This window comes from Engystomops pustulosus, chromosome 11 (genome assembly GCF_040894005.1).
Source record: "Engystomops pustulosus chromosome 11, aEngPut4.maternal, whole genome shotgun sequence".
Classification (NCBI taxonomy): domain Eukaryota; kingdom Metazoa; phylum Chordata; class Amphibia; order Anura; family Leptodactylidae; genus Engystomops; species Engystomops pustulosus.
The window spans coordinates 83,094,289-83,660,620 of record NC_092421.1 but is presented as its reverse complement, the minus strand read 5'-3'; the positions used below and the strand labels follow the sequence as shown (position 1 = coordinate 83,660,620).

The following is a 566,332-nucleotide window of genomic DNA, read 5'->3' as shown; positions in this document are numbered from 1 at the left end:
CACTGCCTGCATAGTGGGGGGGGGACAGATTACTGACCATACAATTACATACTGTACATACATGTGATATACATACACACTGCCTGCATAGTGGGGGGGGGGACAGATTACTGACCATACAATTACATACTGTACATACATGTGATATACATACACACTGCCTGCATAGTGGGGGGGAGGACAGATTACTGACCATACAATTACATACTGTACATACATGTGATATACATACACACTGCCTGCATAGTGGGGGGGAGGACAGATTACTGACCATACAATTACATACTGTACATACATGTGATATACATACACACTGCCTGCATAGTGGGGGGGGACAGATTACTGACCATACAATTACATACTGTACATACATGTGATATACATACACACTGCCTGCATAGTGGGGGGGGGACAGATTACTGACCATACAATTACATACTGTACATACATGTGATATACATACACACTGCCTGCATAGTGGGGGGGGGACAGATTACTGACCATACAATTACATACTGTACATACATGTGATATACATACACACTGCCTGCATAGTGGGGGGGGACAGATTACTGACCATACAATTACATACTGTACATACATGTGATATACATACACACTGCCTGCATAGTGGGGGGGGACAGATTACTGACCATACAATTACATACATGTGGGATACATGTGATATACATACACACTGCCTGCATAGTGGGGGGAGGACAGATTACTGACCATACAATTACATACATGTGGGATACATGTGATATACATACACACTGCCTGCATAGTGGGGGGGAGGACAGATTACTGACCATACAATTACATACTGTACATACATGTTATATACATACACACTGCCTGCATAGTGGGGGGGGACAGATTACTGACCATACAATTACATACTGTACATACATGTGATATACATACACACTGCCTGCATAGTGGGGGGAGACAGATTACTGACCATACAATTACATACTGTACATACATGTGATATACATACACACTGCCTGCATAGTGGGGGGGAGGACAGATTACTGACCATACAATTACATACTGTACATACATGTGATATATATACACACTGCCTGCATAGTGGGGGGAGGACAGATTACTGACCATACAATTACATACTGTACATACATGTGATATACATACACACTGCCTGCATAGTGGGGGGGGACAGATTACTGACCATACAATTACATACTGTACATACATGTGATATACATACACACTGCCTGCATAGTGGGGGGGGACAGATTACTGACCATACAATTACATACTGTACATACATGTGATATACATACACACTGCCTGCATAGTGGGGGGGGACAGATTACTGACCATACAATTACATACTGTACATACATGTGATATACATACACACTGCCTGCATAGTGGGGGGGGGGCAGATTACTGACCATACAATTACATACTGTACATACATGTGATATACATACACACTGCCTGCATAGTGGGGGGAGGACAGATTACTGACCATACAATTACATACTGTACATACATGTGATATACATACACACTGCCTGCATAGTGGGGGGGGACAGATTACTGACCATACAATTACATACTGTACATACATGTGATATACATACACACTGCCTGCATAGTGGGGGGAGGACAGATTACTGACCATACAATTACATACTGTACATACATGTGATATACATACACACTGCCTGCATAGTGGGGGGGGGACAGATTACTGACCATACAATTACATACTGTACATACATGTGATATACATACACACTGCCTGCATAGTGGGGGGGGAGACAGATTACTGACCATACAATTACATACTGTACATACATGTGATATACATACACACTGCCTGCATAGTGGGGGGAGGACAGATTACTGACCATACAATTACATACTGTACATACATGTGATATACATACACACTGCCTGCATAGTGGGGGGGGACAGATTACTGACCATACAATTACATACTGTACATACATGTGATATACATACACACTGCCTGCATAGTGGGGGGAGGACAGATTACTGACCATACAATTACATACTGTACATACATGTGATATACATACACACTGCCTGCATAGTGGGGGGGAGGACAGATTACTGACCATACAATTACATACTGTACATACATGTGATATACATACACACTGCCTGCATAGTGGGGGGGGGACAGATTACTGACCATACAATTACATACTGTACATACATGTGATATACATACACACTGCCTGCATAGTGGGGGGGGACAGATTACTGACCATACAATTACATACTGTACATACATGTGATATACATACACACTGCCTGCATAGTGGGGGGGGACAGATTACTGACCATACAATTACATACTGTACATACATGTGATATACATACACACTGCCTGCATAGTGGGGGGGGACAGATTACTGACCATACAATTACATACTGTACATACATGTGATATACATACACACTGCCTGCATAGTGGGGGGAGGACAGATTACTGACCATACAATTACATACTGTACATACATGTGATATACATACACACTGCCTGCATAGTGGGGGGGGACAGATTACTGACCATACAATTACATACTGTACATACATGTGATATACATACACACTGCCTGCATAGTGGGGGGGGACAGATTACTGACCATACAATTACATACTGTACATACATGTGATATACATACACACTGCCTGCATAGTGGGGGAGGACAGATTACTGACCATACAATTACATACTGTACATACATGTGATATACATACACACTGCCTGCATAGTGGGGGGAGGACAGATTACTGACCATACAATTACATACTGTACATACATGTGATATACATACACACTGCCTGCATAGTGGGGGGAGGACAGATTACTGACCATACAATTACATACTGTACATACATGTGATATACATACACACTGCCTGCATAGTGGGGGGAGGACAGATTACTGACCATACAATTACATACTGTACATACATGTGATATACATACACACTGCCTGCATAGTGGGGGGAGGACAGATTACTGACCATACAATTACATACTGTACATACATGTGATATACATACACACTGCCTGCATAGTGGGGGGAGGACAGATTACTGACCATACAATTACATACTGTACATACATGTGATATACATACACACTGCCTGCATAGTGGGGGGAGGACAGATTACTGACCATACAATTACATACTGTACATACATGTGATATACATACACACTGCCTGCATAGTGGGGGGAGAGGACAGATTACTGACCATACAATTACATACTGTACATACATGTGATATACATACACACTGCCTGCATAGTGGGGGGAGAGGACAGATTACTGACCATACAATTACATACTGTACATACATGTGATATACATACACACTGCCTGCATAGTGGGGGAGAGGACAGATTACTGACCATACAATTACATACTGTACATACATGTGATATACATACACACTGCCTGCATAGTGGGGGGGGACAGATTACTGACCATACAATTACATACTGTACATACATGTGATATACATACACACTGCCTGCATAGTGGGGGGGGACAGATTACTGACCATACAATTACATACTGTACATACATGTGATATACATACACACTGCCTGCATAGTGGGGGGGAGGACAGATTACTGACCATACAATTACATACTGTACATACATGTGATATACATACACACTGCCTGCATAGTGGGGGGGGGACAGATTACTGACCATACAATTACATACTGTACATACATGTGATATACATACACACTGCCTGCATAGTGGGGGGAGGGCAGATTACTGACCATACAATTACATACTGTACATACATGTGATATACATACACACTGCCTGCATAGTGGGGGGAGGACAGATTACTGACCATACAATTACATACATGTGGGATACATGTGATATACATACACACTGCCTGCATAGTGGGGGGGAGGACAGATTACTGACCATACAATTACATACTGTACATACATGTGATATACATACACACTGCCTGCATAGTGGGGGGAGGACAGATTACTGACCATACAATTACATACTGTACATACATGTGATATACATACACACTGCCTGCATAGTGGGGGGGGGCAGATTACTGACCATACAATTACATACTGTACATACATGTGATATACATACACACTGCCTGCATAGTGGGGGGAGGACAGATTACTGACCATACAATTACATACTGTACATACATGTGATATACATACACACTGCCTGCATAGTGGGGGGGAGGACAGATTACTGACCATACAATTACATACTGTACATACATGTGATATACATACACACTGCCTGCATAGTGGGGAGGGGGGGGACAGATTACTGACCATACAATTACATACTGTACATACATGTGATATACATACACACTGCCTGCATAGTGGGGGGAGGGCAGATTACTGACCATACAATTACATACTGTACATACATGTGATATACATACACACTGCCTGCATAGTGGGGGGAGGGCAGATTACTGACCATACAATTACATACTGTACATACATGTGATATACATACACACTGCCTGCATAGTGGGGGGGGACAGATTACTGACCATACAATTACATACTGTACATACATGTGATATACATACACACTGCCTGCATAGTGGGGGGGGACAGATTACTGACCATACAATTACATACTGTACATACATGTGATATACATACACACTGCCTGCATAGTGGGGGGAGGACAGATTACTGACCATACAATTACATACTGTACATACATGTGATATACATACACACTGCCTGCATAGTGGGGGGGAGGACAGATTACTGACCATACAATTACATACTGTACATACATGTGATATACATACACACTGCCTGCATAGTGGGGGGAGGACAGATTACTGACCATACAATTACATACTGTACATACATGTGATATACATACACACTGCCTGCATAGTGGGGGGAGGACAGATTACTGACCATACAATTACATACTGTACATACATGTGATATACATACACACTGCCTGCATAGTGGGGAGAGGACAGATTACTGACCATACAATTACATACTGTACATACATGTGATATACATACACACTGCCTGCATAGTGGGGGGAGGGCAGATTACTGACCATACAATTACATACTGTACATACATGTGATATACATACACACTGCCTGCATAGTGGGGGGGACAGATTACTGACCATACAATTACATACTGTACATACATGTGATATACATACACACTGCCTGCATAGTGGGGGGGGGACAGATTACTGACCATACAATTACATACTGTACATACATGTGATATACATACACACTGCCTGCATAGTGGGGAGAGGACAGATTACTGACCATACAATTACATACTGTACATACATGTGATATACATACACACTGCCTGCATAGTGGGGAGAGGACAGATTACTGACCATACAATTACATACTGTACATACATGTGATATACATACACACTGCCCGCATAGTGGGGGGGGGGACAGATTACTGACCATACAATTACATACTGTACATACATGTGATATACATACACACTGCCTGCATAGTGGGGGGGACAGATTACTGACCATACAATTACATACTGTACATACATGTGATATACATACACACTGCCTGCATAGTGGGGGGGGACAGATTACTGACCATACAATTACATACTGTACATACATGTGATATACATACACACTGCCTGCATAGTGGGGGGAGGACAGATTACTGACCATACAATTACATACTGTACATACATGTGATATACATACACACTGCCTGCATAGTGGGGGGAGGACAGATTACTGACCATACAATTACATACTGTACATACATGTGATATACATACACACTGCCTGCATAGTGGGGGGGAGGACAGATTACTGACCATACAATTACATACTGTACATACATGTGATATACATACACACTGCCTGCATAGTGGGGGGGGACAGATTACTGACCATACAATTACATACTGTACATACATGTGATATACATACACACTGCCCGCATAGTGGGGGGGGGGACAGATTACTGACCATACAATTACATACTGTACATACATGTGATATACATACACACTGCCTGCATAGTGGGGGGGACAGATTACTGACCATACAATTACATACTGTACATACATGTGATATACATACACACTGCCTGCATAGTGGGGGGGGACAGATTACTGACCATACAATTACATACTGTACATACATGTGATATACATACACACTGCCTGCATAGTGGGGGGAGGACAGATTACTGACCATACAATTACATACTGTACATACATGTGATATACATACACACTGCCTGCATAGTGGGGGGAGGACAGATTACTGACCATACAATTACATACTGTACATACATGTGATATACATACACACTGCCTGCATAGTGGGGGGAGGACAGATTACTGACCATACAATTACATACTGTACATACATGTGATATACATACACACTGCCTGCATAGTGGGGGGAGGACAGATTACTGACCATACAATTACATACTGTACATACATGTGATATACATACACACTGCCTGCATAGTGGGGGGGAGGACAGATTACTGACCGTACAATTACATACTGTACATACATGTGATATACATACACACTGCCTGCATAGTGGGGGGGAGGACAGATTACTGACCATACAATTACATACTGTACATACATGTGATATACATACACACTGCCTGCATAGTGGGGGGGGGGACAGATTACTGACCATACAATTACATACTGTACATACATGTGATATACATACACACTGCCTGCATAGTGGGGGGAGGGCAGATTACTGACCATACAATTACATACTGTACATACATGTGATATACATACACACTGCCTGCATAGTGGGGGGGAGGACAGATTACTGACCATACAATTACATACTGTACATACATGTGATATACATACACACTGGGGGCGGCCTGTGTAGTGGGGGGACAGATGCTGCGCTGCTGCACATGTGCCGTGTACATACGGTTCTCGTCTCCCCGGAGGTGAGTGCGAGTCACTGAGTTTGCTTAGAATCGGGTCTAATGTGAAGTGGCAGACTCCTCGTATCTGAAGGGGACGCACGAAACAAGTCACCAAATATGGATCTATGGGGATGTGTGTAGTAGAAGGAAATCATCACAGCAGATTCCAGGTGAATACACAAGGAGGAGGAACGCACCCTCATCATAAACAGGTTCTCTCTTTTAAAGGGACAGTCCATAATATGATCACTATCTTTTACATGTTGAAAGCAGCTCATTATTAAATCTACTTCTACAGGATCACTTGTCTTATCAGAAACGGCGCCCCTCTTGTCCCTGGGCTGCGTCTGGTATTGCAGCACATTGCTAATGCATGCTACAGTGTGACACCTCTGCCTGTGCAGTATATTGTTACTCCAAGCCTGGAACTAAGTGTTGTTCAATGTCCAACATCTACTGAGTAAATTCTTTCTATGTAATGAAAGCTCCACGGCATCAGACATGGATCTCTCAGGTGTCACTATAGAAAATGCAGACAATGTGATATACTGGGGCACATTCACCAAGACCAGTGCAGTGTGCAGGGGGCGCCAGATTTCTAGCGCACATTCTTCGTGAATCTGGTGCCCCCTGCACTGCCACGACAGAGGGCACCACTTTATTTTCCGTGCATCTTTAACATGGGGCTTCGGACTTTGCACGTTATATCTGGAGTGCGGTCCGACTGTGCACTGGACGCCCCCTTCAGTGCAGAGGTTGTGTATACCGGAGCTAGCAGTCTGACAGAAAACTGGTACAGGGGCCTTAGTAAATGTGCCCCAGCATTCCTGGAGATCTGTGTAATCATACAGACATATGTATGTGGTAGCAGCAGGACTGTGATAAATGCAGGCTCCTCCTGCTCTATAACATGTTGCCTGCAGATAGGACACTATGTACAATGTGCTCAGCTCCTCCTGCTCTATAACATGCTGCCTGCAGATAGGACACTATGTACAATCTGCTCAGCTCCTCCTGCTCTATAACATGCTGCCTGCAGATAGGACACTATGTATAATCTACTCAGCTTCTCCTGCTCTATAACATGCTGCCTGCAGATAGGACACTATATACAATCTGCTCAGCTCCTCCTGCTCTATAACATGCTGCCTGCAGATAGGACACTATGTATAATCTGCTCAGCTCCTCCTGCTCTATAACTTGCTGCCTGCAGATAGGACACTATGTACAATCTGCTCAGCTCCTCCTGCTCTATAACATGCTGCCTGCAGATAGGACACTATGTACAATCTGCTCAGCTCCTCCTGCTTTATAACATGCTGCCTGCAGATAGGACACTATGTACAATCTGCTCAGCTCCTCCTGCTTTATAACATGCTGCCTGCAGATAGGACACTATGTACAATCTGCTCAGCTCCTCCTGCTTTATAATATGCTGCCTGCAGATATAGACCAGAAGCTTAGCAGATTGTACATAGATTTTTGCTAGACTTAGGACACTATGTAACATGTAGGGGCAGGTGCATACAATATAGATATTAATGCTTAACCTTTACTTTTGTTTCAGCATCTGCCACCTCCACTACCCAGCAAGACGCCCCCTCCCCCACCTCCAAAGACCACCCGGAAGCAGGCGTCTGTGGACTCTGGGATCATGCAGTAGAACATGGGACCACTCTCCCCCTGATGCAGGACTTACCTCAGTTGGGCCACAGTGTTTTCAGTTTTTTCCTTTTTGTGCAATCACAGTAGAAAAAGTCATTTACATCCCCCAAAGCCTTGAGCTACTGAGCTGTGATACTAATGTATAGAATACTAAGGGGCCATTACTAGAGAACAGGCAGAGCTAGGATGTAGGTGTCTGAGGCTTCACAGGTTCTGTCTGCAGGTTCCTGTTTCATCGTCTTGTACAGAGGTTTGTATATATGACGGATATTTTTTTTTTCTCTATTTTTAATATTAGGTTGTTTTAATTTTTATGATACTTGTTTTTATCGTGGTAGATTGTATTCATCGTCTACTCGCCCTCTTATACATTTCCTAACAGTGACTGCCGCTGGGTGCCTATAGCCGGCCTGGCCGCGCTGACCTCGTGCCAATGCATATCCATACTATGTGTAGCTGTCCTCTTATAACCAGCCTCCCTTCTGTATATTTATCATTATGCTGCCCATTCCATTTTATAATCACTCTGTAGATTTTGTTATATATAATTGACTAAAAAATTTACAAATCTGTGTTTTCAAAATAAAAGGAAATGTAAAAAAAAACTTTGTTGGAGTCTTTTATATACTGTGAGGTATCTAAACAAGGGGCAGACAGTATAGGTGACCTAGGCATCATGGGGGCTTGTTTTCTGCAGGACAGATTGTATTTCTCTGTGACAGTATTAAATATTCCAGTGAGCTGTGACATCTATTGTCAGTAGAGATGTAATGATGGGTCAGTGTTATCTATATAGAGGTCATTGTACAGGGAGGGGGAGGAGATAAACTGTGACATCATCTATTGTCAGTAGTGATGTAATGATGGGTCAGTATTATCTATATAGAGGTCATTGTACAGGGAGGGGGAGGGGATAAGCTGTGACATCATCTATTGTCAGTAGTGATGTAATGATGGGTCAGTGTTATCTATATAGAGGTCATTGTACAGGAAGGGGGGAGGAGATAAGCTGTGACATCATCTATTGTCAGTAGTGATGTAATGATGGGTCAGTGTTATCTATATAGAGGTCATTGTACATGGAGGGGAGGAGATAAGCTGTGACATCACCTATTGTCAGTAGTGATGTAATGATGGGTCAGTGTTATCTATATAGAGGTCATTGTACAGGAAGGGGGGAGGAGATAAGCTGTGACATCATCTATTGTCAGTAGTGATGTAATGATGGGTCAGTGTTATCTATATAGAGATTATTGTACAGGGAGGGGGGGATAAGCTGTGACATCATCTATTGTCAGTAGTGATGTAATGATTGGTCAGTGTTATCTATATAGAGGTCATTGTACAGGAGGGGGGAGGGGATAAGCTGTGACATCATCTATTGTCAGTAGTGATGTAATGATGGGTCAGTGTTATCTATATAGAGGTCATTGTACAGGGAGGGGGGGATAAGCTGTGACATCATCTATAGTCAGTAGTGATGTAATGATGGGTCAGTATTATCTATATAGAGGTCATTGTACAGGGAGAGGGAGGAGATAAGCTGTGACATCGTCTATTGTCAGTAGTGACGTAATGATGGGTCAGTGTTATCTATATAGAGGTCATTGTACAGGGAGGGGGAGGAGATAAGCTGTGACATCATCTATTGTCAGTAGTGATGTAATGATGGGTCAGTGTTATCTATATAGAGGTCATTGTACAGGGAGGTGGAGATAAGCTGTGACATCATCTATTGTCAGTAGTGATGTAATGATGGGTCAGTGTTATCTATATAGAGGTCATTGTACATGGAGGGGGAGGAGATAAGCTGTGACATCATCTATTGTCAGTAGTGATGTAATGATGGGTCAGTGTTATCTATATAGAGGTCATTGTACAGGGAGGGGGAGGAGATAAGCTGTGACATCATCTATTGTCAGTAGTGATGTAATGATAGGTCAGTGTTATCTATATAGAGGTCATTGTACATGGAGGGGGAGGAGATAAGCTGTGACATCATCTATTGTCAGTAGTGATGTAATGATGGGTCAGTGTTATCTATATAGAGGTCATTGTACATGGAGGGGGAGGAGATAAGCTGTGACATCTATTGTCAGTAGTGATGTAATGATGGGTCAGTGTTATCTATATAGAGGTCATTGTACAGGGAGGAGGAGGAGATAAGCTGTGACATCATCTATTGTCAGTAGTGATGTAATGATGGGTCAGTGTTATCTATATAGAGGTCATTGTGCAGGGAGGGGGAGGGGATAAGCTGTGACATCATCTATTGTCAGTAGTGATGTAATGATGGGTCAGTGTTATCTATATAGAGGTCATTGTACAGGGAGGGGGAGGAGATAAGCTGTGACATCATCTATTGTCAGTAGTGATGTAATGATGGGTCAGTGTTATCTATATAGAGGTCATTGTACAGGGAGGAGGAGATAAGCTGTGACATCATCTAGTCAGTAGGGATGTAATGATGGGTCAGTATTATCTATATAGAGGTCATTGTACAGGGAGGGGGAGGGGATAAGCTGTGACATCATCTATTGTCAGTAGTGATGTAATGATGGGTCAGTGTTATCTATATAGAGGTCATTGTACAGGGAGAGGGAGGAGATAAGCTGTGACATCGTCTATTGTCAGTAGTGACGTAATGATGGGTCAGTGTTATCTATATAGAGGTCATTGTACAGGGAGGGGGAGGAGATAAGCTGTGACATCATCTATTGTCAGTAGTGATGTAATGATGGGTCAGTGTTATCTATATAGAGGTCATTGTACAGGGAGGTGGAGATAAGCTGTGACATCATCTATTGTCAGTAGTGATGTAATGATGGGTCAGTGTTATCTATATAGAGGTCATTGTACATGGAGGGGGAGGAGATAAGCTGTGACATCATCTATTGTCAGTAGTGATGTAATGATGGGTCAGTGTTATCTATATAGAGGTCATTGTACAGGGAGGGGGAGGAGATAAGCTGTGACATCATCTATTGTCAGTAGTGATGTAATGATAGGTCAGTGTTATCTATATAGAGGTCATTGTACATGGAGGGGGAGGAGATAAGCTGTGACATCATCTATTGTCAGTAGTGATGTAATGATGGGTCAGTGTTATCTATATAGAGGTCATTGTACATGGAGGGGGAGGAGATAAGCTGTGACATCTATTGTCAGTAGTGATGTAATGATGGGTCAGTGTTATCTATATAGAGGTCATTGTACAGGGAGGAGGAGGAGATAAGCTGTGACATCTATTGTCAGTAGTGATGTAATGATGGATCAGTGTTATCTATATAGAGGTCATTGTACAGAAAGGGGGAGGAGATAAGCTGTGACATCTATTGTCAGTAGTGATGTAATGATGGGTCAGTGTTATCTATATAGAGGTCATTGTACAGGGAGGAGGGGGAGGGGATAAGCTGTGACATCATCTATTGTCAGTAGTGATGTAATAATGGGTCAGTGTTATCTATATAGAGGTCATTGTACAGGGAGGAGAGGAGATAAGCTGTGACATCATCTATTGTCAGTAGTGATGTAATGATGGGTCAGTGTTATCTATATAGAGGTCATTGTACAGGGAGGAGGGGGAGGGGATAAGCTGTGACATCATCTATTGTCAGTAGTGATGTAATGATGGGTCAGTGTTATCTATATAGAGGTCATTGTGCAGGGAGGGGGAGGGGATAAGCTGTGACATCATCTATTGTCAGTAGTGATGTAATGATGGGTCAGTGTTATCTATATAGAGGTCATTGTACAGGGAGGGGGAGGAGATAAGCTGTGACATCATCTATTGTCAGTAGTGATGTAATGATGGGTCAGTGTTATCTATATAGAGGTCATTGTACAGGGAGGAGGAGATAAGCTGTGACATCATCTAGTCAGTAGGGATGTAATGATGGGTCAGTATTATCTATATAGAGGTCATTGTACAGGGAGGGGGAGGGGATAAGCTGTGACATCATCTATTGTCAGTAGTGATGTAATGATGGGTCAGTGTTATCTATATAGAGGTCATTGTACAGTGAGGGGGAGGAGATAAGCTGTGACATCATCTATTGTCAGTAGTGATGTAATGATGGGTCAGTGTTATCTATATAGAGGTCATTGTACAGGGAGGGGATAAGCTGTGACATCATCTATTGTCAGTAGTGATGTAATGATGGGTAATGTTATCTATATAGAGGTCATTGTACAGGGAGGGGAGGAGATAAGCTGTGACATCATCTATTGTCAGTAGTGATGTAATGATGGGTTAGTGTTATCTATATAGAGGTCATTGTACAGGGAGGAGGAGGAGATAAGCTGTGACATCATCTATTGTCAGTAGTGATGTAATGATGGGTCAGTGTTATCTATATAGAGGTCATTGTACAGGGAGGGGGAGGAGATAAGCTGTGACATCATCTATTGTCAGTAGTGATGTAATGATGGGCAGTGTTCTCTATATAGAGGTCATTGTACAGGGAGGGGGAGGAGATAAGCTGTGACATCATCTATTGTCAGTAGTGATGTAATGATGGGTCAGTGTTATCTATATAGAGGTCATTGTACAGGAAGGAGGAGGAGATAAGCTGTGACATCATCTATTGTCTGTAGTGATGTAATGATGGGTCCGTGTTATCTATATAGAGGTCATTGTACAGGGATGGGGAGGAGATAAGCTGTGACATCATCTATTGTCAGTAGTGATGTAATGATGGGTTAGTGTTATCTATATAGAGGTCATTGTACAGGGAGGAGGAGGAGATAAGCTGTGACATCATCTATTGTCAGTAGTGATGTAATGATGGGCAGTGTTATCTATATAGAGGTCATTGTACAGGGAGGAGGAGGAGATAAGCTGTGACATCATCTATTGTCAGTAGTGATGTAATGATGGGTCAGTGTTATCTATATAGAGGTCATTGTACAGGGAGGGGGAGGAGATAAGCTGTGACATCATCTATTGTCAGTAGTGATGTAATGATGGGCAGTGTTCTCTATATAGAGGTCATTGTACAGGGAGGGGGAGGAGATAAGCTGTGACATCATCTATTGTCTGTAGTGATGTAATGATGGGTCAGTGTTATCTATATAGAGGTCATTGTACAGGGATGGGGAGGAGATAAGCTGTGACATCATCTATTGTCAGTAGTGATGTAATGATCGGTCAGTGTTATCTATATAGAGGTCATTGTACAGGGAGGGGGAGGAGATAAGCTGTGACATCATCTATTGTCAGTATTGATGTAATGATGGGTCAGTGTTATCTATATAGAGGACATTGTACATGGAGGGGAGGAGATAAGCTGTGACATCTATTGTCAGTAGTGATGTAATGATGGGTCAGTGTTATCTATATAGAGGTCATTGTACAGGGATGGGGAGGAGATAAGCTGTGACATCATCTATTGTCAGTAGTGATGTAATGATGGGTCAGTGTTATCTATATAGAGGACATTGTACAGGGAGGGGGAGGAGATAAGCTGTGACATCATCTATTGCAAGTAGTAATGTAATGATGGGTCAGTGTTATCTATATAGAGGTCATTGTACAGGGAGGGGGAGGAGATAAGCTGTGACATCATCTATTGTCAGTAGTGATGTAATGATGGGTCAGTGTTATCTAAATAGAGGTCATTGTACAGGGAGGGGGAGGAGATAAGCTGTGACATCATCTATTGTCAGTAGTGATGTAATGATGGGTCAGTGTTATCTATATAGAGGACATTGTACAGGGAGGGGGAGGAGATAAGCTGTGACATCATCTATTGTCAGTAGTGATGTAATGATGGGTCAGTGTTATCTATATAGAGGTCATTGTACAGGGAGGGGGAGGAGATAAGCTGTGACATCATCTATTGTCTGTAGTGATGTAATGATGGGTCAGTGTTATCTATATAGAGGTCATTGTACAGGGATGGGGAGGAGATAAGCTGTGACATCATCTATTGTCAGTAGTGATGTAATGATGGGTTAGTGTTATCTATATAGAGGTCATTGTACAGGGAGGAGGAGGAGATAAGCTGTGACATCATCTATTGTCAGTAGTGATGTAATGATGGGCAGTGTTATCTATATAGAGGTCATTGTACAGGGATGGGGAGGAGATAAGCTGTGACATCATCTATTGTCAGTAGTGATGTAATGATCGGTCAGTGTTATCTATATAGAGGTCATTGTACAGGGAGGGGGAGGAGATAAGCTGTGACATCATCTATTGTCAGTATTGATGTAATGATGGGTCAGTGTTATCTATATAGAGGACATTGTACATGGAGGGGAGGAGATAAGCTGTGACATCTATTGTCAGTAGTGATGTAATGATGGGTCAGTGTTATGTATATAGAGGACATTGTACAGGGAGGGGGAGGAGATAAGCTGTGACATCATCTATTGCAAGTAGTAATGTAATGATGGGTCAGTGTTATCTATATAGAGGTCATTGTACAGGGAGGGGGAGGAGATAAGCTGTGACATCATCTATTGTCAGTAGTGATGTAATGATGGGTCAGTGTTATCTATATAGAGGACATTGTACAGGGAGGGGAGGAGATAAGCTGTGACATCTATTGTCAGTAGTGATGTAATGATGGGTCAGTGTTATGTATATAGAGGACATTGTACAGGGAGGGGGAGGAGATAAGCTGTGACATCATCTATTGCAAGTAGTAATGTAATGATGGGTCAGTGTTATCTATATAGAGGTCATTGTACAGGGAGGAGGAGGAGATAAGCTGTGACATCATCTATTGTCAGTAGTGATGTAATGACGGGTCAGTGTTATCTATATAGAGGACATTGTACAGGGAGGGGGAGGAGATAAGCTGTGTCATCATCTATTGTCAGTAGTGATGTAATGATGGGTCAGTGTTATCTATATAGAGGTCATTGTACAGGGAGGGGGAGGGGATAAGCTGTGACATCATCTATTGTCAGTAGTGATGTAATGATGGGTCAGTGTTATCTATATAGAGGTCATTGTACAGGGAGGGGGAGGAGATAAGCTGTGACATCATCTATTATCAGTAGTGATGTAATGATGGGTTAGTGTTATCTATATAGATGTCATTGTACAGGGAGGGGGAGGAGATAAGCTGTGACATCATCTATTGTCAGTAGTGATGTAATGATGGGTCAGTGTTATCTATATAGAGGTCATTGTACAGGGAGGGGAGGAGATAAGCTGTGACATCATCTATTGTCAGTAGTGATGTAATGATGGGTCAGTGTTATCTATATAGAGGTCATTGTACAGGGAGGAGGATGAGATAAGCTGTGACATCATCTATTGTCAGTAAATAATATCACAGATAACAGTGATCGGTTACTACAGTAGTTTCACTCGGGCTCCTGTAAACAGATAATTTCCCATCTTAGTAATGACACATAATACAGCCATTTGCCGCTCCCATAAGACTGCCATCCCACAAAGGAGCCTCAATGGTTAATGGGTTGATGGTAAACTCTATAGTCCCTATATCTGTGTAACCAGGATGAAAGGCACCTGCATGTATATGGCCAGTAATGGAGGAGACGTCTGCTCTGTCATATACTGGGAAACAGAATCCCCAGCAATAAAACCCATAGAAAACACGCAGTCAGATGAATCACTTTTGCCTGAATTTCATCTGTATTTTTTTTGTTAAGTTTTTGATGTGTTAGAAAACTCCTGAGAGCTCGACTGCATTAAACAAAGAGATTGCAATGTTCCAGCTCCGGCGTGAAGTTCTCAGGGGTTTGCTGTGGAACGCAGAAGCATTTGTTTGTCAGATTGTTCATTCCATCAGAATGAAATCTGCCGCATCTTATAACAATTCCAATCTACATGATGTGACCTGAAGTCTGAGCGGCTCCGTCCATGAAGCCTGTGATTAATCTGTCTCATGCAGTAACGAGCGGGTGTAAGGGGCTACGTAGATATGTCGCTACATTATGGGATAGATCTACGTACAGGAACATGTATGGGTCCACAGAAATCATGGGGCCTTGTGCTGTGCGACCACCAGAGCTGCACATTTTGGAGCAGGTCCTATTGCTGCCCGTGTTTGTGCCTCAGACACTTCTTTAGTATTGTCATTGGAGTGTGAAGTCCGCTCAAGAGCCAATGTCACATCGTTCGGTCTGCAAATTATGCACCATGCACTGGTCAGATTACATAGACCAATCACAGTACAGAGGACAGGGCAATGTATGATGCATGGAGTCCCTTCTTCCTCCTGGAGTCCCTTCTTCCCCACTTAACTGTAGCATCAAGCTCTAATCATGAGAGTAATGAATTTCCATTTGCAGACAATTGTGCTCAACTTGCAGAAAACACTACAAATATCGGCAATTAATTCCGCATGATTTTGTGCACATTTTCTCCTGCTTAAAATCTTCAGCATTTCCATCCAATAATATTTTGCTTGTTGTTCTCATTCTGTACGTTCCCATTGCTTTCTCTTTAAGGTGCTTATACGGCCCTCATCTTCCCTATCTCCGTGTCCTCAGACGTCAGGTCGGCTCCTCTCTAATGAGTGGATTTGTATTCTCCTCTTGTCCTGCAGTGCTCAGAGCTGAAGGGTTAAGAAGTGATCTCTCCAGGGACTGGCAGCAGAGGTAATAGAGTATTAGCCGCTCCTGAGCTGAATGGAAGTTAATGCATTGCCAAGTGGGTTCTGCCCCCTCCACAGTGGACGGACAGAACCGGACAATAAATACTTTTTTAATCTAACTAGGACAATCAAGGATAAGGAATTGTGGCCTCTTGTGTTAGCAATGTGCTGACCTCCGCCAAGGTAGCAAGTGACAGCGGGACTTAGCTCCTGTAATAGAAATAATATATCCCGTACACCGCGCATTGTAGATGATGACGGCATTATTAAGCATTACAGCCACAGATCTTATCTTCATGGATTGCCAACACAAAGAATGTATTATACATTCAGCTGCGCTCCTGCTCAGGAAGACGCCGAGGAATTACCTGCAATTCTTTATTCATAGTAAGAGATTAGATTTTTCCTAGAAGCAGCGACACTTGTCCATGGGCTGTATATAGTATGGGCTGTATATAGTGTGGGCTGCAACTCACTCTCCTCCTTTACTCAACTTTGCATAAAGCTATAGTACAAGCAGCTATAATAAACTCTGTAACACATCTTAACAGAGGAAAATGCTTCCTTCTCCACTTACTTTGGCTCTTATCCTCCCAACTTTCCTCCTGATCTGCTTTTCACTCGGTTCCATCTTGTGAGCAGGACAAACAAGGCTCATTCAGGTATTAGATTACACAAGCTTGCTGGAGAGATGAGGACATTGACAAAGCAGCACTCAGCCTCAAGGTCTGTCACTTGCCTGGGTCCCGACTACGGCCCAGCCACCACATCCTCTTTTACAGGGCTCCAGACCGGAGCTCTTATTTACCTGCATCCCCTGCATCTCCTGTACTATACTAAGCAGAAATTCAGGGCTGGGAGTGGGGTAATATTTCCTACCGGATGCAGGGCTGGGGCTAGGAGACAGTCTGTGACTGGCAGAACAGGGAATGTAGCTCCACCTACCAGAGTGGGAGCTAGAATTAAAGGGAACCTGTCACCAGGTACCTAATTTTCACTAAGGACAGGTTACAGAAGCCCATCACACCTGCAGTGCAAATATTCCTTTCTGCTTTCTCTAAGCATTTGCAATACAATATAATTGTGTGTTATAACTTACAGAATCCTCTGTGTAGTCGCAGGGGTTGGGCTTAGGTTTTGATGCATTTCAAAAATCAACATGTGACTTGTCTGTGCTGCAGACTCCTCAGCTCTCAGCCACCTCCGTTCTGGTCCTGTACAGCTCCTCAATCCTTCACAGAGCTCACAGCCTGGTGAGAAGACATCAGTGGGGGAGGGTGGTGCACACAGTTGGGGGCTGATAGCTGAGGAGTCTGCATCACAGTCAAGCAGCATGTTGTTTTTTGAAATGCATCCAAACCAAAGCCCAACCCCTGGGACTACACCGAGGATTTTGTCAGGATGCAAGGTAAGTTATAAACACAATTATAATATAAAGCTTAGAAAAGACAGAATTTGTCCTTAAAGGGATATTTCAACAAAGAGAAGTTTCTTATATGTACTCAGGATAATAAAATAACACATGCTCTAATTCAGGGTTCCCCAAACTGTGGCCCGCGGACTGTTTCAATCCGGACCCCGACGTTTGGCGCGCCAGCGCCGGGCCCTCACGGTCTGTGACAGTTGGGCAGGAGCCTCGGTCCGTCCGGACAGGAAGCTCCTGCCCATCACTGTATAGTGCTCGATGCGGCCGCTCGAGCACTATTACTGGAGCGATGTGGCCGGAAGACAACCCCGGTGCACATCGCTCCATGATGACGGGAGACTTAAAAACCCTGTACCAATAGTTAGTTATTAGGGGCAGCATAAAAAATAATTAATGGTGGAGGGGCAGTATAGGACATAATTAATTATGAGGGGCAGCATAGGAAATAATGGTGGGGGAAAGCATAGGAAATAATTAATGGTGGGGGGCAGCATAGGAAATAATTAATGGTGGGGGGCAGCATAGGAAATAATTAATTATGAGGGGCAGTCTAGTAATTAATGGGGGGGGAGGCATATTCAATAATTAATGGAGAGAGGTCCCAATAAATTAATTAATTGGGCAAATATATAAAATAGTTCACAAGGGGGTGCAGTATATTAAATAATTAATTGATGTATTATGTATTATGTACATGTCACATATACCGCAAATTATTTTTAAACTTTAGTCCGGCCCTCCAATGGTCTGAGGGGGACAGTGAACGGCCCCTACGTAAAAAGTTTGGGTACCCCTGCTCTAATTCATTAACAAAAATGCAGCATTTCACAGATTTAAGTCCAACCTTTCTCTATCAGTCTTGGTGTACACAATTTCAGTTGCCCCTAGACACGACCCAGTAACTTCTGACTTGGGGGTCAGGCGGCATCTTTGATTTCTATGTAAGATCGTGCAGATGAGATTTCTATCCGTCTCTGCTGTGTGGCTGTAGCCACGCCCCCTGCATGGAGCTCAGAGGCACTCACTGATCACTTCCTGCCAGCACATGGTGAGCAGAGAGAGGGGCTACAAACTTCAAGAAGTGAGATGTAGCAGGCTCACAATGTAATGGTCTATCAGCCTCTGTGTAATCATCTCCTGCATCGCTGATCTGTCTCATCTCTCTTCCATGTGTCAGTGTGTTAGTACAATGTAAGAAGCCAGATGACACAGATGCATATACACCCTGTACCCTGATAATCTAACCACATTGTCACCCCACAGAACTAGATGGGTCATAAATGTGTCTGCTTAAAGAGTCTGCACCCACACCCTGGGATGTTGCATTAAGCAGCAGAGGGAAAGATAGTTTTATTGCTGTTTCAGCTCCTAAGTAAAATTGTAAAGTGATGTTAACACAAGAACAAATGATTTTATTGTGTTAACATCACTTGGGGATAGAAATATGAGAACTTTCTTTTGTGGGAAAACCCCTTTAAGTGCATGGGTGGCCGGATATATATTTGTGTATGGTATAGTGACAGCAGGAAGATATTAGATATATATACTATATTATATATAGATATATAGAGATGTGCGTGTGTGTACTTATTGATGCAGTAATTGCAAGGAAATATATTCCTGTAGTCATAATCATATATACATAAATATTTATGTGTGCGGTAAAGTGACTTCAGGGATATATTTATTTGTACAGTATATACGACTACACGGATATATTTATGTGTACGGTATAGTGTCTGCAGGGATATATTTATGTGTGCAGGATAGTGCATGCAGGGATATATTTATATGTACAGTATAGTAACTGCAGGGATATATTTATATGCAAGGTATAGTGACTGCAGGGGTATAGTTATGTCTACAGTATATAGTGACTGCAGAGATATATTTGTGTACATTATAATGACAACAGGGATATATTTGTGTACAGTATAGTGCCTGCAGGGATATATTTGTGTACAGTATATACGACTGCAGGGATATATTTAAGTGTACTGTATAGTGCCTGCAGGGATATATTTGTGTGTACAGTATAGTAACTGCAGGTATATATTTATATGTAAGGTATAGTGACTGCAGGGATATATTTATGTGTACAGTATAGTGAATGCAGGGGTATAGTTATGTGTACAGTATATAGTGACTGCAGGGATATATTTATGTGTACATTATAATGACAACAGGGATATATTTATGTGTAAGGTATAGTGCTTGCAGGGATATATTTATGTGTGCAGTAATTAGTGACTACAGGGATATATTTATGTGTGCAGTAATTAGTGACTGCAGGGATATATTTATATGCACCGTATAGTGACTGCAGGGATATATGTATACAGTATAACTCCAGGGATATATGTGTGTACAGTATAATGACTGCATAGATATTTTTATGTGTTTTAGGGTACATTCACACGCGGTATGCCCGCCGTGCGAGCATACCGCCGTGTGCTGGAGGTGAGGAGGAGGTGACCCCTCCTCCCTCCATAGGAAATAGCGGCACACGGCCTCACATCCGCCGAAAGATAGAGCATGCTCTATCTTTTTGTGGTGTGCGGCCCGGATCGGTGCCACACATGTGTGGCACCGGATCCCCGCCGTGCCGCTATTGCCGTCTATGGGGACGTACATGCGGCCGCATGTACGGCCCCGCAGACGGCAGTGTAAATGAGCCCTTATGTGTGTAGTATATAGTGACGGTAGGGATAGATCTATGTGTGCGATATAGTGACTGCAGGGATATATTTAGGAATACAGTATAGTGACTGCAGTGATACATTTATACAGAATAGTGTGTGCAGGGATATATTTATGTGTACGGTATAGTGACTGCAGATATATATGTATGTGTGCAGTATAGCTCCTTCAGGTATATATTTATGTGTAAGGTATAGTGATTGTAGGGATAAAATTATATGTGTGGTATAGGGACTGCACGGATATCTTTATTTGTGCAGTATGTCTATGGCTAGTGTATTATTTTAACAAAAGGTAAACCCTAAGTTAGGAAAGCAATCTAATTCCAACTACATTGATGTATTCATATGATTTGTAATGGAGGGTCGCGCAATTTAACTTTACACTTCAGTCAGGAAGGAATCTTTCCCTTGTTCCATAATGTTTTTCACAATATTATTAACTGCTTTAAGGGGATCCACCACCAGGATAAAGGACATAGGTGTTAATGGAGCCTGGAGTCCCTCAGGCTCATTTGTATACAGTCCTTCATCCTGGTAGTAGATGTCCTTTAAATAATGGGAGTAGAGGGGGGCATTTCAGTTTTCTGCCTAGGGCACGAGAATGCCTTGTGTTGGCCTTTGTCTCCACCATATAGATACAGACCGCCCTGGGAAAAACTGATATAAAAGAACCATTGCTGGTCATTGCATGACTTATAGGCCCAGATATATCAAAGGTAGCGCAGCCTGTAGTAAGTCCAGGATGCTGCAGATTGAATACTCACTTGTTCACAGTCTTCATTAATTTGGCGCCCCCTGCACTGCTCCGTGAGTGTGCACCAACTATAACAGAGCATGCAACACAATCCTATCAAGTAGTTGTATTACACTGGTGTATTAAAAGCATGTTGCAAACTCTGGTGGGCTTGGTTCTAATACTTTGTAGATACCCAACTAGCAGTTTTTCCCTCTGCAGGCTCTCTCTCTAATTCCTAGTTCTCCCTGAGCAGGTAGTTAGACGCCTAGTGGCTGCACACCGCTTCCCCTTCACATGTGATCCATCACCTCAGTGAACTGCCTACAAGTCATCGGGCCCATGAGTTGGAAGCAATTTGTGGGTAGGTAGGGAGCATTTGGTGAGTTAAGTAGATAAAGCAGCAATATGGTCCAATGAGATGCTGTAAATTGCAACATTTCTGAAAAGTTTCTTGAATCCTAGTATTAAAGTGGTTGTCGGAGACGGACTGGGGAGGGCTTTAAAAAAAATGACCTATAATCACCTCCTTCGTTGCTCCGAGTGTGCCACGCCACTGTCCATCGCAGCCGTGTCCCTGTATGTATAAAGGGGGATGGAAGCTCAGCTCCAACAACTTCTAGGCGGCCTGGCACACCCATCGGTCTCCGGTCCAAACGCCTGATACCGCGCTCGTACAGGGGACGGGTGGGTGTGCCAGGCCGCCCGGAAGTTGTTGGAGCTGAGCTTCTGTACCTCTTCTGTACATTCTACAACTTCATTCCCTAGAAGGTTTATCTAAAAGTTTTATGCAGAAACAAATTGTCGGAACCAGAATTTATAGCTCTCGAGACCGATTTCCTTGCCAATTCTAGTTCTGACAACTCCATTCCCTACACCGTCTAGTCCTAATATCCTTATTCTAACTACATTCTAGTTCTTACAACTCCATTCCCAGTAAATTCTGGTTCGGATAATCAAAGGAATACAAGTTGTTACCAGCTTTTGTGCTGACAACCGTGGTTCCTGTGAGTTTTAGTTGTTTACCACAAATACTAATTTTCAAAATCCAACTCAATGTAAGTTTCAGTTCTGACAATTCACATACAATCTGATTTAGAAATCATGTATCCTATGGTAACCATGGTTGTGGTTTCCCCAATAGCCCAAGTGTTACTAATCCCATTCCCTAAACACTTCTGACAACCCCATTCTTTATAATGATTAGTAGCTCTGACAACCCCTCCGCTCAGCAGCCTCATTGTACGGACTGCATGTTCTAGTTCTGACAACCGTATTCCCTATAATGTCTTGTGTTTATGTTAATGACAACGCAGCCCAATGACAACTCAATGACCAGGAGGAAGTGGCTCTTGTGTCGTTTTCCCCCAATCATGTGACACTTCTAGTTTTGAAGCCTTTTTAATCGGTAATCCTAAGGATCGATGTTATAATTGGACTCTCCATCACGTCCTATTAGCGCTGAGCTCCGCTGTTGACGTGGCGGTGGCACCAGCATGAGATGAAGCCGCTACATATCCAAATGTATTGTATAAAAATGTGCGCTGTGATATCTGCGGCTCCGGCCTCATCCTGCATGATAATAACTGACTTAATGCTACAACTACAGGAGACTCCATGAATATTCAGCACCATCGATCCCGTCCGCCTCTCAGCTCATTGTGCAGGTGAATACATATTCAGGAAACTACTCGAAGTTTTAATTTTTGCAGCTATTGTGCATAAAAACCCTCTTAGAATTAAAGGGACGGGTCATGAGAGAAGATTCTCCATATTGGATTGCGCAGTATAATCAGATCGCAGTCACATCCTCGGTCGGAAACCTGGGAGCAGGACCAGGTTTCATGAGCTGAACCCATCACCACAACAAAGTATTGATATGTAACCCAAAATAAATATAATTCTGACTTTTTGTTTTTGAACAAATTTAGGCCCCAGGCCAAGTACAAACCGTCAGATAAGACCTGCAAATTACAGTGGGTTTAGAAAGTATTCAGACCCCTTTACATTTTTCACTCTTTGTTTCATTGCAGCCAATTAGTAAAATCAAAAAAGGAATGTTTTTGTTCATTAAATGTAACTCTTCCCTTATCCCAACAGAAAAAAAAATAGAAATGTTTAATAAATTAGCAAAAATATCTATAAGAAAAACTGAACTATCACATGGTGAGAAGATCCTTTGCTGTGACAGTCATATTTAACTCACATGCAGCCCATTTCTTTCTGATCCTCCTTGAGATGGTTCTACTCCTTCATTGGAGTTCAGCTGTGTTTAAGCCTTATAGCTTACAGTGCAAGTCAGATCACATGAGAATCATGAGGGCTAAGGAACTGCCCAAGGAGCTCAGAGAGACAGAATTGTGGCAATGCACAGATCTGGCCGAGGTTACAAAAGAAATAGTGGAGCATTCAAGGTTCCTAAGAGCACAGTGGCCTCCATAATCCTTAAATGGATTAAGTTTGGTAAAATAACAACTCTTCTTTGACTTGGTCGTCCAGCCAAACTAAGCAATTGTAGGAGAAGAGCCTTGGTGAGAGAGGTAAAGAAGAACCTCACAATCACAGTAGCTGAGCTCCAGATATGCAGTAGGGAGATGGGAGAAAGTTCCACAAAGTCACCTATCGCTGCAGCCTTCACCAGATGGGGCTTATAGCAGAGACTGCCAACAAAAGCCTCTCCTCCGTGTAAGACATATGAAAGACTATGAGAAATAAGATTCTCTGCTCTGATGAGATGATGATTGAACTTTTTGGTGTTAATTCTAAGTGGTGGAGAAAACCAGGGGCTGTTTGTCACCTGTCAAATACAATACCAGCAGTGACACATGGGGGGCAGCATCATACTATTGGGGGTGGGGGCAGGACCACTGAATGTGGCCAAGATGAATGTGGCCAAGTACAGAGAGATCCTGGATGAGAACCTCTTGCAGATGCTCTGAACCTCAGACTGGGTTGAACCTTCCAACAAGACAATGACCCTAAACACAAGCTAATATACACAGCAGAGGCTTCAGAACATCCCTGTGACCATTTCTGACCGGCCCAGCCAGAGCCCGACCTAAGCCCGACTGGAAAATGGCGTCCACCATAGTCACCATCCAACCTGGGGGACCTGGAGAAGATCTGCAAGGAAGAGGCAGAGGATCCCCAAATCCAGGAGTGAGAAACTTGTAGCATCTTCCCAAGAAGACTCCTGGCTGCACCAGCTCCAAAGCCAAATACTCATCACCGGGGGCCAACTACTAATCACCGGGGGCCGAATACTAATCACCAGGGGGCCGAATACTAATCACCAGGGGGCCGAATACTCATCACCAGGGGAGATTTCAGGTTTTCTTGTTTAATAAATTAGCAAAAATATCTACAATTCTGTTTTTCTGTCAAGATGGGGGCAGAGTGCACATTACTGGGGGGCAGAGTGCACATTAATAAGCAAAAAAAAAAGAACTTTTTTTGATCTTACCAATTGGCTGCATTGAAACAAAGAGTGGAAAATGTAAAGGGGTCTGAATACTTTCTGCACATGCTCCTAGAAAAGAACACAACAAAACTACAATAAAACTAAGCCAGAGCCCAGACGAGACCAAGGATAGACCATTGTTGGACTAGAGTTCTTTAGGTCTACCCTTAACCAACCACTAAGAAAGGTCCCTTGTAGCCCACAATTTAGGATGTCTTTTACTGGGACAGGGTACGCTGTTCTCCTGAAAAATGGGGTTCCAATAGTTAAAGGGGTTTTTCCATGAAGACAAGTTTATTAAATGTACTCAGAGAATGTGTGTCATTTTGTTATCCTAATTCACTATTAACAAAAATGCAGCATTCCACACAAGTCCAACCTGTCTGTATCAGTCCTGCTGTACACAATTTCAGTTGCCCCTAGACACGACCCTGTAACTTCTGACTTTAGGGTCGGCATCTTGTCTGAGGATACATGGAGCTCGTCTCTGCCTCTGGCCCCGCCCACTGCATTACAGGACGGAGCTCACACCGATTCACATTCACTGACGTCCTGCCGGCACATATACAGCATAAGGAGAACTACAAGCTACAGACAGATAAGTTCTTTATATGGGGAGGGGGAGACAGGCACAGCAGTGTGGTGTAGCTGACATGTAGCAAGAGCTGGAGAGAGTTAATGGTGCTCATTTACTATGGGTCCGAACGCCGCACTTTCGTCAGGTTTCCCGAATATTTCCAATTTGCGCCGAATTGACCGGGATTTTGGCGCACGCATTCAGATTGTGACGCATCGGCGCTGGCTTTCCCGTGACAGAAATTGGGTGGCGTGGCTGTCAGACAACCCGGCGAATTCGGAAAAAATTTGGAATTTAAAAAAGGATTTGTGTTGCAAGATCAGCACTCACATGCACCGGGAAGAAGAAGGTGAACTCCAGCGGACCTCAGTGCAGCAGCGACACCTGCTGGATATCATGGGAAATCCCCTTTAAGGTTCTACTCTCCTGATAGATGGGTGTTCCCGAGCTGGCACGTCCACACATTCATATCACCGTGGATCGAGGGTAAGTTTTTCTATTGGCTGATGGCCAATCTGATTGATTTCTGGATACGATTCTGGTCTTGTTTGATTTGCTACATGACCTCCTTCCCATTAGAACTGCCCTCGATCCAATATGACGGGTTTCAAGATGGCAGCCAAGTTCTGGACACAGCCTTAAAGATGGGCCCCATTATTTTCCCTTTCGCTTCTGAAATAAACAGTGGCCCCAGAATTTTTGACTCAGTCCAAAGTAATTCTGAATTGTTCGCCCCTTACGATGCATCTGTGACTTGTGACAAGGTTGTCTAGAAGGTTGTGCATAGAGGTATACGGGCACACAGCAGGACGCCTAGCATAGCAAATTACACAACATAAACCTGAGAGATTCCCGACCAATTCCCAGAACAAGGTCCAACCCGGAGCCTCCCGCACCGCCAGGTATCTGCCGCTCCACTCTCAAGGATCATGGGAATAGATTGTGTTGTAAACAAATTATAAGAGTCAATAAAATAAATGGATTCTGATCCGGCATGTGCGCCGCGCTGGAGTGTAGCCGCCTGAAAGGTAAACGCCAAATGGAAATTCATGAGATTCTAGTAACTCGGGCGCACAAAAGGATTAGAATGAAATAAATCATCACCGCAGTGACCTTTCACTAAAGATTCAGAGGAAGGAGGGGAAAAAGAGGAGCCATAGTTATTTTTATGTGAGAAATTGATTATTATTCTGAGTAAAAGACTGGGCTGATGGAGAGCCGATTATGTGTCGGCTCAGTGGGTAAGAGCTCCTGATCGTTCATGAACATATGGATTCATACACTGGTATTAACAGAAATCCACTTGTTCCCTGCTCACGACAGAGGATGGACAGGTGGCAGGGAGTTGGCATCACCTCGGGGTATTCAGCCGTCGCAACGATTACACAATGTGAGGGGAGATGGGGGTGGCCCAGCCATAAAAAAAAAACCTATAGCAGGAATGTATAGCAACCATCATGATGCGGCGATATGAAACTAATATATAATAAACCTATAAATGTAGAAATGGGCACATCAAAAAGGCTTACAATACCAACTATAGGTGTATGGAAGGTGGAGAACCTACCGGTACCTATCCACATAAGCTTCTGTATGCTTTATCCAGGGCAAAGCCACAAAGAAAATCCAAGCAAATCGGTGCTAACTTTCAGGGTCAGTAATTGACTTAAAGCGGTTGCAGCAAGTTTGGTTTTGCGCAATCTGATCGGTGAGGGTCGATGGCTGAATTGGAACCCACACCGAACACATGAATGTGACCCACGGTAATCACGAGACTGAGACCCATGTCAAATCTAAAGGACGGGACCCATGCCGATCACAAGAACGATACCAACACGTGACCCATGATGATCACGAGACTGAGACCCATATTAATCTGAAGGACGGGACCCATGCCGATTGCGAGAACGAGACCCACACCCAACCCATATATGCGCGGTATGGTCGGCAACTGAGCACATGGTCAGCTGCAGAGCACAGAGGCCGGGGGCAACATCCACATCCCCTACACTGTCTGGGGGACCTGGTCTGTAAAGTAGTCGGGGTGGAGGGTTTCATGCATTTAGGGAATGTGATCGTCTTTCCTATATAGATGGGATATAAGAACACGATCATTAAATTACTTTTATGAACAGTACAAGATTATGGATATAGAGTAGCACTTAAGTCCATGTTGGTTTACGCCTCTGTGTAAATACTAGTCAGGCCTGTGATGGGCCTTTTGTGTCTCTATGGGATGTCTGCCCCAGTATATACTTGCACTGTTGCTGCGGGTCTGTTCTCCGGAGATGCAGGAAGCTATCATGTATGAAATATTGAATTTTATCCGAAATGATCCCATTGTAATCCGCGGCAGTATTTCTTCAGAACATGATGTATAAAAAGCCATCATTACCTCCTGCCCGCGCTCGTACCTGTACATTGCCTAATAATCACCGCACTAATGTTCCTCTCTATTCATTCCAAAGCAGAAAAATCACAAATAAATGGAGGACAATAATCATCCATCAATAAAGAATCTCCCCACTAAGTAGACTGAAGCCAAGAATCTACAAGTGTGAGGTTTTCCTTCCTCAAATACCACTTTGGCCTCATGATTCACGACTATTCAGTGTGATAATCCCATTTTCCTTCCCATTGGCCTCTGTTCTGGAAAATTACACCAGCAAACATCCCCGAACATCACAAAAATCCATATAATATAATGTGGTAGCTATAAAATATACATAATGTGCAGAGAGGTGGAAAGTCTGGCTATAACTGGCGAATCCTGAATAGGAAATCATGAATTGCCTATAGTAACCAGTCCTCCGTGATAGAAAGGTTTATAGGATTTGGAGCAGGAGTAAAAACAGAGAAAATCCTAACATGACTCCTAGGAGAGACACTAAGAGTCCTGATTACCCCGCCCACACACATTGATAGACAGCCCTCAACTATCAATAAGCTTACACAGAAGGCTGTCAATCACTGTGTGTGGGCGGGGTAATCAGGACACTCACTGCCAATCACTGTGTGTGGGCGGGGTAATCAGGACTCTCACTATCAATCACTGTGTGTGGGCGGGGTAATCAGGACTCTCACTATCAATCACTGTGTGTGGGAGAAGTAATCAGGACTCTCACTGCCAATCATTGTGTGTGGGAGGGGTAATCAGGACTCTCACTATCAATCACTGTGTGTGGGCGGGGTAATCAGGACTCTCACTATCAATCACTGTGTGTGGGAGGAGTAATCAGGACTCTCACTGCCAATCATTGTGTGTGGGAGGGGTAATCAGGACACTCACTGCCAATCACTGTGTGTGGGCGGGATAATCAGGACTCTCACTATCAATCACTGTGTGTGGGCGTGGAAATCAGGACTCTCACTGCCAATCACTGTGTGTGGGAGGGATAATCAGGACTCTCACTGTCAATCGCTATGTGTGGGAGGGATAATCAGGACTCTCACTGTCAATCGCTATGTGTGGGCGGGGTAATCAGGACTCTCACTGTCTATTCCATAAGTCCTGTCACTATTTACTCTGTTTTTTCACTTAGAATTGGTGCTCTACACTCACCGGACACTTTATTAGGTACACCATGCTAGTAACGGGTTGGACCCCCTTTTGCCTTCAGAACTGCCTCAATTCTTCGTGGCATAGATACAACAAGGTGCTGGAAGCTCCTCAGAGATTTTGCTCCATAGTGACATGATGGCATTACACAGTTGCCGCAGATTTGTCGGCTGCACATCCATGATGCGAATCTCCCGTTCCACCACATCCCAAAGATGTTCTATTGGATTGAGATCTGGTGACTGTGGAGGCCATTTGTGTCCAGTGACCTCATTGTCATGTTCAAGAAACCAGTCTGAGATGATTCCAGCTTTATGACATGGCGCATTATCCTGCTGAAAGTAGCCATCAGATGTTACAGGGTACATTGTGCTCATAAAGGGATGGACATGGTCAGCAACAATACTCAGGTAGGCTGTGGCGTTGTACCAAGGGGCCCAAAGAGTGCCAAGAAAATATTCCCCACACCATGACACCACCACCACCAGCCTGACCCGCTGATACAAGGCAGGATGGATCCATGCTTTCATGTTGTTGACGCCAAATTCTGACCCTACCATCCGAATGTCGCAGCAGAAATCGAGAATTATCAGACCAGGCAACGTTTATCCAATCTTCTACTGTCCAATTTCGATGAGCTTGTGCAAATTGTAGCCTCAGTTTCCTGTCCTTAGCTGAAAGGAGTGGCACCCGGTGTGGTCTTCTGCTGCTGTAGCCCATCTGCCTCAAAGTTCTGTTGCCTTTCTATCAGCTCGAACCAGTCTGCCCATTCTCCTCTGACCTCTGGCATCAACAAGGCATTTCCGCCCACAGAACTGCCGCTCACTGGATGTTTTTTCTTTTTCGGACCATTCTCTGTAAACCCTAGAGATGGTTGTGCGTGAAAATCCCAGTAGATCAGCAGTTTCTGAAATACTCCGACCAGCCCTTCTGGCACCAACAACCATGCCACGTTCAAAGGTCTCAAATCACCTTTCTTCCCCATACTGATGCTCGGTTTGAACTGCAGGAGATTGTCTTGACCATGTCTACATGCCTAAATGCACGAGTTGCCGCCATGTGATTGGCTGATTAGAAATTAAGTGTTAACGAGCAGTTGGACAGGTGTACCTAATAAAGTGACCGGTGAGTGTATATCGTACATATAATAATAATTCCTTTATTTAAATAGCACACAAATTATGCAGTGCTGCACAGAGCTGCCAGATCATATATGACGGGTGACATATATATGGCCGACGTATTTACGTCACCCATAAACGGCAATGGGCAATGGTACGGCACCGTACCGTCCCGTAGCGGGAGAAAGATGGACATGTCCTATCTTTCCCCGGAATACGGCGCTGGCCCCATCTTTTTCTATGGAGAGGCGCTTACCCCTCCTTCTTTCCCCAGCACAGAAGTAAGTAGGGCACACGTGAATATAGCCCAACGTTCCCCACTGAGTGAATATTCATTCCTCTATTATCATACATTACCTTTAGCATATATGCCCACAGACGGTCGCCACTAGGGGGAGCTAATAGGAATGTGTCTGCAGTGAAAATCTAACACTAGTTACAGTACAGCAATGGGAAGGGGAAATATTTCACTGCTGGAACCCCACACACCATGGACCACGGTCACTTAAAGTTGATCACAAGCATCACAAGACAACACAGATTTCAGCCAAGATTTAGGTTCCTTTTCTACTTACATTATTAAACTCAAATTTGCAAATGCAGTGAACACAATGGTAAGTCATAAGGGCACCGAATGCCTTGGTTATATATAACACAATAATAAAGCCCTGGATATACATATGTGGCAGAGGGTTTCGGACTCACCTCCAGACTTTCCCCTGGATTATTCCTTATGACATGAAACTTCATTTCCCCCTTTGTTCCAGCAGATCTCACGAATGAGTCGGCTCTAGCGTTCACCCATCGCCCAGTCTGATTCTCAATTATCACCGGTCACCATCTCCCAGACAGCCCGGCGCTAAATCACCTTCATTTCGTGTCTAACCTGAAAGCAGAAATGAAAACAAAATCTGGAATTATTAAAGGAGACATTTCCCAGGTGAAATGCACCGTACCAGCGCCCGGGGTAGGTGATGGCGGCGGGGGATCAGGGGCCGCAGTGACCTCCTGTGTCTCCCGTGATCTGCCGTAGACATTCCCATCCAGGAGACGTCTTCATCTACGGCCTCCCCCGATCTCTCGCCTCTTCCCGCTTCTAACAGAATTATCAATCCACCTGATGCCCCCCCCTTCATCCATCTCCGGAGACAATCTCCAGCAAAAATCTACTTTGTCACCACTTAGTGATTAATGGCTTCAATACATTCTGCCTTATAAATATGCAGCTTCATTTTCTCTTATTTGGCAGGAGATCCCGGTGTTTTTTTGGGTCACTCTCCTGTCTTTTGCTACCCAAAGGACTTGGCATATTCTTGCCAACCCAACAAGTTGTGACAGAGTCGGCAGAGACGCTCTAGGCGTGTAAGGACTGCCATCTCTAATCTAATTGTACTGCCACATAGTGATAGCAGGAGAGCGGGGGAGGGGGTGGCGGCCCCCCATGGATAGTCATAGGAAGAATACATAACAAATGAGGAAATACATGAAGTCTATGGAAGGTCTCCTCCTGCCCTAGAAACATGATTACTGTGTATTATCTCCGATTATAATACTAATCATAGATTTATATTTTAGGAACTTATATTTAGAACTTCTTGACAAACTTAAAAGGAAATCTCCCATCAAATCCATCCTGATAAACCAGGGACATTACTCATAGATCCAGGCACCGGGACTGTGGGATCTTCTTATATTTGTTATTCATGGCCTCCTGCCGACGTATAGGCAAGGGGGTAGTTGTGAATAAGGCCTCTACCTGTAGGATCCATCTGGTGAGTCTGATCAACTCACCCAAGGGATAATGCAGGGAGATCTCAGGTAATAGTACTGTAGCCTCTGCCTGGAAAGGCAATAGTTAATTGGGTGTAAGATGTTCTCCAATTATGTGGCTTTATTGTAAACTGGAGTGTGATTGGAGAGGTGCTACCCCCTGACCAAGGGGAGTATAAAACCGCTGTGCAGTGGGAACATATGGTCTTAGTATCAGGTCCTTGCCTGTCAGCAGCCTTGGAGCACATGGTCTTAGTATCAGGTCCTTGCCTGTCAGCAGTCCTGGAGCACATGGTCTTAGTATCAGGTCCTTGCCTGTCAGCAGTCTTTGAGCACATGGTCTTAGTATCAGGTCCTTGCCTGTCAGCAGTCTTTGAGCACATGGTCAGCAGTCTTTGAGCACATGGTCTTAGTATCAGGTCCTTGTCTGTCAGCAGTCCTGGAGCACATGGTCTTAGTATCAGGTCCTTGCCTGTCAGCAGTCTTTGAGCACATGGTCTTAGTATCAGGTCCTTGTCGGTCAGCAGTCCTGGAGCACATGGTCTTAGTATCAGGTCCTTGCCTGTCAGCAGTCTTTGAGCACATGGTCTGAGTGAAGAGAGAGATAGAGTGGAGAACACCTTTAGTGCTGCCAGTCAGGAGACTCCAATCCAGAGCTGAAGCTTCCACAGTTTGGACACAGCTCCATCTAAATTCTCCAAGCCTGCATCTACTACCAGACTGGTGCACTATTCCTGAGGACCCTCTCCACGACCACTCCAGGACCAGAATCCGAATCTGCTGTTTGATCGTTTTGGCCCGTTGCCTGCTACCTGTTGTTCAATAAAGAACCGTGAGCTAATTTGCACAATGTTGCCTCCGTCTGATCCCTGGATACAGCTGTCACCACCACGGGCTTCCCATCCATTACCCAGAGACCTATCTTACAGACACTCAGGGGTTGCCCCAGGGAGAACCAGTACATCAGCCTCTCCCTCCTTATTTCTTGCACACACCACCTGCTGGAGACCTGCCAGGTTGTAGGACAGCCCTCCGAGCACCGTGACATCAGCGCGCCCGAAGCCTCAACCGCCAGCCACTCCAGTATTCTGGGCCCTGGCTGCCTCCAGGCCCCAAAGAAAAGACTAGGCCATGGTGGGGGATGTTGCACTTCTAACATCTACTTTTAGAATTATGCTAATTAGTGAAATAGGCGGTGTGTGTGGCGTTGCCAGAGCCAGTTTGTGCTGTAGTTTCACAGGCTGCTACACTGTATTGTACATGAAGCTACAGCAGGGAGGGTCTCTGTTAATGCTGCACCGAGTAGCCCTTTTGGTTTATTAGCATCATTTTAAAATTTGATTTTAGATGGAAGGAAGCCATGGATAAAATAAAGTTAAGACAATTACCCCAGTCCTGGTGCCTGGATCTAGAGTAATGTTCATGGATTCTGAAGGTAGATTTCCTTTAAAGGACAACTACCACCAGAATAAAGAACTGTATGCAAATAAGACCAATGGGAGATGTCCTTTTACTATAGCTTTTTTTTTTTAGGGGGGGGGGGGTGTTTAAAATCTGATGAAATTCTAAATTTTTTTTTTTACGTTTTCAATAGCATTTGTGCTTTATTTTATTTATTTATATTTTTTCTCAAAATAATACAAGATCCAACAATCTTTAATTATTTAGTTGCGTTTGATGATGACGATGAGATAAAGAGCATTTATAGGTGTAAATTATTGTAACTCCTTGTTTGGACTTTATGTTTGAATGTAACAGACGTGGCAACGCCCAATACTGTGTTTAATATTTTTTACATAATAATCTTCATATTGACGGCATTTTTTTTTTCTGCTTTCTTTTACAGTTTTTAAAGTAACACTTGGTGACTTACTAATAAAGATCATTGGATTTGTTTGTATAATACACTGCACTACTGACGCCCCCGTCTGTCCTGCTGAGATGATTGATGGCCACTTGTGATTTGGATATCGGATGCCAGTGGAGGTGAATAAGGTACTGACCTCTGCTTGTTATGGCTGTAGCATCCTACTGCAAGGCAGAGGTCTGAGTCTCTCACCGGCTCCTGGCTTTATATTACACAGGTCACTCAGAGCAGCTGTAATGCAGAGAGCTAAGAGCACAACAGTGTGAGAACTAGAGATACAGGCAGTCCGAGATTTACGTGCAAGATAGGGTCTGTAGGTTTGTTCTTAGTCGAATTTGTATGTAAGTCAGAACTGTATATTTTATCATTGTAATCCCAGCCAGAACTTTTTTGGTCTCTGTGACAATTGGATTATAAAAATGTTGGATTGTCATAAGAACCAGGAGTAACAATAAAGCTTCATTACAGACACCTCTGATAAATGTTATAAATCAGATAATTTTTTATTAAAGGTTTTTTCCCCCACATGAACCCCCAAAGAATTACATGTTAACACTGTTATAGCTGATTATTGTAGCCCAAGGATAAAGTACAGTAAATGACCAACATCCAGAGGTCCGTTTGTAACTAGGGGGTCGTCTGTAAGTCAGGTGTTCTTAAGTAAGGGACCGCCTGTATTCATGTTTTACAGTCCCACCATTACTAACCAATACAGGCAGTCCCCGGGTTACATACAAGATAGGGTCTGTAGGTTTGTTCTTAAGTTTAATTTGTATGTAAGTCGAAACTGTATATTTTATAATTGTAATCCCAACCAAATTTTTTTCGGTCTCTGTGACAATTGGATTTTAAAAATGTTGGGTTGTCATAAGAACCAGAATTAACAATAAATCTTAACTACAGACACATTTAATAACAGTTATAGCTGATTATTGTAGCCTGGGGATTAAAGTACAGTAAATTACCAACTTCCAGAGGTCCGTTTGTAACTAGGGGTTGTCTGTAAGTCGGGTGTTCTTAAGTAGAGGACCGCCTGTAACTACTACTGTATGGTCAAAATTGTCTAAATATTCCCTTTAATAAACACAATAAATTCTCCTTTCCACCTATAAGTAAAATAAGTGTGAGTTGAGGAATGAACAGATAGAGACATCATCCTGAGACATTTCCTGGGAGGATACAATAGCAATGTGAGAAATGACAAGCAGTTTAGGATCAGCACTAATTCCCCTTCGGATCTTTGCAGCTGCTTGGACCGCTCTGTGCAGGGACCACACCACAAGACACGAGGACTTTGTCACATTGTGGGAGGTATATCCGCCGTGTCAGGGATCCTCATTATCCACCCACAGCCTGAAGATGACACTTGTCACAATCCCGGATGGAACAAAAATTATATTAACTGCAAAACAATAATGTACACAAGATATTTCATAACCTGGGGGAGCGCAGGTCGTGTTGTTACACGTGCAGGATAATTGGTTTGCGGCTCTACGTCACACATCAGCAGTAACTACAGTAGAATGCACTTTGTCCAGATCAGATATTTTACACAGTGATAACCACCTCATCCTTGAGCTGCGAACTCTGTAGGTTTCAAAAAGTAAAGCTCTCTGTGGGGGTGTAGCTTCACTTTCCTTCCCTTCCTCAGCGTTTCTGTGAAGCTGCATGCTGTGAGAGAGGAAGAGAGAGCTGGAGCAGTGTGATAAGGAGGAGGCAGCAAACGGCACAATTAATCTGAATGATGGCCTCCTAGTAGATCGGAACCCAATCTCTGCCAGGTCGGACCAGTTTAGATCAGGTGGAGATTTCAATTATAGTCTCTGCCGGTTAATACTGGTGACTTGGTGTTCAGGCTCATGCCAGGCAGGATGGGGAGATTTAGACGCCTTCTCCTCCAGAAATCTGGAAAACTAAAAGTTTTCTATCTTGGTAAAGATCGCGCTCCCCATGACGTCATCGGGGGGGGGGGGGGGGGACAGCAATCAGTTGAAGGTTGGGAGTAAAAAAAGAAAACGCAAAAAGGGCTCTCTGTTGTCCCCTCTCCAGCTCCAGGGCTTCCTTTTTATGGAGTGGGAACCAGAACTGGACGGCATATTCCAGGTGTGGCCGAACTAATGCCTTGTACAGTGGTAATATTACATCCTTACAAGAGCCCAGATCACTGCTGATACATGACAAGATCTTGCTGGCTTTAGAGGCAGCTGACTGATATTGTGCTTTTATTTAATCTATGATCCACTAGTCACTCAGGTCCTGCTCAACAAGGGACTCTCCCAGATTTACTCCCCCAAGGACATATGTTACATATTAGCCCCCAGATGCATAACCTTACAAATAAGGTTCAATGTAAATAAATGTAAGTGGATGACGAAACACTGGTCCAAGTCACCTGCAGCTACTACTCTACTAGTATTACACTACACCGCTACTCCCATCCTCCATAGACTGTATTACACTACACAGCTTGTACTACTCCCCTCATCCTCCAAAGACTGTATAACACTCCAATTGCAAAGTATTCCAGCCAAACCACTAGACCTTATTTCTCATCAGGCGTTTATGAGAGACAAGAACACAATATCCACAGCAGCTCCTCTGTCCAGGCATCAACAGAGCAGAATACAAAATCATAGAGCAAAATCATAGTCAAGGAATGGAGCCAGGGTCAAACACAGGAATGTAGTCAGAAGCAAAATAACACAATTTTGCAGGATCAAGAGAACCTTACCTGGTTAATGGAGCAGAGGTCCCAGATTTTAAACAATAAGGAGCCTTCTAGAAGTCGTCACAGTGATGACCAGCCTTGGTGGTTGGTAGACGAACCAAAAGTCCCACTGACGACAGGTGGGGAGCCCTGCTTAAAACTTTTGGGGCCCAAAACTTCAAAAACTTACTTGTCTGATAGAACGGTAAAATGTGTTACTATTTCCATGATTCATTCAGTCAACGCGGTCACGTCTTGGAATTGTTGTAAACTTTTGAAGGACATTTCTCCATTTCCTAAGGTGGTTTGAAGGAGAACCTTGTCAGAAGATGATTTCCAAAAGGCTAAAAGTTTACACAAGTCAAGTAGAGAAAAGTCATCCGCTATCTTCCATTCCCCCCTTTTAACATTCGTTAAAGGCCACCCCACATCAATTAGACACAAGTGCGAGCGCCTCCATGACTCACGAAGAAGAGTATAAAATGTCCTCCCGATGAGAGGAAGACTCAGGAGACTCGCCACAATGGAAGGACTGCAGCCTAGCAGGTAAGGAGCGTCTATAGGGCATATGGATACATTGTAGCTGATGTATATTTACTATTGCTTTGTATTTTACTACAGTGTTTCCAAACTACACTTTGTATTCATCTTCTGGATCTCCACCATGCATCTCTGGTATCAGCCGGGAATGTCTCTGACTGTAAGTTACAGATCTGGTAATATTTTATATTAATGATGAATATTTAGAATTTTTTGGAAAAGGCGTTTGTTTTTTCCCCACAAATATATGTGTGTGGTATTGAGGCCAAGTCTCGTTGAGCGGAATTTAAACAACTTGCAATACCAGGCACCATCCATAGCGAGTGGTTAGTGGTTATGTTTTTGGGAGGAAAGCAATGATTAATGGTAAGGTGTAGGAGGGGTCCTTCATATTAGGAAGAGCAGTGGAAGAGCATGAAATAGAGTTTCCACATGGAAATCTACACAATGGGGCACATGTATCATGTGTTTCCTATGCAACTTTTTAAAGTTGGCTGCAGTCGGGATACTTTATCAGTGCTATGGATCTTTAAATTTGCCGGTGTGATACATGTCTTTTTTTTTCCTTGTCTCCGATTTGCGTCTATTTTGAAATTTCGCTTCTTTTTAGGTGCATGTATGGAGTTATGCATGGGGTCAGTTGTACTTTGTTTTGCACCTAAAAAGAACGCAAAACAAAGAAAACATCTGTCTTGGGCTACATTCACACGATGTATGCCCGCCATACCGTAGTACGGCGGGCATACATCAGCGCTGCGGAGAGGAGCAGGGGATGAGCGCACCGTACCGCTCCCGTACAGAGCCGTGAGCCCATAGAAGTGTATGGAGGGACGTATATACATCTGCCGTATATACGTCCCCCATGCGTTCGTGTGAATGTAGCCTTGGAAAGATACTTTTAGGAACACTGCAAAAGACACAACCACTGGCAAATTGGCATAGTCACAAAAAAATGCACCTAAAAAGTCCCCCCCCCCCCAAATAAAATAAAAAAACCACAAAAAGAAGAGAAAAACTGAAAAAAAATAAAAGATACATGTCCCCCAATGAGGTTTACTTATTTTTTTTATGCCAAAAAAAAGCAGGTCTCGAAAAAGTTTTCTTGAGAGTTTCTGGGACTTTTCACTAAAAAGTCTCACAGGGCCATTTCATTAATCTGGTGTAAACACAGAACTGCTGCTAATGCAAAATTGTGCAAAGCCGGAGTCATAACTTGGGACTTTTGCAAAAAGTCCCATAAAAAGTCTCATAGTTACTCCAGTCCTTGCCGTTGGATGTGCTGGGACTTTTTATGTATTTTGAGACTTTTTAATTAATTGCTGTTTGACATTTTTTTAAAGATTGCCCAAAGCCACTTTAATGAATCTGATGGGCAGCGGAGCTTTAAAAACAGACATAGAACTGTCCCAAGGAGCCGCCTAATGATAAATAACCCCCATAGGTTGTTTTTATTTCTGCTAATTCACAGATAACTGCACATTAGCTGAATCTGGGGTGACTCTGCATTCAATTCTGGGGTGAATCCGCATGTATTATGTGTAGATTATTTGTAGATTTTCTTTCAAAATCCCTGTGTCGCGCTCACATGTTGAGTTTACATTAAATTTATATCAACATGATTAACACGCAACATAAAAGCAATGTGTGAATACAGCCGGAAGGTCGGTGCAGAGCATCGCACACATCTATGTGCAGGCTTTACATAGTGATCCCATTAATAGATACGGATCATAGAACTGCTCTATATGGAAGAACAGAGGGAGGTGATCTATTTAGCCATTGCCGAAAAAAAAATAAGTAATAGGTCCCAAAGTTTGAATCTGAGCAGATTCTACTCGAAAAATAGTGAATGGAGGTCAGAAAAGCAGCGATTTTTTACACACAACAAGGTTGACTTCTTTCTGGCAGAAGATCTGTGTCAAATTCCATAAGACATGTGAACATACCCGACTATATATGTTATTTCACACAGTGTATGTCAGGACCCAGGATATGTCAGTGGTTTCTGGTTGTTAGAGAACACAATGTTATATTTTGGTGAGGTCTAAACATCCACCACCAGCAATTCCAATTCATATACACCAGTGGTGGCGAACCTATGGCCCTGGTGCCAGAGATGGCACTCGGAGACCTCTCTGTGGGCACGCAGGCTGTCTCCCAGGCACAGAGTTTGACAGACATGGCATATTCCTGCAGTCTCAAGCAGTCCAAGTAGTGCCCTGGTATTTTAAAGTGACCCATCCTGTGCTGCTTGGTCCTGTCCGAAGAGTGAGAAGGTGTGGACAGGGTCAGATTGGAGCTCCAAAATTCTGGTAGCAATAAGTTTTTTACTGCCTAAATTGTTGCCACTTTAGGAAAAGCTAGTGTTTTTTGGGTCTCATTTTGGGCACTCGATGTCTAAAAGGTTCGCCATCACTGATATACACTGTGTAAAGCCCCCACTGCTGTATACACTTATATTCAGACCTGGAGGCTGCTGGGAATATTCACATAGCTGAATCTTCTACCTGTGCAGTGCAGGTTTATCCCTGTTATTGTACACCCCAGCTTGTTCCACACAAGTCCTAAATTATCAAATTTCAATTCTCAGCAAATAAATTGTATTGTCATATAATTCTGACTATAAGAGGCACTGCAGATCTAGTCACTCAACCGAAAATCCACAGCCTACTACATCCATACACTCACACACAGCATTGCTGCAACCATTCACTCCCACACAGCAATGCTGCAACCATTCACTCCCACACAGCAATGCTGCAACCATTCACTCACACACAGCATTGCTGCTACCAATCACTCACACACAGCATTGCTGCAACCATTCACTCACACACAGCAATGCTACATCCATTCATTCACATTATCACACACACCTCAGCTATAACCATTCACACACACCTCTGCTATATACATTCACTGACATAGACACACTGAGCACTAGTACATCCATACACACACACACACACACAGATCTTCTCTTGCTCCATCCCATGGCAGCATAAAAGGGGTTTAGGACCTTGCAGTGATGCAGGAAGCATGTGATATTGGTCTCGGTCCTTCTCTCGGACATCAGATGAAACGCCAGGACAGAGGTACGGCTGGTACTGCTGGATCCTCCTGTACTTCAGACTATAAAACATAAGACATTTGGCAAGATATTTGTTTGCTGAATAGTGTGGCTTAAAGTCTGAAAATGAAAAGTTGGACTAATTTTCTAAAATGCTTCCTGCATTCCTTATGGTTTTCTAGATCTCTGCTTGCTGTTATTCAATAAAAACTTTAATTGCTAGTTTTCAGTGGAGGAAAATGGTCATGTGATGTCACACAAGTGAATGACTTGTTACATTCGCAGCATAGATGCGTCTTGTAACTCAGAAGGAGTAGCCCCGCCTCCATATGATGTCAGCATAAACGTCTCGGTGTCATAGGTCAGCCATAGCGCTTACTGTTGGACCCACTGTTAAGAACAGCGGGGACTCCAAACTTTCACACAAGTAAGAGATGGAGCAAATTTTAACTTGACAATTTACACTTCGAATTGAGAATTTCAAATTTGAGTTGCTGCATTGTATTTAATGCATTAGAGGGGAGAATTAGTGTTCTATCCTTAAAGGGGGTAACACTGCAACGTTGGTACCACTCCTATCTACAGGATGGGAGGTCTGTGGGGGTCAGAATGTTGGGACCTATTGTGAATCCAAAGCATAGAGTGATCTGCCTCTAGATTCAACACTATGGAAGCCTCAGAAATGTTGAGCGTTGTGCTTGGCGATTTCCCATTACTATTAATGTATGATTTTTTCCTGGATCGCTGGAGGGTCCCATTGTGATTGTTGGGGGTTCCTGCATCGAGGATCTTGCCATCCCCCATATCCTGTAGAGAGTTGGTAAACTCCTGTGATGAAATAATCATAGATCACTGGGAGCCCGAAATCTGGCCCCTGACGTGGAGTAGCAGTTTTTCGGCACAGTATAGGAAGCAGGATTCATATGGGCCCCATACACTACACACTGGCCTGGCTGTGCTATTGCATGACTAGAATGGGAGATCAGCTATAATGGTGCAAAACTGCTACTATAGTGTGTACAGAGCCGCTTTGTGGGTCCAGATGTTCCGGATGTTGGACCTGAAATGAGCATTGTGTAATGCTGCACTCATCCACCAGAGGCGCTGTAGGCGATCCGTACACTTATGGGGGGCTTATTACAACTCCAAGGGGTCAGATATGGTTTTCTTTTGTGCAATAAATGTCTCGTGTGTGTAATTGTGTAGATTGAGCGTCTTCGTGCCAGGTACTGAGGCCGTGTATGCTCGGAGCCGTTAGCTGTACCTGCACAATGAATATCTGCTTATCTCATCCTATAGTCAGCCGGAAAATCGGACTACTGCCTCATCCTGTTAAACAGCTGCCTGATAGAAGCTGATCGCAGCGAAGAGCTGGCTTTCCTCAAACCCTTCCTAGAGAAGTCCTTCATGAAGAGGTCCTTTCGGAACGGCGTTGGATCGGGAATTAAAAAAAATTCCTTCAGAAGGGCAAAATCCTAACCAAATGTACACACAAAGGGCCCCTGGACATAGATGATTTTTTTCTATGAATACAAAAAAGTATAAAAAAAATAAAAAATAAAATAAACTTCTATCTTTTATGGTGAGAGAACGAGGGGTTCACATGCTTCGCTTTGGAGGTCGCTTGCCTGGACTATGAGATCGCTTAAATAACAATTACACAGTGTTATTTCTGGAATTGCTGTAGGAAGACGTGTCACTTATAACTTGTCAGCGGAATGCAGGCTACCTAGAAAGTGAACAGTGGCAGCCGGTATTCTTCATATGTTTTACATTAAAGGGTTGAATCTATCACGTCATGTCGATGTGACTGCAGTTCATTTGTCATGAACAATTCAATAACTACAGGATAGGGGTCGTCGATCCTGTGAATGGAAGGGTCATTTGCTCCCCCGTGTGAATGGAATGAAGAAGTTCTCACCAAGGGGCGTGACTACCCATATGGCAATCACAGCGACTGCTATGGGGCCCACAGGGTCAGGGGCCCGTCAGTGTCCATTGGGGGGATTAACTATGCACTGGGGCCTTTGACTCTTCCGTACATTGCACCTGAGCTGCAGTTCTCACTGCTGCTTGCAACACTTTCCAGCACACAAGCAGCGCTACGTGATGAGGTCATCACCTGTGTAGTCGCACCGGACCCTGGTAGAAGTGGAGAAGGAGGAAGCTGCAGAAGCCATTAGGGCAAGTTCGTTTTTCCATTGTTGTTGTCATTATCTTCTATGATCAGGGGGCACTGCTGCATCTAATACTCACCCTCTCCTGTGCTCTCCCCTCCTCTTTGACATCACATGGTTTTTGACATCACAAAACAAAGTTTTCAATGCAGATTTATGATCTACGGCTGAAGATTTATTATGGATCCCTGCAGCACTAAAAACTAGGCATAAAATGATCAGAAAGCAGACAATTTCTGCCATACTATTTGATACATTACATGCATGACCACATGCTGGTGGACGCACATGCTCAGTCACTCTGGTCACAGTCAGGCCGCCACAGCCAATAGAAATAGTTCTGTGTCCTGCTTGTCAGGGAAGGAGCCTCTGCAGGATATAATAATTCTACATGGAAAGTAAGAAGAGACAACAGACGTGTCTGTAACTTCCTATTCCTCACACGGAATGTAGTAAAATGCCATCAGAACAAAAAAGCAAATTAAAAAGCTTATTAATTTCACTGGATGGCCACAAATAAAAAAGACAAAAAAAATTTTGTAAACTTTTGTTTTATTTCTTTGTTTTACTCTGAAGCTGGTCGTCACATGCAATTTCTCGAGCCACAAGAGAAGATACATCTACAAATACTAGTCCAAAGTCCAAATCTGCCCATACTAGTAGCATATAGTGTCCAACAGTTCCTCCTCCACATAAACAAAAGGTAAAAACACATTGGGGCTTATTTACTAAGGGTCCCGCAGCCGCATTTTCGGGGATCGCGCCAGGTATTGTTAATTTGACAAATGAGTTTCAGTGAGGCTAATGCCTTTTTTGTAAGTAAATTAGAAAATTTGGTCAAAAAAATGTCCACATCCTTTGGTTCAGGTATTGTGTCGCAATCGCGCTGGCTTTCACGCGACAGAAATGGGGGGGGGGGGCGCCATTTGACGATTCGACGGATTCGGACAAACTGCGGGATTTAACATATAAATCATGTCGCAAGCCAAGCATTTACAAGCACCGGGAAGAAGAAGGTGAACTCCGGGGACCTGAGCGGGGAAGCGACACATGCAGGATATTAGGCGCACGATCTTAGTGACTCCCCGCACAGTGCATTATACACGGACAATGCACTTACATGCACCAGGAAGAAGAAAGTGAACTCCGGGGACCTGAACGGGGAAGCGACACATGCAGGATATCGGGTGCAGGATCTTAGTGACTCCCCGCACAGCGCATTATACACGACGATGCACTTACATGCACCGGGAAGAAGAAGGTGAACTCCGGGGACCTGAGCGGGGAAGCGACACATGCAGGATATCAGGCGCACGATCTTAGTGACTCCCCGCACAGCGCATTATACACGGACAATGCACTTACATGCACCAGGAAGAAGAAAGTGAACTCCGGGGACCTGAACGGGGAAGCGACACATGCAGGATATCGGGTGCAGGATCTTAGTGACTCCCCGCACAGCGCATTATACACGACGATGCACTTACATGCACCGGGAAGAAGAAGGTGAACTCCGGGGACCTGAGCGGGGAAGCGACACATGCAGGATATCAGGCGCACGATCTTAGTGACTCCCCGCACAGCGCATTATACATGGACAATGCACTTACATGCACCAGGAACAAGAAGGTGAACTCCAGGGACCTGAGCGGGGAAGCGACACATGCAGGATATCGGGCGCATGATCTTAGTGACTCCCCGCACAGCGCATTATACACGGACAATGCACTTACATGCACCGGGAAGAAGGTGGTGAACTCCGGGGACCTGAGCGGGGAAGCGACACATGCAGGATATCAGGCACACGATCTTAGTGACTCCCCGCACAGCGCATTATACACGGACAATGCACTTACATGCACCGGGAAGAAGAAGGTGAACTCCGGGGACCTGAGCGGGGAAGCGACACATGCAGGATATCAGGCGCACGATCTTAGTGACTCCCCGCACAGCGCATTATACACGGACAATGCACTTACATGCACCAGGAAGAAGAAGGTGAACTCCAGGGACCTGAGCGGGAAAGTGACACATGCAGGATATCGGGCGCAGGATCTTAGTGACTCCCTGCACAGCACATTATACACGGACAATGCACTTACATGTACCAGGAAGAAGAAGGTGAACTCCAGGGACCTGAGCGGGGAAGTGACACATGCAGGATATCGGGCGCATGATCTTAGTGACTCCCCGCACAGCGCATTATACATGGACAATGCACTTACATGCACCAGGAAGAAGGTGGTGAACTCCGGAGACCTGAGCGGGGAAGCGACACATGCAGGATATCGGGTGCACGCTGGTAGTGAATCGGGGCGGCTGTGCATTCTCGTCGAGGAACGCACCTTGGGGACCACACAGGGACTGGTAAGTACATCTTTCCCATTTTGATGTTTTATATTAAGTTGCACCATTTTTACTGTGGTGGTAACACTGTGACCAGAAGCAGAATTCACCACCACAGGAAACCCCAAGACACTGTAACCAAATCATAGATAAAAGGAGAGAGAAAGTTTAACCATCACCACCTCAGGGTAACCTCAAGCCATTCGCACTGCCCCCAAGAGCAGCTGTTGAATGTCCAAGCACATAGCCATGATGGCCACACATCAGAGATATGAGAAGGTCTACAGTAAAGTAAACTGAGCTATGAGGTCGCCTGTTGGATCTCCTCTCCCGTCTCCTGGTCCTTACATCTGTCCACAACAAGGGCACCTAATTTATCTGTGGGCCAGGAGATCATCTACAAGCTGAGCATTTGCCCTGGGTGATGAACATCTCGGGCACAGTTCACACCTGTGTTGGGGGTTTCTGTTACACTGTCCATTTTAGGAGAGAAAAATCGGGAAATAAAAATATAAGCTGAACGGAAAGTCTTCCATTTTTCTTCTATTCTCCATTGACTTCAGATATTTGAAGCTTTGTATATGTTGATCAGTGGGACCGTCACTGATGTGATATTGATCAGCAATCCTTGGGGTGTATTCACATTTTTGTTTTTTTTTTTCCTCACTGAAGCCATTCTGGCTTATGGACACAGAGATTGGGTTCCTCTTCCTAGCGTCAGTGATTTTTCACTGATGCCTTACTGAACCATGTGTTTCAATCCCTTTTCACACTTCAGTTTTCTTACACTGATCAGTAGTAAAATATTTGGAACCTGATCTTTTTGTGTTTACAGACAACATTGGGTCAGTGGAGAAAAAAATGAAACGTGGAAAGGCCCATTAAGAAAAAAAAATAGTTTGGTTCTCTTTTCTCTACCTACTGCTAGGATTTTCTTTATCCTTCGGAAAGAAACCCAGCTTTCCCAGCCCATACATTCATATGGAATTTAAAAAATGGTTTGAAATAAAAATAAAACTCTGCAATAAAAATTCTTCCATGCTTGAAACAAGTTACATTGTATACAACGGTTGGTCTAATTTCTTGGAAGCAATTTAGCCGGAATGAAATCGCTCGGGATATATTGATTAATTTTTACAGGCATCTGGGGAAATTATATTCATTTTAGAGAAGTCGCTTGTGAGGTTACAATCAATTAAGTCAAACGAGTCCTGGGTCCTACTTAATGCACACAGTCGTTACACAGGCAAATATTTGCCTCGTCTCCCTTCCCCTCGTTACATTGAGGGCGTTGAACAAATTACAACTGAAATGAAGGAGTTTCTCGCTCTCCCGGACTCAAACATCTGCTATGGGAAATGCAAGTCACTATTTCCCATCGCGAGTAGGACACAAAGTACAGTCTGAGCTTTACTTTGTATTATAGGGAAAGTATTACAGTGACGCCGTCTTCTCCCAAGTCCTGGTACCGTTTTTCTCCAGAAATAAGAGAGGTTTTAAATATCTTATTTTTAACATGAACAAAATCCACAATTATTCAAGAATTTAAAAAAAAATAATCTAATCTTCTGGAACATCATTATAACTCTCCAAACCCCAAATCCAATTGTGATTTTATTGTGAATTTATGGCCTTTATAATCATTGTCCCCAATTTCTCATGATACTTTCTGTACATGAGCCCCTCTTGTCCATATACACTACCCGTAGCTCCCTCCATCAGCTCCCTCCAGCTCCCGCCCCCTCCAGCTCCCGCCCCCTCCAGCTCCCGCCCCCTCCATCCTACCTGACAGGCTGGAAGGGGTTGCATTTCATACAGCTATAACCTCGGTACCACCAAACTAGAAACTAGTGTAATTTTAAAGAGGATAATATTCCCTTTAATAACACATAAGGAGTGGGTTTCTGGATGCAACAGACAAAGTTACAGTCAGAAGTGGGGAATGAACATGAAAATCACACCTTACTGTGAATGTAACAATAAATATTTCTGGTGACACCTAGAAAAATAATTATAGTGCTGCAAGGGGCATTAACTGTTTATTTACAAATTGTCAGAAAGACAGAAAAAGCCTTTTGACATCTAGAAACACAAACCTGGTAGGAAATACAAGGGGAGATTTAAAATGACACCAAAATTGTCTTTCTAGGCGACAGTGTTCAGACAGTAAAGCCATTGTAAAATGGGGCTCATTTTTGGGTTAGGGCTTATACTTCAACCCTACATAGAAGAGAAATATCATGCTAGGGATTAGGTGAAGTGTCTATTCCCTTTAACTTCCTCACATGGTCCTTAAAAGCAGATTAGCCGCAGCGGAATAGTCTCAAGATAATCTGCAGCGATTTTCCAACACTGAAACCTTTCGTCCTTAGATAAGAGGACATTTAGCATTTGGCTCCATTGTTTTCATCATATATATTTTTTGCAACTCTTTTGGCACAATTCAGTAGTAACCGAAGCAGCAACAGGGGAACATCTGGAAAGTCGGGTAAAACTTAGACAAATAAGGTGTAAATCAGGACTCCCGCTACATGGCCAACACCTGAGTGCAGAATTTCAAAAATCACAATAAAATGGCAAAAAAAAAACCAGAGAAGAAAAAAGAAAAAAAAAGAGAAAAATTGTCACATTCCTGTAAACAGAGGCATTCTAAGGACCATACAAGGTGTGCGGATGCCCGGGGCGCTGGGATGATGGGGGACACTGAGGAGGAACACAGGAGAGAAACTGATTCATTGCAAAACCAAGATTCAATGCAAAGTAAATGACCAGGACAAGGGGCATCCTCTATGACAAGAGGAGAGGCAGTTCTACCATGCCGTTCTATCTCTGCCGTAGCAGTTTATGGTATGGTGGAATCTACACTCACTGGCCACTTTATTAGGAACACCATGCTAGTAACGGGTTGGACCCCCTTTTGCCTTCAGAACTGCCTCAATTCTTCGTGGCATAGATACAACAAGGTGCTGGAAGCTCCTCAGAGATTTTGCTCCATATTGACATGATGGCATCACACAGTTGCCGCAGATTTGTCGGCTGCACATCCATGATGCGAATCTCCCGTTCCACCACATCCCAAAGATGCTCTATTGGATTGAGATCTGGTGACTGTGGAGGCCATTTGAGTACAGTAACTCATTGTCATGTTCAAGAAACCAGTCTGAGATGATTCCAGCTTTATGACATGGCGCATTATCCTGCTGAAAGTAGCCATCAGATGTTACAGGGTACATTGTGCTCATAAAGGGATGGACATGGGCAGCAACAATACTCAGGTAGGCTGTGGCGTTGTACCAAGGGGCCCAAAGAGTGCCAAGAAAATATTCCCCACACCATGACACCACCAGCACCAGCCTGAACCGCTGATACAAGGCAGGATGGATCCATGACACCACCACCACCAGCCTGACCCGCTGATACAAGGCAGGATGGATCCATGACACCACCACCACCAGCCTGAGCCGCTGATACAAGGCAGGATGGATCCATGACACCACCACCAGCCTGACCCGGTGATACAAGGCAGGATGGATCCATGACACCACCACCACCAGCCTGAGCCGCTGATACAAGGCAGGATGGTTCCATGACACCAGCACCACCAGCCTGACCCGCTGATACAAGGCAGGATGGATCCATGCTTTCATGTTGTTGTACCAAATTCTGACCCTACCATCCGAATGTCGCAGCAGAAATCGAGACTCATCAGACCAGGCAACGTTTTTCCAATCTTCTACTGTCCAATTTGGATGAGCTTGTGCAAATTGTAGCCTCAGTTTCCTGTTCTTAGCTGAAAGGAGTGGCACCCGGTGTGGTCTTCTGCTGCTGTAGCCCATCTGCCTCAAAGTTGGACGTACTGTGCGTTCAGAGATGCTCTTCTGCCTACCTTGGTTGTTACGGGTGGCGATTTGAGTCACTGTTGCCTTTCTATCAGCTCGAACCAGTCTGCCCATTCTCCTCTGACCTCTGGCATCAACAAGGCATTTCCGCCCACAGAACTGCCGCTCACTGGATGTTTTTTCTTTCTCGGACCATTCTCTGTAAACCCTAGAGATGGTTGTGCGTGAAAATCCCAGTAGATCAGCAGTTTCTGAAATACTCAGACCAGCCCTTCTGGCACCAACAACCATGCCACGTTCAAAGGCCACAAATCACCTTTCTTCCCCATACTGATGCTCGGGAGAACTGCAGGAGATTGTCTTGACCATGTCTACATGCCTAAATGCACTGAGTTGGCTGATTAGAAATTAAGTGTTAACGAGCAGTTGGACAGGTGTACCTAATAAAGTGGCCGGTGAGTGTATGTACATGTTCAAGAGAGGCCTGGATGGCCTTCTGGAGAGCAAAAATATCACAGTTATGGGGAAAAGATTTGTTAAATTCTTAAAGCTTGGACTTGATGGACTTTTTCCAGCCTTAGATACTATGGAATGCTTCAGGAAAAACTGGATAGAAAGATCCATATATTCTCCTGCTTCTTGAAATGTATACACTCAGCGGAGGCAATAGACTATGGGAGGCGGATGCCACTGTATGGCATCCATCCCCAGGCTCCACTGAGTGTACTGGAGGACCTCAGTGATGTAATGGTCCATTTAATGACTTTAGCATCACTGGGGAAACACCCTGATTACCAGCCATCAATAACTGTTCACTCCTCCAACTTTCATAAGGGTGGGCTGAACCGGGGGGGTATCCTCCTGAATGAGCACAGTTGGATGTGCTGCTGCCCCCCTTTGTAAGGACACATCACGTTGAAACATGATGTGGATGTAGCCTAATGCTCGCAACATTATTTGCTCCAGTTGGGGGGGGGGGGGACTTTTCTAAGATTTTGCCCTGTGGTTCACATGTCCTACAAAACTGCACAGTCTGATAAATCTGCTGCTGTACTACAAAAGGAAAATTGATATGTGGGGGGTGTGCTGCTTTTGTCCAAGACATCCAAGTGCACTATGTAAGATAACAGATGATGCGGCACTCACCGATCACAGCTATGAGCGGTTTCGTGCTACCTTGCCGCTTTCTCAAACCAGTGAACATGCGCGATGTCAGGAGTCAGCCCCCCCCCCCCCCATTGTCACATATTAATGATGGACCCTCAATGTGTTCTCTAAATAAAACATGAAGTTTTTGCTGGTTTTGTGTCTCTTTTCTGAACAAATGTTATTGCGATCAATCCGGTTAAACCGCGGTAATTAGGGGAGTCTTCCATCAGAATTACCTATTCATCTGTCATAATAAGGTTTTAATCAGAATCTTTACGGGATAAGTAGATTTGGCTGCGTTCCTTAAGTGTATTAATCCCCGTTACTTGCTTAGTGAGTAACAAGTTAGATTTACTAAAGTGCAACTTAATATACGGCTCGATAGGACAAGATTGTCTCACGGCGGGGGAGGCGTAATCTATAATTATTTCCTTTCTTGCTCTATTAATGGCCACTAATGTGTCTGTGGGATGGAACACAACTCAAATTTTCGGCTTTATTCAGGGGAGTTAGAAGCGCGGTCGCCGTATACTTCAGGAGAGACATGAGATCATGAATATTGTATCACGTTTCATTAAATTGTTCAGGGAAACATTCATTAAATTAGTCAAGAAAAGACATTTTAGAGGATTTTAATGGTTATATTGGAGTCTAATCAGTAAAGTGATGATACATTTACTCAAAATCCATGTTCTGCTGATTGCACCAAAAGAATGTCTTAAGTTATCACCAAGGTGTCAGATAGCTTGGCTCTTATCAGAGGCAGGTAAAGACTGCCATGAGCTCTGGGCAGTATTAAAAGTCCACACCACAAGTCCAAATTTGTTTTAATGATTTGACATTTACAGCCGGCAGCAGAACAAAGTTTCTTGGGAAAGAGGGGAGTTCTTTCTTAGGCTTTGAAGTCTGCAGTACAAGGACCCTCAAGGGCAGCACGGTGGCTCAGTGGTTAGCACTACAACCTTGCAGCACGGTGGCTCAGTGATTAGCACTACAGCCTTGCAGCATGGTGGCTCAGTGGTTAGCACTACAGCCTTGCAGTATGGTGGTCAGTGGTTAGCACTACAGCTTTGCAGCAGGGTGGCATAGTAGTTAGCACTACAGCCTTGCAGCACGGTGGCATAGTAGTTAGCACTACAGCCTTGCAGCACGGTGGCTCAGTGGTTAGCACTACAGCCTTGCATCGCTGGGGACCTGGATTCAAGAACTAGGTCAACATCTGCAAAGAGTTTGTATGTTCTCTCCATGTTTGCGTGGGTTTCCTCCGGGTCCTCCAGTTTAATCCCATACTCCAAAAACATACTGGTAGGTTGATTAGATTCTGAGCCCCACAAGGAACAGGAACTGATCTGTCAACCTCTGTGCAGCGCTGCGTAATCTGTGTGCACTATATAAATTATTAATTATTATTATTGGCACACATGTATCAGAATTTCATGGCTGCAGCCTCCTTTCTTTATGATCGTTACAGGACAGGATCAAGCTTGGTGGGTTGTTTGGGAGGCCCCCTAGAGGCCTTGAGTCCTGGGCTACCATCCAAATAACAAATATTATGATCGCTACTTTCTCCGACAGTGGTGGAAATACCTCCTTCCTGCAGCCTCCACTAGAGGGAGCCTCAATGCTCCTGTGTTGCCACTATTGGCAGGAGCAGGCAGCAGGTTGTCTTATATCTGTGGGATGCAGGCGATTTGGGGCAATAGATCTTGATTGAACCATAAAAATAGATGAGGAAGGAGCACAACTCAGAACTAGAGCAGAACTCAGATGTAAACTTACACTTAACGCCATGGCTTTGACCCACGATTTACCTGCAGCGATTTACCTTTTGCATTACAGAGGTTGGATCCGCAGTAGTAATTTTGCATTGCAGGCTGTTATTGCGGCATGCTGCTACTGTAAATCTCTGAGGGTTCGCCACCGCCGATGCTGCGCGTCACCGTTATGATAGATCAGGCCTCAGCGGCTTCTGTCACTTTGGAGCGACATTGCTCTCATAAATAAAAATACCTTCAGCATCATAAAGCGTTTTCCCGGGCTGATTACAGAATTTTCTGTTTAAATTATGTTAAAGTTCTAATTCGCTTTATTTGCATATAGATGAATGATGGTGCGGCATAAGGTGCACATAATTGTGAGAAAGCCCTCAAACTGGATGTGCTGCAAATGTCATTAGTAAGAGGGGAAAACAGACGGAGACATCCAGTGCTGGAATACAAATCCGAGAACTGAGCAGACAGGGGTTAATACAGGGTCGCAATTCAGATTCATTGTATCCAGACACATTTTGTAAATATACATAAACTTTTTTTCATAAATATAATTTGGGTATTTTATGAACCACATAAGCAGGAGAAAAAAAACATTAGAACGTTTCAAGCAGATGACGGAAAATCAACGTCTGTCGCCATAATGATTACTGGAAATGTGAGAGGCGTTCGCCTAGCACTAAGTACTTCCGCAAAACAGAAGGTGGCTGAGCCCTGCTCACCAGAGCTTACAATCTAATCACAGGAGACGCAGGATTCCATTTGTCATTCAAAGTCTAAATTTTACCTGGAAAGCAAACACTGCCTTCTTTTCTTATAGGTACAAGTTTTTACTGCAGCAACATATACACAGTGTGATCACTTGTGTCAGAAGCAGGGCCGGCGCCACCACTAGGGATACCCGGGCAAGTGCCAGGGCCCACGTAAGGCTATACATAAGGCATTCATAGGGGTCAGGGGGCTGTATCTAATGAATCCATAGGATGTGAGGGGGGGTGGGGTGGTGGTTATAAAGTACCTATAAGGGGGCTGGGATGATTAATAAGGGAATATTTTAGGGAAACAGGAGACAGTTTTAGTTTCTGAATTTTCAATGCTACCACATGAGATCACTGCAAAGGGGCCCACTGAGGCTCTTTCGCTCAGGGGCCTACTGAAACCTTTTTGGGTCTGGTCAAACTTGGACTTGAATCCAAACACCCGTGACCAACCGTTCGGACGTAACAAAGGTCAATCCTTGGGAAAATAGCAGCGTGCATGCCCCGCCAGTTACATGGTGCGGATGGTTTTGGCCATGGCATTTATAGGATAACACCATGATTGGTGCCGAAAAACATTTGTTACTGTGGGGGAGGGGATGAACACAGCCTAGACATGGTGGGTCAGGTCCGATCACTGTACAGTGACGTGTACAGTGGCACCTACTGATCTCTGCTTTACAATAGTAAAGGAAGAAATGTCAGGGTGGGGGGCATTATATGCACAATGGGAATGGCATCATATGGGGCAGGGGGGAAGCCACTTATGTTACATATAATTGTTACTAGCCCTATTTAACGGGACAAACATTTTGGTGCATTTTGCTTGACCTTTACATGCTTTTTACTTTTTATCTTCCTTATGCCATCTATAAATGGGTTAAGTTTGGAACAATCCTTTTGCTTTACTAAGACCAACCCCATAGAAATCCCGCAAAATTGCATAGAAAAGAACACATCACGGTCAGTATTTTTGCTTGTGAATACTGAAGCAGGATTTTAGCTTTTCTTCCCAGTGTGTATGTACTGGAGGGATGTCCACTAAAGGAATCCGCACTGTCACATTTAAAATGACCATATTTTGCATAGCCACTTCCTGTGCCTTGGGAATGTCAGACTGTGAGCCACATAATCAGAACCTGAAATCTGGTGCACAAGCTCTGAAATGGGCAATTCCCTGCACACAGCCAGAAATTCTGCCCATTTCCCCCAATTATGCCACGTGGCTGGTGTGAAGGGAAACACCGTCTATGGCTGACCTGATGTCAGAAGTGCCCCACGCCGGCACCGCCTGATTTGGAGGGGTAACCATCATAAGCTGCCGCACCATGCACCAGAGTATCTCAAATGTGTGAGGAAATTTTCACATTAATTGGTAAAAAGCACAATTTGGAGATAGACATGGACTGTGTGACTCTCTGAAGAGAGTTGCTGAGGGAGCAAGGATTGAGGGAGTGGAGGGAGATGTTGGCTTTGGATGACCCGCTGAAGAGAATCCCTGAGGGAAGGGCAATGAGGGAGTTGAGAGAGACATGGGCTGTGTGTGACTCACTGAAGAGATATCAGCTCCCTCACTCCCCCTCCCTCATGCTGTATGTGCAGCTGTGGAGAAACATTAGGAATATTCCCAAGTCATAACTGGAGTAAGACTCAGATTGGACTCAGAAAGGGCGATTTCCATACAAAGCGAGATAATTTTGGGAACAGAATGTGAAAGTTTACAGGCAAGAGGCGGAACAATTTAGGAATGGTTGCACTGCTTTCTAATAGCAAACTTAAAAAATATGCACATTGGGGGGGGGATTATATTTATGGACAGGTTACCTTTAAGTGTTTACCAATTCTGAGGGGTTTTATTTACTGTCAATTACAGACTATAATGTCTTGTCTACTTTGTTATAGCTAAGAGCAGTTACTTACTTGCTCTGGGAAATGCAGAATACAGTACTAGTAAAATATTAAAATTGGTTGAAAACAGATTTGACAGAAAGTAGAAGTAACTTTGGGCCACAGTTTATATTCTGCATGAAGCAATTGTTAGAAGGCAGGTAAAGGGGGAGAAGCGGCATTAGTGTTTTATCTTGGAGATCAATATGTAACAATATGTATAATATATAATAACCTTCTCTCTGCATTACATAAATCACACTATGGTCAGTGATGGAAACGTATGGAGGGAAGGTTACAGAGAGCAGCATTCAGACCGCACGTCGTCATGGCCAGAACCCAACAATGAACAATTGGCTGAGGTTACTATGGTAACCACAGTCTGTGGGTTATTAGAATACTAATATTAGTTCTAGCATTAGGACTTACAAAAGGGAATCTGTCACCACAAAATTCCCACAGTAGGGGCAGCATGGATTGGGGGCAGCATGGATCGGGGTCAGAGGCTGATTTCAGAGTTATAATTTGTTTTTTTCTTAACTTTATAATGAAATTGTTGCATCTACAGTGATGGACATGACAGTGAGGGATAAGGATGGAAATTGTAAATACTGTACTCTGCCCTCCAATAATAATAAGATTCTAAAAACCTGCAGTCTACTTAGAGAAATTATTATCATAGGTTGCAGAATTTGGCGACAGATGCCCTTTATAAGCAACCCCCAACCTTGCAGGGAACACCTTATGTTTCAGGCGGTTTGGGTGGTAGCCTGGGGCCCAAGCCTTCTAGGGGGGCAGTGGGAATCAGGGTTAAAAAGGCTTTGGGAACTTGTCAGTTGGAAAATGATGTTTCCCTTTAAGACGTAGGCAGAATTGATTGGGAGGGCAAACCTCTGCACCACCAGAGTGATGGCAGAAGAGACGGGGTAGGTTGCAGGCAGATAAGTAGACTTTATTATTTTGTTAAATAAAGTATGGGGTGTATACTGTATATAAGTTATTACTGGATGCCCTGTATAGCAAGGAGGGTGCCTATAGATTCATGAGGGGTCCCCAACTTTAAATTCATGAGGGGGGGGGTCCCTATATATAAACCAATTCAGGAGGATGTGGAATATAAATTCATTAAGGGGAGAGCGCTGTGTATATAAATATTTTATAGGTGGGTGTGGGAGGGAACCTGATTATTTCAATGCGGCCCCCAAGATTTCTATGGAACCCCCTTTAGGACGGATGTGAATAGGGAGATTACGTTTTGTTTTGCCATTTTCAAGGACATAGCACTGGCCAGTTATTAAGGCATTGCAGAAGCTGACACCCGGCTGTAGGAGCTCCTCCGCTCTGCACTTCACTCGCCTTCAGGTGTAGAGTAAGGTGTGAACGGAGTCCAACTAACAACTATATAAATAATAGAGAAGAAGCTTCTAAGCTCCTCAGAAGATCCTGGAGACGAGCCAGCTTAGCAGAGCATTTATTAAGTCTCAATAAAAATCTCTAGTATTGCCTGAAACCGGGGACGGGAACAAATAAAGAAAGCGAAATAAGCGAGTGCTTGTAATAAATACCTAGTGATATAATGCCGCCTGTTCATTTGCTTACTATTGATTTCTCCAAAAGCAGAATTTCAAGTGAAATACGGCGCAATGATTTATTTAGTGACAGGAGAATCTCATAAAGTGATATATGGCGGCTCAGGCCTCACCGTGACATTACTCATTATATACAGCTGATGACACGTGAACTATTAACCCCTTGGCTTCAGGGTCAGGGCCCTGTATATACACAATGGGGCTCATTTTTTAAGGGTCGCAGATTGCACTTTGGTCAGACAGTTTGTCTTTTTCGGGGATTACACGGCTATGAATGGTATTTAACAGGTGTCTGCGCTTGGATTGTGTCGCACGTGATCATTTTTTGGCGCAGCTGTGCTGCTTCCATTAGACAGAAATCGGTGGCGGGCCGTCGGGCAATCCGACTGATTCGGACTCGGCACGGGATTTAACTTTCAAATTGTGTCACCAGACAATGCACTTACATGCACCAGGAAGAAGAAGGTGAACTCCGGGGACCTGAGCGGGGAAGCGACACATGCAGGATATCGGGGCAGGATCTTAGTGACTCCCCGCACAGCGCATTATACACGGACAATGCACTTACATGCACCAGGAAGAAGGAGGTGAACTCCGGGGACCTGAGCGGGGAAGCGACACATGCAGGATATCAGGCGCATGATCTTAGTGACTCCCTGCACAGCGCATTATACACGGACAATGCACTTACATGTACCAGGAAGAAGAAGGTGAACTCTGGGGACCTGAGCGGGGAAGCGACACATGCAGGATATCGGGTGCAGGATCTTAGCGCATTATACACGGACAATGCACTTACATGCACCAGGAAGAAGAAGGTGAACTCCGGGGACCTGAGAGGGTAAACGACACATGCAGGATATTGGACGCACGATCCTAGTGACTCCCCGCACAGCGCATTATACACGGACAATGCACTTACATGCACCAGGAAGAAGAAGGTGAACTCCTGGGGCCTGAGCGGGGAAGCGACACATGCAGGATATCGGGTGCACGATCTTAATGACTCCCCGCACAGCGCATTATACACGGACAATGCACTTACATGCACCAGGAAGAAGAAGGTGAACTCCGGGGACCTGAGCAGGGAAGCGACACATGCAGGATATCGGGCACACGATCTTAGTGACTCCCCGCACAGCGCATTATACACGGACAATGCACTTACATGCACCAGGAAGAGGAAGGTGAACTCCAGGGACCTGAGCGGGGAAGCAACACATGCAGGATATCGGGTGCACGATCTTAATGACTCCCCGCACAGCACATTATACACGGACCATGCACTTTCTGTGAACTCGTAGGACGGGTAAGTAAAGGAGCCCAAGTGACTTTTTTAGATTACACCTTTAGAGGGGTTTATATGAATAGAAAATGATAGTTGGTTCCTTAAACAGCACCCCTCTCATGCACAGGCTGTGAGTGGTACCGCATTTCAGTTTTTTTTTTTTTTCTCATCAACGTTGCAAAGTCCACATATGTCCTATACATCAAGTACTAGACATTTGCAAAAGATAATAGGCAGCTGAACATAGCAAAATCTCAACCACAGGAACATTATTTAGTCTCTTCTCCAAGAATGTCACCTCTTAAAACATGGGGCAGTCAGTTAACATCTTCCAGCTGGGAATCCGCTTACTATGATCTCAGTTTGTTTCCTTTGCTTGTCCCACTAGTGGCTACCGACTCGTCAACCATCACTAAACAGAGACGACTTCTGGGGTAGTGACCCGGTGGTTCCCTGAAGCCGAGTTCTGATATCTGTACAACAAGGATAAAGTAAATCGGAGGGGGAGCGCCAAGACATGGACCTTAGGAATATCTTCAAGTCAAATCAATTTTGTGACATTTACGATGGGGTTTCCGCCTTCTTGTGTTGCTCCCACCGTCTGTTCTCTTTCCCGACCCATTTATAAGTTGTCAGCACCAGAAAACAAATCCCCTACGATGGTTTCATGGTGTGGAAATTCTGACACTATTATTATGTGTCTTTTAATTTTTTTTAGCGCTGGAAAATGGAGTAGATCAACAGACAATTGGTCTAGCAGAAGAGAACCCTGCACTGGGAAGTTTGCCAGGTCACAGCTCTCCGCTGTAGAAGTTCGGGTGCTGACAATCCGGTGGACACAGTTGGCTCCGTCCTCTGGCTATTTTTTTGCACACCACTTGTAGACGGCTGTGGTGTTGAAGAAGATGATTGACTTCCCACATTTAGATTTCTGCTACCCTCTATTCTTGTATCCAATTCGGACTGGACCAGGTCAGCCATGGATGCATTTCTTGTCTGTGGTTCCTTGGCAGTTGCGGTGCATATTTGTCGGACTGCTGTCCTGCTCAGGACAGAAAATGGTCCCAGTGCCAGAAATTTTATCAGCCAAGCACCAACAAAATTAAATATGTACCTCATTGCCAACAGCTAGTCAGAAACTGGTGGAGGTAACAACACTTTATAACAACACCAAAGTGTCTTCAAGTAAAACAGGGAGAGGAAGAGGAACAACAGATTGCAAGAAAGTGAGAAGTCAGACTCTGTTACTAACTCGTCTTTTCTATCAGGAACATGTGGCAGTAAAGAAACAAATTACCATGTTGGTTGCCAAAACACTGATTGTTCATGAATGCTGGAGGATAGAGAAAAACATTTTCTAAGTATGTCAAATTCAGTTGCGCGACCCCACCTCAGACTGCAGAGAGGTGGAGGTGGCAGGTGAATGGTTCTCTTTGAGGTCAGAAACTCCCAACGATGGTCGGTCCATGGATAACCGACAGTGTGCTGCGCAGATTTCAAAGACTGACCACAGTGCTGGAAATGGGACTCCGAGCATCATAGTGAAATGATGATGCAAGGAGTCCCTTCTTCCCTGCAGAACAGCAGTGATGAACTATATTTAAGATTATAAATTGATGCTGCTGTTTTGCAGGGATATGAGTCCCTTCTCCAGCAATGTAGTCACTCCAGTGTCAGTGCACGACCACGCTGTGTTCTTCTAGCCTAATCTGTAGCAATTTGAGGATTTTTAATTTTCATGAAAAGTAAATTTTACAAACCAATAATTTTTAGACCATTAATAAGAAAAAATATATATATCTCTATAATTAGAAAATTATTAAGGGAGAGAAAAGGGAGAATTCCAAACACTTCTTGAGCTCTATGACAGCTTAAAGGGAACCTGTCACCAGGAGACCCATTTTTAGCACTCCCCCAGTCCCCACAGAGCATAGTACATACACTGCCAAAGTGTTTTTGTATTAAAAATTGGTTTTACAGAAAAAAAGATATGTTATATTGTACCTTTCATTAGCATCTGCTGTGTGACAGGGCAGTTGCCAAATGGCAGGGGCTGGAAAGGAGCAGTCCCCCCCCCCCAACCCTTGGGAAACAGCTCCTCCATGTGACCTTTTCAAATATATGAAAACACCCATCACTGGGCTTAACGACGCCCCCTGCTCCTCTACAGCCAATCCTGAGTGTGGGGAGTTATTCATATATTTGAAAGGGTCACATGTTCCCCAAAGGAGGGGGGGGGGGGAATGCTCCTTTACAGCTCCTCCAAAAAGGCAACTGCCTAGTCACCCAGCAGATGCTAATGAAAGGTACAATATAACATATCGTTTTTTCTGTAAAACCAATTTTTTATACAAAAACGCTTTGGCAGTGTATGTACTATGCTCTGTGGGGACTGGGGGAGTGCTAAAAATGGCTCTCCTGGTGACAGGTTCCCTTTAAATCAATAATCAATTCTCCGGCACTAATAGACACAAGCTTAAACTTTCTGTGCCTGTGACCTTCTGCCGGCCGGGGATGGAGTAATATCAGGCATCTGCATGAGGCTCTGCAGCCTGAATGCAGAACAGCGCTCTCCATTGTCCTGAATCCATGCAGAGGTTTCCCTCCAGCACATTCCTGGTCTCCGCACTCCCAGCCCTAATCACAAGATACATGATTCAAAGAGGAAATATCTCCTTTGAGGAGAAGTAATTGGTTGGCAAGTGATATTCTGCAGCCCTGTTCAGACTGACAGCACTTGTATATCAAACGCAATGCGAAACGGCGGATTAACCTCCCAATACTGGGCTCTAGTTACACAATAAACATTTATTATTCAGCTAAATTCATCAGCATATGTTAATTGGCATGGAGAACCTCAAGTCTTGGATATCTTTCATGATTAATAAAAGCTGGGACAGTCGGCACAGGGTAAGGGAAATTAAATATTTACACTGGATTCCAGCAGGGTGGCGCCACTTAGTGGAAAATTACTATGAAAAATGTCAAAACAAATCTCTTTTTTTTCTTCTTAATTTTATAGAAGATTTCATGTGTATTCTCCTAATAACCGCTCAACAGATTTTACAGAAATCGGTAGTCCACCGTGTGTACATAAGGTGCAACACAGTTTCTGGTCATTATGTTGCTTGTAGTTTTCGTTTTCCAGCAGCTTTGGCCTCTGTCAGCACCCAATACTAAGGCCAGGGCTTAGCTGGTAAAAAAAGGCTGACACTCACATGCTTACCATCACCCCGATACTACCACCACTGTGAGTACCATTAACATTTGGATGCAATATAGTACCCAGATATTAATAGATGGGCAAGTACAGGGGCAGCCGCAGGCTAGTATCATAAGGTTGAGAAAGCCCCAAAACTTTAGGTCTTCCCAACCCAGTAATGTCAGGCTGCTGCTGCATTATTGTATCAGGGCTGGTTATACATCGATAATATGGGGGGTGGGGGCCCTAGCTCTTTTTTTTTTTTTTTTTTTTTTAAATAGAACAGCATGCAGTCCCCCCATTTTCTATAAGAAGCCGGATTTAAGGAAACCTACCATCACAGATCTACCTAATAAAGAAGACTCTCCCTGGCACCACTCCCGGTGGTGGTGGGTACCAGATTAATGGCAAGTTAGGGGGCGCTACAGAATACAGGAAGATGCAGGAAGAGAGGGGGCGCTACAGAATACAGGAAGATGCAGGAAGAGAGGGGGCGCTACAGAATACAGGAAGATGCAGGAAGAGAGGGTGCGCTACAGAATACAGGAAGATGCAGGAAGAGAGGGGGCGCTACAGAATACAGGAAGATGCAGGAAGAGAGGGGGCGCTACAGAATACAGGAAGATGCAGGAAGAGAGGGAGCGCTACAGAATACAGGAAGATGCAGGAAGAGAGGGAGCGCTACAGAATACAGGAAGATGCAGGAAGAGAGGGGGCGCTACAGAATACAGGAAGATGCAGGAAGAGAGGGTGCGCTACAGAATACAGGAAGATGCAGGAAGAGAGGGGGCGCTACAGAATACAGGAAGATGCAGGAAGAGAGGGGTGCTACAGAATACAGGAAGATGCAGGAAGAGAGGGGTGCTACAGAATACAGGAAGATGCAGGAAGAGAGGGGGCGCTACAGAATACAGGAAGATGCAGGAAGAGAGGGGGCGCTACAGAATACAGGAAGATGCAGGAAGAGAGGGGGCGCTACAGAATACAGGAAGATGCAGGAAGAGAGGGGGCGCTACAGAATACAGGAAGATGCAGGAAGAGAGGGAGCGCTACAGAATACAGGAAGATGCAGGAAGAGAGGGGTGCTACAGAATACAGGAAGATGCAGGAAGAGAGGGGTGCTACAGAATACAGGAAGATGCAGGAAGAGAGGGTGCGCTACAGAATACAGGAAGATGCAGGAAGAGAGGGGGCGCTACAGAATACAGGAAGATGCAGGAAGAGAGGGGGCGCTACAGAATACAGGAAGATGCAGGAAGAGAGGGTGCGCTACAGAATACAGGAAGATGCAGGAAGAGAGGGGGCGCTACAGAATACAGGAAGATGCAGGAAGAGAGGGGTGCTACAGAATACAGGAAGATGCAGGAAGAGAGGGGTGCTACAGAATACAGGAAGATGCAGGAAGAGAGGGGGCGCTACAGAATACAGGAAGATGCAGGAAGAGAGGGGACGCTACAGAATACAGGAAGATGCAGGAAGAGAGGGGTGCTACAGAATACAGGAAGATGCAGGAAGAGAGGGCGCTACAGAATACAGGAAGATGCAGGAAGAGAGGGGGCGCTACAGAATACAGGAAGATGCAGGAAGAGAGGGGGTGCTACAGAATACAGGAAGATGCAGGAAGAGAGGGGGCGCTACAGAATACAGGAAGATGCAGGAAGAGAGGGCGCTACAGAATACAGGAAGATGCAGGAAGAGAGGGGGCACTACAGAATACAGGAAGATGCAGGAAGAGAGGGGGCGCTACAGAATACAGGAAGATGCAGGAAGAGAGGGGTGCTACAGAATACAGGAAGATGCAGGAAGAGAGGGCGCTACAGAATACAGGAAGATGCAGGAAGAGAGGGGGCGCTACAGAATACAGGAAGATGCAGGAAGAGAGGGCGCGCTACAGAATACAGGAAGATGCAGGAAGAGAGGGGGCGCTACAGAATACAGGAAGATGCAGGAAGAGAGGGGTGCTACAGAATACAGGAAGATGCAGGAAGAGAGGGGTGCTACAGAATACAGGAAGATGCAGGAAGAGAGGGGGCGCTACAGAATACAGGAAGATGCAGGAAGAGAGGGGGCGCTACAGAATACAGGAAGATGCAGGAAGAGAGGGCGCTACAGAATACAGGAAGATGCAGGAAGAGAGGGGGCGCTACAGAATACAGGAAGATGCAGGAAGAGAGCGGGTGCTACAGAATACAGGAAGATGCAGGAAGAGAGGGCGCTACAGAATACAAAAAGAACATTTTGACAGCAGCAGAATTATCTACAACCTTTGTTTACACTTCATTAAAAGGTTCAGGAGCACAACTCCCAATCTCCTTTGCACTGCAGCATTATGATTTGGGATTGATGGGAGTCAGATCACACATAGCGCCAATGAGTTGTTGCCTTCCATGAGGCACTTGCCGACCCTCACTATTATGATCATTAACCCAGTGGTCAAATCCCTAGTGATCAGATACTTTTCCTCACGTCTGAAAGATTTGCCATTACTAAGTTTTACCGAAAATATGCTAAATATGTTCAACAGTGCATCCCAATAATGTGGCACAGCTACAGAAGATGCAGAGGTAGAAATCATGGATTTATCGCAAACACCCACGATTGTAGGTGTAGGACATCAGAAGTTTCGAAAAGGAGCCGTTTGTTCAGTGCTTTGCCCTTATGACAGGTAAATTAGATTGTAAGCTTTTCTGCCAAGAATCTATATAAAATCACTTTATCCACTTGTACCTGCACTTTGTAGGCGTCATAAAATTAGAAGAATGGATTATACCGGACAACCTTGTAAATCATGGGGAAAAAGCATTTTACTTACTGTACTATAATTGGTCTGAAAACGATAGTTCTGACATTACACGGCAAGGAAGCTACGGAGAATGTAAAAAATGTTCCTGGAATTACAGAACTTGTTGATAAAGGAAATCTTCAGCAATAATGAAGTAAAATTGTTTCTCAGAGTTTTAAGGAGACTAAACTATGTATCTCATTTCCTCCAGTTTTATAGATGATACTTGTATAACATGAGAAAGCCACTACTGCCACCTACTGCTGGAAAGGGGTAGTGTAGTCCAAATTCTTCTGATCTTCCTTTCTATGACAAAATGTATATACACACACACACTAATATATATATATATATATATATATATATATATATATATATATATATATATATATATAGTATATATTTGCATATAATGATAACATCAGTGAACAGTAATTTTGGACATGACTCCCATCATGCGACCAAGAATCACGGTGTAATCGTGTGCCATCAGAAGTGAATGGGGTCATAGTACGAAAAAGAGGTTGCCTCAACCATGAGTAATGTTTGATTATTTTGCAACTCAAACTTGCAATCTTTGTAACCATGGAGTTGCAATTAGGACCGCAAGATTATGGAAATATGGCCTTCAATAAATAGCCCCACACCTATCCACAGGTCGTGTCTGGTATTGCACCTGACTCCTGTTCATTTGAATGAAGTTATACTGTAAAAACATACAACCATTTGACATTGTTTCTCCATCTCTAATTCCCTATTATGTGTAGGACCTTAGAAGAATGAGTGTAATACTTAGACTAGGAACCAGTTACGGGTCTCCTATATGAGGATTTCAGGTCACAGCCCTTGCCCTTTATCTAGATTAGCCATGTTGGCGTGTTATCACACTCCCTAAGAGTCGGCACCTATTGGACAGCATCCCTGTCTTTCTGCAGGTAAAAAGTACTGAGAAAGTCACTTCCAGACTTTGGTCCCAGTTCACACAGCTCAGACAGTTCTGAAATCTTTTGTGTAGTATCACTATCCTGTCATATTGAAATTGCTCTAGACAATGTGTTGGTTCCTACTGAAAACATAAGGGGAACCCATCTCACAAATGAGAGCCCCCTTCCCCTAGGACAGTGATGGCTAACCTATGGCACTGGTGCCGGAGGTGGCACTCGGAGCCCTTTCTGTGGGCACTGAGGCATCACCAGAGATGACTCCAGGTATCTTCCTGCAGTCCCAGACAGCCCAGGACTTGCTGTGCACAGAGCTATTTTAAGGTGACAGCTGAAAACTGTGACAGAGAAGGGAGTATAAATCCCAAATTACATTTCTGTGTTGGCACTTTGTGATAAATAAGCGGCTCTTTGTTGTAGTTTGGGCACACGGTCTCTAAAAGGTTCGCCATCACTGCCCTATGACCTCTGCTTATTCTACCACAATCCCTTCACAATTTTCCAACCACATTGGTGCCTACAGTCAGGGGAAGGGACATAGCACCAACCAATGTCACTTCATTCTCAGGATAGCTGAAAAGTTATGGCAGATTGTAGCAGTTTGGAAGAAACATTTACACACTACTTCATATACAGTAGCATAATGTACAGTAGTGGATTATACTATAGGTGGTTTGTGCGGTAGCCCAGGGCCAAAGCCTTCTAGGGGTCACCCAAATCATCCACCGAATTTTATACTCAGAAGGACCTTCACCCCAGTAATCCCCTACTTAAGAACACCCAACTTACAGACGACCCCTAGTTACAAACGGACCTCTGGATGGTGGCAATTTCCTGTACTTTAGTCCTAGGCTACAATAAACCACTATAACAGTTATCACAGGCGTCTGTAATGAAGATTTATTGTTAATCCTGGTTCTTATGACAACCCAACATTTTTAAAATCCAATTGTCACAGAGACAAAAATTATTTTGTCTGTGGTTACAATGATAAAGTATACAGTTCCAACTTACATACAAATTCTACTTAAGAACAAACCTACAGAACCTATCATGTATGTAACCCGGGGACTGCCTGTACATCTGTTCCTGCTCTCAATACACACTTGTAGGCAGTGGCGTAACTACAGTGGTAGCAGCCATAACATCTGCTATGGGGCCCAGAGTGTACAAATATGTATACTTTTTTAAGCGGAAAGGGGGGGCCCCATTCAGAAGCCTGCTATGGGGCCTGCCTAGTTACACCCCTGCTTGTAGGAGCTATAATATTCATACAGCCTAGGACCCATGGCAGCCATAATACGCCCCCGACTATGTAGTAATAGAGGGGCATCCCAAACTGCAATTAGAAAGAGCAGAGATGACGCAATGGTAAAACACAGAACAACTAAAAGGCTCCCTAGGAGATCTGCAGGTGTAATTAAAAGTCGAGTTATGAGATAAAGTTCTCACCAGGATAACACCCTCCTAATAGGAAATCGAGTAGCGGGTCCGACCATGATTGATAGGGTCGTCTCCCCCTGGGGCAGCATCTCCTAAATGTTTGATGTAATACGCTGATTCGTGGCAACTGGATTGCTGAAAATGTTTCTGGAGAAATGGATGTTCTTTTCATTTATGTTACAATGTATAACAGTTGTGTAATAAAAACCAAATAAAATGTTGTGTAATAAAAACAAAAACAAAGAAAGAAAGAAAGAAAGAAAGAAAGAGCAGAGAACGGCCGCAAAGAATATTACTGTGGGGGACCACATATGCCTGTACAATACAGAGACAACACATTGGGGGCCATTTATCAAGACTTCCCCACATCCAGCAGGAGTCAATAACCGAATGTCTGATGGGGTATATGACCGGCAACCCATGTGACTTTACAAATCCAATGTCCACGTATGTATATCTCTCTCTACGGAAAGATGGTAACAACCCTTTTAAAAAAAACTCATATCCACAGCCGAACTATAGACATAGATATATATATCTTTTCAAAAGTTCCATCCACACGTCTTTACACTTCTACAATCAGCCAAAAATGACTCGTGAGCCTCTTCCTATAAATGGCTGTGGGGAGAATAAGTCTCCAAATGTGAAAAAGCTAAAATAATAATTAAAAAAAGCCTGAAAAGCAGTGAAGAGATTTACTACTGAAAGTAAATACAAAAAACGGTTTAATATTTCATTGTAAGGTTTGTAAATAGCAGGTGAGGAAAGTCATCTTGTCGCACGGCTCCGGATTCGCGCTCGGCTGTGATACTTGGGTGAATACATAGAAAACACAACTTACATTATTCTCGGTAAAGCTCTGGCGGCTGTGACATGCGGATGAATCACAACAAGCGCAGGAGAGATTTCAGGTGCCCAGAAAGGAAAGGCCCTCCGGGTGTTTATAGACCTGGATTAGGGTCATTTCGCTTTCTTTTATTTTGTTGGCATTTAGGTTTTCTTGGCTTGATCCATTTTCATATTATTGATATTGTTGCAAAAAGGACACAAGACCAACCTGTAATCCTACAGCGTTGATGCAGATAAAAAATTTAAAAAAAAAAAAAAAAAAACTTCTTTGAAGTGAAAGTCTGGGTGCTCGACAGTTACCTCATATTAGCAACATGGAGGTGCACAAACCTCTAATAAAGTCTTCAAGGGAATCTGTCAGCAGTTTTGATCTTGCCAGGTGTTCTCATAGAGATGTGAAGCCATACCTCTGTGTGTGTGTTGGTAGTAGCAGCAGGACTGTTAAAGGTGTTGTCAGAGAGTATTTAACCTCTAAACGACCTGGCCCTGAGGGGCTCCAAGTTCCATAGGTGTTAATGGAGACTGAAGCCCCTTAGGCTCATTCGCAAAACTTTAAAAGGGGGCACACACCAGTATGTCAGTGTGCTTGGTTTACAATACTTGCTCCTGTTGGTAGATGTCCTTTAACTTTTTGCAATGAGTTGCTCCACCAGATGGCAGAGGGAAAGGGCTATGGAGCAGCTCAGAGGGCACTTATTGTTGTAGTGGCTGACAAGCATGCATCCTGACGCTCCATTCAATAATATATTGGTATGGGGGACCGTAGGGCTGTCCTACAGCCTGGCAGCTCTCCAGCAAGTAGTGTGTTCAAGAAATATGGAGGGAGAGGCTGATGTACTGGTGGCAGCAGGTTCAGCAAACTGGAAGGTTGTCCACAGCCTGGTAGTCACTTCAGGCTGGGCTCGTAGAGATGGAGCACTGTCCAAATGGTGAACCTCTGCTCTTGGGCTTAAGTGTTCTGATTTGCCCTAATATGTCAGGAAGCTTGCCTTGACTGTTCTGCTTCCTGGAAAAACCCATAAGAAAGGAATAAAAAAGTAGCATAGAATATGGTATAAAATGGTAGTAACTTTATTGAGTATATAATAACAGTAGTTAAAAGGTAGGCAAACAAGTAGGGTAACAAACAGACAAAAAGATATTACAATGGACCGGGTGTTACCATAGTGAAAACATGTAAGAAGATATTCCTGTATAAAACTTAAGTGCTTTAATAAATAAGAACTGAATCGGTCAGCAATAGGTCAATAGTACAGGAGAAAACAGTATGAGCATATGTACAAACCACGGACCCAAGATAAAAACAAAGCCCCGACACGTGTTTCGCCACACAAGCCATCCTGTGGCGAAACACGTGTCGGGGCTTTGTTTTTATCTTGGGTCCGTGGTTTGTACATATGCTCATACTGTTTTCTCCTGTACTATTGACCTATTGCTGACCGATTCAGTTCTTATTTATTAAAGCACTTAAGTTTTATACAGGAATATCTTCTTACATGTTTTCACTATGGTAACACCCGGTCCATTGTAATATCTTTTTGTCTGTTTGTTACCCTACTTGTTTGCCTACCTTTTAACTACTGTTATTATTACCAATACTCAATAAAGTTACTTCCATTTTATACCATATTCTATGCTACTTTTTTATTCCTTTCTTATGGGTTTTTCCAATTTGGCGTAAGGGGGTGGTGTGTGGCCCTATTCCCACCCCTTTCCTCTCTTTTTGGTGTGTTCTGCTTCCTGGTATTAAGACACTGCCTAGTGCAGCTTGGCAGAAGCTGCACTCTCCTCTGGTTGCATTGCAGACATGTGCTCCAAGATGGAGTCTCGGACTCTCGTAGTTCTGACTCTGCAGACCATGTGCTCCCACCCACCAGGGGTTTATATCCTCCCTTGGTCAGGTGGTTGCACTCTCCAATCAGCTTCCAGCTTGCTTTACAATATCACAAGAAATATAATTGAACAATAACAATTGGCATTGTTAACTCTTGCGTTACCAGGCAGTGGCTACAGCTGCAATTACAAAGTTCTCCAGTACTTAGAGACCTCCTAGAGAGGTGATCAGTCTCCCTTACAGCTCTAGACATGGAGAGGACGCGATTCGCAACTACCACCTTGCCTATGCTTTGGCAGGGGTGTAGCAATTGCCATCTCCAGCACTGAGTACCAGAGCGTTGTGCTCTGCATTTTCCTACGCACATAGTATTGATTGGAGCAGCTCAAACTGATGCTGCATACATTGGTTTGGTGAGACACCCGTTCTTCGTCTCATTTTTGTGATTGGTGGGGATCCCAGTAGTCAGACCCTCACTCATCAGTTTGATATCTTCTATCCTGTGGATATCGGAAAGCTTGAAAACTTGGGACAACCCATTAAAGAACACCCTCCTTTAAAAGGACACATCCCCAATGCACTTAGAGATGTTAATTTCCTGGAATGCAAATCCAGTCTTCACAGTCCTGCTGCTACTTAATCCAGTATATTGATTGGGGTTCCAGGATCTTTAGTGCTGACTGGCAGAGGATCAGAGCTGGGCACAATATAATTCAGTTCAGGATTAACAGCAAGATCTCTAATACAGGCGATCCCCTACTTAAGAACACCAGACTTACAGACGACCCCTAGTTACAAACGGACCACTGGATTTTGGTAATTTCCTGTACTTTAGCCTTAGGCTACAATGATCAGCTATAACAGTTATCACAGGTGTCAGCAATGAAGCTTTATTATTAATCCTGGTTCTTATGACAACCCAACATTTTTAAAATCCAAGTGTCAGAGACAAAAAAAATAAAATTTGCTTGGGGTCACAATTATAAAGTATACAGTTCCGACTTACATACAAATTCAACTTAAGAACAAACCTGCAGAACCTATCTTGTACTTAACCCGGGGACTGCCTGTACAAGCATTTAGAAGAATAAACACAGGAGGTCATTTACTAAGGGCCCGATTCGCGTTTTCCCGACGTGTTACCCGAATATTTCCGATTTGCGCCGATTGTACCCAAATTGCCCCGGAATTTTGGCGCACGCGATCGGATTGTGGCGCATCGGCGCTGGCATGCACGTGGCGGAAATCGGGGGGCGTGGCCGAACGATAACCCGACGGATTCGGAAAAACTGCCGCATTTAAAAAACAAAAATGTGTCGCTTGGGAAGCGCTCACCTTCACCCGGTCCAGCTCGGTGTATTCCGGCACGTTCAGATGATTTTCAGCGCAGCAGCGCCATCTGGTGGACGGCGGAGGAACTACCTTCATAAAGAGAGAGAACGCGCCGCTGAATTGCGAATGGACCGGGTAAGTAAATCTGCCCCACGGAGTGCATAGTCCGGAGCCAGAATCTGTTTCCTTTTTAAATGGAATTAAGACCAAAAAGTAGTTTCTGATATATTTACTTCCCCCCCCCCCCCCCCCCATCTTTTAAGTTTATCTCCTTCTATTCCATTGTCTCCCTTATTCACATCTACTATATATGCAGGCACCTTCCCCAATGCATCCCCTGCAAGGTTTGGAGAACAGATAATTAACCATAACAGACAAGAGCGATGATACTCCAGCCAGCAGCTACTTATCTTCTCTGACCTACCCCTAGACACACATTCTCAGCTAACCGAGCGCATGCATGTCTATTCGGTAAGTGAAAAAGCTGCTGCGAGACGCCTGCCATAAAGTGTCCTCTATGATTTACATACTGGGGGGGCCACCTGATTTCAGAGGTCCCACAAAGTTGCTGGTGATGCATTATGGGAACATCTTCTCCTGCTGTTAGAATCCTAACATTTTGTTTATCTTCCCATTTAATATGAGCTTAGACCTAAATAGTCCCAAACCATTGACAAATTTAAGTTCCAAAATAGATCTTGCAAAATATAAAAAATTTCCACTGAATTAAAAGTCAATAAAAATACAATTATCAAAGATAGGCATGCTGGGAGACACCAATGTCCCCAAAACAGGCAAACTCCTTCCATCCCAGTAACATCACTTTACAAGGATGAACAAGGCGGCCCGTGTGGATCACACTAAAAATGAAGGGAGGAGAAAGCTCCCAAACAAATTTATAGAGTAGGTTCCTCTTAAAATACATCACACTAAAATGACTATATGAAATATAAGTCTGTACAACTGTGGAGTATATTCCATTGGCTATTTAATCCCCTTAGTCATGTATCCATGTGGTTGTAGATAATTCTGTGGTTACTCAATGAATCCTGACTACATTCAGGCTTCTCTGTATGCAGAATCTTTTAGGAGAATCAACTTTAGTCTCCACAGCTTTTGGCCCCTTTGAAAACGTCACGCAGGCTGTAATGACGAACCAAACAAGAAGTAGCTGTGGATCAGAATTATTATGACCAGTGAGCGCACCCATCTCACTACAAGTGTCGTAGAATAAGTGCAATCCAACCATCATTAATATGGCCCCATAATCTGTGCATTTAGAGCAGCAAGCCCAACAAGTCAACAAGTAAGCTAAAAAATCCCAACTGTCAGGGGATACGGGTCCTCTTTAAATCCAAAACAAGAACAACTATTGAGCTCCCTCTAGCGTTAAACATACATCGTGCAGGGAGGAAAAAAAGTATGTGAACCCCTTTACTAGAATCAGACTGCACCAAATATTTCCTTGTAGCTACAAGTACAATTTGCAAAGCGTTGAAGATTCAATTCAGACCAATGATTTATTAATTTTTTTTTCATTTTGACATTATTTCTGGGGCACCTTGTGTGTATAGCCTACTGGACCTGCAGCAGCATCTCATAGAAGATTTGTATTTATTATTTTTCTACAGTAAAGATGATTTGATTTCCAGTTGGTACAAGAACCGGGGAGCACTGTCCCTCCTGATGTATTTAGTGGGGCGTCTTAAAGTTTGCAGGCTATAGCTGACCACGCCCACTTTGGCGGTCTTGAGGCATTGTGAGTAAACAGGCGTAGAAATCTCTTGGGTTTCCGTGAGAATATAGAACTTCCAGATAGCAAACTTTTGTCAGTTCATTAGAAGAGGATGGATTTACGATGACAAATGGGCACCACTCTTCCACTAATACGGAGCGCTGACAGCTAAAAAGTATTGCATCACCGCAAGGAACATTTTCCAAAGAGCAGTGTGCAACATCCACGTGGAAAACCACAATGTTTCTTTCCGACACTTACACTTTCATTTCTTGTCTAAACGTGGCTCGATGTTAGCAATTCTTTTGTAATCTTTTTCATCTGATTGTTTAAAACACAGCAGAAAGTGGATCGCCACAAGACATTAAGGGCTTCTGCACACGTTGCGTATTTTACATGCAGAAAATCTGCAGCGTAATAAAGTGCCATTAAAGTAATTGGGGCACATTTACTTACCCGATCATGCAGGTTCCCCGATCCGGACTGTCCGACGAGAAGGAACTCTGCCGCAATTCACTAAGATCGTGCACCCGATATCCTGCATGTGTCGCTTCCCCGCTCAGGTCCCTGGAGTTCACCTTCTTCTTCCCGGTGCATGTAAGTGCATTGTCCGTGTATAATGCGCTGTGCGGGGAGTCACTAAGATCCTGCGCCTGATATCCTGCATGTGTCGCTTCCCCGCTCAGGTCCCCGGAGTTCTCCTTCTTCTTCCTGGTGCATGTAAGTGCATTGTCCGTGTATAATGTGCTGTGCGGGGAGTCACTAAGATCCTGCGCCTGATATCCTGCATGTGTCGCTTCCCCGCTCAGGTCCCTGGAGTTCACCATCTTCTTCCCGGTGCATGTAAGTGCATTGTCTGTGTATAATGCGCTGTGCAGGGAGTCACTAAGATCCTGCGTCCGATATCCTGCATGTGTCGCTTCCCCGCTCAGGTCCCCGGAGTTCACCTTCTTCTTCCTGGTGCATGTAAGTGCATTGTCCGTGTATAATGCGCTGTGCTGGGAGTCACTAAGATCCTGCGCCCGATATCCTGCATGTGTCACTTCCCCGCTCAGGTCCCTGGAGTTCACCTTCTTCTTCCTGGTGCATGTAAGTGCATTGTCCGTGTATAATGCGCTGTGCGAGGAGTCACTAAGATCGTGCACCCGATATCCTGCATGTGTCGCTTCCCCGCTCAGATCCCTGGAGTTCACCTTCTTCTTCCTGGTGCATGTAAGTGCATTGTCCGTGTATAATGCACTGTGCGGGGAGTCACTAAGATCGTGCACCCGATATCCTGCATGTGTCGCTTCCCCGCTCAGGTCCCTGGAGTTCACCTTCTTCTTCCTGGTGCATGTAAGTGCATTGTCCGTGTATAATGCGGTGTGCAGGGAGTCACTAAGATCCTGCGCCTGATATCCTGCATGTGTCGCTTCCCAGCTCAGGTTCCTGGAGTTCACCTTCTTCTTCCTGGTGCATGTAAGTGCATTGTCCGTGTATAATGTGCTGTGCGGGGAGTCACTAAGATCCTGCGCCCGATATCCTGCATGTGTCACTTCCCCGCTCAGATCCCTGGAGTTCACCTTCTTCTTCCTGGTGCATGTAAGTAAATGGTCCGTGTATAATGTCCTGTGCGGGGAGTCACTAAGATCGTGTGCCCGATATCCTGCATCTGTAAAGGACTCGTAAAACTTACCTTTAGTAGTAGCAAAAGATGTTTTAATGGTCTGTTGTATAATACAAGGGTTCACTTACATTTTCCTTGCACCATCAATAGTAATGTCCATAATGTGTTTTGTCCACAATGATGACGGACATGAGCTATAAGCATTTATTAGACATGCATAGCGATATTAATAAGATGACCACATCTTCGACCGTCTAAATCCTAATAGAATAACTTTCGTTGCCATGGAGTCTAATGCAAATACAAAGGAGTCCTGTCCTTTGTTCCTCTCTACAATGATGAACACACAGAATTTCAATATATGGATAAAAGCCTTGATGTGGTTTTTCAGATTTATAAATGCTTCAAAATGGACTGGACTTGTCTCTGCCAGATCCGACTGACAAAGACCACTAGCCGTTCCCTTTGTGAACCTCTCCAAGGAGTAATTCTGTCATCCAAAAAAACACACAAAAAAACCTCCTACCACTGAGCGCTCACATGCCACTATGTAGATTCCACTCAAAAATTCTCAAAGGAGAAAAAAAAAAAAATTTCATCTCTGTTATAATTTTCCCCAAAGGAGGCAGAAAGCACAGATGGACCTCTCCAGCTCCTCGGGCACGTTTTCTCCTGAAAGTGCCACTTTGAAGGTGGTTTGGGTTTGTTACTTTATAGTGCAAAACGACCCGCTGGCATCTCCGCTCCCTGTGGTTATACGTCGGGCGACCACAGAGGACGGTTTTAGAACAGCGCCGGGTTCTATTACAGCTGAAATGACAAGTTTCTCACAAATAAGGGAAATGATAATTACATCTTGACTGGATGAACATTACGGTGTCAGGACGCAGAAATGACGCAGATTATAACGGTACGGGAAGGAAAGTGATGAAATGTGAACATCTTTTTGAGTTCAAAGGAAAATCATAAAAAGGTGGATTTCGATTATTTTAATTTCATTCCTTATCACATGAATATAAAGTTTATAAAAAGTGGGTCGCTATGTTAACAATTAGCCAAAGCAGAGCATGGGAACACGGAGAGGCAGAAGGGTCCCGCATGTTACGTTTCATTATACGTGTTTGGGGTCACTAACTTTTTACCTTAAACAAAATGAACAGAATATACTTTCTAATGTAAAGGAAATAACTGGAGATATTCCTGATGGTAGATTATTTTCTCTCTTCTAAAACCTATGCTGCCTTTATCTAAATTACCATATTTTTCGGAGTATAAGGCGCACAAAAAATCCTTAGATTTTCTCAGAAATCAAAAGGTGCGCCTTATAGTCCAGTGCGCCTTATATATGAACTGTACTTACAGACAGCAGCTGCCTTGAGCTGTGTACAGGTCTGCCACCTGCTGGTCATTCATCCTTACAATCAGGTGCGCCTTATATATTAACCTAGACGTTTTAGCAGGCATTTATTGATGGTGCGCCTTATACTCCGGTGCGCCTTATAGTCGGAAAAATACGGTAACTAAAAGCTTTGAGGGAAATTTATTGTGTGCTGGATCACAAGTGCCCTCCTGTGACCTGCCGACTACACCGAAAGGTGCGGCCAGCAAGCGAAACCACGCCAGGTCCGACATTGATTAGTTTTGTGCAAAAACCTGTGAACAAAAGTACACAGGCACAGGGTAGAAACGCCCCATGCCAACACACTATAGCGGTGCCCCTCTACGCCCCCTATACCCACATGCCATAGAAGTGACATAGTCTCTATTATAATCACAAAATTCTTGCAGTGCGCAATTATATCAAAGATTCTACACCAAAAATTGCTATGGAAGCATTGATAAATTGTCCCCTTTATCTTTTTTGTATGTAAATGAACTTCAGAGGCTACTGGGGCGTGGAGAAGCCCGGGAACTAACGCTTGGGCTCAAGCGTTAAATTTAAATTACGTTTAGAAAAGCAATTCAAGTGCAGAGGAGAGGAACTCGTCCTAATCGCAAGACATTGGGGCAGATTTACTTACCCGGTCCATTGCGATCCAGCGGCGCGTTCTCTGCACTGGATTAGGGTCCGGTCGGGATTCATTAAGGCAGTTCCTCCAACATCCACCAGGTGCCGCTGCTGCGCTGAAGTTCCCTGGAACGCACTGGAATACACCGAGCCGGGCTGAGTGAAGGTAAGTGCAACCTCCGCGACAAATTTATTATTTTTTTTTTTTATTCCGAATCCGTCGGGTTTTCGTTCGGCCATGCCCCCCGATTTCCATCGCGTGCATGCCAGCGCCGATGCACCACAATTCGATCGTGTGCGCCAAAATCCCAGGGCAATTCAGGGGAAATCGGCGCAAATCGGAAATATTCGAGCAACACGTCGGGAAAACGCGAATCGGCCCCTTAGTAAATGACCCCCACTGTTCTTTTCTGATCGCAAGCTTTTAGATCTAAAATCATCTGCCGTTGTGAGAAGCTCCTCCCCTTTGCCCTTGAATGGAGTGTGTGAATGAGGCTGGTAAATCTTATTTTGGGATCCTCTCCTGACTATGCACATTAGTAATTCAGCCTTCGTGGTAGAGATGTTTTGGCAGGAGCGCAGACTTGCTGTGACATGTTTTACGATTCTCAGTCGCATTTATGTGTGAAGATGAAATCTGAATTGTTCTGCAGGCTTGTAGCTATAAACATTAAATAAATTACAGCGCTATCAGCACCGAGGAACCATACATTTCTGGTTTGTTTTTTTCTGAACCTGACAAGATTTTGTTCCTGAGCCTCTTCTCTCTAGGAATGAAGTGTCAGCGGGTAAAATCTTCTACAAGGCGCGTGCCCATGGGAAGCGGAGGGCACCCTGGCATCGCATACATCTGGCTACTTGTAAACTGCAGACTTTACTCTCTCGGCACCAAATCAGCTTGACACTTTAATAATATGAAGTCCTTAAATAATTCATCTTATTGGTTTTAGCAAGAGATAGCGATGAATTATTAAATGATTTCAAGCACTCGACTAGCAGGCTGCTTTCCATGCAGCGGAGCAGGGGCCCCTATGGGCATTTTCAAGCTTATTATTCCTCACTTCCAAGCGTGCACTGTGACCCTCTGTGGCACATTGATGTATGTTTAAATTAATCATACTCACTGCTTCCAAGAACCTTACAATTTTCATCTTGATCTAAAGTAAAAAAAAAAAATTAAAAAAAGTCCTCCAGTATGCACTGGATGGCCGGGCTCCTAATCCCTGTGCATTTTATATGTATGACAGGGCAGTGTCACACGTTCCTATAATGAATGCAACATTGTTGCAAGATGTTGCTGTGTGTGAAGTCTTGGCCGGAATGAGGCACTTTGCTGCAATTTCACAGTAATTGAGATATGAGCAAATCAGGAAAACAGGCCCAATATAGCTTGGACAAGTTTGAATGAAAAATATGTACGGACCCCATAATCTATGATAAAGCCAGAATCACAATCACCCCCCACCCCAGCAGCTCAGAAATTGTCATCAGGTCCACACATGGCTTATATAACTGTACACACACTGGCATACTCGGTGGTTTCCAAACTGTTTTATTTTAAGGAACCAGTGGGGGTGGGGGGGGATGACAGAAATGTAAGTTTTCATGCTTGGCATTTAACTGACCCCAACCCCTTGTGTGCCCACAAACCTCCTTACTAGCCCCCCATTCTTTACAATTCCCACTTTCCTGCAGTAGGACCGCATATAATTCCCTTCCCCCGCAGCATCCAACTTTCCTGCTCATTGTAATAGCCTGGAAATCGGCAGCCCTTAAGCCTCATTAGCATAATTTTAAACGTTGATTTTTTACCACATTATTACACTATGGGGCACATTTACTTACCCGGTCCTGTCGCGATCCCTGAGGTGCGTTGTCCGACGAGGATGAAGTCCGCGGCGATTCACTAAGATTGTGCGCCCGATATCCTACATGTGTCGCTTCCCCGCCCAGGTCCCCGGATTTCACCTTCTTCTTCCCCGGGAAGTGCATGTCTTGCGACACAATTTGGATTTGATATTCCGCGCTCAGTCCGAATCAGTGGGGTTGTCAGACGGCCACGCCCCTGATCGCATGCGCTAAAAACCCCTGTTAAATGCGGTGCAAATCTGAAATAGTCGGGAAACCCGACGGAAATATGGTGTGCGGATCTTTAGTAAAATGTGCCCCTATGCCTGGAGTAATGTTCCTGGTTTGTCATATGTGATTTGGATGGAAGATTTCCTTAAAGGTGGAAATGCTATTTATTTTAAATCATCTGTTTTATATATACATTTCCCTATGTGAATATAATTTCCCATAAATGTAGCCATGTTGTCCCTTAGACGTAAGATCGTTGTCCTTAGATACGATCACCGATGCTGAAGTTATTGCACAAAGCAACATATGAAATGTCTGGGACTTATTGTATGTCTCACATATGTCTTGTGGTAATGAACGCTGCTGGTCAGGCAAGGCTCAAAGAGAATCCTTGGCCACTAATGGAAGAGTGCGGAGGTGGTCATATCCAAGGACAGCTTTCTCATTCTAAAGGTACAGCATAGTGTGGTGTGGTCAACATAGTTTTTGGCAAAATAAAAAAAATTATATCCCAAAAACTGGCTGACAGATTTGGAGGAGTTTTTCCCCCATTTGTACACCCAAAAATTAATACTGTGGTGACCATCACAGCAACCCACGTGACAAGCCCTTATGCCACGTTATGTTGTGAGATATGCCTTGGGAATTAAAAGAAAAATGGAGAAAGTGGTTTCTCATTCCTAGATTTTCATACTAGCGGAGAACTTGCCGTCAGCAATGAAAGTCCATACAATGCACCAAACTTTGAGTTCTTATAAAGCAGAAATAGAAGATGAGCAGAAAAAACTAACCCGACATCCTTATTCCCTGGTGATCTTACCCATTTCATTAACATTGTATTGTGACCACAGGCCAACCCATTTTTTCAGGAGACTCTGTGATGAAGCGATTCATTTATGACTAATGCTAAGTACTCGTTGTGGGACGGTGCTTTACATTATGGAACAAAATCTGCATAAAACGTCTACACAGTCTGAGGAACTCCAGGCTCCACAACAATGGACAATCACAGATCCCGGTAACAAGGAGACTGCTGGTAATTCAAGTTGGGTAAATGTTTCCATAGTCCTTTAAGGCTCGACAGGAATTGGAGAAAAATGCCCTAAATGAGGACACTCTGACAGAACAGGATCATTTAAGCAGCGGAATACATATTGTTATTTTTGAATACGGCAGATGTCTGAGGGCTTTAACAAGACACCAAGCAAAATGCCAGCGTTGGGTTGTATCCTCACGTGTCAGCGTATAATCTACCCTGTCTTCATAGACGAGAGGCTCCGACAGCTTTGTGCTTCATTTCTTTCCCTCCAAACAATGTTGCAGCTGCCTGATGGACATCTGGTAAATGTGGCCAAGGAGAGAGTTTTTATTATTACAGCATTCAGTACAAGCAACGGTGACTGCCCTCTGCCTGCGCTTCATTAAATATCTCACATACAGAACAAACTCCACACCTGTACTGCAATAGTGCATTCCCTTTGATATAAAAGTGGTTACCCCAAGTATAAAAGTTATAGCACGCTGATTGTGAGGGTCCGACTGCTGGGACCCCCACCAATCACAAGAACAGGATTGGGGATCTCATTCTCACTGAGAGGTGGACGGCAGGACAAGCAAGTTTCCTGCCACCCCGTTCCCCGCCTCTTGCCGCCTTCCTGCTGTGATGTTGTTATATGTGTTCTGCTAATATGTTTACTGTTAATGTGTTTTGCATATTCTGCCCAGCAACAGTGATGTACTGAGGAGGAGGAGCAGTCTGGTTTAGGGCAGTTGTTACAGACAGAGCAAGGAGAAGCATGGAATAAAGTTGTCTCTGAGTCTGCAGTCCAGTGATCCGGTGTTGGTTCCTTCTGCATCATACGGGTACCTACTACGACATTACAACTGGCGACGAGGATAAACTATTATCAAGTAAAGGTATTTCAGTAACTCAGAAGAGCCACCCAGACAGTGATATAAGCATCCACCATGGCCTATCTACCTGCATTCCCTTCCTTTGATGTGCACCAGTCCCAGGCAAACTTAGGAGCATGCTGGAATAAGTGGCTGAAACGCTTTGAGATATTTTTGCAAGCTATGAACATTACTAACAATGCAAGAAAGAAAGCCATGCTGCTGCACTATGCTGGAGAGCAGGTCTATGATATTTACACAACTCTGCCTCACACAGGAGATAACACTGACTATGAGCCATGTAAAGCAGCATTAAGCAAGCACTTCTCTCCACATACAAATCCAGCTTTTGAGGTTTTCAAGTTTAGACAGTGCAAACAGTCCCCATCAGAAAGCATTGCTGAATATCATGTCAGGCTCAGACATCTTGCTACATACTGTGAATTTGCAGACATTGACAATGAAATTCAAATGCAGATCATACAGGGCTGCATCTCTTCTAAACTAAGGAAGCAGGCACTGAGAGATCCCACTATGACTCTTACAAAGCTGCTGGAGACTGCACATATAAATGATGCTGCAGAGAATCAGGCTAAACTCATAGAGACCAGGGCTGAGCCAGCGCAGCCATCTTATGTAGCAAAGCTCACCCAGAAACCACACATGCCTCATACACAGGGTACAACCTGCTACAACTGTGGTGGTGCATATCCTCACCAGAAAACCTGCCCAGCAAAGGGAGCAGTCTGCCATAACTGTGGGAAACAGAATCACTTTGCTAAAGTCTGCAGATCCTCAGCTAAACCACAAGGCCCTGTCCCTTATAAACAGCCAGTGTCACAGAGAGTCCATGCAGTGCAGCCAGTGCCACCTACTGATGAATCCAGCAGTACTTACCTATTCTCTGTCACAGAAGAGGGCTCTCACACTGTGCATGCAGTTACTAATCCCAAACAGGTCATCTTCATAAATGGCAGTTCTGTGGAAATGCTTGTGGATACAGGGGCATCTGTTAATGTCATTAGTCAAGCTGTCTATGATTGTCTTAAGAACAAACCTGCTCTGCAAAGTGCCAATCTGAAAATATTTCCTTATGGTTCAGCTACTGCCTTACCCCTGTGTGGTAAATTTGAGTCAGAACTGGCAATTGATGGGAAGTCCATAAGAGACACATTCTATGTAGTGGACTGCACCGCAGACACGCTTCTCAGCTGCAGTAGTGCAGTAGCTCTAGGTTTAGTAAAGCTGGTCAACAATGTCAGCAATTCACGTGTTCCAAAAATTGTAAATAAATATCCCCATCTCTTTAGGGGACTTGGCAAGCTAAAAGACTTTCAAGTAAAATTACACATTGATCAGTCAATACAACCGACAGTGCAACCGCACAGGCGCATCCCATTTCATGTCCGCAAGCTGGTGGAGCAAGAAATTCAAGACTTAGAGGATGCAGATGTTATTGAAAGAGTGGAAGGTCCAACACCCTGGGTGTCACCAATTGTTGTTGCGCCTAAACCAAAGCAGCCTGGTATTCAGAGAGAGAGGCACATCACACCTACCATTGATGAAATTCTAACAGATCTCAACGGCGCAAAAGTATTTTCTAAAATGGATCTCAAATCAGGTTACCATCAGCTTGAATTACATCCAGACTCGAGGTACATCACCACATTTAGCACTCATGTGGGGCTGCGAAGGTTCAAGAGGCTAAACTTTGGAATTTCATCAGCTGCTGAAATATTCCAAAACATTATCAGCCAAGTTCTTTCAGGAATACCCGGAGTCCTCAATGTTAGTGATGACATCTTAGTATTTGGCACCACCCAAGAGGAACATGACAGCCGCTTAGAGCAAGTGTTTCAAAGACTGGAAACCTGCAAGCTAACACTAAATCCATCCAAATGTGAATTCAACCAGAAGTCATTAAGTTTTTTTGGCTATATTTTTTCCGAAAATGGTGTATCAGCAGACCCTCAAAAAGTTGATGCTATAAAATCAGCTAGTCAGCCACAAAATGTTTCTGAAGTTCGCAGTTTTCTTGGACTGGTCACATACTGTGGACGTTTCATACCCGACCTGGCCACTATTTCTGAACCTCTGCGACAGCTAACAAAGAAAGATATTCCTTGGTCATGGACTACTGTACATCAGACAGCTTTTCACACACTGAAGTCCAGCCTAACAACTGACCAGGTTATGGCCTATTTTGACCCTCTGAAATCTACAGAACTAATCGTGGATGCCAGTCCAGTAGGCCTTGGTGCAATCCTCACTCAGGTGTCTGATAATGGTAGCATTTCTACAATCTCATATGCAAGCAAGGCCTTGTCGGAAACAGAACAGCGCTATTCACAAACTGAAAGAGAAGCTCTGGCGGTTGTGTGGGGATGCTTACATTTTCATCTTTACCTTTTTGGTCGTCAATTCACAGTTGTAAGTGATCATAAACCACTTATTCCAATCTTCAATAAGCATTCCTCAAAACCTCCCCCAAGAATTGAACGCTGGGTACTCCGGCTACAAAGCTACAATTTTTCCCTAAGGTACGAGGCAGGAGTTGGAAATCATGCAGATTATTTTTCAAGACATCCCTCACCACACTCTGCCAAGGATGACACACCAGCAACTGTTCTAGCTGAGGAGCATGTAAACTTTGTTGTTGAACATTCAGTGCCAAGAGCTATGACTATTGAGGAAGTCAAACAAGCAGTGGATTCTGATCCACAACTTCAGCTGGTTATTGAAACTGTAAGGTCCAAAAATTGGAGTTCATTCAATACTGAGGCTCATCTTCAACCATCTGAACAAGCAACATACCTGCAAAACTTCTTCAAAGCAAGGCATTCACTTTCGGTGTCAGACACAAATCTACTCCTGCGTGACAATCGCCTCGTGATACCTCAGAAGCTACAGGACAGAGTGCTTGATTTGGCTCATGAGGCTCATCAAGGTGTTGTAAAAACTAAGCAACTACTTAGAGAGAAAGTTTGGTTTCCAGGAATTGACAATAAGGTGGAGTCCCTCATCAAAGCATGCATTCCTTGTCAAGCAGCGACAGTGGTCCGTAGACAAGCTCCACTACAAATGACACCACTGCCTGAAAGTCCATGGGCCGCAGTTAGCGTTGATTTCTGTTCATTACCAGATCATTCTTATCTTCTAGTAGTCATGGATGATTTTTCAAGATTTCCAGTGGTTGAACCTGTGTCCACAACCTCGGCAAGGGCAGTTCTACCTAAATTGGATAAGATCTTTTCGGCATATGGCATACCGGAAACAGTAAAAACTGATAATGGGCCACCCTTCAATAGTGCAGACTTCAAATCTTTTGCCACCTATCTTGGGTTCACACACAGGAAAATAACTCCATACTGGCCTCAGGCAAATGGCGAAGTGGAACGTTTCATGCAATCTATCAACAAAACTCTCAGGATTGCCACCATGGAACACAGGGATCTGCAACAGGAATTGTACAAATTCCTTAGACAGTACAGAGCCACACCACACTCCTCTACAGGCACACCGCCAGCAACTGCACTTTTTAACAGGACTTTGCGCATCAAACTCCCAAATGGCCCTTCAACTCCCAATGAGTTCCCAATGGCTCTCAATGATTCCTTATCAAAAGAAAGGATGAAGAGATATGCTGATAGAGGCAAGGATCGCTACAAAAAGGTAGTAATAAATGTGGGGGATTGGGTCCTAGTTAAGAGGTTGAGACCAAGTGATAAACTGTCTTCCCCATATTATCCTGAACCCTTTCAAGTGACTCAAGTTAAAGGTACCATGATCACTGCGCAACATCATGGTCATCAGGTTACAAGGAACATGTCCCATTTCAAAAAGCTTGAAGGATATGATCCAGGAGTAGCCAGTCCAGAGCGGGACGAAGATGATTTTATTCCAGACACAAGTGCGGTCCATAGTCCATCACCGGAGTTAAGATCGGTTCCTGCTTCAACAACTCTACCAACATCTGACTCAGAAAATTCTCAAAGCAGCCCTTACAGTGGCATAGCTCAACGCTATCCTAGACGAGAAAACCGCAGGCAACCAGAACATCTTACAGACTACATTCTTCAGTGAATCTTCTAACCGCAAAGAACTCTAAACATTTTGCAGAATTGAACTGTTGGATTTACGGTCAATATAAGTGCCATGTTTATGGTTTTTTTTTAATTTTGTAAGGAGGGGAGGGATGTGATGTTGTTATATGTGTTCTGCTAATATGTTTACTGTTAATGTGTTTTGCATATTCTGCCCAGCAACAGTGATGTACTGAGGAGGAGGAGCAGTCTGGTTTAGGGCAGTTGTTACAGACAGAGCAAGGAGAAGCATGGAATAAAGTTGTCTCTGAGTCTGCAGTCCAGTGATCCAGTGTCGGTTCCTTCTGCATCATATGGGTACCTACTACGACATTACACCTGCCGCCCCACTCCCCGCCTCTTGCCGCCTTCCTGCCGCCCCACTCACCGCCTCTTGACGCCTTCCTGCCGCCCCACTCACCGCCTCTTGACGCCTTCCTGCCGCCCCATTTATGATGGGCGACAGTTCTTCATATAATCCTACCCGAGGGGATGACTTGTTTTATGGTGACAGGTTCCCTTTAAATCTGCCCATTAATTTATGGCTGTAAATGTGGCAATTATGTCACCCATTGTTAGCAGACACATTGTATTTGGAGGATACTGATAGATGATTGGTAAATGCTATATAGTAAACCCCTGTCATACTTCGTCACTGGGCATTTAATAAGGGGCTGTCAATGTCGCGCAAGCCCTCTAGGATTTATCGCCGTCACTGTACAGCCTAATGCGATATTCACACATCACCCTAGTAATAAATGGCCCTCACGTCAATGCAATTAAACGGATGTGATGATATACAAGATACATGAGCATCTAAATCCAATTACCCATTGAGAGAGAAGATATAGAGTAATTGGCAAAAATCATCATGTGCCGAATTAATGAAAAGGCAGAGATCTTCACAACTCCAGTTCTGACTAATAAGCGAGCCATTAAATCAGGGGCTCATCATCCAAAAATGATGGGGGATGCGGAGCCATTCAGAATTCATAATCCAGTCTCTGCAACAATTTCCTTTCTATTTGCCAAATCATAAAATGTATTTCTTTAATATACTGCTCAATCCGCTGAAATCCACATTGCCGGAGTCCTGATTATCTCTACATAATGGTAGTCAGTAAACAATGTCATTATGCAGGGTATAAAGCTTTGTGACTTGTTCTAGTAGAGAAAAAACACATTAACATGTGTGAACATAGAACGGGTTGTTGCCAGACAACTCTATGACCCAACGGAAACGTATCTTTCTTGCCTGAATAGTAGTTTGCAATACAGAAGTGGGGTCCACGTGAATCTCTCCAGGTGTGAGAGGACTACAACCCCCAGGAAGTAGCTGTCATGGCATCATATAAATGATAGACTTGCAAAAGCTGGACCTCTACAGGTTGCAGACCACTGCTATCGATTGCCTTAAAGCGGTTATTACCCGACACCCAAACTGGCCATCATCCTCAGACTAATGATACAGACGTACTAAAACATCTAAATTACAAAAAAAAATATAGTCTGAATGGACAATGTTCAAGGGTAAATCAGTAATGGGATAAGATAGAAAACTTACTAGAAGCAGCAGTGTCTGTTTCACTGCTTTTTTATCACTCTGGTCCACATTTACTAAGGGCCGTGCACCAGTTTTCTGTCGGACTTTGCTCATTGTTTTCTATGCAAACTACTTGATCATGTATTTAAGAAGTGGCCGCGCCACATGTGTGTCACACGTGACCTTTTTTGGCGCAGCTGTACTATTCTTTACGCAACACAAATTTCGGCACTAAAATGGGTGTTCTGGCTCTCAATGGGACCGTGTCCCAAAGTTATCATGCAAAGTCCAACAGAAATGTGTCGCACGGCCTATGTTAAAGGTGCACCAAAAGGAAGTTGGTGCACTTTATTGGGGCAGTGCAGGGGGGCCAGATTAATGAAGAACGGGCACCACAATTCATGAATCTGGTGGCCCCTGCACACTACACAGGCAAACTGCAAATAGCACAGTTTGCACTGTTTTTAGTAAATGTGGGCCTCTGTCTTTACCTGTCTTTATGGAAAGCATGTAATGTGATCCCTCAGTAAGCTGATAATGAATCCTGAATTCAAAGTTTGATTTATATTAAAATGGAAGGGGCTGTTGAGCCGTTTTATCAAGAGAGAGAGTCAAGGGACTGCATTGTGAGGAAACCCCCCAATGTACCTATAGAGGGCATAAGCTATACATTTTCACAGTCCTGCTGCTACTTACTGTACAAGATACACAAACATATAACAGCTCTCTAGGGCTGCTTCCTTACTCAGTCTGCAGTTTTGCATGGTCTGATTGATTCTCTTTAAAAGGGAATCCAATTCAAAGATTACCATATAAACTGCAGACAGTTTAGGCTCTGTAAATCATTGTAGCAAGTAGCAGCTAATCCAGGTTTGCAGCTCCTGATAATACTCCGGGTGGGTCTTTCAGTTGGAAGAGCTTTCTGCTCTTTGCAATAAAGTTTTCCACAGACCCTCCCCTCTGCTCTTAGTGACTGCTGTAAGTATGCAATCAAAATCCTGTTACAGTTCTTACTCATAGCAGGGGGAGGGGCTATAGAGCAGAAAGCTCTTCAGGCTACTAAGAGTCCTGCCCAGAGCCCTTGCAAGAGCTGCAGAGCAGGATTATAACTCCAGGGACAATACCTAACGTGTATGGTCAAAACTTTTTAAAGATTTCCTTTCAAGAGCTATAGAGTGTTTCTAGGTTTACAATAATCCATAATAAGGAATAAAACATAAAATATTAACTGATGGTGGCTGACTGGGTAGCACTTCTGCCTTGCAGCGCTGGGGTTCTGGGTATCTGGGTTCTGGGTAACCGACCCAGGTCAACATCTGCAAAGAGTTTGTATGTTCTCTCTGTGTTTGCGTGGTTTCCTCCGGGTTCTCCGGTTTCCTCCCACACTCCAAAACATACTGGTAGGTGATTAGATTGTGGGCCCCATGGGGACAGGGACTGATTTGACATGCTTTGTGCAGCGCTGCGTAATCTGTAGGTGCTATATAAAGAATTATTATTAAGATACAACCCGTCTTAACAATGGTTTCCATGTAGCAACCCTTAAATGAGAACTACAATCATGAAAGCCATAATACAATAAGGCCATTAATTCAATTTTCTGATCCTGCGTCCCATGTAAACCACATACACAGGTCATATAGACACATGTTCAGCTGATCTTTACCTTTAAATAGCATTAGACAGGTTGCTGCAATAATAATAATCAAGTGTTATCTATTACAAAACTTGATGCACAGCGACAGTTTCACATGGGAATCAGAATATAGAAACAGATGGCGGCGTCTCACGGCGGTCACCTTTACCGCCATAACAATGTATCAGAGTTTTCTGCCGGCGCTGGTGTTAAATCTATAGACAGCGAAGGATCTGATGTGCTGAAACATTTATGCCGAGCAAAGGATTTCATCAATTAGATTGACACAGAAAAGATAAAGTTACACTTTTCCGCAGACGGTATCTGCACTTGTCTGCCCATTTCCCATGGTGAAAGATGTCCCCTCGTCTTCATGTGTGACACAAATTGGTTTAGTAAAGTATCTGCTAAGAAGATTCACCTGCTCTCTGGAGGCTTTGAGGTGTCAAGTCATCGACTCTCATGTTGTGCCCCAGGGCTACACTATCTGCTCTGCCTTTTCCCAGCAGCTCTTAAGAACCTGCTTCCTGACCATTTCCTCTACAGGAGACACTTAAGGTCTGGGAATCTATATGACCCCCCTCCGAATGACGGTCACAGATACCGAGCCATCTTGTTCTGAACATTGAGCGAGATTGCTACCGTGGGAGGTCGTGTTAAAAGCAATAGACAAAGAGCAAACAACATGAGACTGATACCTCGCTTATGGCAGCTCGTCTCATACATTACACATGCTGGATGTGTCAGAAACTGCGGCTCAGTGGATAACGTGGGGCTACAGGATAAGAAATGTGTCCATATAAAAAGATCAGGTAAAATAGATACAAAGTTACATTTAATTAAATATAATTAAATAATAAAACCCCACGGCCTGTGATCACAATATATCCATATATCCAAAGGAAATAACGTAAAGTGATTGGAAAATGTATAATGGTCACACGTTCTTGTGCCACCAGTGGACTCCCCACCTAGCCTGGCATCTCATTCATCATCACATGACTGCTGCGACCAATGGCTGGCATTGGCACACAACATGTGACCAACTGGATCACGTAATGACTAATAGTTATCACTTCACAAGGACTAGAAGCAGGAGGGACCAGGATGTTGGTGCTGGAACAGAGGACACGGGTATGAAATGTATGAATGTATAAATTTACTTTACAGATTGCACCTATTAAAAAGGAGCCCACCAGCAGCATTGTAGAAAGCAGCATTGAGCAGGGCACTTCCACATATCTATAATCTTAGAGAATTTTTTTGAGCCTCTTGGTGCCTCTTGAGGAGGAGGCCAAATTTGCTGCCGCACCAGTCTCCTTCTCTCTACACAGTGTAGTGTAGTCTAGCCCCTAACGCATGCAAATTAGGAGATTCCCCATTGCCCCTCCCATCTCCTTCCCCCTTTTCCGTGTAAAGCTTTGCCTTGGTAGTTATTTTGCTTTAGCTGCTGCCTGTGAGAAACACAGATAAGGCAGCAGCTACACCAAGTACCCGACCTCCTTTTCCCCGTACAGAAAAGGCACCCCAGAACTGCCGGCTGCAGAATATTGCTGCACTGACAAGCTGATGGAGGAGGATGGAGCTGAGGGGAGGCCTGTGGCCTTATACTCCTCTTAGCAGGAGGGATTATAGAGATCACGCACAGCTCTGTATGTGGGCTCATCATATGGGCTGTCAATCAAGGACTGGTAGGCGTTGCTGTGCAGGAGACTCATGAATAAGCCGGTGTAAACTTCAGGGAAGAAGCTGATTGGACTCACCCCAGGACTTTTGAATACAGCTTCAGTAGCTGAGGGGGGAGATTTATCATACGCTGGTGCTCCATGCGCCGACATATGATAAAGCCCTATCCCCCGCCACATCAAGGCTTAGACCTCATGATGTGTCTGCTGGTTGTGCCACGCTGACAGACAAAACTACCCAAGGTCCAACCTGGCATAAAAATCTGCAAACATTCAGTGGTGAATGTTTCCGGGTTTTTAAAAAGTGTGAAGGTGAGGGCCTCCTTCCCCAGGGCTCAGGGTGCCAGGCAATGTTAGAGAAACAATTAAAAAACAGTGCAATAATTCAGAGGCAATACAAAGGCATTTTTGAAATCAACATTCCAGGGGAACCGGACATCACATAAAAATGACCTTCCTGATGACAGGTTCCCTTTAAGAGCAAAGAGCAATACAGTGACATGGACCTGAAATTCTAATCCCAGAATTTAGAAATGCTTCTATATTCTGTATTGAAGAATTTAAGAAGGTTTAAAAAAAACAAAAAAACAAACAAACATTTTTTTTAAAAAGAAGGTTGTTCTGTGTACTGTATAGGAACACAGCAAGAGATCAAAATCAGAACGGAAGATAAAGCAAAGAAGAAACATGACGCTCTTTGTGACCTCTGACGGTAACATGCAGTACTCAGATATATCCCACTAATGGTGCTTATATCATAGCACAGGTGAATAGAAGAAACTTTAGTTGGCTTTGGTTTGCAATACAAGTAAGGGTGATGTTTTTGGGCCGTTTCTAGATCATTTTCAGATCGTAAAAAACACATCCGTTTTTTGAAAACACATGCATTTTTTTTTAGTTTTTAATTGCTCAAATTCGGAAAACCGGACAAAAACGCATGCGTTTTCAAAAACCACATGCGTTTTTAAAAAACTGGTGTTTTTTTTTTAACGCATGCGTTTTTTACGATCTGAAAATGCACTAAACTAAAATCGGCCCAAAAACTACATGTGTGAGATCACCCCAATACAGATAAGTCCAACGTGTAAGAAATTATAGTGAAAGAATTGGAGATTTTGCAGAGGAGTATATTTCCTATTACAGAAGAAATTAACGTTACAAATGTAATTCAAGCGAAGCCCCAAACACCCTTGTCCCAGGCAGGACGTACCGTAGGAGGTAAACTGCTATATTTCCACTAGGTGGTGATGTACCTCCTGAAAAAGAGACATTTTTTTTTTTTTACAATAAATACAAAAAAGAAAAGAAGATATAAAAAAACAGAAACACAATACGGTGGCATAATCCTCACTGTGCCGCACAGGGGGCCGGAGCCACTCGCTGCATAAGGGTGATGCCACACATGGAGTTTTGAAACCGGAAAAACTGTCAAAAACAGATACGTTTTAAAAAAAAGCATGCATTTTTTAAAAAACGGATGCGTTTTTTAACCGATTGCTTAAAAACGGACCGAAAACTGTTTCAAAACGTCATGTGAGGCGCAGCAGGATACATCTAGAGCAGTGGTTCTCAACCTGTGGGTCGGGACCCCAGCGGGGGTCGAACGACCAAAACCGGGGGTCGCCTAAAGCCATCGGAGCTGCAATTTTACTGTGTTTTTACTGCAAGTTGCATGGTTTGGGGTCACCACAGCATGAGGAACTGTATTGTGGGGTCACAGCATTAGAAAGGTTGAGAACCACTGATCTAGAGGCTTATGTGACTTAAAGAGAACCCGTCATGCAAAATAACCCCCCTAAACTAAATATATTGTCATAAACTGCCATTAGAGAGCATTGCCTCTATCCCTTCATTGTCCCTCTACATGCCTGTAAACCTAAGCAATGAGGTCCTAAAGCTGTATGCAAATGACCTGTGAAATGTCCAATGAAGCATTAGCATATTCAAGCTGTCCAGCTTATTCATGAGTGGGAGGCACAGCCACACCCCCAGTGCTTGACTGACAGCCTGTATAAAGATGTGAGGCTGTATAATGATGTGCTTCCTGGTGCTGGTGGCCACGCCCCCTGCAGCCTGTGTGTGCATGTGTGTGTGTGTATAGGAGAGATACAGCAGCTCCAGGCAGCCATGTTACAGCAGAACATGTCAGATTCATGTGTAGCTGATGTCTGTGTCTCTCACCTGTGTATTAGGAGGATGCAGCATGTCAGCAGATGCAGTACACACACTAGCAATGCTTTACTATACATTACACACAGACATGAGCAGGGGGAGGAGAGAGGAGGGGTAACAGGGGTGACATCACTGCCTCTGACCATGTGACCAGCCTCATTTACATGATAAAGAATAGATGATTTTACAATGAATAATGTATAAAATGACTAGATAAAGGCTGGGATGGGATCCTTGTGAGCTGCTCCAACAGGTAGAGGTGACAGAGACCTGATGACAGGTGTCCTTTAAGGTGTGAAAATTTGCTGGCTGCAGCGAGTGCGCTGGGACAGGAACTCCACGCACCGGACCACTCACCACCGCCCGCGCCCCTGGTGTGGAGATTTCGGGAAGGGGAAATTACGCTAGCATTTAGGAATATTTTCGGACTGTGATTAACGTGTGTGTATATTTAAGCATATAAATGTGTAAACTTTACAAATATGTATATATTATTTTTTAATGGGAAGGGGGCCCCATGCAAAAATTTGCTACGGGGCCAAGTCTCTCCTAGTTACGCCCCAGGAAGCACCAAGGCCTTTGCCTGATTACATTGCTGTTAACATTGTGTTAACAAGTGCATGTGTTTTGTAAACACAAAATGTTGATGTACAAACCAATAGTAGCATCTCCATCATATGATCTCATCCATTTTAATACGCACCCCCAAAGCTAGACACTTTTCCAGACTTATCAGCGCGTTAACATCACATTAACATTGTGGTCTGTAAGCCCAAATGTTAGCAGTCATGTAATTAGGCACATTTTTTCTCCTGCGTTTCGAAATGCAGCCTGACTAGAATAACAGAAAACCTTTACATTACAGCAAATCCAAAATGTAAATGTAATAAAACTGTAAGGGCGCGTTCACACGTTGCGTTTTCATCGCGTTTGAAACGCATATACAACAGCTGATGAGAGGTAATTTGCCTAATTACATTACCGTTTACTTCTGTAAATGCAATGTTAACGCATGCGTTAACATCGCGTTTCCGATGCGTTTTGTAAACGGAAATGTTAACAGTGATGTAATTAGGCAAATCACCTCTCCTCAGCTGTTGTATATGCGTTTCAAACGCAATGAAAACGCAGGTCAAAACGCAACGTGTGAACGCGCCCTCAGGGTGAAGACACACGTGGCGTTTTTGGGCCGTTTTTAGATCGTAAAAACCACCTGCGTTTTTGACAGGTTTGACCAATTATCTTAATTCAAACTGATCAGAAAACGCACTACTAAAAACGGCCTAAAAACGCCACGTGTGTCTTCACCCTAAGGGTGAAGACACACGTGGCGTTTTTGGGCCGTTTTTGGGCCGTTTTTACTAAGTGCGTTTTCAGATCGTTAAAAACGCATGCGTTAAAAAACGCATCCGTTTTTTAAAAACGCAAGCGTTTTTTGAAAACGCATGCGTTTTTGTCCGTTTTTCATTGCGCAATTTCGGAAAAACTGACAAAAACGCACTTAGTAAAAACGGCCTAAAAATGGCCCAAAAACGGCCCAAAAACGCCATGTGTGTCTTCACCCTAAGGCTGGCGCCACACAAAACGCTACGTGTGGCGCCAGCCTAAGTCCATAAAAAGAGTCACAGCTTCTGTACTGCACTCATAGAAGATTACTAGAGGGTTTGTAAGGCCAGTGTCACACGGTGATAGGATTTGTGCAGCAGTAATTGTAAGGCTGCGGTCACACGTACCGCTAGGCGTCCGTCATAACGCGACGCTAGCGCACAGGGGGAGGTCCTCGGCCCGAACACACATGCGTTTCCAGGGAAACACATGCGATTGTTAAGCCGATTGCATGCGTTTCTCTGGAAACGCATGTGCGTTCGGGCCGAGGACCTCCCCCTGTGCGCTAGCGTCGCGTTATGAACAGACGCCTAGCAGTATGTGTGACCGCGGCCTAAGGCCGGCGCCACACAAGGCGCTTTGTCTGCGCTTGCAAACGCAGACAAAGTCGCGCCCACCGGGGCGGGCCTCGGCCCGATCGCATCGGCGTTTCTACGGAAACGCCTGCGATCGGGAACGAGCCGCCGGTGTTTCGGGTTACATTAACGCAAAACACCGGCGGCTCGTTCCCGATCGCAGGCGTTTTCATAGAAACGCCGATGCGATCGGGCCGAGGCCCGCCCCGGTGGGCGCGACTTTGTCTGCGTTTGCAAGCGCAGAAAAAGCGCCCTGTGTGGCGCCGGCCTAAGGGTGAAGACACACATGGCGTTTTTGGGCCGTTTTTACTAAGTGCGTTTTCAGATCGTTAAAAAACGCATCCGTTTTTTGAAAACGCATGCGTTTTTGTCCGTTTTTCATTGCGCAATTTCGGAAAAACTGACAACAACGCATGCGTTTTTAAAAAACGGATGCGTTTTTTAACGCATGCGTTTTTAACGATCTGAAAACGCAATTAGTAAAAACGGCCCAAAAACGCCATGTGTGTCTTCACCCTAAGATGAAACCAGGAGTAAAACCTACAGACAGAAAATGGAACAGATCTGTACATCACCTGGATTTAGGCAAAATATAAACCGAGGAACATCAATATAACTTTTTATTCAAACACTCAGGGCGCATTCACACGATGTGTTGCGTTGTGTCGTGTGTTTTCGACACATTCCTCTGGCTTCAGCCTTGATCACACGCTGAGGTTACATTGCGTTTTAGCAGATGCAATGGAAATGCAATGTAACTTTAGCATGTAATCAAGGCCGAAGCCAGTGGGATGCGTCAAAAACGCAACGCATTGGGGGACATTTACATAAAGTGTCGGTGTCTGCATTGGCTTTGTTACCGACCTGCTCTTGGAAAGAAGACACACATTTAATATTGTGGAGCTGTGCAGAGACATTTCTGGCGCCGAGACCATTTTCTGTCGCTGGGACCAAAATCGGTCCCGAGAACCAGAAATGTGTCCAACAGTCTGAGAACAGGCAGCAGTGCAATAGCACTGTTTTGTGTCCCTGATAGACCAAATTTCTTTTGGTCTACTTTCCGCCAGTTTACAGCGTCCAAAAATGGCTGTGACGCATATTAATTGTGTCTGAGTTTCCACTCCGCCAAAGCCACGCCCCTTTTCAGAGAAGAGTCGGAGCAGGCAGAAAAAGTCATTTTTTCTGTCCCCGACAGCTAATAAATAGGTAGGAGAGCAGAAGATGCGGTGAAAGCGCCACAAAACTGGCAGAAACACCATAGTAAATGTCCCCCATTGTGTGAATGCGCCCTTAGAACCCAGAGACAAGTCATTTATGACTCAAAGTCTATAACTCATTGCAACTAATGTTGCGACTTGCCAACAAAAATCAAGTTTGGATTTTCGGTGACTGATACATCAAAGGCGGTATAAGCCGTATGGTATAAGTCATATACGATTAGTCGTATGCCATAGTGTGACATAACTAGCGGCTATTAGATGCCATGTTGCAATGTGACATTGGGGAACTTTGGGTGGAGTCGTTTTTACCTAAAGGATGCCATGGGTGACATTTACATTATCCATATCACTGTAATATAAGGCAGTCATCAATGGGACACCAGCCAGGACATTGTATTATTGTGGACCTTAATTGGGAAGATCCAGTACCCGTGCCCAGTTCTTCAATACAAATATGGTGCAGGTGTATTGATAGATCAGTCACAATTCACACATCTCCAGCTTACCCAGGTAGAGGATGAACTTTACGCATGACACAGTAATAGGATCCTGGCTGTCACTGAATCCAGGAGATGTGTCCTGCTCACACCAAGGGGAGGGCAGGGGTGGATCTCGCTTCATTACTACAAACTCTTTCAGCTTCTTGGGGCTTGATTGGAAATAGTCTGCAAGCTGTGCAGAAGGTCATTACTTCAATGCAATGCCTCAGCTTGGAGCTCATTAGACTGAGGACTCTTTGCGCCTTCTCCCAAACCTACAGCACTTACAAGGATTTAGCATGAATGCCTTTGGGCAGTACACATCCAGTTGCCAGCCAGGATATCCATATGCACAGGAATTAGTAGACATGGCGGTCTATGGAGGTGATAACTTCAATCTGTATCAGCAGAACCTGCACCAGGCTTCTCCGGGGTATGGCATTACAGACTACCAAGGGCCAAATACCAACCCATATTGGTGGTTTGCTAGTTCACCCATTAATCAATCTCCTTACATCCATGGCAATGGCTCCAGGTACTTGCAAGCGAGTTATCCCAATGGCCAATCCCAAGCCGTGCCGCCTTCAGGACATGGGGCATCTGATTTGCAGTGGTTGACTTATGCAAACCATGAAGAGTTGCTGAAGACATCGAGGCCTCCATATTCATACTCTGCTTTAATAGCCATGGCTCTGCAGCACGCGCCTGAGAAGAAGCTGACCCTGAGCCAGATCTACACCTATGTAGTAGACAACTTCCCCTTCTATAAGACGAGCAAGACTGGGTGGCAAAACTCTATCCGACACAACCTGTCCCTCAACGAGTGTTTCCGGAAGGTGGCCAGGGAAGACGATGACCCGGGTGAGTTATACGGCTTCAGTTTCCCATTCAGTTTTTTGGTGCAGTTTATTTGCTATGTTCACACGTGGCATTTGCATTGCGTTTGCAGATGTCATGCAAAAGCCACACAGCTGCTATGTGTGAATACTGCCCCAAATGTGTAAAGTGTGTTTTATCTTCTATTCCCCATAAAGGCTTGTCAGCATCTATAAATCACATATTTTGGAGGAAACCATTTAATATACGCGCTTGGCACTCTATCAGGGATAAGTTATTGAGAATGATTGGTGGTTGAAAAACATGGCTTCTTCCTTGCAAAAACAGCGCCACACCTGACCCTGGTCTATACTGGTATTGCAACTTGGCTGAAGAGCAATGAATGGAGTTTAGTTGCTATAAAATGCACTACTACTGTTTTTGTTTTTTGCCTGTAGCCTTTCTCCTTTCTCTGAGAATAAAACCTGACCTGTGTTTTCTGGAACATCACCCTAGTTATAGTTTTTTTTGGGAATACTATATGTCATATCTAATTTGGTTGGTCTGCCTGAACCCTGAGGGTTAATGGGCTATGGGGTCATGTTAAGTGCTGTTTGTGTGGCCAGCACCCGGTCATGTGCATGTGGCCAAGGCTGTGTAGGAATTGTGCTTAACAATGTGAATCAAGCCCAGTGGGAGGGAAGATCGCAGATGTGATCCGTTTTATAAAAAAAAAAAAAAAAACTGCAAAACCTGAGGCACTCGCCTCTTATGTTCCCCCCCCCCCCCCCCTTCCTTTGCCGGTATTGGGTCAGTAGACGTCTGTGTGAATGCCGCCTAAGGCTGAAACATATACGCCATTTATTTTTAAAGCATTAAATCTACCATTTTATGCAGCTTTCAGCCACCACAGCTTTACACGCTGACGACGTTGCAGGCCAATTGGCAGCTCAGTGTCATTCAAGTAAATAGGGCCAAGGAATAAGTGAGGCTGAAGCGTTTATCAGCTGTTTGAGGGGACAACAGTGGGACAAGGTTGGGGTGTATTAATTGCCTATCCCAATAAAGGAATACTAAAATTCTTGGTGTAATACATGAGCTCAGAATCTGGTAAACATTTGCGGCTCCCCTGTGCCTTCACACGTGGCGTTCTGATGCATGCATTTATACCTTACTGCGAGTTTTCCAGCTTTCTTCATTGATGTGTTAGCAGCTTTGTGCCAATAACACAGTGGATTGCACTTCCAGCAATGTTGGAAAGTACATAGTAAGTTATGCATCAGGACGCCACGTGCAAATGCACCCTGAGGCCTCATTCACATGTGTTTATTTTGCAACTCAATTCAAAAACTGCAGCTGCATTTACTTAAATGCCATGTGTACTGCTTGGGTTCTCCGACACTTAGACAATTGATGGAGAAACGATTGCTGTAAATTAAAATGTCAAATTCTCGTATTTTTTTCCCACAGGAAAAGGTAATTACTGGACTCTAGACCCAAACTGCCAGAAGATGTTTGAAAACGGCAACTTCAGACGAAAGAGGAAGACGAAGGCCGATAATAACCCAGACCGGGGGTCTGAACGCTCTCAAAAGCTGGATGAGAAGAGTAAAGGGAAGTCCGTGGGGTCTGGAAGCCTCGTGGGATCTCCAGAGCACAAAATGAAAAAGTCTTGTCCAAAGCTGGAGACGAGTTTGGACACCAGCCCTTGTTTTACCTCCCTAACTTCCGGCATGAGTACAGTGATGAATAACGGGGCATACACGGAGGACTTCCCACCCTCCAAACGCCATTTCCCTGGATTCTCTCAGTGCTTCGACTCCTCCTCGCAACCTGAACCTATGGCACAGGCAAACCCCAGATGCTACCCAACCAAGCAGAGTAGCCTGTGTCCATCGCTTATCGACCCCCTCCACGCTAGCCGCCTGCTTTACAACCGGGAAGCAGAGGGGTGATGAGGAATGGTTATTGATGTGTTTTAGCATTATTGTGTATTTTATGAACTGAGACTTTTTTTTTAACCCTTTTCAGTGTACTGTTAAATCAAAGGACCCATGGAACATCTCCTGGTAAAATGCAACCGACCTCAATTTGGATTTGTGTGTGTGTGTGTGTGTGTGTGGGGGGGGGGGGGGGGGGGGTTCTCAACAAGAGCGGTCATAAAAAGGACAAAGATGACAATGCAACCTGGTTTATATCATATTATGAACTACAATGTATACATTTAGGCATAAATTTGACAGATGTTGGACTAGGGTTACACAACATGAAGGTGGCATCAATGACCGCAACTAATTTTGTAGTTGCAAAAAATCCGAGGGGTTTAGATTTCTGACAAATGTTGTAACTTCGGGTCACAAGGCGATCTTATTCCATATTATGGTAGCAGTTCCATGTTGCAGTCTTTCGTTGCTTTGTCGGTCCATAAAATACAATTATGAGCTGGACGGGTTTCAAAGATGGACGACAATGCCAGGGACAGGACTGTGCAACATGCTGAATGTTGATGCAGGGTCTCCTTGCATAACATGTAACTACGATGCAAGGAGTCCCAGTTTGGAGCCAGCTCACAGGTTGGTGCTACAGCACAGTTTATGGGCTCCTAAGGCACTGCATTATACCTGGGGTTTCATATTTCCTTTTTTTTTTCAAACTGTTATTACTTGGCTTCTATAGAGGGGTACACTGACTGCTACAGGGGCCTCCTGGCTATAATCTAGTTTCAGCTGTGTACAATGAGCTGAAATATGAACTGTATTCAACTCTGAATGCATTTTGTGGAGGACAAATACAAGTGCAGGTTGATCTTTTCCCATGCAGAAGCTTCTCTAAGTTGGTAACCACTTCTATCCCATCCATAGACTTGTGCAAAAGCTAAGCTATAACACATCTGGTAGCCATGGTCTCTGGTATCGGTCTATTATGTGCTCTGCTGTCCCTTTAAGGATCTCTGGTGACTGCTCTCATGGAACTTCTGTAAAGTTTATTTCCTGAAGGTTTTTTGCCTTTTAAACTTGTATCATTCAAGTAGGGTTTATCTATAAGTATAAGCCTGTACGTTTTTTGAAGAATTTATTTTTGTACAAAATTTTATATTTTATAAAAGATAAAAGCAGATTGTCCTTTACTGAATCGTTGTGGTGTTTCCTTTTTATTGTGACCTTGTGCAGGAATCGCATGTACAGCATCAAATATAATGTATCGGGAGACTAGAGATGAGCACTTCCAGTAGCAATGGCTAATCTGGCATCTGTATCAGGTGTGAGGGACCTATAGCTGGTCACACAGTTTGCAGACTGATATTAGTCCCAATAAAGGTCTATGGTGCCTGGCTGGAGTACGGTGACCACATGTGTCACTGTAACGTGCTCTATCTTTTCTGGTATGTACGGTCGGGGCACCAGGCTTCCCTATGGACAGGGGAGCAGGTCAGCGGTGCTGCTGCCTCTATCGCAGGGCTGTATGTTTGCCTAGACCAGGCCTGTTCGTGTGAAAGAGGCCTAATATTCTGAAGGGTTGAGTAAACTATGGTTGCCGGTTCTACACAACTTATCCTCCATTAGGCTAAATTCTTTTTTTTGGGATGGGGGTTAGACTGGTTACATAATTCAGTGTTCTACAGGTGCTATATATATATTTTATATTCCCCAGCATCTAAGGGGTTCTGTCCCCAATAAAATAAACAAAAGGCATGAAGTGGTGGTCCCTGTGGACACGGGTTTTCCGCTTCATTGCAGCCACTGTTCAGGATGGTGGCATGCCAAAAAACCCTGGCTCACCTTATGTACTATATATTGATTATAGTGGAATTCTACATCAGGTTAAACCTAGTATAGACTTAATTGCACCAGTCTTATTAAATTCCTCATATAAATTTCAAAAAAATGAATCTTTGTCAAAACGTGTGTCCTTTTCCTTATTCCATGGACCATTGTTTTGTCTGTCATCAGTAAGTTTTGTTCACACGTTTATCACAGTTGAAAGACTCCCGAGCCACAAAAGTCCTATCGCTTTTGCCATGGAATCAATGTCCATGCGAATGGGGACGTGTGAGAGAGAGCTAAATTCCTTCAGAATTTGAGCCCTACCTGCACATGAACGTATGCATTTCTCTGGCTGGACAACAGACCTGTGCCGCATCGGCATGTGAGGTCTCAAGTGTCAATAACAGAAATAAGGGCCAGACACCCGCTCACCACTGTGTATGAACACCCGGTCCATGCACTGTATGCTCCAGGCGTGGTCACTCAAACACAGGCTTGAAAAATGCTCCTGAACTTCCAGACTTGGGTTTCCAGTAAAAATCACTTTTATTACATGTGGTAATGATCATGATTGAGGCGTAGAGCCAAAACACACTTGATTTTTCTTGTGGTGGTCAAGTTTTTACTCTTGCTGAATATTCTGCAATAAAGGTAAATCTTAATGAAAATGCAAGTCTGGAAGTGCCAGAGTGTAACTTTTGGGGAAAACTCTGTTTCCACTTTAGACCTAGTTTTAGTTGGTCTAAACTGCTCCAGAATTATTGGCGCACAAACCTTTTGCAAATTGAGCATACCATTTTCATGTGAGTCTAAAAAGTCCCGGGCATAATGTGGCAAAAGACAGTTTAGAATTCAGCCAGAATTCTGACGCAAGTGCATTAATTGTCATTCTTTACTATTCCCTTACTAAATTTTTGAGCTTGTTTTTTGACTAAAGGTCCATTTTCTCGGTATGCTAAAACCTTAAGTTTACAACTGTCAATGGCTTTGGCCAGATTGCATAGGCCTATGAAATTAAATGCGTTAGATTATTGGCCGCCATGAATGTGTCGGGGAAACTGGTCAAATATGTGGTGGTATTAAACGGTTTGCAAATGATGTTTAGTTATTTGTAGCAGCTAACATAATAAACTTTTGGATACTCAGTTTAGAAATGCATCTAAAAGGTCACACCACCCCACCCCCCCTCACAAAAAAAAAAATATATATATTTTCGTGGCACATGAGGTGACTTTACAAAGAGGTATTGCAAAAAACAATGATACCAAAAAATTCAGTAAAACAAAAAACAATGATATCGAGCTGCTCTGAGCTTTGGACCGCGGTCACCTAACACATGAATCCGTGGAAACCACAGCTGTGTTCATAGAAATTGATATTGTATTGGATTGCAGGGAGCCTTATTGCCCCCACCGTCTTTACCTCCATCTCTTTCCCACAATTTCCTCACCTAATGGTTGTTACAGTTAATTCTTCACCACTAATAATATTTACTGCGCTTTCTCTGATGCCAGACGCTGATGATGGAAATCAGTGCTTGTGGATGTTCACCAGCCTCCGTGTTACTGCATTGTGTTGATTTTTTTTTTTTTTTTTTTTCTTCCCCTCACCCCCAAAATTATAATAATTCTTTGTTTCGGTCTAAGAAGATGTCAGTTTTGGAGGAGTAAAATAAAAACTAGGGTTTAATGGAGCGTCTCAATAACTCCGGATCCCCACAGGGGGCTCTGTAATTGCTGCCGTCCTGAATGCTGAAGTTTACAACTGGTTATTGTCAGAGGCGTTGTTATGCCTTGGACTGGCGAGGGCATGACAGGCTGGCACATTCTTTACAATTTTTCTTTTTGCCAGTTTTATGCCAGCTGCAGCATCTCCTGGCTGTAACTCCATGTAACCTGTATGTATCATTCCCTTCTGTTCACTGCAAAATACTAGAAGAAACAAATTCAAATTATTACAAAGTTACACGTAGTTTCCCTTATGTCCTTGGCACTTTTCCCAGTTACGCTTCCTCTCTGCTGTACTGTTACATCTGTGTATTCCTCTACATGACCTCTTTTGTGTCTGAGTAATGAACATCAAAGATTCCCTTGACTGCAAGTAGAGGTTTTAACTGGGTAATTTCTACATAAAATGTTACTTTGTGTTATATAGTTTTCCCCTGGTTCCGTACCAGACTTTATACTTAGAGATGAGTCCGATGAGGCGCACTGGACTCAGGGCTTGGGTTCCATGCGCAATGAGTATGTGGTGTAGTACTCCAACCTTACTGCGCAGGTGCAATGAGCATCTGTCCATTAGAGCGTCATTACAGACACCTTACAGCCTGGGACTAAAATAAAGCATCCAGATACTTCACCAGAGGTCACAGGGGGCAGAGGTCCGTCTGTAACTCGGGGACCACTTATAAAGGGAACCTACCACCACATATCTACCTATAGATGTGCATGTGCAGTGGCTCCGGCTTCGGAGTACCGACTGCAAAGCCGCGGGTCTGCTGTTCTGCGCATGTGCAGATTGCTGGTTTTCTGCCAAATAAAAGTTATCAAAAGATTGTGGAGACATGAGGATTAGCCCTTAAAAGGGCTATCCTCATGTCCCATAAATTCACCTACCACCCAATCTACCTTTATAGTACTTGCCTAGACTAACATGTCAGGTCAGTTTTGTGTGGGATCTTCATAAGCACCACAAATGTGAGGGGAATTATTGTGCGGAAGCGCTTGATATTATCGCTGCCCCTAAGAGGCCTCTTGATGTATCTGGTGCCTCGCTGCTTGCCAGGTCCTGTCTGGAGTACAATTGTGCTATAACCTGTAGTAGTTCTGTAAAGTTTATAAAGTTCTTCACACCAGGATGGTCTTACATGAGGGGTGATTTGGGAGCTGGTAGACTCCCTTTAGTTATAGGAGTGAACTGTTCACTACATGCCACCTATTTACACATGTCTGTATTTATCTGTGTAAGGCTATATTCACACTGCCGTTGCCCGCCCGTACCGTACCGGGCAACGGCAGTGCACGGCAGTTTCTCCATAGGAATTAATGGCGCACGGCGCTGTACTATGGAGAAAGATAGGACAGGTCGCACGTGTGCTGCACCGTACCGCTCCCGTAGGGTGCCGTGCGCCCATTGACGTCTATGGAGGACGTATATCGGCCGTATATACGTCCTCCATACGTCAGTGTGAATGTAGCCTAACACTTTATATTGCTCTTGAGCCGGACATGACCGGACACGGAGCTTTCTCATCCGTATTAGCGATTACTGGTAACCTCCATAAACAACACCTTTCCATAGGAGACATAACAAATATTTCTACAAGGAACTGTCATCCTCTTCGGACCCTTCTACGTGTGCATTATCCTGAGGAAGGTCATTAATCAGTAACAGATTATGTGCGTATTCTGACACATACCCCTGCAGCTATGATACAATTTAGCACCTCGCCTTGTTACACTAAACCTCTCCTCTAATAAGCCTGAGGCAAGATTTTTTTCCCTTAAATGACACTAAAGGTGGATGAGGTACTATAAGTGAGCAGCACTAATACCATAATGGAGGGTTTCAGATTCACTGCCATTTTAAATCAATGATCTCCTCTCACCTTAGAAAAGCTCTTTAATGTGATAAAAGTATCTGCACAAAAGTCACGACCCCACTGCAGAGGGCAGGGTCCCAGCAAATGACCTCTATAGGGAGTCCCACTTCTCACTTTATAGACATACAAATTCAGGAACCATTGTTCTTACATTTCTGTTTTATTTAAATATAAGCACAAAATCATCTGACTATAGATGTAATAATGGGTCAGTATCTTTCTAATAAACATTGCATAAATCTATAGCACAAGTGACTACAAGAAGTCTTTCCTTCTCCACTTACTTTGGCTCTTATCATTCTCCCTCCTTCCTCATCTGCTTTTCATCTGCTGATGTCTTCTAACCAGCAAAATGAACATAAATTCATTGAGGTATTAGATTAAAGGGGTTGTCCAGTGATAGAAAAACATCGCTGCTGTCTTTCAAAAACGGCTCCTCTCTCGGTCATGGCTAGTGCCTGGAATTGCACATATTCCTATACTTTAGAGCTGCAATACCAACACAAACCATGGTCAGGCGTGGTGTTATTTGGGGAAGCAGGCAGCCATGTTTATCAACCTCAGGACAACCCCTTTAAGTAGAAGCTTTATGGAGAGGCAAGAGGGAGAATTGAGTGGACTGAAAACTAGGAGATGAGATAACAGATGTTTACAAGTCCTATACTTTTTGTTACACACTAGACTACTGATTCCTGGGGAGTGGTTGGATGGTTGTGTGTGGGGGGGGGGGGGGTTGTATAATAAAAATCTTATACTTACCTCCTCCAGTGCTCCCGTCCCACTACTGCCACGTGCCTTATACACATTGAAATTGATGCTATACCAGGCGCCCACCAGCGGGCGGCAGGAGCACTGGAGATTTTTAATTCTTGTGCTTGCCTTTGAAGGACAATGCAGCACTGCGGCTTCAATAGGGTTGTCTGTCTGTGCTATGGTGGTGAGGGGGATACGGCCACTGCTGCCAGACCATGGCTGAGCAGTGACATGCCATATACAGGCTTGTAAATACAACATGTTATGGCTTAGCCACTGATACACTGCAGCAGTCATCTGCCACAAACACAATAAAACCTAGAAAAGTTCCTTTAAGATGCAAAGAGGGACAGGTGGTGGTATCTATGGCAGTTAATCTGGGGGAATTTTAGGCCCCTTCCACACTAGCGTTGCATTTCACGTCAGGGTGCAATGCGTGAAAAACTGACATTTTTGGCTGCGTTTTTGTTCCATTGTTCCTTGGAGTCATTAGCGTTTTTGCGTTTTTCACGCGCATGTTGTTCGCGTTTTTTTGCATTTTCAGTGCGTTTTTCATGCGCGTTTTTTAAGTCAATGGGAATTTTTCAAAGGGACCATGGTTCGGGAATAAAATGTTTTATTTAATTGAAAAAGAATGTCTTCTGATAAGTTATCAGATGTATGCAAACATCTACAATCTATTCTTCACTGTTCCGCGTGTATATTATCTCCCGACAAGTTAGCAGATGTGAAGAACAATATAAATGTGTGAAGAACACATTGCAGATGTTTCCATACATCTGCAATGTCTTCTTCACACATATATATTGTTCTTCACATACTATTTTGTTCGCACCGTTCCACACGTATCTCCCGAAAAGTAAGCAGATGTGCCGAACATCTGTAATCTATTCTTCACTGTGTTCTTTACTGTGTTTTTCACTTAATGGACACCTGTCATCAGGTCTGTGTCACTAGTCCTGTCACCACTACCTGTTGGAGCAGCTCACAAGGATCCCATCCCAGCCTTTATCTAGTTATTTCATACATTAATCATTATAAAATCATCTATTCTTTATCATGTAAATGAGGCTGGTCACATGGTCAGAGGCAGTGATGTCACCGCTGTTACCGCTCCCCTCTCCTCCCCCTGCTCATGTCTGTATGTAATGTATAGTAAAGCATGGCTAGTGTGTGTGCTGCATCTGCTGACATGCTGCATCCTCCTAATATACAGGTGAGAGACACAGACATCAGCTACACATGAATCTGACATGTTCTGCTGTAACATGGCTGCAGCCTGGGGCTGCTGTATCTCTCCTATACACACACACACATGCACACACAGGCTGCAGGGGGCGTGGCCACCAGCACCAGGAAGCACATCATTATACAGCCTCACAGCATTATACAGGCTGTCAGTCATGCACTGTGGGTGTGGCTGTGCCTCCAACTCATGAATAGAGTGGACAGCTTGAATATGCTAATGCTTCATTGGACATTTCACAGGTCATTTGAATACAGCTTTAGGACCTCATTGCTTAGGTTTACAGGCATGTAGAGGGACAATGAAGGGATAGAGGCAATGCTCTCTAATGGCAGTTTATGAAAATATATTTAGTTTAGGGGGGTTATTTTGCATGACGGGTTCTCTTTAAATGATCCTGTGTTCACTGTTTTTATTCTATTCTTCACTGTGTTTTTTTAATTAAATGCTCGATCTCGAGCAGGGGAATTATTCATGTCACCTAGAAACCCATCCATTTAAAACGCATTGCACTCGCATTGCACTTGCAATGCTTGCGAGTGCAATGCATTTTTGATGCGTCTCCATAGACTTGAATGGGGTGGGAAAAACGTGCGTGAAGCGCAAAAGTAGAGCATGCTGCGATTTTGACGCGCGTCAAAACAAACGCAAGCACGCGTGTGAAAAACAACGCAAATGAGGAAAGAATGGGACAGAGTGAATTGCAAGTTCAAAACGCTAGTGTGGAAGGGGCCTTAGGCGTATATGTAGACTGCACCTGTGGTAGACTTATTGGGACAATCTGGGAGCAGAGCATATAAATGAAGGCATTAGGTATTATCCTGGCATGTAGGCACTAAAAAACGAACATGTAAGGAGATGACAAGGACTAAGGAGCGAGCTAAGCAAAAGCATCTGAGACTTGCAGTGTAATGGGGAATGTATCTCTGGCATTGCGGGCACATCGTTGTCTGGCACTATGAAGGCATCTGTGGTAGCAATGGCATGTTAAAGACACTTTGGTGGGCATTGGGGACAGGTGATACAGGTTCTTTAGTGGTTCTGGGGGCCTATAAGGCAATACAGTATAAGAACATCTGTGGAAGGTAGTAGGAATGAAATAGAATGTGATGGACAATATGGATGGGCGCGTGGCCAGTACTACTGGGTATCTCAGGGGTAGGAGCACTTATTCATATACGACATTTTGTAAAGTCTTTATTAATTTAATCTCATGTGACCCACTGAACGGTGACATAAAAGTGACAAGTCACAATGAAACAATGTTTGGAGCCGACTATGTGATATCTATGTCTAATGCTGCTTTACAAGCGTACTCCGGGTCAGTCACATTATCTCTACTAGCATGTGTGTGAAGATGTTCTGCTTTGGGAAGCACAGTGGGGTCTCTCAAAAAATTCCTGGCTCTCCTTCAGCAACAGTGACAATTCTAAGAGACCTTTATTCCCTTTCTATCCCCAGAAGTCACATCATGGACAGTTTACATTTCTGAAAATAGTACTGCAGTGGTGATCTATACCAACACTATAAGGGTGCTGCAGAGTGTGTTATGTGTCACCTGGAGGTATGAGTATGATTTGTATGGTACATTAATATTTCATATACGGTAATTTTTAAAAAAATTACATTTATGTCCTTAATTAATAGTTTCGGTGTTGTGTACATTTTACTATTGAAGGGTTATTTCTGAAGGAACAGCATCTCAATCTACCGTAATCTTCTTAGATGCTATGCTCTTGTTTAACTGCAGCATCTAAGAGATTAAACGGTCCTGAATACAGTTCTCTTCAGATGTAGCAGGATTTACATCTGCACAATCACCATTCAGGACACACGGCGTACCTGGACAAATGCCGGGGCCCATAGATGCTTGGGAGAGGGGGGGGGCCTTCACGGTCGCATCTCCCCCCTTGCAGTCGGAAGAGAGGGTCTGGGTGCTGGCGCCGGCAGTTAGTGACAGGGGGCACAGACACTGGAATATTACCTGAAATACGGCCATAAAATCAGAGAAATTAATTGCATCTGCAACTTTAAGACACAGATGCTATTGACAAGCGGACCTCATGTCAGCATGCGTCTCTGCACTGAACAAGCTGCCGGCTGCTGACAGAAGAGTCGGATGAAGAGGACAATGGAAGCCATTGGACCTAAGGTGAGTATAACTTTCCTTATTTTGTTTACTGGCCACATTAATTATATACATATACAAGCTGTATGTGGGAAATCTGCATGTGGATGAACTGGGTATAATTAATCCATGAAAGGGCTGTATGTAATTAACCCATGCAGGGTGTGTATATAATAATTCCATGGGGATTCATAATGCACATTCACATCTTGAGACATCAACAAGTTAACATGTTTAGGAATATAGATATTTAGATTGCTGATAATGTTTATTTTCTATTCAGGTGTGTACATAGGTTACTGAATATTGAGGGTGCTTTCACATGTGGAGTTTACATGGCGTTTTGAAATAGAATAGAACAGCTGAGGAGAATGTTTAATGACATTGCTGTTAAAGGAAACCTACCACTACGGATCTACCTATTAAGGAGCTAGCACCGATCGCGGGTGTTTTCACAGCGATGGCTGCCGGCAAAGCTGCCGGCAGCCTCAAAAAGATAGCGGCGCATGGTAGCCTCGGGTCTTCCGAAGACCCGAGGCTATTTCGTTTTAACCCCTTCATTACAATGTGCTGATAGCACATTGTAATGAATGAGGAAAATCCCCATATACTGCCATACTGTAGTATGGCAGTATATGGTAGGATCGATCAGACAACCTAGGGTTAAAGTACCCTAGGAGTCTGAAAAATAGTAAAAATAAAAAAAGTTTAAAAAAAAAATTATAATAAAAAACCCCTAAAATTTCAAATCACCCGCCCTTGGGTGAAAGACGTAATATCCAAGCCCACAAGAAAATGGCGCAAATGCGTTTTTTCACCACTTTCACTGCATTTGGAATTTTTTTCCCACTTCCGAGTACATGGCGTGGAATATTTAATACCATCACTATGAAGTGCAATTTGTTACGCAGAAAGCAAGCCGTCAAACAGCTCTTTACGTGTAAAAATAAAAAAAGTTATAGATTTTTGAAGGTGGAAAATGGACATGAAAAAACAGGAAAGGGCCCGGTCCTTAACCGGTTAATCAGGGTAATATACAAACTTCTAAAAAGGTTTTCCATTAACATTTGCATTTCCAAAACGCAATGCTACCTAAATGTTAACTCATGTGTCAACAATTTGTTAACATTGTGTTGGTTGACAAAACACTGTTTAACTGTTTATACTGGCATTAACATTGCTTCAACATTGCGTTTTGTAAACACAAATGTTAACAGCAATGTAATTAGTGCACAGTGTGACAGCACCCTAAAGGCTATGAGCTCCAGTGCATCTAAAATTAAAAACCAAATTGGAATTTATTGTAAAATTCAATTAATTAACATATCCTATTGTTTTGTGGCAATGCAGACCTATGTGCCTCCATGATTAAGGAACAAAAATAAACGGCATGCAGTCAATATACTGCTGCAGTAATATATACAGTATGCACATAGGAAATCGCTCTTGAATGCTGGCTCTGTCAGTAAGAGGGAGCATCTCTACACCTCGACCCTGAAAATCTTTATGTATGTAAATTGTAAACATATGGAATGGGTTTCTGTACTTTGACAAAATTAGTTATATAGTTTTCAGAAAATAAAGCAAATGTTATTGCATTGCAAGTTTAGAAAGTTCACATATTTCCTCAAACATAAGCTGTGTTACACCACATTGTGCAGATCTGTATGGAAGAAAATAATACCCTAATAATATGGTGGGAGTCAGGTATCAGAGAGGTTCTCCTGCTGTGCGCCTTCACATCTCAGCTCCCATCTTACAAGATCAGAGGTTAGAAAAATACAGATGTAAATCTCTACGTAAATCCAAAACAGCACATTTTTTTCGTTGGCTACAATGTATCAGTGTATATGAAATATATCAACATAAAATCCAGACTGGTAAACACGCAGAGAATTGTCTGCAAACATACAGCTGTCAGGTGTATTAAAGGGGTTGCACCAAATTAACAAGTTATTACCGTCTGCTGGGACCCTTGCCAGTCACATGACCCACAGAAAACTGGAGTACATGGGCTACGTTGGCAATGGGTGGAGTAGCAGAAGTGGTTTAGGTGTGGCAGAGAGCATGGAGTGCTGTGGATGTCCCCTTGGCGTCATTGGGGGGTCCCAGTAGATAGACCCTCACCAATCACATTGTTATCTCCTATTCTTCTGATATAATGAGATAATTTGCAAATTTTGTAAAAAAAAAAAAACTTTAAATACATGGGGTTCTTCAGCCTTTGTATGTGACAGGATAGTACATTCATGCCCATTGCCTGGACCCGGACTCCCAGCATAGCAGTCATCTATGATGCTGCGATTCCCTGACTCCCTCAGTATCTGCTGTGCTGTACTGTAATCATGGTCTCAGTATAGAACAGCAGTCTTCCAAGGCATTATACATGACTATGATAGTGTCCAGTCCAAGATCACGGCTGACACACTGCCATTTGGGTGAATATGTGTGGAGCTTCATCAGGTTTTAATAGGAGCTTCTGACGTAGATTTAGTTAAAAATCATATTACAAAAAGTCTGCAGGAAACTATTGAAAGAAATAGTTCTATCTACGGAACGGAAACCCATCAGACCACTGTATAGTAAATGTATTTGGTCTACATTGGGGTGTATTGCTAGATGATTTTATGGGCTCTAGAATCCCCCTAATTGTCAGTAATATGTCATCTATTCAGATCCTTCCAACAGAATCTATTCCCCTAGAACAGCGATGGCGAACCTTTTAGAGACCGAGTGCCCAAACTACAACCAAAATCCACTTATTTACCTCGAAGTGCCAACATGGCATTTCAAGCAGTAACTTATTGCTACCTGTTCTTCAACATCATCCAATTGTATTGGCTCTCCTAAGGCCACCAATGCAGTTGAAAGAAGGTGGGCACAGTCAGACCATCATTGTAGCTTCTCTCCAGGAAGAATGGTGGGTCCAGCACAATGACCTCCAAAGACAATGCAGTTCAGTCCACACCTTCTCACTTTTCCTGCAGTTTCAAACAGCCAGTGAAGTGTTGCTTTAAAATAGCAGCATCCCTCAAGTTGTTTGGGACTGCAGAAAGATTTGGTGAAATTGGGGTGATGGCCTGAGTGCCCACAGAAAGGGCTCTGAGTGCCACCTCTGGCACCCGTGCCATAGGTTCGCCACCACTGCCCTAGAATAAGAAGGTCACCTTTAAAGGAAACCTACCATTTAGAATGGCAGGGGTAAGCTGTAAGTACCGAGCACCAGCTCAGGGTGAGCTGGTGCCGGTACTTACTTTCGTTAGTGTTATAAATCGCGGTTTTAACACTTTTTAAACTTTAGGGCAGAAGGGGCTTCGGCGCTGCGCGCGACATCTCCGCTATTTCCTATGTAGGCGCGCGCACGATCTGCGCGCACGATCTGCCTCTTCTGCTCTGAAGTTTAAAAAGTGTTACAACTGCGATACCGCAATTTATAACACTAACGAAAGTAAGTACCGGCACCAGCTCACCCTGAGCTCACCCTGAGCTGGTGCTCGGTACTTACAGCTTACACCGACCATTCTAAATGGTAGGTTTCCTTTAAGGAAGAAGCACTTTTGAGAGCATTGCCTGCAGCAGAACTATTATCTACTTCATCATTAATAAAGAATTCCTTTGGAATAGTTTTGGACTCTTAAGTGGTTATCCGAGAGGCCTCCTTGCCTTTTCATTTCTACATTTTACCTGCCCATCTCAGACTTTTCTTCTCTGTGATTCTATTACCAAGACCTTAATCATCCTCTTATCACTGGGCTGTGACCAATGGCCCCAGGTAAAAATGCAGAATGTATCTACATCCTTCTCGGCGTAAATTCCCACACAACAGATTCTACATCACAACAGATGTCGCAGCGCTCGGTGTTCAACTAATTCTTTCTAAGAACAGCATAAGAAGAACTCAAAAAGCAACAAACCTGATTTATGGAGAAACTCTTCTGCTGTACCGTGTTTTTACAAGGAAATCTACCACCAAAATCAATCCTGATAAACCAGGGACATTACTCATAGATCCAGGCACCGGGACTGTGGGATCTTCTTATATGTGTTATCCATGGCCTCCATCCTTCTAAAATCAACTTTTAAAATTGTGCTAATGAGAGCTACCTGAGTCCCTCAGTGAAGTAGCTTCAAAGGCTGTTACCCTGTCAACCTCTTCTTGCTGTATTCTCTCACAACAACAGCACACAGTAAAAGGATAAATGCAGAGGAAGCGGGGGATGGGGGGGGGGGTGTAAAACAGTGTAACAGCCTGTGAAGCTACAGCATGGACTCATTAGTATAACTTTAAAAGTTGATTTTAGAAGGCGGGAGGCCATGGATAACACATATAAGAAGATACCACAGTCCCGGTGCCTGGATCTATGAGGAATGTCCCTAGATTATCATAATGGATTTTCATGGTACATTTGGTTAATTCTCACACCTATGCATCACTATGGGTTATAAACATAAACTATTTATGTATTGAGTTTAATAGTTTCTCTACTTAGCATTAAATATTGCAAACTCAATGAATATTTTCCTTTAAATCTGTAATACGGCTCTGCTACATTACAAGTCCAGGTAGATACCTAGTGTACTTTTATATTTAAGTTCTTGCTGATAACATAACTGCTGTGTAGCCATTACTCTGTTTATATACTGCTGCTGAAAGCTGCTGATGTTCTCTCTTGTCTCACCCCCTAAGAAGACTACACAATGAATCTGATGCTTTGGGGTCTTGATAGAAATGCTGTGATGAGATGTTCAACTGGTAACAAGAAAAACAGGAAGAGAAGATGGTGACATCCCCATCTAGTGTCACTTCATAGCTTTTCATTGTTACCCCTCCTGACTTTGTGTGCTTCCTTTGTAATTACTAAAAGAAAGTTATCAACAAACTGACAACTGGGTGCTGCTATTTGTCTAATAAGGGGACAGAATGGACCCAGGAGTAGATTAAGACCCTGGGGGGGGATGTATTAACGCACTTGCGCCACAACTCTGGTGGTTTTGGTGGTTTCAGGCGTGGCTTGGCCTAAAAGGGGGCGGGGCCTATTTGCAAGTTCCATGTGCCAAAAATTGTGGCGCAGAGTTTAGACCACTTTAAAGTAGGTCTAAACTGGAAACCGACTGATCGTGCACCAGATTCAGTTTAGTGGAGGAAAATGGGAATTATTCTCACCGTTAATTCGGTTTCCATTAGTCCACCATGACGGCCCACCTGGAGGTTGACCCCTTGACCTCTGTAGGGACAGGAAGCAGAGAGGTTAAATTCCCCCCCCCTTGCACTCACATACCAGTGTCTTCCAAATAATAACACCGGCAGTGAATGCAACCCCTTTATTGCATGTTAATTTCACATACACTATAATACAACAATATATCATTATAGCATAACAATATATATATATATACATATATTTCTAGGGGTGGGAAAAAATACATGGGCCGTCATGGTGGACTAATGGAAACCGAATTAACGGTGAGAATAATTCCCATTTTCCATATCGTCCCCCATGACGGCCCACCTGGAGATTTATCAAATAATTCCTTAGGGAGGGACTACAGCTTGCAAGACTTTTCTACCAAAGTCTAATTCTTTGGTATTCTGGACATTCAGTCTGTAATGTTTGGCAAAGGTCAATTGGCTCGACCAGGTGGCAGCCCTGCATATTTCCTCGATGGAAGCGCCCCTCTTTTCTGCCCATGTGGCAGCCATAGCTCTGGTTGAATGGGCTCTGACTCGCTCAGGAATAGTCAGATTCTGGGATTCATATGCTCCTTTGATGACCAGCTGAATCCATCTGGCGATAGAGGCTTTGGATGCCTTCTTTCCTTTGTTCTTGTTGCCGAACTGAAGGAGAATGTTGGAATCTTGGCGCCATGATTCCGTGTTTTTTATATAATGTAGTAAGATTCTTCTCACATCCAAGGAATGCCAAGTAGCTTCTTTTGGAGATTTTGGATCCTGAAAAAACGATGGAAGGAAAATTTCTTGATTTCGATGAAACTCTGAAGAAACTTTGGGAACAAAAGTTTTATCAAGCCTTAAAGTAACTCTATCCTCAGAGATTCTCAAGTATGGCTCTCTAATTGACAACGCCTGAATCTCCCCTAACCTTCTAGCGGATGTTATAGCTATTAGGAAGGTCAATTTTTGGGTCAAGTCTTTTATGTTAGCATCTTCTATTGGCTCAAATGGTGGCCCAGTAAGGTAATTAAGTACTAAAGAAAGGTCCCATGATGGGATTTTCTGTATATAATTTGGTCTCAGTCTGGATGTGGCTTTCACAAACCTGCTGATCCATCTGTTATCGGCCAAGGGATGATCAAAGAACGCGCTTAGAGCTGAAATCTGGACTTTGAGGGTACTGGTCTTCAACCCTTTGTCAAATCCGGACTGCAGGAAGTCTAGGATCTGAGAGATATTCGGAGATGTTTGGTTAGGTTGACTTGAACCACAAAATGACATAAACTTTTTCCATATTTTATTATAAATAGCAAAGGTGACTGGTTTACGACTTGCTTTCATGGTGGTTATTACCTTGTCTGAAAGACCTCTGGACCTTAGTAATGACCTTTCAGGATCCAGGCCGAGAGACTGAGAGACCGTGGGTTTGGGTGATAGATGGGACCTTGGGATAGGAGATCTTTTCTGACAGGCAGAAGTATCGGTTCCGCTAGGGCCATTTCTTTTAGGGCTGGGAACCAGTTCTTTTTCGGCCAGTATGGCACTATTAGGATTACAGTAGCCTTGTCTGCCCGAATCTTTTGTATGACTCTGGAAATCACTGGAATAGGAGGAAAGGCATACATAAGAGGAGCGTCCCAAACCTGATTGAATGCGTCCATCTGAAGGCCTAACCCGGTGCTGTCCAGCGAGTAGAAATTTTTTACTCTGGAATTGGTCTTGGTAGCAAATAAATCTATCGTCGGATGACCCCAAACCTTGGTTATTTCTTGGAATACATTGTCGTTCAGACACCACTCGTTTTGATCTAGGTGATTCCGGCTCAGGAAATCCGCCACCTTGTTGTCTTCTCCTCTTAGATGGATCGCTTTCAACGAGAGGATATATTTTTCTGCCCAGCAAAAAATCTTTTCCGATAACTCCAGGAGATCTTTGCTTCTTGTGCCCCCTTGATGCTTCAAGTAAGCCACTGTTGTTATATTGTCTGAATAGACTTTCACATGATGTCCTCTGAGTTCTGAGGCACTGTTTTTCAAGGTCTCCCATACCGCTCTTAGTTCTCGGTAATTCGAGGACCGATTTTGAATGGAGACAGTCCACCGACCCTGAAGAAGTTTGTCTCCTAGATTTGCACCCCAACCTGTCCAACTGGCATCTGTTTGGATTACTTTGATTGGCCATGGATGCCAAGGTATTCCTTTCATTAAATGTGACATTTCTGTCCACCAATTCAGGAACATTTTGACTCTTGGAGGTAGTTGGATACTCTGGTCTAGATGGTGGGAGTTCTTGTCCCAAACCTCTAAAATCCAGCACTGGAATCTTCGAGTATGACTTTGACTCCATTGAACAGATTGTATGCAAGCCGTCATCTGCCCCAACATTCTCATGGCTTCTCTTATTGTGCAACAGTCTTGTTGTTGGAAGTGGTGTATCTTCTGAATGAGTCTGTCCCTTTTTTCGGGAGGAAGAAATGACATCTGTAAGGATGTGCTTAGAAGTGTGCCTAGGAATATTGTGTTTTTGCTGGGTGTCAGTTTTGATTTCTCTCAGTTTATGCACCAGCCTAGTTGTTGCAGGGTAGTAATCGTCAGATTCCTGTGTTGTATAAGTTCCTGTTCTGTCTGACCAATTATCAGTAGGTCGTCCAGGTATGGAATCACCGCCACTTTCTTGGATCTCAAAAATGCCACTACTTCTATCATGATTTTTGAAAAGGTCCTTGGGGCAGACGAGATCCCGAACGGGAGAGCTTTGTACTGAAAACAAGCTGTGTTTCCCTCCGGAGTGACTACTGCAAATCTGAGGAATTTCTGAGATGGTGGATAGATTGGTACATGGTAGTATGCGTCCTTTAGGTCGATGGTACATAAGAACGCATTTGGCGGAATTAATGGGGTGGCTGAGCATATAGTTTCCATCTTGAACCTCCTGTAAAGAATATGCTTGTTCAGATTTTTGAGATTGAAGATTAGACGGAATAATCCATTTGGCTTGGTTATGAGAAATAAAGGAGAATAATGACCTTTCCCCTGTGATTGTCTGGGTACTGGAGATATCACATCCATGGTCTTCAGCTTCAGAACCTCCTGCCATAAGCTGGTGGTTAGTGATTGCGACGGCTGCTTTGTTATTATGAAGTTGTTGGGAGGAAGAGAAGTCAGTTCTAACTTGTAACCGTCTAGTAGAATCCCTAAGACCCATGGGTTTGAGGTTATTTGGGTCTAATGGTGACGGAAATGGAGCAGTCTTCCTCCCACTCTGGCGTCATTGTTTCCTAAAGTTAGATGTTGAGTTACTGGAGCTGAGTAGGAATCCTCTTCCTCTTCCACCTTTGGGATGACTCCATCTACCTTGTTTGCCTTTACCTCTGTACGGAAACTTCTTCTCTTTTGGGTCACGAAAGGATTGTTTCCTTTGACCTGTTCTCGTTTCAGGAAACCCTTTTTTACAATCCGCCGCTCTCTCCAGAATGGCGTCTAATTCTGCCCCAAATACATATTCACCCTGGAAGGGAAGACTACATAGTTTGGCTTTTGATCTGCAATCGCCACTCCACTGTCTTAACCAAATGGCACGTCTTACTGAATTTGACAAGGCACTTTCTTTTGCGCTGAATCTTACTCCCTCTGCCGAGGCATCTGCAATAAAGGCTGTAGCAGATTTTAACATAGGAATAGTATCCAGCAGCATCTCTCTTGAGGTGCCAGTTTTTATGTGGTTCTCTAATTCAGATAGCCAGAAAAAGAGAGTACGGGAAACAGAAGTCGTAGCTATATTCACCTTTAAATTAAGCATGGCGGCTTCCCATGCTTTTTTCAATAAACTATCAGCTTTTCTATCCATCGGGTCTTTAAGCTGAATGGCGTCTTCAAATGGAAGATCAGTCTTCTTCGTGATTTTAGTCACCTGGACATCTACTTTGGGTGTAGCATTCCAGTTCTTTACTTCCTCTTCATCAAATATCAGACGATTTTTGAAATCTTTAGAAACAGAAATTCTATTTTCAGGCTCTCTCCATTCCTCCAATATCAATTCCTTAAGTGTATTGTTTATTGGAAACACTCTTTTCTTTTTCGCTTTAAGTATGCCAAATAGTTCATCCTGTACAGATTTTGCCTCCTCAATGTCTTCAATTTTTAACGTATCTCTGACTGCTTTAAGTAATGCATCAAGATTTTCTGATGCGAATAGGTATTTCGACTCCATCTTAGTAGCCGCTATAGACTGAGAAACATCCATGTCTAAGGAAAAGGATGTACTAGCTTCCTCTGATTCAGCTTCAGACTCAGAATAGGATTCCATCACCCTGGGTCTCTTAGGTGGTACTATTTGGGGAATAATGGAAGCCACAGAAGCCGCCACAGATGTCTGGACTTCTCCCTTAATGAATGATCTCATCTCTTCCATAAAGGAGTATTTCTCTTCTTTGAGTAGACTGTCTAAACATTCTTTGCATACAGGTTTCTTGTAGTTACTTAAGAGCTTATTGAAACACATATTACATCTGCGTGATTGTGCCTTCTTTTTCTCTAGCTCTTTTGTTTTCTCCTTCTCTTTAGATTCCTACCAAAAAGAAGGAGAACAAAACCAGGTTTTGTAGATAGGCTACATGTAATGTGGAATTAAGAAATCCCAAACATACTAGACACCCCGAAACCACTCACAGGAGCTATAGGCGGGGGGTCTGATACAATGATGTCCATTGCTGAGGACTCGGAGCTGCCAATTGTAATCTATGCATAAACATAACAAACGTTAGAATGTGCAATTACATAGCCGCAGTACCATATAGATATATATGTGCTCACAATGGCTGACCTTATTAGCGTACATAAACGTGAAGGCTCAGCTAGAAATCCAGGCACCAGATCTATATTCTAAAAAGACAATGATTCTCCATTAAATTTATCTGAAGGAAAGCATACTCAATTATTAAGGTAATGTACCTGTTCCACGTAGCGTGCACGGCTGATGGCGACAGAAGCATAGACCTCAGATCAACGTGAGAGCCCGCTTGATATTTCAAACATACTCACGCCGGCTTCTCGTGTTCGCGATACGTCACTTCCGGTGCGACACTCTTTAGCCGGAAGTCGCCATCTTGGAACACCCGGAAGTGTTCCATTACACCTGCACGTGCCCGGGTGATGTTGGCTTCGCGGAGCCGTCAACAGAGCCGGTCGAAGGTCCCCTTCCAGGCAGGGGAAGGATGCGCTATGCACCGCTCGCGGCCCGGGACCAGGTAGGATGTAGGGACGCGTCCCGCACCTATACTCCCCCCTGACTGTCCCCCTGGAGGAGACGGGGAGAGCTCTCTCCACTCCCTGCCCTGTGTAGGGACAGGAAGACACTGGTATGTGAGTGCAAGGGGGGGGAATTTAACCTCTCTGCTTCCTGTCCCTACAGAGGTCAAGGGGTCAACCTCCAGGTGGGCCGTCATGGGGGACGATATGGAAAACCCTAGTCATTTTCTGCGCCAGATTTATCACTGTGTTAGGCTACATTCACACTACAGTATGGGAGACGTATATACGGCCGATGTATATACGGCCGATATACGCCCCCCATACACTTCTATGGGCTCACAGCCCTGTATGGGAGCGGTACGGTGCAGCACACGTGCGACACCGTACTGCTCCGTAGCCTGGGGAAAGATAGGACATGTCCTATCTTTCCCCGTATTACGGCGCCGTGCGCCATTAATTCCTATGGAGAGGGGCGGGGGTGAGCTGTGCTCACCTCCTCCTCCTTTCCCCGTGCTGCCGTGTGCCCGCCGTGCTACGGTGCGGCGGGCTCACAGCAGTGTGAATTTAGCCTTACAGTGATAAATCTGGCACAGAAAATGACTAGGGTTTTCCTCCACTAAACTGACAGAACCTGGGACACATTGATACACCCCCCCCCCTCAGTTGTATGAATATTATGGCCCCTACAGGTCTGGAATCACTTCCTACATCTTGGACTAGAATCAGCTTCTTGGGGAATGGAGAATGTGTCTCTTCTGATACTTTCAATCTGCGGTATCAGGACCTGTGGAGGATCATCCAAGGTCCTGAATGGGCTTTTGTGTACATGTGTATTGAGAGCAGGAACAGATGCACAAGGATTTCATGGGTGAAGGTCATTCTCAGTATTAAATTTGATAGGTGGTTTAGGTGCCCCATGGGCCCCCCTAGAAGGCTTGGTCCAGGGGCTACTGCCCAAATGGCCCATATTCTATTCCACTAATGACTGGACCTGGAACACTGATTGGGTCAGATTGTGTAGGATCAACAACCAAAACTGTAACATAAAGATGTCAATGTATTTATAATTGTGTATGTTCAATGTTAATTTTTAGGCTATTATTTACTCAAAGAAGGAATGTCAAGCAAGGTGACAGCTTTAACCCCTTAACGCTCTGCACCGTAGCTCTACGGCACAGAGGTTTAAGGGGTGTATGAAGAGGGCTCACGGGCTGAGTCCTCTTCATACAGAGGTGGGGATTGTTGCATATTGCAGCAAACCCCCACCGCTAATAACCGCGGTCGGTGCTTGCACCGATCGCGGCTATTAACCCTTTCAACGCCGCCGGCAAAGTCGCCGGCGGCGTTTAAAAGACGGCGGCGCGCCGCCATCTCTTTTACGATCGCCGCGCCCCGAACGTTTGACCCGAGACTATCTGGCATCTGCAGATTCGTTACAATGAGCCAGAGGCTCATTGTAATGAATGTGCTGCAAAAATGCCATATATTGCAATACAGAAGTATTGCAGTATATGGTAGGAGCGATCTGACCATCTAGGGTTAAAAAAATAGATGGTCTAAAAAATAGTGAAAAAAAAAATAAAAAAAAAAGTTGAAAAAATAAAAAAAATTAATAAAATATTAAAAGTTCAAATCACCCCCCTTTCCCTAGAACTGATATAAAACATAATAAACAGTAAAAATCACAGACACATTAGGTATTGCTGCGTCCCAAAATGCCCGATCTATCAAAATATAAAAACGGTTACGGGCGGCGGTGACCTCCGAGGCAGGAAATGGCGCCCAAATGTCCGAAATGCGACTTTTACACCTTTTTACATAACATAAAAAATGAAATAAAAAATGATCAAAATGTCGCACAGACCTCAGAATGGTAGCAATGAAAACGTCGCCTCATTTCGCAAAAAATGACCCCTCACACATCTCCGTGCGCCAAAGTATGAAAAAGTTATTAGCTTCAGAAGATGGCAAAAAATGTTTTTTCTTTTTTGTACACATTCGTTTAATTTTTGAAAATGTATTAAAACACAATAAAACCTATATAAATTTGGTATCACCGCGATCGCACCGAACCAAAGAATAAAGTAGGCGTGTTATTTGGAGTGAAGAGCACATGCTGTTTTTTTTTAATTTTTCCACATTTGGAATTTTTTTTCAGCTTCGCAGTACACGGCATGTTAAAATAAATAACATTACAGGAAAGTAAAATTTGTTACGCACAAAATAAGCCCTCACACAGGTCTGTACACGTAAAAATGAAAAAGTTATGGATTTTTGAAGTTGGAGAGCGAGAAATGAGCCGAAAAACCCTGCGTCCTTAAGGGGTTAAAGGAAATCTACCACCAAAATCCACCATGATAAAGCAGGGGCACAGTGACTGTGGTAATCTAATATTTGTTGGACCTATATTTATGGCCTCCTTTCTACCAAAATTAGCTTTTACGATTATGCTAATGAGCTTGAGGCCCTAGCCTACACCTAGCCCCTCTGTGTTCTGGCTTTAAAGGCTATTACACTGGCTCACCCCCCCCCCCCCCTGCTCCCTCAGATTTGTACAGTGACTAGGAAATGGGGGAGGGTGAGACAAGTTAACAACCTATAAACCAAGATCACAGAGGGGATAGGGTAGTGCTCCGACTCATTAGCATAATTGTAAAAGTTGACTTTAGAAGGAAAGAGGCAATGGATAACAAATATAAGGAGATTACCACAGTCTATGAGAAGATTTGCTTCAAGGTGTGGGCAACTTGTAGGGGTCTTGCTAACTAATGTGTATGAACGAGAGACCTAATTTCTGGAGTATCCCTTCAACCTGACAGCAGAACTAATGAGAAGCTTTGTGTATCTGATCTCCCAGTCACATCACAGGCCTCCATCGTGTACATATGGGCGCAGCGGCCTTCCAGCTGCTGAGCTTTTGAACTATAGAGGTAAATGTGCAAATGAATCAACGTGGAGTGGAGATTGATCCATGTACAAAAGTCATTAAAGTAAATTCACACAAGGGTCTGGAGATCCCTCTCGTAGGACCACACAAGACACGTCCTGAGGCATAATATGTGCTGTGAAGAACGTACCTGCGTGTCACAAGGTTCCTTTCATGTAAAATACTCCAGTTAAACAATTAAAGGATCATATTTACTCTGCCATCTGCTGCGGGTCTCCTGTGAAACGCTCAGACACCTTCACTTGAGCCTCGCACTCCACACAAACAATTTTGTTGTAGTTACAAAATGACAGGAATGACCCTCATCTAATATATAAAACTGAGTGTATGTGTTCGTATGTATGTGTGTGTGCATGTATTATTGTATGTATGTATGTGTGTATGTATGTATTATTGTATGTATGTATGTGTGTATGTATGTATTATTGTATGTATGTATGTGTGTATGTATGTATTATTGTATGTATGTGTGTGTGCATGTATTATTGTATGTATGTATGTGTGTGTGTATGTATTAATGTATGTATGTATGTATGTATGTATGTGTGTATGTATTAATGTATGTATGTATGTATGTATGTGTGTATGTATTAATGTATGTATGTATGTATGTATGTGTGTGTGTATGTATTAATGTATGTATGTATGTATGTATGTGTGTGTGTATGTATTAATGTATGTATGTATGTATGTGTGCATGTATTAATGCATGTATGTATTATTGTATGTATGTGTGTGTGTATGTATTAATGTATGTATGTATGTATGTGTGCATGTATTAATGCATGTATGTGTGTGTATGTATTATTGTATGTATGTGTTTGTGTATGTATTAATGTATGTATGTATGTGTGTGTGTATGTATTATTGTATGTATTATTGTATGTATGTGTGTGTGTGTATGTATGTATGTGTGTGTATGTATTAATGTATGTATGTGTATGTATTTATGTATGTATGTGTGTGTATGTATTAATGTATGTATGTATGTGTGTGTATGTATGTGTGTGTACGTATTAATGTATGTATGTATGTGTGTGTACGTATGTCATAGATTTGGTTTTGAGCTGGAATTTTAACCCTGCGCTTTCCAAAATATTGTTATTAACCACTTATTAACCACTATATACAGGAGCCATTGTCTGCTGCTGCTGTAGTAGTTATAGCTGAGCTGGGATTGGTTTCTATTCTGCCACAGGTCATTAATATGAGCTCTGAGCTTTGATTGGTTACTATAGGCATTGAGTATAAGATGTATAGGGATACAGATATAGGGGTAGATTTATCAGAAACGTGTAAGGCAACACTGTTCCAGTTGTCCATAGAAACCTATGGCTAAAAATTTTATAAACAGCTGTGGAAAAATGAAACTTGAGCTCTGATTGGTTGCCATGGGCTACTAGAACAGAGATAGTCACGGTCAGAAACAGTTGGAGGCAGACAGAGAAAACCGGAGTGAGACAGACAGAGACAGTCATAGACTGAGACAGTCAGAGAAAGATGGAGACAAAGACAGTCAGAGACACTCAGAGACATAAAATGTCAGAAACAGAGACAGTCAGAGACAGAGGAGGTCACAGAGAATCAGAGTCAGAGACAGTCAAAGAAAACCAGAGTCAGAGACATTTAGAAAGAGACAGAGATAGTCAGAGACAGACAGAGATGGTCAGGGACAGACAGAGACATTCAGAGACAGACAGAGACAAGCAAAGATAGTTAGGGACAGACAGAGATAGTCACAGACAAACACAGACAGTCAGCGACAGAGAAGGTCACAGAGAATCAGAGTCAGAGACAGTCAGAGAAGAGCAGAGTCAGAGACATTCAGAAACAGACAGAGATAGTCAGAGACAGACAGAGGTAGTTAGGGACAGTGAGAGATTGTCAGAGACGAATAAAGACAGAGAAAGTGATAAACAGTCAGAGAAAATCGGAGTCAGAGAAAGTCAGCGACAGACAGAGACAGACAGAGATAGTCAGGGACATACAGAGCTAGTCAAAGACAAACACAGACAGTCAGAGAAAACCGGAATCAGACAAAGTCAGCAACAGACAGAGATAGTCAGAGACAGGCAGAGAGCGATAGTGTTAGTCAGACAAAGACAAACAAAGTCATACACAGTCGGAGACAGAGACAGTCAAAGACGTAAACAGTCAGAGACAGTCAGAGATAGAGACAGACAGAAAAAGTCAGAGACAGAAATGGTCAGAGACAGAGAGAGAGAGAGAGACAGAGAGAGAGAGAGAGACAGAGAGAGAGAGAGAGAGACGCATATAAAATAGCTAAGAGCAGTTATTTACTATCCCAGGCAACGCCGGGAGTTACAGCTAGTATTATATATATATTGTGGGGAATTGCTCTGGTAGTTCACAGGTAGCAGTGCAGGAAGCAGTGACACACGCAGGTTTAAAAGTCCAACTTAAGTGTTTATTCACACTTGCAAAACAGAACACAAATTCAGCCTTGGCTTAGGCACATGCAAAAACATTATAAAAGTAATTCCTGCCCGGCTAGGCGCTGTCTAATACATTTGGCGGACCCTAGCTATCCGGGTACCAGGCTGCCTGGCACACGCTCTTGGCCAGCAGCAAGACAGGAGACCCTCAGTTACCTTTGCTGTGAGAATGCAATCTCGCTTTCAGCTCTCCAGGTAGGGCCTCCCCTACTGCTTCTGGCCTGCAGACTAAATCAAGCTCTAACGAAGCCTGTGACCTGCACCTGTGGGCTATACAAAAGCCCAGGACCGAAGCCCGGGTGGAGTAGGAGTCCCACTACCAGCCTACCCCTACTCCATAATAAGCAGGCCCAGTACGGACATTACCAATGTGTCTGTGTTAGCTAGGCCAACACAGACAAAACAGACTATTCCTGCTTATCATGTCTGCATTAACCCTTGGGTTACTGCAGACAAACCCAGGGCTTTTACCACATGTATTTCATCTGCCTGTAGGACAGATAGCGGTTTTCCCACACAATACCTCTTACTTTCTCACAATATATACACTCTATAGCAGTACAAGGAGCACCTAGGGACACATGCAAGGTAAGCACTCCATGTGTCGCCATACAGTGCCACTATACAGATGCCATATTATAGAGGTACAGAATTATCCGCTAGAAGCAACATGTACCTCCGTTATAAGACTAATGTTCTAATTAAACATGGACATTTTTCATAAGCAACAGATGAAGAAAAAACTGTACACATTTTAGTTGACATGACTTGGTGTTAATTAATTGAACTGGAAAAATTATAATATCAGGTGTTTTGCGCATATCACTCTGGACAAATAACATTTATTATCGCCTTTCAAACAGAAAACTGGCAGAATTTCTTTTCCCCTTGCTGTGCCTCTTGCATGTTTCCAGCACTACCCTGCACCCAAATTAATAAATGCCCCCATAGTTAGGTCCACTGCTTTGAGTTTTTACAATACTGAGGAGATTAAAGTATCTCCTCCAATTAATGGGTAAGACTGCAGATAGGACATTATATAATGTACAATCTGCTCAGCTCCTCCTGCTCTATAACATGCTGCCTGCAAATAGGACACTATGTACAATCTGCTCAGCTCCTCCTGCTCTATAACATGCTGCCTACAGATAGAACACTATGTACAATCTGCTCTGCTCCTCCTGCTCTATAACATGCAACCTGAAGATAAGGTAGTATGAACAATCCGCTCCTCCTGCTCTGTAGCATGGTTCCTCTATATAGGACACCATGTAAAATCAGCTCCGCCCCTCTTGCTCTATAACACGCTGCCTATTTATAGGACGCTATACAATCTGACAGCTCCTCCTCCTCTATAAACATCTGCAGATTGTGATTAATTTTTCTCATAATGCTTTAAAATTATAACTAATGCTTGGACCTATTAAAGTTATCAAGAAATCACAAAAAAGCATTTCCCCCTATCTTTGTACATAAGATCCTGTTATCATTAGGGGGCTGGAGGACAATTGTTTTTGCTTAGTTGACTACTCCTAACCTAGAGGCAAACTTTTCATCGCCCATTACTACAAGAGGTGATAAATCTATCTGGATGAACTTGCCTTCAGCTACAGTAAGATGTCAGGATCAGGCGATTGCAGCAATGATGTGACAGTGATCCCAGGCAGCAGCTGACTAATCCTTCCATAAAACTTACATTTTCATTAAGATTCCCTCGGGAAGATAACAGCCTGCTCATAGTGTCACAGGATGATGGCTGATATCCCTATCATTGACATGGAGCTGGAGAAACTGCTACTTTGATAATCTGGATCTTATTTTAGGATGTGTTAATGCAGAGCTATATCCTTTTCATTGCACGTGGTCCTGTTCTATCTGCTCCACGACAATGATAACACGTTCACATTAATCAATGACTTGTGAGCTTCAGGCCCAGAAGAAAAAGCCAAATAATAAGGGGAATAGTCTGCATGTGTATTGTATGAGCACCTAATACTGGCCTATTTTGGGCTTTAGTGGAGCTCTCAGGACCTTTCACATATATGGTATATAAGCAAAGGTTTTATTAGAGGCGAGATACAAAAAAGCAGGTCTAAAGTAGAACTGGACAGTCTTATACTGCACCAGATTCATCATCCCAATGATAAACACATTAATAAATCCTCCCATAGGAAGTTCCAGAATACTACAATGTAACATGTGCCTTAGTGGGGTCAGAAGAAGTGACATCCTTTCACATGAGGATTCAATCTCTGGCCTTGAGGTAATTGGCTGAGTTATTTGTAAATGTTGTAAACCTCATTCATTACCATTGAATAAAATTATAAAAGCTTCATTGGAGCTTATAGGAAATATTTGAGTAAAGGATGTTTCAGTTCCCCCACCAACCACCATTCTACTTTAGTTTCTATTGGTGGCCAAGTTGTAAATTATGCTATACACAAAGCGAACTCTGAAAGTGCCGGCCTGGGTTTTCCTGGGCACAGCAGATAACATGATCCTATTAGCTCATTCCCTATTCCTATTCTATTCCTTCTTTAAAGCCTTCACATTTGATTCTCTCCTGCTGCTCTCACTATTGGGTAAGAACCTGGGCCCATTGGAGAATATTCTGATACTGATTCTGATGTCCAACCCCCTCTCCTACAGACCTACATCTTGGTTGCCATCCTTACATGTCCTGTAGCCAGACCTTTGCACAAGTGTCCTTGCTTTTTATTGCTGGGGATGTGTCCGGCTTCATCACCATACCATCACACATGAGCTGGTGGCTATAGAGGCTGGATGTCAATGAAGACTGGAAGAAATTGGCTTTGGACAGTGGACAATATGATTATTTTTCATATCATAAATACAGGTAATTAGTATATAACCTGCATCCATTCATCCAATGCTTGTTTACGCCAACACCTCTGTGCAAACTAGTATTACCCGCAGAGTCCTGCACTTCATGGCTTGGGGCCAATTTTTGATGCTGATGACCTATCTTTTGGATAATTTATTAGTACAGACGGTCCCTGGGTTACGTACAAGATACCCGTATATTCTCGAGTATAAGCCGACTGAAGTATAAGCCGAGGCCCCTAATTTTACCACAAAAACCTGTGAAATCCTATTGACTTGAATATAAGCCGAGGGTGGGAAATGCATTAGTCACAGCCTCCCCAGTATATAGCCTGCCGAACCCTGCCCCATAGTATATAGCCAGCACCTGCCCCATAGTATATAGCTTGCCAACCCATATCCCCAGTATATAGCCAGCCCCCTGCCCCAGTATATAGCCAGCAGCGGGGTAAGCCGGAAAGGTGAGTTTTGATAATTTATTTTACTCGAGTATAAGCCGAATTTGGGTTTTCAGCAAATTTTTTGTGCTGAAAAACTACGCTTATACTCGAGTATATATGATAGGTTCCGGAGGTTTGTTCTTAAGTTGAATTTGTACGCAAGTCTTAACTGTATAGTTTATAATTGTAACCACGAAGTGGATTTTAAAAATGTTGGGTTGTCATGAGAACCAGGATTTACAATAAAGCTTCATTACAGACACCTGTGATAACTGTTACAGCTGTTTATTGTAGCCTAAGGCTAAAGTACATTAAATTGGCAACATCCAGAGGTCCGTTTGTAAGTAGGGGTCATCTGTAAGTCAGGTGTTCTTAAGTAGGGGGCCGCCTGTATCAGGTGAGGGTCTCTGCTTCAATCATCTGTTTAAGGAACCCTCAGTACAGGACGCTATCCAGAGGACAAAATGGGAAGCAGAGGGCTCCATCCATGCTGAACAACTGCAGCTGTGCTCCTATTCAACTGAAAGGAGCTAAATATCAGTACTCGGCACAGTTGTTATACAGCGCATGGAGGTAGGGACATGATGTCCAATCAATCTTACACAACCGATCATTAGTTTCCAAATAGGATATGGGATAACAACCTGATCAATGAGGGTCTCCAGATTCAGATTGTTCAGATTGTTATATGTTATAAACTGCAGTTTGTACAATCCCATTTATAACTTATAAAATCAACTTTTATAATTATGCTAATGAGTCTAAAGGGGCATTACCAAAGCCCCTCCGTGCTGTAGCTTCACAGGCTGTTACACTGTGCAAGAACACTTCCCCCCTTCCCACTGTATGAGATTACTGCAGGCAGAGGGAGGAAGAAGTGAAGAGGGAGCAGCAGGGATGAGAAGTGCTCCTGCACAGTGTAACAGCCTGTGAAGCTACAGTATTGATGGGCTCTGGTAATACTTCCAGAGCCCTTCTTGCTCGTTAGCATAATTTTAAAAGTTGATTTTAGAAGAAAGGAGGCCGTGGATAACAAATATAAGAAGATTACTTCAGGCGCAGTGCCTAGATCTATGAGTAAGTGCCCTTGGTTTATCCATGCTTGATTTTGATGGCAGATTTCATTTAAAATTATAAATCCATGCTCGACATTTCCTACCAGGGTTTATGAAACTGAACAGTATACCGTAGTATATACAGATGCATCTCCAGCACTCATTCGCATAGTCTCAGCTTCCTGGTGTAAGTAGAGACCACTTGTGTACCGTAAATCACGCTGTTAAGTAGTGGGAATGCGCCGTGCAGGAATGATTTGATACGCAGCGAACAGACAGGGCATAAAACTTGGCAGAGCTCAATGACTTGCAGACAAGTGTTGAGAAGTGTTTTTCATGCTCACTGAATGTTACTTTACGAAGACTTGTAGAGATTACTGCACCATAAAAGTCTTCACATCCAGCAAGTATTTTATTTATGTAGCAACATATGCGAAGAGCCATCAAGCATCTTGTTACCATGTGTTTGTCAAGTACGTTCCCTTTTTCTCGGATTGATTTAATTAATCACAATTCAGACTGTCTTCAATCCTAAGTCTTCCAGAGAGGCCTTGTCATTCTGTATTAGGAGGGAGATGGATCGGCGTGATCAGAATGATCCACAATACATGTTCCTTAAATAAGTATTAACGATAAAGAGATACTAGTGACAGATACATTTCTAACAGTAGCTCCTTGTAAACCCTGAATTAATAATTCTGTACCAAAGACAACTGGGAAGGACACTTATACAATGAGTCTTATTTACTAAGGGTGCGCGGACCGCACTTGCGTCGGATATTCTGACGTTTTCGGGTTTCGCATGGCTGGAACAGGTAGAAGGGGATTGTTTCGCATGCAATCGGATGTTGGCACAATCGTGCTGGCTTTCATGCTAAAATCGGGGGGTGGGCCATTGGATGATCCGACGGATTCAGACTGAGCGCGGGATTTAACTTTAAAATTGTGTCACAAGACAATGCACTTACAAGAAGAAGGTGAACTCCGGGGGCCTGAGCGGGGAAGCGACATATGCAGGATATCGGGCGCACGATCTTAGTGACTCCCCGCACAGCGCATTATACATTGACAATGCACTTACATGCACCAGGAAGAAGAAGGTGAACTCCAGGGACCTGAGCGGGGAAGCGAGACATGCAGGATATCGGGCGCTGGATCTTAGTGACTCCCCGCACAGCGCATTATACACGGACAATGCACTTACATGCACCAGGAAGAAGAAGGTGAACTCCAGGGACCTGAGCAGGGAAGTGACACATGCAGGATATCGGATGCATGATCTTAGTGACTCCCCGCACAGCGCATTATACACGGACAATGCACTTACATGCACCAGGAAGAAGAAGGTGAACTCCGGGGACCTGAGCGGGGAAGCGACACATGCAGGATATCGGGTGCACGATCTTAGTGACTCCCTGCACAGCACATTATACACGGACAATGCACTTACATGCACCAGGAAGAAGAAGGTGAACTCCAGGGACCTGAGCGGGGAAGCGACACATGCAGGATATCGGGTGCACGATCTTAGTGACTCCCTGCACAGTGCATTATACACGGACAATGCACTTACATGCACCAGGAAGAAAAAGGTGAACTCCGGGGACCTGAGCGGGGAAGCGACACATGCAGGATATCGGGTGCACGATCTTAGTGACTCCCCGCACAGCACATTATACACAGACGATGCACTTACATGCACCAGGAAGAAGAAGGTGAACTCCGGGGACCTGAGCGGGGAAGATACACATGCAGGATATCGGGTGCAGGATCTTAGTGACTCCCCGCACAGCGCATTATACATGGACAATGCACTTACACGCACCAGGAAGAAGAAGGTGAACTCTGGCACCTGAGCGGGGAAGTGACACATGCAGGATATCGGGCACAGGATCTTAGTGACTCCCCGCACAGCGCATTATACACGGACAATGCACTTACATGCACCGGGAAGAAGAAGGTGAACTCCAGGGACCTGAGCGGAGAAGCGACACATGCAGGATATCAGGCGCAGGATCTTAGTGACTCCCCGCACAGCGCATTATACACGGACAATGCACTTACATGCACCGGGAAGAAGAAGGTGAACTCCAGGGACCTGAGCGGAGAAGCGACACATGCAGGATATCGGGCACACGATCTTAGTGAATCGTGTTCATTATTGTTGGACATTCTGGATCGGGGATTGCGCCAGGGACGTGTAAGTAAATGTGCCCCAATGTATCATATATATTGAATAGAGCTTCTTCTTCTGTATGTAAGAACACTGCTCCATTTACCTGTCACTGGTCCCACTGATAATCGCAATTGTGAGGGTAACATCAATTAGACCCCCCAGTAGTCCCACAATATTCACTTATTATGTAGATAGGTGGTAAGTGACTTTCTATCTCTCTAGGGCTTAAAGGAAACCTACCATTTCAAATGGTAGGTTTAAGCTGTAAACACCGAGCACCAGCTCAGGGTGAGCTGGTGCCGGTGCTTAGTTACCTTAGTGTTAAAGTTTTTAAACTTTATAGCAGAAGCCGCTTCGGCGCTGCGCGCGACCGTGCGCGCGCAACGCCTGCGGCATTTCCTATGTAGGCGCGCGCACGATCGTGCACACGCAGCGCCGAAGCAGTTTATGCTATAAAGTTTAAAAAGTGTTAAAACCGCGATACCGCGGTTTTAACACTAACGAAACTAAGCACCGGCACCAGCTCACCCTGAGCTGGTGCTCGGTGTTTACAGCTTAAACCTACCATTTGAAATGGTAGGTTTCCTTTAAAGGAAAAACAACCATGAAAATCGGTCATGATAAACCAGGGACATTACTCATAGATCCAGGCACCGTGACAGTGGGTATCTTCTTATATTTGGTATCCATGGACTCCTGCCTCCTAAAATCAACTTTTATAATTATGCTAATGAGCCTGACGTGCTTCTCTAGACCTTCTTTCATCTGGCTTTACAGGCTGTTACACTGTCTCACCCTGCTCCCTCAGAACTGAGAATACAGCAGGAAGTATTCAATCTATGGAGCCAGATCACAGAGGGGCAGGGGATATAAGAAGAGACCACAGTCCCAAGTGGTTTATCAAGATGTATTTTGATGGTAGATTTCCTTTTTATTTTCTGTATTCTGGGCCCTGTGTACATAGCAGCTCACCATTGCTCTGAAAACCAACCACGTAACTTCAAAACAACCCCGTGAGCTCTCCCAAATCCCTCCTTGTTGTAAGTGATGGCCTCAGAGAAGAGGAAGGGATTATGGAGTTTTAAGCATCATTGAGCTGTATTTATACTACAAACATTCACAACTTCAGGCATTGATAGGCAAATCTACATTTCCTGCCAGGATCCCAGCTGCGGATAAACTTCCTACAGACGGAGACATGGCACTGTGGGGATTTTTACTAGTGTGCTATTACTAGTGTTATTAACATAGTTAATGAAGGATGCAAACCCCTTACAGCAAATGCAGACCCCATGTCGTTGTGTGCTGGTATTATTCCAAAATTATAATAATTCTGGGTATGAATGATTGCCATAAATAAGGGCATTTAACCTATCCAGAAATTTGAAGGGTTTGTGCAACTTTTAAACAATCACAGAAAATTTGGGATGCTTTATTATATCATATATGAGTAATTAAATGGGTTATTTTACAATACAAAGATAAGAGTAACCTAAATAGAGAAAATGGTCATTGCAGTGTTATAGATCTGGGGGGGGGAGGGGCCTTTAGGATATGGCCTTATTTTTCAAATCTGCCCTGTGTCACTATAAGTGGTTATAGCTTTGGAACGCTATGCGATATCCAGGGGATTTTGAGATTGTCTCGTGACACATTGTACTTCAAATTAGTTTAATAATTTGGATGATATCTTTAGTGTTTGGTTATGAAAAAAATGAAATTTGGCAAAAATGTGGAAAAAATTCTTTATTTTCAGAGTTCTAAATTCTCTACTTTTGATGCAGATAGTCATAGCACCCAAATAAATTCATAACTTACATTTCCCAAATGTCTGCTTCATGTTGCCATGGTTTTTTAAGATTCCACATATTTTACTAGAATGTTATGAGGCTCAGAATTTGGGGGCCATTTTTCTCATTTTTGGGAAAATCACCAAAACTCCTATTTAGATGGACCTGCTCAACTTCTAATTGACTGTGAGAGGCCTAAATAATAGGGAGGCTTGTAAAGTACCCCATTATGGAAACTACACACCTCAATGTATGAAAAACCACTTTTAAGAAGTTTGTTAACCTTTAAGGTGCTTTGTAGGGGTTAAAACAAAATGGAGGTGCACTCTACAAATTGTTATATTTTTTGACAATACATTTATTTTGGGTGGAAAAAGGATTCAAATGCAGAGATCCGGCTCCAGAGTAACTCCCAATTCAGGTAAAAAATTCCAAATATTTTATTGAAGTCTTCTTGACATACATACATAATAAAAAAGGAAGGACATAGATGGCAAAAAAGTCCTTTAGATTGCCTATGCGTTTCGGATAAACACTATATCCTTACTCATAAGCTATGAGTATCCTTTTGTGTTTGAGAGGGCAGAGCGGTGTCTGGCAATGGCTTATTCTTCTTTACCAAACACAACAAAGTGTAATTTCGGCTGCGAATACATGTGCATGAGGAAGTCTGCTAGGAATAGCAGAATGTAATGCTTCCAGTGCCATCTAGTGGTGTACAAGAAGAATGCATTACAGCCTCATTACAGGAAAGCTCCAAACCACATGGTACAACATGAGGATTCTATGAGGATTATGAGAAGAAAAAGAGAAGTCTTCCTTCTTTGGGATCTATTAACAGTTTTGGCCACACAAGTCGATAGTATTAAAATGCAAAATGAGTCTGCAATCAATAACATTTAAACTTTTTCACAGATTTGTGTAGAGATTGATGGGGGATCCCTTGCAGCTTCTTATTATATAGTTTATAAATGTAATGATGCTGTTCACCTAAACTACCTGTGCGGCACCCATAACCTGAAAACCAGGCCCATTTTGTAGTGAACTGCACTTCTGTGGAGGTAGTTTGTGCTGCATGCTAGTATTTTATGCTTTTGAGGAGCTATTTGGTGTTGCAGTATGGAAATTTATTTTGTCCTGCACTGTGGCACTTGGTTCTTCTAGGGAAATATATACTAAACTGCATTGGGACTATTGTTGCTAGGAGTTATAATGAGAGCTAGTCCTTCGGCTGTGTCCACGCTCACAAATACGTTTCAACAGAAAAGCATGGGATTGTTACTGAGCTCCTGGTGTTATGCATGTAATCGGGCGGCCCTATACATGAATTGTCAGCCTTTTCTTTATGATGGGAGAATAGAGAGATATCCAACCACTGGACTCCTAAGCCCAAAATGAGAAATAATTTTAAAAGTAATAAAATCTGGACAGGGGATTGTGGATACAGACAGGTTTGACTTGGGGCTTATCCCAAGGGATCTATATCCAGGTGAGGCCTCCTGCATACAAACTTTTTATTCCTACTGCTGCAAAAAATGCCTCTGTTGGCCAGTTTTGAGGACTTGGTCTCAACAGTGTTTTTAGCATGTAGCCACAAAGTAGGCCGCTTGTATTCCTTGTTTCATCCATAAAAACAGGAGGTTGTTACCTAGCAACCCACCACAAATATGGACGAGACACGGATGACACGTGGTGGGTCAGCAATTTTCCTTTTGTTTCACAGGTCCATTGAGTTCTATGGGAGGTTAGAGCCACAAACACAAGCAAAAATAGGACCTGCTCTTAATTTTATCTTGCGCCCAGTAGGCTCAGCAGCGGTGCTAAGGAATCCTCAGCTGTGCGTATGAACCCATAGAAATACATGGATCTTTGACCCAGCCTCAAAAACCTCTGCTACATCACCTGAGGAAGCAACAATTGAGTGGATGAGGCCTCAGGGCGCGGTCACACGTTCCGCTAGTGTTACGTTCATAACGTGATGATAGCGCACAGAGGGCGGGCCTCGGCCCAATCGCATATGTGTTTCCAGTCAATGCCCCAGTCGAAGACACAGGGAAAAGATAGAGCATGCTCTATCTTTTCCCCATGTACGGTGCGGATCAGTGCCACACCGTCATTGCCGTCTGCGGCCGCATATGCATCCCCACAGACGGCCTTCTGAGTGTGGTCTAGTCCTTGTGGCAGCTGGTACAGACAGCTCAGGAAGCGCTGGGACAAGACTCATGGGGGTTAGGTAGAAAATAGTGATGACAGGGGCAGGTACAGGCACAAGACAAAGGTCAGAACAGACAGTTTAAAGTTCTCAACAAGAATCAGTGCAGCAGAATCAGAAGGGATAAACTAACCTATAGCAAAGCATTGGCTCAGGAACACAGTAATCTGATAACAGCAGAATGAAAAACCTTTCCTTCAGAAAGCGGGGAACCTAAAACACCGGCCTCTTCCCCCCTTAAGGACCAGGACATTTTAATTTTTTGCATTTCAATTTTTCATTCCCCATCTTTAAAAATCCATAACTTTTTAATTTTTTTCCTGTACGGAGCTTTATAAGGGTTTGTTTTCTAAGTAACAAATTGTACTTCCCAGTGACTATAGTTTATATTCCAAGCCGTGCACTGGGAAGCTGGAGAAAAAATTCCAAACGTGATGAAATTGTGGCACCTCATACGTATTCTTTGGGTTGTTGTGATTACAGGGATAACAAATTTATATAGGTAGTATTATGTCTTATTAATTTTTAAACAATGTAATTGTGCAAAATGTTTTTTTTTTCATTTTGCCTTAGGCACGTGCCGTTTTGAACCCGTTTTTGGCCCGTTTTTAAGCAGTCCGTTAATAAGCGAATGCGTTTTTGTCCGTTTTTCTCAATTATCTTAATTAAAACTGGTCAAAAACGGATACGTTTTTTAACAGACTGGTTAAAAATGGGCCAAAAACAGGTTCAAAACGCCACTTGTGTCCGCACCCTTATTCTGAGGCTAAAAACTTTTTCAAGTAATTTTTTGTAGGATGAGCTGACATTTTCATTGCTTCCAATTTGGGAACTGTACCAAAATGTATAAAAAATTTTTACATGTTGCAAAAAACCCCTAGGTATTCTGATAGCTCCTACCATATGTTACAATACTAACTCCAGCACATTGTTATGGATCCTGCAAAATAACCAGGCTGTCATGGGAACTGACGCTCCCACTCATGGTCCTGCACACGGGGAGTCACTATCCTACCCAGCATTTAACGTCCGCCGGTGGTAGTTAAATGGGTTAACTGCCACAAAAGTTGTCAGCGGTGCGTGTCTACTGCATAATGAAACATAATGAACATTTATGTCATAATGTGTTAAGAGGTTAAGTTTCAACAGGTCCATATATGTGCCTAATTACCCATCTGAGAATGGTGGTCAGGAGCCTCAGGCCGGCGGCACATGTGGCATTTTGAACCAGTTTTTGGCCCGTTTTTAAGCAGTCCGTTAAAAAACGCATGCGTTTTTTGAAAATGCATCCGTTTTTGACCGGTTCTACCAATTATCTTAATTAAAACGGGTCAAAAACGGATGCATTTTCCAAAAACGGGTTCAAAACGCCACGTGTGCCGCCTGCCTGAGGCCTCGTCCACACGTGGTAATTACAATGCATTTTGAAATGCAACAGTTGAGAAGAGGAGATTTGCCTAATTACACTTCTGTTAAAATTTGCATTTATGAAATGCAAAGTTTCTGACAGTCTTTTCTCATTTTTTCCCCTTGCTGAACCTGTTTTGCCTTATTTTGAAGTGTCGGCAGCACAATTTTGGTCGTTTTTCCAAAACTTAAGCCTTTTATTTTTGGGGGCAGCTTTGACATCCCAACACTTTTCTTGCGCATCTAGTTACCTGACACTTTTCTGGTGCTATTTGTGGCGCACATTTAGAGCTGCTATAAGCTGTTCCACAGAATTCTATTTCACCTTCATCATGAATGTGGAGTCAGTTCAGATTATTTCCGCTCGTGTACCCATTAGTTAATCAATTTAACTTCCCAGTATAAAATATAGCATGATTTGTGCACCAAAAAACACGGACCCTGCACCACAATTATTACATGCCCCCTCTGTATTGATTTTTAATCTGGTTTCATACTGATTTTTCTCCACTAGATGGCAGAAAAAGGCATAAATGTGGGGATGTTTTTGCACATATATATATATATACACATGCACGGTAAATCATCACATAGGAGTTAGCGATGGGAAGTCCGGCTTTTCTTAGCAAGCTGGATCACTAAGAAGAGCCGGATCTTCTGGCTCCTGCACAGCTCCCCATTAAATGTATAAAAGGGACCCGTAGTCCAGCCAGTCCCTCACTCCACACCACATTTAACCCAATTGTATCTGGTTAAAGGGAGCGTGGTGAGCCGGTTACCGACAGGGTTAATTGAGCCACCGGCTCACTGTAGGGTGTCGACTCCCGTTGTTCACGTGAAAGGGCCGGCTCTTAGAGCTGGCTTGTACGACATATCACTATTGGGAGCAGTATGGCTATAATGAGACTTGCAGTAACTGCTCATCCCACAGCGTGGTCAGGCAGCATTTCCATATATTACTACACGACTTACAGTAACAGTATTGAACACCACCACAATTATTCACATTCTCAGAACAAAACTTGCAGGTGTGACAACACCCTGACCAGATTCATGGTCTTATAAAAAGCTTAACCCCTATTAACAAATATATATATACTCTATTTATTACTCCATGCTTGCTGAACATCGAGGGGCATTCACTTCTTTATTCTAGTGGTGGGACCTCCATGGATCGGAGCAGCTGGTCACACATTCACCTGCTGCTCTATTCACCTCTATGGTGCTGATGGAGATAGACAATCACATTACACAGATACTTTGGTTAGTGCCATAGACAGTGAATGGATCCCTAGGGCACATGACTAAAGTGTTTCTCCATGGGTACAATGAGCCCTTGTAATCCGTGGGGTGGTAATCTCACTATTCCCTATCATGTAGCTCCTCTATTTAAAATACATCCTAAATACATAAGAGTGTATCAAACTCTCAGTGCTGTATCCAGCAGAACTGGTTCTGGGCCAGTTTTTACAAAGTTACCATATACTTACAGCAAACAGAGTTCATGACAATAAAGCGATTTACCCACGAAAGAAAATGTTCAAATTTCAATCCCCCCACAATTAAGATAATTTTTACTGTTTACTGTGAGCAGGGACTCTCTGAGCAGATACTTCATGATGCTGACAATGTGCTTGGGTTATAAGGGTCCAGGGTTTATCTACACTTTTATTTCGCTTCTAAACATGCTACTAGCATCTGACACATAGAAAGAGACATGAGACAGATCAGAGATGATAAGATTCATGAGATGCCTATAACACATGACTTTCTCCCCTCTGCTATCACAGCCATAACATACACTCTCAGCCCTACTATATACATCCCTCCCTCTGCCTCTGGATTAAGAACTTATCTGCTTGTAGCTTTCCACTTCTCATGGTGTGTACATGCTGGCAGGAGGTCAGTGTCTGTGTATCAGTGTGAGCTCTGTCCTGGACTGCAGTGGGGAGGGGCCCCTGCAGGGAGCAGAGAGAGCCTCAGGCAAGATTGCCACCGACCCTAAGATCCATATTTTACCTTTCAAACAGCTTGAAAATGAGGCAAAGAAAAGAGCCTCGAAATGCGTAGCTTAAGGTTTCTTTTATCCATCTATTTATTGTTTTTATACTATGTACAGTTTGTACAAATTTTATTATAATAAATAGAATAGAGTTTTTATTCCTTTGACACAAAGGTTGGAGGAGCCGTGTTACGTGGATCGCTCCAAAATTTTGGTTTTCTTTTACAAATACTATTATCTTGTGTACATTTAAGTAACTTGTCTTCGTGGGAGGAATACCCCTTTAATGCAAAATTTACACTGGAAAGTTGTTGTCCTTGGTTGATATCTGTGGCCTCTAAGATCTTGGTGTATATTTAACAGGGCGAAGGTCATTACTAAACTGCAGCAAATTCATGTGTGCGATTTTCACCTGTGTCTGCACTGACAGCAAAATTGTATATCACCCAGACAGCCAACGTAAGGCTGGAGCTCCATGACAATATCAGTTTTAGATTTTCAGGGAAATTTAGGACCATGGTGAACATGGTACACACTGTATACCAATAGGAAATAATACAACCGTCCTTCTTGTTGCCTCTGAATTGTGCTGTCCCTCTGTTGTTCTTCCTGGAAACGTATGAATCAATTGATAAATGGGCATTACCACAGCCCATATACGTAGGTTGTGTCCCTGCACAGCGTAAAATGCGTTTTTTGGAAACCCATCTGTTTTTGTCCGTTTTTTATTGCGCAAATACGGAAAACCTGTCAAAACCGGATGCATTTTTAAAAAAAACGGATGCGTTTTTTAACACACACGTTTTTTAACCCCTTACCGACATGTGACGTAATAGTACGTCACATGTCGGGTCCCGGTACATGGAGAGGGCTCGCGGGCTGAGCCCTCTCCATAGCCGGTAAGTCTTTACTGCATATTGCAGCAAAGGCTTACCGGTAACACCCGCGATCGGTGCCGGCACCGATCGCGGGTGTTCTACCGCTGATCGCCGCCGGCAAAGGTGCCGGCGGCCTCAAAAAGACGGCAGCGCGCATGCGCCTCCATCTTTCCGTGGATCGTCGCTCCCCGTGACGTCATCGGGGAGCGGCAATCCGTCGCCATGGTAACTTCGGGTCTCACGAAGACCCGAAGCTACTTCGGGTTAACCCATTCATTACCATGTGCTGTCAGCACATGGTAATGTATTAGTAGTAAAATCCCCATATACTGCCATACTGTAGTATGGCAGTATATGATAGGATCGATCAGACAACCTAGGGTTAAAGTACCCTAGGGAGTCTGAAAAATAGTAAAAATAAAAATAAAAAAAAAGTTAAAATAAAAAAATTATAATAAAAAAACCTAAAAATTCAAATCACCCCCCTTTCCCTAGAATTGATATAAATATAAATAAACAGTAAAAATCATAAACACATCAGGTATTGCCGCGTCCGAAAATGCCTGATCTATCAAAATATGATAACGGTTTTTCACTGCGTTTAACCCCGTAACGGAAAATCGCGCCCAAAGTCGAAAATGGCACTTTTTTGCCATTTAAAATTTTTTAAAAAATTCTATAAAAAGTGATCAAAAGGTCGTACAGTCCTAAAAATGATAACATTGTAAACGTCATCAAAATCCGCAAAAAACGACACCACCCACAGTGAAATGCATGTGATCGGTAAACAATCGCCTGCGTTTCACAGGATACACTAATGAGATCGGGTCAAGGTACAGCCACCTGCGCCACAAGTGTTGGAAAAGAAGCAATACTGTGGCACTTGCACTTACACAAGACAAAGCAAGGATACAAACTTTAAAAATCTGCCAAAAAACTGGGGCAAAGTCAAAATGTATCTCCCCTCTCCCCCCCCCCCCCTCCCCTCCCTGGTGTCTATAGGGGAGATAATAGGGGCAGAATTCAGCACAAACCTATGAAGTAATACAGAGATAATCCCATTTTTATTCCTATGGTATTCAGCCTGCAAGTGCATTGGGGGCGGGTCTAGGATTTGCCTATAGACAGTTGCAGGTGCAATGGGGGCGGGTCTAGTTTTCCTGATTTGCCTACAGACAGCTGCAGGTGCAATGGCTTGCCTTTGTAACTGCTGTCCCTTTATTAGGAATATAGATTCTGGAATTTTCCCCGCCCCTGTTGCACTTATGGGCTGATTTGCATACCTGTAAAAAAATAATCAATTTGTGACCATAAAAGTATAAACTCCACAGCCCTGATCCATTACTGATGAAACTTATATGACAGCATTGCTATATCATCCCCCTCCAACTCACATCTTCTCTCAGTCACTTTTACATCCCCCAGGCAGAGATAAATTTAGGAATCTTATTCTCCATGGGGATAAATTAGGAGAACATGGTCCTAATTTTGCATTTATTAGCAGAACTTTTGATCATAATCACGAAATTAGGCCAAATCAAAGAAAGTTCAGTCAACAGAGGAAAACATACAGCAAATACAGAGGAGAAGTAAATTAGGTGAATCCTAAGGGCTTATTCACATGTGTCACACAGACTGCATGATCCTGTCATCCTGTCCTGATTGTGGACCCTCCTAATGGGGATCTATGATGCTACTTTTTATGGATTATTAGGGCCAAAATGAGATTTGCAGCCATAAAATGGTCCACATAGGAAGAAAGCTGAATCATTGTTCACAGCTTGGGTTACAATGGGGGTCATTTACTAAGGGCCCGATTCGCGTTTTCCTGACGTGTTACCCGAATATTTCTGATTTGCCTCGGGATTTCCCCTGAATTGCCTCGGGATTTTGGCACACGCGATCAGATTGTAGCGCATCGGCGCTGGCATGCACACAACGGAAATCGGGGGGGCGTGGCCGAACGAAAACCCGACGGATTCGGAAAAACCACCGCATTTAAAAAAAAATCTGTCGCGGAGCTTGCACTTACCTTCACTCAGCCCGGCTCGGTGTATTCCAGTGCGTTCCAGGGAACTTCAGCGCAGCAGCGCCACCTGGTGGACGTTGGAGGAACTACCTTAATAAATCCCGTCCGGACCCGAATCCAGCGCAGAGAATTTGCCGCTGGATCGCGAATGGACCGGGTAAGTAAATCTGCCCCAATGTGTTAACAACATCGTGTTTGTGGTGTAAATGTAGTGTAAACAAAGTGTTAACACAATGTTAAGGCGTTGAATTGCGGCTAGTGAGCTGTTAAAGGGATTATCCCAAGTCTTCAAGTTATTTCTACTCCACAAGATGGGGCATAGTATGGGGAGGGATGAGGGTCCGACTGCAGGTCACAAGGGACCCCCACAGGCAGGGGCGGACTGGCCATTGTACCCACCGGGAATTTTCCCGGTGGGCCGGTCGGTCCTGGGCCAGTCTGGGGCCGGTCCGGAGCTGGTCCGGGGCCGGTCCGTACTCCCCCCTTTCAACTTTTGATTTGACCTATAGTACCTGCATCGTACAATCGTTCCATGCAGGTACTATTAATCGCTACACAGACGCAGCGCAGCACCGCTGCTTCTGCGTCTGTGTATACCCGCAGCTACACAGGTCGCGCAATTGACGTCATTGCGCGACCTGTGTAGCCTGGAGGAGGCTGACACTTACCACATGTCAGCTGTCCGGCCCTCCCTGCAGCTTCGTGGCTTGGTGTGGAGGCGCGGAGCAGTGACATCACTATCCCGCGCCTCTACACCAAGCTACCGGCGAAGACCGAGGGAAGACAGGATGAAACCTGCGCCAGAGGTGAGTACAGGCAGTCCCCGGGTTACATACAAGATAGGGTCTGGAGGTTTGTTCTTAAGTTGAATTTGTATGTAAGTCGAAACTGTATATTTTATAATGGAAGTTTTAGACAATTTTTTTTCTTTTGCCCCAGTGACAATTGGAGTTTCAAAATTTTTGGTGTAATTGGACCAATAATTATCAATAAAGCTTCATTACAGACATCTTACAGCTGATCATTGCAGTCTGGGACTATAGTAAAGCATCCAGAGAGCTTCACCAGAGGTCACATGGGGCAGAGGGGTCCGTCTGTAACTATGGGTTGTCTGTAAGTCGGGTGTCCTTAAGTAGGGGACCGCCTGTATTATGTTTTTGTTTTTTTTGAATGATAGAATGGGGGGCAATATTCTATCTATGTGGAGCTGGCAGACAGCATAAATTCTATGTATGGGCAGGGGGCATTATTGATATCTGGGGCTGGCAGGGGGCATTATTGATATCTGGGGCTGGCAGGGGGCATTATTGATATCTGGGGCAGGCAGGGGCATTAATTATATGTCTGGGGTGGGGGGGCATTATTGATATCTGGGGCAGGCAGGGGCATTAATTATATGTCTGGGGCGGGGGGGGGGCATTATTCTATATCTGGGGCTGGCAGGGGGCATCAATTATATGTCTGGGGCGGGGGGTTGCATTATTCTATGTCTAGGGCAGGCATGGGCATTAATTATATGTCTGGGGAGGGGGGGGACATTATTCTATATCTGGGGCTGGCAGGGGGCATTAATTATATGTCTGGGGCGGGGGCCGGGGAATTATTCTATGTCTGGGGCAGGCAGGGGCATTAATTATATCCCTGGGGCGGGGGGGACATTATTCTATATCTGGGGCTGGCAGGGGGCATTAATTATATGTCTGGGGCGGGGGCCGGGGAATTATTCTATGTCTGGGGCAGGCAGGGGCATTAATTATATCCCTGGGGCGGGGGGGACATTATTCTATATCTGGGGCTGGCAGGGGGCATTAATTATATGTCTGGGGCGCGGCATTATTCTATGTCTGGGGCTGGCAGGGGGTATTAATTATATGTCTGGGGCGGGGCATTATTCTATGTCTGGGGCTGGCAGGGGGTATTAATTATATGTCTGGGGCGGGGGGCGGGACATTATTCTATATCTGGGGCTGGCAGGGGGTATTAATTATATGTCTGGGGCGGGGCATTATGCCATGTCTGGGGCTGGCAGGGGGTATTAATTATATGTCTGGGGTGGGCTGGGCACATTATTCTATGTCGGGCAAGCATGGGGCATTAATTATATGTCTGGGGCGGGCTGGGTACATTATTCAATGTCTGGGGTAGACTGGGGGCATAAATTCTATGTCCGGAGTAGGCTGGGGCCATTAATTCTATTTCTGGGGCGGGCTGGGCACATTATTCAATGTCTGGGGTAGGCTGGGACCATTAATTCTATGTTTGGGGTAGGCTAGGGTCATAATTCTATTTCTGGAGTAGGCTGGGGCCATTAATTCTATGTCTGGGGTAGGCTGGGGCCATTAATTCTATGTCTGGGGTAGGCTTGGGCCATTAATTCTATGTCTGGGGTAGGCTGGGGACATACATTCTATGTCCGGGGTAGGCTGGGGCCATTAATTCTATGTCTGGGGTAGGCTGGGGGCATACATTCTATGTCCGGGGTAGGCTGGGGCCATTAATTCTATGTTTGGTTTAGGCTGGGGGCATAAATTCTATGTTTGGTTTAGGCTGGGGGCATAAATTCTATGTTTGGGGTAGGCTGGGGGCATAAATTCTATGTCCGGGGTAGGCTGGGGCCATTAATTCTATGTTTGGTTTAGGCTGGGGGCATAAATTCTATGTTTGGGCTAGGCTGGGGGCATAAATTCTATTTCTGGAGTAGGCTAGGGCCATTAATTCTATGTCTGGGGTAGGCTGGGGCCATTAATTCTATGTCTGGAGTAGGCTGGGGCCATTAATTCTATGTCTGGGGTAGGCTGGGGGCATTGATTCTTTTTCTGAGGCAGGCTGGGGGCATTAATTTTATGACTGGGGCAGGCTGGGGCTATTAATTCTATGTCTGGGGTAGGCTGGGGCCATTAATTCTATGTCTGGGGTAGGCTGGGGCCATTAATTCTATGTCTGGGGTAGGCTGGGGCCATTAATTCTATGTCTGGGGTAGGCTGGGGCCATTAATTCTATGTTTGGGGCAGGCTGGGGCCATTAATTCTATGTCTGGGGTAGGCTGGGGCCATTATTACTACGCCTGGGAGGGGTAAGGGGGTTAAAGGAGAGAAAGAAGAAATACATTATCCTTACCATTACAGTATGTTACATTATGGGGCGCTATTTGTGTGGTATTAATATTTCAGGAGGCTCTATTACAGTATTTAGGGCACAGTATTGGTGGCAGCAGAAGAAGGGACAATGGGAAAGTGCAGAACATAAGCTGTCTGTGTGGTAAACTCTGCAGGAAAGCTGTGTACCTGGAGGAAGAAACAAGGTGATGGTGGGACTAATGGAGAAGATGAGGAACGAGAACAATCCGGGGATACGTCACCTGATGTCACTGGATGCAATAGGTGAGGATCTCATGTGTTTTCTGTAGCTGTATATGATAAATACAGATTTTTTCCGTGTTCGATTCTGTGTATATATGTTGTATTATAGTAGTTATATCCCTGTACATAGGGGGCAGTATTATAGTAGTTATATTCCTGTACATAGGGGGCAGTATTATAGTAGTTATATTCTTGTACATAGGGGGCAGTATTATAGTAGTTATATTCTTGTACATAGGGGGCAGTATTATAGTAGTTATATTCCTGTACATAGGGGGCAGTATTATAGTAGTTATATTCCTGTACATAGGGGGCAGTATTATAGTAGTTATATTCCTGTACATAGGGGGCAGTATTATAGTAGTTATATTCCTGTACATAGGGGGCAGTATTATAGTAGTTATATTCTTGTACATAGGGGGCAGTATTATAGTAGTTATATTCTTGTACATAGGGGGCAGTATTATAGTAGTTATATTCCTGTACATAGGAGGGAGTATTATAGTAGTTATATTCTTGTACATAGGGGGCAGTATTATAGTAGTTATATTCTTGTACATAGAGGGCAGTATTATAGTAGTTATATTCCTGTACATAGGGGGCAGTATTATAGTAGTTATATTCCTGTACATAGGGGGCAGTATTATAGTAGTTATATTCTTGTACATAGGGGCAGTATTATAGTAGTTATATTCCTGTACATAGGGGGAAGTATTATAGTAGTTATATTCCTGTACATAGGGGGCAGTATTATAGTAGTTATATTCCTGTACATAGGGGGCAGGATTATAGTAGTTATATTCTTGTACATAGGGGGCAGTATTATAGTAGTTATATCCCTGTACATAGGGGGCAGTATTATAGTAGTTATATTCTTGTACATAGGGGGCAGTATTATAGTAGTTATATTCCTGTACATAGGGGGCAGTATTATAGTAGTTATATTCCTGTACATAGGGGGCAGTATTATAGTAGTTATATTACTGTACATAGGGGGAAGTATTATAGTAGTTATATTCTTGTACATAGGGGGCAGTATTATAGTAGTTATATTCCTGTACATAGGAGGGAGTATTATAGTAGTTATATTCTTGTACATAGGGGGCAGTATTATAGTAGTTATATTCCTGTACATAGGGGGCAGTATTATAGTAGTTATATTCTTGTACATAGGGGGCAGTATTATAGTAGTTATATTCCTGTACATAGGGGGCAGTATTATAGTAGTTATATTCCTGTACATAGAGGGCAGTATTATAGTAGTTATATTCCTGTACATAGGGGGCAGTATTATAGTAGTTATATTCTTGTACATAGAGGGCAGTATTATAGTAGTTATATTCCTGTACATAGGGGACAGTATTATAGTAGTTATATTCCTGTACATAGGGGGCAGTATTATAGTAGTTATATTCTTGTACATAGGGGGCAGTATTATAGTAGTTATATTCCTGTACATTGGGGGCAGTATTATAGTAGTTATATTCCTGTACATAGAGGGCAGTATTATAGTAGTTATATCCTTGTACATAGGAGGCAGTATTATAGTAGTTATATTCCTGTACATAGGGGGCAGTATTATAGTAGTTATATTCCTGTACATAGGGGGCAGTATTATAGTAGTTATATTCTTGTACATAGGGGGCAGTATTATAGTAGTTATATTCCTGTACATAGGGGGCAGTATTATAGTAGTTATATTCCTGTACATAGAGGGCAGTATTATAGTAGTTATATCCTTGTACATAGGAGGCAGTATTATAGTAGTTATATTCCTGTACATTGGGGGCAGTATTATAGTAGTTATATTCTTGTACATAGGGGGCAGTATTATAGTAGTTATATTCTTGTACATAGGGGGCAGTATTATAGTAGTTATATTCTTGTACACAGGGGGCAGTATTATAGTAGTTATATTCTTGTACATAGGGGGCAGTATTATAGTAGTTATATTCTTGTACATAGGAGGCAGTATTATAGTAGTTATATTCTTGTACATAGGGGGCAGTATTATAGTAGTTATATTCCTGTACATAGGGGGCAGTATAATAGTAGTTATATTCCTGTACATAGGGGGCAGTATTATAGTAGTTATATTCTTGTACATAGAGGGCAGTATTATAGTAGTTATATTCCTGTACATTGGGGGCAGTATTATAGTAGTTATATTCCTGTACATTGGGGGCAGTATTATAGTAGTTATATCCTTGTACATAGGGGGCAGTATTATAGTAGTTATATTCCTGTACATAGGAGGCAGTATTATAGTAGTTATATTCTTGTACATAGGAGGCAGTATTATAGTAGTTATATTCCTGTACATAGGGGGCAGTATTATAGTAGTTATATTCTTGTACATAGGGGGCAGTATTATAGTAGTTATATTCCTGTACATAGGGGGCAGTATTATAGTAGTTATATTCTTGTACATAGGAGGCAGTATTATAGTAGTTATATTCTTGTACATAGGGGGCAGTATTATAGTAGTTATATTCCTGTACATAGGGGGCAGTATAATAGTAGTTATATTCCTGTACATAGGGGGCAGTATTATAGTAGTTATATTCTTGTACATAGAGGGCAGTATTATAGTAGTTATATTCCTGTACATTGGGGGCAGTATTATAGTAGTTATATTCCTGTACATAGAGGGCAGTATTATAGTAGTTATATCCTTGTACATAGGGGGCAGTATTATAGTAGTTATATTCGTGTACATAGGAGGCAGTATCAATCTACTCTTTCTCCGAATTGTACATGTATGGCACAGGGGAAAGTTATATAAGTCTGATCGGGTTGTGTGTTTGCATCATTTACTGATCGACAGGTCACATTCTTTGCGCATTAGATTCACTTACTAGCAATAGATGTTCTTGTTTTGCATTAAGGCCATCTACCAACAATTTGTCTGTTATAACCCCACCCACATTATCTGACCACACCTACTTGTTTTGACTCCGCCCATAAAATGGGGCCACTTTTATAGTTTTTTCCAGGGCCATTTTAAATTCCCAGTCCGCCCCTGCCCACAGGTCACAAGAGCTTTTCCTGCTGCTCCATTCAATAATCTGGGAGCATCAGAAATTGCTATTTCGGACAGTACCTCACCCAGTGATGGGAATTGGACCACTCTGGATTGTTGTGGGGTCTTGAAGGTTCTTGTGATGGGTGAGGGGTCCCAGCAGTTGGACCCTTACCAAGAACCTTACTATCCCATATTCTGTGTTTGGGGACAACTTGAATATTTGGTGAAAGCCCTTTATGGGGGTTCTGGGGGCTATTTGGTCACATAGAAACAAATGTCCTCCATGATAAGGAAAGGTGGTGACACACATGGCGTTTTTAGGCCGTTTTTAGATTGTAAAAAAAACGCATGCGTTTTTTTTTACGATCTGAAAACGCACTTACTAAAGATGACACCACCCGAAAGCTTCCTGGAGAAAAACCTGCGGCCTGAATGCAGAAAAATCTTCAGTCGTATTAATATGCAAATGAGCAATGCATTTTCACGGTGCAACGGTGGATGTGCAACGCTGAGTGGAGACCGGACGGTGCACTGGACCTCGCGGCCACGCCCATAGTGCACTGAAGTGCTCATTTGCATATATGTATAAATGAAGACTCCTCTGCAGCCAGGACACAGATCTTCTGAGGATAGATAAGATGAGAAACACCTCACCTATAGGGACGTATGGTCCGTGTATGTGTGACCAGGGGGGAGGCTCGTTATACTGACCGTACAGTCACTATGAGGCCGTGCACTGAGCTCCCCCTAGTGGTGGGGCAGGATTTACCCTCAGAACTATACAGGGCAGATACTGCAATGTATATATACATCTCATGGAGACACAGGAGCCGCCATGTTAGTAAGGCTCCTGGCTGAGGCCTATACATCGTGTTGTAGGGCCCTGTGATATCTGTATTCCCCTCAGAACATATAGATTCATATGTTTATGTCTAGTTTAAGGTTTCCAGAACCTGCAGCTCACATTTTCTCTCACTTTTTACCTCAGAATTTCTTCATTTACCTCAGGTTTCTTGTGACATGGCCGCTCTGTCCTGTACCTCACACATGACTGGCTGCTTAGACCCGCCCATACACATGCCACTCAACGCAATGGAGCCTCCTGATTGGCCACTCAGTCCCCCACAATACAGAAATGTCGCCCAGAATTGATGAGTTTTCCCCAAACTGTCCTAAAAAACCTGAATCTGATAACAATGAAATAACTCTGCAGAGACGTCATCTCATGTCACTGCTGTTTCTCCTGTTCCTGGTCCAACATCTTATAGATATCTTATAAATCTATCATCTTTCTCCTCTCTGTTTATTATCTATCGCCTATATATCTTCTATCTATTTCATATGGATCTATCTATCTCATATCTTTCTATCTATCTATCTCCTATCTATCTATCTCCTATCTATCTATCTCCTATCTATCTATCTATCTATCTATCTCATATCTTTCTATCTATCTATCTCATATCTATCTATCTATCTCATATCTTTCTATCTATCTCCTATCTATCTATGTATCTATCTATCTATCTATCTCATATCTATCTACCTCATATCTATCTATCTATCTACCTCATATCTATCTACCTCATATCTATCTATCTATCTATCTATCTATCTATCTAGAAGAAGTAAAATCCAAGTCAGCACAATCTTATAGACTCCTAATAAGGAGGGGGGCAGCGCCCCCAAAGGTTCTGGCTTGATCCTCTTGTAGATAAATAAAGGCACCACTGCACATGTGCAGGTTGGATCCACAGACGCTAAGATTGTATCAGCTGTGGACCAGAAGCTCCCACCAAGAAAGTTCTCTACAGAACCTTTTGGGTAATTTTAACCCCTTCTTTACACGCCAGTCTTTGCACTTGTACACTTTATGATTCCACTTTGTACTGTATAATTGTACAGCGAACAACGACATTGTTATATACATGTATTTGAAACCGATGCACTTTATCTTTGAATGTATTTTTTTTATATATATATTTTTGTACAATGATGAATAACACAATATTGCACAGGCACTTTAAGACACGCCTCTTTATGCTAATCACTTACTATGTTTTGCTATATATATCCAATATAGGTCACTTGTCTGTTGCTTGATGAAGGTGTCACACACCGAAACGTCGCCACTTGTTCAATAAAGTTCACCTTTTATTTTGAAATTTGAACCACGGAGTGCTGCCCGCTTTCTTGTCTGGTCTGTCTGTCTGGTCTGTCTGTCTGTCTGTCTGTCTTCCTCTGTTAACACATATGCAAAATATCACCAGTCACCCCATTTGGCTGATGACAAATATAATATCAAAATGATAGAGAATCCATTTTATGGAGTCTATGGCCTGAAATCCAAAGTAGTTTGTATCCTTTTGGGGAAGGGGTTAAAGGTGCTCGTTCCAGGTATCACATCACATACTTTATCTCCACAACAGATTATTATTGGTAAATATAAAGTAACATATTTGCTCTGAATGGAAAGTCTAATCTAATTTAAGGGACATCTACTATTAGTTTGAGTCCACAGCAGAGCCCCCTTTACAGAAATGTCCATAGCAGATGCCCCCCTTTACAGAAATGTCCACAGTAGAGCCCCACTTTAATTAATGAGCCCCCTTTACAGAAATGTACACATCAGGTGCCCCCTTTAATGAAATGTCCACAGCAGATGCCCCCCTTTACATGTCTATGCAAGGTGTCCCCCGTTCTTTACAGATTGTCCAGAGCAGCGATCCCCCCGTTAATGAAATGTCCATAGCAGGGCCCTCTTGAAAAATAAAACCTCAATACTCACCTTTGGCGCATTCCTCGCGGCTCTGTCTTCTCCTCTTCCTGCCCGCACGATGCGTGCACACACTATGACGTCACATCACCACAACACTGATGCGTCATGAATGTGCCTGGGCCGGAAGGAAAAGATGGCGTCATGGGGCCGGGAAGAAGAAGCCAGAGGTGAGTAGTTATTTTTATTTTTAAAGACTCATGGCAAATCTTCATATACGGCCCCATCCCCCCCGTCCGCCTATATGAAGATCTGCCATTGGAGCATGTAATGCTGGATATCTACCATGAGTCAAACTGATAGTTTGTGTCCTTTTAGTCAAAAAAGACTGGGGGGGGGGGGGTTCTCAGACAATCTCTATAATAGGTTATTTTGAGAAGGCGACATAATGGTCATTACTGGGAGATCAGTGCGGATCTGACCCCTGGGACCCCCATGAAGTTGTCCATCCAGGCAGAGTGTTTCACCATCCTGTTACTCCCCAGGTATTACATCTCTGACCCATTCCAGGATATTACCTTATTAATATTAAAAAAATACAATATGAATAATGATATTTTTGTGGTATGTGATTCTCAAAAACATCAAACATTCGGGAAGTAATGACCATAGACCATGGTTATAGAATTTGTATATTTTTCTTATTTCAAAAGTTAAATATAGAATTCTGTTGGCTTCCTGTTAGCAAAGAGCAGTGCACTGTGGGAACTCAGAAGACGCTCCCTATCCGTTCTCAGTGGAGAGTCAACCACATACAGATATGTGGTATGACTCTTTTTTTTGGTAAAGGACAAAGAAAACGACAGCACATCACAAATAAAGTAAGGCAGTTTCAACTTTTTCAATATTTCCTTCATTGGGTGGAACTCATTGTGAGGGGAACTTCCATTCTGTATGTAGACAGTAAAGACGTGTGATGTCATGATTGGACGGATTTTGGACTATCCTCAAAATAAAGAATACTCACCCCCTCCCATCCCTAAAGAACAAGAGCATGCCAGAAGGTTTTTGTCCAGGACCGTAGAGGTTAAGATAGCCCCTCCTTAGCCACATAAGTAGACAGCATCATTACACATTTATACCTCACAAAAATTGATACTAACTAGCAGGCAGGGGCGTAACTTGAGGGGTGCAGAGGTTGTGGTTGCACCCAGGCCCAAGAGTTTTAGGGGGCCCTTATGGTGTCACTTTCCCATAAGAGAAGACTATTACTATAAACCATACATTATAGTCGGGGGCCTGGCACAGACTTTGCACCAGGGCCCATCAGCTTCGAGTTACGCCACTGCTAGCAAAGATAAATCGAAACTCTGCTGCCTGAGCTGTAGAACATTGTCCCCTCCACAAGTCTACCCCGTGCAGAAGTAATCCTCACATTTGGTGTAAACAGAAACTATTTTTAGGTGTCCTGCTTTATAGTAGGTGACTGTCCCCCCCCCCCCCATCTAGCTGCAGGTGGTGCTGCCTGAGGCAAGAGGCTCAACACTCCTCATGGCTAGTACACCCCTGCCAACTAGTATCAGGTGATCCGCAATACTGTCTGGTTAGATTGTATATCCATGGACTCTATATTTGCTATGACCTTTGGGTCACAACCTGCGCCCACTGGTGGCCAGTCGAACCCTATATCACTGCATGGTAAACAGAAGACTCTTTATATATACTGTATATAAATACTTCCCATTGATCACTGGAGGACACCCATGCCTTAAAAGTTGGAACTGTTTTTGAGTATTGCTGGCCCTGATTCTGGATATGACCCCTGTTTCCCCTATTAGCCCTACTTTTGGAGATCTGTCATTGCCACCTTACAAAGTATTCCCTGCTCAAATTAGTCGTCACTCAATATTATACTAAGCAAGTCATATTTTGTGGCTGTAGGCTAGAGATTTTCCGTCTTGTTTCTGTGATTTGCGGCGATGAGATGTTCTTGGACATTCGCACTGGATGCTCCAAGAGTAATCAGCCATAAGAACCACAAGAGCCACAGGAGCCATAGTCACAAGGACAAGGTACTCACTGCATCTACGTCTCATAAACTAGAGAATCTAGTGAGAACTGGAAAGCATTTTTGGAATCAGCAGCTAAAAAATACCCAGAGTATTTAAAAAAATCTCGGCACCACGAAATATTGGGGCAGATTTACTTACCCGGTCCATTCGCGATCCCGCGGCGCGTTCTCTGTGGTGGATTCGGGTCTTCCGGCGATTCACTAAGGTAGTTCCTCCGTCGTCCACCAGGTGTCGCTGCTGCACTGAAGTTCATCGGAATGCACTGAACTTCACCAAGCCTGGTGCAGGAAAGCGCGTGTCCAGCTGCACTTTTTTAAAAAAAATGTGGCGGTTTTTCAGAATCCGTCGGGTTTTCGTACGGCCATGCCCCCGTTTTCCGTTGCATGCATGCCGGCGCCGATGCGCCACAATCCGATCGCGTGCCCAAAAAACCCGGGGCAATTCAGGGAAAATCGGCGCAAAACTGAAAAATTCGGGTAAAACGTCGTAAAAACGTGATTCGGGTCCTTAGTAAATGACCCCCAATGTTTCATTTCTTCCCAGTGTAATGAATACAGATCCTATTCAGCATGAAGATACTATACGTAGTGGCCCCAATTAGGGCATGTGACCCGGCAGAGATTTCAGCACCTATAAGTAAAATCTTTGCTAATTTCGCACTCAAGATAAAAAAAGCACAAAATTCAATAAAAAAAACTTCAGATTAATTAACAAACAATACATATATTTTAACCAAGTGACTTCATGCCAAGGCATCTCGTGGCCCCCTGCTGCATCCCGTCACACAATCCTCACAAATAATGTCAGCGCATGCTGCGCGGGTAAAGAAAATTCAAGCCGTTAACAAAGAGAATAATAGTTTAATATAATCGGGCGCCTGCGGTTAGGAACCGTCTTCGAGGCCGATCGGCACATACATCTATTTACTGGAGGAATCTCGTCAAGCTAAAACGTCCAATAATTATGGGATATTAGAGTATTAAACGATCAGCCGAGCAACAATTTTATTTGCTAACACGATCGTCCCCAAAAGTCCCCGCTGGGTTATTACGAGCGTCTGGTAAGACACATAATAAAGGCGATTAAATAATAAGTCTCTCCCTCTCCGGGTTTTCCCTTCAGAATAAGATCACGTCCCGGCTCGCCGTCTCCATGGGCCGTTCCTTCTCTATTTGTTGGCTGTATCTTGCGTGTTGATAATAGAAAATAACGGCAACGGTGACCACATTAAAAAACAGGCTGAGCAGCAGAAGCCAGAATGAAAAGCCGTACGTATTCTTCGTAGATCCGAGAACGTCGCTGCTGGTGTCCATCGCATCTGCTATTACCTTTGCAAGTTTGTTGGCTTCCGTATTAACTGCGAACAGGATCATGGCAAGAAGAACTGCAATCCCTGGAAGAAAAATGATGTGGTTGAGAAAGTTCAAAAGAAGTACTAAGGGTCCGCGGCCGCACTTTTGTCGGATTTTCTGACATTTTCAGGGATTGCACGGCTGGGATGGGTCTTTAGCAGGGGATTGTGTAGCACACGATCGGATTTTGGCGCAGCTGCGCCGGCTTTCATGCACACTATCTTAGTGAATTGCGGCACGGTGCATTATCGTTGGACAATGCACTTTCGGGGAACTCCAGCGGCCGGGTAGGTAAATGTCCCCCTTTGTGTCATTTTTGAATCCTTTCAGACCTTCGCCTCCAGCATGTTTTGCTCTTTATCTAGACAGGTTCAAATAATCTTTTATTTTGTGTGCGGGGCGCGATGCACCAGAAGCGTTGTCCTGCGGTCAGGAGTAACGCCCCCCTTCCCAAGAAAAACAGCGCCCAGCAAAAGTGGAAAAATTGAATATCTAAATATCCCTAGTTAAAGTTAATGGGGACTATTTTTTGGCTGCTATCATGGGCAAATTTTCCAATGGGAACTTGGTCATACAACAGTTTAAAGACAAGAATATTTGTAAAAAATCAATAGTCGCAATCAGATCTGCAATATCTCTTGTGATGTAAAAGTTGGAAAAGTTAGTCTTGTTTCAACGTCTAGCACCCAATGGGGCACATTTACTTACCCGGTCCGTGGAGTTCACTGAAAGTTGTCTGACGATAATGCTTTGTGACACGTTTTGCTAAGATCGTGCGCCCGATATCCTGCATGTGTGGCTTCCCCGCTCAGGTCCCCGGAGTTCACCTTCTTCTTCCTGGTGCATGTAAGTGCATTGTCCGTGTATAATGTGCTGTGCGGGGAGTCACTAAAATCGTGCGCCCGATATCCTGCATGTGTCGCTTCCCCGCTCAGGTCCCCGGAGTTCCACCTTCTTCTTCCTGGTGCATGTAAGTGCATTGTCCGTGTATAATGTGCTGTGCGGGGAGTCACTAAGATCCTGCGCCCGATATCCTGCATGTGTCGCTTCCCCGCTCAAGTCCCCGGAGTTCACCTTCTTCTTCCTGGTGCATGTAAGTGCATTGTCTGTGTATAATGTGCTGTGCGGGGAGTCACTAAGATCCTGCGCCCGATATCCTGCATGTGTCGCTTCCCCGCTCAGGTCCCCGGAGTTCACCTTCTTCTTCCTGGTGCATGTAAGTGCATTGTCCATGTATAATGCGGTGTGCGGGGAGTCACTAGGATCCTGCGCCCGATATCCTGCATGTGTCACTTCCCCGCTCAGGTCCCCGGAGTTCACCTTCTTCTTCCTGGTGCATGTAAGTGCATTGTCCGTGTATAATGCGCTGTGCAGGGAGTCACTAAGATCCTGCGCCCGATATCCTGCATGTGTCGCTTCCCCGCTCAGGTCCCCGGAGTTCACCTTCTTCTTCCTGGTGCATGTAAGTGCATTGTCCGTGTACAATGCGCTGCACGGGGAGTCACTTAGATCGTGCGCCCAATATCCTGCATGTGTCGCTTCCCCGCTCAGGTCCGCAGGAGTTCACCTTCTTTTTAGTGGTGCATCGAAGTGCTTGGGCTTGCAACACAATTTGATAGTTAAATCCTGTACTCAGTCCGAATCAGTGACCGCAAGCGACACAATCCCAGCGAAGACCCCTGTTAAATACCTGTCACAGCTGTGCAAAACCAAACTCGAAAACGTTGGAAAGTCCGATGAAAGTGCGCATGCGGACCCTTAGTAAATAAGCCCCAATGTCTTCATTGAGAAGATTGGGTTACTCTATGGTAATAAAAGAGTGATTGGTTATTTAGCATCATTAGAACAACTATTTCTTCAAAATCCCTCTTACACATAAAATTGGCCTGTCCAATAGACCCAACTTGGTCAATTTTCCCCATATGTGCCATCTAAGGAGAGTCAGGAAGCCCCATACACATCAGCATCACCATGATACCTTACCATGGGATCTTCCAACAAGACTATCCCACCATAACCTACAGCGTTACTATAAAAATAACGTGGGCAGAACTGACATTATAAAAGCCTTCCGTCTGTCTTATGTATTGACCTTTAGGAAATCAGGACCTTTTGCCGACTGAAAGCTAATTGAAGACCTAGAATATGTTTTTATGCCTAAATAACAATGCAGGAAAACAATATCAAAATGTTGTTGCCCTGCAGTAAATCCAAATAGTCAAGAGAGTCTGATTGGAAGGTTACAGAGTATACAGTAAGTAGTCCCAGAAGCACCTGGGGTAAGAGATCTGCAGTAAGTGGGTGCTCTATTATCAGAAGCTGATACATCCTCGGGGTTTCGCACCATTTTATGGATGTGATGTGATCCCTTATGGGGCTGTTATTGACCTTATTATTACCCCTGGAACCTAAACCATCAAGTGTTAGTGCTCACATGTTACAGACCTTAGACGACTTTGTCTTATGGAAGTGAATGGGGGAAAAGATATTGACCTGTGATAGGTGGATCAATGTAACCACCGAAGGAATGCTCAAAGCAACATATGAGTAGTGAGGAGTCCTGGGAGACTACTCTACACTCAACATGCAAATGAGCCTCAGGGGCTTGTGTGTATGTGACAGAAGCTTCACTTGGCTCTACCGGTTGTCACCGATTCTCTGGCAGGGGAGGGTAGAGAGGAGGCGGGCATAAGCACCAAAGATAGGCGTGAATAATTATTAGATGATGGAGACAGAAGGGGTCACGTACACGGGAGCCCCTGAGGCTCATTTGTGTATTTTTCAAACCTCCTTTTCACTGAAAATATTTTGGAAAATATTTTGGTGGGTTAAAACCACCAAACCCACGTGGTTGATGTCCTCTAAGTCATTTAGAATTCAAATTTTAGTCTTGCACTTACCGCTTGTTGCAGTCCATACATAAACTCCGAGCGGGCCTAGGAACGTCAGATAGGGATTGCTGACGCTGTTCAAGAACGTGGTAGCTGAGCCGAGGAACGACGATATCAGACCGAGAACCAGTAATAACACAACAAGGATGTGGATGATTTTAACACTGTTCTTGTCCATCAGTATCTGAAAAACTGAAATTTGAAGTTATCTTTGTATGATTTCAAATCTGACACAAGTATTTAGCGTTATTTACAAGTATTTCAGTCCTGTAGTAAAAGAATTCTCCACATTTGTTAAAAAGGAACATATTACACAGAAGGAGCAATTTTGCTACAAAAAGTACAAACTTACAAAGTTGCACCCTCTAGAACAGTGATGGCGAACCATTAAGATACCGAGTGCCCATGCTACAACCAAACCCACTTATTTAAATGCAAAGTGCCAACATGGCAATTTAAGCAGTTACATGTTTCTACCTGTTTAGTCACAGCTTTTAATTGTATCGGTGTCCTAGGGACACCAATACAGTTGAAAGAAAGAGGAGACATTCAGATTATCATTGTAGCTTCCTTCCAGGGTCCCATGTACAGGAAGAACTGTGGGGCCCAGAGCAGGAGCTCCAATAATAACGCAGCCTTGTCTGCACCCAGGCAGCTAAGGATGTGTAGCTTTAAAATAGCCCTGATCACAGCACATCCTGGGTGGCCAGGGATGGCAGGAGGAGGTTTTGAGCCCTGGCCTGGGTGCCCACAGAGAGTGCCCCTAGTGCCATAAGTTCAGCGCCACTGCTCTAGAAGTTCTGCTGACAAATACACATGGGGTCTGACCAGAGGTGTAAGAATATTATGGTCCCTACAAGTCTGGAATCACTCCCTACATCAGGTACTAGAATCAGCTTCTTGAGGAATGGAGAATGTGTCCCTTCTGCTGCTTTCAATCTGCGGGTTCAGGACCTTCAAAGGTCCTCAAATGGCACCTGTGTACATGTGTATTGAAAGCCGAAAACGAATATAAGAGGATTTCATGGGTGAAAGTCCTTCTCAGTGTAAAATTAGGTGGGTGGTTTGGGTAACCACTAGAAGGCTTGGGCCCCGGGCTGCTGTCCAAACTGCCTATATTATAGTCCACTACTGGGTTTGACCATCAGGACCCCTATCAGCAGGAGAACTATGACTACGAGGTCCCCTGGGCTGCTGTATACACCCCAAGACTTGGATCAGCCGTCCTGTAATCCTGTAAACAGATGGACGAATCTTTGTTTGTGTGACTGCCACCTCTCCTGATTCCCTCGTATACACACAATGGGCGGCTTATCTCCCAAGAGCGGAAGGAACCTCATTGTAACTTGCAAGATACTAATCCCCCACAATATCTGATATCAGAGTAGATTGGGTACGGCCCATATACAATGGTCAGTCCAACCCAACAGGATGATCAGAAAACATCTATCTGTGTCTAATAAGAGGGTTCGGGCCTCATAAGACGGAGACAGCTTGGACTCCGTTCAGGAAATCATCCTACAAGTCTTACCTTCACGGCCGGTCTTCGGGGTGTCAAGTCCCAGCCCATTAGTGACAGTCTTAAGGTGAGTAGTCCAGAACAATCCAAGGACAACATCCGCATGTCCAGAATAGTTTGTACCTGTGAATTCAACCTTACTGGAGACCCATTCCCGAGTGCCCAGACAGGCGCAGATGATGACAAAGGACCCGAGGCTTGACCCAAACCCAGCAAGGAACAGCAGGGTCTTCTGTTTGGACGGCATTCCTTATACTTGTCTCCCTGACTGCAGTCCACCCTTTGTCAACCTTCTAGAAAGACGTAACCAGGATTGAATATTTGCAGTTTTCCCATTGAACCTTGCACTCTCATAGCCATAAATGTCCCTGGTAATCTGTAGCCCTGTGGTTGTAGCTACAACAGATAAATGCTGATGATCTGGGAGACAAGGAGGTAATGTATTGAGTATTTGAATAGAATGCTCCCACTATTCATATGTAGCAGAGTCGAGTTGGTTCGTTTTGCATAACATCACATTTGATTTTACCTTTTATTTGTTGTGAGGGGTTGGATAATGGAAATGTAATAATTATTCGAGTTGTTAAAATGTAACTTTTGCTGCCTGCAACTTGTTGTATATGAAATGCAGGGCCCTGGGGGGCAGCACGTGACCAAGGGAACTTTTTATGCACCATCATACGACATTGGGGCGTATTTACTAAGGTTCCGCTGAACGTATTTCCATCGGGTTTTCCGTCGATTTCGGGGACAGCACCGCAGGGACAGGTATTTAGCAGCAATTGTGCCGCACGCAAACGGATTTTGGAGCAATCGCTCCAGCTTTCATTCGACACTAATCGGGGGGGCGTGCCGGCACACGATCCGATAGATTCAGACAAACCGCGGGATTTAACTTACATACACCGGGAGGAAGGTGGTGATCTCCAGCGGGTCTGAGCAGGGAAGCGACACATGCAGGATATTGGACGCACGATCTTAGTGACTCCCCGCACAGCGCACTATACAGGGACAATGCACTTACATGCACCAGGAAGAAGAAGGTGAACTCCGGGGACCTGAGTGGGGAAGTGACACATGCAGGATATCGGGCGCACGATCTTAGTGACTCCCCGCACAGCGCATTATACACGGACAATGCACTTACATGCACCAGGAAGAAGAAGGTGAACTCCGGGGACCTGAGCAGGGAAGCGACACATGCAGGATATCGGGTGCAGGATCTTAGTGACTCCCCGCACAGCGCATTATACACGGACAATGCACTTACATGCACCAGGAAGAAGAAGGTGAACTCCGGGGACCTGAGCGGGGAAGTGACACATGCAGGATATCGGGCACACAATGTAAGTGAATCGCGGAACAGTGCTTTGTCGCTGGACAATGCACTTTTGGGAACTCCTCCGGACTGGGTAAGTAAATGTGCCTCTATATGTCACTGATATAATTATTTCAGTAAATACTTACATTTTTCATCTAATAACAATCCTGAAGTAGTATCGTCCCTCTGTTATTTCTCCTGGAAACCTATGAAGAAATCACCAGTTCAGGATCAGTCCTGACACCCTGATACCTGCTGCCCATGTCACCAAGACCACAGATAATGGTCACAACCAGTTGTCAATGTATTCAAAATTTCTAGTAGGAGTCAACAGAACAAGTTATGAGAAAATATGTCCCTACACTTTATGACTTCCCTTTCTAAAGTCTGAGGGAAGTGAAAATGAATTCTTCACCAGTTCTCTTGTGACTTTGTGAAATTCCTCTATTTTCAGCGGACAATGTGCGACCATTGCACAACCTCAGGGTTTCCCGACATCGCGAGTAACTCACCAGGTTACCTAAAACATGACAAACATATTGGATGGAGCTTGGAGACCCCAATAAAGGGCATTTTGGGAGAAATATTGATAGCCCATTATGGCTTCTCTCTAATCATCCCAGAATCAAGGGGATAACCTCAGATTTTGTGGCGGGTGGGATGTGATGATGTCATCACGCCTGTCAGCAGCCCAGATAGAGAAGCTGAGAGAGCTGCAGCAGCTCAGGCAGAGAAGGAATCCAAGCTGCTGCGGGGAACCAGGAGAGGAAAGGTTCCCATCCATTTTCTTTATTTCACAGCAAATATGGAAAAGTAGAGAACATTGAAGGCATTTAAGAACAAAGGGCTACCGAAAGGGGGCAGTGAAAGTGTGGGGACAATAGGGGACATTTTACATAGGGGGCTGCAGAAAAGGTGGATTTATATGTGAGGCGGTTACAGAAAGGGTGGGCACTATAAATGGGGGGACAGAAAGGGGGTAAAGCAGGGGCTATGTGCCATAAACTCTGTGGTCTACTATGGGCACTGCATTATAAAACTTGAGAGGTAAAAGAGGTCATGGAGGGATGATATTTATATCTGTGATATTTGATTACCCGTTCTATCTTTATAAAATTTTAGAATGTAGGTCAAAACAATAAAAGATACATATACAATACGGAAACTTTTACCCCCATCTCAACGGGCTGCCCTTGGACCCGACCCTGAACTTCAAAACATGAACAGGTTAATTATGATATGGGTGACCCTATTAGGGTCTTATACTTACCCTGTTTACGTTTGGGATTACTGGCCAATCCCTTTAATTTCTTGCATTTCAAAACATCTCAAAAGGTCAAATTTTACCCAGGTTTGGGAGACTCCATATTAACACCCGATTGGCTTCATCTGCTGAGCATTTAGGAAATCCCCTTTAATGACAACTTGATGTCACTTCTAAAACTGCACCACAAAGCAATTGGCTTCCAACTAAATTCTTCACAAAGAGTATGATGATAATGATATCTGTCACTATAACCACAGTAATACTAATAATAGCGTAATTGTTACAGAAACTTAGCAAATATCCTTATCTATCCCTGCGCTGAGCTGTTCTGCATGTCCCATAACTCCTACTGATGACATCAACAGGAAATTCATGGATCCTCCCTCTTCTATTTACACAAACCATTTGCGCCATAAACGGGGACTGAACTTTATCATCGTCACCTGTAATAGCCAGACATGACCTCTGACCTCAGTAATATGGACACAACCACAATATATCCCTTTTATTTTATGTAAGTTTTATGTTTATGGCCACATTGTTTCATTATAGTTTAGATTTATAACCGTTCTCTGAATGTTCTGTCATAGTATCAGGTATAATATAATATGTACAATGTATAATATACAGGTGCGAGTAGGGAGGCAGGTAAGTACATCTCTTCTATCCACTGACTGGTGGGAAGAACTAGGTCAGACACCGATCTGATATTATCAACGTTCAATGTCCAGCTTTTCTTCATAGGAAAGTAAATGGTGCTGAAATTAAAGCTGTCAGACTCCGTCAGACCATCATTCAACCCCCAGAAATTATTGGCAGATGCCCAAAGCAAAGTTACCATCTATATAAATATATACAGTATATACAGCAGCAAGGAGGAGCCTCTAACCTGTGATTCCCTCGCTGTTGTGAAACTAATTCTACCAGTAAATTCTGGTAGAATCATTAGCAGTTTAGGTTGCAGTAAGCTCCTGACCTATGTATAGTAGAGGCTGCAGTAAGCTCCTGACCAATATATAGTAAAGGCTGCAGTAAGCTACTGACCTCTGTATTGTAAAGGCTGCAGTAAGCTCCTCACCTCTGTATAGTAGATGCTGCAGTAAGATCCTGACCTCTGTATAGTAAAGGCTGCAGTAAGCTCCTCACCTCTGTATAGTAGATGCTGCAGTAAGCTCCTGCCCTCTGCATAATAAAGGCTGCAGTAAGCTTCTGACCTCTGTATAGTAAAGGCTGCAGTAAGCTCCTCACCTCTGTATAGTAAAGGCTGCAGTAAGCTCCTGCCCTCTGCATAGTAAAGGCTGCAGTAAGCTCCTGACTACTTTACAGTAAAGGCTGCAGTAATTTCCTGACCTCTGTATAGTAAAGGCTGCAGTAAGCTTCTGACCTCTGTATAGTAAAGGCTGCAGTAACCTTCTGACTACTTTACAGTAAAGGCTGCAGTAAGCTTCTGACCTCTGTATAGTAAAGGCTGCAATAAGCTCCTGACTACTTTATAGTAAAAGCTGCAGTAAGCACCTGACCTCTGTATAGTAGAGGCTGCAGTAAGATCCTCACCTCTGTGTAGTAGATGCTGCAGTAAGCTCCTGCCCTCTACATAGTAAAGGCTGCAGTAAGCTCCTGCCCTCTGTATAGTAAAGGCTGCAGTAAGCTCCTCACCTCTGTATAGTAAAGGCTGCAGTAAGCTCCTCACCTCTGTATAGTAAAGGCTGCAGTAAGCTCCTCACCTCTGTATAGTAAAGGCTGCAGTAAGCTCCTCACCTCTGTATAGTAAAGGCTGCAGTAAGCTCCTTATCTCTGTATAGTAAAGGCTGCAGTAAGCTCCTTATCTCTGTATAGTAAAGGCTGCAGTAAGCTCCTTATCTCTGTATAGTAAAGGCTGCAGTAAGCTCCTGACCTCTGTATAGTAAAGGCTGCAGTAAGCTCCTGGCCTCTGTATTGTAAAGGCCGCAGTAAGCTCCTGCCCTCTGCATAGTAAAGGCTGCAGTAAGCTACTGACCTCTGTATAGTAAAGGCTGCAGTAAGCTCCTCACCTCTGTGCAGTAGATGCTGCAGTAAGCTCCTCACCTCTGTATAGTAAAGGCTGCAGTAAGCTCCTCACCTCTGTATAGTAAAGGCTGCAGTAAGCTCCTCACCTCTGTATAGTAAAGGCTGCAGTAAGCTCCTTACCTCTGTATAGTAAAGGCTGCAGTAAGCTCCTTATCTCTGTATAGTATAGGCTGCAGTAAGCTCCTGACCTCTGTATAGTAAAGGCCGCAGTAAGCTCCTTATCTCTGTATAGTAAAGGCTGCAGTAAGCTCCTGACCTCTGTATAGTAAAGGCCACAGTAAGCTCCTGACTTCTTTATAGTAAAGGCTGCAGTAAGCTCCTGACCTCTGTATAGTAAAGGCCACAGTAAGCTCCTGACCTCTGTATAGTAAAGGCCGCAGTAAGCTCCTGGCTTCTTTATAGTAAAGGCTGCAGTAAGCTCCTGACCTCTGTATAGTAAAGGCCGCAGTAAGCTCCTGGCTTCTTTATAGTAAAGGCTGCAGTAAGCTCCTGACCTCTGTATAGTAAAGGCCGCAGTAAGCTCCTGACTTCTTTATAGTAAAGGCTGCAGTAAGCTCCTGGCTTCTTTATAGTAAAGGCTGCAGTAAGCTCCTGACCTCTGTATAGTAAAGGCCGCAGTAAGCTCCTGACTTCTTTATAGTAAAGGCTGCAGAAAGCCAGAACTTTTCTTTAATTTTTTTAAATATTTTTTTGGTAATATTCGACTTTCACATTGAACCTGCTGTGTCCACAATAACAACATAAACAAAAGTGTTTTTATTGCCCCATAATAAATATATCATAAACCTATTTTTTCAGATGTTGTGATTTCGGGCGCTTCCTGGTGCACATGACTTTTCCTGCTGGATTTTATTATTTATCACAGCGACCTATTCCAGCTTATCCTGTCTCCATGTACAGATTGATGGAGCGGGGAAGCCATCGCTTAGTGAGGGCGGCCGAGTCCTTGGGATTGTAGGGGCCGTTATTCATTCACAATTTGAACATTAATCCCCAGATCCTGCACAATCAAGAAGTAACACAGAAGCGAGAAGCCGGACATGTTTTATCATCAACTGGAAAGAAAACTGGCAAACTCAAGGAATGGAAACAAGAAAATTGCCAAAAAATGTACATTCCTACCCCACACGCAGGTGACCCCATCTATGGCTCAGGATCTATACACTTTGTATGTGTTCTAGAAGCTCATCTATATGTCATACATAGGGGTTCCTAACATGGGACGCCCCCTTATTAGCAAAGGCACAGGATTGGGGAAACTATCATTGCTGGAAGTCTGACCACCAGGACCCTCAGAGAACACCATGGGGGTCATTTACCTGTAGTCAGGACATTTGTGTGTCTGTGTTTGGTTATTCCAGCATTTGGACTTGTTTGATTCATCTAATTGATACATCAGGCAACTTTGTGACTTTTTATTGAAAAGTCGCACAAAAGTTGTAAACTGTTATTCAAATTCTTCTAAGGTTTTTCCTACGGATGATCAGGACTGGGGTTTATTTGTGACTTTTTAACCAGGAATTGTTCCAAAATTGCAACATTTTTACATGTCCACATCTGGATTTTAAAGATTTTTCAGGAGCAATGCTGAGAAATTCATGCGTCTCTAACTATACTAGGCGAGTGGAAAAGTCGAGAAAAAAAAAGAGAAGTCTAAGATGAATGACCCCCCATGTGTATGGGGCAGCAGCAGTAGTGGATTATAATATGGACGATAGCCCGGGGCCCAAGACCTCTAGAGGCCCATGGGCACCCACCAAGTTTTATACTGAGAAGGACCTTCACCCATGAAATCCTTGTACACAAGAACCGCAGCTGCAGAAGAGACGTGTCCTCCATTACCCAAGAAGCTGATTCTAGTCCTAGATGTAGGAACTGATACCAGACTTGTAGGGGCCATAATACTCATACAGCCCAGGGCCGGGGCATTTACATTCCTGGGTACCACCACTCCATTCACATAGTGCCCAGTTCATGTGGGGGTACCACCAGTGTGCAAACCACGGACAATTCTTCCCTTTAATTTGAATTGAGATAAGTGTCATTGGAGGACAATAAAAGCTTCTGGTGGATCCTATATGTCCATATTTTACCTGGGGCATCACTCATTTTTTATGCAATGGCTTTCCCCAACCTACTGACATTTTTCTGCCTGCTGGTTGGATGATGTAAATAGCATTTAATTTGCATTGTAATAGATCATTATTAGCTTTTCACACCCAGGGAACCCATCAGCAAGCTGCTCAAGACAGGGGTACTGCACCCTACAGTAAATGGGCATTGGGTTGGACCTTTAATACACCAAGGCCCCTCTTCTGACCCCCTAGCATTGCTGAGTAATTCATTATAATATACCAACTTTCTTGCTGATGGTTTCCATGTAGTAACATATTGCAATGCTTTACTATTTATACCATTTGGATGTACATGAACCTGTAATTATCAGATTCATAAGTCTAGCGTTGCTTACAGTTAACTTACCTTCTTGCTGACGGTTTCTATATAGTTTCAAAGTGCTATGGTTTCCTATTTGCATTGTTTGGATGTAACCACGTTAATGGCCATTAGGTTAACAAGTCTAATAGTGCTAGGTAATTCATTAGACGAAGCTTGCCTGCTTGCTGGTAGTTTCTAATTATTAAGAGATTATTATTATGTATTATATACACTATTTGTATGTACTTACGTTAATAATAATCAGGTTAATAAGGGTATTAAATTACAAGAAACTAGCCGTCTTGCTGATGGTTTCCATGAAGTTACAGATTGCTACTGTTTACTAGTTACAGTTTGTGGATGTACATAAATGAATAATTATTAGGTTAACAAGCCTGGCATTACTAGATTATTCATTACAGTTAACCAACCTCCTTGCTGATGGTTTCCATATAGTGACATCTTGCTTTTGTTTACTATTTATACTATTTGGATGCAAATAAGTTAAAAATCACCAGCATTGCTATGTAATTGATTACAAGAAGCGAGCCTGCTTGCTGATGGTTTCCATGCCGTTACAGATAGCTATTGTGTACTATTCGCACTATTTGTATATCAATAAGTTAATAATCTAGCATTACTAGGGAATTCATTACAAGACCCAAGCCTGCTTGCTGATGGTTTCTATACAGTTACATAAGTGCAGCACAGTAAAAAAATAGAAATGAACACCCCGGCATGTACTACTTATAGTATTTACCAATCTATTCCCGTTGTGCCTCTTAGAGGAGTGTTATATACGGATCAATAATCCACTGCCAGTCCTGACCTTGTGTCTTTCATTAATGGAACAGTAATTGCGGAAACATCAATACCCGTCCATGTTCCAGTTAAATATGTGGAATCAATGGGTGTAATGTAGTCAGCGCAGGGAGCTGTGTGTTCCCTGTATGGGATCCCATCTGTGATCCGCAGGATTCGCATCTCATCTCATGTTAGGAATTAGCGGAATCTATAAACACATGGAATCTGTGAGCAGCTACAAGGCACTAGTGATACAAAACTACAACTCCCAGCATGCACTACCAACCATCGTCCATGTCTCTTGGCCTCTGGATATCATAAGACATGGGATATTGCTTTTCTTGTTCTGGTTGTACTGTGTATATAAGAATAAGCCATTCAGCCATTCAAAATACAATTATTCCCTGTTGTGAAAGCCATAACAGAAAACATAACAAAAAATACATCCACATGCCCAAATTTACACTTCTTCAACATTTTGCCTCCCATAAACATTTTAAGGTCGTACAATTATCCAAATGGAATCATTGAAAATGTGATCCCATCCTGCAATAAATTACAACTCAACCGCTCTGTATACGAATATATGAAAAAGTTATGGGTGCCAGAATATGCAAAGATGTTAAACAAGTATTAGACAATAAGTATTAAGAAAATGTAAAAAATGTAAAAAAATTTATAAATTTGGTATCGCCGTGATTGTACTGAGCCAGAGAATACATAGGAGGGTCGGGGGGGATCATCATCTGCACCATAAAGTCAAATCTTTAACCCCTTCACGACTTGGCCTTTTTTAGTTTTTTCACTTCCATTTTTCACTCACCAACTTCAAAAATCTATAACTTTTTTATTTTTCCACATAAAGAGCTCTGTTATGGCTTATTTTCTGCGTAACAAATTGCACTTCATAGTGATGGTATTTAATATTCTATGGTGTGTATTGGAAAGCGGGAAAAAAATTCCAAATGCAGTGAAAATGGTGAAAAACCACATTTGTGACGTTTTCTTGTGGGCTTGGATTTTACAGCTTTCACTCTGCGTCCCAAATGACATGTCTACTTTATTCTTTGGGTTGGTGCGATCACGTGGATACCAAATTTGTATAGGTTTTATAATGTTTTCATACATTTAAAAAAATTAAAACCTCCTGTACAAAATATTTTTTTTTTATTTTGCCATCTTCTGGGGCCAATAACTTTTTCATACTTTGATGTACGGAGCTGTGGATAGTGTCATTTTTTGCGAATTTTGATGCCGTTTTCATTGCTATAATTTTTGGGACTGTGCGAACTTTTGATCACTTTTTATTAATTTTTTTATATTTTTCAAAATAGCAAAAAAATGCCATTTTCGACTTTGGACGCTATTTTCCGTTACGGGGTTAAACATAGTGAAAAAACATTATCATATTTTGATAGATCGGGCATTTTCGGACGCGGCGATACCTAATGTGTTTATGATTTTTACTGTTTATCTATTTTTATATCAGTTCTAGGGAAAGGGGGGTGATTTGAATTTTTAGGTTTTTTTATTATAATTTTTTTTTTTTAAACTTTTTTTTATTTTTACTTTTACTATTTTTCAGACTCCCTAGGGTACTCTAACCCTAGGTAGTCTGATCGATCCTATCATATACTGCCATACTACAGTATGGCAGTATATGTGGATTTTACTCCCCGTGCATTACAATGTGCAATTAGCGGGTGTTACCGGTAAGCCTTTGCTGCAATATGCAGCAAAGACTTACCGGCTATGGAGAGGGCTCGGCCCGCGAGCCCTCTCCATGCACCGGGACCCGGGACATCGGGAAGGGGTTAAAAACAAAGACATTTAGAAAATAGAGCAAATGTGGGGGGTTTTTTTCCAGCTTACCAATACATGGCACGAAATATTAAAGGGAATCTTTATGCTGTTGAGCAGAGGAGCAGCTTCCATATGATGTTTCTTTCATGGCCTGATGTGGTGGCATCATTCAGAAAATCAGCTTTGAAGTGAGATGAAGATTGCTCTTATGAAGTCAAGGAGGTGGAGAGTTTAACACTGAAGTCAAGCTCTCTCTGTCTTAAATTGCCCCTTTACTGTAATTATGGTCCTGCGTCCAGGGACATCATTGACTAGATCTCCTGAAGTCTGGTGCATGATGTCAATCATAGGGGAGGAGGTGCTCAGAGGATGGAGAGTTTGACTTTAGTGTTACACTCTCCGCCTCCCTGACTTTATACATCTCACTTCAAAGTTAATTTTCTGGATGCCACCACCCTGGGCCATGAAAGAAACCTGATCAAGAAGCTGTTCAACTGCTTGACAACACACTGGTAGTGGTCTATTAGGCCAGTTTCTGATGACAGGTTCCCTTTAAATGGTGCTACAAGAGAAGACAATATTCTATACAGAAAAAGAAGGGAGTGAAAAACGGAAATGCAAAAACCTGAAAATCCCTGAGCTTCAAGGGTTTAATCCACCTTCTTGCCTATGGTCTCTACATAGCTGCAGGATTTATAGCTGCTTTTGTTTAGTATTTACACTATTTAGATGTAAATACATTATTAATAATCATCAGGTTAATAAGCAGTTAATAGTCTATGGAGAGCTGAGGGGTGAAAACCAAAAAATTAAAATCCCACAAAACCTGCTAGAAAAAAGCAGAATACAAGTCACACAAACAGTATAATGCCTCGTGCATACAAAAATATCGCCATTTTCTGTGACTGCTTCTTTCTGCTTGTTCCACTCTCGGTTCAGTTGCACAGCAGCGAGCGGCAGTGATTGGTCCAAAAGAGTGAAAAACCTGGCCCCCTGCAAGCACCATAACATTAGGCAACTATTATTTCCAAATGGCAATGAATAAAACAGTTACTTTTCTCTCTGACACATTTGTAACTATTGGTTTTGGTCACATGATTCGGCTTTTACTCCATTGTAAATGTGTCATTAGAGCATTTCATAGCGGGATCCACTTACTAGAGAGAACTGAGAGCCACATGCAATGCTTAAAGGGGTTTTCCAATCTAAAATATTGATAGCTTATCTATGAAATAGGTCATAAATATACAGTTGCTGTTCTTAGTAGTATATAAACAGATTAGGATAGGAAGCAGGCAGCGCCGTACCAAGTGCAGTGGTCAGAGCTGGTTACTGCAGACCAGATTCCATTCATTTTAATGGGAATTAAAGGAAATCTACCATTTAACTCTATGCATTATGAACCAAACATACCTTGAGAATGCTGTAGTTACACTGATGCAGAAACATATCTTGTATAATCCCTGAATTGAAATGATAAAATATGATAATGGTGATCTGTCGCTCCTGTGTCTGCTCCAGGACTAATGCACTGCTTCAGAGAATGCTGAATTCACTGTGTTGTCCCTGAGAGGCAGAAGTAATCAATCGCTGTACCATCCCCCAGCTGCTGTATATGAGTCATCCAGCTCAGGTTGATTAGTCCTGTCTGGACAGTTCAGGAAGCTCAATGTTATGTGTTTATATATGGCAACCAGGATCACCCAGCTTTCCCAAGGCCCTGAATTTTATAATTGTTTTTTGAGCAAAACCACTTGGATCAGGGATTAAACAAGATACGTTTCTGCATCAGTGTAACTACAGCATTCTCAAGGTATGTGCAACATCCCCCACCGGGGCCTGGCCTTTTCTTGGGGCCTGGAGACAGCCGGGGCCCGCAGTACCTGAGTGGCTGGCGGTTGCGGCCTAGGCACGCTAGTGTCACGGTGCTTGGTATGGGGAACCGGAGGGCTGTTCTACAGCCTGGCAGGTCTCCAGCAGGCTGGTGTTGGCAAGAAATGATGAGGGAGAGGCTGCTATAGCGGATCTCCCTGGGGCAACCCTTTGCGGTCTGGAGTATGAGTCTCTGTGTGGTGGACAGGGTGCCCGTGATGGTGACAGCCGTAATAGCAGGGACCAGACGGAGGCAAACGTTGAACAAAAACAACTTGTAGTTCTTTATTGGAACCAACAGGAACAGTGGGTAACGGGCCAAACGAATCTTAACAATGGTAGAATGCTGGGGATGCACTTGGAGAGGGAACCACAGGGATTGATCACCAGCCTGGATGCAGGGGCAGGCTGGGAGGTAGCTGTGTCCTAGTAGGATGCTTCAGCTTGTCCTGGGTTACTTCAGATATCACCCTTGAAGGTAGGATGATACCCCTACTCTCACTATCTCCTCAGAGCTGCTCAGGCAGTGCTGGCTCTCCTCTGTCTGACTAGACTGGTCTGATCTGGGTTACTGGCTGCACTGTACTGGTCTCCCTCAGAGACCAACTGAACGAGTCTCACTAGTCTAACTGTACTAGTCTGTCTGACTAACTAGTCTCACTAGTCTAACTGTACTAGTCTGTCTGACTAACTAGTCTCACTTAGAGACTGACTAGATTCACTCTGATCTCTAGTCTCACTGTACTAGTCTGTCTGACTAACTAGTCTCACTAGTCTAACTGTACTAGTCTGTCTGACTAACTAGTCTCACTTAGAGACTGACTAGATTCACTCTGATCTCTAGTCTCACTGTACTAGTATGTCTGACTAACTAGTCTCACTAGTCTAACTGTACTAGTCTGTCTGACTAACTAGTCTCACTTAGAGACTGACTAGATTCACTCTGATCTCTAGTCTCACTGTACTAGTATGTCTGACTAACTAGTCTCACTAGTCTAACTGTACTAGTCTGTCTGACTAACTAGTCTCACTAGTCTAACTGTACTAGTCTGTCTGACTAACTAGTCTCACTTAGAGACTGACTAGATTCACTCTGATCTCTAGTCTCACTGTACTAGTCTGTCTGACTAACTAGTCTCACTAGTCTAACTGTAGTTGTAGTTCTTTATTGGAACCAACAGGAACAGTGGGTAACGGGCCAAACGAATCTTAACAATGGTAGAATGCTGGGGATGCACTTGGAGAGGGAACCACAGGGATTGATCTGTCTGACTAACTAGTCTCACTTAGAGACTGACTAGATTCACTCTGATCTCTAGTCTCACTGTACTAGTATGTCTGACTAACTAGTCTCACTAGTCTAACTGTACTAGTCTGTCTGACTAACTAGTCTCACTTAGAGACTGACTAGATTCACTCTGATCTCTAGTCTCACTGTACTAGTATGTCTGACTAACTAGTCTCACTAGTCTAACTGTACTAGTCTGTCTGACTAACTAGTCTCACTAGTCTAACTGTACTAGTCTGTCTGACTAACTAGTCTCACTTAGAGACTGACTAGATTCACTCTGATCTCTAGTCTCACTGTACTAGTATGTCTGACTAACTAGTCTCACTAGTCTAACTGTACTAGTCTGTCTGACTAACTAGTCTCACTAGTCTAACTGTACTAGTCTGTCTGACTAACTAGTCTCACTTAGAGACTGACTAGATTCACTCTGATCTCTAGTCTAGCTGTTCTTGTCAGACTCACTTCACTAGCTGAACTGACTGTTGGCACTCTCTAATCCTCACTTCTCCTCAGCTCCTGGTCAGGTGGTGGTTACTCCTCCAATTACATCCCAGCTTACAATAAAATATGTTAACAGCTGTGATTGGCTGATGGAATGACATCACATTAAACAATTAACTCCTGCCTTTCCAGGCAGGTTCTACCGCTACAGTGTTCCCCGTGTTGTGTAGTGACCTGCTGTGGGGTTGATCAGACTCCACACAGGTTGCAAGCTACATAATGGGACGTATTCGCAACAACCCCTCTGCCTTATATCGGCAAGGGTGTTGCATATGTTTGGTTCACAATGCATAAAAACAAATTATGGATTTCCTTTAAGCGGCAGTGACTCGGATCAGCCACTACACAGAGAATGGCGCCCTCTGCTTTCTGCTCCATTTTCTGTCATAAGATGCTGAAAACAACTAATCAGTGGGGGAGCTACTCACCTCCAATAGATACTCCCCTGGTTTACACATTTAGTAGCCCTTTGACATGGTGAGAAAGAGTTAAGTCTTTCAAAGTGGGTTTATTATCTGTTTTCCAGTGACGGTCATCAATCACTCGGCCAAAGCCCAGAAATGTAAGGAAGCAGATCCCTCTAATGACGGCAGAGTCTATTTTCTTGCCATCACTCTGTAGACGTTATCTCATGAAGGAGCAAGGCCCTGGGGACCCGAGATCAGGAAGCAGCCAAATGAATGTGGAATTCTGCCGATGGATCTGAATGTAAGAATATAACAGACTCATTGGACCAATCCTGCTGATCTATAAGCGGAGAGCAGCCATCTGACTGATATTCACACTGGGCAGTCACTTTTTGTCAGCAGCACTGTGAAAAATGCATTTATATTCCAGGATTGTAGCTGGATTAAGAGCACTGAGGCTGCAGGCGGTGGTAGGTATAAGAGAGTGATGTGTAATCATACTATTGTGTGTGTTAGTCTCCACGTCTCGGATCGCAGTCACACCCATGCCCCTCTCCATGGGGGCGCGACCCCGGCCCTTGCTTACCTCTCCGCGCTCCTGCTTCCTCTTCCGGTCAGCATGTTTGTTCCCGCTCCCTAGGGTGCGCACGCCAGCTCTTAAAGGTTTAAAGGGCCAGCGCACCGCTGTTTGGCACTTGCTTCTTCCGGGTTTTCCATATAAGCCGGCTGCTCCCATCTACCTCTGCTGGCTCTTTGAGCTACATGCCATGGAGAAAGCTATTTCCCTGCGTTCCTAGTGTTCCTGCTCTGACCTCCCATTGTGACCCTGGACCTGTTCCTGACTCTGCATCTCTACCGCCTGCCTTGAACATCTGCCTGCTTCTGACCACGAGATTGCCAGCCTTTACTGTACCTCGTCCTTGGCTGCCACCGCGGGATAGTCGCACCTGTGGAACGACCTGGTGTTACCACACCGCAGCAAGAGCATCCTGCTTTGCGGCGGCTCCGGTGAAGACCGGCGCCACTTAGATTCCGGTCCCAGGTGTCAGCTAGTACCATCTCCAACGGTGATCCAGGGAGTCACTGACCCCGAGCCCTGACAGAAATTTCCTTATATACACTGTGCATGTTCAATGAAGCATATATACACTCTATTCATTGTTAAAATGGTAAATGACTATTCTACCTGATAACGTCTGGTTCTAATGCAATATCCGCATAAGTGTATATAGGTGCTTTTCCAACAACCACCACTCCAGTGGGTTAATGGTACCTTGTGTTTGCTAACTGTGTAATAAGGCTAATGGAAGGCCTTGAAAACCCTTGCTCAAGTATGCTAGCACAGCTGAAAACAGTTTGGCTGATTAGAGAAGCTATAAAACTGACCTTTCTTTGAGCTGGTTGAGAACCTGGAGCATCACATTTGTTTGTTCTATGAAACTCTCACAATGGCCAGAAAAAAAGAACTTTCATATGAATCTCAAGTTTCTATTCTTGTTCTTAGAAATGAAGGCAAGAAACTGAAGATATTTTACAATGTGTACTTCTCCCTTCAGAGGAGAGCACAAACAGGCTAATGGGAACAGGCTTTATAAAGGAACTCTAAGTTTATCATATAATACTTGTGAGTACTTGGCGCCGAAATAACCTCCTGAAAAAACAAATATTACCCGATAGTTCACTGGTGTGAAATATCTCATCACTGGACAACCCCCCCCCCCCCCCCCCCGTGCTTTGTTCACTTTAGTATTCAAACAGAAGCTGTAACAACAGTGACTTATGTCAGAGATTATACTGTACTGTACTGTGCTTAGTGAAGAGATCTCACACACCAGTGCACCAAATACTCTGGGAAGATCTCAAAGCAAAGCCCCTCCCCCTGACTAAGTGCTGTAGTATGCAAACAGAAGCTGCTACAGCAGTGACTTATAGCAGAGGTTAAAGTCTGTGTTGTGTTTAATGAAGAAATTTCACACACCAGTGCACTATAAATTCTCCAAATCCAGCTACAATCCTGGAATATAAATGTATTTTTCACTGGCTACTAACACCAAATACAAAGGTCTGATTACACATCTCTCCAGGGACAATACCTGACACTGAATGTAGTTTTGTATGGTCAAAACTGCTGACAGAGTCCCTTTAATTATTAAACATTTCTCATTAAAGGGACGGTGCCACCTATCATCACCGTGTAATAGATGCACCTTTTACTGGCAGACAGTCCCAGCGCTATCCATTAATCAAACTTTGATGCTACATGTAAATTAGCTCGAGCATTGGGGCCATTGATTGAGCTCCAGGAGCACGTCATATATACAAGGTGGCCATAGCTGTATATATGGTGGGGCAGGTGGGGTAGACCCCCATTAAAACTAGTGGGCTCTCCATGTATGGAATATGTACAATGTATGGTCATTTGGTGTCAATGATAAACCCCCATAATTCATTGTATAATAGATCTTCAAAATGACCCCCCCCCCCCTTACCTTTCTATTGACCCTCGTTGAGATATTGGCAGATTCTACAGATCATTGATTACTATGTGACTCCAACTGATACAAAAAGAAGTAATAATGAATCAGTTCCATCAGGTCTTAAGGCAAAAGATTCAGCCTGAAGTCCATCCACATCCATCATTGGGGCTGTCTATTTGTAGTGCATCGGTCATAATGATAGGAACACTTCAAAGTGCACAAAGTCCTATAAAACATGTGGTCCGTCGTCCACCATTGGAAAGGCTTAAAGGAAATCTCCCATCACAATCCATCCTGATAAACCCCAGGGACATTACTCATAGATCCAGGCACCGGGACTGTGGGATCTTCTTATATTTGTTATCCATGACCACCTTCCTTCAAAAATCAAGTTTTAGAATTATTTTAATGAGCCTGGAGAGCGCTGCAGTATGTTTCCAGGACTGTAGCTTAACAGGCTGTTACAATGAGCACAGCAGACCCCCCCCCCCCCTCTGCACTTCCTTTTGTTGCTGGATTACAAAGGGAGAAGGGGGAGGGAGAGACATGTTCAGCTCATTGTAAAAACTGCAGCACTGAGGGGCTCTGGTATTGCCCTCATAGCCCTTTGGTTCATTTACATAGTTATAAAAGTTGATATTAGATATATTTGATATTAGTTTAAGGGCCATAACCTCCTTTTTTTAGTGTAAATGTTAAAGGAGCTTTTTTCATTTTCCATTTATTTTGGGAGTGTAAAATTAAAAAAATGAAAAGTATATATTTTAGATCATGTATAGTATATTTTCATTTCAAATTCATACGTGTGAATATATAATGGGGCACATTTACTTACCCTTCCCATTGCGATCCCCGAGATGCGTTGTCCGACGAGGATTCGGATCTGCTGCGAATGACGTAGCTCGTGCGCCCGATTTCCTGCATGTGTGGCTTCCCGCTCAGGTTCGCCGGAGTTCACCATCTTCTTCCTGGTGCATGTAAGTGCATTGTCCGTGTATAATGTGCTGTGCGGGGAGTCACTAAGATCCTGCGCCCGATATCCTGCATGTGTCTCTTCCCCGCTCAGGTCCCTGGAGTTCACCTTCTTCTTCCTGGTGCATGTAAGTGCATTGTCCGTGTATAATGTGCTGTGCGTTGAGTCACTAAGATCCTGCGTCCGATATCCTGCATGTGTCGCTTCCCCGCTCAGGTCCCCGGAGTTCACCTTCTTCTTCCTGGTGCATGTAAGTGCATTGTCTGTGTATAATGTGCTGTGCGGGGAGTCACTAAGATCCTGAGCCCGATATCCTGCATGTGTCGCTTCCCCGCTCAGGTCCCCGGAGTTCACCTTCTTCTTCCTGGTGCATGTAAGTGCATAGTCTGTGTATAATGCGCTGTGCAGGGAGTCACCAAGATCCTGCGTCCAATATCCTGCATGTGTCGCTTCCCCGCTCAGGTCCCCGGAGTTCACCTTCTTCTTCCTGGTGCATGTAAGTGCATTGTCCGTGTATAATGCGCTGTGCGGGGAGTCACTAAGATCCTGTGCCCTGATATCCTGCATGTGTCGCTTCCCCGCTCAGGTCCCTGGAGTTCACCTTCTTCTTCCTGGTGCATGTAAGTGCATTGTCCGTGTATAATGCTCTGTGCGGGGAGTCACTAAGGTCCTGCGCCCGATATCCTGCATGTGTCGCTTCCCCGCTCAGGTCCCCGGAGTTCACCTTCTTCTTCCTGGTGCATGTAAGTGCATTGTCTGTGTATAATGCGCTGTGCGGGGAGTCACCAAGATCCTGCGTCCGATATCCTGCATGTGTCGCTTCCCCGCTCAGGTCCCCGGAGTTCACCTTCTTCTTCCCGGTGCTTGTAAGTGCATTGTCCGTGTATAATGCGCTGTGCGTGGAGTCACTAAGATCCTGCACCCGATATCCTGCATGTGTCGCTTCTCCGCTCAGGTCCCCGGAGTTCACCTTCTTCTTCCCGATGCATGTAAGTGCATGTCTTGCGACACAATTTGATTTTTAAATCGAATCCGTCGGGTTGTCCGACAGCCACGCCCCTGATTTGCGTCACATGAAAGTCGGCGTGATTGCGCCAAAATCGGATTGCGTGCACCAAAAACCCCTTTTAAATGTGGCGCAACATGGAAATTGACAGGAAACCCGACGAAAATGCGCTCCGCGGACCCTTAGTAAATGAGCCCCAAAATGTTTAGTCTCGGGCAAATGAGGCAACTATGGCATAAGATCCCCATCTTTGCAGCCATGTTTTCTAATCTTCTGAACAATAAGACCTCACAGTTTTCTTGTAGTCAGTTTCCTCTGAGACTGATTGGCCCAAATCTATTATAGTGGCTGCGCCAGTTTTCTGGTGACTTTGCACTGATTAGAACGTCTTTGGATCTTGCACACGTATTTATAAAGTGTCTGCGCAAGTTTTGTGTCCATCTCTTTTAGGTGCCCGTTACATGCAAAGTGCGGCAGATAATTGAATACTCGTTCACGGTCTTACATTATCTGGCGCCCCGACCGTGAACGAGTATTCAATTATCTGCCGCACTTTGCATGTTGTTGAGGCAACTGCACCAATTTTGGTAAATCTGGGCCATAGTTCTGCATAGGACCTGCAGACCAGAGACAGTCCAAGTGCCACTCATGACTTTTTGTAAAATCGCCTCATTTTATATTTAAGATGTAGTCAAGATTATAAAATAAAATCCCTCCTAATCCTGTTTTTATTCGTGGCGAGACTGGGGGGCTGGTAGAATCCTTCAAAAGGGGCTGCGCCAACTATTTGAGTTACCTCCTATCCACAATAAAGAGAATAACAAGCTGATTGATGAGGGTCCCCCACCGATCGGGAAGACAGAACCCTGAATACAGGAGGTGCATGTGTCCTTCCACTCCATTCAATTGTACGATTGCGTTGGAAGTTGCTGAACACAGCGCTCCACTATCTCTGGCACTCTTAGTCACTATCTATAGGACTGCCAGAGATACCAAAGCAATTTCCACCACTACCATACATTTGAATGGAGCAGCAGGATGCTTGCCCCCCTTCTTCCAGATTGCTGGAGATCTGATTCCCCTGATCAGACGCTCCCCTATCAGATTGGTATCCCCTATCCTGTGAATAACCTAAATAGTTGGTACAACACGTCTAAGGAGAATCTGCAAACCAAAAATTAGAGCAAAAACTGTCAAATAAGGCAGAACCCTGTAAATAGTTACCAGCCGCAGTGGAACAATAAGACTCCGGTGAAAAGTTTGTTTCCCAGCAGGAGGACACTTTATGATCTGTGTATTGTCAAGAGACACTTAACAAACGGGCAACAAGAAAAGTGGAGAAGCCCTTTAAATACAAGTATATGGGAAAACCCTTATCCACAACAAATAAATCACAAAAGAAAACAAAAAAAAAACATAAACGATAAAATCTCTTTAGCAAAAAAGTTTCCAACTTGATATAATTCCAATCGATAAATCTGAAATCTAAACTATACGGCTGTCAATTGCTGAGCGACTATTCCCCGCCGGGCGCCGTATCATATGTCAGGTGTCAGGAGCTGCTGCACAATGTTTCCCGTTATATTACAATCTGTCAGTGTGATACATTTCCTCAGGCAAAGAAACCATCAGCCGGCACTGGCTGCAAGACTCTAATGCCTGACCTGGGAAAGTGGGTGCACATAGCGGGACATGGGATACAGAGCCCTAATGATGGATATAGCCATATACACTCACTGGCCACTTTATTAGGTACACCTGTCCAAATGCTCGTTAACACTTAATTTCTAATCAGCCAATCACATGGCGGCAAATCAGTGCATTTAGGCATGTAGACATGGTCAAGACAATCTCCTGCAGTTCTCCCGAGCATCAGTATGGGGAAGAAAGGTGATTTGTGGCCTTTGAACGTGGCATGGTTGTTGGTGCCAGAAGGGCTGGTCTGAGTATTTCAGAAACTACTGATCTACTGGGATTTTCACGCACAACCATCTCTAGGGATTACAGAGAATGGTCCGAAAAAGAAAAAACATCCAGTGAGCGGCAGTTCTGTGGGCGGAAATGCCTTGTTGATGCCAGAGGTCAGAGGAGAATGGGCAGACTAGTTCTAGCTGATAGAAAGGCAACAGTGACTCAAATCGCCACCCGTTACACCCAAGGTAGGCAGAAGAGCATCTCTGAACGCACAGTACATCCAACTTTGAGGCAGATGGGCTACAGCAGCAGAAGACCACACCGGGTGCCACTCCTTTCAGCTAAGAACAGGAAACTGAGGCTACAATTTGCACAAGCTCATCGAAATTGGACAGTAGAAGATTGGAAAAACGTTGCCTGGTCTGACGAGTCTCGATTTCTGCTGCGACATTCGGATGGTAGGGTCAGAATTTGCATGGATCCATCCTGCCTTGTATCAGCGGCTCAGGCTGGTGGTGCTGGTGTCATGGTGTCTTTGGGCCCCTTGGTACAACGCCACAGCCTACCTGAGTATTGTTGCTGACCATGTCCATCCCTTTATGAGCACAATGTACCCTGTAACATCTGATGGCTACTTTCAGCAGGATAATGCGCCATGTCATAAAGCTGGAATCATCTCAGACTGGTTTCTTGAACATGACAATGAGGTCACTGGACACAAATGGCCTCCACAGTCACCAGATCTCAATCCAATAGAGCATCTTTGGGATGTGGTGGAAGGGGAGATTCGCATCATGGATGTGCAGCCGACAAATCTGCGGCAACTGTGTGATGTCATCATGTCAATATGGAGCAAAATCTCTGAGGAGCTTCCAGCACCTTGTTGTATCTATGCCACGAAGAATTGAGGCAGTTCTGAAGGCAAAAGGGGGTCATATATGTACTGTATATATACTGTATAGCCATATATGTACTGAGGCTATACAGAAATAAGGGTCCCTCCCATGTGTCATTTATAAATACTCATACACAGAACAGGACCCCAACAATATCATCTCTGCTGCCCCTCTAAATATGGATCTGCCCCCATCTGAGAACCTGGGTACAGTTGTTTGGGTATTGTACATAGCTTTTTAGTTTTGTAAATAATTTTCCTAGTACTAATTACTTGTCCCCCCCCCCCCCAGAGGTAAGAGAAATGGGTTTTGTACCTCTTTAAAAAGTTGGTAAAGGGGCCACATACTGTAACCCGTATAATAGTGGCCAGTACAGGTACTGCAGGCACATTCCCATTGGCTTGCATGCTGCTATTCTTTTTAATTCTGCTTTAATCTCTGCATAAGTGTTAGGGTTTTCTGCAGCGCCACCACAGGGCAACCGGTGCTCTATGTAATGCAGGACAGGACACATGACACAACATATGTTAATTGTATAAAGATAGACAAATTGGGGGACATGTATTATCGTATCTGCGCCCGTTTTTTTGGGTGCAGAATTGTTGCGGATCATTTATAATGAGTTTGCGCCAGAAAGAACAGATGTTTCCGACTATCCCGACACCTTCAGGTTTTTTTGGCGCAAGTGGCCTAACGTTTCCACATTATCCTCCACATTTTTGTGTATCTTGCCGTCATTTTTAGGCGCACAATAGAGCAGGAAAAAATTGGTCTCAGAGCAAAATGAAGACACAGTCCATGTAAGATTTGGGCGCACATCTAATTGAGGTCAGCATTTTTCTGGCGCATGACTGATTAGTTTCATCTACCCATTAATTACTTACAAACGTGCGCCACTTTAATACATTGGGCTGTGCTTTGCGGAGACTGATCTCCGATGCCGACAGTCGTGCTTTCCCTGTATTGCCCCGGGGTTTTGGCGCACGCGATCGCATCGGCGCCGGCATGCACGCAGCGGAAATCGGGGGTGTGACCGAACGATAACCCGACAGATTCTGAAAAACCGCCGCATTAAAAAAAAAATGTGTCGCGAGACTCGCGCTTACCTTCACCAGGAATAGGCTTGTGCATTCCGGCGGATCTCGGGGAACTTCAGTGCATCATCGACACCTGGTGGACGTCGGAGGAACTACCTTAGTGGATCGCCCGAAGACCCGAATCCACCGCACAGAATGTGCCACTGGATCACGAATGGACCGGGTAAGTAAATCTGCCCCACTGGATATAACTGGGTAGTGTGTAATTCTGCATTTACCCTGCGGGAGTGCTGCAGGAGAGTAGAAAGCCAAGTAACAAAAATAAATACAAAGTAGACAATCTCTTATTCTATATTTTGAACATTGTCCTTAGGTTTTGTATAGTAAAAGAGATAAATATATGTACTGTATATTTCCAACTAGCACATATACACATGTATAGAAGTCTATGTAAAAGTCCCCATATATAACCTCACAACCCCAACAGCGGTCTCACATGAATGTGTCTTTCATTAGTCTTACATTAGATCGCACGTTCTGCCTCTGCACCTAAAAATTCACAAAATTCAGACACCACTTCCTCTTTGTGACCTTTTCCTTGTGATGACTCAAGTCACACAATTTCTTCATCTTCCTCCTCTGCAGATCCTGCCTAAGATAAATGACTCTGGTGGACACTCACGTCCATAGTGTCCTGTCATACATCTAGGAGGCTGCCATAACTTTTCTTACTTTATTGAATGGTATGATCCATCCCTCCTCAGGTTATTATACAACCACACAAGAGTCTCCTGTGTCTGATTCAATGGAGGGGAAGAGAGAGAAACTGATTTTTAAAAATTCTATTTTGGGTTCAAAGTTCTATTTGGGTTCCATTAGGACACAGAATTGAGAGTATGGGCTGTCAGATTTCATTGGTATGGACCACAAGTGCCCTGGTTCCTGATAACATTCATGTATAATATACTCTGCTGGGATTGAAACAGTTTTTAGCCCTCAGTCTGGGAAAAAGCCGAATCAATAGCCGGGTCAGTTTTGGGACACCTGTATAATAGGACTTGGACCTAGCACCTCCGGTTCTGGTGGGGACTTCAGCAGGTTAGGCAGATGGAGTCATCTTCATGAACCCTGTATAGCAGGGTCAATGTACAGAAACTAACCAGATGGAGCTGGGTGCCTTGGACACGGTGGGGTCACACGAGGCCACGACATACCATAATCGTGCATAATAGAGCTCAATGCCAGGTGTCAGCTAGTTGGCGTTGCTTGCAGCAGCTCATGGCCCCATATACTGTTGCGTGCATGAAGCCTTAGTGTGAGTTCCTTTGGCCACAGCTAAGGGAACTGGTAGCAGCCACCTCTGGCCAGAGTTAGGGACCTAAAAGGGGAAGGGAAACTTTTTACTAAACTTGCAACCAATTCAAGTTGTGCCAAAACAATTGCTCATCTCTAGAAGGTTGTCTGCAGGAAGATCTCTCTGATCAGATTATTAGAATATAGAATTTCTAGATAAAGCGATTCAGGAATTCTACTGTTTGGTTTGTGACTTCGGCTCCAATACTGACCTATCAATGGCAACAAACCTCACCTTATCCCGTGCTCCCGTCTTCTTGTGCATTCAGATTTTGTAGACTTAAATACTTGAAAACACCTTTACATTTAGTGAAGCGTTACATCATAGACTGTCATGTCCTAATGGAAGCCATTGTAGTATGGCTACTTACTGCTACCTCTCCCTCTATAGACCCCCTTATATGATGTCCATGGGGCCAATAACATTCTTGCCAACTCTCTCGGAATGGCTTGTGAAGAGGTTTCCCTTCTTGAGTATTTATGACATGTCTGCAGGTCATAATAGAAGGGTCCCATCTTTGAGACCCACACCTATCTCTGGAATGGGGGTCCGCTGACCACCATCCCACAGATGGGCCAATTGCAGATAGAACCAGCTATTTGTGTCACTCTCATAGACCTGAATGTAAAGCACATGCCTGGTGACCTCTCTTCAACCTGGCCGCAGGAAGGGAGCCTTTTAGTCCTCACAAAAGGGTATAGGCAGCATGGGCAGTGCCCACATACATGATTGGGGATGTAATGCCCCCATATTTGTCATGGCTTAGACCCTGCAATGGCCTCCTGCAATGCACTTGCCAAATGTTGTCCAGTAGACCTACTAGGTTATACAAACAGGATTTCTCTGGGAGAGACAACCCCTTTAAGGGTTGCAGTTTGTTTTCCGCATGAAACTTCTTTAGATGTCTCTGGGAGTGAGGAGTAACAATGTCACGTTGCCTCCAGGAGGGAAGGACAGACTTCCCTGTAGGATCTAGATTACAGGACTCGGAGTAATTTGGGGACAGGAAAGCGAGTGCTATTCCCTGGTGTTCTGTTACCAAGCAACTCTCTTGTCTATTTCGTTTTTTCCATTTCTTCCAGCTGGAAAGTCTTGTAATAACAACATTCACAACTTTCCAGAAAGTTTAGTTTATGAAGATGTAATAGGCCGCCCGGCCAGCAATGACGGGGACACGGGAGGGATTTCACAACCAGTTTATAAATGTAAATCCAGGCTGTGATCCATGTCATCCACGTGTTCAGCATTGACCCCCCCTCCCTTGCAAAATGCCCTACAATACAGTACATGATGCCCTGCGCAGCACTCCCCTTAGTGAACCCCAAACCTTATAATACACCCACCCAAGTAGATGAAAACGGTACAATGCCAACTTGTGAACCTTAAATTTATTGTGTCCTCTCCTGCTCCCCATACTGTATAATGCAACCCATGTAGCTCCTGTGACTCCCATGTAACTCTCCTTTGTGGCCCTAACATTGTATAGTGCCCACTCGTATGCTCCCCAAACTGTATAAAGCCCCCCTGTGGATCCCACACTGTATTATACTGTCCATTGTGTCCCTTACATTGTTTAGGGGCAATTCTTGTGCCCCCCCCCCCATACAGTTAGTGTGTATTAGTATAAGGACGGAGAAAAGAAGCAGAACAGACAATGTGCAATGTGATACAAGTATCCAGGGAAATAGTTATATACCTGCAGGTGGAATCGGGGCGATGGACACATTCACCCTGGTGTATACATTACAGGGAGACTCTGAACCTGATGTAATCAGAGCCTTATTGTCACATCAGCCTCAGGCCAAGAACATGGACTTTTGTTTAATACTAAATTTACCAATATTTGCTGAAGATTTCGGAAGGATTCGCCAACATTGCAGAAGAAGAACAATATCAGTAATAAACAGTCAGCGTTACACAACCTGCGGGAACAACACCCCCAACATCCTCAGTACTGCCCGGAGATTGTGCAAAGAGTCCACAGTGTCAAATGTTTGATATCATGAAAGGTAATAGACTAGATAATAGTAAAGGGATAATACACACAGTGATGTCACAGGACAGGGATAATACACACAGTGAAGTCACAGTACAGGGATAATACACACAGTGATGTCACAGTACAGGGATAATACACACAGTGATGTCACAGTACAGGGATAATATACACAGTGATGTCACAGTACAGGGATAATACACACAGTGATGTCACAGTACAGGGATAATACACACAGTGATGTCACAGGACAGGGATAATACACACAGTGATGTCACAGGACAGGGATAATACACACAGTGATGTCACAGGACAGGGATAATACACACAGTGATGTCACAGTACAGGGGATAATACACACAGTGATGCCACAGTACAGGGATAATACACACAGTGATGTCACAGTACAGGGATAATACACACAGTGATGTCACAGTACAGGGATAATACACACAGTGATGTCACAGTACAGGGATAATACACAGTGATGTCACAGTACAGGGATAATACACAGTGATGTCACAGTACAGGATAATACACACAGTGATGTCACAGTACAGGGATAATACACACAGTGAGGTCACAGTACAGGGATAATACAGTGATGTCACAGTACAGGGATAATACACACAGTGATGTCACAGTACAGGGGTAATACACACAGTGATGTCACAGTACAGGGATAATACACACAGTGATGTCACAGTACAGGGGTAATACACACAGTGATGTCACAGTACAGGGATGATACACACAGTGATGTCACAGTACAGGGATAATACACACAGTAATATCACAGTACAGGGATAATACACACAGTGATGTCACAGTGCACGGATAATACACACAGTGATGTCACAGTACAGAGATAATACACACAGTGATGTCCCAGTACAGGGATAATACACACAGTGATGTCCCAGTACAGGGATAATACACACAGTGATGTCACAGTACAGGGGTAATACACACAGTGATGTCCCAGTACAGGGATAATACACACAGTGATGTCACAGTACAGGGATAATACACACAGTGATGTCACAGTACAGGGATAATACACACAGTGATGTCACAGTACAGGGATAATACACACAGTGATGTCACAGGACAGGGATAATACACACAGTGATGTCACAGGACAGGGATAATACACACAGTGATGTCACAGGACAGGGATAATACACACAGTGATGTCACAGTACAGGGGATAATACACACAGTGATGCCACAGTACAGGGATAATACACACAGTGATGTCACAGTACAGGGATAATACACACAGTGATGTCACAGTACAGGGATAATACACACAGTGATGTCACAGTACAGGGATAATACACAGTGATGTCACAGTACAGGGATAATACACAGTGATGTCACAGTACAGGATAATACACACAGTGATGTCACAGTACAGGGATAATACACACAGTGAGGTCACAGTACAGGGATAATACAGTGATGTCACAGTACAGGGATAATACACACAGTGATGTCACAGTACAGGGGTAATACACACAGTGATGTCACAGTACAGGGATAATACACACAGTAATATCACAGTACAGGGATAATACACACAGTGATGTCACAGTGCACGGATAATACACACAGTGATGTCACAGTACAGAGATAATACACACAGTGATGTCCCAGTACAGGGATAATACACACAGTGATGTCCCAGTACAGGGATAATACACACAGTGATGTCACAGTACAGGGGTAATACACACAGTGATGTCCCAGTACAGGGATAATACACACAGTGATGTCACAGTACAGGGATAATACACACAGTGATGTCACAGTACAGGGGTAATACACACAGTGATGTCACAGTACAGGGATAATACACACAGTGATGTCACAATACAGAGGATAATACACACAGTGATGTCACAGCACAGGGATAATACACACAGTGATGTCACAGCACAGGGAGAATACACACAGTGATGTCACAGTACAGGGATAATACACACAGTGATGTCTCAGTACAGAGATAATACACACAGTGATGTCACAGTACAGGGATAATACACACAGTGATGTCACAGTACAGGGATAATACACACAGTGATGTCACAGTACAGGGATAATACACACAGTGATGTCACAGTACAGGGATAATACACACAGTGATGTCACAGTACAGGGAAAATACACACAGTGATATCACAGTACAGGGATAATACACACAGCGATGTCACAGTACAGGGATAATACACACAGCGATGTCACAGTACAGGGATAATACACACAGTGATGTCACAGTACAGGTATAATACACACAGTGATGTCACAGTACAGGGATAATACACACAGTGATGTCCCAGTACAGGGATAATACACACAGTGATGTCACAGTACAGGGGTAATACACACAGTGATGTCCCAGTACAGGGATAATACACACAGTGATGTCACAGTACAGGGATAATACACACAGTGATGTCACAGTACAGGGATAATATACACAGTGATGTCACAGTACAGGGATAATACACACAGTGATGTCACAGTACAGGGATAATACACACAGTGATGTCACAGGACAGGGATAATACACACAGTGATGTCACAGGACAGGGATAATACACACAGTGATGTCACAGGACAGGGATAATACACACAGTGATGTCACAGTACAGGGGATAATACACACAGTGATGCCACAGTACAGGGATAATACACACAGTGATGTCACAGTACAGGGATAATACACACAGTGATGTCACAGTACAGGGATAATACACAGTGATGTCACAGTACAGGGATAATACACAGTGATGTCACAGTACAGGATAATACACACTGTGATGTCACAGTACAGGGATAATACACACAGTGAGGTCACAGTACAGGGATAATACAGTGATGTCACAGTACAGGGATAATACACACAGTGATGTCACAGTACAGGGGTAATACACACAGTGATGTCACAGTACAGGGATAATACACACAGTGATGTCACAGTACAGGGGTAATACACACAGTGATGTCACAGTACAGGGATGATACACACAGTGATGTCACAGTACAGGGATAATACACACAGTAATATCACAGTACAGGGATAATACACACAGTGATGTCACAGTGCACGGATAATACACACAGTGATGTCACAGTACAGAGATAATACACACAGTGATGTCCCAGTACAGGGATAATACACACAGTGATGTCCCAGTACAGGGATAATACACACAGTGATGTCACAGTACAGGGGTAATACACACAGTGATGTCCCAGTACAGGGATAATACACACAGTGATGTCACAGTACAGGGATAATACACACAGTGATGTCACAGTACAGGGGTAATACACACAGTGATGTCACAGTACAGGGATAATACACACAGTGATGTCACAATACAGAGGATAATACACACAGTGATGTCACAGCACAGGGATAATACACACAGTGATGTCACAGCACAGGGAGAATACACACAGTGATGTCACAGTACAGGGATAATACACACAGTGATGTCACAGTACAGAGATAATACACACAGTGATGTCACAGTACAGGGATAATACACACAGTGATGTCACAGTACAGGGATAATACACACAGTGATGTCACAGTACAGGGATAATACACACAGTGATGTCACAGTACAGGGATAATACACACAGTGATGTCACAGTACAGGGAAAATACACACAGTGATATCACAGTACAGGGATAATACACACAGCGATGTCACAGTACAGGGGATAATACACAGAGTGATGTCACAGTACAGGGATAATACACACAGTGATGTCACAGTACAGGTATAATACACACAGTGATGTCACAGTACAGGGATAATACACACAGTGATGTCACAGTACAGGGATAATACACACAGTGATGTCACCGTACAGGGATAATACACACAGTGATGTCACAGTACAGGGATAATACACACAGTGATGTCACAGTACAGGGATAATACACACAGTGATGTCACAGTACACGGATAATACACACTGTTATGTCACATAAGTAGATTTCCTTTTAAATGCTTTTAAGATTTAGATACGTGACCTCCTCTCACCTCTTCTACACCCTGGGGAGCATGGATTTTTATTTTGACGTGTTCTTTTTAAAATTTTTGCATATTTGCACATTTTTTTCCGCCTATACCAGGGTGTTAGGAGTCTCCCTGACAGACGGATGATATGTGGCGGATTATTTCTGCTGCGTTTCGAGACCAGCAAACCAGGATGTGAGCAGTGAAGCCGCGCGCGGGGCCAGGTTTTTATCTGTTTGTCAATTCTTGCCCTTACTGCACGACTCTGCACAGTCACCAATAAAATCTACACACCCCATTTATTTTATGTCACTGCAAAACACATGCCTGTAATGACAGCAGCCTGCCTCCAGGGGGCGCTATAGTGTGAGGATTCTACAAGTCATAGAAGTAAACTGGGCATCAGGCTATAGAAGGAATCAGCAACATTGTTACATTTTAGCAAAACAAACTCTATGTTTCTTTTCATTATGGATACAATTGTATCACACGCGTCACCTGTCACTCCATAATGTCTGTGGGGGAGAATTATTTGAAGTGTCTGAGAGCAGAAGCCTTCTATTTGCCCATGGCAACCAATCAGAGCTCAGCATTCATTTTCGCACAGCTGTTTATAAAATTACAGCTGAGCTCTGATTGGTTACCCTGGACAACTGAAACAGTTTTACCTGAGGCAGTTCTGATAAATCTCCCCCTGTGTGGCTCAGAATTCTAGTTATTTCTGAAGAGGGATCCCTAATGCTCAACGTGTGTTCCTAATATTATCAGTAAATGGAAATATTCATGGCGTGTATCTAAAATCTTACAGAAATGTGTTCTGATATCTCCCAGCATTACCAGTTCTGCTAGAATCTATCTCACATCCACATATGTATCCTTTGATTTTTCTAGCTGTCTGCCTATTATCCATTTGTTCTATCTATCAGCATCTCTATGTATCTGACCCTTCCTCGATCCGGAGGGCCACATCTATTATAGTGGCTGCGCCAGTTTTCTGTCTGACTTTGCACTGGATAGAACGTCTTGGATCTTGTACACGTGTTTATGAAGTTTCTGCGCCAGTTTTGTGTCACGGCTGCTCTGTGTCTCAACAAGACATGAAAAATGTGCGCATAAAGCGGCTGTTACTGCTTAGTCCAAGTTTGTGCCATATTTATTACTGACGTGCAACATAAATCTGCAGCATGAACACAGTGCACTAGAGACAAAATGGTGACACTTCCGGAGCAGCGCAGGGGGCGCCAGATCCATGATGACCTGGCGCCCCCTGTACACACTACAGGCAACTGCACATAGTACACACTGCACTTATACTGATCAATGTGGCCCAGAGTCTACAAAATGACTAGTCCATGGCCTCATCCTCTCCAGCTTGGGTAACTCCATTCTGTGGACTCCCAGCTAACTCTGTATCGACCCTCCAATCCATCCATAACTCTGCTGCCCGGCTATTCCATCTGTCTCCTCTGCCTCTCCTCTCTGTCAGTCTCTCCACTCTCATTGAACAACAAATTCAGTGTAAAATACCGACCATATCATACAAAGCCTTCCACACCCTGTCCCCTCCATATATCTCTGACCTACTCAGTAGTCTCTGCTCCTCACAGGATCTTCAGCTTCACTGTATTACCATCCGCTCTTCTCACACATCCCCGGGACTTCTCCCGTGCTCCCCCCATCCTCTGGAACTCTCTACCAAGATGTGTCAGACTGTCCCCACCTTCCAAACCTTCATATGTAACCTGCAAACCCGCCTGTTCCAGATCCATCACACACAATAACTGCTCTGCTCCCTCACCTCGTGTCTCCTTCTACCGTCCCATATAGATTGTGAGCCCTTGGGGCAGAGTCCTCCTCATTAGTTCCTGATCTCTGTAGTTTTTGTATTTTGCAATTACATTTGTTCTTGTCTTAATGTAATGTTTGTGAACCCCTTATTGATTGTACAGCTCCATGGAATTAATGGTGCTCAATATATAATAATAAAGTATATAGACCTATCCATCCCATATCTATCACCCAAAACTATACCATATGTATCTTTCTATTTTATATATATACAGTATATATATATATGTAGCTATCATCTCATATATATCACATGACTTATATATTTAGCTAATGAATGACTTTTATATTAAATATAATAATGAAATAAATATATTCTCTTTCTCTCTCTCAAATATATATCACTAATATGATCTATCTATACCAAATGATTACCATAAACTGTGGAAGAGAATAATAATCTGGTTTGAGATTGTGAGGTGTGAGATGATGCAGAGGAAGGAGGAGGAGGAGGAGGCTCTTCCCATTCATGGACTTGACTGACATGTACAGTAGAGGGAAACCAATGACACAAGTAGGAGGCTGCTCCTATCCAGTGTGTGGGGATAGGCTGCTCCTATCCAGTGTGTAGGGATAGGCTGCTCCTATCCAGTGTGTGGGGATAGGCTGCTCCAGGTTGTGGACACACACACAGCTCCAGTGCACTGGGGGTGAGGATGGTATAGGATTGCAGCGTGACAGCAGGCTGGGCACATCTATCAGAGGAGGGCACAGCTCAGTCCTGGTACCAGGCACATGGGAGGATGAAGCAGAGCCCCGGAGGAGCGGAGAGCAGCCCCGGGGAGTGCAGCGCCGCAGCTCCAGTGTGATGTGCACCGGGCGGGGACCGACACTGCAGCCTACAAGTAAGAACTTCCAGGGACCGCAGCTGCTGCACAACCTCATGGCTGAGGGGAGGGGGGGGGGGGGGAGGCTGCATGACGCTGGCTACATGTTATTTACAATTCACATGTCATATTCTGCAAAGACAACACTGCAGAGCATCACTCCTTCAAGCTATTGGTTTTCACGGACCACAGCTGATGCAGAACCACTTACTTAAACATAGGGATCTGCAATAGCTAGAACTGATGTAGAGCCTCATTACTAAAATGTATAGTATACGCTATACAGGTACCACAGCTGATGCAGAACTTCTTTACTATAGGGCTTAGTATACGGATCTTCATGAGCTAGAACTAATGTAAAGCCTTATTACTAAAAGTATATGTACTATAGCTTATTGTATACAGGGACCACAGCTGATGCAGAACCTCCATTTCACAAGGCATAGAACAGTAAAGGCAGAGAGCTCAGCTGATGCAGAACCTCTTTCATACAAAGCTAAGCATAGTGGTCTGCATAAGCTCTAGGTTATTAGATCCCAATAAGTAAGTGGTATGGTATATGATATACAGGCACCACAACTGATGCAGAACCTCTATTTAACAAGGCATGGAACAGAGGAGGGACTGATCTCAGCTGATGCAGAACCCCTTTCATTCAAGACTGAGCATAGTGGTCTGCATAAGCTATGACTGATGACATTTATATATAATACATGTTATAAAGGGTTTACAAGTGATGCAGCATATCCCTTTATCAAGGCATATATATATATATATATATATATATATATATATATATATATATATATATATATATATATTTGTTATTGAACTCTCTGCTGATGCAGCACCTCTTTCCTCCTAGACATAAAATAGAATAAGGGAACACAGCTTCACTCTTACAAGTCATGGTATAAATCAGCTGATGCAGAACTTCTTTTATGCAAGGCATAGCATAGATTATGCACAGACCACAGCTGATGCAGAACCTCATGTTTACAATGTTTACAGTGTTTTGCACCTAGTTTCTGCAGAGCTCTGCTTCTACATAGCACAGATCATGTGCAGACCAAGACTGATGCCCAAGCTTATTCCTCAAAGGCAGAGCATAGATTATTAACCCCCCAGCTGATGCAGAACCTCATTCCTACAAGGCATATGTACAATATATTCATGTAATGGTTGGATAGCAGCATGAGTGTGACTGTAATGTGATGCACAGCCTCCTATAACAGAGCAGATGTGATGCAGAGGCTCCAGCCCAGCTCTTACACATCAGTGTGACTGCAGAATATGTGGCTGCTATGGAGTAGAAGCTGCATTTAATGCATAACAAATCAGGGAGTCACATGTCATCCCCCCGCCAATGGCAGTGCAGCTCTATAGTAGCGTATTCAAATATTCCCTGCCATGTGGGTTCACCTGAGTACAGCTCCTCGGCTGTTCTGCGAGTCTGCGGCTTTCAGGCATGATGGGAGTTGTAGTTTTGCAACCGGTGTGTTGCATGGTTATAATTATAACTGGTATATGCATTGGTTCTATATCAGTTTGCTGTATTTATAGATCAGAGGCGGCCAAAATTATGTCTTGAGTTGAGAACTTAAACTAACCGTCAGGTTATCTATCCATCTATCTATCTATCTATCTATCTATCTATCTATCTATCTTCTATCATCTATCTATCTATCTATCTATCTATCTATCTCCTATCTATCTATCTCCTATTTATCTCATATCTATCTATCTATCTATCTATCTATCTATCTATCTATCTATCTATCTATCTATCTATCTATCTATCTCCTATCTATCTATCTCCTATCTATCTATCTATCTATCTATCTCCTATCTATCTATCTATCTATCTATCTCCTATCTATCTATCTATCTATCTATCTATCTATCTATCTATCTATCTCCTATCTATCTATCTATCTATCTATCTATCTATCTATCTCCTATCTATCTATCTATCTATCCATCTCATATCTATCTTTCTTTACCTGTTTTATACAGCATGAACAAATGTTTGTATAAAGTCGCTTGATAATATAATTCTGCAGGGCTTCAGAGCTGAACTCCACTGTATATGTCCTCTTTACAGTAAGCACTGCATATTAATCTAACGTGGGTAAAACAAACCCCCCAACCCTAATTTGCTTGGGTTTGGCTAAGCTGTGGCGAGGTGAGTGTGACCACAACCTCGCTGATGGTTTCTAATAATAACCGTGAGAAGTGTAACTACTGAAGTATAATGCAACATCGGATTAGAACACAACAATGTATCTACACATTTACACAACTTTTCAAGGCCGACCATGAATACAACCTATACACAGACTCGCACATGATAGCTGGAGAAAAGATGGAGTCTGCGGCTGTGAAATCCATTGTTGGATTCACTCCTCATATTGTATTGGTAACTTTCCGTGGCATCTAGTGCCCATGAGATGTGATAAATCATCCAGTCACTGCCAATGTGCGACTTGTGGCCTTCAATATAGAACGATACAAGTATAAAATATTTATATTTCTGGCTGTGTTTACTAACACAATGCAGATTGTAGTTTTATTATTGTAGATTTATTATGAAATCTATTATATTTCTATTCTATCATCTGTTTTTATATTGCAATTTATATACTGTATATCTATATCCATCTATCAATCATCTATCAATCTATCAAAAAGTTCAAGCCACAATGCAAAAGATGTGAGTACATACAGTCAAGTGCATGCTAAGATGTGACTGGGCCTCCGGTCCCTCCAAAATATACAAAAGAAAATGAGCAGCAAACCAAGAGAAAAAGTAAAGTGGAAAACCACTAATTAATATATGCCACACCTCCTTATATAGTTATTTATTTCCTGCAACCCATAATTAATAGTTCTTGCCCCAGTAATTAATATATCCAGACCCCCCAGTGATGAATATATACAGCCCCCGGGTTCCATATAGACCCCAGGATACTAACGTCCCGCACGCTCCTTTGTCTATGGAAGAGCACGGAGCGTATTATGCCCCCGCTCTGTCATAGACATCAGTATGTGGGGGGATTTAGCTCTATCTCTGGCTGCCACCCGTTTCTCCAAAACAACTGCTGTTTAAACAAGCCAGGAAGCCGCATCCAATGTATCCACATCTTAATCCACCATTGTTTGGTGGGGGCCCCCGTCGGAGCAAAGTGGTGTGGGCCCCGGGCACACGCCTCGGGAGCCCTTCCCATAATCTGTCCCTGTCTATCTATCTATCTATCTATCTCCTATCTATCTACGTATAGAAAGTCCAAGCAGCACATTCAATATCTTGTGCAGGTGGGTGCAAGCTTCTTAGGTCCGGGCTTGCAAAAGGCTACTTGGAGCCGAAACGTCGCTGTACTTCACTGTACTTTGAAGCATGGAATAAAAGAAACACTTTCTTCATCACTTTACCATTGCTGTTTTGGAGTGCTGCTTACTTTTCTGGAGTTTGCTATTGAAGGACCTGGGGCCTGGTCCCTGTGAGCGTGCACCCACTGCCCCTAGTGGACTTTACTTGAAGTGTGCTGTTTTTTGCATTTCCTGAAGTATTTATCTATCTATCACCTATCTATCTATCTATCTATCTATCTATCTCCTATCTATCTATCTATCTATGTATCTCCTATCTATCTATCTATGTATCTCCTATCTATCTATCTATCTATGTATCTATCTATCTATCTGTCTATCTATCTATCTATCTATCTATCTATCTATCTATCTATCTTCTATCTGTCTATCTATCTCCCTATCTATCTATCTATCTATCTATCTATCTATCTCCTATCTATCTATCTATCTATCTATCTATCTATCTATCTATCTCCTATCTATCTATCTATCTATCTATCTATCTATCTATCTCCTATCTACCTATCTATCTATCTCCTATCTATCTATCTATCTATCTATCCATCTATCTATCTCCTATCTATCTATCTATCTATCTATCTATCTATCTATCTCCTATCTATCTATCTATCTATGTATCTCCTATCTATCTATCTATGTATCTCCTATCTATCTATCTATCTATGTATCTATCTATCTATCTGTCTATCTATCTATCTATCTATCTATCTATCTATCTATCTATCTATCTATCTTCTATCTGTCTATCTATCTCCCTATCTATCTATCTATCTATCTATCTATCTCCTATCTATCTATCTATCTATCTATCTATGTATCTATCTATCTATGTATCTATCTATCTATCTATCTATCTATCTATCTATCTATCTATCTATCAATCTCCTATCTGTCTATCTATCTATCTATCTATCTATCTATCTCTCTATCTATCTCCTATCTATCTATCTCCTATCTATCTATCTATCTATCTCCTATCTATCTATCTATCTATCTATCTATCTATCTATCTACTATCTATCTATCTATCTCCTATCTGTCTATCTATCTATCTATCTATCTATCTATCTATCTATCTATCTATCTATCTCATATCTATCTCCTATCTATCTATCTATCTATCTATCTATCTATCTATCTATCTATCTATCTATCTATCTCCTATCTATCTCCTATCTATCTATCTCCTATCTATCTATCTATCTATCTATCTATCTATCTATCTATCTATCTCCTATCTGTCTTTCTATCTATCTCCTATGTTCCCTTGATGCAACGTTAGACCCTTTGCGTGTTAGGAAGATACTTTGATGTATCATGTACTGATTCTGTCTCTCTGTAACAAGTGGATATTTCTTGTTATTTTCTCTTGGCAGATTTCTTTGGTTTATTTGTTTGTGTTAATGAATATTCTGAATCTTGTGCAGTCAGCAGTCTCTTGTCATGTGTCGGGAGGTTTGCATTTCTCAGGAGCTTTCTGCAGTTATTTTTTTCTTGACACCAGAAATCACAAGTGTTTGGATTGCAAAGTCACCGACTTGGTGTCACTTTTACAAGCGCCCCTTTTCCAGGACTTGGGGGCACATGTTTGGCTTGTGAATCCCTTAGAATAAAGCCTCCTCTGTTGTGTTTGGTGCCTTCTTCCCACAGAATTCCACAAATATTTTATGTGCTGTAGATGCTTTGTGTTGACATAATCAAAGAGTCAAAACTAAGAGATTAGAATGGAAACCGGGCTGTGCTGCCCATCACTATTTCACATATAGAGGCGCAGCTCGTTTGTGAATTTTTTTTTTTTTTTAATCAATGCTTACAATAAATTTCCAGGAAAGTTGTGTGACTATCAATATGGTTACTGCTAGGGCTCCCATAGGGGGTGATAGGGGTTGGAACACAGTGTTCTTAGAATACTGAAATGAAAAAATAAGATACAGCTGCAACAGTCATAGAGCAAGATGGGCTGCAACAATCTGCCTGCAGATAGGACACTATGTACAATCTACTCAGCTCCTCCTGCTCTATAACATGCTGCCTGCAGATAGGACACTATGTACAATCTGCTCAGCTCCTCCTGCTCTATAACATGCTGCCTGCACATAGGACACTATGTACAATCTACTCAGCTCCTCCTGCTCTATAACATGCTGCCTGCAGATAGGACACTATGTACAATCTACTCAGCTCCTCCTGCTCTATAACATGCTGCCTGCACATAGGACACTATGTACAATCTACTCGGCTCCTCCTGCTCTATAACATGCTGCCTGCACATAGGACACTATGTACAATCTGCTCAGCTCCTCCTGCTCTATAACATGCTGCCTGCACATAGGACACTATGTACAATCTACTCGGCTCCTCCTGCTCTATAACATGCTGCCTGCACATAGGACACTATGTACAATCTACTCAGCTCCTCCTGCTCTATAACATGCTGCCTGCAGATAGGACACTATGTACAATCTACTCAGCTCCTCCTGCTCTATAACATGCTGCCTGCACATAGGACACTATGTACAATCTACTCGGCTCCTCCTGCTCTATAACATGCTGCCTGCACATAGGACACTATGTACAATCTGCTCAGCTCCTCCTGCTCTATAACATGCTGCCTGCACATAGGACACTATGTACAATCTACTCAGCTCCTCCTGCTCTATAACATGCTGCCTGCAGATAGGACACTATGTATAATCTGCTCAGCTCCTCCTGCTCTATAACATGCTGCCTGCAGATAGGACACTATGTACAATCTGCTCAGCTCCTCCTGCTCTATAACATGCTGCCTGCAGATAGGACACTATGTACAATCTGCTCAGCTCCTCCTGCTCTATAACATGCTGCCTGCAGATAGGACACTATGTACAATCTGCTCAGCTCCTCCTGCTCTATAACATGCTGCCTGCAGATAGGACACTATGTACAATCTACTCAGCTCCTCCTGCTCTATAACATTCTGCCTGCAGATAGGACACTATGTACATCTACTCAGATCCTCCTGCTCTATAACATTTTAGTTCTTTTAATGTTCTGTTAGTTCTAGGTTAGCAGTAACATTTTCAGTGATACTTGACATGGACCCTGTATGACATGCTGCCTGCAGATAAGATACCATGTACAATCTGCTCAGCTCCTCCTGCTCTATAACATGCTGCCTGCATATAGGACACTATGTACCATCTGCTCAGCTCGTCCTGCTCTATAACATGCTGCCTGCAGATAGGACACTATACACAATCTGCTCAGCTCCTCCTGCTCCATACCATGCTGCCTGCAGATAGGACACTATGTACAATCTGCTCAGCTCCTGCTCTGTAACATGCTGCCTGCAGATAGGACACTATGTACCATCTGCTCAGCTCGTCCTGCTCTATAACATGCTGCCTGCAGATAGGACACTATACACAATCTGCTCAGCTCCTCCTGCTCCATAACATGCTGCCTGCAGATAGAACACTATGAACAATCTGCTCAGCTCCTGCTCTATAACATGCTGCCTGCAGATAGGACACTATGTACCATCTGCTCAGCTCCTCCTGCTCTATAACATGCTGCCTGTAGATAGGACACTATGTACAATCTACTCAGCTCCTTCTACTCTATAACATGCTGCCTGTAGATAGGACACTATGTACAATCTACTCCGCTCCTCCTGCTCTATAACATGCTGCCTGTAGATAGGACACTATGTACAATCTACTCCGCTCCTCCTGCTCTATAACATGCTGCCTGTAGATAGGACACTATGTACAATCTGCTCAGCTCCTCCTGCTCTATAACATGCTGCCTGTAGATAGGACACTATGTACAATCTGCTCAGCTCCTCCTGTTCTATAACATGCTGCCTGCAGATAGGACACTATGTACAATCTACTCCGCTCCTCCTGCTTTATAACATTTTAGTTCATTAATGTTCAGTTAGTTCTAGGTTAGCGGTAACATTTTCAGCGATACTTGACATGGACCCTGTTTTATGTTGCAGAAGTTGCTTCCTATTACAAAACCATCTGTGGTCCCATCTCTTCTGCACTGGTTTAAGAGGAAATAAAACATTTCCTTTACTGAGGTGTTTCTATGTGCTTAGTGGTGCTGGAAATGGATATTCTCTGAAGGTAATACTAGTTGCCCCCCCACTTCTATGGGGACATCATCCGGTGTAGACTGCTGAATAGTGGGGGGCAATGGGACCCCTAATTCTATGGATAGGACCTGCGCATGGGGGATTGAGATTGTATTATTTATTCTGGGATCTTAGGAAATACTTTCTTCCTGTAACTGGTGTCTTGAGGAAATGGAGAGATGAAGTCATGTCCAAACAATCCAGCGCCGGCTACTGATATATAAATGTATATATAGGGGCCGCATAATGGAGAAAGTAAACACAAGAACCTCAGTTATCCTATTCTGCACTTCCTACATGTTTCCTGGCTTTATCTGGGAAAGTTGGGTGACCAATACATTCAGGGCTATAGAAAAGGTAGTGGCAACCCAGGGGGGTCTGATTGTAGGGTCCAACTAATGATGAGGCAACTTATAGGTTGTCTTGTTTAGAAAACCCATTTTGAATATATAAGAAGGTTTTGGGGGTCTTTTGTTTTTGGCTATAAATTATCTATAAAACAGTCCTTCTCTCTGTGTCTTTGGAGGACCCAGCGCATCCATGTTATACACAGGCAGATAGTCACATAACTTGTAATGCCCGATTTTTCCTGCGGGGGAGCTATAGGAGAATTGAGCAGTGGAGCCGGATTTCCAGATAGATGACACTTATTACTGCATCACATTAGACAATCATCTTTACTCAGACCAGAAAATCCCTTGAGTGAGAAAATATAATAAGATGCTTAAAGCGAACCGGCCAACAGATTTTATCCAATACAATTACCAGTCCCCTCAGGTCCTTTGTAATATTCCCTCTTTTATGGTAAATCTTCCTCTTTTGCCGATAATTAATCTCCCCCAAATTCATGTGAAAATGAGCAAACAAGAGTCATCTATTGACAGAAATGAGTCATGTATAGAGGCTGCAGGGGAAGTAGCACTTCAAATGCCCCTATCTTCGGTTCTAAAGCCCCTAGAATCATGCTTATGGTGTCATATTAACTCCTTAATGGCTTGGCCCTTTTTCGTTGTTGTGTTTCCATTTTTTGCTCCTCCCCTTCAAACATCCATAAATTCTTTTTATAGGTTTTAACATGTTTGAATTCATTTAAAAAAAATTTAAACCTTTAGTGCAAAATTTTTAAAAGAATTTTTCCATCTCCTGGCGCTAGTAACTTTTTCATACTACAGTGTACAGATATGTCTATGGTCTCATTTTTTGCGGGCTGAGATGACGTTTTCATTGCTGCTAGGTTTGGTACTGTATGACCTTTTGATCACTTTTTATCGGTTGCAAAATGGTGAAGAAGTGGTGATTCGGACATTTGGCGCTGTTTTCTGTTATGGGGTTTAACACAAGGAATAACCGTTTTTAGATAGATCGGGTATTTTGGGACGGGGAAATATCTTACATTTTTATGATTTTTTTTGTTTATTTTTATTTCAGTTATAGGGAAAGTGGGTGATTTGAACTTTTCGTTTTTTACAATTTTTTTTAGACCCCCGAGGGTACTTTAACCCTTAGATGCGTGACGGTTTCTACCATATACTGCAGTATTGGGGTACATGGCTGCTAGTGATCTTTTAGAGATCAGGGTGAATTATGGGTTTGGGAGTCTAGTATAGGCTCCCAGCTGTCAGAGGAACCGATCCCCGCCCTCTGTCAGGTCATCACGCATTTGCCGCCAAGATTTAAATGCCTCAGGCAGCTTTTCCGGACGTATTTACATGGTTGTCAGCGATGACCGCAGGTGTGTCCGGTGGGTGTTTGCTGCAAATGCAGCAAACACCCACCTGGTACGGAGACGGCTCAGCCCGTGATCCCTCTCAATCCAAGCACAATCGGCACGCAACATACTACTACGGCAGGCGTCGGGAAGGGGTTAAAGATTAGAATCTCATCTTTATGATAACATGAGACTTGTGATCTACAGAACTGGTGATACAGGTAGTTAAAAAAAGATGAGAATTGGATTTTTATCCATAGCTTGCATTTCTTTAACTGTCTGTATCTGCTTTTATATAGATTGCAGTAGTGGTCTGCAATCTGAAAGGTGAGATTCTTATCTATAATATGAAACCAGCCACTTGTTCCTAAGTGCTACAGAACAAAAGATAGCAGTGTCTGAAGTGAACCCCCCCCCCCCCCCCCCGCAGCCTCTTAAATTGACTCACCTCATGCAAATATGACTCTTCTCAGATAATTTTCACATGACTTTAGGGGAAAATTTTTTATAGGTAGATAGGTTATGTTTCACATAAAAGAGGAAATTCTAAACAGGACATTTCATTCCCTATCTGATGGGGCTGGTAGTTTAAGAAGGTAAAATCTGGATCCCTTTAAACGACAGTGACATAATATCACAAAAATTCAGTGAGGAATCAAATAATACACAGAGACCAAATGAGTCGTAAGTCCCAGGATACGCCATTAATGCCTGACATGGTACTTCCCCTTTAAGAATTTATCTATTCTAGTCAATAATTAACCCGTGCAGTGCTGGTCTTTCTATAAAATACTGATTACCTTGGCCGCTATTTACCTGCTATCTCTCTTTCCCATGGCCGAGGGCTGTCACACACACGGCGAGGCTTCCCTGCTGGAAATCTCATTTTCAGGCCGTCACATGCGGCACCCGGGATGTCATACATGTAGCGGCTTCGTGCCGCGCTGTGACATTTCACAATCGTCAGCTGTTTTTAAATGACCATTAATGAAGCCGACGCGTCATGTGATGTGGAGGGACATTAGTCACCTCGCTGTATGGGAAAAGCAAAGGTCACGGAGAGGAAACACATGGGAGCCAAGGCGCAAAGACAGAAATTAAAGGGCAAGTCCACGAAAAATATCCTTGTAAAAAGGCTTCAGTATTTTTGTGTATACAGCTCCTATGCAGAACAATGCACCTACATTGGTACAGGATACAGGCGGTCCCCGGGTTACGTACAAATTAGAGTCCATTGGATTGTTCTTAAGTTGAATTTGTATTTAAGTCAAAACTGTATGTTTTATAATTGTAGAGCCAAACGAAAACAGTGGGCAGAGGGGTCCGTCTGTAACTACGGGTTGTCTGTAAGTCGGGTGTCCTTAAGTAGGGGACCGCCTGTACTATCAAATCTGCTGTAGTCATAATGGCTTGGTATCAGCCGGACAGTCACACCTTTCTATGGCTTTACCATCTGATTGCAGGGGGGTAACAGGTGCCCCTCACTCAGATTATCCCTCATTACCCGGTGTTAACCTCTTCTTCGTGCTAAACCAAAGGACCTTATGGAAGAATATGTAATGTATGATACTGTATGATATGTATGTAACACAGGGACCTATATATATTCTTGCTATACTCTTTCCCCCGGCCCTGGAAAAGAATATTGGCTCAGGTGCAGAAATTATATAGCCCCTGCATAAGACTGTGGTGGTCATTTATCTTTCCATTTTCTCTTTTTTTCTCTTCTTTTTGCAGCATTTTATGGCACATTTGATATATTTGTGTCTTTTCCTCTCGCCTAGCAATATGAGCCGCGCAAGAATGTCATTAAAATCCAGATGTGAACATGTGAAAAAGTCGCAATTTTGTTGTAAATTGTGTTTAAAAAGTTGCAAATAAACTCCAGTCCTGACCATGCGTAGGAAATACTTTAGAAGATTTTTCAGCAGTTTGAGACTTTTGTGTGACTTTTTAATAAAAAGTCGCAAGAACCCCGCAGCCTCAGCTCCCTGATATATCAACCTCTAATATAAATCAAACAAGTATGCAACCCCCCAAAAAACACGAAAAGCCACACACAAATGTTCTGACTTAAGATAAATGACCCCCTATGTTTGGGCTCCTTGTGCAAGATTTTTTTTTGGGTTCCTGTATATAAATATATGTATTTGTCCTTATATAATAAAATGTATTGGTACCAATGTAGGCTTGGTTCTGTTACTGTATCTATATAGTATCCTTGGTTTTGTTACTGTATCTATATAGTATGCTTGGTTCTGTTACTGTATCTATATAGTATGCTTGGTTTTGTTACTGTATCTATATATTATGCTTTGTTCTGTTATTGTATCTATATAGTATGCTTTGTTCTGTTATTGTATATATATATTATGCTTGGTTTTGTTACTGTATCTATATAGTATGCTTGGTTCTGTTACTGTCTCTATATATTATGCTTGGTTCTGTTACTGTATTTATATAGTATGCTTGGTTTTGTTACTGTATCTATATATTATGCTTGGTTCTGTTACTGAATCTATATAGTATGCTTGGTTCTGTTACTGTATCTATATAGTATGCTTGGTTTTGTTACTGTATCTATATATTATGCTTGGTTCTGTTACTGTATTTATATAGTATGCTTGGTTTAGTTACTGTATCAATATATTATGCTTGGTTCTGTTACTGTATCTATATAGTATGCTTGATTATGTTACTGTATCTACATATTATGCTTGGTTCTGTTACTGTATCTGTACAGTAAGCTTCATTCTGTTACCTTGTCTATATGTTAAGCTTGGTTATATTCTTATATCTATAGAGTAAGACAGTTTTTGCTACTGTATCAATACACTAAGCCTGGTTCTGTTACCGTTTCTGTACATTTAGTTTAGTTCTCTTTCTAAATCTATAATATAGACCACTAATACAGAGGCAGCAGAGAACACGGTTTGGATGTGATTAGGAGGTTTGAGGAGATAATTTGTCGCTATTTGTACAGGTTTCCTGATAGGAGAGCAGCTGCGGGAGAGAGTCTCCTCTCATTTCCTTCCTCTGGTTATTTACGTGTTCTCACTCTTAATTGGTGAATAATATATTGTGAAGCTCCAGTCCTGAAAGAGGAAATGACATCCTGCACCATCTGAGCAATTTTCTAATAAAGGGAATTATAAGTTATAAACCACATGAGCCCTGGTGACTTGTGTACAAGCATATTACAGGAACACCAGTAGTGACCCATTGGGCTAATCTAATGTGAATGACATCCCCTCCCCCCCTGACTACAGATGACATAATTTGCATTATTCAGAATGCAGTATGGAGACTTCACCGATGTAAATGTTGAGGGGTGAAAGCCGCAGCTAAATCTTCTGGATGTTGTAGTAAAATCCACATATCTGCCTATATCTCTCCATGTGTATCCACTCTTAGCTTTGCCACATACTCTGCCCCCTAAAAGATACATCCATTATATTTGGCACCCGATTTTAGCAGAGTTTTGCACTGTGATTATTATATATTATACATTGTGGTGCACGGCCTTAATGAATTTGTTGCACCCTAAGAAGAAAAAATGAACATCAGAAATGTCAAAGAGTTGGTAGAATTCAAAATTTTGCGCCAAAAAAATGAACCAAAAAAAGTGTTGGGAAACTAGAAGTGCAGGAAAATTGTTGGAATTGAAGATCTGCGCCCAAATTGAGCGACAAAAAAGTATCAGAAGAGAAGCCAAATTGTTGCGCCCACAGTTCATTTATATGGCGCACATGTTACAACAAAAAAAAAAACTACAACTGACAAAAAATGGTGCAAAACCAACACTAATCGCCCCCAGTGTGCCGTGAAAATATGTGCCACACAATGGGTCCCTGAAGATACTATTGCAACATGTGGTGCCCCCAGAAACATTGCAGTTTGAAAAGCTAAATGCACCCCCCGATCCCATCATGTAAAGTAATGGGATGTAAATCATACAGACACATACTGGGGGGCATTTATTATTGGTTTATCCACCATTTATCTTTGGCTGTGGGTTTTTTGTGGTTTGCTGCCATAATTATGATTCTTTTAGCTGCTTTTCCGACTCTCTATTGTGCGCCCTAAAAACACTGCTGTGTCCCCTGAATAAATTTTAGGAAATACCTGTCCCCGAGAAGTCTATAAAAAGTCATTTATAGGCAGCGCCCCCTGGATTAAGTAATTTATAGTAATACATTATATCCAGTGTCTCAGTCCCTGCAAATTAAAGGTGCGGTACCTTGAACTCGGTGTCACCTAGTGATGCAGATGGATCCTCATATGTCATCATCTGCAATACAAAAAATATGATAAATAATAGCGGGAGACATCTGAGACCAGTGCGGGATTGTATCCACACCCTGAGGATGCGGATACAGATCTGTAGAGAGAAAACTAGGACCACACAAGTCTAACATTACAAGTCAGTGGAGGGGATATTGGGGCACATTTACTTACCTGTCGCGATCCAGCGACGCGTTCTCCGACGAGGATTCGGGTCTTCCGGCGATTCACTAAGGTCGTGCGTTCGATGTCCACCAGGTGTCGCTGCTGCGCCGAGGTCCGCTGGAGTTCACCATCCTATTCCCGGTGCATGTAAGTGCGTGTCAAGCGACGTTTAAAAAAAAAAAAAATACAGCGGTTTTTCGAATCCGTCGGGTTTTATGACGGCCACGCCCCCAATTTCCGTGGCATGCAAGCCGGTGCCAATGCGGCAGAATCTGATCGCGTGCGCCAAACACCCGGGGCAATTCAGCGCTAACCGGTAATTTTATACGAAAATGAGCGATTCGGGCCCTTAATAAATGAGCCCCATTGTCTTATAACATTGTTTTTTTTTAGCTCAGTGATACTCATGACCATAAAAAAGGCATAAATATCTGATTGGTGGATGTGAAATATTGGGCTATCCCTAGCGGGCGGATTAAGACTGCCATGGGCCGTGGTCTGTTTGAATATTATAACCCCTAAAAGTCTGGAATTCACTTTTCCTCTTTCAATCTGCAGTTCCAGGACATTTGGAGGGCCTTTTGTACATATGTATGGAGAGCGGGAGCAGATGCACAAGGATTTGTTGGCTGAAGGCCCTTCTCAGTGTAAAATTTGGTGGGTGGTTTGGGTCCCATGGACCCTCTAGAACAGTGATTTTCAACCAGTGTGCAGTGTGCCGCGACACATGGCCGGGTGTGCTGCGGGGAAAGTTCCCTAAACTATGGTGCCCCCTGTGTTTTGTTTCCCGGCAATGCGCAGCGATTCGCAGTCACGGCTTCTTACAATGTAGGAGACGTGTACTATAACACATGCACAAGCTTTGAACCTCGTGCGACAAAATGACGTCTCCGAGGCCGGTGCATCATCCTGAGAGCAGAGAGACTCTCGCATTTGCCCACCGCCAAGGTAATGCCCACCAATAATGCTGACTATATGAGCTTTTGCCTGAGTATATGAACTGTTGGCAGAATACTCAGCATATGGGCTGGTACTTGTAGTACTCCAGCAGTATACTGCATATAACAATGAGAAATGTAAGATGAGAAATACTGTAGTCATGTCTTTCCACCATTCCTGCCAGGATATCCCTTTTGTGTTTATCGAAACAGGCCCATGTTTCACACTGAGTGAGTAAAATAAATTTAGAATCTATATTATTAACTATATGTATAATATGACTGTTTTAGTGTCATTTTGTGCTATTTTGGTTGGTGGTGTGCCTTAGAATTTTCTAAGTATAAAAAGTGTGCCGCGGCTCAAAACAGGTTGAAAATCACTGGTCTAGAAGGCTTGGGCCCTACCGCCTGTATTATAATCCACTACTGCTTTTCCCACATAGGTCATCCTTATTAATAAGGTGGGAAACCTCTTTAACCCCATAGCGCAATAAGACGTACCCTTACGTCTTACTGCGCATGGGGGAGTATGAAGAGGGCTCACAGGCTGAGCCCTCTTCATACTCACCGGGCATTTGCTTCATAATGAAGCAAACGCCCGTCGCTAACACCCGCGATCGGTGCTTGCACCGATCGCGGGTGTTAACCCTTTGATTGCCGCCGGCAAAGCTGCCGGCGGCATTAAAGAGCCGGCGGCGCGTGGGCGCCGCCATCTTGGCTCCGATCGTCACTCCCCGTGACGTCACCGGGGAGCGGCGATCCGTTGCCATGACAGCCTGGGATCACACAAAGATCCCAGGCTGTCATGATCGAGGCTATCTATTACAATGTGCGATCTGCACATTGTAATAGATGGTATGCAAAATCCCCATATACTGCCATACTGTAGTATGGCAGTATATGGTAGGATCAATCAGACAACCTAGGGTTAAAGTACCCTAGGGAGTCTGTAAAATAGTAAAAAAAATAAATAAAAAAAAGTAAAAAAAAAAAAATTATATTAAAAAAACATAAAAATTCAAATCACCCCCCTTTCCCTAGAACTGATATAAATATAAATAAACAGTAAAAATCATAAACACATCAGGTATCGCCGTGTCCGAAAATGCCCGATCTATCAAAATATAATAACCGTTTTTCACTGCGTTAAACCCCGTAGCGGAAAATAGCGCCCGAAGTCGCAAATGGCATTTTTTTGCCATTTTGAAAAATAGAAAAAATTCTATAAAAAGTGATCAAAATGTCGAACAGTCCTAAAAATAGAAGCTTTGAAAACGTCATCAGAAGTCGCAAAAAATGACACCACCCACAGCTCCATACACCAAAGTATGAAAAAGTTATTAGCGCAAGAACACGGCAAAATGAAGAATTTTTTTTCTGTACAGGAGGTTTTAATTTTTGTAAATGTATGAAAACATTATAAAACCTATACAAATTTGGTATCCCCGTGATCGTACCGACCCAATGAATGAAATAGACATGTCATTTGGGGTGCACAGTGAAAGCTGTAAAAACCAAGCCCACAAGAAATGGCGCAAATGTGTTTTTTCATCATTTTCACTGCATTTAGAATTTTTTTCCCGCTTCCCAGAACATGGCATGGAATATTTAATACCATCACTACGAAGTGCAATTTGTTACGCAGAAAATAAGCCATCACACAGCTCTGTACATGGAAAAATAAAAAAGTTATAGATTTTTGAAGGTGGGGAGTGAAAAATAAAAACGCAAAAACGAAAAAGGGCCTGGTCCTTAAGGGGTTAAAGATGGGGCTCTGCGCACTTTCATATTGTTCATAGTAGAGTTATACAATAAAGGAAATCTCCCATCAGAATCCATCCTGATGAACCAGGGACATTACTCCTAGCTCCAGGCACCGGGACTGTGGGATCTTCTTATATGTGTTATCCATGTCCTCCTGCCTTCTAAAATCAACCTTTATAAATTATGCTAATGAGCCCCACCATGCTGTAGCTTCACAGGCTGTTACAGGGCCACTTCCCCCTTCAACTATATGAGATTACAGGAAGTGATGAAGTAGTAGTGGGGGGGAGGGGGTGTGAGACTTGCAGCTACAGTGTAACAACAGTCTGTGAAGCCGGAGCACAGAGGGGCTTTTGTAACACACTCATAGCCCTTCATGTTCATTAGCATAATTATAAAAGTTGATGTTAGAAGGTCGGAGGCCATGGATAACACATATAAGAAGATACCACAGTCCCGGTGCCTGGATCTATGAGTAATGTCCCTGGTTTATCAGGATGATGGTAAATTTCCTTTAAATTTTTAAATCCACATTTAAATATATTTTTTGGACAAAGTGCTTTTTTATTTGTAATAAATGGACATGAAAGCAGATTAGTAAAATCCTGTTACTGTGTACAGGGCTTATCACTGCCGAGATAACATTGTATCCACAATGAGATTGAAGTGTTCTGTTGCCGTGGTGATGGCGAAAGGTGCAAAAGTCTCTGTGGTAACACGTAACACGTCACTTGCAGGGATGTAACTTAATCAAACCGTATCAGCGGGTCCAGTCCTAGAAAATGTATCATCGTGGCATCTCGGAAGCCATATTGAAGGCGCTGCGTGACCTTTCCAAATTATAAAGGCACCAAGATGTTAGTAACTGTTCACGTGGTTCATGGAGAATGTGCGTCAGCTTTCGTAATATGTCACCTAAGGGGCGTCCGACATCATGGTTGCAATTCTAACTGCATCTCTAACAGCAGAATGTATATGTACATCTATGGGGGTGCTATTCAGTATTACAGGCAGTTACATACAAGATAGGGTCCATAATTTTGTTCTTAAGTTGAATTTGTATGTAAGTCGAAACTGTATATTTTATAATTGTAGATCCAGACAATTTTTTTGCCCCAGTGACAATTGGAGTTTCAGAATTTTTTTCTGTAATTGGACCAAGGATTATCAATAAATCTTCATTACAGACACCGTACAGCTGATCATTGCAGCCTGGGACTATAGTAACATCCAGAGAGGTCACCAGAGGTCACAGGGGGCAGAGGGGTCCGTCTTTAACTGGGGGTCAGCCAGTACTTCATCACCGTATAGCAGTTTAAACTATTTTGTTACTGTGTTCCAGTATTGTTGCATTTTGACTGTATTTTAGCAAACACCCTCCTGACCATACAGTATTTCCCGCACTGAATATTTGTATTTCTTGCAGAGATTTTCAGAATTTTATGTTCTTTTCATATGACTGTTCTATAGTGATGGTCTTGTACGTCACTGTATTGCAGTATTTTTTTTATTTTTCTGGATACTGTATAGAGGTATTATTTAAAAACTGTATTTTTAGCTGTATAAAATGTGCCTGTACCAGGCAGGTTATGTACAAGATAGGGTCTGTAGGTTTGTTCTTAAGTTGAATTTGTATGTAATTCGGAACTGTATATTTTAGAATTGTAAACCCAGACAGAATTTTTTTTGGTCTCTGTGACAAATGGATTTTAAAAATGTTGGGTTGTCATAATTATAACTCAATTACAAACACATTTTAAATGTGTTACAACTGTTTATTGTATCCTAAGGCTAAAAGTACAGTAAATTATCAACATCCAGAGCTCCGTTTGTAACTAGGGGTCGTCTGTAAGTCGGGTATTGTTAAGTAGGGTGACGGCCTGTAATTTGAGCACTGAGAGCGGTGATTTTAGCATTGTATATGAGTATTACTTACAGAGTTTGCTACATCTATGATGATGGTCTTCTTACTCACTGTATTCCGTTAATTTTTTACTATATAGCGGTATTATTTAAAACAGTATTTTTAGCTGTATACAATGTATCTGTATAATTTGAGCACTGAGAGCGGTGATCTTAGCATTGTATATCAGAATTATTCACAGAGTTTGCTACATGATTGTGTTATTTTTATATCCCGCTGTTCTATAATGATGGAATTCTTACTCACTATATTCCATTATATAGCGCTATTATTTAAAAACATTATAAAATGTATCTGTACTTCACATGTTTTCATATTTCCGCATTTACTGTCAGTATTCTTTGCAGTGTTTTCTGTCGCTCCGGTCTACAGTAATGTTTTTAGTCACTGCATTACTTTTAGTCAGTACAGAGCAGCACTATATGGCGGTATAACATGGGCAGTTATGTTACGGTAATCTTAATTTAATTTATTTGCTTTTTTTCAACCAATTCCAAGAGCCCAATTCCAGCACAATATGACTCTAGCAGATTAGTCTATGCCAATATTACGCGTATCTGGGAGTCTATGGGGCATCACTACTGCCCCCTACCTGCAGATCCTGATAGGTACAATCTGACTACAAGCTCAGCACCAATAGGCAGTGGGTATATGCAGATCTTTTATGCCTCCAACCAGTATAAAAGCCTCTCATGATCCGGCTCCTGGGAGGGAATAAGAGGAGCCGTGGGGGGACCCCCACTAATTCTACACAGAAGATAAATGAGGGGTCCGGATGTTGCCACTAGAAGCTCCGCTGCGCCGCATTTTACATTTTTAGGGCATGAAAATTTTTATCAAGAACGACTTATAGAAACAGAGATATTTATGGCAAATGCTCAGGATATCTCAGAGCCTTAGGTTTCCCACAGACAAACTGCTGACCTGTTATAATGTGGGTCACAAGTGATGTCACAGTACAGGGTTAATACACAGTGATGTCACAGTACAGGGATAATACACACAGTGATGTCACAGTACAAGGATAATACACACAGTGATGTCACAGTACAGGATAATACACACAGTGATGTCACAGTACAGGGGATAATACACACAGTGATGTCACAGTACAGGGATAATACACACAGTGATGTCACAGTACAAGGATAATACACACAGTGATGTCACAGTACAAGGATAATACACACAGTGATGTCACAGTACAGGGATAATACACACAGCAATGTCACAGTACAGGGATAATACACACAGTGATGTCACAGTACAGGGATAATACACACTGTGATGTCACAGTACAGGGAGAATACACACAGTGATGTCACAGTACAGGGATAATACACACAGTGATGTCACAGTACAGGGATAATACACACAGTGATGTCACAGTACAGGGATAATACACACAGTGATGTCACAGTACAGGGATAATACAGACTGTGATGTCACAGTACAGGGAGAATACACACAGTGATGTCACAGTACAGGCATAATACACACAGTGATGTCACAGAACAGAGATACTACACACAGTGATGTCACAGTACAGGGATAATACACACAGTGATGTCACAGTACAGGGATAATACACACAGTGATGTCACAGTACAGGGATAATACACACAGTGTTGTCACAGTACAGAGATATTACACACAGTGATGTCACAGTACGTGGATAATACACACAGTGATGTCACAGTACAGGAATAATACACACAGCGATGTGACAGTACAGGGATAATACACACAGTGATGTCACAGTACAGGGATAATACACACAGTGATGTCACAGTACAGGGATAAAACGCACAGTGATGTCACTGTACAGGGATAATACGCACAGTGATGTCACAGTACAGGGATAATACACACAGCGATGTCACAGTACAGAGATAATACACACAGCGATGTCACAGTACAGGGATAATACACACAGAGATGTCACAGTACAGGGATAATACACACAGTGATGTCACAGTACAGGGATAATACACACAGTGATGTCACAGTACAGGGATAATACACACAGTGATGTCACAGTACAGAGATAATACACACAGTGATGTCACAGTACAAGGATAATACACACAGTGATGTCACAGTACAGAGATAATACACACAGTGATGTCACAGTACAGGGATAATACACACAGAGATGTCACAGTACAGGGATAATACACACAGTGATGTCACATTACTGAGATAATACACACAGTGATGTCACATTACAGGGATAATACACACAGTGATGTCACAGTACAGAGATAATACACACAGTGATGTCACAGTACAGGGATAATACACACAGTGATGTCACATTACTGAGATAATACACACAGTGATGTCACATTACAGGGATAATACACACAGTGATGTCACAGTACAGGGATAATACACACAGTGATGTCACAGTACAGATGTAATACACACAGTGATGTCACAGTACATGGATAATACACACAGTGATGTCACAGTACAGGGATAATACACACAGTGATGTCACAGTACAGGGGATAATACACACAGCGATGTCACAGTACAGGGGATAATACACACAGTGATGTCACAGTACAGGATAATACACACAGTGATGTCACAGTACAGGGATAACACACACAGCGATGTCACAGTACAGGGGATAATACACACAGTGATGTCACAGTACAGGATAATACACACAGTGATGTCACAGTACAGGGATAATACACACAGTGATGTCACAGTACAGGGGATAATACACACAACGATGTCACAGTACAGGGGATAATACACACAGTGATGTCACAGTACAGGGGATAATACACACAGCGATGTCACAGTACAGGGGATAATACACACAGTGTTGTCACAGTACAGGGATAATACACACAGTGATGTCACCTTACAGAGATAATACACACAGTGATGTCACAGTACAGGATAATACACACAGTGATGTCACAGTACAGGGGATAATACACACAGTGATGTCACAGTACAGGATAATACACACAGTGATGTCACAGTACAGGGGATAATACACACAGTGATGTCACAGTACAGTGATAATACACACAGTGTTGTCACAGTACAGGGATAGTACACACAGTGATGTCACAGTACAGGGATAATACACACAGTGATGTCACAGTACAGAGATAATACACACAGTGATGTCACAGTACCGGGATAATACACACAGTGATGTCACAGTACAGAGATAATACACACAGTGATGTCACAGTACAGAGATATTACACACAGTGATGTCACAGTACATGGATAATGCACACAGTGATGTCACAGTACAGGGATAATACACACAGCGATGTCACAGTACAGGGATAATATACACAGTGATGTCACAGTACAGGGATAATACACACAGTGATGTCACAGTACAGAGATATTACACACAGTGATGTCACAGTACATGGATAATGCACACAGTGATGTCACAGTACAGAGATAATACACACAGCGATGTCACAGTACAGGGATAATACACACAGTGATGTCACAGTACAGAGATAATACACACAGCGATATCACAGTACAGGGATAATACACACAGCAATGTCACAGTACGGGGATAATACACACAGCAATGTCACAGTACAGGGATAATACACACAGTGATGTCACAGTACAGGGATAATACACACAGTGATGTCACAGTACAGGGAGAATACACACAGTGATGTCACAGTACAGGCATAATACACACAGTGATGTCACAGTACAGAGATACTACACACACTGATGTCACAGTACAGGGATAATACACACAGTGATGTCACAGTACAGGGATAATACACACAGTGTTGTCACAGTACAGGGATAGTACACACAGTGATGTCACAGTACAGGGATAATACACACAGTGATGTCACAGTACAGGTATAATACACACAGTGATGTCACAGTACAGAGATAATACACACAGTGATGTCACAGTACCGGGATAATACACACAGTGATGTCACAGTACAGAGATAATACACACAGTGATGTCACAGTACAGAGATATTACACACAGTGATGTCACAGTACATGGATAATGCACACAGTGATGTCACAGTACAGGGATAATACACACAGCGATGTCACAGTACAGGGATAATATACACAGTGATGTCACAGTACAGAGATACCTTCACATTTTGGGACATTGAAAGAGGCACAAAAGTTTTGGCCCAGCTCTGATGCCTAGTGGAGGGTGGACCCTGGAACATACCTCCTGCTGGCCGGTGTGGTGGAAAGTCGGGTCCATTCCACACAATCCAGGATGGTTGGGAAGTAAAGGTCTCGTAACGTGCTAGTCATGGTCCCTTTTACCTATATAACATGCTAATGAGATTATCAACTCTTCCAAAACTCTGAATCCGAGTTGAGCTGTTGGGTCGTAAGTGGCCATATTACCGTAGCCTTACACAGCTAGTTTAGTGGTGTGAGAGATATCATATTTCTCTACAGACGCCATTTTTTCCTACCGGAACACCATCTTGTCTTAGCTGGGAGTCATGCTGACCACTGTCCAGCCGTGTCATGATTCAAACATCATTTTGTGTGAACCGGTTATAAATTACTTTGTCCTCGCTATTGTTACCTTGTCTTTTCTGTAGCTTCTCTGCGTGAAGGCCATGTTGTGACTTATACAGAGCTAACACAGGGACAATTAGTATAATCATTCTGTTTCTCCCTGGTCTAGTATTTTTCCAATAATGAAGTTCATTTGGGAAAATGTCTTAAAGGGGAGGTTCTGGTATATTCAGCTGGCCTATAGCATTGCAGTATTACACGCCCCTATGTAGATCATTTTCTGTGTTTTATATATGCGGATGCACGCTAATAAAGATTGTGAGTCTGCATTTCTTAAGAGACTGGAGTGTGTGTCTTGGTTTCTGCTCTCATCCCGGTACCCGTAGCCATTTACTGTTATATCTCTAACATTAGGAACAGTATAAATGTATCTCTGTAGCAGGATATAAAGATAAATTATGAAATTATAGGATATATATATATATATATATATATATATATATGAGATGGGGGCTCACAGATGTCTGGTTGCCAGAAGTAACCTGTTCCATGGCAAGATAAGAAATAGATATTCAGAAAGTAGTTTCCGCCTGACTTCGAGAGACAAGTGAGGTCTAAAGAGACCTGCAGTTGTATCAGTCACACTAAGTGAACATATTGACCTGAAGCCCAATCCACCCAGGGCCTGAAGAATCAGCAAGAAGAGACAGATCTCTCCACGAGAATGACTGGATTTAAAGGAAATCTACCCCCAGGATGAAGGATTGTAAACCAAGCACACTGACATACAGGTGTGTGCTCCCTCTGGCAGGATCTGCTCTTCTTGTAGATTCATATGCCTTTGTGTTTAAGAAAAAAAGAGGTTTTAAAAATTATGCAGATGAGCCTTCGGGGCTCCAAGCTCCATTGACAACTATAGAGTATGGAGCCCCTGAGGCTCATTTGCATAGTGTGAAACCTTTTAATTGTAAAAACAAGGTCCTAGGAAGCTAAAAGCAGAACCTACCAGGGAGGGGGGGCACTTACCAGTTTGTCAGTGTGCTTGGTTTACAATTCTTTATCCTGGTGGTAGATTTCCTCTATAGTGAAGGCGCTTTTGCTTGGTACAAATCTCCTCGTATGTGTCCTAGTATGAAACATTCAATATTCATTTTTGTGTTTTCGGTAAAGGATGGGATGAAACCATTTTTTCACTTATCTTGTGTTGTATTCTTACCGAAATACACGGAAAGCGAAGCTTCTCATGTCTCCTATGGGAAGGACTTCATACAAGACGCCGGCTTCAAAGCCTTTCGCCCCCTATCAGAAACTTCAAAGAATCCAACATCAAATAAGCATTTAGATATTAGAATAAACATTTTGACTTGTGGTGGCCCTTTATTCAGATGTGCTGCGCGGCGTGTGCCAAGGCTTAGAGCGGCCAAGGAGCCATTAGGATGCGTGACGGTATTCTGAGGCCGCCGGGTTATGCCTGAACGTCTGCATGGTGAATGCATTCACAGACGAGTTATTACCAGCGTGTAATGTGCTGTCTGCTGCTTGTAAACATTAACAGGACCTGCAAGGTCCAGGCACAAACCTGAGGCAGGGCAAAGTCTTTACTAGTAATATAAATAATTATAGAAAACTTAAAGGAACACAAGAAAATAACTTGTGAATAGTGACTGTGCTCCTGTATAGTGACTGCGCTCCTGTATAATGAAAGAGCTTGTGTATAGTGACTGCGCTCCTGTATAATGAAAGAGCTTGTGTATAGTGACTGCGCTCCTGTATAATGAAAGAGCTTGTGTATAGTGACTGCGCTCCTGTATAGTGACTGCGCTCCTGTATAGTGACTGCGCTCTTGTATAGTGACTGCGATTGTGTAAAGTGACTGCACTCCTGTATAGTGACTGCGCTCGTGTATAGTGACTGCGCTTGTGTAAAGTGACTGCACTCGCATATAGTGACTGCGCTCGTGTATAGTGACTGTGCTCGTGTACAGTGACTGCCCTCGTGTATAGTGACTGCGCTCTTGTATAAAGTGTCTGCACTCCTGTATAGTGCCTGCACTCCTGTATAGTGACTGTGCTCATGTATAGTGACTGCGCTCATGTATAGTGACTGCGCTTGTGTAAAGTGACTGCACTCCTGTATAGTGACTGCGCTCGTGTATAGTGACTGTGCTCGTGTATAGTGACTGCGCTCGTGTAAAGTGACTGCCCTCCTGTATAGTGACTGCGCTCGTGTATAGTGACTGCACTCATGTAAAGTGACTCTGCTCCTGTATAGTGACTGCGCTCCTGTAAAATGAAAGAGCTTGTGTATAGTGACTGTGCCCCTACTTCTCTCCTATATATACTGCCTTCAGATTCTGGGACAGGGAGTAGCCACCTGCCAAAACATGGGATGACTTCTCTGTCACAGGGCCACCCACAGTAATCTACTTCTCCATCCTTTCCTCTCTTAGTTGTCAACTGACCAAAACTTACCCATAAGACTAAAAAAATTAATAAGAGTAAAAAAAACAAACAAAAACAGGGCATGTTGTTGTAGATATCAGTGAGGAAGTATCTAGCTTCCCCTATCCAGGAGCGTTTACATACAAAACTATATTCCCTTTAGCTAAAAGCTACAGCTGCACAAAAAGGAAAACATGACTATGCTCCTAAATGAACATGAGATCCTTTGTATACGTTCTCTCTAATGCATCATGATTTCAGGTTCTGGGACAGGAAGCAGCTACCATAGTCAGCCATATTGCAGGGTTGGATTAATTGATGCTTTGTTATCAGGCAGGTAACTTTTACTCTCTTGATTTAGAGTTTCCAAAAACTGACCAAAATTCCACCCAAGGCTTATAAAAACTGAACATAAACAATGTTGTTTGGCTACTAACTAGCTTCCCCTCCTTTGTGATTATATATAGAAAACAGGAAGTAGTCACCAGCCATATGGTGGTGTTGGCTTTTAGTTTTTGGGGTGGGAAGAAGTCATCAATAATATTTTGGGCCTGGCTTTTATTTTCTGGAACAGGAAAACGTTACCAACCATATTGTGGGGCTGGTCTTTGGCTTCTAAGACAATAAGTAATCCCCAGCCATATTGTGCGGACTGCCTTTCGCTTCTGGGACAGGAAGTAGTCACCAGCCATATTGTGGGGCCAGATTTTAGTGTTAGACAGGAAGTAGTCACCAGCCATATTGTGGGGCCAGATTTTAGTGTTAGACAGGAAGTAGTCACCAGTCAGACTATTGGATCTGCCTTCAGTTTCTGGCATGAAAAGTAGCCACCAGCCATATTTTGGGGCTGGCCTATAGTTTCTGATAGAGGAAGTAGCCACCAGCTAGATTGTGGGAGTGGCCTTTAGTTCACGAGACAGGAAGTAGTCACCAGCCATATTGTGGGGCCAGATTTTAGTGTTAGACAGGAAGTAGTCACCAGTCAGACTATTGGATCTGCCTTCAGTTTCTGGCATGGAAAGTAGCCACCAGCCATATTTTGGGGCTGGCCTATAGTTTCTAGTACAGGAAGTAGCCACCAGCTAGATTGTGGGCGTGGCCTTTAGTTCACGAGACAGGAAGTAGTCACAAGCCATGTAGTGTCAGGGGCCTTTAGGGAACAGAAAATAGTCTCAGTCAGATTTTGGGGTTGACCTTTATAGATAAATAGATTGTGGACAAGGTAGTAGTCACCAGTCAAATTGTGGTACCGGCTTTAGTTTCTCGGAAGGGAATAAGTCACCAGCCATAGTACTACTTGTCTCATAAATACTGTGAGATTACAAGTTCCCGCTACATTTTATACCCCCACAATATGACCCTAGCACCTACAATACTACCACGTTTAAAGGGCACGTCCATAAAAGTACAATGCATACTTGCAAGAAGAATGCTACACAAGTGTTATATAAATGAGAATCCATCCACGTCAGGAGATCCCGTACATTGTGGAATGTGCGTACAATAGTCATCACCAGGAAGTGGGTTGGTGCATAAGGGGGGACACTAGTTACGGGGGCGCTCAGGAAACTGTTGCCGGAACCTGACAACAATAGGAACTCTTAGGAGATGACAGAAAAATCTGCAACAATGAGGAACTATAAAAGGATTCAGGACTCCTCCCAGTATCAGAAGTAGTAGGTTCTGTATTCACACTGGTCTTATAAAGGGGGCACCTTGGCATCCAAGTACTAAATGATTGGAGCAAAAATCAATTGGTAACAATGTTCTCGACAATTTTGTTGATACATTTTTAAGAGGAATAAAAGAGGAACTGCAGGAAACAAAGTTACAAAAATTCCAGGAAAAAACACTCATTTACTATCTGAAGTCAGGGATGTCGACAGATCGCCTTTAACTATATGTGAACAGAGCCAGACTATCAAATTAAATGGAGGACTAATTAAGAGGAATACATTCCGGATAATGAATTGTTGGGATGTGTGGATGTCTCCGGAATTACAATGAAAAGTGCAATTACATAGACTTCAGCTGTGATAAACACCCGGGGGAGATTTATCAATAATGTCACAAAATGCATGAATTTAGGTTTCTTTGTTTGGCACAGCTTGTTATAGTTTTGTTCATGATGTTGGCCCTGGAAAGATGTGTAATCCTATCTTTGTGTGTATTGTTAGTAGCAGCAGGATTGTGAAAAAATGAATTTATATCTCAGGAGTTTAGCTCGATTGTGGTGACTGCTAAAGTATTCAACCTTAAAGACTGCACAGAGCTAAGTGATAGGGCGGGATTGTGAAGAAGATTGCTCCAGAGAACGAAGAGCACAGCAGTGTGAGGAAACAATTCAATCCTGGAATATACATCCACATTTCACACTCCTGCTGCTATTAACAACCATTGCAAGACATTGGGGGGGGATGTATTAACGCACTTGCGCCACAATACTGGTGGTTTTGTGGCAAAACATTGTCTAAAATGCCTTGCACCACAGTTATCAAGGCTTTTAGACCATTTTTTTTGCAGCTGTCCGAATTGGCCGAATAAGGGGCGTGGCCTGTGGGCTTTCTCGCGGGAAAGGGGCGTGACTTATGGAAAGTCGTCCGTGCGCCCAAAATTCTGGCACACAGTTTAGACCAATTAAAAGTAGGTACCGACAGTCTTATCCTGCACCAGAATTCCTCATCACAGGGATAAATCTGGCGCAGTAAAAGACGAGTGTTTTCCAGCTAGAACCTGGCAGAACCTGAGACACATTGGGGCAAATTTACTTACCCGCTCCATTCGCGTTCCAGCGGCAGCTTCTCGGACGAGCGTTCGGGTCTTCCGGCGATTCATGAAGGTCCTGCGCCCGATGTCCACCAGGTGTCGCTGCTGCGCCGAGGTCCGCCGAGTTGCGTCGGAGTTCACTGATTTCTTCCTGGTGCATGTGAGTATGGCCCGTGCAACCAATTTTTTGTTTTAAATGCGGCGGTTTTCCCGAATCTGTCGGTTTTCTTTCGGCCGCGCCCCCCGATTTCCGTCACGTGCATGCCAGCGCTGATGCGCCACAATCCGATCGCGTGCGCCAAAAACCCGGGGCAATTCAGGGAAAATCAACTCAAAACGGAAATATTTGGGTAACAGGTCGGGAAACCGCGAATCGGGCCCTTAGTAAATGACCCCCATTGTTACATCCCTCCCATTGTTCTTGGAGCAGAGGATAAAAGTAACAGACATGTGAAATCCAAGTACCTGTTCCACCATTTCTGAAAAGAACGAGGATGGATGGACGGTCTGTCCCATGGAAATTGTGGGTCCAGTTAGTCACTGATTTACCCTCATACTTCCCATATTTGTGATAGTGGGAAGTGCATTGTCCTAGATTAGAAAGTGGCCTTTAACTCCCCCCTGACATGTGCACAGGGGCAATGAATGCGCCTCTGTCTCCAGTGCGGAGGAGAAGAGCTCCATGCACAATCCTATTATTCCCGGTTCCGCTGACTATGGGAGCAGAATTCCTATACGGGTCTCAGTATCAGAAGACATACTAAGGGCTTGTTCTGCAGCTGTATATAGGGCACAGCAAATCACCAGCATCATGTACGGGGCCATGGACTGAACATGAATCCTTAATAATTAATAGGAAATGCTTTACAAGGAGAGGCAGCGCCATTAGCTACATGATCAGGAAGACACGTAACAGATTACTGCCCCTGTATGTAATATAGAAGATGTCACACATGTGCTATAAGTTATAGTGAGTGCGGTCATCAGTTATCTATCATATCAATCACATCTATCTCATATCTGTCATATAGGAACATTTGTATCAATCTAATATCTATCAAATATCTATCATATGTATCTATTCATGTATGAGATATATATATACTATATATACTATACATTTACTTGCCTGTCCTGGGCGATCCCCAAAAGTGCATTGTCCGACCGGAATACACATCTGTCTTAAAGGAAACCTACCACTTCTGACGGTAGGTATGAGATACAAACACCGGGCACCAGCTCAGGGTGAGCTGGTGCCGGTGCTTAGTCTCGTTAGTGTTAAAACCGCGGTATCGCGGTTTTAACACTTTTGAAACTTTCTAGCAGAAACTGCTTCGGCGCTGCGCGCGATCGTGCGCGCGCAACGGCTGCGGCGTTTCCAATGTAGGCGCGCGCACGATCGTGTGCACGAAGCGCCGAAGCAGTTTCTGCTAGAAAGTTTCAAAAGTGTTAAAACCGCGATACCGCGGTTTTAACACTAACGAGACTAAGCACCGGCACCAGCTCACCCTGAGCTGGTGCCCGGTGTTTGTATCTCATACCTACCGTCAGAAGTGGTAGGTTTCCTTTAAATCTAAATATTTATCTATCACATTAATCTATTTATCTATAAAAGTATCAATCTGCCAATCAAATGTATCAATATAACAACAATATCTATGAGTCAACAGGTAGAACAACAGCAGCAGCTCTACTTATATATTTATATATCTGTCTATCAAGATTATCTATTTATCTATCAATCTTCTACTTATATCTAACATCTATCAATCAATCCCATATTTATCTTCTATTTATATGTAATATCTATTTATCTGTCTTTACATGTCATATTTAGATTCAGATGTAATGAATCTTAAAGAGCTTGCCCAATTAAATTATATTGGATATCTATAGTAGAGGTCATCAATATCACCTTGGTGGGTCACGTAGGATCCCCCTCCAGTAACCTGATATGTCCTGCCTCACAAAGGATGAAGCCTGAAGACAAGGGAATAAGAGGTGATCTGCAGTTACAACGCTCGGCCACCGCACAGAGAATGGAGCTGTGTATATTCGGATGCTGGAAGCAGCTTATCAGCTCTTCTGTGCGGTATCCTGCATGATCTGAGAATGAGGACCTTTTCTACTGATATCCAATATAATTAGACTGGAGAAACCCTTTAAAAATAATCAATAGTAGGTATGTACCATTACATTAGAACATGAGGACCTCTGGAACCTGCAAAAAGCAGATTTACTTCTTTCATTTCTTATTTTTGGATGGTCTTCCCATACTGATGAGGATGGACTATTCATAAGATACTGTTTGTACCAATGAGGGGGGTAAGAGAAGAGGAAATGTCTCTCAGTTTATGAAAGTAGAGGAGAGGTTAGAAGATGACGAAAGCTGCCGAGTCATAAAACCAGCGCAGGATGCAGAAGGATCCGCTGGACGGAAGTGAATAAATCACTGGACATCACTGGATATATATACAGTATATAGCTGAACAGCAAAAAGGACAGTACACCGCACCCGTAAGGATGAAGCGGCCGGGTCCGGGGGGCTGTCATGTGGATGTACCGGCCTCAGTACTGGAGCATCTTCCACTGCAGAAAGTTATGTACATAGATATAGACCCCTTTATATACACTGAAGGTAACCCATATATAGAGGATAGGAGTGGTAGTACTTTACTGTGACCATATATACAGGATAGGAGTAGTAGTACTGTGCTGTGTCCATATACACAGGATAGGAGTAGTAGTACTGTGCTGTGTCCATATATACAGTATAGGAGTAATAGTACTGTGCTGTGTCCATATATACATGATAGGAGTAGTAGTACTTTGCTGTGTCCATATATACAGGATAGGAGTAATAGTACTGTGCTGTGTCCATATATACAGTATAGGAGTAATAGTACTGTGCTGTGTCCATATATACAGGATAGGAGAAGTAGTACTGTGCTGTGTCCATATATACAGGATAGGAGTAGTAGTACTGTGCTGTGTCCATATATACAGTATAGGAGTAGTAGTACTGTGCTGTGCCCATATGTACAGGATAGGAATAGTAGTACTGTGCCCATATATACAGGATAGCAGTAGTAGTACTGTGCTGTGTCCATAAGTACAGGATAGGAGTAGTAGTACTGTGCGATGCCCATATATACAGGATAGGAGTAGTAGTACTGTGCTGTGTCCATATATACAGGATAGGAGTAATAGTACTGTGCTGTGCCCATATATACAGGATAGGAGTAGTAGTACTATGCTGTGTCCATATATACAGAATAGGAGTAGTAGTGCTGTGCTGTGTCCATATATACATGATAGGAGTAGTAGTACTGTGCTGTGTCCATATATACAGGATTGGAGTAGTAGTACTATGCTGTGTCCATATATACAGGATAGGAGTAGTAGTACTATGCTGTGTCCATATATACAGAATAGGAGTAGTAGTACTATGCTGTGTCCATATATACATGATAGGAGTAGTAGTACTATGCTGTGTCCATATATACAGTATAGGAGTAGTAGTACTGTGCTGTGTCCATATATACATGATAGGAGTAGTAGTACTGTGCTGTGTCCATATATACAGGATTGGAGTAGTAGTACTGTGCTGTGTTAACATATACAGGATAGGAGTAGTAGTAATATGCTGTGTCCATATATACATGATAGGAGTAGTAGTACTATGCTGTGTCCATATATACAGAATAGGAGTAGTAGTACTATGCTGTGTCCATATATACATGATAGGAGTAGTAGTACTATGCTGTGTCCATATATACAGTATAGGAGTAGTAGTACTGTGCTGTGTCCATATATACATGATAGGAGTAGTAGTACTGTGCTGTGTCCATATGTACAGGATAGGAGTAGTAGTACTGTGCTGTATCCATATGTACAGAATAGAAGTAGTAGTACTATGCTGTGCCCATATATAAATGATAGGGGTAGTAGTACTGTGCCCATATATACAGGATGAGAGTAGTAGTACTGTGCTTTACCCATATATACATGATAGGAGTAGTAGTACTGTGCCCATAGATATAGGATTAGAGTAGTAGTACTGTGCTATGCCCATATGTACATGATAGGAGTAGTAGTACTGTGCTGTGTCTATATATACAGGATAAGAGTATTAATACTATACTGTGTCTATATGTACTGGGTAAAAGTAGTAGTACTGAGGATTGACAATCCCAAGGTCGAAGTTGGTTGACCTGGTGACTATAGACAATTCAGAGACTTTCCTAGAGGTTCCCTTATATAATCTAGTGACTGGTTTTCTTATTACAGCAGTTTCAGCTCTGCTACATCCCTGTGTGTCGATACCCATAGTTATCCTGCTGTTCTAGTATAAGGATGAAGCATTGAAGATGAGATAATTGGTATAAGGAGCTGCTGGAAGGTCATCCCAGTTCAGACCTTGACTACTTTGTCGGCACGCTCATGATATTTCCATAAAATCTTCAGCTGTTGAGAAACCTCTGTGAACCTGTTCTATATTTATGGCAAGGTCAGAATTAATACTTTGTTTATCCCTTTAAAGCGCAAACTTCCCTGTTCAGGCGGAAATATCTCCATCTTTTGAGAAAGTGTCGGCGTCTTATCTGGGTGACACAGATTCACCAGCCGTGTGCCGGCACAGGCGGATAAGTGGCTTAATGACAATTGGTTTTAAATGAATTGCAAAATGGGAATTAGCTGAAAATTTAACTTTACAGCGTCCTGATCCCTTTAAATAAAGGGGATGTGGGAAGGCCGCGCTCTCGCCTTGTGAAATACATCTTGTTTACTAAAGTCCTTATGATTTTTTTTTTTCCATTTTTCCTGGGATTCGTGTCCTCATTCCCGACGCCTGCCCTGAGGGGAATTGTACTGGAATTAGGTCAGTCGGAAAGCAATCCGTGCCTGCCAGCCCTCCGGCCGCCTGCACACGTGGCCGCATAAAAATCAAAGACCGAGTGCGCATCATTTATACATTGAACAATCGAAACATTATTTCCAGTTGCCGTATTAATAATATTTACCCCGTCAAATTTTGATAATTGAGAGTTTTTCAAAAATGATTAAATGATAGAAGATTTATTTATTAAAAGGATTTCTGAGACCATAATATTGAGCATTAAAGGGATTGTCAATATGAGACAGTATGATCCCTGTAACAATCTGATTGTAGCCGTCTCCAGAACTACAGTTCTGTTGTAAATCAGTTACAGAATCAGTCCAAAGGCGGTAATTCTGATTGTCGGACCCATCCCTGATCTAAAATCAATCACCTATACGGGGAAAGGTCATCAGTATGCCGAAAAACTACTTTAAGGTCTGATACAAATCTTAGGGTCAGTTTCGTACCAATCCAGCACAATCCCCGAAAGTGCATTGTCCGACCGGAGTGCACTCTGCCGCGATTCACTAAGATCGTGCGTCCGATATTCTGCATGTGTCGCTTCCCCGCTCAGGTCCCCGGAGTTCACCTTCTTCTTCCTGGTGCATGTAAGTGCATTGTCCGTGTATAATGCGCTGTGCAGGGAGTCACTAAGATCGTGCGCCCGATATCCTGCATGTGTGGCTTCCCCGCTCAGGTCCCTGGAGTTCACCTTCTTTTTCCTGGTGCATGTAAGTGCATTGTCCGTGTATAATGCGCTGTGTGGGGAGTCACTAAGATCATGTGCCTGATATCCTGCATGTGTCGCTTCCCCGCTCAGGTCCCCGGAGTTCACCTTCTTCTTCCTAGTGCATGTAAGTGCATTGTCCGTGTATAATGCGCTGTGCAGGGAGTCACTAAGATCCTGCCCCGATATCCTGCATGTGCCACTTCCCCGCTCAGGTCCCCGGAGTTCACCTTCTTCCTTCTGGTGCATGTAAGTGCATTGTCCGTGTATAATATGCTGTGCGGGGAGTTACTAAGATCGTGCGTACGATATCCTGCATGTGTCGCTTCCCCGCTCAGGTCCCTGGAGTTCACCTTCTTCTTCCTGGTGCATGTAAGTGCATTGTCCGTTTATAATGCGCTGTGCGGGGAGTCACTAAGATCCTGCGCCCGATATCCTGCATGTGTCGCTTCTCTGCTCAGGTCCCCGGAGTTCACCTTCTTCTTCCTGGTGCATGTAAGTGCATTGTCCGTGTATAATGCGCTGTGCAGGGAGTCACTAAGATCGTGCACCCGATATCCTGCATGTGTCGTTTCCCCGCTCAGGTCCCCGGAGTTCACCTTCTTCTTCCTGGTGCATGTAAGTGCATTGTCCGTGTATAATGCGCTGTGCGGGGAGTCACTAAGATCGTGCGCCCGATATCCTGCATGTGTCGCTTCTCTGCTCAGGTCCCCAGAGTTCACCTTTATCTTCCTGGTGCATGTAAGTGCATTGTCCTTGTATAATGCGCTGTGCGGGGAGTCACTAAGATCGTGCGCCCGATATCCTGCATGTGTCGCTTCCCCGCTCAGGTCCCCAGAGTTCACCTTCTTCTTCCTAGTGCATGTAAGTGCATTGTCCGTGTATAATGCGCTGTGCGGGGAATCACTAAGATCCTGTGCCCGATATCCTGCATGTGTCACTTCCCCGCTCAGGTCCCCGGAGTTCACCTTCTTCTTCCTGGTGCATGTAAGTACATTGTCCGTGTATAATGCACTGTGCGGGGAGTCACTTGGATCCTGCACCTGATATCCTGCATGTGTCGCTTCCCCGCTCAGGTCCCCGGAGTTCCTGGTGCATGTAAGTGCATTGTCTTGCGACACAAATTGAAAGTTAAATCCCGCGCTCAGTCTGAATCAGTTAGATCGTCCGACGGCACACCCCAATTTCTGTTGCCTGAAAGCCGGCGCGATTGTGCCACAATCCCCAGTTAAATACCTTTTCCAGCGGAGCAAATCCCAAAAAATCTGACGAAAGTGCGGCCGCGGACCCTTAGTAAATAAGCCCCAATGTTGTGGTTGTGTACGTGAATACAGATTAACCCCTTAACGCTCTGCGCCGTAGCTCTGCAGCGCAGAGGTACAGGGAATGTATGAAGAGGGCTCACAGGCTGAGTCCTCTTCATACAAAGGTGGGGGTTGTTGCATATTGCAGCAAACCCCCACCACTAATAACCGCGGTCGGTGCTTGCACCGATCGCGGCTATTAACCCTTTGATTGCCGCCAGCAAAGTCGCCGGCGGCACTTAAAAAACGGCGGTGCGCGGGCACCGCCATCTTTATTCCGATTGCCGCGCCCCAGAACGTCATCGGGGAGCGGCGATCGGTTGCCATGGTAGCCTCGGGTCTTCGTTTGACCCGAGGCTTAATGGCTTCTGCAGATTCGTTACAATGAGCCAGTGGCTCATTGTAATGAATAAGCTGCAAAAATGCCATATATTGCAATACAGAAGTATTGCAGTATATGGTAGGAGCGATCTGACCATCTAGGGTTAATGTACCCTAGAGGGTCTAAGATATAGTGAAAAAAAGTTTAAAAAATAAAAAAAATTAATAAAATATTAAAAATTCAAATCACCCCCCTTTCGCTAGAACTGATATAAAACATAATAAACAGTAAAAATCAGACACATTAGGTATCGCCGCGTCCCAAAATGCCTGATCTATCAAAATATAAAAACCGTTACGGCCGGCGGTGACCTCTGAGACGGGAAATGGCGCCCAAATGTCCGAAATGCGACTTTTAAACCTTTTTACATCACATAAAAAATGGAATAAAAAATGATCAAAATGTCGCACAGACTTCAAAATGGTAGCAATGAAAACGTCGGCTCATTTCACAAAAAATGACCCCTTACACATCTCCGTGCGCCAAAGTATGAAAACGTTATTAGCGTCAGAAGATGGCAAAACATTTTTTTTCTTTTTTGTACACATTCGTTTAATTTTTGAAAATGTATTAAAACACAATAAAACCTGGATAAATTTGGTATCACCGCGATCGCACCGAACCAAAGAATAAAGCTGAGGTGTTATTTGGAGCGCACAATCAAAGTTGTAAAAACTGAGCCCACAAGAAGAGCGTTTTTTTTTTTTTTCAATTTTTCCACATTTGGAATTTTTTTCAGCTTGGCAGTACACGGCATGTTAAAATAAATAACATTACGGGAAAGTAAAATTTGTTTTACGCACAAAATAAGCCCTCACACAGGTTAGTAAACATAAAAATGAAAAGGTTATGGAATTTTGAAGGTGGAGAGCGAGAAATGAGCGAAAAAACCCTCCGTCCTTAAGGGGTTAAATGGATAAGATAGGAGATCTAGGGGACTAGATTAGCTGCGGGTGTCTGACCAATGGGACTCTCACTTCTGTCTCATGTCTTCTTTCCATCTGAATGGCAGTTCAAGCCTTCATTCTACTACTCCATGTATTCCCTATGGGACTGATACTTTGTATTCTATAGGGAAGAGATAGGTGAGAGCTGTATCTGGCTGCCCCATAGACCATAGTTAAGGTGGTGGCATTTCACAAATTAGATCTGTAGCATCTGTAGAATCCGGCATTGCATATCATGATTAGTGGGGGGGTCACAGCAGTTAGACCCCTTTTGATCATCATGCTATACACTATACACAGTGTTGGACTGGGGTTTCTTAGGCTTACCAGATAAAATTACTCAGCGGACCCACCCTTCCTAATTCCCTGAGATATAGACCCTTCTAACATCTACATTAAATTTAATTTCTGAGACAGTGTTTCTCTAAGAATAATCCCTAGTTACAAATGGTTATATTTTCTGAGCCGTGGCACTAAGAGGGTCAGTTTGGGTGTCATTCTAAAGAGGAAAATTGTTTTTCTAGGTGCCACAAAAATGGATAAATCCACTGTTAAATTTCTAACCAAGAGTGCAATTCCAGCTGTAACTTTGGCTGTGTATATCTCCATGTATGTGGCACCAAAAATACAAATGTTTCAAAAAGGGGAGAGAGATTACATCAGAACTGTGTTTCCAGTTGCCAAGATTCAGAAGATATCGCTGTTTGAAAAATGCCACCTCCAAGTTGCCAGATGTAGGCAGTATGGGGAAGAAGGAGGAGGGAGCTGCAGGGAAGAGGGAGCTGAAAATGCTATGAGCTACAAGCAGCTACATGTACAAGAGGAAAGGGACGTTGCTATACATAAGACATTGGAGCCAGAGGGGGAGATTCATTGAGCCTTTTTCCTCCAGTTTTCGGAAATATCCTTTTTCATTTGTCCTTAGCAAAGGACACATTTGCCAATCAGGTCGGTCTAGATTTCCACAAAATGTGAAATTGATGCTGCGCCATGATTCGATATTCCTAGGGAACATATCGGCATTATATTACAAGCATTAGAGATTTCCAGGCATCCGAGAACGTTATTATATTCTTATTTCTGTAACCTCAAGAACCTGAGGATAGAATACGAGTTCTGGAGATTCCGGAACAACTGTGATAAATGACCCCTCTGCTCCTCGGAGCCGGAGAGGGGGATGTAATATATATGGGCTACAGCAATTAATATAAAAAATGAGGTGTTTTCTCTTATAGACTCGAAGCGGAGCAGAAGAAGTGAGGCGGAGATAGGGCGATCACAGTGATTTATGGCAGGGGAGGAAATGAGATTGAGGGGAGGGGAGACGAGCACATGCCCTTAGGGAAACACAGAAGGGCCGTGGCATGGTTTACATTACAGCCAGAAATTGTATCTTTTATAATACCTCATAGAACTGATTATTCTAATTATTGGCTTATTTTTTATAACTTTTTATTTTTCCCCTGCTAAATGGGTAACAATCGGTATCTTCCCAAGGCTCCGTGTTTCACTACTAATGTAGTCATGTAGAATTCTCATTTAATTCGGGGATTTACCGCAGGGGATTCTGGGTAGGAAAGGTAGGACAAGGGCAGCCATATTAGTTATAATCCAAAAGGGATTGAAGAATACCTTGTTAGTAGGAACACTTATTTTGAGTTCTCACGGTATAGCAATATTACAATTTGGAGGTAGATATTATGGGGTATTGGGGGAGAACATCAAATTTGCTATAGTTTTTGTCCAGTGACAGACTTAGTGGCTCAGTCTTACAAGAAGCAACTAGCAAAAGCAGAGATTTTTTTGGTTGCACCTCTGAACAGTCTTGTTGGGAGTTTCCGTTTTCTTGTAGCAGATAACATTTTCATCGGAATGTTCCCGGTTTTTCAGGATTTGCGTGGCTGTGACAGGTATTTAACTGGTGCCTGCGCAGGGATTGTGTCGCACGCGATTGGATTGTGGCGCAGTTGCACTGGCTTCCATGCGCCAGAAATGGGGGGGGTGGCCATCGAACATTCTGACTGATTCAGACTGAGCGCGAGATTTAATTTTTAAATTGTGTCGCAACCAATGCACTTACATGCACCAGGAAGAAGAAGGTGAACTCCGGGGACCTGAGCGGGGAAGCGACACATGCAGGATATCGGGCGCAGGATCTTAGTGACTCCCCGCACAGCGCATTATACACGGACAATGCACTTACATGCACCAGGAAGAAGAAGGTGAACTCCGGGGACCTGAGCGGGGAAGTGACACATGCAGGATATCGGGGGCACGGTCTTAGTGACTCCCCGCACAGTGCATTATACATGGACAATGCACTTACATGCACCAGGAAGAAGAAGGTGAACTCCGGGGACCTGAGCGGGGAAGAGACACATGCAGGATATCGGGCGCAGGATCTTAGTGACTCCCCGCACAGTGCATTATACACGGACAATGCACTTACATGCACCAGGAAGAAGAAGGTGAACTCCAGGGACCTGAGCGAGGAAGCGACACATGCAGGATATCGGGGGCACGATCTTAGTGACTCGCGGCACAGCGCATTATACACGGACAATGCACTTACATGCACCAGGAAGAAGAAGGTGAACTCCAGGGACCTGAGCAAGGAAGCGACACATGCAGGATATCGGGGGCACGATCTTAGTGACTCGCGGCACAGAGCATTATACATGGACAATGCACTTACATGCACCAGGAAGAAGAAGGTGAACTCCGGGGACCTGAGCAGGGAAGCGACACATGCAGGATATCGGGCGCAGGATCTTAGTGAATCGCGGTAGATGTGATTTGTCGGACAATGCACTTTCGGGAACTCTGCTGGCCTGGGTAAGTAAATGTGCTCCATTTCGTAGTGCCTTCAGAGATGCTGCTTAGCAAAACACAAAGCTGTCATCTCTCACACGTTCTACTCTCCCCTGCTCCATTACAAGTCACTTTGGCCACTGACCCCTCTTACTCATATTGGCGCTGGTACCCACTACCAACTGTAGCTGTCTCTGAATCAGTGCAACCGGATTTCCATCACCCTCTCAGGTCTTCAATCACCAACTGTGCGGGCCACCTGCCACCTGCAATGGGCTCTACATACATTCTTGCCAGTCTAGCAGCACAGAACATCTTGCACATTGGGACATGTATACAGAACAGATACAGTATATAGAATGAGTAACTAAGGGCAGCTTCAGAATAAAGTAATAGACCATGTGATGTGAAGCTTATGGTTGGCACCGCGGGCACTATAACATGCCGCCCTCATGGCAGAACCAAAACGTTGATTTCTATTAGTGTATAAGTGCAGATACTTGATCCTTGTTTATATCTTTTGGTTGATTGGTCTGTGGATCCGGGTTACACTACAAAACATATCCACATGTAGTGGGAAACATTCCTGGAAAATCCTTCCGATGGCTGCGGAGAACAATATATATTTGATCTAGAAATGTAGTTGTAAGCACAGGAGCAGCAGGGAGACTTGCACTTGAGTGCGGTGACCCCGGGATCCAGATTAAAGCGATGGTAATAACAATCATTTTCTACACTGCAAAAACCTTTTATACGCGTGGAAATAAATTGCCTTCTCTCTAACAAGTAAAATTGAATTACATTATCCAATCTTCGCCTGCGGTGAGTTACTTACATGCTACACGGACAGGCCGATTGGCGCGGATCACAGAACTGAAGGACCTGACAACAGAGAACAACAGGTTATTGTGGTGCGTTATTCATCTTTATGTTGTATCAGTTTCCAGTTGTAATGTAACAGATGCAACAACTTGTGACCCCCAGAGATGTCATCAGTCACTTTTGAACCCACAGATATAGTCATAGTCTTTATTAAGAAAACAGAAATTTCCCCTGGTAATAAATATTCGGCTCCTGGTGATAAGTACTTGGCCCCTGGTGATGAGTACTTGGCCCCTGGTGATGAGTACTTGGCCCCTGGTGATGAGTACTTGGCCACTGGTGATGAGTACTTGGCCCCTGGTGATGAGTACTTGGCCACTGGTGATGAGTACTTGGCCACTGGTGATGAGTACTTGGCCACTGGTGATGAGTACTTGGCCACTGGTGATGAGTACTTGGCCACTGGTGATGAGTACTTGGCCCCTTTTCTCAGCGTTGAGTAGAAGCAGCTTTGGAGATGGGAAGTTGCTACAAGTTCCTCACCACTGGATTTGGGGATACTCTGCCTCTTCCTTGCAGATCCTCTCCAGGTCCCTCAGGTTGGATGGTGAAAGTTGGTGGAGGCCATTTTCCAGTCTCTCCAGAGATGCTCCATTGGGTTTAGGTCCGGGCTCTGGCTGGGCCGGTCAGGAATGGTCACAGAGATGTTCTGAAGCCTCTGCTGTGGTATTTTAGTTTGTGCTTAGGGTCAGTATCCTGTTGGAAGGTTCGGCCCAGTCTGAGGTCCAGAGCATCTGGAAGAGGTTCTCATCCAGGATATCTCTGCACTTGGCTGCATTCATCTTTCCATCCATTACACCCAGTGGCCCTGCCCCCCATGTGTCACTGCTGGGATTGTATTTGGCAGGTGATGAGTGGTGCCCGGTTTAATAATAATAATAATTAGAATTAACACCAAAAAGTTCAATCTTCATCTGAGGTGCAGAGAATCTTATTCCTCATAGTCCGGGTCCTGCAAGTGTTTTGCACACTGTATGCGGCTTTCTTATGTCTCTTCCTGAGGAGAAGCTTCCAGACCCTGCCATAAAGCCCCGACTGCTGGAGGCCGCAGTGATAGGTGACTCCCATCTCCCTCCTGCATCTCTGGAGCTCAGCCACAGGGATCTTGGGTTTTTTCTTTACCTCTCTCACTTAGGCTCTTCTCCCACAATTGCCCAGTTTGATTGGACGGCCAGGTCGAAGAAGAGTTGAGGTCACCCCAAACCTCTTCCATTTAAGGATTGTCAGATGTGTCTGAGCTCCATGGGCAGTTCCTTAGACCTCATGATTCTCATGTGCTCTAATATGCACTGTGAGCTCTTATATAGACAGGCGTGCACCTTTCCTAATTAAGTCCAATCAGTTTAATTAAACACAGCTGGACTCCAATGAGGGAGTAGAACCATCTCAAGGAGGATCAGAAGGAAATGGACAGCATGTGAGTTACATATGAGTGTCACAGCAAAAGTTATGAATTCTTCTGACCATGTGATATTTCAGTTTTTCTTGTTCAATAAATTAACAAAAATGTCTACATTTCTGTTTGTTTCTGTCATGATTGGGGCAAAAGAAATATTAATGAGCAAAAAAAAAAAAGAACTTTGACCTTGATCTTACCAATTGGCTGGAATGAAACAAAGAGTGACAAATTTAAAGGGGTCTGAATATTTTCTGTACCCACTGTAAATATTTCAATCTGAGCGTTCCAATGTTTTTACTTATGGGCCTCTTTAACTTTGGGCGTGAGACGAGACTCAAGTTACATAGTACTAGTATAGGCAATTGCTATACCAATAGACCTTCATGTATGTGTGTTACATAGTACTAGTAGTAGGCAATTGCTATACCAATACACCTTCATGTATGTGTGTTACATAGTACTAGTAGTAGGCAATTGCTATACCAATACACCTTCATGTATGTGTGTTACATAGTACTAGTATAGGCAATTGCTATACCAATAGACCTTCATGTATGTGTGTTACATAGTACTAGTATAGGCAATTGCTATACCAATACACCTTCATGTATGTGTGTTACATAGTACTAGTAGTAGGCAATTGCTATACCAATACACCTTCATGTATGTGTGTAGCATTCCGTCTGGTGACCAGAGCCTCAGCATTTGGCAGCCTCTATCATGTCCTAGAACTTTGTGTACTATATCCTTGTTTCATAAGGTCTTCATGTTGTACTCCTTATGAACTGTTACTAAATCTATAATCTTGTCTCAACAATCCCAGGTATGGAAATCTCGCCAGTTAGGTTTAGGATTCCATGAAATGTGTACATGTCTATACTACAATAGTTGGCAGTGCCGAGCTACCCACAATACCTCAGGCTGGCACGGTGTCTGACTGTGTGCTGGCAATGATCTCGTCTTTCTAAACAGGTTTGCTTAGTTGTAAATCGATAAAAGCCCAGGATGAGAAGGTTGTTGGGACATATCAGACATCTGGATGTGTAATATACCAAGTGCAGAATGTATTGTTTTCAGAGTTATAGGCTATGGCCTATCCATAGGAAGTGCATAGGATCAGAGTTGTATTTTCAATGCAAAGATATTTTTACAGTTTCTATTGAGCCTTTATTAATTTCAACGCAGTGAGCTCCCTCTAGTGGTGGCAATAGGTAGCAATATTCCTCAGATAAAGAATTTGCCAGAATCATAGGCTATGGCCTAACTATAGCAAGTAAACAGGTTAAGAGCTTTACTCTAGTTACTATAGCAAGTAAACAGGTTAAGAGCTTTACTCTAGTAGTGTAACAACCAGTAAAGCTTCAGCATGGAGAGGCTCTGGTAACAATCCCAATAGCACTTGTGGCTCATTAGCATAATTTTAAAAGTCGATTTTAGAAGGAAGTAGACCATGGATAACAAATATAAGACAATTCCACAGTCCTGGTGCCCGGATCCATGAATGTATCCCCTCTTCATCAAGCTTCTTTTTGATGGCAGATTTTCTTTTAGCTGGGGATAGTGTTTAATATTAAGGTTTTTGGGATGATGTTGCTTCCAATTTCAGTGATAAGCTGTATTTGATTTTGCAGCACAACCGCAGGAGATATGAAGTATTACACTGTGCCTAATGAAATAAATGGGCTGTTCATAAGTTGGGGCCTCTAGATTGAAAGACTCTCTGATGGGTGATTACAGGCGGTCCCCTACTTAAGAACACTCGACTTGCATACAACCCCTAGTTACAAACGGACCTCTGGATATTGGTAATTTATTGTACTTTAGTCCTAGGCTACAATAATCAGCTGTAACAGTTATCACAGGCGTCTGTAATGAAGCTTTAATGTTAATCCTGATTCTTATGACAACCCAACATTTTTAAAATCCAATTGTCACAGAGACCAAAAAAGTTCTGGCTGGGATTACAATGATAAAATATACAGTTCTGACTTACATACAAATTCAACTTAAGAACAAATCTACAGACCCTATCTTGTATGTAACCCGGGGACTGCCTGTACTTATATGGTAACCAAATCTGTGGCTCATTTTGGTAGCAGATATAACAGTAGAATCCGGGAGAATTGAAGATTTTGCCATTTTGTTAAGGGAACTTTTTTTTAATTGACCCCCAATTCCACTCATATTTTATTATTTTAATATTTAATTTTTAATGTTAATTTCCTATTGAGATGTGTTCCTTCATTCCGCTCTTTACAATTTCCACTCCATTAGTTAACGCTTTAATGGTCACTCCTTGACTTCCCATTTCTAGACGGTTTATTCATCTAATATCGACATTCAAGTCTCTGTCTGTGTAATATCTCATGACATTGTTGGATCTGCTAAAATTGTTCTCCGTTACCCCCGGCAGCCTGAGGGGAGCTGTGCTCGGTCACAGTCCTGATCGTTCGTTTTGCTAACTACGTATGGGGGATCTTGTGGGTAATAGGAAGTGACACATGAGCAGAGTTTGGTTCAGCTGAATAACCATATGACCGGCTCGTCTGAGAGGCACTGGAGTGTGTAGACTTGCATCTTTCATGCAGGGGGGGGGGTGGGGGGGGGGGAGTAGCCCGTACTCTACTTACCCAACTTATGTGATGGGAAATGTAACAGATGGTCTTAGAGAGAAACACAGACTGACTTATTATTTCCTGTTCATCTTTAACCTTGATACTGACGGGATGAGCCAACTCATCGGGGAATGAAGGCAGAAGTCTCAGCATAAGATGTAGTCACAGCTATGAAGGGCATTGAACATTAAAGTAAATTGTGCCATGGAGATTACAGTCGATGGTTTCCGTAGTGTAGAAGCCAAACTGTAACAGTCATCATAGAAGGTACAAGGGCATAACGTGATGTTGCTGAGCCCCATCGAACAATCTGCATCAGGCTCCAACTATAATGTGTTGTTTATAACATATATAATTGCACGGGGAAGAGAAACCTTAAAGGGGTTGGACAATTTTCAATAAATCTCTTCCATTAGACATGTCTCTGCATGTGGGTCTTTGCCTCCTTAGACAGCTTCAGCTTCCCCCTGGCATCCAATGTGTCTGTCTTCTCACTGTCGGTCCTCTTCCAAGACAGGAAGAGTGAAGGGGGAGAAGGATAAGTCATAACTCTCCTGTTACAGCTCCTCCTATTCAGCAGAGCTCAGACATGTAAACAAAGAATCATGGAGAGTCAGCATACAGCACAAAAGTAAGTAATAGGATTGCTGAATCACTTGATGAACATGCAGGGATTGTCCACAATGCAGTAATGGCACATGGGCAACTTATGTAAATAAATAGCCAACCCCTTTAAGGCTCCTGGGCCTTGTTGAGACCACAACCTCTGCACCACCTCAGGTTATGACCTCATTGATTTTCATTCTTATCATCCAAACCATCATAGATGCCAACGTGCCAGAGACACACACAGACTATGACTGGTTTCACCGGTTGGACCCACCATTTTATTAAACCAAAAAGTTCACGTTGTCGCTCTGTTTTGTCCAGCATTTATGACCACGTATGTGATGAGGCTTCAGACACAGATGTACACTGACACATACAAACTCTCCCGCTCGTCTTTTCAGGGGGTTCTCAAGATAGGAATCGGATAACGTAGTAAAAGGCTTTGTACAAACCTGGGAAAAACCCCTGTTGCAATACCTGGCATACCAATGTCAAAATTCGGGATGGATATCCAAAATATCACCTTTTTCCTTGACCAGGATATTTAGTGACTGATATTATCATCGACATCAAATCACCAGCACCATATAACGGCCCTCGGGGAGGGGTCGCCAGGTAATTGGGCCCTTGCCCTTTTTAGGTCACATTCATTGTAAAATGCTGAGTTTTTCTCATAATCTTCAGTAGTCCCGAAGCAATGGCTCCTCTTTACCCTGAGGCCAAACACCACTAATATAATATACTATCTAGAAGTAAACCCCTGAGAGGGGGATCCCTATAACAGCTTCCATCCCGGTGTCTCCTGGCATCCCAGGAAGTGAATAGCAGCTCATTACGGAGAGAAAACGTCTTCCCTTGTGCTGCTCAATGAGAAAATATTTCCACTGATTGAGAGGAGGAAGCCGAAGTCCTCGTATATAAAAGCTCCTACTTTTTATAGTCACAGGGGGAGATTTATCACTGCGTCTACACTAGTTTTCTATCATACGCTGGTGCAGAGAGTAATCAAAGCTGTGTGATAAAACAGGCCATGGGCCATGCACCTGTGTGACATCATATGACCGGGGATATAACGAGCCGGTGCACCTGTGTGACATCATATGACCATGGATATAACGATCTGAGCACCTGTGTGACATCACATGACCAGGGATATAACGAGCCGTGCAACTGTGTGACATCACATGACCAGGAATATAACGAGCCGTGCACCTGTGTGACATCACATGACCAGGGATATATAATGAGCCGTGCACCTGTGTGACATCACATGACCAGGGATATAACGAGCCGTGCACCTGTGTGACATCACATGAACAGGGATATAATGAGCCGTGCACCTGTGTGACATCACATGACCAGGGATATAACGATCTGAGCACCTGTGTGACATCACATGACCAGGGATATAACGAGCCGTGCAACTGTGCGACATCACATGACCAGGAATATAACGAGCTGTGCACCTGTGTGACATCACATGACCAGGGATATAACGAGCCGTGCACCTGTGTGACATCACATGACCAGGGATATAACGAGCCGTGCAACTGTGCGACATCACATGACCAGGAATATAACGAGCTGTGCACCTGTGTGACATCACATGACCAGGGATATATAATGAGCCGTGCACCTGTGTGACATCACATGACCAGGGATATAACGAGCCGTGCACCTGTGTGACATCACATGACCAGGGATATAATGAGCCGTGCACCTGTGTGACATCACATGACCAGGGATATAACGATCTGAGCACCTGTGTGACATCACATGACCAGGGATATAACGAGCCGTGCACCTGTATGACATCACATGACCATGGATATAACGAGCCGTGCACCTGTGTGACATCACATGACCAGGAATATAACGAGCTGTGCACCTGTGTGACGTCACATGACCAGGGATATAACGAGCCGTGCACCTGTTTGACATCACATGACCAGGGATATATAATGAGCTGTGCACCTGTGTGACATCACATGACCAGGGATATAACAAGCCGTGCACCTGTGTGACATCACATGACCAGGGATATAATGAGCCGCGCACCTGTGTGACATCACATGACCAGGGATATAATGATCTGAGCACCCGTGTGACATCACATAAACAGGGATATAACGAGTTGTGCACCTGTATGACATCACATGACCATGGATATAACGAGCCGTGCACCTGTGTGACATCACATGACCAGGGATCGGTTTTAATCCGCAGGAAGTAAACAATGAAGCTTCCTAGAGAATGACAGCAGAGATCTATTCTATGCCATTCTGCGCTATGGGGCTGTGGGGGGAGTATACAGAACATGGAGAACTTCAGGACACTCCATATGGGATGCCAGTCAGAGAAGTCCAGAAGAAAGCTGCTCATCCACTATTAGAGGAGGATCTGGTGATAAGTTATAACACTGTATCATATTGGATTTGGTTGCCACCATTCTCACACAAAGATCACAGTGTTATAATTAAAGTGTGAAATCTTTGATGAGATACAGAACGGCGCATTGTTTCCATATAGTGAGAGGTTATTGTGTCACCCAGCGGGAGATGCCTTCATGTTTGTACACCCATGTTGGCCTCCTGCTGTTTTACTTACCCTTCCCGAGTTTAATTAGTTTCATGATTGTGTCTTCCTCCTGACAACATTAAACGCTTCTCCGCATACAATAATTGCAAGAAGAGAACAAAGAAAAATAATAATGAAAACACAACAACAACATAGCGATGCGCTAAATACTGCGTCGCCCTACTCTGCGAGAGAGGGATGGGGTGGCGGAAGATTTCTCAAAATACTGGGTACAACTGCAGACACATTTTGGGATATCAATGTTAGAATGCGGAAAGGATACACGGGGGGCAGCAGTAAGGCTACATTCATATGGCTGTATGTGAGACATATATACGTCCCCCATAGACGCCCAATGCCATAAGGGAGTGTCGCGGTGGCACCGTACCGTCCCGTAGCTGGGTGTACTATAGGACATGTTCTATCATTCCCCGGAATACTGCGCCGTGAGCCATATATCACTATGGAGAGGGGCGGGGCTAAGCAGCTCTCACCCCCTCCTCCTCTCCCGGGTGCCGAGGTGTGCCCGCCGTGCTACTGTGAATTTAGCCCAACTCCAACTTTCTGACCCATGAGTGTGTGCAAACTTGACAAGTCTGCCGACAGTCTCTGCTTTATTGACAAATTCAGACCTATCCTTGTTAGTAAACTGATCCGTCTTGTGTGAGGGTCCGTGTTCACTCGCGGCGTTAACGCATGTGTTTTGTAAACGCAATTTTGACAGCAATGTAACGTCCTCTTCTCAGCTGTTGTGATGGGTCTGAAAACACATGCGTTAATACCACGTGTGAACGCACCCTAAAGGGGCCGGTTGGTCTGTGAGTGGGTTCATGGACAGAGGTGTCTAACTTTTCAACATACTTTTCATAAATGAATAGTTCACAAGAAACATTGTACAGGCAGTCCCCGGGTTACATACAAGATAGGGTCTGTAGGTTTGTTCTTAAGTTGAATTTGTATGTAAGTCGGAACTGTATATTTTATCATTGTAACCCCAGCCAGAATTTCTTTGGTCTCTGTGACAATTGGATTTTAAAAATGTTAGATTGCCATAGGAATCAATGTTAACACTAAATCTTCATTACAGACACCTTTGATAACAGTTACAGCTGACCCTTGTAGCCTAGGAGTAAAGTACAATAAATTACCAATATCCAGAGGTCTGTATGTAACTAGGGGTCGTATGTAAGTCGAGTGTTCTTAAGTAGGGGACCGCCTGTAATGTATCATATCAGAAGAAAGTGCTTCTTTCTCCTCTTTGACTCCCTCTTTCGATTCCTAGTTTCACTCTGAAATCTAAGATGAATTCCATTTTGCTTGCAAGACAGACAGAACCTCATGCATAGATCTCTATGGAGTGGTTTTGAACCACTTGTCCGAATAAGGGGCATGGCCTTCCAAAAATGGGCGTAGCCTCACAATAAAGGGGCGTGGATTAAGGAAAATTGTCCATGCACCCAAAATTCTGGCGCACAGTTTAGACCAACTAAAAGTAGGAACCGACAGTTTTATTCTTAACCAAAATTCATCAGCAAAAGACAAGTGGTTTCCAGCTAGAAACTGGCTGAACCTGAGACACATTGCTTCATTCTCCCCCCCACTGAGTATAGAAAACCAATGAAGGGGCTCCAGGTCCTGCTTAGTTACGGCTGCCCATGACTTTAGATGTAATGCAAAGAAACAACTCGATAACAGCTTATACAATGACAATATTATAGTAATTGTAAACGATCCAAAGCAATAAACATAGATAACGGTCGATGGAAAATCCTCTGCTGGGAAGTTCTGGCTTTTTGGAATCAAAATAAATATGAGTTTATATTTAGGAAGTCAAAGTTGATGCATTGTCGCTGCCTCCCTAACACACAGCTGGGATTGTGTAGCGGCTGCTCCAGGGCTCTTCTCTGGTTTACTTGTATGATCTGCATGTTCTTCCCAGTATGAATCACACAACGGGGCTTTCTGAGCTCATAACAACATAGAAAGTAACTTACATGTCTGGAAGCTCACGAGCGGATGTCAGCATGGAGGAAAAAGTGTGTTTTATTGATAATTTTTTTGTATTGTATTATTTTGTATTATTATTATTTTGTATTATTATTATTATTATTTTGTATTATTATTATTATTTTGTATTATTATTATTATTATAATTTTGTATTATTATTATTATTTTGTATTATTATTATTATTATTTTGTAATATTATTATTTTGTATTATTTTGTGCTGTTGTTTTTGACTGCCTGGGTTGGCAAATACAACAAATGCTCCACTATTAGGATAAATTCACATGGCCGTCTGCGGGGACGTATATGCGGCCGCAAATTTGCAATAGCGGCACGGCGGGGATACGGTGCCACACATGGCATTATCGTGAGTGCATGGCTCATTATAATTATGTGTGATATAAGAAGCCGTGCACCTGTGTGTCAATGCCCAACTTTCAAGCAGCCAGGGGATATGAACCACACCAATAATTCAGAAGTAACAGACTCATCAGAGTATTTTCTCCTCCTCGGTACAGAATGTTTTTAAAATGTAATTTACTGGAAGAGTGAAAGTGAACAGCAGAACTGAGAGATGAATGAATATATGATTCTTCCAAGAGTACATAAGTCTTGGATCCCATCTGTGACCTCCCATCCAGATGGAATAAAAATCTGTCCTCCTGAGTCGGATTTGGCTGTGATTTTGACAGGGAGGTAAAGGATTGTAGGAACCACAGTCTAGCGCTACAGAACACATCTCCCAGGGTGCAATGCTCCATCCAGTGTCTACATACAAACCGCCGATCGCACGTGATTATACACATTAACTCCCTGGGGATGCACAAGTTGTTGGCCGGGGCTTCATGATGGACATAAGATGGTAATAAGAGCTTATTGATTTAATAGCAACAAAAAAAATAAATAAACCATCCATTTGGATATTATGTTGATGAAATAAACCATTCACAAATCTGCCCCTGCTAAAGCCATCGATAAAGAAGACAGACGGAGGCAAAGTCTCCCTAGGGAGGTCCGACAAGGCATCAGCAAACCCATCTCTGACGCGTTTTGTGCTTTTTCCGGCACCCACATTGGTTGTGACGGGGTGGAGAGCGGGGTGGGAGTGGGACGGGTGGGGCCTGAACGCCCCGGACCACCGTATATACTATAGTCTCCAGTGAAGCCTCTTATTAGATCCTCCACGCCGCGTACCAACAGGGGGTAATAATAAGACGGCCAAAGTGATGAAACATCTGCATGGATTGTACTTCACCGACTCTCCACAAGAGGGAGTCCCAAGTATTCCAGCCCCGGCAGAGGATTAGGCAGGGTCGGTCACACAGTGAGGCCTCACACGGATGTTTCTTCATGTTCTGTATATACAGTTGTAGTTTGGGCGTAAATAAAGGACGCTTTTCACCCATATAAGCATGTATGGGCTGGTGAAAGATGGCTGAATATTGGCTGCTGACAGAATGCCCCTCCCACTGGTTCTGGTCTCCCTGGATACTGCACGTATATACGGCAGCATGCGGTACACAACCATATGCAGCGTTTTTGCAACCCATATTTTATACATTCCCATAGACTTCTATGGGGCATGTGGAATTGAAATACATGAGAAAATAGCACATGCTCTGTATTTTTTTACGTGTCAAAAACGGTACAATGCAAAATACTGTATTGCGCATTGAAATGAATGGGGTCGTACGCTACAAGTATATATGGCCGTTTTTATACATTCGTGTGCATGACGCCTTATAACAGTGCAGCCTGCGTCACTGTATGCTTATGGCCTCTTAGGCCCCTGTTCACACTAATGTCTAGGAAGAGCGTAAAGCAGGGGTCCCCAAACTTTTTACATAGGGGGCTGTTCACTGTCCCCCTCAGGCCGGACTAAAGTTTAAAAATAAATATCAGTACATGTGACCGCATCCATAATACACTGGCACCCCCCCCCCCCTCAATTAATTATTTAATATACTGCACCCCCTTAAGAACTATTTTAAATATTGACCCAATTAATGAATTAATTGGGACAATTAATTATTAAATACACTGGGACCCCTCTCCATTAATTATTGAATATGCCTCCTACCCATTAATGACTAGACTGCCCCTCATAATTAATTATTTCCTATACTGTCCCCCACCATTAATTATTTCCTATGCTGCTCCTCATAATTATTTCCTATACTGTCCCCCACCATTGATTATTTCCTATACTGCCCCTTATAACTAACTATTGACCCCCGGCCACCACAATCTTTTTACTGCCCTTTTTAATAAAAAAATAAACCTAAGTCTCCCGCGGCGCGTCTTCTAATTTCTTGTCTCATCCAGGCAGGAAAGGGTGCGCGGCCGCGTGATGACGTCATCGCGTGGCTGCGCATCTAAGTTCAAAGAGCGATGTGTGCCAGGTTGTACCACACAGCCAGGAATGTAATTTTTGGCTGGTGACAGGTTCCCATAACCTGTGCTGTGGGGATTTAAAAAATGCCTGTGTCAGCATTCTGAATCACCATCCCCCTCCCCTGCATGAGTGTGGGGGAGAGGAGACTGAGACACAGACACACACAGGCTGCAGCTGTTCCTCCTCCGGCACTCACCATGCACTGCTGGTAGGGAGCAGGTAATGTGAAATAAACTATTATAAACTACTGAAATGATTCAGAATGCTGAAAAAAGGCATTTTTAAAATCAACATAGCGTAGGCTATTGGAACCTGTCACTAGCTAAAAATGACATCCCTGGTGAAAGGTTCACCTTAATAGAGCTTGCGTTAAGTATCCATTATTAACTCCTTAACAACCATCTGCTGCATAATGTAACACATACCCTAGGCTTACTGTTAAAAATGTAAAATGCCGGTGGGGCATCCGTGACGCCATATTGGCTCCGATCCTCCCCTTCATGAGGTCTTTACGGTCAAAGATCAGTCGCTGTAATCATCTTTTTGGCCATTAGGCAACAATTTGAATAAAAAGTGATCAAAAGGTCTTACAGTCCCCATTGTTAATATCAGCCCAATATCTGAAGACCGCGGATAAACACAGCACTAGGGGAAGAAGATATATACACATGGCACCAGTCTGCAGCCAATATTCATCTCATATTAATAACTATTTCATAATATTAAATGTTACCCACTAACCCACCCCAGGGATATTAGGCATTTTCAATATACATATATTATATATGTACAGGTCATACTTTAGTGTGTGTTGTAAGTACATTTATGTTCCAGGATTATAGCTGGACTCATGAGAAATCTCTTCACTGAACACATCCCCTTTGCTTTGAGCTGTAGAGGCTTCTGGTTAGATATTACAGCAGGGTAGGGGCAGTAGAGCAGTTTGGATGAAGAACAAAGCAGTTTGACGTGACTCCCCCAGTGTTCCAAGTCCAGCTACAATCTTGGAATATAAATCAATATTTCATAGCACTACTAATAACACACGCATAGGTATGATTGCACAGACCACCAGGGACAATGGGGCAGATTTACTTACCCGGCCCATTCGCGATCCAGCGGCGCTTTCTCTGCAGTGGATTCGGGTCCGGCCGGGATTCATGAAGGCAGTTCCTCCGACGTCCACCAGGTGGCGCTGATGAGCATCGTAACGCTCTGGAATACACCGAGCCGGGCTGAGTGAAGGTAAGTGCAATTTTCGCGACACATTTTTTTTTTTTAAATGCGGTGGTTTTTCCGAATCCGTCGGGTTTTCGTTCGCCCACGCCCCCCGATTTCCGTTGCGTGCATGCCGGCGCCGATGCGCCACAATCCGATCGTGTGTGCCAAAATCCCGGGGCAATTCAGGGAAAATCGTTGCAAATCGGAAATATTCAGGTAACACGTCGGGAAAACGCGAATCAGGCCCTTAGTAAATGACCCCCAATATGTAACAATAGTTGCCGCTACTGATTAGACTCCCTTTTCAGAATTCTTCTCTTGTCCCTGAGCCTTATGAGTCGTTTTCGATGTGCCTCGCTTGGTCTCTATTTTCTACCTTTCACCGCCGGCATCTGGTGAGTGAGTACACGGGATAACCAGCCGTGACAGGAGGAGCCATTTGAACTCCACTAATTTGAAAATCACTCATCAGAAGACTTGACATTGCTCTAATGAGCGAGCAGCTGGAAAAATCATGTAAAAGTCAATGAGATTAGATTTCGTTTCTTCCTTTGGAATTCTATTCCTTCTTCCAGCACCTGCAGCCGGGCACACAGCGCACCTCTACCAGCCTTAAAATATTACCGTATTTTCTGGACTATAAGACGCACTTTTTTTCCCCAGAAGATGGGGAAAAAACAGTGGTGCGTCTTATAGTCCGGATGTAGCTGCAGGAGGGAATGGAGGGCACCCGGCTGCGCCCTGCCAGCTAATGCTGGCAGTAAGCGCAGCCCTTTACAGTGAAGCGCAGCGGCTGTACTCAGTGCCGCTGCGCTCCTCTCCTCTCCTCAGCCCTCCACTGCTGGAGGGAATGGATGGCAGCACCCCTGCGCTCTGCCGTCCACAGGGCACCAATATACAGGAGCTTTGTGGCAGAGCAGGAGCGCAGCAGTGGAGAGAGAGGGGGAGGAGAGAGGCACGGACTCTGTGGCCAATCCCCACTCGGCTGCCCGGGAGGCTCAGAGGGAAGAGAGAACATGAAGGCTGCCGGCAACTTGAGAAGAGGAGCCTATACAGAGCTGTGTGCAGTGTCTGACCTGTAACTTCTCACAGGATCAGATAAGTGATAAGTGCTCCCTTCCCCCGGGTCTCTGCTCTCACACTCTTAACCCCTTGTTGCCTGGTATGTAGTGGCTGCTGACTTGTAAAGGTACTTTATCCCACAGACCAAGCTCTTGTGGCCATTGTACAAGCATTGTCACCTCCTGTATACCCTCCTTCTTATAGATTGTAAGCTCTTGTGGCCATTGTACAAGGACTGTCATCCCCTGTGTCCTCCTCCTCATAGATTGTAAGCTCTTGTGGCCATTGTACAAGGACTGTCATCTCCTATGTCCTCCTCCTCATAGATTGTAAGCTCTTGTGGCCATTGTACAAGGACTGTCATCTCCTGTGCCCCCTCCTCCTCATAGATTGTAAGCTCTTGTGGCCATTGTACAAGGACTGTCATCTCCTATGTCCTCCTCCTCATAGATTGTAAGCTCTTGTGATCATTGTACAAGGACTGTCATCTCCTGTGCCCCCTCCTCCTCATAGATTGTAAGCTCTTGTGGCCATTGTACAAGGACTGTCATCTCCTATGTCCTCCTCCTCATAGATTGTAAGCTCTTGTGGCCATTGTACAAGGACTGTCATCTCCTGTGTCCCCTCCTCCTCATAGATTGTAAGCTCTTGTGGCCATTGTACAAGGACTGTCATCTCCTGTGTCCTCCTCCTCATAGATTGTAAGCTCTTGTGGCCATTGTACAAGGACTGTCATCTCCTGTATACCCTCCTTCTTATAGATTGTAAGCTCTTGTGACCATTGTACAAGCACTGTTTTCTCCTGTGTCCCCTCCTCCTCATAGATTGTAAGCTCTTGTGATCATTGTACAAGCACTGTCATCTCCTGTGTCCCCTCCTCATAGATTGTAAGCTCTTGTGGCCATTGTACAAGCACTGTCATCTCCTGTGTCCTCCTCCTCATAGATTGTAAGCTCTTGTGACCACTGTACAAGCACTGTCATCTCCTGTGTCCCCTCCCCATAGATTGTAAGCTCTTGTAACCATTGTCACATATACTCATACCTATGCAGCCCTGGTAACTCTTGAGACCCCCTGAATACATGCCAACATAATTCTATCTAAAGATAGATGGCGGTGCCCGGGAGAGGAGGAGGGGGTGACCACTGCTTGCCCCTGCCCCTCTCCAAAGAGAAACATGGCTGCACTGCACCGCCCAGTTACTTTACTGTTACTTTATTAAATATTTTAGCATACTATTTGGGGAAAAAACATTTTTTTCTTATTTCTCCTCCTCTAAAACCTATGTGCGTCTTATGGTCCAGTGCGTCTTATAGTCCGAAAAATACGGTAATGGACTATGGATTCAACAAAGAGAACAATCTGTAAGGGATAATGAAGTTCTCCGGAGACGGTGTTTTCCATTATACACTGGATTTAGGACAAAGAAAAGATTCTGGGACAATTTATACTCACAGTAAAGGGACGGGTTCAGTTTTATGTTGCACAAAAAAAGTTTTTTCAGGCTAAAATGTTGCTAATGAATCTAAGGTTGGTCAATTTTGGCTAAAAAAAAAAATCTGAAATTTAGCTTTTTTTTTAAACAAATGGACAATTTTAGGTTTTACTATGTGAGCCCCATCTCCCCTCTTCTCTCTATGTCCCTAATTACTTTATGTTACTTCTTATCTCTCTATGCCCCCCTCCATTTTTGTTGCTTATCTATTACCCTACCCCACTCTCTACATCCCCATCACTTTCTTATGTATCTGTGTTGCCCCCCAATTGTTCTCTATGGTTGCATCTGATTTTGTTGCCCACCACTTAATACCCCCCAATAAAGAGTTTGGACACTTTTCTTCAAGCTTCTTGTAATATGTATAGGGCAGGCAGTCATGGATTTGGGCGGTAGCCTGGGGCCCAAGCCTTCTAGGGGGCCCATGGTCACCCAAACCAGCCATTAAATTTTATAAGGAGAAGGACCTTCACCCATGTAATCCTCGTACATCTGTTCCTGCTCTCAATACACATCCTCAATTCCCCAGGAAACGGATTCTAGTTCCATATGTATGAAGTGACTATAATTCTCAGGCCACGCCCCATGGTAGTCTTTATCCGCTTTTGGGGGCAGGATATTAAGTAATGTACAGATACAGGCAGTCCCCGGGTTACGTACAAGATAGGTTCTTTAGGTTTGTTCTTAAGTTGAATTTGTAAGTTGAAGTCGGAACTGTATAGTTTATAATTGTAACCCCAGCCCAAATTGTTTTGGTCTCTGTGACACATGGATTTTAGGGTTGTCATAAGAACCAGGAGTAACAATAAATCTTCATTACAGACGCCTGTGATACCTGTTACAGCTGATTATTGTAGCTTAAGGCTAAAGTACAATAAATTACCAACATCCAGAGGGCCGTTTGTAACTAGGGGTCGTCTGTAAGTCTGGTGTTCTTAAGTAGGGGACCGTTTGTATACATCTATTAAATGTTCTACACCAATTTCTTGAAAAATAAAGTAAATCCTCCTGATTCAGAAAATAATAGAAATAATAGAAATAATCTATAACCAATTAACCTTCCAGGACCTTAATATTGAATTAATAATAATTAATATTTATTTATATAGCGCCATTATATTCTGCAGCACCTTCCACATGATAAGGGTCAGATGACACAATAGAAATGACTGCTATCAGAAGGTCCTGGAAGGCAGATTGGTCATGGACAGATAGAGAACTCAAGACCTTCTTTTTGTGAACATTTCTGAACCAGGGGCTTTACTTTTACTTTCAGGGAAATTGTAGCAGAACTTTCAAAGATGTTTATTGGTAAGTTATCAAAAATCATGTCCCCAACACAGTGGCCAAACCCTTTAAAGGAAATCTACCACCAGGATGAAGGATTGTAAACCAAGCACACTTACATACTGATGTGTGCCCCTTCTGGCAGTATTTCCTCTTATTTAAGCTTCTTATCTCTTTGTTTTTAAGAAGGCTTTAAAAATGATGCAAATAAAACCTGAGAGGCTCCTGGCTCCATTAACCTCTATGGAGACTGGAGCCCCTCAGGCTTATTTGCATACTTTTTAAAGCCTTATTTTATAAAAAACAGGACATCAAAAGATAAAAGAAGAGCAGATCCTGCCAGAGGGGGCGCACACCAGTATGTAAGTGTGCTTGGTTTACAATCCTTCATCCTGGTGGTAGATGTCCTTTAATTCTCTATTATTATGCTACTTATTTTTTCTATTTTTTAAAGGAAACCTCCACCCAAGAAAACACAATTTGATGATAAATCACTCATAATAGGTAGTCAAACAGAGCAATAGGAGCACAAGGAACAACTTGGCAAAAAGCAGGTATTACTGTACAGGCGGTCCCCTACTTAAGAACAGCCGACTCACATACGACCCCTAGTTACAAACAGACCTCTGTATGTTGGTAATTACAGTACTTTATCCCCATGTTACAATGATCAGCTGTAACAGTTATCACAGGCGTCTGCAATGAAGATTTAATGTTAATCCTGGTTCTTATGACAATCCAACTTTTTTGAAATCCAATTGTCACAGAGACCAAAAAGATTCCTAGCAGGGGTTACAATTCCAACTTACATACAAATTCAACTTAAGAACAAACCTACAGAACCTATCTTGGACGTAATCCGGGGCCTAATACATACACAAATTTTCGTCTTCTGGATGTACTATTCCTTAAAAAATATTTTTTTTAGTATACTCAGTATATATATAAAACACTCTTTAGTTTGGGATTTCCAGAATGACTAAATCTTTTATTCTGATGAAGTAACCAGACAAATCCTCGGTACAAGTGACTAACGCCCCTCCAAAATAATAAAGTGTGTTTTATGTGAAATGACACAATCGCAGATTTTTAGTTCCTCGTTCTTGTTTTTAGGCTCCAGTCTGAATAAAATATTCATGATTTTTTCCATCTATATAAAAAATTATTTTTTTTTTTACATATTGAATGGTTCTGGCAGAGAAATATTGTAAGCGCCATCTGCTATGAAGAAATAAAAAAATAGGGTGCGGGTGTGATACTAATGCTAATAAAAGACATATTGGACCACTGGTGGGGGTAAGGGTGGGGGACCTGTTTGTGTAGACGGGCAGATTCGACATTCCGTATGTTGTGTAATATAACAGTTCCCCCTGTGGGGGCACTGTTGGAAAACTGAGCACTTGTGTCAAGGCTCGGGGTAAGTGAACCCCCTGGACCTCCACGGATGATGACACAAGCCGACACCTGTGACCGGAATCTAAGTGGCACCCGGGCTTCACCAGAGCCCGCCACAAAGCAGGATGGACTTGCTGTGGCATGGTACCACCAAATCGCTCCAAAGGTGCGACTAGCCCGCGGGGGCAGCCAAGGTCGAGGTACAAGGTCGGCAGGCAACCTCGTTGTCAGGGACAGGCAGGAGGTCAAGACACGCTGCAAAGGGTGAGAGATGGAGCAGGAGGTCAGGGCTGGCAGCGGAGGAGCACAATTAGGAACAGGTCCGGGGTCACAACGGGAGGTCAGTACACGGGAACAACTCACAGGAAACGGCTTTCTCTTAGGCATGAGCACAAAGATCTGGCAGGGTGTGCAGGGAGAGGAAGGTTAAAGTAGATTTCTGGGATATGGCAAGCGCCGATTAACAATGCGCTGGCCCTTTAAATTTCCTGAAGCCGAGGCGTGCGTGCCCTAGGAGTCGCATTATGGGTCGCAGGAGCACCCGTGACAACTTGTTGCTGAACACTTCCTAGGATCACAGCTGATGACTGGATGATTTGACCGGTGGGATCAGCTCGTTGTTAAATCAGACTGGTGTCAGGGACCCTTTTTCTTTGAGTTGCCCAACTCACGCCAGAAATTAAATAATGTTGGTCAATTGTCGGAATTAAAAAAAATGATGGCGCATATTTCAGCTGATAGTAGGTCACTCTGCTAGAAGTGATATATGTAATTGCTGGAAGTGATAGGCCCTGACCTGGACAGAAGTGGGGGCATTTGGTTTGGAGTTATACCCAATACCCAGTCCATACAGATCTTACCTGGAGAGTAAGTAGCCTTGTAACACAGAGCTTATTACATAGTTGTTAAAATAGATAGATCTGAGATAGATAGAGATAGAAAGAGATGACAGACAGAGAGATAGATAGATAGATAATGAGATGGAAGAATAGCCAGACAAATATCATATACAGGCGGTCCCCTACTTAAGAACACTCGACTTACATACGACCCCTAGTTACAAACGGACCTCTGGATGTTGGTAATTACTGTACTTCAGTCCCAGGCTACAATAATCAGCTGTAACAGTGATCACAGGCGTCTGTAATGAAGCTTTAGTGTTACTCCTGATTCTAATGACAACCCAACATTTTTAAAATCCATTTGTCACAGAGACCAAAAAAGTTCTGGCTGGGATTACAATGATAAAATATACAGTTCCGACTTACATACAAATTCAACTTAAGAACAAACCTACAGACCCTATCTTGTATGTAACCCGGGGACTGCCTGTATAGACAAACAAACAGATAAGATAAAATCAAAGATATATACTACCTTGTAAGGCAGACCCCTTTACCATCTAGCATGTCTTGTGTCTCTTCAGTACAGTGTAAGGAACTGGCTTGTGTGTGTGACAGCCTCTCACTCATCTCAACTAGTTCCCTACACTGTACAGAAGAGATGCAAGCACGTCGAAACAGCTCTGCCTACAGATAGAAGTCATTAGGCTTCTTGAAAGTCATGCTTGATAATAAGGGGGCAAGGTAGCAAAAGAGATGTGGTTTTCTTTGTCTCATCTTACAAAACATATTTGCATATTTCCAGAATCCCCCAGTGGAGCATCAATGGCTATAGGTCTCCACACACATACAAGGCGGCCTTATTTGTCAAAGTCTCCATAAGGAGAACTCTGACTCACTGACCTTAGAGGAATGATGAAACCCACTGTACCCACCGTTTAATCGGCAAATGCTGCTCTAAAATGTTAATGTCTATCCAAGATAGACAGATGGATGAGATATAGTTTGATGGATGATGAAATAAATAGATAGAAAATAAGACAAATAGGTAGATGAAGAGATAGACCGATGACAGACACATATTATGAAGACCCTGGTCCCTTATTAACATGCAGCAGGTGTCTGTATCCCCGCATGTGTCCATTACAACCATCATTTACACATCTCAGAAGTTTAAAGACCGGGAGTCGTGTAATGTGATTACAACTTCCAGGATGATAACTACTTTTAGGATGAGGAATAGAAGTGGAATAAATCTTCATGTAATTAGCTCAGATCATTTGAACTCACTTTTGCTACTTTTATCTTTTTTATGTTTGTATTTTATATCCTCTTTGATTAATCTTCTTCTCACACTAGAAGGCAGTAAAACGTTAGTACAGTGTGATACAGACACATCTCCAGCCTCCAGGATAATCCTCACAATATGAATGGCATTTAATGGGGTTTTCCTATTACCTGTCCATACAATAGGTTATTAGTAGCTGTATTGTACAAGTCACATGGCTGCACATCCACCACAACTATTATGTTCTCCACGACATTTTATAAAATGAATGGCCACAGAACTTCCATTATGCTGAGACCTAGTAACATCCATCAATGGCATCTAACTACAGGCAGTCCCCGGGTTACATACAAGATAGCTTCCATAGGTTTGTTCTTAAGTTGAATTTGTATGTAAGTTGAAACTGTATATTTTATAATTGTAGATCCAGACAAATTTTTTTTTTGCCCCAGTGGCAATCAAAGTTTCAAAATTTTTTGCTGTAATGGGACCTGGGATCATCAGTAAAACTTTATTAGACATCTTACAGCTGATCATTGCAGCCTGGGACTATAGTAACATCCAGAGAGGTCACCAGAGGTCACAGGGGGCAGAGGGATCTGTCTGTAACTAGGGGTCGTCTGTAAGTCAGGTGTCCTTAAGTAGGAGAACGCCTGTACATGAATGTAATATCCACACCAAGACCACACAGCACCTACTAAGTTTCACAGCACCTTTCTAAGCCGGTGGTTCTCAACCTTTCTAATGCCGTGACCCCGCAATACAGTCCCTCATTTTTGGTGACCCCAAACCAAAAAATAATTTTGGTGGCTACTTCAAAATTGTAATTTTGCTACAGTTATGATTCGGAATGTAAATACCTGATATACATTATGTATACTCATTGCTACAAATCAAACATAATGTAAACATAGTCATTAATCACAAAAAAAATAATTAAATGTTGAGAAATATTTATTCCTTACACTTACACTGTACTGTGTATATGCTGTGTGTAATGTTTTTACATTATTCACCTTTTATATACCAGCAGGCTCGCTACCTCCTAGGCTTCGGTCCTCCGGCGCTTGCTGCGTCCGCCCACTGATGACGTCAGCAAGCGTCGGACACACGTAACGTGCTGCTATGGACTGTGGAGCTTTCCCCCCCACTTCCCCCCGCCCCTTAAGCTCCGGATGGTTGTTGGAATGAATGCAGGCATTCGGTTTGGAGTGTGCATCCATAACGGTTTGCGTTCCAGCCATGCAGATAGCTAGTGTATTGATGTCATGATAGTGGCCCAGTTTGAACATCACCATCACACCTCTTTACAAACAGTGTTGTAAAGAGGTGAATCTTTAATATCACAACCTGAATGTGTTTCTAGGTGCCACAGAATTGTTAAAGTTGCAGTTTGAAATTCAACTGTTACATACATCTCCATTCCTGACTGTAACTGCAAGATGATATCACTGGTTCTATGATACCTGGAAACACAACCCTGATTAGGGGAGGTTCTTCTGTAAAAAAGGGCACCAGAACTGTGTTTCTGGGTGCCACAGTTCCAAAGAAATTGCCTCAAATCGGTCAACTGAATGAGAGGGAGTTTGAATATGCTTTCAAGGAGAAGGTGAAACTTTACCTGTTACATTTTAGAATGAAAAGAGACACTTTTTGTATCAGAGTGCTGCTTCTACAGACTTCCTTTGATATCTGAATATGGCCTGGTCTGCTGTATGGTACGCCTGCACCTGAATCTTCATCTTTGGATGTTGTGAGAAGGAGCTGCAGGGAAACAGAGCTGACAGATTGCAGAAGTACATGCACCCTCTGCATCTGTAACAGAACCCAGGGAAGGGTGAACATATCTGTTGATTGACTACATACATATTTTTTTACATATTTTAGTAATGGTTTATTCAATTTTACTAATTTTTATTCAAACTTTAATGGAAAAAAATACGTATTTTTAATCTTTTGTGCTATTTGCTTTCAGTCATGGTTGAAAAAAAATGATGACTCTGAGTGCAATAACAATTAAAAAATGTAAAATCCACCTTTCATTATATATATTTATACTGGAAATCCCAGGCAATAACTCGCACAATAATTATGCTCTTAGGAGGACAGAGCGGATTTGTTATGCGTCACCTAAACGAAATTCAGATTCTTCCTGACTATGAAACATTTTATCTACAAAACAGCAAAGTCTTTATTCTTGGTGGATCATGGCAGGAATGAAAGTGCCAGATGTGAGAATGTATTTGTACGGATCTTTAGCCTGGTGCTGTAAGGAATTGGCGCGTCCCTGCACCCGGATGTAAAAACAACAACTAAAAAAATTAGCCAATCATTGTATACAACAATCCGTGTAACCAGGCATAGAGAGAGACATTATATCTATAATATCTACATATAATAAGAATATATACATCTCCCATCGTTACATCACTACTGACAATAGATGATGTCACAGCTTATCTCCTCCCCCTCCCTGTACAATGACCTCTATATAGATAACACTGACCCATCATTACATCACTACTGACAATAGATGATGTCACAGCTTATCTCCTCCCCCTCCCTGTACAATGACCTCTATATAGATAACACTGACCCATCATTACATCACTACTGACAATAGATGATGTCACAGCTTATCCCCTCCCCCTTCCTGTACAATGACCTCTATATAGATAAGACTGACCCATCATTACATCACTACTGACAATAGATGATGTCACAGCTTAGCCCCTCCCCCTCCCTGTTCAATGACCTCTATATAGATAACACTGACCCATCATTACATCACTACGGACAATAGATGATGTCACAGCTTATCTCCTCCTCCTTCCTGTACAATGACCTCTATATAGATAACACTGACCCATCATTACATCGCTACTGACAATAGATGATGTCACAGCTTATCTCTTCCCCCTGTACAATGACCTCTATATAGATAACACTGACCCATCATTACATCACTACAGACAATAGATGATGTCACAGCTTATCTCCTCCTCCCTGTATAATGACCTCTATATAGATAACACTGACCCATCATTACATCACTACTGACAATAGATGATGTCACAGCTTATCCCCTCCCCCTCCCTGTGCAATGACCTCTATATAGATAACACTGACCCATCATTACATCACTACTGACAATAGATGATGTCACAGCTTATCTCCTCCCCCTCCCTGTACAATGACCTCTATATAGATAACACTGACCCATCATTACATCACTACTGACAATAGATGATGTCACAGCTTATCCCCTCCCCCTCCCTGTGCAATGACCTCTATATAGATAACACTGACCCATCATTACATCACTACTGACAATAGATGATGTCACAGCTTATCTCCTCCCCCTCCCTGTACAATGACCTCTATATAGATAACACTGACCCATCATTACATCACTACTGACAATAGATGATGTCACAGCTTATCTCCTCCTCCCTGTACAATGACCTCTATATAGATAACACTGACCCATCATTACATCACTACTGACAATAGATGATGTCACAGCTTATCTCCACCCCCTCCTGTACAATGACCTCTATATAGATAACACTGACCCATCATTACATCACTACTGACCATAGATGATGTCACAGCGTATCTCCTCCCCCTCCCTGTACAATGACCTCTATATAGATAACACTGACCCATCATTACATCACTACTGACAATAGATGATGTCACAGCTTATCTCCTCCCCCCTCCCTGTACAATGACCTCTATATAGATAACACTGACCCATCATTACATCACTACTGACAATAGATGATGTCACAGCTTATCTCCTCCCCCTCCTGTACAATGACCTCTATATAGAGAACAATGACCCATCATTACATCACTACTGACAATAGATGATGTCACAGCGTATCTCCTCCCTGTACAATGACCTCTATATAGATAACACTGACCCATCATTACATCACTACTGACAATAGATGATGTCACAGCTTATCCCCTCCCTCTCCCTGTACAATGACCTCTATATAGATAACACTGACCCATCATTACATCACTACTGACAATAGATGATGTCACAGCTTATCTCCTCCCCCTCCCTGTACAATGACCTCTATATAGATAACAATGACCCATCATTACATCACTACTGACAATAGATGATGTCACAGCTTATCTCCTCCCCCTCCCTGTACAATGACATCTATATAGATAACACTGACCCATCATTACATCACTACTGACAATAGATGATGTCACAGCTTATCTGCTCCCTCTCCCTCCCTGTACAATGACCTCTGTATAGATAACACTGACCCATCATTACATCACTACTGACAATAGATGATGTCACAGCTTATCTCCCCCTTCCTGTACAATGACAAGTATATAGATAACACTGACCCATCATTACATCACTACTGACAATAGATGATGTCACAGCTTATCTCCCCCCCCTCCTGTACAATGACCTCTATATAGATAACACTGACCCATCATTACATCACTACTGACAAAAGATGATGTCACAGCTTATCTCCTCCCCCTCCCTGTACAATGACCTCTATATAGATAACACTGACCCATCATTACATCACTACTGACAATAGATGATGTCACAGCTTATCTCCTCCTCCCCCTGTACAATGACCTCTATATAGATAACACTGACACATCATTACATCACTACTGACAAAAGATGATGTCACAGCTTATCTCCTCCCCCTCCCTGTACAATGACCTCTATATAGATAACACTGACCCATCATTACATCACTACTGACAATAGATGATGTCACAGCTTATCTCCTCCTCCTCCCTGTACAATGACCTCTGTATAGATAACACTGACCCATCATTACATCACTACTGACAATAGATGATGTCACAGATTATCTCCTCCCCCTCCCTGTACAATGACCTCTATATAGATAACACTGACCCATCATTACTGACAATAGATGATGTCACAGCTTATCTCCTTCCCCTCCCTGTACAATGACCTCTATATAGATAACACTGACCCATCATTACATCACTACTGACAATATATGATGTCACAGCTTATCTCCTCCCCCTCCCAGTACAATGACCTCTATATAGCTAACACTGACCCATCATTACATCACTACTGATAATAGATGATGTCACAGCTTATCTCCTCCCCCTCCCTGTACAATGACCTCTATATAGATAACACTGACCCATCATTACATCACTACTGACAATAGATGATGTCACAGCTTATCCCCTCCCCCTCCCTGTACAATGACCTCTATATAGATAACACTGACCCATCATTACATCACTACTGACAATAGATGATGTCACAGCTTATCTCCTCCCCCTCCCTGTACAGTGACCTCTATATGGATAACACTGACCCATCATTACATCACTACTGACAATAGATGATGTCACGGTATAATGTGTCAGTTCCAGTCTGTTGCTGTCCATGGCATAAAGCCGCAGTAAGGCACATCACAAAATGCTGTTTGAGAGGCTCAGAAAAGATGTCTGCCTGTTTATCATTTACAGAATATGGGATAAAAAGATGCACAATTAGGAAATTAAAATGACTCCAAGCAGACGTTCTCAGTCACATAAGTCATAATGGAGGACTTCTTACTTTTATGGAAAAACAAAATCACAGCCATTTATGTGATCATTACTCACTCTTGGCCTTGTTAAATCACGAAGGACACCCAAGGAGGGACATGATGGTTGTAGTAGAAGGTGCCAGACATTTGTATTTACAGGTTCCTGAGATATAAATCCTCTACTGAAAGTGTTTGGTTACATAAAGTGGCATAGAGTATATACAGTATATAGATGTATTGTTACTCGTATTCACCTGCTTCATATAAATGATAGGCCAGATTAGTTGTAGTCCCTGGAAAGACCTGGAATCTGTAAGGATTAATGTCAGCAAGTTTTATGGTCCCCTGCAGCTCCCCCGCAGGAAAAGTAAAGTATTACACAGTATGAATGTTACAGGTCCTCCAGAGTCAGAGTTGCCCTTTGCATGTGACTTTCTTGTAGCCCTTTAAGGACCAGGAGTCATAATCCAGATCAATGAAAACTTATTACATAAAAATGCAAGTATTTTACTTTTTTCCTTATTTTCTTGTCTCTATAGATAATCATGTTGGGGCGGTTGTGGTCACCGGTGATCTACTTCTGCATGACACTTGGACAAGGTCTGACGGTGGAGCTGAATCAGACCACAGCATCTTACTCTGCATTACCAAGTAAGCAAATGCTTTAAAGAAAAAAAAAAAATTGACAAAAAACACAGTTTGCCTTCAACTTTTGTAATCTGCACCACACTCCCCCTTCACGGAATTAGCATTCAGAACCGCGGCTAACGCCGTGCTCTATCAGAAACAAAATAGCCGCTAATTGTGAACCAATCTGCCTGGAATAAGTCCAGAACACGGACAGCTGACAGATGTCTCATCTGCATATATGTATATATAGATACACATCAGTAGATACTTCCCACCAATAGACACCCCCCCCCCCCCCCCATAACTAATTATTCTAGGAGCTCCCATTATCTGAATGTCATGCCTTTAAAAAATTAGACACTTTTTATAGTGTTTCTTTTTATCCCCTTTCCGTGCTATAATAGCATATTAGTGTGGGGTGGCCAGGGGAGGATAACTATGTCTTAACCCTTATTAGATTATACCCAAGGCAGGAATTTTGGTTGGACCAAGATAGAAAGTTATCATCTATAAGCGGATCACAAGATCAGGGCTCCCGTCTACCCACATGGATGGAGTCGTGTAACTGCTTCATGCGGGAAGTACTAGAGCCGTGGCCGATATCCACAGGATTCATTATTATAAGACTGTGGCCAAGGCCAACAATCCAGGAACAATGGGGCAGATTTACTTACCCGGCCCATTCGCGATCCAGCGGCGCGTTCTCTGCGGTGGATTCGGGTCTTCCGGCAATTCACTAAGGCAGTTCCTCCGCCGTCCACCAGATGTCGCTGCTGCGCTGAAGTTCCCAGAGGTCCGCTGGAATGCACGAGCCTATACCTGGTGAAGGTAAGCGCGAGTCCCGCAACACTTTTTTTTTTTAAATGCGGCGGTTTTTCCGAATCCATCGGGTTTTCATTTGGCCACGCCCCCCGATTTCCGTCGCGGTGCATGCTGGCGCCGATGCGCCACAATCCGATCGCGTGCGCAAAAATCCCGGGGCAATACAGGGAAAATCGTCGCAAATTGGAAATATTCGGGTAACACGACGGGAAACCGCGAATCGGGCCCTTAGTAAATGACCCCCAATGTGTGGAGCGCAGCCATCACCTCATTTACATATGGGTACTAAAGACCCCCACTCTAAGACCTCCACTTATCAGCAAGTTATCACCTCTTCTTGTTTTTTTAGTTTAATCCCAATAGCAGACGATGGCCCTAAATTTTTTGTGTTCATTTTTCTCGTTTTACTGACATCTTTCTCTCAAGTCATATAAATGTCATCTCCTACAATCTGCTCGCTGATTACATAAAACTATCCCCGAGCTCTGAATTCTGCTTTCATTAGGAATGTAGAATAGACATTGGGGCCCATTTACTAAGGGTCGCGAATCGCACTTTTGTCGGACTGTGCACCTTTTTCGGGGATTTACTAAAAAATAACCTGAAGGGGGCGTAGCCATAACTTGCCTCAGGCAGCAGAGAGTTTAGGTTCACACTTAACATACATAATATATTCAACATATATAACGGACATCCCAATTTAGGTGAAACCCTTCAGCTTACACATAGGGGCTTATTCACTAAGGGTCGCGGATCGCACTTTCGTTGGACTGTTCACGTTTTTTTCCGGGATTTGCGCAGCTGTGACAGGTATTTAACAGGGGTTTGCACTGAGATTGTGTTGCACGTGATCAGATTTTGGCACAGCTGTGCTGCTGCAATGCGACACAAATCGGGTGGCGGGCCGACTGATTCGGACCGAGCCTGGGATTAAACTTTCAAATTGTGTTGCAAGCCCAAGCACATGCACCACTAAAAAGATGGTCGGACCTGAGCTGGGAAGCGACACATGCAGGATATCGGGAACATAATCTTTGTAAAACGCGGCACAGCGCATTTTACACTGACAATCCACTTACATGTACCAGGAAGAAGAAGGTGAACTCCGGGGACCTGAGCGGGGGAGTCACTAAGATCATCAGTCCGATATCCTGCATGTGTCGCTTCCCTGCTCAGGTCCCTGGAGTTCACCTTCCTCTTCCCGGTGCATGTAAGTGCATTGTCTGTGTATAATGCGCTGTGCGGGGAGTCACTAAGATCGTGCGTCCGATATCCTGCATGTGTCGCTTCCCCGCTCAGGTCCCCGGAGTTCACCTTCTTCTTCCTGGTGCATGTAAGTGCATTGTCTGTGTATAATGCGCTGTGCGGGGAGTCACTAAGATCGTGCGTCCGATATCCTGCATGTGTCGCTTCCCCGCTCAGGTCCCTGGAGTGTCTCCATGCAGTGTCTCACATCCATGCTGACATCCAATGACATCAATAGTTTAAGTGTCAATTCTTGCTTTGTAGCCCCTGATGCCGCCCCACATCTTTCTACAGGTGGTGCTGCCTGAGGCAAATGGCTCAACTCGCCTCATCGCTGGTACAACTCTAGTTATGTATTAAACATCTGTTCTTGGAGCTGTAATGTGCAAAGCAATTTCCCACGGGATAAATAAAGTTTTATTGTACTGCATTATAATGTGCAGCACGTGTATATAACCTTAGGAACCACAGAAAATTGGGTACAATCCACCTGGATGCCAGAATGGGTGCCCTATATGTTATTTGCATAACTCATATTTTACATAACACATCAGTCAGTATTACACAGGCTCTTCAGTCCAGGCAGTCACTATGCGGAGGAATAATCCTTCTTATCATGTATCCACTTGTCACCCCATGGACATGACACATGAGTGAGTTACAGGGTGTTAGCCGGGTGTTACAGCACTTAATATACAATATATCTGCTAATCCCTAAATTATCCTGGAATATGCATCTTCCCGCAGCCTCTGCAGCAATCTTCCTCCCACACAGACTATATTCAATCTCCTCGCTGCCGCATTACCTGACACCCGTAATGAACCATTGTTAACTGCGATGCGAAAGTAACATTGTGCGTCCACCCACCTGCCGCTGACACCTGGAAACTTTGATAGCTCCAATGATGGGAAACATAACGGCCTGGCTGCAGAGATCAGTCATCATATGAGGCGTCCAAAACCTAAGAGATAAAACGCACATTAAAGAAATCACTAGTTTCGGGAGATAGGGGACACCTGGGAATTCGCTGCTGGTGCATAACTTATTGGGTTGTTTACCATTAATGCCTATTAAAGATTAAGCCGTAGTAATTACGCTGTGAAGAGGGCGGCATTAGTACGACAGGAGAATATGAATTTTACTGCATGGAATTACAGGTGAACTACGTTAAAAACATGTTTCACCTGCAACAATTGTACGTCCGTAGTTAGTGTAAGGAAACCACCAGGGCCTACCAGTGTAATGAGCCAGAACATTCTAAACGAAGAGCGGTATCGAATAGCTGAGTTGTCTCGTTTGGCAATTGTCTTTCTCCCACACCCAAAGGGGTTAATAGTGGCCGCTCGGTTGATACAGAACAGTAGGCGTTTCACCTGCTGGGTTTTCTTAGAGGAGAAAGTTGATCAGGCCGACTACCCCCTATACCACAAGGATTACCTGGACGGAAATTCATATATGGACCTTACTCTGGGTCACTACATTAGCAGTACGGTTTTGTAGTTTTTTTGTGGCACAGAAACGTGGCTGAGCATCTTAGTAACCCTGTGGCCCTGGTAAAGCCAGAGCAGGATTGTTACAGCTCAGTGTTTGCAACGCATGCAGGATTCTGTACTCTCAATCCACAGCAATAATGAACATGCTGCAGTTTTATACAGATTCCCTCCACTATACTGGACCAGCCACAGATGATTCTGCTGCACTTAACCCAAAGTGATCCAGCAATGATACATGACAGAGAAAATGATTTTAGATTATGATCCTATTGTTATCTATTTGCGCCACCCTCGCCCATTGGTTGAGTCTGGTATTGCAGCACAAGTCATCTTTATAGGGCTGAGCTGCGATGTCAGCTATTCCCAAAGGACAAGGGTTCGAGAAGAGGCACCGTGATTCTCGGACCTCACACGGCTTCTTTAAAGACTGTATCCAAGGTTAACCTCTTTCCTGCTGTAATTATACAAGGGATTGTACAACCTTAGGGAGTTATCGCAAACAGATTCAGGAAGGTGCAACTGCTGGGACCCCCCAGTGATCACAAGACTCCCCGCAATCCAGAGAACGGGTGTCCAGCTCTCACTAATGGGGGAAGCATCGTTATGAGTGGGAATCCAGCCGCTGCGTGCAATAGTATGGGGTATGTTGGAAATTATTGAGAGCTGATTCACTGTGGCGCCAGAGATATAAGAGTGATGTGGAGAGGCCTATACTAATGAATGGAGCTGTAGGTATTGTGCTTGTCCTGCTTCTCTCTTTGGAAGTAACAACTCCGTTTACTGGATCTCATGATTAGTGGGGTCGGCAAGAGATCTTCTTGTCTTCCTCCATCCTGTGGATAAGTTATAACTTGTTAACTTGGTAAACCCCTTTAAGGAGAACTCGCGGGCAGCATGGTGGCTCAGTGGTTAGCACTACAGCCATGCAATACGGTGGCTCAGTAGTTAGCACTACAGCCTTGCAATACGGTGGCTCAATAGGTAGCACTACAAACTTGCAGTGCTGGAGTCCTGAGTTCAAGTCCGACCCTGGTAAACATCTGCAAAGAGTTTGTATGTTCTGTGTTTGCGTGGGTTTCCTCCGGGTCCTCCGGTTTCCTCCCACACTCCAAACATACTGGTAGGTTGTTTAGATTGTGAGCCCCACTGGCAAACTCTGTGCAGCGCTATATAAATAAAGAATTATTATTAGTATAAACTGAATGTTCAAGGTGTCATGTTAATGTTAACTGAATGTTAAGGTGGCCAGAGAGTGACAACCAGGTGTCACCACCCTTCTTGTCAAGATCCATGATCGTCATTGTCCTTCTTACCATTGCTTTAGACCCAGCACACATAGGACATAGCAGCTTTTCTTGGGGACTATAGTGGAAATTACTTGGTAATTTCATATCTATTTTTACTAATAAGTATTGGTTCGAAGTGTCAGGACATTGGGGGACATTTACTATGGCGTTTCCGCCAGTTTTGTGGCGCTCTCACCACATGTTCTGCTCTCCTACCTATTTATTAGCTGTCGGGGACAGAAAAAATGCCTTTTTCCGTCTGCTCCGACTCTTCTCCGAAAAGGGGCGTGGCTTTGGCGGAGTGGAAACTCAGACACAATTACTATGTGTCGCAGCCCTTTTTGGGCGGTGTAAACTGACGGAAAGTAGACCAAAAGAAAACTGGTCTAGCAGGCACTGTTGGACACATTTCTGGTGCTCGGGACAGATTTTGGTCTCGGGGACAGAAAATGGTCTCGGCGCCAGAAATGTCTCTGCACAGCTCCACAATATTAAATGTGTGTCTTCTTACCGAGAGCAGGTCGGTAACAAAGCCAATGCAGACACCGACACTGTAAGTAAATGTCCCCCATTGTGTTCTTAAATATCGCAGGTATAAAGGGAATATCGGGAAAGCCCTTAACGTCCTAGCCCGACTCTCTCCAATTTCTTAGTTGCCTTGGAAACTACAACCGTTCTTCCCGAGATAAAAAACAGGCTGAACTGATAGATTGGAGTGGAGCAGGTGTAATGAGTGTGGAGAGGACACTCTCTGACCTTCTCCTCTAGACTCACAATCCTCTAATAGATCACAAAGTACTGTAAATTACACAGCGTGGCTGCAAGCCTTCCCTTAAAGGGCTATTCCAGGCAGCCCCACAGATTGCAGAAAATTGCTAATAATTTAGTTTTAAGGGTTTTTTCCAGGATCCCTTTTTTGATCATCTAGTCTTCGGATAGGTTATTAGTATAAGATCTGGGGTGGAGGGCTCTGACACCAGCTGTGGTGGCAGCAGAACTTCTCTGAACGTCACTTCTGCATCTCCGGCACATTTATTGGTCACATAATAATCCCATTCAGGTGATGTGTGACTGTGCTTTATATTAGACAATACTAGACGTATACATAGTAAGCAGATAAGCAGCTGTAATGTTTGATCAAACAGCTAATCATGGGCTTTAGATCTCAACCAATCTGATATTAATGACCTATTCTAAGCGTTGGTTGCCAATAGCCCAGTCCTGCTAAACCCCTTTAAGGGGTACCTTCAATTTATGATATATCAGCTTCTGAGACCCACAGAAATGGGGGTCCGCAGACTCCCTTCCCATAGCTCAGCCAAATGGAGTTTTCTGCGCATGCGCCCAACTGTCCATTTTTGTCAATGGGGGGGGGGGGGTTCCAAATATAGCGGAGCTTATAGAGTCAACTATTTCTGGAGCTCTCATAGATCTGAATGGATAGCCGCCTCCCATGCGCGGTACCTCTCTTATCAAGCCTGTGAGTGTGATAAAAATGGCTAATAAGTTGTGAGAAGGGAGTCAGCAGACCCCAAGCTGTGACCTCCCCCGTCCCATTCAGTAAACATACACTTTTGAGTGACGTTTGAACTCTACACTTTGTCAAGAGATGCAGGATTGTGGTGTATTAAGAGACGCTCTATCTTCTATGTCTCATAGAGAGGGATTCCTAATAACGTAAAACATTTTCTAATGGATCAACAATTCTTACAAATTAGTGAGTAATTTGAGCTCCACAGGGACTTGACATTTGGTATCCCTTGGGGGTTTAAAGGGGGTATTACCATGAAGACGAGTTTCTTGAATATTCTAAGGATAACAAATAACACATTGGGGCAAATTTACGAAGGGCTTTGCTCCGCACTTTAGGCAGACGGTTCACGTTCTTGATGACTAAAACTACTTGTGGCGCACGCGACCCTTTGGTGGCGCAGCTGAGCTGCCTCCATGCGACACATATAAGGGCGCGATCCTGATTAACTTTGAAATAGTGTTGCGCGCCCTAAAAGATGCACCACAACTTGAGCTGCATTTTGAGTAAATGTGCCCCATTCTCTTATTTATTGTTATTAACAAAGATACAGCATTTCACAGATATAATTCCATCCTGCCGCTATCAGTCCTGGTGGATACAATTTCAGTTGCCCAGGGATCTGACCGTAAATCTTCTATGGTCGGGCAGGGGAGATTCTTCTCATAAATAGCTTCTCCTGTCTGCGCTCTGCAGTGTCTCTGCCTCCTGCCCCTCCTGCTCACACTCTGGAATCTGGGAGCTAAAATATTAATAGCACTGAGTAACATTGTAAAGTAAGGGGTTAAAAAGGGGATTAGAATTTGAAAGCTTTCATTCATGGGCAAATAAGTCAAAAATCTCTGGTGAACGCCAAAACAAGAGCAGACACTGCTATGGAAGTGTGTTTAGGAGGAGGTTAAGAGACAGAAGCTTGAAGGGGTCTTCTCCTCTCGTCTGGACATTCACATCCAGATTCATTATTCTGCCATACATAAACATTTCTTCAATTAGATGTCATTAAAATTTTTTTACCCGTGTTAAGATAATTTCTCATAAATGTAGTGATATGGTCCCTTAGAAACAAGACTGTGTCCTTGGATACGACCACCTCTGCTGGGTGATTGCACAAAGAAACAAATTGTTTTTGTACATGAAATGTCTGGGAGTTACTGCAGGTCCCACAGCCGTCCTGTGATAACGATCGCTGCACCCAGGAGGTCAGGCAGGGCTCTATAACACATGTCTGACCACTGTTGCCAAATGTTGAGGTGGTCGTATCTGAGGAAGCCATCTCGTTTCTAAGGGACAACATGACTACGTTCATGAGAAATTATCTTTACACAGGAACATTTTTTTTAATAACATCCATAATGTTTACATATGGCAAATGGATTAAATTAAATTTGAATGGCCAGATGGGAAAACCCCTTTAACCTTAAGATCCCCTTCAAAGATCCTGCATGGGAAGACATACATACGTTTGTCCTGCTGCATAAATATATTTTTACATGTGGACAATATATTTGAGTGTATGGAGGTGCCGGCTCTTAGAGTGGCGTGCAAATGGGCCCAAATAGTGCCCCCCCATCTCTATGTATTTTAGGACATATGGTGAGATGTTGACCTAACATTACCCACTAAATAATAATGATTCCTTTATTTATATACTGCACACAGATTACACAGTGCTGCACAGAGTTTGCCAAATCAGTCCCTGTCCCCAATGGGGCACACAATCTAATCAACCTACCTGTATGTTTTGGAGTGTGGGAGGAAACTGGAGGACGAGGAGGAAAGCCACGTAAATACGGAGGGAACATACAAACTCTTTGCAGATGTTGATCTGGGTGGGACTAGAACCCAGGACTCCAGCGCTGCAAGGATGTAATGCTAACCACTGAGCCACCGTGCTGCCCACTGAATCTTTAGATCTATGTATGTATAATGAGGAGTGTTTTTAGATACAGTCCACAAATAAATCGGTGATGCTTGTATTTATTCTCTGAAATGTGTTATCTATAAATAAGATAACGTAAGACGGAAATGCCCACAGGACAGAACAGTAAAAATAGCTCACAGCCAATGTGAGGATGAGGGAGACATACATTACACGCTGGAGAGCTTATACCCTGGCACAGAGATGGTCAAGTGATCATTTTAAAAAAATCTTTAAATATTTTTTTAACAGTGGAACATCAATGCTTAATGGATGGGGTCGACCCAAGGGACCTTGCAAATCAGCACTATGTGCCAAGATGTACATGTCTATAAACCAGCAACTCAACTTTAACTTTCTAGGCTCCAAAACCAAATCCTAAACAGGACCCGCACACACCAGGTGTCACTTACAGAGGGTTCAGAAAGTGTTCAGGCCTCTTTACATTTTTCACTCTTAGTGTTATTGCAGCAATTCAAAAAAGTTATTTTTTGCTCATTAATGTGCCCACTGCCCCCATCTTAACAGAAAAAACCCTGAAATATAGATATTTTTGCAAATTTATTAAACAAGAAAACCTGGAATCTCCCCCGGTGATAAGTCTTTGGCCCCTGGTGATGAGTATTCGGCCCCTGGTGATGAGTACTTGTCTCCTGGTATTCGGCCCCTGGTGATGAGTACTTGTCTCCTGGTATTCGGCCCCTTTGCACAGCGATGAGTAGAAGCTTTGGAGCTGCTGCAGCCAGGAGTCTTCTTGGGAAGATGCTACAAGTTCCTCACCACTGGATTTGGGGATCCTCTGCCTCTTCCTTGCAGAAAATCTCTCCAGTTCCCTCAGGGTGGATGGTGAACTTTGGTGAAAGCCATTTCCCAGTCTCTCCAGAGATGCTCCAGGTTCTGGTTGGGCCGGTCAGGAATGGTCACAGAGATGTTCTGAAGCCTCTGCTGTGTTATTTTAACTTGTGCTTAGGGTCATTGTCTTGTTGGAAGGTTTGGCCCAGTGTGAGAGGATATTTTCATCCAGGATATCTGTACTTGGCCGGATTCATCTTTCCTTCCATTACACCCAGTGGTCCTGCCCCCATAGCCTGATGCTGCCCCTATGTGTCACTGCTGGGATTGTATTTGGCCGGTGATGAGCAGAGCTTGGCTTTCTCCACAGCTTAGAATTAACAACAAAAAGTTCAATATTTGTCTCATCAGACCAGAGAATCTTCTTTCATATGTCTTGCACTGAGGAGAAGCTTCCAGACACTATAAAGCCCTGATTTCTGGAGGCCGCAGTGATAGGTGATTCCCCTCTCCCTGCTGCATCTCTGGAGCTCAGCCACAGCGATCTTGGGGTCTTCTTACCTCTCTCACCAAGGCTCTTCTTCCACGATTGCTTAGTTTGGCTGGACGGTCAGGTCAAGGAAGAGCTGTCGTTGCCGCAAACTTCTTCCATTTCAGTATTATGGAGGCCACTGTGCTCTCAGGAACCTTAGGTGATGCAGATATTCTTTTGTAACCTTTGCCAGATCTGTCTTTGAGCTCCTTAGACCTCATGATTCTCATGTGCTCTGATGTGAGCTGTGAGGTCTTATATAAACGAATAAAGTCCAATTAGTTTAATTAAACACAGCAGGACTCCAGGGAAGGAGTAGAACCATCTCAAGGAGGATCAGAAGGAAATGGACAGCATGTCAGTTAAATATGAGTGTCACAGTGAAGGGTTTGAATCCTTATGACTGTGTGGTAATTCAGCTTTTCTTATTTAATACATTAACAAAATTACCTACTTTTCTGTGTGTGGGGGGAGGGGGGGGGTTCTGTCAAGATGGGGGCAGAGTGCACATTAATGAGCAAGTAAGATAACTTTTTTGATCTTGCCAATTGGCTGCAATGAAACAAAGAGTAAGAGTGAACAATTTAAAGGGGTCTGAATACTTTCTGAAGCGACTGTATAATATCACCTACACAGTTGGGTTAGCCCAAAATAACTAAAGGGCCTCCTTTATTCCAATAATTGACTGAGATGCCCCCCCAACAACCATACGTTGCCTATAGCAATATATCACCAATCCAGAGGGATCTCACTTCTGGGACCTCTACCTATTCAGAGAATAGCACTAGTTATATACGTAGGAATCATGAAGGTCCAATCGTTGTGCCTAGTAATGGGATGATACAGCAATGCCTGTTGCATAACCATTTGGATTGGTTACCTGGAGTGTTGCTTCGCTACCATGTTTTCATGTGTATGTGCAACCATATTGGTTGTTATCCTACTTTTAGAACCTTTCCAAAAATTAGGGCAACTTAAAGGGGGCTTTCTGGCCTCAGGTTAGGTCATCAATATATGACTCATGTGGGTCCATCACCTGCATCAGGTAACAATTAAGTTCTATTACAGTCTGCAATTGGTGCAGGATCGGGGTGTCAGGCTCGCACCCATTTAAACTAATAAGTTTTAAAAATGTATAAGGAATCAAATAAAAATTTTAGAAATGATATGCATTGGTGATTTTGTTGTATAATTTAGTGAGGAAAAAAATCTCCCATTTATCTTAATATTTATTTTTCATTTGCAGGTCCCACAGAGCCCCCGTTGAACGACACCTCCTCCCTCCTGACATCCGTGCTGGTGCCTCTGCTCGTCTGTTTTCTGCTCATTCTTCTAGGAGGTTACCTCTTGAGGTAACAAATTGTGAATGAGATAGACCTTGCATTTCTGTAATGATATGATTGTGTTTATGTAGAATATTGTAGGAGAATTCTGCCTTCCTGCAGCCGCCACTAGAGGGAGCTCTAGAAGCTTAGTGTACAAACTATATAGTAACACAGTATGCAGTCAGCTCCATCTAGTGGCAGCTGCAGACAGCCTGCCTGTTATGTCTAACATTTTTCAATGGCAGAAGATTTGAAGTTCTGTATCAGCTAAGTAACGTTTTAGTCTTCTGTTCTGTGTTATGTGCTGTGTTTAGAATGTAATCTAAGTAGATCGGGGCATGTCCTGGACAGCAGGAGAGTGAATCCTCAGATAAATGGGGCCTAAGTATCCATAGCTGCGTGACCTTCTCATGCAGAAGCATAACATGCATAGGTTGTATCTGCTTGTATAATAACCTTACCTTACCTTTAGGTGGTTTCCTCTACAATTCTCACTTCTCTCAAAAAATAATTTGTGCGATAAATAAAAGGAAATGAAATGTCTGATACAGTTAAGGAGAGTCTCATACATACAAAGTTATTACCGCACCAAACAACCTGCTGGATTGTACAGAACAGAACATAGACGTGTTTGGGATCATACTGTGCCGTATGCTGTACTGCAGAGATATTAGCCAGTATATGGTGTGATATGTCTCTGTAGTCGCAATAAAATATACAGTCCCCTACTTAAGAACACTCGACAGACGACCCCTAGTTACAGACGGCCCCTAGTTACAGACGCCCCTAGTTACAGACGGCCCCCTCTGCCCTCTCTGGATGTTACTATAGTCCCCAGACTGTAATCATCAGCTGTCAGGTGTCTGTAATGAAGATTTATTGATAATCCTTGGTCCCATTACAGCAAAAAATTTTGAAACTCCAATTGTCACTGGGGCAAAAAATTTTTTTGTCTTGATCTACAATTATAAAATATACAGTTTCGACTTACATCCAAATTCAACTTAAGAACAAACCTACGAAACCTATCTTGTATGTAACCCGGGGACTTCTGTAAATACAAGATAGGTTCCATAGGTTTTTTTCTTGAGTCAAATCTGTATGTAACTCGAAACTGTATATTTTATCATTGTAGATCCAGACAAAAAAATTTTTTCACCCAGTGAAATTGGAGTTTCCCATTTTTTTTCTGTAATTGGACCAAAGATTATCAATAAAGTTTCATGACAGAAATCTTACAGCTGATCATTGCAGTCTGGGACTATAGTAACATCCAGAGACTTCACCAGAGGTTACAGAGAGGTCCGTCTTTAACTAGGGGTCGTCTGTAAGTTGGGTCTCCTTAAGTAGGGGACCGCCTGTATTCCGATTTAAGCAAGTTTGGAGTACTTGGATAATTTTTTGATTGCTAAGGGGTAGGTTCCTTGTAATAGACACTCCCAGCGACCACATAGTATCTGCATAAGTTACATGGATAAAGCGCTGGTTGATCTAGTCTGATAATCTAGATAATTCTGACATTGCCTTGTGTTTTGTGATGTTGATCCCTTTTGTGACCGATGGTCATTGATGCCTGAACGTCCAGGTTAATTTTTGACGTTCTATTATGCACTTCTTTAAATGACGAGTTCTCATAACAATTTTTACTTTGGTTTTATTTTTCATGACGTGAGAATTTAACTTGAATGGTTTTATTAATTACATATTTTTTCTTTATAAAATTTGCCATTACTTGCCTACTAATGTGAAAAAAATATGTTTTTTTTTGTCATTTTTACTATTAAAGTTTTTTTTTAGTACTGTAACTTTTGCCGAAATGTGTCCAGCATTATTCCATCACCATTTCCCAGGCTCAGCTACAGATGCAGAGTGTGCATGTACTTCTGCAAAGTGCAAGGATTCCGGAGATATAGGCGTTTGAAATGTGCCCCCCTCCAGCCTGTCATCTGAAGGCAGAATGTAGAACAAGCTGCAGGAAGTACATGATGGAATAAGGCTTTAGAATTGTGTTTCTAGGTGCCAGGGTTCAGGAGATGTAGCTTTTTGGAGTTGGCCACACTTATGACGTTTATAAACGTCCTTTCTGCAAGGGGCATGTGCAAATAGCCCCATGGCAGTCGTGATGGGGTTAATGACCTATCCATGGTCATCTATATCGGGTCAGTGGGGGTCCGACGCTTATGTTCCTTTTCACTTGTATAAAAGTTATGCTGCAGTTCGTGAGGTTGGCCATAACACACACTATTGTACTTCCGTCTTCCTATCTGATATTGATGACCTCTGCTATTAATAGGTCATCAATATCATTAGCCAGGAACACCCCTTTAAGAAGTTTACAATTTATCACAGTTTTTATCACAGTTTAGAAAATTGCTGTTGAAAACATTTTAAAACACCTTAATGGGATTTTGGGGTCAACACATAAACAAGGCGCTGCCTATACTGAAAGTAGGGCTGTATATACTATTATATACAGTCAGCTGTGTTACAGTGTAGCACTGAGCATTTATTAAGATTGTAGGAGATTAGTGTCATTTTTCCGTGACTTTTAATGGAAATTTCAGTATTGATTGCCCAATGTGTAACTGGCCGGTCAATGAGTTTGCTGTGTTGCTTGAGTAATATGTGCATTTCGCTGGTTTGATAGAAAATACCACAATAATGACGTCAAAAAGGTCGATGTCCCCATATACTGTGCAGCAGCCATTGTTCCATAGACCACCTATATAATCACTACTGGCGGTCACCTACTTAAGGACACCCGACTTACAGACGACCCCTAGTTAGACGGACCCCTCTGCCCCCTGTGACCTCCCTGGATATTACTATAGTCCCAGGCTGCAGGGATCAGCTGTAAGGTGTCTGTAATGAAGCTTTATTGATAATCCTTGGTCCCATTACAGCAAAAAAAATTTTGAAACTCCAATTGTCACTGGGGCCAAAAAAAATGTGTCTAGAACTACAATTCTAAAATATACAGTTTCGACTTACATACAAATTCAACTTAAGAACAAACCTACAGACCCTATCTTGTATGGACTGCCTGAATAGACCTAAAATCTTATTGTACTGATTGCATTGATACAGTGCACTGATTGTACTCACATAGACCAACGTGTGAGCCTTCCTCCCGTTAGATACTGGCCATGCTAAGCTTAGAGTTTGGGGTCTGAGATGCTTCACATGAACTCAGCTGGTCATATATGTGTCTCATATAAATCATCAAAGTGTTAAAGGTCTGGTCGCTGTAACAGGAACTTATGTATAAGCAGAGCGCAGCTTCCTGTATTTCAGCTTTTGGGGGTAGTAGCTGCCTGCTGCTGCGGCCGCTGCTGCTGCTATCATGCTCAGAGAGTTCTCCTTCTTTATTTCAAGGTCCAGAAAGAGTCGTAAAGCGGACGTCAACTCCGGCGATAAGAAGATCCCAAATGGAATCTTGGAAGAACAAGGTGAGGAGACGTACAGTCCCTTTAAGCGCTCCCTCTATTGTGCACACACTGGGCTGAGCAGAGAGCCGCTCGCTGTGTAGCCGTTCATTCTGCACACATACATGTTACAGGATACATAACGTATTGACTTTTTTTTCACAGAAGAAGAATTTTTTTATTTTTATTGTTACATTCTTCATGTAACTTTTTACCATATTTTGTCCTTTTCTCCGCAATCCCATTGTTCTTTCAATTGTATCACTTAATATGATGTAGTATGCCAAATATCTGGACATATATAGACAGGGCAGCTTTGGGGCCCTGTGTAACACCCTGTAAATGTACTGCATGGGTGCTGATGGGTGACATTAGGGTTCCTATCTGATCCTAGGATTTTGGCTATTAGTTACGCCAAGCACTTGCTTCTGATGGACCCAAATACTGCAATATACAATGCGGGAAGGGGTTAAAGGGGTTGTATCCACAGGATCAGGGATAACAATCTGATCAGTGGGGGTCCATTGGCTGGGAACGCCACTGATCACAAGAACAGACCCGCACAGACAGTAAAAGAGATTTCAGGGCTGTGCTCAGCAATTTCTAACACTCCCATAACTTAGAAGCTCTACATTTAGTTCAGCTTCATTCATTTAGTGAGAATGGGACTGTCCTTCTAGAGATCAGGGCGGTGCCAGCAGTCGGATCCCCACTGTCAGATTGGGGATAGGGGTAAGAACTGAACGTGGAACAACCGCTGTACTGCTCCCAATTATTATTAGTGATTAATAGTTAATTAGCTTATGTTAGACAAAACAGCATCAATCGATGCCTTGTAGCTGCTACATTATTATGTAACTGATAAATAACATAGAATGCAGTTTTTGTGTGGGTTCTGTGTACGGATACGCTCCATGTAATACCATGACTAGTGTCTCAGATTATTATTCTGACATTACTTTGTTTCATTATCTAAGTCTTCCATACATACAGGACTTGGGGGTGAACTCCACCTATGGCATTATGTTTCTGTAGTAAAATAAGATGCTCTGATAAGCAGTTTTTTGCACTGAGCTTTTCTGGACATAAATTCATAAATCATAATTTCCAAATTGCAGCTTTTATATTCATTCACATGAAGATGGGGAGCAGCAGTACTTTAAGCTTCAGACTGAACTGTGAGATGGGAGTGGGGGTTTGGCTGAAGTTGGCGAGCCACAGGACTTCCAGTTTCAGACTGAACTGCCTGCTAAGAGATTGGGGGGGGGGGGTAAAGATGGGGAGCAGCTGGACTTTATGCATCAGACTGAGCAGCTGGACTTGCTGTTTAAGACTGAGCTGTTTGCTGTGAGATGGGGTGTGGCTGAAGGTGGGGAGCAGCAGGATTTTTTTTTTATCAGACTGAGCTGTCTACTGTGAGATGGGAGTGGGGGTTTGGCTGAAGTTGGCGAGCCACAGGACTTCCAGTTTCAGACTGAACTGCCTGCTGGGAGATTGGGGGGTGGCTTAAGGTGGGGAGCAGCAGGATTTCTGAGAAAATCAAAGGATTTTTTGTGCGCCGTATAGTCCGAAAAATACGGTAATAGGTTTTTAGAAACACGTAATAAGCCGTTTATTGTGCTTAGGGGCCTAGAAGGAAAAAATATGGGATAAAGCTTGTTCCAGGAAAACGTAAGTTATGTCTGGAAAAAATGTACTAATGTGTCCTAATCCAAAACCTCTTCACCTTAATGCAGTCCCACCAAATATGCACAACAGAACATTCCACAGAACCACCTCTGAAGCAATTAGGGGAGGTATGTGGATACAATGGGGCACATTTACTTACCCGTCCCTTGCGTGATCCCCGCTGTGCGTTGTCCGACGATCATGAACTCCAGCGCGATTCACTAAGATCGTGCGCCCGATATCCTGCATGTGTCGCTTCCACACTCAGGTCCCCAGAGTTCACCTTCTTCTTCCTGGTGCATGTAAGTGCATTGTCCGTGTATAATGCGCTGTGCGGGGAGTCACTAAGATCGTGCGCCCGATATCCTGCATGTGTCGCTTCCACGCTCAGGTCCCCGGAGTTCACCTTCTTCTTCCTGGTGCATGTAAGTGCATTGTCCGTGTATAATGCGCTGTGCAGGGAGTCACTAAGATCGTGTGCCCGATATCCTGCATGTGTCGCTTCCACGCTCAGGTCCCCGGAGTTCACCTTCTTCTTCCTGGTGCATGTAAGTGCTTGGCATGGGTCACAAATTCAAATGTTAAATCCCGCACTCAGTCAGAATTCGTGGGATCGTCCGAAGGACGCACCACGATTTCTATCACATTAAAGCCGCCGCGTTTGGGCCAAAATCCGATCGCGTGCGCCACAATCCCCTTTCAAAGCGCAAAACGGTAATCGTCTGAATATCCCACGTTTGTGCAATCCGTGGACCCTTACTAAATGTGCCCCATTGTGTGTAGGCGCTGGGGTATAAGATACCAACGCAAAAGGGATTTATATCCCACTTCAACCAAAGAAACATTAATAGAGACCTGGGCCAAGTGGGAGAAGATTCCAGACCAGGTTTTACAAACAAATTCTTTACCAAGATCCGATTCCCAGGCCGACATATAGGATAAGGAAGGGGCTGAGGAAAACTGTGTCAGGAATAGAGCAGAGATCGCACCAACTTTATTACTGTATTTTATCGCTCCAAATTACTTGACCTTATATAAAAAATCAGCGATAGTTACACCTTACCTATACTTATCACAATTTACACCACACATGGGATAATGTACAAAACAAAGAAAACTCCATTAGCCGCCTTACCCTCAATTCTTTTCCACCATCTGTGTAAGGATGGATTCGGGGAGCGATGAAATTTGTTACCACATCTGAGTAAGAGTTTTCTCGAATTTATGTTCTCTGAATAAATAAGAACTGAAAAAAAAAACAAAAACAAAAGAGGTTAATGTTAATTTTAGGAAAACGATGAGTATTCTAAATTGCTGTAGCAACCAATGCCAGGCAGCTGCTGCCAAGCCAAATATGATTTAATTGCACTTGAAGATTTAGTGTAGAGTAATTATTATTACTAGTTAATTATTCTTAATTAGTTATGATGTAGGAAATCATCTATTATATTTTCTGTCTTCAGGCATGGACTTATATAAATTCATTTTCTTAAACAAAATGGGGCTCATTTACTAAGGGGCCGTGGATATTCCGGCAATTACAGTTTTGCGCCGCATTTAAAAGGGGATTGGGTCGTACGCGATCGGATTTTTGGGACTGAGCGCGGGATTTAACATTTGAATTTGTGTCACAAGCCCAAGCACTTACATGCACCAGGAAGAAGAAGGTGAACTCCGGGGACCTGAGCGGGGAAGCGACACATGCAGGATATCGGGTGCAAGATCTTAGTGACTCCCCGCACAGCGCATTATACACGGACAATGCACTTACATGCATCAGGTAGAAGAAGCTGAACTCCGGGGACCTGAGCGGGGAAGCGACACATGCAGGATATCGGGCGCAGGATCTTAGTGACTCCCTGCACAGCGCATTATACACGGACAATGCACTTACATGCACCAGGTAGAAGAAGCTGAACTCCGGGGACCTGAGCGGGGAAGCGACACATGCAGGATATCGGGTGCAAGATCTTAGTGACTCCCCGCACAGCGCATTATACACGGACAATGCACTTACATGCACCAGGAAGAAGAAGGTGAACTCCGGGGGCCTGAGCGGGGAAGCGACACATGCAGGATATCGGGCACACGATCTTAGTGACTCCCCGCACAGCGCATTATACACGGACAATGCACTTACATGCACCAGGAAAAAGAAGGTGAACTCCGGGGACCTGAGCGGGGAAGAGACACATGCAGGATATTGGGGGAACGATCTTAGTGACTCCCCGCACAGCGCATTATACACGGACAATGCACTTACATGCACCAGGAAGAAGAAGGTGAACTCCGGGGACCTGAGCGGGGAAGCGACACATGCAGGATACTGGGCGCAGGATCTTAGTGACTCCCTGCACAGTGCATTATACACGGACAATGCACTTACATGCACCAGGAAGAAGAAGGTGAACTCCGGGGACCTGAGCGGGGAAGCGACACATGCAGGATATTGGGCGCACGATCTTAGTGACTCCCCGCACAGCGCATTATACACGGACAATGCACTCACATGCACCAGGAAGAAGAAGAAAAACTCCGGGGACCTGAGCGGGGAAGAGACACATGCAGGATAATAGGCGCACGATCTTAGTGACTCCCCGCACAGCGCATTATACACAGACAATGCACTTACATGCACCAGGAAGAAGAAGGTGAACTCCGGGGACCTGAACGGGGAAGCCACACATGCAGGATATTGGGTGCAGGATCTTAGTGACTCCCCGCACAGCGCATTATACACGGACAATGCACTCACATGCACCAGGAAGAAGAAGGTGAACTCCGGGGACCTGAGCGGGGAGCGACACATGCAGGATATCAGGCGCACGATCTTAGTGACTCCCCGCACAGCGCATTATACACGGACAATGCACTTACATGCACCAGGAAGAAGAAGGTGAACTCCGGGGACCTGAGCGGGGGAAGTGACACATGCAGGATATCGGGTGCACGATCTTAGTGACTCCCCGCACAGCGCATTATACACGGACAATGCACTTACATGCACCAGGAAGAAGAAGGTGAACTCCAGGGACCTGAGCAGGGAAGCGACACATGCAGGATATCGGGCGCACGATTTACGTGGACGACTCGGTCGGGTAAGTAAATGTGCCCCATTTATAACTTTAGAATTTATAACTTATATAATTTATAGGAGGTTTATATTGCTAATGAGCTTATTTGGATGTTTATTTTAAGGTTTGTCTGATTTGCAGAGCTGTAGCAAGTGTACAGTTCACTTCCTCAACAATTAAATACCTAAACATGGCTTCTTGGTGCCCCTACCAGGTGGCAGTAAAATGATGGGATCTGGTTTGTTAAATTACCCATGCAGCGCCACCCCCGGCTAATGAAGCATTAGTGACCATTCGAATCAATGGGCTGCCTGAGTAACGTAGGACAGAAGTCAGCCAGAGCACAAGACACTCTTTGGGGGACATGTGTCATTTTGTCTTTGTTGTATAATACTGACATTTGGAAGGTCTTTTTTCTTGTGATACATGTTTAGTTTTCCCCATCATGGCAGGTGCAACTTTTGGCTTTTTTGAGACTTTTTATTGGAAATATCTCAAATCCACATGGACACACGACATGTGAGGGGGTTATGTATAGGGAGTGGACACTACTAAGTTTTGGATTTGAGACCATGACCTGCATTTTTAAGCATTGTAGTCACACCCTAGGGAGATGCCGACATAAGAGGCTGCGGTCACACGTGGCACTTGGGATGCGTTTTTAAAAACATAGCAGAAACATATGCATTTTACATGTTCTGATGCGTTTGGCTGGTTAGAAAGTGTTTTGCTTTATTGCTGAAAGTGATACATAAGTGTTAAGTCGCACAGAACATAAAGATGCATAAGGCACAAGGACTTGAGGAACGACAGCAAAAGCCGCAATGAAAAGTAGAAAGAAGGCGCAAAAAGAAAGAAAAAAAACGCAGAAATAAAGATACATGTCCCGATTTGCATTTGTTCTCTTCTGCAAAGAGGATATTTCTGTACCACTTCCAAGTTTCCTAATAGCATGTATATACTAGCATGTACTTTTCGGACTATAAGGCGCACAAATAATCCTTTGATGTTCTCAGAAATCAAAGGTGCGCCTTATAGTCCAGTGCGCCTTATATATGAACCGTACTTACAGACAACAGCTGCCTTGTACTGTGCACAGGTCTGCCCCCTGCTGGACATTCATCCTTATAATCCGGTGCGCCTTATTTATGAACCTAGATATTTTAGCAGGCATTTATTGATGGTGCGCCTTATAATCCGAAAAATACAGTATATGAATATAACTCTATAAAAGGAAATTTGGTTGATATTACACATCCGAGGTGTGATGGAAAGTGCTTCAGTATAAGGCTATAGTGTGGTTTGGCATTGTTTCATGATGTGAGACGGAGGCATTGAAAGACGGATCACATATTTATAAAGTTATACGCACTGGATTATGGTAAACAAGTATATTAATACCAGGTTATTTGTTTTTATCTTTGGAGCAGCTAGGGGGTTTTCTTAACTGTTAAATTATAATAAATATGACAATCACGTTGCACAGCCTATGAAGTTACACCACTGAGGGGCTCTGGAAACACCCCTCCAGAGCCCTTCAGACTCATTAGTCACATAATTTTTAAAGTTGATTTTAGAAGGTAGGAGCCCGTCATAGATAACACATAGAAGATGCCACAGTCCCGGTGCCTGGATTTAGGAGTAATGTCCCTGGTTTATCAGGATGGATTTTGAGGGTAGATTTCCTTTAAATGATAAAATAAGTCTGTATAACTAAGACTAAGTATGAAAATATCTGACTACAAATATTCATAGCTGTGTGAATCATCTGGTTAGTTCCCTTTGCACCAGCCTAGAAATACCCGTCGGGGTGTGGGGAGTCTTGTCACATTCTCGTATAAATCCTCTTTGGTTATTAATGTGGAACAGGAAATAGGAGTAGGAGAGGAAACAAGTACTTCCTGATCGGAGGGTCGCTATAAATCTTTACAGACAGACTGTAACTGTAGAACCAGCAAGGTCAAACGCTTCACACCTCAAGTCTGCAGCACATCTGATGTGTGAATCTCATGTCACACCAATGTTACCAATGTGTATGTGATCGAAACCTGCAGAACACAATACAGAAATCCTCCCTACCATATTTATTAAACTATTAGGTCATTTCTTTACCACACAACATTTAAAAGTGCAGATTTAGTCATGTGATGTCACACAGGTGCACGCTGGTTATAACACAGATAGCTATCAGAGCTGTGTGATATATAATCACAGGACCAGGGATATAACAAGCCATGCACCTGTGTGACATCACATGACCAGGGATATAACAAGCCGCGCACCTGTGTGACATCACATGACCAGGGATATAACGAGCCGTGCACCTGTGTGACATCACATGACCAGGGATATAAGGAGCTGTGCCCCTGTGTGACATCACATGACCAGGGATATAACAAGCCATGCACCTGTGTGACATCACATGACCAGGTATATAACGAGCCGTGCACCTGTGTGACATCACATGACCAGGGAAATAATGAGCCGTGCACCTGTGTGACATCACATGACCAGGGGATAATAAGCCATGCACCTGTGTGACATCACATGACCAGGGATATAATGAGCTGTGCACCTGTGTGACATCACATGAACAGGGATATAATGAGCCATGCACCTGCGTGACGTCACATGAACAGGGATATAATGAGCCATGCACCTGTGTGACTTCATCTGACCAGGGAAATAATGAGCCATGCACCTGTGGAAAATACATTTGAAAAATATATTTGAAACCAATTAAAAATTCCCTGTTGGTCACTCAGCTCTGCTACATCCATTCACTCACACACAAAATGTAGCTAGTGATCAGAGTACAGGTTAGGACCATGAAATCTTGTGCATCTGTATTCTATAGGGCAGTGATGGCTAACCTTTTAGCGGCCGAGTGCCCAAACTGCAAGCCAAAACCCCCTTATTTATCGCGAGGTGCAACCAAAAATGAAAGCAGTAACTTATTGCTTCCTGTTCCTCAACAACGTTCTATCATCATATTGGCCTCCTGAGGAAAAGCTGGAAAGTTTGCATCATTTTAGCTTCTTTCCAGTGTCCCTCTGTACACAGAAAATCGTGGGGCCAGCAGGAGGTCCTCCAAAGATAATTTGTCCCTTCTCCCTCTTCCTACATTCCCAAGTAGCGAAATAAGTATCACTTTAATACATGCCTGAAAGCAGCATCTTCTAAGTTGCTTGGAACTGCAGGAAGATTCTTTGAGTCCTGTCTTGTGTGCTGGGGTGAAGGCCTGGGTGCCCACAGAAAGGTCTCTGAGTGCCGCCTCTGGCACCCGTGCCATAGGTTCGCCACCACTGCTATAGGGAATACTATTATGTTTCCGTACATAGCTCCAGATTGGCTGCTTATTATGCATGAAATGGATGATATAAACGGTTACTTTCATTATTGCAGCTGAAATACAATTTACAATGAAATGATGGTAGGAGAAGAAATCTTGTGACATTTGGATGGAATAATTGCCCTCATCTGTCTCGGGATTGTTAGCCTGGCATTGCCCGTGTGTGGCGCTTCCTGTTTTTGTAATTGCTGTTCTTAGCGAGGGCATTAACATTTCCAGAAGCTGAGTGATAATGACTTGTAAACTGTAATATGTCGGCTAATAGGATCTAATGATTTCATCTCGTTACTTCTGAGTCATTCCTGGGTCTGTACCAATCTTATTTCATGGAGATTAGACGTATTTATAGCTGCAGAGAAGGTGCGGATGTTGGGAGTCAAAGACAAGTGGACCTGGCACCTCTCCTAATGATGCTGCCTGGTTTATTAAATAATTGCATTTCCAATGTCAGACCAGTTCCTTATAATTCTGTGCTGAACCATTAATAACAGTTATGTATTAGTATATTAGTAGTTATCCAAGTGGGCGTTACCTGCTGGGGGGGGGGTGTCCCTGAACAGTCTGATTCTGTCTGGAATGTAGTAAGGACAGCACCACAACTGGTGACACCCACTTGGCTATCTCCTTATAAACTACTAGAAGTGATAACAAGAGAACTGTACATTATAAAGTTATATAGAAAGATATAATCAGAATTTATAAGGCTGAAAGTATTTCCTAATCAGTCAAGTCTGGAATATAATTTTTTTCTCACTCATGCTTAGTAGCTGCATCCTATAGATAGTGGGGGAGTAGTCTTGTAGACTACTCCAACAGGAGCTGTGATGATGCCTTAAATACTGTATTTTTCAGACTATAAGATGAACCTTACTATTAAAAATTCCCTGTTGGTAACACACAGTTCTGTTACATCCATTGACTCACGCACACAGCTCTACTATATCCATTGACTCACAGACAGCACTTCTACATCCATTAACTCACACACATAGCTCTGCTACATCCATTCACTTACACACAGCTTTGCCACATCCATTCACACACAGCTCTGCAACATCCATTCACTCACACACAGCTCTGCTATGTCCATCCATTCATTCACTCACACACAAAGCTTTGCTTTATCCATTCACTCACACACCTTTTGCTACATTCGCTCACTCTGGTCATTCACTCACATGAACACACTCAGCACCACTACTTCCATTCACACAAACCTTCTTCATACTCAGTCTAATCCACAGATTCTTCTTAAGACCTATCCCCTGGCAGCATGAAAGGGTTTAAGGACTTTGCAGTGATGCAAGAAGCACGTGATCAGTCACATGCTTCTGACATCACTCTAGGACCTGCAGGTAATACGTATGTCGGGATGGGTAGTGCGAGGCGGAGAGAGCTGTGCAGAGGCGCTTTGTCAGAACTTCCCCCAATGTCTAGGACAGCGGTCGGGAGGGTCTGTCAGTTCTGGATCCTCCTAACACAGGCAATTTTTTAAAAAAGGTATATTTTAGTAGAATCAACTTGGCTTCTAAATCTCAAGAAGGAAGGCCATTTGTCTTTCAGAGGCTTCCCTTGGTTGGACTCAAAGTGATTGCAGGTATTCACCTTTCACCCCTACATAGGCATCTACTCCAGGGTGAATATTCAGTCTATAGAGAAAAGGATGCAGATCCTGCATGACCCGAAAGGCAGCAACATAACTATTAAGCTACATTCACACGACGTGTGCCCATCGTACCGTAGCATGGCGGGCACACGTCGGAGCCCGGGAGATAGTGCTCGGGAGCCCCTCTCCATAGCGCTGTATGGCACACAGCGCCGTATTATGGGGAAAGATAGAACATGTCCTATCTTTCTCCCGGCTACAGAACACTACGGCGTCACACATGTGCTGCACCGTACGGCACTGTGAGCCCATTGCTGTCTATGGGGGACATATATACCTCGGCCGTGTGAATGCAGCCTTAGTTAGAGTCCAAATCAGGTCACTGATGCTGCAGGGCAGGTTACAAGCCAATATGGGAGGCATATGTCTGCTACTAGACATACATGGCGGTTATGACCGATGCCTGTCTGCCCTTGCTAGTCAAATAGGACAGCGCAGAGGCAGCAACTTTTACAGCACATTAAGTGCAAATATGTCCAGTACATACCCCGGGAGTATATAATGTATCCATGTGGATCAATCCAGGGCGAATGCTCAATACACAACTAGGTCTGGATGGGGTGACAGGACATACACAAATGTTCTAGTTTTCATGTGCTTGGTTCTGTATTGTTCTTGTCAAAGAGGAGAAAAAGATAATAAAAATGAACAGACATCAAAAGGCGGGGAGGGGGGAGAGATAACAGAAGGAAAATTATAAAAAACATGAGTATTGTGATGTTATAAAGAGGAGACGCAGTATAGAACTGATGTGGGCCCAGTGATGACCTGATCACCGCAGGTCACCCCAGGAGGAGATATATGGGGGCCATTCCAGCAGATAACCATGTGATACATATACAGATCCACAGAATACAAGCTGTCAGTGCAAGGACCTCCCCCTGTGATGAACATATGTCCTAATGAGTTATTTAGCGTCATGATTTTTGGGAATGAAATTGCAGTAGTGTGTGAGGTCATTAGGCCAGTATTCTGAGGACTCTTTAATTGAGTGTTATTTTGTTACTGCATATTATTTGGATACTTTAGAGTTATTATGTGTGTTTTCTCTCTGTGCCTTTGGCACTACGTGGCAGTATTATCTTTCCTTAATATATCAATATAGTCCTAGGGCTCTTTGGAGGTGTTCTTTGGGTTGTATATAGCAGTACTGTGTTAGCACTATATGGCTGTATTCTGTCGCCTGCATATGGCGATATTGGTGCAGATTTATTAAGTGTCTGAAAGTCAGAATATTTCTAGTTGCCCATGGCAACCAATCACAGCTCAGCTTTCATTTACCAGTGCTCATGAATATTTTAAAGGGGAGCTGTGATTGGTTCCCATGGGCAACTAGAAATATTCTGACTTTCAGACAGGTTGATAAATCTGCCCTATTGTCTTAAAGGAAATCTACCAAAATCCATCCTGATAAACCAGGGACATTACTGATCCAGGCACCGGGACTGTGGGAGCTTCTTATATTTGTTAACCATGATTTCCAGGGGGAGGGAAGGCGTAACCCTCTGTGCTGTAGCTTTATAGCCTATTACACTGTGCAGGAGCACTTCCCCCTCCCAATTTGTAAGATTACATCAGGCAGAGAGAGGGGGAAATTGCTGAGAGCAGGGGGGCCTGTGAAGCTACAGGACGGAGGGGCTCTGGTAACACCCCAAGCAGCCGGTCTGGTTAATTGGCATAATTATAAAAGTTGATTTTAGAAGGCAGGAGGCCATGGATAGCAAATATAAGAAGATATCACAGTCCCGGTGCCTGGATCTATGAGTCATGTCCCTGGTTTATCAGGATGGATTTTGATGGTGGATTACAGCCCACAGAACACCTCCATAAAGCCCTAGGAGTAAATTGATTGTAGATTTCCTTTAATGGCAGATGGTATAGCATATGCATGGTATAAATGAACCCTAACATAAAAGAGATATTGATATTGTTATGTCAGTACAAGATCACATGGTCAGTTGCAGGCAATTTAGGTAAAAATTAATGTAATATATTCTTAGTTAATTAATAATAGGTGTATGATGCCTGCAGTAGGAGGCTGAGCTGCTTTTCTGAGTTCGCCTCCCTTGAATATTTGTGCTGTGCTTCGTAGACCATGTCAGTACTTGCTGACACCCTTAACAAAAAAAATGGAATTTTTACATGGAATTTTTTTTGCAAGTTTGCTCTCAGCATTTCTGATACGTAACTCTTGCCTGACTGGCTGGCTGAACACATTCTGGCATAGTACTAAAGGCTTACTACAACCCGCAAGGACCAGAGTCACAGCTTGTGCTTCTTCTCTGTGATCGTGGCCTCCTGAACCAGGAGACAAGCAGGTGAAGCCCTTCCTCTTTTGTCTTTAGGATAGACTTCTATTTGTTTTCTACATTGTATGGGGGAAATTATGCAGAAAATGCTCACAATTTAGTTATTAGTGGGAAACAGGCAGGAGTAACGCATTACAGGTCACTATTTTAGAATTGTGTAGTACAGGAATAATGAGTTCAGATTGGGAAAGAAAAATATGTTTTTTTTAAATGGCAAATACTTGTGATATTATAGGGGTTATCAACTTGCAGCAAATAATTGATACTGTTTGTGTTATGAAAAGTTATACAATTTTCCAATGTACTTTCTGTATCAATTCCTGATGATTTTCTAGATCTCTACTTGCTGTCATTCCACAGGAATCTTCATTGTTTAATTCTTGTGGATAAACACCAATCCCTGGTGATGTGATGTCACACAGGTGCAGGGCTTGTTATATCCCTGGTCATGTGATGTCACACAGGTGCACGGCCCGTTATATCGCTGGTCATGTGATGTCACACAGGTGCACTGCTCATTATATCCCTGGTGTTGTGATGTCACACAGGTGCACACCTCGTTATATCGCTGGTGTTGTGATGTCACACAGGTGCATAGCTCTTTATATCCCTGGTCATGTGATGTCATACAGGTGCACGGCTCATTATATCCCTGGTGATGTGATGTCACACAGGTGCAGGGCTTGTTATATCCCTGGTCATGTGATGTCACACAGGTGCACGGCCCGTTATATCGCTGGTCATGTGATGTCACACAGGTGCACTGCTCATTATATCCCTGGTGTTGTGATGTCACACAGGTGCACACCTCGTTATATCGCTGGTGTTGTGATGTCACACAGGTGCATAGCTCTTTATATCCCTGGTCATGTGATGTCATACAGGTGCATTGCTTGTTATATCCCTGGTCATGTGATGTCACACAGGTGCACGGCTCGTTATATCCCTGGTCATGTGATGTCACACAGGTGCACACCTCGTTATATCCCTGGTCATGTGATGGCACACAGGTGTACGGCTCATTATATCCCTGGTCATGTGATGTCACGCAGGTGCACGGCTTGTTAGATCCCTGGTTATGTGATGTCACACAGGCGCATGGCTAGTTATATCCCTGGTCATGTGATGTCAAACAGATGAATGACTTGTTATATCTCACCTGTAATGCTACACAAGTGATTAGTCTGTGCACCTGTGTGACATTACTTGACCAAGTATATAACGAGCCGTGCACCTGTGTGACATCACATGACCAGGGATATAACAAGCAATGCACCTGTGTGACATCACATGACCAGGGATATAACAAGCCATGCACCTGTGTGACATCACATGACCGTGGACCAGTTTTTATCCACAGGAAGTAAACAATGAAGCTTCCTACAGAATGACAGCAAGCAGAGATCTTGAAAACTATGAGGAAATGATAAAGAAAGCACATTGGAAAATTGTATGAATTTTCACTACGCAAACAATATCAACTTATTGACAACCCCTTTAACATCACAAGACTTTGCTATTTAATATGCTTTATTTTCCTTTTCCAATCTGAACTCCTTGTTACTCTAATACACAATTCTCAAAAAAAAAATGTTTTTTATGTTCATAAATAATTTTTCATCCTAACAGAGCAACAAAGGGTGATGTTACTGAGCAGCTCACCCACTGTGGTGAAGAAATACTTCCCAATTCCCGTGGAACATTTGGAAGAAGAGGTCCGGATACGATCGGCTGATGATGGGAAGCTTTTTCGGGAGGAGTACAACGTGAGTCTGCAGCTTCTGCGGGGAGAGAACACAATGACATTTTTACTGAAAAACATAAGTGTCTGTGCTGGAGGAGCGCCAACCGCAGCTGGTCTCCTGATATTACATTCCCTACCTCACCCTACAATAACATGTAGAGCTAAAGCGAGATTTAATTTCCACCTAATTTCCCTGCAGATCCAATAACAAACTACCTTCTGTTATATCATGGTTTGCCCGGAAGTCTTTCTGGCATCAATGCCCATTGTGCTACAGTCAAGGCTGGCAAATTCTGATTATAGTGTCACAATTTTGGATGCAACTTTTTAAGCTGGCAACAAATTTGGAACAGAAATAGCAAAGCCTGCGCCGATAACATAAATTTCAGCTACTGCTGATCTCCTGATACTGTATTTCCTGTGTGATCCTAAAATAACATTTTTTGCACACACATACATACATGAGTCTTGCTGGTTTTCGAACTAGGTCATACAGTTTGTGCAAAATTGGGTGTTACTGGATATAATAGGGATGGAGTGTTCTGCAAATTTCTTTCAATCATAGATATAGATGTGAGATAGTGACATATGACAAGTAGTGATCATGGGGGCAAATACGTTTCTGTATAGTACATGACCTCACTGAAACACACAAAAGCCCCCTGAGCTTGATGCAGTTGTATACGACTACAGGAGGTCCCCTACTTAAGGACACCCAACTTACAGACAACCCCTACTTACAGACGGACCCCTCTGCCCCCTGTGACCTCTCTGGATGTTACTATAGTCCCAGGCTGCAATGATCAGCTGAAAAGTGTCTGTAATGAAGCTTTTTTTGATAATCCTTGGTCCCATTACAGCAAATAAATTTGAAACTCCAATTGTCGAAGGGGCAAAAAAAAAAAAAAAATTGTCTAGAACTACAATTATAACCCTATCTTGTATGTAACCCAGGGACTGCTTGTATAATATTCACTGATATGATTTGTTTTTCCTCCTACAGTCGTTACAGTCTGGAAATTTCCAAGGAACTTTTGAGGTGGCCAATAGGGATGAGAACAAGGAATGCAACAGATATCCTAATATCCTGCCCTGTAAGTTTCACTTACCTTTTCTGTCCAGAGGATACGTTTAGATTGTGTTTAGAAAGATGAGTAAGATTATGAAAGACATATCTATGTAGCCAATGTAAAGCAGCGCTGCAGTGTAAAGAATGGGAAGGTCAGAACAGAAACAGTGATTCGTTACAACATTATACGTTAATACATAATTTTAGCTTTGCTCTGTTGTAAGTTAGAGCAACAACAGCGCAGTCTGAATAAAATAGTGATTTCTCATGGGTTATAAATAAATTACGGTATTCCTTAAAATATAATATAACTAACCCTGCAGCTAAAACTTAAAGGTGAACTGTGGAAAGAAACAGCACCACTCATAAAGGAGGTATCTGGGATTGCAACTCAGTCTCAATTCATAGAATTCATAGGGGGGTCATTTATTTTAAGACTTTCTTTTTTTCTCTCTTCTATTTGTGACTTTTTTTTGGGCACATTTGTAAATTTGCGACCATTGTTGTGTTTTTGTGTCGCATCTGATATATCTTTAAAATCCAGATGTGAACATATGAAAAAGTTTCTATTTTGACACAAATTCTGGTTAAAAAGTTGTAAATAAACTCCAGTCCTGATCAGTTGTAGGAAAAACTTTACAAGATGTTGCAGAAGAGTTTGAGACTTTTGTGCGACCTTTTAATAAAAAGTCTCAAAAACCCCAAAGACTCATCTGCTGATATATCAACCTCAAAGATCAAGTCCAAAACCAGGAATAACCATAAAAAGACACACACAAATATGCTGACTAAGGCTGTATTCAGATGGCCGTTTGGGGACGCATATGCAGTCGACGTATATATGTCAGATATATACGTCCCCCATAGGCCGGCAATGCGCCATGTTTCTCTATGGTGAGGGGCGGGGGAGAGCGGCGTTCACCCCCTCCCCCTGCCGCCGGTGTGTGCCCGCCGTGCTACGGTACGGTGGTGACACCCTCATCTGAATTTAGCCTAAAGATAAATGACCCCCATAGAATTCATGATGCAAAACCAGACATTGCTAAAAATACACATAATGGCAACATATTGGGGGTCATTTACTAAGGGCCCGATTCGCGTTTTCCCGACGTTACCCGAATATTTCCGATTTGCGCCGATTTTCCCTGAATTGCCCCGGGATTTTGTGGCGCATCGGCGCTGGCATGCACGTGACGGAAATCGGGGGGCGTGGCCGAACGGTAACCCGACGGATTCGGAAAAACCGCCGCATTTAAAAAAAAAAAAATTGGTCGCACGGGCCATACTCGCATGCACCACGATGAAGACGATGAACTCCGGGGCACCTCGGCGGACTTCGGCGAAGCAGCGCCACCTGGTGGACATCGGGCGAAGGACCTTCATGAATCGCCGGAAGACCCGAACGCTCTAAAAGGGACTGCCCAACATAGAATTCATAGAAATGATGCAGCATTAATGTTATATCATTAAGATTACAAGTTCTTCTGTAAATAGATATCTCAGGGGAGGTGACAATGCTCCAGCTGATGACTGTTACACAGTCAATGTGGGTTGTGTAGGTGTCGCTTCTATGCATGGAGATGTAACTACCATGAAATATGCATTTCATTAATTCTGTTGATAGAAAATGTGGAAACACAGTGATAAAGAGAGCTGGCAAGGTCACAAGAAGCCTACAGAGCAGATTCCTACTTGTCTGTGTACACAGGTAGCATTCAATCTGCAGAATGCATGTATACTATCAGATATAGCTATACTCTAGATAAGTCATATCAGTCCTTGAATACCAGGAATGTATGTAGTGCTGCACAGGAGATAAGTATTTGTGCTTCTCAGTATGAAATACCACCCCTTTCCAAATCAGTACATGTCCATTCCTGTCAAATAACAAAATATCAGGACAATCCTGAAATATTCAGTACTTATGGCAACAATGAAGTAGTTCCATGAACACTTGGGGGCTGTGACTCTCTGTAGTAACCTCACCCTAAAATTGCCAATGTTGCTAGTGCTCTCAAATATAAGAATTCCCTGGTGAAAGGCATGGGTGTAACATAATAATGCTCCCCCCTCTTCCCCCTTCGCTGGTTGTGTGTGTAAGCCCATGGTGCCCATGCGGTAAGATGATGCTTGGGGACCACTTCAGCCAAACACAGGGTCTCATGGCTGGTGTATATGTTCCCAAGATCCCTGTTCTTTTATATAAAAATTGTTTCCCTTACATCCCAATAAAATCAACTTTGTTATCTTACCCGGCATACGAGCAGATCCAGCAGTGAGTCAGAGGGGGCATATCCAGTGACCCCTCCCATCCCCACCCACTTCTACTCCTCTCCATGTCCCATGCCTCCTTATCACCATTTAGCACTTCAGGTCATGTTACCAGGGTGATATCATCTAAGGTCATTTACCAACTAAGCTTTGAAAAACCTACCCCTTGTATGTCTGAACACATGAAATGACAGCAGCCTCCATGGACTTCTACTCCTTCCCATTCTCCATGGAGGCTCTGTGATTTTATGTGATCAGATACATACATGGTGTAGATTTTGCAAATGTTAAAGGACTTTAGATGACATCACTCTGGTAATATGACATGAAGCGCTGAATGGTGAGGAGGTATGGGTATGAGTAGCAATGGATGAGGATGGGCGGGGTCATTGGACAAGCAGGACACCGCCCCTCTGACTCACTGCTGGTTCTGGCTATATGCCAGGTATGATAACAAAGTTGATTTTATCGGGATGTGAGGATGGCTCTTTGCCGAGCGGTCGCTAGCTGTATTTTTGAAATATGTGGTGACAGGTTCCCTTTAAATTCTCAGTGCTACAAAGTTATTCATTGCTTCGCACCTTTGTTTTTCTTCTCCCGTCAGATGACCACTCCAGAGTCGTGCTGACAGCGCTTGATGGATCCTTATGTTCAGACTACGTTAACGCCTCGTACATAGATGTAAGAGCCGAGCCTCCTTCCATCTGCTTTATACACACTCTGTTCCTTGCAGACTCTTCTCACTTTCCCTGGCACAGCTGACGCATTTCACAATGTTTGTTCCTTTTATTTCAGGGCTATAAAGAGAAGAATAAGTTCATAGCGGCTCAAGGTAGGAACGTGTCATCTGTTATGATGTGCTGTGGCCCTGCTGCTGTTTTTTAAAATACCTTTTAAAAACTTTTAAAAGACAATGGGGGAGATTTATCATTAGGCAGCTCTTAGCGATAGTTTGGAGCTCCGCTGCTTTTCAGATTTATTAAAGAGCCGTTGGCCCTTAAGTAAATAAATTAATAAATATTTCAGGGATTTTTTTTTTAAATAATCACATAAATAATTGCAGGTAGAGTAAAATAATTGCAACAGCACAAACGCCAGGAGGGGAGTGGAGTGACTTGCATAAATCTGGCTTTGCACAGCAGTGGTTTTATATTTAAGCCACTACTTCTGGAGAAAAGGCCCTTGTGATTTTTTGACTCCAAAAAATAATTGCAAAAAAAACCTGATCCCCCCCCCCCTTTTTACGCCAAAAAGTCAGTGATAAATCACCCCCAATGTGTTTTATTATAAACGTTAAAGGAAATTTACCAACAGAATCCATACTAATAAACCAGGGACATTACTCATAGATCCGGGCATCGGGACTGTGGGATCTTCTTATATTTTTTACCCATGGTCACCTTCCTTTTAAAATTATGCAAATGATCCAGAACGGCTCTGAAGGTGCTTTACCAGGGACTTAAGTACTGCAGCTTCAACACACTGTTACACTGTGCAGGATCATTCTCTCTCTCCCTGCCCCTCACTCAGTCACTCTCCCTGCCTGATTGTCTCTCTCTCAGTCACTCTGCCTGCCTGTCTCTCTCAGTCACTCTGCCTGCCTGCCTGTCTCTCTCTCTGTCACTCTCCCCGTCTGCCTGTCTCTCTCAGTCACTCTCCCTGCCTGATTCTCTCTCTCAGTCACTCTCCCTGCCTGATTGTCTCTCAGTCACTCCCCCTGCCTGGCTATCTCTCTCAGTCACTCCCCCTGCCTGTCTATCTCTCTCAGTCACTCTCCCTGCCTTTCTATCTCTCTGTCACTCTCCCTGCCTGATTGTCTCTCAGTCACTCTCCCTGCCTGTCTATCTCTCTCAGTCACTCTCCCTGCCTGTCTATCTCTCTCAGTCACTCTGCCTGCCTGTCTCTCTCTCTCAGTCAGTCACTCTGCCTGCCTGTCTCTCTCTCTCAGTCAGTCACTCTGCCTGCCTGTCTCTCTCTCTGTCAGTCACTCTGCCTGCCTGTCTCTCTCAGTCACTCTGCCTGCCTGTCTCTCTCAGTCACTCTGCCTGCCTGTCTCTCTGTCACTCTGCCTGCCTGTCTCTCTCAGTCACTCTGCCTGCCTGTCTCTCTCAGTCACTCTGCCTGCCTGTCTCTCTCAGTCACTCTGCCTGCCTGTCTCTCTCAGTCACTCTGCCTGCCTGTCTCTCTCTGTCACTCTGCCTGCCTGTCTCTCTCTGTCACTCTGCCTGCCTGTCTCTCTCAGTCACTCTGCCTGCCTGTCTCTCTCAGTCACTCTGCCTGCCTGTCTCTCTCAGTCACTCTGCCTGCCTGTCTCTCTCAGTCACTCTGCCTGCCTGTCTCTCTCAGTCACTCTGCCTGCCTGTCTCTCTCAGTCACTCTGCCTGCCTGTCTCTCTCAGTCACTCTGCCTGCCTGTCTCTCTCAGTCACTCTGCCTGCCTGTCTCTCTCAGTCACTCTGCCTGCCTGTCTCTCTCAGTCACTCTGCCTGCCTGTCTCTCTCAGTCACTCTGCCTGCCTGTCTCTCTCAGTCACTCTGCCTGCCTGTCTCTCTCAGTCACTCTGCCTGCCTGTCTCTCTCAGTCACTCTGCCTGCCTGTCTCTCTCAGTCACTCTGCCTGCCTGTCTCTCTCAGTCACTCTCCCTGCCTGCCTGTCTCTCAGTCACTCTGCCTGCCTGTCTCTCTCTCAGTCACTCTGCCTGCCTGTCCCTCTCTCAGTCACTCTGCCCGCCTGTCTGTCTCTATGTCACTCACCCCGCCTGTCTTTCTCTCTGTCACTCTCCCTGCCTGCCTGTCTCTCTCAGTCACTATCCCTGCCTGTCCTTCTCTGTCAGTCACTCTCCCTGCCTGCCTCTGTCTCCCTGCCTCCATCCATCTTACCTCACATCTCTCTTTATCCCTATTGCCTATAGTAACCAATCAGAGCTCATATTACTGACCTGTGGCAGAAAAGCAACCAATCACGGCTCAGCTTCTACTACAGCAGCAGACAATGGCTCCTGTATATGGTGATTAATAAGTGGATTTTGGAAAGCGCAGGGTGAAAATTTCAGTTTAAAACCGAGTCTATGATGTCTGTGCAAAATTTGGTGATTGTAAACGGCGACGGTGCAGATTCCTTGCTTTGTGACAAGGGGCTCCATCATGCTGGAAAAGTCTTTGTTTATCACCAAACTGCTCTTGGAGGGTTGGGAGAAGTTGCTCTTGGAGGACATTCTGGTCCTATTCTTTATTCATGGATGTGTTTTTAGGCAAGACTGTGAGAGAGCCGATTCCCTTGGCTGAGAGGCCGCCCCACACATGAATGGCTGCAGGAGGCTTTACAGTTGGCATGAGACAAGACTGGTGGTATCGCTAACCTTGTCTTCTCCCAACAAGCTGTTTTTCAGATGTTCCAAACAATCGGAAAGGGGATTCATCAGAGAAAATGACTTTCCCCCAGTCCTCAGCGTCCACTCCCTGGACCTCCTGCAGAATATCCCTCTGTCCCTGATGGTTTCTGGAGAGAAGTGGCTTCTTTGCTGCCCTCCTGGACACCAGGCCTTGCTCCAGGAGTCTCCGCAGTGTCACAGTGCGTGCAGATGCCTCACACCTGCTGCTGCCATTCCTGAGCTCTGCGATGCTGGGAGCCCCATCCCCAAGCTGAGACACTTGTAAGAGACGCTCCTGGCGCTTGCTGGTCCTTCTTGGGCCCCTGGAGCCTTTTTGGTAACAATGGAACCTCTCTCCTTGAATTCCTTGATGATGTGATAGATTGGTGACTGAGGGGCAATCTTTCTAGCTGCGATACTCTTCCCTGTTAGGTCAGCTTGGTGCAGTGCTATGATGACTGCACGTGTTTCTTTAGAGATAACCATGGCTAACAGAAGGTAAACAATGATGCCAAGCACCAGCCTCCTTTTAAAGTGTCCAGTGGTGTGATTGATACTTAATCCTGACAGATTGAGCCCTGTCCTCATCAGCCCCCGCACCGGTGTTACTGGAGACATCACTGACACCATGGCAGCTGCTCCTTTTAAGGCGCCTGCAATGAAGTTGAAATGTGTCTTGGGGGAAAAAGTTCATTTTCTAGGCAAATATTGACTTTGCAATTTATTTCTGTTAAGCTGATCACTCTTTATAACAGTGGTTCTCAACCTGTGGGTCGCGACCCCGGCGGGGGTCGAACGATCAAAACACGGGGGTCTCCTAAAACCATCTAAGCCACGATTTTATTGCATTTTTTGGCACGAATACAATATTCTTGAACATGGTTTGGGGTCACTGCAACACGAGGAACTGCATTGCGGGGTCACAGTATTAGAAAGGTTGAGAACCACTGCTTTATAACATTCTGGTGTCTATGCAAATTGCCATTATAAAACCTGATGCCGGAGACTGTAACAACTAACATTTGTATCATTCTCAAAACTTTTGGCCATGACTGTATATGATGGGCCTATGTGATGCTCAGTTAGTTTTCTTCTTCTCTAGGCCCCAAGCAAGAGACGCTGAATGACTTCTGGAGAATGATCTGGGAGCAGAAGTCTGCCACCATAGTCATGCTCACCAACCTGAAGGAAAGGAAAGAGGTGGGTGTCAGATCCTTATCATGTCATGTGCTCAGATGTATTGTATGAGGACTGTAACAAAGTTCCAGTTTGATGATAAAAGGTGAGGCTGCAGATAAGGAAGCGCAGCTGCACGGAGGCGATGGTGACGCACGGCTTCCTGTCCTCCTTGGCTCATCCAGTATCACGTAGTAATTTCTTTGAAGTCACATGAACACGGCAAAAGGAAGAATTTTTTTTTTGCACTGGAGGTTTGAATTTTTGTAAATGTATGAAAAAAATTATAAAACCTATATAAATTTGGCTTCCGCATGATCGCACCGACCCAAAGAATAAAGTAGACATGTCATTTGGGGCGCACAGTCAAAGCAGTAAAATTCAAGCGCACAAGAAAGTGGCTGAAATGCTATTTTTTTACCAATTTCACTGCATTCGGAATTTTTTCCCACATGGCATGGAAGATTAAATACCATCACTATGAGGACCAATTTGTTTCACTGAAAATAAGCAAAAATAAAAAAATTATAGATTTTTGCAGATGGGGACTAAAAAATTAAAACTCAAAAACGTGGGCTAAAAAAGGGGCTTGTCGTTAAGGGGTTAAGGACATTCCCAAGGATTTTTTTAATAGATTGCCTATTCTTTGGATGGCCAGGGGGTCTAACAGAAACATCTCCATCAATCAGTTGAATGATGGGGGCGTGGTTTAGCCGCCGAGCTGCATGGCCGCATGAGAGCGTAGCTCCGTGCCCAAAGCTCCACCATAGCCACATTACCGCAGCGACCACCTGCCATTTAGCAAAAATTAAGCACCGGGGCTCCGGAGAGACAATATGCAGGCAGCCGGCAGGAAAAGAACGGCGAGAGACGCCGACAGGACTCCGAAGCAGTCCGGACCCGCGGCGCACGGGAAAAAAAATGGCGCCGACGCGCCTCCTCAGCAGTCCTCACCACCGCTCCCGCTGCCACAGCGCGGCAGCCAGAAGAACAGGGGAGCAACTATGAAAATTCCTCAGCAGGAGGAAGATACAAGGGACAGAAGCAGAAACGGCCAGGTGAGAAAACCCCTCACCCCTGCGCCAACTCCTAGCGCTAGCAGAACAACCCAGAGAGACCCCAAAATGGCGCCAACCCACACTACACGTGGGAACACATCAAATAGCCCCACAACGCTGGAGCAGCTAGAAATCAGCCCAACTCACTCACCTTCTCCACAATCAGCTTCTAGCACCTCTAACTCAGCCTACAACTCTCCCACAATCAGCCCTGCCAAGCAGAAGCAGAAGCTGCAGGAGGAAGAGCTCACTGACATACAGGAGGGGGACCCTGATATGCCTGATATCACATCAGATTCTCAGGATGCATTTGCCAGATTTCAAGCTTCCGATAAAGCTGTATCTGAATCCCTTCTTAAAGATATGCTCATGGTCCTGCGCAACTCTATGCATAAAGACCTGACACAGCTAATTACACCACTGCAAACAACAGTTAATGATCTAGGGGACAGAGTCTCCGAAACTGAAAAGAGAATGACAACTTTTACTATAGCACACAACGCATTAGTAGATGCGCACACAGAAACGGAGGAGAAAATCACAATGATGCAGGCAAAACTGATAGATTACGAAGATCGTAGTAGACGCAATAACGTCAAACTCAGAGGAATCCCTGAAAACGTGCTCGGGCAAGACCTCAAAAGCTTCGTGCAGAAACTAACCAACACACTTCTACCAGACCTGGCAGAATACGAACTTTGCCTAGATAGAGTGCACCGTGTGCCAAAACCACCGAATTTACCGGAAACAGTACCCAGAGACACGCTGGCCAGGTTCACATTCTTCCATGTGAAAGAGGCTTTACTCTCACAATCAAGGAAACTGCAAACACTGCCACAACCATTTGACAACATCAAGCTTTACACGGATCTATCCGCAGCGACGCTACAGGCCAGGAGAGAGTTCCAACCCATCACAACTACCCTGAGAAACCACGGAATACCCTACAGATGGGGCTTCCCCACAAAACTACTTGTTAAAAGATACAACTCCATCATTCCAATAAATTCAATAGAAGCAGGAAAAGAAATCCTGAAAACTTGGAACATTACAACAGACCCTGTAATGAACACCTCAACAAGAAAATCCCCTCAACGCCTGGAAAAAGACTGGAACGACCGCTGAAGAGTCCTGGGACTATAATCTAATCAACACGTCGTGACAGCTAAGTATCAGCTTTGTTGGACACTTAGTTTACCTCTATGCACATGTTGGTTAAGACCCCTCCAAAGTCGCGGGTTAACATAACCACCGTGATCCTTACATAGTAACACTATGAGTAAAAAAAAACGAATGTTTAAATGTATAAATGTTAATATGTTTGTCACCCTATTCCCTCCTAACCCAACCCCATCCCACGTATATGGTGAGCTGTGACACTCGAGAGAAACACAACAACAAAACACCAGCAATACGACAGTCAGAAGCTATCATACCAATAATAAAATAAATGGGTATTAAAATTATGTCACTAAACGTGAAAGGCATGAACAGCCCATACAAGAGAGCATCAATATGGCGTGAGGCCAAACGGAAAAGTATAGACATATGCTGCTTACAAGAAACCCACATATCAAACAAAAACCCTCCAAAAATCGACCATAATCAATATCCCAACATTATTTACTCAACATATAAGAATAAAAAAAGAGGAGTATTAATGGCATTCAAGTCACACCTCCAAATCAATATAGAACTACAAATAATTGATCCCAACAGTAGATACATCATAGTAATTGTGCTCATCAATAATATCAGGTACACCATAGTTAACCTATATGCACCAAACAAAAGACAAAACCGCTTCATGACGAAACTAATGGGAAAAATTAGGAAGCTGCAGCAAGGTTCCTTAATAATATGCGGCGATTTCAACGCTACTGTACAACACGACCTAGACTCCACCTCAACACCAAAACAAAAACCATACGAGCTTCACTCTTTTCTTTGGAAAAACGGACTCCATGACATCTGGAGAATCCAACACACCACCGAAAGGGATTATTCATTTTTCTCACAAAGACACAACATGTACTCCAGAATTGATATCTTTACTATAGATCGTTCGTTAATTGACAGGATAGAAAAAACATCAATAGGAAACATTGAATGGTCAGATCACGCCCCCATCTATATGACGATATCTGATGCACTATCAAAACACAACGACTACATATGGAAAGCTGACATGAGCATCATTTTTAAGGATAGGGACAAATGCTCAATAGAAACTGCACTCCTAGAGTGCCTAAAAAATAACTTCTCCCCAGAAATAGATATCTTCACAGCCTGGATGGGACACAAGGTATTCATAAAAGGGGAACTAATGAAATTAGGTGCGAAAATTAAAAAACAAAGAGAGAAAGACATCTCTGAAGCCACTAAGACACTTCACCACCTTGAAACACAAAATAAAAAGAAACAATCATATGCACTTAAATTAGAGCTCAATAAAGCAAGGGATAAACTCCGTAATCTATTATTATATAGATACGAGAAAGCCACTAGATTCACAAAAACTAAATACTATTCCCAAGACCAGAAAATTGGATCATTACTAGCTAAGAAACTCAAAGATAAGCACAAAAAAATCAAAATAACACAACTTAAACACCCCTTTACACATAGAGAACTACGAGACCCCAGAGAAATCGCTAACGCCTTCAGAGACTATTACCACAAACTATATAACCTCAAACAGGACACAACGACATTCCAACCTACTGAAGAGGATATAGCCAACTTTCTACACAAAGTCAACCTACCACAGATCACCTCAGAACAACTGCATCACCTTAACCTACCCCTCACACAAGAAGAGATCAAAAAAACTATCCTCAAACTTCCCTCACATAAAGCTCCTGGACCAGACGGACTGACAGGAGAATATTACAAACAGTTTTCACATATCTTAACTCCATACCTACTGAAAATTTTTAACATAGCGGCCAACACAGAAACTTTCCCCCAAGACATGCTGACCGCACTCATAGTCACCATCCCGAAACCGGACAAACCAACCGACTCCACACTCAACTACAGACCAATATCACTACTAAACGTAGACGTCAAAATCTACGCTAAAATTATTGCGAACAGACTAAAACATACACTACCGGACCTAATCAAAAATGATCAAGTAGGATTTGTACCAGACAGACAAGCACCAGACAACACTAGAAGACTACTAAACATACTACAGCACTGCGAAATCCACAACATACCGACGACCTTCCTTACGATAGACGCAGAAAAGGCATTTGACAGAGTTAACTGGAAGTACGCTTTTCATACCCTGACAAAATACGGACTGACAGGCCCAATACTATCAGCAATTAAAGCACTTTACTCCAACCCAGCAGCATACGTATACACAAATAACACCCTATCCCAAAAACTCACACTCACAAACGGAACCAGGCAGGGCTGCCCACTATCCCCCATCTTCTTTACCCTTTCAATAGAGCCCCTAGCGGAAATAATTAGGAACCATCCTAATATATCAGGAGTTAAGATTGGAGACTCAGAACACAAAGTAGCACTTTTTGCGGACGACATAGCCCTTACATTAACAAAGACAGACGCCTCACTAACGCAACTTTTCAAAATTATAGAAGAATATGGAAAGGTAACACACTATAAAATTAATACCAACAAATCACAAATCTTACCAGTTAGAATACCAGACGCAGAATTAACAACGCTCAGAAAGAAATACAACCTGGACTGGCAAATGCAAAACATAACATATCTAGGAATACAACTAACCTACCCATCTAAAAAACTATACGGAACAAACTTTGCCCCCCTTAATACCAAGATTAAAGCACTATATATAAAATACTCAAGACATCAACTCACATGGTTTGGCCGAATAGCATCCTTTAAAATGATAATTTTACCCAAATTCCTATATCTGTTCAGAACGGTTCCAATAAATTTACCATGCACTTTCTTTAAACACAATAACAAGAATCTCCAAAATTTCATCTGGCAGCAGAAAAAACCGAGAATTTCACTATCCACCATGACCAAACATAAAATAGCAGGAGGTCTAGGATTACCAGACATAAAAGATTACTACAAGGCAGCGATCCTGGACCAACTCAAACACTGGTGGCTAGACTCAACCGATAAAGTGTGGGTAACAATTGAGAAACACTATAACAACAATACACCTTTAATAAATAGAATGATCGCTAACTTATGGAACACGGACCCACCTCACTCAAAACTACAAACAATGAGAACATCAGATACAACATGGAGGAATATGATTAAAAACGAAACCAACTCTAAAGAAAATATCCTACACCGCATCCCATTAAGCTTCCTAGAAAACCAAAACAAAACTCTACAACTAGAAACATGGAGACAAAAAGGATTAGAAACTTTAGAAGACATTCTGAACCCAAACGGCCTGATAGATGCCAGACACCTCATGTCCACTAAAAACCTCCCATGCAGCGAAACCCAGCAAATCACAAAGATTAAAAACCTTTTCAACTCACTAAACCATATAACACCTAAGATTGAGCCGGAACTACTAAAATTCCTAGACAAACAAGAGCCCGGGAAAAAAGGAATATCCTTCTTTTATAACAGAATAGGGAAAAGAAGAGACTTCACAAAAACAAAAAGCGTAATAAAATGGGAAGAAGACCTACAACAGAAATTCTCAATACAAAAATGGGAAGCGGCTCTAAAAACAACACACCAAATATTCCGCTGCACATCGCACATAGAAGCGATAGTAAAGACACACCTGAGATGGTATTTCACACCCACCAGATTAAACCTCATCTACCCCAGCGTGTCACCTATGTGCTGGCGAGGATGCGGCAACAGAGGAAACCTCATACACATCCTATGGAACTGCCCAAAAATACTGAGCCTATGGAAAGCAACAAGCACCATAATAAAAGAAATAACAAAAAAAGACATAGAGATAAAGCCAGAACAAGCCTTATTACTTATCAATGTAGAAGACCTGCCACAAGAACAAAAAACCATCATTGTACACCTCCTGATGTCAACCAAATTAATAATAACCAGATACTGGAAAAACAAAGACAGCCCACACATCAACGAGGTGATCAGCCAGATGAACACAACCTGCGCATACGAAAAAATCTTAGCATATCAAAACACAACCTTTAAAAAATTCTCCACCAGATGGAACCTCTGGACTGAAAGCAAATATTATCACCCATAACTCAACTTGACTGAGGAAGAAAATATCAACGAACATAGAAGAAAAAGGATAGACTCACAGCTCACCACCACCCCCTACCCCCATACTCACCTTCCCTCCGACCCACTCCTGAATGTTAGGTCATTACCTAAAATGTTATTCTTGTTTTTTGTTATTCTGTTATAAACAAATCTGCATAGACCATAAATCGCTCTCAACTAGATAAATATGAAGACATATGTGTAATTACAGATTAGGATTTTAACTTGCAACATATGCAACAGGAAGAAAACACAAGAGACCTATGTATAAAAGCATGCTTTATTAAAGAGTCAATAATGCATCTTCCACCCAGGAAAAGAATAGAAATAGGTCAATACTGACAATGTAATTGCACTAAATATGCAACAGAATGTACTGCATGTTGTTATGTAATAAAACTTAATAAAAAGTATTTGGAAAAAAAAGAAAAAAAAAAAAAATCAGTTGAATGATTTCCAGCGATCCCCTTATCACAAGCCTCTGACACCACACTGCAATACCAACTACGACCACTGTACAATGTACAGCGCTGTGCTTACTGATACACAATATCACAGTGATAGCCCTTACTGACACATTCTATCAAACTATAAGGGCAGGAGGGGATTGTGCTGTGAATACTGTATACACAATGTAGCACTTCTTACATTTTATTCTATTTCTTTGTCAACAACGTAGGATAAATGTTACCAGTACTGGCCGGACCAAGGCTGCTGGATATATGGGAATATCCGGGTGTCAGTAGAAGATGTCATTGTTCTGGTGGACTACACCATCCGGAAGTTCTGCATACAGCCGGTAAGTCTTCCTGCCATACACCCTGTAAGACATTTGTGTATAAGATTTAGAATTAGTCTTTTATCTTCTATAACATAAATGTTACTGTGTTAGTAGTTTGTTTTTTAGGAGGCAAAGATTAACCCAGACATTGGTTTCATGCAGGTCCATGATGGCTGCAAGGCCCCGCGGCTGGTGACGCAGTTACACTTCACCAGCTGGCCTGACTTTGGGGTGCCGTTCACACCGATTGGAATGCTGAAATTCCTCAAGAAAGTCAAATCTGTTAATCCTGCCCATGCTGGACCCATTGTTGTTCACTGCAGGTGAGCGCAATATCACAGCTTCAATGACTATGACACTGGTAACAACTATTGTCATATGCTGCATCTTTCACGGTTAATATCATGCTATACATAGTTTTAAGTTTCTACCATAAAAATTCCGCATCGCGCCGCTGTTTGTTGACAGGGGCGCGGAGACTGCGCTGAGTTCGGCTTCTGGCTAGTGGCCAGCCAGAAGCTGAACTCAGCGGAGCAGGGAGCAGCCATGTAAACAAACAGGGACCAGAGAGACAGCGGTGGTGGGGGACACCAGGAGCGTCAGAGGAGGCAAGTACAACTTTTTTTGTTTTTTTGAAACAATACCTCCCCAGCCGCCTGCAGGAATTTTAAAAAAGTATCTTCAAGAGTATCTGAGTTTTGTGACTGTGGGTCATTGGTGCCTGAATGTTGACATCAATTTGTGTTCTTCTATTCTGCTTTTCTTTAAATGACGACACTTTGCATATCATACCATTTTTATTTAGCTTTTTTTAGTGACACGTGAGACTTTACTTTAGGGAATAATTTTACTAACATAATTTTTGCATAGAATTAGCAGGCAAATATAAAAAAATATTTCTCATTTTTCCCATTCATTTTTTTTTTAAATAATTGGTAAAGCCTTTACCAAAATATGTTCTAAATATGTACAGTGTCAATCTATCACCATTTTTACCATGTTCAGGTACATTTACTTTTGCAAAGTGTCTTCTGCAGCTTTTGTGTTTTAGGGGAGATATCCGTTCGTAAAGTCATAGTCAGGGGATGTATTTAAAAATGATATTTTCTACTTTAACAGTAGATATATTCGGTTCTGTTTCACCTAGAAATACACTTCTCTTTAAAAGGACACCAGAATTGTGTTTCTAGTTGCCACGGTACAGGAGACATGACCGTTTAAAGGCTGACAAAGTGTGTAACAAATAAAGTGTATATGTGTGCTATCTGCACGGGGCATGTGCAAATAGGATGTATATAACCGTATGGCAGTCGTGGAGGGGTTAAGGAAGTGTCTCATGGAGATTGTCCGTTAAGTACTCACTACATTTCAAGGAAGAACAACAGACGAATAGAAAGTTTTACAATAGGTTTCTCTTTTATTGACACATTAGTTGTATCTGTCTCTATATTAGAAACGTTTCCAGGGTCTTGGCAGGATATTGGTCAGGGTCTATGAGAAGGAGGCCCCATATTTATCACTTTAAGCTGAAATAATTCTGCGTGTATGTGGGGTAACCTTAGTTTTGGCCCCCAGTGATGCAATTTTTTCATATTTCTTGACATTCATCAACAAGTAAGTTGTCATGAGCTCACACACAATGATGTAGACTGTGCATGTGAAAAGGGGAGAAAAATATATACAAATTAGCCCATGATAATAGAAGGGACTGATGCTGCTACTAAGAGAATAATGTGATAGCAAACATGACACAGCTGGAAGTAGGACCAGATCAGGGATCTCCAAAACTTCTTGTACATAAGAGGTGCTGAGTCAGTGGGGGCATGTCACCCCTGAGGTATCAGTATAATGTAAGGGAGTAGTGGCTCTGCTGTGTATTGAGGGAGGAATGAAGGGGAAGACCACTGAAATAAAGTGGCACCAGTGTGCACTAATGGCCATGAAGAAATTGACAGAAGTTGAAAAAGTGACAGGGGCAGGGTAGTGACAGGACACATATACATTATGATTAGAGAAGAGCGAGTATACTCGTCCGAGCTTGATGCTCGTTGAGTATTAGCGTACTCGTTGCTCGGATGAGTATTTCGCCTGCTCGATAACGAGCTTTCACTTAAGAAAACACAGTGAAGAACAGTGAAGAACACAATGTATGGAAACATCTGCAATGTGTTCTTCACATACAATTGTGGAGAACACCGTTCTGCACGCGTGTCTTCGGATAAGTTAGCACATGTATGTGAACATCTGCAATGTGTTCTTCACTGTGTTCTTTCAATGTGTTCTTTCAGTGAAAACATCTGCAATGTGTTCTTCTTTAGTTTTCTTTCAGTGAAAAATGCACTCGAGCATCGGGAAAAGTTTGACTCGAGTAACGAGCACTCGGGCATTTTAGTGCTCGCTCATCTCTAATTATGATCTAATTAATTTAGACTAGATTCGCATGTGTAAGACGGGAGCCCTTTGATTTCTAAGTAAGCTCCTGCTCTGCCACCTAATATTCTGCATTGGCTTTGTGTACATAAAGTTGTCCTTTGAGCAGTGGATAGGAATTATAAACAGGTGTGGGGACAGGGGAGGACTTGCAACAAACTATATTTGACAGAACCTTGTAAAATACATATGTGATTAGTTATTTTAAGGGGTAAGACATGACCCCTTACCACTCTACCACTATGTAACCATATACCGAGGTCACAAGCTGTAAAAGATGGGGCAATCTTCTACAAGATGTATGCAGAGCTGCTCTATCACTGCAGACAAACTGTATATGTATTTATTATGATCGGTTTATAAAAACTTTTTCTAACTTAATTAAAGTAGAAAACCTGTTCATATAAATATATGGAAATGAGTGTGGACTTGGTATAACCAGAGTATCCGTCGTATCTGGAGGAACAGTGGCATCTGCTGGGCAGAATAGTAACTGCAGCTAGAGGTGGGGCCGCCATTGGATGTCATCTGCATCTGGTTCTGAAAAGCTCAAGGTTGTTTGTTAACACTGGAGATTTTTACTGACACCATGGCAACGGTTGGGTCATTTGTAAAGCTTTTCGGTGCAGACAAAAGCCTATTGTGTAAGGTCCTCCTATAGTGAAAGGATTTGAGAGATTTTCCTTGTGTCTCTGGCCCCTGCTGTAATGTTCCTGAACCTGTACTTAACCATTCCACAAACTTCTTTGCATACACCATCACATGGTGTGTTCATGTGACACTATGGGGGTCATTTACTAAGGGCCCGAATCACGTTTTTTCGTCGGGTTTCCAGAAAATTGCGAATTGTTTTTGGCGCACGTGACCGGATTGTGGCGCATCGGCGCCGGCATGCACGCGACGGAAATGGGGGGGGGCATGGCCGTCGGAAAACCGACGGATTTGGAAATGAAAAAAAAAAATGTGCCTGGTGGACATCGGGCGCACTACCTTGGTGAACTGCCGGAAGACCCGAATCTGCGTCGGAGAACCCGCCGCTAGATCGCCATTGTCGGACCTCTGCAAGGTCAATCTCTAAGTTATCTGAGAGCTGGTGGCTGTAGACTGGCTGATATGATGTCTCCCATTCACTGCTCATAGAAAGTAGAGAATCTGCTCTAGATCTCTCTGATTTAAAGGGACTCTGTCAGGTTATGACTCAGGCACTAAAACAAGTGCGTATCATGGGCCCAAACAGATGACAGAAGAAAAGTACTGTCCAAACTGCATACTCGGGTAGGAATGGGACCTGCTGACATTCTGTGTGTATAAGCCCATAGAGTTACATTGTTGCTCGCCGTGTTGCTGCTGACATTCTGTGTGTATAAGCCCATAGAGTTACATTGTTGCTCGCCGTGTTGCTGCTGACATTCTGTGTGTATAAGCCCATAGAGTTACATTGTTGCTCGCCGTGTTGCTGCTGACATTCTGTGTGTATAAGCCCATAGAGTTACATTGTTGCTCGCCGTGTTGCTGCTGACATTATGTGTGTATAAGCCCATAGAGTTACATTGTTGCTCGCCGTGTTGCTGCTGACATTCTGTGTGTATAAGCCCATAGAGTTACATTGTTGCTCGCCGTGTTGCTGCTGACATTATGTGTGTATAAGCCCATAGAGTTACATTGTTGCTCGCCGTGTTGCTGCTGACATTCTGTGTGTATAAGCCCATAGAGTTACATTGTTGCTCGCCGTGTTGCTGCTGACATTATGTGTGTATAAGCCCATAGAGTTACATTGTTGCTCGCCGTTGAAACAATAGATAGCGCACGTCCCCTGACAATGTTCGTGTGCATGAATAAAGTCAGATTTAAAGGGGGAATGTGAATCCAGTATTTTCTGAGAACAGAACCATTGCCCATCAGCTCTATCTGATGCGGGACACCGGAAAATATTCTTTGGTCATTAGTTTCCTTAGAAAACTGCTCATATGACCAAAAGCAGAACTTGTATTTTCTCTGGAAATATATAAATATGTGCAATCAGTGCTGACACCATCACATTATGGAGACAAGGAGGATTGAGCTGTCATTGTATTTATACTTCTCAGGAGGAATAACTGAGTAATAGCTGGATCTCCCTTTCCATGCATGGTGCCACAATCACTCCAGGGCAGCAGATCGCGTCTTGGGGTTGTGCTGGACTCCAACCTCTTGTTTGTGTCTTACATACAATCACTTGCCCGCTCCTGCCACTTGCACCTCAAAAGCATTTTTAGAATACGTCCTTTCTAGACCATGAACTGATTCACGCTTGTCTCAATTACTGTAACTCCCTACTAATCGGTCTTCCACTTACTCTCTCCTCTACAATCTATTCTTAATGCAGCAGCCAGGATCAAATGTCTATCAGTCCCAAAACTGCACAGATGCCTCCACTCTGCATTGGCTGCCTGTCTCCTTACGGATTCAATTCAAATTAATCACCCTCATCCACAAAGCTCTGCACAGCGCTGACCCTCATCCACAAAGCTCTGCACAGCGCTGACTCTCATCCACAAAGCTCTGCACAGCGCTGCCCCTCATCCACAAAGCTCTGCACAGCGCTGCCCCTCATCCACAAAGCTCTGCACAGCGCTGCCCCTCATCCACAAAGCTCTGCACAGCGCTGCCCCTCATCCACAAAGCTCTGCACAGCGCTGCCCCTCATCCACAAAGCTCTGCACAGCGCTGCCCCTCATCCACAAAGCTCTGCACAGCGCTGACCCTCATCCACAAAGCTCTGCACAGCGCTGACCCTCATCCACAAAGCTCTGCACAGCGCTGACCCTCATCCACAAAGCTCTGCACAGCGCTGACCCTCATCCACAAAGCTCTGCACAGTGCTGCCCCTCATCCACAAAGCACTGCACAGTGCTGCCCCTCATCCACAATGCTCTGCACAGCGCTGCACCTCATCCACAAAGCTCTGCACAGTGCTGCACCTCATCCACAAAGCTCTGCACAGTGCTGCCCCTCATCCACAAAGCTCTGCACAGTGCTGCCCCTCATCCACAAAGCTCTGCACAGTGCTGCCCCTCATCCACAAAGCTCTGCACAGTGCTGCCCCTCATCCACAAAGCTCTGCACAGTGCTGCCCCTCATCCACAAAGCTCTGCAAAGTGCTGCCCTTATCAACAAAGCTCTGCACAGCGCTGCCCCTCATCCACAAAGCTCTGCACAGCGCTGCCCCTCATCCACAAAGCTCTGCACAGTGCTGCCCCTCATCCACAAAGCTCTGCACAGTGCTGCACCTTCCTACATCTCTGCCCTCATCTCAGTCTATTACCCAGTCCACGCTCTTAGTTTCCCAGTGATCTAAGATAAATTTCTTCATTAATTCAAACCTACTACTCCCATCTCCAGGACTCTTTGCTGCAGTCATTAAAGCGGTTCCCCAACAATACAGCCCTATTCACAGGGTAGGGGCTAACTTGCTGATCAGTGGGGAGTCTCAATGATGGAAACACCACGGATCACAAGAATGGAGGTCCGCTGCACCCCCGTCATAGCTCCAGAGGAAGAGAGCAGCTGGTTGTGCATGCGCTGGCTGCTCTACTCATCTCTATAGCGCTGACAGAGATTGCCGACTTCTCCATCAGCAGCTGGAGAACCCCTTTAAGAGTGCTTAAAGAAAGTCTGTCACCAGGGACCTAATTTTCACTAAAGACAATTTGCAGAAGTTAGATTGCAAAAATGTCTTTCTGCCTTTTCTGAGCATATGCATTAGAATATAATTGTGTGTAATAACTTACCTGGATTCCTGACAAAATCCTCTGGTGAGTCCCAGATTTGTTTTGGTTTGGATGCATTTAAAAAAAGAAACACGTGACTTGCTGCTCACTCCTCAGCTCTTAGCCCCCACCTTTCTGCTCCTGTACAGGAGGGAGGAGCTGTACAGCAGCAGGAAGGTGGGGGCTGAGAGTGAGCAGCGCAGATAAGTCACATGTTTTATTGTAAATGGTGCCGCATCAGAAGAATATTGCAGGACCTATCGTCCTGTTGGTGCCGGGATTGGGCTGTGTTATTGGAAAATCTCCAACCCCTGTTGTTCAATACCAAGCAAGCATGACTGTGACATGTAAGGGTATTCCTTCCTGTCTTGCAATGTGTGAGGGCTTGAACTAAACATCAGACAAATACTTGTTCAAACCCAAGCCTTAAAAAAAATTGAAAAAAGTAAAAAAAACAAAATAATTTTTATAATACAAAACAAAAGACTACAAAAAAGAAACTACATATTTAGCATCGCCGCTTCCGTAACAATTTGTACAGTAAATCTAAAGCAAAATTGCACCCGCATGGTGAACGCCGTAAAAAAAAAAAAAACACAAAAAACTTTCAGTAATGTATCATCAAAAAAAACCCAAATATGCCCTATAATGATACCAACTCTTTTCGCAAAAAAAACACGTCCTCAGCCATCTCTGTCTCTGAAATTCCATTTTGTTTTAACCCATGTGAAACCTTTAAAGAGTTAACAGATTCCGTAAAAATTGTTTTACACACATTGCGGGGTGTAGTTTCAATAATGGGGTAATGTATAGGGTTTTACTATTATTTAAAGGGGTTGGCCACTTTTACCCCATGTTTTTTGTAATGTATGTAAGTGTGGAGGGGGGATTATAATAATAGATGTATATTGGGAAATTATTTCAGTCCTGCTCCGTTCTCTTCATATGTAAAGTGAAGCCTCCTGCCTTTTACCTCATCAGCCGGAGATTCCTGACCATACAATGGATGTATGTGATCTCTGTCCATGAGCAATCGCCCTGCCAGGACCTTATGATAGTGAATATAAGATCAAGGTCCTGGCAGGGCGATTGCTCATGGACAAATAGAAATCACATGACCCTCCAACTGCAGCTATTTTATGGTCAGGAATCTCTGGCTGATGAGGTAAAAGACAGGAGGCTTCACTATATACATCAAGATAGCGGAGCAGGACTATTAATAGATGTATATTGGGAAATTACTTAATACCCTGCCCCCCACACATAGTACAAAAAACAAAGTAAAGTAAGCCTCTCAAAGTCACTTGGAAATCCCACCTAAAATTCTCAGTAAATTCTCCTATAGTAAAATGAAAGACACATAAAAAAACCATACCAACATTCAGGAAATGTTAGTTGTCAAGCTAGTTTGAGTGGTCTGACTATCTACCTGGGGAGCAGAACATTTGGATGAAGAATTTTTTGCCAAATTTCTATTTTTTTTTTTTCGGAACGAAACGCAAAACTTATCACTGAAATTTTACAACTAACATAAGGGGTTAAAGTAGTGTACAATCGCACCACCTAGTGGCTGAAAATGAGTAATGCGGGACCTCAGATTACATTGCTGTAACTACACTTCCTTATCTGCAGACAAAATAACATTTTCACTAGTGATCGTATCCAGGAAGATCCATAGCACCGCCTGGACTGAAATCTCACCACTTGGCGCATGTAATAAGCATTTATTTGACCGACCCGTTGTGTTCTCTGTATTTCAGTGCCGGTGTCGGGCGGACAGGTACCTTCATAGTTATAGATGCTATCATAGATATGATGAATGAAGAAAAGAAGGTGGACGTTTTCAATTTCGTTTTGAAGATCCGCGGTCAGCGGCCCCAAATGGTTCAAACCGATGTAAGAAAACTGGGAACAATGTGACCCATTTATTATATATCTGTCATATATATATACACACACACCTTTGGCTGGAATCATCATGTATGTGAGATGCATGTTGGCATTTTCACAATTTTCCCTGCCTATATTATTTATATATTATTTTTGGGGCTCTCAAAGCTGTCCGGCGTATTCATGAGGGAGTAGTCCTAGGCGCTGCCTCTTCCCCGAAACCCCCTAGCCCCCTCCCCCCCACACACACGCTTGCTCCATAGTCCAGCAGTGACTGCCGCACGTCGTGCCGCAATCACCGCCCCCAATCCCGCCCCTCATGAATATGCCACACCGCTTTGAGAACGGTCCGGCGTTTCCAGTGTACAGCGCAGCTGTGTTTGTTAGCGTTATCGGACGTCTCCGATAACGCTAGCAGTGTAACACTGCTGGGACTGTTATAGCACTAGGAGCCGCTCACTTTAGTAAGAGCTCCTAATGCCGTTTTTCAGGGTGACAGGTCCTCTTTATTTGCAGCGGTTTTTCTGATATGCAGATGAGGAGAGATGAGTCAACCTCTGAAGAGAAGAGTCCCAGGCTGGCAGTGGGCCACGCCTCTTTGTTTTAAAGAGGACCTGTCATCTCCCGCTCACTGCTTGCTGTATGTAGCAGTCAGCCCTGTGTGGGAAACTGCAAACTGTGGCCAGGGCCTAGATACACACATGCAAGAAATGTCCGGGGGAACACTTTTACTGGTCGGGGGGTGGGGGGGAGTCTGCAATTCACTTTTAAACAGAGACACAGGGGAAGGGGGGGCCGAGTGAGTATGGTATATTGTATCTGTTATTCTTGACAGGTTCCCTTTAGGAAGGACCTTTCACCACCTCACAGAATTTTATTCTAGCCCCCGCGTTTGCCAAGATATCAGTCCCATTATCTGACTATTGTAATCCTCTCCACTGTCAAAGAGGAGGTGCTGGAGCAAGAGGCTTGTGTTATCATAATCTTCTCAGTATCTCAGTGTAAGAGAAGATTATCATAACACACACCCTCTCCTCTGCTCCAGCTCCTCCTCTTTGACAGTAGAGAGGATTACACCGATCTGATACTGGGACTGATATCTCAGCAAGTGTAGGGCCTAGAAAAAAAATTCAAAGTGCCCCTGAATCTGCGAGGGAGCCCTTACATTTTGGTCCCCGAATATGTGAGGGAGTGAAAGGTCTTTTTTACGTTAAAAAGTCAGTGCTAATTACATATACATTTCTCATATAGAGCTCCAGATCACCTATGTACAGAGATGACAGAAGAATTCCTTGTCAATACTTGGGGCATACTACTTACTATTGTTCATTGTATTCATAGTATAAACATTATGCAGTAAGCTCCTCAGCTCCCTCTGCTGGTGACTGCAGGTACAAAGAAATTTACAGAGGGGATTTGGAGCTTCTTGTTTCAAATATCCAGTAGATAATATTGTATATATTCATCATTCTATGGTCAATGTGATTTTCTATCGTTCTGTTAGATGCAGTATTCATTCATTTACCAAGCCTTACTAGAATACTACCTCTATGGTGACACAGAGCTCGATGTGGCCTCATTGGAGAAACATCTTCAGTCGCTTTACAGTCCGGCACCGCACTTCGAAAAAGTTGGTCTGGAACAAGAGTTTAAAGTAAGAAAGATACTGCTATTAGTAAAGGAAAAGTGTAGACATGTTTTACACGTCACTAATGTATAAAGGAAATCTGCAGTTTGCATCCAGTGTTGTGTCTGGAGATCTGTGTAATCATACCGCTGTGTATGCTGTTAGTAGCAGCAGGACTGTGATATATCCATTTATATTACTGGAATGCATCTTCTCCAAGTGCTCGGGGGGAATGTCCTCACACTGCTGTGCCCTTAGCTCTGTACAATGAGCTCTTCTTTTAGTACAAAGAAGTGATTGAACACAAGGTTGTAGTAAATACTGCACAGTGGTGCTCTGGCTCATAGAAGGGGGTGCAGAGGTATCACTATGATGTCCATATATCCTAATAGGATGATGGAAGGGGGAGGTCCAGGCAGGACATTCCCTACAATTACTGCTATTACATGACACAGTAGGCCTCCTGCAGCTATGTGACATCATTCTACCTGTGTCGCTGCTTTATGGAGGTTGCCAGGTAACTTTCCATATACTTGTGTGCACTTCTTTCTCTCCAGATGTATTAGAGCCAATAAAGGCAGATGCCAAATGCAAGCGGCTCAACCACATTGTCAAGGGCTGCATTGTGCGCGCTGCAAAACGCAGAGTGCGAATAACGGGGAGAATATGTGAAAACGTGGGTGTATAGAGTGCTCACGGGGAACGTGTGAAGTGTGGGACGCTCTATGCCAACAGTAAACGCGTTTTCATGACAATAAAACTCTTTGCAGATTGTTATAAAGGGGTCTTCACGTGTACACAATGTTCGTTAAACAGTCTTTTCTAAGCCCTGGGTTGGGGGTTTTATATAGACAACTCTCTAGAGTTCCTGGCCTCTAATATAACTTTATAGGCTCCACATCAACCATATACCATAAGATATGTATCTTAAAGATTATACCCAAAATCTCCCCTCTGAGGTTGGGTATGAAATCCCACCTCTTTACCTATAAAAATCTCCTGCATGCAGTCATGTGCAAAATGAGCAGAGAAGAGTCATATGTTGCCTCAGATGAGTCAAGTTTAGAAGCTGCAGGGGAGCATCACTTCAGATCTTTGGTTCTATAGGACCTCGGAACATGCTACTGGTTTCATATTAAAGATTAGAATCTCATGTTTCAGATCACATCAGGTATGTGGTTTGATGATCTACAGAACAGCATATACAGACAATTAGAAAAAAAAAAAAAAGGGGAGAAGTGGATTTTTATCTGCAGCTCACATATTGCGATTGTACCCCCTGAGGAAGCGGAGGTAACGCGAAACGCGCGTGTCTACTATGGGTATGTGCAATGATGTTATTATAGGGATACTATGATTATTTAAATATATATGGACATTGATCCTTGTTACTGTTTGATACATTGATAATTCTGTTTCCAGGAATTACCACCCATTTATAAAATTACTAAGATGCATGATGCATTTATATGGTTATTTGTATACTCCTGTATGCACCATTGGTTAGACGGCAATATAACTATTTGGAGTCCTATTCTTGATTTGTTTTTATATATTGTTTGGCTTTTAAATTGAATTATCTAAATGAAAATGTATTTGTTGGACCATATCACTCTGTGTGTTTTGGGTTTTGTACCTCCAGTTATGTAGCTTACATAACCTCAATCCTGAAAGATGTGATTAAAATCTTTAATATGACACCGGAATTATGTTCCTGAGTCCTATACAACCAAAAATAGGGGCAAAAGAAGCCTTTAAACTTGATCTCAGACTGATCTCAGACAAATATGACTCGTCTCTGCTCATTTTCACATGACTTTGGAGATTTTATTATAGATAACAGGTGATATTTCACATTAAAGAGGGATTTCTAGAAAGGACATTTCATCCCCAGCCTGAGGGGGCTGCTAGTTTAATGGGGTAAAGTCTGGTGACAGGTTCCCTTTAAGTGTGACTGTACTTTACATGTTACAATTCTACTGCCCTTTCTGCTATTAGTGATACACACAATCCAGGGCAGTCATTACAGATGACGGCTTTTCTATGAACTGGCAGCTGTATTTAAGGTTTACCTTGTAGCAGGCAGACCTGCACCAACAAGCAGTATTGACCCCACAAGTTGACTCGTGTGGTGTCCCGAGGCCTAGTACGTGTCTGGTGGATATTAAACCTTCTGTGTCTAGAGAAAGCAGAGATCCCTGCTTAATACTAATGCTGCTGTACGAAACATGTCTTATTCCATGATATATGACATGACCTACCTATGATAGATATGAATTGCCCCTATACTATGAGCACCGGCATCCACTGTGAGAGCATCAACACTTTCCTACCGTCCTTAGGAGAGGTCATTGCTTTGGTGTTTTTCATGCATTTTAGTTCAGCCATGTATATTCTTTCCTAAAATACTTCATCGCTTTTTCCTCTTTGCAGAAACTAACAAGTGTTCGAATAATGAAAGAGAACATGAGGACGGGGAACCTGCCGGCCAACATGAAGAAAGCCAGAGTCATCCAGATCATCCCGTGTAAGTGGCATCCACATTGTCAGGTGCAAACATCTAAGGTCGTGAACTGTAATCTAAATTTGCGCCCGCATATACATCCCCCCAGACGGCGGCCGTCTGAATGCACCATATCACCATGGCTTCATTCTTTAAATATAAAACCTAAATTTATCAGATGAATTCATCTCTGACCCTAGATATAGGCTCTTAAAAAAATGACCAGGCATAAAACTTTATGAGCTGTAATATAACAACTTTCAAGAACAACTTTCTGAGACTGTGTGGACCGGTCTTATACCGTGAGTGGCTCCATAAGGGGCAAATTGTGCACTAATGAACAACCGTTTTCTGAACTTTCAAGAACAGGGGTTGTATCGTGTATTTTAAGAGCCTAGCCCTGAGATAAAGCCAGATTGGGGCCAGGTTTTGATTTATATTCCAACGCTAAATGAGGTCCAGCTATTGACAAAGCTGCCTACTGGTTGTGTCACACTACTGTGGTCGGTTCGGGAATCACAGACCGACCGTAGTGCACACGGCGGGATTCCGTGCATCAAAGTGATATATGCCGCAAGGAGTCCCTGCTTCCTCACAAAACAGCAGCACCGGCACCGTCACCATGATTGCAGTGCGGCACTGCAATTCCGCTGCCAAGCAGGGACTCCTTGCATCATATATCACCATGATACTAGGAGTCCCATCTTCTGCACTGTGGTCAGTCTGTGAAACAGGACACTATAAGGTCTGTTACTAAAGGCCTAACCAGAGTAGTCTGTGGGAGCCCTTACTGTGACTCTATTTAATGAAAGTCATCATGAAGGTCATTTGTCTTTCTTACTTTTTCAGAAGTAGAGAGAACTTAAAATACTTTTCTCAAAAGTCCTGCCGCATCCACTCCCGGATACATTTTTTTTTCACAGGTCATAATGTCGTTTTCTGTTGCTTATTTCTTATTAGATGATTTTAACCGGGTGATTCTGTCCATGAAGAGAGGAGAAGAGTACACAGATTATATCAATGCTTCCTTTATCGATGTACGTAAGTTCTTTCTTGTAAGCTGCTCCAAAATCCATAACAATGTTTTGCATAGAACAGTGGTGGCGAACCTATGGCACGGGTGGCAGAGGCGGCACTCGGAGGCATCTCTGTGGGCACCCAGGCCATCAGCCCAGCATTAAGTTCACTAGGCAGCACTTAAAGAATCTTTGAATTTGCCCTCCTCCTTTCAACTGCATTGGTGTGTTTAGAAGGCTGAACGATTGAAAGTTGTCAAAGAACAAGGAGAAATAAATTACTGCTTAATTACTGCTTGCTGTGCTGGCACTTTGCAATAAATAAGTGGCTTTTGGTTGAAGTTTGGGCATTCAGGCTCTAAAAGGTTCACCATCACTGGCATAGAAGGAGCTCAAAAAATAAAAAACTTTTTTCTCTGAATATGATATATTCAGCTTGAACCACAAACTACAAACCAACCTAATGCTCTGCACTGTTCTGCAGAACACATAACTACCAATTAGTTGAATCTGTGCCCAGCTCACACTTATTATAATTTGCTAATCATCGCTGTTTTACCACATACTAAACTTTCTCTTTCCAAAAAAGAAAGTTGTGCTTCTAGCACCGCCTATTGGAAGAAGTCAATATCCAAACCTTTAAACAGTCCCTGTACAAGGATCTACTGAAAAAGTCAGACATTGGGGCACAGTTACTAAGGGTCCGTCGGTCGCATTTCCGTCAGGCTTTGCGGTTTTTTTTTTTCAGATTTGCTCTGAATTGTCCCGGGGTTTTTGGCACACGTGATCGGATTGTGGTGCATCGGCGCCGGCTTTCAGGCGACTCAAATCGGGGGGCGTGGATGTCTGACAACCCGACTGATTCGGACAAACCGCGGAATTTAAAAAGCAAATTGTGTCGCAAGATCAGCACTCACATGCACCGGGAAGAAGAAGGTGAACTCCGGCGGACCTCAGTGGGGATGCGACACATGCAGGAAATTGGACGCACGATCTTAGTGAATCGCGGAAGACCAGAATCCTCGTCGAACATTCCGGATCGGCGGCGTCAACGGGACGGGTAAGTAAATGTGCCCCATTGACTTATATGGAGCTACTTTCCAATAGGTGGTGCCAGAGATATGGCTCTTTTTTAGGAAAGAGAGCAAATTTGCATACATTTTTCCCGGAAGACCATTTTTTATGACCTTTTGATCTTTTAATCTACATAACAGATAAGTATTTGTGAACTATATTGTATGACATCCTGGTATGGAGCCTAAGCGATGGCTTGTGTTATAGTTTTGAGCTGTAGTGGACTGTTATCCCCTTCCCCCAATAAAGGTCTAATGTCCTGGGACGGTCCTCTGGATAGTCAATAACAATCTGATTAATGGGGATCCGAATTATTACTATGGGGTTCACATACATTACTTAAAAATAAGAACAATTTCAAGTAGAAATACAAAAACTACAGTGATCATCAACAAGTGCAAGGAGGACCCTGCCCCAAGGGCTCACAATCTATATGGGACGGTAGATGGAGACACAAGGCGAGGTATCAGAGAGGTTATTGTGTATTGTAGTATACACAAAATCGAAAAGAGGACACAGGAGGCGGCGCCTCGGGTGATATCGTTGAGTGAAGTAGAGGTAGGTACGTTGAAAAGGTGCTCACCTTATAGATGCTTCAATAGCGCATGTATATCCCAACCCGGGGTCCAGCCAGAGTCGTCCAGAGGATGAGGAGTTTGAACAACACTAGTCTCCAGGATACAGGAAGCAGCTCCCAGGGCTCAGATGACCGGCTAACAGTGATTGATAGCCGTAGACAATAGAAGATAAAAAGCGAAAGAACTCTGAGCACTAGTGGGGCGCTAAAAAGTAATCCAGGAACAAAGTTGTGCGTCCAAATAAAAACAATTTATTCTTAAATCCGCATAAAATAAACAGGCATTAAGATACAATAAAATGCCAATAAAAATGAATATAAAATGTCCCTATAACGCGTTTCGGGTACTATGACCCTTTATCAAAATTACAGACAGTAATATGACATTATAAGTAATATGACAGTGGAATATATACCTTAGGAAAGACAAACCGGCGGGATGAATGGCGCGAAACCGGAAGTGAGTCCCGGAAGTGACTATAAAATGTCACTTCCGGGACTCACTTCCGGTTTCGCGCCATTCATCCCGCCGGTTTGTCTTTCCTAAGGTATATATTCCACTGTCATATTACTTATAATGTCATATTACTGTCTGTAATTTTGATAAAGGGTCATAGTACCCGAAACGCGTTATAGGGACATTTTATATTCATTTTTATTGGCATTTTATTGTATCTTAATGCCTGTTTATTTTATGCGGATTTAAGAATAAATTGTTTTTATTTGGACGCACAACTTTGTTCCTGGATTACTTTTTAGCGCCCCACTAGTGCTCAGAGTTCTTTCGCTTTTTATCTTCTATTGTGTATTGTAGGAGATCCTGAACAGATGGGTTTTCAGGTTACTTTTTAAATTTGGAAGTTGGGGGACAGTCTGACACATTTTGGCAAATAGTTCAAGAGTATGGGGTAGGCATGGGAGAAGACCTGGAGAAGGTTGTGAGAAGAGAGGATAGTAATAGAGTACAGCTCAATGTTCCGCTAATTGATGAAGAGGCAGGTAGAGCTTGCATCCTGTCACTCCATTTAATACCAAGGGATTGTTGGAAATTGCTGGGCACAGCGCTCAGATATCTCAGACACTCCCATTTCCCATATTATGAGAGTGCCGGAGATAGCCAAGTGCCGTGCTTGTCAATTACCAATGCTCCATAGGATAGGGGAGACCAATCTTATTATATCCCCTTTAAAACTTGGCTGCCTGAGTAACTGGGCAGTAAAATGCCTGGTGCTTGGGTGTCCAGTGGCTTGGTCCAAAAACAAAATAACATTGTTGGTGGTGTCGGCCAGAAACTAGGAGAAAACAGATTCTAAAAACAAGAAATACCGTATATATAAGCCGAGGACCCTAATTTTGCCAGAAATAACTGGGAAAACTAGTATAAGCCTAGGGTGGGAAACGCATTGGTCACAGCCTCCCCGAGTATTGAAATGCCAAGTGGCCTCCCCCTGTAATGGTATACGCTGCAGCAGAGCCCCTAGTGATAAAATGTCCTGCAGCAGAGCCCCTAGTACTTAAATTCCCTGCAGCCACCCACCTCCCACTTGTGAAATGCCCTGCAGCCAGCCCCCTCATTGATGAAATTCCCTGTAGCCAGCCCCCTCCCACTAATGAAATGACCTGCAGACAACCACCCCACCTATGAAATGCCCTGCAGCCAGACACCCCCATTGATGAAATACCCTACTGCTACCCACAACTTATGAAATGCCCTGCTGCCAGCCCCTTCCCACTTATGAAATGCCCTGTAGCAATGAAGCTTGAGAAAGATTCATTGTGAATCGAAACGTCGCAAATTTTATGCCTTCTATGTGAATAAAGCCTTCATTCTTTGGAATTTTCTGCGTGCTGTGGCCTCCTCCATCGATGTCCTGTCTCTCAGGTTCGTGTACCAGAACCTTTGGCTGCGAGCACCACACCTTATGAACTATCGTGTAGGACTCTGATTGCTGTCTCTCCTCTTCTTCTGTAGCCAGCCCCCTCATTGATGAAATGCCCTGCTGGCACCCCCCACTTATGAAATGCCCTGCAAGCAGCCTCCCTCCACATATGAAATGCCCTAAAGCGAGCCCCCCCCCACCGATTAAATGCCCAGCAGCCAGCCCCCTCATTCATGAAATGCCCTGCTGCCAGCCCCCTCCCACTAATGAAATGCCCTGTAGCCAGCCTCCCTCCACATATGAAATGCCCTGAAGCGAGCCCCCCCACCGATTAAATGCCCTGTAGCCAGCCCCCTCATTGATTAAATGCCCTGCTGCCAGCCTCCCTCATTGATGAAATGCCCTGTAGCCAGCCCCCTCATTGATGAAATGCCCTGCTGCCAGCCTCCCTCCACATATGAAATGCCCGGAAGCGAGCCCCCCCACCGATTAAATGCCCTGTAGCCAATCCTCCACCTATGAAATGCCCTGCAGTGAGCCCCCCTCCACCTATGAAATGCCCTGCAGCCCTTGGGTGTATAAAAAAATAAACTACTATACTCATCTTCCAGCGCTCCACAATGCTCCATGCAGCTCCTCTTCCTTCAGCTCTTCATCTGTAACAAAGCGGCAGAGGCGTCGCACACTATGACACCAGCAGCGGAGACACCACCGCATTATAGTGTGCGCTGGCGGGCAGAACACATGGACGCAACTCTGCCCGCTTTGTAACAGATGAAGAGCTGAAGGAAGAGGAGCCACGGGAAGCAGCGGGCAGCGCCGGAAGGTGAGTATGGAAGTTTATCGTTTTATACACGAGTATATACGGTAGTGTAATAATAACGTTAATAATCACATAAAATAATAATAAAACAACTAATCTGCCTGTCTGTGAATGGTTACTGATCATTACATGGTCAGCAGACATGATGCAGCAGGGCAGGGTAGGTGATTGCGCAGGGACAAGTATTAACATCTGCACTATGAGAGATTTTAGCTCTGGGATCAGTGAGAAAATTATGAAACAGAAAATGCAAAATAGACGACTCACAATACAAGGGGTGTAACCAGGATCTGCTGTACATATGTAAACATACTGGAGACTGTAACCTGATAAGAAAGCTGCTGACGTAAGGATCCCCTCCCCCCGTCTATTACTTTGTCTTTTTCCCTTATGCCTCAAGAGCCGACTTGTTATTATTTATCTTTAGATAAAGTTACATTTTTGTTACTAATTTTGTTTGTATATTATGAGAAATGTAGTCATAACACAGTCTATGAGCAGGTACAGAGCTGGATAATCCCAAGGATTGTCTCCACTTACTATTCAATAAATATTTGTCTTCTTAAAAGGAAATCTACCATCAGAATCCATCATGACAAACCAGGGACATAGATCCAGTCACCGGGACTGTGGTATCTTCTTATATGTGTTATTCATGGCCTCCTGCCTTCTAAAATCACCTTTTAAAATTATGCTAATTAACCAGAAGAGCTCTGAGGACATTAACAGAGCCCCTCAGTACTCTATATTCACAGACTGTTACACTGTCTCGCCCTCGGCACTTCCCCATCCATCTTTCTGCTGTATTCTCATGGCAGCAGCAGAAAAGGGAAGTTCTGAGGGAGAAGGGGTGGGTGAGACAGTGTAACAGCCTGTGAAGCTATTGCACAGAGAGGCTCTGGTAACACCCCCAGGAACCCTTCAGATTAATTTGCTAAATATTATAAGTTGATTTTAGAAGGCAGGAGGACATGGATAACACATATAAGAAGATTCCACAGTCACGGTGTCTGGGTCTATGAGTAATGTCCCTGGTTTATCAGGATGGATTGTGATGATAGATTTCCTTTAAAGTGGCCATAAGTAAATACATCTACACACTGTTTGCAGTGGAGATTCAGCATTAAGTTAATACTAATTACACGTTTTTACATTGGATTTCATGGCTTTGATGGAAGAAAGAAAACCCTGACCCCAATCCTTATGAGAAACATGTACAGCAGATGTGGCTGCAAATCGACCTCATGAAAGGTTTTCTGCAGCATCTTAGTTTATGTCGGGAATAATATTACACTTTCTGCTTTCATCTGTATTCTAGGGCTATCGGCAGAAAGACTATTTTATAGCAACTCAAGGCCCCCTGCCACACACGGTGGAGGATTTCTGGAGGATGGTGTGGGAGTGGAAGTGTCACACGATTGTGATTCTCACAGAACTGCAGGAAAGGGAGCAGGTAAGGGGAAATACTCAAAGCTTCAAATTAACATAATGAGGCAGATTTATCAAGCTGTCTGAAAGTCTGAATATTTCTAGATGCCCATGGCAACCAATCACAGCTCAGCTTTCATTTTACCAGTGCTTATGAATATTTTAAAGGGGAGCTTTAATTGGTCACCATGGGTAACTAAGAATATTCTGACTTTCAGACAGCTTGATAAATCTGCCCCAATATCCCCTATGAAGAAAATCTCTTCTAAATGATTGTTATCTTGCTTCGCTTAGGACAAATGCTGCCAGTACTGGCCATCCGAGGGCTCCGTGACCCACGGAGAGATCACTATAGAGAGTAAGAGCGACCGCTTACTAGAGGCCATCAGCATCCGGGACTTCCTAGTTACCAGCTCCCAGGTAATATTAATAACATTTCATTCAGGAATTATAACCAGCAGTAAACCCTCCTATTCTATGGGTATTTTCCTACATAATTCCATAGTCAACCTCCTAGCTAATCCTTGGTTAGCACAAACCCACAGGTCGCCCTTCCTTATCCCTTCCATCTGCAAATCCTGACTATACTGTACCCCATTCCCTTCTTATTACTTATCAATTGTTTGTTCAATTGTATTGTGATGTTTTGGTCATCTAGATGCAATAATCCAGAATATTTTATTAGTGTCTTTTTTCTGATGTCAAGCAAAGCTGATTTCTCTTAAGAGTTAAGAGGAATTGCTACACTAAGGCTATATTCACACTGCTGTAGACGGCAATGGGCGCACAGTGCCGTACGGTGCATCACACGTGCAGCACCGTACCGTTCCGTAGCCGGGAGAAAGACAGGACATTTTCTCCCGGAATAGGGCACCGTGCGCCATATATCCCTATGGAGTGGGTTGGCAGAGCTATGGTACGGCGGGCACATACTGTGTGATTGTAGCGTTTTGAACTCGTTTTTGGCCCGGTTTTAAGCAGTCCGTCAAAAACGCATCTGTTTTTGACCGGTTTTCCCAATTATCTTAATTAAAACCGATCAAAAACGGAAGCGTTTTCAAAAAACGCTGGCGTTTTTTGACGGACTGCTTAAAGACGGACCAAAAACGGGTTCAAAACGCCACATGTGACCGCAGCCTAAAAAATAATCACAAGACTCATATTGCTTAACGTCAACTCTGTATTTGTTTCTTTATTGCAAAAAAAAAATTTGTAAGTGGAAACTCACAAATCACCTCTGGAGGCAGCTTAGTTCCATCACCAGTGCTCTGGTCCCCTCCGGTTAAAGGGCCATTGTATACATGTTATATGTGATGGCTAAGCCAATCATTTGCCTCAGCAGCCATGCGCTTCTCGATGTACACAAACCACTATGGCAGGTGATTGACTCAGCAGCTTTCATGTTTACAATGAATATGAGGTGGCCGTAGGGACTAGAATCCCTGGGCCTGGGGTGCTGGCACTGGGGGCTTCTTCAGAGGTAGGTTTATGTGTGCACTTTTTGTAATGTCAGAAAACCCCTTTAAAATATCCTATTTCTTTGTGCTTACAGTAACTATACTATGTCTCCATGGTATATGTTTTTGCATTCGGAGACCTCTTCAATTGTTCGCTCATTCTTGCCATCTTAATAAATAGAGGACAGATGAAGGGGAAACTTCCAGAGTGTTAATAAAATCTACCTGGGAAGTTTATACAAGTTTATAATCACTTGTATAATTGGATACGTCTGCTCGGTCCTTTATGAGACTTCAGATTATCTTGCAGCTGTGTGCCAGGAACAAGTGCCAGGAGTGAACATTTTTTGCCGTATTATAACACTGCAGCTAATGAAACTTTCTGAAGTGCTCAGAATTACTCAAGGGATTTTAAGCAACACCATTATTGAAAGTGAGTTTCCAAATAAACTGTTGTGCAATGTGTTTATTCAGGAGAAGCAGGGACGACTAGTTCGGCAGTTCCATTTCCATGGATGGCCTGAGATAGGGATTCCTGCAGAAGGCAAAGGCATGATTGATCTTATTGCAGCCGTCCAAAAGCAACAGCAACAAACGGGCAACCACCCCATCATTGTACACTGCAGGTGAGTTGATCTCCATCCTTCCATTGCAACAATTTCTATATTAGAGGTGGATTTATCATAAAGGTCGCCTGTGCTTCATGATGAAACTGTATACCTATAGCCCTAAACCTTCTAGACCCCGAGTGCCTGAACTACAATCAAACCCACTTATTTATTGTAAAATGCCATTTACTGCAATTTAAGTGGTAGATTATTTTTAACTGCTCTGCCCCAGCTTTAAATTGTATAAGCGTAGTGAGAATGCCAATACTGTATGTTGAAAGAAGGAGGGGAAATTTAGATTATCCTTGTAGCATCTGTCCAGGAAGTATATAGAGGCTCAAATGATAACCAGCCCTGTCCTCACCTCATCCTGCAGTCTCAGGCAAACAAGAATGTGTTGTGGCTGAGAGTGCAGGAATATACCAGGACTCCTGTCTGGTCAACTCTGTGTTTGGGCAATGGCCTGGGTGCCCACACAGAGGGCTCTGAGTACCACCTCTGGCACCTGTGCCATATGTTCAACACCACTGCTATAGCCAAACAAGTCATACACAACCTTGTGATGTTACATACCTTGAGATCTGCGTGTCTATGATTTTGTCAGGACTCGCTGGCAGTGACAGGTTCCAGTCTTGCTCCAGTTTTCCTTATTTTGAATGCTTAGAGTTATAAGATGTCCCGGGTACAAGCTCTTGTAGCAGCCTGTGACTTCTATAGCTCAGAGGTCAGGGATTGTTCACGGTTGTAGTCTATTTGCAGCTTTCCTTTAATACAAAATTTGAAAAAAATGACTAAAATAATAAAAACATACCTGAGATTTGTGTATTCCTCTCTAGTGCGGGAGCCGGCAGAACAGGGACATTCATTGCCCTCAGCAATATCTTGGAGCGAGTGAAAGCCGAAGGGCTACTTGATGTTTTTCAGACTGTGAAAAGTTTACGAATGCAACGGCCCCACATGGTGCAGACACTGGTAAGAGGCGATCACATTTGCCTGTTTTATTCTTTTAAATAATTTTATTTTTTAACTTTTTAGTACTGCCATGGATTGGTTTTGGAGTTCTTTCCCCGGAGTAGTATACATGTGAATTGTGAATGAGCCCTAATATATTGATAGGGTTGTCCGGTCACAGCAAATTAGCCCCTATCCATAGGAGCGCTGATAGTGGTGGTCTAAGTAATGAGACCCCCACAGGTCTTCAGTGGGAACCCACTGGTGCGTTGTAGATGAAGAACGTCGTATTCAGCTGTCTCCGTCAGTTCAACAGACAGTGAATGGACAGGCAGCAATCATGTCAGATCTGCCGCTCCATTATTTTGTGGTGTGGGATCCCTCCCCTGAGACTCCCACAAATCAGCAAGTTAGCCCCTATACTGTAAATACGGGATAACTTGGTGTGACTGGACATCCCCTTTAATGACCTATCCTTACGCTGAGTTTACATGTTTGGTTGTGAAACATAAGTCAACCAGAATGAAACCTTTAATGAAAACAGTTTTAAAAGCCGCATCACTTGTATGATTCACTGATTTGGGCCTTTTCTCTTTTTGCAGGAACAGTATGAATTCTGCTACAAAGTGGTACAAGACTTTATTGACATATTTTCAGATTACGCCAATTTCAAGTGAAGGACTTGAGCCCGATTTATACACAGAACTAACTCATAGGATATATTTTGTTGTTAACTTACCGTATCTTGTTTCTGGTCTTCTGCTTTTTGTATTTTTCTCTGCTACCAAATAACAAACTGCTCAGAGCTTCTCGGTTTTACATCTGGAATGGTGCGACATACAGATTCCTATAGAAAAACCTTCCGGGTGTGAAGGAGATAGCAGATAGATGTAAAGTTATGTATATATTTATTTATTTACTATACGGCATGTATATTAGAGAACCACACATTTTCTTATACGCCACTTTTTTTATTGTTATGGCATAAATAAGAACATGTGATGGGGGTGGAATGTCTTCTTTGTATAGTGTCTGAATATTATGCTGCAACTTAAGCGTTCCTCCTATTGTCAAAAATATCAAAGGTTCTCCGAGCTTTAGGTCCCATTGGAGACACTTTTTTTTAAATAATATATCATACAGCAATTTCCTTATATTATCTGCCCTATTTTTAGCATTTAGAATAGGCCAGAAAAGAAGCTGGTTGTCCATAGCAGACAATCGGGTCACTGCCTTATAAAAGGAAACCTACCATGTGATTTGATGCATTATGAAGCAAACATACCTTGTGAATGCTGTAGCTACACTGACGCAGGATCAGATCTTGGTAAATCCCTGAGCTGAGTGGTTTTTCTGAAAAAACAATTATAACATTCAGGACCTTGGGAAAGCTGGGTCAGCATCAACACTGAGTTTGTAATTACAAATGGAGGTTAGTCAAGCATAACTAATCAACCTGAGCTGGATCACTCATACACAGCATCTGGGGGATGGTGCAGCAATTGATTATTCTGTCTGGCAGTGAGAAGAGTGATTGCATCATCATCTCCTGCAGAGAAAAACTTGCGTGCTAGGACACGTGGAAACAAGTGCTGGAGCAGCCATAGAAGTGACAGAGCTTCAGTATCATAATGTTATATCTGTTTTATCAGCAAAACTAATCAGCACAGGGATTAAACAAGATATGTTTCTGCATCAGTGTAGCTACAGCATTCTCAAGGTATGTTTGAGTCATAATGCATGAAATCAAATGGTAGGTTTCCTTTAAAATGAGATGCTATAGGCGACGGCTATATTTATGGTTTGTACTAAAGTGCAATGGGGGTGCATGGTTATTCTAAAACCTGCTCCTATTATCCACTGATGCATTATCAGCCGAGCTGCAAGGAAGTCTGTGTATCTTATGATGATGGTCATGTTGAGGTCATGATGATCATGATGGTGATGCTGAGACTTACAGTTTCAGGATGGCAGGAAAGCCACCACAACCTGGTAATAACAACATGAATGACTAATAGGAGGGCCAGGCTGTTACCTATAGAACCATTACAACAATAGTTACTATCAAAAAAACTGGTTTACTATGAAGCATATTTTCTTATATCTCTGTTCCTGCAACTCCTCTGTTAATTCCCCCTAGAAACTGCCCTTGTAAAGTGGGTGTAGGGACAGTCACGGACCGTGCAGTGTCCTGTTTCGCAAACTGACCACAGTGCCGAGGACATGACTACAGGCATCATAGCGATATATAATGCAAGGAGCCCCTCCTTTCCTGCTAAACAGCTTCCTGATCAGTTTGTAAAGCAGTTCTGTGGTGAAGCAGGGACTCTGTGCATTAAGCATCACTATGATGCATGGAGTCCAATCCATGGGACTGCAGTCGGTCCGTGAAACAGGACACAAGGCCGACAATGGTCATGTTAAACTGCCCTTTGGCTATGCAGGGACATGGCCCTGAATGGTAACACGCAGTAGTCAGCTTTTTAAAATTTCTTGAACGAATAAAAGAGGAACCAAATGCTTTTCTAAAGGTGTATACAATTACTTACCAAAAACATGCAAATTCTCAGATTTGATGGGTCTCTCTTTTAACATTTTTAAAGATGTTGTGACTGGGCAAGTAATCATGGTTCTGGGGTCCAGGTAAATGAATGATGGTCAGTCTCATAGATGCTATACTGCTCGAGGGTAGGGGATGCATTCACACTTGTCTTGGAAATGTTAGAGCTCGTCAGGACCCTGTGAGGGCAAAAAGGATCATTTTCTGGAATAACGTATTAGGAAAGTGATATATAAGCATTTCTCTAGTAAGTGTCTATAAAAGGTGAAGTGTTACATTAAATCACTTTATGTACTATTTTATATAATAAAGAATCTATGTGTATCTGTACAATCCACGGGCGGGATAAATGCTTACAGTTCTTGGGATCTATGTGTTTGCAGAAAGTTTAGCCAGACAGTATTTTATACATGTAGTCGAAGCCTAAATTAATAAAGCCATATATTCAGTCATGTGTCATGAACCATCTGCAAAGAGTTCTGATGCTGTTTTTACAGTCTGAAGCCACCACTAGAGGGAGCTCATTATGTATGGATGTGTACAGCTCCTAATGAATAGGAGATCTGTGTAATCAGACCTTTGTGTATGTTGTTAGTAACAGCAGTAATGTGAAAAGTGTATATATATCCCTGGATTGTAGCTTCTCCAAGAGCACAGGGGGTGTTTTCTCAAACTGTTGAGCTCTTAGCTCTCTGCAATGGATTTCTATTCCTTATTCTGAGTGGCTACAGTGGTATTCAACCATTGGCTGAATGGAGCAGCTCAATGCAGAGAGCGAAGAGCACAGCAGTGTGAAGTAGTAACTTCAAATAGAGTTTACAATACTGAAATATAAAACTATCTGAAGAAGGGCAGAGGCAGATTGTAGTGATCCAGTCTGACCTCCCACAACCAGAACAACTAAAAGTCAACAAGAAAAAAAATATATATGGCAAGAGAGAAATGTTTAAATTTTTACAAACTAATCCTGTATATATGATGATGAATATATTAATAATTTTCAATTTTGTTTTAAAGTTCTGTTGCAGAAATGCTGAGATAAATATTGTTCTGTCTTAATATGATCCAGTTAAGAAAATATTTTAAATCCTAGCTCCTCATGAAGCCCCACATGGGTATCTAGTCATATGACTTATGTGGTGTTTGATTGGAGAAGATATCAGGAGGTGCTAACAGTCAAAAATGTGCCAAAATTGTGTCATTTTAGGCCACATTCACACGTAGTGTTTGAATTGCATTTGGAAATACAAATCAAAGGCTGAAGGGAGGCGCTTCACCCTGTTCTATTGCATTAGTATTGTTTTTGCATTATGTGTTGATACAAAGTTATCATATGATGGCGCCAAGTGCGCTAGCCCTGCCCCCTGGCACTTGTCGTCCCACCGTTCTGGCCCCCTGAGGGGCAGCTGTGCTGTGCTGGGCGCCTCTGGTGTAGAATTGCACCTGAACAGGGCAGAAACACCCCACGCTGTTGCACTAAACCGATGCTCGTTCCCACCTTCACTCCACGCTGGTCCAATCGGCACAATTCCTGGATGCAGTTCAAGTCTTGTATACCAGAAAACTGCCATACAAGCCCTGATTACTTTAGCCCATAGTGAATGTGTAAACAATATGTAACTGGAATTTTAACACAATGTTAATGCTACGTGTGAACACAGCCTTATCACTCGGTATGTTCATATGTTCTTCAACTCTATATTGGTATATTTATTCTGAAAAACAAAGACATATATATGTATATTTTGTACAATAGAAATCTATAACGGACATACAATTGTATCAACAACAGAAAAGTTCTACTAATCGTAATCAACAATCAGCAAATTATGTGAGTGGAGAAAATAATGGATCACAGGACTTTGAAAATAATATAGATTACTGATAAAATAATATTATTACATTTGGAGAAAAGCACAGAAGGTAAAAGTTGCAGGAAGGCACAAGAAGTTTGCCGCTGCCATTTAATGATGTGACTGGAAACCATTAAGTTAGGGTGCATTCACACTACAGTATGGGGGACGTATATACGACCGACGCAGCGATATACGTCCCCCATACACTTCTATGGGCTCGCGGCGCCCTACGGAAGCGGTACGGTGCAGCACACGTGCGGCACCGTACTACTCCGTAGCCCGGGAACAGATAGGACATGACCTATCTTTTCCCGTATTACGGCGCCGTGGCCATAGATCGCTATGGAGAGGGGCGGGGGTGAGCTGCGCTCACTTCCTCCTCCTCTCCCCGCGCTGCCGTGTGCCTGCCGTGCTACGGTGCGGCGGGCACACGGGGGTGTGCATGTAGCCTTAGAGTTAAATTCAGACCTTGCTCTTTACCTTCCACAGTAGAAGCAGGTCTTGATGGAGCCAGTGGGTGCCTTCCCACTTAGCGTTTTCGTTGGGTCTTTAAACGCATTCAAAACGCAAGTGGGGGGGGGGGGGTCAGCCTGAAACGCATGCGTTTCATTGCAAACGGGTATGCGTTTTGGCCAAAGCCCCTCCCACTTTCGATTTAAATGCGTTTAAAAGTGTGTTGAAAACGCCACATGGGAAGGCGCCCTGTGTCTATCCATAGGCCGCGTTCACACCTAGCATTTGAATTGCGTTTTGAAGTGCAATTCAAAGGCTGCAGGCAGGAGCTTGACCTGTTTTATTGTGTTAAACTTAATGTTAACTAAATGTTAACACAATGCAATCAGGTCAAGCCTCCCGCCAGTCTTTGAATTGTTCTTCCAAATCCCAAACACTAAGCGTGAATGCGGCCTCAGATGAGTGATATAAGGAATATAATGGAAATTTAATGACATATCTGGTTCCACCAGTACATAATATGTAGGGGATGGGAGTGTTAGGGAGTAAAATCTCTAATAAACCCCCATATACCATTTCTAATTCTTGTTCTTTTGCTACCTGTGCATCGCCATGAGGACTGGTCTATGCTATTAGATAAAAACTAGAGAAAATATATACATTATTTATTAAAAATCCCCCATTATGATCTATGTGGATGAAGAGCACAACATATGGATTTTATTCTCATCCCCTTTACACCCCATGTCTGTATTCTTTAGGCATTTTTTTTTTTCGGTACTTTTCTTGCATGACTATAGGGTTAGGTGTAAAACATGTTACATGACTGTGCTTTCTGTATCTATGCAGTGACGCTTTAAAAGATATTGTACAATACTGTAACATAATTCTTATAGAGATTATTAAAATATATATTTATTGCAAAATATAGAGGTTATTTTGGATGACACCACTAGGTACTGGCACTTACCCTCTGTTACTAGTATTAGGGGTTAACCCTATCTGATAATGTTAAAAAAATGACTTTTAGATCCCAACCAAACCTGAGAAAGAAGAGTGGTGACTGATTGGTGGAGCCACAGGTTCTGCAGGAAGCTACAACACCGCAGCTTATGACTGTACTACAGTTCCCTGCACAGGGGTGCCGCAGCAGTAACGCTGGGGTCGCATTCAGTTTACTATGTTAACATACAATAAATGTAATGTAAATACAACGTGTGAACGGAGCCTAGAGGCATTGCAGGGGCTGTGACACAGAAGGGATGTTCCTGCTCTTTTAGGGCGCATTCACACGTTGCGCTTTGTTTGCATTTTCATTGCTTTTACAAAAGCTGAGGAGAGGTGATTTGCCTAATTACATTACTATTTACATTTGTTAACGCGACAATGACATCTGTGTTAACAAAACATATGTTAACATTGTGTTTACAATGCGTTTTGTAAATGCAAATGTTAACAGTAATTAATTAGGCAAATCACCTCTCCTCAGCTGTTGTAATGCGTTTTAAAACACAATGAAAATGCAACCAATTTGCAACGTGTTCGCACGTCAACATGGAGTTTACAAAACACATGCGTTAACACAATGTTAACTTATTATTTTGTTAACATTTACACATGTTTTGTAAACACAATGTTGACAGCAATGCAATTAGGAAATTCTCCTTTTCAGCTGTTTAAAACGCATGAGTTAAATGCAAACAAAACGCAACTTGTGACCGCAGCCTCAATGCTGAGATCAGGAATGAGCAACACATGTTCAATTTCAAAAACAGTTTGGGGAGAATTTATTAAAACTCAGTGTTAAAACCCCCACCACAGTAGATGCGGGCACAATCTCTGCCAGGTTGGACCTGCTTAAACCTGGCAGGGATGGTTTTTTATAGTCTCTACCAATTTACGAGGTGTTCACACCACTGCCCTCCCTCTGCGACACGCTAAAGGGGGGCAGGAAATTCTCCAATATGGCAGAGGAGGGGAGATTTATGTCTTCTCTGATAGACTATAAGTCTTCCTTATAGTGCTCAGTGTTTAGGTCTAAGGGTGTCGCACATGGCGTTTTTAGGCTGTTTTTGGGCCGTTTTTAAGTTAGTGAGTTTTCAGATTGTAAAAAACGCATCCGTTTTTAAAAATAATTTGCTCTATTAAAAACTGATGCATTTTTAAAGCATGCGGTTTTTACGATCTGAAAATGCACTAAAAACGGCCCAAAAACGACCTAAAAACGCCATGTGTGACATCACCCTAAGGCTACATTACACTACTGTATGGAGGACGTATATACGGCCGATATACGTCCTCCATAGACGGCAATGGGCGCACGGCGTCCTACGGGAGCGGTACGATGCAGCACACATGCGGCACCGTACCGCTCCGTACCCGGGAAAAAGATAGGACCTGTCCTATCTTTTCCCGTAATACGGCGCCGAGCGCCATGTATCTCTATGGAGAGGGGCAGGGGTGAGCTGCGCTCACCTCCTCCTCCTCTCCCCGTGCACTGCCGTTGCCCGCTTCGGTACGGGCGAGCAACGGCAGTGTGAATGTAGCCTAAGGGTGAAGACACAAGTGGCGTTTTTAGGCCGTTTTTAGATCGTTAAAAAACTCATCCGTTTTTTGAAAACGCACGCATTTTTGTCCACTTTTTCTGAATTTGCGCAATAAAAACCAGACAAATATGCATGCGTTTTCAAAAACGGATGCGTTTTTTAACTATTTTTTTAACTAAACGGCCTAAAAACACCACGTGTGTCTTCACCCTAAGGCTAGAGTACAGTAAATGACCAACATCCAGAGGTCCGTTTGTACAAATCTGTTATAAACTTATACGTGGCACTTTTTACTCCAAGCACAAAATCATATAAGAAGAACTATCAAGGAGACAAATAAAAGGGAAGATCGTTCTGTAAAATAGTCGCAGCTTTTGCGTGGGATGGCAAAAACTTCCAGAATGTGATTAGATGTTTGTTCTGATCCTTTGCTATTCTTTGGTCACTGGGTGACTAACTTCTCACTTTGGTTTGTATGAGATGCTACAGAATGCACATTGCAGATACCTGTGTTTATAACCTGTAACATTGTATCTAAGTTTTCTTTATGATGGAAATCTATGGGATAAACAGAAGAATCTTACCTGCAATGACTCCATATTGTATCAGTGGCAGCCGCATTGTCGGTAGATGGGGGTTGGACCGGTCTCATCATTTTTGCTTCGTAGACTCGCATGTGATTTCTATGGGCCTTTTTAATATTGTATTATATTTTTGACTTGCATCAATGGTTTTCTTTTTACATTTGTTATTTGGGTCTTGCTCATGATGTGATTTTAATGCTGGTGGGGTGTGAGCAGAATTCCTGTAAAAGACACATAATGAGCAATTTGATGCCTTGTAAAGCAGACAAAATAAACAGATATGTTCCTACTTGTGTGTTGTTGGTGCAGTCATTGCCTGGTGGAAGCGGAGGATGAACACTCACAAAGGCAAGAAGGGGGGGGGTATAACTTTCAGGGGCTTTTGGCTCAGCTGTCACATCTGTGTATAGGATTACAGGGAGATTCTGTATTATTTTAATACACTACCCCAATGTCAGATGCAAAAATTAACTACTATATTTTTGGCCTATAAAACACATTCAAAGCTCAAACAGACAATAATATCTAGCTCTACTAGCTCCAAGGAAAAAACAAAAACAACTCACATCAATGGGAGATTAAAAGTATAGCAAAAATTGTATATTCGGTAAATTTGTAGAGCTGTATCACTACTCATCTGCGCTTTCTGCAGTGTATTTTCAAGGCCGCTTTCACACGATTGCGCCACTTTTTTTAATGTGTTTTTGACGCATTCCGAAGGCTTAAGCCTTGATCACATGCTGAGGTTACATTGCGTTTTAGCAGATGTAGTGGAAACGTGTGATCAAGACTGAAGCCTTTGAAATGCGTCAAAAACGCATGAAAAAAACATGACGCAGCACATCAGGGGGGGGGGGGGCGAATGCATGCAATCGGGTTATCAATCGCATGCGTTTCCCGGCAAAGGGATACGAGATTGGCCCGAGCCCCGCCCCCCGTGCGCTAACATCACGTTATGAACACGACGCTAGTGGAACATGTGACCATGGCCTGAGTGTAAATATTTTAGGAGAATTTGCAATGTGTGGAAACACCCTTGAGTAATAAGATACATATCCCCACCCCCTTTCACTTTAAATTTGGTGAGGGAGGGGTAACTGATGAACCCGTGAACATATGCTAATGTCTCCAGACAGTCAAAACAAATCAAGCAATGGAAAGACAACAAAAGGCTGGAGAGGATGTGGCCAATATCATGAACTTCAAGAAGGTATTTTACATCAAAATATTTAGCCTCACATTCCGCTGCAGGACACCATAATATTGTGGCTGTAAGTTTCGCGCAACAAAGAATAAAGAACTGGTTAAACAACAATAACCTCCATATCTGTTGCACGGTTTGTGAGCAGCAGATCTCTAGCTACTATGTTCTCTCTTATATCTGTGCCCTTATTCTTACCGACTTAGGCTACATTCACACTAACGTGTGCCCGCCGTACCGTGCCGCTCACCCCCACCCCTTTCCATAGTGAGCCATGGAGCATGCGCTGTATTCCGGGGAAAGATAGGACATGTCTTATCCTTCTCCCGGCTACAGAACGGTGCCGCACTGTACCGCTCCGTATGGCGCTGTGAGCCCACTGACGTCTATGGGGGACGTATATATACACCGTATATACGTCAACCATATAGAGGTCAAAAATGGATGCGCTTTTAAAAAGCATGCATTTTTTTAACGGACTACTTAAAAATGGCCCAAAAACGGGTTCAAAACGCCACGTGTGCAAGCCAGCCTTAGGTCCCATCCACATGAATGACAAAACTTGCCTGGTGCAGTTTCTTTATATTCAGTTAAAGTCACTGGATCCATCTGAAACTATTAGAGAAAGTCCTAGTGTGGTCCATTCTCACAGACGTGACTGTAAACAATGCGGAAACAATGGCTGACTGTAAAGACAAAACAAATCAAGCAATAGGAAGATGACAAAAGGCTGGAGAGGATGTGGCCAATATAATGAACTTCAAGCAGGTATTTTACATCAAAATATTTTGCAATGGGGGAGATTAACAGGGCGGATATATCATGCGGCTTAGAAAACTGATAAATCTCCCCCAATGTGCCTGTGCACCAAGAAAACATAAGCTTATTGCAGGTGGGATGACTGGAGTTTTTCTAGCCTTGTTAGGCCCCTTTCACACTTGCGTTTTTCACACGCGTTTTCTGTGCGTGCTTTTGACGCGCAGAACTTGCATTGCACTCTGACCCATTGTAACCAATGGGTCTTTTCAGACCTGCATTTTTTTTCACGCGCATTTTTTTTAACGCGCGTTTAAATCTCGACATGCTCTACTTTTGCAAGTCATGCGCGTGAAAAACGCACCATACAAGTCTATGGAGATGCATCAAAAAACGCATCGCACTCTGAGAAACTTGCAAGTGCAATGCGTTTTTCACGCATCAATTGCCATAGAAAAGATAGAGCTCAGTCCTGAGTCCATTTCACGCGCATTTTCTGCGCGTGAAAAATGCATTGAAATTGCATCAAAAACGGAGACACTGACCAAACCCTGATCGCACCCTGCTCAAACTCTGATGTGAAATGCAACGCGAGTATGGAAGGGGCCTTATGAGCGGATAGAAGAGCAGAATAGATCAGTTTCACTGCTGGTACAAGAAAACCAAGATACCTCAGGGCGCGTTCACACAATGCGTTGTGTTGTATCTTTTGATATGTTTTTGACACATTACAAAGGCTTCAACTTCGATCACATGTTGAAGTAACATTGCGTTTCCATTGCATTTGCTAAAACGCAATGTTACTTCAACATGTGATCAAAGCTGAAGCCTTTTGAATGCGTCAAAAACGAATCAAAAAACGTGATGCAACTCATTGTGTGAACGCGCCCTCAAAATATCAATCTGGAGATGCTAATTGCTTTGGTGCAAGATAAGCTGCAGTTTTGGGATGTAAACTACGATAAAAATCATGATAACCACAAAAAGCAATAAAAACATTATTCACTCCATGTATTGAGCTAGTGGCCTCAGTGGTGACTTGTACTAGACCAGTGCTGCACATGACTCTTTAGGCCAGTGATTAGTGAGAGGGGCATTGTCAATGTTATCACGGAGCATCAACACAGCAACAAGATGTCACAATGAATGTGGATGCACAGAAATCCATCAGGGTCAGGCTCCCCCTGAGTGACCGTGATGATTGATGACTATCGTTATTTGATATTCTACTAAATGTCACGTTACAGTATAGCCCTATACTCCCTATAGCCCAATACTCAGAGCCCTCTCTGTTGGCCTCCTTCCCGTCACCCCAGCCCAGAGTTCACCAGACAGGACTCAAGGCCTCCTTCTGCAGTCCCAGGATGTGCTGCGTTCATCCTATGCAGCCTGTAAACCCAAGAGGAATAAGTAGGTGTGAACAGAGCTGGAATATCACTGGAGCTACTGCTTCAGGCACGCAATTCTACAAGATAATCTGAATTTCTCCTCCTCCTTTCTACGGTATTGGAAATCTGTTAGAGCAGTGATAATAAATCGCTGCATTGGCACTTTACAAAAAATAAGTGCGTTTTTGGCTGTAGTTTGGGAACTCAGTTTCTAAAAGGTTCACCATCCCCTAGCCCAGTGATGGCAAACCTTTTAGACGCAGAGTGCCCAAATTACATCCAAAACCCACATATTTTTCGCAAAGTGCCAATGCGACAATTTAAACAGTAGCTTATTACTCCCTGCTCTGTCACATTTCCATTGTATAGGCACCTGAGGACACCAATACAGTAGAAAGAAGGAGAAAAAGCTTTGGTTATCATTGTAGCTTCCTTCTAGGGTCCTGGGCTGCCTGGGACTGCAAGAAGCCTTGAGTCCTGTCTGCCGAAGTCTGCGGTGGGGTGATGGCGCAGGTGCCCATAGAGAGGGCTCCGAGTGCCACCTCTGGCACCCGTGCCATAGGTTCGCCACCACTGCCCTAGCCTAACCTCAACGTAAACAATATGCTGTATGTTAAAGTATAAGGCTGCATTCACACTGCCATATGGGGGACGTATATACGGCCTATATACGTCCCCCATAGACTGCAATGGGCGCAAGGCACCCTACATGAGCGGTACGGTGCTGGTCCTATCTTTTCTTGGCATACGGCGCTGTGTTCCTCTATGGAGAGGGGCGGGGGTGAGCAGTGTGCTACAGTACAGCGGGCACACAGCAATGTGAATGTAGCCTAGGGCCCCATGCACACGACCATATAAAAATGTCCGTCATACAGTCCCTTGCATTCCAATGGGCAATTCAGCCATCCATGTATATGGCAGTATTTTCAACCGTCCCGTAAGCAAGTCGTATAAAAATATCGAGCATGTCCCATTTTCCACAGTATATCTGCTCCGTACGGCCCACAGAAGTCAATAGGAACGTATAAAATACGGGCTAAATATGTGCTGCATAAGGCTGTGCACCGTATTTAGCCGTATATACGTGCAGTATCCAGAACCAGTGGGAGGTGCGTTGTGTCAGCCATCCATCATTTGCCAGCCCACTGTATTTTATACAGGATTCGGTGCAATGCGTCCCATATTTACAGCCAGAATACAGCCGTATATACAGAACAGAAAAGATCATACAGTCGTGTGCATGAGGCCTAAGGGCTCATTCAGCCGGTCTATGGGGATGTGTATGTTGTGTGAATGTAGCCTAACATTGATACTGAAGCTGTATTCCTAAATATGCGATGGCAGTAAACAGTAGGCAGAGTCCAGCATCTTCTCCCCATACTTTCATGTTACGAAGCCTCTTGATCTTGTCGATACCATTTCCTGTGCAACTGCAGATTTGTTAGTAAAATCTCCCACGGTACAATCGGCTGCTTTCACTGAAGTGGAACATGACTAACGCGCTTTACAACGTTTTCATGATTTAAAAACAGTGAAATAAGACCCTTCTTGGCTGGGACACACGACATGAACATACTGAGAATTCCAGGTAGGGAAACTCATCGCCTGCTGCAAGATGCTGAGACTAAACACCCCAAATCAGGGGCTTCTGCTGCAACACAGCTTCAAAAAATACAAAAGTTGATCGCCTCCTCCCCAATGAATGATCTCATGCATCGGACTTCAAAAGATGCAAGACGTCTCATGATGTTGGCGATGTCCAAGATGGCGGCGCCACAGTATTTTAAATGCCGCTGGCAGCATCGGACGGGTTAATAGCCGCGACCACTGTTATTAGTGGTTGGGGGGTTTCTGCAATATGCCACAAACCTCACCTGTGTATGCAGAGGTCTCAGCCCATGAGCCCTCGTCACACACCCTGTACGGTGCAGAACGTTACAGCAAACAATTGATAGTTTGTGTAATGAAAAGTTCTAGAATTTTACTATATACTTTCTGTATCAATTCCTCCCAGTTTTCTAGATCTCTGCTTGCTGTTGTTCTATAGGAAGCTTCATTGGTTACTTCTTCATGTACATAATCTCTATAATTCCTTTATGTATATAGCGCACAGATTACGCAGCGCTGCACAGTGCATGACAAATTGGTCCTATATATATATATATATATATATATATATATATAAAGTAAGAAAAATGGCAGCACTCCGAGATTTCAATGTGGTCAAAAACGTACTATTTTATTCCAGCATGTGCCGTGCAACGTTTCAGCTCCCAAAGCCTGGAGCCTTTTTCAAGCAAAGGTGTATACAACAGTGGTACAATTTATACAGAACATTAAAGGAAGTGACATCATTCGTATTTAGAAACAACAGGTGCAAAGTACAATCAATATACAGTGTTAAAAATGCATATTCATTATGAGCATCAAAATATTGACATAGAGTGTGATCACTGTGCAGTGTATAGACGCTAATAGTCGCTCACCACTAGATAGACTAACGGGTCCATCGGCGTTCCTGACCGTCGACTGCGCATGACAGTCACATGACGGACACGTGAGTGATCACGTGATCGCAGTGAACGTGAGGGGAGAGAGAAAGAGGTCGGCGGACAGCGCGCATGCGTACTAGTAACCTCTATGTCGCTGCCGCCATAATGGATATGGGAACAAAGTGTGGGTAAGTATATGGGAATATATCCCAAGTGCCCCTATATATGTCTAAAGGTGCATGGTTCCAAAGGTACGAGAAGCACCCGAGCCCACAGAATACCTATCCTGGTCTTCTGATGGACACAAATCCACTTTCTGCGACCCTGTCCGGACATAAGTCCAAGGGGTGCATCTTGGGGATAAGGTGGTACTCCTCAAGTAATCCTTTAGCGGAGCCATTATTGCACCTTGCAACTAGCCACAATAATGATGACAATGCCCCTTAAATATAGCATAATCGACCTCTATACCCCATCAGGACCCAATATTGAGACATAATGAACTGGTGAGAGAGTGACGCTTCTTCAACGTGAGATTACGGTGTGGTGCTCATTGTGGAGTGAAATAAACATCTATAAATAAAGGAAAGAAAAATAAGAATTAATCGGCTTGAATCATAATATATGAACACACAAATAATAACAAGTAAATAATAACTTAATAACACCAATGTATTTCTGAAGAGGATGATAGACATCTAGTCTCATTCGATGTTACAAGCTTATACACTTCGATTGATCACGAGAGGGGTACCGATGCAGTTAAACATTTTTTATCCATCTCTCCCTACTTTTCAGATGACTGTAATCAGTTTATGCTTAACCTATTATGGATCATTCTGACCTGCAATTATTTTCTCTTTAGAGACCAATTTTTTGTTCAAATCCAGGGTACGGCAATGGGTTCAAACGTAGCGCCGACCTACGCTAACATTTATATGCGTTACTTGGAGGAGAAATTCATCTATACATCGCACCATTTTGAGAAGGTTCTCAGATGGTGGCGTTATATAGATGATATCTTTGCAATTTGGATAGGTACAGAAATAGAGTTGGATGACTTTTATCTGTTTCTTAATGAAATTGACCCTACTGTCAAATTCACACACATTGTGTCCAAGACTGAGATGCAATTTCTTGATGTCAAGGTATCCCTGACTGATAATGGCTTTTCTACAGACCTGTTTGTCAAGGAGACTGACAGGAATAATCTATTGAAATTTGATAGCTGCCACCCGAGACGTATGATTAGGTCACTACCATATAGTCAAATGTTGCGTGTCAGGAGGATCGTGGATAATGCTCCACAACTACATGACAGGTTGGGCGAGATGGAGGGTAAGTTCCGACAAAGGGGTTATCCCTCTTATATCTTGACCCAACACAAGAGACGGGTACTAACAAAGGATAGAAAGGACACCCTAGCCACAAAAATGAGAGAACCGTCCACCAACAGACTTACCTTTGTCTCCACATTCACTGAATCTAGTCATGCTGTCTCCAGCATTATTAGAAAACATTGGCCTATTCTTAGAAATGGTCTTAAACACCCTTCCATGTTTCAAGAACCGCCGCTATTTGCATTTAGACGACTGAGAAATTTAAAAGATGACCTTGTTAGATCAGATCTGGGTACGGCTAAGAAAAATACACAGACATTTCTATCCCGAGCCACCAAAGGTTGTTTTCCCTGCCTTAACTGTGTGAATTGCAGAATGATTGTAAAAGGCAGCAAATTTATCGACACATGCACTGATAGAGAATATTCTATCAGGCACTATTTAACGTGCAACTCATCCTATGTGATTTACCTACTTGAATGCCCTTGTGGTTTATGGTACGTTGGGGAAACCAGTACTGAGTTGAAACTGAGATTAAACAATCACAGACAATCAATACGAGATAGGAGATTGGACTTACCGGTCTCGAGACATTGTGTAGAGGCCAAGCATAGAGAATTTCAACTGAAGGTGCGTATAATAGACCATGTCCCACCACATAGACTAGGTGGCGACAGATCCCAGAGGCTACACAGAAAAGAAATGGAGTGGATCCATAGATTAAATACTTTAGGACCTAGAGGGCTCAATATAGAGTTCAGACCCCTCGATGTGACTTAGGACTGGGTGACCCCATAGGTGTCCGAGATACGACTCCTATCATCCTCTTCAGAAATACATTGGTGTTATTAAGTTATTATTTACTTGTTATTATTTGTGTGTTCATATATTATGATTCAAGCCGATTAATTCTTATTTTTCTTTCCTTTATTTATAGATGTTTATTTCACTCCACAATGAGCACCACACCGTAATCTCACGTTGAAGAAGCGTCACTCTCTCACCAGTTCATTATGTCTCAATATTGGGTCCTGATGGGGTATAGAGGTCGATTATGCTATATTTAAGGGGCATTGTCATCATTATTGTGGCTAGTTGCAAGGTGCAATAATGGCTCCGCTAAAGGATTACTTGAGGAGTACCACCTTATCCCCAAGATGCACCCCTTGGACTTATGTCCGGACAGGGTCGCAGAAAGTGGATTTGTGTCCATCAGAAGACCAGGATAGGTATTCTGTGGGCTCGGGTGCTTCTCGTACCTTTGGAACCATGCACCTTTAGACATATATAGGGGCACTTGGGATATATTCCCATATACTTACCCACACTTTGTTCCCATATCCATTATGGCGGCAGCGACATAGAGGTTACTAGTACGCATGCGCGCTGTCCGCCGACCTCTTTCTCTCTCCCCTCACGTTCACTGCGATCACGTGATCACTCACGTGTCCGTCATGTGACTGTCATGCGCAGTCGACGGTCAGGAACGCCGATGGACCCGTTAGTCTATCTAGTGGTGAGCGACTATTAGCGTCTATACACTGCACAGTGATCACACTCTATGTCAATATTTTGATGCTCATAATGAATATGCATTTTTAACACTGTATATTGATTGTACTTTGCACCTGTTGTTTCTAAATACGAATGATGTCACTTCCTTTAATGTTCTGTATAAATTGTACCACTGTTGTATACACCTTTGCTTGAAAAAGGCTCCAGGCTTTGGGAGCTGAAACGTTGCACGGCACATGCTGGAATAAAATAGTACGTTTTTGACCACATTGAAATCTCGGAGTGCTGCCATTTTTCTTACTTTATACATTGGATGAACTGTGATCCCGGTTCTGGGAGTGTGCACCTGAGTAATATCCTTTATTTGTTGAGTGCTGCTACATTTTCTTTTTTATTATATATATATATATATATATATATATATATATATATATATATATATATATGTATATACACACACACAGGTTTCCTTTCTATTGCATCTACTTTTATAAGTTGTGTGTAAAGCAGCAGCTGCAGATAATAGAGATGAATACAGTTGCCTCACGTTTCGTCACACAAAACCGCTGAGATATGGGAGAACCTGTGATGCAGGTGTGAACGAAGCCTTAGCTTCACGATGAAACTACAGAATGTGATGGACCTGTGTAGATTATTATATACTTAGCCCCAGCTTCTCCTCACACTATCACAGGGAGACCCCTCTACCTCCACCATTGCTGCTGCGCACCTTCCCTTCAAAGCGGAGGTGATGCCCGAGGCTTGAACCACATAAGACCGTGTCACGCACTCCCTAAATAAACTATCGCCAGACGGTGACTGTCATACACGCGCGTTCACACCGCGCTCTCCTGACGCGTTTTTGTTTATTTCTCGCCTCCACGTTTTGCCGCCATAACGCAGCCCCCGGACCGTCTTTTGTTTGAGGAAACTGCGCGCCTTTTCCCCCTCCTTCAAAAACGCCCACCGCCGAACGTGATTGGCCACTCCTCCAGTCACGTGCGTCCTTCCCGGCCAATAGCAGAGCTTCGCGCTGTTTTTCGAACACTTTTTTAAACTTCATACATATTCATAGTATCCTTGCGCGAAGTGAAATAGTTCCCTAAAAAGATTGCACTCCAGTCTCCACCGGACATTATCCGCTAGATGAAGACTGGGTCGTGGTAAAGAAGGGAGACGGAAGCGGTATTATTGCGGGTGTCATTGGCTCGTTCTTGTCCGTGAGCGGCGGCTCGGTAAGTGCGGGGGCGGAAGGATATTGGAGAAGGTTTGATCGTGGTGACTGATTTAGCGCTGACTCCGCGCATGCGCTCTGTTGATACCGCGGAGGCGCCGATTGCTAGTAACGGCCGGCGCGGCTGCTGAGGTCAGTGTAGTGCGGCGGCAGCAGCTCCAGGGTCTCCCCTCATTAATGGACTGAGCGATTCGCAGCGGAAATCTTTTCTCCACAGCTCAGGTCAGTGATGGCGGGTGAGCGGCGCGGGGGAAGTTTGTTACGCTGTGAGGGAGCAGGGAGCCCGCCAATTTGTGTGAGTGAAGTCTCTCGCTGTCACCTCTTGTACGGCGAGCGGACGGAACCAAGATTGTTCAGAGTTGTCTGCCGGGTGTTGTGCTGGGCGGGAGGCCTCCTCTCATGTGGGTTTGGGTAGAGGTAACACAGCGGCTGCCCCGGGCGCGGGTCACTCCGGGACAACAACTATTAATGGGGTAACCTGAGAGCACATAGACCCTGCTGCACTGATGTGTAACACGTGGGAGGACTACAACCCCCAGCATGCAGGTGACATGTATGGAACTAGAGGTCCCAGCATCTCCTGATTACTATGTAACGGGTATATGTAGGGCACAATGCTGCGGAACTACACATCCCATCATGCAGCTGTTGGGATGTTATGGGGGGGGGACTACAGATCCCATCATGCAGTTGTCAGGGTATTGGGGGGGACTACAGATCCCATCATGCAGCTGTCAGGGTATTGGGGGGGATACAGGTCCCATCATGCAGCTGTCAGGATGTTTTTTTTTTGGGGGGGGGGGACTACAGATCCCATCATGCAGCTGTCAGGGTATTGGGGGGGATACAGGTCCCATCATGCAGCTGTCAGGATGTTTTTTTTTTTGGGGGGGGGGACTACAGATCCCATCATGCAGCTGTCAGGATGTTTTTTTTTGGGGGGGGGGGGGGCTACAGATCCCATCATGCAGTTGTCAGGATGTTTTTTGGGGGGGGGGCACAGATCCCATCATGCAGCTGTCAGGATGTTTTGGGGGGGGGGGGACTACAGATCCCATGCAGCTGTCGGGATGTTTTGGGGGGAACTACAGATCCCATCATGTGGCTGTCAGGGTATTGGGGAGGACTACAGATCCCATCATGCGGCTGTCACAATATTGGTGGGGTGGCTACAGATTTCATCTTGCGGCTGTCAGGATGTTTTGTGAGGGGACTACAGATCCCATCATGGGGCTGTCAGGTATTGGGGGGGGGGGTTACAGATCCCATCATGTGGCTGTCAGGGTATTGGGGGGGGGGGGGGGGGATTACAGATCCCATCATGTGGCTGTCAGGGTATTGGGGGGGGGGGGGATTACAGATCCCATCATGTGGCTGTCAGGGTATTGGGGGGGGGGGGATTACAGATCCCATCATGTGGCTGTCAGGGTATTGGGGGTGGGGGGGGACTACAGATCCCATCATGCGGCTGTCAGGGTATTGGGTGGGGGGGGGGCTACAGATCCCATCATGCGGCTGTCAGGATGTTTTGGGGGGATTACACATCCCATCATGCAGCTGCTGGGGTATAGATTTTATGCATCTGCCTGTTACCAGTTGCATTGTAGTTTTGAAGTGCTGCAGAACTACTGCTCCCATTATGTAGGAGACTAGAGGTAGTGACTTAATGGAAGTTCCATAGTTTCTCTCCAGTTGCTGTAGTAGTCTGCTGGGAGTCTTAGTTCCCCAGATGTTATGGATTTGTACATGTGACTCTCCAGCTGGTGGACACTACAACACCTAGCGTGTTGTGACTGCTCCATGCTGTGAGTTGTAGTTTTGAAGCCTTGTGGATAACCAGCAGGCGTCTATCTCATCCGGTCTTGTGTGTTCAACACCATGGACAGCGAGGCCGCAGCCATAAATCTCATCACTAGGATAAACACTTATTGTCTCAACAACTTTGTTGCTGTTGTGCATTTTCACTGTCATATTTCCGAGATCAGAGGGGAACAACACTCCATCATTGCCCCCCTGGTGCGCTCTATGTTGCAGTGGAGGTGATTGTGGGTGGGTGCAGTTTACAGCTTTGTACATCAAATATATTAAAGCATGAAAGCTGCCCATTATAGCAGGATCCTTCTTCCCCTTAATCAGACCATGAACCTTACATAGCTCCTTTTACTGTCGGGGCAAAACGTTGGGGGTTGTCCTGAGACTAGGGGCTCATTCACTCGAATGTGTGTGGTCCAGGGATATGGGCCTGTGTAGTCAGGCCTAATGGACTATACTCCTTGCAGAGGAAGAATGTCCTTGTATGAAACTAATAATCATATTTTGAGCCCTGATGCTTATCCTGAATGTTGGCAGCGATCTGATCCTAGGGATAGGGTTTCTGCATGTTCCGTGTATGGATACAATCGCTGTGATACTGCAATTGCCGAAGATCTCCCATGCAGAGAGGGCAGCAGGTGGCAGACCACAAGTTCAGGCGTCTGGTGCAGTAGAGCAGGTCACAGTTCATTTATACAGCGTCGGGCCGCCTGCCAAACACGTGTCCCGGGTGCTGGAAGGGAGCCTGAAGTCTGTAGACATGTGCCACGGTGTTGTGACAGTCCTTTCACTATAGAGAAGACTCCATATATAGACTCGGCAGTCACATGGGGAGGGCCCAGTCACGTGGCTCCAGGCTACGGGGCTTATCTGCAGCATGTTCGCCCAATTTTACAGGTGTTTCTACTAAATCACTTAGTGTTTTAACCGCCTTATTTCAGAGTTTTATGAAGCTGCCGTAAAAACCAAAATGAATCCTAAAGTATTGGAATTAAGTTTCTATTGTCATGTTTAATCTGAAAAGGATCGTGTCGTGCGGTTTTAGGCTCTAAATCTGCCACCATCCTGTTATGTAGGAAAGTGACAGTATCCTGGTAATGTCCTTCTATATTCCGGGAGGTTTGGCTTCATAAGACTTTTTTGAAAGCTGTATACAAATTTCTTGTAAGTAGCGACGGGTGTAGAGGCGTCACGCTGGAATGTTAATTGATGTCTCCTAGTCCAGGTGCATGGTCTGTACAGGGGTGACCGCTGCTGAAGATGGTCCTACCAGCCTGACTCCGCTACATCCCCTTTAGTCTTTGGCATCAAAGTTGTTTGTTTGTTTTTTTCACAATGCTGAAGCTTCCAGACTATAGGACACCTTTGATCTTGTCACTGTCCTGCAAACTTGGTCACAGTTTGTGGGTCTAAATCCCAATCTGTAAATTAGAAGTATGTGACTTATGGAAAGTTATGTGCAAGTTTACTGTGCCCCTTAATTCCCAGTTACAGCAATACAGCAATTTGACTGTGTCCTTGCTAAATTTAATCCAGTTTTTTTTTTTTTTTTTTTTTGGTCTTCTAGGTAAGTTTGTTTTAAAGATGCCTCTACATGGTGAAATTGTTGTAATAAAAAGAAATGGTAAAGATGGGACTCGCTTTCCATTGACTGCAACGTCCTGCATGTTTGGAAGGTAAGTGTGTGCTGCCTGTAAGTTCTGAATTTTCGTGCCGTTGTTTAATGCTGTGATTAATCTTATGCCTGTTCCTTTTACCTTACAGAAAAACAGAATGTGACATCCGCATTCAGCTTCCACATGTATCCAAAGAGCATTGTAAGGTTGAAGTCAAAGACAATGGGGAGGTAGGTAATAAGGTTTTACTTGGGGTGTAAGGTTAGCACTTCCCTGGAGACCTGAGCTATCAAGTTGTTTTAAGTTTCACCCTAATGGGGCATTTCTGTAGGGTAACAAATTTGGCAAGACATACTTTGTGTATTTGACAGGGACTGATTTTATATGAAAATTTAAGTAAAGAATATGAAATGTTACCTTTGACTTCAAATTCTGCTTGCAGTCAGTGAATGGGGTATTCATTTCTTGCATCCGAGTTACTATTAAACTTGGGGTGGATGCACATGAAACTGACGTAATCAACCCATCACATACGCTCCTATGCCTTTTAATGGGCAATACATCCATCCATTTTGATGGATGTATTGCCCACCGTGCCACCCGGACGAGCACATGTTACTAAGGAGCCTTAGTCCTCTTTCACACGGGGGTATAAAAACGTTCTTGTGCTTTGTGTACCATTTTCATATGGTGGCATACGGCCACATTCATTTCGATAGGTAATACAGCCATCCATTTACATGGCCATATTTTGCAAGCGAGACATTAGTGTCATCCAGTATTGCTGTTCTGTGTGCCCCATTGAAGTCTATGGGAGCATTTAAAAATGTTTTGCATATGGTTGTGCACTGTATGCTGCTGTATATGCAGGGAGACCAGAACCAGGGAGGATTCTCAGCCTTCAATGTTCATACAGAACTGAAATACAGGGCTGAAGAAATCATCATTCGTGTGATAGAGGCCTTAATGAGTGAAGTACAGTTGTATTTGGTGTAGGTAATCCTAGGGCTGGATCCTCGCTTATGAGCATGTTTTCTATAGGGGGTAACTACTCTAAGTAACAGTTTACGTCTTTATTCAAATATTCACTAAGTGTCTGAGACCTTACTATTGTTTTTCTTTTTGTAGGTGTTTGTGACCAACTTAAGCTCAGTGAATCCGACGCAGCTCAATGGAAATCCTGTCAAACAACCAGTACGCCTCAAACATGGTGATCTCATTACAATTATTGATCGTTCTTTTAGGTGAGCACATCCAGAAGATGGTCTTTCCTCTTGTTGTTCCTCTTCTTATTGTTGTTGAGGGCTTTATGGAGTGCACTATTACTTACACATTCTTAAAGGGAACCTACCACCACAAATCTACCTATAAAGGTAGATTGGGTGGTAGGTGGATCAATGGGACGTGAGGATAGCCCTTTTAAGGGCTAATCCTCACGTCCCCACACTTTTTTGATAAGTTTTAATAGATATATATTCAAATTTACTTATGCGGCTACTGGGACGTGGAGTAGCCGCATCTGAGGTTACACGAGGCGGCTACTCCACGCCCCGGTAGCCTCTTTTCCCCTCCTACTCACCCATCTTCGGCGCGTAGCTGCGCGCCCTCGTCCGGCGATCCTGCCGTCTGCGCATGCGCAGAAGAGCAGGCCCGCGCCTGCGTGGTCACTGCTCCGAAACAGGCGCGGGCTGGTGGATGATCCACCTACCACCCAATCTACCTTTAAAGGTAGATTTGTGGTGGTAGGTGCCCTTTAAGGCCTACAGTGAATGCTCCCCTCTTCTTGCTTTAAAGGGGTTTTCCCAAGAATCGAAGATGGGGCCTAACTTGTTGCTCGGTGGGGGTCTTGGTGGTGAGACCCCCACCGATCAAGAAAACAAGGGGCTCAGCAATTTCCATCGGCTCCATAGAGATGAATGGAGTAGAACGGTAATGCGGGCTGTCTGCTCCATTAATCTTTGAGTGGTTGGGGGTCCAACTGAGGTACCTTGGACCCCTCATTTTTGTGATCTGTGGGGTTTTTTCATTGAGACCCCCACCGATAAGCAAGTTAGGCCCTATACCAGTGGTGGCGAACCTATGCCAGAGGTGGCACTCGGAGCCCTTTCTGTGGGCACCTGGGCCATCGCACACCAGACAGGACTCAAAGAATCTTCCTGCAGTTCCAAGCAACTTAAAAGATGCTGCTTTCGGTCATATTTTGATACTTACTTTGCTACTTGGGACTGCAGGAAGAGGGAGAATGAATAGACAGGGTCAAATTATTTTTGGAGGAGCTCCTGCTGGCCCAATGATTCTCTGTGTACAGAGGGACACTGGAAAGAAGCTAAAATTATGCAAATTTCCTATCTTTCTACTGTGTTGCTGTCCTCAGGAGGCCCATAGGATTGAAAGTTGTTGAACAGGGAGCAATAAGTTACTGCTTTAATTTTTGGTTGGCACCTCGCGATAAATAAGCAGGATTTTGGGTTGCAGTTTGGGCACTTGGTCTTTAAAAGGTTCGCCATCACTGCCCTATACTATGGGAAAACACTTTGTCCGGGTGGTCTGTGTAGACAGCTCTAGGTATTGCATGTGAAGATAACTTTACCTAATCACTCACAAACCTAGACTGGGGAACATTTAATGCTTTCTTGGTCTTGTAGGGGACTTAACCATGCACATAAGCATGTCCACACTGTTCTTCAAAACCTAAAATTGTTTTTGTGATTTACTGCGTTAACAGATTTGAGAAACCCCCTGCACAGCCAGGAAAACGAAGATCAGCCGGACTTGATTCGGAAACCTTTAAGGTAATTATATTGATCAAGTGAATTTGAAACTGCATTTGAATGAATGGCGGCGTATTTATTTATTTCTTTTTTTCCTCATCCTCCAGGTGTTTGCAAGTAACCAGTCTTCAGATGCAAGTATGTATAATTCTTTTATACTTTATATTTGTGATGCCAAGAGTTTCCTGGTTATTCATTTTGCAAGAACAATTACATTTTTTCCCATGAAAAGGCTGATTTTTTTTTTTTTTTTTTTAATAAAGTGCATCATAAATTGTATTGAAAAAAATATTGTGTATATTGCATTACATATTCTGCTTCAGTAGCAGTATTGAGCAGCCATAGTTTGTGCCCTCATATGCCTCTCTTGCTCCTAGAATCACACTGCTTCCTATGGGATACAGGTGACTAGGTGACAATGCTAATGCTTATATAGCAATAGAGAAGCAGACAGTGGCCAGTTTCTGCTATCTTGAAGCAGTATGCGCTACCACGGTTGTATGGTGTGTGTGTGTGTTGTATGGGCCCATAACCAGATGCCCACTGAGTGCTATAGCAGTTCTTGTGATGGGCTCTAATTGTGAAATTTCTGCAACTACATAATTTTTTGTTTTCTGAAAATATTCCTGCCTATATTTAGTAAAGAATTTTACAAATGTTAGGATGCAGTTTGAAATGTACAAAGCTGATTGTGACCGTCACTTTCATATTTTGCTTGTATAGATGAAACCGTACGGATTGAAACTCTGCTGACCAATAAAGCTCAACGCAAATCTGAAGGCAACCTCACAAAAACTACTCAATCGCGTAGATCGCTGCAGATTTCCTCTACATCCGAGTCCAGAGATGATTTGTCTCCCTTTGGCGAATTGTACGAAATGCTTAAAAGTAAAGTGCGATCCCAAAATGATCAAACGCCAGTCAAAGATAAAAGCAACACCCCTAAAAACGTAGCGCTAAAGAGAAGTCTTCAAATTGAAGACGGTACAAAGTCTCCTGTTGCCCCAAAACGCAGTCCTAGAAGTCATTCGAGTGACAGCCCGGCGACTCGTCCCATGAAAGAAGCTGGACAGCCCAGATCTGCTTCCGCAGGAAGAGTCAGAGAGCCCTCAAAGAGTCCATCCAGGAGTCCAAAATCCTCCAAAGTGGAAGTTGCACAGGAACCTGAACAGACAAAACGGAAAAGCTCTGGTAAGAGTGATTCTCAGTCTGCTCCGGCTGTAAATGGTCATGTGGAAAGTCAGTCGCCCAGAAGGTCAGCAGCTAATGCTCAGCAAAGCCAAGGAGTGGTCTCAACCCCTAATAACAGAAAATCTCCCAAATCCCCAACACCTCAACACCAGAGTGGTCAGTCCATGCCTGAAAAGCAAGAATTAAAGGATAAAGACAAATCTCCTGCTCGAGGAAGACGAAGTGCATCTCCAAAAGCAACTCCGATTAAACCTGCGAGCAAAACAAGTGAAGGTATTTCCTTAAATTATTAACTTCTAAAATACGCAGGAGCTATTCAGTAACCAAACGTTTGTTAGGTCTATTGGTGAAAACCTGCGGACTTCCCTCACTCTGCTGGAAACTACTTGTGCTGAAGGTGTTCAGTTCACAAACAGCAAAATCTTGTGTAGTTGAGCCAGGGCAGGTGTCACATGATTGCTTCCTTCTGCATGCACAAAATATATTACCTTTCCCATTATAATCAAGGGGATATAGGTAAGCCATCACATTGATGGCCTGTCCTTTGAAGGGGGTTGTTTTGAAGTGCTCTGCGATTTCTGACATGGTATTGAATGGAGCTGCTGGATGTGTGCTCGATTTGCCGCTCCATTAGAAAGTACAGGACTCGCTTCTCCAGTTTGATCGGGGGCGGTCCAAGCAGTCAGACCCGCACCAATTAGTTTGCAAACTTGTTACAAACCATTTAACTTGAACTTTTTTTTTTTTTTTAAGTTCGATTTTAATACTTTTAATTGGTTGCTTAAGATAATTAACATACATTTGTTTTTCATACTAGCTCAACCGAAGAAATCTCCCAGGAAGCGAAGAAGTGATGAACTTTCCCTACCAGATCCACCACCTAAAAGGAAGAGGGTTTCGTTTGGAGGACATCTCAGTCCCGAGCTTTTTGATAAAAGATTGCCTCCCAATTCTCCCCTTAAGAAAGGAGCAACACCAGCTCGAAGGAGTCTGTCCCTCAACTCTCCTCGAACTGTTATACGCAAGAGCTTTGGCCCTAAGCAATCTGTAATAAAGGTGCGTATTAAACCTTTGTAAGATCCATAAAACAATATTAAAAATCCACCTACTGAGGATTATTTCTTTTATAGAAGCGAAAATATCAAAATATTTGAAGAAATACTGTATAAATGTAATAAATTTTTATTCTGCAACCAAACCATGTGGACTTGGTGCCGTTTACCCTTCAGATTGGAGTATGTCTCTCTGTTCTGGACTAATTTGGGCTTTTATTGATTTTATACATTTTCTGCTTTAGAAGAAGGGCACAATAAAATTTTGTAACATGTGAATTCTGACAATGTATCTTTTTTCTATTTCTATTTTTTAGGAGATTTTTGAACAATCTGAAAACTCTTCTGCGCTTACAACACCTGGCCGAGCTTCTCAGTCTAGTCCAGCAAGAACACCTGTCAAAAATTCTCCGGCTAAGAAATCGCCTGTAAAAACGCCATCTGCAACTATTAAAATTTCACCAGTCAAGAAAACACCATCTCCAAGACGTGTATCCTTAATGCCTCCCTCCACAACGCCTGTTAAATCTCCAAAACGTGTGTCCTTAATACCCCTCTCTACTACTCCAGTTAAGACCCCATCCAAGAGGTCTCCAGTGGCCAGAACTCCTAGCCCAGCCAAGACGCCAACTTCAACTAAATCTCCTGTGGCAAAGATCCCTAGCCCAGCCAAGAGGTCTCCTGTGGCCAAGACACCCACTTCAGCAAAAAGGTCTTCTGTGGCTAAGACTCCTAGCCCAGCAAAGAGATCTCCATTGGCCAAGACACCCACTTCGGCTAAGAAGACTCCTGTAGCAAAGACCCTTAGCCCAGCCAAGAGGTCACCCGTCGCTAAAACTCCTTCCTCAGCCAAGAGGTCTACAGTATCCAAGACTCCTAGCCCAGCTAAGAAATCTACAGTGGCAAAGACTCCCACTTCAGCCAAGAGGTCTCCAGTGGCTAAGACACCTAGCCCAGCCAAGCGATCTCCTGTGACCAAGACACCTACTTCCGCTAAGAAGACTCCAGTAGCAAAAACACCCTCTTCAGCCAAAAGGTCTCCAGTGGCCAAGACGCCTAGCCCAGCCAAGCGGTCTCCTGTGGCTAAAACTCCTAGCCCAGCCAAGCGATCTCCTGTGGCTAAGACACCTACTTCAGCTAAGAAGACTCCTGTAGCAAAAACACCCTCTTCATCCAAAAGGTCTCCAGTGGCCAAGAAACCGGCGTCAGCAAAGAAGACTCCATTGCCTAGGACACCTAGCCCAGCCAAGAGGTCTTCACTGGCCAAGACGCCTGCATCCTCTAAGAAGAAATCTCCAGTAGCCAAGACACCTAGCCCTGCTAAGATCTCTCCAGCAGCCAAAACGCCAGCTTCAGCTAAAAAGTCACGTGTAGCCAAAACTCCTAGCCCATCCAAGAGATCTCCAGCGGTCAAGACCCCTACCTCAGCCAGTCCCAGAACCCCATTTGTAAAGGGTCGTTTTTCAGTTTCACGTATAGCTACACCACCACAGGAAAAAGATTCTGTTGAGCTGCCAACACAGACGCCGAAGACTACTCGTAAATCTGTTTCCCTAAAGAAAACTCCTCGAAGAAGCCGGAAACTTGACGCTTTTGAACTCATTCGTTCCAGAAGGCGAAGTGGCGCCACAGAAGCAAACTTGTTGGGTAAGTTTACGGGATCTAATGAAGTTTTAAACCCCACCTTAACTTTGAAAATTTAGATTTTTATTTCATTTTTGTTTCTTAAGTTTCTAGATCGTGGGCTGATGTTGTGAAAATCGGAGTTGCAAAACCCCAAAAGAATATCGACAAACCAGTACCAAAAGTAGTTGTTACCAAAAAGAAGCCCAAACATAAGGTATGTGGTGTGTTTTTTGTTACAAATTGTAAAACCAAATTGTCAATTGTGTTTTAGATAATGAGATGAATTTTATTTTCAGACCCCAAAGAAAAAGATCACAAATTTGATGAGCACAGGTCATGCAGACTCTCCTGCCACCATACTTGTCGGAAGAGCTCACACACGTACGGTCAACCTAACAGGTTATGTCCCTAAAGTTGTGAGGAACCCGGCTGTGAAATTGGACACTGCCTACAATGAAAACCTTACTGGTAAGGATTATGATCATATAATACTAGTAAATGGCAGCCTCATTATTGGCTTGTTTTTGATACTATAGCTTTGACAATTGACACAAAAAATAAACAATTGTGTTAGGGACTTGTGTGGGCGTTCGACTATGAAGCTATAATTCTGTTCTATTTTGCTTTTCTTTTCTTTGAAGGTGTGGCTGAATTATTTAGCACTCCTGCATCTAACAAACATAGGAAAAGTAGTAGACTTGAAAGCAGCAATACGGACTCTCCAAGCTCTGTGGTTGTAGAGATGTCTGTGATGCAAACGCCAGAAGAATCAGGTGGGTGTTCAGATTGGCTTTTCTTGCATTCAGTGGAGACAGGAATGTAAAGTTGTCACCTGTGACTGCTGTTTAATGCATTTTCTTAATGGGCTTCTGCATGATTTGTACAGTAAGTTTTGTACTGTGCGAGAATTGACTTGCCAGTGCATTTTGTCAGTGTATAGACATGTAGTGGCTTAGATGTATAATCCCATGTTTAAAGAAATGGAATGGTCATTGTGTACAGAATACCATAGAGCAGGAGGTGTTAGGAGTATGAAGGCTAAATGACACTGCTTCTTTTTTCCACTTAAAGGAAATCTACCATTTGCTTTTATCCATTATTAACCAAATATACCTTGAGAATGCTGCAGCTGAAAAAACAATTATAAAATGATAATGGTGCTCTGTCGCTCCTGTGGCTGCCTCAGCACTGCTCCAGCCATGTCCTGCTTGGCATAAACCGAGAATATGTCATCACTGTTGTCCCTAACAGGCAGAAGTAATCATTAGCTGCAACATCCCCTAGCTGCTGTGTATATCATCCAGAGCAGGTTGATTAGTCCAAGCTCCATGTAATGTGTTTATGTATGTCAGCACACAGCTTTTCCAAGGTCCTGAATTTTATAATTTAGAGCAAAACCTCTCGGTTCAGGGATTTAAACAAGTTTCTGAATCCGTGTCTTTATAGCATTGTCAAGGTATGTCTGGTTCACAATGCTTAAAAGCACATGGTAGATTTCCCTAAATCACATCACTAGTAAGCATTTCTAATCTAGTGATTACTTTTCCACACCCTGTAACAACTTTGTCACTTATTTGCTCACAGGCGAAATGGTGGTGTCTCCATTAAATAGTCCAAATACTACAAGACGTAAGCAATACAATCGGGATGCTGTGTCTAGACTTCTGCAAAGTCCGGCCTCCCCAGAGTTGCAGAAGGCTGATAACAAAACGCCCAAAACTTCAAAATCGCTGAAGGATGAACGCAAAACTTTGGGTCTTTCCGGTGTCAAACGCATCATGAAAACTCCAAAGCAGAAGGGGGCACCTGTTACTGACCCGCATGCACTGAGGAAGCTGTTGAAAACACCAAAAGAAAATGAATCTCCCCGGGCTTCTACTCGGAGATCCACCAACCTTGAGGTACTTGGTATTGACAGACTTGTGAAAACCCCTAAGCAGAAAGCGGAGCCTGTGGAAGATTTCACTGGTGTAAAGAGAATCATGAAGACTCCCAAACAAGTTGGTGCGCCTGTGGAAGATTTTGCAGGGGTTAGACGCATCATGAAAACGCCCAACGTCAAAGGACAACCCGTGGAAGATATGACTGGAATAAAGCGACTGATGGGAACACCAAAGGAGAAGTCACAACCAGTGGAAGATATGGTTGGCATTAAACGCCTAATGAGGTCGCCCAAAGTACGGGGTCAGCCAGTGGAGGATATGGTTGGAATAAAGCGCATAATGACCACCCCTAAACAAAAGGGACAACCAGTTGAGGATTTTGCGCTAAATCATTTAATGAATACTCCAATTGAGAATGACCAGTCAACAGAAAGCGCCCGTCCCATCGAAGAAATATTTGGAATAAGAAACTTAATAAAGACTCCACCTAAGTCGAAGACTGGAGAGGTAAGAGATCAAAATGCAGTAGTGTGTTAAGGAGCTCTTAAAGATTTTGTATAGGTTTTTGTATAGCTACTTGTCAAATTTACGCCTCATCTGGCAATGAGTAATCCTGGTCCACCCTTATAGAACCTAAAGAACCATATTCATGTATAAAAGTGTTATATAATTTGAAGTGACTTTTAATGTTTGTGTTATAGGTTGTATCAACTCATACTGGAAGCCGTGCCGTAAAATGTAAGTATCCTATGATCCATTAGGTCAATAGATATCAGTTTATAATGGGGCACAAAGTTTATTCATAGAAATAGACTTTTTTATGTCTGGACAGTCCGAGGCTTGCATTGAAGGTTTCTTGAAGTCTTAGCAATTTTTTAAAGTTATCCCATCCTTTCATTTAGCACCTGGAAGTGCTTCTGCCCAGCGAGGAAGACCTGCTAAGCGTTTGAGCCTTGTAGATGATGCTACCACAGGTATGGTATTTTGCAAGTGTGTGTATATTTGCTTAAGAGTGGTATTTCCATAATGGACATTTATTGCATATCTGCCGTGGACAAGGTTGGTTTTTGAATTGTATTGTCATTTACTGATGACCACGTCAGAACCCAGACTTCTGATTTAATGTTCTGGCCCTTGGATGTGAGCAGGTGACCTCTGTCAATTATAAATTGCTGAAATGAAAAACCTTTTTTTGCACCTCCTTCACCTTTATGATGTAAATTTAGCACAGAATTTAAAAGATTGGATGTGCCTGGTTTATGTATCAAGGAAACTTCCTGGGAATAATTGAATGTATAATCACAGGTAATGGTGCCCAGGAAACCGTCCCACCACAGATTGTGCAAGAGCCTATTACACAGAGCAACCAAGAAGTTGTTAAATCTGCATCAAAGCGAGGAAGACCTTCCAAGAAGCAGAGCATTTCTACCTTGGGTGAGTAATAAGATGAGTGAGTTCAGCTATGGTCTCTAGCTAGTAAGCATTGGATGCTAGGGATGATGCCACACGTAAGCGTTTTGATTCCGTGTTGTAACGCATATGCGATCGGCCGCGGGCCGCCCCATTGCGCTTTGATTCCGTTACAAAACTTAATCAAAGCGCTAACGTGTGGCATCACCCTAATTTGTTTGTAAATTGTCATGTGTTAACAGAATATTTTTTTTGCAGAAGTGTCTAAAGAACCTGTAGCCTCTGAGGCAGTGACTTCCCCAAGGCAAAGAGGACGACCCAGCTCCACTGGTAAAGCACCAGAACAATCTGTCCCTACTTCTGAAACTGTAAAGTCCCCAACTCAACGTGGAAGACCTAAAGCCGTGGTAGAGGAACCCAAGGAAGCTGTTTCCGTTGCTGCGGGCAAGGTGACCTCTCCAGCTCAGAAAGGAAGACATAGCACCACCGCAGAAGCTCCCAAGGAGTCTGTGGCCGATGTCAGTGAGGTGACGTCCCCTGGACGAAGGGGAAGACCGAGCTCCACTGCTCAGTCTCCTAAAGAATTTATCTCTCCTGCCACTGCTGAATTGACCTCTCCAAAGCGTAGAGGAAGACCCAGCTCCACTGGTAAATCGCCAAGAGAGTCGCTCTCTACCTCTGATACTGAAGGGATTACTACAAGTCGACGTGGAAGACCCAGCACCACAGCAGAAGCTATTCAGGAGTCTGTGTCTTTTGCCAATGAAGTGACTTCTCCGAAGCGTAGAGGAAGGCCAAGCACTAAAGCGGAAACTCCCAAATCTCCAGCCATTGCTGATAAAGAAGCTGCAATGCCAACAAGCTTAGTGGTGGCTCCCGTGGAAACAGTTTCTGCCATTAATGAAATTGTTGAAGTAGCTTCACCGAGACGTAGAGGAAGACCAAGTTCTACTGGTAAAGCTGCTCAGGAATCTTTTGCTTCAGATAATGAAGTAACTTCTCCAACTCGTCATGGACAGTCTAAAGCTACTCCACAAAAACCAAAGGAAGCCGTTCCCATTGCAGATGACCAGGTTAAGTCCCCAGCACGTAAAGGAAGACTTAGTGCCGCTGCTGATGTCCCTAAAGAGTCTTTGGTCAGTGAGGTGACATCCCCATCACGTAGAGGAAGACCCAGTGCCACTACTGAAGTACTAAACAAATCTCCAGTTTCTGAAGTGATTTCCCCAACTCGCCGTGGAAGACCCAAAAAAAGTGTTGTACCAGAACCTGAGGAACCTACTCCTGTTGCTGAGACATCCGCACCAGAAGTCCCCACCGATCCTATTCCAGTTGCCGAAGGCAAATCTGCATCACAGACACGAAAGGGAAGACAGAATACCAAGGTGGAGGAACCTTCAGTCGCTCGCGGAAATAGGTCTAAAGCTACTGCCCAAAGAGAACCATCTGTTTCAGTGGTAGATGAGGTGCCACTTGCCCAGACACGAAGAGGAAGACTGCCTGCCGTCGTAGCCAAAGAGTCGGCCTCTGTACATGAGACGCCTGTGGCTTCAACACGTGGAAGCAGATCTAAAGCTATCGAGGCTCCAAAATCTCCTGTTCCACTTGTGAATGATGCCGTTGTTTCTAAACGTAGAGGAAGGCCAAAGGTTACAGATGTCACAGCGGAGTCCGTCCCAGATGGCGCGGCAACCACAACGACACGGGTTAGCCGGTCCAAGAACGCTGCAGCAGAGGAGTCTGCACCAGCTGCGGAGGTGGTAGTGTCACAGAAGCGTGCAGGAAGACCTAAGAAGGCCGACCCAATTGTAGAATCTGTTTCTGAAGATTCAGCAAATCCTGAAAGTGCAGAAGTTGTTCTAGTTGCCTCACCCGTACGTAAGGGAAGATCTAGAAATACAGACGTGTCCAAGGAGACGGCACCACCGGTTTCTGATGCGACCTCACCTAATCGAAAGGGAAAAGCTGTGGTTTCTGACGGTGAGTTGGGCTTTATCTATGGGTTGTGTGGGTTGGTTATACGTACATTCGCACCTTAGCATGTCACGTACATATGGAGTAAAAAAATTTTCAGGCAACAGACACTTTAGAGGCAATTTTAATTTTTTTTTTTTTCTCTATTGCATCAGCTGCTATAAACAAGTATCTGCTGAATGCAACAGGCGCAATAGTCAGATTCACTACTTGTTCTCTTATCCTGCTATAACCTTGATGGAAGCATGGAAAACACATCAGACTGTCAGGATAGGGCTAAATTCACATCTGCAGTCTGGGAGTCCCCCGTACATGTGAACAGAGCCTTAAAGCTTTTTCTGAAAAGGGTGTGAAATTTATGTGCATAAAAAATAACATCCAGATCAGATATAACTACTGTGTAAGAATTCGCCCCTGAATGCTCGGTGTAAATCACTAGAGGTTTAATCAGATTAGCTTTTTTGACATCCTACATTCTTTCCTGTAGGAGAGTTGCACTCTTCTGAGGAGGCAAGTGAGAAGACGTCCAAATCAACGAAGAAAACCGTCCGCCAGAATGTTAAAAAATCAGCAAAGTCGAGTACAGATGAGGAGCAAGCACCAGAGCCTGAAGCTCCAGCTGCTGAAGAGAAAACTCTACCACCTGCAAGAGGGAGAAGGAAAGCCGTGCAAAATGAACCTGCACCCTCTGAAGGTAAATTTATATAAAAAGAGAATTACAATGCAGGAAGGCATAACTTATCTAAGTAGTATCATACAATGCTGGATCTCACATGTAATATTGCTAGCCCCGGATCAGTAGCCAGGATCATAATGGGTCAGTCACACGCAGCGCTCACGTTGCGTTTAGAAATGTAATACAAGTGCACAGGGGTGCGGGCCTCAGGCCATTGTATCCATGGAATTGCATTAAGTGCAATGACACTGGCTGCTGGTTGCATTAGTTTCCTTGGAACTTCATAACGTAATCAGGCCGTGGCCCGTCCCTGTGCACTTGAGGGCACTCAGAGGGCCCGTGTAAACGTGGCGTATGGTGGTACAATCCCGTAGGCAGTGAATATCTTTGTATTATCTTTCTATGTTTGGCAAATGTACATGGATGTACAAATTTGTGTTAAATTGCTCCATGATGCTGTTAGGAAGCAGTATCTGCTATACAGTGTGTAAAGTGGACAGTCCTGTTACATGTAATTGGAGTTGTCACTTCGTTGCTTCTGTTTGGACTGATATTCGCCTGCAGGTAATCTGCTACCTTGTGATCTATAAGTTCTTTTTGCATATTTTGACAGATCCTAAATCAAGTTTGGAAGCTGAACCAGAGAAGGAAACTGTTCAAGTTTCACCTGTGGCCAGAAGAGGTGGAAGACGTAGGCACGCAGAAGAACTTTCCAGTAAGTAGAGATACCCATCTGATGTCTACTGTAAGTATTTGCAGGTAAAACATATTTTGGACTAAAGTAATTTTTATGTTTGTGCAGGTAGTGAACCAGAAGTCGCCAAGCCAAAGACGACTAAACAGGAAACAAGAAGCAGGGGCCAAACAAGGTCCAAGGTTTCAACAGAAGCTGTGAAGGAAACTGTAGACTCTGCAGCTCCAGAAGAGCCTGTCAAGAGCCCAGAGCCTAAATCTCCAAAAAGATCCTCCAGACAAACAAAGGACCTGGTCATTGAACCTCCTGCTGAAAGCCAACCCAAGAGCTTGCGTGGACAGGCAACCAGAAGGAAAGATGCCTCTCCTGAGGAAAGTAACATGGCTACTTCTGAAACTGAGGTGCCTGAAGTTGCTCAGAAGCCAGCACCAAGGGGTAGAGGTAGATCTGCAAAAGACAGCAACGTATCAAAGGAATCTAGTGCCCTCGCAGCCAAACCAGCAAGGGGCTCAAGAAGAAACCAGACATTACAGGAAGAAACCAGCACAAGTCTTGAACCTGTCACTTCAAAGGAAGCAGAATCTTCAACAAGTGCTGATGAAGCAGTGTCTGCTCCTGAAGTAAAGGCTAGAAAGAATACAAGAGGTAAAACTACCCAGAATGTAGATGAACAGTCCAAATCCAAGGCAAAATCTGTACAATGGCACCCCCTGCTGACCATTGATCAAAATACAACTGAAGAAACTGCACAGGAGTCCACTGAGCCATCTACCAGAGGTGGTCGGTCTAAAGCGAAAGCTAAACCTGATACCACAGAACTGCCAGTCCCAGCAAAGAGATCTCGTAGAGGCAAAGATCCAGTAGAAGCTGAGGAATCTCCAGCACCACCCAACCCTGTATCACCTGCTGCACCTAAGAAAAGAGGAAGAAAGGCAAATGTCCAAGAGAAAGTGGAGGATACAGATGCAAAATCCACAGACGAGTCCATTGATTCCACAGCACCTGCTCCAGCTAGTCCTCCAAGGAGCAGGCGAGGAGCTGGAGCATCTTCTAAGACTGTAGATAGTGAAAACAATGAAGTTGCTAACATTGAACCGTCCACATCAAGGAGGCAGAGGGGAGCAGCGGCTAGTAAGACACTGTCCGAAAACAAAAGCATCCAGTCACCTGCTGAATCGAAGAGTCCGAAGGGGAAACCTGAGGAAAGCGTGACCAAGTCTACAAGGGGAGTGAAGAGGAAACTGCCAAATACCAAGACTGCACCCCCTGCAGAACCTGAAACTCCTGCCCAAGCAAACGAGTCCGTCCTAATGGAAACAGAAAATATCCCTGCTGCTCGTGGTAGGAAAAATCAGAGGAACGCCAAAACTCAGAAAGCACAAGAGGCCGTTGCTGAAAAGCAAGCAGTGATTGCAGATTCACCTGCTAAGAGAAGGAAAACAGGTAATCAACTTGTTGGCTTTTGTCGCGTGGTACTGTTTACACAACTTTCCCTTGCACTGTGGGGTTTTTTGGTCCATGATGGGGTCACCTACTGTCCGTTTTTCACACATCAAACGCTGCATTTAGCTGAACCCACAGTATCTGTAATTTGTGATGCTGCGGGTCACCGCCGCCTTGTGGGACTACTATCTGGTACTGAAACCATTACAGTACTGGATCATAATGTTAGTCAGCTATAATGCAGCATACGCATAACGCATAAGATTAGTAATACCTTTCTACAGGGTATTGGTCAGATCACCAGAAAAGGCAGTCATTTTCTAAATTTTTCATGGAGTGGCAAGTTGAGCATTTGTCCTTCTGCTCTTTTCTATATTCAGGGAGAGTTTGAAGTTTGAGCACAAACAGTCTCCAGCAGTCACGTAAACCGTGAATGGCAGTGCTGGAAATTCCTGAACACTTCTCTGCAATTTCCAACTACTACTTCGATTAATTGGTAGTTTGAGCATTAGGTCCTGCCGCTCTATACTAATGGCAGGTTGGAAATTGCAGGGCATAACGCTCTGGTATCTCCGCCTACTGCTCCATGAAATATTTACAATGGGAGCCTTTGTTCTTATGTTCAGTGGGGGTTCCAGAAACGGGAGCCCCACCTATCGGAGTTAAACATTAGGCATAAAAAGGTACCAATATCTATGTAATTGAGGCTGAGCTGTGCTACAACACAAGTTTGGGCAGGTACTTTGAAGTGAGCAGCAATGTTTATATTTTGCCAATGTAGATTTTTTAAAAAATTCTAACTTTTTCTGATCCTATCGTTTTGTACAGAGGCCGCTCCACCTGCAGCTCAAAAAAGGAGCTCAAGACAACAGACGTCCAAACCCGAAAACGAGAAGCCGACCACCGCAGCAAAAACCAGAACAAGCACGCGGAGCAGGAAATAGTACAGCAGCCCGTCCCCGACGATCCTCCTCCTGCTTTTACGAAAAAGTTGTAAATTTAAATTATAAAATTTTCAAAACGATCACTAAAAAAAAAAATTCTGTGGTTAAACCAGATTGTAGATGTTTTCTATTCATTGGCACCTGCTTCTCGATCGTTTCAACAGAATTGTACATTTTTATATTCCCAAAAACTTTTTTAATCTTTTTGCCATAAGTCGGTGCTTTACATTTTACGCAGATGACTGGAAGAAAGGGAGTGATCACTCGCTCCGAGGCCGTTTTTTAAAAATGCTATTTTTTTTTTAATGTGGTAAATTTTATCAATTTTTTTTTGCTATGTTCATATTAGATTATGTACATGTGGAATAAAATGAATTTGCCAGTCTTTTTTTTTTTATTATTGCTTGTGTTATGGTTTTATAATAAAGAATTGGAATGAGGTTTTTTTGTAATTTGTTACATGTGTAATTTGCTTCGCCTTATGTGACGCAAAGATTGTAATCGCATCATTCCAGCTCGTGGCTATATGTCATTTTTTGCCAAGTGCATCTGGTCTTAAGCGCGTTTTATTGTTTTAAACCACGTATATATTTAAGTTTTTGTATTTTTAATATTGGGGGGGATTAATATATGTAATATATATCTAGACCTCCGAACTCTGTACACAAAGGTAGCTAAAAGTCATGACTGCTGTCTGCCAGACGAGTGGCTGCATAGGATTAGACCAAATAGCGCCATCCCCGTGAATGGGTTATTCCTGGTATTGCAAGTTGCAATACTAAACTTGGTCTATGTACAAGGGTGTTGATTTTTTTTTTTATTTTATAGAAAGACCCTTAAACCCTTACACATTATAAAAAAAAATAAGAAATTAACATGTTTTCAATTAATATGATTTTTGTTGTCCCAATGCTGCGGCAAATGCAAACGCAGGGACTGCTAAAAAAAAAAAAGTGACTGTAGCTTAGGCCATTTTGCTTCTTGTAATGCCTTTGTTACCATGAGGTGGCCTTCACAATAAATGCACATTTTTTTTGTGCTTTTTAAATACCGATGTATTGAAAATTCTAAATATTGGATGGAGTTTTGACTTGTGTAATGTATTAAACCAAAAAAAATAAATTAAAGAGATGAATTGTAGTCTCTATTTATGGACAACCGCAATGTTTGCCGAGATCTCGTTCGACATGTGCAGGGAGTTCAATTGTGACAAGCAGGGAACACTTATAAACCATACTAGAACCCTAAAGTACTGGGGGATGGGGTCCCAATTAATCTGAATTGTGCAGTTACTGATCATTTGTCGCCACTAGAACCTGGATATGTACATCCCCTGGAGGTGTTTAAGCATATTTCTAGCTTGCAGAATGAAAGCTCCCTACAAAAGATGCATCTGGCCCAGCCCTGTCTCCTACATTTCCAGATAGCTGGAGGGACAGGACTGGGTTGGATGCATGGAATTTGCAGAGGTGGGGTTACCTGACTGCGGGAGGCGGAGCTGCCTGACTGCAGCATACAGAAGAATAAAAGCATTCATTAACCCCTTCCCCCTCAGCGTCCAATATAGTCAATAAAAATGCCCCAAACCCCCTAAACATATAAAGAGACCTATAACGCGAAAAAGTCTAAATCATAACACAAACCCCACATATATAGTATCACCCCGTCCATAGCAACCTGCAGAATAATGGTAAATAATTATTGAACCCACACGATAAACAGCATTAAAAAAACTGTACTAAACCCTCAATTATGATTTTTACCTATTCAATGCCACAAAAAATGCTCCTGGTGCAAAGTACAACATGTCCCACAAATAACAAGCCATCAACCAGCTCCGTAGCCAAAAAAGTAACAATGTTATGTCACTTGGAAGACGCCAAAATGATAGATTGTTCCCACATTAGGGTTTTATTTGACCAATTTAGTAAAACGTAAGAAAAAATATTCATGTCTGGTATCCCCGTAATCGTATCGACCAATGGTATAAAGATGACTTGAATATAGGCTACACGGGGGAACACCAAAAAACCCTGCAAAAAGCATCTCATGTCCTATCTTTCTCCGGAATACGGCGCTGGGTGCCATATATTCCTATGGAGAGGGGTGGGAGTGAGTGGCGCTACGATAGAGCAGGCAACGGCAGTGTGAATGTAGCCTTGGGTCAAACGTTTCTTATCTCCGTCCACAAGCTTCTCACAATAGTTGGTAGGAATTTGGGCCCGTTCCTCCTGAAATAACTGCTGTAGCTGATCCGTGTTTGTAGCTTTATGCCCGCTCCGGCCTTTCCAGCTTTGAATGTGAATTTTCAATATGATTGCGATCGGGGCTGTGATGGCTCCTCCAAATCGGGAGATTTATCAGAACTGTTCTAGTTGCTTATGGAAACCAATCAGAGCTCAGCTTTCATTTTCCCACAGTTGTTTATAACATGAAAGCTGAGATCTGATTGGTTTCCATGAGTGGCTGGTACAGACACTTCTAATAAATCTCCCGAGTCCTTTGTAACCAGTCTGGCAGTAGCTTTGGGTCATTGTCCTTTTGTCACCAAGCTTTATCTTCTTGCCTGATGTCTGGAGATATTTCTCCCCTCCTGATGCATGGATTCTGTAAAGTTTTGCCCCTCCACAACCTGATGCTGCCCCCGTGTCTCACAGTTGGGATGATGTTCTCAGGCTTCTCTCTTTTTCCTCCAAATGTAACGATGGACATTAGGCCAAAGTTCCATTTTGTCTTTGGCAGACCACACAATAAGTCTCCAAAAATAAAGGTCTATGTTTCTGTACACTTATAAACCTTAATCTGGCTTTGAATCTGAATAATAACAGACTCTTACCAGCTTCATGAAGTAAGAGTTCTCCTTATGGAGACTGCCAATTAAGGCCACCATGAAGGCGTGTGGAGTCTTATAGCTATAGATGCTCCATTAGGGGGATCATAGGAAAATATGCAAAGTTTTCCAGGATGTGATAAGGAAAACCATGCCTCTTTCAGCCACCTTGTAAGGCAGCTCCCTTGACATCAAGCATGACCTACAAGAAGCCTCAATTGGCAGTCTCCGTAGGAAAAACTCATTGTTCTCTGTGTCTCGGATAATAGTAACCGCTGCATCATGTCTGATCCCGCCAAGTCCGCCCCAGGGCCCAAGAAGGGCTCCAAGAAAGCCGTAGAAGGACGGCAAGAAGCGCAAGAGGGCCCGGAAGGAGAGCTACTCCATCTACGTCTACAAGGTGCTCAAGCAGTTGCACCCCAACACTGGCATCTCCTCCAAGGCCATAGGCATCATGAACTCCTTAGTCAATGACATCTTTGGGCGCTTCCTGCCTGGCTCACTACAACAAGCGCTCCACCATCACCACCCTGGAGATCCAGACTGCCGTCCGTCTGCTGCTGCCCAGAGAGCTGGCCAAGGATGGAGTTTCCGAGGGCACCAAGGCCGTCACCAAGTACATCAACACCCCAGCAGCTCTGGTTTACCCCTTCAGACCGATGCTGTGAAGAGTGGAGAAGCGATTATAAACCGCATCTACCTTCCCCCCAGGGTCTCCAGTTGTTGGAGACATCCTGTTACCCATTCCTACACCTGTAACCCATTCCTGCTCCCGTAACTAGCACAGGAGCATTAGAAAACTGCAGTGACGTCTACAGACTCTGGTTACGGGCAGAGTAATCTTAGTGCATGCATTGTCACTCTTTTTTTTATTATTCTGGCACTTAGCAAAAAATTTTGGAATCCTAATTGACCTAAGACGGGAAAAGTTTATTCTGATTTCATGTCAGAGAAAAACATCATATGTGTCTTTTTATATAATGTGTCAGAACTTCTGGTTTTAGTTGTGTCCCCCTATCCAGATAGGCAACAAGTGTGACATATATGAAGACCATTCTACGATTCTACATGTTACCCCATAACTTCTATTCACATTTCCATCTTATATCTGAAAAAGCAGCAAAGGTCTTTGCTACAAAGTGTTCTGAGATACGAGGCGATGAGATATTCTTAATAAGCAAATGGAGCATTACCACGACTGAACAAGGAGGGAGGGAGGCTGGGTTTTATTTAGTAGCTAATGTACAGCATCCTTACCCTGGGGGACTTGTATTGCTACCGTCAATCCCATCCCTAATTAAATAAAAACATTAAACCATCACATCTTAAGTACCTGATGTAATGCTGTGTAATTACAATGCATAATCTTGGCCAGTGCTCGCGTGCAGTTTGTTTCCTTACATCAGGGAATGACCTGTACAACTTAGCATTCGCAGTTAGAGATTTATCTGAATAAAAATTGTCCCATCGGGTCCCGGCACATTGTAATTTAGATCACCTGGTTTCTCCAATCCCGACCCGTAGAATAGGATTTCACACAAAACTGCTCATTGTAGTACAGTCAGGTTCAGAGCACTAAATCATATGGGAAATGTATATTTTACCAATAATTAAAGGCAAAATATGCTCTGTTTGCAATTAGCATTTATTTTTGCCTTTATACTCCCTTTAATGGATAGCGGAGCAGATCAGAGTTTTATTATGTGCCGGAACGGTGGCTCATCTGGAAATTTGCATTGTGCGGTAATACACTGAAGGGAGCTAGCGGAGCGTACTCTTATACTTTATAGCAGCGAGGATACAACATCCATCATAAAACTTAATAACCGCAGAGATGTTCTGCTTTATATCTCATAATGGCACAACTGCTACAAGGTCTGTAAATCTGCGTGCGCCCATTCTCTCGTATTGCCGCCTGGGTGCCTGACCTATGTCTTATAAAGGCTCTGGAGGTAGAATTTGGACATTAGTGTTTCTCAAGTTTGCACCCTTTTGCATATAGCTCTTCACTTGGTTTATATACTAATGTGACCCAATAAAACCAGGAATTTCACATTATAATTGAAACTTGCCACCAGGATCACCACCCAGAGTAAAGTCACCCTGCCTCGTCAGAAGATAACTTGGGGGAAGTTAGACACCATAGAAGCAGCTGACATTGCCTGCTATGGGAATAGCCTAAGAGGGTCCATTCACACTTAAAAGGGGTGTCCAGTGACCTCAAGTGGGCAGGGCCGGTTCTAGACAAAGTGGGGCCCTGGGCAAAACTAAAAGTGGGGCCCCAAAATAAAACTATTTTATGACCAGTCACAGTCAGCAAGAGGCTCCCTTTAGTATGGTAAAACTGTAATTTTGGAAATTTTTATAGGAGATAGATGGACATGTGTAGAGTTCACAAATGTCCCATATTGATATGTTCACATAAATAAATCCACATAATATCACTAAAACTGTAATAACTAGCTAGAAAATTCACACAAATCTATCATTGTCTGTTCCTTACACAATGGTAACACAAATAAATAACTATATATCCATAGACCGAGCTAATGAGATAATAAAAGTCACTTTTAGATGTCGCCAATGTATTAGCTGCACAATAACAGAACCCTCCGCGGATCATAAGAATCTGAGTGAGAACGTCATAACATAGGTGTAAGTAATGGAGGATGGTGGGAAATAAAAACTTTATTCCAGAACATATGTGTGTTTTTGGTGTTACATATAACTTTATGGACATGTTCTGGGTTTGAATGTTCATCGTACCAGTCAATTTTCCCAACAACAAAAAACTATCACAAAATAAAAGGGAATAAGAGAGAAAGTGTGTTCTTAGATAGTTCTGCATAGAGAAGGGTTAAAAACATGAATATTAGTTGATATTATCCCTTCTCACAATGTAGTAACATATAAAGTGAATATTTCCATTATCTGTGAGGAGCAGCAGCTCCTGTGTGCAGCAACTACTCCCTGCAGCCTGATGGCTAAGAATCTAGAGGGGGCTACATTCAGGGGGCTGTATCTCTGGCTCTGTGACACATAGAACCTCACTTCTTTTTCCCTATGAAAGAAGAGAGTCTCCTCTTTTATATGAATCTAAATTTGTGTTTCTAAGTTTTAGGAAAATGGAGATAATAACTGTTGAACTGCTGTTGGGAGTGATTTTTATATATAAAATGGCATATTCTCACTTTATACCTGAATATCTCTGGATCCATAGCACCTAGAAACAAAATTCAAGATTCATTTGAAAGAAGAGATTCTCCCCTTTCAGGGGGCCCTGGGCAATTGCCACCTTTGCCTACCCATAGCGCCGGCCCTGCAAGTGGGCCCTGGGATAGGAGCTTTCTTGCTGATTGGTCATGGTCTAAATGGTGGGACCCCCATAGATCATGAGAACAGGGGTCTGTTGTAGCTCAAACAAGCAAATCGTCCGGTTGCCCACTTGAGCTGGACCTAACAAATATAGTCGAGCATAGCTCTTGGCTATCTCCGTCAGTGGATAGAACAGCAGGACACGTGTGCGACTTTCTTCTCTATTTATCGGGGTACAACGGACCCCCGTTCTCGTGATCCATGGTGGTCCCAACACTGAGATAGCAATCAGCAAGTTAGTCTCTATCCTGTATATAGTGGTCTAACTTGTCACTGGATGACCCCTTTAACCCAGGATCCTAAAGGGGAACCATTAAGGGTTATTTTCCATAGTAAGAGACCTGTCTATTCTGAGACTACATGGAATGGTGAGAATTTATCGCCTGCACACGGTACTGCATGGCGTTTGGTGTTTCCGTGGTGCATTGCTGGTTGGAACCCGAGACCCAGTGCCATGGGCGCTTAGTCCAACAGCATTAGTGCTGGGAGCTACTGGGTCTTGGACCCTGCTGGTGCTGTGTTGCTGGTGCACGCCATGTGATACTGCACTCATTATCATAGGCACCACTAAAACCATGAAGTGGATAGTGGCTTGTGGAATTTGATCAAAATATAACTAAGAACCTTGAGTTTGTCTTGTTATTGTAGCCGAGTGACAATGGATTATTGTATAACTTGTGGATGTGCCGTCCAGCTCTTTCTGGTACAGCGTTAAGATGTGCCTGTGATTGGCCTGTAAATCTTCCATAAAATCCTGATACCTCAATACTATGCCTATGCATCTGTAATACACTGCAATACCTGCATGTGTTCTGGCATCTCAGGGGCTCAGGATATGCCACACAGCCCCTGAAATCTGCCCTTCAAAAGCCAGTGGGCGCTTCATCCCTTACAAGTTTTTAAACACTTATGGGATATTACAGCATTGGAGTGAAACTGGGTAACAATCTATGGGTTTGTTACGCAGCTCCCTTTAGTATACAGCCGGCCAGCACCCAGTATTATATAGCCAACCAGCCCCGGTGATATAATGCCTGCCAGCCCCCCTGTGGTATATAGCTAGCCGGCCCCCAGTAGTATATAGACTGCCAGCCCCCCTGTAGTATACAGCCTGCCAGCCCCCAGTAGTATATAGCCTGCCTACCCCCCTGTAGTATATAGCCTGCCAACCCCAGTGATATATAGCCTGCCTGCCCCTGTAGTATATAGCCTGCCAGCCCCCGTAGTATATAGCCTGCCTGTCCCCCTGTAGTATATAGCCTGCCAGCCCCTGTAGTATATAGCCTGCCAGCCTCTGTAGTATATAGCCTGACAGCCCCTGTAGTATATAGCCAGGCATCCCCCGGTAGTATACAGCCAGCCCCCTGTAGTATATAGCCTGCCAGCCCCTGTAGTATATAGCCTGACAGCCCCTGTAGTATATAGCCAGGCATCCCCCGGTAGTATACAGCCAGCCCCCAGTAGTATATAGCCAGCCAGCCCCCAGTAGTATATAGCCAGGCATCTCCCGGTAATATATAGTCAGCCCCCAGTATGCCCAGCACATAAAAAAATAAACGTAGTACTCACCTTTTCGGTGCCCCGGCAAGTCCTCTTCTTACTCCATGTGCGCCAGCGCTAGTTCCAGGTCAGCAAGCAGCTGACATCATACTGTGTGTGCCGCCAGCATGCAGGGAGCCATGTGCAATGACCTGTCGCTGACCTGGACCCGGCACTGCCACACGTGAAGTAAGAAGAGGACCAGCAGAGGAGGCAAAAATGTGAGTATTCTTTTTATATACCCGAGTATAAGCCAAGTGGGGAATTTTCAGCACAAAACTCAGCTTACTGTATACTCAAGTATATACAGTATATTTGTTATCCATGGGCTTCTAAAAATCAACTTTTATAATTATGCTAATGAGACTGAAGGTATGTGATCTGGCTTTACAGGCTGTTACACTGCCTCATTCCCCATGTGCTTCATCTGCACTGGTGCAGTAAGCAGCATTATGTCATCAGTTTTTTTGCATTGGGTATTGTAAACCAGGATTAAGATTAAGCACAGATAACAATGCTAATTGGTTTAATCACCGGAGGCGACAAGGCTTTTTTACTACGAGAACTGTCAATCTGTGGAATAGCCTGCCTCAGGCGCTGGTCACAGCAGGGACAGCAGAGAGCTTCAAGAAGGGTCTAGATGCCTTTTTACACCTAAATAACATTGATTGTTATGCTGTATAGGATTGTTTCCCCTAAATCCCTTCCTCATCCAATCCCTACCCTTCCTTGGTTGAACTTGATGGACAAGTGTCTTTTTTCAACCGTATAAACTATGAAACTATGAAACTATAATCCGTCCATTATACCTTAAAGAGTTGTCCTGGAATAGTTATTTTTTAATATATGGCTCGGCCACCTCTCTCCATCCTCCCTCTCTCCTTGATGATGTACAACTGAAAACTCAACCATGGTGAACGTCGAAGGGAGATTGTCTAAGGTGAAAAAACAGTCACAAATAAAGGAGAAATCTGTTTTCTAGATCTCTGCTTGCTGTCATCCTCTAGAAAGCTTCTATGTTTATTTCCAGGGGATAAAAATCTGACCATGGTCACACAGGTGCACGGCTCGTTATATCCCACAGCTGTGATTACTGTCTATGATATAACGAGACGTGCACCTGTGTGACATAACGAGTCGTGCACCTGTGTGACCATGGTCAGATTTCTATCCACTGGAAGTAAACATAGAATCTTTCTATAGCAGGACAGCAAGCAGAGATCTAGAAAACAGTGAGGAATTGATACAGAAAGTATACTGGAAAATGATTAATTTTTCCTTACACAAAGCATATCAATTATTTGCGGAAAGTAGTCAACCCCTTCAAAGGGGTTGTGTGCTTTAGCTTCAGAAGATTGTAACACAGCCAGGGGATAATAGGAAGTCTTCTGTTCCCCTGTAGGAATCATTGGAGGGTTATGTTATTGGGCTTCCATTATTCATAGTAGAATAACTCACCTGAGCTGCTAGAATCTTATTTCCACTATAAACAGCAGAACTTTTTATATGCACGTGTGAGCCGGGAGCTGAGGGTCATGTGATCCAAATGGTAGCAGGACTCAGGACTTCCTGCGTTGTCCTGCTGGCTTCTGGCAGACGGAGGGCGCCGTACAGTCATTACTGTCCTGGTCTTGCCCCTCCAACCACTGGTGTGGGAATTGTCATCACAGAGGGGGTGTTCATATAACCCCCACCATCTGCCAGAAGCCAGGAGGATGCCGTACACCATAGGAAGTAGACAGTGGCAAGAGTGAGGACAAAGGGGAAGCGCTAACAGTGTAACATCATCAGAGCCAAAAGGCAAAGTCAGGGTGAAAACATGCTCACCGTTTGCGGTTGTGCTATGGATAGTCACAATGCTGTTTACAACTTCAATAAGGTGCTGACGGGTGCTGCCTCCGGATAGAGAGCACCTGTGTAATAAGGCTGATGCCAAGAATGACTCACATAATCTACATCCTTGGTATCAGTCTTTTTACACTTGAGAATTGGGTACTCTTCCCCGAAACGCGTTGTGATATCAAGATGTTTTATTCAATAAAATTCTGCGCCACTCGTTTAGACCACGACCAGATTACATGGTAGGAAGCCCTGCTGCCCAGGGGTCTCTTATCCTGCCACTCCTGGCCTCTACTGACAAATTTTCCCAGGGTAGGTATGATATAGGTGACCCTATTATGGTCTTATAATACCCTAGTAAAGTGGCCAACACCTTTAATAACAACTAACACAGTTTATAATTGAGAGCCTGATGAGACAATTATGGAATTGCTGTCTATTTTATATTCCTAGAAAGAGTTAATCAAACTCAATTATTGACATATATTTATATACTCCGACGATGGTGCCATTACAAACTATAACAAGTCCTGCAAAAAACAAGCCCGCATACAGTTACATTAGAAAACAGAATGTTGCGGTTCTTTGTATTAAATGATGAAAAAAAAAATCAAACAGTGACTCAGGTCAGGCAGGTGGTTAAGAGAATCGTGGGTCGTATTTGAGCAATGGACCTCAATTCCTAGAACTGCATGACCCAAAAGGTTCTGAGGAACCAAGAGAATCTGCTCCTACCTGTCACCTACAAAATCTTGCTGCACTGTACAACATCCTGATTACAGGCGGTCGCCTACTTATGGACATCCAACTTACAGACGACCCCTAGTTACAGACAGACCCCTCTGCCCACAGTGACCTCTGGTGACCTCTCTGTATACATTACTATAGTCCCAGGCTGCAATGATTAGCTGTAAAGTGTCTGTAATGAAGCTTTATTGACAATCCTTGGTCCCATTACAGCCAAAAATTTTAAAACTTCAATTGTCACTGGGGCAAAAATTTTTAAAATGTATAAAATATACAGTTTCGACTTACATACAAATTCAACTTAAGAACAAAACTATGGAACCTGTCTTGTACGTAACCCGGGGACTGCCTGTACTTTGTCATCAGTATTTACTAAAGAAACCTAAAACGGTTCCGCCGCGTGGGGCGCGATATCGCCCTCCGCACAGGTGTTCTATCGTCACCGCAAAATTATTAGCCTCTAATTTAATTTTTAAACAATTATTAAGCTAATGGGATGCAAATGAAAGAAAATGAACCTATAAATATATGTGTTTTTCTCAAATTTGTAATTGGATTTTTTTTTTTTGATGATCTTTTGGCTTTGACTTTGATAAGCGGCTTCTCATAACAGTCTAATTAGACAATATGTAAACTTTGGCATTCGGTTCTGTCCTAGTGGCTTTTTCAAATTATGTTTGTAAAATTTGCAATTTCATATTACAGATTAAAAATTAAAAACTGCAGGAGGCTAACATTAAAATGAGAATTCATTTCAGTGCAAAGCCCCATAGACAACATCCACCCTAATAGAATTGTGCATGAGGGGCTGCAAATCATGATCTATAGTCACACTGGGGAGGGCTTGTCAAAGCCGCCATTGTTGGCCCTGTACTTCTATTCAGAGCATTTAAACCATCAGTGGAGTCACTTTGGGGAAAAAATCTGAACATTATCAAAGAACACTAAATTAGCAAGAAATTAAAGCATATACCCTTGCATTTTCAAAACAAAAGACCCCTTCATTAAAAAACCTTTCATCAGTGGTTTAATATTCATAGCAAGTCATTTGCATAACTAAATCAGTTTTCACTGATGAGAAACGAGTAAAGTTTTTCCACTAATTTCTTTTTTGAATGAGAGCTCCAGGTTTTTTTTTTTTTTTTTTTTATTATTATTAAAATTTCGCACCAGTACAGGAACTGAATGCACTGCTTCAACATATTGGCAAGTATCATCCTTCCAAGTATTTCTGATGGATGAAACGTGATATAGGATGATGTAGCTCAATAACTTTTCACCCATAGAATTAGTAGGTTTACTGAAAAAAATTTGATGCTAGTTTAAATGTGGCTTTTTATAAACTCCCTGTATTGTATCATTCTGTTTACAAACCCATAAAAAAAATTTATGTTGCAAAAAAAAAAAAAATAAATGTGGCTTTGCGCCATCTGGTTTACTTTGACAAAATCGTCTTCAAACAAAGTTGAAAACGGCGCTTTGTATTTTTGTTTATTTTGTTTAAAAATTGAAATCTTAATTTTTTTTTACGTTTTTACTTTGACATATTTAGCATGTTTTTCTCCTATGTTACATTTTTTGAATTAACAAAACAGAAGAATATGATGTGAAAATCAGCGGCGCGCCACCGATTTACAACATATGAATGCAACAAATCAGTGGTAGAAGACCAGGGCTCTTCCTTGGATTCCTGCCATGGCATCAAGACAAAGAAAGAGGTGCAGGTCCTGATCTTACCCAGTATGTCTGTCCCTGCCTAATTTCCAGGCTCTGCACTAAACCATAGGTGGACACTTGAAGATAGTCCCAACTCTGAGTATGCGCTCAAAACAGATGACAATTAATTAGAGAGAGACAGCAAGACAGATAGACAAACACAAGCAGAGTCAGGATAGCCGGGTCAAAACCAAGATGGCGGTGGAGTAAAGAATTGTATGGCAAAGTAAAGTCTAAAAACTAAGTAAGGGTCATAACACAGCAATAGCCGAATTGAGAAGTTATAACCCTAAGTATCAAGAGACTAGTATAACCAGCAGCTGGGTGAAGGAGGAGAAGGTATATGAGGAGGACCTGGATGTTGCCCCCAGCAGCTGATTGGTTTGGCCATCCATCCCTACTTTAGATACACACATTGAAGTAATTGAACACCTTTCTAATAAAAAATTAAAAATTATCCCAAATAAATTATAAACTAATGTTGTGTGGAAGTGATGCCCAGGACGGGAGGGAACGTCACGTGTTCCTTCTGTCTGCAGGACGACCTGGATGTGCACCTTCAGGACAAGAGGTGGATCGGGACAATGCTGAAGAATCGGGAGGATTCGGGACAATGCTGATGAATTCCATCGGAAGGTAAGTTGCCATTTTAACTGCTCCTGCACCAAAACCCCAGCTCCAAGATGAAACCATCCAGCTTTCCGCAGAACACAAACCCAACTTAGCCAAGAGAACCAAACTCTGAAGAGATGCAAGAACCCATCAGAGAGTTCTGACACATGGGTCCCCCAATATAGTGGGACATTTCCAGAATACGCTTTCATGTGCACATACACAGTGTAGAGCTTCTACTGACATAAATGATATTTTTGGCCAGCAATGTTATTATATACTTTGGGCTGCACCTTCTCACCTAAACATTATGACCTGTATAAGATCATAAGAGCTCACACATTTAGATGTTACCATGCTTGGATTATAGGACCTCAGTATAACAATGCGATATACCCTCTATATATGGTGATATACCCTCTATATATAGTGATATACCCTCTATATATGGTGATATACCCTCTATATATGGTGATATACCCTCTATATATGGCCATATACCCTCTATATATAGTGATTTACCCTCTATATATGGTGATATACCCTCTATATATGGCCATATACCCTCTATATATCGTGATATACCCTCTATATATGGCCATATATCCTCTGTATGTGGTGATATACCCTCTATATATGGCAATATGCCCTCCATATATATGGTGATATACCCTCTCTATATGGTGATATATCCTCTATATGTGGTGATATACCCTCTATATATGGCCATATATCCTCTATATATGGCCATATACCCTCTATATATGGGGATATACCCTCTATATATGGTGATATACCCTCTCTATATGGTGATATACCCTCTATATATGGTGATATACCCTCTATATATGGCCATATACCCTCTATATATGGCGATATACCCTCTATATATGGTGATATACCCTCTATATATGGTGATATACCCTCTATATATGGTGATATACCCTCTATATATGGGGATATACCCTCTATATATGGTGATATACCGTTTATATATGGCCATATACCCTCTATATATGGTGATATACCCTCTATATATGGCCATATACCCTCTATATGTGGTGATATACCCTCTATATATGGTGATATACCCTCTATATATGGTGATATACCCTCTATATATGGCCATATACCCTCTATATATGGTGATATACCCTCTATATATGGCACATAGCAACTGCTTATTCTACAAGCTACAATGGCCAGAAGGGCGCTAAACAGCTTCTAAAAAATTAGCCGGTAGAGGTCATTGGAGTTTGGTGTAAGACAGGAAATCGCAACATCTGGATGGGAACAAAGCCAATAGTTGAGTATTTACTCCGGGGAGTGAGCTTTGTGCTGTGCTTGACCTGTTCATTGGTTTATAATTGTATCCAATCACCGGGGAATTCTCTTTCTATTATACAAGGACCAGAAGAGAACGGGGGTCTGCATTGTCTACCGGAGGGGGACGTGTAGTGAGCAGCCCCGATAACCCTACAGTATAATAATCAGCATTTTAGTTACATTTTATGATGTAGCTACTGTTACTGTAATGTATACAATGTTAGATGATAATCTCTGATTCTCTGCTATCCGGTTTATGACTTCAATGTTGATAATAGAAAGTTTTAGTTTGGGGTCAGAGCGAGTTATTCCACGTTACTTTGCAAGATGATCATTTTCAATAGACTTACAGTAATAACACATGTGCCCCTCACTTGGGTTATCTTGGTTCTAAGGTTTTCGGTTCTATTACTTTGGGCCAGGGTTACATGATTTGTGCAGATACTGCAGGGTCTACATGAACCTTCTATGGTTCTCTAGCTTTGGAAAGCCCCTTTAAAGTTCAACTTATTAATTTAAGGTCTCAGCCATTTCTTATTTGAGGAGGTGCAGTGGGCATTATCACTTTTGGGGTGTCCTCGTGTGCCCTTTTGAAAGCACAAAAATGGCACTTTCGGGATGCACACGACCGTTGTCTTTGTGATGACCCCCCCCCCCCCCCTATGTCTTTCTATGGTCTCTTGCCCATCCGGGCAGCTTATTATTGAGCAGGTCCTATTCCAACCCAAGTTTGCAGCTCAGGGAGTCAGGTGACCTCACACTCAATGGGGCTAATTTACTAAGGGTCCCAATCGCACACTTTTGTCGGGTTTCCTGGCGATTTCCGGTCTGTGCCGAATTGCCGCGGGATTTTGGAGCATTGCGACAGAAATTGGGGGGCGTGGGCGTCGAACAACCCGACGGATTAGGAAAAAACGCAGAATTTAAACAAGAATTTGTGTCACAAGATCACGCACTTACATGCACCAAGACGAAGAAGGTGAACTCCGGCAGACCTCGGCGCAACAGCGACACCTGCTAGATATCGGGCGCACGATCTTAGTGAATCCCGGCAGACCCGAATCAGGGTCGGACAACGTGCCGCGGGATCAAGACTGGACCGGGTAAGTAAATGTGCCCCAATGTTTCTGGCATGAGGACACATAAAGCTGGTGTGCACAAGGCTTTACTGTGTGATGCTGTGTTATTGTGCATGGGCCAATCATTTTGTTTGACTTTATTATTATTATGGGTGCTAAAGTTTTTATTAAGGTTATTGTCAGTTTTTTGTGGTTAAAGAAAACCTACCATAAGGAATCTACCATGAGAAGTAGATGTTAGGGTAGATTCCTCCTGCTGTCTCTGCCCTGATCTGTAATGTAATAATCCTGGAACATAACTTGTTACAATCTTTATATTAGTAATATGTAAATTACCTGCAGAGGCTCCTGGGGTGTGTCCTAGCCTGGCCGGACAGCGGGAGCTAAGGCTACTCCCTGTCCCAGGAGCCTCTGCAGGTGATTTACATATTACTAAAATAAAGTTTCTAACAAATTAGGTTCCAGGATTATTACATTACAGATTAGGGCAGAGACAGCAGGAATCTACCATCTACTTCTTTGTAGACATTTAAATCATGGTTAAAGGTGCAATGGTTCTAGTAAACAACTAACGCACTTGTCTTTAGGCAAATCTGTTAAAGGAAACCTACCGTCTGGAAACTACTTTTTTCAGTAGTTACACAGGTAGATTAACCATGTGTGGATCATTGTGCCTTTATGTTAATTACCTTCAGAGGCTACTCGGGGCGTAGAGTAGTCTCCATGAACTCCGGGGCTAAGGCATCTCCATGCCCTAAGTAGCCTCTGCAATGCCACCCCAGATAGCGGCTTCAGCTAGGGTTGTGGGCCAGAGGGAGCTTTTGCGCATATTCCTGGTTCCTGGATGAAGATATCGCACTTGTGCGATCTGTGGCACCACTTTCACAGTCGGCATAGACACGCAGGGGGCGGCATTGCAGAGGCTACTTGGGGCATGGAGTAGCCTTAACTACCGGAGTTCACAGAGGCTACTCCACGCCCCGAGGGGCCCCTGAAGGTAATTTAAATAAAGACACAATAAAGTTTATTGCTTGCTAAGAAATTATGTCCATGGATGATCCACAGATGGGTTATCTACTTCTGGAACTACTGAAAAAAGTTGAGCCTACCTTCTGCGTACTTGCAGACACACACACACACACACACATATATATATACACTCACGGGCCACTTTATTAGGTACACCATGCTAGTAACGGGTTGGACCCCCTTTTGCCTTCAGAACTGCCTCAATTCTTCGTGGCATAGATACAACAAGGTGCTGGAAGCTCCTCAGAGATTTTGGTCCATATTGACATGATGGCATCACACACTTGCCGCAGATTTGTCGGCTGCACATCCATGATGCGAATCTCCCGTTCCACCACATCCCAAAGATGCTCTATTGGATTGAGATCTGGTGACTGTGGAGGCCATTTGTGTCCAGTGACCTCATTGTCATGTTCAAGAAACCAGTCTGAGATGCTTCCAGCTTTATGACATGGCGCATTATCCTGCTGAAAGTAGCCATCAGATGTTACAGGGTACATTGTGCTCATAAAGGGATGGACATGGTCAGCAACAATACTCAGGTAGGCTGTGGCGTTGTACCAAGGGGCCCAAAGAGTGCCAAGAAAATATTCCCCACACCATGACACCACCACCACCAGCCTGACCCGCTGATACAAGGCAGGATGGATCCATGCTTTCATGTTGTTGACGCCAAATTCTGACCCTACCATCTGAATGTCGCAGCAGAAATCGAGACTCATCAGACCAGGCAACGTTTTTCCAATCTTCTACTGTCCAATTTCGATGAGCTTGTGCAAATTGTAGCCTCAGTTTCCTGTTCGTAGCTGAAAGGAGTGGCACCCGGTGTGGTCTTCTGCTGCTGTAGCCCATCTGCCTCAAAGTTTGACGTACTGTGCGTTCAGAGATGCTCTTCTGCCTACCTTGGTTGTAACGGGTGGCGATTTGAGTCACTGTTGCCTTTCTATCAGCTCGAACCAGTCTGCCCATTCTCCTCTGACCTCTGGCATCAACAAGGCATTTCCGCCCACAGAACTGCCGCTCACTGGATGTTTTTTCTTTTTCGGACCATTCTCTGGAAACCCTAGAGATGGTTGTGCGTGAAAATCCCATTAGATCAGCAGTTTCTGAAATACTCAGACCAGCCCTTCTGGCACCAACAACCATGCCACGTTCAAAGGCACTCAAATCACCTTTCTTCCCCATACTGATGCTCGGGAGAACTGCAGGAGATAGTCTTGACCATGTCTACATGCCTAAATGCCGCCATGTGATTGGCTGATTAGAAATTAAGTGTTAATGAGCAGTTGGAAAGGTGTACCTAATAAAGTGGCCGGTGAGTGTACATGTTTCTGTTTCTTAAAAGGCCAGTTATTGGTTTCCAAGGTGCTTTGGACTCGATATACTCCATTTAAGGGCTTAGTCACCTAATTTGGGGGTTTAAAATGGCTACAAAATTGACTGCATGGTTCACGTTTCCTCGTCATTAATGCACCTAATTTCCAACTCCTGTTCCATATTGTATCCTATTCTGCACATATGGCCCCTCCAAGCAGTTAGACAGCACCTTCCCCTCATCTACATCTGTACGTTTCCTACTTTTACGCTGAAGAACAAGCACTTTTTATCAGTTGTGTGGCAGAGACTGAGCCCCATTGCATAACTACAGCCCCATATTGTAAGCCGCATATTTCCAGACTCATTTGCATAATGCCAGTCTTTCATTAAATATTAATGAATTCCTTTGTATTCATTTAGCTTGTGGTTTGGAAAGATGGAAACAAACAAAAAAAGATCCTATCTGTTTGTATTTTTGTCTAATTTATTTCTATTTTTTTTTTCCCTCTCCATTCACCCCCTTCAATGGAGACCCCTGGTGTATCCGCACTTTGTTTACAAGAAATTAAAGCGCCGCTGTTTACCCGGCTGAACACCCAAGTGCATCACTTCCACGCTCCATCCTTTTTTTTTTTTTTCTAATAATAATAATCGCAACCTGGGATTTGTTTGCAAAAAAGGCGCCCAAAATCTGCATGTGAATTGTACAATTAACTTTTGATTAACCACCTCGTCCTTTTGTAAAACCTGCTCTGTCTGGGATAGGGCACATTTAAATAATTTTGCTTAAATGGTAGGGTGGGGGGGGGTCTTTTGAAAAAAAAAAAGAAAGAATTTTTTTTTTTTCCCTAAACAACAACATTTAGAGATAATCAGAGCTGGAAACAATGGCGGAGAAGCCGGGGGTAGGATGTCATCTTTAAATATAACAGCTTAGATAAAGGCACCCAGATTGTGCCTTATCAAAACATAGAACATCAAAGCTTCCTCTTGTCTGTGCTAAAATACCAAGCCCTGGTGTCTCAATGTACCATTGTGTGCCGGGGAATATTGCGGAGCTCGCATTCAGAAAGGCCGTTCCGACATACATTACATCACGTAGAAGACTTATCTAGAAATTCCGACAATAATTATCGGAAAGAATATGCGCAGAATGACTTTTTTTGTGCGTGTGTGTGTGTTTTTTTTTTCTCCCGTGCTCATCTTCAACACAAGGAAAGGAAGATAACGGCATTATAAAGAGGGGCCTAGTCTCAGATGGTTCTCCCTGGAGCCGCTTCTTCGATTAAATTTGCTACGCCACTCTACTGCTACGGAGCGAGTCAAAAGGAAAAGACTATGAGGCTTTTATACAGGGTAATAATAGGGCAAACACAACCCTTAGCCAAAGATAAGATCCATTGTCAATACAAACAAAGGCAGCCGCTTTTAAACACCACTGCAAGAATATATATGAGGAAAGTTTTATTGGAAGGCGTTTGGTGATACTGTTATTTAATAGAATTATTTTCATGGAGGAGCCGCCGCTGTATGTGTAAGGGGGGGGGGGGGGGTGATATGGGGTCATTAACAAACAGTTTTTGCCACCAAAACATTTGACACAAAAAACAACCACAATAAATAATTTGGATTATAATAATAATAATATTCCAAGTGAGGAAATATGGGTCGTAAAGTGTTGGTCGAACAGCATTCAGGTGTGGCTTGGCCCATCCAAGCATGAATGTCTTTAGAATTTTTGGAGAGGTGGAGGCTACTACCAGAAAGACCAATTGTCTGATATTTTGGCCCCAAAATTTGCTTTGGGTGTACAGTCGGGAGGCCAGCATTGATACTACTGTATTTTTCGGACCATAAGGCGCACAAAAAATCTTTTGATTTTCTCAGAAATCAAAGGTGCACCTTATAGTCCAGTGTGCCTTATATATGAACCGTACTTACAGACAACACGCCTTGAACTGTGCACAGGTCTGCCACCTGCTGGTCATTCATCCTTATAATCAGGTGCACCTTATAATCCGGTGTGCCTTATATATGAACCGCACTTACAGACGACAGCTGCCTTGTACTGTGCACAGGTCTGCCACCTGCTGGTCATTCATCCTTATAATCAGGTGCACCTTATAATCCGGTGCGCTTTATATATGAACCGTACTTACAGACAGCAGCTGCCTTGATCTGTGCACAGGTCTGCCACCTGCTGGTCATTCATCCTTATAGTCCAGTGCGCCTTATATATGAACCATACATACAGACAACAGCTGCCTTGTACTGTGCACAGGTCTGCCACCTGCTGGTCATTCATCCTTATAATCAGGTGCACCTTATAATCCGGTGCGCCTTATATATGAACCTAGACTTTTTAGCAGGCATTTATTGATTGTGCGCCTTATAATCCGGTGCGCCTTATACTCCGGTGTGCTCAATAGTCCGAAAAATACTGTATGGTTGGTCAGTCTTGTTGAAAGATTTAGCCAACATCTCTCTAAGGCTCCTACTCCATGAGCGAGTACAGTCTGAGAAAAGGGATCGAAGGGGTTTACTGGAATGAACCTCGTATAACTGGACGGAACGGACTTTCTGAGTTCAGTCAAGTGATACGAAGTTCTGTCAGGGAAATCCCTCCAGCGCACAGAACGTTTTCTCAGCTTCGGGATTGACTGGGCTGAAGTTTGCAATCCGGAGCTATAATTGGAGACATCTATGTTTTGAAAGATAAAATTGCTTGTTCAAGGGCCCAACATTCCCAATAATTTGGAATGTGAACAACACGGTTAATCACAATCTTGGCCCCAATATTATCTCCTTTGATGGGTCTAAGAAACCCTAGCCGGACACTACTAATACCTTGTTGATAGTGAAGGAGCAAGTGATGGATTCTTTAGTATTTCTTCCCTCTGGTTGCTACCTCGAAAGAGCCGACAAGCTGCAAACAACTTTGGTCCAGGAAAACAGTCATATCAGTTGATCGATGGGTTTACCCCTGGGGACCCATTGTAATGTACTGTCCCAGTGGAGTGGATCAAATCCACATGTTGCAATAAAAATCTTCAGTACAGTTGACAGGGCCGGCGCCAGCACTGGGCATATCCGAGCAAGAGCCGGGGCCCAGAACTGCTGGGGGGGGGGGGATCTAAGGCTGTACATAAGGAATCCATGGTGGTGAGGGGTGTGTATATAATGAAACAATAGGGGCGAGGGGGTTTTATATAAAAGAACCATGAGGAACTGTTTGGGTTGATAAACTAGGGAATATTTTAGGGAACAGGAGACTGTTTTAGTTTCTGAATTTTTAATACCTCCATGTGCGTTCACTGCAAAGGGGCCCAATGAGGCTCTGTCGTCCAGGGGCCTACTGATACCTGGAGCCGACCCTGCATGTTGATCATCTGTAATGCAGGATGTTAGTTATACAAAAGTGCAGATCATTTGCATATGACTTTAGAGAAGATTTTTTTTTACTAGAAAACGAAATATTAGTCTGTCAATTTATTTCATGGCAGGTTTCCTTTATGGGTTTTGGTCAAAAGTTATTATATTATTCCATATCCAGTGGGGTCCATGGTGGGGATCCATTCACACAGTCAACAAAATCTCTAATTTTTTTGTCTGATTAGTGAAAGACCAAACATCTATTCTGTGGAATGGGAATTACTGTATATAGTAGTAATCCCCCAGTGATGTTTACATAATAAAGATCATTTTTAACCCCTTACTTTACAATGTTACTCAATTTTATTGCTGTTTAGCTCCTATCACTCAGTGATGCTGATAGTAAGATCCCAGAGTTTGAGCGGGGGCTCTCTGAGCAGACACTTCCTGACCCATCTAGTTCTGTGAGATGCTGTGTGCTGACAATGTGCTTATATTATCAAGGGTCCAAGTTTATATACACTTTTATTGAGCTTCTTAACATTCACTAATATCTGACACATAGAAAGAGAGATGAGAGAGATCAGAGATGAGAGCTGATGAGATCCATGAGACGGACATAACACACAATAGCACTCTGCTAACTCACCTATAACAAACACTGTCAGCTATACCTTATCTCAGTTATAACACACACAGAGTCAGCTTGGCTATATGCTGCTATAAAGACCAGATCTGCTAGAGACAGGTTGGAATTATATCTGTGAAATACTGTATTTTTGTTAATTAGAGAAAGTGTTCTCTTGTTATTCATATTTAAGAATCTTGTCTTTGTAGGAATACCCCTTTAATAAAAAGTACTGTAGCCTAGCCTCTGGATTAGTAAAATGTCCTTTAGGAGAGCTCCCTCATTAATAAAATGTCCAGCAGCCTCCCCTCATTAATAAAATGTATAGTAGCAGAGACCCCTCATTAATGAAATGTCCAGCAAGGACCGCTTGAAAATAATAAACAATAATACTTACCCTCCGGTGCTCCCGACAGGTCCTCTTCTCCTTGTGTATTTATGCTTTTTCTTTTTGCTTCTATGCTCTCTGCCTGCACATATACTATGACATCACACAACAGCAATGCCGCAGCATCATAGTATGTGTTCTAACGTAAAGATGTACCTCTACCAGCATTGTTAGGAAGGTGCCGGGAGCAGCAAAAAGAAGAAGAAGTAGGGAAGAGCAGCGAAAAAAGGACCTGCAGGGAGCGCCGAAGGGTAAATACTAAGTTTTTATCCTTTTATACTGTATATATTCGGATATAAGCCGAGTGTGGTTTTTTCAGTACAAAAATTGTGCTGCAAACTTGGCTTATACCCGAGTATACACGGTACTTTAAACCATGGGTAAATCCCTGAAAAGCTACAAATAGTTTGAAGTTCTCAGTGCTACAGCGATATGATACATTATACATTATACTCGGATATGGCATCAATATTTATGAGGAAATTTGGGGGTAAAATGTTATTCTTTGAGCAAAAATTCAGAAAAATTAAAAAAAAAATAAACGGATCTCCAAATTTAGACAATGAGAGTCCCATGTAGCCTGCAAAAAACAGGAGCAGCACCTTACGGGGTAGAAGAATACAAATTCCGAATTCCCTTTATAAAGGGTTAAAGGCATGCCACTCATCTAGGCTGGTATCTTGTAGCCTCCAAAACCCTTTAAGGAATATCTTAAGTTTCGAAGACTTTTTCCTACAAATCACTTTTTACAAAGTTCGCAGAACACAGAACAAGAAGAGAACAGAAACATGGTATTTACGGCTTGCAAATGAATGCATAGGAGAATAGTTGTTTCCCTGTTGCCCTCTCCGCGCACATCTCAGTAGACGTTTTTTTTTTCACATTGCAGAGTTTATTTGAAAAGGTTCGTTGTGTCTTCATACAAGTAGATGTCATGCTTTAGAAAGAAAACAACAAAAAAAAAAAATCACGAGATGTGAAAAAGTCAAAATTGTCAATTTCCAAGACGTTGCTTGTTCCACTGGGCAAAACGGAGGAGGAAACGCTCGCAGACGATCCTTAGAAGAAAAGAAGAAAAATACGAGATTAGACGGAGCCTCGGAAGGAAGATGAAAAGGGCTCCCGGCTTTATTCTTGGAGAAGGTTTGCTACGGGAAATCGGTGGGAGAAGGATAATATTATCAGATAGGTCATCAGTCGTGTAATGAGAAGACATGCATAGAGAGAGGCAAGGTGATTGCGTCTCTCCGAGGACAACCGCTACATGTTACCACAAATGTACATGGAAAGGAAAGAAAAACAAGAAATCAAAGACCAAATTGAATTGACAACAAGTTGAGCCCCGATACAATCACCGGCAATATAGCAACAGCAACGTAACGTAGAGGCAAACAATGTCAGGCAACGCAAGTGGACACATGTGAAGAAAAACGTGTGTATCCATTTCCATAGCTGCCCCCTGCGCAGTCCTATACAGTCTGTTACAGAATCGGCTCTTCTCTAATCGGTCCCATAGAAATCAGTAGAGCACAAGACGATTCTCTATTCTACCGATCAAAGGTCGGACCCCATGTGATCCCTATCATGTGGCTATGGAATAAGTATCTCTATATATAAAACCAATTAAGATGGCCACATATCTTCAATAATTGGGGGAAAGTCAGGGGTGAACATAAACTTTCTGATTCCTAAGATGAGCAAGAGAACGGCGCCTCCTCCAGCCCATCCAATAGTTATGTATCATGTTTAGTATGTGGGTTCTCCATGCAGTGTCTTACACCCATGCTGACATTGGGTATAAAGAGACACTGGGGGTCATTTACTAAGGGCCCGATTCGCGTTTTCCCGACGTGTTACCCGAATATTTCCGATTTGCGCCGATTGTACCTGAATTGCCCCGGGATTTTGGCGCACGCGATCGGATTGTGGCGCATCGGTGCTGGCATGCACGCGACGGAAATCGGGGGGGGGCGTGCCCGCGCGAAAACCCGACGTATTCGGAAAAAACGCAGCATTTAAAAACCGAAAATGTGTCGCTTGGGAAGCGCTTACCTTCACCTGGTCCAGCTCGGTGTATTCCGGTGCGTTCAGATGATTTTCAGCGCAGCGGCGGCAGAGGAACTACCTTCATAAATCCCGTCCGGACCCGAATCCTGTTCAGAGAACGCGCCGCTGGATCGCGAAAGGGCCGGGTAAGTAAATCTGCCCCACTATCTTTAAGTGTTTACTTCTACTTTGTAGCAGGTGACTGCACCCCTGATGCTGCCCCCCATCTTGCTACAGGTGGTGCTGCCTGAGGCAAGAGGCTCAACTCACCTCATGGCTGATGCACACAAGGCAAAAGGTGCACAGCTATTTCTCAGGATAAGCACACTTACATGCGTAGCTTTGCTGATTGTTGATTTGCTGATGGAGTAGGCATGAACCACACATGGCAGGGGGCAGATAATATTCCCTAATATTAAAGGATTGGGGTAGAAATTCAATACGCACAGTCCTTCTTTCTCCTGACATTTGAACACATAAGATTTCTTAAGGACTCATTATGCTACCATTTGCCTTAAATAACCCTATTCTACCTTTTCTCCGCCAGTTTGCTTGCAGCTGCTGCAGAAATAGACTTTAATCTGTGTGTGTGTAAATTTATTTCAGAGGCTACTGGGGGTGTGGAGTAGCCACAGACATCTCTGGAGCCAAAGGCTACACCACGCCCCCAGTAGCCCTTGCATCCCCCCATCACGTCTGGGGTCCTACGCAAGATCTGCGCAGACGTGGTAGCTCCGATTCAACTGTCAGTAATGCGCTGGCAGCAGGAGCATCTCCAGCAGGTGCTATTGTGCTTGCACAGAGCTCGCGAGGTGCCGGAGACGCGGATGTCATGAGTGACTAGGTGGGTAAGCAGAGGCGATTGGGGGGGGGGGGGGGGGGGGTGGAGTATCTCTTGACCCCTGAGCCTTCTGAGGCTACTCCACACCCCCAGTAACCTCTGAAATAAATTTGCATATAAATGGATTAAAGTTTATGTATCAGGACACATCTTCCACAGTACACAACATGAATCGGCAGCTCAGATAACAAATCCCAGGGGAGGGGGAGGGGACAGCAGAAAGACAGCAATAGAAATCTCTCATCTCTGCTTCCCCCGTGTGATCAGGAGCTACAGGAGCAGCCTGAACCCCGACACGTGGCCTCACACGGACCGTAGACTGCCTGAAAGTGACTCTATTCATATGTGTGTATGAGTGTATAGAATGGATGGGTATATGTGATGTGTATATGCAGTATGTGTGTATATAATCTATGTGTGTGTATATATGCTCTATGTGTATATATGGTGTGTTAACCCCTTAACGCTCTGCGCCGTAGCTCTACGGCGCAGAGGTATAAGGGATGTGTGAAGAGGGCCGCCATCTTTTTTATGATCGCCGTGCCCCGAACGTCATACACGAGGCTACATGGCTTATGCAGGTTCGTTACAATGAGCCAGTGGCTCATTGTAATGTATGACGTGCAAAAATGCTATATATTGCAATACTGTAGTATTGCAGTATATGGTAGGAGCGATGTGACCATCTAGGGTTTATGTACCCTAGATGGTCTAAAAAATAGTGGAAAAAAAGAAAAAAAAAGTTTAAAAAAGAAAAAAAATTAATAAAATATTAAAAATTCAAATCACCCCCCTTTCCCTTTCCCTATAAATTTGGTATCACCGCGATCGCAGCGAACCAAAGAATAAAGTAGGCGTGTTATTTGGAGCGAAGAGTGAAAGTCGTAAAAACTGAGCCCACAAGAACGTGGGCTCAGTTTCAATTTTTCCACATTTGGAATTTTTTTTCAGCTTCGCAGTACACAGCATGTTAAAAGAAATAACATTACGGGAAAGTAAAATTTGTTACGCACAAAATAAGCCCACACACAGGTCTGTACACGGAAAAATGAAAAAGTTATGGATTTTTGAAGTTGGAGAGCGAGAAATGAGCCGAAAAACCCTGCGTCCTTAAGGGGTTAATACAGTATACGTGTGTATAGATGGTGTGTTGATACAGTATACGTGTGTATATATGGTGTGTTGATACAGTATACGTGTGTATATATGGTGTGTTGATACAGTATATGTGTGTATATATGGTGTGTTGATACAGTATACATATGTATATATGGTGTGTTGATACAGTATACGTGTGTATATATGGTGTGTTAATACAGTATACGTGTGTATATATGGTGTGTTGATACAGTATACATATGTATATATGGTGTGTTGATACAGTATACATATGTATATATGGTGTGTTGATACAGTATACGTGTGTATATATGGTGTGTTGATACAGTATATGTGTGTATATATGGTGTGTTGATACAGTATACGTGTGTATATATGGTGTGTTGATACAGTATATGTGTGTATATATGGTGTGTTGATACAGTATATGTGTGTATATATGGTGTGTTGATACAGTATACTTGTGTGTTGGTACAGTATACGAGTGTATATATGGTGCGTTGGTACAGTATACGAGTGTATATATGATGTTTGATACAGTATATGTGTGTATATATGGTGTGTTGATACAGTATATGTGTGTATAGATGGTGTGTTGATACAGTATACGTGTGTATATATGGTGTGTTAATACAGTATACGTGTGTATATATGGTGTGTTGATACAGTATACATGTGTGTTGGTACAGTATACGAGTGTATATATGGTGGTACAGTATACGAGTGTATATATGGTGTGTTGATACAGTATACGTGTGTATATATGGTGTGTTGATACAGTATATGTGTGTATATATGGTGTGTTGATACAGTATATGTGTGTATATATGGTGTGTTGATAGAGTATATGTGTGTATATATGGTGTGTTGATACAGTATACGTGTGTACATATGATGTGTTGATACAGTATATGTGTGTATATATGGTGTGTTGATACAGTATATGTGTGTATATATGGTGTGTTGATACAGTATATGTGTGTATATATGGTGTGTTAAGTACTGTATGCTTAATAACATGATGTGTACTATATATGTGTGTATTTTTTGTATATACTGTATGTGTGTATACGATGTGAAGATATTGTATGTATACGTGTATGAATGTTTGCTCATGAATGTGTGTAAGAGTGTATACATGTGGGTGTATGAGCACAGAATTGTATGTATGTAAAAATGTGTGTGATTGTTTAAACGTGTGAGTGTAGAGCGAGGTATATTTTTAAGGGGGTCAATTAAGGGATTAATGCCTTGTCCCACTGGATAGTGAAGGTTTATATAATCCATTGTCTGATTACTCAGGGGTGTAACTGGGAGAGGATGGACCCTATAGCAGACTTCTGAATGGAGCCAGTTACCCAGTTACATCCCTGAGTAATCAGACAATGGAATCAGATTTCCATGTTCTCTATGACGAGCCGTGCACAACGAGGTCTCTTCCCTCCAGATTCAGAATTAAACAATTACCGTTCATTTTTTCAGATGTGATTGCCAGTGATTTGGCATTAGCATATTTAATACGTGAAATGAGGAAGATCCGTTTCCTATTTGCAGCTTTAAGTGCTTAAATAATATCAGTGAAATGTAGATTTTGCAGTATTTTTTATTCCTTTAAAGGGCTCTAGTCCCGGCCATTATGTTGTGTTCTCTGTAGGTGCCTTGTTTTCTCTTTCTGACAAGATAATTTGTATCATGATGCAATTTTCTGTAATTATTTCCCCATTCTGTTATAAATCTGCAATACATGGGCCATAAGTTTTCGCCTACCTTCTTTTCTAACATACCCAACATTTGTAGATGATCTTTTCCGAAAACTTTGTGAAAGTCCTTTAGGAAATTTATGTAAAAAGAAGTACTTTCAGCAATACTCCGGTTTAAAGGGGTTGTTCCAACCAGGGCCGGCGCCAGCATTTGCCTTACCTGGGTGGGTGCCGGGGCCCAGAGATGCTGGGGGGCCCACATAAGGCTGTCCCACATAAGGAATCCATGGGGCGATGGGGGCTGTATCTAATGAATACATATGGTGCAAAGGGGCTGTATATAAAATACCCATGAAGGGCTGTATATAAAATAACCATGAGGGGCTGTATATAAAATAACCGTGAGGAGCTGTATATAATATAACACACAAGGGGCTGTATATAATATAACACATGAGGGGCTGTATATAATATAACACATGAGGGGTTGTATATAATATAACACATGAGGGGCTGTATATAATATAACCATGAGGGCCTGTATGTAATATAACACATGAGGGGCTGTATGTAATATAACACATGAGGGACTGTATATAATATAACACATGAGGGGCTGTATGTAATATAACCATGAGGGGCTGTATATAATATAACACATGAGGGGCTGTATATAATATAACCATGAGGGGCTGTATATAATATAACACATGTGGGGCTGTATATAATATAACACATGAGGGGCTGTATATAATATAACCATGAGGAGTCTGTATATAATATAACACATGAGGGGCTGTATATAATATATCCATGAGGGGCTGTATACAACATAACCATGAGGAGGCTGTATATAATATAACACATGAGGGGCTGTATATAATATAACCATGAGGGGCTGTATATAATATAACCATGAGGGGCTGTATATAATATAACAAATGAGGGGCTGTACATAATATAACACAAGAGGGGATGTATATAATATAACACATGAGGGGCTGTATATAATATAACAATGGGAGGCTGTATATAATATAACACATGAGGGGCTGTATATAAAGAACACATGAGGGGCTGTATATAATATAATATATGAGGGGGCTGTTTATAATATAACCATGAGAGGCTGTATATAATATAACACATGAGGGGATGCGTATAATATAACAATGGGGGGCTGCATATAATATAACAATGGGAGGCTGTATATAATATAACACATGAGGGGCTGTATATAATATAACAATGGGAGGCTGTATATAATATAACCATGAGGGGCTGTATATAATGTAACAATGGGAGGCTGTATATAATATATCCATGAGGGGCTGTACATAATATAACAATGGGAGGCTGTATATAATATAACACATGAGGGGCTGTATATAATATAACAATGGGAGGCTGTATATAATATAACCATGAGGGGCTGTATATAATGTAACAATGGGAGGCTGTATATAATATATCCATGAGGGGCTGTACATAATATAACACATGAGGGGCTGTATATAATATAACACATGAGGGGCTGTATATAATATATCCATGAGGGGCTGTATATAACATAACCATGAGGAGCTGTATATAATATAACACATGAGGGGATGTATATAATATAACCATGGGAGGCTGTATATAATATAACACATGAGGGACTATACATAATATAACACATGAGGGGCTGTATATAATATATCCATGAGGGGCTGTACATAATATAACACATGAGGGGCTGTATATAATATGTCCATGAGGGGATGTATATAATATAACAATGGGAGGCTGTATATAATATAACACATGAGGGCTGTACATAATATAACACTTGAGGGGATGTATATAATATAACAATGGGAGGCTGTATATAATATAACACATGAGGGGATGTATATAATATAACAATGGGAGGCTGTATATAATATAACAATGGGAGACTGTATATAATATAACACATGAGGGGCTGTATATAAGATAACACATGAGGGGCGGTATGTAATATCACACATGAGGAGCTGTATATAATATAACACACGAGGGGCTGTATATAATATCACACATGAGGGGCTGTACATAATATAACCATGAGGGGCTGTATATAAAGAACACATGAGGGGCTGTATACAATATAATATATGAGGAAGCTGCTTATAATATAACCATGAGGGGCTGTGTATAATATAACACATGAGGGGATGCATATAATATAACAATGGGGGGCTGCATATAATATAACAATGGGGGGCTGTATATAATATAACAATGGGAGGCTGTATATAATATAACACATGAGGGGCTGTATTTAAGATAACACATGAGGGGCGGTATATAATATCACACATGAGGGGCTGTATATAACATAACCATGAGGGGCTGTATATAAGATAACCATGAGTGGCTGTATATAAAGAACACATAAGGGGCTTTATATAATATATGAGGAAGCTGTTTATAATATAACCATGAGGGGATGTGTATAATATAACACATGAGGGGATGCATATAATATAACAATGGGGGGCTGCATATAATATAACAATGGGGGGCTGTATATAATATAACAATGGGGGGCTGTATATAATATAACAATGGGAGGCTGTATATAATATAACACATGAGGGATGATAAACTAGGGAACAGGAGACTGTTTCTGAATTTTTAATGCTGCCACATGACTTCACTGCACAGGGGCCCCCTGAGGCTCGGTCATCTAGGGGCCTACTGAATCCCATAGCCAACCCTGGTTCCAACTATTTAAGTTATCCACCATCTACAAAACCAGGGATCTCAAACTGATTGTGATGGTCCAACTGATCTCACTACGGGGAGATGATCTCACTAATGGGGGCAGCAGCAGGACAACCCTGAGGGTCCATTCAATAGTGCAGTAGTAGGAATGTTGAATATTGTTTAGCACAATGTAAGGGTCTCTACATCCCACCCATGTACTGACTATGGGAGATAGATGAGAGCTTCACAATATCTGAGACTCCCGTATAATTGAATGAAGCCACAGGGTCACTGGATTTCTGGGGGTCCTGTTCTTGTGATTGGTCGGGGTTCCCCCAGTTTTTTTTATTTTTTTTATTTTCATCAAATATCCATAATACATTGCATCATTACATGACATCTTTGTATATATCTTCATAAACCAGGCTCCCTAACATTGAGGGCCACCAACATGTTACAAAAATGTCATAATATATTCCCCCACCCAGCCCCCCACCCTCCCCACCCTGTACCGATGCTGGAGATATTGAGTGGTCACAATGGGTGCTCAGTGGAGTACCCTACATAGAGAGTCTTTATAGTCTCCACTGATTCCAAATATCATTGAGTCTGCTGCCCTTCCTATAGCGTTTCTCGTACGCACATTCGTACGATTTTATACGTTTAACTAGATTACTCCATTCATTCACTGTTGGGGATTTTTCATCTAACCAATGTTTGACTAATACTAGTCTTGCAAGGAAGATAGTCTTCAAAGCCAAATCGCTTTTTGATCTATCGTCTAAGGGGATTGGGAACAAGCCCAGAACCCCAAAAGTGGCCACTCGCGGGAAAGAACATTGAAGCTGGTCCTCTAATTTCATGAAGATCTCCTCCCAATAAGAGTTGATCTTCGGACAATCCCATAGAACGTGTAGGATGTCGGCTTGAGGACTTTTATACCTCCTACAGTTAGAATTTTCACTTAAACCAATTTTAAACATTAAATATGGTGAAAAATAAATTCTATATAGTATATGAAGTTGTGTACATCTGTGATTTAGATTGATCGAAGATCTAACCACACCCTTATAAATATCTCGCCATTGTGCCGCGGTGATAAAACCGACCTGATTTGTCCATTTCACTTGAGTTACATGACTAAAATTCTGGTCTATACTGGACCTAAGCCGGCGATAAATACTGGATAGATTAAGTCGTGACAAGTCTAACTCTAATAGTTCCATAAGTTTACCCCCTAAGTGTGTCGTGAACCTATCGTGGTGTAATTCTTTCTTATATGCATGTGCGATTTGACAGTACCTAAAAAATCCCTTTCCTCCAAAATACCCCTAAAACACCAGTCCTGAAAGGAGGGCAATGCGCCATTTTCCTCCAACTGTTCCAAAGACTTAATCCCCTTTCTTTCCCAAAACCCGACATCTTCCATTTTAGATAGCTCCAAAAAGTTAAGATTACCCCACAGAGGAGTGAATTTAAATCCCCCCTTAATACCAAATAGCTTCCTAAGGTCTCTCCAGGTATACTCCAATAACCTCGCCAGAGGGATTCTTTTAGCATTAAGGCCCTTCAGTTGACCAGACTCCAGTAAGACCAATATTGATTCGAATCTTCGCCCCAACCGAGAAGTAATCGCATGAAATATGTTAGACTGTCTGTTCTCCAGAATGAACTGTGTCTGTGCCGCCAGAAAATAATGGTAGAAGGAAGGGAGCGAAAGACCGCCCCTTTCCTTATCTATCATTAAAGTTTCTTGTTTAATGCGCACCCTTTTTCTCCCCCAAAGTAATTTGTTTATAATCGCACGAATGAACCCAAACCAACTCTTACCTATCCAGCAAGGAGAGTTGGTTAGTACATATAGGATTTGAGGTAGCAGTACACTCTTTGTAAGTATAACTCTCTCTGCGCGATTTAGTGGCAGCGTATTCCATGTATTCACCTTATTTTTAAGTTTTGTTAATAAGGGGGCAAGATTCAAAGTAATATAATCGTCAACCTTGGCCGTAATCTTTAACCCCAGATAATCGCATGAGGAAGAAACCTTCAGATCAAACTGCAGATAATTGGGATGTGGGGCACCGTCCAGCGGGACCAAAATCGACTTATGGGTATTAATCTGGAAGCCTGAGAATCTACCAAATTCCTGAATGACCTTCAAGGCTTTTGGCACCGATATTTCGGAGTCCTTAAGAGATAGGAGGACATCATCAGCATATAACATAATCTTATCCTCAGGCCCAGCAAGTCCTCCCCCCTCTATCTCCCTGTCTGCCCTAAGTTTTATTGCCAGAGGTTCTATAAAAAACGCAAATAGTAACGGGGACAGGGGGCATCCCTGCCTAGTACCCCTAGACAGTGAAAAAAAGGGAGAAAAATCGCAGTTGACTCTGATGCAAACCCTCGGGGCCTTATAAAAAAGTCTAACCCACTCCACAAACGGGCCACCAAGCCCAAATCTGTGCAGCACCTCCCATAGGAAGTCCCACTCCACCCTATCAAAGGCCTTAGAGGCATCCAGTGACAGAATGGAGCGGGACCCCCCCTGACCCAACTGTAGACCCGCAAACAGGCGTCTTATATTAGTTTTACTCTGGCGAGCGGCCACAAAGCCGCATTGGTCTTCGTGTATAAGTGTTGGCGCATATTGCTTTAATCTGTTTGACATTAATTTGGCCACCAGCTTGGCGTCTGCATTAATAAGCGAGATCGGTCGATAAGATTCCGCTTCCAGTGGGTCTTTGTTTTTTTTTTGAATCAGAACTATACTTGCCTCATACCACGAATCAGGCAGCTTACCCTTCCTTTGAGAGAATTCCCAGATCTCTACCATAAGTGGTAGAAGAATAGCACCGAATCTACTATAGATTTCTAGAGGCAGCCCATCCAATCCCGGGGAAGAATTACGTCTGGAGGATGCAAGGGACTCCTCAAGCTCCGCACTAGTTATAGGGCGAGATAGCACATCTGCCCTATCCATCGAGAGAGAAGGGAATTGAATATTATCTAGGAATTGCCTTATGTCCCCTATTGACACCTCCAAATCTGAGGAGTAAATACCTTGAAAAAATTTTAAGAAGATTTCTCTAATCTCCTCAGCATTGGTGGTTATATCCCCAAAATTGTTTTTAATAGCTGTTATTCTGTTTACCTCCTGTTGTTTTTTAACTTTCTGCAAAAGCCCCTTTGAAGGTACACCGCTCTCACAATGTGCCTTCTGATCCAAAAAAAATAATTTCTGCATCGCCTTATCTGCCATTAATCTGTTATATTCCTCTTGTGCCCGATTAAAGCTGTCATGCCGCTCTTTCGAGCCACTCTCAAGAAAGGCCCTTTCTTTTTCTTTCACCTCCTTTTTTAATGTCCTCTCCTGTCTAGCCCATTGCTTACGCAGGTATATGATTTCTGAATTCAGTATCCCTCTAAGAAAGGATTTCAAAGCATCCCACATTAGCCCGAGGTTTTCCGCGGTTCTATTAGCCGCAATAAATCTACATAACTCTTCCTTGATTTTATCTTCACCCGTCAATAGAGCTAACCAATGCGCGTTGAGTTTCCAGAACCTAAGAGCAGGTTTCCTAGATCCGGACAACTCAAGGACCAGCGGGGAATGATCAGAGATGGAACGATTATCGTACCGAATTTTCCCCACCCAGTCGGTGGCAAAGTCATTGGCCAAAGCTAAGTCAATCCGGGAGAAGGTATTATGGGAGCGATTGTGAAAATATCTGTTGTTCCCCCTGTAAGGATCTCCACACATCTCTCCAACCCACTTCCTGGCAAAACCTAGCAAAGGGGGTGTCTCCCATAACTATACTTGCCGGATATTTTTTCCCTATACGATCCTTCTTATCTGACATTACAGCATTAAAGTCACCGAGAACCAGAACGGGACAGTCCCCCACCTTTTCCAGGAACCGCAGTAGGCTTATCAGGACATCATATCTAAAGGGGGGAGGTATATAGACTCCTGCCACAACCCATTTAATGCCATCTAGTATACCTAACAGAAATACGTATCTTCCGTCTGGATCACACTTTGCCTCCAATACTTGGAAGCCAACTGATCTATGAACCAGAATAGAGACACCTCTAGAAAATGATGAAAAAACTGAATTATACACATGACTGGCCCATCTCCTATCTACAAGAGCCAAAGACTCTTTATCGAGATGTGTCTCCAATAGTATGACAATTGCTGGTAGTTGTTTAACAATATAATCAAAAATGATACAGCGTTTCAAGCGATCTTTTAATCCTCTTATATTCCATGATATAAACCTAGTACCCATATGTTACATCTGCGCGAAGAAGAGGAAGATAAGCAACAGACGAAATAAAAAACGCCCTGCGACCAAACAGCATCCCCAGCATCGTTTCATCCCACCCCCCCAAAATCCCTCCACCTGTTCTACCGTAGTACAACTCTTCCTACTTCAGCCACTTTCCCGCCCCCCCTCACCCCCATCCCCCCAATTGCTGACTTGTACCAAAATATAATGACCTAAATATCTGCATTCATAGTCCCTTAAGATCTAACCAATCTGAGACTTGTTCTGGCGTACTGAAAAACTGGGACTGACCTTGAAAAATAATTTTTAGTTTGGCCGGAAACATTAATGAATAAATGATTCCCTTGTCTCTCAGCCTTTTTTTTACCTCCAGAAAACTTTTCCTTTTCTGGAGGGTGTCCTTAGAAAAGTCTGGGTATATTGCAACTTTAGCGCCTTGAATTGACAGTTCTTTTAAATCACGTGCTCGTCTCAATATCGTGTCACGATCTCTCGAGAGTAATGTTTTACAAATAAGGGTACGGGGGGTATTCCCCGGAATATAAGGACCCGCCGGGATTCTGTGAGCTCGCTCAATGTCAAAATTCGGGGAGAGATGCTCCTTCCCTATTTCTTTCGATAACCATTCTTTAATGTAACTTACAGGGTTCTCTCCCTCTACTTTTTCTGGTACCCCTATTAGTCTTAAATTGGCTCTTCTTGAGCGATCCTCCATATCCGCAATTTTCCCTTTAAGGGCCTTATTCTCTACCTCCAGCCGGGAGGTGATTTTTTTGAGAGTACCCACCTCCTTCTCAATATTAATAATTTTATCTTCTGCCGTTTTTTGTTTATCTCTTACCCTATTCAACTCTTCTCTCAAGAGGGAAACATCTCCTCTTAGGGCTCCCACCTGATCTGTCAGACCCAGTATTGCTGAGTTGCATGTTTTTATGGAATCTAGGATCTCTCTTAACATAGCATTTTCTCCCCCGGCATTTGCCTCGTCCCCGTCCTGTTCCTCCCCCTCTAGCATGGCAAATCTCGAGCCTTGTAATTTATTTTTAGGGTCTTGACCATCATTTTCCGAGTTTTTCTGCGTAGTCAAGCCTGTGCGTGTTTTAACTGGGGGGGACTTCCATAATTTATCCAGTTTTGTGGAGTTATCTCCTTTAACCCCACCTTTCTCTTTCTCCTTGGGGGAGGCTGCCCCCACGGACTTCCTTGAGGCATTTTTCGGAGGCATACCTGACGTCAAAATATATACCCCCTAAACAACCGATGCTATACTAACGGACATATAACCAAGGACCCAGATATAACAACCTAGGAATAAGACAGCATATACTGCATAATTAACAAGGGAGAATATTAAGTTAGTAGAGTTAGGAAATGCAAACCGCTAGCGTATAACAGGCAAATAGCAGACAGTTAGGAAACAGAAAGGAGAGCGAGGTTAAGTTGACCAAGATTGGTACCGGTTAGCATCAACCCCAAATATTACGAATCCAATATAACAAAGCATATACTGAACAGCAAGCAAAAAGCCCAAAGTGTTCTGCATGTCAGAGAGGCAAGTGTTAAAGGGCGAGCATATCCAAAAGCTGAGTCCGTTCCCCTTAAGAGAATGTTAAATTGTTAGAGAGTTTATATGCAAAGTTAATATAGCACTGATGCCACGTTGTTGTTATTGTCTTATAATCTTAGATCTTGACGGGATAATATCCACGTGGCAAAAGCTTGCAGAGATATAGCATGCCACCGACGCTATTAAGTTGGTTGAGTTAAGCGATGCAGATGGATAACATATAGCGGACGGATAGCAGACAAGAAGCAGGCAGGCAAATATCAGGCAGATGTTAAGTTGGTTAAGAAGGAGTCAAAGTTAATGCCAGATGCAGTCAGCTTAATACATGGGAGAAGAAGGTTAGGGCCAGGTACATCTCACCCATCCAAACGGACGGCTCCGGACCGCAGTCGTCTCAGTCTTGAAGAGCAGGGGCCAAGGACGAGAAATTCTTATCACCTCTGCCACCGGTCACGCCGACATCGAGGACAGCACTCCAGCCTCACCGCCTCAGCAGCGACCCCAGAACGCCTTCCTCCGGGTCAGCGCACGTCCGGCACGAGATGTCAGCAGATCCCCATTCGTCCTCTAAGCTCCTACGGATTCTCCTGCTCATGGAACCATACGGGCGTCCAGCTGTTTCTGCGCCAGAGATGGACTGCGGGCGGACAGACTCCTCCAACGACGAGCGCCAAGCATAGAGGGACAGCGTTCCTCGTGGTGCCGTAGAATCGGCGCGGCGCCAGTACGGCTGAGCCCGGATCCTCCCCTCCCGGACCGGTAGGTGACGGTCCGCGGGGTTACCGCGGGGTTACCAGCCTCCAGTGCACATGCCGAGTCAGCGTGGAGAGCGGGGGGGAGTGGAGGGCGGCTGTGCAGCGTGACGCACCTACGTCATGCCGTTACGCTTCCCCACCGGGTTCCCCCAGTTAAACCTTCATCAATCGGATTCTTATCCATAGTTGGTTAGATGCCTTTAAGTGGTATCTGTTGGTCTTCACCGTTGCCCCTCTCAGGAGTTTAGGGCCCTTGTTGGTCCTTGTTGGTGTACAGAAAAGGAAAGATTTTAAGTATTCTTGCAGACAAAACCAAAACAGCAGCAACAAAATGGGTAAGGGCAACTAGACAACCAAGGGACTTAAAGAGAACCCGTCATGCAAAATAACCCCCCTAAACTAAATATATTTTCATAAACTGCCATTAGAAAGCATTGCCTCTATCCCTTCATTGTCCCTCTACATGCCTGTAAACCTAAGGCCCTAAAGCTGTATGCAAATCACCTGTGAAATGTCCAATGAAGCATTAGCATATTCAAGCTGTCCACTCTATTCATGAGTGGGAGGCACAGCCACACCCCCAGTGCTTGACTGACAGCCTGTATAATGATGTGAGGCTGTATAATGATGTGCTTCCTGGTGCTGGTGGCCACGCCCCCTGCAGCCTGTGTGTGTGTATGAGATACTCCTATATATATGACTGACAGCCTGTATAATGATGTGAGGCTGTATAATGATGTGCTTTCTGGTGCTGGTGGCCACAAGATAGGGATTGGAGGGTTGTACTTAAGTTGAATTTGTATGTAAGTCGGAACACCAGCGAACGCTTCCTTAGTTACCTGTACCCCGCGATACTGCCGGCAATTACTTACTATATACACCGGCAGCGGATCCCCGTCACCTCCATTGTGCTCCCCGTCACCTCCATGGCGGCGCCAGTCTTTAGCTCCGTCCACGTAACCCCGTCATCACCCGCCGGCCCAATGAGGACGCGCAGCACGTCAAGCAGCGCTACGAAAACAGGAGGTGGACCCGCCTGCCCAATGAGGACGCGCAGCATGTCAAGCAGCGCTACGAAACCAGGAAGTGGACTGCACATAGTCGGGGACTGCCTGTACTATGTGCAGGGTGTACTATGTGCAGGGTGTACTATGTGCAGTGTCCTGTGTATAGATTCAGGATTCCTGGCGCACATTCTTCATGAATCTGCCAACCCCTGCACTGCACTGACAGAGGGCAACACTTTATTTTTGATGCACCTTTAACATGGTACGTGTGACACACTTTCGTCAGACTTTGCATGTTAAATCTGGCGCACGGTCTGACTGAGCACCGGACGCCCCCTTCACTGCAGAAATTTGTGTTGCGTCGGACAAACCTGTCGTCTGTGACACAAATGTAGCGCGGTCACTTCTTAAACGCTCAAAGTCTGACAGAAAACCGGCACAGGGTCAGATCCACTAGATCTAAGCAGTTACTTTCCAGTATCCCAAAAGCTTTCATATGGAAAGACCAAAAAGACAATAAATGGCTTCAACAGGGAAGGGATTCAACATTTTCTCTTATGGATTTAAATACTATATACAGACAGTCCCCGGGTCAGGTACAGGATAGATTCTTAGGGTTTGTTCTTAAGTTGACTTTGTATGTGAGTCGGAACTGTATATTTTATCATTGTAGCTTTTTTTTGTCCCATTAACAATTGGGTTTTCAAAATTTTTTGCTGTGATGGGAACAAGGATTATCAATCAAGCTTTATTCATTTTATTCACAAATAGGAGAAGCATCATTGAGTGTAAAACACTTGCACATTTTCGCCGCTGTCAGGATGCGTCCGTTTTCTTAGAAGGCGACGCTGTTTAGTCTTCCTTTGCCGCTGAGTTGCAGCTAAATTAATTTTTGTCAATAATATAATGTACGATCGCCCTAAACCAACTGAATCATGGAAAATAAAAATTTGCCTTCAGACAGATCTCTTACTTACCAGGAGCCATCTGTACTTCACCGTAAGCAAATTGTATAAAAATGAATAGAGGCGTCCCCGGGGGGCGATGACTCAGGAGCGGAGCTTTTATAATGAAGATGTATAGACGCCTCCACGTATTTACATTGTCTATTAAACTAGGTAAATCGCGGCGACGGGATGTGCAAAATGGTTGCAAATGTTATTAGCGTGAAATGACGGATGAGGCGCATAAGCGGCTGATACATATTGTACGAGGCGCAGATAACAGACCTGCATTTCACGCCCGGCACCTTCATATCGCGCCTCGTCCACACCTTGTGCTGCAGGATGAACATTACCAGGACTTTTATGTGGTTGTTTATGGAGTACGGGACGGATCCGGTCTCTCCCCGAGCGATGAGTTACAGTAATTGGGATTTCCATAAGCTTTGGAGAATGAGCTTGTCAGGTCGCAGGGATGATATTTAGCGCAGTCTATAACAAGAGCCCAATCATCCTGTCATCAGTTCTATAGTGGAAAGACCTAAAAAGTGATTACTTGTTTGTTTGTATTTGTAAACAAGGAATTTCTGCAATTTTTGTGGAACAGGAGCTAAATTAAAGGCATCTCTAAAGGCACAGTCTTGCTTTTTCCCATTTTAGAAAACTTATTTGCATATTACCTGAAATCCTCGACAAAGTAAGCATGGCCTTTAACCCCTTACCGACACGTGACGTAGTAGTACGTGTCGTCTGCAGGTACATGGAGAGGGCTCACGGGTTGAGCCCTCTACATAGCGGGTAAATCTTTGCTGCATATTGCAGCGAACACTTACTGGTAACACTGATGTCAACCCATCCATTGCTGCCGGCAAAGTTTGGGCATGGCCGACGCCATATTGGTGAAGATCGTCGCTCCCTGTGACATCAACGGGGGGAGGCAATCGTTTGCCATGACAGCCTCGGGTCTTCTGAAGACCCAAAGCTGTCTGGGTTTAACCTATTCATTACAATGTGCGATTCTGGGAGTCTGAAAAATATTTTTTTACATTTTTTTTTTTAACTATTAAAAAAAAAAACCGAAGAATTTAAATCACCCCCCTTTCCGATATAAATATAGTCATATAAATAAACAGTAAAAATCACAATAGGTATTGTCGCGTCCGAAAATGCCTGATCTATCAAAATATAATAGCAGGTTTTCACTGCGTTCAACCCCGTAGCAGAAAATAGGTCCCCAAAGTTGAAAATGGCAATTTTTGGCCATTTTGGAAAATGTAAAAAATGCAATAAAATGTGATCAAAAGGTCGTACAGTCCTAAATATAGAAGCATTGAAAACATCATCAAAAGTCACAAAAACGACACCTCCCAAAGCTCCGTGCACCGAAGTATGAAAAAGTTATTAGCGCCAGAAGATGGCAAAATAAAAAAAAAATTTGTTATAATTTTTGTAAATGTTTGAAAACATTATACAACCTATACAAATTTGTTATCTCCGTGATCACACCGAGGTCATTGTGCAGGGAGGGGGAGGAGATAAGCTGTGACATCATCTATTGTCAGTAGTGATGTAATGATGGGTCAGTGTTATCTATATAGAGGACATTGTACAGGGAGGGGGAGGAGATAAGCTGTGACATCATCTATTGTCAGTAGTGATGTAATGATGGGTCAGTGTTATCTATATAGAGGACATTGTACAGGGAGGGGGAGGAGCTAAGCTGTGACATCATCTATTGTCAGTAGTGATGTAATGATGGGTCAGTGTTATATATATAAAGGTCATTGTACAGGGAGGGGGAGGGGATAAGCTGTGACATCATGTATTGTCAGTAATGATGTAATGATGGGTCAGTGTTATCTATATAGAGGTCATTGTACAGGGAGGGGAGGAGATAAGCTGTGACATCATCTATTGTCAGTAGTGATGTAATGATGTGTCAGTGTTATCTTTATAGAGGTCATTGTACAGGGAGGAGGAGGAGGAGATAAGCTGTGACATCATCTATTGTCAGTAGTGATGTAATGATGGGTCAGTGTTATTTATATAGAGGTCATTGTACAGGGAGGGGGAGGAGATAAGCTGTGACATCATCTATTGTCAGTAGAGATGTAATGATGGGTCAGTGTTATCTATATAGAGGTCATTGTACAGGGAGGAGGGGGAGATAAGCTGTGACATCATCTATTGTCAGTAGTGATGTAATGATGGGTCAGTGTTATCTATATAGAGGTCATTGTACAGGGAGGAGGGGGAGATAAGCTGTGACATCATCTATTGTCAGTAGTGATGTAATGATGTGTCAGTGTTATCTTTATAGAGGTCATTGTACAGGGAGGAGGAGGAGGAGATAAGCTGTGACATCATCTATTGTCAGTAGAGATGTAATGATGTGTCAGTGTTATCTTTATAGAGGTCATTGTACAGGGAGGAGGAGGAGGAGATAAGCTGTGACATCATCTATTGTCAGTAGTGATGTAATGATGGGTCAGTGTTATTTATATAGAGGTCATTGTACAGGGAGGGGGAGGAGATAAGCTGTGACATCATCTATTGTCAGTAGAGATGTAATGATGTGTCAGTGTTATCTTTATAGAGGTCATTGTACAGGGAGGAGGAGGAGGAGATAAGCTGTGACATCATCTATTGTCAGTAGTGATGTAATGATGGGTCAGTGTTATTTATATAGAGGTCATTGTACAGGGAGGGGGAGGAGATAAGCTGTGACATCATCTATTGTCAGTAGAGATGTAATGATGGGTCAGTGTTATCTATATAGAGGTCATTGTACAGGGAGGAGGGGGAGATAAGCTGTGACATCATCTATTGTCAGTAGTGATGTAATGATGGGTCAGTGTTATCTATATAGAGGTCATTTTACAGGGAGGGGGAGGAGATAAGCTGTGACATCATCTATTGTCAGTAGTGATGTAATGATGGGTCAGTGTTATCTGTATAGAGGTCATTGTACAGGGAGGGGGGAGGAGATAAGCTGTGACATAATCTATTGTCAGTAGTGATGTAATGATGAGTCAGTGTTATCTATATAGAGGTCATTGTTCAGGGAGGGGGGGAGATAAGCTGTGACATCATCTATTGTCAGTAGTGATGTAATGATAGGTCAGTGTTATCTATATAGAGGTCATTGTATAGGGAGGAGGAGGAGATAAGCTGTGACATCATCTATTGTCAGTAGTGATGTAATGATGGGTCAGTGTTATCTATATAGAGGTCATTGTACAGGAGGGGGTGGAGATAAGCTGTGACATCATCTATTGTCAGTAGTGATGTAATGATGGGTCAGTGTTATCTATATAGAGGTCATTGTTCAGGGAGGGGGAGGGGATAAGCTGTGACATCATCTATTGTCAGTAGTGATGTAATGATAGGTCAGTGTTATCTATATAGAGGTCATTGTATAGGGAGGAGGAGGAGATAAGCTGTGACATCATCTATTGTCAGTAGTGATGTAATGATGGGTCAGTGTTATCTATATAGAGGTCATTGTACAGGAGGGGGTGGAGATAAGCTGTGACATCATCTATTGTCAGTAGTGATGTAATGATGGGTCAGTGTTATCTATATAAAGGTCATTGTACAGGGAGGAGGAGGAGGAGATAAGCTGTGACATCATCTATTGTCAGTAGTGATGTAATGATGGGTCAGTGTTATCTATATAGAGGTCATTGTACAGGGAGGGGGAGGAGATAAGCTGTGACATCATCTATTGTCAGTAGTAATGTAATGATGGATCAGTGTTATCTTTATAGAGGTCATTGTACAGGGAGGGGGAGGAGATAAGCTGTGACATCATGTATTGTCAGTAGTGATGTAATGATGGGTCAGTGTTATCTATATAGAGGTCATTGTACAGGGAGGGGGAGGGGATAAGCTGTGACATCATGTATTGTCAGTAATGATGTAATGATGGGTCAGTGTTATCTATATAGAGGTCATTGTACAGGGAGGGGGAGGAGATAAGCTGTGACATCATCTATTGTCAGTAGTGATGTAATGATGGGTCAGTGTTATCTATATAGAGATCATTGTACAGGGAGGAGGAGGAGATAAGCTGTGACATCATCTATTGTCAGTAGTGATGTAATGATGGGTCAGTGTTATCTATATAGAGGTCATTGTACAGGGAGGGGGGAGGGGATAAGCTGTGACATCATCTATTGTCAGTAGTGATGTAATGATGGATCAGTGTTATCTATATAGAGGTCATTGTACAGGGAGGGGGAGGAGATAAGCTGTGACATCATCTATTGTCAGTAGTGATGTAATGATGGGTCAGTGTTATCTATATAGAGGACATTGTACAGGGAGGGGGAGGATATAAGCTGTGACATCATCTATTGTCAGTAGTGATGTAAGATCAGAATTGATGTTATCTATCTAGAGATTATTGTACAGGGAGGGGGCACGGCCGGCCGTGCGTGGGCTTGTGCGGGGCGCACGAGCCCCAGTGTATGATAAATATGCCCCATTGACTTGAAAGTGTTATAAAAATTATTAATTCTGTGGTTCTCTTTATTTTTTCTTTGATAACCAGAATTTTTAGGAAGGGTACCCTTTCTAAATGACTGAACTCTGAGGAGAGGGGGGACATGGCAGAATTACATTTGCAATGTGGGCGACTTGACAGCTGCTGGCAGCTTATTCCTTTTGGCTGCTGTCAAGTTGGTTCTATGCAAGCTATATCAATGGCATCTGTGTCTTTAAGAGTGGTGCAGAACAGACCGGTTTGTCTGCACCACTTTGTACACTGTGGAGGACTTAGGCGGCATTCATCCTCATATGCCTCCAGCCTCCCTGCACTCTGAACTGGCAGAAGACCCTGGAGAAGAGGAGACAGTAGCAGTGCTTGAACAGGGAGTTAGTGGCTTTATGACTTTATTACTGGCCACATCATAAATATTGATTAGGGGGACTGTTAAATCCATGTAGAATAAATAGAATTTGGGCGGTTGTATATAAACTAAATGGTGGGCTGTATATAGGCTGTGGGGGTTATTTTTAAACTGTGGGGTGGGCTGCATATAGATTCTGGGTGTTATATAAAATGTGAGGGCTGTATATAACATTTGAGGGGGCTGTATATAGACTGAGGGTTTTCAAAATACACACACACACACATATATATATATATATATACATATATATATATATATATATACACACACAATACTATATATACTCGCGTATAAGTCAACACTAATTTTGCCACAAATGACTAGGAAAACTCAGCTTGAGTATAAGCCGAGGGTGGGAAGCGCATTGATCACAACCTCCCCGAGTAATGGACTGTCCTGCAGCAGAGCCCCTATTAATGAAATTCCCTGCAGCAGAGCCCCTAGTATTGAAAGTCTGAAAGGTTGGCGGTGTCAGTCACAGTCTGGTCTGAGGAGGTTGGCGTGTCAGTCACAGTCTGGTCTGAGGAGGTTGGCGGTGTCAGTCATTGTCTGGTCTGAGGAGGTTGGCGGTGTCAGTCACAGTCTGGTCTGAGGAGGTTGGCGGTGTCAGTCATAGTCTGGTCTGAGGAGGTTGGTGGTGTCAGTCATAGTCTGGTCTGAGGAGGTTGCGGCGTCAGTCATAGTCTGGTCTGGGGAGGTTGGCGGTGTCAGTCAAAGTCTGGTCTGAGGAGGTTGGCGTGTCAGTCATAGTCTGGTCTGGGGAGGTTGGCGGTGTCAGTCACAGTCTGGTCTGAGGAGGTTGGCGGTGTCAGTCATAGTCTGGTCTGAGGAGGTTGGCGGCGTCAGTCATAGTCTGGTCTGGGGAGGTTGGGGGTGTCAGTCACAGTCTGGTCTGAGGAGGTTGGCGGCGTCAGTCATAGTCTGGTCTGGGGAGGTTGGCGGTGTCAGTCATGGTCTGGTCTGAGGAGGTTGGCGGTGTCAGTCATAGTCTGGTCTGAGGAGGTTGGCGGTGTCAGTCATAGTCTGGTATGAGGAGGTTGGCGGTGTCAGTCATAGTCTGGTCTGGGGAGGTTGGCGGTGTCAGTCATAGTCTGGTCTGAGGAGGTTGGCGTGTCAGTCATAGTCTGAGGAGGTTGGCGTGTCAATCATAGTCTGGTCTGAGGAGGTTGGCGGTTTCAGTCACAGTCTGGTCTGAGGAGGTTGGCGTGTCAGTCACAGTCTGGTCTGAGGAGGTTGGCGGTGTCAGTCATTGTCTGGTCTGAGGAGGTTGGCGGTGTCAGTCACAGTCTGGTCTGAGGAGGTTGGCGGTGTCAGTCATAGTCTGGTCTGAGGAGGTTGGTGGTGTCAGTCATAGTCTGGTCTGAGGAGGTTGCGGCGTCAGTCATAGTCTGGTCTGGGGAGGTTGGCGGTGTCAGTCAAAGTCTGGTCTGAGGAGGTTGGCGTGTCAGTCATAGTCTGGTCTGGGGAGGTTGGCGGTGTCAGTCACAGTCTGGTCTGAGGAGGTTGGCGGTGTCAGTCATAGTCTGGTCTGAGGAGGTTGGCGGCGTCAGTCATAGTCTGGTCTGGGGAGGTTGGCGGTGTCAGTCACAGTCTGGTCTGAGGAGGTTGGCGTGTCAGTCATAGTCTGCTCTGGGGAGGTTGGCGGTGTCAGTCACAGTCTGGTCTGAGGAGGTTGGCGGTGTCAGTCATTGTCTGGTCTGAGGAGGTTGGCGGTGTCAGTCACAGTCTGGTCTGAGGAGGTTGGCGGTGTCAGTCATAGTCTGGTCTGAGGAGGTTGGTGGTGTCAGTCATAGTCTGGTCTGAGGAGGTTGCGGCGTCAGTCATAGTCTGGTCTGGGGAGGTTGGTGGTGTCAGTCAAAGTCTGGTCTGAGGAGGTTGGCGTGTCAGTCATAGTCTGGTCTGGGGAGGTTGGCGGTGTCAGTCATAGTCTGGTCTGAGGAGGTTGGTGGTGTCAGTCATAGTCTGGTCTGAGGAGGTTGCGGCGTCAGTCATAGTCTGGTCTGGGGAGGTTGGCGGTGTCAGTCACAGTCTGGTCTGAGGAGGTTGGCGTGTCAGTCATAGTCTGGTCTGGGGAGGTTGGCGGTGTCAGTCATGGTCTGGTCTGAGGAGGTTGGCGGTGTCAGTCATAGTCTGGTCTGAGGAGGTTGGCGGTGTCAGTCATAGTCTGGTATGAGGAGGTTGGCGGTGTCAGTCATAGTCTGGTCTGGGGAGGTTGGCGGTGTCAGTCATAGTCTGGTCTGAGGAGGTTGGCGTGTCAGTCATAGTCTGAGGAGGTTGGCGTGTCAGTCATAGTCTGGTCTGAGGAGGTTGGCGGTGTCAGTCACAGTCTGGTCTGAGGAGGTTGGCGTGTCAGTCACAGTCTGGTCTGAGGAGGTTGGCGGTGTCAGTCATTGTCTGGTCTGAGGAGGTTGGCGGTGTCAGTCACAGTCTGGTCTGAGGAGGTTGGCGGTGTCAGTCATAGTCTGGTCTGAGGAGGTTGGTGGTGTCAGTCATAGTCTGGTCTGAGGAGGTTGCGGCGTCAGTCATAGTCTGGTCTGGGGAGGTTGGCGGTGTCAGTCAAAGTCTGGTCTGAGGAGGTTGGCGTGTCAGTCATAGTCTGGTCTGGGGAGGTTGGCGGTGTCAGTCACAGTCTGGTCTGAGGAGGTTGGCGGTGTCAGTCATAGTCTGGTCTGAGGAGGTTGGCGGCGTCAGTCATAGTCTGGTCTGGGGAGGTTGGCGGTGTCAGTCACAGTCTGGTCTGAGGAGGTTGGCGTGTCAGTCATAGTCTGGTCTGGGGAGGTTGGCGGTGTCAGTCACAGTCTGGTCTGAGGAGGTTGGCGGTGTCAGTCATTGTCTGGTCTGAGGAGGTTGGCGGTGTCAGTCACAGTCTGGTCTGAGGAGGTTGGCGGTGTCAGTCATAGTCTGGTCTGAGGAGGTTGGTGGTGTCAGTCATAGTCTGGTCTGAGGAGGTTGCGGCGTCAGTCATAGTCTGGTCTGGGGAGGTTGGCGGTGTCAGTCAAAGTCTGGTCTGAGGAGGTTGGCGTGTCAGTCATAGTCTGGTCTGGGGAGGTTGGCGGTGTCAGTCATAGTCTGGTCTGAGGAGGTTGGCGGTGTCAGTCATAGTCTGGTCTGAGGAGGTTGATGGTGTCAGTCAAAGTCTGGTCTGGGTTGGTGGTCTCAGTCATGGTCTGGTCTGAGGAGGTTGGCGGTGTCAGTCATAGTCTGGTCTGAGGAGGTTGGCGGTGTCAGTCATGGTCTGGTCTGAGGAGGTTGGCGGTGTCAGTCATAGTCTGGTCTGAGGAGGTTGGTGGTGTCAGTCATAGTCTGGTCTGAGGAGGTTGCGGCGTCAGTCATAGTCTGGTCTGGGGAGGTTGGCGTGTCAGTCATAGTCTGGTCTGAGGAGGTTGGCGGCGTCAGTCATAGTCTGGTCTGGGGAGGTTGGCGGTGTCAGTCACAGTCTGGTCTGAGGAGGTTGGCGTGTCAGTCATAGTCTGGTCTGGGGAGGTTGGCGGTGTCAGTCACAGTCTGGTCTGAGGAGGTTGGCGGTGTCAGTCATTGTCTGGTCTGAGGAGGTTGGCGGTGTCAGTCACAGTCTGGTCTGAGGAGGTTGGCGGTGTCAGTCATAGTCTGGTCTGAGGAGGTTGGTGGTGTCAGTCATAGTCTGGTCTGAGGAGGTTGCGGCGTCAGTCATAGTCTGGTCTGGGGAGGTTGGCGGTGTCAGTCAAAGTCTGGTCTGAGGAGGTTGGCGTGTCAGTCATAGTCTGGTCTGGGGAGGTTGGCGGTGTCAGTCATAGTCTGGTCTGAGGAGGTTGGCGGTGTCAGTCATAGTCTGGTCTGAGGAGGTTGATGGTGTCAGTCAAAGTCTGGTCTGGGTTGGTGGTCTCAGTCATGGTCTGGTCTGAGGAGGTTGGCGGTGTCAGTCATAGTCTGGTCTGAGGAGGTTGGCGGTGTCAGTCATGGTCTGGTCTGAGGAGGTTGGCGGTGTCAGTCATAGTCTGGTCTGAGGAGGTTGGTGGTGTCAGTCATAGTCTGGTCTGAGGAGGTTGCGGCGTCAGTCATAGTCTGGTCTGGGGAGGTTGGCGTGTCAGTCATAGTCTGGTCTGAGGAGGTTGGCGGTGTCAGTCATAGTCTGGTCTGAGGAGGTTTGCGGTGTCAGTCATAGTCTGGTCTGAGGAGGTTGATGGTGTCAGTCAAAGTCTGGTCTGGGTTGGTGGCCTCAGTCATGGTCTGATCAGTGGCGTTGATCATGGTCTGACCTGTAGGTTGTAGTTTCTGAAGAGTTGTAAAGAGATTGAGTATTAGTTATGAGTTACTTATGTGTATTACTGAAAATTTCATTCTCCTCTTCAGCTAATATATTTAACTAAAGAAATCTGTTCCTTTTCCTTCTTTTTCCACCTTCCTTTCTTCCTTATTTTTTCATTTTGTGTAATTCATATTTCTGTCCTGTATCTACTGACAGCTGAGATATAAAGAAACCTCATAGTGTGTCTAATGACTTAAAGGAAACCTACCATTTGATTTGATGCATTATGAAGCAAACATACCTTGAAAATACTGTAGCTACACTGATGCAGGAACAAATCTTGTTTAATCCTTGTGCTAAATGGTTTTGATGAAAAAGCAATTGTAACATTCAGGACCTTGGGAAAGCTGGGCTGCCTTCAGCCTGCATGTTACACGGAGCTTTCTGAACAGTCCAGACAGGACTAATCAACCTGAGCTGGATCACTCGTACACAGCAGCTGGGGGATGGTGCAGTGATTGATTACTTCTGCCTCACAGTGATTACATCATTCTCTGGTGCAGCGCATAACTAACGTGAGAGGAAAAGCACTGAGCCAGGCAAAGGAGCAGGAGAGCTTCATTATCATAATTTTACAATTGTTTTTTCAGCAAAATCACTCAGCTCAGGGATTAAACAAGATATGTGCCTGTATTGGTGTAGCAACAGCAGTCTCAAGGTATGGTTGCTTCATAATCTATCAAATCAAATGGTAGGTTTCCTTTAACTCTTTACAGACAGTCCCTGGATAGTATAATCCCCTCAGAGAGCTGAATCATAAAGTAAAATATTCTCAAAATATGCAAAGAGTTAATCATTAGTCTCCTAATCTTTCTGAAGTGGACAAAGGCTTTCAGATACAGTGCTCACTACAGGAGAAATCAGTAAACAAAGGCAGAGAGACAAAGCTTTACTTAAAGAAGTATATTACAATGTTTACTATTACCACCAGCACTGTCCATTGCTGGAAACAAAATGCTTCAAAGATTTGTGTTGTCTTCAGTATTGATGTAGATGAATAGAGGACTGTATGTGATAAACAGTTACCAAAGGATAAAACCTCAACCAAAGGAGTCTGGCAGGACCGTCCTCCTCTCCTGCATGTGTATAGGGGCATAGAGAGGCCATATTGTTAGGATGCTATCATTTTATGATCCACTTCGGTCCAACTCCTGGAACTACCATTCATGCTAAAAATAAAGCAACTACAGGCGGTCTCCTACTTAAGGACACCCGACTTACAGACGTCTTCTAGTTACAGACGGACCCCTCTGCCCCCTGTGACCTCTCTGGATGTTACTATAGACCCAGACTGCAATGATCAGCTGTAAAGTGTCTGTAATGAAGCTTTATGGATAATCCTTGGTCCCATTACAGCAAAAAGTTTTGAAAATCCAATTTGTCTGAATCTACAAACTTAAGGACCCTATCTTGTACGTAATCCCTGCCTGTACTGTGTTCATATAGGGCTGTGTTCTCCTTTAATTTTTGTATTCTATTTTTTGGGGCAACTTTTTAAAGTGGGACTTCCTGCACAGTGAATGGGAGGATCACCTTGGGTCCCTGAGGTCAAACACAGCGCTCCCTACCGGCCTCAGGGAGCCCTAGTGTCACAACTTGTTCTACATAAATGGGGCCACCCCTAATTGGCTACAGGGGATCTCCGACCCCTTTTACTTCCACCCCAGAAAGGAGAACCAGGAATGGAGCAGGGTAATACTTTTTTTAAAATTTTTGCTTATACTGGTCTCGGCATTCAAGAGGTTTTTGAAAATTTTTGGTCAACCTCATTAAGTAGACCTAAGAATTATAGGAGTTGTGCCGAGTTGGCAAGGTATCCCCCATCCACGGGATATGGAATAACAAGCTGATTGGTAAGGGTCCGACTATTTGGACCCCACTATTCGCGAAAATAGTACCCCAAGATGAGAGAATAGGGGTAACACTCTTACTAACGGGTGGAGCGGTAGGTGGAGAATGCTCCTCCTGCTCCATTCAACAGTATGAGAGTCAGAAATTGATGAGCCCAGCGCTTGGTTATCTCCCGCACTCACATTTCCGACACTCCCATTGTATTTAATGGAATGACAGGATTCTCTGAATTACTGATGGGTCCCGTTTTTGTGATTGGTTGGGGTCAAAAAAGTTGGACCCTCACGATCTATTTGTTATCCCGGGGATAACTTAGTAACTTGTAACAATATAACAAATATCCATCCTAATTCTACTAAGTAATGAATTTAAACAACTGTTTAATATCTCGTAAAGTATTCCGCTATACGCCGCACTCTCGCCGTTCCTCATTCCGCGCAGGTTTTAACGACCTGATATATTAGCGACATACAAAAGGACGTGTTGTATTTTTACGTTTACATATTAAATTATACAGTGACATTTTTATTAATTTCCGTCTACCATTCATTTGCTATATTAACTCTTGAGACATGTAAAACGGATGCACAATTAGCTACCTGAGCGCCGTGATTTCCCCGGTGTAAGATTCTTGTGACTTCCTTTTATCACTTAAAGAGAAATTACCAAGAGGAAACACTATACGGAAACATGGTGTAAACCATCACACTGTACGGCGGTTGCGTGGATGGTGTGGCGGCATTATTCTGCGTGAAAAAATGTCATGTACGGTTGTAATTAGAGCGGAACCCATCACAGAACATGTAACAAGACTTCTTATACCTGGAGGAACTCCTGGGGTGCAGCTGGTTTGAATACAATGTAAAAAACCTTCAGCTCTTTACATAAGATAACGATTTTTAGCCTCAGGAAGATTTATATTCATTGACAGGAAGCAGAGATCCTGAAAATAATTAGATCATTCTTGACATCCAGCAGTAGAGATGAGCGAACCCAATGTTCCGGTTCAGGGTTCATGCTTGGCCGCCCAACCCAGACTTATTGCCGGATTGGGAGCTGAACAGCGAATCCGGCAAAATTGACAACCCCAACAACTAGTCATGACTCCCCCTGGCCAATCATAGCCATGGCTAGTTGTTAAGGGCGTCAATTTGCTGAATTGGCCAATCCGGCAATACATCCGGGTCACCCAACTGAACCTGAACCCGAATGTTGCATCCGCTCATCTCTATCCAGCAGCAAGCGGCACTTCCACTTTCAGGTTACCATTCCCGAACCACATCTACCATATCATTGCTGGGGGAAATAACTCTGCACTCTTGAAGGTGGTGGGGGGTGGGGGGGGGGTGGGGTTTATATCACTGGTTTCCCTTAAAAGAAGACAATTGCAGACCAAATAATGGACATTTCGCTACCTCCACCTCTTTCAATTATCTAATAGACACCATTGGACTGATTCTGTCATGGTTGGAATTTTCTCTCTGTCTCCCATGGTCTTTACTGTCAAATGGGTGGAGTCTGGCTTTCTGCTTGGACCTCCTATATGACAGCCTAAATAGTGAATTGGGTGCTGAATCTACCCTGAGACTATTCTAATTAGATTCTCTGCTATGAAATGGGTGGTCCTGGGCTAAAGCAGAGACCCCAGCGCCACCCATCTAACAGTTGAGATCCAAATACTACGATATTCATTATTTGAGGATGATGAGCACTTGAAAAAAAAAATTCCTACTATGCAAAAACCATTGAAACACTCCCATTAAATGTTGTTAGGTCCCCTTTAAGTGAGGGAGATGTAGTGATACAGATGCTTTATGGTTGTGGTAACTTTGGAAGGCACCGTACTCTTTGTAGTTACAATACTCGACAAACAATCAGGTAGTTGATGCTCATCATACTCTGACCCTAGTCTTTCATTGCAGGACAGCGATTCATTTTATGGAATTGCAATATTGGCGATTCTATCAAAATTATTTTAACAGTATTTCAACTATTTAGAAAACGGAAAATAAAGTAATGTATTTGCTCAATTTTTTGGATTTTTTTTTGTTTCTCTAAGCACATATACTCAGCTTTATTATTGTTATTTGCCACATGTTATGTTACATGTGATTTATACACTTTGTATCAGCTTTAATGGATGTTTTGACACCTCTATACATGTTATGCTGTCAGTAATATGTCTGAAGTTTTGACCATACAAAGCTGTAGTCAGTGTCCCTGGATGTGTAATTATCACCTTTGGTTATGGTGTTAGTAGCAGCAGGACTGTGAAATGCGCATTTACATGATAGTAGTGCACTGGGGGGTCTTCCTCCCACTGCTGTGCTCTTAGCTTTCTACATTGAACGGCTCCACATCCCCTTTTCTCTGTGTGGAGGAAAATTTCTGTTTTAGCGCTAGAGCAGTCTCTAAGACTGGGTGAGGACATGCCCAATACACTCAGAGAAGCTGCAATCCTGGAATATCAGATCTTTTACAGTCCACACTGAATGCTCTTAAATCTAAAATTTAAAGTGAACCAGAATGTAATTTTTAGCTGGTGACAGGTTCCAATAGCCTCTGCTGTGTTGATTTTAAAACTGCCTTTGTCATCTTTTTGAATCTTTTCTGTACTTTATAAAACTTTATTTCACATTACCAGGCTCCCTGCCACCAGTGAATCCCAGGGTGGCAACAGCAGCTGCAGCATGTGTGTCTGTGTCTCAGTCTCCTCATGCTTTCTTCCTCTCCTCCATGCCATCTTCCTCCCTTCCCTGCCTGCTCAATGCATATGACAACAAGTGGGGAGGGGCGGGGGATGGGGTGGTGTTGAATTAATGTGTTGGAGAAAAGACTGAGACACAAGCGCACAGGCTGCTGCAGATCAAACCCCCCCCCCCCCCCCCGGGGACTCAGTACACACTGTTGGCAGGGAGCCAGGCAATGGGAAATATAGTTTTATAAAGTAGTGACTGTATACAGAATGCTGTAAAAGGCATTTTTAAAATCCACATTGCAACTAAAAAAGACATTCCTGGTGACAGTTTCCCTTTAAGAAATTCCAAAGCTACATTCACAATTTACTGGAAACAGTCTCCATGCTTAATATCATGTGTCCCTAACTTTGCTGAGCAGTAAAAAAAATATTCTACATCAGATCATGGTGCAGTACTTTAGTGTCCTTCTGCTCGAGTCTGAGAGTCCTGGAGATACCTAAGCGCTTTGCTCAGAAATTTCTGAAACTCCCATACTATTAAATGCAGTGGAGGACACATGCTTGGCCCTGCCACTCCATCCATTAGTGAGAACTAGACCCCGATCTCTAGATTGAGGGGGACTCTTTCTTGTGATTGGTGCAGGTCCCAGTAGTTAGACCCTCACCAAACAGCTTGTTATCCCCTAATCTGTGGATTACTTCCCAGGTTGGTACAACCCCTTTTATGCAGCATAAAATGAGTAAAGAATTTACACTCACTCCAGTTTTTCATACAAAAATATCCGTGCTTACTTCCAGAAACAGCGCCACGCCTCTCCATAGGTAGTGTTTGGTATGGCAGCTTTGCTCAATTTACACAAATAAAAGATGAGTTGCAATACTGCACACAACCTGAGGGAAGATGTGGCAAAGTTTCTGGAAAAAAAAAAGCTTTTTCTAATACTGGACAACCCCTTCAGTATTACTCATTTAAAGGGGTTGGTCAATTAATGTGGTTCAGGATAAGAATAACATTTATATAAAAAACAATGCCACTCTTCTGCATGAGCTATTGTTGGACAGGGCCGGCGTTAGGGTGCGGCCAACTGGGCATTTGTCTAGGGCCCCCTGTCCTAAAGGGGCCCCTGTATGTGGATTCCTGTGGGCAGAGGATGTATTGCTCCTTTAATACCCCTTGGATGAATGTCTGGGTGAAGATGCTGATCATCTATCTCCTATCTATCTCTATTATCCATCTCCTGTCTATTTATTTATGATCTATCTGTCTAGTTATCTATTTCCTACCTATATATCTGTCTATCCAACCATTTATATATATATAGCTTTTTAATCTATTTATCTATATATCCCCTATCTATTCTCTATCCAAGATCAATGGACCTTCTATCTCTCTTCTATAGGGCCAAAAATTCCCATTAAAGTAGATGAAATAAGCTGCAGTAACATAAAGAACCTGTGGACAAGAAAGCAGCCGCCATCATTCCAACCCCTTTAACTATTTCTTTCTCAGGGTAGTCGGGGTGTGCGCAATACAGTGAAAGTCACTTCTATTGGTTCCTCTCCTGGGCAAAATTACAATATTCTCATCACATGGGGGAGGAACAGATTGCACCAGTGACAAACCCGCTCCAAGTACTGGGGCAAAAAAAGCTGCCGACAACACTGCAGCCTCTTACACTCATATTTATAAAGTTCTTTTTAACAATGGGGCACATTTACTAAGGGGCCGAATCGCTCTTTTTTGTCGGGTTTCCCGAAAATTACCGGTTTGCGCCGAATTGGGTTTGTGGCGCATCGGCGCTGGGTTGCATGCAACGGAAATCGGGTGTGTGGCTGTCTGAAAACCCGACGGATTCGGAAAAACTGCAGCATTTACAAAAAAAAAAAAATGTGTCACTCGACACGCGCTTACATGCACCAGGAATAGGATTGTGCACTCCGGCGGACCTGGTGGGCATCGGGCGCACGACCTTAGTGAATCGCCGGAAGACCCAAATACCGAGAACGCGCCGTTGGTTTTGCGACAGGACCGGGTAAGTAAATGAGCCCCATTAAAGGGCACCTACCACCCCGATTCTACCTATAAAGGTAGAAGGGGTGGTAGGTGGATGGATGGGACGTGAGGATAGCCCTTTTTTGGGCTAATCCTCACGTCCCGGGTATCTCTTACAAAACTTTATTACATGTATAATAATTTTTTTATGCGGCTACTGGGGCGTGGAGTAGCCGGACATGAGGCTACTAGTCGTGGCTACTCCATGCCCCAGAAGCCGCGTTACTCCGCCTACCAGGTAATCTTCGGCGCGCAGCTCCTGGTAGCACGCGCAGTAGTTCCGGCCCCAGAGCCGCGGCCGTGCAGCCGAAGGCCCGGATGAAGATTACCTGGTATGCAGAGTAACGAGGCTCCTGGGGGGGGGAGTAGCCGCGACTAGTAGCCTCATGTCCGGCTACTCCACGCCCCAGTAGCCGCATAAAAAAATTAGCATATATATGTAATAAAGTTTTGTAAAAGACACCCGGGACGGGAGGATTAGCCCAAAAAAGGGCTCTCCTCACGTCCCATCCATCCACCTACCACCCCTTCTACCTTTATAGGTAGAATCAGGGTGGTAGGTGCCCTTTAACTCAAAAAGTAACCAAAAAGTTCCAAAAAAATGTTCATTTCTGCAGCTTTAGTTCCCCCAAAACTCTTGTGGGTGATTCCTAATAGAAATGTATCAACATATTAACAATTAGGAGTGATCACCCCCTGACAGGGCAGGTACCCACATGGGGTGCTGTAGAGGGTAAGGAAAACCCTTTTTATTACTGGAAGCAAAAGTCTTCACTTCAAAAATTACACATTACCTCCAGGCACCGTGAAGAATACTTCTGAACAGTTTTAAAATGTAAAATTTCATCTTTCCATTAAAGATGAAATCATTTTCATCATTTTCTATAGAACGTCACATTTTTGAGTGGGATCATTGTCAATCTTAATGCGCAGCCTCCTTTTCCTGTACATTATAATATAGAAGGCAGAGACTCATTTGAGCAAGAATTTATTTATTTTTTTTTCCATATCTGTAACTTTTAGTCTCTGCAGTTACAGAACAATGTGGCCGGGACCTTGTACAAGCTGATACTTTATGTGCAGAGAGGAAGCTCCGAACGTTCTGTCACCTTTTCTCATTCTCTCTTCCTTATTGGTCGCAAAGATCTACTTTGTAGGGGAATAATTTGTGACAATTTAGGCACAAAATTAGGTGCAAATGAATCCGCACGCGACAATACAAAATCCATTTAATGAGGTAAAAAACATAAATCACCAGACAAAAAAAGCAACAAACCAGGCACAAAATAGGTGAACCTGAGACCCCCTATGATTGTTGCCCCCCTATATCTACTGTATATCCACGTGTCTCATATTTCTCATTCTATAAATCTATCATTTGTTTATTTGTCGATCTGATATCTAAATGTCAATCAATCAATCTTTCCATGAATCTCATATAATCTACCATTTATGTTTCAATTATCTCAAATAATATGTAAATATGTAAATAATGGGCCAGATGTATCCCTGTTCTGTGCTCAGGTCTCATTGTTGCGCCAGAATTATCCTGCCTCTTATTAATCACTTTACTTTAGGCGCAGTTTAGGCGCAATGTTAGATTCAGGCTCTTACATGTGATCCTCCTACAAGCTCCTCTCTGCTTCTCTCCTGCACCCCAGCATGAGAATGACCCCCACAGCAGCACCCAGGTGTGTGACACCCTGCACCCAGTGACCTCCTCAGCAGTGGCTTCTCCAGGAGGGGATCCCCCAGTGCTGGTCTCCTGCTGCACCCCTGTAATTCTGCACAGTATCCTCCTTACAGGTCATCCTGCAACACGGCGACACTTCTCTGTAGTGATTTGTCATTCGTGAATGAGCTGGCACTTAATCCTCCCCCTAATCAGCTCACCACACCCCCTTTAACCCAATACAATTGGGTTAAAAGTGGAGTGGTGTGATTAACTGACCTTAGGCTCCCTATTATGTATTTAAAAGGAAGCTGTTCAGAAGCCAGAAGAGCCGGCGCTGCTTAGTGAATGGAGCCTAATGAGCCAGGTCACTAAGAAGAGACGGAATTCCCATCACTACTTCCCTGTCCTGTCTGCAAAATCCTACACCACACTCCTCTTCTGTACGGCTCTGAACTACTGATTTTGCAGATTGTATATTAATAGAAGATCATGAACTGTAAACAGGCTGCACGTGGTGACTGTGGTGTCTGTAATGTCTGTAGCATCTGTAGTATCTGTAGTATCTGTAGTATGAGTAGTGTTATGTAGTGTCTGTAGTATCTGAAGTGTCTGTACTATCTGTAGTATCTGTAGTGTGTAGTGTCTTTAGTATCTGTAGTGTCTGTAGTGTCTATAGTGTGTGTAGTATCTGTAGTGTCTGTAATACCTGTAGTGTCTGTAGTATATGTAGTGTCTGTAGTATCTATAGTATCTGTAGTATATGTAGTGTCTGTAGTATCTATAGTATCTGTAGTATCTGTAGTGTCTGTAGTGTCTGTAGTATCTGCAGTGTCTGTAGTGTCTGCAGTGTCTGCAGTGTGTGTAGTATCTGTAGTGTCTGTAATACCTGTAGTGTTTGTAGTATATGTAGTGTATGTAGTATCTATAGTATCTGTAGTGTCTGTAGTATCTGTAGTGTGTAGTGTCTGTAGTATCTGTAATGTCTGTAGTGTCTGTAGTATCCGTAGTGTCTGTGGTGTCTGTGGTTTCTGTAGTGTCTGTAGTGTCTGTAGTATCTGTAGTGTCTGCAGTGTCTGTAGTGTCTGTAGTGTCTGAAGCAACTGTAGTGTCTGTAGTATCTGCAGTGTCTGTAGTGTCTGTAGTATCTGCAGTGTCTGCAGTGTCTGTAGTGTCTGCAGTGTCTGTAGTATCTGCAGTGTCTATAGTATCTGCAGTGTCTGTATTGACTGAAGTATCTGTAATGTCTGTAGTGTCTGCAGTGTCTGTAGTGTATGTAGTATCTGCAGTATCTGTAGTATCTGCAGTATCTGTAGTGTCTGTAGTATGTGTAGTATCTGCAGTGACTATAGTGTCTGTAGTATCTGTAGTTTCTGTGGTGTCTGCAGTGTCTGTGGTGTCTGTAGTATCTGTGGTATCTGCAGTGTCTGTAGTGTCTGTAGTATCTGTAGAGTGTGTAGTGTCTGTAGTATCCGGAGTGTCTGCAGTGTCTGTAGTGTCTGTGGTGTCTGTAGTATCTTTAGTGTCTGTAGTATCTGAAGTGTCTGCAGTGTCTGTTGTGTGTGTAGTATCTGTAGTGTCTGAAATACCTGTAGTGTCTGTAGTATATGTAGTGTCTGTAGTATCTATAGTATCTGCAGTGTCTGTAGTTTCTATAGTATCTGTAGTATCTGTAGTGTCTGTAGTATCTGTAGTTTCTGGAGTGTCTGTAGAGTCTATGGTGTCTGTAGTGTCTGTAGAATCTGCAGTGTCTGTAGTGTCTGTAGTATCTGCAGTTTCTGTAGTGTCTGTAGTGTCTGTAGTATCTTTAGTGTCTTTAGTGTCTGTAGTATCTTTAGTGTCTGTAGTATCTGTAGTATCTGTAGTGTCTGTAGTGTCTGTAATACCTGCAGTGTCTGTAGTATATGTAATGTCTGTAGTATCTATAGTATCTGTAATACCTGCAGTGTCTGTAGTATATGTAATGTCTGTAGTATCTATAGTATCTGTAGTGTCTGTAGTATCTATAGTATCTGTAGTGTCTGTAGTGTCTGTAGTGTCTGTAGTATCTTTAGTGTCTTTAGTGTCTGTAGTATCTGTAGTATCTGTAGTGTCTGTAGTGTCTGTAATACCTGCAGTGTCTGTAGTATATGTAATGTCTGTAGTATCTATAGTATCTGTAATACCTGCAGTGTCTGTAGTATATGTAATGTCTGTAGTATCTATAGTATCTGTAGTGTCTGTAGTATCTATAGTATCTGTAGTGTCTGTAGTGTCTGTAGAGTCTGTGGTATCTGTAATGTCTTTAGAATTTGCAGTGTCTGTAGTATCTGTAGTATCTGCAGTGTCTGTAGTATCTGTAGTGTCTGTAGTATCTGCAGTGTCTGCAATGTCTGTAGTGTCTGTAGTATCTGCAGTGTCTGCAGTATCTGTAATGTCTGTAGTGTCTGCAGTGTCTGAGTGTATGTAGTATCTGCAGTATCTGTAGTGTCTGCAGTATCTGTAGTGTCTGTAGTATGTGTAGTATCTGCAGTGACTATAGTGTCTGTAGTATCTATAGTTTCTGTGGTGTCTGCAGTGTCTGTGGTGTCTGTAGTATCTGTGGTATCTGCAGTGTCTGTAGTGTTTGTAGTACCTGTAGTGTGTGTAGTGTCTGCAGTATTTGTAGTGTCTGCAGTATCTATAGTGTCTGTAGTATGTGTAGTATCTGCAGTGACTATAGTGTCTGTAGTATCTGTAGTTTCTGGGGTGTCTGTGGTGTCTGTAGTATCTGTGGTATCTGCAGTGTCTGCAGGGTCTGCAGTGTCTGTAGTGTTTGTAGTATCTGTAGTGTGTGTAGTGTCTGTAGTATCTGGAGTGTCTGCAGTGTCTGTAGTGTCTGTGGTGTCTGTAGTATCTTTAGTGTCTGTAGTGTCTGTAGTATCTGCAGTGTCTATAGTGTCTGTAGTATCTAGTGTCTGCAGTGTCTGTGGTGTCTGTAGTATCTGTGGTATCTGCAGTGTCTGCAGTGTCTGTAGTGTCTGCAGTGTCTATAGTGTTTGTAGCGTCTGTCTCTGCTGAGCTCTGCTGCTGGGGATGAGCTGCTCTGCACAAGTGCTCAGTGTTACATCTCAGTTTAAGCCTCCTTCGGGCTAAAGTGTTTTTGCGCCTAAAGAAACAAGTCACTAATGATGAATATTAGTAGGCGCAGCAAAACATCTGGATTGGTAGCATAAATTTGGAAACCAGGGTTATTTTTGTTGCACGGCTAGTTTGGTGCCTAGTTGCAAAACTGGCACAAAAACAGTGCGACAATATGAAAAGGCACAAAACAACTGAAAAAACAAGTGATACATCTGGCCCAAGAAATGCTAAAGAAATAGATAAGATTGATGTAATAGTTATCCATAAGATACTTTAGATAAATCGATAGATAAAAGATAAGTTCTATAGATGGTGAGGATAGATATGGGATAGATAGGAGATAGATAGATAGAAAGATAGATATACACTACAGTGTCTGTAGTATCTGTAGTGTGTAGTGTCTGTAGTGTCTGTGGTGTCTGTAGTGTTTGTAGTATCTGCAGTGTCTGTAGTTTCTGTAGTGTCTGTAGTGTCGGTAGTGTTTGTAGTATCTGCAGTGTCTGTAGTTTCTGTAGTGTCTGTAGTGTCTGTAGTGTTTGTAGTATCTGCAGTGTCTGTAGTTTCTGTAGTGTCTGTAGTGTTTGTAGTATCTGTAGTGTCTGTAGTGTCTGTAGTGGCTGTAGTATCTGTAGTATCTGCAGTGTCTGTAGTGTTTGTAGTATCTGCAGTGTCTGTAGTGCCTTTAGTATCTGTAGTATCTGTAGTATCTCCAGTGCCTGTAGTGTTTGTAGTATCTGCAGTGTCTGTAGTGTTTGTAGTATCTGCAGTGTCTGTAGTGTCTGTAGTATCTGTAGTTTCTGTAGTGTCTGTAGTGCCTGTAGTTTCTGTAGTGTCTGTAGTATCTTTAGTGTCTGTAGTATCTGTAGTGTCTGTAGTGTGTAGTGTCTGTAGTATCTGTAGCATCTGTAGTGTCTGTAGTGTCTGCAGTGTCTGTAGTGTGTGTAGTATCTGTAGTGTCTGTAATACCTATAGTGTTTGTAGTATATGTAGTGTATGTAGTATCTATAGTATCTGTAGTATCTGTAGTGTCTGTAGTGTCTGTAGTATCTGTAGTGTGTAGTGTCTGTAGTATCTGTGGTGTCTGTAGTATCTGTGGTGTCTGTGGTGTCTGTAGTGTCTGTGGTTTCTGTAGTGTCTGTAGTGTCTGTAGTATCTGTAGTGTCTGTAGTGTTTGTAGTGTCTGAAGTGTCTGTAATGTCTATGGTGTCTGTAGTGTCTGTAGCATCTGTAGTGTCTGTAGTGTCTGTAGTGTCCGTAGTGTCTGTAGTGTCTGTAGTATCTGCAGTATCTGTAGTGTCTGCAGTGTCTGTAGTGTCTTTAGTGTCTGCAGTGTCTGTTGTGTCTGCAGTGTCTGCAGTATCTGTTATGTCTGTAGTGTCTGAGTGTATGTAGTATCTGCAGTGTCTGCAGTGTCTGCAGTATCTGTAGTGTCTGCAGTATCTGTAGTGTCTGCAGTATCTGTAGTGTCTGTAGTATCTGCAGTGTCTATAGTGTCTGTAGTATCTGTAGTATCTGTAGTGTCTGTGGTGTCTGTGGTGTCTGTAGTATCTGTAGTATCTGTAGTGTCTGTGGTGTCTGCAGTGTCTATAGTGTCTGTAGTATCTGTAGTGTCTGTGGTGTCTGCAGTGTCTGTGGTGTCTGTAGTATCTGTGGTATCTGCAGTGTCTGTAGTATCTGTAGTGTGTGTAGTGTCTGTAGTATCTGGAGTGTCTATAGTGTCTGTAGTATCTGTAGTGTCTGCAGTGTCTGTGGTGTCTGTAGTATCTGTGGTATCTGCAGTGTCTGCAGTGTCTGCTGTATCTGTAGTATCTGCAGTGTCTGCAGTGTCTGTAGTGTTTGTAGTATCTCTAGTGTCTGCAGTGTGTGTAGTGTCTGTAGTGTCTGTAGTATCTGCAGTGTCTGGAGTGACTGTAGTATCTGTAGTGTGTGTGGTGTCTCTGGTGTCTGTAGTATGTGTAGTATCTGCAGTTTCTTTAGTACCTGCAGTGTCTGTATTATCTGTAGTGTCTGTAGTATCTGGAGTGTCTATAGTGTCTATAGTGTCTGTCGTGTCTGTAGTGTATGTAGTGTCTGTAGTGTCTGTAGTATCTGCAGTGTCTGTAGTGTCTGGAGTGACTGTAGTATCTGTAGTGTGTGTGGTGTCTCTGGTGTTTGTAATATGTGTAGTATCTGCAGTGTCTGTAGTGTCTGGAGTGACTGTAGTATCTGTAGTGTGTGTGGTGTCTCTGGTGTCTGTAGTATGTGTAGAATCTGCTGTGTCTTTAGTACCTGTAGTGTCTGTAGTATCTGTAGTGTGTAGTGTCTGTAGTATCTGTAGTATCTGCAGTGTCTATACTGTCTGCAGTGTCTGTAGTGCCTGTATTATCGGTAGTGTTTGTAGTGTCTGTAGTATCTGTAGTATCTGCAGTTTCTGTAGTGTATGTAGTGTCTGTAGTATCTGTAGTATCTGCAGTGTCTGTAGTGTCTGTAGTGCCTGTGGTGTCTGTAGTGTGTGTAGTGTCTGTGGTGTCTGTGGTGTCTGTGGTGTCTGTGGTGTCTGTAGTGTCTGTAGTGTCTGTAGTGTCTGTAGTATCTGTAGTTTCTGCAGTGTAATACCTGTAGTGTCTGTAGTATCGGTGGTGTCTGTAGTGTTTGTAGTGTCTGTAGTGTCTGCAGTGTCTATAGTGTTTGTAGCGTCTGTCTCTGCTGAGCTCTGCTGCTGGGGATGAGCTGCTCTGCACAAGTGCTCAGTGTTACATCTCAGTTTAAGCCACCTTCGGGCTAAAGTGTTTTTGCGCCTAAAGAAACAAGTCACTAATGATGAATATTAGTAGGCGCAGCAAAACATCTGGATTGGTAGCATAAATTTGGAAACCAGGGTTATTTTTGTTGCACGGCTAGTTTGGTGTTTAGTTGCAAAACTGGCACAAAAACAGTGCGACAATATGAAAATGTTAAAGAAATAGATGAGATTGATGTAATAGTTATCCATTAGATACTTTAGATAAATCGATACATATAAGATAAGTTCAATAGATGGTGATGATAGATATGGATAGATAGGAGATAGATAGATAGATAGATAGGAGATAGATAGATAGATAGATAGATAGATAGATAGGAGATAGATAGATAGATAGATAGATAGATAGATAGATAGATAGATATGAGATAAATAGATAGGAGCTAGATAGATAGATATGAGATAAATAGGAGATAGATAGATAGATAGGAGATAGATAGATAGATAGATAGATAGGAGATAGATAGATGATAGATAGATAGATAGATAGATAGATAGATAGATAGATAGATAGGTGATAGGAGATAGATAGATAGATAGATAGGAGATAGATAGATAGATAGGAGATAGGTGATAGGAGATAGATAGATAGAAGATAGGAGATAGCTAGCTAGATAGATAGATAGATAGATAGATAGATAGATAGATAGGAGATAGATAGATAGATAGATAGATAGATAGATAGATAGATAGATAGATAGATAGGAGATAGATAGGAGATAGATAGATAGATAGATAGATAGATAGGAGATTGATAGGAGATAGATGGATAGATAGGAGATAAATAGGAGATAGATAGATAGATAGATAGGAGATAGATAGATAGATAGATAGATAGATAGATAGATAGATAGGAGATAGATAGATAGATAGGAGATAGATAGATAGATAGATAGATAGATAGATAGATAGATAGATAGATAGATAGGGGATAGGTGATAGGAGATAGATAGATAGATAGATAGATAGATAGGAGATAGATAGATAGATATATAGATAGGAGATAGGTGATAGGAGATAGATAGATATATAGATAGATAGATAGATAGATAGATAGATAGATAGATAGATAGATAGAAGATAGGAGATAGATAGATAGATAGAAAATAGGAGATAGATAGATAGATAGATAGGAGATAGATAGATAGATAGATAGATAGATGATAGATAGATAGATAGATAGATAGATAGGAGATAGATAGGAGATAGATAGATAGATAGATAGGAGATAGATAGATAGATAGATAGATAGATAGATAGATAGATAGATAGATAGATAGGAGATAGATAGGAGATAGATAGATAGATAGATAGATAGATAGATAGATAGGAGATAGATGATAGGAGATAGAGGTGATGGAAAGATACTATAGATATTATAGATAGAAAATTCCATTGAAGCCTCTTTTCAGCCGCTCTTCCCCCTTCCACCAGCAGATGTCACTATTGCCCTTCTCAATCTCTGATTTCCCTCTTTCTATCCTTTTGCTGCTGTAGATTTTTTTTCTCTTTATAAAACTTGGCCAGAAAAAAGTGTGAGAAGAAAAAAACAAGGAAACCTTGGACCGAATTTACCTGCGAAAAGCAAACGAATGGCCCTGCCAACTTCTTCTTTTGGCTCGGTTCTCGGCCGTTTTATCTAAATCATTACTGAAGCCAAAACGGTCATTTTATTTATTTATTTTACACGTCCTTAAAATGACTTTGTGGTGTAACCTATTTTTTTTTCCCCAAAAAAACCCCCTAAAACTCTATTTATAGGCTGTAATGTCTCTTCTATGGGCGAGCGGCTTCCATGGTTTTGAAGGAAATATTGATAAATGTATTATTTTATTTCTTGAAAGACAAACGATTTTTCTTCAAAAACGCTCGGCGCCGGCACATCAGGGCGAAGCTGCGGAGGAGATTAAAACCTTATTAAATAATATATAGAAATCTATGTATACTATTGTGTTTGGAGGGTATAAATAAACGGATCGATTTGGAAGTTCATAAAGCGAGCGCAGCGCGGGGATCGGCGCGGCTTCATTTTTTATTTAATATAGATTTTCTTATTTATATATTTTTTTTTAAAGCTATGGAATAAAAACAAAATGTATTTATTAAATCTTGTAAATCTCCTATAGATGATGTGCATCTTACAATCACTTCATATTGAGGGCCAATAGTTTAGTTCAGCAGAAAGATGTTCTGACTTTTACCAACCCTTTTATGTTTCGGTCTCTGTACTAATTACTGTATATACTTGAGTATAAGCCGACCTGCGTATAAACCGAGTATATAACACAAAAAACCGAGAAAACCTATTGACTCAAGTATAAGCCTATGGTGGGAAATGCACTGGTCACAGCCTTCCCCGCAGCCCCCCAATATATAGCCAGCAATCACATGCCCCCGGTATGTAGCCAGCAGCCCCGTTGTGGTGTGTGTGATGCAGCAAGAACCCGAACACGGAGCCTGAGCTTTGGAAGATAGAAGAGGACCTGTGGGGGGCATCGGAAAGGTGAGTATGGAGGTTTTTTTCATAGACTCAAATATAAGCCGAGATAGGGTTTTTATTCGAGTATATACAGTAATATATTTTCATAAAGGGTTAAAAATTTCCTGTTGGCAATGAACAATAAAATTTGGACTTTTTGAATCTGGCAGCTTAGGAGCTTACTGCCTACTGTCCTAAGTATATAGCTTAGGGTCCTGAGCTCCCTCTAGTGGTGGCTCAGGGAAGATGGGATTTTATATTTTATTTTTGCAGGTAGTTTAAAATACTTTATTTAAAAAAAAAAAATAAGAGAAAGGTAAAAAATAAATATTAAAAAAATAATAAGGAAAGCATTTTTATTTTCAGATACGCAAACCTCTATACTTGCATGCAATTTTTTTTGGTTGTAATTATATAATTATAAAAATCACATGGAAAATCTAGTGTCTGCGCGACAAGATTAGTAATTCCTAACCCATTTCCAATAAAGGAACTGTAAAAAAAAAAGTTGAGACAAATGTAAAAACATTTTTAAATGTAAGAAAATAGACTTAAAGGGAACCTGTCACCAGGAGAGCCATTTTTAGCACTCCCCCAGTCCCCACAGAGCATAGTACATACACTGCCAAAGTGTTTTTGTATAAAAAATAGTTTTACAGAAAAAAAGATATGTTATATTGTACCTTTCATTAGCATCTGCTGGGTGACTAGGCAGTTGCCAATTGGGAGGGGCTGGAAAGGAGTAGTTCCCCCCCACCCTTGGGAAACATGTGTCCTTTTCAAATATATGAATAACTCCCCACACTCGGGATTGGCTGTAGAGGAGCAGGGGGCGTCGCTAAGCCAAGTGATGGGTGTTTTCATACATTTGAAAAGGTCACATGGAGGAGCTGTTTCCCAAGGGTGGGGGGGGGACTGCTCATTTCCAGCCCCTCCCAGTGGACGAATGCCTAGTCACACAGCAGATGCTAATGAAAGGTACAATATAACAGATCTTTTTTTCTGTAAAACCAATTTTTAATACAAAAACACTTTGGCAGTGTATGTACTATGCTCTGTGGGGACTGGGGGAGTGCTAAAAATGGCTCTCCTGGTGACAGGTTCCCTTTAATTTATATCCCCATAATAGTAATAGTCTGCGCTATACTGTGATAACAGTATTTTGAGTATTTGAGCCTCTGTAGCTTTGCAGTTGTTTCCAAAAAAAAAAAAAAACAACACAAAAACTAAAAGTGGCACAAACCGCACTTCACATCCTAAAAAGGAAGATCCCTGCACAATTCCAGTAAATTCCTTGGAGACAGAAATAAACTAAAATGCACCAATATTTGGAAATCATCCAAAATAGCTCTTGCTAAATTATTTTTCTGATTTTACTGTTTTTAATCCATAGTAATAATAACAATAATTATAATAATAATTATGATTAAAAATATATTAAAAATAGCCAAATAAATAAATTGAAAGGGCTGTTCTGGACGACCTGTCCATGGGTTATGAATGGTAACACTTCTATGGAGCCAAATAATCAGCTACACACAACCTGTGGAAATGAGCTGCTTCATTGTTAGACCTTTAACATAAACAAAGAAAATAAACTAAAGAATAAATAAAAGAAAATTAAATATTATAATCGTCCCCCAAAAGACAAGAAATCCAATATATAATGACATCGAACATATAAAATATTATGGCTGTGATGAGGAATAATAGGGGGAAATCAAAAGCTACACAGTTAAGCTGCAATCTGCTGGTCCTCCCCTTCATAGGGCACATGGGAAAATATTACATTTATTTATAATACATGTGCTCCCCGACTTGTAAGTTCTCAAATCTCAATCGCCTAGTGATGTTTATACAATAAAGATCATTTTAACCCCTTATTTTGCAATGTTGCTCAGTGTTATTGCTGTTTTAGCTCCCATCACTCAGTGATGGTCAGTGTAGGATTCCAGAGTGTGAGTGGGGACTCTCTGAGCAGACACTTCATGATCCCTCTGTGCTGTGAGTGGGGACTCTCTGAGCAGACACTTCATGATCCCTCTGTGCTGTGAGTGGGGACTCTCTGAGCAGACACTTCATGATCCCTCTGTGCTGTGAGCGGGGACTCTCTGAGCAGACACTTTATGATCCCTCTGTGCTGTGAGCGGGGACTCTCTGAGCAGACACTTCATGATCCCTCTGTGCTGTGAGCGGGGACTCTCTGAGCAGACACTTCATGATCCCTCTGTGCTGTGAGCGGGGACTCTCTGAGCAGACACTTCATGATCCCTCTGTGCTGTGAGTGGGGACTCTCTGAGCAGACACTTCATGATCCCTCTGTGCTGTGAGCAGGGACTCTCTGAGCAGACACTTCATGATCCCTCTGTGCTGTGAGCGGGGACTCTCTGAGTAGACACTTCATGATCCCTCTGTGCTGTGAGCGGGGACTCTCTGAGCAGACACTTCATGATCCCTCTGTGCTGTGAGTGGGGACTCTCTGAGCAGACACTTCATGATCCCTCTGTGCTGTGAGTGGGGACTCTCTGAGCAGACACTTCATGATCCCTCTGTGCTGTGAGTGGGGACTCTCTGAGCAGACACTTCATGATCCCTCTGTGCTGTGAGCAGGGACTCTCTGAGCAGACACTTCATGATCCCTCTGTGCTGTGAGTGGGGACTCTCTGAGCAGACACTTCATGATCCCTCTGTGCTGTGAGTGGGGACTCTCTGAGCAGACACTTCATGATCCCTCTGTGCTGTGAGTGGGGACTCTCTGAGCAGACACTTCATGATCCCTCTGTGCTGTGAGCGGGGACTCTCTGAGCAGACACTTCATGATCCCTCTGTGCTGTGAGTGGGGACTCTCTGAGCAGACACTTCATGATTCCTCTGTGCTGTGAGTGGGGAGTCTCTGAGCAGACACTTCATGATCTCTCTGTGCTGTGAGTGGGGACTCTCTGAGCAGACACTTCATGATCCCTCTGTGCTGTGAGCGGGGACTCTCTGAGCAGACACTTCATGATTCCTCTGTGCTGTGAGTGGGGACTCTCTGAGCAGACACTTCATGATCCCTCTGTGCTGTGAGTGGGGACTCTCTGAGCAGACACTTCATGATCCCTCTGTGCTGTAAGATGCTTTGTGCTGACAATGTGCTTAGATTATCAGGGTCCAGGGTTTATCTACACTTTTATTTCGCTTCTAAATATTCTACTTGTATCTGACACATAGAAAGAGAGATGAGACACATCAGAGATGATGAGATCCTTGAGATACATATTATACACCATGACATTCTTAGCTCTGCTACATCTCAGCTACATACAAGAGAGAAGAGCTCAGCTCCACAGCTCCACTGTTAATAACAGTGAATTAGAGAATGTGTTCCTTTGTTATACTGAGTTCAAATAGAAACTTGTCTTTGTGGGAAAACCCCTGTAAGGACACCTAAACTTACAGATGCCCCCTGTGACCTCTGGTGACCTCTTTGCCCCGTGACCTCTGGTGACCTCTCTGGATGTTACTATAGTCCCAGACTGCAATGATCAGCTGTAAGGTGTCTGTAATGAAGCTTTATTGATGATCCTTGGTCCCATTACAGCAAAAATTTTAGAAAATCCAATTGTCACTGGGACAAAATTTTTTTTATATATATATAATTTATAAAAAAATATAAGATATATTATAAAATATACCTGTTTTGATTTACATACAAATTCAACTTAAGTACAATCCTAAAGAACTTATGTAGTATGTAACCCAGTGACTGCCTGTATATATATATATATATTTATGTTATATAATTTATGTTTTTTTTAAATAAATAATAGTTATTCTTATTCAATTTTTTATCATGAGAAACCCAAAAATCCAGTAACCACAACATTAACTCCACTGGCAATGTTATGTGTATATAGAATACTGAGCCGATGAAAGAATCAGGAAACTACATAAACCTGGAGTCTTCCCTGGATCCTGAAGTTGGGAAGATGCTCGTTCACTGCTTTGTTCTACCCAAATATTGGGGATATTTTCTATTCCCATCACAGCACCAGGGGATTTATTTGGATTTGCTTCAGTTTGGATCAGATACTGAGTGATTGGTTTTATGCTGCAGATTGTTTGTCAGAGTCCGAATCACCATTATATCTATGACTAAGGACCTAATGGTCTGAAACGCGTAAGATGTAATCTGTGTACAGCACCTTTACTTTGTACCTGCCGTCATGTGTATTGTCCTCATCTTGGATCAATAAAACTACTGAAGAATTTTAAACGGACCCAGTGAGTGCCGATCTACCTTCTTTTGTTTTTCTTCCTATTGCCTGCTACAAGAGTGGAGACTCTCTTTGGATTGAGCACCTGGTGGTGAGCGAGCCTGAAATTTTCCTCTGTTCCCGTTGTTGCAGATTGTTTCCCACTAGTGAAGACCAATCAGAACCGGACAGTTTGGACATGTGACACTAAGGTACTGTTTTAGTTCTCTTGTTACCCAAGTCTGAAGTGGGTAGTAAAAAAGTATCCAATACCAGGTCATTTCTCATTTTTGGCAGTAACAAGGGGACAAAGGTTTTACTTAGTAAAACTGAAGCTGAAAAGGACTTGGGGATATTGGTGGATGGTAAACTTAATTTTAGTGACCAGAGCCAGGCGGCTGCTGCTAAAGTAAATAAAATAATGGGATGTATCAAGAGAGGAATAGATTCTCATGATAAAGACATAGTTTTGCCCTTATACAAATCCCTGGTCAGACCACACATGGAATATTGTGTACAGTTTTGGGCACCAGTGTATAAAAAGGATATAGTAGAGCTGGAACGGGTGCAGAGGAGAGCAACCAGGATTATTAGGGGAATGGGGGAACTAGAATACACTGACAGATTACAAAATTTGGGATTATTCAGTTTAGAAAAAAGCCGACTGAGGGGAGACCTCATTACAATGTACAAATACCTGAACGGACAGTACAAGGATCTCTCCAAAGATCTTTTTATACCTCGGCCTGTGACCAGGACAAGGGGGCATCCTCTACACCTAGAGGAGAGGCGATTCTACCATCACCATAGACAGGGGACATCCTCTACACCTAGAGGAGAGGAGGTTCTACCATCACCATAGACAGGGGCATCCTCTACGCCTAGAGGAGAGGCGATTTTACCATCACCATAGACAGGGGGCATCCTCTACTCCTAGAGGAGAGGTGGTCCTACCATCACCATAGACAGGGGGCATCCTCTACACCTAGAGGAGAGGAGGATCTACCATCACCATAGACAGGGGCATCCTCTACACCTAGAGGAGAGGAGGTTCTACCATCACCATAGACAGGGGGCATCCTCTACACCTAGAGGAGAGGAGGAGCTACCATCACCATAGACAGGGGACATCCTCTACACCTAGAGGAGAGGAGGTTCTACCATCACCATAGACAGGGGGCATCCTCTACACCTAGAGGAGAGGCGATTCTACCATCACCATAGACAGGGGGCATCCTCTACACCTAGAGGAGAGGAGGTTCTACCATCACCATAGACAGGGGCATCCTCTACACCTAGAGGAAAGGAGGTTTTACCATCACCATAGACAAAGGTTCTTTACTGTAAGAGTAGTGAGACTATGGAACTCTCTGCCGCAGGAGGTTGTTATGGCGGACTCTATGTACATGTTCAAGAGAGGCCTGGATGACTTTCTGGAGAGAAAAAATATCACGGGTTATGGGGATAAAACATTTATTTAATTCTTAAAGGTTGGACTTGCTGGACTTGCGTCTCCTTCCAGCCTTATATACTATGATACTATGATAAGAGAAGAGGTGACCAAGTAGCTTTGAAAATAAAGGTATGTTGTCCTCTACCGGAACCTCTAGGATCTGCGGTGACACATGGCAGTAAGTGTTCTAATTCCCTACAGCGCCCCCAGAGGCAGAATTAGGAATCACACTGTACTTTTTATATGTGTGTAATGCATGAAAGGGCAGGTCCTCCTTTCAGAGACCGAGCGCCCAAACTACAACCAAAATCCACTTATTTACCATAGTGCCAACATGGCATTTCATGCTGTAACTTATTGCTACATTGTTCTTCAACATCATTCAATTGTATTGGCTCTCCTGAGGCCACCAATGCAGTTGAAAGAAGGAGGGCAAATTCAGACCGTCACTGAGGCTTCTCTCCAGGAGGAATGGTGGGTCCAGCACGATGACCTCCAAAGACAATGCAGTTCAGTCCACACCTTCTCACTTTTCCTGTAGTTTCAAACAGCCAATGAAGTGTCGCTTTAAAATAGTGCTAAGAGCATCATCTCTTAAGTTGCTTGGGACTGCAGGAAGATTTGGTGGATGTGGTCCTGTTTGGTGAAATTGGGGCAATGGCCAGAGTGCCCACAGGATGGGCTCCGAGTGCCACCTCTGGCACCCGTGCCATAGGTTCGCCATCACTGCCCTACACCATGGATGCCCAATACTGTCCTTTGAAGACAGGAAGAGATGTATGACGCCTTATACCCTCCATCCAATGAGCCGTAGAGGGGCTCCACTCTGCATCTGGTCCTTTCCCTTTAAGTTTATTCGTAGATTCTCCAGCATTTTTTATTTATACTCGTGATGAATGAGCGACGCTCGCGCTGTTGATGAAGTGATTTCTAAGGAGAACTAAAGGAAAAATATGAAACTCACAAAGTGAACATTTGTTGTATGCTCCGATATTGATTACTTTCAGATGAATTGCATCTTTCATAATATCCAGGACGTGCAGTCATTTAGAAAGACTCCATAGAAAGATGACCCCCAACGTGTATCCGGGATTCAGGATCCTGCGCCGACGCATTTCAGACAAATCACTGCGGATTGTTATCAGGAGACGGGGAAATTATTATTGTGATGAATTGTGAAATAAAATGTGGAAATGACTTTATAAAGTTGGTGCGAATCCCAATAAATCTGTAGTGTTGTCTCAGAGCAAAAGCAAACATAAGTAACCCCAAAATATGGCACAAAGATCGCCTGGTGCAACCCCAAAATATGGCACAAGGGTCGCCTGGTGCAACCCCAAAATATGGTACAATGGTTGCATGGTGCAACCCCAAAATATGGCACATGGGTCGCCTGGTGCAACCCCAAAATATGGCACAAGGGTCGCCTGGTTCAACCCCAAAATATGGCACAAGGGTCGTCTGGTGGGGGTCAGACTTGCACGACCGGCTGGACACTAGAAAGACGTGCTAACAGTAATGAAGCCCCTCCTGTGTGACAGCCCATTCTAAAACATTGGTGCCCATATGTACAGGATAGGAGTAGTAGTACTGTACTGTGCCCATATGTACAAGATAGGAGTAGTAGTACTGTGCTGTGCCCATATATACAGGATAGGAGTAGTAGTACTGTGCCCATATATACAGGATAGGAGTAGTAGTACTGTGCTGTTCCGTATTTATACAGGATAGGAGTAGTAGTACTGTGCTGTGTCCATATATACAGGATAAGAGTAGTAGTACTGTGCTGTGCTCATATATACAGGATAGGAGTAGGAGTACTGTGCTGTGTCCATATATACAGGATAAGAGTAGTAGTACTGTGCTGTGCTCATATATACAGGATAGGAGTAGTACTACTGTGCTGCACCTATATATACAGGATAGGAGTAGTAATAGTGTGCTGTCCCCATATATACAGGATAGGAGTAGTAGTACTGTGCTGTGCCCATATATACAGGATAGGAGTAGCAGTACTGTGCTGTCCCCATATATACAGGATAGGAGTAGTAGTACTATGCAGTGTCCATATATAAAGCATAGGAGTAGTAGCACTGTGCTGTGTCCATACATACAGGATAGGAGTAGTATTGCTGTGCTATGCCCATATATACAGGATAAGAGTAGTAGTGCTGTGCTGCACCTATATATACAGGATAGGAGTAGTAGTACTGTGCTGTGTCCATACATACAGGATAGGAGTAGTAGTACTGTGCTGTGTCCATATATACAGGATAGGAGTAGTAGTACTGTGCTGTGTCCATATATACAGGATAGGAGTAGTAGTACTGTGCTGTGTCCATATATACATGATAGGAGTAGTAGTACTGTGCTGTGTCCATGTATACAGGATAGGAGTGGTAGTACTGTGCTGTGCCCATATATACAGGATAGGAGTAGTAGTACTGTGCTGTGTCCATATATACAGGATAGGAGTAGTAGTACTGTGCTGTGCCCATATATACAGGATAGGAGTGGTAGTACTGTGCTGTGCCCATATATACAGGATAGGGGTAGTAGTACTGTGGCGTGACCATATATACATGATAGGAGTAGTAGTACAGGTGCTGCACCTATATATACAGGATAGGAGTAGTAGTATTGTGCTGTCCCCCAATTTACAGGATAGGAGTAGTAGTACTGTGCTGTGCCCATATATACAGGATAGGAGTAGTAGTACTGTGCAGTGTCCATATATACAGGATAGGAGTAGTAGTACTGTGCTGTGCGCATTATTTACAGGATAGGAGTAGTAGTACTGTGCTATGCCCATATATACAGGATAGGAGTAGTAGTACTGTGCTGTGCCCATATATACAGGATAGGAGTAGTAGTACTGTGCTGCACCTATATATACAGGATAGGAGTAGTAGTAGTGTGCTGTCCCGATATATACAGGATAGAACTAGTAGTATTGTGGTGTGCCCATATATACAGGATAGGAGTAGTAGTACTGTGCAGTGTCCATATATACAGGATAGGGGAAGTAGTACTGTGCCGTGACCATATATACAGGATAGGAGTAGTAGTACTGTTCTGTGCCCATATTTACAGGATAGGAGTAGTAGTACTGTGCTGTGCCCATATATACAGGATAGGAGTAGTAGTACTGTGCTGTGCCCATATATACAGGATAGGAGTAGTAGTTCTGTGCCCATATATACAGGATAGGAGTAGTAGTACTGTGCTGTGCCCATATATACAGGATAGGAATAGTAGTACTGTGCTGTGCCCATATATACAGGATAGGAGTAGTAGTACTGTGCTGTGCCCATATTTACAGGATAAGAGTAGTAGTGCTGTGCAGTGTCCATATATACAGGATAGGAGTAGTAGTTCTGTGCCCATATATACAGGATAGGAGTAGTAGTACTGTGCTGTGCCCATATATACAGGATAGGAGTAGTAGTACTGTGCAGTGTCCATATATACAGGATAGGGGAAGTAGTACTGTGCCGTGACCATATATACAGGATAGGAATAGTAGTACTGTGCTGTGCCCATATTTACAGGATAAGAGTAGTGGTACTGTGCTGTGCCCATATTTACAGGATAAGAGTAGTAGTGCTGTGCAGTGTCCATATATACAGGATAGGAGTAGTAGTTCTGTGCCCATATATACAGGATAGGAGTAGTAGTACTGTGCTGTGCCCATATATACAGGATAGGAGTAGTAGTACTGTGCAGTGTCCATATATACAGGATAGGGGAAGTAGTACTGTGCCGTGACCATATATACAGGATAGGAATAGTAGTACTGTGCTGTGCCCATATTTACAGGATAAGAGTAGTAGTACTGTGCTGTGCCCATATATACAGGATAGGAGTAGTAGTACTGTGCTGTGCCCATATATACAGGATAGGAGTAGTAGTTCTGTGCCCATATATACAGGATAGGAGTAGTAGTACTGTGCCCATATATACAGGATAGGAGTAGTAGTACTGTGCTGTGCCCATATATACAGGATAGGAGTAGTAGTTCTGTGCCCATATATACAGGATAGGAGTAGTAGTACTGTGCTGTGCCCATATATACAGGATAGGAATAGTAGTACAAATCTACACTAAAAAGAAAGTCATCCCCAAATAACAAAGTAGATCACTATAGAACTTGGAACCACCCCTTTAAGTAAAGCACCTTGGTCTTTGGTGCAAAGGTTTCATATTGGGGCACATTTACTAAGGGACCGCGAACCACATTTCCGTCGGGTTTCCATATTCCATTTTGTGCTGCCTTAGACAGGAGTTTTTGGCGCATGACTTTCATGCGACACAAATCGGGGGCGTGGGCGTCGGACAACCCAACTGATTCGGACTGAGCGCGGGATTTAAAATTAAAATTGTGTCGCTAGGCAATGCACTTACATACACCGGGAAGAAGAAGGTGAACTCCGGCGGACCTCAGCGGAGAAGCGACACATGCAGGATCTCGGGCGCACGATCTTGTTGAATCGCGGCAGACTTCATCCTCGTCGGACAATGTACCTCGGGGATCGCGCAGGGACCAGGTAAGAAAATGTGCCCCATTGAGTTCTGCTGTCCCTCTCCTGGTGGAAGAAACTTTTGTTTTATTTTTGGCCCCCACAAGATTTTCCAGAATTCCTGGGAAAACTGTTAAAGTCAGTAGATAGTAGTTTGGTCAGTAGATGGTAGTTTGGTCAGTAGATGGTGGTTTGGTCAGTATATGGTGGTTTGGTCAGTAGATGGTGGTTTGGTCAGTAGATGGTGGTTTGGTCAGTAGATGGTGGTTTGGTCAGTAGATGGTGGTTTGGTCAGTAGATGGTAGTTTGGTCAGTAGATGGTGGTTTGGTCAGTAGATGGTAGTTTGGTCAGTAGATGGTGGTTTTGGTCAGTAGATGGTGGTTTTGGTCAGTAGATGGTGGTTTTGGTCAGTAGATGGTAGTTTGGTCAGTAGATGGTGGTTTTGGTCAGTAGATGGTAGTTTGGTCAGTAGATGGTAGTTTGGTCAGTAGATGGTAGTTTGGTCAGTAGACGGTGTTTTGGTCATTAGATGGTAGTTTGGTCAGTAGATAGTAGTTTGGTCAGTAGATGGTAGTTTGGTCAGTAGATGGTGTTTTGGTCATTAGATGGTAGTTTGGTCAGTAGATGGTGGTTTGGTCAGTAGATGGTAGTTTGGTCAGTAGATGGTGGTTTTGGTCAGTAGATGGTGGTTTTGGTCAGTAGATGGTGGTTTTGGTCAGTAGATGGTAGTTTGGTCAGTAGATGGTGGTTTTGGTCAGTAGATGGTAGTTTGGTCAGTAGATGGTGGTTTGGTCAGTAGATGATTGGTTGGTCAGTAGATGGTGGTTTGGTCAGTAGATGTTGGTTTGGTCAGTAGATGGTAGTTTGGTCAGTAGATGTTGGTTTGGTCAGTAGATAATAGTTTGGCCAGTAGATGGTAGTTTGGTCAGTAGAACATGGTTTGGTCAGAAGATGTTGGTTTGGTCAGTAGATGGTAGTTTGGTCAGTAGATGGTGGTTTGGTCAGTAGATGTTGGTTTGGTCAGTAGATGGTAGTTTGTTCAGTAGATGTTGGTTTGGTCAGTAGATAATAGTTTGGTCAGTAGATGGTAGTTTAGTCAGTAGAACATGGTTTGGTCAGTAGATGTTGGTTTGGTCAGTAGATGGTGGTTTGGTCAGTAGATGGTAGTTTGGTCAGTAGATGGTGGTTTGGTCAGTAGATGGTGATTTGGTCAGTAGATGGTGGTTTGGTCAGTAGATGTTGGTTTGGTCAGTAGATGTTGGTTTGGTCAGTAGATGGTAGTTTGGTCAGTAGATGATTGTTTGGTTAGTAGATGGTAGTTTGGTCAGTAAATGGTGGTTTGGTCAGTAGATGGTGGTTTGGTCAATAGATGGCAGTTTGTTCAGTAGATGGTGGGTTGGTTAGTATATGGTGGTTTGGTCAAAAGATGGCAGTTTGTTCAGTAGATGGTAGTTTGGTCAGTAGATGGTGGTTTGGTCAGTAGATGGTAGTTTGGTCAGTAGATGGTAGTTTGGTCAGTAGATGGTAGTTTGGTCAGTAGACGGTGTTTTGGTCATTAGATGGTAGTTTGGTCAGTAGATGGTGGTTTGGTCAGTAGATGATTGGTTGGTCAGTAGATAATGGTTTGGTCAGTAGATGGTAATTTGGTCAGTAGACAGTGTTTTGGTCAGTAGATGGTAGTTTGGTCAGTAGATGGTAGTTCGGTCAGTGCACGGTGGTTTGGTCAGTAGATGGTGGTTTGGTCAGTAGATGGTATTTCGATCAGTAGATGATTGGTTGGTCAGTAGATGTTGGTTTGGTCAATAGATAATAGTTTGGTCAGTAGATGGTAGTTTGGTCAGTAGATGTTGGTTTGGTCAGTAGATAATAGTTTGGTCAGTAGATGGTAGTTTGGTCAGTAGATGGTGGTTTGGTCAGTAGATGGTGATTTGGTCAGTAGATGGTGGTTTGGTCAATAGATGGCAGTTTGTTCAGTAGATGGTGGGTTGGTTAGTATATGGTGGTTTGGTCAAAAGATGGCAGTTTGTTCAGTAGATGGTAGTTTGGTCAGTAGATGGTGGTTTGGTCAGTAGATGGTGGTTTGGTCAGTAGATGGTGGTTTGGTCAGTAGACGGTGTTTTGGTCATTAGATGGTAGTTTGGTCAGTAGATGGTGGTTTTGGTCAGTAGATGGTGGTTTGGTCAGTAGATGGTGGTTTGGTCAGTAGATGGTAGTTTGGTCAGTAGACGGTGTTTTGGTCAGTAGATGGTAGTTTGGTCAGTAGATGGTGGTTTGGTCAGTAGATGATTGGTTGGTCAGTAGATAATGGTTTGGTCAGTAGATGGTAATTTGGTCAGTAGACAGTGTTTTGGTCAGTAGATGGTAGTTTGGTCAGTAGATGGTAGTTCGGTCAGTGCACGGTGGTTTGGTCAGTAGATGGTGGTTTGGTCAGTAGATGGTATTTCGGTCATTAGATGATTGGTTGGTCAGTAGATGTTGGTTTGGTCAATAGATAATAGTTTGGTCAGTAGATGGTAGTTTGGTCAGTAGATGTTGGTTTGGTCAGTAGATAATAGTTTGGTCAGTAGATGGTAGTTTGGTCAGTAGATGGTGGTTTGGTCAGTAGATGGTGATTTGGTCAGTAGATGGTGGTTTGGTCAATAGATGGCAGTTTGTTCAGTAGATGGTGGGTTGGTTAGTATATGGTGGTTTGGTCAAAAGATGGCAGTTTGTTCAGTAGATGGTAGTTTGGTCAGTAGATGTTGGTTTGGTCAGTAGATAATAGTTTGGTCAGTAGATGGTAGTTTGGTCAGTAGATGGTGGTTTGGTCAGTAGATGGTGATTTGGTCAGTAGATGGTGGTTTTGGTCAGTAGATGGTGGTTTTGGTCAGTAGATGGTAGTTTGGTCAGTAGATGGTGGTTTTGGTCAGTAGATGGTAGTTTGGTCAGTAGATGGTGGTTTGGTCAGTAGATGATTGGTTGGTCAGTAGATGGTGGTTTGGTCAGTAGATGTTGGTTTGGTCAGTAGATGGTAGTTTGGTCAGTAGATGTTGGTTTGGTCAGTAGATAATAGTTTGGCCAGTAGATGGTAGTTTGGTCAGTAGAACATGGTTTGGTCAGAAGATGTTGGTTTGGTCAGTAGATGGTAGTTTGGTCAGTAGATGGTGGTTTGGTCAGTAGATGTTGGTTTGGTCAGTAGATGGTAGTTTGTTCAGTAGATGTTGGTTTGGTCAGTAGATAATAGTTTGGTCAGTAGATGGTAGTTTAGTCAGTAGAACATGGTTTGGTCAGTAGATGTTGGTTTGGTCAGTAGATGGTGGTTTGGTCAGTAGATGGTAGTTTGGTCAGTAGATGGTGGTTTGGTCAGTAGATGGTGATTTGGTCAGTAGATGGTGGTTTGGTCAGTAGATGTTGGTTTGGTCAGTAGATGTTGGTTTGGTCAGTAGATGGTAGTTTGGTCAGTAGATGATTGTTTGGTTAGTAGATGGTAGTTTGGTCAGTAAATGGTGGTTTGGTCAGTAGATGGTGGTTTGGTCAATAGATGGCAGTTTGTTCAGTAGATGGTGGGTTGGTTAGTATATGGTGGTTTGGTCAAAAGATGGCAGTTTGTTCAGTAGATGGTAGTTTGGTCAGTAGATGGTGGTTTGGTCAGTAGATGGTAGTTTGGTCAGTAGATGGTAGTTTGGTCAGTAGATGGTAGTTTGGTCAGTAGACGGTGTTTTGGTCATTAGATGGTAGTTTGGTCAGTAGATGGTGGTTTGGTCAGTAGATGATTGGTTGGTCAGTAGATAATGGTTTGGTCAGTAGATGGTAATTTGGTCAGTAGACAGTGTTTTGGTCAGTAGATGGTAGTTTGGTCAGTAGATGGTAGTTCGGTCAGTGCACGGTGGTTTGGTCAGTAGATGGTGGTTTGGTCAGTAGATGGTATTTCGATCAGTAGATGATTGGTTGGTCAGTAGATGTTGGTTTGGTCAATAGATAATAGTTTGGTCAGTAGATGGTAGTTTGGTCAGTAGATGTTGGTTTGGTCAGTAGATAATAGTTTGGTCAGTAGATGGTAGTTTGGTCAGTAGATGGTGGTTTGGTCAGTAGATGGTGATTTGGTCAGTAGATGGTGGTTTGGTCAATAGATGGCAGTTTGTTCAGTAGATGGTGGGTTGGTTAGTATATGGTGGTTTGGTCAAAAGATGGCAGTTTGTTCAGTAGATGGTAGTTTGGTCAGTAGATGGTGGTTTGGTCAGTAGATGGTGGTTTGGTCAGTAGATGGTGGTTTGGTCAGTAGACGGTGTTTTGGTCATTAGATGGTAGTTTGGTCAGTAGATGGTGGTTTTGGTCAGTAGATGGTGGTTTGGTCAGTAGATGGTGGTTTGGTCAGTAGATGGTAGTTTGGTCAGTAGACGGTGTTTTGGTCAGTAGATGGTAGTTTGGTCAGTAGATGGTGGTTTGGTCAGTAGATGATTGGTTGGTCAGTAGATAATGGTTTGGTCAGTAGATGGTAATTTGGTCAGTAGACAGTGTTTTGGTCAGTAGATGGTAGTTTGGTCAGTAGATGGTAGTTCGGTCAGTGCACGGTGGTTTGGTCAGTAGATGGTGGTTTGGTCAGTAGATGGTATTTCGGTCAGTAGATGATTGGTTGGTCAGTAGATGTTGGTTTGGTCAATAGATAATAGTTTGGTCAGTAGATGGTAGTTTGGTCAGTAGATGTTGGTTTGGTCAGTAGATAATAGTTTGGTCAGTAGATGGTAGTTTGGTCAGTAGATGGTGGTTTGGTCAGTAGATGGTGATTTGGTCAGTAGATGGTGGTTTGGTCAATAGATGGCAGTTTGTTCAGTAGATGGTGGGTTGGTTAGTATATGGTGGTTTGGTCAAAAGATGGCAGTTTGTTCAGTAGATGGTAGTTTGGTCAGTAGATGGTGGTTTGGTTAGTAGATCATGTTTTGGTCAGTAGATGGTAGTTTGGTCAGTAGATGGTGGTTTAGTCAGTAGAACATGGTTTGGTCAGTAGATGGTAGTTTGGTCAGTAGATGGTGGTTTGGTCAGTAGATGGTAGGTTGGTCAGTAGATGGTAGTTTTGTTAGTAGATGGTGGTTTGGTCAGTATTTGGTAGTTTGGTCAGTAGATGGTGGTTTGGTCAGTAGATGGTGGTTTGGTCAGTAGATTGCCAGTCACTCAGAGCAGAGGTGTGTTGCTGTGGAGCAGCTTAAAGAGGTTTTTCCCATGAAACTAGTTAGGCCCTATTCCCAATGTGATGAGAATCCCACAGATCACTAGAAGGAACGGTCCGATGTACCCCAATCGGACCTCTTGTCCCTCCCTGCGCATGTCCGTTCTGGTCTGTTCATCTCTATGGAGCTGACAGAGATTGCAGAGAGCCATCCTCAGCAATCTCCATAGAGATGAAAAGGGCAGTCCGGACAAGGGAGCAACGAGTGGTCAGATTGGGGTACATCGGACCCAACTGGACCCCTTGTTGTAGTGATCTGTGGGGGTCTCATCACTGATGATTGTGGATAGGACCTCACTTGTTTGTGGGAAAACCCCTTTAATGCACAGCAGTGGAGAGCTAAGAGCACAGCAGTGTGAGGAAACACCCCAAGTGCACTTGGGGAATCTACAGTCCGGGATGCATATTTCATATTATAAATGCATATTTCACAGTCCTGCTGCTACTAACAACCTAGAAGAGTCAGCCATGCCGGCACATCTCTGCTGTATTGCAGTCACAGCTGCTGACAGTTTCCCTACAGTATATAACAATAAAGCTTGTGTGTATAAGATATTGTAAGGAATGGATGTTTATTGGTGTGTTTTTTCATTTTTTAGGACAATCCTCTGCAATGATCTTGAAATGACGCAGCAGATGACCCCCAGCTCTGACAATGCAGACAATACCGCGGCGCTTTGAGCTTTTTCCTATTTTGTCGACCAACCACAGGCACCTTGGAGGCGAAATCTCTTACTTAGTGGAGCTGCGGTGTATGTTACCCCTGAGGACGGGCATTCAGTGCTAGATAATAAGTGCAGGCAACCTCCCGAAATCCCCTTCTCTCAGAGGGGAAATATCTGCACTGCCACTTAGCAACATATTGCATTTTATGATGAAGTGAAAGCTCTCGTCATACAACCCTCCTGTATCTTCATTATCTCCCATTGTACCGACAAATGGCTGCAACTAAGCAGTGCAGGGGGTGTGATGGGCGGACGTGACCCCTCGCCCCGTGTGCCTGCACTTATATATTCTATAACCCACCGTCCTATGGATTTACTGTTATGGCCGGAGAGATACAGAGGTTACAGAGTAACAATATGGGAAGTATCTATGGGAGGCCCAGAGCTCGCAGAAACAATGCTCCTTCCTTATCTCATACAGTAGCTCTGGTTTTGTTACATACAGTAAAGTTTTTTAACAACATTGTTTCTTATTTTTTTAATGAATACATATTGAAAGAAAACAAAAGCACCCCCCCATAAATGAGATTAGAACAGCGAGGACCACGGCAGTACAGCAGGACAAGACCCATGGACAAAAAAGAATTTACATTAAAAATTAGAAAAATAATTAAAATTAAGGTAAACATAAAATTTTCTTTTCAAATCTTTGTATGTAATAATAATAATAATAAGAATAATAATTCCTTTATTTATATAGCACCTACAGAATCTGCAGTACTGCACAGAGCTTGCCAGATGGAGCTCACAATCTAATCAACCTACCAGTATGTTTTGGAGTGTGGGAGGAAACCGGAGGACCTGGAGGAAACCCATGCAAATAAGAAGAGAGCATAAAAACTCTTTGCAGATGTTGACCGTGCTAACCACAGAGTCACCGTGCTGCAAGGCTGTAGTGCTAACCCTGGAGTCGCCATGCTGCAAGGCTGTAGTGCTAACCACGGAGGCACCGTGCTGTAAGCCTGTAGTGCTAATCACGGAGCCACCGTGCTACAAGGCTGTAGTGCTAACCACTCAGCCACCATGCTACAAGGCTGCAGTGCTAACCACTGAGCCACTGTGCTGCAAGGCTGTAGTGCTAACCACTGAGCCACCATGCTGCAAGGCTGTAGTGCTTACTACTGAGCCACCATGCTACAAGACTGTAATGTTATCCACTAAGCCACCATGCTGCAAGGCTGTAGTGATAACCACTGAGCCACCGTTCTGCAAGGCTGTAGTGCTAACCACTGAGCCACCATGCTACAAGGCTGTAGTGCTTACCACTGACCACTGTGCTGCAAGGCTGTAGTGCAGACCACTGGCATTGAAAATGAAATGAACAAAAAAAAATATGAAACATAATATTTTCTTAAAGGGCTTAGTTAGAAATTTCTATCTTCAGGGTAAAACATCAATAGTTGATTGATGGGGCTGAAATGCTCTTTGGTGCGGAGTCAGAAGTAGTTTTCTCTGTGGCCCTTTAAAGCCAGGTAAGCAGCTTCTAAACCCTGATCGATGGAGGGTGAAGATGGGTCAAAATTTTTTGTTCCTGGTCACTAAATTAAAATTTTATAAAACTTCTGTAAGCGAAAAGTTGCACAGAATGTGCTGAGAAATAATTTTGATTTGTGGTCACTTACCGTCCCAGGTTTTATTTTTCTGTCTGAAGGATGAGTTGTCCTTTATTTAGGAAGACTTTATTGGTAGATATTAGCAGAAATAAACAATGATGCAGAAGTTTTGTTAAGGGGATACACAGATCTTAAAGGGCTCAACATGGACTCCACATTAACAGAGCAGAAGATTACTCACCTGTCCCGGATCCCCCCGCTGCTGTGAGCAGACCCCCAGGGGGTTCCTTGCCGACCTCCTCTAGTTGGAGTCTCCTGACAAACAGCACGTGCTGGGAGATGCCCTGTCAGCCAATCACTGGCCAGGACAGGGATGGGCCTTATCAATGATTGGCCTGTGTGTCTGTGGTTGCCATAAGGTGGATTACATCATGGATCCCCTTTAAGTATTACACGGCTCTGTAATATCCCATTAAGGAACCAAACTGATCACAGTTATGGAATTCTTCATTCAATAATTTTATGCAGAAGATAGTGCTCCATTGTGCTCAATAGTGCTCCATAATGCTCTATAATGATCCACAGTGCTCCATAGTGCACCATAGTGCTCTATAGTGCTCTGTAGTGCTCAATAGTGCTCCATAATGCTCTATAATGATCCACAGTGCTCCATAGTGCTCTATAGTGCTCTGTAGTGCTCAATAGTGCTCCATAATGCTCTATAATGATCCACAGTGCTCCATAGTGCTCCTTAGTGCTCCATAGTGCTCCTTAGTGCTCCAAAGTTCTCCATAGTACTCTATAGTGCTCTATAGTGCTCCACAGTGCTCTATAGTGCTCCATACTTCTCCACAGTGCTCAATAGTGCTCCATAGTGCTCTATAGTGCTCCACAGGGCTCTGTGGTGCTCTATAGTGCTCTGTAGTGCTCCATAGTACTCTATAGTGCTCTGTAGTGCTCCATAGTACTCTATAGTGCTCTGTAGTGCTCCATAGTACTCTATAGTGCTCTGTAGTGCTCCATAGTACTCTATAGTGCTCTGTAGTGCTCCATAGTACTCTATAGTGCTCTAAAGGGCTCTGTAGTGCTCTATAGTGCTCTAAAGTGCTCCATAGCATTCCAAAGTGCTCCATAAGACTCCTATGGTGCTCTATAGTGCTCCCTAGTACTCCCATAGTGCTCTATTTAGATGCGGAACCAATGTCCCTATTCTTTGGATCAGTGGGGCTTGTAGAAGCTGTACCTGAACTACTGTATGACGTATACCTTGTCTTGTGTATAGGGGATACATTGGTTGGTTTGTTGAACAATTGAATTATTTATCACATTTCATAATTATCTTCCCAAAACTATTATAACAACACTCATCACTAATTACTGTATATACTTGAGTATAAGCCGAGACCCCTAATTTCAACACAAAAACTGGGAAAACCTATTGACTAGAGTATAAGCCGAGGGTGGGAAATGCATTGGTCACAGCCTCCAAGTATATAGCCTGCTGGACCCTGTAGCATACAGCCTGCCCCTGTAGTATGACGTCCCCCATAGGTCCTCTTCTGTCTCAGACTGTCTCAGACAGAAGAGGACCTACGGGTGACGTCAGAAAGGTGAGTTTTGACTTTATTTTTTTAGCTGACTCGAGTATAAGCCGAGTTTGGGTTTTTTGAGCACAAATTATGTGCTGAAAAACTAGGCTTATACTCGAGTATATATGGTAATATGGTATCCCCTCTAACAAGGTAGGACTTATTGATACATAAAAGCATTGCCTATATGCCTGGTAACATTGATATAACTTCCAGGACTCGCACATGTACATCATGAAGCCACTGAATCATTTATACACAAGTCTAATAAATAACCAATAGTCAGAGGCTTCATAGACCACCGGGATAATACACATGTTTCCAAGGAAAATGACCTGAGTGTCTGGGGGCTTCATAAAAGTCACCTACCATCATACATGAAAGGGGCATATTCTACTTTATATCATTAATTATTTGGGAATTATTCCCATCAGTCCCTGCACCATAAAGGAAATACACAAAATTCTACTACTTCTCTGAACCAACACTGGACACATCGAAAACTTTTAAAGGGGTTGTCCACAGAGTGTTACTAGGAGAGGCTGATCCTCATAGCAGATCCGTGGAGTCCCCCTTCCCCTTAAATTTTATACATATTTTATACAATGACACATTTGTGTATAAATGATGTACAACCAATTTACATCTCACTTCAAAGTTGATTTTCAGGATGATGCCACCACCCTAAGACGTGAAGGAAACAAAAACTTGAAGGTGTCACGCTGTTTGACAACCTACTGGTAGTGGTTCAGGAAGGGGAGAGGGAGAGAGGTACATGGAGTTTTAACAACCATGCTATGTGGAGAATTCTGTGTAAGGAATAAGCAAATAAGATTCCCAGAATAGGAAACTGAAAACTATGTCTCTACTACTAAAGAACAACTGGAAAGTATAAAAACATTTGCCTAACTGTGCACTAGGCTAAAATAAGCAATTCTCTGATATACTCTAATTAGCTATCTACAGCCATTTGCCTGCTAGCAGGGGTTTTACCTTGCCCTCCTTGCAGCTCTCCCAGTTTTGATTGGATAGGTTGCCATGGGAATCCGTATCTGTACTCTGAAGATGAGAGGAGGGTGGGTGGATCTTGTTTGGATGGAGCTGTTGGGTGCAGGAGAATATGAATCATCGCTATTGCTGGCAGCATGTAAAAAAACTTCAGGACCTTTAGTAATGGGACAAGCATGTGACTGATCACATGCTTCAGGTCATCCAATTACAAAAAGTCTCTGCATACTGGTCCCAGGAATGGTATGTAGCAGAGCTGGGTGTGTTTGAATTCAGCAGAAAAAGACAGAGCTCACGTTCCCCATCACATCTAATGAATGGCTCTCAGATCCTGCACACACAGCACATAATGAGGCTCATTTACTAAGGCTCCGCGGTCCGCACTATTGTTGGAATACCCAACGATTTCCAATGTGCGCCGCATTCAGAAAGGGTTTTGGCACACGAGATCAGATTTTGGCGCATCGGCGCCGGCTTTCATGCAACCCAAATCGGGGGTGGGCCGTCGGACGATCCAACGGATTTGGACTACGCGCGGGATTTAACAAAGCCAAGCACTTACATGCACCTGGAGGAAGATGGTGAACTCTGGCGGACCTCGGCGGGGAAGTGACAGATGCAGGAACTTGGGCGCACAATCTCCATGAATCATGGCAGATGTGGATTCTGGCGGACAACGCACCTCGGGGATCGCGCAGGGACCAGGTAAGTAAATGTGCCCCAATATATATAGTGGAACCTCTTTGCACAGAAACGGGCTTGTCTGCAGATAGGGGACAACTTCTCTAAAGTATAATAAAGAATAAATAACTGTTTTTTAGGGTGGACTAAGAGACTGTTTTTAAGACTAAAAGACTCTTTTTATTTCTATGTGGGTGTTTTATGGTGTAGTTGAACATGTTTTAAGATATATTTTCCTCTGTGGTGTAGGAGATTACTGTATGATTTCTAAGTATAACACAGAGCTCCAGTGCTCTGTGCTGTCAGCTCTGTGTCTTCCCTGCCTTGCTCTGCACTAAATCTCTATACAAGCAGTAATGCTGTTTCAGTTTCCTGATTGACTGGACTGATTGTGCCCTCAGTGCTCAGGCCTCACTGCCCTTAGCTGATGTCACAACCAGGAAGTCCCGCCCACTACAGGAGAAGCCGAGAGGATTTTACAGATAGGGCTGATAGGTATATGAGGCTGGATCTCAGGATAGGAAGAATCCAGCAGCATGATACAGGTGTTGACTGCGCTAAAACAATTTTTTTGTCAAATAACTTTCCAGTTACACTCAAAGGTTCTACTTGCAGTATAGTCTTCCTTTAATCTATTATCTATCCCTCCATTTATGTATCTTTTTTATTATGACTATTCCCTCAACAAACTCTATTATTATGCATTTGTAGAACACACTGTCAGCTGAATGCATTCACTTGTTACATCCGGATCCTACTAATTTATCTTATTACTAATCTGCATGATACCGTTCAAACAGAAAAACCCAGATTCCCAGATCTGAACCAATAGAGCATTTTATCTGTTGTTTGGGGGGATGCGGAATGATTGATCTTTAAACTGGCAATATAAAAATCATTAGCTGAAGGCAAGACTGCTTTTACCAGAAGCTTATGGGACCGCTAGAAAATATTAATTAGCATGCAGCAATCAGCCTGGCATGTCTTATTAAGAGCACTGGGAGCGCAACGTGCAGGCGTCAACTCCTTCTATTTGTCTAGGTGAAGTCAATTGTATTATCATTATTTTAGCTGCTGTTTGTGGCTTGTACTTTCTTTTAGAAACTATTATAGGACTGGATTTGAGTCGGCGTTGACTAATATGAAAGGGGCTTTACATTATTTGAACATAAAACCCTCCAACAATGAATGTACAATAATAAGGTCATAAACTTTCTGTATTGGAAGCCGCTATGAAGTATGTATAGAGCGTGGCCTAACAATAGTAGTTACCCCCAGGTCTTCATAACCCAAGGGCTGTGCACATAGTAAGGAATGGGAAAATGTATCACTAGACTCAAGGTTAGGCTACACAGAAGCACGCCCAGTCCATGGAAGTGGCGGAGCCAACACTGTTACAGTTGTTACTGTGCCAGCGCTACTGTTTGTCCAGAAGGTAGGGACTCCTTGCATCATATTTTCTATTATGTTTTACTCCCGCTCCTGCCATTGTGCTTTGTACTTGAGAACTGACCAGCCCCAATCCTGTTTCCATGGACCGAGCACGTTCAGCCGACCTTAGGCTGCATTCACATTAACGCGTGCCCGCAGTACCATAGTCCAGCGGGCACACGTTGTCGCCGGGGAGAGTAGGAGGAGGAGAGTAGCGCTGCTCACCCCCGCCCTGCTCCATAGAGGAACATGGCACACGGTGACGTATTCCGAGAAAAGAAAGGACATGTCCTATCTTTTCACACGGTACAGAATGGTACAGTGCTGCAATTGTGCTGCACCGTACCGCTCCCGTATAGCGCTGTGCGCTCATTGCTGTCTGTAGGGGACGTATATAGGCCATATGGCAGTGTGAATGCAGCCTTACTCTGAGGTTCTTATATTGAGACAACTGGAGCACTCATATGTCAGAGACAGTCCAAGGACAGGCAGCAAGCAAACAGATGCAAGCTGGACTACAAAGAAGGCAGATACGGATCAGGGACAGGTTGAGATAAGATGTCAACAGAGTAGAATAGAATTTGTGAAGCTTAGACAATCCTTATAAGGAAACACAAGGCACCTTAGTGCTCAGGCACCTGCCATAGGCTCAGGCACCTGCCATAGGCTCAGGCACCTGCCATAGGCTCCGGCACCTGCCATAGGCAGAGTGCACCTTCCATCACCAGAGGTCTACATGGATTGGAGGGGACATATTACACCTGGGTGAGCTATCTCTTTAAATCTTTTGACTTGGATAATGCTCCAGGACTCACGGGAACAGCAGCAGCAAACAACCGGCTTAGATCCTGAGAGATTAGATTGTGGGTCCATAGGGAACGGAGGACGATGGAGAGCAAACACACAAGCTTATGTTTCACAACACATTGACACAAGTCTTCTATGATGTCCAGCCGCCAGAGCCCCTGCTTCCCTAGTGAGACTGTTTTCCCATAAGGAAAACAAAATTCCGTACAGAACCGTAGCTCAATACATTTCATGGACCAAACACAGCAGCACGAAATCGGAGGGAGACAAAAAAAGGTGGAAATGGCATAAACCAAAAAACATACACACCAAAAACAAATTTACTTCTGTTCCTCAACTCAATGTTGATTCTCCTATGGTGATGACCTACCGTCTGGGCCTGTGCCAGCTCTGGGCATACCTGGGCGAACTGCTTGGGGTCCCATTTAAGGCTGTACATAAGAAATCCATGGGCGTGAGGGGAGTTGTATCTAATGAATTCATAGGGTGTGAGGAGGCTTTATATAATAACCATGAGGAGGCTGTTTGATATGATAAACTATGGGACAGGAGACTGTTTAAGCTTCTGAATTTTTAATGCCTCCAGGTTAATTCACTGCAAAGGGGCCCACTGAGGCTCTGTCACCCAGGGGCCTACTGAAACCTGGAGCCGACCCTGTATACCCTCTACCCAAATCACTGGCCTCAACGTTGGTCATGTATGTTACACCACCACTGAGGTCAATGATTGGCCTGTGTGTTTCGCAAACAACATAGAACAAGCTGGACGAATCCTAAGGATTTCTTACTTTATATTTTATGTCAGTTTCTCCTTTTAGCCAATTTATTTATTTAACCACCTTTTAAATATTCAGAACTATCAGAAAGAGACGTGTTGACATCCTTAGCGTATAGGACCTCTTTATTTATGTGTCTCATCATTTCATCTCTACAGGCGGTCCCCTACCTAATGACACCCGACTTACAGACGACCCCTAGTTAAAGACGTAACCCCTCTGCCCCCTGTGACCTCTGGTGACCTCTCTGGATACATTACTATAGTCTATATATAGTCTTACTATATAAGCTTTATTGATAATCCTTGGTCCCATTACAGCAACTAATTTTGAAACTACAATTGTCACTGGGGCAAAAAAATCATTTTGTCTGGATCTACAATTGTAAAATATACAGTTCCGACTTACATACAAATTCAACTTAAGTACAAACCTATAGACCCAATCTTGTATGTAACCCGGGGACTGCCTGTGTTCATTATTTTTATCTTTAAGATAACATTATCTTCCATCAATCGGACGCCGCGCCATAAGATAAACTCGATCAGTAAACTTTTTTTTCCGCGTAAACGTCCATTAAACTTTGCAAACATCTGCACTTTAGTTCACAAGGGAATGGCGGGGACTCCGACGAAAGGGACGCACTACTGGCTTATGTCGACTCTATTCAGCCTGGAAAAAAGGGGGACAATACATTTTTAGCGGTTAATTAGAAAGCAGAGCCGGTAGGAGTTCACACTGGTGGGGCGGCTTTCTACTTTGAGAGAGCAGAGGAAATTCTGGTCCCAGCTGCTATACACTGGCCTCAATCATCCAGACTAACCAGCAGAGTGATGCCCCCTCCCTTCAAACTGACTAGCTTTGATCTTATCAATATCAAACTAGTTCCAGCCTCAGTAGGACGGTGTGCAGGCAGCAGGCTCCGCAGTAGTCACTGATGGCATGTGGCTCAGGGCAGATACCTTACACTCCGCAGTACAGCTATTCCACGAACTGCGGCGTGACATCAAGGCAGGTCCAGCTGACTGCCGCTTTAATTAGGAGGCAGAAATTATAATATTATGTTAAAGAACAAAGAGTCTCCAAAGAAAAAAAAAAAATATGTGCTGCATATCTGACAAAGATAAATTGGATTATTCACAATCTTTCCTGATGAAATGTTACATTTTGCAACTAATTATCAATCTGTTTTATCTCTAGACCAGCTGGGCATTTTTTTTTATTTTTTTTTTGGTGCATGCAAGACCTGCCTTATCAATGATCTTAAGATGTCACGGCAGCGTTTTACATCTTTTATTCTAAGGCTTAAATAACTAGGAAGTAGATCATGTCATTCACTGCTGAGAAGAAAGGGCTGGTTAGTTGAATTCTTTCCAAAGTGATCTTCTCCTAATGAACTTCTTTGGACGATGAGTAATGAGGTTTTATTCAAATGAAATTTACAGGGAAAAAAAAAAAAAGCCTTTAAAATGAAATTTAAAGTGAAACCATTATTCCATATGTCCGACTAAGTATACTTTACCGCGTTAAACGCCGCCAAAGGAAAGCGGAATTTTTAAAATTCTCTTTTTAACCTCAACGTCCCCTCTAATTAACCCTTTGCATATCTTTGATGTTTCAGAATTTCAAACCAGCTAGGAAAACGAGTGAAAATAGCAGAAAGAAAATTGTAAATGGTAATAGATGCCTAAAATATTGTGATATCAATAAATAAGATAATAATACTAATACAGAAAATGATACGAATAATAGCAAGAAAGCAGAATAAAAATAGCAATTATGTGTATTATAATTTCATTATTGTTAACATTATATTATATGACAATTATTCCTAGCAATATAATTGTGTAATATAACTTATATTCATTTGTTTTTAATTCATTATTTTAATCACAATAATAAGAGTAACAAAAAAACAAAAAAAACCCCAAAAAAATATATTTTTTTTTATATCGCTGTAATCAATAAAAAACAAGGTTTCCCTGTATATAAAATCTATTAACCGTCATCTTGTTAATAGCAAAATTAATAAAATTATGTTTGCTACGAATATATTGTTATAGTATTTGTTTTTTTAAAATTTGAGTCTCCAATTAAAAAAAAATTAATTATGTCATAATAAATGTAATTACTGTGATACTTATGTACCCTATTTTTTTTTTTTTTTTTTACAAAAACAGAAAAAAAAGACAAAGCAGTAAAGCATGCACTTAGGGGCCAAAAGGGAAATGTAGTATAAAAAGAGATTATTATTAGAGATGAGCAAGCACTAAAATGCTCGGGTGCTCGTTACTCGGATCAAACTTTTTCCAATGCTCGAGTGCTCGTCTCGAATAACGAGCCCCAGTGAAGTCAATGGGAGACTGAAAGAACACATTGAAAGAACACAGTGAAGAACAGATTGCAGATGTTTCCATACATCTGCAATGTGTTCTTCACACATATTGTTCTTCACATACTATTGTGGAGAACACCGTTCTGCACGCGTGTCTTCGGATAAGTGAGCAGATGTACGGAACATCTGCAATGTGTTCTTCACTGTGTTCTTTACTTAAATGATCCTGTGTTCACTGTTTTCATTGTGTTCTTCAGTGTTCTTCACAGTCTTTTCTTAAGTAAATGCTCGATCACGAGCCGGCGAGATACTTGTCCAAGCAACGAGCCGCTTCGAGTATGCTAATACTCGAACGAGCATCAAGCTCGAACAAGTATACTCACTCATCTCTAATTATTATCATATATTTTAACTCATTATATGGAAAGCAAACTTTTCATCAATCTTTTCTTATGAAGACCTTTCTGTGTTAAGAAAGATGATTGAATCCGGAAGGTGGTTGACTCAGACATCATGCAGGGGAGGAATGAGAGTGAGGAGAAATTCTGTTCGTTACAACAGATTAACTGTCAGTAATTCAGTGCAGGGTTTGCAGGAGACAGATGGGTGTGGTGGAATTCAATCATGACTGCTAGGAAAGAATATACCAGTGTTCAGACCAGCAAGGGCAGAATGAAACAAAATTACACTTATCAGCGGATCCTCAGACATAATTTATGGACAGAGGATGATGCAGTCTGTCTAGACTTAACTTCTATTTATTGGCTTGGTTAATGCTAGAACAGCCGGACAGAATTTTGGTTCATGGGCACAAAAACCAATGTCTTTCAGCTTGTCCCGCCTTAGGGTATGATCAACCTTCTGTAAAGCTATTTTTGTATAACTTGCAAAAGAGTCGAAGAATGGTCTAAAACACTTTGTACATGTGGTACAATTTATTTTAGACACTTTTTTGGCTCACATTGCACAGGAACTCTGCTCCATTTTGCTTATTAAATTGACCCCAATTACAGTTCTGCTTAATGTATTGAGCTGTTCTGTCCTCTAGAGCAAGTGGTGTCCTTTGTAACAATTCAGACTACAGGCAGTCCCCGGGTTACGTACAAGATAGGTTCCTTGAGTTTGTACTTAAGTTGAATTTGTATGTAAGTTGGAACTGTATATTTAGAATTTAGAATTTTCAAAATTTTTTGCTGTAATGGGACCAAGGATTAGCAATAAAGCTTCATTACAGACATTTTATAGCTGATCATTGCAGCCTGGGACTATAGTAACATCCAGAGAGGTCACCAGAGGTCACAGGGGGCAGAGAGGTCCATCTGTAATTAGGGGTCGTCTGTAAGTCGGGTGTTCTTAAGTAGGGGACCGCCTGCAGTAGAAAAGGAGATTCTTATAAGAATGGGTTTGTAAACCACATCTACATCATGATTAAGAATATTTATGTTCGAAACGCGTCAGTCTGTTTTTTAATCATATAAAATCAAAGAATAATATTTTAATAATATATTTTCCATTGGAGAGTCGGAGGATTTTTTTTGTTTGCATTTTGGCGCCTACTTTGGGGCGCAGTTCCATGCACCTTAAGGACGGATGTGGAGCAGTTAGTTCCAAGCTGAATTCAGGACAGGATACAAGTGACGCTCTTTGAAACCATTCAGACTTGTAGAAAAGAAGAGTCTTTACTAATAAGAACGGGTGTGTAATTGAGATCTACATGAACTGTTACTGGATACTTTGTAATGTTTCCCCTTTACACCTCCCCGCAGGAGATAGTAAAGCTCCCCATCATTTTCCATCTCTTTCCTTGCTGAAGGCCGTTTGTCATTCTGCATGAATTCACATAAAGTAACACTAAATCTATAATGTGATGATATCAAATAAAATGCCACTAACATAACAAAAACCAATAACCAACAACATGGTCCTGACACTTCAATATATAACGTGTAGGACACCGGTTATAAAAAAAAATGCAAAATCAAGCTAAATTCTATTTTTTTGTGAAATCCCTACGAGACTTTCTTTCTTTTTTATTCTTGTAGTATTGCCCATTTTTTAATAAAATCTGTCATATTTCAGTCGATGGAAGCTTTCCTCATAATGACAACTTTACCCCCATTTCCATTATTCCTTTAAGGTCACTCTCATTATTACAGAGGCTTCGGGATTCATGGAGATTTATGGCATGTGGAGCACATCTGCTTTTATGGAAATGTCTGGTGTGGAACATGGGGGCTCAGTACTTCCTCCCCTGTCTCTTTGTAAAGGTCATTGAATCTTTTAAGACAAAACTTTATTTAGTTTTTCGCAGAAGCAAAATTCAGAACATCTAAGTCACTTGGTTTCTACTTATCTTCAAGGACTTGGTGGCTGGAAGGAATATGGAAAAGTGTAGACAGGACTTTGTTTATAGGTGGAGTTATAAGACGTATCGGCCGGTACCGCCAGAACTTCATAAGGGGTAACTTCCTGACGCAGATAGTGGGATCAAGGCATCGGGCAGTAGGAATCTTAGGAAGTGCTCAACCAATGTAGACAATGGTACATTCAAGGAAGAACAAGTGTGGCACTCACCAGACTTGCTGAAGGTACTGTATTTCAGAGGCAACAGGACTATGTGCGATGCTGCCTCGTCATAAGTGACGGCCCGTTTCCAGCGTTGCATCGCACTTTCTCACGCTTGCTCTTACTTAGGCTGTGTTCACACCACGTTTTTTGGACAGCTATGGGGAGCGGATGCAGTGTATTGCATCTCTTCCCACAGCCCCGCTGAGCGCATACGTCGCCCAGCAGAAGGGAGGACCCAGTGAACACCCCATTCATCGTCAGCAGCCAATCGCTGGCTGCTGCCATTGTCATAATAATAATAATAATAATTCCTTAATTTATGTAGCGCTGCACAGAGTTTACCAAATCAGTCCCTGTCCCCATGGTGCTCACAATCTAATCAACCTACCAGTATGTTTTGGAGTGTGGGAGGAAACCGGAGGAACCCGGAGGAAACCCACTCAAACATGGAGAGAACATACAAACTCTTTGCAGATGTTGACCCTGGGACTGGAACCCAGGTCCCCAGCGCTGCAAGGCTGTAATGCTAACCACTGAACCACTGTGATGCCCCTCCCCCTCAATTCAGAGGGGAAGGGGCCCAGGGCAACGTATCTCACTGTATAGCCATAGAGTGGAAACGTCTGTGCCATGTGTGAATCCTCCTAACGTGTCCTTACAGCGTATGCACAAAAACGTGGTGTGGACCCAGCCTTACTTTACTTATCTGATGCAATTAGTAGGGATTTCTCTTTAGTATAGATACAAAATATCTCAACCTCATTCACATTCACCATTCACATAGAAGAAAAAAGCTTGACTCTGGAGCTAGTAGAAGGCATGTCCCCAGGTAAGGGCAATGGGGCGGTGACCATAGTGTTTGGATAATGCCTGGGATAAATCTCCGTCCCAGGTCATGGAGTTTAGAGTATGAAATTATATGGAGATGTCACCATCCATGGTGCTGATTTCAGGTCCACATGGCCACTACAACGAGCTTCACTTCCGTGGTGCTTAGACCATGTATACACCTCGGTTTTACCAGTCTAAAGTGAAGGGTGAGTTCTATAACATAAAGATTTAGGAACAAATTACTATATACCGTGATCTACACTTTATGACTATACGTAGATGAAGATAGATAGGCTTCTAGCCGTGACCCAGGTTCTAGTGGATTCTGACCTGAATGACCTGCACCTACGAGACTGATGAGGTCACATGGTCAGTGTCCTGAATTATTTACAATATATAGAAAGGAGGAAAAATTTGGTGAAACATCATTTCCATCATTTTAACCTAAAATGATACTTTCTATGAGACAGTTCCTAATGGAATATTTCTTATTGGAGGCTGAATTGTGAATTATAATGGAGTGAAAGTTCAGTCTTTCTCCATCTGTTACATTTTGGAAAGGTTTAATGGCAAATGAGGATATAATAGAGAGGCCGTGATCCGCTGCTCTATAACATGCTGCCTACAGATAGGACACTATGTACAATCTGCTCAGCTCCTCCTGCTCTATAACATGCTGCCTGCAGATAGGACACTATGTACAATCTGCTCACCTCCTCCTGCTCTATAACATGCTGCCTGCAGATAGGATACTATGTACAATATGCTCAGCTCCTCCTGCTCTATAACATGCTGCCTGCAGATAGGGCACTATGTACAATCTGCTCAGCTCCTCCTGCTCTATAACATGCTGCCTGCAGATAGGACACTATGTACAATCTGCTCAGCTCATCCTGCTCTATAACATGCTGCCTGCAGATAGGATTCTATGTACAATCTGCTCAGCTCCTCCTGCTCTATAACATGTTGCCTGCAGATAGGACACTATGTACAATCTGCTCAGCTTCTCCTGCTCTATAACATGTTGCCTGCAGATAGGACACTATGTGAATTCTGCTCAGCTCCTCCTGCTCTATAACATGCTGCCTACAGATAGGACACTATGTACAATCTGCTCAGCTCCTCCTGCTCTATAACATGCTGCCTGCAGATAGGACACTATATACAATCTGCTCAGCTCCTCCTGCTCTATAACATGCTGCCTGCGGATTGAACTCCGTTTTACAGGTTTTGTGTTCATTTTTATTGACTTTATACATTTTGCCCTATGGTGGTACCTTAGCACATTTAATCTCTTCCTGTGGTTGCCAGAGGTTTCCAGGATTGTAACAAACTATAATCAATGTATTTCCAGTTTATAGGAGATAAATGAAAGATGCTGAAATGATGGTTATTATTGGTGTTAGAAGCTCCTGTCCGTCCACCATTGTATCACATCTGTGTTTTCGGCCTCCTTTCCATCCACATTCCAAACAGACGACCAAAGAGAAAGTCAATATGTTGAATGTTTTATGAAAATTCAGCTTCACGGAGAGCAGATTGTCCCAGAAGTGGAAGAAATATTTGGCTTTTGAAGGGAAAGGTCAACTTGTGATAGGACATCGCGCTCTACTCTTGGGATTGAGCTTGAATACAACCTACATTAGCATTCGGCTGCTACCCGGAGCTAATCCCCTCTTATCTACATCCCACCCATTAGAACTGTATAATCACTTAATTACCACAAAGCAATCCAGATGTCTCCAGCTTGTATGGTGCACCATGGGCTACGCTTGGAAACCCACTAATGAGTTGGACCATTAATGACCATCACGACTTTCTATCCTGATATTTCCTTATGTTTCCTCTGTGGTCCTCATGTAGTATATTTATGGACTACGGCTCAATTTTGCGCACAATAATAGATGTTTGTAAATATTATGTTGCCAAATTGAAGCTCACAAGTCAGACCTGAACTTAGAAGATACATAAATCAGAAATTATGGGCTTATTTCATCATGGAGAACCTTTACAGGGGTTGTCCAGGAACAAGTATTTTACAATACATGGCTGGGGGAGGGCGGTCTTTAAAATTAAAAAGAACTTTTAGTAACCTCTCAGTTTCCCTGTGGCAACGCTCGTCATTGCTGCTCTCTGCTTGTATACGGAGGTACAGAGGCCGGCAGTGATGTCTACTACCCGCTCATGGATGAGTTTCAGTGCAGTAGCAGGAGCGGCTGTAGACGCCATCACCGACCTCCATATACAAACTAAAACTGTAGACGCCACCAATGACCTCTATATACAAACAGGAACTGTAGACGTCACCACCAACCTCCATATACAAACAGAAACTGTACTCGTTACCACCGACCTCCATATACAAACAGAAACTGTGGACAGCACCACCGACCTCTGTATACAAACAGAAGCTGTAGATGCCACCACCGACCTCCATATACAAACAGAAACTGTAGACGCCACCACCGACCTCTGTATACAAACATAAGCAGTAGATACCACCACCGACCTTTATATACAAACAGAAGCTGTAGACGCCACCACCGACCTCTGTATACAAACAGAAACTGTAGACGCCACCACTGACCTCTGTATACAAACATAAGCAGTAGATACCACCACGACCTCCATTTACAAACAAAAACTCTAGAAGCCACCAATGACCTCTATATACAAACAGGAACTGTAGACGTCACCACCAACCTCCATATACAAACAGAAACTGTGGACAGCACCACCGACCTCTGTATACAAACAGAAACTGTAGACGCCACCACCGACCTCTGCATACAAACAGAAACTGTAGACGCCACCAATGACCTCTATATACAAACAGAAGCTGTAGACGCCACCACTGACCTCCATATACAAACTAAAACTGTAGAAGCCACCAATGACCTCTATATACAAACAGGAACTGTAGACGCCACCACCGACCTCCATATACAAACAGAAACTGTAGAAGCCACCAATGACCTCTATATACAAACAGGAACTGTAGACGTCACCACCAACCTCCATATACAAACAGAAACTGTGGACAGCACCACCGACCTCTGTATACAAACAAAAACTGTAGCCGCCACCACCGACCTCCATATACAAACAAAAACTGTAGAAGCCACCAATGACCTCTATATACACACAGGAACTGTAGACATCACCACCAACCTCCATATACAAACAGAAACTGTACTCGTTACCACCGACCTCCATATACAAACAGAAACTGTAGAGGCCACCACCGACCTCTGTATTAAAACAGAAGCTGTAGAAGTGTCCACCAACTGCTGTATCCAAACAAAAACAGTAGACACCACCACCGACCTCTCTATACGAACCAAAGCTGTAGATGCCACCACCGACCTCTGTATACAAACAGAAGCTGCCGCCAGCACCGACCTCTATATACTACCAGAAGGTGGAGGTCATGGGATGTGCTGCAGGAGGTCGGGAGCAGGGAGAGACGTGACGGGCAACAGATGTTGTAGACCACAGGTTTTTTTTAAATTTTTTTATTTTTTTTTTTTACATTATTTTTTATTAGTTTTATCATAATACAACATAACAAGTACTCCAATGTTATACAATGACATATCCAGCAGATAACAAGATTTTGTATTTCCTATGTCACCTTTATATCTTCTTGTCTTTTTATATGAATTGTATCGTACTCGACATATCTGATGATGACGACGTTTGTAGGGATAACATGTAATTTACATGACCTTAACTTTTTAGGGCCTTATTTAGTCCCTTAAAGACCTCCCAGCCATGTATTCTAAAAATGTTTTGAAAGAGGTTGTTTATTCCAAGTTTGACAGAACTCCAATTTATCGGGTGTACTGTGGACCTGGTTTCCCTAGGTCAGTGATGGTGAACCTATGGCAGAGGTGGCACTCTGATCCCTCTCAGACAGGACGTAAGCGATCCGCCTGTAGGACCATTGAAAGCTGTGGAGCAGCAAGGAGCAAGAACATTGCAAAAAGTTCCTGCTTGATTTGTTGGGTTCTGGTGAGATTTAAAATAGAAAAAGATTACTTTTGGGTAGAGATGAGCAAATTCTATTAAACATTCTGTTTTAAATCGGTTTATCCACCAATTGGACTCCCCTGATTCAAAGACTTGATTCAAATCTGATGATTATCCGTCAGCGAATCGAATCTGAATATTAAATGACAATATTGAATGACAAATCTCGTGTAGACGATAATAACAAAGGTCTAACAGATCGGTTACAATGTCTTTTGATTTCAATAGACTTTTAATAGATTCCATTATTGTCCGTTTGCACCAAATCCGATGCGATCCGTAAAACCGAAAATGTAAAAATATGTCAAAAATTTATGGAACAGAGTTGGACCTTTTTATTTTTTAAAAATCTGTGTATTAGAGGACCTGAGGGTTTATATGAGAATTTCATGGGCAATAAAAGCAACATTTGGGTCAAATAGAGTCGTTTCCAAATTGAACCTTACGAGAAGTTTGGTGGAGCGGATCTTGAATGATTCGCTCATCTTTATTATTGGTCAGGAAAGGAGAATTTGTAAATTAAAAGCAACTTTCGATACTTTTGAGGCTGAAACAATTAGTACAAATATTGTATCATTCTTCCTAATTTCTGTTAAAGTAACTGAAAAATTCCTTCTCAGTTTTTTCCAAGTGCCATAATAAGTCTGTGATACAAATAAGCTGAAACCATATTTTTTCTTTCCCGTTTATATAAACATTTTAATTGGCCCCTTTGTGTACCCATATAATTCATACTACATGTGTGAGGAGCCGGTATTGACTGAATGTCAAAAATGTTATTTCCCTCTTGAGGGATTAATTTCACTGCACTCAAACGGAGTTTCTTTCATCCGTGTTGGATGCAAAATTTAGGGATTAAAGGATTTAATTTTTACAATTACTTTTTTTATTTTTTGACACGTTTGACAGTCGGTGTAATCTTGGTGTTTGGAATTAGTTAATCTGTGTTAAATAAACAAATTGCAATAATAAAAAAAAAATTTTGAGACAGATCCCGGTATCGGCTGAACAGTTTTTGATCGCAATTGATATTCATTCCGAATGTACAGGAACATCTTTTAGTCATGTGATGTGGGAATTTATCTAAAAATCTTTATCTGTCAAAAAAAAATTAACAATTATTTACAAAATAATGAAAAGACTTAATGTATTGTTTTGTATTGTACTTTTTTCCTGTTTTTTATTGATTTCATTTCTAAATTTTAGTTACACGTTAGACTTAAAAATTTAATTTAACAATTAAAAAACAATCCAAGTGGATTCCATAACCGTAGCAACTCGTGTTGTGTAATTTTATATTTTGTTAATATTCTCTGTGTCTCCAAATTGAAAATCTTAAGGTATTAAATATCTTTTAGTTGTACATTTGTTTTCCAGATTTAGTTTTTTTTTTTTTTTAAAAAGTTACGAGACGTATATTTTGTACATTCCATTTCCAGGAAAACAAGAAGATATCAGTTTTAGGGGGGGAAAAAAAAAAAGTTTGCGAGTTTGATTTATTGCAGAAGTCAGTCAACAAGATCTCTTCCAGCAAAAGAGTTTGGCTGAACATTGATGGTCAATCAAGTGTTCAATTCTCGAGAGGAGGTGAAAAAAAAAAATCACTTGAAAATGGCTAGAAAATATCTCGGTTCCAGGAGGAGTTTAGTAAAGGTGGACTCAAGGTCAGCAAAGTGCTAAATGCTGTTTCTAGCTCTCCTGCCAATCCCTTGGAGCTGAAGTTCATACAGCTAGTTGATGAGGCTCACTACTTTTAAGATGGGCATAGCTCGTGTCTGGCTGCATCTCAGAGAGACTTGTTTTCCGAGTAGAATCGGAGGTACGGAATAAGGAATTTCTGTAGAAAAAAATTGGTTGTTATTTCACTGGACGGATCGTAAAAAATGAAATTCTGTGCTCAGTCATATTCATGTGCTCAATACTGATAGTTGATTTAGAAAATGATAAATGAAACAATCGAACCCAGACCCTTCCCTTACAGGCGCCCAAGGGTATCAAGTGCCAAAGCCCACGGGGATCAGGAAATCTTCTCTGCAAACCTTTCTCTCACAATTGACAATTATAACGAGACACATTTTAGTTTTTTTTTGGGGCTAAGTTGAAATACCGATACATTGGGGCACAATTACTAAGGGTCCTGAGGCCGCAATTCCATCGGGTTTTCCCGAATATTTCTGATTTGCGTTGTTTTGTGCCGAATTGCCCCAGGATTTGACACAAGCGATCAGATTGTGGTGCATCGGCGCCGCGACACAAATCAGGGGGCCATCGGACAACCCAACGGATTCGGACAAACGGCGGAATTTAAAAATAGATTTGTGTCGCAAGATCAGCACTCACATGCACCGGGAAGAAGGTGAACTCCGGCGAACCTTGGTGCAGCAGCGACACCTGCTAGGGCGCACGACCTTAGCAGGTAGGGCGCACGACCTTAGTGAATCCCAGCAGACCCAAATCCTCGTCGGACAACGCGCCACGGGATCGTGACTAGACCGGGTAAGTAAATGTGCCCCATTCCGTTTGAACAATGGACGAACAACGGACGACCCCCTGTAAAGGAAATCGACCATCAAAATCCATCATGACAAACCAGGGACATTACTCATAGATCCAGGCCCCGTGACTTCTTATATGTGTTATCTATGGGCTCCATCCCTCTAAATCATTCTTTAAAATTATGCTAATGAGGGGGCCAGATGTAGAAGTTTGTTATGGCGTAACACTCTCCTAGTTACGCCCCTGCTTGGGACAACCCACTAATGGGAGACAAACCCGTGCAAACCATGTATAGCAGTGTCTTATCCCTCCCAGGGATGGGGGGTGGAGGTGATAATATTGAATGTTCATGGTCATGTTTGTATGAATAGGATACGTTTGTATCTAGTAGAAGTAGACCATGACACGGCGGTTGAGACTACAATACATTCCCTGAGTCCTCTTTATGATGTTATTAATCAGCTAATGCTCCACCTCAACATCATCATGGAATGAACTTTGCCTGGCAAATGATAACAGAATGAATTAATTAGCGAATGTGTGAATATGGAAGGTGCACGTATCATTGTTCTGCCGCTTTACACTGGTTATGACCCGGGGATGTCAACCTGTCACTGCAGAAATGTTAATATGTTTAGGTGAGAAGTCGCTCATTTGCTCTTTGCCTGTTATGTCATTATCAGCTACACGTGTTCTGGCAGAGCCAACAAATAGTCACCTTTAAAGAGGAATAAGAGGAATACACACTGCGTGATCTGTGATCCAAACTTCTTATCTGTGGAATTGTCCATGACCTGGATTGTTTTTTATACCTGGAAATACTCCAAGGGGTCTCCAAGAGAAAAACTACCCTAAATGTCACTAATATCGAGAGAGCTGTCACTCAGGAAAGTAACACAACAGGCACAACAGGAAAGTAACGAAGAGAGAACAGCCAGGAAGTGGATCCTGCTTGTAAATGGCGTCAAATTTAATCTTTTCATAATGGAAATTTATTTTTGGACTCATTGGGGCTTATTGACTAAGGGTCCGGGGGATCGCATTTCCGTGAAACTGTTTTCTGGACTTACTTACTCCTCCGGATGGGTAAGTAAATGTGCCCCTTTGGGCCCCATCAGCTGCACTATTCTTCATGCGACACAAATTAGGGGACGTTCTGGTGCTCAGTCGGACCCTGCGGCAGAGTCCAACAAAATTGTGTCGCACGCCTTATGTTAAGGGTGCACAAAAAATTCATGCAGAATGTGTGCTACAAATCCTGAATCTGGCGCCCCCTGCACACTACACAGGACACTGCACATACTACACCCTGTACTGCTCTTAGTAAATGCGCCCCATTATTTTGGGGAATTGTGTTACATCTAATTACCTATAGACAGAGTGAAGTTCCCACCAGGCAGCCTAGTGCATTATGGGAAACACACTTCTGTTTGTATTGTACCTTAAAGGAAACCCGTCACTGTGATAATGTTATTGAATCAATGTATAATAATGATCTCATATGATAGAGAAGAAGTGGAGATGATTCATATTTATTTTATGGGTTGAGATTCAGTGAAATCAATTGCAATCGTGACTCTTTTCGGTAGTCCAGGGGGTGGTCGTACTGACCGCTTTCCCCGTCTACACGGGGAGAAGATGGTCAGTCAATGAATATATCCACCCACTAGATTAATAAGCATAAAAGAAGCAACAATTTTTATCATTGCAATAAAAACTATCTAATCCTGACTCCATAACAATCTGCTCTGCTCCTCCTGCTCTATAACATATTTCTGGCATATTGGATATCATGTTCACTATGACTGATCCCCCTTTACTATTTGTGTTTCTTGTCAATAACGAACTAAAAAAATTACAAGTCAAGAATCGAGTTTTTGGCTTTGCTTCGTGGTGTTAAGTGAAATGTTATGTGTCAATAGGACAGATCCATTATGACCGCTTTGGCTGATGACATTGTTTACAATCCAATTTACAAGCCAAGTGTTCTCCTAGATTGAAAATCCTATAAAAAACTGCACTTATTCCTTTTTTGTTGGAGGGGGATTGATATTATAGAAATGAAAACTATATATTAACTCATATAGAGGTAAGTAGTAAACAAAAAAGTGTTAGACACATTTATAGATTATATGTTACAGGGGTTATATATATACATATATATATGTACTCAGGATAACAAAATAACACATTCTCTAATTCACAAAAATACAGCATATCACAGATATAAATCCAACCTGTCTCTATCAGTCCTGGTGTATACAATTTCAGACACTACCCTGTAACTTCTAACTTAGGGTCAGACGTGAAGACGTGTATTTCTGTGTGACAGACATGGAGCTGAGATTCTTTCTCTCTGCTTTTAGCCCTGCCCCTCTGCAGTTAAGGACGGAGCTCACTCAATGTTACACAGACACTGACTTCCTGCCGGCAGCCGCAGTATGAGGAGAACTACGAGCTACAGAGAGATACGTTCTCTGGGGGGAGCACAGTAGATCTACGTGTTGTGGAATAGCAGAGATGTAGAAGAGCTGACTGTGTCATTGTGTGTTATATCCATCTCATGGATCTCATCATCTCTGATCTGTCTCATCTCTCTTTCTATGTGTCAGATACTAGTAGAATGTCCAGAAGATAAATAAAAGTGTACATAACCCTGTACCCTGATAATCTAAGCACATAGTCAGCACAGCATCTCATGGCACAGAGGAATCATGAAATGTCTGCTCAAAGAGTCCCCTTACACTGGCCATCACTGAGTGATATGAGCTAAAACAGCAATACAACTGAGTAACATTGTAAGTAAGGGGTTAAAACTATCTTTTGTGTAAACATCACTAGGGGATTGACACCTGACTTACAGATGACCCCTAGTCACAGTTGGACCCCTCTGCCCACTGTGATCTCTGGTGAAGTCCCTGGATCTTACTTTAGTCCCAGACTGTAGTGATCAGCTGTAAGGTGTCTGGAATAAAGTTTATTTGCCAATACAGCTTAAAAAATTTTAGAAAATCTAATTGTCACACGGACAAAAAAAGTTTTATCCAGAGCCACATATTTATGAAATACAGTTCGAACTTACATACAAATTCAACTTAAGAACAAACCTAAAGAACCGATCTGTTACGTCTGGACTGTCTGTATAAAATAGTTTTCCAAAGTTTATAAAAATGGAATAAAAAAAAATATCTTGTTCCAGCTCCCAAATCCTACAGCGTGATATCCGTTTCATTGTGTACATTCTCAATTGGAAGTGGAGGGATATTTTGGGTAACTAGTACGGCCAATTAGTGACCAAGGAGCTGAAAATGTTTTAAAGATGAGCGGACCTGAACTTTCGGTTTGGCCTCCTCCAGCGCTGCCTCACCAGGACATATTGCTTGATGGACTGGAGAGCAATGAATAAGGCAGGTTTTCAGTCCGAGATGTGCCCACTAGGTGTCCACTTGGCCAATCACAGCCTAATGCTAGGTCGTAAAGCTGTGTGATTGGTTGCTCTACAGCCCATCAAGCAACATGTCCGGGTTAGGGCGGAGCTTCTAAATGGAAGAACCTAAAGTTCAGGTCCACTTACCTCTAATTGGCACCAATTATTGGCAATACTTATCTGCATCACGGTACACATCGCTAAGATATCAAGCTGGTGTTGGGAAATGTCTTTTCTTGCCCACTAATTGAATACAGTGGTCGCGTGGCACCACCAGGAGACCCACCTGAGCTGTGTAGCTACATCACCAGGAGAGAAACAAAGTAAATACACACAAATAATTTGGAGAGAAAAATCGAAATATTGGGGGGAGGGGTGAACTTTCACAGACCCTGCATTGCCTCCTCTCCATTGTACATTCCGATGCTTTTCCACTCCATCTGTTCCAATACTTTATCCTAATATTTAGATACTTTACACCCTCTCCCAGTCCTGCCTCCGCGTATTGATCAAATTATTGGCAAATTAACCATAAAATCCGCTACATTAGTGAATGGAGACCCTCGATGTCTAATCTCTCTCCAGTTCCCCATCTTGACTTTCCCCGCTGGCGTCCACGCGCTTCTTCCGAGCCAGAACAAAGCTTTTCACTTCATCATTTCCCCTTGTCCTTAAAATGCGTCCGGCGTCTATGTATACAATGTAAAATAAATAATAATTTGACTTTACTGACGGTATAAATGATGGATATTGTGCACATTTCTGCCATTGCTTTACATTTCAAGTGTTTTCACAGAATTATCCCAATGGATGGCGCTCCTAAATCACAGGGAACGTGAAGTGTATTAATGCTCACTACAACATTCGGAGCCTTATTTTTTATTAAGTGCACAACACGGATCAAAGGGATACACTTTGTTTTATTTATGGCAGGTATTACTAAATTGCATAACGCCACGATATTCAAAAGAGCGCGACACGAAGCGGAGGGGGAAGAAATCAGCCGCCGTAAATCACCGTCTGCTCCGCACATTGAAGGGCTGATATTTCAGCTTGTGGACTCCCAGGGCTAACTCTTCTTCTTGTTCTCATCCAAGCCTGGAAATTCACTGCAAATGCTCATGTAATAACTCCCATTATGTAGATATGAAGTTTTATATCCCTTTGAAAGGTCCAGATTGTTGATTATAGGGTCTGTTGTTAAAGGGATTTTCTGGGACTTAAAGGAAAACTATCAAGTCCATCCTGATAAACCAGGGACATTACTCATAGATCCAGGCACCGGGTTAGGGGATCTTCTTATATTTGTTACCCTAGAATCAACTTTTATAATTATGCTAATGAACCAGATGTGCTGTGGGAAGCCGCAGATTCACAGGCTGTTACAGTGTCTCCCTTCCTGCACCCTCAGCACTCCCCCTTCTTCCTTTTCCTGCTGTAATATGTAATGCCTGCACAGTCTAACAGCCTGGGAAGTTACAGCACAGAGAAGCTCTGGTAACACTCCCGAGAGCCCTTCTGGCTCATTAACATAATTTAAAGTCATAAATAACAAATATAAGGGGATGGTGCAGTGATTGATTACTTCTGCCTGTCAGGCGCAATACAGTGATGACGTATTCTCGGCCTATGATGGGCAGGACAAGGCTGGAGCACTGCATAATTAGGGTAAGAGGAGAAGCACCGGGGCAGCCACAGGAGCAGCAGAGCCTCATTATCATAAATAGTTTTTTTCAGCAAAACCACTCAGTTCAGGGATAAAACAAGATATGTTCCTGAATCAGAGTAGCTACAGCATTCTCAAGGTGTGTTTGGTTCATAATGCATAAAAACAAATAGTAGATTTCCTTTAATACATCATCACAGTGGTCCTGGAGCCTGATTCGTTGTTGATTTTAGGTTGAATGGCCCTGAGCTGTAGTAACCAGGTGCAGCCACTACACAGTGTATGGCGCTGTGCTGGTGGCCTGGGACACTCTGTATTGATCTGTGCCTTGTGTCTTACAATCAGACAGTCAGAGCCATTTGCTATTGATGATTTATCTTTTATATTTTATATACTGTATATTATGAAAGTTGACTCTTCTTCATTTTTTTATAAGTGTAATACAATTTAAAGGGGACCTACAGCACCCAAATCACAAGTTAAAAAAACTACTATATAGGGCGTATTATAAACTTTGCAGACATACCTTTCCTGTTTACTGGTATGAAAATGAGGTCCTCTGTGCACCCAGCGCTGAGCATTGCCTGCAAGTGCTTTTGTTTTCCTCTTTGGTTGCTGATCTTCCCTAGGAAACACCTGCCCCCCTTTTACACAATCATTGAAATCAGCAGGTGTAGCTCCACCCCCAGTGCACCTGGACAGAAGATGCCGCTGGTCACATGTCCACATCACATGTCCTGCACCTGTCTGGGCAGGTCATGTGATCATCACTAGTTTTGGTTGTATTCGGTTGGTTGCAGTGGATCCAGTATGGTCAGTGTGTGGTGAGACGTCATCTCAGTGATGTAATGTACAGTAATGGCAGTTACACAGAGCAGGAGCAGGACAGTCAGTTACATCATCACTGGGAGCAGAGCATAAGAGGGAGTAGGAGTTACTGAAAACTGAGGGATCATGGGACTTGTAGTATCCTGTGGCAGCAATCTTGGAGATAACTCCGCCTACTTTAGAAAGCCCATAACATTTTGTGAATCATAAAAGCAAACTTTTTAAGCTCCTTTTTGTGATGAATGACAATGAGTTTTGTTGTGTTCATTTATTCATAGCAGTCTGGGTTTTTGTATCAGAAGTTTGCATTCCTGGAATACCCCTTTAATACTGTAAGTCAGTCCTGTTTACTGGAAATGAATTTCAGTACCAGACCCAATGCATCGACTGGTGCGGTGCTGTTTTTGGATGCTACTGTATGTGACCTGGCTGTAGCTGTGCTCAAGGTCGTGGTGCTAATACACAAACTCCTTCATTCCAAATAACAGTCGCTTAGGAAAAAGACTATAAGCTCTTCAGGGGAGAAAACAATACAAGTAGAAGCACAGAACAGGTAGATGGTGGTTTGTATCGGTCTCGACTCCCAGATAAACATCCTATTCTTTTAACTATCATTGATTCTTCTGGCCGGTGACTCTATGGTTAGTTGTGTATCTGATGAATTCCCTGGAGAGTCCAATCCTCTGCACAATCTGAATGCTGCCTTACAGCCGCTACAAGGAAACTTGCAGGATTTCTTAAGCCCTTTGTTAGAACACAATACACACCCATGGGACAGCAGACTGCCCTCGAGTTTGTCCTAGATGATCCTCTGGTAATGTATATAGATGTCCTCTAACTTCTTAAAGGGAGAAAACAAATACCATTCATAATATATCAGTTTAGGACAACGCACACACACAGTGGGGCTCATTTACTAAGGGTCCACGGATCGCAATTCCAGCGGATTTACGAAGTTTTCGGAATTTGCACTGCTGGGACAGGTACTTAACTTGGGATTGTGTCGCACATGATTTGATTGTGGCTGCTGCGCTGCTTTCATGCGACAGAAATGGCGGGGGGGGGGGGGGGGGGGGCGGTCCGTCGGGCGATCCGACTGATTCCGACTGAGCGCGGGATTTAAGTTTTAAATTGTGTCGCAAACAATGCACTTACATGCATTGGGAAGAAGAAGGTGAACTCCGGGGACCTGAGCGGGGAAGCAACACATGCAGCAGAGTGCATTCTGGTTGGACAATTCACTTTCGGGGATGTGACAGGACAGGTAAGTAAATGTGGCCTAGTTTGTCCCTCTGCTGCATCCATAGAACAATCACTTGTAATCTGTAGGGAGACATGACAATGTTACTGCAGCGCCTCTGCAGGAGAAATGAAGAATTACACATTGTGCAATGGCTGTGGTAAGGTTTTAAAAATCTGTTCAAGTCTGGGTATTGACCCTGGCATCTGGATGGGATTTGATACATTTGGGCACAAGTATTATAATTCCGGCTTTGTCCTGCTTTTTGGGACTTTTCTTGGCTTTTCTGCTGGTTGGATGTATCTTACCGGTTTTCCTTATTGACACATGTGGCGTTTGGTCCCAAGAGAATTTACAACTTTTTAAAACAAAAGTCACAAAAAGTCTCCAAAAGTGTCCATCATCTCCCGGGTAATTCTCCGCCTGGTCAGGGGCAGACTCAGATTCGCAACTTTTGTTTCGCAACTGTTTTAAAAAAGTTGCAATTTTCACATCTGGATTCAGGGGATAACTCAGGGAACTCAGCAGGAAACAAGACAAAGGCGAACTTTATAAGGTGACGGTTAAAGCAGAATCACCATAAAAAGTCTGAAAAATTAAATAAAAAGGTAAACCAAAAGTTCGATACACGTCCCTCACTGAATCGCTTTGGGTCAACTGCCAAGAATTTTTCCTGCAGTTTACCAACAGTGATAATGGCCTGTGTGTTCCTGGCCTTAAAGGGGTTGTCCAATCACATCCAGTTATCTACCCACTATCCACAGGAGCGAAACAGTGGTCAGTTCCCCCAAATGAGCCGAGCAGCTTATCAGACATGGGCCTTCTGCCTTATCCATCTCTATGGCACAGGTGGAGATAGTTAAAGGGGTTTTCCCATTTCATCAACTTAATGTTGATGTTTTTATGATAAAAAGTTATACACTTTTCCAATATACTTTCTCTATTAATTCTGCACGGTTTTCTAGATCTCTGCTTGCTGTCATTCTATAGAAAGCTTGTATGTTACTTCCAGAGGACAGAAATCTGACCCTGGTCACACAGGTGCAGGGCTCGTTATTTCACAAGGCTCTGATTACTCTCTGGCTCCCAAGTCTCTGGAGGGTCTGCCAGCTTGTTATCGGGACTTTTCGGACGTTTTCTCCAAGAAGCAGGCAGAGATTCTACCACCACATCGTCCCTATGATTGCCCTGTGGATCTTCTTCCTGGCGCCACTCCTCCCAGAGGTCGTGTCTACCCTCTTTCAGTACCTGAGTCTCTAGCCATGTCCGACTACATCAAGGAGAATCTGCAGAGGGGTTTTATACGCAAGTCCTCCTCTCCGGCTGGCGCAGGGTTTTTCTTCGTTACCAAGAAGGACGGCTCCCTACGTCCCTGTATAGACTATCGTGGGCTGAATAAGATCACGGTAAAAACCCTCTGCCGTTGATTACAGAACTCTTTGATCGCCTACGTGGTTCCAAGGTGTTCTCCAAGCTGGACCTCCGTGGTGCTTACAATCTCATCCGGATCCGCAAAGGTGATGAGTGGAAGACGGCGTTTAACACCCGTGACGGGCACTTTGAGTACCTAGTGATGCCCTTTGGACTGTGTAATGCCCCTGCTGTTTTTCAGGAGTTTGTGAACGACATTTTTCGGGACCTTCTTTATACTTGTGTCGTGGTCTACCTCGATGACATCTTGGTGTACTCTCCAGACCTTGAGTCCCACCAGGCACACGTACGACAAGTTCTAGGTCGACTTCGTGCCAATCACCTCTATGCCAAGTTAGAAAAATGCCTGTTTCACCAGCACTGCCTTCCCTTCCTTGGTTACATAATTTCCAACAGAGGCCTTCAGATGGACCCCGCGAAGCTGTCTGCAGTTCTTCAGTGGCCACGTCCAGAGGGTCTCCGAGCCATACAGAGGTTCCTGGGGTTTGCGAACTATTACCGTCAGTTTATTCCCCATTTCTCCACTCTGGTGTCCCCCATCGTGGCACTCACCAAGAAGGGTGCCAATCCACGTGCCTGGTCTCCAGCTGCTGAAATGGCCTTCTCCAAGTTAAAGTCTGCTTTCTCCTCGGCTCCCGTACTCTCTAGGCCAGATACGGATAAACCCTTTCTTCTGGAGGTGGACGCATCCTCCATAGGAGCTGGAGCGGTGCTCACTCAGAAAGGGCCCAAGGGCCGAACTTTGACTTGCGGTTTCTTTTCCAAGACTTTTTCTCCTGCTGAGAGAAATTATTCCATTGGAGACAGAGAACTATTAGCCATCAAACTTGCTCTTGAAGAATGGCGATATCTTCTGGAGGGAGCTCTCCATCCTGTTTGTGTGTACACTGACCACAAGAATCTTCTGTACCTCCAGACAGCCCAGCGCCTGAATCCCAGGCAAGCCCGGTGGTCTTTGTTCTTCTCCCGCTTTGACTTGCTGATTCATTTTCGTCCGGCAGACAAGAATATCAAGGCTGATGCTCTGTCCCGTTCGTCAGATGTTGTTGGAGATGAACCAGTTCCTCGGCACATAATTTCTCCTGAACAGCTTGTTGTTGCAGCTCCGGTGGACCTTCGGCAGCTGCCTCCTGGCAAGACGTATGTTAGACCTGCTCTCAGGAAGAGGATTCTGTCTTGGGGACATTCTTCTCGTCTGGCTGGGCACCCTGGGGTGCAGCGCTCCTTGGCCCTCATCTCCCGCTATTACTGGTGGCCAGACCTGGTCAAAGATGTTCGGGAGTTTGTGGGATCCTGCTCCTCCTGTGCCCGCAATAAAGCCTCTCGTCTCAAACCGGCTGGACTGTTACTCCCGTTGCCGATACCCAGTCGCCCGTGGTCTCACGTGGCAATGGACTTTGTTACTGATTTGCCTGTCTCCTCGGGCAATACTGTCATCTGGGTGGTGACGGACCGGTTTTCCAAAATGTCCCATTTTGTTCCCCTTCCAGGTCTTCCGTCTTCTCCACAGCTTGCCAGTTTGTTCTTCAAACATATCTTCCGTCTGCATGGCCTTCCGCTTCACATTGTGTCCGATCGAGGAGTCCAGTTTGTCTCTAAATTCTGGCGTTCTTTATGTAACCAACTGCAGGTCATCCTTGACTTTTCTTCTGCTTACCACCCTCAGTCGAATGGTCAAGTAGAGAGGGTGAACCAGACTTTGGGCTGCTACTTGCGCCACTTCGTCTCAGCCCGTCAAGACAATTGGACTGACCTTCTACCTTGGGCTGAGTTCTCTTACAATTCTCTGGACTCGGGATCTACTGGTTCGGCTCCGTTCTTCGTGGTCTATGGACGTATTCCTCGCCCACCTCTCCCGCTGTCTACTCCCTCTGTTGTCCCTGCGGTGGAGGATCTGGTGCAGGATCTCAAGGCTGTTTGGGACCAGACCCGCCAGTCCCTTCTACGAGCTTCAGACCGTACCAAGACCCAGGCTGATAAAAGACGTCGAGCTCCTCCTGTCTTCTCTCCTGGTGACAAAGTATGGCTATCCTCCAGATACGTCCGGCTTAAGATACCCAGCTATAAACTTGGGCCCCGGTTCCTTGGCCCCTTTGAGGTAATCAAGCGCATTAATCAAGTGGCATACAAGCTCCGCCTTCCTCCATCTATGCGCATCCCGAACTCCTTTCATGTATCCCTCCTGAAGCCAGTCGTCTTGAACCGCTTCTCCCAGCAATCCCCTCCTCCGGCTCCTGAGGCTGATTCTCCAGATGTATATGAAGTCAAGGAGGTTCTGGACATGAAGTTCGTAAGGGGTAAGCGGTTCTTCCTTGTAGATTGGAAGGGGTTCGGGCCTGAGGAGAGATCCTGGGAGCCTGAAGAGAATATTTTTGATCGGACTCTCCTCCAGAGGTTTCTTGGGACCAAAAAGAAGAGGGGGAGGCCGAAGGGGGGGGGTACTGTCACGGGCACCCCCGCGATCCATACCACGGATCGCGGGTGCACCCGTGCCTCCGTTGCGGGCACCCCCGCGATCCATACCGCGGATCGCGGGTGCACCCGTGCCTCCCTCCGCTGCCCCACTGCTGCTCCGGTGCACTCACCTCTCCTGGCTCCCGCTCCCGTCCGGACTGGGTCTCGTGCGCGGCCCCGCTCCCTAGGGCGCGCGCGCGGCACTGCCTCAAGATTTAAAGGGCCAGCGCACAGGTGATTAGTATTGGTCATTTCCTGTTTTGTATATAACCCTTTGTTTCCCATCATTCCCTGCCGGATCTTTGTGCCTCTTAGCCTTAGAGAAAGCTTCCTAGCGAGTATTGCTGTGTTCCTGCGTATTCCTGTATTCCTGCGTTCCAGTGTATTCCTGTGTGTTCCCGTTCCTGAGTTCTGTGTTGCCGTGTTACCTGTGTTCCTCCCTGTTGCTGTGTGCCTGTGTTCCCGTTCCCTCCTGCCTGGACCTCCTGTTGCTGACCCCGGACTTGAACCTGACGTTGCATCTCTGCCGCCTGCCCTGACCCTGTGCCTGGACCCGACTACGAGTTTGTCATGCGTTAAGGTACCTCGACCTCGGCTGCCACCGTGGGCTAGTCACACCTGGGAACGACCTAGTGGTATCCTGCCGCAGCAAGTCCAACCCGCTTTGCGGCGGGCTCTGGTGAAAACCAGGTGCCGCTAGGCTCCGGTTCCGGGTGTTGGCTAGTTACATCTCCCGCGGTGGTCCAGAGGATCCACTGATCCTAACATCTGTGATATAATGAGCCGTGCACCTGTGTGACATAATGAGACGTGCACCTGTGTGACATAATGAGACGTGCACTTGTGAGACCAGGGTCAGATTTCTGTCCATTGGAAATAAAACCGGAAGCTTTCTATAGAATGACAGCAAGCAGAGATCCAGAAACCATAAGGAATCAATACAGAAAATATATTGAAAAATTGTATAACTTTTTATAATACAAGCAATAACATTAATTTGCTGAAATTGGAATATCCCTTTAGGGCAGTGATGTTGAACCTTTTAGAGCCTAAGTGCCCAAATTTCAACCAAAAGCCACTTATTTATTGAAAAGTACCAGCGCAGCAATAAGCAGTGATTTACACTCACCGGCCACTTTATTAGGTACACCATGCTAGTAACGGGTTGGACCCCCTTTTGCCTTCAGAACTGCCTCAATTCTTCGCTGCATAGATACAACAAGGTGCTGGAAGCTCCTCAGAGATTTTGGTCCATATTGACATGATGGCATCACACAGTTGCCGCAGATTTGTCGGCTGCACATCCATGATGCGAATCTCCCGTTCCACCACATCCCAAAGATGCTCTATTGGATTGAGATCTGGTGACTGTGGAGGCCATTTGTGTCCAGTGACCTCATTGTCATGTTCAAGAACCAGTCGGAGATGATTCCAGCTTTATGACATGGCGCATTATCCTGCTGAAAGTAGCCATCAGATGTTACAGGGTACATTGTGCTCATAAAGGGATGGACATGGTCAGCAACAATACTCGGCTATGGCGTTGTACCAAGGGGCCCAAAGAGTGCCAAGAAAATATTCCCCACACCATGACACCACCACCACCAGCCTGAGCCGCTGATACAAGGCAGGATGGATCCATGCTTTCATGTTGTTGATGCCAAATTCTGACCCTACCATCCGAATGTCGCAGCAGAAATCGAGACTCATCAGACCAGGCAACGTTTTTCCAATCTTCTACTGTCCAATTTCGATGAGCTTGTGCAAATTGTAGCCTCAGTTTCCTGTTCTTAGCTGAAAGGAGCGGTACCCGGTGTGGTCTTCTGCTGCTGTAGCCCATCTGCCTACAGTTGAACGTACTGTGCGTTCAGAGATGCTCTTCTGCCTACCTTGGTTGTAACGGGTGGCGATTTGAGTCACTGTTGCCTTTCTATCAGCTCGAACCAGTCTGCCCATTCTCCTCTGACCTCTGGCATCAACAAGGCATTTCCGCCCACAGAACTGCCACTCACTGGATGTTTTTTCTTTTTCGGACCATTCTCTGTAAACCCTAGAGATGGTTGTGCGTGAAAATCCCAGTAGATCAGCAGTTTCTGAAATACTCAGACCAGCCCTTCTGGCACCAACAACCATGCCACGTTCAAAGGCCACAAATCACCTTTCTTCCCCATACTGATGCTCGGGAGAACTGCAGGAGATTGTCTTGACCATGTCTACATGCCTAAATGCACTGAGTTGCCACCATGTGATTGGCTGATTAGAAATTAAGTGTTAATGAGCAGTTGGACAGGTGTACCTAATAAAGTGGCCGGTGAGTGTATTTCTCCTTGTTCTCTGACAACTTTCAGTCGTTCAGCCTCCTAAAGACACCATCGCAGTTGAAAGGAGAAGGGCAAATTCGCCTATCATATAGGAAGATTCTTTGAGTCCTGTCTGGTGAACTTCATGCTGGGGTGATGGCCTGGGTGCCCACAGAGAGGGCTCCGAGTGCCGCCTCTGGCACCCGTGCCATAGGTTTGCCACCACTGCTTTAGGCGTTTTCATCACAGATCTGTTGATAGGGGATAACTTGTTATGATTGGACAACCCCTTTAAAGGGGATGTACCCCGTTTTAGTGTTATTACCTACCCACACAATAGGGGATAAAAATCAGATTAATGGGGATCACACTGCTTGGACCAAATGATCATGAGAGTTTTCACTAATTGGTGGAGCTGCAGGACACCTACTTAACTACAGCCAGACTACAATCTGGTGGATGATCAATACTATGGGAGTGTTGGAAATTGCTGAGCACAGCGCTTAAGTATCTACAGCACTCGCATTGCGCTGTGCTTGGCAATTTCCAATTGTCCCATAGTATTGAATGAAGCAGGGGGATGCATGCTCAACCTGGTGCTCCATCAATTAGTGTGAATGGGCCTCCGGTTCTTGTGATTGGTGGTGGTCCCAGTAGTTGGATATCCCCTATTTGTGGAAAGGGGACAACAATCAGACTTGGTATACCCCTTTAAGAAAGCAGCCATTGAACGAGGCGAGACTTAAGTAGAAGTGAAGCAGATCACCTGATCACACTGGAAGTGTTTTTGGAACTCCCAGCCCCCGGTCTATTATATCCCTCATTATAATAATGAATAGGACATGGATTGTAACAACACATGGAGCTGGAGGACGTTTCCCCGCAGACATGGAATATAAAGGGTCCGGATCTCTTACTGACCTCATAGGATTCTCCTCTGCACCTAAAACAGAAGCAAAAGATCCAACAATTAAGCAAATTATTGCAAAGCGGCAACAACAAAAATATTCGACCCGTCATCTATGGGATTTTTACAGGAGACACAAGTTCCCGGCTCATGTATGGAATCATAATACAGGATTTCAGGATCAAGGACTTAACAGGAAAAAGAAAAAAAAAGAAGTGCGAACATCAATCACACATTATTTTCAATTATCCCACAAATTGGAACAGAGAGAGGAAAATCAGAAAAACAAATCCAAATTTTCTAAGTGCCTTGGATTTGTAGCTGGAAGGAAAAGTCCTTACAGATATTGACGTAAAGTTCTGAAAATAAGCAAAGAACAGATGTATTGATTTTTGGTGAAGTCTGGGTGTAGGAAAGAAAAAGAATAAAGAAGTGCTCTTTGCCCGTTATGTCCAAATGACGTCCCCAGTGGCCTCTTTAATGGTGGGGGAGGGGATGAGGCAGGTGTCTACCCCAGCACATGGATAGAACTGCCCTTAGGCTAGGGCTAATGGTATTGGCTGAGCTCGCTGTAAGCCTCTCTTTTCTAATAGCCAACATTCCAGTTGCAGGAAGACAGACAGATATTGATTGGTCCAAATGCCCTTGAGTTGACAACATCTGAAATGAAAATCCACAAGGCGAGCGCAAACTTTCTGCAAGTTCAATTTCTGGAATCTGATTATGACAGTGAGAAAGCGTTCACACGTCTTAAAGAGCCCCTCAGCCTTCATGGAGGTTATTAACCTATTTACTGACAACATGTCCTATGCATCATGGGAGGATTCATTGCCAATTTATACTCATATTATCTAATCTATCTATCATCTATCTATCTACAGTATCCATCATCCATCCATCTATCTCATATCTAATCTACCAATCATATATCCATCCATTCACCCATTCATCTATCTCTCTATCTATCTATCTCTCTCTATCTCTCTATCTCTCTATCTATCTCTCTATCTATCTCTCTATCTATCTCTCTTATATCTATCTATCCATATATCTATCTACAATATCTATCTATCCATCTATCTATCCATCTATCTATCTATCTATCTATCTATCTATCTATCTATCTATCTATGCATCTATCTATCTATCAATCCAACCATCCATCCATCCATCCATCCAGTTCTACCATCACCATAGACAGGGGTATTCTCTACAACTATAGAAGGAGCAGTTCTACTATTGCCTTGGACAAGGTGCATCTTCCACATCTAGAAGAGAGGCAGTTCTACCATCACCATAGACAGGGGGCATCTTCTACACCAAGAGGAGAGGAGGTTCTACCATCACCATAGACAGGGGGCATCCTCTACACCTAGAGGAGAGGAGGTTCTACCATCACCATACACAGGGGGCATCCTCTACACCTAGAGGAGAGGAGGTTCTACCATCACCATAGACAGGGGGCATCCTCTACACCTAGAGGAGAGGAGGTTCTACCATCACCATAGACAGGGGGCATCCTCTACACCAAGAGGAGAGGAGGTTCTACCATCACCATAGACAGGGGTATCCTCTACACCTATAGAAGGAGCAGCTCTACTATTGCCTTGGACAAGGTGCATCTTCCATATCTAGAAGAGAGGCAGTTCTACCATCACCATAGACAGGGGGCATCTTCTACACCTAGAGGAGAGGAGGTTCTACCATCACCATAGACAGGGGGCATCTTCTACACCTAGAGGAGAGAAGGTTCTACCATCACCATAGACAGGGGACATCCTCTACACCTAGAGGAGAGGAGGTTCTACCATCACCATAGACAGGGGGCATCCCCTACACCTAGAGGAGAGGAGGTTCTACCATCACCATAGACAGGGGGCATCCTCTACACCTAATGGAGAGAAGGTTCTACCATCACCATAGACAGGGGGCATCTTCTACACCTAGAGGAGAGGAGGTTCTACCATCACCATAGACAGGGGATATCCTCTACACCTAGAGGAGAGGGGGTTCTACCATCACCATAGACAGAGGGCATCCTCTACACCTAGAGGAGAGGAGGTTCTACCATCACCATAGACAGGGGGCATCCTCTACACCTAGAGGAGAGGAGGTTCTACCATTACCATAGACAGGGGGCATCCTCTACACCTAGAGGAGAGGAGGTTCTACCATCACCATAGAAAGGTGGCATCCTCTAAACCTAGAGGAGAGGAGGTTCTATCATCACCATGGACATGGGGCACCCTCTACATCTAGAGGAGAGGAGGTTCTACCATCACTATAGACAGGGGGCATCCTCTACACCTTGAGGAGGGCAGGTTCCATCATCACCATGGACATGGGGCATCATCTAAACCTAGAGGAGAGGAGGTTCTACCATCACCATAGACAGGGGACATCTGCTACACCTAGAGGAGAGGAGGTTCTACCATCACCATAGACAGGTGGCATTCTCTACACCTAGAGGAGAGAAGGTTCTACCATCACCATAAACAGGGGGCATCCTCTACACCTAGAGGAGAGTAGGTTCTACCATCACCATAGACATGGGGCATCCTCTACACCTAGAGGAGAGGAGGTTCAACCATCACCATAGACAGGGGGCATCCTCTACACCTAGAGAAGAGGTGATTCTACCATCACCATAGACAGGGGGCATCCTCTACACCTAGAGGAGAGGTGATTCTACCATCACCATAGACAGGGAACATCCTCTACACCTAGAGGAGAGGAGATTCTAACATCACCATAGACAGGGGACATCCTCTACACCTAGAGGAGAGGAGGTTCTACCATCACCATAGACAGGAGCATCCTTTACACCTAGAGGAGAGGAGGTTCTATCATCACCATGGACATGGGGCACCCTCTACACCTAGAGGAGAGGAGGTTCTACCATCCCTGTAGACAGAGGATGACCACTATTCCTAGAGGAGAGGAGATTCTACCATCACCATAGACATGAGCATCCTCTACACCTAGAGGAGAGGAGGTTCTTCCATCACCATAGACAGGGGGCATGCTCTACACCTATAGGAGAGTCGGTTCTACCATTAACATAGACAGCGGACATCCTCTACACCTAGAAGAGAGGAGGTTCTACCATCACCATAGACAGGGGCATCCTCTACACCTAGAGGAGAGGTGGTTCTTCCATCACCATAGACAGGGGGCATCCTCTACACCTATTGGAGAGTCGGTTCTACCATCACCATAGACAGGGTCATCCTCTACACCTTGAGGAGAGGAGGTTCTACCATCACCATAGACAGGGGGCATCCTCTACACCTAGAGGAGAGGAGGTTCTACCATCACCATAGACAGGGGACATCCGCTACACCTAGAGGAGAGGTGGTTCTTCCATCACCATAGACAGGGGGCATCCTCTACACCTAGAGAAAAGGATGTTCTACCATCACCATAGACAGGGGGCATCCTCTACACCTAGAGGAGAGAAGGTTCTACCATCGCCATAGACAGGGGGCATCCTCTACACCTAGAGGAGAGGAGGTTCTACCATCACCATAGACAGGGGGCATCCTCTACACCTAGAGGAGAGGAGGTTCTACCATCACCATAGACAGGGGGCATCCTCTACACCTAGAGGAGAGGAGGTTCTATCATCACCATAGACAGGGGGCATCCTCTACACCTAGAGGAGAGGAGGTTCTACCATCACCATAGACAGGGGACATCCTCTACACCTAGAGGAGAGGAGACTCTAGCATTACCATAAACATGGGGCATCCTCTACACCTAGAGGAGAGGAGGTTCTACCATCACCATAGACAGGGGACATCCTCTACACCTAGAGGAGAGGAGACTCTACCATTACCATAAACATGGGGCATCATCTACACCTAAAGAAGTGGAGACTCTACCATTACCATAGACAAGGGGCATCCTCTACACCTAGAGGAGAGGAGGTTCTATCATCACCATAGACAGGGGGCATCTTCTACACCTAGAGGAGAGGAGTTTCTACAGTCACCATAGACAGGGGGCATCTTCTACACGTAGAGGAGAGGTTCTACCATCACCATAGACAGGGGGCATCCTCTACACCTAGAGGAGAGGAGGTTCTACCATTACCATAGACAGGGGGCATCCTCTACACCTAGAGGAGAGGAAGTTCCAACCTCACCATAGTCAGGGGGCATCCTCTACACGTAGAGGAGAGGAGGTTCTACAATCACCATAGACAGGGGGCATCTTCTACACCTAGAGAAGAGGAGGCTCTACCATCACTATAGACAGGGGGCATCCTCTATACCTAGAGGAGAGGCAGTTCTACCATCACCATAGGCAGGCGGAATCCTCTACACTTAGAGGAGAGGAGGTTCTACCATCACCATAGACAGGGTCATCCTCTACACCTTGAGGAGAGGAGGTTCTTCCATCACTATAGACAGGGGGCATCCTCTACACCTAGAGGAGAGGAGGTTCTACCATCACCATAGACAGGGGGCATCCTCTACACCTAGAGGAGAGGAGGTTCTACCATCACCATAGACAGGGGGCATGCTCTACACCTAGAGGAGAGGAGGTTCTATCATCACCATAGACAGAGGGCATCCTCTACACCTAGAGGAGAGGAGGTTCTACCAACACCATAGACAGGGGGCATCCTTTACACCTAGAGGAGAGGAGGTTCTACCATCACCATAGACAGGGGGCATCCTCTACACCTAGAGGAGAGGAGGTTTTACCATCACCATAGACAGGGGGCATCCTCTACACCTAGAGGAGAGGAGGTTCTATCATCACCATAGACAGGGGGCATTCTCTCTACCTAGAGGTGAGGAGGTTCTATCATCACAATAGACAGGGGGCATCCTCTACACCTAGAGGTGAGGAGGTTCTATCATCACAATAGACAGGGGGCATCCTCTACATCTAGAGGAGAGGAGGTTCTATCATCACCATAGACAGGGGGGCCCTCTACACCTAGAGGTGAGGAGGTTCTACCATCACTATAGACAGGGGGCATCTTCTACACCTAGAGGAGAGGTGGTTCTACCATTACCATAGACAGGGGACATCCTCTACACCTAGAGGAGAGGAGGCTTTACCATCACTATAGACAGAGGGCATCCTCTATACCTAGAGGAGAGGCAGTTCTACCATCACCATAGACAGGGGGAATCCTCTACACCTAGAGGAGAGGGGTTCTACCATCACCATAGACAAGCGCATCCTCTACACCTAGAGGAGAGGAGGTTCTACCATCACCATAGACAGGGGGCATCCTCTATACCTAGAGGTGAGGAGGTTCTACCATCATTATAGACAGGGGGCATCCTCTACACCTAGAGGAGAGGAGGTTCTACCATCACCATAGACAGGGGGCATCCTCTACACCTAGAGGAGAGGAGGTTCTACCATCACCATAGACAGGGGACATCCTCTACACCTAGAGGTGAGGAGGTTCTACCATCACTATAGACAGGGGGCATCTTCTACACCTAGAGGAGAGGTGGTTCTACCATTACCATAGACAGGGGGCATCCTCTACACCTAGAGGAGAGGCGGTTCTACTATTAGCATAGACAGGGGGCATCCTCTACATCTAAAGGAGACGAGGCTCTACCATCACTATAGACAGGGGGCATCCTCTACACCTAGATGAGAGGGGGTTCTACCATCACCATAGACAGGGGGCATCCTCTACACCTAGAGGAGAGGAGGTTCTACGATCACCATAGACAGGGGGCATCTTCTACACCTAGAGAAGAGGAGGCTTTACCATCACTATAGACAGAGGGCATCCTCTATACCTAGAGGAGAGGCAGTTCTACCATCACCATAGACAGGGGACATCCTCTACACCTAGAGGAGAGGGGTTCTACCATCACCATAGACAGGGGGCATCCTCTACACCTAGAGGAGAGGAGGTTTTAACATCACCATAGAAAGGGGGCATCCTCTACACCTAGAGGAGAGGAGGATCTACCATCACCATAGACAGGGGGCATCCTCTACACCTAGAGGAGAGGAGGCTCTACCATCACCATAGACAGGGGGCATCCTCTACACCTAGAGGAGAGGAGGTTCCACCATCACCGTAGACAGGGGGCATCCTCTACACCTAGAGGAGAGGAGGTTCTACCATCACCATAGACAGGGGACATCCTCTACACCTAGAGGAGAGGGGATTCTACCATCACCATAGACATGGAACATCGTCTACACCTAGAGGAGAGGAGATTCTACCATCACCATAGACAGGGGGCATCCTCTACACCTAGAGGAGAGGAGGCTCTAGCATCACCATAGACAGGGGGCATCCTCTACACCTAGAATTCTGGAACACCCCTTTAATAACAATAATGAATAAGTGTTGGAGCAAAAAGTAGCCGAACCCCTGATCTCATGACAAGTGCACATACATCTACTGGTCACCATACACTCACCGGCCACTTTATTAGGTACACCATGCTAGTAACAGGTTGGACCCCCTTTTGCTTTCAGAACTGCCTCAATTCTTTGTGGCATAGATTCAACAAGGTGCTGGAAGCATTCCTCAGAGATTTTGGTCCATATTGACATGATGGCAGCACACAGTTGCCGCAGATTTGTCGGCTGCACATCCATGATGCGAATCTCCCGTTCCACCACATCCCAAAGATGCTCTATAGGATTGAGATCTGGTGACTGTGGAGGCCATTTGAGTCCAGTGACCTCATTGTCATGTTCAAGAAACCAGTCTGAGATGATTCCAGCTTTATGACATAGCGCATTATCCTGCTGAAAGTAGCCATCAGATGTTGGGTACATTGTGGTCATAAAGGGATGGACATGGTCAGCAACAATACTCAGGTAGGCTGTGGCGTTGCAACGATGCTCAATTGGTACCAAGGGGCCAAAAGAGTGCCAAGAAAATATTCCCCACACCATGACACCACCACCACCAGCCTGAACCGTTGATACAAGGCAGGATGGATCCATGCTTTCATGTTGTTGACGCCAAATTCTGACCCTACCATCCGAATTTCGCAGCAGAAATCGAGACTCATCAGACCAGGCAACGTTTTTCCAATCTTCTACTGTCCAATTTCCATGAGCTTGTGCAAATTGTAGCCTCAGTTTCCTGTTCTTAGCTGAAAGGAGTGGCACCCGGTGTGGTCTTCTGCTGCTGTAGCCAACTGCCTCAAAGTTCGATGTACTGTGCGTTCAGAGATGCTCTTCTGCCTACCTTGGTTGTAACGGGTGGCGATTTGAGTCACTGTTGCCTTTCTATCAGCTCTAACCAGTCTGCACATTCTCCTCTGACCTCTGGCATCAACAAGGCATTTCTGCCCACAGAACTGCCGCTCACTGGATGTTTTTTCTTTTTCGGACCATTCTCTGTAAACCCTAGAGATGGTTGTGCGTGAAAATCCCAGTAGATCAGCAGTTTCTGAAATACTCAGACCAGCCCTTCTGGCACCAACAACCATGCCACGTTCAAAGGCACTCAAATCACCTTTCTTCCCCATACTGATGCTCGCTTTGAACTGCAGGAGATTGTCTTGACCATGTCTACATGCCTAAATGCACTGAGTTGCCGCCATGTGATTGGCTGATTAGAAATTAAGTGTTAACGAGCAGTTGGACAGGTGTACCTAATAAAGTGGCCGGTGAGTGTATATGATAGTAGTATATTCCTACCTATGCACAACTTTCAAAGTGCTACTCGTACAATCACTACAGAATCCTATAATATAGAGACATAATAATAAAATAAAACAATAATAATAGAAACATTCCCAGATAAGTTCCCCCGACATATAATTGGGCTCCGGACTTGTGAAGAAGGAAGAAAAATTCTTTAAAAAAAAAATCCATAAATCCTTGGAAATGATCCTTCCACTTCATGTGGCTGCAGCAAGTATTTTCGTTTTATTAAACCATTACTCTTTTACTACGGCCATAATATACAACGTCAAAATACAACTGGCACATAAATATCCAATGTCTATCCCTCCGAGGCGGCAGGACTCCAGACATTTGTGGCTGGACCAGAATACGGCCTTTGGATTTGTGCTATATGGCTTTTCATACATCCTTCATATTAATGGAATTGAACTACATTGTATCCGGGGTGAACTAACAAACAGGGGGGTGGATACAAGAACCTCATCACTGATACTAAATGTTCTACCACCGGCAGGTCCGGCACAGACTGTTTAGGGTGATCATGAAATATTGAGTGGGAAATATCAACTTTGATGAAATGCTCAAGCAATAACCTAAGAAAGTATAACAACAACCCCGCAAATCATTCCATCATTGTGTCCTGCCATGGAGGAGGGAGAAGGTTGATACAATAGTTCTGCATCATAAATTATGGATAGAACAAGGGTGGATTGACCCAAAGCAGTCCAGGTAAGTGCCTACGGCTGGAATCATCTGGATTTTATAGGGAGGTTGTTGGAATGGAAATTGCTGTATAATAGCATCAGTATATAATCATCCCAGAGGCCACAGAGTTTATAGGGTTGGATCTTATACTGGGAGTCAGGAGTTTCCTTACAAGCTGCATTTTTATCTCCATTATGATTTTGGTTCTTCCAGCAATAACCGTGAAAGGATTATTAACAATCCATACACAATACAGGTATATAATATTTGTGAGCAATGCTATAGTGCAGGACGGACTGATCCAATTGTACATATTGTCACATCTGCAGGCAGCAGGTTTTAGAGCAGGAGCTGAGCATATTGTACATAGTGTCCTATCTGCAGGCAGCATGTTATAGAGCAGGAGCTGAGCATATTGTACATAGTGTCCTATCTGCAGGCAGCAGGTTTTAGAGCAGGCGGAGCTGAGCAGATTGTACATAGTGTCCTATCAGCAGGCAGCATGTTATAGAGCAGGCGGAGCTGAGCAGATTGTACATAGTGTCCTATCTGCAGGCAGCATGTTATAGAGCAGGAGGAGCTGAGCAGATTGTACATAGTGTCCTATCTGCAGGCAGCATGTTATAGAGCAGGAGGAGCTGAGCAGATTGTACACAGTGTCCTATCTGCAGGCAGCATGTTATAGAGCAGGAGTAACTGAGAAGATTATACATAGTGTTCTATCTGCAGCCAGCATGTTATAGAGCAGGAGGAGATAAGCACATTGTACATAGTGTCCTATCTGCAGGCAGCATATTATAGAGCAGGAGGAGCTGAGAAGATTATACATAGGGGCAGATTTACTTACCCGGTCCGTTCGCGATCCAGCGGCGCGTTCTCTGCACTGGATTCGGGTCCGGCCGGGATTTATCAAAGCAGTTCCTCCGCCGTCCACCAGGTGGCGCTGCTGCGCTGAAGTCTGCTGGAATGCCTCGAAATACACCGGCCTATCCAGGATGAAGGTGAGTGAAATTTTCGCGACAATTTTTTTTTTAAATGCGGCGGTTTTTCCGAATACGTCGGGTTTTCGTTCGGCCACGCCCCCCGATTTCTGTCGCGTGCATACCGGCGCCGATGCGCCAAATTCCGATCGCGTGCGCCAAAAACCCGGGGCAATTCAGGTACAATCGGCGCAAATCGGAAATATTCGGGTAACACGTCGGGAAAACGCGAATCGGGCCCTTAGTAAATGACCCCCATAGTGTTCTATCTGCAGCCAGCATGTTATAGAGCAGGAGGAGATAAGCAGATTGTACATAGTGTCCTATCTGCAGGCAGCATGTTATAGAGCAGGAGGAGCTGAGCAGATTGTACATAGTGTCCTATCTGCAGGCAGCGTGTTATACAGCAGGAGGAGCTGAGCAGATTGTACATAGTGTCCTATCTGCAGGCAGCATTTTATAGAGCATGAGGAGCTGAGCAGATTGTACATAGTGTCCTATCTGCAGGCAGCATGTTATGGAGCAGGAGGAACTGAGTAGATTGTACATAGTGTCCTATCTGCAGGCAGCATGTTATAGAGCAGGAGGGGCTGTGTCAATTGTACATAGTGTCCTATCTGTAGGCAGCATGTTATAGAGCAGAAGGAGCTGAGCAGATTGTACATAGTGTCCTATCTGCAGGCAGCGTGTTATAGAGCAGGAGGAGATGAGCAACTTATACATAGAGTCCTATCTGCAGGCAGCATGTTATAGAGCAGGAGGAGCTGAGCAGATTGTACATTGTGTCCTATCTGCAGGCATCATGTTATGGAGCAGGAGGAGCTGAGTAGATTGTACATAGTGTCCTATCTGCAGGCAGCATGTTATAGAGCAGGAGGAGCTGAGCAGATTGTATATAGTTTCTCCTATATGATATATAACGTTTCTTCTTCCATATGTGTGTATTCCGGACCCTCTCTGTAGTATTACACCTTATCTCTGCCTTGTTGCAGCCTCCCATGAATACAAGGTGTGGATATATCTGAATAAAATATCCCCGCATGATACAGTCTATAAGAAAAACATCCGAGGGCGCTATAAACATTTCTTATTCATAGTATATACATAACATTGCATTTACATACAGGGTCCTCGTGGCGTCCGCTCCCTCGTGGCTCCTTTAATGAGTAAATCACAGTAAATTAGAGATTACCTCTGGATAAACTTTGTTTTCTGCTTTGCTCTGTTCGGCAGCCGAGTGCAGTTTCATTCCTATTATTCGATGCGCTCTGACCTCTCAAGTGCATCGTTGCCCCGAGGGCTCATGGTAGTCCAGCAACTGCTAAAACCCAAGGGTTTAGAATCTTCTCCTACATTTGCCCTTAACACTACGAGTATCACCATTAGCCGCGGCTCCACTGGTGCTCATTAGAGCTGATCAATAAACGCTAAGAATCCTGCGTCCACGGCTCACGGAGACTTCTAGGAAAGCTCCGCCATAGACGCCTCCCTACACCGATTTCTACAAAGTCTTATATCATTTACAGGGATCATTGTTTTTGTACTGTCATTGAAAATAATCAATTTTTCAACCAAATTTTATAAAACAAATAAACAAATCTTTGCAATTGGAGGATTACAGAGGACACACTTCCCCCTAACACTTCCAGCACAAGATAGCGGTGGGACAAAGTTTACCAGATCGGCGTTTTGGGAACGAGGCGACCGCTGGGAACCGCTTGATGCGTTACGGCTCTGCTCCGCCTCTTCGTCTTGTTTCTTTGACCTCAATGCTGGTTCTTCTATACTTAGGGGAAGAGAAGGAGAACGGTGACCGGGATTGCTGTGTCTCAACAAAGACTAGTGATTAGCTTAAGAAAGACCCAAGACAAAGCTATGCCAAAATCAGACCCTGTCCACGCGTAGTGGTTCAGCCGGTATTTCTTTGGCACGTCCGTAAACTCCTAAATAGTCCGAAATATTTCAACAAACTTTGAATGTATTAGTAGAACAAGTGACCACAATGTAAGTCAGTCCAGAGTGCCTCCTTCTCCACTGACTTTGGCTCTTAAAGGTCAACTGTCCTATGCCGAACATTGCAGGTCGCGTCCCCAAAGCTGAACTTCAACCAGAAGCTTGGTGTTCAGCTTTTCTGCTAAGCCCTGCTGAGAACACCCGGGATCGATGCTGGCACTGGTGCTTGTGTTATTCCATGTAAACCATCTTTTCACCCCTATACAGCACCACAAAAGTAAGAAAATGGGATCAAAATACAAACACATGGGGATCATTAGTAACCTCCCGGCAGGGTAGAGCTCATCAACTCATGTATGTACCGTACTCTAGCTACACGAATACTAGAACGTATGAAGTAAACTAGAGCAATTGGCACAGGATAATAACGTAAGACTTCATGGTAACTGGGGACCAGCAGATTGCTCATGAGGCTGCTATGTGCCATATGGTTCCACTGGACTAGACTGTTGCCCACTTTGTCGTTTTGAAGTAGCCATTATTACAATGGGTGGACAGTAAAACTTGTGCAGACTGTTTAGTCGCTCCATGGGATCAGAGACCCATCGTTCTGGTAAGAGTGGGCCCACTCATATTTATACAAAGGTGCCTACAGGGGGATATGTCAACCCCTGTGTATAAGGAACTGCATTTTGAATTACATTCTGCAGTGTAGATTGAAGAGATGATGCACGAGTAGTAGGAATAGTCTGGGGAAGACACTTCTCAGGAGCAGGAGACAAGTAACAGCACTCAAGTTTTCTGGTTTTGCTGACCCGCACTCAGTGGCGTAACTAGAAGCTGATTGGCCCCAGTGCAAAGTGTGTGCCGGGCCCCCGACTATAATGTATGGTTTATAGTCTTCTCGTATGGGAAAGTGACACCATAAGGGCCCCCTAAACCTTTCGGGCCCAGGTACGACCTCTGCACCCTCTAAAGTTACGCCCCTGCCCGCACTCCACTTTGGGCGTATCTGGGAGTGTGGCAGGTGGTGGCAAACTGGCGGTGACTACAGCAGATATCTCCACCAGGTCAGACCTAGTCTTAAATCTTGCACCCGGTCTACTAAGAGGCTGGAGAATCTTAAAAGATATGAGCGGTGGGCCGCCAGCGGGTTAAATTTTAAGACAGCCATTCAAAATGCCAATCTCATTTAATTACCCCTACAGAACCCATCTTTGATAGGGGCAAATCTTCTGCAAATACACCGGCCATTTGTGTGAGGTCTAATAATGCAATACAGTATTTCAATGGTCGAGAGTAAGATGATGATCCAACAGTGAGCTCAAAGGAACCAGAAGTCCCTATGGCCCATGGATGGTCAGTCATTGAGCTTCTACTGGTTACTTACTACATCTGAGCTCCAAGCAAGGAGAATAGAGCTGTGACCCTTGTGCTAAAGAGGACTGGAGAGAAGTTGAGGCTGAAGGCTCTGAGATAGTAGAGGCCTTGAGCAATTGCCCTTTGTGCCCAACCAAGATTCGCTCCAATAATCCTCTGATAATTGGGTAGTTGTATTTTACCAGCGTATAATGAATGCATCTTCTCTTGCTTGAGGGTCAGAAAACTAACCTGCAGAATAACCAATACAAAGTCTATGAATTAGGCGAGAGACTTCTCTTGCTCTGCTTTTTGAGCCTTTCCTCTTGCCGTACAATGGCTGCACCAGTGAATATGTCAAACACATATCAATCAGTCACATCACTAATTGCCAAGAATGCAACCTGCACCTCAAGTCATTTGACATCAATTATTTCTATAATTGAATGTGAGTCTTAATTTACATTGCTACAGTGTGTCCAATAATCAACTCATTCTCTCCACTTCCATCTTGTTATGATGTATCTTATAATCTAGCATCGCTGAAGTGTTCAGTAATTAAATATGATATTGCCGGAATGTCTTCAGATTCCGGAGAAGTTTTACAGTAATTGACACCGTAGAAATCTCCGAGCTCAAATGGAAGTTTATAGCTTTGTAGATAGATTGCAGGTGACGCTGCCGAGATGGCGCTGGAGATAGACGCTGGTTTTGCAAAATTGAACAATTTTTTTAGATTAGAATTCATAAAATTTGGGAATATTACAGATTGTAAGGGATCCATAAATAACAAAAAATATTTCTCGTGAAATCAATTAAAGTAACATTTCACGACCGCCTGCTGTGTATTCACTGCGCGCGTCGGGTCCCGGTACATGGAGAGGGATCACGGGGTCGAGCCCTCTCCATAGCCGGTAAGTCTTTGCTGCATATTGCCAGCACTGATCGCGAGTGTTATCATAGCGATCGCCGCCGGCAAGGCTGTCGGCAGCTTCGAAAAGATGGCGGAGGATGCCCCATTGGATGGCCTAAAAAGAAGGTAAAGATGGTGGCGGCAGTGGGGGGAGTGGGTTTTGTAGAAAGCACAATTTTACTTTTGTTTTGTGGCGTCACCTTTCCACCACTGGTCGCAGCTTGTTGAAATCTGCACGATACTCCCTCACTAGATCAGATCCAACAGGACGTCATGATGTCAAGGAAAGTTCTGCTTTGTTCATGTCATGTGACAAGGAAACGGAGCTTAATGTGAAAAAGACTTTTATCTTAATTCTAAGAACTTCTACAATTCTGTTCCATTTGATTATGAGCTGACAATCCCTTTAATGTTAATTATTATGGCTCTTGACTCACCCTCTAATATTATGGGGCGCGCAGCGATTCATTGGTTAGCACTACAGCCTTGCAGCACAGGGGCTCAGTGGTAAGCACTACAGCCTTGCAGCACAGTGGCTCAGTGGTTAGCACTACAGCCTTGCAGCACAGTGGCGCAGTGGTTAGCATTACAGCCTTTCAGCACAGTGGCGCAGTAGTTAGCATTACAGCCTTGTAGCATGGTGGCTCAGTGGTTAGCACTACAGCCTTGCAGCACAGTGGCTCAGTGGTTAGCACTACAGCCTTGCAGCACAGTGGCTCAGTGGTTATCACTACAGCCCTGCAGCACAGTGGCTCAGTGGTTAGCACTACAGCCTTGCAGCACAGTGGCTCAGTGGTTAGCACTATAGCCTTGCAGCATGGTGGTCAGTGGTTAGCACTACAACCTTGCAGTATGGTGGTCAGTGGTTAGCACTACATCCTTGCAGCGCAGTGGCTCAGTGTTTAGCACTACAGCCTGTCAGTATGGTGGCTCAGTGGTTAGGATTATAGCCTTGCAGCATGGTGGCTCAGTGGATAGCACTACATCCTTGCAGCACTGGGGTTCTGGGTTCAAGTTCCAGGGTCAACATCTGCAAACAGTTTGTATGTTCTCTCCGTGTTTGCGTGGGTTTCCTCCGGGTCCTCCGGTTTTCTCCCACATACATACATCCCAAAACATACTGGTAGGTTGATTGGATTGTGAGCCCCATTAGGGACAGGGACTGATTTGGCAAACTCTGTGCAGCGCTGTGTAATCTGTGTGCACTATATAAATAAAGAATTATTTTTATTATAAAGAGAAATTGTCTGGGTTCTCTGCTATATCTATTATTACTCAATGCTTTGCTTCCTCACTGTCTAATCCGGCAGCCTCCACCACCTTACCCACTGAGCCCACCCAGCAACGAAGCAAAGTTCACGCTGAATGAATATCTCATCTTTCATGTCGTGTCACAAAGCCCTGTGATTTTGGGGGAAAAAAAAATAATTTGCATCAAAATTGCTTCTTCTCTCTATTTGTTCCAAATGTTGCTTTAAAAATGCATTCCATAAGATGGTAATTGGCTGATATCATAATCTATTCAACCTCTGGGTTGTCTGGAATATAATGATACTGCTATGATGCATTTATTAGCTACTGTGAAAGAAGTTTTAAAGATTTCACACTCCTTGATTAGGCGAGCAATAGACTGAAATAATTGCTCATTTCCCAGACCCCTTGCTGTATAACTCTCTATGACCGGGGGGAAGTGACAAATGACTATCAAGGAGTCGGAATCCATTCAAACATATCAAAAGGAATTCAGTATCTAACTCAGAAATAATATTCGTCTTAAGAATACACTTGTATTTATGTTTCTTCTTGTTTTGCCATTCCCCCGGAGGCACAGTTGTAATACGGAGGAGCAGTATACATATTTCCTTTTCATCAGATCTCTCACCAATGTGTAGAATTTGGAATCATTTTGTAAATATCACCACAATAAAACTGATGTAACCTCTACTTTAATGCAAAGAAAATAACAACTGAAAAAAAGGTCAGTCTGTAAGCCGAAAATTAGATATATCTGAAGGAAAAACATTGGGGCTCATTTACTCAGGGTCCACGGACCGCGATTCCGTCGGGTTTCCCGAATATTTCCATTTTGAGATGAATTTCCCCGGGCTTTTGGCGCATGCGACCGGACTGTGGCGCTTCGATGCCAATTTGCATGTGACAGAAATCGGAGGGCGTGGCCGTTGGACAACCCGACGGATTCGGACAAACCACGGAATTTTAAAACGGAATTGTGTCGAAAGATCAAGCACTCACATGCACCGGGAAGAAGCAGGTGAACTCCGGCTGATCTCAGCAGTGCGACACATGCAGGAAACTGGACGCATGACCTTAGTGAATCGCGGGAGACCCGAATCCTCGTCGGATAACGCACCGCGGGATCGTGACAGGACCGAGTAAGTAAATCTGCCCCATTGTTTTCTTTGGGATGAGCGGAACAAAGTTGCAAGATGGTGGAGCAGTTGCAATGGGGGAGATCTATCATCACGTTGTCCAGTTTCTTGTACTGATGTATGAGACCTTTGAGTCCCAGTTGGGATTTTTTTTTCTCAACTGAGACGAACAAGTCCAAATTGAAACCAATAAGTCCCATAAAGCAGTAGAAGAAACCAGACAAGGTGGTGATAGATGTGCCCCATTGTTTTGTCGTGGATCGATGAGCATAGAAAATCTAGAGTTAGCTGCTGGTCCTGTAAGATCTATATGTGGTACACATCAACACAAATACCTGTGCCAAGGGTGCTCAATATTCAGAAGAGGCCAAACCCAACTGCAATATGAAACCGATAGTCCCAAGTAGAGTAGAGTCAACTTTCCCATGGCCCTCTAGGAGTTGGGCACTAACCTGGGGTGGGGCAGGAACAGCTGCTACCTAAGGAATGTTAAAGGCGTTAAAGAGCTTCTTACCAGTTCCACTGCCCAAAGAACCAGTACACCTTAAGGTCCCTGGGCTCTTCTACCCCTTCGGTTAGCCGCTCCTGCTTCATCCTCCTCCTTCAGCCCAGTTCTGAATGTTCCCCACTCCAGGATTGAGCCACGAATCAGTCATACTTGGCTTTCCAATACTCTGCCTCCCCCATACATTGGGCCACTTTTACTAAGGGTCTGAGGACCGCGATACTGTCGGGTTTCCCGGATTTTTCCGGTTTGCGCAGAATTGCCACTGGTTTTTGGCGCACACTATAGGATTGTGGCGCATCGGCGCCGGCTTTCATGCGACACAAATCGGAGGTGTGGCCGTTAGACAACCCGACTGATTCGGACAGACTGCGGAATTTAGAAACAAAATTGTGTCACAAGACCAGCACTTACATGCACCGGGAAGAAGATGGTGAACTCCGGCGGACCTCAGTGGGGAAGAAACACATGCAGGAAATTGATTGCACAATCTTAGTGAATCACAGCAGCTCCGAACCCAGGTCGGACAATGCACAGCGGGGATCGCGATGGGATGGGTAAGTAAATGTGCCCCAATGTGTGTGTCACCCACTGGTTTCTGTATCCTGTATCTTCAGAAATGATAAGTCAATGTGACTACTGCATCCTAGGAGCTGCTGTAGCAGTCACACATCTGTATGACACCCGGCCATAGATTTTATGATTAATTGTAAAAGCAAATTTAGTAACCCTAGGCATGGAAAGTGATTCTTTCTCCTCTTACAAAGCTCCTTCTTCCTCCCCATTGATCCTTTCCAGACTGAGATTGATGACATTTACTTGGAATAGGTCCTCAGTAACAGATTATCCCCACCGATCGTCTCTTCATCTAAGCCACCAGTAGTGAAACTGACACAGATGGATCTAAAAGCACTCATGAGCTCAATCTTGGCCATCCAATCATTTCGGCATCCGCACCTGCTGTGATCGGGTGGACAGTTCAATCTATGGAGCAGACACCTCAAAACTAAAGGATCCACAGTTAATTATTTGACCTGCTACTAACTTCTTGAAGATACCAGAAGACACCATCGGAGGTCTTGCTGGAACCACACTCCAATGGTCCAAAGCTTTTATTGGTGGCAGAAAAGGAGTAAAACAATCTCAGTTTTTAATCATAACTTCTCACATACTTTTTTTTCCATTTTAACCTTTACAGACAGGGTCCGTCATGACTTTCCCCCTGCCCTTGCTCACATAAGACATGTGATCTGACATCGTTCTTGACCAGGTTTAGATCTTGGCATTTGGTTTGACAACAATTTCAATAAGTCATAGTGTTAAAAATGCTTTTCAGCTCCATTTTCCATCTCTTTTTTTAGTGCCAGGTTTGAATGATGGAACTTGGTATCGCTCCTGACACTTTTAATGCTGATACATCTAATGTGCGATGCGTTCCCAGGTGTTTTAAAGGGTAAGGTAAAATGTCAAAATTGTTCAAAAGTATCATGTATATATTTTTTTTTCCCTTTTGCTTTAACTCAGAAAGTTACATGTTCCAAACTCTAATCAGTCCTCCAGGAACCTGAACGTCCCCTGTTATTCCGATTGTGCAAAAACCGGACTATGGAGAAAGAAATTGGTATTTTGATAGAACGTTCCTTTGAGATGAGACAAGTCTTGTGTTGTCAATGAAGACTGGAGTGCCGGCACAATCACAGCATATAGCTCAAGTCAATTAGCAGGGTCACCTGGATCTCCCGGGATGGCTTTGATCTCTAATATCAAGACTAACTCTTTAATGAAACATGTCCAAAAAGATACAGGTACTGGGAAAGCTGTCACATCGCTGCTCACATAATCAGCTAGTGAGACGCTAAACGTTCATAATGGCCTCATCAAAAGATGAAAATCCTTCCCTTCTTTTCCCCTTTGCAGCAAAGATTAACCTTAATGTTATTGAAATCGTTTGGGTAGGATTTTTTTTTTTTAGGAAATGATGTATCACATAGAAGACAGTCAGATACTATGTATAATAAGCTGAAGAGCACAAAAGTTGGTGCAGATTTTTTTGTAAATTTTGCTACCCAATATTTTTAAGGGTCTGTCATAGGAAAAAAAATTATCCTATTTTTCTTTCCAAATATTTTGAATATTATTGGTGTCCTGTGTTTTTTTCTGCCTCTAAACTCCAAGCTCTATAATTATGGTAGCAGTCTGGTTTCATAGCCACGATGAGAAGACCGTTACACTACCTTTCATAGTAGTCCGAAGACTCCCCAATTATAGAGTAATGGGGACCTTTCCCTAATAAAGAAGTTTGGTTGTATAGTTTAGATGTCTTCATATTACCAGATTCTAGGCTGAAATGTCCCTCTGACAGCAGTAGGGTAACAGCTTTCTGGGTAAGACTAACTTTATCATGTATTATGTGGAATTCCCCTTTAACAGCCAATTGTGTAGTCTGGTTTACACCTCATGACCACAGTTTAGCTTTGTAATGTATAATCTTAGGGGTTCCCACTAACACAATTAGGTGTGTATTCAGGGCCGCACCTTTAAATAAGAGTCTAACTTTGCAGTGGCGTAACTAGAAGCTGATGGGCCCCAGTGCAAAGTCTGTGCCAGGCCCCCGACTATAATGTACGGTTTATAGTAATAATCTTCTCATATGGGAAAGTGACACCATAAGGGCACCTAAACCTCTTGGGCACCCTCTCAAGTTAAGCCCCTGTAACTTTGGTATGTGTAATATGAAGTGACTTCTGTAAAGGACATCTACCACCAGGATGAAGGATCATAAATCAAGCACATCAACATACTGGTGTCACCCCCCCCCTCCAGCATGTGCTCTTCTTTTAGCTTCTTATCCCCTGTTTTTTTTAATTTTGTAAAGTTTTTTTTAGAAAGTATGCAAATGAGCCATAGGAGCTTCAGGCTCCCATGATTTTAATGGAGCCTTAGGCTCATTTGTATAATTTTAAAGTCTTTTAATCTTAAAAACATGGGCATAAGAAGCCTAAAGAGAAATGGATCCTGCCAGAGGGGACACACACCAGTATGTCAGTGTGCTTGGTTTACAATTCCTCATCCTGTAGTCTGGACCACCCCTCTGACTGCAGTCTATCTGCAAGATATAATCTAGTGTGCTCCACTATGACAACAGTCTGACTATGTAGTCTGGACCACCCCTCTGACTGCAGTCTATCTGCAAGATATAATCTAGTGTGCTCCACTATGACAACAGTCTGACTATGTAGTCTGGACCACCCCTCTGACTGCAGTCTATCTGCAAGGTATAATCTAGTGTGCTCCACTATGACAACAGTCTGACTATGTAGTCTGGACCACCCCCCTGACTGCAGTCTATCTGCAAGATATAATCTAGTGTGCTCCACTATGACAACAGTCTGACTATGTAGTCTGGACCACCCCCCTGACTGCAGTCTATCTGTAAGGTATAATCTAGTGTGCTCCACTATGACAACAGTCTGACTATGTAGTCTGGACCACGCCCCTGACTGCAATCTTTCTGCAAGGTATAATCTAGTGTGCTCCACTATGACAACAGTCTGACTATGTAGTCTGGACCACCCCCCTGACTGCAGTCTATCTGCAAGGTATAATCTAGTGTGCTCCACTATGACAACAGTCTGACTATGTAGTCTGGACCACCCCTCTGACTGCAGTCTATCTGCAAGGTATAATCTAGTGTGCTCCACTATGACAACAGTCTGACTATGTAGTCTGGACCACCCATCTGACTGCAGTCTATCTACAAGGTATAATCTAGTGTGCTCCACTATGACAACAGTCTGACTATGTAGTCTGGACCACCCATCTGACTGCAGTCTATCTGCAAGGTATAATCTAGTGTGCTCCACTATGACAACAGTCTGACTATGTAGTCTGGACCACCCATCTGACTGCAGTCTATCTGCAAGGTATAATCTAGTGTGCTCCACTATGACAACAGTCTGACTATGTAGTCTGGACCACCCCCATGACTGCAGTCTATCTGCAAGGTATAATCTAGTGTGCTCCACTATGACAACAGTCTGACTATGTAGTCTGGACCACCCATCTGACTGCAGTCTATCTGCAAGGTATAATCTAGTGTGCTCCTCTATGACCACAGTCTGACTATGTAGTCTGGACCACCCATCTGACTGCAGTCTATCTGTAAGGTATAATCTAGTGTGCTCCACTATGATAACAGTCTGACTATGTAGTCTGGACCACCCCTCTGACTGCAGTCTATCTACAAGGTATAATCTAGTGTGCTCCACTATGACCACAGTTTGACTATGTAGTCTGGACCACCCATCTGACTGCAGTCTATCTGCAAGGTATAATCTAGTGTGCTCCTCTATGACCACAGTCTGACTATGTAGTCTGGACCACCCATCTGACTGCAGTCTATCTGTAAGGTATAATCTAGTGTGCTCCACTATGACAACAGTCTGACTATGTAGTCTGGACCACCCCTCTGACTGCAGTCTATCTACAAGGTATAATCTAGTGTGCTCCACTATGACAACAGTCTGACTATGCAGTCTGGACCACCCCCATGACTGCAGTTTATCTGCAAGGTATAATCTAGTGTGCTCCACTATGACAACAGTCTGACTATGTAGTCTGGACCACCCATCTGACTGCAGTCTATCTACAAGGTATAATCTAGTGTGCTCCACTATGACAACAATCTGACTATGTAGTCTGGACCACCCCCATGACATTACTTTAGTGGATAGATTGTTTTCCCCCAATAATTTCAGCCAAGAATGGCCCAGAATAAACCAGACTGTTATAATAGGTAGTAATTCAGATTCTGGTTTATACAGGAATATTTGCTACTTAGATGTAGTAGTAGGCGGTCCAGACTTCACAAGACCCTACAAGAGTCTACTCAACACTGTCCAAGAGAAGGATCAATCTTGGGAGTCCTCCACATTGCTCAGCCAGGCTTCTTCTGCAGATACTACTCCAGATTAAGCCTAGACCACCATTGGAAGGGGGAGTCCGGAGAATATCGCCAGAGACTGCTGCGATAGTGGAGGTCCACAAAAGTCCTCGAAATCAAAGATCACACAATCAAGTATTTTTTTATATATATACTTTTATTCACACTTTGCATATTGCCCCTACATCTTTGTATTTCAACTGGGACGACGAGGCTCCATGAGATCCCAAAGAGTCCTATTTCTTTTCCAGCTAGAGCGTGATCGTCGCCACCTCCAATTTTTTTGGACAATTTATAGATGGGAAAACTGGAAATGAGTAAATTTATTTACAGTATGTCAGACCCCGTTTTCTCACAGTAAAACCGTTCTTCTTCTACTCCCCTTCTCGAGTATTGTCTTAACATTTTCCATCTTCTCGGTTTTTTTTGTAATTCCTTCCCTCGCATCCAGATGTTTCGTCCAGTTTTATGGCCTCTGATACATTTTGTACTCTGGTAGGTTTTTTCTGCCAGATGATATAGAGGTTCCTAAAGTAATTCTGTAGACGAGTAACTTGGCTATCGAACTTATTTCAAAAGACATTTTTTAATTTTAAGGGTTGTTAACCGAGAGCACTTTGATTTAAAGTACCAATGGCAACAGTCATCGGCACTGAAAACAGCAGATTTGATTTAAAATAAAAGTTTGCAGTGCAGGTTATTAGGAGAATCAGCGCCAGAGAATATGAATTTACCTCTAACATAAATTTTACGACACTAGATCACTAAAACAGGAAGAAGATATTCTAGTCTGTGACATGAGATAATATACTGGAGATTTCTAGAATTTACAGTATTTTACTTAGCAGGTCGTATTTTTTAAAAATACTGCAGGAACTGTCGATGGACTATGATAGGAAGAGCAGAATTCAGCACTAAAAAGTAAAGAGCCTAAACGATATGCAAGATGCTTGTATTCTGGGACTTTCGAGGTAGTGAATATACATTACTACCGACTTGTGACGGGTCCGTTATCATGGCCATTAAATAATAGGAGTTCTTAACATCTAAAACTTAGACTTGAGCACTGAGATTAAAGAGAATTTACCCAAAATCTGCATTATTTAGGATGTAAACTGATTTAGTTAGTGACAGGGCTATATACTGCAGTACTGTGATATGGAGAGACTTTATAGTGCCCCTTAGTGGACAGGAGGACATAAGCAATCGGTTACTCTGGGGAGGGAACAAATCTAGATTTCAATTTAAAGAGGGTCTGTTCAGTCTCCTTGGAATATTTAGTAAATTTAATATTGTTCATAAAATAACGTAGAGTTGCTGGGACTGGAGGGTCATGTGACTCTCTAGGCAGCAGGATTCAGGACTTCCTGTGATGTCCCATGTCCTGCTGCGCTCTAGCGGAGCAAGAGGGTTGTGCAGTCATTACTGTATACACACTCTCCTCCATCATTACCACTTCCAAATCAGTGGTTGGAGGTGTGTGTCAAGGTTTTCTGTACACCCCTCCAACCGCTGCTATGATTGAAGGGTTGCGCAGGAACGGGACACAGGATGTCACAGGAAGTCCCAAGTCTTGATACCACAGGGTCACTTTTTGTCGGCTCTATACAAACTTTACCAGAGTAAGTTCTATGTGGCTGACCCTATTAGAGTCTTGTACTTTCCCTAGTAAAGTTTTTTAATAGTGTCCATCACCGATAGGGTTGTGCAGGAACGGGACACAGGATGTCACAGGAAGTCCCAAGTCTTGATACCCCAGGGTCACTTTTTGTAGGCCCTACACAAACTTTACATGACCCTATTAGGGTTTGTACTTTCCTAATAAATTTTATTAATAGTGTCCACCCCCCTTAATTACTTCATTCTTTAATTTATTATTACTGGCAAAAATGAATATATTGTGAAAACATGAACAATGACTTAGTAAAACACATGAAACATTTAAGATACAAGAAAATAACAACCAGTGATTCTCAACTAGGGCGGTGTTTTGACCACAGGTGGTCCTCATGTACCAAACCCTGGGCCATGGTGAAGACAAACCTACCGATGACAAATAATGGTCATATATAACCCTGCCCAATCTTAAGGACCAAATATGCTTGGAGCTAAAATATTTATAAAGATTCAATACAGCCGTCTATACGTGAACATGTCTACTCATGGACCTGACCTCAGATCATCCCATTGGCTATCACTAGTCTACATTAACGAGGATGTGTACCAGGGTCAACATCCACTGACATCCCACACGTAAAATTATAATAATAATCATAATATTAATATTAATAATCATAATGTAGCATCGCTTGGCCTGTAATACCAGAGTTCTCCAGTAGTGGCCACTGCAGGGGAAATGTATTTGTGGATGATAATTTCCTCATCAATAACAGACGATCACTTGGGATTTTTGATGCGGTACCATCTGCGATGAGGTGTAAAACAGCAATTTTTCTATAAGATCAGATATTGCAGGTATTTATTTAACAGCCGGGTCCCAGTTATTATTATTATTTTTCCGATACTTTCTGGGTTTGCTGAATACTTAATAAAAGCAAACAGGGAATAACTACAATTTGTACAGTATGTGTTCTAGATGAATGGAGTAAACATCTAATCATGTTTATTAATTGAGACCTCTCGTTTTGCTCGATCTAATAAATTGCGAATGCATTAAAAGTGGAACCTTATCTGCAGCGCGCAGGAAATTTGTTTCCGAGCTGTTCTGCTTTTCATCATCTTAAAATTAGTTCCATGGGAACTCACAAAGTTTTATGTAATTAGATAATGGAATTCGTCAACGTTTCTTTCAACTCTGTTAGTGGCATAATCATAATAAATAGATAGGGGGAAAAAAACGCAATTTTATTTATTTATTTTTTTTTACGGAAAGATGCATTAATGTAGAAAGTCCCTACTGAGAGATTTGCGAATGAGACGGAAGGGAATTCTACTCTGAGGTTTAGGGATAAGCCACAGACTGTTTTCTTGGATGTGTTTTGTGTCAATTATTTTTGTTGTTTGCTGCTAAGCATGTTGGGATCATGACTATTGTATACGCGAATATCTGACAAGCGCAACGCAGGGGCGATTTAGAGAAGGTCCATCCATGGTTTATTGACCCGAATGGATCATTGAACCCTTTTAACAGTTTTATGCTCAAAACCATAAGGTTAAGTGGCTTTATTATCGATAAATACCTTCTAGTTCTGAACCTAATAGGATTGCATAGATATCTCATCTCATCTAATGATGGAAAATGTATTTTTCATACATCCGGGTTCAAAAGGATTAAGTCTAGTGTTGTGCGGACCCGAACTTTGTCCGGCCCCTGCCGTTAACGGTAGTGAAAGATTCCAGCAGCATCTAAATCATCACGCCCATACACACTGGCACTAGCATGCCTTGATGCCGCCATTTTGGGAAGGATCGTCGCTCCACTATGACATCACTGGAGGCAACAACCCTCAACAAAATGGCACCAGCCAATGGCGACTGGCCATTTTAACAGTGAACACTCGCGATTGGTGGCCGCACTAATAGGAGGTATTACAGGTGGGGGCTCAGTTCTGTGTTTGGTCCGTGGACCAGAATATATTTTTAAAATTGGCAAAAAAATTCAAACCCTTAAAAATTATGAACGCCTGTACAGACCCCATTGTTTAAATCCCAGGCCATACCCCAACATTTTTGACACAAGTATTTACCTACAACACCCAACACCTCATAATGTAGAATCTAAACAACACAATGGGGCAGATTTACTTACCGGTCCCTGCGCGATCTCCGAGGTGCGTTCCCCGACGAAAATGCACAGCTGCATCTGTTGCTTCCCCACTCAGGTCCCCGGAGTTCACCTTCTTCTTCCCAGTGTATGTAAGTGCTTGGGCTTGCAACACAATTAAAATGTTAAATCCCGTGCTCAGTCCGAATCAGTTGGATCGTCCGACGGCCCACCCCCGATTTGTGTTGCATGAAAGCCGGTGCCAATGCGCCAAAATCCAGTCACGTGCGACGCAATCCCCAGTTAAATGTGGCACAAATTGGAAATCGTCGGAATATCCGATGATAGTGCGGTCTGAGGACCCTTAGTAAATGAGCCCCAATGGGGTTTATCTCACAAACCACACTCCAGAAATTAGGTTCCTCAGACAAGAGGCACAAAAATTCAGACCTAAAAAAATTCACATCCCAATATTTTAATCCCACCCCAATATACAGACTTCCAGATCAAATTAAAAAATACTGAATAGAACTTTTATTCAGACCAATTTCCGATTTTTGGACTTCAGACAAGACCTCAAATGAGACCAGAGACTCAAAAGTGTCCCATTAATTCAGTTGCTGAAGAGCATCACATGTATGGAATTTTCATGTTGTTCATGTGGATCCTCTTATGGATACATTTTTGAAAGGATGAAACTTTAATATTTGTCGCAATGAGAATATAACGGCTGTGTGACAAATATTGCCTATTTTTTACCTAGAGTGTGTGCAGTGCCAGGGTAAGTGGTGGCCCCAATGCTATGCTGGCTCCACCAGGCCCCATCAAGATGTCACCACGTGTTGCTGCTTTCCGGAAGGGATTGTAAGGCGTGGTGCATCCCAATGGGAAATAAGTCCAGACAGTTAGGGTCTCCAGTGAACAGTTATCTTCAATAATGAAGAAATTCAGGTGCGAAGCAATACAAGGAAAGCAAAGGGCGGACTTCTCCAATCTCCTCCCTGGCAGAAGAAGTGTTCTACGCTGGGGAAAGGCCTGGACAAGCTGTCCCTCTCTTTATAAGAAGGCTGGTAACCTTGCTAAAGGCTAGAAACCCTGAATCTATGGCAGAGTATCCCTGTCTCAGCTTCTTCTGACTGTTCAGGTAGACTGACAGTCATCACCTCCAAGCTCCAATGTTCCCTAACTGCAAGGCACTAGGGACTGGGGCTGTTCTCTTTATATACCTTCTATTTCAGTAAAAACAATGACAAAGCATTCTTCCATAGACTTAAACTGAGTTCCCATAAAATTATATGGCGGAAAGTTTCTAAAGTGGTAAACAACTTTCCAAAAAGCACCCGTAAGGCTGTTCGATTTTCTGGTAAACAAGTTTGTTTGTTTTTTCTCTCCTCAAAACAACTTATACTATAGCTGCGGAAAATTACTAGCTTTAGTGCATACAGATAGATACATAGTCAGAAATGTCTCTGTGTTCATTAACCCTTTCTACAGGTCCACATAAATACAGTACTAATAAACAGAATGTATATAACAAAACACTATAGATTAATGCAGGTTAAGTCCTGATGTAAAATAAAGCAAGAAGTGATGACTTCATATACGGGGCAATATTCAAATCTCCACCTATGTCCAAAGTTCAATGCTCCTCTGGTCTAGGGCACTTCATGTGTACAGAGATTCTTTACTAATTAAGATACATCATTTTTTTACGATGTTGGACAGGTTTTGTCATAATTGCTAGGGAGCTATTTAAGAATTTTATCTTAGAACCACTATATATAAGTAGATATCCTATAATAATCCCTAATTTATGCATAAACTAAATCAATCTGCAAAGTCTAAAGGCAGAACATTGTGAGGACCTCCTCAAATAACTTCCGGAATTTCAGCTTCCCGGAGCCTCGTGAAAGAAAGAATGGATAATGGGGTTAAGTGCAGCTACACCTGAAATCTCAGGTTTGGAGTAGAGTTTGGTCCTGAGTCCATTGTCTAGAGGCAACTTCTTAAGTTTTTCCAGCTTGTCTTTCTTTGTTTCCCGACTTCATAGACCATTTGGTGTTAAATTATTTCTTTTATCACATTCAAAAATGACTTCCCTGCTCTCTCCAGACGTAAAACCCTGCGACTGGCTTGTGCACAATGCATTCCGGCACAGGGGGAGCTCGCTGTTGTAAGGTTGTTAGAGCAGATAATTCCTGTGGCAACATGGAGCTGCCGTCAACAAGCTCAGGGCTTCCAACTTCGTTTGTTACCCGCTATCGCGGAGGCACCCGCCATGAATAACAACTGGGAACCGTGCAACGTGATTGCTGAAAGTATTTCATCATATTGTTAATAATGCGTGCGGCTGATTTCTGCGTGACAAAAGGAATAAGACCAATGCCTCCCTGTCATTGTCATGCCAGCGAGTCGAAAGATTCTTTACGTTTTGAAGACCCAAGTGGCGAGGCAGACTCTTGAATGAGTGGAGTTTTGCGTTCTGCCAAGTCACTTCTTGCGCGGACATCTATCAGCGGTGCCACAGACAGCGACTGTATCAGGGGAAATCTAATTTGGGAGTCTGTAAATGCCTCAAAGTCATTGCCCCCTGGCTCACCTCCAATATTCCACTAAAAATCAGAGCTAGTAAGACTCACTATGTGAACAGTGAAATATGGGGCGAGTTCCATGGAATGTTACATTTGTTGTGAAGGTTTTAATAAATGATTTAAAAACATCTGCAGATGTTCTAAATCCATCGAGTTTCTCAGCATCGCTTCTTGTGCACTTTTATTGGTGTTGGGGTGTTGGTACAGAAACTGACATTTCTCTGCAGGAAGAGTAGTAAATGGTAGAAAAGGTTAGATTTATAGCATCTATTTGTCCCTCAGGGCGATCTGCAAATCTCATATGTAGTAGGTGGAAATTCAGAGTTCACATACAGTGTCTGACTATAAAGAACACACGACTTTACGGAATAATAGGCGGCTCGTGTTGTTGGATGGATCCGGGGATGAGGCTTTCAGGCAATTTACTAAAGGAACAAGCTGGATTGATAGAAATAGATGTAATAAAATGACATTATATAAGAAAGATTATTCAATTTAATGAAAAATTATGAAGATTGACATTTCATACACCGGGATTAAGCTGAAGAGCTCTGGAGAACATTGCCTCTGAATACATTTTGAATGTCCAAGCCTAAGGGTTTGGGTCAATATTTAATGTTATCTTCTGTCCATTGGATAAACGTGGGGGTCCGACATGGAGGTCTGAATAAAAATCAGTGCACACTTCCCTATTTGATGGAGCAGCAGTTCTAGCATATCCCATGCTGCTCCATTCTTTATGCCACTACCAGAGATAACCAAGGGCACCTCATCTCCTGCTGTTCCATTCATTTGGAGGAAGGATATCCCTCTTTTTGTGACAAGTAGGTGTCACCCACCACATTATCACCAAGGCATCAGTTTTGGGATGTGGAAGCCACTTCTGCACCACCTATAGCTATGTGTATTGTTACTTGTGACCAGCGCTTCTTCAAGTGCTTCTCACAGTTTCATTTATGTTTAAAATATTTACATTTAATATTTAATACATTTAATATTTCAAAACGGCATATTCTATAAGGTCAAAAGAAGGAAGAGTGATAAAGCATTAGGTAGTGATAGTTCCCCAATATCACAAGAAATCCTAATACAGGCGGTCCCCTACTTAAGGACACCCGACTTACAGACAACCCATAGTTACAGACAGACCCCTCTGACCTCTGGTGACCTCTCTGGATGCTTTACTATAGTCCCAGCTGTAAGGTGTCTGTAATGAAGCTTTATTGATAATCCTTGGTCCCATTACAGGAAAAAATGTTTAACCTCTAATTGTTACCGGGGCCAATTTTTTTTTTTGTCAGGATCTACAATTATAAAATATACAGTTTCGACTTACATACAAATTCAACTTAAGAACAAACCTCCAGACCCTATCTTCTACGTAACCCGGGGACTGCCTGTATAAAAGTAAAGAAGACACACCTCTCTTATTACCCATTTCTATCCACTCCTTCGATCCCTTCCCTTTATCTTTTCATCTACTCCCACATCCAACCTATGATCCTCTTTCTTCCTCTCCTCACCCACTCCTTTCTTTCCAACTGTCCAGACCGGACTTCCTCTCCCTTCCCTACACACTTCTCTTCTTCTTTACTTCTTTTGCTCTCCTCCTGTCACCATTCATCCCCAACACCACTCCGCTCCTCCTCCCTACCACACTCCATTGTTCTCCTCCTCATCCTTTTTGCACTTTTACTCTCCTCTGTTCCCCACCCTTCTCCATTCTTCTCCCCACCTGTCCACTCCTCCGTTCATTTATTCTCCCTATACTATTCTTCTCTTTTACCCTCTTCTCAAAACTACTCCTCTTTTTAACTCTCCTGCCCTAAACACTTCCATCTTCCTCAATTTCTTTCCTCTCCCCCACATTAATCTTCTCTTGTCGTTTATCGCACTCTCCACGCTTCTTCTTCCTTCCTTTCCCATCTTCCCCGTTCTACTCCTCTCCTACTCTTATTTCTCCTCCTCCCAACACTCCTCCTAATTTTGCTCCTTCCCACAATCATCTTCCTGGAAACTCTCCTCCTCTTCTTCTCTCCTTTCCCCTCCCTTCGCCTCTCCCCTCTCCCTTTCTTCCATACCACTCACCATGTCATTTTCTTCTACCTCGTCTCCACATCCTTCTTCATCTTCCCCTACTCATCATATGGCCCTTTTCCTTCTCTTCATCTGAACACTGGACCACTCCTTACACTCCTTATACCTTATAATCTCCATTCTCCTCCCTTCCTTTCAAATGCTTGTTAGAAGAATAAGTTAGAGGTTGGAAAACATGGCTGCTTTCTTCATAAACCAGCACCACACCTGACCATGATAAGCTGCATAGAGATGAATGGAGGGGAATCTCAATAAGGGGATAAGCCATGGTCATGTGTGGGGCTGGTTTTTGAAGAAAGCAGCCATGGTTTTCAACCTTTGGACAACCCCTTTAAGATAAGAAGGTTGCAACACTGTGTCAAACCACATATAGCATATCCCTATAGAAGATTATGGTGAAACATGTGCTTGTTCAGTCTACATTGTCTTCTGGATTATACTATGATGCTAATTTCATAACCTACGTAAGTCCATACTAGTGCCTAAGTGCGTACTACATTCTGAAATTAACCCTGGTTTTACCACGAATCACTGAAGTCATTGAGGCATCCACTTCACCATAACAAACAATAGGCAAACAGTACAGTAGCGCAGGAGTCATTAGTTCCATTTTGCAGTTATTGTAAAGTCCCAGCAGGAATTGTAATATATGAAAAGAAAGAGCTCGGAGAGAGAAGTGAGAGAGGGAAACACAAGGAATCCATTTGAGTAACATTAGAAAGCACTGAAACAAGGAGAAAGGGATCCCAAGTGACAAAAAGCAAAATACCAGCACCAAGCATTACACGTATAACATAAAAAGGAATCAATGCCCTAAGTAACTGCAGAGGTTTAACACAAAATGCTACCAAGGGGTTAACGGATCTTCAAAAAGGGATGAGGAGTCTTAAGGAAGGTTGAGGATCTCTGTAGAGAAGAGGCACCTGAGAAAAGAGTGAGACGGGCCTGTATGTTTCATAAATTGTCTGTATCCGTGGGACTATAGAAGGGCGAGGATGTGAGCGTTCTGTCTATCGGCTTCCGAATCCCCTCACCAGTAAAATCAGCAACGGACAAAACAGGTTCTAAGAATTTCAGACATATTTGTACTGTTTTCAGTAAGTTTTTATTAGAGAGAATCTAATTTTAAGTAAAAGACTCTCTTGGTGCACCGGGGGCGGGTCTGTGCCGGCTAAGTAGTGGGCACCATCCAAAGAAGGAAACGGTTGCACCGGGGACGCCGTCTCACCCACAGTACACAGAGAAATGTATCTGCAGAAAAATCATACAGATCACTGGGAAACAGGACAGGAATGTCTGGAAAGGCCACAAAATTCTGGTTTTGTGTCTGTGGAGATTTAGTTGTTTCTAGATTCCATTTAACTGTGACCTCCCAAAATTATCCACCATCACTTACATTTTTGGTGGACCTTCCAGTGCAATGACAAGAACTCGTTACCAAAAATGATCAAAGGCAACTTTAAAAATGTGGATAGAAGTTAACTGACCCAAAGTTAACCCGAGTCCTGACCCAAAGTCTAGGAGGAACCTATATCCAGTTCTCATCACAGCTTCTGGAAGTTCCATTTGGAGTCTCAAGTAGCTCATTAGATAACTTTCAGACAAATGATTGTTCATCCAAAAGCTTTGTCTTCCGACTCTGTCCTACCCTCACACGATTGGCACAGCCAACCAAAATCTGATAAAGAGGACTCCATGGAGCCAAACAACCATAAATAGATGCAACTCCCCCAATTACTGGTATTTCTTCTCTAGTGCTCACCATTCCGGAGCAATCCATACCCTTTGTGTCAGAGTCAAATATGCTAATCAGTCCCTGCCAAGGGGTTGGTCCTGTGCTAGAGCAGACGGCATTGGTCCGCCAACTTGACTGTAGAGAGCCTAATTAGCATATTGGATCCTAAAACTAACAGCACTGATTATTTGGGAATAGTGGGGTTAGAGATAAAATTCGAGTTGTTCCACAATCAGTTGAGAGGCGCCTACTAAAGAACTCAAAGGAGCTTGTATCTTATTTTCGGCCTGGCTTTATCTTTTTTGCGACTTTTTACAATGCATGTGCAGTATTGTGACTTTTTTTTGGTTTTCAAAGTCTGCCATAGTCTAGTTTTCTGCAGTTATCAACTGAATCCAGACGTGAAGTCACAAAAAGTAGAACATTTTGGCACAAATACACGGCTGACGCCCTACCAGGCGTAGGAATTAGCTTAGAGATATTTGCAACTTTTGTTTTTAAAAAAAAGTAGCAAATTCACCAAGATTTAAACTCCTTAAACGTCACATGTATCAGTAAGGTAAAACCACTAAGATGGATGTGACCAGGAGAAACGCCAAGCAAAAAAACAGACTTATTAATCTGTGAAGCTACAGCACTGAGGGCCTCTGGAAACACCCACCAAAGCCCTTCAGACTCATTAGCATAATTATAAAAGTTGATGTTAGAAGGAAGGAGGCAATGGATAACAAATATAAAAAGATTTCCACAGTCCCGGTGCCTGGATTTATGGATTCCCATTAACCTCTATGGGACGTACGAGCGGAAATACGGTTGAAAATAGGACATGCTCTATATTTTTATATGTCCTGCTCAAGGTACGGTGGGCAATACAGCCATGTACATGAGTGTACGAATCGCGTTTTTACGGTGGGTTACCCGATTTTTTTCTGTTTGGCGCCAATTTTCCCTGAATTGCCCCGGGGTTTTGGTGCACGCAAGCGGATTGTGGCGCATCGATGTAGCCATGCACGCGGCGGAAATCGGGGGGCATGGTCGAATGAAAACCCAATGGATTCGGGGAAACCGCTGCATTTACAAAAAAAAAATTTCGCTTGACACGCGCTTACCTTCACCCAGCGGAGGATGGTGAACTTCAGTGCATTCTGACGAACTTCAGTGCAGCAGCGACACCTGGTGGATGTGGGGGGAACTACCTTAGTGAATCGCGGGAAGACCCGAATCGTCCACAGAGAACGCGCCGCTGGATCGCGAATGGACTGGGTAAGTAAATCTGCCCCATTCTCTACAAGTTTGTGTGCATGGGGCCTCAATCCGTCCACTAGAGACAGCACAGAATAGCACAGATTCTGCATCAAAAACTTTTCACATTTGGAGTGTAATGATGCGGCACACATTTTGCCGTTAGTTAGTAAATTATATAATAGACTAGGATTATATTATATACATATACAGAGAGATTTCTCCGACTAATTACAACAATTACATGGGGCAATAAATATAGTCCAGGTCACTTTGAGACAATTCCCGGTTAATGCATTATGGGAGAACGTGAAGCGAATGTGGACATTAATAACGGCGAGCACATGATTAATGGCGTCTTGGTTGGAGGAAGGTTCAGCATATGTTGGGTTGAGCAGTCAACACCTTTTAAAACTTAATATCAGTAATCAAGTATGTTGAGGGCATTTTCCAGGATTATGATTTGTGGCTCGCACATCTGTCGGCACCACATGGGGTGGTTTTCTCTCTTGTCTTTTACACTGAATAATCAATTATATTGTGCTACTTCTGCACATGAACGGTTGATTCATTACTGATTGTACATTTAAGGTTGACTCCGGTAAGGGAGGTAATTCTTCTTCTGATGTTACTGTATGTCCGATACATTTTAATATTTTTACCTTTGCATTTTACCTGCTGCTTTTTGTTTGTTTTTGAGCAACTTTTTGGCATCTATCGCTCTACGGGACGGATCTGTAATACAAAGCCTGTACAATTTCTGTGGATCCCAACGTTCCTCGTGTTGGTGGTGTTTGTATGGCGTTTATCTTACAAAAGTTGAGTCCAGTGTATTATGTATCAGGTCTGTACATATTCTGGATGCAATGGAAGAGGTTGGCCCTATAACTACCTAAGGACATAGCGTGTAATCAATGCATTGACTGGACCTACAATATTAGGGGCTGCTCCTACATAAGTATACAAGAAAAAAAAAAATATATGTCATACAAAGGAATATGTAGGGCTAATATTCTACTGTGACCTCACAGGTATCACTTTTCTAGTGATTAGTGGATCCATTGAAGTTAAAGGGTTATTCCCATGAAGACAAGTTTCTTATATGTTTTTAGGATAACAAAATAACATATTCTGTAATTCACTGTTATTAACAAAAATGGCGCATCTATATACGTCCAACCTGTCTCTATCAGTCCTCCTGTACACAATTTCCCTAGACACGACCCAGTAATTTCTCACAATTTCTCATTTTTCTGTAGCCTCGCCCCCTGCACGGAGCTCAGAGGCACTTACTGATCTCATCCTGCCAGGAGATTGTGAGGAGAGAGAGAAGCTGCAAACTACAAGCTACAAAGAGATAAGTGATCGGGGAAAGGGGGAGGCAGGCACATGTCTGTGAGATGTAGCAGTGCTCACAGTGTAACAGCGAAATGGTCTATCAGCCTCTGTGTAATCATCTCCTGCATCTCTGATCTGTCTCATCTCTTTGTATGTGTTAGTGCAATGTCAGAAGCCATATGAAAGTGTATATACACCCTGTACCCTGATAATCTAACCACATTGTCACCCCACAAAACTAGATTGGTCATAATGTGTCTGCTAAAAGAGGCGCCGTCCACACCCTGAGATTTTACACTGAGCAGCCGAGGGAGATATAGGAGCAATAAAACTGAGTGACATTGTAAAGTAAAGGGTTAAAATGATGTTTATTGTGTTAACATCACTAGGGGATTGAAAAAGTTGTATTTTAGCATAACATACCACTTATAATTTCCATTGATCTCAAATTATTTTCAGTTTTCTTCCTCCTCTATAACATTTATCATATGAACATTTGATTTTACTGCAGGATTAGATCCTTTAAAATTAGACATGCAGTGACATTTGAGATTAGTCATCAGTTACAGTCCCGGACAATACAGGTGCCGTTCACACCGCCCTTAAAAGGGAAATTATTTAAAATGTCTGGATGTCCCTGTGCATAACGGCCTCCTCTGTACATAAACTCTAGTACATCCCCTTATACAAAATGATTCCAAAATCATCCTGCTGGACCCCAAAGCCGAGGTTCCTTGCCATGTCAGGGTTACAGGACTCCTAATCTGTACCTGGTACTGTTGACTTTGGCTTTGGACCTTCTGGAAGTAGGCAGGAAGCTTTCCAGAATTTTCCATAATGTAACGACAAAAAGCCTAAACAATTTCCAGTTCTTTTATTCTTTCCTAATTAGAGACCTTGGTCTATGGAAGCGTCAATTGGACAACTCTGGAAAGTGTCCACGTATCCCTGTAAAGTTCCTGGTTACATCTAGTGTCCCCACTTCTGAGATCTCAGACCTCTCATGGGACCAGTGGCTTGTGACTTTTCTAGATTGTCTCGTTTGACTTTGACATATTGGGGCAGATTTATCAAGAGTCTGAAAGTCAGAATATTTCCAGTTGCCCATGGCAACCAATCACAGCTTGGCTTTCATTTTACCAATGCTCATGAATATTTTAATGGGGAGCTATGATTGGTTGCCATGGGCAACTAGAAATATTCTGACTTTCAGACTCACAGCAGGGACAGCAGAGAGCTCAGGCGCTGGTCACAGCTGGGACAGCAGAGAGCTCAGGCGCTTGTCACAGCAGGGACAGCAGAGAGCTCAGGCACTGGTCACAGCAGGGACAGCAGAGAGCTCAGGCGCTGGTCACAGCAGGGACAGCAGAGAGCTCAGGCGCTGGTCACAGCAGGGACAGCAGAGAGCTCAGGCGCAGAGCACAGCAGGGGCAGCAGAGAGCTCAGATGCTGGTCACAGCAGGGACAGGAGAGAGCTCAGGCGCTGGTCACAGCAGGGACAGCGGAGAGCTCAGGCGCTGGCCACAGCAGGGACAGCAGAGAGCTCAGATGCTGGTCACAGCAGGGACAGCAGAGAGCTCAGGCGCTGTTCACAGCAGGGACAGCAGAGAGCTCAGGGGCTGGTCACAGCAGGGACAGCAGAGAGCTTCAAGAAGGGTCTAGATGCCTCTTTACACCTAAATAAAATAGTTTCCCCTAAATCCCTATCTCATCCAATCCTTTCCCTTCCTTGGTTGACCTTGATGGACACTAATAAACATATTGGAGGTCATTTAATAAGGGCCCGATTCGCATTTTCCTGACGTGTTACCCAAATATTTCCGATTTGCGCCGATTTTCCCTGAATTGCACCGGGATTTTGGCGCACGCGATCGGATTGTGGTGCATCGGCGCCGGCATGCACGCGACGGAAATCGGGGATTTGGAAAACCCGCTGCATTTAAAAAAAAAAAGTGTTGCGGGACTCGCGCTTACCTTTACTCGGTCCGGCTTGGTGAAGATCAGTGCATTCCGGGGAACTTTAGCGCAGCAGCGCCACCTGGTGGACCGCGGAGGAACTGCCTTAGTGAATCCTGGCCGGGCCCGGATCCACCACAGAGAACGCGCTGCAGATTTAAAAAAAACTGAAAAGTGCGGCTTGTGAGAGTTATACATGTCTTTCTCGTGCGTTCCTGAATGTCTCCTATGCAGATGGCACATGCACCCATCTCCGCTAGTCAGCTATCTATCATATCTACCCTTTGGGAAAAACTTCTCATATTTTGAGTAGTCTATAATGTTATCCCATAAGACATTGAGGCGAAATGAGAGATAGGAGGCAGTATCCAGAACTAATCTTAAGTTACCATGTAACAGATCCATTGAACTGTACCTTCTACGGCTGGTAGGAGAAACCAACAATGGAATGAGGAGCGCCGGATGGAGTTTGTATAGCGAGGACTCGGCCAATGAAAACAGACAACATATGGTCTGGTGATACGGCTATCAATCAACTGCCGGGGCCGTGGGTGGACGAGACGCAAATGAGCTGATAGTAGTCAATCTGAGCCTCCGCACAAGCCTTTACGTGGGAGGATACAAGAGACAGAAAAACAATAATAAAAATAATAAATGTGAAAATAATTCACAAAAAAATCCCGTTTTCTGCTGGATTTAGTTATAACGACTTATGGTAATATTTGTTAAATATCTGTAAGAAAACTGCAGAAAAGGAGACTTCAAGGAAATGTTAATTGTCAATGTTGTCATGGGCAGAGCAGCCAAAGCACAATGTATATGCACATTAATACTCCAAATGACAATCATAATAAAAACATTCCCATCAGGCCCGGCGCCAGCACCCGGCCAAAACAGGCAAGTCCCGGGGCCCCGGGGTACTGGAGGGGCCCACTCGGGCCCCCGGATCAATTGTACCAGTGTCGCTATAAGGGGGAGGGAGGGGGTCAGTGTGTCCACAGGGGGAGGGAGGGGTCAGTGTGTCCACAGGGGGAGGGAGGGGGTCAGTGTGTCCACAGGGGGAGGGAGGGGTCAGTGTGTCCACAGGGGGAGGGAGGGGGTCAGTGTGTCCACAGGGGGTGGGAGGGGGGGTCAGTGTGTCCACAGGGGGAGGGGGTCAGTGTGTCCGCAGGGGGAGGAGGGGGGGTCAGTGTGTCCGCAGGGGGAGGGAGGGGGTCAATGTGTTCGCAGGGGGAGGAGGGGGGGTCATTGTGTCAGCAGGGGGGGTTCAGTGTGTCCGCAGGGGGATGGGGGGTCAGTGTGTCCGCAGGGGGATGGGGGGTGAGGGGGTCAGTGTGTCCGCAGGGGAAGGGGGGGTGGTCAGTGTGTCTGCAGGGGAAGGGGTGGTGGTCAGTGTGTTCGCAGGGGGAGGGAGGGGGGGTCAGTGTGTCAGTAGAGGGGGTCATTGTGTCAGCAGGGGGGGGGTTCAGTGTGTCCGCAGGGGGAGGGGGGGTCAGGGTGTCCGCAGGGGGAGGTTGGTGGGGGTCAGTGTGCCTGCAGGGGAAGGGGGGTGGTCAGTGTGCCCGCAGGTGGAAGGGGGGGAGGGTCAGTGTGTCCGCAGGTGGAAGGGGGGGGGTCCGCAGGTGGAAGGGGGGGGTGGTCAGTGTTTCCTCAGGTGGACGGGGGGTAGTCAGTGTGTCCGCAGGGGGAGGGGGGCAGTGTGGCCACTGGAGGGTGGCCCACTAAGGCTCTGTCGCCCAGGAGCCCACTAAAACCTGGAGAAGGCCCTGATTCCCATACGGCTGATAATAAGGGGGTTCTGACAACAGATTACCCAATGTAACTTCTTACTTAGGTCAATGCACTTATATTGAAAATCAATTTCATCCTAGCTGTGTATGAGAGGCATTATATGGGTCCCAGAAACTGTCACAGCTCATGAGTCTAGTTGTATTGATGCTCTATGATTAATATTTTATCATTTAGCCTAAATGAGCAGTGTGGGCTATTGGCTGAAGAGCAGGACAATGTAGACTATAGGGATTATCAATCAAGATATTTCGATCTGGTTTAGCTCATGAATACAGCAAGACTCATAAGCTCAGGCAATTTGTTGCTGGATTCTGTAACTACCCATGTATTTTCTAATCCCAGCTTTATCTGGTTTAAGGGTTTTATTTAATAACTAATTATTAGGAACTAAGTATCAGTGACCCCTCAGACACAACATTCTCCAGTATTTCTAATTACGGCAAAAAATAGGGACCGAACGTTGAGAGGAAAAAGAACATTTTAAAAGACGGACAGTTGGTTTGGTCCCGGTGCCGGTAAAGCATAAGTTACTTATACTCTGGAACTTATTTACTAAGGGTCCGTGGATCGCACTTCTGTCATTTTTTCTGACGTTTTCTAGATTTGCGCCGCTGTGACAGGTATTTAACTGGGGATTGTGTCGCACACAATCGGATTTTTAAGCAGCTGCTCTGCTTTAATGCGACAGAAATTGAGGGTTGGCACGGTTGAACAAACCGACCGCGGATTTTAACTTTCAAATTCGCAAGACAATGCACTTACATGCACCAGGAAGAAAAAGGTGAACTCCGGGGACCTGAGCGGGGAAGTGACACATGCAGGATATCAGGCACAGGACCTTAGTAACTCCCCGCACAGCGCATTATACACTGACAATGCACTTACATGCACCAGGAAGAAGAAGGTGAACTCCGGGGACCTGAGCGGGGAAGCGACACATGCAGGATATCAGGCACACGATCTTAGTGACTCTCCGCACAGAGCATTATACACGGACAATGCACTTACATGCACCAGGAAGAAGAAGGTGAACTCCGGGGACCTGAGCGGGGAAGCGACACATGCAGGATATTGGGGGCACAATCTTAGTGAATGGCGGCAGAGCGCATTATACACGGACAATGCACTTACATGCACCAGGAAGAAGAAGGTGAACTCCGGGGACCTGAGCGGGGAAGTGACACATGCAGTATATGGGGCGCACGATCTTAGTGACTCCCCGCACAGCGCATTACACACGGACAATGCACTTACATGCACCAGGACGAAGAAGGTGAACTCCGGGGACCTGATCGGGGAAGCGACACATGCAGGATATCGGGCGCACGATCTTAGTGACTCCCCGCACAGCGCATTATACACGGACAATGCACTTACATGCACCAGGATGAAGAAGGTGAACTCCGGGGACCTGAGTGGGGACTGAAACATGCAGGATATCGGGGGCACGGTCTTAGTGAATTGCGGCACAGGGCATTCTGGTCGGACAATGCACTTGTGTGTCAATGTCTCTGTTGTAGAGATTCTGGAAGCATCAACAGTTCCCTATCCCCAATTTTTATCTCCCCCCCCCCTTCCCTCCCACGTTCTCCTATCTTCAGCCTTCTACACAATTTGTAGCCTCAGGAGAAATAGATATGGGGCCTATAAGAGTAATTTTGCAGTATAGCCTGTACCAAGCCCTCTAATATCTCCATACGATATGTTCAAGAACCAGAGAACAAGGAATATTCGTCTCACTCCATCTTTCTTAAGAGAGACTCTCAGAATTCATCACAGCTGTATTGGATTCATTCAACCTCTACAATTGCAAAAGTATTTAGCTAATGATATCCTAAATAGCGGAAAACACATATGGTTTCCGAGATGAGGTATTAAATCATCCGCTATTTGTGCAAAAGCCAAAACAAACAAGTCGTGTTTGCTGTAAAATATCAAAGTCAAATCATCTTAAAGACCTCTAATTCCTTCTTCCTTTCCATTACATTCAACTGAGACAAAGAGGGAAAGATTTTATAAGATTCTGCGAACTCCAGATTTAACTCTACAACTTCCATAATTCGCTCTGCTCTTTGGTCCATATAACTGTATTGTATAGATTGATAGACCCAAGTGGTTAAACCTGGAGTTAAGGATAGCGAAGGGGATCAATGTCAAGATCCCTGGTGGCCTAGACTGATAAAGGCATTAATGTTAACAGTAATAGTCCAAGGTAGTAAGAGAGGAATTCACATCTTTAAATCTAAGGTTGACTTTAAATCAACTGTAAAATTACTTACAAAAAAAGTGTTAGCACAGCTGGAGAAAGTCTTTCATAATGATTCCAACGATACCTGTATCATGCTGCTGACTTCTTCCTGGCCTGAGATATATCTGGTAAATATAACATTAGATTCAGATTCCCCTATTTCTGATGTGGGTGGGCACTTCCTGGATGGGACAACAGCTCACCCCACTGAAAACAGAAGAGAAGAGCATTTTTGTAATTGGCCCATCTGAGGCATGTGATGAGTCACATGGTTATGACATCACTGAAGGTCCTTTGCATCAAACTAAGTACTTTGAAATGATGCAGGATAGCATGTGTGTAGTTGGCCCATCTGAAGCATGTGATGAGTCACATGCTTGTGACATCGCTAAAGGTCCTTTGCATCACACTATGTACTTTCAAATGATGCAGCACAGCTTGTTTGTGATAGGCCGACCTAAAGCATGTGATGAGTCACATGCTTGTGACATCAATGCAGCTCCTACCACCCCCCTCAGCAAGCCTCCTGTCATCTCTAGCTGGACTATACGGTTTCCCATGGCAACCAGAAAGCATGGCAAATGGATTCTAGGATAGATACTGGTTTGGTTTTAATTCCGCATCATGTCATAAGGCTTCCTAAAGATCGTGCTTGATGACAGGGAGCTGCCTTACAAGGAGCATCCTGGAAAACTTTGAATATTTTCCCAAACCTTCCCCTTACCCACTCCAGCCTCACACGTGTCACTGCTTGCCGAGTTTATGTCTCCTGTCCTTTAGCTGTGGCCTCCACTTAAGCCAATGATTTTCAAGACAGACGTAACCTGATTATGTGAAATTCACTGGAGACAATGAAGAGACAGGATAAGGTTCATAGATGTGGTTCTAATATGTGGATTTGTGATGCCTTCTGGGACTCACTGCTCCCTTCTGCATAGAGCCAGGAGGTGGAGACCTAGCTGTTGGGACTCCGGTTCCCTTCTGCATAGAGCTAGATGGTGGAGACCTAGCTGCTTGGGCTCACTGCTCCCCTCCCCTCTACATTGACTTTTATTTAATCTGAAACCTCAGTAATCCTCTCGCAAGATAATATTTACATGCTCCCTCCTTCATTGAATAGATTTCCATAATGTTAAAAGCCTTGATTTTCTGCTGTACATCCGCGGGGGCTTCGCCTTCCGATCCAAAATCAATGAAGTTGAATAATATTACCAGTAAAGTCTCCTTCATCTGAGAATATAATACAACACCAGAGCTCCTGGAGTGGCCGGAGCCCCTTTTGGGTAAAACGTTTTCTTTTCCAAACTTGTATAGCGCGATATTTATATGTTGTAGCTCAGCTACTTGTATCAATCCGTCTTAGTGACTGAAACAAACTAACTCAGGGGGACACAGATTGAGATGAGTAAATTAGCTTTCATTCAGAATACTTGAGAAGTGCCTTCCGTGCCGCCCGTACTAGATTGTAGCCCTTCCTGGAATGTGCACAATCCAGTCACAACCCAAAACAAGTTTTGCTTCATCGACTTCTGAGCAAACTACAAAATGAAATGAATTTGGATTAAGCATCTAGTATCAGGGGCATGTGTGGAGGTTACGCACTTGTGTAAGTGTTGCTGTCATCTGGGCGTCTGAGGTGGATATATATATATATATTCCTGGCTTCATTCATTCTTAGGATTTCCAAAAGTTTTGGGGAGAATTTAGAAAACTCAATAAAAATTCATATTCAACACCATACAAATTTGGTCACAGGTCTCATATAATTTTTGTTAAATTGAAAGTTTAAAATTACTCTAAAAACTGCAGAACACTTGGGCACATTTACTAAGAATGTGGGAAACTGCACTAAGTTCTCCGCCCGTGTATAACGCTCAGGGGGGAGATTCATAAGGAACGTGCACCAGAAATCCTGAATCTGTCGACCCTGTGCACCGGACCAACGGAGTTCACCAATTTTTTATGGTGCACATTTAACCTGGGGCGTGCAACTGACTTTGCATGTTAATGCCCCCTAATTTGTGTCACATGGTGCCTAGTGCAGCTGCGCCACAAAACGGTTGCGTGCGACACAATAGCGGCGCAGACACTTCTTACATACCTGTGCAAGCTGGTTACACTAGAAAGAAGGTGCAAAGCCCTTAGTAAATGTGCCCCATTGTGTTAGGAAACCATTGGGGCATTAACAAACCTTTGTTTCTTTGACTTATTTCTTGAATAGGGAATTCTAATTCCTAGTCAGTAGTGGATTATAATATGGGTGGTTTGGGCAGTAGCCCGGGGGGCCAAAGGGGGGGCCACACAAACTATCCACCAAATTTTATACTAAGAAGGACCTTTACCCATGAAATTCTTGCACATCTGTTCTTGCTCTCAATGCGCATGTAGACAGGAGCCATTTCGGGACCTTTGACGGTCCAACAAAGGTCCTGAAACTGCAGATTGAAAGCAGGCAGAAGGGACACATCCTCCATTCCTTAGTAAGCTTCATTCTAATACCTTATGTAGGAAGAGAAGTGAGGAGAAGTATAGGGGCTGTAATATTCATTAAGCCCAGGGCCCAGTCTTCATCTGCCCCTACTCCTTGCCCTCTCCTGCCTGGTGATACAGATACTGCACATGAAGGTTTGGAAGAACATGCGCATCTAACATCATTCACTTACAGTCCAAGTGCACGCGCAGCCGGCTGTATATGTACCACTTATAGAAGTGAATAGAGAGACATGATAGGTGCAACCAGTAGAGGCTGCAGCTTCATTAACAATGCGGCCCCCCATGCCCGGTACATCTCCAAAACCGAGCCATGAAACATAGATCTGGGAGGCAACTTGGACACAGCATCAGCCAGCTGGGGTACATGGGGAGAAGTAGGATGCTGCCCTGAACACCTTAGTCCCCCTTCCCCCCAAAATGGCAGCTAGCTCAATGCAACCCATGTTCCCACGTGCCGCCATCTTTTAAATGTCACTGGCTACTTCACAACCAGCAATTGAAGGGTTAACAACCGCAATTGGTGCTAGTGGTGGGTGTTTGCTGCAATATGCAGCAAACCCCACCACTGTATGACGAGGGCTCAACCCTCTTCACACATTGTTAACAGCTCCGCACCGCACTATTATGGTGGTTATTGAATCGGATCTCCAAAGACGGACATCGGACCGTCCCGATGACAAATTACCCCCCGTTTCCTTTGTTACTTCTGAATGCAAATTTCTTTGGGTGACACATTCATAGATCGTTTCTTAGCCTGTAAAAAAAAACTCCAACATATTATTCAACTTCACTATTACAAAAAATGTTAAAAAACTACACAAACAGCTTATTGTCAGCTTGAAAAAAGTAATTTGTGTGCAACATTCAAAATAAAAAACGGTAACACTTTTCATCATAGATTGTGGGGAATGCCCAGATGAATATAAAGACAGACAAGTATCCAATTCATTTCAGAAAACTCCCTGAATGTTCTACTTTTCCCTTCCTATTGATGTTTGGTGTCTATGAAGGGATAACTCAAGGGATTTTATTTCAAGAGTTTCACATGAAGTAGAAGAAGATCTGGTAAACTGAAAAAAAAAATGGAGGAAGGTTTTATAACATTCGTCTTGGAGTCAGCAATAGTTTCTTGTGTATATTATCTCACAAACACAAAAACAGAGAAAAAAAATGTAAAAAAAACCTCTAGAAGAGTAAAATAGACAAATACTAAAAATGCAAAAATACAATAACAAATGCATAAAACATGAGTACAATGTACAACGCCCCAGAAAGTTTTTTTGGATAATTTTATTAATTGGAATTTTTAATTTATGTTAAATAAAGAGAAATTGTGTCCGAAAATGATGACAATGGAGTCTTGTGTTGTTTTGTATCTTCCGATCCCGATCAGCCCAGGTAATGCTTAACTGGAGACGCGCAGTATTTATGGAATCGTCTCATTCGTAATTCAGATTTCAGACTCTTCTGATACCGATATTCCCCCAGCAATAACTCTTTCTAGGCAAAAGCTCCTTCTAGAACCATTATTTCTTTGACACTCCGGTTATGAATAGCTGTTTTTTATTTAAAATGTTTCTGTAGTTTTGTAACACAATATTGAAGACACTTTGTTCTGGGGAAGAAAGTAGAAAGTGAACTATTCGAACGAAATGGGGGTCATTTACTAAGGGCCCGATTCGCGTTTTTCCGACGGGTTATCGGAATTTTTCCAATTTGCGCCGATTTTCCCTGAATTGCCCAGGGACTTTGGCGCACGCGATCGGATTTTGGCACATCGGCGCCATCATGCACGCGACGGAAATCGGGTGGCGTGGCCGTAAAAAAACCTGACGGATTCGGAAAAACCGCTGCATTTAAAAAAAAAAAAGTGTTGCTTGACACGCTCTTACCTGCACCCAGCGTAGGCCGGTGAACTTCAGTGCAATCCGACTGGACACCTAGTGGACATCGGAGGAACTGCCTTAATGAATCCCGGCCGGCCCCAAATCCTCCGCAGAGAACACGCCGCTGGATCGCGAATGGACCGGGTAAGTAAATCTGCCCCATTGTCTTTTGAAGTAAATGGTCCTATTTCAGATGATTAGTTTTGTTGAACCTTCATACAACTTTAACTGTAATTGGAGTTGTATTATTTACAGGCTATGTGCGCCTCTACAATCTTTATTTTTTACTCTGCATCATGTATCCATTGTAACAGACAACAAATAATCCCTGTGTAGTCCTATCCCGCAGGTATTCTGCCTTATACAGCCAGTCCCCGAGTTACATACAAGATAAGGTTCCATAGGTTTGTTCTTAAGTTGAATTTGTATGTAAGTATGTTTTATAATTGTAGATCCAGACAAAAAAAATGTTTGCCCCAGTGACAATTGGAGTTTCAAAATTTTTTGCTGTAATGGGACCAAGGATTATCAATAAAGCTTCATTACAGACACCTTACAGCTGATCATTAGAGCCTGGGACTATAGTAACATCCAGAGAGGTCATCAGAGGTCACAGGGGGCAGAGGGGTCCGACCTTGGGGTCGTCTGTAAATCGGGTGTGCTTAAGTAGGGGACTGTCTGTATTTGGTTTCTCTACTCATATGTGGTGTATTAAAGCATTTGTCCCATAGGATCAGGGATAACATTCGGATCAATTGGGCACCTCACCAATCATGAGAACCAGAATACTGATCCCGTGATTGATCGGGCAGCAGGTTGTGCATGTGCCGCTCTATTCATTCTCTATAGAAGTTGTGGAAACCTGGATCAGCTGTTTCCTACACTCATGGCTCTCCATCTAGTGAGTGGTAAAGATTCATCCAGTGCTGCCAATAGGAATTTCAGGGCCTGTGCAAATGTATTAATTTAAACACTGGTTACCCATCTTATGTTTGTTATAAGATGTTGTGAGACGATTATAAGATGTTGTAGTATAAGTTTAAAACGGTCATGGGCCCGGGGCTGCAAATAGATTGTGGTCTTCAAAACGGTCTGGACATATTAAATCTGAAGTTTGGTGCATAGAAACAATAATAACAAAACCTGTTGTGCAGAAATGTAACTAAACATATTATAAAGGGAAAGCAAAAACACAATCTTACTAAATAGATACAGCAACAGAACTAAGGTAATCATTATAGACAATACCCCAAGCAAAATTACCCGAACAAAAGACAAATGCCTAGCAAAGTGTGGCTTCCTCATTGAATGCCCAAGGAGGAAGCCACACTTTCCTCGGCATTCGTCTTTTGTTCACTTGAGAAATGGGTAGAACACCCCGAAACGCGTTGTGTTTTAAAGACCTTGAATAAAAACTTTTAGTGTACTCACCTCTGTGTGCGCCATTCTTTTGGACACCAACAATAGACCACTTTCACATATCCTATAGAGTTTGGCAACTCCATCTAGGAGATTATCCTCTGGAGGCAGCACCAGACAACCTAAAACGGTGAGCACAATCTACAGCTGTATGTCCATTTGTTACCCCCTAAGATGTTACACTCTTAGCGCTTTCTCCCTGTCCTTTCTTGCCACTTTCCATACCCCAAACTTCATAGGAGAATATAACGCAGAGAGGGGGCAGAATACCAACATTTACTGTAAATCTGGTGACTCACAGATGATGCCTTGGATTGGAGCAATTCTGTTTCCTTTTCTTCTTCTTAGTAATGTTCTGCTGTTCTCGAGCTCTCAAAGAGATCAGACATCAAACATTCCCTGCATAAGATGTGCCTCTATAAAACATGCCCTTTCCCCCACCCTTTACACTACCCACTAGCATTCCACATGGTATAATACCTACCTTATTGCCCCCCTTAGTAGCTCTCACATAATATAATGCCCCCCGGGCTATGCCACATCCACACTGTAAAATGCCCCCATCGATCCTTTTATTTATTCCATATTCGGCACTTATATTGTAAGGGCTATGCTCCACCTTACCGGTGTCCTCCTCCCCCTCACAATGTAGTCTGCCTCCTCCTCCTCACATTATGGCCTTTTTCCTAACCCTTAACATTGTGACCCCTCATCTCCTCCTCCTTACAATGTGGTCCCATTTTCCTACTTACATGTTGTCCCTTCTCCTTACATCGGGATCCCTTCTCCTCTTTACTTTGTGACCTTCTCTTCTTTGTTATATTGTGGTCCCTTCTTCTCCTCCTTACATTATGACCCTCTACTGTTTGTGATCCCCTTCTCCTCCTTATATTGTGGTCCCTTCTTCTCCTCCTTATATTGTGGTCCCTTCTTCTCCTCCTTATATTGTGGTCCCTTCTTCTCCTCCTTATATTGTGGTCCCTTCTTCTCCTCCTTACATTGTGGCCCTCTACTCTTCGTGGCCCCCTTCTCCTCCTTATATTGTGGTCCCCTCCTACTTACATGTCTCCCCCACCTCCTCCCCCTCACATTATGATCCATTGTAATATACTGGGTATCATTCTTCAGTTATGATTTACAGTTGGCCAGAAATAGATTTCAACCTCTTTATCTCTACAGAATGAAGATCTTCTCTTTGGTAAAAATATCTCCTAGGGTCCAACTTACATCTTTCCTGCCCAATGACAATTTCTTTCTGGCCTTTGCTTATTAACTACCAGCCCCAGCTTTTCTCTAATGATGTAAGACCGCATGGCATATTCCAAGAGGTAAGTGGCCTGACAATATCGCATGGAATAAAGTACTTTTATTTCATATAGTTTATGCATCTTTTGCCTTAACATTGAGGCTGATCCCATCTTATGAATATCATTCATCATTAATGAGAAACAACTTAAAGACAATGCAATACATTTTTATCATTTTTAATATTTTATTTGGGAGAGTTTGAACATCTTTCAATTTTAATTTATTAAAAAAATTCTGCTTAGTTTTCAGTAAAAAGCCTCCTTATATTTACATTATGTTTGGGGGAGCTTCTGTATTCAAGCATCTATAGTGGCTGTCTATGCAGGATGCGTGCAGCTTAGAGCTCACTTGTGTTTGTATATAAAGTTCTGACCAGGAAGTTTAGCTCTTTTTGTTATATTCTTTTTCTATATTATTCTATAAACACTATCTTCTAACAGAAAAGCTTCTCAGCCTCTGCACAGCATGTCTCTTACTCTCACTTTAGAGTAGAATTGTGCTGAGCAGAAATTGATAAGCTGTTCTGTTAGTAGATGCTTATAGAAAACTAAAGCCTTAGGCTACATTCACACTAACATGTGCCCGACGTACCGTAGCACAGCGGGCACACGTTGGCGCAGGGGAGAGGAAGAGGGGGAGCTCTGCTCACCTTCACCCCTCTCAATAGAGAAGCATGGGGCACGACACCGAAAGATAGCTCACGTCTTATTCCCGGCTACGGAACGGTACGATGCCGCAAATGTGCAGCACCGTACCGCTCCAGTACAGCGCCGTGCACCGATTGCCATTGCTATGCTGTATATAGGTCCCCCATATGGCAGTGTGAATTTAGCCTAGTAAATTTAGGATAGTAAACCAAAATAAGCCTGCATAGACACACACTACACATGCTGGAATATGGGATCTCCTAAGCAACAGAGAGTTAGTGTGTTACTAGGGAAGACTTTACAGTCTGATTTCTTTTTAAAGTGGTTGTCCACTTTCAGCAAATATTTGATATGATTTGTGTAAGGAAAAGTTATACAATTTTCCAATCTGTATCAATACCTCACAGTTTTCTAGATCTCTGCTTGCTGTCCTGCTATAAAAGCTTCTATATTTACTTCCAGTGGATAGAAATCTGTCCATGTGATGTGCTGGAGGTGCATGATTTGTTATTATCACATGGCTTCTATAATTCTCTGTAATAATCCCGGCTCGTGCACCTGCCTGTCCAGCACATCATATGGACAGATTTCTATCCGCTGGAAGTAAAAATAGAAGCTTTTACAGCAGGACAGCAAGCAGAGATCTAGAAAACCACGAGGTATTGATACAGATTGGAAAATTGTATAACTTTTCCTTACACAAATCATATCAAATATTTGCTGAAAGTGGACAACCCCTTTAAAAAGAAATCAGACTGTAAACTTTTCCCTAGTTTTTCACATGGACAGATTTCTATCCACTGGAAGTAAACAAAGAGCGTTCTATAGTAAGACAGCAAGCAGAGATCTAGAAAACTGTGAGGAATTGATACAGAAAGTATATTGGAAACTTGTATAACTTTACTTTATACAAACCAAATCAAATATTTGCTGAAAGTGGACGACCCCTTTAAATACAAACTAAGCAGAAAGTACAACGCAAAAATGTTCACAACACAAAATACTCATTGGGGCACATTTACTTACCAGGTCCAGTCGTGATCCTGCGGTGCGTTGTCCGGCGTGGATTCGGGTCCGGCGGGATTCACTAAGGTCTTGCGTCCGAGTTCCTTCCTCTGTCGCTGCTGCGCCGAGGTCCGCTGGAGTTCACCTTCTTCTTCCCGGTGCATGTAAGTGCGTGATCTTGTGACACAAATCGTTTTTTAAATTCTGAGGTTTTTCCGAATCCGCCGGGTTATCTGACGGTCACGCCCCCCAATTTCTATAGCATGAAATCCGGTGCCGATGCGGCACAATCCGATTGCGTGCGCCAAAATCCAGGGGCAATTCTTGCCAAAACGGAAATATTTGGGAAACCCGACGAAAGTGCGTCGTTCTGACCCTTAGTAAATGAGCCCCATTATCTATAACAACAGTTTAAGCTTTTAATGAATGTAACTCCAGCACATTTCTCACACGTCAGACTGCAGGATCCGGTGTGATGGTTCCATCCCGTTTATAAAGTTTACAAAACATTCCTATTAATAATTGAGAAGTTTCCAGAAAGTGATAATATTCTTACCGTTGTTTGTGATGTCGGGTCAGGATCAAATGTTCACATGGAAAGTATCTCCTTATTTCCTGCAGCTGCCGTCTATTTTCCGGGTGGCTTTACATTTGCTTGTTGGGAAACATACAACACTATCCGAAGATTAGAAAACTCATTTAGATGGCCTTAGGAGCTAATGCCATAGATATTGCATTTACAACCTTGATTATTATTATTTTTTTTAGATATTTTCATTTTCTACCTATTCCCTAGAAAGAGAATATATGAAATGGGTAACGCCTCGAAGTCTTTTCATTCTTTCTTCCCAGAAATGTACATGAGTAATTTTAATAAAAATAAAAGAAATTTGGACAACAAAATAAATAACAACAATAATAATAATCATTGTTAATAAAATAAAATGTTTTTTTTTTTGTGTTTCGAAGAGATAATTTTATTTTCTTTGTCAAGTTTTCTTCCCCTCAGGAAACTACGTATAGTACAGAGAACTGGTGCTTTACTGTAGTTAGAGCTGAATTTTTAAAGATATAGGGGCACAATTATCAAAAACAGTGCAGTGTGTACTATGTGCAGTGTGTACTGTGTGCAGTGTGTGTACTATGTGCAGTGTGTACTATGTGCAGTGTATACTATGTGCAGTGTGTACTATGTGCAGTGTGTACTATGTGCAGTGTGTACTATGTGTAGGGTGTACTATGTGCAGGGTGTACTGTGTGCAGGGTGTGTACTATGTGCAGGGGGTGTGTACTATGTGCAGTGAGTGTGTACTATGTGTGGTGTGTACTATGTGCAGGGTGCACTATGTGCAGTGTGTGTACTATGTGCAGTGTGTACTATGTGCAGGGTGTACTATGTGCAGGGTGTGTACTATGTGCAGGGTGTACTGTGTGCAGGGTGTGTACTATGTGCAGGGGGTGTGTACTACGTGCAGTGAGTGTGTACTATGTGTGGTGTGTACTATGTGCAGGGTGTATGTACTAGGTGCAGTGTGTGAAATATGTGCAGTGTGTACTATGTGCAGTATACGCTATGTGCAGTGTGCACTATGTGCAGGGTGTGTACAATGTGCAGGGTGTACTATGTGCAGTGTGTACTATGTGCAGTGTGTACTATGTGCAGGGGGGTGTACTATGTGCAGGGTGTATACTATATGCAGTGTGTGTACTATGTGCAGGCTGTACTATGTGCAGCGTGTACTATGTGCAGGGGGTGTACTATGTGCACTGTGTACTATGTGCAGGGGGTGTACTATGTGCAGGGTGTACTATGTGCAGGCTGTACTATGTGCAGCAAGTACTATGTGCAGGGTGTGTACTATGTGCACTGTATACTATGTGCAGGGGGTGTACTATGTGCAGGGTGTGTACTATATGCAGTGTGTACTATGTGCAGGCTGTACTATGTGCATGGTGTGTACTATGTGCAGTGTCCTGTGTAGTGTGTACTATGTGCAGTGTGTACTATGTGCAGGGTGTACTATGTGCAGGGTGTACTATGTGCAGGGTGTGTACTATGTGCAGTGAGTGTGTACTACGTGCAGGGTGTGTACTATGTGCAGTGAGTGTGCACTATGTGCAGTTAGTGTGTACTATGTGCAAGGTGTGTACTATGTGCAGTGTGTACTATGTGCAGGGTGTTTACTATGTGCAGGGTGTACTATGTGCAGTGTGTACTATGTGAAGTGTCCTATGTACTATGTGTCCTGTGTACTATGTGCAGTGAGTAGTGTGTACTATGTGTAGTGTCCTGTGTACTATGTGCAGTGTGTGTGCTATGTGCAGGGTCCTGTGTACTATGTGCAGTGTGTAGTGTGTACTATGTGCAGGGTGTGTACTATATGCAGTGTGTACTATGTGCAGGCTGTACTATGTGCATGGTGTGTACTATGTGCAGTGTCCTGTGTAGTGTGTACTATGTGCAGTGTGTACTATGTGCAGGGTGTACTATGTGCAGGGTGTACTATGTGCAGGGTGTGTACTATGTGCAGTGAGTGTGTACTACGTGCAGGGTGTGTACTATGTGCAGTGAGTGTGCACTATGTGCAGTAAGTGTGTACTATGTGCAAGGTGTGTACTATGTGCAGTGTGTACTATGTGCAGGGTGTTTACTATGTGCAGGGTGTACTATGTGCAGTGTGTACTATGTGAAGTGTCCTATGTACTATGTGCAGTGTGTGTGCTATGTGCAGGGTCCTGTGTACTATGTGCAGTGTGTAGTGTGCACTATGTGTAGTGTGTACTATGTGCAGTGTGTCCTATGTGTGGTGTCCTGTGTACTATGTGCAGTGAGTAGTGTGTACTATGTGTAGTGTCCTGTGTACTATGTGCAGTGTGTGTGCTATGTGCAGGGTCCTGTGTACTATGTGCAGTGTGTAGTGTGTACTATGTGTAGTGTGTACTATGTGCAGTGTGTCCTATGTGTGGTGTCCTGTGTACTATGTGCAGTGTGTACTGTGTGCAGTGTCCTGGGTAGTGTGCAGGGGCGCCAGATTCATGAAATGTGGTGAACGTTTTGCATGTATCTGGCGCCCCCTGCACTGCTAGGGAAGTGGGCACCATTTTCTTTTGGTGCACTGTGTTCATGCAAACGCTTTAACAAATGTGCGCCATGGAGTCCAATTCTTATGGTAATAACAATAAGGAGGCAGATGGTAAAAAATGCCACTATAAGGGGAGCGGAGACAACCTGGACAGTGAGCCCTAAGCTAAGCCAAAACTGCCACCTATCTATTGCCTCGGCGAGTCCTAATGACCAGGGACAACTTGAAGACAATCCCTCCTTAGATCTCTGTGTACGTATGAAACAAGACACAAAAACAAAAAAAAACACAAAAAGGTGCAGTGGACAAACCTGGTCAGCAACTGTGAGAGTAAACAATGACAAAATCAACATCCAAAGGGTAGTAAGAGGTTCAAGCCAGGGGTCAGGTGCCAGAAAAGAATCAGAATAAACAGAGCGAGTGTGAATAAAGCCAGAGAGAAATTTAAGCAGCAGCCTATGGAGTGAGTGGTGAATACTTGTAGACAGATAAGGCCTTGCTCTGGTGAAAGGAGCAGGACATCACAGACACACAGGGGCAGATTTACTTACCCGGCCCATTCGCGATCCAGCGGCGCGTTCTCTGCTCTGGATTCGGGTCCGACCGGGATTTAAGAAGGTAGTTCCTCCGCCGTCCACCAGGTGGCGCTGCTGCGCTGAAAGTCATCTCATCGGGTCGGAATGCACCACCTCGGACCAGGTGAAGGTAAGCGCTCCCCAAGCGGCACTTTTTTCGGTTTTTAAATGCGGCGGTTTTTCCGAATATGTCGGGTTTTCGTTCGGCCACGCACCCCGATTTCCGTCGCGCGCATGCCGGCGCCGATGCACCACAATCCGATCGCATGCGCCAAAATCCCGGGGCAATTCAGGTACAATCGGCGCAAATCGGAAATATTCGGGTAACACGTCGGGAAAACGCGAATCGGGCCCTTAGTAAATGACCCCCACAGAGTTAACCCTTGCTAGAGAAAGATAGAGTGAGAGGGTGTGGCAGGACTAGCCAGCCACTAGATCCCAGTTCAGACTGTCGGAAAAGTGAATAACAGAAAAACCCAATGCCTTCAAAACCTTGCAGTGCGGATCTCGGAAGATGCGGACATAGACTTGACATCCACCTTGGTCCTTGTATCTTCTTCCACAAGCGCAGACAACATATTGGTCGAAAAGTAGATAAAACATTATGTGACCCATTTCAGAGAGATTCTATTCTATCCTCCAATACATCAGGTCTCTTAAGGCAGAAGAGATTACATCACAATGTTTGAACGAATTCTTTGCCTTTGCAGGACACATGACATCACTACTTCCAGAAACGGAGGATGAAAATACGACTTATGATTGGACGAGACCCTATGGAACTGTATAGAAGATAAAACTCCATTAAATGATGCGTCTCTATAAAACAAGGCCTATCAGCGATGATGTGAGCCTCCAAATTACTAAAAGATTTGTCGTACTAGAGCCTAAGGGATTGTGAGTTTTTCAGCTTTCACACTCACGTAAAGGAATGAACGTATATGAATAGGTAGACAAAAGGAAGACAGAGACCAGAGAAGGCAACAGACCGGTGATCGGGGTCAATACGCGACCCAGGCCAAGAAATTCAGGAACAAACGACAAAGCATTTAGAAGAAATCAAATGGACGAGGAGCCTTGTATATTTGTTGCCCTTTTACTTTTATCAGTTGTTTCTAGGTTTTGTGTGTTTTTTTTTTTTTTAATAGAAAATCCTCCTATTTATAGACTTTACCAATTAAAGTTTAAGTGATGTTGTAAAAGGAAAATGTTTGCTCTCTGGTCGCATATAAACTAATGGTATTACTTAAAATTATCCTTCTCCATAAGGAAGTAATAATTAGGACAATCTGTGTCCGAAAGAAGAAGAAATCTTAACTTATGGTGACATACAAATTGGCTTCTCGGTGCACCATGGACATTGCCTACCGGCCCGGTAGATGTGTGTTAGCCAGTTTCAGGCAGATTAAACTTACAGAGGGAATTACCAGCCCTCATTACAAAAAGTGATGAGATCAAGGATTTTTCCAATATAATCGAAGGCAGCAATCCAAGGTGGCGGGGCTCCAACACTCTTCTCCAATGAGTGTCGCTAATTCATCAAATGCCAATTTCGACACTTTGCTCCATCACGTGGTTGCTGCTAAATCTGATTCAAGGGAATGGTGGCTGAGCTGCAATTCCAAGCGCAGCCACTATGCAATGGTCAGTGCTTTGTGAAAGTGAGAGGATGGCCACACGTTCCATTCTCCTCCTTTTCAAAGTTTCAGGCTACTTTTGGGGCAATGGGTTTGAGACAATGGACACACCCAAGTTCTTTCTTATTTGATGCTTGTGATTCAAGTATTAGTTATTCACCATAGTAGGTAAAATATACTTGCAAGAACAAAACCACAACAGATCAATACTGCTACACCGTTTCGATCATCTCAACCTTTTTAAGTACTACATGTAGCTAGCTGAAGCTCCTCGAAAAAAAAAAAAAAATCACACTTGACAAAAGTTGAGATGACCAGAACGTTGTATCACTATTGATTCGTCATGATTTCGCTTGTGCAGATGTATATTTCCCTCTATGATGAAGACTAATATTTGAATCACATGTATCAAAAAAGAATTTCGGTCTGTGTCTTGCCTCGAACCTACGTTGTATGGGAATGAGAGCCCTAAAATGAGCACCCCCCACTGCTGAGAGTCAGGTGTTCGAAAGATACTTTCGAGGCTACATGATGGTTCCGTGGTTAGCACCATTGTTTGCAACACACTGGGGCTCATTTACTAAGGGTCTGCGGAGCACATTTTCATCAGGTTTCCCAACGATTTCCGTTTTGCGCTGAATTGCCCCGGGATTTTGGCACACGTGATCGGATTTTGGTGCATCGGCGCCAGCTGGCACGCAACAGAATTCGGGGGGGGGGGGGGCGGGCCGTCGGACAACCCAACGGATTTGGACAACGCGCGGGATTTAACATTTAGAACTGTGTCGCAAGACACGTACTTACAAGCACCGGGAAGAGGAAGGTGAACTCTGGCGGACCTTGGCGCAGAAGCGACAGACGCAGGAACTCAGGCGCATGAACTTAGCAAATTCCGGCAGACCCAAATCCTCGGACAACGCACCGTGGGATCGCCTCAGGACCGGGTAAGTAAATCTGCCCCACTGTTTGTGTGTTTCTGATGAAGGACAAGATCGCATGTTCTTCCAGTGGTGAGACAATGGGGGAATTTACCAAGAGCTCGTCGTGCGTTAGCTGTTGATGTTCCCCACTTCTGCAGATATTGTGCCTCCCATAATAAGAGGCTGTTGGATTAATTATACACCAGGTCCTGTCTGGCCTAGAATTGTGCCACAACCAGCACCAGGCTGGTGGCGGGATGGTGTGTCCCCACCAAAATATTAGGACTGTCTCCTGATTTACAGGCCATGATAATTGCCCCCCCCGTTGACTATCAATAATTTCTACGAAATGCTGTGGAACATGATGGTGATATATAAGAAGTGCAGGTATAGAAATAATTTAGTATCGAGATTTTCCATCTGTGTTTCCCACCTGTTATTATTGGCCCAAATTTTGTGCCCATCTGAAGAAACTAGAGTTATAAGAAAGGGTGAAGACCATCAATGCCACCTCTAAATATCAGCCAGGTGTATTCTGAGAACAATTTGCTCCTAGCCCTCTGTTTAGCCAGGAAAACATCTTATAAATTCCGCCCGCTCCTTTCAATTATGATAATGACAGGGAAACTGCAATGTGGTTACACATTCACAAGTTCCTAACGCAACCATCTCTATAATTGGTTCTTTTCAAATTTCTAATCATTTTTTTGTATCTTCAAGTGAAAGTGACAAGCATGACTTCCGGAACACTGACTCTAAACAATGATGGCACATGGGACCCCAACCGCTTTATGTAGTCATTGTTAATTGTTGGATGGATGTCTTAAATAATAACAATTAAAGCAAAAAATACAAATAAAATTCATCATTTAAATTAAGAGGAAAAAAAAATAAAAAAGCTTTTAATGCAAATGATCAGAGAATTCCTCAAGTCAGTTTTTAGATGGTTTTTTTTTTTTTTTTGCGAAAAAAAAAATGCTAATGTATTTTTGCATGTCATGACTATTTGACAGCTCCACCATACTAGGTAGTCAGCCACGAGGGAAATTTGCATGCATTTGAATTCACCCTGCCAAGAAAAGACGGCCCAACCTGACAGTCTATTTAACTAGGTGATAAGTTAATCTGTTCAACATTTGATTGATTTCTGCCCTTTATCCAAGGTATAGTTCATGGAGATGGTTCCAGTACAGTGTCGTCTAGTATTCTTAGTTTTTTGCTTACTTTTACGTCTGTCTAGAAAATAAAATTGCAAGTGATACATTTCTTGTTTAACAGTGAAAAAAGGAAATCAATAAAAATTATTAAAGAATAATTGCATACATATTTAGAAGTAATTACTTAACAAACCTATTCCTAAAAATGGATCCATTTTCAATCAAAGATATTTTACCACCTGATCAGAATTGTCAGGATTCAGGGGTAGTGGACCCACTGTACCACCGCAAGCAATGATGTAAGCTGATACCTGGGGGCAGAGTCTAAGTGGCACCCAAAGTGGGTTGGACTTGCTGCAGCGAGATATCCCCAGGTCGCTCCATAGGCGCGACTTTGCTTGCGGTGTTGGCCAAGTCGAAATACAAAGTCGTTGAGCAGAATCGTGGTTGGGGACAGGCAGGAGGTCAAGACAGGCAGCACAGGATCAAAGTCAAAGGCAGAGCAGAAGGTCAGGGCTGGCAGCGGAGAAACATAATCAGCATAGTCAGAAACAGAACCGGGCTCCCCATGGGAATTCACCAAACAACTGCAGGACATAGGGAACAAGCTAAGGCACAAAGATCCGGTGGGACATGTAGGAAGGGGCCGGATATTCGTTAAATCAAGGGATGACCAGCGCCAATCAGCGGCTTTAAGAGACAGGAAGCCGGAGCCACCGGAGACAATGAGGGACTGCGGTCAGATAATGGAGACCCGCCGCTGTGGTGCTAGGGGAGAGAGGGGTGCACGGCAATCCGGACCTGGGTCGCATGAGTACCTGTGACAGGAATTCACTCTTACGACAATGACACAAAGCTTGTGCATAGGGAGGTGGATTAACATTTTCTCATTGTGTGATAGGGGTGCACTGTACCTTGTTGGAACGTGATAGGTTACTTTTTGGTGCATATTAACCATTTTTGGTGGGCACAGTCTCTTAAACATGGCGGTAGTCGACATGAACCTAGGAGCAGTTAATAAACAGGACCAAAAAAATATACAAATCTGCTAATATGCTGTATTTCCTAAACACAAAGACTATTAATGAGGCCGCTATTTGTCACGGGTGCCCCCGCGATGCATGTCACCTCTGATTGGCGCTGGTCACTTCCGGGTTTCATAAAGACCGGCGGCTCACATTATTTCCTGCCGGATCTTTGCGCTCATTAGCCCTAGAGAGTGAGTTCCTGTGATATTACTTGTTCCCGTTCCCTGCCTCTAGTTGTGACCTTGGACCTGACCTCTGATCTCTGCTGCCTGCCCTGACTACGTGCCTGTTCCTGACATTGAGCCTGGATTATGATTCTCTACTCGGACCTCGGCTGCCACCATGGACAAGTTGCGCCTGCGGAACGACCTGGTGGTACCCTGCCGCAGCAAGTCCATTCTGCTTTGCGGCGGGCTCTAGTGAAAACCAGATGCCACTTAGACTCCGGTCCCAGGTATCAGCTAGTACCATCTCCTGCGGTGGTCCAGGGAGTCCACTGACCCCTAACCCTGACAATATTCTGGTGATTCAACCTAGTATCTCAGCTTTCTATACATTTCATAGCCTTAGGCTTTACCCAAACATTGTATCCAAATAAATTCTTAGCCAAATTATTTATTTTTACAACATTTCTGTATTTATGCCTCAGACTTAAATATTCAAATCGTACGGCATTAAGATCTCCCGAAGAGGGAACCTTAAATAATTCCCAGCATCAGGCGTAAAAGGCTCCGACTTTTCGACATAATTCTAGAAATAAAAACATATGACAAATGGCGATCATTAAATATGAATAGGACACAATTGAAACTTAAGTGTCGCGTTTTCAGCGCTGTCTTTCAAACACTTGACAATCAAAATAGCAGTTTTTAAAATTTTAATGAGACCCAGTAAGAAACAACAATACAAAACGCACTCATTTAGGAAAAAGAAAAATGGCAACACGACCCATTATGACTTATCTACACAGATTTCCCATTTGCGAAAATATATAATAATCTATTTTTAATTAAATTAAATTTTCATTTATCGCCCGTGATTTATATTTCATTGAACGTTTAATTCGGAACGAGAAAATAAAAGCCATAAAATAAAAGGAACGAAAAAAAAAAAAACACAACATAAAAACAGAACATGAATTTTGGAATAAATGCTACCTTTTACATTGGGGACTTTTTTTTTATTACTGCCTATAATGTATTTTCTGTTGGTTTTGCTCTTCCTTTCTTAAAAAACAATCTCTGGCTGGATCGGGAGTTTCTTCGTTTTCAAGGTTAAAAGCTGATGAAATTTCCAAAAAGTATTTTTTTTTTCCTCTGTAGAGAAGGGAACGGCACATTTCACATCTGAGCACATCAGACAGTAAACTAATGAATCCTTAATTTGATTCAAGTACAAAATATTTATTAGGCATTTTTTTTTATGCTCGGAAATCGCAATCTGCTGATCAGGAGAATCTTACATAAAAATACAGAATAATTTATTTAGCTGCTGAAGTTGCTCTACAAATGCATCGTTATTGTGAGCGGGGAAAGTGTCAAAAATAGAAATTGAAGGAGAGAAGAAAGTTTTGAAGTTGAGGAAGATTCCGGAATTGACAGAGCGGTTTTGATAAATGATTTATCATTAGATGAATGTGCGATGCTGAGTATTCTCATGTCTTTTTCTGCTCCTCAGTATGTCACTGTTCAGACAGGGAAGAAGTTTAAAGGAAACCTACCACTTAAAAGTGGTAGGTTTATACACATATGCATGGCACCAGCTCAGGGTGAGCTGGTGCCAGAGCATATTTTTGCTAGGGGAACAAAGCCCCTATTGCAGAATTATAAGTTATATTAACTTATAACTCGGCGCACCGCACTTGGGAGCGCGCGTGCGCCGGATTCTGAAATGCAGGAGAGCCACTGACGTCACCGAGCTCTCCGGCACACGCGCGCCTGCGCAACTTAGCACGGCCTGTTTCCCCGTGCTAAGTTGCACAGGCACGCGTGTGCCGGAGAGCTTGGTGATGTCACAGTCTCTCCTGCACTTCAGAATCCGGCGCACGCACGCACCCAACTGCGGTGCGCCGAGTTATAAGTTAATATAACTTATAATTCTGCGATAGGGGCTTTGTTCCCCTAACAAAAATATGCTCTGGCACCAGCTCACCCTGAGCTGGTGCCATGCATATGTGTATAAACCTACCACTTTTAAGTGGTAGGTTTCCTTTAAGAGACTAGAAGGGTCCAAAGTTTAAGATGACAACAAGTCGTTCTAGATTAAAAAGTGAAATATATGTAAGACAACAATGAAGACATGTACAGGCAGTCCCCAGGTTACATACAAAATAAGGTTCCATAGGTTTGTTCTTAAGTTGAATTTGTATGTAAGTCGAAACTGTATATTTCATAATTGGAGTTCCAGACAAAACATTTTTTTGCCCCAGTGGAATAAAAATTTTTTTTGCTGTAGTGGGACCAAGGATTAGCAATAAAGCTTCAGTACAGACACCTTACAGCTGATCATTGCAGCCTGGGACTATAGTAACATCCAGAGGTCACAGTGGGCAGAGGGGTCCGTCTATAACTCGCGGTCGTCTGTAAATCAGGTGTCCTTAAGTAGGAGACCACCTGTATATATAATGGCACAAGATAGTATTATGTTAAATATTATATTATTATAAATAGAATTGTCCATCTATTAATTATCAACATCACAATATAGAATGTTGGCCATAGTCAGTTTCAGAAGCTGTGATAATTAAATATATATTTATTTATTTTTAATTTAAAAAAAAAAATCTTTTCTCTTTCTTCTGTTTGGCCCCATTGGACGCGGGAGGGGGTAGGTACTATATGAGGAATAAAATTAGCTTTTTTTATATATGTGAACTCGATATTTGGAAATAACATTATTAGTGTTTTGAACATGATATTATGAAATAGGGCTGCGTTAATAACTATGTTATGTATATGAAAAATTGGAAATAAAGCTGGTTTAATGAAAAAAAAATTATCAACATCATATTCCCTCTATTATATATCATCTACTATAATTTATTATCTATTAATTATCTTTCTATTTACATTTCTATAATTTTGTTACATTTCTGTCTATTCACTTCCATCATATCATCAACTATGTATCAATTTATCTATCTATATATATACAGACACTGCAAGAAGAAACTAAAACTGGAATGGGGCTCTGGCATCTCCTCAAAGAAGATTTTGTGGACTATTGCTCTTTGCTTGCTATAGTCAGCTAGCTAGCATCCATTCTGTATTCTGGTATCTATGACCCTTTGCCTGATTCTCTGACTATTCGTCTGCCTAGTGATTTTTTTTTACTGCATTGTCCTTTTGCCTCTGACCCGTATTTGGTGACTTTACTTTTCTATGTGTATTGTGTTAGCACTTTGGCCCAGAAAGGGAACGTTGACCAATTTTCTACTGCTTAGGGTAGGTAGGGAAATTAGGCAGGGACAGCTGAGAAGGGGGTTTAGTCTCAGGGCGTCTTTGTTAGTTTCACCAGTCCTTTCCCTGACCTTGCAAAATAAGGACTTGTGTTGCATCACACCTAACCATCTATCTATCATCTATCTATCTATCTATCTATCTATCTATCTATCTATATTCTATCTCATATCTCCTATCTATCTATCTATCTATCTATCTATCTATCTATCTATCTATCTATCTATATTCTATCTCATATCTCCTATCTATCTATCTATCTATCTATCTATCTATCTATCTATCTATCTATCTATCTATATCTATATTCTATCTCATATCTCCTATCTATCTATCTATCTATCTATATTCTATCTCATATCTCCTATCTATCTATCTCCTAACTATCTATCTATCTATCTCTCTCCTATCTATCTATCTCCTATCTATCTATTTATCTATCTATCTCCTATCTATCTATCTATCTATCTATCTATCTCCTATCTATCTATCTATCTCCTATCTATCTATCTATCTATCTCCTATCTATCTATCTATCTATCTATCTATCTATCTCTTATCTATCTCCTATCTATCTACCTCATATCTATCTATCTATCTATCTTCTATCTATCTATCTATCTATCTATCTATCTATCTATCTATCTCCTATCTATCTCCTATCTATCTCATATCTATCTATCTATCTTCTATCTATCTATCTCCTATCTATCTATCTATCTATCTATCTATCTATCTATCTATCTATCTCCTATCTATCTATCTCCTATCTATCTATCTATTTATCTATCTATCTCCTATCTATCTATCTATCTATCTCCTATCTATCTATCTATCTATCTATCTCCTATCTATCTATCTATCTCCTATCTATCTATCTATCTATCTATCTATCTATCTATCTATCTATCTATCTATCTATCTATCTATCTATCTCTCCTATCTATCTATCTATCTATCTATCTATCTATCTATCTATCTACCTCATATCTATCTATCTTCTATCTATCTATCTATCTATCTATCTATCTATCTATCTATCTATCTCATATCTATCTATCTCATATCTATCTATCTATCTATCTATCTATCTATCTATCTATCTCCTATCTATCTATCTATCTATCTATCTATCTATCTATCTCCTATCTATCTTCTATCTATCTCCTATCTATCTATCTATCTATCTACAAAAAGAAAGTCCAAGCAGCACAAACCTTCAGAGAAAAAGAAAAAGAAAATTGGGTGCAGGCAACCTAGGACCGGGCCTCAGGTCCTCCAGTAATAGTATAAAGAAAGCGGGCAGCACTCCGTTGTAGATAAAAGTAAAAAAGTGTCTTTATTCCATAGTGAGCAACTGTGACAGCGACGTTTCGGCTCTGCAAGAGCCTTTCTCAGGGCTTGAGAAAGGCTCTTGCAGAGCCGAAACGTCGCTGTCACAGTTGCTCACTATGGAATAAAGACACTTTTTTACTTTTATCTACAACGGAGTGCTGCCCGCTTTCTTTATACTATCTATCTATCTATCTATCTATCTATCTATCTATCTCATATCTATCTATTTTCTATCTATCTATCTATCTCCTATCTATCTATCTATCTATCTATCTATCTATCTATCTGCTATCTATCTATCTATCTATCTATCTATCTATCTCCTATCTATCTATCTATCTATCTATCTATCTATCTATCTCCTATCTATCTATCTATCTCCTATCTATCTATCTATCTATCTATCTATCTATCTATCTCCTATCTATCTATCTATCTATCTATCTATCTATCTATCTATCTATCTATCTATCTCCTATCTATCTATCTCCTATCTATCTATCTATCTATCTATCTCCTATCTATCTATCTATCTATCTATCTATCTATCTATCTATCTCAGTGCTGGATCCCTCGGCTTTCACCATCTATCTTTATATATGTTAAGAATCAATTTTCTATTTTCAACCACATTTTATACACAAAACAAAATAATAAAATATTTAGCCTTTTATACTTTTAGAATGTATATTTTATACATTAAAAATGAATAGAAAGATTTGCAGTTCTGATTTTTTTTTTTAATTATCAAAAACCAGCGCCATGAACGAAAATTATCTTCGAAGTATAAAAAAAAAATCAATGATAATTCCTGAAACTACACAGAACATAATACAGGAGACGTATTATTGTATTTTTTTTTTTTTTTAGAGCTGAACCCAAAGGATTTGGCGTGTGAGATCTATACTGCCTGGAAAAAAAAAATTGTTTTCTTTAATAAAAAATTATTTTGGCTTGTAATATACATCAGACGATGTAACGATTTGTGCCACGATACATAACGTGATATAGTCAGGCCAGAAATTAGTCACCACGGGCGATGGGAAGTGTAACGGCGGAATAGTAATCATTGAGACTTTGTCAGGGCTGATCCTTCTCCAGCTGATTGGTCGTGTCAGGCAGGTGACATAAATATTGTCAGGATCCGCCGCCTCCAATCTCTTCTCCCGCTTCCTGCTATTTAGCGCATTGACATTGTGTCCTACCGATGAAATTACTTTTATTAGAACATTTAAGGGCTGAATATGTTACAGGCTCGGTGAGATTATTCCTCTTGGCGATACGACTTACATATTTCTGTGTTATCCATTGACCGTGAGCGCCAGCAGTTTTATTTTCCATCCTTGCTCCCATTACCTGATTGATTTTTATGTACGTAAAAAAATTTCCCTCCTTAGATCAGACACCGTCTGGATGTGAAGATTGCTATATTTTTTTGTGTTGCACAATCACTGCCTGCTGGGAGGACAGTGTCATTATCCTTCTCTTTTTGCGGCGAATTTCCCTGGGTTTTTGGCGCAATCGGGGGCATTGCCGTCGGAAAACCCGAAGGATTTGGAAAAACCACGGAATTAAAAAAAAATGTGTCGCTTGACATGCGCTTACCTGCACCCAAGATAGGACGGTGAACTCCAGCGAACTCCGGCGGACTTCAGCGCAGCAGCGACACCTGGTGAACATCGGGCGCACTACCTCAGTGAATTGCCGGAAGACCCAAATCCTCAACGGAGAACGCGCATTCTTACTCTTAGACAGCTTGATAAAGTTCCCCCTATAAGTATACAGTCAAGAGACTCCCTTGCCATCTCCTCCATAACTATGTCAGGGAATAAGAATTCTCCTTACCGAAACTTTGCTCATTAAGGCCACCTTGTAGATGTGTGGAGACTTATATTGATGCTCCACTAGGGGATTCTGGGAAATACGCAAATAAGATTTCCTTTGGTACCTTATACTGCAACCCACTTACCATCAAGCATGACTTTGAGGAAGCCTAATGCCATGATATTGGATTAAAGTCTAACCAGTTAATCCGACATCATGTCATTAGGCTTCCTGAAAGTCATGCTTGATGGTAAGTGGGTTGCATTATAAGGTAGCAAAAACAAATGTGTGATTTTCCTTGTCCCATCCTGGAAAACTTATGGCATATTTCCCGTAACTGTGTGACAGGAATCCGTCTAATCATTAATAGTAGCTGTTATAGTAGTTTGTGATCCCCCATAGAGAGTCTATGTGGTACAGCCGAGGCAGTTAATTCATCCGGAGAAGGTGCCCGAGAAGGTGACCCCATAACATAACGTAAGATGTGTGTTTCACAGGAGAAGGGTAACAATGATATTACGTGGCTTAACTTAGCTAATCAAAAACCTAAAGAATTGTTACATAGAGCGAAAGAAACAACTAAATGAAGTGATGCTTAGGAAATGGAATATACTGGGGTGTAGAAATACAGTGAAAGAAATAAAAGATCTACCGGATCTTTACTGAAAGTTCAAAGTGCAAACATGAAACATTTTTAAGTTATGAAGATATCAGAGTGACATGTGTCCATTGTATCCACCATCATTTACCAAACTGCCCTATTGAGATTCTAGGGTCGCGAAGTAAGAGTTCTCCTTATGGAGACTGACAATTAAGGCCACCATGTAGGCGTGTGGAGTCTTCTAGCCATGGATGCTACTCTAGGGGATTCTGGGAAAAAATGGAAAGTTTTCCAGGATGGGATAAGGAAAACCACGCCTCTTTTAGCTCCTTGTAAGGCAGCTCCCTTGTCATCAAGCACGACCTACAAGAGGCCTTATGACATGATATGGGATTAAAACCAAACCAGTTTATCTATTGAGATTCTATTCAGACCATTTATTAGAGACAGGACCAGGAGAAGATAACCTGAATGTATGAAGTTCTGAGCGGAGGAGTAAGCGGTGGGGGCTTGGTAAAGAGGGTGATACTGCATTTGAAGCATTGGTAAATGGGCATTAGACTGATAACCCTGGTAGTGTGTCCTGCAGCTCCAGAGAAGTCTCCGAGAAGTAAATGGGAAGTCCAAATGATGAAATGAATATTCTTGGGTCGTTGGCAGATCGGAGAACATTGGAAGGGCAGTAGATTGTGACGGGGGAAGATGGGTAGGAGGGTCTGTCCAGAGATTTTTGGATACGGGGGGTTTGTTTAAATTGTATTTTGAAGGTTACGACAACAAGTACAATGACCGGCAGAGACTGAAGGCGTCCATGTAGCACCTGGACTGAAAGGCATTAAAAATAGATTGTAGAGAAAGTTCTGTAAGTGGAAATCCAATTAGGATTGAATTGCAGGAGTCGAGACAAGAATGAATCACTGCTAGATTTAGGGTTTACAGGGATTCATGGTAGGTAAAAGGTGGACTCTGGATGTTTGTGAGTTTCATGTGGCATGAATGCGCAAGTGATTGAATGTACAGTGTAAGGGTACATTCACACTGCCATTGCCCGCTGTACCATAGCATGGTGGGCACACGACGGCCCTGGGAAGAGGAGGAGGAGGTGAGCACTGGTCACCCCTGCCCCTCTCCATAGCGATATATAGCGCACGGAGCCATATGCTGAGAAAAGATAGGACATGTCTTATATTTTCACAGCTACGGAACGGTATAGTGCCCCATGTGTGTGGCACCGTACCGCTCAGTCTATGGGGGACGTATATACGACGTGTATATATGTTGCCGTATATACATCCCCCATACGGTCGTGTGAATGAGGCATAATGAAGAGGTCAGCACAACCCCGAGATGTGAAGTATGGTAAGAGCCAGGATAAAAATGATAATTAAAAACCTTTTACGTCTTGGTAAAATATGTTACCTTTATGTTAGTTTACATAAGTCAATTCTATTTCCTTCATTTCAACCATTTCACAGTTTTTATGTCTTCGTTATTTGGACCCATAGAGCCTCCGGGGTCTGTATGATGCTCTGATAGCAGTGTGGATTTGGATTTCTGTTATTTTCAGCATCCAATATGTTAGGCTGTTGGTTCCGGGTTGTCTTCTCCTTTTGAGGTCATTTACCTAACGATAGGGAACGTAATTATCATACTGAGTGTCAAAACCAATGGCACTGATTGTTCAGGAATTATAGGCGGGTTCAGAAACAAAATCCGGCTACACTAACATCACTGGAGCACCTTTATTAGACTATGTAGAGCGTTAGAATTAGTGCAAGTGGCGAAACTCAAGAAGCTTTAATGAAGTTTTGTGTTAACGTTATAAAAATGAACTTACCTTCCCACTCTGGTTCAGCACCAGGAGCCCAGTGTAGCGTCACTGAAGCCAATCCAAACCTGATCAAGCTTCCAGTCCAACTGGGCTTCAAGTGTTTGTAATTGGACATCGATAATTTGACAGTTATAATAATTCTAACACCGATTTGTTTTAGGGCTTGAGACACGGGCAGAGAGAGTTTTTGGTGCTGTATTTTTTGAGCAAAAACCAGGAGGCAATTAAAACAGAATAAGGCCTCATGCACACAGCTGTTATGTGGTCCGTGACCTGTCAGCACCGGTGCACGGTACAGTGAGTACACTGTGTGGCACATCGCACCATGATCTGGCTGGGCAATCTGGCCGATCAGATTTCAATGGAAATGAGAGGGATGAAGAACACTCACCCCCTCTGTCCTCCACCCGGTCATGTGCTAAGCCCAGGTTACGGCCCAGGTGAGCACACGGCTGTGTGTTAGAAATTTAAAGTCCGTTCCTCCTGTACTACATTCCTGCTCGATGCCCTGGTTAAAAAATTGCACCAAAAAGCAACAAAGTCTCCAGCCTTGTATCCCACCTTTCTAGAAACTTTGCAGAAATCATTAGTCCAGTGTTTGTGCGCGAGTAATAATCATCGGTTAGTAGCAGATCTCATGATTGCAGTCTCTGTGAGTTTTCTGTGCACTCTGCTGTGGAGGAGACCTACCTGCTGTAGAGGAGACCTACCTGCAGTGACTCACCGCTCACCCTCCTTCCTCTGTAGAACTTCTATGAAATCTGATAAATAAATGTTCTTCTGTCTTGCTGGTTGTAAGATGAATTGCACAGAAATTTCAGAACAAAAATAAGATTGGCAACGAGGTATTGGGTGGCTGAGTGAGCAGCACTTCTGCCTTGCAGCGCTGGGGTCCTGGGTTTGAATCCCATCCAGGTCAACATCTGCAAAGAGTTTGTATGTTCTCTCCATGTTTGTGTGGGCTTCCTCTGGGTCCTCCGGTTTCCTCCCATACACCAAAACATACTGTTAGGTTGATTAGATTGTGAGCCCCATTGGGGACAGGGACTGATTTGGAAAGCTCTGTGCAGCGCTGTGTAATCTGTAGGCACTATTTAAATAAAGAATTATTATTAAGGAGGATAAGAAGTGCCAAAGTAAGTGGAGAAAGAAGCACTTTCCTCCGATAAGATGTATTACAAAACTTATTGTATTTACTTGCACTATTCATTATTTCTGACAAGTTAAAGTATTGATTTGTGTATATGTCATGAACAACCCCTTAAAATTATCCAGTTCAGTAGATTACAGTAATTTGACAATATCAGTCGCCTTTTATGAACTGGAAAATCAACTAGCAAGAATAAGAGAATTTTTTTTATGAACAGTCGTAGATGAAGTCGAGCTCGTTAGCTCTTAATTGCCATTGGGCATCAATGAGTGTAATGTTCATTCATCATTTTTATATCCTTGCTATCTCCAAGACTTTGAGACCTTCCGGGAGGAAACTTGTGAAAAGCGCAGCCCATGGTCATGTGTGCGGCAGGTGAAATTCTGCGTCCAGGCACAGAGTCTAACAGGCAGCAGCCTCATCCGCCCGAGGCGCAGAGCCTTCACACTTGTATGCGCTGCAGCTTCAGCTCATTCCGTTTTCTCCGAAGAGCTTCTTCTAATGTCTACACACCAGCAAACAAAACAGATGGGATGGTGGAAAATGAATAATTAGCCCCTGCACCAGTGAGTTCAAGCTAATACTCTGAACCAGGTATGACATCAAATCATTTCCAGGGGGACGACAAATCACAAATGTCATGATGGAGATGAGAAATTTTCAGATGCCTCTTGTCACAAGCAAACATGAGAAAGGTTTTAACTCTTCCAGTAGTCGGAAAGTCCCTAAGGTTGTGTGTGTTGGATACAAGATGGAAATCTTCTTTCTCAGCACAGCAGTGGCTGTAGCCAGTAGAGACGATCCCAGAGGACACCGAATTTTTTTTTCTTGTTTTATTTTTTTTTTTACTCTCTTCAGGCCTAAAGACATTCTTCTTCCACAACAAAGTCTTGGCATGCATAGTCTATTATAGAAGGAAATACTTGCCGTTTCTGGAATAAAGACACTTGTTTCGGGGACTCAGAAATGGAAATGTTGTTTCATAAGTGAGGCACATGCTTCCTGCCACCAGTAGAAGATGTCCCCAAGGGTCGGTGTCTCAACTTAGTGCCTCAAAACAAAAGTACAAAGAAAAACACAAGAGCAATTCCTATATTCTTCTCTTAAAAAAAACAAAATTGTCTTGGGTTGGGAAAAAGTTGTATAATCCCCGCGGTCAGAACATTTACACACAAAACACTCTATTTTCCAGCTGTGTGATTCCACCTACCTCATAGATAAGTGAGTCCCCAGTGTGTAACACGAGGAGTTGTCAGATCCTGTGGTTTATGCTTAAGATTTCTGCATCTTATCTTAGCTTCATTTACAATTTTTTAGTCTCTAACTAAATGCACTAAGGCCTATGTCAGATGGTGGGAATGCAGTCATGTGTCTGTGGCCGCAACGCAAATCTCTGCACCTAAACAGGTGATCCGGTGCCGATCCACACCCGCGAGGTCACACCTAAGGGTCTGACCTAATGGTGGCGCACAACAAAAATATGGTGCACTCAGTTTTAGAGCGATTGGCACTTGCAAGGTGCGCCAGATTATTGACGGCCGTGTGCCAGTATTTTATACTCTGGGGCAATCTCCACATTCATAAATGTGCCCCAATAAGAGAGTAATAATGCAGTAATGGTCATACACTCTAGCCCAGGAAGGACGAAAGAGTGGGGTGTAATTGTAAGGATGTGGGTGAAGGTACAAGATCTGGGCAGGTCCTGCCTTCAGTTTCTCTGCTGGACCACTAAGTTACAACTAGTGATGAGTGGACACATCAGTATTCGGGTCCGGCGGATTCAGCCAAACTCATACTAAAAAGTCTGGGTTTGTGGACCTGGACATGAATCCAAACACCTGCGATTGGTGTTTGCACGGATTTCCGGTGTTAACCCTTTAAATGGGTCTGCTCACTGGTAACACCCTTGATGTGGTTGGGATCGTTACTCCCTGTGATCACTGCCAAAATGGTGGCATGGCTTTGTCCACGACATGTAAAGAATAACAACCAAGATCGGTACTTGCACCGATCGCTGGTGTTAACTGTGGGAGGGTGGCGGTGGGGTGGGGGCAATGATTTGAACCGGGACTTCTTACTATCCAGGGGTAGGAGTGCTTTTTATTTTTCATTTTTTACTTGGGGTAAAGATTGGTGTCCTAGTCCTTCATCTTAACACAATGATCAAGGTGGGGAGTTTTGTCGAAACCCAGGAAATATGGCTCCCAAATCCCTGACCATTCTCTCTGCAATCTTGTTTGAGTAGATGACTCTCTAGTCAAGTCTCCTAGTTGCCCCATTCGCAGGCAATATGACATAAGCCTAATATTTGGAGAGAAAAAAGGTCCAGACTGCGATTCCACATATTATACAATGACTGAGGTTTCTTGTGGGGACGAAGAGCCATGGGGAATTAGTCTACCAGTATGGCTACTGGGGGGGGGGGGGGGGGCGTTGGGTCTTGGTCCTTGCTGGTCTCGCCGCTGTGTTGCAGTGACACCATGTGATACCGCACCCAATAGTAAAGGGACCCCCCAGAGCGAGTTCTCTGTGAAGAGTTTAGTTTAATTTGATCAAAACGTAAAGAACCTTGAGTTTGATTTATTGATGTAGCCGGTCGGCAAGCGATCACTGGGGCACATTTACTTACCCGGGTCTGCCGGGATTCACTAAGATCGTGCGCCCGAGTTTCTGCAGGTGTAGCTGCTGCGCTGAGGTCCGCCAGAGTTCACCTCCTTCTTCCTGGTGCATGTAAGTGCTTGATCTTGGGACACAATTCGTTTTTTAAATTCCGCTTTTTTTCCGAATCAGTTGGGTTGTCCGACGGCCACGCCCCCGATTTCTGTTGCGTGCAAGCCGGCGCCGATGTGCCACAATCCGATCGCGTGCACCAAAAACCCATGGCAATCCAGTGCAAAGCGGAAATATTCGTAAAACCCGACGAAAGTGCGGCGTTCGGACCCTTAGTAAATAAGCCCCACTGTGTAGTGTGTGGATGTGCCGTTTCTCCTAATATTGGTCATATGGTCATGAGCTGTTCCCCGGCTCGCCATCCATCACACGACGTATTATTTACCTGTTATATCATTGCCGTACAAGGGGGTAGTCAACGTGAAATCTCCATGTGATAAAAAAAAATTATGTTCCTCTGCTGAATTCCTAAATTAAATCCTTATCTTTGTCAAATGTCAGAAATATTCTCTGTTGTCTTAAATAGGATAAGGTATAAATCCCGAGCATCTGGTCCCTAATTGAGTTCACTAAAGTCTCTGACATTTCCCACTAGGTGATATGAATCAACACGAGGCACCAGCCTGAGAGGCGCATAATATCATAGACGGGGTTTAATGCCGCCCTGTGGATGTCTTAGAGCTTTTAACCTCTGATGATTAATTTTATTGTGTGTATACAACCAACTGATTCCATAGAGATGAAGCCGATATTATATTAATTATCCCGCTATCCTGGCATATTCCTGGCTGCTCTGTGATTATTACCGTATTTTTCGGACTATAAAGCGCACAAAAAATCCGTTGATTTTCTCAGAAATCAAAGGTGCGTCTTATAATCTAGTGCGCCTTATATATGAACCGTACTTACAGACAACAGCTGCCTTGAACTCTGCTCAAGTCTGCCACCTGCTGGTCATTCATCGTTATAATCAGGTGCGCCTTATATATGATCCGTACTTACAGACAACATCTGCCTTGAACTGTGCACAGGTCTGCCACCTGCTGGTCATTCATCGTTATAATCAGGTGCGCCTTATAATCCGGTGCGCCTTATATATGAACCGTACTTACAGACAACAGCTGCCTTGAACTCTGCTCAAGTCTGCCACCTGCTAGTCATTCATCGTTATAATCAGGTGCGCCTTATATATGATCCGTACTTACAGACAACATCTGCCTTGAACTGTGCACAGGTCTGCCACCTGCTGGTCATTCATCGTTATAATCAGGTGCGCCTTATAATCCGGTGCGCCTTATATATGAACCGTACTTACAGACAACATCTGCCTTGAACTGTGCACAGGTCTGCCCCCTGCTGGTCATTCATCCTTATAATCAGGTGCGCCTTATAGTCCGAAAAATACGGTATGATTGGGCTTCACCATCATCATCATCGCAGGTTCATTTATTTATTTTTTTCTGAACCAAAACTTTTTTCAAAAATGTAGGTTCTACCAATAATAGCGATAATAATATTAATTAATTAATAATCCTGACCGCACTCTGATTATTATGATTGAGTTTCCGTCTCATCGTCAGGGTTTAAAAAAAATAAATAAATCTGTGAACCAAAACTGTAATCGAAACCTCAAAATGTAGGTTTTGCCTAAAATAGCGATAAATGGCACACAGCCCTGGCATATTCTTGGCTGCACAGTGACTATTAGGATTGGGATTCCCTCACCAATATAGTTTTTTGTGAATCAAATATTTTATGTTAGTGTGATCATAGGGATAACACATTTGTATAGGTTTTATAATGTTTTAATACATTTACAAAAATTTTAAACCAAAAATATATTTGAAGACATATATGGTGGAGAGGGAGATGAGCCCCTATAGAAACAGAATAAGAGAGAAAAGTCATAAGAAATGTGTAATTTGGATTTAAAAAAATTGTCTTTGAGGGTCATTTATCTTTATTTTTCTTCCTGTTTTTTCTGTCTTTTTGAGGGTTTTTTGGCACATTTTTGGGACATTTTGAAATGTCCACCGGACATTTGCTTTTATCAGTAAGACATATTTATCTTCTATACCAGAGGCCACATTTATCACTTTTGTGCGCCTAAGTGTAGTAGGTGCGCCTAAATTCGGGCGCACTGTTTTGCCAGAATTATCACAAGCTACAACCATCTGTGATAAGTATATTTTCTGCCTCTTATTAATCACTTTACTTTAACACAGTTTAGGCACAATTTTGGCGCAGTTTCGGCACAATGTTAGATTCAGGCTCTTACATGTGATCCTGCTACAAGCTCCTCTCTGTTTCTCTCCCGCCCCCCAGCATGAAGATAACACTCACAGCAGCACCCAGGTGTGTGACACCCTGCACCCAGTGATCTCCTCAGCAGCACCCAGGTGTGTGACACTCTGCACCCAGTGACCTCCTCAGCAGCACCCAGGTGTGTGACACCCTGCACCCAGTGATCTCCTCAGCAGTGGCTTCTCCTGGAGGGGATCCCCCAGTGCTGGTCTCCTGCTGCACCCCTGTAATTCTGCACAGTATCCCCCTCAGACACACTGGTGATACTGTGCAGAATTACATGGGGGACACTTGTCTGTAGTATCTGCAACATTCTGCAAACTTCTGCAAAGTTCTCTTCTCTCTTGCTGTGAGCTCAGAAGTTTGGAGAATATTTTGTAAATAGAATGTGATGAACTGTAAATAGAGTCTGCAGCTCCTGTCTGCAATGTATCTAATGTATCTATTATATGTTCTAGTGTCTGCAGTGTATCTAATGTATCTATTATATGTTCTAGTGTCTGGTTGAGCTTTGCTGCTAGAAATGAGCTGTTCTGCAAAGGGGCTCAGTGCTTTCTTCTCAGATAACGCCACCTTCGGGCTGGAGTGTTTTTGCGCCCATTTTTGCGCCTAAATGAAAATGTTGCAAGTGATGAATATCATTAGGCGCAGCAAGACATCTGGATTGGTAAGATAGATGTGGGAAAGCTGGTTATTTTTGCTGTGCGTCTAGTTTGGCGTTTAGTCGCAAAAATGGTAGAAAAACGGTGCACCTGAATGAAAAGGCGCAAAAACAACAGAAAAAACGAGTGATACATGTGGCCTCAGATGTGCTAAATGACATTTATCATTTCAAATTGTCTAAATTTGACATTTTTTAGACATTTTTTAGTCCAGACGAAATCATACTTGAGGAAAACGGAAAGAAGTGACTTGAGACATTTGTGCAACATTTTTGAGACATTTGTCTAAAAAAAAAAGAAAAAGATATCTGTAAAATAAAAAACATTTACCGTATATACTCGAGTATAAGCCGACCCGAGTACAAGCCGAGACCCCTAATTTCAACACAAAAACTGGGAAAACCTATTGACTCGAGTATAAGCCGAGGGTGGGAAATGCATTGGTTACAGCCTCCCAGTATATAGTCTGCCAGCCCCTGTAGCATACAGCCTGCCCAGCCCCTGTAGTAGGAAAAAAAAATAACACTGTACTCATCTTTCCGACGTCCCCCATAGGTCCTCTTCTGTCTCAGACAGAAGAGGACCTACGGGTGACGTCAGAAAGGTGAGTTTTGTCTTTATTTTTTTAGTTGACTCGAGTATAAGCCGAGTTAGGGTTTTTGAGCACAAATTTTGTGCTGAAAAACTAGGCTTATACTCGAGTATATAAGGTAACACATGGAAAAAGTGAGATTGATAAATTACCAAAGAAGCAAATGGCAAAAAGACAAAAACAAGCTAAAACAAAGAGAGATAAGATAAATGACTCCCTTTAAATCACATTGGGCCACATGTATCACTCGTTTTTTCTGTTGTTTTTGCGCCTTTTCATTCAGGTGCACCGTTTTTGCGCCATTTTTGCGATTAAACGCCAAACTAGCCGCGCAGCAAAATTAACCAGCTTTTTCTTCATCTATCTTACCAATCCAGATGTTTTGCTGCGCCTAATGATATTCATCACTTGCAACGTTTTCATTTAGGCGCAAAAATGGGCGCAAAAACACTCCAGCCCGAAGGTGGCGTTATCTGAGAAGAAAGCACTGAGCCCCTTTGCAGAACAGCTCATTTCTAGCAGCAAAGCTCAGCCAGACACTGGAACATATAATAGATACATTAGATACACTGCAGACACTGGAACATATAATAGATACATTAGATACACTGCAGACACTAGAACATATAATAGATACATTAGATACTCTGCAGACACTAGAACATATAATACAGACATGAGATGCTCTGCAGACAGGAGCTGCAGACTCTATTTACAGTTCATCACCTTCTATTTACAAAACATTCTGCAAACTCCTGAGCTCACAGCAAGAGCAAGAGAGAAGAGAACTTTGCAGAAGTTTGCAGAATTTTGCAGATACTACAGACAAGTGTCCCCCATGTAATTCTGCACAGTATCACCAATGTGTCTGAGGGGGGTACTGTGCAGAATTACAGGGGTGCAGCAGGAGACCAGCACTGGGGGATCCCCTCCAGGAGAAGCCCCTGCTGAGGAGGTCACTGGGTGCAGGGTGTCACACACCTGGGTGCTGCTGAGGAGGTCACTGGGTGCTGGGTGTCACACACCTGGGTGCTGCTGTGAGTGTTACCTTCATTCTGGGCTGTGGGAGAAGCAGAGAGGAGCTTGTAGCAGGATGACATGTAAGTGCCTGAATCTAACATTGCGCCTAAAATTGCGCCTAAACTGTTTTAAAGTAAAGTGATTAATAAGAGGCAGAAAATTACCTTATCACAGATGGTTGTAGCTTGTGATAATTCTGGCAAAACAGTGCGCCAGAATTTAGGCGCAACTACTACACTTAGGCGCACAAGTGATAAATGTGGCCCATTTTCTCAGTTTCTCTGTGTTCTAAACATTTTTGATAAATATTAGAAATGAGTGGCTTAGATATAAAGAGGTTCCTTAGATGTGGACAAGTTGTGTCGCTGGATGCCAAAAGACAGAAAACATTTGAGCCATATTCAGGCATAAAACTAAGTCAGCGGATCAAAGGTGCAAAGTGAATCCGGACTTACCATCTCATCGCGAGGCACTTTGAAAAACTGGTGCAGTGTAACCTTTCTACTGTCTTACTTTTAGACAGTTTTTAAAACATTTATCATAGCAGGTAAAAAAACAAAAAAAATCTCACAAGTTTTTTTTTTCTTTTTAAAGAACGTAGCAAAAATCCTTCAATAAAGATGTTTACAGTTCAGCGTCATCATCATCTAGATATTACAGGAAACCAAATCTTCCAAGGGTTGTGAGAAAACCGTAATTTTAGGGAAGAGCATTACTGGTATCAATTGTTTTATCTTCTGCCATGTGTTAACATATTTGGGGGCATTTATCATCCAAGTGGTTTTGGATGGGCGTTAAAGAGGACCTGTCACCCAAATTTTCGGCACTAGGAGATGTTACTAAAGTAAGCAGCTCCTAGTGCTTGAACAAACGCAGCAGTGTTAGAGTGCGGGGAGGGGTACAGTGGAATTGTCGGACAGCTCGCAAAGCTGTCCTACGTATTCATGAGAGGGCGGGGTTGGGGGCGTGGCTAGGGGGCGGTGACTGCCATCTGACGCGCGGCAGTCACTGCCGGCCTATGGAGCGAGAGGGGTGGTCAGGGGAAGAGGCAGCGCCTCGGACCGCCCCCTCATGAATACATTGGACCGCTTTGCGAGAGGCTTCCGGTAACGCTATCACTCTAACACTACGGCGTTTGTTGAAGCATTAGGAGCTGCTTACTTTAGAAACATCTCCTGGTGCCGAAATTATGGGTGACAGGTCCTCTTTAAGGGGACATGTCCGATGGCTTCCTTTTCTTTGCGCTAAGGGAAAACCAGACAGCCGGACCCTCCTGATAGATCTGTTGGGGTTTCCATCATAGGCCGGTGCACCATGCTTGCCCTCCAATATGTACACGGTGGAGGTCCATCACACAGAAACAAAACCTTGAAATGAATCTTAAAATAAACAGATTTATCAAAAAGTGTCTTAAGTTAAGACAAAGTTCATTGGGGGACATTAATCATAGGGGGTCTCAGCTTCGCCTATTTTTGCGCCTGGTTTGTTCTCTTTTGGCTTGTGATCTATGATGGATCTGGTTCTGCCTTAGTAAATGCGTTTTGGAATTGTCGCATGTCCCGTTCATTAGCGCCTAATTGTATGCCAAATTTGTCTCAAATTTTTACCCTATAAAGTAAGTCTCATTTGAGACTAATAATGGAACAAGATTCAAAAAAGGTGACAGAACGTTCAGGACTTTATTTTTACACAAAACTGACTCATTGTGATGTAAGAGCAGAGACTAAAAGTTACAGATATTTAAAAAATAAATAAATCTTGCTTCTGTGAGTCTTTGCCTTTTTTATTATAATTTACATGAAATGGAGACTGATAATATTCTCAGATCTGTACAATAAGACAATAATCACTCCCAGAGATGATCCCACAGACAATGATGAAGTCGTTACTGGAGAAATTTTACATTTTAAAACTGCTCCGAAGTATTTTCCATGTTGCATAGAGGTTATTCTTCATTTGGCAAATGAAAACCTTTGTTTTTTGTAATGAAAAGTGAAGTTTTTTTGAAGTGCAGCTGCTCAGAGTAGAGGCATTTTTGCACCTTTTTTTGCACCATTTTAGGCGCAAATTAGTGATAGATCCCGTGCAAACATCTGTATAGGACGCACTCACTATGTCAGATAAGGCGCAGGGACCCAGAACCAATAAGTGCCCGACTTTGCCGTGCACCAGAAAATTGGCCAAATTAACGAACTGCGCCAGATTTTTGCGCAAAAAAAAAAAACGTCAAAAGCTGTCTAACAAACTATGATTAATGTCCCCCATTGTGAGATGGACAGTTTGATACAGCACCAGATTTATCATAGTGTCTGATGTTGCACAATAGATTTTGACTTTTTTAAACTTTTGAACTTTGCACATCCCTTAGTTTACACTAGAAAATGATGCCTAATTTTTACAAATTTTTGGGCCATTATAGGTCACACTGCCTTTTACCAGTTGGAGCTGGATAAAATAATTGATAAATGTGTTTTAAAACACTTTTTTAGGCACAAATTGTGATAAATTGTTCTGTAAACAGATTGATTCATCTGCCCCATAGACTTTATCATAAAAGTCATGGTCCTGACATAACATACAGGGAGCACTGGTGTTTATCTCCTACCAATCTGCTTTATTTTGAGTTGGGGACCAATGGTTGGATCAGCAAAGTACAGTACGGCCAATTTAGCACATTGGTGGGCCCAGTAAAAAAAGTTACAAATGTTCCCCCTACCTTTGTCCTGAGGGTAAACTATGGATATTTTAAGCCACAACCATAATCGCACCCATCTCCTCTGGAACCTTCCCATTTGCAGTCAGTCCCTCTGTACACCAACAAGTTAAAATGTCTGTCATTGTGTAACACTGTTTAATGCCCTCTAAGTTCCCATAGGGTCCTGATGAGAAAGAGGAAGTGATACTGGAGGCGGCTCCAGGTGCCATGGGGCCCATGCAGGTCACCATTGGCCCTATAGTTAAAGAGCAGAACAATAAGATAAGAAATTAGATTTTTTTACAGTTTCAATAGAGACAAAAAAAAAACAAGGGAAAGATGAGATGTAGGGAGAAAGTTTTTCATTGTTTTTTTTTTTTTGCTTTAAAAAAAATCTGGTAAAAGTTTATCCAGTATTTACAGAAGTTCTTCTTTTATAAAGCCTGAATAAGATTTTGTATTATTTTTATTGATAAAAACTAAATAATAAAGAAATAATAATATTTATGATTGAGTCGAAAGTTTTTATTTAAAAAAAAACTGCATTTTTTTTGTTACCCAAATCCCTCTGAACTGGTGCATGAACTAATAACTCTGATTAAATGTAATGATAAATAGTAGTAAGAAAAAGAGATTGGAAAAAAAACCTTCTAAAATAAATGAAAACCCCCTGGCAGCTCGGTGTAACTACCTTGGCTTGTGCCTTTATGACTCGAGTTGTATGGCTTCATTTGGCAGATTAAGTTGATTAGATAAAAATGTGTTAATTTTTTTTTGCTCGCAGGTCTCCAAATAAAATCCTCTACGGAGAAGATCTTGGATATTTATGGAACGTCACTTTCCACCTTGTAATTGAATACATCGTCCGATGTCACCGAGTGCTTTAACACCAGAGGTTAACAGATAATGTGCACGTCAGGAAGAGACTGAATGATTCAATCACCGATCCCTCGTCCGACGGCTTCTGATTCTGTCCGGTCAAGGCAAGAGGTGTCGTCGCTTATTGAATAGAAATACTAATGCATATTTTATTGGGTCAGAGGAAGGAAAGGTAATTACTTGTCAAAAGGTGTATCCGAGACCTGATGAATGGGAACAGACAGGCAGATGTGGATGGGTTAACAAGGAGTATGGTGGAAGGGGCAAGGTTAAGTTAATTTCCATGCCAATTGTGTTTCAGAACCTGATGGTTACTCGTGTTCATTAACATCCTGCAGGTTTTCCTGTGTTTTTCTCCTGGAGCTATATGAAAGGTCCAGCGCATTGGGATAACCAATAACTGCAATACATACATGTTATAACTACGTAGCCAACCGCGAGCATAGCCAAATTGTATATTCTATTGCTCAACACAATCCCTATCCCCATGATATCCCATGAGCATAATATTTACTGCTGTATTTAGGGATTTAACTTCTATAGATTGTCAAAAAAAATCTCAAAGAAAAATGATCGTCTTGGTGAGAATCTGATCACCCCAGATTCTGTTCCAGACAAGTCATGACTAGTAATGAGAGGACCGGTTGGAATTTTAAGAATCTGTTCAGAACCTGGACCCAAACCTCCACTAGTAACTCTCTAAACTAGAGCAATGCACCACAATTTTGGGGAGGGTTGTTGTTCTTCCCCAAAATGGCCGCACCCTGCGCCACCGGCATGGGGGATACGCCACCGGCAACTTTGCTAACAACATTAAAAAAGTTAACACCACTAAATTGTGGGAGTTAACATCATGGGGATGGGAGGGTGCTGGGTTGGAGCCGAAACCGAACTTCTATTGAAGTTTGAGGTTGGGTCCACTCAACACTAGTCAATACATGTCTGGTATCTCTGAGTTAAAGGACATCTACCACCAGGATGGAAGACTGTATGCAAATGAGCCAGAGGGGCTCCAGGATACATTAACACTTATGTCCTTTATCCTGGTGGTAGATGCCCTTTAATGACTGATTTAGGATAAACCTGGTAAAACAGCACCATTCCAATGGATAGTCATCCATCTAACATAAACAGGATTTAAAGGGAAGTCTCACTGGAAAACCCGTAGATTGGCAGGTGCCAAGGTAACGTAAAATTATTTTTAATGTAGCGACTGCGCTCCCTCTTCCCTACACCATTCTTCTCCTTAACTTATCCTTGAACCAACTGGCTAGGTCAAAAGTGTTATCAGTCATGTTACCGCTGTAGCCAATCATTGGTCTCGTCAATCACAGACGGGGGAACAGAGGGAGTCGTGCTGATGGATCCAATGGACTATGAAATCCCTGAGTTTTCCCTTTGATACTGATATTGCCAGTTCATATTTAACATCCACTTGCACAAGCCAAGAATATACATATCCTAAAGCTTTAATAAATCTTGTGGTTGTACTTCGCTGTGTAACGTTATACCATGAACGGACTGGAGCCAAACATGAAAGTGGATCACCAGTGGTGAGTTTGGATCTGTACATAACACGATATTTGGAGATTTTGTGTCCATAAGTCACAATATAAATTAAGCTATAATCGTAATATACACAGAATATTCCAGGATAACTGCAACTAATAGCTAAGTATAGACTTGTATCCAGGGAATTTCCAGGATAAGGTTAGTAAGTATTTCTTTCTCAAATGTATGGGTATTTGTTATCATGTGTAAGGGTTTATGTTGTATTTTTCCTTTTTGGCTTTCTATTAAATTAAAAAAGTCTCTAAAATATAGTAATATCTCATTTTACGCAAGCATATCCATTCAGGTTATTCCGTGGGACTACTTGTAACATAAATCATATACATGCACATGCACTAAAACTTTAATACATTGACTGATGAAGGAAGGATCAACAGAATGTAGTAGGTTTGTCAAAAAATACACCCCTTTAAGGGGGGGAGTCTAGCACTTCTACCAAGTAGTAGCATTTTGTAGAGAAATGCACTTTAATTTACAGATTTCCTGTCTATTATGCAATTTCCAAGATATTCCCAGTTGAAATGTTATGCTAATGAGGCAGTCGGTGCACCTGCACATGTCCTCTTTACACGGAGCACTGCTAGTCCTGCCTAAATCATTTCACTCCTCTTCTAGTATCACCACGTGTTTCTTGCCCGGATTAATCTCCTGCTTATCTGATGGAGAATTTGCCAGTAATAACATGCACCGCAGCTGCTGTGGATACAACCTGGGTGCCTCATTAGCATGTGGATTAAACTGGGAAATCCTCGGAAATAGTATAAAGGACACAAATAATAAAGGTTTGTTGGAAATCACAGTAGATTTCTCTACAACATCCTGCCAACATGTGTTTGTTTAGTTTAGCGACCATCAATGAGTCCAATCGCAGATATCCAGTTTACTGCATCGTATACCGATCCTTTAGTTGCAGACATTTCCGTAGTTTGATGCCAATTCCTCTTCCATATGAGGTCTCCTTGTCACAAGACGACCTATAAACGATTGACTATCTATATAAAATCGTGAGCGCTCCTTGAGACCGTTAACGCCACAATTAATTTATATACCTGCATAATTATGAGCTTTCCACAGTTTGGTGATTTTCTTGTTAAATAGATGACTTTCTCCTTCATTTGCTGCAACAACATAAAGAAGCTCTGCCAAACACAAATATGGCTGATGTCACCGGGAGAATCAGCCGGTTCCTGAGTAGACCCCCTTCTATTACCGCAACCCTTGTCTTATTGTCTACTCTCTTAGCTCTTCATGACGTCCGCCTTCATGCTGTACCATTGGGATCGATGTTGTCTTGGAAATATTACCGACGCCAACAAGAAGCGGAGAGAAGAAGACGAGGTGGATGCCTCCGCTCAATGCCGGGAGATAACTACATTACAAGTGAACTGCCCATCGTGCCTTTTTAATGTATAATCATGTAGCAGATCATGTATTCATTTGTATTATTAAATAAAGACTAACATACTTGTACACCCAGTAGAGCATATGGAATGCACAAAGGATCATGGGTTCCCATAATCCCTTGCTCCCTCTTGGAAAGCTTGCAACTCAATCCCTAAGCAATCAGTGTTGTGTGCCATTACAAATGGGATGGTTAATAGGCTTGCATCCATTATCATTAGTGCATCTCAGCACGCAGGTACACGATGGGTCCTGCCAGAACGTTTGCTCCAGCTCACTGAGCCAAGGGCCATGCTCCATTGCAAATGAGGATGGAGAACACCTGCTCCAGGGTTTTTCAGCAGACCGGCGTCATCCTTCACATCTCATGCAACACTTGTTCTGTCAGAATGCAATGCTGGCACGGGCCAAAACAGTGGTTTGCCAGCCGTCCAGCTAAACATTATAGACTTCCCTATGGTCTTCTGCCCGAGTTCAGCTTTGAATATTTTGAAGCAGACCTTTTTAAAAATTTAGCATTTTCGATATTAGGAATTCAGTCATTATGTTGAAAGTTAAAAAGAAGAAGAAGATTTTGCCGGCTTCTCCTAAACTTTTTTTTTTGTGCTCGGCAATTTGAGTGTTAATCCGGACAACGTAAAATATCGAAAAGTATAAATAAATGGAATTGTAAGTAAATATAAAATATCCCCTGGTTGACGTTATACGGGTCAATTTTTTTCCAAAATTTCCATGGATGCCTTCGGTGGGGCGCTTGTAATTATGTCTATTCTCGTCTGTGTCGTGCCACCTGGGTCCAGACGAATAAACATCAATCAATGCGATACCACACGAGGAGGATGTAAATGTCCGCTCAGCATTCCTCTCCTCCACATTCTTTCACAAATGATTTTGGCTTGGTGCAGTAGATTGGCAGAACATCAGATGGATGATATTGTGCGCTCTGTTTTCTAAAACAAACAATATTGGTGAACACTGGAAAAACCCCGAGACCCCACAAGACCCAAAAAAATCTACTTATTGAGAATTGTGCTAAGGAGGGAAATAGTTCCAGAATGTTGATGATCTTGACTTGAGTCATTTCCATGGATGAGGTGCGTGAATCACAGAGGTAGGAAGGAAATAAAAATCTCCTATTATAATGAGCGTTTTCATATAACCTTTAGTCCATGGGAACTACCGGTACAACTAGTCCTCCAAGTGATCTGCAATAATTCAACTCCCATGTGGAAGTGCTGCAGGAAAGTAGGACACTTGATACCTAATAGACAATAGAGTTTATATGTTACATTTTTTTTAGAAATAATTTAAATTTAAATTTTAATTAAAGCATCTCACTTTTACTACTTTATCATGTCATATTAAATAAAAAAACAGTGTATCCAGCCATTTTCACAGTGGCCACCGGGCTGAGTAATAGGTTGTCTGTTGCCTAATTCTACAGGAGATTTCTGTGCAGTAAACATCTCATTTACATCCGGGAAAACACTGATCGCATTACAGCTCCATAGAAAACACTGTTGTTATATCACAGCTGACAATGATGTCACAAGTTATATATTCACTCTACCTGTACAATGACCTCTAAATAGATACCACTGACCCATCATTACATCACTACTGACAATAGATGATGTCACAGCTTATCCCCTCCCCCTCCTGTACAATGACCTCTATATAGATAACACTGACCCATCATTACATCACTACTGACAATAGATGATGTCACAGCTTATCTCCTCCCCCTCCCTGTACAATGACCTCTATATAGATAACACTGACCCATCATTACATCACTACTGACAATAGATGATGTCACAGCTTATCCCCTCCCCCTCCCTGTACAATGACCTCTATATAGATAGCACTGACCCATTATTACATCACTACTGACAATAGATGATGTCACAGCTTTTTTCCCTTCCCCCTCTCTGTACAATGACCTCTATATAGATAGCACTGACCCATTATTACATCACTACTGATAATAGATGATGTCACAGCTTATCTCCTCCCCCTCCCTGTACAATGACCTCTATATAGATAACACTGACCCATCATTACATCACTACTGACAATAGATGATGTCACAGCTTATCTCCTCCTCCTCCTGTACAATGACCTCTATATAGATAACACTGACCCATCATTACATCACTACTGATAATAGATGATGTCACAGCTTATCTCCTCCCCCTCCCTGTACAATGACCTCTATATAGATAACACTGACCCATCATTACATCACTACTGACAATAGATGATGTCACAGCTTATCTCCTCCCCCTCCCTGTACAATGACCTCTATATAGATAAAACTGACCCATCATTACATCACTACTGACAATAGATGATGTCACAGCTTATCCCCTCCCCCTCCCTGTACAATGACCTCTATATAGATAACACTGACGCATCATTACATCACTACAGACAATAGATGATGTCACAGCTTATCTCCTCCCCCTCCCGGTACAATGACCTCTATATAGCTAACACTGACCCATCATTACATCACTACTGACAATGGATGATGTCACAGCATATCTTTTCCTCCCTGTACAATGACCTCTATATAGATAACACTGACCCATCATTACATCACTACTGACAATAGATGATGTCACAGCTTATCTCCTCCCCCTCCCTGTACAATGACCTCTATATAGATAACACTGACCCATCATTACATCACTACTGACAATAGATGATGTCACAGCTTATCTCCTCCCCCTCCCTGTACAATGGCCTCTATATAGATAACACTGACCCATCATTACATCACTACTGACAATAGATGATGTCACAGCTTATCCCCTCCCTGTACAATGACCTCTATATAGATAACACTGACCCATCATTACATCACTACTGACAATAGATGATGTCACAGCTTATCCCCTCCCCCTCCATGTACAATGACCTCTATATAGATAACACTGACCCATCATTACATCACTACTGACAATAGATGATGTCACAGCTTATCTCCTCCTCCTCCTCCCTGTACAATGACCTCTATATAGATAACACTGACCCATCATTACATCACTACTGACAATAGATGATGTCACAGCTTATCTCATCCCCCTCCCTGTACAATGACCTCTATATAGATAACACTGACCCATCATTACATCACTACTGACAATAGATGATGTCACAGCTTATATCCTCCCCCTCCCTGTGCAATGACCTTTATATAGATTACACTGACCCATCATTACATCACTACTGACAATAGATGATGTCACAGCTTATCTCCTCCCCCTCCCTGTACAATGGCCTCTATATAGATAACACTGACCCATCATTGCATCACTACTGACAATAGATGATGTCACAGCTTATCTCCTCCTCCTTCCTGTACAATGACCTCTATATAGATAACACTGACCCATCATTACATCACTACTGACAATAGATGATGTCACAGCTTATCTCCTCCTCCTCCTCCCTGTACAATGACCTCTATATAGATAACACTGACCCATCATTACATCACTACTGACAATAGATGATGTCACAGTTTATCTCCTCCTCCCTGTACAATGACCTCTGAATAGATAACACTGACCCATCATTACATCACTACTGACAATAGATGATGTCACAGCATATCTCCTCCCCCTCCCTGTACAATGACCTCTATATAGATAACACTGACCAAACTCCATAGACCTCTATGAGTCTTCTCTAGGCCATTACTAACCGTGGTCATGAGACTGCTCTAAAACATACTAGTTACTGTTTTTATAGCTTAGGATAATAGTCACTTCCATGACCATGCCAAAAAAAACCCCAAAATTGACAACCTGTTAACTTTTAAAAGATACATTTTTTCTATTTTTTTTTATTTGTATTTTCCGATCTCAGGTTTTTTTAAGGTTCACATTCCCTTAGGGGAAAAATATCCCGGGTGTCCGGAATCTGTAAAATAATTCCAGACACAGTTTTGTATTCACTCTTTGGATGTGTAACGTGTGGAGTTGGATAGAACACAAACGTTTCCCATAAAAAGATAATGGAGGTAATTTACTAAGGGCCCGAATCGCATTATTACGGGGGGTTACCCAAATTTTTTCGTTTTGCACCGATTTTCCCTGAATTGCCCAGGTTTTTGGCGCACGCGATCGGATTGTGGCGCATCGGCGCCAGCATGCACGCAACGGGAATCGTAGCTTGTGAACTTCAGTGCACTCCGATGGAATTCAGCGCAGCAGCGACACCTGGTGGACATCGGGGGAATGGACCGGGTAAGTAAATCTGCCCTTATCTGTCTATCTACAAGAAAAAAGTTCCAGCAGCACAACAGTAACCCCAAAAATGTCTGTTTGGTGGGTGTATACTGGAAAGGGCCAGGGCACAGGTCATCCCCAAATAAAGTCCAAGAACCAGCAGCACAAACTGCAGGTGAACTTTTATCCCATCATCTGAGCAACTTTTTGAGCCTTTCTCCAGTTGACTTTTTTCATCCCAGCCCTGGTGTGCTGCTGTTACTTGGACTTTATCTATCTATTTATCCATGTATCTTTCTATAAACTTGCCCAGTAAAAATGTTTTTCATTTATTTATTGAGCGTTTGCCCCACATTGTTGTGCGCCGTTGAGCGAGAAGGCAGTAACAAGCCGGCTGACTACACAGGTGGACATAACTCCTCAAGGATCCTCTCAAAAAAGCCTCTGTTCTACAATGAGCCACGGGGAGTCACATCTGTAAAATTATACAGGAAGCTTTCCTCAACAACTGATTCACCCTGACAGTTTTACTGGAGTATATGAAAATTAGTATTAAAGATGTGATATGTCGGCTCCTTTCCAAGAATTCCAATCTGGTTTCAATAAAATGGAAATACTGATTAGAACTGAAGATACCTCCCGGTTTTGCCTTTGGCTATTATGTGTTCATTCGTGAAATGACTGAATTCTGCAACTTCTTTTAATATTCACCTTTTTTTTAGTTTATCTTCCATCCTGGACACAGTGGAATGATTAAAATAGCACTGCCAACCCATTGCCGAATTTCTTTTAATTTGAAACATCCTCGCCCGGTGAAGAAAAATGAGCGCAGCTCCGAAGCCCATCCTTTCTTTTCATTCCATTTCCCGAGTACATACCTAGAGTGGAATATTAATTTAAGAAAGGTTGTATTATGTCTAGAGAAGATTTCCGAAAGAAGACGGATCACTGTTTACGGAGATTTTTTCTTTGTTCTTAGTTTGGTCTCCATTACATTGGGGGTTGTAGAGGACGATTAAATATTGAGGATGAACCAAATTCAAGATGAAGGCATGTTGACTGATTGTACTTCATTTACCCTTTTTTTATTTTAAAGTTTATAAAACTTTTCGGCACACTATTTTATCTTTCAGTTACCACCCATACGCTCATACGCAGGACTGATTGGAGATATTGGGGCTTATTTACTAAGGGTTGCGGATCGCACTTTTGTTGGACTTTCCGACGTTTTCGGGTTTTGCGCGGCTGTGACAGGTATTTCACAGGGGATTGTGTCGCACGCGATGGGATTTTGGCGCAGCTGCGCTGCTTTCATGCGCAATTTCATGACAATCCGACGGATTTGTACTGAGACGGAATTTAACTTTCAAATTGTGTTGCAAGACAATGCACTTACATGCACCAGGAAGGAGAAGGTTAAAATCCGGGGACCTGAGCAGGATATCGGACACACTGGGGCTCATTTACTAAGGGTCCAAATGCGGCACTTTTGTCGGGTTTCCCGAATATTTCCAATTTGCGGCGAATTGCCCCGGGATTTTGGCGCACGTGATCAGATTGTGGCGCATCGGCACCGACTTTCACGTGACAGAAATCGGGGGGACGTGGCCGTCGGACAACCGGACAGATTCGGAAAAAACACGGAATTTAAAAAGCGATTTATGTCGCAAGATCAAGCACTCACATGCACCAGGAAGAAGAATGTGGAGAGGATTATAATGGTCAGATACCGGAACTGATATCTCAGCAACCGTGGGGTCTAAAAATAAAATGCTGACCCCATGACTTAAATTTAACATCCCCATTTATGCAGAGATTAAGTCAGAAGTAGGGATTTTCCATGTTTTTGTCAGTGATCTTCCATGTGCCGATCACCAGGGGTTTGACTTTGGTACTTTGGGCAGAACATGCCACAGTGGCCACTGCTGGTGAAATTAAGTATTACAGCACAACAAGTGACTCTTTGGGGCACATTTACTTACCTGGTCCAGTCACGATCCGGTGGTGCATTTTCCGACGTGGATTCGGGTCTGCCGGGATTCACTAAGATCGTGCGCCCGATATCCAGCAGGTGTTGCTGCTGCGCCGAGGTCCGCCGGAGTTCACCTTGTTCTTCCTAGTGCTTGCTCTTGCGACACAATCGTTTTTTAAATTTCCACGGTTTTTCCAAATCCGTCGGGTTGTCCGACGCCCACGCCCCCGATTTCTGTCGCCTGAAAGCCTGGGCCATTGCACCACAATCCGATCACGTGCGCCAATAACCCGGGGCAATTCGACGGAAAACGCAAATATTCGGGAAACCCAATGAAAGTGCCGCGTTCTGACCCTTAGTAAATGAGCACCTCTGACTGGCTGAAAGATGTTTAAAAAATATTTATCAAGATGTGTCCACTCTGCAAATCTTCACATTTCTGACAATACAAATTTGTCACATTCTAATGGAAACAAATACAACATAAGTCGCCCCTACCTTGGGATAACGCAAGCCATAAATAGGTAAATAAGGGCAGATTTTCCATGTTCTTACACTGATTTGTATTATATTTAAAGTTCTGAATCAGAAAAATAAAAATAATCCACAATTTTTGTGCAGGACCAACTCGCTTCGGGATCTCAGGAGTTAATGCTACATTTTCCAGGATGTATATGAACTTCTCAAAAAGGAAGACTGATGACTCTAAGTGGAAGAAAGTGGTACAAGGTTATGTCAGGTTTATTATACTGACAATATTTCATATTAAGTACTTCTGAGCTGCAATCCGGGGCTTCATACTCCAGAATTGGAAGAGAAGAATTTTCCATCTCTTTAAAACTGATCTCCCTTCTCATCTCTTCCCTTCTCCTTCTAGGTTTGTGTCCTTTACAATGCAAAGTAAGCGTCCCACGCACGGCGCTCTCCGCTGCCATATTAATAACATCTCAAGGTCGTACGGATGTCCTTGAAGGCCTTTTTTTGAACTCAGCTAACCCAGATATCAGCCCAGAAGCGGGAGGTTTGCAGCTGTAAAGGCTTCTGTTTTATTGACCATCGATTACCCTTGGAATCTGTAAAGGCCTAAAACGTCAATACTCCTTCTCCCGATGTGGCCGGATCACAGCCATGATCCCTTTGTACATAAAATAGCTGCTTATATCTGCTATTAAAAGCCCAAATGATACAAGTCTTTAGATATTAATCTTTCCCTATGGTCTCAGCTGATTTTTGATGAAATCTTTGCTTCCTGCCTTGGATGAGGAGCATGTTCATCCATGCGGAGGTCAAGGACTACAGATAGCATTGTGCAATAATAACATGGAGAGGTTCCCCTGTAGCACCTGAATCATCTTCTTCCTTTGAGGAAAGGTTTCTAAAAAAAAAAGTTGGAGGGTTTTTGTGGCCATTCATCCGGCAGTGTGGTCAAATGCAGACGCTAGATGAGAAGGTCCACCTCCATTGTGGTTGTGTTGTCTGGGGTCCAGGTGGGGGCCACACATCATTTCCCCCGGAGCCTTGCTTCATGCACTGTGGGGACAGTTATGATAAGTGTTGAGCAGACTTTTGGGTTTGGGTCCCATAGACCAGACACCAAGCTTCATTAGCAGTTTGGGTCCAGGTTCTGGTCCGAAGGATTAGAGGCCAACAGCATTAAAATGCCACAGCACTAGCACGTCGGCGCTGCAAGGCACTACAGTTTTTGGGAGGACCGTTGCTCTTTCAACAACTTTTAAACCGTTAACACTTGGGACTGGGGTCAACGCTGGTGGGGGTTAGAATTTTAAAAATCTCTTAGGGTCCGGGTCCATTGTCCAAATTGTCTTAATATGCTAAAGCTCTAATATTACTTGAACTAAGACCCCTCCATAGGACTGACATTAGACATTCCAAAACCACACCTTTCTCCAGTGCTATTGGTAGGTCATGTACACTTAGGGACCTAGGGTTACTTTTAGTCAGGCTACTTTCCTGGGCCACGACCTGACTTTATACAAATACTGGACATTTTGACATACGCAGGTTAATGGTCTTCTGACGGGGAAAGAGGCAAATCTGGCAGCCTGTACATCATAAATCACAGTGGAAAGAGTAGGGTCAAGGATTTATGATACATAAACTACCACAAATTAATGGAGAGAAAAATGTTGTGAGAGGGGCCTGTGGATCCTCCTGACTCATGTTTCTGGTCACAATTGTGACTGATTTTCCACTAGTCCAGGATAAAAAAAAATCATGTCAGCTGTCTAAAAACAGAAGGTCTGCTTAATTCATGTAAAGGAAGTGTATCAGTTTGCAGTTTGTTAGGTACTGGCCCTGGAGACCTATGTAATCATACTTTTGAGTGTGTTGTTAGTAGCGGCAAAACTATGAGAAATGCATTTATATTCCAGGATTGTAACTGGACTGTGGTGCACTCCTGTGTGAAATCTCACATCACAGCCCATCTCCTCTTTTATGAGTATGGGCTTTTGTAGGCTTCTGCTTAGATATTACAGTAGAGGGAAAGAACTGGGGAAGAGTTTAAATCCAGTTCACAGTAGTCTGAGGAAACTCCTTGAGTGCTCCAAGTGCAGCTACAATCCAGGATATGAATGGATTTTTTTTTCACAGTCCTGCTGCTACTAACAACACACAGAAAGATATGATTACACAGATCTTCAGCGCCAGCACCGAACAATGGGGCTCATTCACTAAGGGTCTGAATGCCGCACTTTCAACGGCTTTCCCGAATATTTCCGTTTTGCGGCGAATTGCCCCTGGATTTTGGCGCACGCAATTAGATTGTGGCACATCGGCACCGGCTTTCACCTGGCAGAAATGGGGGGGGGGCGTGGCAGCGGGACAACCCGACAGATTCGGAAAACCCGCGGAATTTAAAAACCGATTTGTGTCGCAAGATCAAGCACTCACATGCACCAGGAAGAAGAAGGTGAACTCCGGCGGACGTCGGCGCAGCAGCGACACCTGCTGGATATCGGGCGCACGATCTTAGTGAATCCCGGCAGACCCGAATCCTCGGCGGACAATGTGCCGCGGGATCGTGACTAGACCGGGTAAGTAAATGTGCCCCATTGTCTGCAGCTTTCTATGGTCACTCCAGTGCTTAGAACATAAATCTTTGTGGTGTGGGGGGCGCTATTACAGAAAAAAGTCTACCTAATATTGGACAACCCCTTTAAGTAAAAATAAAGCATTTTGTGATTTTGCACTTATCTTCTTTCTTATCTTGGGCTCATCCACAGTAAACATGGCTACTAAGTCAGAAAACACATCAGCCGGGTTCATTACGTTTAAACATCTTTCCGAATGTGCGGTAAAATAAAGGCAGATGCCATTTTAAAATCTTATTATTATCAGGGGCCGTCTCCTCCGGCAGCACCTGCTAGGGGCCAATCTGCTGCGGAGGAGACGCTACTATTTTTATCATTTTTATTATTGCGTTCATGACAATTTAAGGTGCTTTTCCTTTGTCTCCAGGATCTCTCCTTGTGCATCCAGAGCGGCACAGACAGTAGGTGCGCCCGGTGCACCGTCCATTGATATTGTGAAGGGGTCGCGGGTTCACCTGTGATATTTGCTTGACAGCTTCGCCGCACACATCAGGCTCAGCCAAATGCTCCGCCATTAATTTATGATTTAAAGTAATTAACTTTTGCTGATTAAAGTAATTATTTCAAGTGCATTGCACTCAAGCCCAAATGATGCACGCAGCCCCCTCTCCAGTCTGAGATAGCAGCATGCCAAGTGCTTAAAAGCTGCACCAGGGAGCTCGCTGAGGCTTCTGCCAGTCTAACAGATATGCCATGTTTATGGCTGACTTGTACTAACTGCTCATTTTAATGCCGAACGCTGGCAGAACATTGACACAGTGTGAAACCTTCATCCGGTAAACAAGACAAGCTTCAAATCGGTGACATCGATGACAGTGAGAACAGTTTCAATGAATCTTGCCTCCAGCCTTCCAGAGGTAATATGTTTTGACTGCAATATATTCTGTCCCTATTTAACTGCTACAAAACATACAATTGTATCCCAGCCTTTAAGGTATGGCCCCCCCCCCCCACACAATCTTTTTTATTTTCATACTCGGAAATTCAAAAATAAGAATATTTGTTTTAGTCCTTAGGCAAAGTGCATTCAACTCCGATTCTATTACCGAGCATTTATATTAAAGGTTTGGCCAATGTTCTGAATTTTTGAAGAAAACTGACGTCCCTAAAGGGGTGCTCTGGCTACATAGACGGTTCCGGTTGCGGATGCTTCTGATCCTGTTGAAGCGGAAGTGACGAGGTTGTGCATATTGTGCATATGAAGATGCCCCGATCATTGGCCCCAGTGGTCAAGTCTGAATTAACTCCACATGAATCATTGGCTCAACTGTCACTTGTAGGTGATGTCATCATTCCATGTACGTGATGTCATCATTCCATGTACGTGATGTCATCATTCCTTGTGAGACCAGACTGGAGCACAAGAGGCTGAAGAACTTTCGGGATGGTGGAATACCTCAAAAGAAACAACATCTGTTTCTCTCTACTTTTATGCTTCAGAGTTTATTTAAACAAACCCTATAAATTTAATACAAATTTATTTCTGAAAAAGGGACAGAATTCAAAAGAGTAAAAAGGAGATACCTAATAATAATAATAATAATAATAATAATAATAATGTACTGTAGATAGTAATTAAAAAGCAATTCCATCAAAGAGTCCATCAAGTCCAACCTATAAGCATTAAACAGATGTTTTTCTCTCCAGAAAGGCATCCAGGCCCCTCCTGAACATGGAAATAGAGTCCGCCATGACAACCTCCTGCGGCAGAGAGTTCCACAGTCTCACTGCTCTTACAGTAAAGAATCCCCATCTATGGTGATGGTAGAACCTCCTCTCCTCTAGGTGTAGAGGATGCCCCTGTCTATGGTGATGGTAGAACCTCCTCTCCTCTAGGTGTAGACAGGGCCGCATCTGCCATGAGGCGAGATGAAAATCTCGCTTCAGGCGGCAGAATGCGGGTCCCTGTAAAGGGCGGCGAAATTCGCCGCTCTAAAGTGGGCGATTCGGGCGTCCATTAACGCCCGAATCGCCCACCAGCTAAATAAATCGCGCCTGTCTCTTTAAGACACAGGCGCGATTTATATGCGGAGCGACGCAGCGCCTTTCCGGCAGCTGCGTCGCTCCGTTCTAAGCAGTGACACAGGCGCCATGACGTCATGGCGCGGCGCCTGTGTCACTGTGCGGAGCCGCGTCTCACAGGAGAGCCGCGTGAACACCGGAGCCGCGCCGAGGGAGCAGCTGCCTGCAGGTGAGTATGATTTTTATTATTTTTCATGTATTTAATTAATTGTGGCTAATAATTAATACTGCGGGGGGGGGGGGGCTATATATATCATATGGGGACAGAATTATTTTAAACTGGGGGGGGGGGGATCATGGAATGCTATTTTATTTGGGGCTATAACTATTTCTTTATTACTGGGGGGGATGCAATATATATTTATATTATTTGGGGCTATACTGTAATTATTTTATACTGGGGGGAATGCTATATATATATTATTTGGGGCTATGATTGTTTAATACTAGGGGGATGCTATAGATATTATATGGGGCCAGAATTATTTTATACTAGGGGTGGGGGTGGGGGTGGGGGTTCTGTATATTTTATTTGGGGATTTGGAGCTATAATTATTTTATACTGGGGGGGATGCTATAGATATTATTTGGGGCTATAATTATTTTATACGGGGGGGGATGCTATAGATATTATTTGGGGCTATACTTATTTTATACTGGGGGGATGCTATAGATATTATTTGGGGCTATAATTATTTTATACTGGGGGGGATGCTATAGATATTATTTGGGGCTATACTTATTTTATACTGGGGGGATGCTATAGATATTATTTGGGGCTATAATTATTTTATACTGGGGGGGGATGCTATAGATATTATTTGGGGCTATAATTATTTTATACTGGGGGGGATTCAGTATATATTATATGGGGCCAGAATCATTTTATACTGGGGGGTGCTGTATATATTATATATCACTATATCACTAAGCTGGGGGGATGTATATGGGATACAGTATATTACTAAGCTGGGGGGATGTATATGGGATACAGTATATTACTAAGCTGGGGGGATGTATATGGGATACAGTATATTACTATGCTGGGGGGGGGCTGTATATTGGGTACAGTATATTACTTAGCTGCAGGGGCTGTATATGGGATACAGTATATTATATGTATATAGATTTTATCCCTATATAATGAAGGGATGTGTTATATGTGGGGTAGCGTGCGGTCAGTTGTGTTGTGAGGGGTATATATTATTTAGGAGCGCAGTGTTGTTTTCCAGGAGACTTCATACTGTGACTGTGGTATTTTTAGGGGCGCCGGATGGAGATGCTGCACGGAGCTGAAGATATCCGGCCATGAATTCAGCAGTGATACGTCATGGATTGGAGAACCCGGAATAAAGTCCTCCTGATGGAAGAGATTGTCATCTATAAGGTACTAGATGCCACTAATGTCTCTCAGATCCTGTAGTCAGTCACACAGTGTCAGGGAGCTGCCTGTAGGGTTGTTAATTGTTAGTAAAGTTTTCAGCATTTACTTAACAGGGAGCGGGGGGGGGGGGGGGCAGCATTTTAATATTCGCCTCAGGCAGCAAATATGCTAGAATCGGCCCTGGGTGTAGAGGATGCCCCCTGTCTATGGTGATGGTAGAACCTCCTCTCCTCTAGGTGTAGAGGATGCCCCCTGTCTATAGTGATGGAAGAACCTCCACTCCACTAGGTGTAGAGGATGCCCCCTGTCTATGGTGATGGTAGAACCTCCTCTCCTCTAGGTGTAGATGATGCCCCCTGTCTATGGTGATGGTAGAACCTCCTCTCCTCTAGGTGTAGAGGATGTCCCCTGTCTATGGTGATGGTAGAACCTCCTCTCCTCTAGGTGTAGATGATGCCCCCTGTCTATGGTGATGGTAGTACCTACTCTCCTCTAGGTGTAGAGGATGCCCCCAGTCGATAGTGATGGCAGAACCGCCTCTCCTCTAGGTGTAGAGGATGCCCCTGTCTATGGTGATGGTAGAACCGCCTCTCCTCTAGGTGTAGAGGA

General features: G+C 43.3%; 6 protein-coding genes and 3 long non-coding RNA genes across 15 annotated transcripts in view; 5 read left to right on the top strand and 4 right to left on the bottom strand.

Moving 5' to 3' along the window:
- DOCK1 (dedicator of cytokinesis 1) overlaps window positions 1–9,232 on the top strand; it is a 221,354-nt gene extending 212,122 nt beyond the window's left edge. Inside the window, exon 52 of one of the 2 annotated variants that reach the window (XM_072129711.1) lies at window positions 8,565–9,232. In XM_072129711.1, coding sequence (XP_071985812.1) covers window positions 8,565–8,660 — 96 coding nt within the window. In that variant the 3' untranslated portion in view covers window positions 8,661–9,232. The remainder of the gene's footprint in view (window positions 1–8,564) is intronic. The other variant, XM_072129712.1, reaches the window with a different exon arrangement.
- The window catches only part of LOC140105697 (uncharacterized), a 55,874-nt gene extending 15,060 nt beyond the window's left edge, over window positions 1–40,814 (bottom strand). The window contains exons 1-4 of one of the 2 annotated variants that reach the window (XR_011850621.1): window positions 40,720–40,814; window positions 37,351–37,456; window positions 36,020–36,124; window positions 31,522–31,702 (exon numbers count right to left, since the gene is read on the bottom strand). This is a non-coding gene — a long non-coding RNA (uncharacterized lncRNA). Of the gene's footprint in view, window positions 1–31,521; window positions 31,703–34,978; window positions 35,856–36,019; window positions 36,125–37,350; window positions 37,457–40,719 lie in introns of those variants that run through there. The other variant, XR_011850622.1, reaches the window with a different exon arrangement.
- Window positions 37,629–42,708, top strand: NPS (neuropeptide S). Its single transcript, XM_072129715.1, has 3 exons — window positions 37,629–37,706; window positions 37,782–37,860; window positions 42,070–42,708. The coding sequence occupies exons 1-3, from the start codon at window positions 37,654–37,656 to the stop codon at window positions 42,247–42,249; spliced, it is 312 nt and encodes a 103-aa protein (XP_071985816.1). The 5' UTR covers window positions 37,629–37,653; the 3' UTR covers window positions 42,250–42,708.
- A 51,526-nt stretch (window positions 42,709–94,234) lies between these two features.
- FOXI2 (forkhead box I2) lies at window positions 94,235–97,997 on the top strand. The gene is made up of 2 exons (XM_072130022.1): window positions 94,235–94,915; window positions 96,341–97,997. The coding sequence occupies exons 1-2, from the start codon at window positions 94,354–94,356 to the stop codon at window positions 96,823–96,825; spliced, it is 1,047 nt and encodes a 348-aa protein (XP_071986123.1). The 5' UTR covers window positions 94,235–94,353; the 3' UTR covers window positions 96,826–97,997.
- Window positions 97,998–99,855: 1,858 nt separating this feature from the next.
- Window positions 99,856–146,444, bottom strand: LOC140105894 (uncharacterized). The gene is made up of 3 exons (XR_011850671.1): window positions 146,408–146,444; window positions 106,077–106,218; window positions 99,856–100,565 (listed from the first exon to the last, which is right to left on the bottom strand). It is a non-coding gene; the product is annotated as an uncharacterized lncRNA (long non-coding RNA).
- A 4,513-nt stretch (window positions 146,445–150,957) lies between these two features.
- Window positions 150,958–198,296, bottom strand: CLRN3 (clarin 3). Of its 2 annotated transcripts, none has more exons than XM_072130042.1 (3): window positions 198,108–198,296; window positions 154,445–154,627; window positions 150,958–151,585 (listed from the first exon to the last, which is right to left on the bottom strand). In XM_072130042.1, the coding sequence occupies exons 1-3, from the start codon at window positions 198,214–198,216 to the stop codon at window positions 151,311–151,313; spliced, it is 567 nt and encodes a 188-aa protein (XP_071986143.1). In that variant the 5' UTR covers window positions 198,217–198,296; the 3' UTR covers window positions 150,958–151,310. The 2 variants fall into 2 exon arrangements, with proteins under 2 accessions (XP_071986143.1, XP_071986142.1); XM_072130041.1 differs by lacking the exon at window positions 198,108–198,296 and adding an exon at window positions 155,967–156,494.
- PTPRE (protein tyrosine phosphatase receptor type E) lies at window positions 187,769–327,870 on the top strand. 2 transcript variants are annotated; one of them, XM_072130039.1, is made up of 20 exons: window positions 187,769–188,088; window positions 254,337–254,448; window positions 265,294–265,399; window positions 268,748–268,821; window positions 282,496–282,632; window positions 283,614–283,704; window positions 286,555–286,631; window positions 286,746–286,782; window positions 290,422–290,519; window positions 297,468–297,587; window positions 297,732–297,892; window positions 305,509–305,644; window positions 307,143–307,292; window positions 309,699–309,792; window positions 310,729–310,805; window positions 316,457–316,591; window positions 316,861–316,986; window positions 318,498–318,649; window positions 319,468–319,603; window positions 320,185–327,870. In XM_072130039.1, the coding sequence occupies exons 2-20, from the start codon at window positions 254,343–254,345 to the stop codon at window positions 320,257–320,259; spliced, it is 2,088 nt and encodes a 695-aa protein (XP_071986140.1). In that variant the 5' UTR covers window positions 187,769–188,088; window positions 254,337–254,342; the 3' UTR covers window positions 320,260–327,870. The 2 variants fall into 2 exon arrangements, with proteins under 2 accessions (XP_071986140.1, XP_071986141.1); XM_072130040.1 differs by lacking the exons at window positions 187,769–188,088; window positions 254,337–254,448; window positions 265,294–265,399; window positions 268,748–268,821 and adding an exon at window positions 280,742–280,875.
- LOC140105913 (uncharacterized) lies at window positions 256,651–329,736 on the bottom strand. The gene is made up of 16 exons (XR_011850672.1): window positions 329,349–329,736; window positions 327,582–327,802; window positions 322,132–322,321; window positions 320,868–320,935; window positions 320,322–320,441; window positions 319,205–319,395; window positions 310,610–310,748; window positions 309,338–309,444; window positions 307,185–307,274; window positions 297,437–297,609; window positions 288,888–290,501; window positions 286,532–286,747; window positions 282,529–282,647; window positions 279,045–279,171; window positions 271,601–271,711; window positions 256,651–257,456 (listed from the first exon to the last, which is right to left on the bottom strand). It is a non-coding gene; the product is annotated as an uncharacterized lncRNA (long non-coding RNA).
- Window positions 329,737–337,348: 7,612 nt separating this feature from the next.
- Window positions 337,349–357,757, top strand: MKI67 (marker of proliferation Ki-67). Of its 3 annotated transcripts, XM_072130917.1 has the most exons (22): window positions 337,577–337,729; window positions 340,887–340,995; window positions 341,084–341,165; window positions 342,064–342,179; window positions 343,661–343,727; window positions 343,814–343,844; window positions 344,430–345,170; window positions 345,715–345,953; window positions 346,267–346,625; window positions 346,662–347,596; window positions 347,680–347,789; window positions 347,872–348,043; window positions 348,217–348,348; window positions 349,160–349,965; window positions 350,160–350,196; window positions 350,361–350,432; window positions 350,764–350,892; window positions 351,127–352,848; window positions 353,330–353,536; window positions 354,132–354,233; window positions 354,321–355,655; window positions 356,484–357,757. In XM_072130917.1, the coding sequence occupies exons 2-22, from the start codon at window positions 340,904–340,906 to the stop codon at window positions 356,597–356,599; spliced, it is 7,602 nt and encodes a 2,533-aa protein (XP_071987018.1). In that variant the 5' UTR covers window positions 337,577–337,729; window positions 340,887–340,903; the 3' UTR covers window positions 356,600–357,757. The 3 variants fall into 3 exon arrangements, with proteins under 3 accessions (XP_071987017.1, XP_071987018.1, XP_071987016.1); XM_072130916.1 differs by lacking the exon at window positions 337,577–337,729 and adding an exon at window positions 337,349–337,508 and having other exon boundaries at window positions 346,267–347,596; XM_072130915.1 differs by having other exon boundaries at window positions 346,267–347,596.
- The last annotated feature ends 208,575 nt before the right edge of the window (window positions 357,758–566,332 follow it).

Excerpts from the sequence above, each read along its gene's own strand:
- CLRN3 (XM_072130041.1), bottom strand. The coding sequence starts at position 156,201 with ATGCCGTCCAAACAGAAGACCCTGCTGTTCCTTGCTGGGTTTGGGTCA. Across the intron at positions 154,628-155,966 it reads CCCGAAGACCGGCCGTGAAG|TTTTTCAGATACTGATGGAC; the intron begins GTAAGACTTGTA and ends TTCAAATTTCAG. Across the intron at positions 151,586-154,444 it reads TGTATGGACTGCAACAAGCG|GGATTGCAGTTCTTCTTGCC; the intron begins GTAAGTGCAAGA and ends TTTTTCTTCCAG.
- MKI67 (XM_072130916.1), top strand. The coding sequence starts at position 340,904 with ATGCCTCTACATGGTGAAATTGTTGTAATAAAAAGAAATGGTAAAGAT. Across the intron at positions 350,197-350,360 it reads TGGAAGCCGTGCCGTAAAAT|CACCTGGAAGTGCTTCTGCC; the intron begins GTAAGTATCCTA and ends CCTTTCATTTAG. Across the intron at positions 354,234-354,320 it reads GCACGCAGAAGAACTTTCCA|GTAGTGAACCAGAAGTCGCC; the intron begins GTAAGTAGAGAT and ends ATGTTTGTGCAG.
- FOXI2 (XM_072130022.1), top strand. The coding sequence starts at position 94,354 with ATGAATGCCTTTGGGCAGTACACATCCAGTTGCCAGCCAGGATATCCA. Across the intron at positions 94,916-96,340 it reads CAGGGAAGACGATGACCCGG|GAAAAGGTAATTACTGGACT; the intron begins GTGAGTTATACG and ends TTTTTCCCACAG.
- PTPRE (XM_072130039.1), top strand. The coding sequence starts at position 254,343 with ATGTTGGGGCGGTTGTGGTCACCGGTGATCTACTTCTGCATGACACTT. Across the intron at positions 290,520-297,467 it reads ACCTGAAGGAAAGGAAAGAG|GATAAATGTTACCAGTACTG; the intron begins GTGGGTGTCAGA and ends TCAACAACGTAG. Across the intron at positions 305,645-307,142 it reads CCCAAATGGTTCAAACCGAT|ATGCAGTATTCATTCATTTA; the intron begins GTAAGAAAACTG and ends TCGTTCTGTTAG.
- NPS (XM_072129715.1), top strand. The coding sequence starts at position 37,654 with ATGAGAGGAAGACTCAGGAGACTCGCCACAATGGAAGGACTGCAGCCT. Across the intron at positions 37,707-37,781 it reads GAAGGACTGCAGCCTAGCAG|TGTTTCCAAACTACACTTTG; the intron begins GTAAGGAGCGTC and ends ATTTTACTACAG. Across the intron at positions 37,861-42,069 it reads AGCCGGGAATGTCTCTGACT|TCAGCCGGAAAATCGGACTA; the intron begins GTAAGTTACAGA and ends CTCATCCTATAG.